This window comes from Halichoeres trimaculatus, unplaced genomic scaffold, assembly GCF_033239565.1.
Source record: "Halichoeres trimaculatus isolate MK-OKI-2021-1 unplaced genomic scaffold, fHalTri1.1 fHalTri1_scaffold_21, whole genome shotgun sequence".
NCBI lineage: Eukaryota > Metazoa > Chordata > Actinopteri > Labriformes > Labridae > Halichoeres > Halichoeres trimaculatus.
The window spans coordinates 1,029,518-1,606,233 of record NW_027437199.1 but is presented as its reverse complement, the minus strand read 5'-3'; the positions used below and the strand labels follow the sequence as shown (position 1 = coordinate 1,606,233).

Genomic DNA, 576,716 nt, shown 5'->3' with positions numbered 1-576,716 from the left:
GAAATGAGGGGAATGGAGAGATCAGCAAAGAGACTCAACCGTTGGTTCAACCGGTGACCGTACGAGACGTTTTTACAACAGAGATAAACCAGCACTTCCTGTTCAGGCTGAACAGGTCAGACAACAAACGGCTCTCGTTTTGGCTACTCCTCTTTTGTCTGATACAGGAAGTAGAGCCAAAAACAAAGACTGAAAATTACAGTAACATGTGAAACAAAAGAGATGTTTTCTATCTTAGAAATAAAACTCAAACATTTTCCTTTTTGAAGCTAAAGATCCGAGCTAACAGATACGAGTTTCGATCTTTTAAGAAATTTGACCGACAGGGAATTGAATTTTATGCCTCTGCAGAGTAAAAGAAGCAAAAGGTGCTGTATACAAAACTTTAAATAAGTTAAATAATTAAAAAGTCAAACAAGTTAAGGATCTGTGGGAATATACCCCAGAGGAAAACTGTAGCTAATCTCATGTTAGCCCTGTAGCACCAGATTTGTCGGTGCTGACACATCGCACTTTGAATGACCGGACCGTGAACACAATCTGAAAAATTCAAACTGTTTGTTAAAGCTGAGACTGTGCTCTTTCAGCTGATATGTGTTTTTACAGTAATTTTACTCAGGCATTGAAAGATACTGAAAGGAGGATCTGTTTTTATTGCTCTCCCTCGCCACCTTGTGGCCCGGAGTGTCAGCACACTGTAGTAAATTACTTTCAGCGAGGCGTGTGTTTGTTTTGGAGTGAAATGGAGATCGGATGGAAACAAATTTTCTTTGTTCAAGTCAACTTTCTACTAGATACAACATGCCGAGGTAAGGCATTTATCAGCACAGCTACATAGCGCTGACATAAAGCGAGCGTTGCAGCAGCCAGCAAAGAAGAACAATGTGACACAGTTAACAAAGAGCAACGATGAAGACATGCAGCATTTCGTCCTCTCTGTGATTGTCATGTAGCTCTTTGATACAAAGAACAATCAAGCTTTGTTTCAGAGAAGTCTGTGAGCCACCAGGAGAAATGCAGCCACTGTCGCACAGGAAGTCATGATTCTTTCGACCAATCAACGGTTTGCAGTGTAATAGCGCCACCTTCAGTCTGGCACCCATACAAAAGGGTCCCAAAAAAGTAGGCCGGCTCGTCTCCGTTTTTAGGGATCTATCCCAGGATAAGTCAGTGGAAACACCACAAAAAGCGGTCTGCTTGGTGGAAACGGGGCTTTAGACTTGCTGTAAATCAACCTGGTCCAGGTCAACCCGAACTGGGAGCTTAGAAGAAGTGATTTAAAATAACCTGTGACCAGCAACATTGGTGCTGATATCTCATTTTAAAGTGTGGATTATGATCAGGTGTATATCTAGGAGGGAGACTTTTTCAAGATCACTTTCAAACTCCTCACAGCCTCTTTAAGAAAACCCGCAAATATGCACAAGAGTGCGGCGCAGATGGATGACAGAAACGCACTGAAACGAACGGAGCTAAGTTCTCCTAGAAACGCCAAAAAGAAATCTTCCCTGGTTAAAAAACCTCCACCAAGGTTTCTGCAGGATTCAGAGAATAAAGAAGCAACTTCATGGGAAAAAAGGTAACGTTAGATGGGATGAACTTCTGGATGAATGAAGATTTTTCCTTTGTAAGCATAGATTAAGGCCTGCATTGTGTAGTGACTGTTTTTGTAAGATTTGAGGCTTTTATTGTTGCAACAAGCCTTATTTGTACTGTACTGGTTACGCAACTAGCTGAATCACTTGCTCCTTAAGTTTCACTTTCGTTTCGCTCAGAAATGTCAATGTACATACGTTTATTAATGTTCAGACTTTAAGTTCATCCTGTAAAATCTGTTCCTAATGTTTGATTGTTGTCTAACTAAGTCTCTAAAATCCATTTTTTTGTGTTTGTTTTTCTTCATTTGAACTGTTTTACTCTCATATAAACTGCAGTAAACTGGGAATAATTCCAGATATTGAAAGTTCAAAGTACTCTGGGAAAATGGGCCACAGCGTTTACTCACAGGACATTTTTTGACTGTTTATAGTCGATATAAGCAAAACTGTCCAGTCAAGCGTTTTGAGGCTCAGGTGTTGGAGGGTTAAAGAGAAATCAGTGTCAGACCGTGTGAACCGTTCAGGATTCAGGTTTCGTTCTTGCCTTGTTCGAGGAACGTACGTCTGTGTAAGTGGGGCAGGATTTCCTCCCGCTCTTGTCTCCCCTCTGCAGATCCTCTGGTGTGTTTTGTTGCATCCCTGTTCATTACCAGGAGCTTGATGTGTCCCCCAAATGACAGCTCAGCCCCTGTCTTACCTCGGCCGCTCGCCAGACTTAAAATCAAATAAGCTGAGCAGCTGAAAGAGAGCTCCCCACACACACACACACACACACACACACACACACACACTCATCCACAGCGTTAAATCTGAACTCAGATGTTCAGCTGAAGTCTTTTGCACACACTGCTGTTCCTGTAGAAGCATGAGAACACAGTGTATGCCATAAAAGATAAACATATTATAGAGAGTATGGATATTACCCTGGTCGTATTTCCATAAACAAACTGTGATACTCTCCGCCGCCGCAGCATGCCCATCAATTTAAAGACTGAAATGTTCTTCTCGTTCCTCTCAATTAACTTAAAGTCATAATTGGAAAGGCTAAGTAGCTGTCGCCTGTCTTCAGCGTGGGCTGGGAAGCAAAAGTTCACTCCGTGCCTTTTAAGACGGCGGTTGCGTGCTCTTCGGTTGCTATAGTGTGATTTGCAGCAGCACACGACTGTCAGAAGCGATGAATCACATTACTTAAGTCAGTCATTAAAGCCGAGCTATTCCTGTTACACAAAGTACTCACAGCAGCGGCTCCTGGTGACACAGAAGCAGGCTTTTAAAGCTCTCACCTGTGACATCCACCTGTTTTTTTTTTTTTTTCTCCTGTTCTGGAGAAAGTCTCGGTGGTTAGCGCCGTGTTTTTCTCCCATGGCCTGTCAATCAAACGGCGCGGGCAGCACTCAGCTGTCTTTGTCCTTGGGTTTTCTGTACGAGGCAGAAAGTGTGAGGAGCAGCAAATAATGTGACAGTTTTTGTGCTCTCAGAGACGTCTTCAGGAGACAAACAGATGTACACGGATATTAACATCTGTACTGGAGCTCGTGTGCATTAGACGAGCTCTGAAACAACAACGTCCTACAGCGGATTTTATCAAAGAAGCTGAAACATGATGCAAAACAAAGTTTGTATTTTAAAGATCTGTACCTGAAGATAAAAATTTTCTCAGTTAAAGATTTAAAAGTCTTAAAGGAAACACTGACTGGCACCAGCCTTTGGTGATACAACTTTTTACCACCTCACAATCTCTTCTTCTTCTTCTTCTTCTTCTTCTTCTTCTGCTTCGACCGGATTCACTGGTTTTCAGATAGAAAGTCTCACTCCACTCAGGACATCACGAGTCAAGAGAGTTAATTATTTGCCCACAGTAAGTTTTATATTCCAGTGACGCCAAAGCCTGAGGAAGGCAGAGCACACCTCCCTGTCACAGTTTGGGTTTTCTGGATTTTTAGATTGGAGTTTCTTGGTTGATATTTGTGATTCTTGTCTGAGTTTCTTGTGTTTATCTTCTTGTGTGTTCTGTGTTTCTTGTTTCTGGTTTGTGTTCCTTGTGGTTCTGGTTTGGTTCTTGTCATGTGTGGGTCTTTACGTGATAATTCTTAGTGTTTCTGTATTAATTTTAGTTATTTTTTGTGTGTTTTCTGATCACTTTGTCAGTTCTCCTTGTGTTCTCCTCCTCTTTGATTGCTCCTCATGTGTTTCACCTGTGTCTGGTTTCACACCTGTGTTGATTACTCCCCTGTCACTGCAGTCTCTGTGTTTGTTGTGTTCTCTGTCAGTTCATTGTCTGTGTTTGGATTATGTTCCTGCTCTTTCTGCTTTTCAATGTGAGTTTTTTTTAAGTGTTTTTGCTTTTGCTTTTTTTGTTAGATTTTTGGATTTCTAATTTTGATTAAATTAAATCTTTTTGTTTGTTTGTTTGTTTCATCTGCATTTGCCTCGTCCTCCTTTTGCTGTCTGCTCTGTGGTTTCTGACACTTCCCCTCTCTTTTGTCTGTTTCAGATAGAAAGAGCCAAGGCAGGGAGAGCAGCAGCAAAGACCTCCAGGGATGTAGAACAGAGAGAGCCATACTGAATTCTGGGAGTCCTCTTCCTTTCCACACACTCACGTAGAACGCCAGAGCTTAAGGTAGGCAGAGCACACCTCCCTTCTCTTTTATGAAAAGCTAATGCAGGGAGAGCAGCAGCAAAGACCATCATTACCATTTATTTATTTTTTAACATCTGGTTGGGTACTACAGATGGAAACTAGCCTTTGGCTAACCCTGGCATATTTACAGAGATGTCAGTTAATATGCATTGTCCTTGTAAATTAGATAATTAAATTGAAAATAAAAACACAACACTTATAAAATCAGACACAGCATAACTGGAAGATGAGCTAGCACCATGCTCGTAGTTTAACAATTTTTTCCTCATTTTTTTTTTTAATTGGCTAGAGGATCACAGTTTTGGTGTTGTTGTTTTTTAAAGTCATTTACTTGTTTATGTATTTATGTGTTTATTTATTTATTTACTGTCGCATAGTTTTCTGACACCATATCCCTCACAAATAATTTAAAATATTGTCGTCCTTATATTGAGTCTAAAAGCTTTGTATTGAATTTTAAAACATGACATTAAAACTTATTTACAAAAAGGAAACTGTTTTGTAACAGGTGGTTAGGCTGAAGAGCACCGATGGCAATTAGAAGTTATCTCTTTCAGTTTAAGAAAGTTTTGATGCCAACTTCCAAGGACTGTACAATTATTTACAAAACAAAACAGGAAGTGAGAATGTACGACACTTTTCAGGTTGTCTTGGTGGTGTGTTTCAAACCCCAGGTCTCCATTAGTCAAAGCTTGACTAAGTTAAAAACCAATAAGCAACTTGAAAAGTGTATTTCCTGGCTTCTTCTTCAATCTTGGGATAAGTTGGGAGCAGTTTTGCTAACTTAGCAACTTTGTGGCTGTATTTAGGCAAGTTTTCAGATCCCTTTTGTAACTTTTTTTTTTTTTTTACTTTTTTTTTTTTTTTTTTAAAAGCGACAAATGTAGCAACGCTTTCTCATGTTTGGAGACTCTGACGTGAAAGCACAAATTGATCTTAGTCTTCTTAACAGGCAGTGAGAGCTGCCGTGGGCACAAACCCGAGGTTTTACTCACTTATTCCTCTCTCGCATAGTGTTTATGACAATAAAATGCAAAATGCTAATCATGCAAATTGTGCAAATTAGGTTATGACATCATTTAGCAACTTCTAGGACAACCAATAGCTTCTTTTTTTACTGAGAAAGTGGCAGCATTGGTCAGGAGTCTTCGATATGTGACAGCGTTGTTGGGATACTGAAATGAAACTGGTGGCTTATGGATGTGGCGCCCCCTGCTGTCAGAACTTTTCACAATCAGCTTCTCCTTGTTCTTCCATATATTGCTTTTAGCTGTTTGGATCTTTTTCTATCAGAAATAGATTTGACTTTGATAACAGATGGTGTTGAAAAAATGATATCTGTGATATCGGAGAAATGTTCGTCTCAATCATCCACAAACCTGACTCCATGACTTGCGTAAGCTCAGCAGGTGGACTCAGATATCTGGAAACCAAATGAAACCGTCCTCGCTGTCACATTTGTTGACACCTCTGCTCACTGTCACTCCTCACACTCCCGTCATCTCAGCACTGTGGTCAGCTGAACGCACGGCGCCGCGAGGTGACTAATAAGGAGGAGACGGATTGACGCAACAACCTCCAGTTTCTTGCCCCCATGCTGCTTTATTCACATGCCCGCCTCGCCGTGTCTTCCTGCACCCACGGCTGTAATGAGGGTCCCTGGAGAGCTGAGAAAAATCTGGCCTCTCCCTGTGACCCCCTGTTGTGTGTGTGTTCATGTGGTTTGTGCTCGTTGATGTGGTCGCAGCAGATTTCTGTTTTAATGAAAAGGGTTATACAGTTATATAAGTTAAACTGTTATCTCACGGCGTGGACGGCATGGGGGGTGTTAGAGGAGGACGGTTTCTGCTCTGCAGCGCCACAGGGTGGGTTCATCGCCACGAATCTGTCTGGTTATCGTCTTGTTTGCGTTCGTTGCTCTCTAAACTGTAATTTTTCCAAAGAACTGATCTTTTGTCCCTTTCTAAATGCCATGAGGGGCCAACTGCTGCAAAGCCCACACAAAAGAACCGTGGAGGCCCATTACATCACCCGCAGATAAACTGTGTGGGCATATGGAGGACTCTTGCATAGCAATTACTGTTAAAAAATAATTGATTGCATTAACCTGCCCTTTCACCATTTTACAAGTCCGATCCATATTCCTAAGTGGCCGTGCGGTGCGAGGTTTTAACCTCAGAGGAAACAGCGTAATGATTTTGTCAGGCCGGTATTGAATGCTGGTGTTACTCATGGTGAGCAGCTTTTCAAGGATCCACAGCGCAGCCCAAATGTCAGTGTGTCATTTTCCACCCGGAGGAACCCACACACACTCACGTATTCACACGTCTGGATAAAGACTTCACGCTCTGGGGGCTGCTTTCTCTTTTTGTTTATTTATTTTTATTCTTGTCCTGTAGTTGAGGCGTTAAGGACTCTAAAGGTTTTCCAGGGGATTCTGCAAATTACAGAAGCCCCAAAATTTAATCCTTTGGTCAATTTTTTAGAAGAATCAAATTGTTTTCCTGGTGTTTATGATCTGAAAACATTGGGGAAAATCACAATTTTTCTTCGGAGAAAAATGGTCTGGAGTGTCTTTTTTTCATCATACAAAATGGAAAGCTCCACCTTCAAAAAAAGTTAGCCTAGCATAAACTCCTGGCTGAGTTGTTTGTCATGTCTTGTTGTCGGTTGGGAGTTTATAGGCCTGTTTTGTAATGGTAAGGGTGTTCAACCTGTGGCTCTGGAGCCTCATGCAGCTCTTTGACTTCTCTGCAGTGGCTCCTTGTAGCTTAAAAAATATTCATTATTGAGATAAAGAATTTTTATTTTTCTTATGGAGGGTATTGATGATGAAAAAGGACACGAACACTAAAATAAATAAATAGATAAATAAATAACGTTCCATGCACCTGTGGCTAACCTCAAGTTTTACAGCCCTGGGAAGATAACTACATCTACAAAAAGACTGATGGAGGAAAATACAGATTTTAATTCTGTGTGGATGGATTCATTAAACTGACACCGTGCCAGCTTAATATACATGATTGATATGTGGCAACACAGTAACAGACAACAAAAAATTATCAATTGAGCAATATTTTCAATATATGTTATCAATTCAAATTTTCCTTTAAAGTTTCCAACTCTCTAATTTCAAACTTTTTTTATTTTAACTTTGCAAATTTTTCAATTTCAAATATTTTTGTAAACAAAAAAGTTTATTCTTATATGTAATTTTTGTTAAGTTTTTTGGAATTTTTAAAACAATGGATATTTAAAAAAAATCATTTTCTTTCTTTTTTTTTCTTTACATTTTAAACTTTAAAAAAATGAAAAAAAAGAAGAAGAATAAAACTGATATCCAATGTGTAATTGTAATAATTAAAAAAGAAATAGATGATTACTCACTACATTTAAACTAAATTTATAATTTTATACATGATATATAAAGTATATTGTTGCTCTAGAATGACTTTAATCAATAAATGGTTCCTATGAAAATAAAAGTTACCAACTCTCTAATTTCAAACTTTTTCTAAATTTTGCACATTTTTGAATTTTTAAATATTTTTGTGAAAAATGCTGCTCCTCCCTAATTTCCTCTTTATAATCTATTTATTTTCTTCATTTTTAATTATTTTTTCTTTAATTTTTGGAATATTTGGAATGATGATTTTTTTTTTGAACATTTTCTTTTAAACTATTAAGAGAAAAAAAGACATCCCATGTGTAATTTCAAATTTTTAAAATAATTTGGATGATTACTCAATACATTTTAACTAAATTTAAAATTTTAATCATTATATATAAAGTAGATTTTGGCTCTAAAATGACTTTAATCCATAAATGGTTCCTATGAAGGTAAAAGTTTTCAACTCTCTAATTTCAAACTTTTTTTTTTTTTTCGAAATTTTGCATTTGTTTTTTAAATTTTAAAATATCTTTTGTGGAAAATGTTGCTCCTCTTAAATGTCCTCTTTTTTATTTATTTATCTATTTATTTTTATATTTATTTATTTATTTACATTTTTAATTATTTTTTCTTTAATTTTTTAAAATTTTTGAATAATGAATATTTGACTTTTTTTTTTTTTTTTACTTTTAAATTAAAAAAAAAAAAAAACATGAGTAATTTTGGATATTTCAGATAATTTGGATGATTACTCACTACATTTTAACTACATTTAGAATTGTATATATTATATACAAAGTAGATTGTTGCTCTAGAATGACTTTAATCCATAAATGGTTCCAATGAAGGTAAAGGGTCATGACCAATGCTGATCCTGTATCTTGTTGTCTGAGATGCTAATGCTAACCAGATACTGTAGAGATGCTAAAAACCTGTCAACGTGCAGACGCAGAAGAGACTGACAGGAGACGTTTAATGGGTTGTTTGGTTTAAAACCTGAAACCTCATCTTAACAATATCTGTCGCTGGTTTTTAAAAATGCAGTTTAACCTGAAAACTGGTCAAACTCTTCGCCCACGCCTGCTTTAATCAGCACCTCTTCATCGTACACGCTCCTCTTCAGTCGACTCAAGAGGCAACACAGCGAAAAGTGCAACATTTGAAGCGCTGCAAACATTAAATCATCACTCCGATAACCACCAACCGCCTGTCTCGTACTCTTCCCCCCGTCCTTCCCTTCCTTTAAGCAGCTGCTGAGGGAGAGATATAGATGTGATAAGGCCGGCCTGCTCCGGCGTCACATCCGTGCAGTGAAAACACATTTTCCCCCAGAGAGCGCCGCGTCTCATCCCTCCTATGGAAAGATTACAAAGCAGGCGGGGACAGAGAGTGACACAATCTGCCTCGCTATCCGCTCTGCATCAGCCGGAGACTGTTCCTCTGCCAGCGTCCATAGGTTATGATGACAAGACTCCCAAACTGCTCCATCCGTAACGTCAGCAGCTGCACCTGTCTGCCACCTTGTGTATAATTCATTCTTATGTACTTATGGATTCCTGCACGCCTCGCAAAGTGCAGCTGGGATTCATGGCAGAGGGGGTGAAAACAATGTGAAACGGCGTTATTAAAGAGAGAACAGAGAGATGTTTCCTGCGTTAGCGCTTTACTACAACTACTAAATCATTTGGCAGCAATGATGCAGAAAAACAGAAGAACTCTCGACGTATCTCGACATTAAATGCTGGAGCTCTGGTACATGTATCTGAATGAGTCTCAAAGGGCTCCTGCTCTTTTATGTCTTCATGCTTTTGCACATTTTTCTCTTTCATCATTTTTGCAGCACCGTCTGTTCAGGTGTTTCTTCTCCATCTTGGATATTTGCATGATTCCCTTTTATCTATTTTTACTGACTCCCTCCTGTCCCCTGTCGTCCTCTCAGACGTCGCAGAGCGTGTTTTCCTGCCCTGCATTGCTCCACACTGCAGCTGCATTTAAGCCATTAGTCTTAAAATGTGTTTGTGTCAGAGCATCGCCTGTTGTTGTTGTTGTTGTTCTCCCTCCTCCTCCTCCTCCTCTGCTTTTTCTAAGGCTGATGTGTCTTTCATTACCGGGGTCTGACAGCGCAGAGCCGAGCGGACGTCTGTTTGTCACCCTCTAATGGGGCTTGGCAGCCTACAAGGTGTGCACAACACCTCAGAGAGAGTGGCCTTCTCCTTCTGTCTCCCTCAGCGGAGGAAAAGACCAATAACACTACCCCCGCACTTTCAGTCCACTGTTCAATTTCACTTCACGTCCGCGTCAGTGCCGCGAATTGGATCAGGCACATATGGACAAATCCCACGTCCAGTTGACTTGATGGGAATTGACCAAACCTCGCCAGGATCTCACGCGGCGCTGGCTTTGATCCGTCCCCAGCTGTCAATTGCAATATACAGTTTAGGAGTAAGGCCATCTAATCCATTCTGAGTAAAACCGGCTTTTTGGAGGTGGCCTATCGACCCGCTCGCTGCTGGGCTGTAGCTTATCTGTCTCTCCTGAGCAAATGTTTTCATTTGATGGATTTCCAGACAGACTTATATTAAGGCCAGGGACCGGTGTGGGGGACCATTAGATCAGGATCCAAATGGAAAACATGCTGGCTTCCTTTCTGAGGTCCTAACAGTCCCAACATGTGGAGCATAAAGGAAACCTGCTGAGAGTGGATAGTTGCCACTGATAGAAATCAGGAATCAAAGCAACATTTGCTCCAGCTGCACGGTCTGATCCACAGAGAAACCTACAGAAACAGGACTAACTGTTCACAAAGTTCTGCAGCTTTTTGCAGTTTCTCTCAGTTTTGCATGTGGCAGACCCACCCCTGCCTATCATGCATGCAGGTTCTCATTAAAGAGGCCTGTTTTTGCAGCCATTGCTGCTAAACCTGTGATATACTTTTCACGATCCTGCACACGTTAACTGCCTCGAGAGTTTTCCCACTCCTGTCGTTTCTCTGTTATATCTAAGTAGCTCAACATCTAAATTTCTAAACCAAAGCTTTTTAGGTGTTTACATGCTCTATAGTGCCCCCTAGTGACTCAAAAATGACGTCACTCTAACCACTTTGACTAACGTGCATGACTTTTTCTTGTGCATGACTTTCATGCCAAAAAAAAGTCTCTTTTGACCACAGAGAAATCCCAACAGGAAGAAAAGTTGAGTCACATGTTGGATTTTACTGATTCACATTCAAACAAACTCGCTCCAGAGAATTTTTCTGATCATCTGAGGATGAAAAGTTATTGCAGGTGTGTCTGTGGCGCCGCTTCAAACTATGAGGTCCAGCAGGAAGTCATGAGCTGCGTTTCCATTACACCTTTTACCAAAATAAAAGTGATATTTCTGAAGTTTTGATAAAGAACAACTGTGCTTTGCCCGTGCTTCTATTTCAACTAGAATTGCGCAAAACTTGAGTAAAATAAAATGTAACGTCCATCCATTGCTGACGATGATGCCGATTCGTGAACATTAGTGTTTTTATTCAGTGGTCAAACTGTCAGCTGTGATCACGCCAACTCAAATCTTATCAGTCCAGAAAAATGTCTTAATACAAGTAATTTTTCTCTTGTTTTATTGTCATTTTGTTACAGCAATTCAGACCTCATTTTTGCCTTAAAATAACTTAAAGGTGAAACATTGTTCTGGACTCGTCAGATAAATGTGGCTCATGTTGAGTTTAAAAAGACATTTTCTACTGAAAATCAGACAAAAACACTTGATAAGATTCTAGTTTTTGCACTGCAGGAGGTGAGGAGATGTGTTGTTATGACAACGTGACTATTTTCTGAGAGAAAGATGTTTCCATCACACTTTTGAAATAAACTTTAATATCGAAACTTCTGAAAAACCACTTCATGAGAGTGTAAATTCTTTTTGTCCCAAATTAAGTGGTTTTTTTGAAATTTTGGTGTTTACTATTCCTTTTTTTTGTTGTAATATTCAGGTTTTGCCCAGTTCTCTGTGAAATGGAAATGTGTTTCTTGGAAGAGATGAAATTGGAATGTGAGAAATTTCTCCTCAGAAGACAAAGTATTTCTGATTCTGATTTTAAAAACACCAAAAATAAATTTCTAAACAGTGATCTTCTGTCTTTATTTATGATGTATTTGAATTCAGTTTAGTTTCTATGAGGACTTTCCTTTAAAGAGGGGGTAGTGTGTATTTCCAAAGTCTTTATTCTGACCCCCTGGCGGCTTTGTTGGAGCTTTTAGATGGTCTACAGCTCAAAATCAAAATCCCATTTTTTTTTTTTTTTTTTTAAATTGTTTTCTGCTACTGTCTCTTTAAGGCTCCTGGCTCCACAAGCCTCCCTTTCCACTGATTGGCCAGTTAAGAGTGAAGATGTGGGTGTCAGCAAGTCTGGTGAAGATCTCAGGTGGGCACTTTGATCAGTTTAAGAATGAATACGTAGCAGTTTTAAAATTTTACTTCATACAGGGTTCCTGCCGATCCTTGAAAAGTCTTAAAAGGCATTGAATTCATAATTCTAAAAATAAGGCCTTAATTGGCATTAGAATGTCTTAAATCCAATTTTCAAAAGTCTTAAAAATCTAACCACATAAATAAGATTTATGTTAGATTGAACTAAAAAATTAATATTTAGCAAAATGTATATATTTTTCAAAAATAATTCACTGATTTATTGTCATGGCAACATCGTGTAATCACAAAAGCAGAACTAACAAATCAGTGATGTGGCTGCACCAGGATCTTTCAGAGCAGACGCATGTCTTTGTTTTAACTACAGTGCCTGGAGAGGGAAAAAAAGGTGAAAAACTGGCAAAAAAAATCCAAAAGTGGCTTAGGAAAATGGAATATGGCAGCAAAATTGGAAATTAAATTGAAAGTTTAATGTCAAAAAAACGTGTAAAAATTCAAAAATGTTTCTGACAGTGGTCAAAAAAAATTGAGGCAAACTAGAAATAAAGTTATAAAAACGGGCTTAAAAAGATAAAAATTGTCCAGAAGTGGGACAAAGTGTATGAATAAAGGTCAAAAAGGGATGAAATTGCAAAAACTTGGCAAAAATGGTACAAAAGTGGAAAAAGGATAATAATTAGGTGCATAATAGGTATGAAATTGCAAAAAATAAAAAAAAAAAAGGGGGAAAAATGTGTAAAAAATCCATAGGTAGCTTAAGAAAATAGTCTTTGGCAGCAAAATTGGGAATTACATTTGATTTTAAATTTGAAAAAACATGTAAAAATTACAAAAATGTTTCTGACAGTGGCCAAAAAACGATAGATGGGGGGCAAAATAGGCATGAAGCTGTAAAAATGGGGTTAAAAAGAAGACAAAAAGTGATGTTTTATTTAAAATAAACATTGGGTCAAAATGGCCTCTTACCCAGGTAAATCATGTGGTGTTTTTATTTTGTTTTGTTTGTTTCAATTGTGGTTCGTTGTCGACTTGGTCTTAAATTTGATTTCAAATGGCTTAAAAAAGTCTTAAATAGTCTTAAATTTAACTTGGCTTAAGCTGTAGGAACCCTGATATATCTAAGCTTCAAATATGGGGAATACCCCCTCTTTAATGTTAGCTTTAGCGCTAGCCCAATTAGGTTATAAACATCTGTCAATCTCAATCAGATCTAAGGCACTTTACATCATCTTTCAACCTGAGGCATCAAAGCTTCTTCATCTCTTCAAAAACCGATAGTTCAAGAGGATCAGAGCTTAAAACGACGTCTATCACCGCGAGACTCTGGGCAGACACAGGCGTGACAGATTCGTCCTCCTGAAGGACATTTTTCAGTGAAACCGAGGCAGGTCAAACAATAAAAAATTAGAAAAAGCTGGGAGGAGAGGAGGAGTGAATGGGATAATGGTCATGTTGATGGGGAAGAGGAGACAAAGGAGATAGATGAGACTGAAATGATTATCTGAGCATCAGAAGACGGAATAATTGGGCCGAAGAGAGAATAGGTCCAACCCTCCTTTTCTTCTTCAGACTGTCAGAGCGCTGCAATGAATGGTCGTCTGCATAACCACATATTCAGACCGGAGCGCCCATTTTTATCTATTAATCCACTGCTTTAATTTGATCCCCGGAGGAGATGGAGAGAATCAGAGGAAGGAGGAGGAGGAGGAGGGTTGAAACACGGTGTGGATGTCGGTAACCTGCATTTCCCTTCTCGGAGATGAAAGGTTAAAGAATCTGATAGATCTTCCTGTTTTTTTAAACGTGATCCCGTGTGTGTGTGTGTACATGTGTGTGTAAAAGTGTGTTTCTGCCCGCAGAGTGTGTGAGAACAGAGGAAACACGGCTAATAACAAGATGTTCCTTTTTTAAAAAAAGTGCGTAGTCTTCATCCCAGAGTGGCACAGGGCGAAATGTCAAACATTAGAGGTAATCAGCCGTGTCATGACAACTACTGACGGAGGGAACAATACCTGAGGGAGTAGGAAGGTAGGAAAGGAAGGATAGATGCAGTGTGAGAAGATGAAAACTCTTCCTCGTCTCTGACTCAGCGTGCCGTTTTTTCCCAAAGCTGCTGAATCTCAGATTCTAACCCATCCCTCGCCTCACGCCACGCAGGAACCTCCCAGCGTCTCAGTCGCCGGTTTAACAATCCACACATCATTAGCGGGAAGCTAGGTTTCCTTTCCTTTCCTTTGATTTGTGTCTCTGATCTGCCTGTAATACCTGGCTGATGAGCAGCAACAATTTGGGCTGATTTGGGTTTGTCAGCGCGTCAGGAGGACGTCCACCCTCACAGACAGGACGTGTCCAGCTCTTTCTCTTCCGTTAATGAATTCCAGCGTGTTTCTTTTAAAGCTAACAGCAGAGAGGCAGATTGTGGTGCTGGTTCTGTCAGCTGGAGCGGCTCCGTTGGGGGTAAAGAGGGTCATTGATGTACATCATGATTTCCTCATTCTCCCTCTGTGAAATAAAAAGAACTCAGTTACCATCTCGGTGGGGAGGTTTGCCATGAGATGCAGTTGAATAAAGGAGTTGTTGTCCTCTCATTAGTTTCTTTATCCTCCAATCAAAGAAAAAAGTTGTGAGTCAACTCTTATACTTTCGTTTTCAGCTTGTTTGCCCCAGTTTATGTAATTCTCCAACTGAAATATTCCAACAGCTATTTGGTGAGTTGGCATATAGTTTTCAAACAGGGTCCAAGGTTTCCAAAAAGACATTCATGATGAAAGAAAACAGAACAAAATACAAATATATATATATATATATATATATATATATATATATATATATACACACATTATTTATACAAAAGTAAATAATAATTAATAAAATAAATAAGTAAATAATAATAATAATAATAATAATAATAATAATAATAATAATAATAATAATAATTAAATGAAAACACTTTTTTAAAACAACACCCTTTAGAATCAAAACGAACTGCTGAAAGTATAAAAAAAGGAAAAACTAAAACTGTGGTTCCAATAAATGACTTACAAAAAATATCCTTTCAAAACAAAACAAAACATAAAAGGAGAAAACGGTCAGAATGTACAATAATTTAAAAAAAAGAAAAAAGTAAAACAAAATAATCAGTTTTTATTTTAAAATATTTTTTTTACGAATAAAAAATAGAGAAAACAAAGTACTTAATGTAATTAAGAATCAAATATAATAAAAAAAAATAAATAAATAAATAATAAATAAATAGATTAAAAATCACGTGTGACCTAAAAAAAGAGTAAAAAAAAAAAGAGAGAAAGAAATCAGGACAACAATTAAATAAAATTAAACTTAATAAAATGAAATTAAAAATCAAATGTCACTAAAGAAAAACAAAAACAAGTACTTAAATGGAATTAAATTTAAAAACTAACTTACAATATAACTCACAAAAAGAGAAAGAAACCAAGAAAATAAATGAATAAATAAACAAAAAAATAAAAAACAAAAACAAATAACACCTCACAAATGAAAAAAAAAAAAGAAAGAAGGAAGGAAACAGAAAAAATGCATGAAATCAAATAAAATTTACAAAATCAAAGTAGAAAACAAAAAAAAATATGATTTTCTGTTTTACAAATAAATATCCATGGTTTCCAAAAAGGCATCCACAGTTCCTGGGAAATGCAGTCCTCTGACATCCGTCGCCTTAAAGTTGGCACTTAAATGAGTAACGTCTAAAAAACAATCGAACACTAAACAGGGTCTCTGTGAATCCAGATCATGAGCGTTCTTCTCAGATAAGATCTCTTCAAACTGAATTTTTATAAAGTCTTCTTGTGTTGTTCAGAGACTGAAACAGCATCCCAGCCTTCCAGAAGGCTTTGCCATTTCTGAGTTTATTTCTCTGCCAGTCGGAGACAGAAGGAACGTGGGATCTGTTGGACACCATAACCCTCACCCAAAGAGAAGACATGACGAAGCTCGGTGCTGTGATTCAGCCTTAAAAAAGCTTCAGAACGAACTGGTCAGTCCCAGTTTTGGACAATGGCACCAATCTGCCGTCCACCAACATAACGTCTGCAGCTCTGTCAGAAAGCAGAAACACGGCCTGTGAAAAGAGGCTTTCTTGGGATCCTTGGAAAGCCTCGCCACTTCCTTGAAATCCTGTCATTCTGACTTGTTTTGGTGTTGGTGTCACTTCTTGAAGAATCCCTGGCTGTTGTTTTTTGTTTTTTTTTGTTTTCTGGCGCTGTGTTTATTTCCAAGTATGATGAGGATGGAAACGGCTGCTGCCCCTGGAAGGCGAATTCCCCCTTTTCCCAGCTGCACAGCACCTGAAACGTCAGTCCTGATTGTTCCAAAGTGACACCCAGTACCCAGATCCTGCCACGCTCACAATAACACTCTCCCCTCCTCGCCTCCTCCCACCTCCCACCCTGTCTCTCACGTCTTTTTGTCTATTCAGCTGCCTGTCTGGAGCGCTGACTGGTTCATCCTCATTTGCTCCACTCATATCCCCAGTCTTGACATTGCCAAGCAGCTGCCACTGCCTCCTCTCCCCCGTTCCTCCTCGTCATTGTTTTTCAGCTCAGCCTCCTTTTTTTTTTTTTTTTTCTGGGGGATCGTTGTTGATTTATTGCTGTGACCATTATCCTTTAGCAGCAGATTTATGCATTTCTGACTCAGTGCTCTGCAAAACTAGAAAACACAGACATCAACACAAAAATGCCTTTCATGCTCTCAGATCTTTCCCTTAATACTGTTTTATTTAGAAGTTCTTTCTGTTAGTCATCCAGCATTTGATCTGTTACTCCATGGTTTCTCAAAACAGGACGCTAATCACAGCTAACAACATTTTCAAAGAGCCATAAAGACCCAAGAAGGACAAAATATGAGAATAAAACAGGAAAAGAGTAGATAGTTATGGAGTAGTTTGGGATCTTGGAAGCTGGCATCTTGTTTTTTGTGTCACAATTAACCAAGTTTAGAGTTGAGAGTGGGTTTGATCTGAACCCAGGCTGCCAGGTTAGAGCTCAATTTGTAAAAACAACATGAAAAGTAATGATGAACCAAAACACAACTTAAAAAATGTTATAAAACCCCAAATTTTTCTTTTGACATTTTGGATGTTATAAAATGGTTTTATTACATTTCAGGTCATTGGTCGTACATTTCGGTACATATTGGGCTCTAACCTGCCTGCTCGCAAGCTAGTTAGCTACTAAAGCTACTAAAGGTGTAGCTCCATTGCTACACATCTGTAGGCATGGACAGATGACTTTATTGTTAGTATGTTAGTTACAGCCCAAAGGCGTAACCTGTAATCATCATCACCATCAACTGACATCAAAACTTGTGATTGTTTTCAGAATTTAAACAGGTAAATGTTGACTAAAGCGATATTTTACATAAGGAATTTGTTAATTAGCCATAAAATTCCATCTGTCAAGTTTTTTTGCTTATTTTATTTTACTATATTTTATGTTTTACTTTTGTGCCTATCAGCAGAAACATGGGCATGAACGTTTAGGTGTTGTTTTGGTGGTGTGATACCAAAGGAGTCTTTGCTGCCATGGCAAATTTGTGGTGAATTTACTAGTCTATATTACCAGAAATCAAAAATCAAGATTCAGCTCTCCCTGACACAAGGGGTGGGAGGGGTTTATGAGTTTAATGTTCCTGAAACTAGATCTCCAGGTCAGCCTGCCCTGCCCTGGGATTAGCAGAACCTCCATGTTCCAGTCATATAAATATTTTGCCATGATTTTAGCAATTCTTTTTAAATTTAATTTTTGACACTGTTTCAAAATAAGAAAAAAATTACTGATTTTTTAAAAAAGATTTTGCAAAATTTTGCAAATTTATTATTTTATTTCTGAAATTTTGTTTTCCAATTTAAATTATATTTTTTGAAAAAAAATTGCATTTTTTTTTTTTTTACAGTTTTTGATTAAGTACATTTTGGCATTTTTTTTTTTAATTGGAACTTATTGAAATTGTAATTTTGCAAATTTTTGATTTGTTTAAAAACATATGCTACTTTATTTAAAAAAAAAAAAAAAAAAAAAAAAAAAAAAAAAAAAAAAAAAAAAAAAAAAAACTTAGACATCACGTATAATTTTATACCAAAAACACAAAGAACTTCTCATTTGGACAAATAATTTACTAGATTTTTACTTTGTTTAGATTTGTATCCACTTTTTTGTCTTTACTGTGAAGATAAAGTAGATTTTGTGGTTCCTGAATGACTTTAATCCAGGTGAGTTGAAGAAAAATGGCTCCTATGAAAGTAAAGGCAGCAGACCCCTGGTCTAGGGAGATGTGGACTGTGGATGGTGTCTTGAATAAAACCTGCAAGAGGCTGTGAGTTGATCTTGCCTTGAGTTTTTCGTATCAGTGTTAGCATGTGAGAAATGCTACTACACCTAATCTATTGCTATGGTGGTTTAGATCTCGCCCTTGAGGAAGTGGCCTGGGTTTGAGGCCAGCCTGTAGCCTCTTTCTCACATGTTAACCCCCACTCCTGCCCTGTTTCGATGTAGTTGAAGTCATACTTAGTGTCTAAACGCCAACCAGAGTAATAACCAACCCTCCCAGCCGAGGGATTTGAACCCACGCTTTACTTATCGATAATGAGCAGAACTTAGCCTTAAAATGTATTCCTTATTGAACTTTTGAGCAGCTTTAAGTTTCTTCCATCATTCATCAGGGAGGCCATGTTTACTCTCAGCTCATTTGAAGCTGAAAAGATGGAGTTTATTCCAGGCGCAGTCCCTCGCGTTGAACTACTTAAGAGTCAAAAGGGATGCAGAGAGGTTTAACATGGGCGAGGTGTGATGACACGGTGATGAACGGCAAAATAAAAGAGCTAGACGAGGGTGAGGTGTGGGAGCAGGGATCCAGGGGAGATCCTGATTGGCCCGTTCCTCTCCAGGTCTTAATCTGCCTGATCTGTAATTAGCAGCAACTGTGTCACAGCCAGACCTGTGCGAGGAGGCGAGGAGGCGAGGAGGCGAGGTGGAACCAGGAGGCACATTTTCTTACATGACGGGAAACACGCTTAGAGGAGAACATACACATTCAGGCACATGAGACTTCAGAGAACACACACAAAGAGAAGCCAGAGCCGAGCTGAACGTTCAGGCACAGTTTAGAGACCAAACACTCCATCAGCAGCTCTGAGGGTTGAAAGCTCGTCTTCCTCTGAAGCAGATAAAATGAAAATATTACAGCACATTCTGGAAATCCACTGAGGGACAAACTCCCACGTCCTGCTTTCATATCCGCTCTGCCTTCTGTAAACACTTAGAAGCTTCCCTCAAAAATCACCCATCGACACATATTCACTCACCGCTACATCTCGCCGCTTCCACGTCTTATGGCGTCTTGCTAGCCTCGGGCTACGTGCCGCTCCTGATTCCTACACACTCGGACTCACTGCTCGTGTGTGTTTATGCGTGTGTGTGTGTCCAGCACGGGTCATTTCACAGATTAAAAGGCTCAAGACAAATGAAGAGCCGGCGAGTAATCTGGCCTGTCTGACTCCGCGGGGTGTGATTTAATAAGATTGATTTTTACCAGAGGTTTCCATGACTGTGTCGACGTCTCGCTGCTGATGACAGCCGGCTTCACTTTGTTCAGTGTGAACGTCAGGGTTATTTTCACACAGATGTTTGTACTTGAGACAGAGAATCCATAATAATATGATGAGATGATGTGTAATTTCATTAGTATTATGGTAATTAATTCTAACATTCATTAAAGCAGGGATCTGTTGGAGTGGTTGTAACGTTTGCAAAGCAGCGTCCATTTGTGAGCGATAAAAACAGGTTTTAAAGAGTCGCTGAGTGCCAAACATTTCAACCACTCTGTGCTTTTAATTTCATGTTCACATGTTTGCATATTTATCAGAAACAGCCCAGTTTGTCTGAGCACACAGTGAGTTACTGAGACCACACTGTTTTTATTTCCTGCAGATTTTCTTTTTGTTACTCCATTCAAAACTCTTTGAAAAACCACTTACTTCAGCACAAATTGATTTTGGAACAACTCCTGAGTAAGTAACGTGTTCTGGCAACAACTGCTTCAACACCTTTTGGGAGACAACGCTGAGATAAAAAAAAAAAAATCAGGGAAAGAAAAGAATAGAGATGGTGGGAACAGCTGCTCTGGGACTGTATTTTAGGAAACGGTTGTTTTTAAAAACAAGTATCAATTCCAAGAGACAAGTGATTGGGAATCGTTTTAGGAAGGGGTGGGAGAAAAACCCAATGTATCGTAGCATCAGGATTTTTCTCAAATTTAAAGCCCAGGGCGCTCGCACCAAACACCCCCTCCCTGCTCCTCTGCAGGTTTCCTCTGCACTCAGACGGGGCCATATTTTACTTGACCAAAAACACAAATAAACAAACTCTCACCGAAAAACTCTGATATGGGTCTGCATTCACGCTTTATTTAGAGAATTTTCAGTGCGTTACTTTCACACAAAACACCCCTAAATAAGGCTCTAGTTCTCATCGTGTCTCTTTGTCCTGGCAGACTACCTGGGTTTGTTGCGTGGACTGATACACTAAGCAGCGAGCGCCTCGTAGCCAGCTGTGGCTCTGCAGCGGAGGTAGCGCCGTTTTACGACACGATGAGAACTAGAGCCTTATTTAGCGGTGTTTTTATGTGAAAGTTGCTGTTTCTCTTGTTCCTGTGGTTGGTTGTTTGTTGTTTTTCAGCGGTGGCGCACATAAGCTACGTCATACCGTGGCTTGATGTGAATTGGTTAATGATGAGTGTGTCAATCAGAACGGTCGTCCAATCACCATCTGATGATTTATTTAAAAGTCCTGCCTCTGAAAACAAATCCAAAGAGCTGCTCCCCAGATGGACTAGAGAAATATTTCCATGGCCATTTTATGAAACTGTCCGTCTGGTGTGTCAGGTTAGTAGAGCTCTACTAAGGGCAACAATTGAGTTACAGATCTTGAAAAAAAAAAGTTTTAAAGAGATTAGGAACTATTTTTGTGGAAGAACTTCTCATGTTCCACTTTTTGGAACAACTACTTGGCTACACGTTTGTGAAGACTGTGTTCCCTGTTTTGGGAACAACTGCTAGAGCACTTTCTGTCTTTGGGCCAAACTGGTGAGGCATGTATTTAAAAAACAGAAAAGAAAAGTTGGATGCCAATTTTTGAGATTTGTGACTGAGACTGCCTTTGGGATCAACTGTTTTAGGTTCAACTCGTTTCGTTTCGTTTCGTTTCGTTTTGTTTTGTTGTCCACCACTTATCCTGGTCAGGATTGCACAGGTATCAGTGCCATCAGCAAAGACCAATGACCCCTGTCCCCGTCCACTTCCACCAGCTCCTCTGAGGCGATACCAAGGCGTTCCCAGGTCAGTCCAGAGATATAATCTTTTCACCGTGTCCTGGGTCTACCCTGGGGTCTCCTCCCAGCTGGACATGCCCGAAACACCTTCCAAGGGAGGCGTCCAGGAGGCATCCTCACCAGATACCTGAACCACCTCATCCGGCTCCTCTCGATGCGGAGGAACAGCAGCTCTACTCCAAGCCACGAACCCTATCCCTAAGGAAACTCATTTCATTTGCTTGTGGCCATGATCTTGTTCCTTTGGTTACGACCCACAACTCATGGCCATAGGTGAGGGTCGGTACGTAGATTGACCGGTAAATTGAGAGCTTTGCCTTCTGGCTCAGCTCTTTCTTCACCACAACAGACCGGTATAGCGTCCGCATCACTGCCGACGCCGCCCCAATCTGTTTGTCAATCTCTTGCTACATTTTCCCCTCACTCATGAACAAGACCCGGAGATACTGGAACTCCTCCACTTGGGGCAAAGACTCTCCCCTGACCATGGGTGGGCAGTCCACCCTTTTCCAACTGAGAACCATGGCCTGGGACCAGTTTTTGGGGATGACTTGGGAACATTGACCCAATCAGAAATTTGTCTACCATGGGATAAACCACAGTTTTCACTGATTCAGCTTAGTTTTCTTAATCTCACGTTCATTTTTTTCACATCCAAAGCATCTAAAATTGAACAGATTTCTCCAATTTAACCTTCATTTAAAAACCAAAGGCAGTGTGTGTGTGTGAGTGTGTCCTGCAGGAAGTGTGTGCTCTTCACTGTTTTTCATTTCCCCCCTATTTATGTTTCAGACAAAAACACATCCTGCGACATTTTTACATTTCACTTTCCTGGAGTGGGAGCAACCTGACCTCCACCGAGCGGAGCAGCTCTGGCCCCGGGCGGACCGCGCCAACGTGTTGATGTAAGTCTGCCGTGAACGCCTCTATAGCGTGAAGGGAGAAGGTGTGAAATCATGCTACACTTCCATCCAGCGAGGGGAGTTTGTACGTTTTGTCACACACACACACTGATTTTTTTTCCACTGTGTTTATCTCACGCTGTGAAGGTGTGTGTTTCAGGGGAAGAGTGCAAATGTTGCACCTGTCAGTTCTTGATTAACAAGCCGTGTTTTCAGCTCAGAGCACACGCAGCACACACGCAGAAGAGCCACCCATGTTCATAAACTCAGAAACTGCCAGAGTTGTTTTTCCTGCTAATTGCTGATGCTAATTTTATCTCCAGAGTCAAAGTAAAAGTATTAGTGCAAAGCTTTTCTTGGCTCTTAGATGTTCTCTCCGTCCCTCATGTCTTTGAAAATAAAAATAAATCATCCTCTCTGAAATCCAGCGAGTCGTGGATGAAAACGGTTTCATTAGATAGATTTAAACTGCTGCACTGATCCTGAAACACAGTCCACCAGAAACCTTTAACAGTCACCAAACCTTCAGACTGATCAGGTCACATCTAAATCATCCAACCTAAACCTGGTCTAGTCCACTTTGAATCCAGTTTAGTTGTCCTGATTCAGTTATGGGTATAAGTATTCTTTGGTTTTATTTGTAATAACTGACTCATGATTCTAGTTTTGTGATCTTGTCGTGTGGGTTTTTATGTTCTTAGTGTTTCTGTGCCCTGGATTTATCTCCTCACTGTCTTTAGTTTCTCTGTGTTTGGTTTAGCTCTCCTTGTTTGATTGCCCCTCATGCTTCACCTGTGTTTTGTTTCACACCTGCATTGAGAAACTGCATGTATCTTTATATGTATAGGCCTGTCGTCCACGTGACAGACAGTTTTACGTCACTGAATACAATGTTTTCTCGAAACTATGGCCAAAGTGAAGACTTTGGAAAACTCAGGTTTCATTGTTTTGTGTAAGCGCTGGTAAACAGTTTTTGGCTCTCAAACACCACAGCTGAATGACGGGTTCATTCTAGTTGGCCAGCACAGGTTGGTACAGCCGCTGATAGGTGTCTGTCCATTTGCAAAAGCCACAACACAACAGACGTCAGAGGACAGTTTTCCTAACGTACACAAAAAAGTTGTGAGAGTACGTTACTGTTTGTTTATTTTATAACTTAAGCTATGATAACTATGGCTCAGATGCTAACGTAAATACAGAAATTTAAGCACTATGAAGGATATCACAAGTAGCATTGCCACCCGTCCCGTGAAATACGGAATCATCCCCTACTTTGCACCTAAACGTTGCGTCCTGTTTTAAATCAATACGGGATGCAACTTGTCCCGTATTTGGTTGGTTGATTTTAAACGTGGAGTAAGTGCTCATCATTAATTGGGTTAAAGAAAGTCACAGGAAATCAGAAGTAAACAGTCTGTAGCTGTGGCTGCCTCGTTACTTCGCCTTGTGCCCCGTTGAAAAGCAAAGGATGCAGAAACAAAGACGTCAGTGTGAGTGAAACTGTTTCAAGGGACATGGTACAATCTGTCGCCGAGCGCTTTCTGTGCTACATGGTCACCTGTCGGACATGCGATTTGCTTTTCTTTTGCAAATCATCTGACTCCCACCGCCCATCGTAGTTTGGCCTTGAGCGGCACTTATTGATGGATTTGCTCTGTGTGGACGAAAGTGTTTTTTGTTTTTTTTCTTTTGGGATTTGGTTATAAATATCTCTTTTTGTTGTTTAATCTGCTGTTGGATCCTCTTCCTATCTGATTCCAGACATTGGTGACTACAAATTAAAGCTGTTGATATGTTAGTTTTAATACTGTCATAAGACCAACTTTTTAGTCAACCCTAAACTTTTGTGGGGCTGTTTTACAGACTCCAACTGGATGCAAAGAGTTTTTTGGAGTTGATGTGTCTTTCAAGCCCAGGTGTCTTTGAGGAAAGTAAAAGAACTGTCAGAAAATGTATTTGATTACTTAAAGTAAAGTGTTAGTGTATGTCGATATTCTGTCTCAGCACTTTGTCTACTTTCACTTGATTTTCTAATTTCTAAACCTTAAAGACTTTCACTGATTTCTTCTGCAGCTTAGTCGACTGTTTTCTTATTTTCCAGCCACAGTTTCTTCCTCCTCTCTGAAACACGTCACTTATCGGCTCAGACTCTGACCTCCAATCACAGCCTGACCTTTGAACCCCTGAGCCTGGCGCTGGCTTTTTCCCATTTGGGCGTCTGGGTATTGACTCAGAGGTTATTGGTTCAGCTAATTGCTATTTGCATAGCTTTATTAGTATCCCAGCACCGCTTCCGTGACATTTCAATCTTTTCCTCCCTCCTCGCCTTCGCCGCCGCCTCTCGCTCCGTCTCTGTGGCGCCGTCTTGTTCGTCGCATTCTGGGGAGAGGAATTAGACAGTGTTTGGTGTGTGATTAAGTATTCATGCTTAAAGTAGCGACGGGCAGATCTCGGGAGAGGCAGCCATGGAGGAGGAGAGCAAACATTAATATGCGCTTAATAACTCTTTCTCTGCGTCCTTGTTTTCCCGTTCTGCCTCTGCCGGCTGGACGGGTTTCCCTCCTCAGGTTTTTGGAGAGTTATAAAATATTGAATTTGAAAGGATGAATGGAAGTCAGAGAAATCTCTGGAGATATTTTTTTATTTTTACAGAAGGAAGTGAGTCAGTAAATATCAATGGAGCACGTGTGTCTACAGTCGCTGAATGGAAACTCAGCACAGACTGAGACCTGAGGGACTGACTGAAGCTGACCCTGACACTAAAACCTGTATGTGCTGAAATCAGACACTTTCAATCAGCTCATATCCTCTGATAAAAAAAGACGTCAGCTGTTTTTTTTTTTATTTGGTTGACTTTTGTCTCCAGAGCGAAGTCGTCTTCACTTCTCTCCACCAAATAAAACCAGGTAAAAGCTTGGTGCAGGAAGCAGAGCTGAGAAACAGAAATGCTTCTCTGCTTGGTTTGTTTTTAGTTGTTTCCTTTAGTTTTCAGAAAGTTTTCCCACAAAAGGACCAGCCGAAGTGACTAAACCCCACTTAAAGTTCCCATCTCCTGCTCCTTTCCTGCAGTTTAATCTGGATCATTGATGTCTTCATGAAATGGTAGTAACATGTTTTGGTCCAAAAAGCCAATAAATCAATCACAGCAGCATTGTTTCCAGGCTCTCATAGCCCCTCTGTTCAGAACGCTCTGATTTAGTGGGCGTGGCCTTCATATGTAAATGAGCCACCGCTGATACCGCCCCGCTCTTCCACGTCACTGAGAGCGGCGCCACGAGCCCCGAGTGCACAATGTTTAGAAAACAGAGAAGCTCGTTTACCGTAACATTACAGGCTAAAACAACAGGCTAACTGCAGCTAAAGTTAGCATCCTGAAGCTAACACAGAGACAGGGGGGACACTGAGGAAAAGCTCTTCCATCTGCTCCACAGCACACAGCATTTAAAATACTCACATTTCCAGGGTCCCAGGTTTGTTGGAGGATGGTTGGTAATGCACCTGGATTCAGGACCAGTCTATTGGCTAGCCCTCTGTTGGACTGTCCAAAGTTGGAAAAGCAGTCGGCTGTGAAGTGACTAGTGACTTTAGGGTGATGAATTGTTCATCAACAAAACTAAGGTGGTGATATAACTCGTGGTTAAAACCAACAATGTCAGGAGAAAGACGACATTGAAGGATCAGTGAGGAGTTTCTAAGTGATCTTGAAAAAGTCTCCCTTCTAGATATATGTCTGATCATTATCCACATTTTAAAATGAGATTAACAGCATGTATAAATCTCTATGGCAACCATAGCCTGTATATAGAGTGGACAATGTGGCTCCAACATTTACCATTGTACGGTTTTGAAGCCAAAAATCCCCCGTCACAGGCACAGCTATTGGCAGCCAGAGTCTGTGCAGTAGAGACTGTGAGGGATTCTGGGAGAATCTGAGTGGAGCTGGGTGACAAAAATAATATTTTTTTTTTTTTTCTTTTGAGAGTCTAATCACTTTTTGACTCTACCTCTCGACATACTTTACAATTCCTGAAAAAAAAATACATGAACGTCAGCTGCCAATCATTGTTAAACGTTACGTAAAACCTCATTTTTAACCTCGTATAACTAATGAAAAAGAAACTTTTCAGAAAAAAAAGGACTTGAATACAAGGCAGCCAAATGATATCTTCAAATCACCACAACAATCAGACGTGAGAAACATTTCTACCAGGTGTATTAATTTTTTAAAGTTTGACCACAGCCCATCTGGAATGACTGGGGAGATGGATTTTTAAACCTATACTGCAGCCAGCCACCAGGGGGAGCAGTTTTTGTGGAGACCTCACTTCTAGCCGAGCAAGATGACGTCCATTTTTTTTTTTTATCACAGTCTATGATGGCAAAGAAGAGAGAGGCTAAAAGGGCTAAACTCTTTGTGCTAATGTTGACCCCAACCTACAGTTTTTCTGCAGTGGTCTGTTTAAACTTGAGTCTATCAGTAAAATGAAGAGTGAGGTTACGTTAGCTCTGATTGGTCGATGACTGGCAGGACAGAACCAGGATTCACCAACGTTACACGTTACAGACATGTCTCAGAGCACCGGACTGCCGATAGCGCTAAATATAGCCGGCTACTACGGCGTCTGCTTGATGTCACGTTTCAAACCATAACGCTACGTTTCTGTACTGATAAAAACCTTACCTCGATGTGTTGTATCCAGTAAAAAGTTGTCTTGAACAAAGAAATCTGATCTCCTTTTTATTCCAAAATAAACACACGCCTTGCTAGCAGTCATTGTGACAGTGTGGGTACAACCTCCAGGGGGCGCACCTATAAATATGGTCAAGCTAACTAATTCATGGGTCTTGTGTTGAAAAATAAAATGACACTTCATCTTTTAACAGCCACGATGGGAAATGGCTGTTTCTCTTCTTATAGTGCGGCCGGTGTCGCTGCCGCCGTTTGATTGGACGGTCAAAACGAGCTTTATCTGCAGCCTTTAAAGAGTTTGTCTCAGAGTCTGTTTCATTTCCATTTTTCAACTTCCTCCTCCTGAACAGTCCGTCTTGTTCCTTTCTGTTCCTTCTGTCTTCATGAATATCTGTTTGTGTGTGTGTGTGTGTGTGTGTGTGTGTGTGTGTGTGTGTGTGTGTGTGTGTGTGTGTGTGTGCTATTTCCTGCCCGGTGCTCTCACTGTTTGTCCTGTAGTCTCTCAGCTCTCTGAGTGTGTGTGCCTGTGTGTGTGTGTGTGTGTGTGTTCCAGAGTGAAATGTCAGTCTCATTTCGCTTTTATTACTTGAGGGATGAAGTGGAGGGCTTTACTCTGTAATCTCAGCCTCCCCGTGGCCGCCGCTCAGCCCCCGTCGTACCTGGGAACACACTCGCCGCCGTTACATCCAGGCTTTTAAACACCTTCTCCTCAGACTCTTCCATTATGGCCGCAAAACATGTCGCCTCGTACGTACGCTCCCGCTGCGCGCGGTGCCGTGAAACCGCGGGTGAAGGGTGACAAATGGTTCGATTAAAAGCATCTGGAACAGAGCGCTTGATTGACTGATTGATTGTGATGGATTGGCCTGTGGGAGTGTGGATCAGAATAATGAACACCTTCATGCTCGGGGTGGTTATTTAAAGAACGACGTCTCCTGTAAGAGTCCGTCTGTGGGAAACACTTGTCAAGAATTAGCAGGGAGGGGAATAATAGCTCTGCGTGTGGCGCCGCCAGACGTGTCAGAGTGCAGTTCTTACACATCGGTCTGAAAAGCCGCATTCTGAGCTCGATGTGACGACGTCAACAAGCACTCACACCTACAGTCGGTACAATAATGACTCTGAACAAACCTGTCGTCCAATCATTGAGTCAGCTCGTCACTTGGACAGCTCGGACTCAACGTGGAGTCGATGCTGGAGACTCAAACCACAGGAGGTCGTACGCCGTAAACCACGGGATAAACACATTTACAACCATACTTAAATCACTGAGAAGTAATGAAGCAAACCTCACTCTGGACTGAATCACAGCAGCAGGTTAGCAGGAAATACCATCACAAAATTACAAAAATGCTACATTGGGAACAAGTTTCTGACCTTTAACAGGTTTTTATGAGGAGGAAACATTCGAATTTAGCAAAGAAAGAGCACTGCATATTTTTTTAGAGGGATACTCTCAAACTGATTTGACATCAATATTATTTAAAAGGAATAAAAAAAGTCATACATCATTTTTAGCCAATGAGAATCAAGCAGCCACTTTCCAAAAGCTGCCATCCAATTTGTTTAAAGAGACAGTACTCTGCTGTTCAGACTGAACGTGTGCAGATTGTCAAACCTCTTCATAATCATATCGTAGAAATGCCTGAATCTGTCCATAAATTGACAGAAACAGTTCGTTCTGTAACGGGATCTTTACAAAATCTTTACGAGATCTCATGGAAAGAATGATGTCATCACATAAAGATCAACTAACAGGTTCATGACACATTGAAGGGGCAATGCCTGACTCCAAGGTCTAAGCTCAGGGCTTCCAGAGGCCTGGCCAATCAGGAGGAAGGGGTTGTTTTTGGTAGCAGGAAGTCTTAAAGAGACAGCAGCTAAACTGGAGTGTTTCAGACAGAGGCTGCAAAAGTATTTTTCTGTACCTGAAGGAGACGTAAACAAGATTTTAAACATGTTGTAAAGTTATCAATTAAAATCTATTTTTTTCCCTTTTTACTTTTTTTTTTCTTCTTTTTGTTAATGTAAATCATTTTAAGCTTCTAGAGGGGCTCTATAACAGGAGTGTGCAACATTTAGTATCAAAGGAGCCATTTTGCCTCATCTCTTTTGGATTTAAGTTACTCAACTGGATTAAATATACCTAATCTTCACAATAAAGACAAAAAAAAAGTGTATACAATTTTATATTGAGTAAAAATCTAGTGAATAATTATCTAAACAAGAAGTTTTGTGTTATTAAATTGAACATGTGATGAATTTTTATTTTTAATAAATTTGCAAATATTTTAAAGAAGAAAAAAAATGTTATGTAATGAAATTCATACATGTGCAAAATGTAAAAAAAAATCTAATAATTTGTAAGAATCTCTGAAATTTGAAAAAAAAAATTGAAAATTAACAAATTTGCAGAAAAAAAAAACTTTTTTCAAAATTTAGCTTTTTTTTTCAAAATTTGTAAAATAAAAAATAATATTAATTTTCCAGAAAAAAATGTAATTTAAATTTTTTGCAAAGATTTGCAAAATCTTGAAAAATGATTGTTTTTTTTAGATATGAAAAGGTCAAAAAGACTGAAATAAAAAAAAAATGCCAATAGAAAAAAAATGCAAAAAACAAACAAAAAAAATCGAACACTTTATTGCAACAGGTGATGCATATTAATTTCAACAAAATGTTGGCGTGATGTGACATTGATGTGCCTTTGTAAGCTTGGAAAGCAGAAGACCCTCAGAATCAAGATTTTTCCCAAAATCGCTTCATGCTGGCCTAAATTCTTTTATTTTCATCATTTGTCCAGTTTTAATAAGAGTCAAACTACCAAACCATCAGATTAACCCTTTACTCTTGCACGGTGCACTGAGGGTTTAACGTCTTCTCAGGTGGTGATGCTCCTGCAGCTTTAAGATCGTCTTTGCGCACACGCTTCTCAGATTTAAAAATAGTTTCATTTTGTTTCAATTTCATGCTTCTGCAAAAATCCGCAGTCTGCTAAACTCTGACCCTCCTCTGTCTCATAATGATAACTAATAACAGGCAACTCAATACCTGGCTGCGGGCTGTTTACCACTTTTGAAGGTATTGATTTATCTGTGGATTACTTTCCAGATTTGTTTTTGTCCCGTGAACCTTGGGCTGACATTGGAGTTGCTTGTTTCAAAGCGCCGGTGGTTTAGGAACAAAGAAACAGCTGGAGTGTAAGAAATTATCCAGGAAGTAGAAAGAAAGGTTAACTTTCTCCATGTTTGCTGATTTCTTCCTGTCACTGTGCTTTAGCGTCCTCCCTCTGGGGAGCAGATAATCTGAAGAACATGGCCTATAAATAAAATTATTATTACCGCTGAACTCCACCCTGGGAGCAGGCTGCAGCTACAGGGAGTCGTCTCCCTCCTCCACCGTCCTCCACCGTCCAGCTCCATGTCGAGCCCCGACGCCGGCCTCTCCCACACGGAGCCAGCTGTGCTTTTTGCTGTTGCTGAATATGTTAGCATGCCAATGAGGCCTATGGAGATGTGCTGTCCGCTTCCTCACAACCTGTTTGTGTGTGTGTACCTGTGTGGGAGGGGAGAGCGCTGCACTCACCCCTCCCTTTCCCCCTGAGCCTGGAGGAAAAGGTGTCTAAAAACATCCAACATGTGTGTGTGAGTGTGTGTGTGTGTGTGTGTGTGTGTGTGTGTGTGTGTGTGTGTGTGTGTGTGTGTGTGTTAACCTGCAGCTACAGAAGCAGAGGAAAGGTGAGGCGGTCAGTTTCATATCTGGGATGTGTGTTCTTATTTTCTGCAGCAGAAAGGGAGAGTCAGGGAGGTGGAGGAGAGGGCAGAGAGGGGAAGGGCCAGACCAAATTGAAATAGAAATTCAAGTCAGTGGATAAAGAAACAGGACTCTTCATTTCGCCTTGTTGTGCAACCATGTATATTTCCCCGGCCGCCGCCGCTCTCTTTCTCTCCGTCTCTGTCTCTGTGCCCCGCAGCGTCCCCGGGATGATTGATATGCACCCAGAGCGAAGCTAGCTACAGAGACAGAGAAAATCATGCATAAAAGATGAACGCAGTTTATTGTGTTTTCCTGGGGGCCGAGGGCAGAGCAGAAGTTATGGATTTATGCGCTGTGTGATTGGATGAGAGGCCGGACCCCTGGGACAGATGTTGAGCAGGGAGAAGAGGTGCTTTAGGATTCACAGGTACAGAGCGGGGGCTCGTGTCGGACAGGTGTGGATCGCTTACCGACGAGTGGAGAGTCTCACTTTTGCCAGAGGGAGCAGTGGGGTCCAGTTCTTTCTCCTGAGCCGGATCATCGTCACTCATTCCCGTCATAAAACCTCTGAATGAAATAAATCTGTTTGATTTGAAAAGTTTCAACCAGCCTCACATCACTTCTGGCTTCAAACGGCCCACGGCACTGACTGTGTTTGGGGTTTTGACGCCCGTCAGTGACCACAACCCCATAACCTTTTCAAACTCAGTACATTTCCCAAATTGCAGGTTGATGTGTTGAATGTTGTACTTGGAGGCAAACTGTTTGGATATTCACCACATTAAAGGCTCAGATAAAGTTATGGTCAATGCTTTGTCCAGAGCAGTGGTCTGCAACCTTTACTTTCAAATGGACCATTTTGCCTCATCTTACCTGGATTTGTCACTCGGCCACAAAATCAACTTTATGAAGAAAATGGGCATAAATTCAATATATCGTAAAAAAACTAGTGAATTATCATATAAACATTAATTTTTTTGTGTTTTGTTTGTTTTTGTTTTGTTTTTTAATTGTACATGTGATGTATTGGATTTTTATTTTTCACAAATTTGCATTAAAAAATTAAAAATGAAAATAAAAATGTGTAATTTCATGACTTCTATAAATTTCCAAAATGTCTCAAAAAATTCAATAAGTTACACATTTTTCCTAAAATTTTAATATTTCATAGAATTTACAAAATGTCTCAAAAAATGTGAAAACAGAAATAAAAATGAAAAAAATTGCAAATTTCATAAAGTTGCAAAATATCAAAAAAAATTATAATTCTAACATTTGCTAAATGTTCAAAAAAAATGTAAATTTCAAAAAATGCACTTTCCTCAAAAAAGAAAGAAATGTGAATAATATGCAAAAAATGTACAGAAATAAAAAAAAAATAAAGTTGCAAAAATTTGCAATCCAATTATTTGGATTTTTTTTTTTTTAATTTGAAAAAAATTTAAAAAATGAAATCCCAATCATTGCAAGAAAGTTAAAAAAAACATGCTGTAAGAAAATCTGTAAAAAAAAAAAAAAAAAAAAAAATCTTTATTTTAATGACATTTTTTAAAGGCTACAGGGGGCCACTGCAAAGAGCCGCATGAGGCTTCAGAGCCAAGACCCTTGGTCGAGAGCCCTCTAGGAGGCCGGGGTTGCTAGTTGTGCATAGAGAAGGCTGGATGACTGGGAGAGTTTACAGTCAGTACAGTTTTTAAAGTAGCCAAAGTATAGTGTAAATAGTATGTGCAGTACGCAGTTAAGAAAATACTTTTTGCTCAGTTTAGGTTGAGATGTAATTGATATTTATGATCTGTAGAGTAAAGAGTTAGCACAGAGTACGTATCTCTATGACGACCCCTCCAGGCCACTAGGTGTTGCTGTTTTGCTTTTCGTGTTTTTGTCACAGGTCCAGATGTTTACGGGTCATCAGGAGTCATCTTAAGCCCACATTTTGGGTCAGTGTGGGGGCGGCTGATTGCTTAGCTCTTACGTTGCATATCAATACTGATTGGCATGTTGCTTTGTCTTTTGGTATCAACTCTTAGTTACACAGCAGCTTCCTCACACTGACATCCTTAGCGACTCTTCCTTCATTCACTGGCCTTAAATGAGCTTCAATGTGTTGGTATGGGATTTGTACGTCCAGAAGAACAAGTCCCGCTCCAGAGATGGATCCAGTGTGACTTGGTACACGCCAAAAACTGCCACACCGATGAACCCCAGCGCACATTTTATGGGTGAATTGGAGAGTTTGTTCTCATCAGACAGTCTTGTTGGCCTCAGTCTGCACGGTCATAAGCTGAAATGATTCATCGTACTTTTGCATTTCTCAGGACATTTGTACACTTGACTCAAAAAGACAGTAACTGAGATGCTTTTAGCTTAGCGGTTGAAGGATATTTCCTGTTTCCCTTCAGGTTCGTTTTCTGACCAAGGCAAAAACACTCTCCAAATAGTCGATATTTTAAGGCCACAAACCTAACTAGCACACCATTACCATAACCTTGTGTTTTGGATCATTCAGTTTCAGGTTTGAAGCAGCCAACTTAAAGCCCCAGCATGCCTTGCGCCAGAGCACTTTCTGATGGACTAACTCCGCTCATTTAACCAAGCAGAAAAAGAAACGTCTCGTCTCCCCCTCTGAGAGCTGCGCTGCCAGCATTTCAGCCCTGTGCGATGGAAGTTGGCATCATAATTACATTATAATAGCCCGCCCTCACCTCTTTATTCAGCTGTGAGCGACCAAATGGACTGAGCGGGGTCGTCTGAACCCTCGCCTCCTCGGGTTACGCTGATTAATTGGTTTGCTGATACGTCAGGTCACTACTTATTCAAAATTGGATATCGGCCGGCGTGATGGATGTGATGCAGTTTGTTTGATGACATTGTTTAATTGATCCATTTCTATGGGAAGCCATTAAACTAAGATCATTCTAATGAGACATTTTGATTGGGGCTGCTCTTGAATATATTCCCCTCCCATCACGGAGAGTGTAAGTGTCCTATTGTGCTGTATACACACAGTTAATGAGCTTTTTCCTCCTGATGATGACACCAGATAATTGGGAACTTTATTCGCCTTAACGGGAGTTTGGGTTTTAAGTTTACAGAGTGTTTTCAGACGTAAATCCCAGAGTGGCGTCAGCGTTATCAAACCGAGCTGATTCACAGTGACATGACTCAGCAGAAGCAAACCGTGAGTGTGTGTTTGTGTTCTTTAAACTTGTGTTTTCTGAGGGAAACTTTAACCCGGGTACCCCATCACACAGAGGCCTAATGGGGCAGAGAGAGCAGCACTTTGTTCTTGGTTTGGAGGCATCACACGCTCTCCGCAGTGACTCAGGCGACAGGGTTTTACTGCTGGGTAAGGTTTGGAGCATGCATCATTTGAGGACAAATGATCCTGGAGGAGGAGCAGAGTGCCATCTCAGTTTGACTGAATGATCTAACCGGAGCCTCGGGCAGATTACTGGAATTATCAAATTTAATGGAGCAGTCGTAACAACCGCTCTTCATATTTTATAAAACACACAGCTCTGGAAATATCAAGACTACTGCAGAGAAATGCAGATTTTCTTCCTCAAAACCACCAGATAAAATACTCTCATTAAGGTCTTTTATTCAGCTGTTAACATGTTGGGATTATGAAGAGATGCAGGTAGTATTTTCAAACTATCAATAACTCAGACAATTAACAAGTTCCTTTTTGTTTTGAGACAACAGTTTACTCATGTTTTACCTCAGGAAGAGTTCAGGAGTCAGAATGTTGAAGAATAATTCAGGTTTTCATGAAGCTGGTGACACTGTGATGATTTTTCTCCAAATTAAGTGTTTAGTTTGACGTCCTCGGTGATTGAGGGCCACAATCTGACTTGACAGTAGTGGCTGAATTTTAAAAAGAGTGCTTTTTTTTTTTTTTTTTCCCCAGTTCCAGCGATCATGTCCAAAATCTATTTGAGTACAATTCCCGAGAACAAATGTTTTATTCCCTCCCACCTGTTTGAGGTCTCAGACTTTAAATAAAGAAAAGTAAAATTTATGAATTTCATAAATTTGCAAAATGTAGGACATTTCTAAAAGTTGCAAAATTTTCTGAAAATTTTGAAATTTCTTAAAATTTGTAAAATTTCTAAAAAAAAAAAAAAAGTAAAAATTGAAAATATATGGTAGAATTTAAAAAATGTCCCATATTTTATACATTTGCAAGATAAAAAAAATAATAATTAAAAAAAAATTACAGAATTTTAAAAAAAGTGTGTATTTTTAAGCATTTCCTTAAAAAATATTTGCAAATTATTATTATTATTATTTTTTTCCCAGTTCCAGCAATCTGGGCCAAAATCTATTTAAGTACAATTCCCGAGAACAAATGTTTTATTCCCTCCCACCTGTTTGAGGTCTCAGACATTAAATAAATAAAAGTAAAATCTATGAATTTCATAAATTTGCAAAATGTAGGACATTTCAAAAAGTTGCAAAATTTTCAGAAAATTTCGAAATTTCTTAAAATTTGCAAAATTTCTAAAAAAAATGTAAAAATCGATAATATATGTTAGAATTTCAAAAATGTCCCATATTGTGTACATATGCAAGATAAAAAATAATAATAATAAAAAAAATTCAGAATATTGAAAAAGTGTGTTTTTTTATGCAATTCCCTAAAAAATATTTGCAAAAATTTACAGAAATTAAAAAAAAATCAAAGTTGCCAAAATTTGTGAAAGAACTTCAAAAGAACTTGTTGTTTTTCTTTTTTTCAATGTTTAAAACATTTTAAAAAATTGCAAGAAAGAAAAAAAAAATGCTGTTAGAACATCCATAAGAAAAATAAAAAATACTTCAGATCGTAGACCATAGCTTTAATTGGGAGCACTGGGCTGCCGATAGCACTACATACAGCCAGCTACAATAACATTTGCATGTCAACACGTCTCAAACCGTAGCACTACGTAACTGCACTGATAAATACTTTACCTTGGTGCATTGTAGCTGGTAAACGTTATCACATAGAATACACGCCTGATTTAAAGTCACATATTTATGATAGTGTGTGTGAGATTCCAGGCCAGAGGGTGGCGCTGCAGTCCAGTTAAAACAGACAGTCCTAGCATAGCATCTTTAAAGTGCATTTTTTCTAAGGCTTCGACCAATCAAAGCACTTTTACGACACATACAATATCCAAAAGTCCTGAATTTTACTTTTTTCTCTCATTGAAAACTAGTTTCTGAGTCATTCTTAAACTCTCGTGTGCATTATCATAAATAATAAAAACAGGAACATAATATCCGACAACCTCTGTCGAGCCCAGTCACAACGACTTTATTTCCCCTCTTGCCGTCCTCTGTGAACCCCTGATGAAATCCACCTTTATTATTTACTGTATTATTTAGTCGACGTGTCCAACAGGACAAACGCGGTTTCATCACCCGCTGCACGCCGTGGTGTCTGCGTGCAGACTCGTCAGCGGGCGCTGTGGTTATGAAAGTTTAGCTCTTGATTACGGACAGGTTAACGGCGACTGGTCGGCGTCTCGGAGCGCTCTGCATCGACTGCTGCTGGTGGAGCCGCAGTGAATCCACCGTATTGATCTGCTTTGATTCCTTTGTTTCATCTCCTCCTCGCTCAACTAATTGGGCTATTCTTTGTCGACAAGATTGACTTTTATGCCTGATATTACCGAGCTGTATTTATTCCCTTGAGGGGAAAAACAAATTAAAGGGGGTGTTTTTCCCCTTCTTCTCCTTCTTCCTCCTCTTTCATACTGATATAATTCATATAAAGCCTTTTTCCTTCAAAGATGCTCATAAATTCAGAGGAGAAATCATTATTTTCTCATAAACGTGATGATATTGCTCTCATCGGGGCAGACTGTGATGCAAAAGCACTTTATGAGATGGGCTTGTCACATGACAGCTGTTTTTTGCTTTCTGATTGGCTGAGTAGCGTTGGCGGTAATGCCATTTCATTAAATGGAGACACACAGACGTTTTCCATCTGGGAGCAGGAGATTCTGCTCATCCGTCTCGGTGCCAGGGGAGAGTTAAAGATGAAAAGTGACCCGCTCCTCCTCTGGAGCTCCCCCCTGTGAGGGACGGGGTGTCTCTGTAAAGACCATCCGTCCCCGTGACTGGCCGTCTGGTAAACAGAGATGCATCGATGCCAGCGCGTCCCCTTTAGCCCCCAGGCCAGTATTGACCAATGCATTACGAGGAGGTTTTGTCCAACTGGAGTGATTACAGCATTTAGCTGAGATTTACTCAGCAGTTAGGGAGACGGCACCGTCTGAGGGTGATGAACTGCTCTGCAGGCGGGAGGTTGTGGGTTCAGATCCCCGGGGACAGGTTCACGAGCATCTCTGAGAGCTGCTTCATTAGACGCTCTGGGTTATTCACAGGCCGGATTATGAACACATATATTCACGAAGACAACACGAGCTGTTAGGGGGAGGCCCGGGTGGGGAATTTTCCACATCAGGTGAGAAAGCAGAAAATACATTATCCTCTAAAGGTTAAAGGAACACAGATGGTGAATTTCCATTCTGTTGTTGCAACAACAGAACAGAGGAGTGGATGTAAATGACAGTTTCTGATGCAACTCTGCTTTTAGAAAGAAAAAATATCACGCAATATGATAATAAACATTTCACACACCGGCACCATGAGTGGGGAGAGTTTGGATGATTTTAAAGGTCATGAAATGGAGGTAACTTAATGAAGCGAATAATCAAAGACTAAACACAGGAGTTATGTTGTGTCATGGCGTTTGTCTCACATGGATTCACACCAGAGAGGAAGTAAAACCAGTCTGGGAGTCCAGGTCAGGGAGAGGTAGAATCCTTTTCCCTTTGACTCCATCTTTTCAAGACATCTTGTTGGTCAGATTTAGGATTCACATTAGCCTGTTTCCACCAAGTGGTTTAGTTCGGTTCGTCTCAGCATGGCCCACATTTTGTGGCGTTTCCACTGACTTATCCCGGGAAGGATCCCCAAATAAATGAGATAAACCGTGTTGATTTTTGGGACCCTACCAATCACAAGGAAGACTAATTGATGGATGTCTTCCATCATTGCTCATTGTTTACTGTGTCGTATTTTTCTTCTTCGTTGGATTTATTAGCGGAGTACACTGTGCCCTGCTGCTATGCGATCGTGCTATTATGTAGCTGCTGTGGCTATCGGCATCTGGCTTATACTCCGCCAACCAGAAGAGGGCACAGTTGGATAGGACCAGGCTTAACCGAGCCAACCCGTACCAAACCGTATTTGGAAATGGAGCTAAAGAGTCAAAGCAAACACTAGTTTGGCTCTTTTTTGTCTCATTTCTGACCAAAAACAGAATATTTTTGGACTTGGTTGATGTACTCTCTCCTTAACCTAACCAGAGCCCGTATGCACGTTCAACCATTAAACAAACTGGACCATTAGTCCTAACGTCCTGATGAAACGTCCCATTTGGCTGCAGCGTTAGCCGCATGCAGGACCTCATAGATTTTTTTGGTTAACCAATTACACCATGAAAGAAACACAGGTGCAGGTTATGTCATAATTATAGGGGAACATCCTAGAAAACCCCATCAAACAAAGTCAATTCTACCACCCGTAAACAGTGATAAACCTGGGGAGCGATGTGACTTAGAGAAGATCAAGAGAAGGTTTTTTAGCCGGAGAAATGGAATTTTGATTACAAGAATACACAAACAGCTGTTATCAGTGATTCAATCAGATAAACAAAGAGAAGGAGAAAGTTTGGCACAGTAGAAAACCTCAATAATAAAATCAATAATATGAAAGCTGTTTTGTGGAACAAGCGCTGCAGCAATGCCTCACCTACCTAGCTTGATGAATAACTCTTAAAGCAGTTTATGAACTCCAACATTTCCCCTCACACATCTTGGAAGGATCCAGATGCATTAAATCAAAAAGCGAATCAAACTTACGAAACTATAAAAGCAAACGCTCTTTGGCTCGTTAACCTGGCTCATGCTAACCACTAATCAACTTTTTTTTTCACCGCAAGTACAAACGGTCTCTTTTTCCCACTAATGGCCTGTCATACACAGAAGTCAGGGTAATGCTTGCGCTCCTTAACAGTACTGGGTGAGACCATTCAAAATGTTTCCCAACAAGCTTTATCCTACAACCAAAAAGCTCCTAAATTGTTGCTTCCTTAAGTACGGAACTGCTGCACTTGGTGTGAAGTATGAGTGTTCTAATACGTCAGGACGTCATACGTCAGGATTAACCTGTTGTGATATTGTACCATTAACTGCTAGCTAAACTTGCCAGTCAGTTATCCAATGCTACAGTTTGAATATGGGTCACTACCTTTAAACGACATAGAAAGAAGGGATGTGGCTCTTGAATACAACTGCTGCCATATTACCATCAAGCCCTACTACCTGTATGTAAACAGACACAGACGGCAGCTGGCTAAAAGTAGGACGACAGTATTTTTGAATGGAAGAAAATGGTGTTAAATGAATTACATGTGATTCCGACTGATTTCTCATCTTCAGACTCCTCAGGATTTAATTTCCTGTTTGAACCTTGTTGACGTTTCGTAGCTCGTGCTGTGTCTGAGCTATTTGTGGACACAGTGTTGTCTGTCGTTGTAGCTACTGCACTTCCTCTCTCAGGCATCCTGTTCAGCAGCTCATATTTTAGCAGCTTATTCATTATCACTCATGCATACATTCAGTATGATTCATATGCATGCAACATGTTCTAATTCATTTTGGCCCTGGGCTGTGGGCTCGGCGTCTCCTCTGCAGGTTTTCATCTGACAGACTCTTTTTTTCTGGCCTGAGTCCCTGTGAGATCAACGCCGTTATTACATTTCTAACTTTTCTCAAGTAGGGACAAATGTTAAAACCTCAAAGACATTTTTAACATGGTGCAGCTCACCTTACACCTCTCATTGCCGATATGCAACGGTTACTTGGGGTCACAGGAAACAAACGGTTAAATTTAGTCGCTGGAAGTCCAAACTGAAGACTACACAAAATATTTGAACCTCAATGGTCAAATAAAACATTTTTCTTTTCCCCCAATTACTGTATGTTATTTTACATTTCTTTACTTCCTGTCTGTGTCTTTCTGTCCTTCTTGGTTGCTCTTAATTAGACCCTTTAGTTTAAGACTGAATGCATCAGGGGTCTGGAAACTTTATTGTCATAGAGCCATGTTTCCTCAGCTCACCTGGATTAGTCATTCAGCCACAAAATCTACTTTATCCTCACATTAAGAAGAAAAAAAATGGATAAAATTCTAAAATTAAATCAAATAAATAATAATCTGAAAAAGGTTTTTTTAATAAAATGTACATGGGATTGTAAGTGTTTTTTTATTTACTTTTAATAAATTTGCAAAAATAAAATTAAATATTTAAACAATTTGCAAGACTTTCATAACAGTTTGAAATCTGAAAAAATAGCAAAAAAAAGAGAAAAAAAACAATTTAAAGAATTTGCAAAATATAAATGATAATAAAAAATAAAAAAATATTTTGATAAATCTGCAAAATTTCAAAAAAATTGAAACTTAAATACATGTAAAGAAAAAAAAGTAGAATATTGAAATAAAGACTGTGAATGTGGATAGGAACCAGAAGGAGGCAGTAAAGCAGTATATTGGATACCAAATGCCCCAAAAAATCTGGATTTTGGACTTTGACAAAGTTTTTTTTGTCAGTTTGTGTTTTTGTATTTTTGAAGTCAGCATTTTGGGTCCTCTTGCTTTTGTTTTCTTTAAAACGTGGCGAAAAAACCCAAACAAAACAGAGAAATAAAGAGTTTTTGATCTGTCTAAATTGAACAGAAATTAGCTTAAGTGATATCTTCTTGTTGTAGTTTCCTTTTAGCTTTTTAAAGTAATGTTCAGAAACACATTTAAATAAATATAAGAGATATTTCAGGAAAGTAAAAGTGTTTATTAATTTGTGAAACTGACTTTAATACTTTCCTTGTTTTGTTCCTCTTAATTTTACAATCAGATGTTAAATTTATTAAATTCTGTTGATGTTTTTTGTAAAACACGTCTCCAGGCACATAAACTCTGAGCAGAGTGACGCCTCTGCCTGTTTTGTTAGCCCTTAAAGGATCTTTGCTGATGAAGCTGATCTTTTGCCCGATCAGAGAAAGACTTGGCGGTCTAACTTAACCCTGAGATGATGTTTTAATAACCTGGTAGCTGTGGCGAATACCAAAGAAATTAATTTGGCTGCTGTTGGTTTAATGGTGCGTCCCTGTGGGCAGACTGGAGACCATTAGCCGTAATGAAAATGACAAAAGTAGCCCAGCTTTCCGGGGACTTTCTATATTTCCCTGAAGGATCCTTTAACTTCTGTGGCGTTGTGATTGTGTTCGGCTCCTCTGAACATTTCGCAGCCTCCAGCAGAGGCTCGTAGACGTCACTGCAGCTTCTCCTCGCAGCCTGCAGCCAAAACAGACGCCTAGCGTAGCTATATTTGGTGTACATTGCAACATAATTCCTGCTCGGATGTTTTCACCGGGTGAATGAACAGGCGCGCTTACACACACACTCCTGGCCGTCAGCACGTCGATGAGGCATGACGGAGCTCCAGATTGCGTGTATTTTTTAAAAGCAGCTTCCTGCGAGCTGAGCGAGGGGAGGCCTTGTAATTTCAGCGAGGAGGTGTCATGTTTAGTTACGCTCCCCGTAATGGAGAGCTCCTCTTTTCATTACCCTCGCTTTTAAACGGGCCGCACCATAGCAACATGTGGCAGTGATCAATTTGAATGTCATTAACACGGCGGCTTTAAGGTCCGGCCTTCATTCTCTCCACTCCCTAAACCGCAGTAATTGAATCAAGGGGACGGGCGGGCGTTGGAGCGCTCCTGGTCAGGCAAACAAAAGGATTATTAACATCGCCAATGACATTGTATTTACAGGAGAGGCTGAGGGAAGTGTGCCATTTACAAAGCAATTTGCCGCCGTGATGATGCAAGAATAAATAAATGGGAATTTGTTGTTGATTGTGTGTGTGTGTGTGTGTGGGTGACATGAGGGATGCGGCAGCCGGAGGAGTCATGCACATCCTCAGGCGAGCTTTGAACGACTGGGGACAGTGTTTTAATATTCTGTTTGATGCATACAGAAACACACTCAGCATTCACACCACACACTCCTCCTCGAAACTTTAAGAAGATTAGAACGATGTGAGCAATAATAGCTTTTGAGTTGAGTGTTTTGGTGTGTATGCGGTGTGCTTGTTTGCGTGTCCAATAATCCCGGCTTCTTGGAAGTGTTTTTGACTCTTTCTTCCATGTGCGCTTGTTGATTTAGACTGCTGTAGTAGTGTTTCGGATGGCGGCTCCAGTCTATTTTCTGCAAGAATAAAAAATCCGAGCCCATCTGCAATTTGTCTTGATTAAGCAGGGTCTCCATCTGCGAGCTCCCATCTCTTGTTGGTGTCTTTTCCCATTTGCAATATATTTCATTCCAGCAGCAGCCCCCCTGTCCACTTAACACCCCCACCTCCTTCTCCAAGCAAAAGATTAACAGATTAGAAGTAACATGATTGCCTGCTTCCTCTTTTTATTCATGCCTGCTGCCTTCCCCTTCGCTTCTCAGGAAGAACTCAAAAATACAAGTCCATGATTTTGCTTTTTGCATCCCCGTCTGCAGAATCAGGCCAGTCCAAAGCACTTAACGTCCTCACCGCTCTCATTTCATACGTCTTTCTCACTTTGTACAGTACCACATGACGCGTACACGCCCTGCCACACACACCTTCATTAGAATTCGGCACAGATGTACGGCGTGACCGGGGCCTATTTCTGAAGCGCGGTGTATGGAGGCCTATCACACACCTCGGCTATGCGTAACCAATAACTGGAGAACGCATGACTGAAAAATGAAAAGAGATAGAGGCAGCAGATGAGAGAAAGGAGAGGTGGGATGGAGAGTTTTTAACGGATGGAGGGAGCAGGAGCAGGAGAGAAATGAGGGATGGAGGTGGTTTCAGGCAGAGGAGGAGAGTGGTGAAGCAGAGGATGGAGGATCTCGCCGGCTGGGTGGCATTAGTAGGGAAAGCCTCTCCACTGCTGCCAGATAAGAGATGGCCCTGGCCAATGATGTGGAATGGTTTTGATTGGCTGAGCCTGATCCCCCAGCAGAGCGAGCCGAGGTCCTCTCCTGGAGCTCGGAGCGGCACCGTAACGCTGTCGGATATTTCATACTTCACTTCTACAAGCGTGGCTGCTGCAGGGCGCCGCAACTCTGACCTCATCCACACGGCGCTCAACATCTCAGAGTTCACTCCCACGACTGTGGCTACTGTGGCGTGAAACAATCAGAGGCTGGAGTGGACGTTCAGGAGGACACCGTGGTGAAACACTGAGCAACTTTCACCTGTGTTGGGTCTGAGCGTCCTCCTCTCTGTGGAGCATTGTGGTGGAAGTCACTGGTGTTGTTGTTGTATGTTTCTGATCTTTCTATACATTAATAACTGTCCAACACCAATTCAATCTTACACTGCAAAAAAACAGAAAACCTGTCAAGTGTTTTCGTCTAATTTTCAGAACAAGAGTTTCAAGTTTCAAGCAAATTTTCGAGCATTTTTTTCTTGTTGCATTGGCAGATTTTTTTTGACTTGTTACAGTAATTCAGACCTCATTTTTGTCTTAAATCACACAAAATTTGACATTTTTCCAGACTGATCAGTTGAATGTGGCTCATATCAAGTAGAATAAGACAATTTTTTACTGAAAATGAGACGAAAAGACTTGATAACATTTCAGTTTTTTGCAGTTTAGGCATTAAAGTCTGTCATATGTGTACTGTTACCACTTACCATGTTTAAGGCTAATGTTAAATTTGTAGGATGGAGTTTTCCTCTGAATTATGGCGCAATCTGCCCCTGTCTCACTTTCACGGTGTAGTTAGCTAACTGACCAATTATCTGCAGTCATGTCTGTGGCTAACGCGATAGCCAAACAGGCCAATCAATGACGGTATGTTGGGGCTAATGGTCAGATTTGTGCTAACGGTAGAAAAAATAGTTGAATAGCGGTATGCATGAGCCAGGTTAACGGCCCAAAAAGCGTTTAGTTTAATGGAGGTAGACCCCACTGTTTCAGGCGCTAACGGCAGGATAACAGCACCTGTTCGGCTGTTTAAAGGCAGACATTGCGCGATGCATTACACTTTTAGACCAAATATGCAAAGACAGTGGACAATCCTTTGGGAAAGTGGCCGTACAGCAATTTAAGATATAGGAGACACATTCTTTCAGTGAACAGAAGAAATAAGGGGGACAATTAAAGTCTCAAACTGGCGAGACTCACAGACGTCAAGTTTGAGTCGCTTTTTGGTTTAATGCATCCGGCTCCTTCCAAGATGTGTGTAATGAAATGTTGGAGTTCATAAACTGCTTTAAGAGTTACTTATCGACGTACCGGGGCATTGCTGCAGTGCTTGTTTCTCAAAGCAGCTTTCATATCACTGATTTTATTACTGAAGTTTTCTACTGTGAGCTCAGAAACACCACACACATTTACTCTGTTCAAGATCACCAAACTTTCTCTTTCTCTTTGTTTACCTGATTGACTCACAGTTAACAGCTGTTTGTGTATTCTTGTAATAAAATCTTGATTTCTCCGGCTTAAAAAACCTTTTCTTGATCTTCTTTCAGTCGCACTGTTACAGCTCGCCAGGTTTATTGCTGTTTGTGAGTGGTAGACATGCACGGTTCAAATTTGAATGGTGTAATTAGTCAACTGGCCGATTATTTGCTAAGACTGATGGCTGAACGTGCTTTCGGGCTCTGGTCTTCAGCAACTCAGTCATGATACGATGATGGCCAATCAGCACAGAGATCCTCCACTGACGTATGATCAATCAGACCTGCTGAGGTTCGTCCATCAGGAAAATATCAGACGATAGTTTGTATCTGTTTCCTTCCTGAACTCCACCTGATGTTACCTGGTCAGCATTGAAAGGGGCTTGCTTTGGGTAAGGTTGTACAAGTACATTAGCATTGCCCAAGTTAGCATTAGCAGCTTCACCTAGCAATGAAATCTAGACCAATTTTTTTCTGTCTTTTTATGCCTTTTAATTTAAGAGGATTGGATTCAAACCCAGGGTATAGCCTCATCGGGCACCAAATCTAGACTGTTAGGCCAGTCCAGTATCATTTACATGTGACGCCCAGGTTTGTAAGGTTCACATCTTTGGGTACTCGTTGGTTTTGCTTTTCTTTCTCCATGCTACATCCACTAACTTAGCTAATCTGATTAGCTTCTTCCCCTTGCTAACCAACATCCAAAGTAACTTGTGCATCGGGCTGCGATTGGCTAAGGTAGATATGTTCCACTCTCAGTCCAGAAATGTCCTGACACATAAAAAAAAAAATCAACACCCAGGCAGAGGAGGGGGTTTGAGGCAGACACAGACACAGACACACGTTTAGAGGCCGTGAGGGGACAATTAAGCAGGATTATTCCTATAAAAGTCGACCTTTAAACACATTTTTTAACATCTTTTTTCAAACTGCTACATGAATCCAGTGAGGAGATTAAAGTGGATTTAATCTGTGTCAGAGTTTTTAGTATTTTCACAATCCCACCAGGAGCAGACGACACATTAATGGACAGAGTAATATATGACAAACACACACACACACACACACCGACCTGAAACGAGCTGGACACTCACCATTTCCTGAGGCTCTCCACTCGATTTATTTGGAGCTGGCATCTGTTCCTTTATCCAGCCCTGTACAGCTGGGAAAAGCTCTTATTAAAAGCTAATTGGCTGAGAAATGGTACATTTTAAACTTCTACGGATCATTTCAGCATTACAGAAGCAGAACATTTGACTCCTGGGCAACAAGTGCTGGATCTTAAAGACTGAATAGGTTTCTGTGAGCACGTTAAAGTCCTCCGAACATTATTCTCTACCTTTTATGACGGCTTCAAACTCCCCATCCTTCCATCACATGACTCATAAATCCAGTTTCTCTCTTTGTGTTCTTTGCAGGTTTTAAGATTGACCGTCTTTCTGAGTGAAAATGAGCCGTAATTATTAGTTTGACTTGGTCTTATTTTAAAAACTCGACTGGATACCTGTTCCTCTGAGGTGGTTTTTAAAACTGCTTCAGCTCGAGTCCCTGAGAGGGACGTAAAGATGAGTCTGTGTGTTTTTTGATTTGGAGAACCTTATTTTTGGGGTTATTTGATGAAGGAACAGCCTGTCACTCTGGTTGTTTTGGGTCGAATCGGAACGTTCTGCTCCAAACTCCCGCTACGCTGCACCAAACAAGACGCTGATTCAAAGAAATGTGACTTGGAACATGACATTACGAACCAAAATTGGTTTTTCAGCCCAAGAAATTCAAAACTTTTGGAGATGAAATCCAAAATCCTTTTAAACGTGTTTGGAAAATGCCCCAGCAGTAGACCCAGGGAGGCTGCAGTTCAACAGGATTCAGCATCGCCGCCTTCTCTGCTTTGACATTGTTGTTTCTCGTACTCCATGACCACAGGCATGCCTACCTCTGGGCACCCTGACCTCGCTGTTACCTAGCAAACCAGCTGGCTATGATTATGTAGCATGGAGACATTGGCAGCAGGGGCCGGGGAGCCATCTGGAGCCGCGGGGGATCCTCCCAGTGGGCCAGTCGACCTGTGGGCCAGCAGCAGCAGCAGAGAGAGTCTGGTTATTCACTGCCGATGCACAAAGCAGAGAAATGTCGTCCTTTTGTTAAACGAGACTCCATGAATGACATTAACAATGGTCTTCAACCTGCAGCTCTTTGACTCCTCTGCAGTGGATCCTTGTAGCTTTAAAAATATTATTAAAATAAAGAACTGTTGTGTTTCTTCCAGAGGGTATTGATGATCAAAGACACTGACACTAAATAAAATCCTGCGTTAACATTTAGTTGAACTAAATCTTCATCCCATCTGTCAATAAAGCCTGCCATCGCTCTCCTTCACCTCCTACAACATCAACAGCCCACCAACTTTCCATGCACCTGTGGCTAACCTCAAGTTTTACAGCCCTGGGAAGATAACTACATCTACAAAAAGACTCATCTGGAAGAAAATACAGATTTTAATTCTGTGTGGATGGATTCATTTAACTGACAACTTCAGGAACAGGCTAAATATGTGGCAAGAAATAAGCAAAATATAAATAAATAAATAAATAAATAAATAAATAAATAAATAAATAAAATGTTCAATAAATGTTGACAAATTCTGGTATTCTTTTAAAAAAATGTTGAAGTTTTTGCAGAATTTTAAATTTTAGTTTAATTTTGATTTTTTTTTTATTTCAAAATTGACAGTTTTGCAAATCTTTGAAATCTCAACTTTTTTGGAAATTTTTGCAAATTTCTCTCACTTTGACTTTTTTTTGCGTTTTTTCAATTTTTTTTTTCAATTTCTTATTTTTTATTTTCTATTTTAGTATTATTATTATCGCAATTTTTGAATTATTTGGAAATTTCTTTTTTTTTCAAATTTAATTTATTTAATACTTTTAATTTTATTCAATTTTTGAAATAATTTCAAATATCAATTTATTCATTATTATTCTAAACATTTTGCAAGTTTCGGAATTTTGCAGTTTTTAAAATTTCTCAAATATTTTAAAAAATTAAAAAATAATATATATTTTAATTAAAAAAACTAAGATATCACATGTAGAATTTTATAAATTTAAGAAACTTCTCATACAGATAATCACTAGTTCTTTTAAATTTACTAGTCTTAATTGTGGAGATAAAGAAGATTTTGAGGCTCCTGAATGACTTTAATCCAGCTGAGCTGAGGAAAAATGGCTGCTATGAAAGTGAAGGTTGCAGACCCTTGAACATTACCAAGTGGGTGTTTGTTGGGACAGACTTGGTTCGATTGCAGAGTTGCTGAAAGGCACGGAAATATCCCATCAAGTTTCAAGTTCACAGAGAAAATTCAGCAGTTAATACTAAAAAAAATCAAGTGTTGGAAACTCTGAGGGCTTTTGATTAATCTGCAGAGAAAAACTCTGAAAACAATAAAAGAAAGGAAATCCAATGACTTTTTCCACAAAGTGAGAGCAAAAGTCTTTAAAATTGACAGCTAAGATTTGATTTTGCTGGAGTGAACAGACTTTAATTTGGGATTATCCATATTTAACACAATTAGCAGCATTTAACGAGCCACTAAGTGACTTAACTCAAAGTGCTAATGAGGTTTGATTATTTTAGATAAACTTAAACGATGCTTGAAGGTAGACGGGGTCACGGCAGCAGCAGAGACACAGAGGCGGTGGGTAGGAGTTAAAAATAGGAGGTTTAATGAGAATACAGGCAATTAATATGAGAAAAGCTGCAGATTTATACATCAGAGGGATGTGGTTATCGAGCAGACACATGTCAGAGCTGGAGGAAGAGCGGCGTATAAAGAGCGCCTTTTATTCTGAGCGTAATCTGTGTGTCACAGTTTGATTCTGTCTTTATCTTGCAGTTGTCAAACGCTGCGATTCCTGCCCTCGTCTCTACCCGCCGCCTGCACTCTGACTGCTTTCAGCTGAACCCTGGCAGGTAGCTTATAGCTGCAAGGTCAGACCCAAAGTCCAAGCCTCAAAGGGCCACACGGCGAGCGGCGGACACAGCCACGGATTACCGTCTGGCTGCGGACAAAAGGAGCGAGCTGTCACTGGGTCCTTTTTTTTTTCTTTAACGTTTCAACACATAAACCCCGGCCGCTTTTTGAAGTTGAGTCTTATCGAGGCGAGCTGCACAGATGAGCTGCTCTGTAGCCTCCTTTTTATCAGATCAGATGGTGACAGGAGGGACGTTAGCGGGAGGCGATTCAGCAACTTGGAGAAGCTGCAGGACATGAAACGCTCGCTGAGAGACGAGGACGACTCCGTTTTCTCCTCGTCCTTTCTCTCATCTCCTCTGATTAGTGTGCTGCTACACGTCTTGGAGTGCGCCCTGTGAAGATGTGCTTACTTGCAATAGTTTCATATGTATGCATCTGTCACATATGAGATGTAATGATCCACCTGGCGAGGCACATCATTAAAGGTTGCTACATGAATACTTGGATGCCTATTGGTCAAAATTGGGAGGTGGATGCACATGGTGGTGGATTAGTGGATCCTGAAGGTCTGGTGGAGGACAAGAGGTTCCTGGAGTATCTAATGATTCTCAGTGTAATGCTTCGTAATGATGCTAGCTTGGTTGTCACGATTCAACGTCTGTTGTTGCATCCAAGGTCACACCACATCCTCTTTTAACTAAGAGATGGACTTAAGTCTCTAGAAATTTATTGGTTTCCAGTTTGTTGGATTAAAACTTCATCACAGAGATAAAAAACTTTTATTATTCTGCTCTCAAGGGGATGAAAACAACTCCAACTGCCAAAATACACCAAGTCACGGCCTTCTGGATCAGATACCCAAGGCTCCTGTTTTTGCCAGATGCTGGAGCGGTGGCTTGTAAAATTTGCAAAAAGCAGATTGAGTTGAACAGGAAGTCAAAACTAGATTGTTTTCAACCTGTTGACTCCGGGTCAGGAGCCAGGATGCCGTCACAGTGGAGCTAGTTCTGCCTGCTTTTGCTCTCCATATTGTTTAGAGGATCCAATCAACTCAACTCGAAATGGGAATGTTTGGAAGTGGAAACCAAAAACCATCAGTTTAATTTATCAAATCGTCTCCTATGAGTCTCTATATATGTGTGTCAGTGTCTGTGTCTGCCTTGAACCCCCTCCTCTGCCTTACTGCAAAAAACTGAAATCTTATCAAGTGTTTTTGTCTTTTTTTTAAGTAAAAATTGTCTTATTATACTCAACATGAGCCACTTTCAACTTATCAATCCAGAAAAATGTCTTGTTTCAAGTTATCGGAGTACAAAAATGAGGTTTGAATCGCTTGTAACCAGTAAAAAAATCTGCTGATGGAACAAGAAAAAATTGCTTGAAATTTTCCTTGAGACTAGAACAATGTCTTGATACAAGTAACTTTTCTCTTGTTCCATTGGCAGATTTTTTTTACTGGTTACGAGCAATTCAGACCTCATTTTTGTCCTTAAATAACTTTAAACAAGACATTTTTCTGGATTGGTCATGTGAGTTTGGCTCATATTGAGTCTAAAAAGGAATTTTCTACTGAAAATAAGACCAAAACACTTGATAAGATTTCAGTTTTTGCAGTGCTGGATGTTGATGTTTTGGTTGTTTTAAGACATTTTTAGGTAGAGAGTAGACATGGCTAACTCAGCCAATCAATGTGGAAGAGACTTTACGTGTTCATAAGCAAGTGGAAGAAGCTAATCAGAGTGGCTATGATAGCGAATGTAGCACGCAGAAAGAAAAACAACCAAAGTAAAAGGAAATGGCAAACAGATAAAGCGTTTTCCTAAATGAGAGTGAAGCTTGGCTCAACAAAGTGCGACGAGAGTGAGATTTCTGCTAACCAGGTATGTGTCAAATACCTGCGGTTTGCTTGCACTAACATGTTAAGTCAGGTGCACGGCTCTTGAGTCTCTCCCACGTAGAAACACGCTTTTATATTTACATTCTGACGTATTCTATCAGGGTAAATCCAACAAATTGAGAAATTACGAGGAATTATGAGGAAATAACCCTCATACTCTGATGATTATTTGCAGATTAACAGCTGGTTTCGTTCTCTAGCTGCAGACCTAAAAATACTCCATTATCTCCAGTTTGAGCTATAAATACCAGCCTGCTTACCATGATCATGTTCACACTGCTGCACTGGAAACTGTTGAGAAAGCTCACAACTCACAGGGGAACTTATTATTACTCATGAATCAAGATGTCAATCACTTCCTATGTGGGAGCTGATGCTGTCCTTACAGCGTCAGTGATTCAGTGCGAGCGAGGACCCGTTGGTGTGAGTTTCCCTGGTGTGTGCTCTCGGCTCCTGTGGGTGGTTTCTGCCCTCCTGGCTCCACTCCAAGTCGCTCCTCTTCCTCTCCAACTCCACCACAGCCCTCAGCTGGAGCTGGTGCTGGGAAGGCGGAGGTTACCGGCTACAGCGGGCTACAGCGTTGTGCAGATGAGGAGGGATCAGCAGAGATGGAGAGCACGCCTTCAGGTGATGATTTAATTGAGCCTGTAGATTCACTTTGCAGGGAGATTCCTGCGCTGATAGGCCGCACTGCGTTTTCAAACAGCCTGTTTTAGTTTGTGGAGCGCGCTGAATAGAGGCATTAGGTCTGAGGAGTCAGACTTTATATATGTGCCTGTCTGCTGCAGTCAGGTCTGTTTTCCCTCCGTCGAGCTGATGACTCCATAACCACATCCACGAGGCAAAGCGATGTCAAAAAACCAGAAAATCACAAGTAGCACTTAAATTATCCTGTTTCATTTCTGAACTGAGGGAAATAAAAATCTCCAGGATGTGTGTGTGAGTGAGTGTGTGTGTGTGTGCGGTGTTTTCATGTGGGGCAAGGTTTCCATAGAGACTAGGCCGGCTAATCCGACGAGCTGTGGAAGACGGAGAGAGCAGGTCTGAAGTGCTCAGCGTTACGGCGGCTTCTAAAAGCCTCCTGCCTCTCAGCGCCTTAGTCTTCATTACCTCCACATCCCTTTTTGATTGGCTGCGTTTATCCTGAGTACCCCGGGTTTGGGAGGGGAACTGTAACCCCGTACACCCCCCTCCCCCCTGCCAGCCAACAACACACACCACTGGCATCATTCAAGTTGTCATAGCAACCCCTGACGGCAGATTTGGACTCATAAACTGGATATTGTATCACACTCTCAACCTGGTAGTTTGAACACAATACGCTTGTCTCCTGGGGCTGAAACACAAATTATAGAAACCTGTACAAAGGAGTGATTACAGTGTGAGGATTGTGGGTGTTGAATGTGAGACTTCGCGTGCCCCTGGATGTGCTAAGTGGCGAGGAAATGTGGCGTTCTGTTTGGGCTGGATGGTGTGGGTTTGTGCAACACTTTGGCACGCTTTCAGTCATCCTGTGATGGAAATAGAAAATTAGCTGGGGGTCTTAAGCCCTTCCGCTCATGCTGTGCGGGGCCCTGTGTGCTCGCTCTGCTTATCTGGAGTCACTTGAGCCCAGTTAGGGGGTTGAATGAAAGCTGGCAAGACGCTGGAGCCTTCCCATGATGCAACGGTGTGGGTAGGTGTGAGATGCGCTCAGATTAAATGCCTTTAACGGAACAAAAACGCAGACATTAAGATAGAAAAGAGTCACTTATTCTCCTACTTTCGTTTGAATTAAATCGTCAATTTGTTGTTTTTTGGGTTTGTCCACTAGGGGGCTGCAGAAACAGCGGGAACAACCACTCAAATGAAAAACCTTAGCCAGGAAAAATTTAAGGGAAAATTGCCAATTTTAGCAACACAGTCACACCGTGTGAGACAAGCATCTGTCCTGAGACGTTTCTGACCATCGTCAATCTAGAAGAATTTAATTTTTGTGCTGATTTTGATTAAATAAAAATAAAAATCTCTTTAATTTACAAAATTTTTTTGAGGAGGAAAGTCAAAAAAGTTGTTAAAAAATAATAATAAAAAAAAAGTTGATACATTCGATGGAATACTGGAAGAGATGGAAAATACAAACAAGGATAAAAATTATTCAAATAATAGTTCATACCATACCAGGCTTAAAAAAAAAAAAAATAAATAAATAAAATTAACTAGTTATATAAAATCTGCAATATTTCTGTATTTCAGAAAGATTTGGAAAAACAAGGATTTTTTTATTATTATAAATATTTCATGTTTGGTTCTAAATGCATTACAAGGCAAACTTTGCACGTACACAATTTATGGTACGGAATAAGCCTTTAAATCCTGACATCTTATCTATTTAAATATATGACTGCAACACTAACGGGTAACCTGATCATTAAACTCTGATACCACAACCAAAAAACACATGTTTAGTCAATTATTGCTGCTGCTGTTGCATCACTTAACCTGAAATTAGGGGTAGTTTTAGTCCTGTTTTTCACGTTTATTTGTTAATCAACTAAATTTAATAAATCGATTAATTAATTGACTTGTGTATTCAAAGCAAAAGTGCATATGTATGAACATTGCAGCACAGCATCCATGTAAATATGCCAGAGTTAGCAAGAGTTAGCCATTGTGCTAATTTTCATCTGTAGTTTGCTGCCTGAGCTTTAGATTAAGACTGATCAGATGCTTTGAGATCAAGTGAAAACTTGTTTCCGAACAAGAAAAAAAGACTTAAGTGAAAAAAATTCAAAATTTGTGCAATTCTTAAAACTTTTAGCTACGACTGGACACAGCACAGTAAAGGGTTAAAAAGCAAAAACAAAACAAAAAAGATGCATGGAAGGCCAATTTATGCTCAACGTTTAACACAGATCTTGAAGGCTTCTGTCCATTCTCTGCGTTCATTTTGTATGTATTTTTGCATATTTCCATAAAGCTTACAGAAACAGGCCAAACGGAGCAGTACCACCAGAAACCATGGGGGGCAGTGTTGCTGTTACAACCGAATAGCAGTGGCTTTAGTGAGACACAAAGAAGAAATAACAATGGAGGAGCTTTCGAATCTTACTGAACACTGCCTTCGAGTTTGTTGTTGTCATAAACGTTTGACTCCGGGCTGCTCCCCCTGGTGGATGTATTGGTGAACAGCAATGCCAAAGTAAAGGATGTATGGAAGTATGTGAGCAGTGATGGTAAGATGGTTTGAAAAGGACAGAGACATACAAGAAGTAACAGACCTCTGTTTTTGTTTAATTCTCCACTTTTGGCACAATCTTTTTGAGAGTTCTGATACTGAAGCAACTTTTGGATTGGATCATCTTTATTGTCCCAAAGAGGAAATTTGACTTTCTGCAGAAATCCCAACAAGCATCTTGCGGTCAGATATGAGGCTGTTCTGTAGCTACACATGGGGAACAATCCTGAAACAAATGATCTCAGATATGTGTTTGATTTGGCTCTCCTCGCTCAGTGACCTCCTCCCTGTTGGCTAAAGTCTGAACTCTGCATAAAGAGGATGGAGGGAGGCGATTTGATGATCATGTGCCAAAGAAACAGTATTCCATTATTTGTGAAAGTGAAACTTAAGCGTAACTTTATAAGACACCCTGACGTTAATCCCCACCCTCCTCTGTCTGTGATTGGTCCGAACCAGCAAAGCTAGCAGCCAACCGTCAGTGGTTCCCCTTCAAAGATCTCCACTTCAAAGTTCACACACACTGGAAATGCATTGGTCACCATTATTTCGATCCCAAAAGGCGCAGCTTTCATCTTGACTCAGCATCCTCTCTTTATTTCTCTTTCTTTCTCTCTAATGCTCACATGCAGAATCTCCCGCTGTCTGCTTTTCATCCCCACACGGGGCTCCTGTTTTTACTCTGACCTGACCTGATCCGCTCGCTCTTTGCTCCGTAACCGAATTCTTCCACGCTCACGCTGCTTTTTTCATCGGGAGTGTTTTACCTTTTGCCTTTCCTTCTCTTACTTTTCAGTGCCTGTTATTTTATTCAGTTTGTGGGAAAAAGGCAAAGAACTTTGACAGCCAACATTTTCCTGAGGCCACAGCAAGGGAAATAAAGGCAAAAAACTGAAAAGTTATGATTAGGGGTCAAAAACCTTTAATTTCATGCCTCAGGTTTCCTGTATTAAAGTCATCAGGGAGCTCTAAAATCTACTTTATCTTCACAATACAGTTTTTTTTTAAAGGTATATAAAATTCTGAGCATAGTTATAACCTAGTGCAGAATTATCCAAACAAGAAGTTTTTCATATTTGTAAAATTCTTCATGTGATGTCTTAGTTTCCTTTATTTTAAGCAAATATTTAAAAAATGTTACGTCATAAATGTCATAAATTTGTAAGATTTATGAAATTTAAAAAAAGATTGCAATTTTTTTATATATATATTTTAAAATTTAAAAAATGTACAATTTATAAAAAAAAAGGAATTTCAAAAATATTAAAATTTGTGAAATTTGCCAAAATAATTATTCACTTCCAATACAATGTAATTTCCAAAATTTGCTTAAGTTTAAGTTGTTTTCTTTTTTTTCAAAAGCAAATATAAAAAAATGTTATGTCATAAATTTCATAGATGGATTGCATTTTGTAAATATATTTTTAATTTAAAAAAAAAAATTGTAAAAATGTATTTAAAAAAAAGGAATTTCAAAAATATTAAAATTTCTGAAATTAGTCAAAATTTTTATTTACCTGTTAAAAAAATGTAATTTCAAACATTTGTTTAAGTTTAAAAAAATGTTGATTTTTTTTTATTTTTTATTTTTTATTTATTTGTTTTTAAAGCAAAATATGGAAGGTATTTAACAATTTGGAAAAAAAATGCAAAAATAAAAAAAAGAAAACAGTTTTAAATTTGGAGTTTGTTTAAAAATAAAATAAAAAAACTGCAAAAATTAAAAAAAAAAAGAAAGAAATTGAAAGCTTTTTTTGCAAGAGGTGATGCATATTTGGTTCAAAAATGTCTTTAATTATTAATGTCCTTTTCAACAAAAATAAAAAAAAAATTCTGTTTTTTTGATATTTTTAAAGCTACAAGGAGCCACTGCAAAGGATTTGAAGGGCCACATGAGGCTCCAGAGCCACAGGATGAAGACCCTTGGTCTTGATGTTAAAAGAAATGACTTAACTTGAAGACTTAAAGTTATTGATTAAGCTCCACTTTCCTTTTGGGGCCATAAATGACACTATAACCACCAGTATATAAGCTCGCCAGTGCTGCCAAATGCTGTTTGGCATCAGCAGAGAGGATTTGGTAAATTATTCATGAGTGTAACCAACAACTCCTCCCTGATCTCTGTATACAGTAAACAAAAACCATGACTAAAACATCTAAAATAAAAAAAATGAAGGTTACTCACAGTTTTTCCTTTGGATTGACTCTAAATCACACAGGAATGAGTATTAACATTTTTCTGTATACTTGATGAACTGAACCTTCAGCGTGGGCCCAGTGTGTACGTCTCACCTCATCATATATTCTCCTAATGTGAAACGGAGACTCTAATTAGGCTAAGGTCAGCCTGGTAAAGTGGTAATCGCTTCCTATCACCCGCACCATCATAAATTATGTAAAGCAGCCATGAAATGATATTTATGGCTGTGGCTACGGCCGAAGCGGCTATTAGCCACGCTGGTTAGCAAATGGAGCCTCGCTGTAGTCTTTTAATTCTCCGAGAAGATGATTCACGGTCAATGAGAGGAAGAAGGAGGCCAGAGGAGGAAGGGTAAAAGATTATAACCTCTACTAAATCCTGCTTGTCTGTCTGTGTGATATAGTGTGTGTGAGAAAGTGTGTGTGATATAGTGTGTGTGATATAGTGTGTGTGAGAAAGTGTGTGTTCCCGTGTGCACGCCGGCGTCCTCGCTGGCGTTAATGTGAGTTTGTGTTTAATTGGTGGCTGTGGAGCTCTTCCTTTCCGGGGCCATGTGTGCAGCTGCGATCACGCACACACGACGCCAGCTATAAATCCATAATGGAGGAAGAAGACAATGGCACGTGAGGTAATTTTGGCGCGGCCACACCCACCTCTAATTGTACTGCAAGGCATGTAAAGGAAAATCAGCGGCTGTGCGAGGAGACTGTCAAACCCCGGGAACACTGCGGCTCTGACAACTTTAATTGGTAGTTGTCGTGTATATCCCTGTCTTCATTAGCAGCCAGAGACTACCTGCTCTCCTCCCACACACACACACACACACACACACACATGCACAGACACAGCTACTGGTGAAAAGGTCATTAGATGTGCTTGGTTTAATAGCAGATTGTCATCCGGTGCTGCCGCTGTTCCACAGACACCTAGAGGTATTTTCATTCACTTAATTCAGATTTGGTGAATACCTGCTCCTGTGCGTTGCAGTGGAGCCGAGGTTTATGAAATCAGCAATTACAACGAGTGACAGGACTTTTTTTTTTCTTCCTGCTGCCTCCTCTGACGTCTGTGGAAATTTAGCAAAGAGAGCAAAGAGGAGTGGGAAGAGTTGCCGAAGAGGATGATGCAAAAAGAGGACGTTACTTTAGGACTTTAAATTCAATCTTTCTTTCAAGGAAACATCTCAAACCTTTTTAAGACGGGTTACGCTCCCTGCTCCAGCAATTATCAATAATGTCAAAAAAGATGCTGGTATTTAGAAAATGGACCATAAATTACAGCAAAGTGCACTTTAAAACAGCAGGCTGCAGGCTCGTGTCTGCAAGCATGCAGGTCTGCTTTTATAAGAGGGCGGAGTGAGCGTCCCATTCGGTCTTATGAAGCACTTTTTAGGCTTCACCTGACTTTTAGTGTAAACCTGTGTTTTTTCTCCACAATAATGACCAACAGTTTAGAGAAATCTTGATTTTTGGAGCCGTCGTGGTGCAGGGTAGTCTTGACAACAGACCACACATTGTGGAAATTTGGATATGACCTCTGTGACAAAGTTTTGAGGCTGACGACTCAAACAAAGACTCAACCAAACTTACAGTCCGGCGAGAAACAGCTTCAATGCCCACCTGTCTGTCAACTCAGCTCAACCTGTTGTGTTGCACAGATACAGGATGAACAGACCAGGTTGTTACCGTAAAATTTTACACTTTACTGAGGACTTTTTGGGGTCTTCTTGACTTTTGCGGTCAGCCCCAAGTGGATGCTTCAGGAACTGCAGTTTTCTTTTTTTCTTTTTACACTTCTCAGATTGATGTCAATTTTCAGCACAGGGAGTTAAAAAAAAACTAAAAGGAATCTTTATTTTCCCCACAGGGAAATTCATTTGCAGCTGGAGACCGACAAACATACACATGCATAAACATACAAGTTAAGGTTATTTTTTTTATTATTATTAAAAAAAATAATAATAATATGTGATATCCAAGTTTTTCTATGACTATAATCAATAAATTTGGGAATATTTTTTAAAGATTAAATTTTAAACATTTGGAATAATTAAAAAAATTGGAATTTAAACAATTAGCAAAAAAGTTTTTTTTAAAAAAAAGGATGTATAAAATTGTACATAAGATGTCTACGTTTTTTATGATATTAATTAATAAATTTGCCCCCCAAAAAAATAAATAAAAAATTTTAAAACATTTGGAATAATTTCCAAAAAAATTTGGAATTTAAAAATTAGCATTTTTTTTAAGTAAGTATAAATTTGTACATGTGATGTCTAAGTTTTTTTTTTTTTAAACAATGTTCAAATATAAAAAAATGGAATAATTAAAAAAAAATCAAAAAGATTTTCAAATACCAAAAAGTTACAAAACGTAAAAAAAATGCAAATATCTCAAACCAAATTTGAAATTTCAAAACTTAAACATTAAAAAAAGGAAATCCTGTTTTTTTTTTCTTTTGTCTTTCTACATAACAATCATGTAAAATAAGTCAGCACGTTGTTAGTTAAATGAATCCATCCACACAGAATTAAAATCAGTATTTTCTTCCAGATGAGTCTTTTTGTAGATGTAGTTATCTTCCCAGGGCTGTAAAACTTGAGGTTAGCCACAGGTGCATGGAAAGGTGGTGGGCTGTTTGTGTCGGCGTCTATAATCATCAATCAATATCCTCTGTTTGAAATTAAAAATTCTTTATTTCAATAATATTTTTTTAAAGCTACGAGGAGCCACAGGTTGAAGACCCTTGATCATGTGACTTTTTCAATGTGAGCGTAGGTTGAACACAATGATGAGTTTGACGGATGAAGACCTGGGTAGATTAGCAACTCCCTCATCATGCAAAGTAAAATTCCAGTTTCCTTCTCTTTAAAGAGCGGTGAAACAGCTGTTAGAGCCAGAGTAAAGCTGCTTCTTGACGGCTGTATGCCTCAAATCATCCTTTCTTCTACCTGTTTCATTTATCGTCTCATTTACACCTGAAACACTAAAGCCCCTTGAGAGAAATGCTCCGACGCAGCAACATGCTGCAGGTTTATCCAACATAAAGAGACAAAGATAAGGGTGTGTCTGCCATTGACAGTATGAATGAGAGGCCTGTAAGCTCCAGGCAGCCACTCGAGGTGGCCAGAGAGGAGCCTTGCATTATTGAGGAAGGGCTTAGGGGGGGTAAGAGTGGATTAGTCTGATATTAACCTCCAGAGGAAGACAGAAAGGGAAGGGGATGACATGATGAGGATCACCCTTGGCCATTTAAACTGCTTTAATTAAATCCTGGATGGAGAGGCCACCACTCAGAGTCGGAGAAAGAAGACGAAAGGGGGCGAAAATGAAGAAAGGTAGCGCGGCGGTGAAAGAGACTGATTGGAAAAAGGGAACGAAGGAAATAGGCGAGAGAAGAAAGAGGATGAGACGAAAGGAAAACTGTGTGTGTGTGTTAGTGTGTGTGTTAGTGTGTACGCCAGCGCTCGCTTTGCAAAAACCTCCCACTGTGATGAGGCAGACTAATGAGTTAGCCTTTTGCCATGCCGGTCACATGTGTGTGTGGCTGACAGGGACCAGGGCGAGCTGATAAATCAGCGGCAGAAATGAGATTTATAAAAACCTGATCTCCATCTCAACCTCTTGCCTCGCTCCCCGACCGTCCTGTCACCTTGGTATCTTCATCTGCTCGACTCAGAAGGGCGAGGACGGCGGTATGCAAATGATGCAACGAAGGAAATGTAGTTTTCTGTAAGAGACGGAAACATCGCATCCAAGCTCCTGGATTCTCGTCCCACAAGGTTAAAGCGATGACTAATTAACTCAGTGAGTGGAGATTGCTGCCAGTGAATTCTGACCTGTGGTAATTTTTAATTGGACGATGAATCAAAGGCTCTCTGAGTCGTTTATCATCACCTCCATCAAGGACTTTCTTTCAGTCAGGTGTTTTTGAGAAGAAGAGATATTTCTCCTGGAACTGAATAAAAAACACAGCCAGGATTAAGACATTTGCCTAAAATGTGATGACTTCATATTTTCATGAATATGTGAAGCTGAGAATGATTTTTTTTTAAAGAATACTGGAGTCCTGCACCAAATTTAAAAATCTTTTAAATATTTTTCACAATTTCTTGTTTAAAATTATTCCAATTTTTTATTTTTTTTATTTTTTTTTCAAGTTCAAATATTATTAATTTAAAAAAAAACGTAGACATCAGACGTACAATTTTATGCATTCATTTTTTTTGCTTTTTTTTTTTTTAGAAATTCTTTGAATATTTTTGCAAATTTTGTTTATTTCATTAATTTAATTATTCAATGTTTTTTAAAATTTTATTTTTTTGTATTTATACCAAAAAATTATATATATTTTTTTATTTTTAACTATTTTATTTTTTATATTTCTGTCTTTCTTAAACTATTCCAGATTTGCATTATTTTGTTTTATTTCATTTCATTTTATTTTGTTTTATTTTATTTCATTTTATTTTATTTTATTTTATCCTATTTTATTTTATTTTATTTTATTTTATTTTTTCATTTGCAAACAAAAAACAACAACAAAAAAACAGGATTGTCTAACTACTGATCACCAAAATTAAAAATCCTTTGCTTCTTTTTTTATTTCTTTTTTTAGTTATTCCATTTTTTTCAATATTTCAATTATTTGATAAAAATAAAAAGAACGTAGATATCACATGTACAATTTCATACATACATTTTTGGTATTTTTAAAATTTCTTAGAATATTTTTTTGCAAATTTTAATTTCATTTTTTTTAAATATTCAATGTTTTTACATTTCATTTCTTTGAAAAGATAACCGAAAAAATTTTTATTTTTAATTATTACATTTTTAAACATTTAATTCTTTCTTTAATTTTTTCCAGATTTTTTAATTTTAGTTAATTTCATTTATTATTATTATTATTATTATTATTATTATTATTATTATTTTAATATTTTCAAATTAATTAACAAACAAAGAAAAAAAAAAAAAAAAACAACGTGCTGTCCCACTCCTGATCCCAAGTTTTGTGTTGAAGCCGATCCTGGCCTTTTAGATTCATTGGTGATTAGCAAATTAGCAAATTATTTCATCTGAATCTTTAAATTATGGAGGAAAGGCTGCTCTGCTGTTTCTGGGCTTTAAAAGAACGGTGGCCTACAGGAGTCAAATGACTGACGTTATGGCGTTAGAAGTTAAAAAAGAAAACAATCATTGACTTTAACAACTTTTCTGTGTCTGTTGTTAAAACTGTCCTCTTGATTTCTGTTGGGTTGTGGCTTTTGCCAATTGGCTGACACCTACGGCCACCGTAGATTTAGTTTATACCAAATTCCTTCTCTCAGGCTGTTTTAACAATGACAGCCATCCACAAAGAGCTGCAACACTTTAACAGCTCCCTCTTCAGGTTCAGGGTCTTTGTGCAGAACCGTTTGCAGTGCGTCGAATGTTTGATCTGGTGTTTTTCCGCCTCTGCATCAATCTACATGCGTCTCCACCTTCCTTCCTCCAAGGACAGCAACTCATAACCACAGCTCCTCCTCCACTGAGATCCCTGCATGGAAAATGAGGGCTGCACGTCCTCCAATTATGCTGCACCTTAATCACTCTGCGACAGAAGAAAACCTTGAAAATCTGCATTGACGTGCCTTACATTGACCTAATCAGAGAACACATCATTGCCCTTTAGCACCAATCACAGACTGAGGCCTAAATAAAACCAAAGCATCAGGGTTTCACAGGAAGCAGACTTTGGTAAAACTGATCAAAATGTTTAAAAACGTAACTTTCGAGAAACTAGTTTGGACTGGTCAGGGTGTGAATAACTCTCCTCCTTTCTTTCTCTAGGATTTTTAAACTTTTGAGGTAGAAGCTCTCCCAGCTCCTCTCCTATAAAGCGCCAAGGCCGAATCACTTATTGGGCTGTTAAAGAAAGCGTTTTATTGTAAAAGGTTATGAAATCATTATTGCAGAGTGGTAAAACCAGCAACGTGCTGCTGTGGCAGTAATTCAAGCAGCGGCTTAATATGCAATTTCTTGTTGTGTCCCCACTCCATAAAAGTGAGTTTCTTACCGTGCATAAACCCTTCAGCGTCCCCTGGCATGGCGCTGGTAAAGGAGCCTGTTCATCCTGTATGAATTCAGACTCTGTGCATTCATGTATTGTGCATGTGCTCGTGTTTTGATTGAGAGATACTCAGCCGCTGAATCTGCAGCAGAGATTCGGATCCTTTCACCTTATACTGCATTTACCTGGAGCTATTGTGCAGCAGTTTTTGTCCTTACACAATAATGCACACACACATTTAGAGCTCATAGAAAAGGAGATAAAAAGAAGGCCACAGTTGACTGAACTTTATGAAAACTCCCGTCACTGCCGCTCAAATCACCTCCCATTTTGGTTTAACCACAGGGTCTTTTCCAGACCACGACTGCTGCCGACATATGTCCGACTTGCTGAGTGAATAACAGGCTGCTGAGGCTTTCAGTGCGACCACTAACCACAGTGCTAACACATGAGCTGAGCTGCATTCAAAACCACAGCCGGCTATTACCTCGGCTGCCAACCTCGCTGGTTTTTCCTCTGCTGGGTGGGTTCAGGCAGCCTGGAAGCCTGTTATCAGGAGGATACTCAGTCCTGATGCATTTCACTCTGTCTCTGAAGTGTTAGGGTCAACTATGATCCACAACAAGGGTCTGCAACCTGTGGCTCTGTGACTCCTCTGCAGTGGCTCCTTGTAGCTTTAAAAAAACATTATTGAAGAAAAGAATTGTTATTTTTCTTACAGAGGGTATTGATGATTAAAGACATTAAGACAAACAGCCCACCAACTTTCCATGCACCTGTGGCTAACCTCAAGTTTTACAGCCCTGGGAAGATAACTACATCTACAAAAAGACTAATCTGGGAGAAAATACAGATTTTAACTGTGTGTGGATGGATTCATTTCACTGACAACGTGCCGGATAATTGTATATGCTTGATTTCTGGCAAGATAAGAAACGAAAAGGATTTTTTTTTTTTAAGGTTTAAAATATTTGCATTTTTTTTTAATTTTTGTAACTGTTTTAAAAAAAATTTAATCATTTTTTTTCTATTTATTTTTTCCTAATTACTCCATTTTTAATTTAGTTTTTTTTTTAATATGTGTAAATTTATCAATATACAAAAAAAACTTAGACATCACATGTACAATTTTGGACATACATTTTAAACTTTTTTGCTTTTTTGAAAAAATTTCTTTGCTTTTTTTTCGCAAATTTTGTTGATTTCATTTTTTTTGTTTAAGTTTCTTAAATTTCATTTTTTGTAGTTATACCCCCCCCCCCCCCCCCCCCCCCCAAAAAAAAAAAAAAAAAAAAAAATTATGTATTTTTCAATTCTTCCATTTTGTATTTCATTCTTTTTTAAACAAATTTTTAATTATTCCTGATTTTTATATGTTTTTTTTTGGTTCTATATATATATTTTTTTAAATATTTGAAAATTAAAAAAAAAAAAAAAACGTCAAATGTACAATTTTATACATAAATAAATAAATGGAAATTAAAAAATCTAAACCTACATAGATAATGAATGACTATATTTTAACCAAGTTAGAATTTAATACACTTTTTGTCTTTATTGTGGAGATTAAGTAGATTTTGTGGCTCTGGAATGACTTTAATCCAGGTGAGCTGAGGTAACACTGATCCTATGAAAGTAAAGGTTGCAGACCTCAGATCTACAAATTGATTTCAACCACATCTACGTCTCTTTTATTTTTTATGTAAGGAAACAGAAATCACATCTTCACAGTTTTTCTACCCTCCTGTATCCATCTTTTTGCTTATTTCATAACGTGAACGCCACATACTGAGCTTGAATTACGTGGCTACTGTGGTTGTAGCGCCCTGGTGATCATCAACCCAGTAACACACTTCTCCCACCAACCCCCATCTGATCCCTGTCTTTGAAGAGAGAAGAACGCCACTGTGATTGAACTCCTCTTTTATTTTTCCTCCCCTTCACGCGTTTTCCCTCTGATTGAATGTGTTTTATCTCTCCGTGCAGGGGGGGGCAGGGAAGAGCAACAAGAAGGGAAGGATGATGGGGAGGGTGACGGGAAGGTTGTGCGCACAAGTCGCCGTGATGAAAAGGGTCTTTCACTCTTCCACTCTCCCCCATCTTCTCCTCTTTTCAGACGTTTGAGGCGTCTCATCAAACGGGGCTTGAATAGTCGACGTGACACTATCTGTCTCTGCACCACCACCTCCTTCCTTCCTGGTATCTCACCAACACATCCTTCCAACCTTTCCTTCCTCCCTATCTGACTCGACTCTGTCCTCTATCTACCTGGGACCACGAGCATCTGTCCACCCATTCACTCGCTCACAATGCCTCTGGGAGACTGCTGACAGCGGCCATGGGAAGGAAAAAAGACCAAGTTCAAGCTAGATTGCAAACGTTGAAGCTTGGGTTCTACATTTCCTGTTTACACCCTCTCAGCTTTAAGGCCGCTCTATTAGAGATGCTCCCTGCTGACGGGCATCTTCATAGGAAGCTGTAAGGGCGAAATAAGAAAGCCATTGTCCATCTTTGTAATGTCTGACAAGCTTATGGATAAAGGTTTAAAAATCCCAGGGTGACATTTCACGACCATCGCTTGTGCTTACATCAGAGCCTTTCAAGCACCCACCCATTGGTGCCAGCGCTGTGGAAGTCCTTGCACATCCTTTCTCCATAATGAATGAAAACAACACCTTGAAATAATCATGCAAATGAAAACCACGTCCACTGCAGCAATGGAGTCATTTACATCCACCAAACCTCTTTGAATCAGGGCCGACAAAGGCCGCCGGAGCAGGGGCACAATGCTACGGCTTCAAGAGCTATTCCGAAATATGGGACTCTTAGATAGAAGTACACAAAACTATTGAATAGGCAATAGGATACTTAGAGGCTCTCTCCGCTGTTCTTATGACCCTTCCCTCCTTGATAAAATGTGATTCTCCAGAGCAGAGTGGGTACAAACAGCCCTCATACTGGGGCACAAACTAATCATTAGCAAATGGAAAGTGCTATCAGCTCTCGCAGTAAATGTGTGGCACAGCCAGCTGGGCACAATAGAAGCCTCAAATAGCCTGTCATTCTGCTTGATGACTGGGGTAGAGAGCTGTTTCTGCACAAAGGGCAGGAGTTTCATATCAGGGAACCAGATTAAATGGAGACAAGTTGAATGAGAAACACAGGAAGCTACAGGGCCAGACTGCCGGGATGGAAATGTTCTCAAAGTTAAACCAGAAGACTTACAAAAGACTTCTGTACAAATCTACAGAAGTTCATGAGTATGTATGATCTGATGTTTCTGAAAAACATCCAGCTGGTGTTGGGCTTAGAGTGGGCTTTAAGAGGGCAGGTGTTTGACACCTTATTGGAAACCAATAGGAACAGGTTAGGAATAGGCATTTATGTGGCCTACCTTTGTATGGGGGTCCAAACTGGCCGCCAATGGAAAACTTGGAAGCATAATATTTATTAGTGGATTTTAATACCCATAGATACACTCATAAAGCCTCCACTTTGAGCCAATCAATTCACTTAAACCAATTAAATTAGCAGAAAGTTGCTAGCCGCAAGTTTTGCCGCAAAGTGAACACTTCAGGGACTGTAAGTTTTTTTTTTTTTTTTTTTTTTTTTTTTTTAAATAAAAATGTGTATCACATATTGCAGAAGAGTTTCTATTATTTTCCTTTTGATATTTACATCTTTGTATTTTTTTTTTCATTTTTTTTATTTCCAGTTTTTGATATAAATATATATATTTTTTCAAATTAAGACAAACATTTTTTTGATTGCAAATTTTCACATATTTGAGTTTTTTAAATTATGACACTTTTTTGAATTTTATTTATTTTTAAATATTGTTTCCAAATCAATGGATTTTTGGCAGTTTTTTATTTTATTTTTATTTTTTATTTTTTGGATAATTGCCTTTTTTTTTTTTTTTTAAAGATTTGACATTAAATTCAAAATGAGAACAAGAACCCATTGAAACAAAATGCAGACTCACACATAAAAAAAAAAAAAAAAAAAAAAATCCTGCTATCTATGAAATTATGGCAAAATTTTAAAAAAAATTTTTTTTTTCAAATTTTTGCACATTTCTAATATTCATCTTATAAAGAAATTTTGCAACTTGTTGAAATTTCAAGCTTTTTTAAAAGAATTTACAATTTATTGAAATAGTTTACATTTTGCAAATTTATGAAATCATGAAATTGTTTTTTTTTTTTTTCTTTTTAAAAGAAAAAAATTGCAAATTTATAAAATAGAATCTAAGACATCACATGCACAATTTTATAAACACCAAAAACACTTTGCCTACCTTGGTATGTGGGTCCAAACTGGCAGCCAATGTAAAACTAGCAGGCATAATGTTCATTAGAGGATGTTTATACCCATAGATACACTCAGGAAGCCTCCACTTTTTAGCCAATTAGTTCACTTAAACCAATTAAGCTAGCTAAGAGTTGCTTGGCGCCAGTTGGGGATCAGCCAATGGATAACCCATTAAGATAACAAAGATCAGCACAAAGGACCCAAAAACTCAACTCAGTTGAAACAAAAATACTTTATTTAGCAGAAACTTGATGAACAAAAAAGCAACAAAAATTTCACAGGTAGTGGAGTTTAAAAATAAACAGGGAAAAATCAGGAAACAAGAATTGTGGATAAAACCGGGACGTAAGACCACAGTGATCTGGCACAAGACAAAGGGAGGTAGAGACTTTTATACCAGAGAATCAAGGACCAATAAAGGGCGGGGAACGAACGTGAAGGATAAGACCGATGCAAAAAGTGCAAACTTAACAGTTCGCCTGGTTGGACCCCGTTCAGGTCTATAAGCTGATGAAAGGTAATGAGGAAAAAGTTGCGCCGCTATTGGCTTGGTTCAGAAAGGTTATAGAGTTACTGAAAGGGTCTCAAGTGGATTAGAGTCCATCTTTATGAGCCCTGTTTGGATCTCATTACCAGGATGCCCAGTGGAAGTCTACCTGGAAAGTTCGACCTGGAAGAAAAGGTCTCCAACATACAAACATGTTCCTCCTCAGATCAAATAGCCACAGAAGAGAGAGAGGAAGAAGAAGAGCTCAGAAATACTGTTGTAGATGTTTTATTCAGAGCGATGGAGCGACTAAAATAGAAAGCTACAGCTGACTTTGTAGCACAAGGACAAATCTAACAATGAATTTTCTTGCTGGCCTCATTTTGCGTGACTGGAATTCAGTTCGAAGGCACAAGGTCTTCTTCGTCGTACCAAACTGTGACAAAATACTCTGCTGTTGAGTCATTTCCTGTAGATAGTGTCAGTTATATGTACTGTCGTAGTAATGAGTCACTTAATGAAAAACACAAAAGATGATCTCTCGAGATGTGAAGCCAATTGTTCAGTCCTTGACTTGGTTTGCATGGAAGTATCAATCTCAGCATTTAAATCGTTTCTTTTGCGAGTTTCTAAAGAAGCACAGAAAAGATGAATCAGTGGCATCGATGTTTTTGATTTGGTTAGAAGATGAGGAAGAGGATGTACATACTTTTCTTGTCCTTGCAGGCCACCATCATTCAACTAGACAGGAGTGATTCAGCCTAAAACCTGACCACCAGGTACGGATGAGTTTTCCCTTTTCTTTGACGTCGTTCATCCATCCAGAGGCTGATTTTCTGGCTCTGACGTGGTCGACACAAACAGCAAAACAACACATTGCAAAGACCTGAATGTTTACAGCTCACATGGTCAAAACAGTGATTCTGTGCACTTAGTTTCACTCCCTGCAGAAACACTAACCAATTTACTGCCAAACCAGTTCAGGTTGTGTTACTAACACTTGTGCTGCTTGCGCAAGATTTCGTCAGGGTATCCACCCTGAACGAGGCATGCATGATTGCACAACTTATTGAAAATGCACACTTCCTCCTCAATCTACCTGCTGCAAATGGAAGGCACATACCTGTCCTGCTATCCCCAGATAGTTAGAGGGATTTAATTATCTGAAGGGAAGCTTGGGATGCTCTGCAGCGCCTGTCTGCCGGCACCTCCTCTCCTCACACTTCTGCAGAGAGGCTGCAAAATTACCCTCCTCTTTCGGACGAGTTTTTGCAAATGCCTCATAAAAATACAGCGATTGTGTTCACAAAACTGAACAACTTTTTTTAAGATGACCTCTGCACCTTTAAATCCATTTGTTAGCACCCATTGTGCGATGTGCAGGGAGTAAGACGGCTTTGATCTGCAGGCTGGAGGGAGTCTTTTGTGAATTCAGCTCTTGTCTCCATCCGCAGCCTCAACATACTGTAAATGGTGTTAGAAACTGAGGTGAAGAAAATCAATAAATTCAACAGATTACAAGGCGCTACATGGAGGAGGGCCATGTGGGGAGAATTCCACTATCTCTGGCCTGCTAATGGCTGCCTGCCCTCTTGAATTACAAAAGTAGGGAGACGGGGCGCAGGGTGCAGAACAGAGTTTCTCTTCTGCTCCTCGGCAAAGCGATTGCAACTGGGTGTCGAAACTCACCGGATCAATCAATCAGGGGATCCTGGGCCTTTGGCACATGCATTAAACTCAGAAAGTGTCCTGAAATAGTCTGAGCGGGCTGCACGTATGAATGCAAAGAGCTAAAACCTGCACCCTGACTTCATCAGGAGATTTTCCAGATTAAAACTTTGGTGAGATTGGAACATTAGGTGAATATCAACCCAGAAGATATCTGCACATCCATCCATACTGTCGTCATCTTCTAATATGTTGTAGACATTACACTGTGGCTGTCACAGCATGGTTCTGGTGTCATGTCCTCCCTCCTGAGACTCTGACGATATGATGGAAGTCTTTGTGAATGAACACCTCTGAAAAATCTTTAGAACTTTCTAGAGAAGGGCATCAGTGGCAAAGTCCTCTAATTCAATCTTGCTGTAAAAGTCTAAACTTCAACTTGGAACATTAGAAAGGATTTTATTGGCTTTTGCAGCCAAGTGGACACTTCTGGAACTGCAATTTTATTATTATTATTATTATTATTATTATTATTATTATTATTTATTTTATCTTTTTATTATATGCATAAACTCTTGCAAAACATTTTAAATGTTTGAATTTGCAATTTCTATTGTTTGACTTTTTTTTATTTACAAAAACATTTTTTTTGGAAATTTCATTAATTTTATTCCTGTATTTTAACAATATTTAATAATAATAATAATAATAATAATAATAATAATAATAATAATAATAATAATAATAATAATAATAATAATAATAATGATGATGATAAAATTAATAATAATATTTTGAAAATAGCAATTTTTTGCAAATTATTATTTTTATTCTTATTTGCAAATTCATTAAATTCGGGCAATTTAAAAAATAAAATAAAATAAAAGTTTTAGAATTTTTGAAATTTTGCACATTTAAAAAAAAAATTGGGGTGATTTTTGCAATAATTTGAAATTTATACATTTTTCAAATATCTGAAATTAATAACTTTTTTGTTTTGTTTTTGAAAACGTGCAATTCTATAAAAAATAAATAAAAAAAATTTAAGACATCGTGTGCAATTTTATAAACACAAAAAAACCTTCTTGTTTAGATGATTGTTGACTAGATATTTCCTATCCATATAATTTAATACACTTTTTTTGTTTTCATTGTGAAGATAAAGTAGATTTTGTTGCTTCCAAACGACTCTATTCCAGGTGATCTGGGGAAAAACGGTTCCTATGTAGTAAAGGTTGCAGACCCCTGGTCTAGGTGAAAGTCTTGGGTCTTGTCTGAACCATTCAGCATCCTGATGGCTACCTCAGCGTCATCAGCGTCATCCTCTCAAAACCCATTATGCAGGTTCCACTTTTCTTCTTCTCATTTACTTCAGCCCTGAAAGTTGCTGCCTAACTATCAACTCAAATATCACTAGCTGTGAAAATCTGTCACACAGCTTCCCACAAAAACACATAAATTTACTTACAAAGATAAAATTACTAACAGAGATTTAAGATTGTAACAATCTGACCCCAAAATGAGGCGTATCTGCAGCATTAATCCAGATTGTCTGTGGGACTTGTCTGTTTCTCTGGTTATCAAAGCAGTCAGTGGTGCAGCAGAGCGGATCCACTCATTCTCTGATGCACACGAGCATTTCCTGAGCTTTGTTGTACCTAGCTGTGGGCTTGCTCATTACACACAGGCCTATGTAATCCCAGAGCTCTGTGGGTGAATCAGAGAGGACGGCACAGGATGTGCAGGGGCGGAGTCAGCCAGGCAGAGTGCAGATAATCAAACAGCGCCTTCACGCCTCGCTGTGGCTCCGCTTATTAGAATACTGTAATCGCACTTCTAATGAGCTGCACTTTACTGTTGACTGATAATGCTGAGACCATGTGTACACAGCACACAGAGACAGAATTACATTTAAGACCCTGGATGAGTGTGATGGAGTGTTTGATATGTGCCGTGTGTGTATTATGTGTGTGTGTGTGTGTGTTCAGAATTCAGCCTTGATGCTGTGTGCGCCGACAGCGTTCGCTGGTTCAAACACTCTCCTTCCAATCAGAGCAGGGCCGCGAATGCAAAATAAAAAGTCTGAATTCCAAGCGAAGCGTCTTTGGCCCAAGTTTGTGAGATAAACACACGGAGCAGACATCACAGCAACACGACCAGACACAGTGGGCAGCCAACAAATTCACTTTAACAAAGTTTTCCTTCAAAACACATCAAACTCCTATCTGACAAACTCTGCAGTTGTTTTCCCGCCACGATACAGACGCGTCGTCGCGCCGCAGCCCTATCCATTTATAATGTGATTCCTTTGATAGACCAGCTGTGGGGTGGGCAGACATGCTCACGTCTGCAGCTACAGGGGGGGAACAAATAACAACACCACGTTACACTTTAATGCATCTCAATGCAATCCCTCTGCAATAAAGTCTACCTCTGTGAAGACGACGCTGTTCAGTTTGGTTAAAGGAAAAGCTTTTACTTCAGCCTCAACGATGACACACTTTGATCATACCATGAGTCACTCTAGGGTCTCCACCAAGGGGCGACATCCGGTTTAGAAAATGACGCCTATGTAGAAGTGCTAAAAGTTGCTGGTCATGGAGGATCCACTTGAGTCTGGCTGCAGAAAAACCTGAAGCCACAACCACGCCATGTCCAATCTGGCTGTGTCTGCAGATTGGCTTCATTTCACGGGATCAGGAACAGACAGGTGACGTCACAGAGACTACGTCCATGTTTTAAACAGTCTAGATCAGGGGTCTGCAACCTTTACTTTCAAGAAGCCATTTGTCCTCAGCTCACCTGGATTAAAGTCATTCAGGAGCCACAAAATCTACTTAATATTCAAAACAAAGACAAGAAAAGATACAATGCTAAACAGACAGGACAAATCTAGTATATAATTATCTAAATGCAAAGTTTTTTGAGCGCATAAAATTGTACATGTGATGTCTTTGTTTATTTTTAGTACAATTGCAAATATTTTTTAAAATTGAAAAATTCATAATTTTATAAATTTAATAAATATGTAAAATTTATGCAATTTCAATATCTTTACAGGAGTTTAAAAAAAAATCTAAAAAATGCCCCAAAATATGAAAAAAAAACAAACAAAAAAAAACAAACATACTTCATAAATTAAAAAAAAAAAAATGGATCCCCCCAAAAATTTGAATTTAAGTTTTTTGCAAAGTAAAAGAAAATCAAGATCATCTGAATGAGAAGTTTTTTTGTGTTTGTAAAATTAAACATATGATGTCTTTGTTTTTTTATTTTAACAAAAATGCAAATTTTCTTTTAGAAAATCATTTATTCCATATCTTTGCAGTTTATACAAATTCAATGAGTTAAAAATTTTTTAAAAAATTTTGCAGATTCAAAAAAGTGCAAAATAATTAAAAATAGATTTTTCCAAAAATGTTAGAATTTCAAAACATTGTCAATTTTTTTTACATTTTCATTAAAAAAAAGGAATTTAAATAATTTTAAAACATTTGCAGAAATTAAGAAAAAATACACTTTGCAAAATCTTCAAAAATTAGCATTTTTTTAATTTGAAAAAAAAAAGTCAAAAATATTAAAACTTCAAATTTTGTAAAAGTTCAAAAAAAATAATTGAAAAAAATCTTAAAAAAAAAAAAAAAAAAAACTTGAAAGCTTTATTGCAAGATGTTGTGCATATTTAATTTAATAAAATGTTCATGCATGATCGTATTAATTGTTAATATCTTAAATTTCATCAATACCCACTGTAAGGAAAATAAAAATTCTTAATTTCAATAATATTTTATTAAAGGCACAAGGAGCCACTGCAAAGGAGTCGAAGAGCCACATGAGGCTCCAGAGCCACAGGTTGAAGACCCTTGGTCTATGGTCTTTACTCGAGTCTTCATACTTGGCTTTGCTCCCTAACGTATCAGATGTTCAGACCATGACTCCTTAAAGTGTATGACTATCATGTTTTCATGACTGAGCTCTTTCTTTACCTCAAAGGTCCAGTAAAACTCCAACATTACATCACTTCCTCTCTGGAAAAAGGGAACCACAAACCTGGACTGCTGTTCTGATAAAGCAGTTACTCAATCCTGCCTCATGTGACCTTTCATCCTGTAGTTTTTTCTCTTGTTATGCAATCTTAAAAACCACCTTCATAATTTTCTGTAATGATGTCTGCTGCTTTGTTCCTTATTAAAGGAGACTCTCACATCCTGGAAACCTGAGACCATCAGAGTCCAGATCTCTGTTTCCAGCATGTTCCATATCTGGAGCCCAGGATGTTCCAAATTTTTATGTTATCCCACCAAAATACAGGAGCGCCGGAATAGATGCATCCGTCCAGGGCGCTTAGAGAGGCTCGCGGAGGTGGAGGTTTGATGTTTAAAAAAGGTGGGAACAGAAAACTCGTGGGGAGTGGAGTTGAGAGGAAAGGAAAGCTGGTAAAAGCTCAGAGAGAGGGAGAGGAAAAAAAACTGCTGGCAATCTGCAGAAAGAAAGATAGGGTTAGGAGATATGTTTAAAAGGCTGCGTGGAAGATGGATAAGGGGAGGAGTGGAATGAGGAGAGGGTGAGAGATAATGAGAGGGAGAAGGAGAGCGCGAGGGGGATGAGGAGATAGAGACGATTTCCTATTCCGTCAGACGCACTGTGGCTCATTCATTATATTCCCCAGGCAATTACCCAGGCCACCTGCTTTGTCTCTCCCCTCATTGTTTCCATCTCTCTCTGTCTGTATCTTCCTCTCCGTCTTTCGCTCCATCTCTGTCTGTCATTCTCTCCATCGCTCCTTCACCACTCCTCTGTGATCCTCGCTGGTCTGCCAACTCCCCCCACCTCCCTCCACCTCCTCCTTCCTACAGCTCGCCTCATTTCTCCGTTTCTCTCCCTGCATTGTCTCTATCCTCTTGCCTCTTTTTGTGTGTGTGTCTGCTTGTTTAATGTGAAAACACTGACAGATTGGTGTGTGTGTGTGTGTGTGTGTGTGTGTGTGTGTGTGTGTGTGTGTGTGTGTGTGTGTGTGTGTGTGTGTGTGTGTGTGTGTGGTGTGTGTGTGTGATGTTGGGCCAGTCCTAATGAGCTCAGCCTTGCATTTAGCAGGGTGCCAGGTCTCAGCTAGCTGCTGCTTTTACTTGTCTCAAATGCTCAAATTTGCAAGAAGCCTCTGTGGGTTTAACCTCAGGCCTGCAAATTTCAACCACTTTCCTTTTTCTGTTTTTTTTCTCTTCCCAACACAAAATCCCACAAAAATGCTGTCAGAGAGAAACTGCTCTGTCTCCAGCTGTCTTGGAGCTGTATCGTTGCATCTCCTCATTGTTTTAGTCTCTCAGTCCTGAATTCTTCTTCTCTCAGAATAAAAACCAGTTTGCATGTTTGAACCGGTCCAGATTTTAAAAGTCTGACAGCGCAGGATAAAACTTTCAGGACAAGTCGACACCAGAGGATTCTTAAAGTTGTTGAGTACGGTGGCCTGTGGGTGTCAGACGATTTGCATCAGCCATATCATGAGTTCAAGAGCAAAAATACCAATGCAAAAAGCACAACACAAATGCTAAAGCTAAAACATGAATGCAAAAAGCAGAAAGCAGTTCCAAGAATGAAAGAGCAAAAACATAAATGCAAAAGCTACAACACGAGTGCAAAATCTGTAACATGAATGCAAAAAGCTGTAACAAGAATGGAAGAGCAAAATCATGAATGGAAGAGCAAAAATGAGAATGCAAAAGCTACAACACTAATGCCAAAGTTACAACACAAATGCTAAAGCTGAAACACAGTATGCTACAACATGAATGCAAAAAAGCAAAGATCAGTACCAAGAAAGGAAAAGCAAAAACAGGAAAAGGGCAAAAACATAAATGCAAAAGTTACAAGAAAAATTCAAAAGCTGTAACATGAATGGAAGAGCAAAAACAGGAATGGAAGAACAAAAATAAGAATGCAAAAGCTACAACACCAATGGAAAAGTTACAACACAAATGCAAAAGCCAAACAACAAATGCAAAAGCCAAACAACAAATGCAAAAGCCAAACAACAAATGCAAAAGATACAACACAAATGCAAAAGTTACATCACAAATGCTAAAGCTAAAACACAAAATGCTACAACATGAATGCAAAAAGCAGTACCAAGAATGAAAAAGCAAAAACAGGAAAAGAGCAAAAGCAGAAATGCAAAAGCTACAACATGGTTGCAAAAGCTGTAACATGAATGCGAAAGCTGTAACAAGAATGGAGGGGCAAAATTAAGAATGCAAAAGCTACAACACCAATGGAAAAGTTACAACACAAATGCAAAAGATACAACACGAATGCAAGCGCAAAAACACAAATGAAAATGCTGAAACACAAATGCGAAAGATTTAACATAAATGCAAAAGTTACAAAACAAATGCAAAAGCAACAACATGAATGCAAGAGCAAAAATGCAAATGCAAAAGCTACAACACAAATGCAAAAGTTACATCACAAATGCTAAAGCCATAAAATGAATGCAAAAGCTACCAAATGATAGCAAGAGCAAAAATACGAGTGCAAAAGCAACGACTTAAATGCAAAAGTTAGAACACAATGCAAAAGCTACACCATAAATGCAAAAGCCACAATGGGAATGCACAAGTAAAAAAATATATATCCAAAAGTTACAAAGCAAATGCAAAAGTTACAACAGGAATGCAAAAGCGATGACACAATGGGGGTCAAAAGAGGTTGTTTATCCTAACAGGCATAGAAAAGTTAAGCAAAAAGCGAATAATTGGTTTTCTTTTTTTTACTTCATCTTTGATAAATAAAGCTTTGTTGGGGTCTCACCCTGTGATATCCTTCATAGTAATTATATTTCCTTTTTTGCTGGAAAAGTACATCATCTAATATCAGCTTTGTGAATCCGTAATGTTAGCATTAAAGCTACATTTATCATAGCTGAAGGTAATAAAGAAAACAACCATTAACTTACTTTCACAGCTTTCTGTGTCCGTTAGAAAAACTCTCCTCTTAACTTCTGTTGTGGCTGCACTTTTAGTCTGTTGTTGCTTTTGCAAATTGTCTGACACCTCCTGGCCACCGTAGTCGAGTGTAGCTGCATGTTTCTCCAAACACAGGCCTGTCTCTATTAGAAAACCATATACATTAACTGATCCCTAAAAGCAGCCAGGTCCAAACAAGCGAGCTACACATCACCAGGGGTCTTTTTCTCACAACATAAAGCAGAAGGAGCTTTTTCTATTGATTTTTAAGAGAATGCAGCAAACACTGCTGTATGTTAAATTATGGTGAAAAGACGGCGGCAGAGTGTCAGAAGAGAAGGGTTAACAACCAGCCGGAGCGTATATATGCTCTGGGAAATCCACAGGGTGCCTGCATGGCATCGATTGATCTTGTGTGCGTTGATCAGGGTGAAAGCTGAAACAATGGATGCACGTGTGAGTGACAGGGAGGACTGTACAGATAGAAATAACCTCGCTATGCTGACGCTTCTATAAGAAAAGAATTGAACTCCGCTCTCCTTTTCTTTGCACGAACTGAGTTCACAGATTAGAACAAATTACCCCGGGGCTGCTAATTGAAGTTTTAAAGCAAGTCGTTGTTATATTTCCACAGGTCAACCCCTTCCACTAAACGACTCCACATCACGACCGAGCTCTTAATTCTTATGCCAGAGTTGCATTCCTGTAATCAACTAAATGAGAGTTTATTTATAACAAATGTGCAACACACTCCCTTTCAAAGTCTGTCATGTTTTTCTTCGGCTCTTTCCACTCCTGGTAATTAAAGCATAATTAGGCTCAGTAACTGTGTTACAGTTGGAAACATAATAATCGTGGTAAGAACACCACTGGTAAAGCTGCTGTGAGAGCTGGAGAGCCTTCTGCCACCCCGTCTAAAAGCATGTTAATAACGAGGCTGTTTGTCTTCTTTCTCCTTCCTAACACAGGCAGTGAGTCTGATCGCTAAGTCTGAAAAGTTCCAACAAAACTGAACTAGATTAAAATCTTTTTATTTTATTTTTTTTTATTTGTGTTTGAATAAGACAGAGGTCTTTAAGCCGCACAGTTCAACAGCCCATCACTCCCAGGACTGAAGATAACTTTGCCTGTTAGCGGTGAAATGATCCCAGCAGCAGCTTTGTTCAGTTTATTTCCCAGCTTTCATACTGATCGACCAGCTGTGTGAGATGCTTGACTCTGATTGGTTGAGCCGTTTGACGATCATTGACTTACTAACATTAATATTACCTAAGGACACTTTTCAAGTCATGTCAAATTAAGCCGTAAGCATCATGTTGGTAAACACTGTGGCTTCAATGCTAGCTTCAGTTTGTCTCGTATTGGTAAACACTTTGGCTGAAATGTGTCTGTTTGCTTAATGTTGGTAAACAATGTGGCTCAGTGTTAGCTTTGGTTAGCAACATATTAATAAACAACACAACCAAAATGTATGAGTTTGAATAATTTTGGTCACTAATGAGGCTTCAGAATTAGCTTTAGTTTATCTCATATTGGTAAACACTTTGGATAAAATGCTAGCTTCTCTTAGCATCATATTGGTAAACAATGTTGCTAAACAATGTAGGTTAAATGTTAGTTTTCCTGAGTATCTGGCTTGAGAAATAACTAAATTGTTAGCTTGTTAGCATTATATTTACACATTCAAACATTAGCTTTAGTTAGCATCATATTGGTATGTAATGGAGCTAATAAACAAACAAACAAATAAAATAAACAAAAAAAGGGAAAAAAAACATGGGCTCCTGTTTCAAACACTTTGGTCACCACTGTGGCTAAAATGTTAGCTTCTGTTAGTATCAAATTGGTAAACAATATAGTTTCAGAGTTCACTTCAGTTTATCTCATATTGGTAAACACTTTGGATAAAATGCTAGCTTCTCTTAGCATCATATTGGTAAACAATGTTGCTTAACAGTGTAGGTTAATGTTAACTTCCTACACCACCTGGCTTAAGAAATAATTAAAGTATTAGCTTCTGTTCGCATCATATTTAAAACATAGTAATTTAAACATTTGTTTTGGTTAGCATCTTATTGATATATAATAGAGCCAAGAAACAAACAAACACAAAAGCTTCTGTTTCAATCATTTAGATCACCACCGTGTCTAAAATGTTAGCTTCTGTTCACATCATATCGGTTAACAATGTGGCTTCATTGTTAGCTTCAGTTTATCTCTTAAGAGTTAAATTATGTGGATAAATGCTAGCTTCTGTTAGCATCACATTGGTAAACAATGTTGCTAAATGTGGACTAAATGTAGGTTGAATGTTAACTTTCCTTACCATCTGGCTTAAGAAATAACTAAATTGTTAGCTTCTATTCGCATTACATTTGAAAACATAGTGACTCAAGCATCAGCTTTGGTTAGCATCATATTGGTATATAATCCAGCTAATTAACAAAAATAAAAAATAAAAAAAAAAAAGCTTCTGTTTATATTATTTAATCACCATCATGACTGAAGTGTTAGCTTCTTTTCATATCATATTGTTAAACAATGTGGCTTCATTGTTAGCTTCAGTTTATTTCATACTGGTTGAAAGATTTGGATAAAATGCTAGCTTCTGTTAGCATCATATTGGTAAACAATTTATTAGGTTAGATGTTAACTTTCCTTAGTATCTAAATTATGACATATCTGAATTTTAAGGCTCTGTTAGCATCACATTTGAAAACATAGTGACTTAAACATTAGCTTTGGTTAGCATCATGTTGGTATAAAATAATTAAATAAAACAGACAAAAAGGAAAAAAAAAAAAAGCTTCTGTTTAAATGGTAAACAATGATGGTTAAATGTTAGCTTTTCTTAGCATCTGACTTAAGAAATAACTGAATTGTTAGTTTCTGCTAGCATCACATTTGAAAACAAAGTGACTTTAAACATTAGCTTTGGCTAGCATAATAATGATAGGGGAAAAAAAATTAAAAGGATAAAAAAAAAGGAAAAACATTAGCTTCTATTTGAGTCATATTTTTCACCAAAGAAGCTAAATTGTTAGTTATTTTTTAGCATCCGAGCTAAAAAACATGGATTGGAGGGAAAACGAAGCAAAAGAAACCAAAAAACTTTACATAAATGATTTGGAAACAATAAAAAAGTATTTTAATTAAGGTGTTTTCCAACGTGTTTGTATCTTAAGCTTGTAGATGGGTAATAAGCGGGATGATGTGGGCTTAGCATGAATCGTATGTTGACTAAAAGCAACAGTTTCCTCCTGGATCATATGGATTCTGCGCTAACAAAAACTTACTCCACTAGAATCAGTCGGAAAAGGCAGAACTTGCATCAACGTTAGAATATTTGGTTCTTGGCTCCGTTAAAACCAGTACCAACAAAAAGCAGCCCAGAACCTCTTCAGAAACAACATTCCTCTCCACAAATTGAGACATCTCCCACTCTTGGCTGCAGCTCATAACGCAGGGTTCATGTTGTTGCCGTGGTTTTTGGTGTGATGAAGGAGGCTGTCACCGCAAAGGTCAGGTGTCAAGTCCCAGCTGCCCGCAGCCCAGCAGGGGCCCACGGCTGGAGCGAGTGGGTTTGGCGATGGGACAGCCGAGGTGTCATTAGGACACAGTGGGCTCTAACATTAGACCTCATTACTGCTCTCTGATGGATCGGCCCAAATTACATCCTGGCAAACAGGCGCATCTGCCGGCGAGGACAATAACAACTGGAGATCTCCCGCTCCTCTCACTTTCGCCGTTACTCCGTCTCTTTCCACTTGTGTGTTGTTGAAAATGAAGCCATTTAAAGTCATTACAGAGTAAATAATGTGTGGACAAAATGGGCTTGAATAATTGTGTCTCCTTTACCAGGCAAACATTATTAAAATGAAGACCACCCTTTTCCTCTTCCTGGTTTTCTCATCATCTCAGCGACATCTCTTCACGCCATTCCCTCAGTCCCCTCTGCACAGAGCACCGTGAATGTCTGTTATCTCTTTTTTACAGTATGAAGACACACCGCTGACATTAAACATGCTACATGCAGGGGCTCCTCATGAATATTTCACTGTGAAATTAGGTGTGATGCCTCATTCTAATGCTAGCTTATAAATAAATGCATTTAAGCCATTGAAACCAGTGTGCGACAATTGGCTTCCTCAGATGATTTGCTCCATTTTCAGTTAATTTTTCAGGTTTGTTTGGCACAAAACCTTCAGAATAAAGACACCAAGGCTCCCTCCTCCTCCTCTCATGATTCCTTCGTTTACTGTACATACTTTAATTAAACTCAATCAATGTGGCTACGCTGGGCATAAAGAAAGCTGCACACTGTACCTATAAACATAGCTACTCCCATTCTCTTTTCCTCACAGTTTGATCCGTTCATCTGTAAATACACATTTCAACACTTACAACACGCCTGCAGCAAGCTGCAGACGCCCACACACAGCCCAGATTTCAGAGATGGGCAGGAATAATTCATTCCTCACATGTCCAATCGGACTCTGCCTGAATGTGTATATTGTTCCTGGTGTGTGTGTGTGTGTGTGTGTGTGTGTGTGTGTGTTTGTGGAGCCACGCTCTGCTCCATATCAGGGACATAATGGATCCTTCCCATTCCCCACGCTGACCTCTGCCTCCGTGTGTTATCCTACAGTGTGCAGCCTATTGTTTTGACCCTCAGCAAATGGCGGACTTAAAGGGATCAGGCCCTACATCACGGGCTCGGCGGGGCTGTGGGAGGCGCTGGTAGTGGTTCAGACACACAATTCAAGGGTTGTAGTGATGTGACTGTCAGGATGTCGAACACTGAATGTGGTTACAACAACGAAACTAAAAACTTAGTTTGTTTTCCATGTCATGATTTATTTCAGAGACAGATTCTACTTAAAAATCTGAATCTTTATATACATGAGGCTAACAAGCTTAAAATCAACTCAATCCACTTCTGAAGCTGCCAATCCAAGGGTCTTCAACCTGTGGCTCTGGACCTCAGGCCGCTCTTTAACTCCTTTGAAGTGGCTCCTTAAGGCTTTAAAAAAATATATTGATTAAAGAATTTTTTTTTTTCTGACAGAGGGTATTAATAATTCAAGACATTGACACTGAATAAAATCATACATTAACATTTTGTTGAACCCAAAATTCATCACAGCCCGCCAACTCTCTTTTCAAAATTGTTTGATTTTTTAATTTTTATTTTTACTATTTAAACTAATTTTAAATTTCTACAAATTTTAAATTTTGTTTTGCAATTAATTACATTTATTATATTCTTATTTTTAAATATTTGAATTTTTTGCAAATTAATTATTTTTTCTTATTTTTCAAATATTTGAAATTTTTGCAAATTCATTTAATTTATTTTTGTCATATTTTTTAAAATATTTTCAATTTTTTCAAATGTATACAGTTTATTTTTTTATTTTTTGCAATTTTCTCAAATTTCTTTTTTAAAATATTATATTTTGCAAATTAATTACATTTATTTTATTCTTAATTTTAAATATTTGAAATATTTACAAATTCATTTAATTTATTTTTGTCCTATTTTTCTTAAAATATTTGCAATTGTTGCAATTGTATACAGTTTTAAATTTTTCCTTTTTCATGTTTTTTCTTTTTTCAATTTCAAGTTTTTCAAATCCATGCAATTTTTTTTATTATTCCAAATTAAATATTTGAAAATTTGTTAAAAAAAACCTCCCAAATAATTTGTTTCATATTTATGTTTTTTTTTTTTTTCCCTTGCCAACAAGCGTGAATCCTTGGCTTGGAAAATTGTTTGAAAACTGGATTTCAAAATTGATCTTAATTTGTCAAATCTTGAAATATCACAATTAGTGGCCTCTTTAAATCTTTTTCTATTAATTTGTCCTCCATTTAACTTACTGTCAGCAGCGTCTGTTAGGACAGCAGCATTAATTTCTCCTTTTTGAATATTAATCTTTATAGAACATGTTGGCGCCGTTCAGGGACTCGAAGCTTTCAGCTGTTCCACCATCACAGAGGCTCCTTTCCTCTAGAAAGCCATTATTTTAAAAGAAAATGAAGTGAAAACATCATGTTACCTGCCTCCCTCTGCCCTCGTTTGTAGACAAATCCCCCTCTGCTTCGAACAAAAGAGCCGCTCCCCCAGCGAGCTCATGATGGACACTCTATTTTGAAGCTAATAAATTGTTTTCCCACCCCCGGTGGTGGTCGCTGCTGCCACCGCTCTCTGTCGTCATGCTCGGCAGCGCTGGACTCGCTCCATGAACAGTCATGCATGTGAGCTGAACCAGACGTGCTGGCTGGTCTCCACGTGTAGCGGTTTGTCGTATGCACGTCTCAGGCCCAGTGGGTGAGAGCTCTGAAGTTCCTGGCTTTGCTTTAATGACCGCTGAGCAAACATACTCTAACCGCCACTCAGGGAATGACAGGAGTGTAACACTAATGCACTCATATGGTTACCCACCGTGTTTCACCTTGGACTGCTCCAGAGGTCCTGAAGTTTGGAGCGTTAGCAGCTACATGAAGTTTTTTACAGTAATGATTCACAGTGTTGGTGAAGGCTTCACTTCAGCTGCTGCTCCCTTCATATTATCCATGGATATCTGCTGTGAAAAGAAACATCATACCTGATGTGGCAACGTGACTCAGGTTAGCTCCTTGTGTAAACCAGGCATCAGTGCCAACATCTTCATAAAGAATAGCTTTTTTCTCTCTTTTCTTTTTTTCTTTTTTTTTTTTACACCCTAACACTCTTTTTTTTATTTAATTTTTGGCATTGAAGGCATACATATGCAAATATAAATGCAATAAAAATGACTTGCAAAAAAAATTAAATCTACAAAAAACAAACAAAAATAAATAAATTAGTGATAAGCTAAAAAAAATAAAATAAAATGGTGAAAAAAAAAATATCTTTAATAATATTAATAATAATAATAATAATAATAATAATAATAATAATAATAATAATAATAATAATAATAATATAATTAATAATGATAACAATAATGATAAAATAAAAATAATACAATAAATATTTTTTAAGATAAATTACTTTTCAAATAATAACAAAATTATAATAATAATAATAATAATAATAATAATTATTATTATTATTATTATTATTATTTTTATTATTATTAAATAATGAATATAGAAATGAAAATAAATGCATATGTAAATGGAGTAAAAATTATATAGTTCAATAAATAAATAAATAAATAAAATGAATAAATAAAAGAAAAAGGAAACCTTATTTATCAGATCCTCAAATTGAGCAAATATTGGCACACTTTGAGTCAAACTTTTTGTTTTGGTGGCTATGTGATGACTCCTCATGTTTGGCCTGAATCTGTGATCTGTTTTGGAGGCTTCAGAAGAAGATTTTGTGCCAAATTAACCAGCGACTATTTCACCACACTACTGCAAACCAGATACTGCTCAAAGTCCAAAATTTGTGAAGGATGGTCCTTTTTTAATCGTTTAACTGCTTTATTTTGAAACCGAAACAACCACTCGTTATTGATACTGCCTATCATGAGGGATCACGAGGGGCTAGAGCTTATCCCAGCTGTTACGGCCAGGAAACACTGAATACACCTCGGACAGGTCGGTGCATTTCATGGGCTGCAGATGTCGGAGGACCCGGCCTTCAAAGCCTGTTAGACCACCAAGACCGAACTGAATGGAGATGGTTTGTCCTGCAGAGGATCCTCTATTTACGTCATGAACCCTTACTGCCTGGACGCTGGCGTCGCATGAATAATACAACCATCCCCAATATTTCCAAAGACAACCTGACACAATCAGACTCACAGCTGTGGGTGGTTAAGAGTGTCCGATGTTTCTGGACTCTGGGAGCAGGCCTGAGGACTCAGAGGGACCCTGATAACTTCACACAGAAAGGCCCCAGCTGAGTTTCTGAACCTGGACTTCCTTTCTGTGAGGCACCAACCACAGAGCTGGAGCTGGAGCTGGAGCACCTTTAATGTCATATTTTGAAGCACACAGCTCCTAACCAGGCCAAACTGAGAGTGAGGAGGTGTTGTTCTGCGTTATGAAACACAAGCTACTCCAGAATCCAACGAGTCGACTAAAAAAGAATCTCAAACACACTTTGCTCTGATTCACAAAACTGGAACGCTGACCCGTTTGGTTGAATCATTACAAAACACAGAACAAGTCATGGTTTTCCATGCACCTGGTTCAGGTCTTTGAAACAGTGCATTGGCACTACACGATGACATCACTGCAGGGTGTGAACTATCGCGACCTTCCTCTGGCTGCAGACTCTCAGAGACGAGCCGTCGGCGGTGGGCGGCGTCTGTAGATCTGGACCATCACGAGCCCGCGGCGTTTATTCATCCAGGCCACTGAATGACCGCGGGCTCATTGGAGCAACGATACAATGAGTCCAACACTTACTCACAAACCCAGTTTAATGGGCCGTGATGGTAAAAATATTCTGCTTTATGTAACGTGGCGCCATCGTCTCATCCGGGCGCCGCGTTAAACCAGATCTTACATAAAGCAGATAAAGGTGGGACGTGCACCAAAAAACACAGAGATATGTACCCTGCTCCTCCTTCTGCACACTTAACACCCCACACCCCCATCCTGACTCTCACCGACTGCACCACACATGCCATAGGGACCTGTTACCATGGTTACAGCTGGCAACAGCTCCGCGAGGGCCCTGGCAACCCACCACCTACCACCATTGCCGCCGTCGGTTCTCTCAGATTCCCTCCTTTGCTTTATCTTCATCTTCTTTCCTCTTCCTCTTCCTCCCCTCTGAAGCCCCCCCCCCTCAGCTCCCATCAGCCCCTCTGAGGTGTTTCACTGTGGTGGAGATTTCAGGAGCTGTTTTCCCCTCAGTCTCATTGGACTCATTAGTGTCCTTTACCGAGGCTCCGTCTGTGCTGAGCGTGCAGCAGAGCGCACATGCAGGCCCGTGTGTGTGTGTCTGTGTGTGTGTGTGTTTTGGGAAGCTGTGGTTGTGTACCGACGTGCAGGCGAGCGCACGTTCCTGTGTGTTTTTGTGCATTCCTCACGCAGGGGCCCAAGCAGCCCCATAATTACGGGAGCTCCAGGCTGATGCTGCCGATGTTTGATTACAGTGATCAAGGGCCAAGTTACGGAGACTCAGAGCGCCGTCACCTCGTGTCAGCGCCCGTTCACAAGTGCAGCACGGCTAAAGAGCTTTGTCAGGGATTTAAATTAACCGGAACAAAATAAATGTTGGCGTTAAATCGCTTCTTTCTACGGCGCTGAAACGTTTTGTAAAAATTTATCATCTAGCGACCGTTCGTGCCACCTTTGGGTGAAGTTTTCACCGTTTTCAGATTGGATGTGAGCGCGTGCAGAAACATGTGTGGCTAATGTGCTTTCTTGCGAGCTGCACAAAACAGAACAAAGTAAAATATTTATGTCGGATGTTCGCATTAAGAGGAGCAGAGTGAACCAGTGGGAACTGAAACCTTCTCTCTGTGTGAGGTATGAGCGTTTCAGCGCCACCTTAGCTAACTCCCATCACATGAAATGTAACTCCTTCAGCAAAGTTGAGTTTCTGATTCATTCCTCAGGCTCAGGAAAGTATGTTTAACCTGACATCGACAGGCAGAGTCTGTTTAGAGTGTGTTTTGTGTAAGGGGAGACACTGATTGGCGGTCATTCATAAATGATGGTGCATAATGTAGTACATCCCCTCCAATGGCAGCGACTGCTTCAATAAAACATGAGGCCTCCAGCCAGGAGATGAAATATTAAAAGGAGGCAGAAAAGATATAGGAGCGTCTCCTCCCCGGGGATGGGTTGTGGATGTGTGTGTCTGTGAGCGTTTGTTAGACACTTGTCCTGACTTAAACCACAACTGTTATCAAATGTCAGGACAACCGGCCGCAGGGCTGAGAGCAGCCAGAGAAATACATCATCGCTTGATTCTCTTTGTGGGAGCCGACCTGGACGAAAACCCACAGCCCCGGTCAGAGATAACTGAGATCACGTTGGTGATGGTTAATTTTGTGTTAACACAGTCTGTGCTCCAGAGAACAGGTCGGTCTGTTTTCTGGGAAACGAGGGCTTGACTTGTCATTCAATACTTCTTTTGAATAAAAGAAGAGAGTGTTTTTTTTCCTCTAGGTACTTTTCAACCACAGGAACTTTTCCCACTTCTCAACCAGAGGAACAAGAGTCCAAATTTAGGGCCAATCCCAGTTGTACCCCTTAGCCTTCGTTTTGCCCCTTGGCTTTTGAATTTGCAGGTCTATCCCAACACTGTGCCTGCTGACAAGAAGCATGATTACTGAATTTCATAGTAATGACAGTCCTGTTTTTATCCGATACTCAATCCTTTGCTACGACAGGTCCCTAAATTTGGACCCTTGCTTCTAGTGGTGAAAATTTGAAACTTAAAAATGTGCAGGAATTGCCAAAATTTCAAAAGAATTTGAAATTTTTAAAATATTTTCAGAATCTAATCAATTTGCAAAATTTTTTTAAAAAGAAATAAGATTAAAAAAATGTATTTCCAAAAATTTGCTTATTTTCAAAAAATAAATAAATTAGTAAAAATTTCAAAATTTGCAAAAAAAAAAAAAAGGGAATAAAAATACAGAAAGAAAGAAAGAAAATAATTTTATTTTAATTAAGTATTTTCTTCAAAATTGAAAGAATGTGCAGAAATTCAAAAAATGTAAAATTTGGAAAAAGTTTAAAAATAAGCAATATTTTGTTAAAAAAAAAAAAATTCTCAAAAACTGAGATAAAAGAATGCAAAATTCCCCCAATTTTGAAATTTTAAAAAATCTGCCAAAATTTAAAAAAGTTGCAAAAAAAAAGAAAACTAAATAAACAAATAAATAAATAATATTGTGTATTCAAATGTCTGACTATTTTTTTTTTTTTTAAGAAAATTTAAAAATGGTATTTTTTTATATTGGATTGAAAATAATTTAAAAACTCCAAATAAAAAAAAAAGCAAAATAAAGGACAAAAATTTGATCTTTTTTTTTTTTCAAATATCTTAAAAAACTTGAAAGCTTTATTGCGAGATGTGATGTTAATCCAGTTCAACAAAAAGTTAATGCACAATTTCATTTTTTTGTGAATGTCTTTAATCATCAATACCCTCTGTAAGAAAAATAAAAATTCTTTATTTCAAAAAAATTTTTTTAAAGCTACAAGGAGCCACTGCAAAGGAGTCAAAGGGCCACATGAGGCTCCAGAGCCACAGGTTGAACACCCTTGTAATGGCCTGATAGAACCTTTAAAAGCTTCCTTATTGTTCCTGGCCGTGAAAATGCAGCTGCTGTTGCAGACACTAAATATGAATGAGTATCTGGATTGAGATGATGCATCTTCCTCTTGCTATCTTGTCAGCGACGCCTCCTAAACGACTGCAGATAGCACAAACTGCAGACATATCAGAGCATTATCAAATTGCTCCCCATTTCTTTTGTTGCTGCCACAAGAAATTCACATGCCCGAAAAAAAAGGGAGATGCAAAGCGAGGGAGCTCATTTGCCGCCGTGGTCGTGTTGCCCGCTGGGTGGGGTGAACGCAGAGAGGAGGCTGGAGGACGGTTCGTGCTCAGGGAGCTCCTCCACATTCCATTGCTTGTCAGATCCGATACCTCTCTGCCTCTAATAGGGGCACAGGAGAGGACAGGCAGCATCTGCTGTCAAAACCAAATTATCTTCTGTCAACAAAGCAGGAGCAGGAGCCTCAGCCCGGCGTGTGGACACACACGCACACACGCTCGTATATTTTAGAGTCACACCATTATGGGTCACTTTAGGGAAGGCCGGGCGGGATTTCTGAATAATTCATCCTCTCTTTGTGGTCAGCTAAACTGCAGCTCAGTTAGAGGAGGTGTTATCACCTGGTCCTGTCCTCGCAGCACTCTGACTGCTCCGTGATGGAGGGGACGGTCCCGAGCTGTCAGCTCACAGAGGCTTCCTGTCTCCAGGAGGGGTGGGGGGGGATTTATGCTCCTGTGTGGGCGGTTACTGGATCACTGAAAGTCAATACGTGGCGTCCTGAATCAAATTAGCTCAGGAGGTGATTGCACATGTCACATTTAGTGATCTGAGTCAAAGTGAAGGATTGCTGGGTGTGATAAACAGGTCAGTAATATGATGCACAGTCAAGCGTGTAGGAGGGGGAGCATCAAGTCGGTGGCAGTCAGATCTAGTCAACAGAAAAGCTGATTTTTATGTCTTTAGAGATTAACAGCAAAGATTTCAAACAGGTTTTTAATGATAACACTTGCAGCTGTTAGCTAAGAGGCTAATGGCCTGAGACTTTGAGACTAGGTTGAATAACCCATGTCTACCTTATGGTGGTGTGTTTACATCTCTCCTCTGCTCTTTGTATCGCACACAGCAGAGTCCCACCCTGTTGCGTTTACAGACACAAAAACCCATACGCACACACAGAGGAACACACTCTATAGCAGACAGTCAGGAAAAATAACGTCACAACCACCACAAGAAACGCAGACAGCTCCTTGCTGATGGAAAAACAAACCAGTTCTTATAGCTTATGGGGGCCACCAGGGGGGCCTTATAAAATTTAAGGGGAGGGAAAATTGAACATTATTATCATTATTATTATTATTATTATTATTATTATTATTATTATTATTATTATTATTATTATTATTATTGTTATTATTATTAATATTATTAATTAATTAATTAATTAATTAATTAATTTATTTATTTATTTTTATTTTGCCTTTATTTCATTTTATTTTAATATTCTTTTTATTTTTTTAAATATTTATTTTATTTCATTTATTTATTTTTGATAAGTATTTTTCCTGAAGATACAATACGTAAAGTGCCGTAACTATTGGATTCCGAACTTTCCGATTGTACCTTACCACACCTCGTGTGACAGCTGCAACTTCACCATGATGATGTCATCATGCTCATCAACCTAACGGCCTGTTATAAAGCTACCAAAAAATAACTGAACTGAACTTTAAGGCTCTTTCCCTTTTCTAAGTACTGGCTACATGTCAGAAAGAAGTACCCCACCTTGGCTGACAGTGCCCTGAATGCCTTCTCCTTTTAATAACAACCTAAATATGTGAGGCTGGCTTTTGTTTGTTAATAACTTCCTGTTCTAAACAAATTTATTTATTGTTGAAAAGTGAATAAAAGTTGAAAAAAAACTTCTTAAAGTTGACATTTCTTTACATAATTTGAAACATTGTTCGTAGTGTCCAAAGAGGGTCACTGGCCAGAAACAAATGCTGTTTGGGGATCTTCTTAGCGTTGTAAATTTTGGGAACCTCTGCATCTAACCATCAGATTCCTTACAGAAGCATGCTGGGAAATCTGACAGCCCATCATGCATTGGAAGAAAGTTAGGGTTTTTTTTTTTTTGGTTTTTTTTTTTTAATGGTTTAAGTAAATTTCTTTATCCAAGACAACAACAGAGGCAGCCAAGGTTGGCAGATCATGACCCACGTAAAAAAAAAAAAAAACAACTCTGCAGAAACCAAAGTGTGACGTCACCAAGGCCACGTCCATGTTTTGTTCAGCGTTTGGGTGTAAGTGTAAAAAAACAGGAGAAAGCTCCATGTGTAAACTGAGGGATGGTTGTGTAGGTAATTGTAAATCACATAAAGCTCAAACGACGACCAAGCACCAACACGCTGGGGTCAATGGTGATTCGTGTTTATTGACAGCGTTGTGTGAGCACATATAGACACATCTCGTCATCGGGTTTGTTTTCCCTACACCACCATCCCTCTCTGAGTGCATGTGTCACTTCATTCGTGGGCTGCATCTATTTTTCATGGAGGTAAATTGCATGGCGCAGTTGTGCGCTGAACTCTGCCTCCGTAATCCAGAGAGATGACCTCTAATAACGCGGCGCTGCACCCTGCGAGCACATCAACACCAACACGGCCTCAATCATTCCACAGATCTCCAGATTTTTATTTCACACGCTGTTTGCCTCTTCCTTCTCTTCCCTCCTACCCATCTTTTCCCTCCCTTTATTTGTGTTTTCTTTCCTGTTTGCATTTCTTTCTTCATCCTTCAAGCTCTTCTTTCTCCCAAACATGCCTTCCTTTCTTTTTTGTTTTTCTGCTCTTTGCCCTCTCATTTCCAGCTCTTATCCTGTTCCACTTCCACTTTTCGATTTCCCTTTCCACTTCTTTGCTTTGCTTACTTTCACTTTCTGTCACTGTTTGTCTTTTTCTGACTGGTCACTTCTTCCTTCCTCTATTTCTCTTTGGTTTTCCTTATTTTTCTTTAACCTCTCTTTTTAATTTCTTAGTGGTTTCCCTTTTCCGTGTTGAGTCGTGCAGTATCTCAGGTGTGTTTGTTGCAGGTGTTGTAGACCGCTGCTTTCTCAGGTAGGGTTTACATCCTCTTTGATCTGAAGGATGCTCGGCCTGAAGACAATAAACCGATGCTATGATCGCCTGAGGCTCAATACATCCCCTCACACTCTTTACACTGCAGAGGAGAATACAGCTCGGCCTCGGGCGCCGCGTCCCATGGGGGTTCCCGCCATGTTTGGAGGTTTTTTGCTTACTTTCTTGTCCTTTTTTAGATTCTCAACTTCAGCTTTTATGTATTTTGGTTTGGGGCCAAAGTGACGCTTGCGGTTTTTTTTTTAGACTTTCAGCTTCTTTAGAGAATCCTTAGAAATAACGTTCATAAATTAACAGTTTAACGACGAAACACTGGCTGAGCAATCCTTTAGAAACAGCTAAATGACGTCTTCAGCCTTCATTCTTGACTTTCCATGACTTTGTTTCTGAAAAGTTTGTCGACTTATGTTTGTTATCATCATTTCTTTAATCCCACAACATGGACTGGTATGTATTTTCATCAGGCGGTAAATGTGGATTGAGTAGGTGTGGCACATATGGTCCTTTCACTTCTGTTAATAGCTGGACTGCTCATCATGAGTAACAGAGACGGAGACGACGAGGATGAAAGCCAATCACATATGCTCAACAGTCTGTGTGTCAGCAACACACACACACACACACACACACACACACACACACACACACACACACACACACACTCATACAGTCAGCGACACCTCAGAGAGGAACAAACAGCGCAGAGTGTCGTGATCCTGTCAACACTCATCCCTCAAACTTCTCCTTCAGGGCTGAACTAACTTTTTATTTCTTTAAGAAGAATCCAGGGTTTAGGCTCTGGGGTACTTTTAATATTCCCTCAATCTTCTTCCCTCGTGTTTCATCACATGCGACCATCAGTTATTGAATCGTAGCATGATTGAGTATTGTATCCCAAACAGCCCTTAAGGCTAAAGGAGCTTAAAGTCCTGACCCTGAACCAGAACTCCCCCAGTCTGACTGGGTCCAGGACATTCGTGTGTCTTTCTCTTTTCTCATTTCCTGTTGCTGTTGTCTGATAATGAAGGAAAACATGACCCAGCGCTAACCTCAGAGCAGGTCGTACTTAGCGTGCTCATTGTTGCACAGCTGCTTGTCATTCCTCTGCTGTAGCCTGCGTGTCGCAGTTATTTGAGGACATTTTGTTTAATCTCTGCATTCAAGTATTTTTTTAATTGTTAAAGAATTTGCCATGGCGTTAATTCCCTTTTAGGTTCTTAAAGAGACAGCAGGTTAAGTGATGGAAAAGGATTTCTGTGATTTGTTTTGTAGTGATGGTGGACACTGAAGCCGGGCTGTCAGACAGGAAAAGGACAGAAGAGCAGAAGAATACAAACAGAAGAGAGATAGAGCATGATCTACGAACTAAAACTTTAGCTAAAGGCTAAAACACAAGCTATAAGTTTAGACACGAGCTAAAGGCTAAAAAGCAGGCTAAAGAGTAAAACACTTGCTAATGGCTAAAACACCAGCTGAAGGCTAAAACACCAGCGTAAGACACAGATGCGAGATTGAGAACCAAACGAAAGCTTAAGACTAAAACAAGAGCTAAAAGTTTAAACACAAGCTAAAGGTAAACTGTGAGCTAAGCACTTAAACATGAGCTAAACGTTAAAGCACAAGCGAAAGGCTTTAACACAAGCAAAATGTTAACTCGCAAGCTTAAAGGCTAAAACATAAGCTAAAAGTTAAAACACGAGCTTAAGGCTAAAAATGAGCTAATGGCTTATAAACAGGCTAAATAGTAAAGTACTTGTTAGAAGCTAGAACAAGAGCTAAAGGTTAAACACAAGCTTAAGATTTAAGCACAAGCCAAACGTTTAAAGTGAAAGCTAAAGGCTAAAAAACAGGCCAAAGAGTAAAACAAAGGCTTAAGGTTACACACAAGTTAAAGATTCAAACACAAGCTAATGGCATAAACACAAGCTAAAGGCTAAATAAATAGACTACAGAGTAAAACACTTGCTAAAGACTCAAACACAAGCTAAAGGCTAAAACACAAGCTTAAGGTAAACTGTGAGCTAAACACTTAAACATGAGCTAAACTTTAAAGCATGAGCTACAGGCTTAAACACGAGCTAAAAGTTTACTCACGAGCTAAGATACCAAAACACTTGTTAAAAGTTCAAACATAAGCTAAAGGCTTAACCACAAGCTAAAAGTTAAAACAAAAGCTAAAGGCTAAAACACAAGCTAAAAATTAAAACACAAGCTAAAGGCTAAATCTGGAGCTAAAGTCTAAACTGTGAGCTAAAGACTTTAACGTAAGTAAAAGGTTCTAACACAAGCTAAAGGCTAAAAAGAAAAAAAGAAAACTTGCTAGAAGCTAAAACAAGCGCTAAAGACTCAAACACAAGCTAAAACAGGAATATTTCATTGATCTTTTTATTTACAGTTACTCCCTTTAAAAAATGAATGAATACATAAATAAATGAATAAATAAATATATGATATATGGAAAAAAATGGAAGGAAAATGGAAGCTTAAGTATAAACAGAATTTATATACAAGTATGAAATATTATTATGAACTTATGACATTAATTGTGGATTTTTGCACAGATACTGTCATTGAATATGTTTATACTCAAAAACTCGCCAAAAATAGTGACAAAGTTGACAAACACTGGATGAAAGGTGCCTCTTTGACCACAGGGGGCACCAAAACCAAAGCAATACCAAAATCTTTAATTATCATCTTATTATAAAATGCTCTGGAGGAAACTGGACTCATTAAATGTCTTGTCGTCCACTAGAAGAGGGTTTTTTAGCTGATTCCTATGGGACTGAGTGTCAGCTTAATGTATATAATTAAGAAATATATATTAAAAAAATCACACACCATGAGAGACAGAAACTCAGCGAATCAGCAGCAGAGAGGATAAATAAGAGAGGAAGAGAAGGGGCAGTCAGATCGCTGCTCTGAGCAACAGATAATCAGGATTGGGAATGAGGATCTTTAATGGCTGTCAATTAAAAACTAATTAGAGGGTGTAAGCTCAGCTAGATCAGCTATCAGTCCATTCATCATCACACAGCTGTCTCTGATACACACACACACACACACACACACACACTGATACACACATTATCATATAGACATTGTATTCAGAGTTTTTTCAATTATCTCTGTTTCTGCCCCTCCGACGTTTGTGTACACGCACAGCCGAGCACACACACACCTGCACACACTCCAGCACACACTCACCGCAACAAAGACAGTAAATACATATGGAGCTCATTCGGCAGCAAACCAGCTGTAATAGACACATTCCCTCCTCCATCTCTTTCATTTACCAGGGCAGAATTGCTTCTGAATTGATGGCAAATAGTTGAATTTGACCCAAATGTGTTTCTATAAATGGCTGCAAACAGAGACAAATGAAAACACACGACCTGATGGAATCGCTGAAATTCAAATTCAGCGAATGACTCCTGCCATGACAACCAATTAGTGACAAATGGATGTATATATCTCCAGGGGCATCAATCTAACTTCAAAGCAGCGCGTTCAGCAGCAGCACAGGTGCACGCGGGTCTGGTGACTCTGCATTTCAGGCCTTGTTTAACAGACTCTGACTTCTACTGAGCAGAAAGCTCTCATTTCCTCTGAGGGGCACAGAGGTCCAACCAGAAACACAACACCATCAGTATTTATGAGAAACGGAGTAAGAGGAGGATTCACTCAGTTGTTGATTTAAACGCTACTTCAGCGCCGCGGTGCACGAGATCACCCATGCACCACTTTGTAAAGACGTCAACTTGCACCAACGCTCCCCTAAAATCTCACCCCAATCAGCCGGGTCAAGGCGAGGAGCTGGACTTCACACAACATCAGCTGTTTGTGATCTGAAAATTGCTTCTGCCCTCCAGGAGACACAGGTGAGCCTTTTATCACCGACACATCTCACCCAAAAACATCTTTTTCAGATACTGGATGTAAGATTTTCAGACTCCTCTTCAGTGAGACGCAGGTTGATGGTGTTCCTTCAAATCTGATCCCAGTGTTTGATTCTGTTAATTGAGTGAAATGCTTTTTAAACTGTTACGTCATACATCCGTAGTTTTATTTGAAAATAGGTTTTCTAAATCACCTTCCAAGGTCAAGATTTTAGAAACTTTTATTTGTGGGTCTTTGTGAACCCCACAAATATAAGTTTTCTAGAAAGCTGACATCATCTCAACCGAGGCGTGACTTTTGTTACCATGTGTGTTACCCATGCAGCAGGATGGCGAGCTACACATGTACAGCTTTTTTGTGGCTCCTGTCTCCTCTTGCAGCAGCTCCTTTGTGGTCGTGGCAGCGCCGTCGTAGCTGTGGCAGCTCTGTTTGGTCTCATGGCAGCTCCATTGTTGCAGTGGCAGCTACATGTGGTCATGGCAGCTCCGCCATGGTCGGAGCAGCTCTGCCTCTTGGCAGCTTTGTTGTTGTGGCGGCTCTATCGTGGTCATGGCAGCTTTTTCATGCTAGTGGTCGTTCAGTTGTGGTCACGACAGTGCTATTGTAGTTGTGATACCTCTTTCTAGTTTCATGGCAGCTCCATTCTGGCCGTGGCAGCTATATATTGCTGTGGCAGCTCCTCTGTGGCAGTGGCAGTTGGTCGTGGCAGCACCATTGTGGTCTTAGCAGCTCTGTCATGGTCGTAGCAGCTTTTATCTCGCAGCAGCTTTGTTGTAGTTGTGGCAGCCCCATCATTGCAGCTACAGGTGGTCATTGCAGCTCTGTCATGTAAAAAGCAAATCATTTGATGTAGTGGCAGGGCTGATGTAGTTATGGCAGCTCCATCATGGCAGCTACAGGTGGTCATGCAAGCACCATTGTATTTGTGACAGCTCTGTCTAGTTTCATGGCAGCCCCTATTGTGGCAGTGGCAGCTACATGTTGCTGTGGCAGCTCCTCTATGACAGTTGGTCGTGGCAGCACCGTTGTGGTCATAGCAGTTTGTCTTGTGGCAGTTTTGTTGAAGTTGTGGCAGCTCCATCCCAGCAGCTACATGTGGTCATGGCAGCTTTGTCATGCGAGTGGCAGCTCAGTTGTGGTAGTAGCATCTCGGGATGGTTACCGTATCAGGTACTTTTATAGGTACCAACTGAATTCTGTCAAAAGTACCAGGTACCGGTTCACTTAAAATCAAAAGGTACCATGTTTAGGTACCTAAATGCATCCTTGTAACTGTGAGGGAGTGGAAGCGTAGGCAATTTTCCATGCTGGACATGAACACAGCATTGTAAGGTTGTGTGTTAAAGAATAAATATGTTAAATTGGAAAACAGTATGCTTTATTATAAAACAAAATGATAATCTTTACCACAAAAACACAAAAAAAGTACCAAAAGTTGGTACCGTTCAGTACCAGTACAGATTGCGAGGTACTGGGAATCAGTATTGCATCGTTTCAAATGTGAATGGTACCCATCCCTGGTGGCATCGGCACTGTAGTTTTGGCAGCTCCATGTAGCCTCCTGGCTGCTTTATTGTGGCTGTGGCAGCTTGGTCTCGGCAGCTCCGCCTTAGTTATGGCAGCTCTATCTTGTGGCAGCTTTGTTGTAGTTGTGGCAGCCCCATTGAGTCATTGGTAATGGCAGTATTATCATGCGAGTGGCAGCTAAGTTGTTGGAGTGGCAATGGCAGCTCCATTGTGGCTGTGGCACTTGATAGCTACCTTTAGCCCTTTAGGCTAAGTCTCTCCTGACTGAACTATATTGGCGTGCTGTTTGGTGGACTATAATGTTACTTGGGGTCATGTGACCATAAATCACAGTTTATAAAATCAATGACACATTGCTAAAACATGAATTTCCTAAAGTAATCAGCTGCTTTATGTCCATAGCAAACTCCGACTGTATGTGTAAGCCTCGGCAGCTGTGTTTTTAGAAATAACTGCTAAAAGTGAGAAAGATAAATACATGTGATGGGCAGTGGGGCTGATTCTGGCAGCATCTCACACAACAAAAACAAAAAGCGATGAAATCCTTGGAAAAGCATTTTCTGTCCGCTCTTTGTGAAGTTTTTAAATTCCAAATTGGCACCAGTGTCCCAATTCTGCAGCTCAGTTGGCGTCCTGTAACGCAAAGTTGCATCATTTCCAGTTAGACGAGCAGAGAACAGTAGCCTACATCGGTTTCCTCTGTACTAACTGCCAGAGCAGTGTGCCGTCAAATCTGGTTCAAAGTCTCACACTCGTCTCTTATTTGTCGTATTCCTGAGAAGTGGGTCAGGATTTACGGGCAGAGGCATGAAAGCAGTTTCAGAGGGCGTCTTTTTAATGACACCTGCCAAAAATGTTCAACATGAGAGAAAACAGAGACCTTAAAAAACCTACAAGTCTAATTATCTCTCTGTTTGGAGCTTGTTTAACGCGTTTGGTGGCTCATTTTAAGACTTGTAGACGTTTTTCCTGACACGTCTCTGACACAGGACTCTTCCTTTGAATCTGCTTCACAGCACAGAATCTCATCGCTTCACATCGATTCCTTTAGTCATGATCTTTTCATGATTACAGAGCAGTTCTGTAAATAACAAATCAATGATTAACACACCTAATATCTCTGCACATCTTCAAAGGGAACAGCATGTTTTGTTCAGTCTTAATCAGAAAATGTTCCCTGGCCTGGATCAGACGCGTGTGAGATTTGTCTGGCAGCTTGAGACAAAAAACAAACACTGACTGGTCTGTGAAGGATCCTCACGAAATAAAAATCACACCAAATAAAAATCACACGATCAGTGCCACAAGTCTGTGTCAGTCAAATCCAGAGTGGGACATCCTTTCTGTTTTAGCAGTTTAGGATCCATCTGGTCAGGAGCTGGACTGCGATACTCAGAAAAAAATTGGATTAGAATCTCTGAGTACATCACATCATCTTCTTATTGATTTCTGTCAATCTGAAGAACGTTTTTAACCCTTTAACCTACTGCCCAACCCTTTGGTAGAGAGTATTTTGAGTGGCTTCATCTCATAAAAAAATGTTGAGTTGAGTAAAACCTGATTGGATCATCTCCTGATATTGGTGCACCAACATCTTCAAACATACAGTTTTCTTTTCTTTTTTTTTTTCTTTTTTTTTCTTGGGTGTAAAGTTTAAGATTTAGACATTAAATAAAATTCACATCCCTTGCATTTAAAAAGTCAAAGTCAGAGGGTTAAAGGAGTGGATGTTTAAGGGATCTGGACTTCACCAGACCAAATTTTGCCAGCAGATCCGTCACGGCCTGGAAGTTGTGAGGTGGTGCTGCTTGTCCAGAACATCCCAAGGATGTAGGTTGCTTTTGAAAACAGAGGCTTTCAAAGCAAAATAATATTAAAAAAGACTACAGCTACTTACAAAATCAATCCTACAACTTGTTCTGTTGGATCTGATTTAAGGTATGCCTCAAAGGTTTTTTGTTTCTGGAAAGTGGAAGAAAGCCTGATAGTAAAACCACTTCATCAACTTGTGATATGTTAACAGCTTTGATAGACATGAAAAGTTACATGTCTAAAGTTTGCATTACTTCTCTTCAAATGTATCAGACCATTAAATGTTCGCCTTTTTGTTCAGAATCAGCTCCTATCACAGGTAACTGGCTCCACCTTCTTCTCATTCATCCCCGCAGCGTCTCAGCGCTTTAACACAGTCGGACGCTGAGCGTCTTCTGACTTCAGCGGGGAAGCGTTGAGTGGGTTGTTCCACTGTGGAAACTGGACGGTCATTGGATAAACGCTGGGCTTTGTCCCGTCCATCGGACGCTCAGCGTCCCTGGGGGTCTATGAGGCAGTGGGCTGGCCTGGACGCTGGGCTTCTGCATGATGATTGGATGATCCTGTCTGAGGCCAAATCCCTTTTTGATTGACAGTGAAATGAGCCAGTCAGAGATCTTGAAGTATAACCCTCCACCGGAGCATCTTCTCAGTTGTTCTAGACTGATCCGCAGGCTTTATAGATCCCCAGTGAGTTTACCTTTCTTAAAAACAACAAACGTTGAAAGAACTCTAGTAAAATCCCTGGAAAAAAACACTTGGTTGGTATGACAGGGTCACAGATCATTTTCTTGAAAAATGAGATTTCCCTAAATGACTGACCAGCAGCCGCCACTGCTTCCAAAATAAAACAAACCATGACGAAAGCAGATATCATCCATCTTGACTACAAGAACAAATCGACGTATTAAGCTGAGCCAGACCAAGAGTTGAGGTTTGAGGGTTTACTGCCCAACATGAATGGGAATACAGGGAACTCCCAGAGCAGAGCTGGTTCAGAGACGTCTAATGAAAATATTCTGTTGAGATGACAATGCAAGGAGCACAAACACACAGGTATCCTCTTAAAGTAATCACTGACAAAATCATCTGCATCGACAAACAGCACCTGTGTGTGTTTGATCGTCTCCTCCAACATAAGGCCTAACAGTTTGAATCTGTGCTCTCTTTAATTTGCTCATTCTCAGCGATACCTCTCTTTGTCATCCTCCTTGTCAACATGTGTCACTCTGTACGTGTGTGTGTATCTGGGTTTGTGTGTGGTGTCTAGACAGGAGAGGCCTAATCTATTTTCCATGTTCCCATCCGGTCCTGTTGCAGCCTTTGAATGGCAGATAAACAGAGCGGGGCTGAGGCTGAGGCTTCATCAAGAGGATTAATTCTGTGAGTCTTATCTCCAGAGGAGCCTCTCTGCCTCCTCTTTCTCTTCCCCTTTCCCCACAGGCTTCGAGGGCTCTCACCACGCACAACCGAGTTCAACCCCAGTTCACACACTGTACTGTACAAACCGCTGCTGTGCTCCAAAAATCAGACGCCACACTGTCAGAGCCGTCCTGCCATAGTGCAGGTTGATGTTGCATGTAGATTGGATCCTACCGGCAACGCCAAGAATTTTTAAACTGTGGATTATGGTGCAACAGAATTTAAAATGACACAAAATTCAATGTGAAGAAGTGGGAAAAGCCTAATAGAGGTATAAAAACAAGTCTTGTTTATGCTGAGACTCTGCCAAAGCTGTTTTCACAGTCGGTCTAAAAGCACGATATTCAAATGTTAAAGATTTAATCATTAAAATCACATTTAAAAGCTTAAAATCCCCAAAGTGTGATCAAATTGGAACAAAATGAAAGCTTGATTGTTTTAGTTGAATCCCATTATATCAGTTGGCTTTTGGACGATTGGTGTCAGTTTACGATGATTAATGCAGTTATTATCATATTTCCATTAGCGTGGAGATTCAAATGAATTCCACATACTGCAGAAGATTTCCAACAAGAGATAAAAATGATAAGAAGCAGACAACAGATGCACACACCGTGCATTTATCCAAAGGGACACCACCTGCAGCGATGGAGGACATGTTGAATGGTGGTGTTTTTGATGATTAAGCAGGCGGTAGTTGAGTCTTGGGGATGTGTGTAATCAGTCTCAGGGTAAACTGAAGAGCAGACTTGGAATGGAGCAGATGACTGTGATTTCCACAAAGTCTCTACAGGTGAGCCGAGCCATCTATCTGTCCCTGTCCTTTTCTTGTTGCTGAATTCATTTACACGCCCAAGAATGCTCTGTAATTTGTACATAGTGCATGCAATTGAAAAGCAGCTTGTCTCAGATTGTAAAGCAATGCTTGAAGAAACTGTTTAAGATGTTCATGTTTAAGGAGGAGTGATGCAGGAGAGACCAATAAAGCCCAATCAAGGCAGCGCTGGTGTCACACTTTCACCAAAAAGACCTGAACCAAGCTGTGACACAAAAAGAATAGAATAGAAATTTGTCATTGTAACAAGTACAACGAAATTGAAGTCACAGCAGCAATCAAGAAAACAAAAGTAAGAAAGTGTATAGAAAGTGTAAAAAGCTCCATAAGAAAATAGATGCTGACAGCTTGTCCATCATTGTCCAGTCAGCCAGCCTCCACCTCCACAGGGTCCAGGACTGAGCTTCTTCAGTCATGCTCCATCTCTGTCCCCTGATGTTAGCTCTGTTAGCCATGTCTGTGAATAGCATGATGCTACTCTGCCTTCTGGTATTCCCTCTGTTGCTGGGTTAGCACAGCTAGCTCGTCCATCTTATTGGAGATAGATCTTACGTTCCCAATAACGATGGATGGAAGGACAGGTCCATGTCGTCACTTCTTAGTTCACACCTGAGAACCAGCACGTCGTCCTCACCTCCTTCTCCTCACCTTGTGGGAAACATCTGGCCTAGCACCAGTTAGCACTGACATGCTACAGGCTGCAAACAGCTGAGTTCACATGTAAACAATGCAGCCATGGTTACATGTAGGATCTCCAGACAAACACAGGAGAAAAAGTAGTAAAAATATCACTGAAGACACAAAAAGTTTGGTGTCCATGACCAACAAATGAGCCAAACAAAGTAATGATCCACTCCAAATACAAAGATTACAAAAATGAGAAAAAAAAAATTACAAGAAATGGACAAAGAAGAGAAAGCTGCTGCAAAAGGCAGCCATAGCCAACAGGGCGGCGCCTAGCAACCAAAAACCAAAAACCATGTTAGCTTTGGACTTTAACCAAATGGTTCATTTCAAATTAATCTTTAATTTCAAGGAAAGAAAAAAGAATCAGAGGTGAAAGGTTGCAAAACAACAAATTCTGACTCAGGAAGTTCCAAGGAGACTATTACAGAATGTGGCTAACACTAGCAGGGCTAGCACCACCAGCCTTATGTCATCCTTGCAGGTTTAAGTCCATATACCTCTGAATGTTCCTCATCGCCCTTGTCGAGTGATTAAACGTGAGTTTAATGAGACACAGCCTGAATACTGTTGCATTAATTTCGCTACAAGATGACATCTGTCTTTCGTGCTTGTTTACATCCAGGTAGTAAAGCTTTATAGCATGAAAGCAGTTGCTGTCACCTGAAAAAAACAGCTCTGACTAGTAGGGATGGGTACCTTTCACTTTTACTTAATTTTTAAATAATTATCATTTTTTTGAATAATATATATTTTTTAAGTTTTTGTACTTTTTTGTGTTTTTGTGGTAAAAAAAATATCATTTTTTTTTATAATAAAATATGTATATATTTTTAAATCTAACATATTTGTTCTTCAATATATAACCTTGCTATGCTGTGTTTATGTCCAGTATGGAAAAAACGCCTTCCCTTCCACTCCCTCACAGTCATAAGGATGCATTTAGGTACCTAAACATAGTACTTTTAGATTTTTTGTGAATCGGTACCCGCTACTTTTGACAGAATTTGGTCGGTACCTATAAAAGTACCTAATTCGGTACCCATCCCTACTGAATAGCTAAGGCACGAAATACGACTGATCTGTTGGCCTCACAACTAGAGAAATGTCAATAATTAGCTTGTTGATTTGGAAGCTCTGGTTCTGATTAACTGGGGAGAAAACTGGGGAAATTCGGCGTCATTTAACATCAGTTAGTGAGCATCACTTCCTGCTTCCCTGTCTTTGCTTTGCCTGCTTTTTTCTTTTTCAAATTTCTATCAGGAGCAGTAAAGAAAATAATCTCTTTACAGCAGTGTTGCTTACTCCTTAGCAGAAAAATTAGCTGCTCGTTAAGAGTAAGTTTGATGCTTGTTGTGTCAGATACACTGAGCTGAGTCATATGAAGCCCTCCAGGCCTACAGAAGGCGATCTTACATCCCAAAAAAGTGATGGAACCAAGACCATCAGCAGGTGTTCCTGGAGGGACCATGTTTACCAGCACACCTACTGGGAAGCATGGCTGAAATGTTTGGAGGAGGCTCACTTAGCTCTGACCTGCTTCCTTAAAGGACTAAAACCTGAAGACACACCTGGTAGGAAACAAACCTAACAGTGGTTGAAGCCTCTTCATGACTGTTTGATGGATGTTGAAGGGAATGTAATGAAGTTAATTATTGATTGTTTCATGTTTCCAGTGTTAGTTTTGAATGACTTTGAGTTGCAAGTTTAAAATTTACTCCTCAGAAAGTGACAGAAAGTGTTTTGTTTATTGAAATTTGAAATTTATTCAATGTTTGGGAGATGAAGGAGGGACAGGAAGTAGCTGCTGCAGCCAATCAGATGAATCCATGATGAATTCAAAGCTGGTGAAATTGTGAGTGGGCTGTGTAAACCAGTGTGTGATGGCCATGTGTGTGTGTGTGTGTGTGTGTGTGTGTGTGTGTGTGTGTGTGTGTGTGTGTGTGTGTGTGTGTGTGTGTGTGTGTGTGTGTGTGTGTGTGTGTGTGTGTGTGCCCAGTAGCCGTGAGGCAGCAGCTGACGATAATCTCTCGGAGGGGTCGATGTCGTGGTTGTCACGGCGATCTTCCCGGGGCTGATGTTGGCTGACGGCTGGTGTCACCATTGCTTTCCATCACTGGGCCTCTCTGATGGCTCTCATTTCATTCTGTGGAGGATGCGTGTGTGTGTATGTGTATGTGTATGTGTGTGTGTGTCAGAGTGTGTGTCTACATGTGTCCGAGCATTTTCCAAACGGTGATTTACTCTGTGTGTGTGAATGTGAGGCTCTGTGGCATAACTTTCAAAATAAGAGCACCAAAAGGACGAAGCTGCTCCTGTTCTCAGTGACATTTCCCTGATTATGGATGTTTTTGGAATTCCTGACAAACAGAGTTTTCCCTGATTGAGTTTAGTTTCTTCAAAAACACAAACGAGAGGCTTCTGTTTAGCTAAAGGCTTCACTTTTTCAACAGAAACTGAAGCACCCGTTGTTCCAGGCATCCAAATGTGCGTATGCTGAAATCATGATAATGTTTGTGCTGCTCAGACTAAAATGTGGTGGCATATGTGGCCAGCAGGGGGCGCCTCTGCACATGGAAGCAGAATAATTGTGTGGTCTGAAGTGTGAGGAAACTTTTTTATTTAAGTTTTTTCAAAGACAGTTTATAAAATGAGCTCAAAGACTGTGAAACCAAGGTGTTTAGAGCTCCCCCTGGTGGCTGGATACTGTATAATTTGCTTCATCCAATCAAGGAGATAGAACAAAGGCTGAATTAGATGATCAGAGTAGCATCAAATAAATTCTTTGAAGCTCTTCCAATGTGGGCGTTGGTGTCTGATGTTAGCTCTGTTAGCCATGTCTGTGAATAGCATGATGCTACTCTGCCCTCTGGTATTCCCTCTGTTGCGGGGTTAGCACAGCTAGCTCGTCCATCTTATTGGAGAAAGATCTTATGTTCCCAATAACGATGGATGGAAGGACAGGTCCATGTCGTCACTTCTTAGCTCACACGTCATCCTCACCTTCTTCTACTCACCATGTGGGTAAACATCCGGCCTAGCACCAGTTAGCAATGACATGCTACAGGCTGCAAACAGCTGAGTTTGCATGTAAACAATGCAGCCATGGTTACATGTAGGATCTTCAGACAAACACAGGAGAAAAAGTAGTAAAAATTTCACTGAAGACACAAAAAGTTTGGTGTCCATGACCGACAAATGAGAGGCGTTGAAGTCGTGCGTCATATCTTGCTGATTTCTGTCCAGATGTGTTTTTTCTGATCAGTTTGATTTTAATTTGACTTTTTAAAGATGATCCATGGCCCTGTTGTAGGCTTCTGCAGCGCTCTGAACCAGCTTTTTATAGTAGGAGAGGAACAGCAGGTGATCATGTGACCTGCTCTAACATATGGATCTGTTCTGCTGTGACCTGTAGTGACCTGAGAAGTCATCAATGTTCAGTCAGTGAGTTAAATGCATGGTTCATTTTGCAGAAAGTGAGGAGCATGGACAGAATACTCGCTGGATTTCTTTACTGTCTTTTCTAACCTCTTGTTGTCCAAATATTTTTCCCATGAAGCTGAAATCTGCCCCAGCAGACAGTCAGAGTTTAAAGGGTTAAACTTGTCGGCCGGCGTCAGGCGCCGTTTTTCCTCTCAGATCAATAAACATCTGACTTATCTTACATGTTCTTAATAATTCACTCTCTGGCTCACACACGCTGCGCCTGTCCACCCCGGTCAGCATCAGCAGAGTTCACACGGCAGCTGACAATCCCCGGCTCGTGTGTGTTTCCGTTTGTTAAAACAGCAGCTCGTCCAGCCCCGACCATGAATGAATGAATAATAAACAAGTTCACGGGTGCAATTTATTTCCTATGATGAGTTTTCTGATTAAATTAGACAAGTTTGTTTCGCTCTCAGCGGGTTCATCTGCTTGAGTGTGTGTGTGAATCCTCCTGTGAGTGTGTGTAAGTGTGTGTGTGTGTGTTCCACTAGCCTGCAGATGGCAATGTGTCACATTTCTATAACTGTCTCTTTGCCGCAGCTGGACGTCAGGATGCAGACTTTGCATTTCGTTGTTGTAACTTTGAGTCTCTGCACAGTATCTGCAGCTGGTAGCGTGTCGTAAACGGCGCCGTGTTGAGAGTGACGTGCTTTAATGTGAAGAAGAGAAAAAGTCAATAAACATCACTGTCATCCGCCGCCGCTGCCTCTCCTGCCTTAATTCGTCCTGAGTTACATCTCCGCGCTGAAAATTTGAGTGTAATTTCCAAGCGATGAGTGTTATACAGGTTGTCAGCGTCTGCGATGATCTGACATGTCTGCGCACGCCGCGCGCAGAGGAAGATAAAGAGGAGAAGGAGCTGATGGAGGGAGACAGACAGAGACCATATGGAGTTTCATAGTTTTAGATTTCTCCCACAAATGCTTTCCTCAAACTGACTCATGTTGTTTTTATTACTCCTGACAGTAGTAAACAGCTGGTGTGTGGGGTGGAGAGTCTGGATTTCTGTCTGCTGTGGGTTTACGCCTGTGTGTGAGTGTGTGTGTGTGTGTCTTTACATATGAGAGCACAGGCTTTTATTTGAGGGATTTTTGTGCACAAGTGTGTGTGTGTGTGTGTGTGTGTGTGTGTGTGTGTGTGTGTGTGTGTGTGAAATCTGAATGCATTCCATCACTCTGTTTACAGGCCCGTGCGGCGTGAGAAGTGTGTGTAAGAGCCGATGCTACACACTCAGCAGCCATGTCCAATTGAAATAGATTGGAGCCGTGGAGGCTGGGTAATTCTGGGTGTGTATGCAGCGCCGCTGTAATCTTCGTACTCCACCACGCCTCGTCTGCTTTCTTTCTCTTACTTTATTTTATACATAATGAGATCGATAGCTGCGCCGGCTCCTGCAGAAAACACAATCAGGGGATGAAGGAGTGAGCCTTCAGCTGGGGTTTCTTTCTGACTTCGTTTTTATCTCGACAGGTTTTTCTCCTGGTTTTTCGATCCTGATGCTGATTTCGCCAAATCCCATCTTTTTGTGCTGGCAGAAACAGTTCATTAGCATATGAATTACACCTCAAATCTGGTTTCAGTTTCAACAAAGAGGAATTTGTTGAATGGATAAAAACAGGAATAATTTGGTGTTCTCGTGTTTTGTCGTAGTATTCAAACACTGGTGTGGTGTAAAGTCACGTCCTTCCCTCGTGTTTCTGAGGATAGCTCGCCTCGATTCTCTTATTTCCTGCCTCAGAGCTGCTGGAACCTGGAGTGACCCGGCGATTGATTTGCTCTATCATTACCAAGGACGTGTTAAGTTCCCATCATTCTACAAGAGGGAGCAAAGAGCTCTCCCAAAGGAGGGCAGAGTGGGCCGAGTGGGGAGATTGGTTCCTATTTTAAAGTGGGGAAAAAGGAGCGTTTGCTCCAATAATTGGGGTCTCAGTCTGTTCGGCTTCCTGTGGAAAGAGGAGGAGAACGATTGTTGGACGTAATCTTGAGGGAAGAACAGTAGATACGCTCTGTTTCCTTGCATAGGATCATCTTTACCTCTCAGGGCTGCGTGTCTCAGCCAACATTTTTCTCAACAGCAGGGGTGTCCATGTTGGATTTTGTTTTCTCATAAAATGTGCTCAAACGTACTTGTGCCATTGTAACAGGGTCATGAAATCAAACCTCACCTGTGCCCAAATCATCTCCTGATACCAGACGATCAGTGGTCAGCAAAACTGCGTCTTCTCAAGAAAAATGTTCTCCATTAGGGGGCAGTATAAAAAAAATGCATCAGGATGACGGATCCCCAAATAACCAACCTGTACCGTCCCACTTTTTGGGACTTTTCTGTTTTTTGTGCCAGACTAAACTGATCCAACCCCAGAAGGTGGAGCTAGAAACACTGTAGTCTGTTGATTGGTGGAAAGAATCGTCACTTCCTGTGTGACCGCGGCTGCTGTACACTCCAAAACCGGAATCTTATCAAGTGTTTTTGTCTCATTTTAGATAAAATTTGTCTTATTATTCTCAATTAGAGCCACATTCAACTGGTCAGTCCAGAAAAATGTTTTATTTTAAGTTTTTAAGGACAAAATGACGTATTTGCTTGTAACAAGTCAACAAAAAAGTGCCAGTGGAACAAGAAAAACGTGTCATGTATTCAGTCATTTTTCTAGTTTCAAGCAAATTTTCTAGCATTTTTTTCTTGTTCCAGTGGTAGACCTCATTTTGTATTTGAAAAACTTGAAATCAGACATTTGTCTGGACTTGTCAAGTGAATGTGGCTCATATTAAGTCTCCAAAGGCATTTTTTTTTTTCACTGAAAATGAGACAAAAACACTTAAAAAGATTACAGTTTTAAGGCTGTTGTGTTTTCCGTGCGGAGATGAGACGCACTAGATTCACTTTTTAAAAGCTTTTATGTTTTTATCACCCCACGCGACGTCTGTTGGTGTCCATTCCCAAACTGTAGGGGGCGGTGTATCACAAACGTACGTCTTCCAGAGTACTAAACAAGAGTTGAAGAAGTTTGCCTTTGCTTACAACACATGTACATGATCTGTCCTGGAGATTTTTCCCAGTTTTTTAACCGATTTCTCTTTTCTCCTGAGAGTGGACGCATTTTCACATCGTAAATTATTTACCACACGGTTACCACGGTGATCCCTGTGTGAAGAGTCATACAGATGCCTGTATTTTTGCACTTCTACCACTAGGAGATCCTGTTCTTTTAGAAATTTTCGAGCATAAATCAGCCTTCGCATGCCGCCTACCACAAGGGGGCACAGTTGGCTGTGGAAACTCTACCTCCCGACATATTTTACAATCCCCGAAAAAAATACACAAGAATGGCAGCTTTCAATCATCGTTAAACGTGACATAAAACCTCCTTTTTAACCTGGTATAACTAATGAAAACAAAACTTTTCAGAAAAAAGAGGACTTGAATACAAAACAGCCAAATGATATCTTCTAATCACCACAACAATCAGACGTGAGAAACATTTCTACCAGGTGGATTAATTTTTTAAAGTTTGACCACAGCCCATCTGGAATGACTGGAGAGATGGATTTTTAAACCTATACTGCAGCCAGCCACCAGGGGGAGCAGTTTTTGTGGAGACCTCACTTCGAGCCCAGCAAGCGGACATCCATTTTTTTTACAGTCTGGTGGAAACAGGGTCAGGCTTTACTGATCCAACTCGTACCAAACTGTACTGCTCCAAACCAGATCACTTGATGGACACGGGGCTTATTTTGACATTTTTGACCCCAAATATTTCTCCTCTTGCAGTCTGTGTCCTCTATTTTATTTATTTTTTTAAGAATAATATTTTGACATGATGATAAAAACGTATATTCAAAGACGTCAGCTGGAAGAATTCGACTTTGCTTTTTACTGTGTACATGACCGAAAATATAAACGTAGATATAATGTGGAATATGATCCGTTGCAGTGGGGTTTTTTTTTCATTCATTGTAAGATGAAAGCTTGGGACCTTGGGCCATTATTAGACCTTGATCCCGTCCTGCACTGATCATAATAATCGCAGACATTTCTTTGGCTTCTTAAAAATGTTTCAGGCTTTTTCCGAGCACAATGCTGACGATCTTCTTTTTATGTTTGTCTTTTTATCACTGTGCTCTGGATTAGGTGAATCATCTTATGTTAAATGTGAGCAAATAATACAGAGTTCCTGGACTTCTTTCTGAAAGTACAAACTGAGGATTTGCAGTTGGCATGATTTGATCAAAACTCATAAATGTCTGTACTTTTGGAGTGCTTATGAATTTTTTAAATCTTCTTCATTTATAAAAAGACTTTCCAATACCCAACCATGAGACATGCACCAATTCTGCAGGATTTCTCCTTTAAAGAAAGCTGAAGTGAAATCCAGACACACATGTATGACACAGTTCCTCCAGGTGGTCCATGGTGTTGACTTTAATGCGTCTGTCCGTGGCTTTTAAACAGGTTTATTATTGATGAAAGACTCTGATGGGAAAGAGGACGCGGCCGTCCTACAAACACACACATCCTACACTTCCATTTGTCTGTTTGCTCAGCTAACACTGTCGGCATCCGAGCCGCGAGTCCTTTCTTTATGAGTCCTGAGTGATTCAGCCCTGAGAAGCTGAGTGCTCTCTTCGAGCCGTCACAGCCACTCAGCACTCAGAGGCAGACAAGAGGATGGGACGTTGGAGTGGGTCTCTAAACCACATACATCCAAATATTTCCCAGGTTTCCTTCCAGCGTCTGAGCGGAGAGGCTTTCTTAAAGACAATCTTTGGCTTTTAGACGCCAGCTTGCCTCAGTTCCTGTCTCAGGATCTTACTTTGGGAGAGCAGACTCCTGACGAGACGGAGCTGAAGTGAGATTCAAAGGGAATATTGTATACTTCACTGTTGTTAGGAATAAAAATGTAAAGTGCTTCTTATGCTGATACTCCACAGAACTATCTCCATTAAACTCGATCATTTCTTCCTGAGCTCATGGCCAAACTTTTCATCCAGCGTCTCCTTGGTGGTAAATCTATGAGAGCATGAGGACTCGCAGGTTCAGCCGTTTACTCTGATTATTTCATCAAGTGAAGATGCAGCGCTGTAATTAAGTTGTTTTCAGCTTTCAAGCTTTGAAGCCACAGACAGAAAGCTTTACACATGTATATAATAAACATCATATGAGGGTGTAGATATTAGCGTTTTCATATCACCTTCAACTGATGTAAGGAGCGTTTAAGTGAAGTGTTGTTTTTCTAAATGAAGGTGTGAAAAGTTATGAGCTGAGGCAACTTTCTCCTTTCTGACTCTTTTATTTGACGCTGAACTCTGATCACAGATGTAAAGAGAGAAGTACGTTAATAAAAGTGGTGCAGTTAACCAGCTTTGTGATGTACATCTCAGCATGCTTTGTGTAGAGTAGAAGACACTTTTCTGTTAGGGAAACTCCATAATGAACTAAAAACTCTTTTCTTTATAATTAATACTGGTAAATTAGTTTCTCTGGTGTCATTTAGAGCCATGACGTTGAAGAAGGATCTAAATCTTTTAACCGTCTCTTTGGCAAAAATGATACAAACTGATTCACTGTTGCTCAACATTGTTACGTTTTGAGATGTAAAAATCTTATCAAGTATTTTTGTCTTATTTTCAGTAGAAAATGTCTTTTAAGATTTAATATGAGCGCTAACTTATCAGTCCGGAAAAATGTCTCATTTCAAGTTATGTAAAGACAAAATGAGGTCTGGATTAATGTAACAAGTAAAAGAAAAAACCTGCCACTTACACAAGAGAAGAGTTACCTGTATTACAATATTATTCTAGTTTTAAACATTTTTTTTATTTATTTTTTCTTGTTTTATTGGCTTTTTTTTTTACTTGTTACATCAATTCAGACCTCATTTTTGTCTTTGAATAAAATGACAGATTTTAAATCTTTGTGGATGTATTAATTTAACTGCCAAAATCCTGGCTGAATATAAACAATCATTTTTTTCAAAAAATATGAAATTTTTCAAAATTTGTAAAATTTCAAAATTGTGTGACATTTTTTAAATTGTTTGAAATTTCAACATTTTTTTTAAATTATTATTATTATTATTATTATTATTATTATTATTATTATTATTATTATTATTATTATTATTATTATTATTATAATTTTGTATTATTATTGTTTTTTGTCAAGTTTCAGAAACTTTTAGAAACTTATAGTTTCTTTTTTTTTCTGTTTTTTTACCATATCTTTATTTTTTATTATCCCCCCCCAAAAAATTAAGTTGTTAATTTTTAGAAATATTATATTTTTTTGAAATATAATTTAACTAATATAATTAGTTTTCAATTTTTTTAAATAACTTTGCAGTTTTTTGAAAGTCAAATTTTATCTTATTATATTTATTTTATTTATGTGCAAAATTATTAAAAAGAAATAAACTAAGACATTACATGCAATTCCATAAAATCCAAAACTTCTTGTTTTGATCATTATTTATTTGATTTTTTTCTACATTTAGAAGTTTATCTACTTCATTGTCTGTATCATGAAGATAAAGTAGATTTTGTGGCTCCTGAATGACTTTAATCCAGGTGAGCTGAGGAAAAATGGCTCCTTTCAAAGTAAAAGTTGCAGACCCCTGGTCTAGATATTCCAGTCTTCCTCTTCATCTTTCATCGTGTGCATGAACCTGATTCCTGCCTGTCACAGGTTTTTAATGCTGTTTCTGATCTGACTCTGCAGCAAGTTGTCATCTCTCTCTTCTTCTTGTTTACATTTAAAGACCTTCATCATCATCAGGAGTTACACATCAAACATGGCGAGATCAGACCATCCATGACCTGAGAGTTGAAAGTTGTTGTTTCTGCTCTGATAGGACTTTCCTCTGACACCTTTAATCTAAATATTGTGAGACGGAGCCCCAGCTTGTTTGGACAGACGTGCGGCTTTGGAGCAGCGGACGACTCGATTCAGCGAGTCAGCTCCTCTCCCGCTCTGCGGCGCGGCGACAGTATTTACCCATCAGCTAATGGCCCACAGGTCAGGGGTGACACACTCTCACGTCTCTCTGTGCCCTTTCTCTCCGACCTCATCTCATGGTCGTTCCAGTAATGCTAGACGATCCCACTGGCATTAACTACACACACAAATACGCCTCTTACTGCACACACACACTTAGAAACTAAACTCTATGATAGCACACATGCACATGTAGACACACATTTTTCTGCACGCCTCCCAAACTCCACATCCATACACACACTTGCACACACTCCCACACCTCGGCCGATGTGTCCTCTTCATATATGCATGATAGGGAGATAAAGCTGAAAGGTCAACTCCATTAGACAATCACCTTTTAATGTCACAGTGCCTGGAAAGAGCAACCACGACCTCGCCGTCTCAGCGCCACGTCACAGTGTAATCACACGGCAGCAGCTCGTCCCACGGGCCCGGCAGAACCTGCTCGCTGGCACCGGGACAGAATAATGATGGAGGGGATGGAGATGGTTGTTTTTTTACCCCCAGAGCTCTGAAACCCTGAGTGTACGATCAGCTGGTTATCGCTTCATTACTCTCCCTGCAGCTGTTTAAGTGATTTAAATAATCCATGTTAAAGGAATATTACCGTAATTATTCTAATACATCGCCTCAGGGCTCTACAAGGAGGTGAGTTCAACACACCTCAGGTATCTTCTGGTTATCTGGAGTGAAAACATCATGCAGAGTGGTCCCAAGATAACTTGAAATACACACTTCACACACACATTAAAACACAGGAGTGTTTCAGCCGCTTGTTAACAGGAAACAGCGTTTCAGTCGCCTTAAACTTAAATTGTGAATACATTTTTATTCTACTCCGTATAAAGTTCTTCATTTGATATTGTAATTATGATGATTTTCCCTCCTACTTGAGCTCTTTTTTCTACTTTTTTAATATTTAGTGTTTTTTGAGTGTTTTCTATTCACAGCAATTGTACTGAGAGTGCAGTTTATACCGGAGTCAATTTCCTTGTATTCTTGGAAACACCTGGCGAGATAAAGGTGATCCTGATTCAGATTCTGATCCTGATCATCAGGTGAAGCTCTTCCAATGTGACGTTGGTGTCTGGTGTTAGCTCTGTTAGCCATATCTGTGAATAGCATGATGCTACCTTACCTTCTGGTATTCCCTCTAGTGCTGGGTTAGCACAGCTAGCTCGTCCATCTTATTGGAGATAGATCTTACGTTCCCAGTAATGATGGATTGAAGGACAGGTCCATGTCGTCACTTCTTAGCTCACACCTGAGAACCAGCACGTCATCCTCACCTCCTTCTCCTCACCTTGTGGGGAAAAATCCGGCCTAGCACCAGTTAGCATTGACATGCTACAGGCTGCTAACAGCTGATTTCACATGTAAACAATGCAGCCATGGTTACATGTAGGATCTCCAGACAAACACAGGAGAAAAAGTAGTACAAATATCACTGAGGACACAAAAAGTTTGGTGTCCATGACCAACAAATGAGCCAAACAAAGTAATGATCCACTCCAAATACAAAGATTTCGAAAAAGAGACGAAAAAATTACAAGAAATTGACAAAGAAGAGAGAGCTGCTGCAAAAGGCAGCCCAAAACGTTAAGAAAAAAAAAATCTGCTTTTACACGGAAACACCCACTGAAAACCCTGTAGTAAGCATGCCAAGCCTTTAGTCGGCGCTATAACTGTCTTTTCCAGAGGCAGCATTTGGGAGATCTCCACCAAAGTAGAGTTGAGCTGATCATCTGGTGAATTGGGGAATACTAAGTTAAAAGGGGAGCAACAGATGCTCATTTTGCAGATTGAGCAGCACAAGCAACGGTGTTGGCAGCGTTTTAGAAAAATCACACTCTGGATCCCACTACGTTTTCAAAAGTTTGCGTTTTAGGTCGGCTGAAATGCTATTTCCATGTCAACGCGAGGCTGAAATGCAACAAAACTTTTGTGTTTCACCCTAAAACCGTTGTCGTGTAAACGGCCCCTTGGTCTCTGTAAGGGATGACTTTTAAAGTGTGCGTACTTTGACCAAGGACTTTTCTCTCTGGTGTTCCAGTTGCAGACGCTACTGCTTGTTTTTAGCTGCTAGCTTAAACAATCTTCTAGATATGTTCCAAAGTTCCACGTAAATCTTAGCTAAAGGTATTTAAACCCTTCGATCAGGTCACATCCTGAAACTAGGCGCTCTGTTAACTACAAAAGTCATCATGTTGGACTCTAACAACACTCTAGTCCATCACACTCCTCTGTGTATCCACCTGCAGCCACTGTGAGCGTGGATCCTGTTTTAACACAGTCCCCTGACAGCCTGTCTCGTTGTGGATGATTGGCACCCCCCACCTCTGTCTGGATGTCTGTGATTGGCTGATGTCAGACCAAATTTTGGAGACTAATCCCTCCCAGACACACACAGGACAACGCACACCTTCAGACACGCCCACACTCACACACACACACTCACACACTGACTGACTGACAGACAAAAATTCAAATCACACACTCTCTCACACACTCACACACAAACACAGGTGTTTTCTCTGTATGCCCGCCACATTGTCTGAATGTTAATTACATGCAGAAGGCATCTGGGCCCGTCCATTGCTAATCCTCTTTTAATTATATGTGTCCTCACAATGACACAAGGTTTACAATGGTGATTACAGCCGTATTAGACATAGTGGAAATAGGTAGAGGGATGCCAAGGGAAATGGCAATCATCATAAAGCAAATAACGTGCCTGTTTGTCCACGCCGTGATGTGGAGGCGCTGATGCTGCGCTGTTTGCGTGCACATGTGTTGACTTCATCTCTGATTTCATTTTTCTCTCTTTTGCTTAAACATTGTCGGCGTCCCTGGGGTCTTTAAATCTTTGCAGAGCAGAGATTAGCACCTCTAGCGTTTCCGCGCCAGTGTATACATCACAGAAGTATGAGTGGCATCAAAGAGAATATGTAGATATAAGCCGGGAAAGATTTTTCCCCAAGTTTTTCCACTCAGATCTTTGAAGTTTTTGCTGACAAGCCCAGTGTGTGGAAGGGGAATCTACTTTTCATCAAAAATAGGAGAAAAACTTTGAAATGTGAACTGTTTTCACAACATGAAGTTGAAAGAAGATGGGCTCAGGAAAAATGGGCAGTCCCTTAATCCAGAGACATAATCTGATCTCTTTGTCAGTTATTATGGTCACTGTGTCAGATTAGGTGATAGGGTGACGGACGGACTACACTGTGACACAACACCAAACATATGGCTGTTGGTTGACATTTAAAGCGCTCTGTGCTCTCATTGGTCAACATGACAGACAAGATGGAAGACATCATAGGCGAAATTCATGGTCTTGATTGTTTCTTAGAAGATAAGACAATCAGTTTTGAGGGTTGACAAGTTTCTACACCCTGTCCAATGCAGAGATCTGCAACCTTTACCTTACAAGGAGCCTCAGCTTGCCTGAATTAAATTCATACAGGAGCCACAAAATCTACTTTATCTTCACAATAAAGACATAAAGTGTATATAATTCTAAACCTAACAAAAATCTAGTGAGTAAATATCTAAATTAGTTTTTTGTGCCTAAAAAATTGTACATTTAATGTCTGAGCTTTTTAATTTCAATAAATTTACAAATCTTATAGAAAAGAAAAAATGCGGCATCATAAATTTTATAAATTGAGAAAATTTATACATTTTCAAAAAATGCAAAACTTTAAGGAAAAAGTGCAAAGAATTGTGAAAATTCCAAAGATTTTTACATTTCAAATAATATGCACAAATTTTAAACAATTGCAAAAAAATTAAAAATCGTAATTTGGAAAAAATTGCTAATGTCGGAGTTATACAATTTTCAGAAATTTGGAATTTTTTTCAAAAAATAGAAAAACTTAAAAAAAAAAAGTGTAAAAAAAAATTCCCAAAAAATTACACTTAAACATTGGCATGAATTTAAAACAATTGCAAAAAATTTGCTTAAGTTTCAGAGAATTATACAAATTTAAGAAATTTCAAAAAAAAAAAGAAAAAAAAAGAAAAAGAAATTTAAATAATTTGCAGAAAGAAAGGATTTTATTTCCCAAACTTGAAAAAGTGCCATAAATTGAAATTTAAAAATTTACAAAAATTTTCTAAAATAATTTGCAAAAATTTGAAAAAGAAATAAAAATAAAAATAATAATAATAATAATATTGAAAGCCTTATTTTAAGTGGTGATTTATACATAGGAAGAGTTTAAAAAAATGTGAAGGCATGATTTTCATTTAGTGTCAGTATTTTTAATCATCAGTGTCCTCTGTAAGAACAATTTGAATATTTTATTTTGCAGCCCATGACCCAACTTTTTGAAAACTTTAGTTCCTCACACAAGACCCCAAAGATGGCCAAAATGGCTTGAATTCATGGCTTAATCGCGTTGCAAAGTACTTTTTTTTTTTTTTTTTAACTCCAACCACTTTCTTAGCCTTATCCTTGACTTTGCTCTTGAGTTTGCAGGAACCAAGTGCATGCAGCGTCCTGTAACAGTTTGCATCATGTGCATTTTTACACATATGGGAACCATCTCTTGCAAGGACGGTTGCTTCTGGCTCATAAAAACTAAGACAATGCTTTCCAATAATGTGACCGATAAAACTTTATTATCGCTCCTCTGCGCTGCACATGACCAACAAGCTAGCAAGACTTATGGGTGATCATAATTTTTAGAGTCTTCACCTTCCTAACTTCCTGTTTTTATGAGATCACATGACAAAAAGCACCCTGTAATCACTTTCAGTTTGTTAATGTGTGAAATCACTCTTGATGACAGATGGAGCTGCTTTTGTTTCAGAGAATATGAGATAGCAGATGAGTGACATGTATAGAGGTCATTTGAACCTCTATGATACAGATATGAGTGACTGTTTGTATCAGAGCTGTTTTCTCTGCATCCCCGCGTGCAGCAGCAGTCATGTGTCTTCCATTTGCTCCTGGCCCTCAGTCAGTAGAACAACTCTCCACACTTCTGCTGTCCGCCCACTCTGAGGCTCTTCACTGTTCTGCTGCACACGCCAGAGAGGAAAAAAAAAAAAAAAGGATTTCTGCAATTTCCTGCATTGCTACGTGTCCTGTTAAATATGGACTCGCTGCTGGCTCTGCTCGAGAACATGCAGTCAGCTCTTTGCCAACGAGAGCCGCTGAGGAATGTCCCTATCGCTGGCAGGCCGCGCAGACCCAACATCTGCTGCTACCCGCACAGAACAATGCTCGGAGCGCGAGCCACGAGGAAACAGAAAAGCATACAGCAGCTCCAGCAGACTTCTGGGATAATAAGTAGCTTAAGGCTATAAAAATGACAGAGATCCAACCAGATACATCCCAGACCTTTGTGTGCAGGAGAGTGTGGATATTTGGGGACGAACACTTCTCCCGAGTGTGTGCTCGAGCCAGGAGGAGAGTGTATGAACAGACATGCTCACCTCCTCGGCTTTAAAGGGTCCTAAGGGAGCGTCTCTCAGCGTGTAGGAGGAAACCATGAATAAAACGCCCATTTGACCCTCCCTGCTATAAAGCCTGTCTTTGTTGGTCCTCACAGGACCCTCTTTATCCCTCCTCCATCCTTCTTTCTCTTCCTCTCACTCTCTCTTAGATGAAATCTTGCCCTTTTGTTTTCCCCTCCATCCTGTCAGGGCTTCATGTAATATTCATGAGAGGTTTTTTCCCTCCCGGAGACGGCGTACAGTGGACAGCACAGTGGCGCCCCACAAGCTGCAGCGACCCCAGGACCCGGGCAGAGCTGACCTCTGACCTCTGGCCAGCGTCGTCAGCGCCGCTCATTAATCACATGGCAGAAAGTGGAGGGTGAATAAAGGATTTGTGGGAAGAGACGGCTCGCTGTTGGGAGATAAAACTCGAAGCAATGGTGGGATTGTTGTGAGGAGGGTGGAGCAGTGTGTGTGTCCAATCTTTCTGTCTGCTCAGATTCTTGCTCAGATTGCCTCTGGCCTCGCTGTATTCTCCAACAGGACAATAGCCTCCTTTAGCCTGGTGTGTGTGTTGGAAAAGGCTGGTATGCCTGTGTGTGTGTGTTTTGCAGAAGGCCGCATGGCTGAACACTGACTCAGTATGCCTCTGCTGTCTCTCTTCTCACGCAGGGAAACAGTGAGATCACATGGCTCTCGAACACACACACACGCAGAGTGTCAAAGCGGGGTTACAGACCGATATCTCAGCTCGCCTTTTAATTCAAATCACATGTCGAGCAGACGCTGTTTTCCACCTCTGCTCTGATCTGAGGATACAGTCGTCTTTTTTTTTTCCACTGCTTGGGGTCATGAAAGAGTCTTTTTTGCATGTTGCATCACACTGAGTCAAAACTTTTCTTTTAGCAGTGCAGGAATTTTAGCAGCTAGTTTCCACAGAAAGATTCAGCAGCTTGTTTACATCATCTCAGTGAATGTTCATTCACAACAGCATCTCATTACGTCTGTTTGAAGGGCCTCAACACTTCACCCTTCACCTAGCTTCCCTTAAGATCAGGAGGCGACACAGACTGGTGGCACCTGGCATGTGTCATGTATTGTTCCAGATTCACAAGGGATAGATCCTCTCCTGGTTCATGTTGGGCTTTAAAACCTCTAACCTGTGGACTCCTGGTCTGGCTCTGGCCATTGTTCAGGTTTGTTGTTGTAGGAGAGTGAATGACAATCTGTTTTGGACGTGGTTTGTTTTATTTTGAAAGTCAACAAAAGTGGTGTCCCAGCTTCCTGTCACACTCCATCTGCTCTTTCACTGCTACAGTAGAAAGTCTTCAGTTTCTGACCTGATCTGGTGATCAGGGGGGATAATGGCTTGACTGATGACAAAACAATGACCACCAGTGACCTACAGGTGACCACAGACCAACTGACCAGCAACCACCAACAACAGACACACTGGCAACCACCACTAATCGTCAACCACCAACCAACCACTGACCATTGACCACCCACTGACCCACCAACTGATAACCCCAACAGCGGACAAACTGGCAGCCACCAACTGACCCACCAACTGGTGACCATGGACAATCCAACAGATGTCCACAGAACAACCGACCAGTGACAACCATCTGACTAATGAACTGTTGACTACCAAACCGACCAACAGACAACCACTCTACTGCCAACCAACTGGTGACCACTGACCAACTGAAGACTAAGGACCAACTGGAAACCACAGAATAACTGGTGACGATAGACCAACTGGTGACGATAGACCAACTGGTGACGATAGACCAACTGGTGACCACAGACCAACTGACCAGCAACCACCAATAGTGTACAAACAGGCAACCACCACCAATGGACTATTGACCACTCTACTGACTGAACTGGTGACCATGGACAATCCAATGGATGCCCAGAGACCAACTGACCACAACCATCTGACTGATGGACTGTTGACCAACAAACCAACCAACAAACAACCACTCCACTGCCGACCAACTGGTGACCACTGACCAACTGAAGACTAAGGACCAACTGGAAACCACAGAATAACTGGTGACGATAGACCAACTGGTGACCACAAACCAACTGACCAGCAACCACCAACAGCGGACAAACTGACAACCACCACCAACCACCAACCGACCATTGACCACCCACTGCCCCACCAACTGGTGACCATTGACAATCCAACTGAAGCCCACAGACCAACCGACCAGACAACTGTCTGACCGATGGACTGTTGACCACCGAACCAAAATATAGCCAGAGATCAACCAATAGGCCACTACTTGACTCCCGAGCAATTGGTGACCCTGGACCAGCTGGTGATTAATGGCCCAGCTGGTGACCATGGTCCAACTGACCAGCAACCACCAACAGTGGAAAAACTGGCAACCACTAACCAATCATTGACCACCTAGTGACCCACCAACTGGTGACCATGGACAATCCAACGGATGCCCACGGACCAACCGACCAGTGACAACCATCTGACTGATGGACTGGTGACCACTGAACCAACCTACAGCAACAGACCAACCAACAGACAGACCACTGACTGCCAACCAATTGGTAACTACGGAGCAACGGGTGACCACCAACCAACTGGTGACCACGGACCTTAGAGACAGATCTGGAGGAGTTTGACCACTGAGATTAAACCCAATATAATTTTTTATTCAAGCCAATGTTTCTTTCACCTTAAGGTATCTGTGCTTTAGAGAAGAGGATGAGCACTCAGACAAGAAACCAGACCACGTTCTGATCCTAGTTTCCTCGGCTGATGAGTTTCCTAGCCAACCACGTCTCTTAACGTCTCTATCAAGCGTGCAGCTCCCTTGCTAGTCTAACTGTAGCAGGTTTTAGTCAGGTGTTTTTGTGTTTTCAGTTTGTGGTATGACTTAATGATTATTACTGCTCCTTCTATCATCCACCTTATCTGAGCAGAGTCTTTGTGTTCTCTGGGAGTTTGTTTATCTCTCTGGAGGCGTTTCATCACGCTATCTTTGGCCAAGTTCAACATCAGTTCAACCTTTAACTCAAAGCTGAGACTCCACGTTGAAGAAGATAAGAAGACTCCAGAAAAACATGTTGCTTTCTCTTCCAGCAGGCCTGAACATTGTCCCGACATTAATTTTCCGTCTGTGTGTGTTTTCAACCTCGGTGCGGGCTGTTGCATCAGCACCAATTCAATAATACAAATGTTTCCAGGGATTTTTACTCCGCGGTGGGGGGTTGCTAGTCCTGCCATGTACCCCGCCTCACCCCACCTCACCCTGCCTCAAGGAGCTGCCAACCCACCTTGAAAGAATTTCATTAGAGCAGGCTTCAGTGGAGATCAGCCTTACAGGATGATGAGATGCTGCTTCTGATGGGTTTCTCTTTTTGTATAGTTAAATTTAAATTATTCTGGATATTATTATTTCCTCTGACCCCGGAGAGTCCACTCAAAAATACACTTAAATTTAAAGTTTTGGAATAGTTTACAGTTTGTGGACACAAGTTCATTTCACCTGACAGCAGCACCAGCAGTAAAAACACCCACACACCGGCTAATATGTGCACCGACAGTCTGCCACATTTGCAAGTTTTTAGCCCACTAAGAATCACACTTAGAGTCGTATATATAGGAGAGAAAACACAAAATATACAGCAGCAGACACTCCTCATGCGAACCCGCCTGGAGGAGGCGCCGTCTCACCCCTGACCCTGACAGAGCTCCACGAACTTTGCAGCACCCTCCAGCTGAGAGCACGAGGAGGAGGAGGAGGAGGAGGAGGAGGAATGAAGGATGTTTCAGTCCTCGTGTATATCTGCCGCCTGTCTCGCTCCATTCTTCACTATCAGCCCAAACTCCAACGATTTGATTTCGATCCCCGCTCCCAAACATCTGTCACCGCCTTATCTGTGGATAATGGAAAGATTTAGTGGCATTCAGAGTTTTTATAGAGTCGGCTCTCCTCCTCTTTACCCCGTCGCTTCTCCTCACTCCACTCCTCCATCTCCCCATACATCATCCCCTGTAAACGCCCACATTAAATGCATACCTCTCAAAGAGGAGCATGAATACATACATGCATCAACATGCTCACCATCCCCCCGTAAATCCCCCCTCTGTCACACACACATGAGTCTCTGCTCTCCGGAGATGGAGGAGCTGGTTGGTTGGATGGTTGGTTAGTGCTGTCCCAAATCCCCTCGACTCCCCCGGCTCCTTCCATCTCCTCCTCTCCTCTCCTCTTCCTCCTCTTGACTCTCTTCCCTCCAGCTGGGCTTGGCAGGATCCCAGGCTGCCCTGGGTTCTGCTCCACTAGCTTTCCAGCTCTGGCGTTGCACCACAGGTCTGTCACGCTGGGTGCATGCACGTGTGTATGAGAAGCGAGAGTAAAAAAAAATCATATATTTGAGTGTTTTTTCTTTTTTAATGCAGTAAAGAGGTGTAATTATGGATCACATTAAATAATAATAAAACCTGTAGCTGAATTCATTGAAGTTAATGACTGCAATGCTACAGTTATTTATCAAGGGTGTGTTTAATTTCTCCGGCAGTAATTAATGAGAATATACTCAGACGGCTGAAAACAGAAGGATTATGAGTGTTTCCAACAGGTAAACCACCTGTTCGAGCACACACTTCATTACAGACATATGAAGACGTGCAAAGAATCGAATTATACATTATTTATTAAGCAGGTTTCATACATTTAAAATGTGGCACAAAGAGCTTTACAAAAGCAACCTCCGCCTAGACCCTCATCCCAGCACATACACACCAGTCATCTAATAGATAAAATGAAATATGTCGAATAAATTAATCCAACAGTAAAAAATCAGTAAAATAAAAAGGACTTATTTATCAAAAGCCAAATTAAATAAGTTGGTCTTGATTCTGCTTCTGATTAAGGTCATGTCCACACAAAGCCGGGTATTTAGGAAACCCCATATATTATTATACGTTTACGTTGCTTAAAATGATGTTTCTGAAAACTAAACAACAAAGCTGAATGGAGAAGAGTCCAGCTGCAGCTTCGCAGGCTGCAGCTTCGCAGGCTGCAGCTTCGCAGGCTGCAGCTTCGCAGGCTGCAGCTTCGCAGGCTGCAGCTTCGCAGGCTGCAGCTTCGCAGGCTGCAGTCTCACGGTGCTCAGTTGCACATGTGCAGTGTAATACGTGGGGAATAAAAAAAATATTATTGAAAACAGAGTTTCTGAGTTTGATGAGGAACCCTAAACCTACATAAGTAAGTTTTTCAATTGTTTGTTTTTAATACGTGTCATTATGAGTTAACAGACTGTTTTGCTAACTTTTATTGCATAAATATTGGTCAATTACGCTGCAGACATCTCCAGTGGTTTCGATTTTAAAGTGATCCTCCAGGATGGAACAAGTTGGGTCCTATCACAAGGTTTAGGGCAGAAATTACCCCTACAGCAGTGATTTTGTGCAGCAGGAGCCCAGAGCGCTCGCACCAAACACCCCCTCCCTGCTCCTCTGCTGGTTTCCTCTGCACTCAGACGGGGCCATATTTTACTTGACCAAAAACACAAATAAACGGACTCCCACCAAAAAATCTGATATCTAGAGCCTTATTTAGCGGTGTTTTTGTGTGTAAGTAATGCGCTGAAAATTCTCTAAATAAAGCATGAATGCAGATTGATATCAGATTTTTTGGTGGGAGTCCGTTTATTTGTGTTTTTGGTCAAGTAAAATATGGCTCCGTCTGAGTGCAGAGGAAACCTGCAGAGGAGCAGGGAGGGGGTGTTTGGTGCGAGCGCTCTGGGCTTCTGCTGCACAAAAACACTGCTGTAGGGGTAATTTCTGCCCTAAACCCTGTGATGGGACCCAACTTGTATCACTTTAAGAATCACCGCCGTGACCTGAAAGATAACTCCAATTCACTGGGTGGTGCTGTTGCGAGAAAACAGTGCTGTGAGACAGCGGCCTGCAGGGATGCAGCTGGATACTATTGGCTGAATGACGGGGTTCATCCTGATTGGCTGGCACGGGTTTTACGTCGGAAAAGCACTGACAAATACGGGTTTAGCGTGCTTCAAGCCGCACTGCCCGGCAGATTTGTCCGCTGCATGTAAAAGAAAGTTTTTTAAAAACTAATTAGTGGGGATAATCGTTTTTCATTGGAATTATAGGAGGTCCTCAACTTAGGTGGTCTTCGACTTAGGGTGTTTTGACTTTATGATGCCAATCAATATATGTACGTAAGAAAATAGAGAAGGTTTTGAAGTTACGCCGCTCTGTTTGTAATCTCCTACAACTTGATTTGTTTTTGATGCGGAGTGAAAGTGAATACACAGCTACGCAGTGCTACGCAATCATCAGCATCGTCAACTTTGTCTCGAGTTTTGTCATAGTGTAGATTGTCTGTGTTTGTGCTCCATTATCTTCTCAGTATCCTCAGCTTTTTCCCATCATTTCCCATAAATATGAAGTATAACACATGTATTTGGATAGTTAGTTAGAGATTTAGGGGGTACTTGGGGTAAAAATTCGACTTGTGCAGAATTTCAGGTTACGGCACGTCGTAGAAATGGAACTCGTTCATAACTCAAGGACCTCCTGTACCCAGCTACTTATGGACAGAGGATCTCAGGGTCCGTGAGAGTTCATACAAGCAATTCTGAAAGATAAGAAGACCCAAAAACCCTTAGTTATTTAAAAACCATTTAATGGCCTTAAAACCAATCCTATAACACACAAAGAGCAATGCAGTGATTTTAAAACAGCTGTAACATATGCCAGCCTCTTGGTCTTCATCAGCATACGTGTCGCTGAGTTCTGCAAAAGTTATAAACCTGTTTCTTTTTGGGAAGAGCAGAAAGCAAAACATTACAGTAGTCAGTACGACTGGGAAAAAGCATGCATTAGCATCTCTGTGTTAGCTCAGGAGAGACAGGAGCAGACTCTGGCTCTGTTCTTCAAATTTTCGCTCAGTCGAAGATGACGCCCAGATTTTTTACCTGATTGCAGTGTTTGCAGTTTTGACACCAGTTTCTCTCCCTGAGCTTTAAGATTGATAATTTAAACCTCAGTCTTGTTGAAGAACATGTTAATCTGATAAAATTTCATGTTTGCACTGATCTGCTGTGAAAATCAGGTGACAAAGCAGAAAGACGGATACAAAACCACAAGTTTTTTTTTTTTCAGAAAGTCATTCAGCGGAATCACACCGTGTCTGTTTCACAACACCGAGCATGTGTTGATTCTCCACCGATCATTGGGTGTGATATCTCACCAAAGCTGTATTCACATATGCAAAAAACTCCTGAGAACTTTGAGAAAATTTACACTCCAACGTGATCCAGAATTCTTCCTGCCAGCTCCCTCCAAAAAAAAAAAGAAAATCCTACAAGAATACGAGGTGAGAGTGAAATGTGAGAGCTCGAAATTTTTAGTAGAAGCGATTCTGTGGTTAATGAGGCGTTGATCACGTGATGTTACACTGTGAGGTTTTTAACATGCTTTTCAATTCATGTTCTGCAGTCTGAGACTAGAAGTCCTTTAGAAGTGTCTGTGAAGCCAAAATGCTTGTCAGATAGATATTGCTAGTTCAACTTCTGTTTGTTTGTTTTTTTTTTGTTTTTTTTTTTTTGTGTGTGACAATATGCCCATATGTTCACTTACAAGCTACTATATGAGATGCATTTACTGTGGTGGCCAGTTTTTTAGATTAAAAAATCCATCTCCCCAGTCATTCCAGATGGGCTGTGGTCAAACTTTAAAAAATTAATCCACCTGGTACAAATGTTTCTCACGTCTGATTGTTGTGGTGATTTGAAGATATCATTTGGCTGCCTTGTGTTCAAGTCCTCTTTTTTTCTGAAAAGTTTCGTTTTCATTAGTTATACGAGGTTAAAAAAGAGGTTTTAAGTAACGTTTAACGATGATTGACAGCTGCTGTTCTCGTGTGCTTTTTTCAGGGATTGTAAAATATGTCAGGAGGTAGAGTCAAGAAGTGATTAGACTCTTGAAAGAAAACAAATAATTATTATTTTGTCACCCAGCTCCACTCAGATTCTCCCAGAATCCCTCCCAGTCTCTACAGCACAGACTCTAGCTCCAAACTGCTACAATGGTTGCGCCCGAGATGGAGGTATTTTGGCTTCAAAACTGTACATTGATAAATGGCAGACGTCCAGAGAGGAGGATCGCGAGGGAAAAGAGACAATGGAACAGGCGTGCCTGGAGTAAGGGCCTGAAAAGAAAGTGATAGATGAGAAAAAGTAACAAGCCGTCCCGGAAAAAGGGCAATAAACTTAAAAATAACTTAACGGAGGGTGGTTACTTGACTGTACCGATCCAATATCCCATTGGATCCCAGTTGATTTTCTCTCACGGGGACCAGGGGTGTGTGCTAAGAGCGGCACGTCGTGTGTGAATTTACGTTACTTCCTGTGGTGTGATTGTCTTTCTTTTGGCATTTTTCTGGTATACCAGTGTTTTTTTGTAGATCGATCACACATTTTGGGTTTGGGGTTTTTTCTGTGTGGATTACCTTTTGTTTCTTTAAGGATTTCAGCGTTTTCCATTGTGGGCAACGTGGACAAAAACTGTGCTAAAGACAATTTAAACTGACTCAAGATGGACAAGCGGTTAGATTTTGTTAGGTTTGGATTTTCATTTATTCAGGATTAGAAAAGACTGTGTTTTGGGGGTGTTATTAGGGCAGATTTTTATGTTGGACTGTCATTACACGCCGGGAGCAAAGGAGACCGTTGTTTTTATTTTAATTAAATGGTAAACTTTTCATTATTTAAATACAGTCTCCTAGGAGTCTTTTGGTTTTATTCATTAAATATTATTTTTGTCTACTATAATTTGCTTTGTCAACAGGGTTTCTAAGTTTCCTGTAAGTTTCTCCCTTGAGAATTTTAACGCCAATTCAAGAAAAGTCGTGTTGTTACAGCTTGACTTTGTAGTCAGGTTTGCTCATGATATGAAAATAGGAAATCACAGCTGGGATAGATACCTCAAATACATCAAATTTCACAGCATAAAAAATCTGTTATCCTAAACGAATTTCAAATACCAGGCACGAAAATAACAGAGTTACAAGACAAATTCGAAACAGCTTGCATGTGTCAAAATGTGCCGTTACATCATCCAGGGTCATCGTTTCTCCACATCTCTTTGGGTTCAACCTGTGGAGGTGTCGAACAGAGCTGCTTTGAATCAGGGATGTTCCTGGTCTCTCTTCACACCTTTAGAGACGAGGACACGTTGGAAACACCTACGACAGAATCCATCTGCCCGGCTCAACGTGACCTCAATCACACGCTCGTAGATCTCACGTCAGAGCTGGATCACTGTGGATCCCATAAGTCCTCCAGTGGAGTGGTTAGGAGTTTATATACATACATACATATATATCCGTGTGTGTGTGTGTGTATATTAATGTATGCAGCAGGGCACTTGTAGGACCCGTGCTGTTTAAAGGCCTCAGCAGCGTTTCAGCTCTCCACTTCCTCTCTCAGCCTCGCTGGTCCCTGCCTGGAGAACCCTTAAACTCAGGTGAAGAGTACATTGTGTCCACCTGTCTCTCCTCCCACACACACACACACACACACACACACACACACACACACACACACTCTGACAGCCCGCGGCCCGGGCAGCGTTTGTTTACTCTGATGGAGCTCTGTTATTCGCTCATTGTTCTCACCTCCTCTCTGTCCTCTCCCTGTCAGGCCGCTCGCCGCCGTGACAATGACGCTTGTGTAAGAGTTCATGTGCAAATGAAAGCACGTTTCAAAGCAAAAAGGTATTTTATTGTGTTTTGGTGTCTGGGAGCGGGAGAGGGGGTTTTATTGGAGCGGTTTTATGAAGCAGCTTCTGGTCAAATGAATGTGACACAAATGGCTGGTGCTCAAACTGGACGGATACGGTGCTTTAAAATCTGTGTTTTTATGTCCAAAGAAGGAATAAAATGTATTTACCACTGAAAGGTTGTGATACATAAAGGTAGCTGTGCTATTCTTATATCTTTTCTATGAGATCATGAACGCCTGAATTAGTGGGATTTTTTTATGATGAACTTTGCGTTCTTTTCAGATTTGTGTGGAAAAAATCGGAGTCGATTCTTCATAAATTATCTCTGTTTTGAGCTGAACTGGTACGGTTTTACAGGAAGACGTCAGATATCAAACTGGAGGATTCTGTTTTTCTCCTTTAGATAGTTTTCATTTCAGATTCACAGGCATCTATCAGGTGATTGGTCTGTTTCTGTAGTAGTAGCATTGACCTGCATCGGGCTGCGCGGTGCTGCTGGTAGCGTCTGGTGAGATAATTATTTCTGATAACACTTGCGTTATTTTTTGTTTGTTTTGCCTTTAATGAAGCCACAGGCTGGCATCAAACTCAGGCTGCCCACACTAGAGCAAATCTTATGGAGCACAACCTAGACCGTTGTGTTTCTAGCACTTTGTTTGTTTTTTAACAAAGAAATTAATATTTAATACTTTGAGAATCATGTCCAAACCATGGTGTTTATGTTGGCACATGAATGCTTCACTGCTCTCTGAGGGCCAAAGAATAAATGCATATGCATGTTTCTGTTAATTCGTAGACATGCACCGATCAATCGGTGCTGATTTCCTTAATTTTGGGGGATAGGTGATTGGTGATCAGCGATCGGTGATTTGCCCATCCCTACATATGAAACTGATCTTATATACCTCTGAGAAGGTCTGACTGTTGTTGCTTTTTGCTCTGAAACCCAAAACCCAGGACACTTTATTGGTTAAGTTAAAAAATAAAGATTTTATTGTTTCACAAGTATAGTTCAATGATTTAAATGAAATAAGATTGGAAAATTGAAGGTATATGCTGTCAAAAAAAAAAAAAAAATCGGTGTCAGCAGGTCAGGTTTTTTAAAGACCGGTGATTCAGTGATCGCCCAGAAAATTGTGATCAATGAATGCCTACTGATTGGGCATATTTGGGGACCCAAAAAGTCACATCATTACTGGATGCTATGACAAGAAACGTTAAATAGGCTCAGCTGCTTATTTTATGTAAGCTAATTGACGCATAGAAAACAGAGTTTGAAATGTTGGGTCTTTACGTTGTAACTGGAGCATAATTAACCGTACAATAGTTTGAATGTTGGGTGTGAATGCCAGTTTTTTCTTTTTTTATCTTTTTTTTCTAAGGGCACAAGTAGACCAGAAGACCAGCAAGAGCTCTCTTGTAACACAAATGATTGCTTGTACCTCAAGCTAGCTAGCTAGCCAGATTTAAAATAAGCTTTATTGGTCTGAAGTTAAAAAAATGAAAAATAAATAAATAAATAAATAAATAAATAAATAAATAAACAAGTTGCCAAAGCCAGTGTTTGAATAAAAGTCTAAATAAACAATACAACAATAAAACACGTATTTATCACAAAAAATGTCTTACTATTAATAAAAAAATATATATAATAAAATAAAAAAACAAAAAAATAAACTAAAAATCATCCATCTATTCAAATGAATCCCAAACTTATTCCATTAGCGCGCCAAAAAAAATCGCCAACCCTGTGACCAGCATCAGTTATCAGATAAAAAATTGTTTATTTGTTGGTCCCATGAAGAACTGACTCAATAGCACCCCCCTTAACTTTCTAATTTCTGACATTTAGCCTCTCCATGTAACTTCAGGTAACTCTTGCAATTCTAAACTTAAACTGATTTTTTTTCTTGTCTTATCTATTTTTGTTTCCTTGGTTGAAAGTTGTTTTTGAATCTGTTTGTCGGAGTGTGAGAGCAGATATTTTATCATAGCAACGACACGCAGTCTTCAGTGGTTTGATCCAGTCAGCAGAACGTGGAGCTGACGGAGCTGACGGAGCTGACGGAGGCTGCATGCTTTAGCGAGCTAAGATCTCCTCCTCACTGGCTTCCTCTCTAAAGTCTGCACTGTTGAGCAATAATCCTGTTGCTGGCTGCGGTCGAGGTTTGATCCTTTGGTCTTGAGTAAACCCCGGCCCCCTCTCTGAGCATCTGTTTCCTCTGGCCTGCAGGGTGGACGGACAGGCACACACACACACACTCACACACACTCTCATATTTAGGCCACTTTTCACTTTGACTGACTGCAGGATGAGTCTGTGGGGGGGCTGTTTGTGAGGTTACAGAGCTTGGTTTTGAAACGCCACTCAGCGTTTGCATCGGCTGAATTCCTCTGAATGCATCGTGATGTACACGAGCTCATAACCCTGACCGCAGAGATTCAACGTTTCTCACCCTAACCTCTCCCATTCTGCACTTTCTGTTCCAGCTCCTCTCCCCACATCTCTGTAATCTCAGTGATTTATTTCCTCCACATGTTAAGAAACTCTCCCACCGCCTCGTAGACTCTTCTTTAAAACTCTGAAAGCAGACGTATGGAACTGATTAGTGGACAGGAATAACACAAAACAGACGTGTTTCCATCAGCAAAATAAATAACTCTGTTTACCAGGCTGATGGAGTTTCAGTGATGGAGTTTCAGATCTCTCTTCAGAGGGACGTCCGGGGTGAAACGCTTGTTTTGGAGGCATTCGGCGTCTTCTGTCAGTGGGGTCAAAGGTGAGACAGGTTTGTCCGACAAAGACGAAGCAACAAAAGGACGTTTGCTGTTATGGCAGGTCTCTACTGTCTGAATTCAACACAGGAATAAGAAGCATGAGAAACGGCTCGATGTAGATCCAGGGAACCGGTTTGCAAAGCATTTGAGATGTCTGTCCGTGTTGACATGGTAGCGTCACACAGTTCCAGATTTGTCGGTTAAGGATCCATGATGAGGATCTCCTGTTCCTCCACATCCCAAAGGAGCTCGACTGGGCTAAGATCTGGAAACTGTGGAGAACAGGAAAAGCAGTTTGAGATGATCTGAGCTCTGTGACATGGAGCGTTTTCCTGCTGGAAGTTTCGATCTTTCTCCTCTCCAAAAACCAAAGGTACCTAACGAGGCACCATGTCGAGTGCTTGGAGGAGCAATGAGTCAGGAGACACACGGAAGTCTTTTCGCTGGTAGACGGGCCCCAATATGGGATATGACTCAGACCAATCAGTAAGTGACTACCCAGGAAGAGAGGCGTGATTGGACGATGACATGAGTGAAAGATAATGACGACGCAAATGGAAGACAAAGACAACATTAGTGGGAGACGAAGAGTACGTGAGTGGCAGAATGTGAGTCGTAGACAAAGAAAACGCAAGAAGAAGATGATCGAGACAAAGTTAGTGGAGGACGAAGACGACAGGACAAGCAGGCTCGAAGGAAGTCTTTTCGCTGGTAGACGCGCCCTAATATGGGGTTTGACGTGATTGGACGACATGAGAGGAAGACGAAAACTCAAGTGGTAGATGAGAAGGACAACGTTTGAAGAAGATGAAGGAGACGTTAGTGGCAGAATGCAAGATGAAGACAAAGAAAAAATCCAAGCGGAAGACGGGGGCAAAGGTAGTAGAGGATGAAGACAACGGAAGTCGCAGTAGGTAAGTTGAACAATGAGCGGAAGGTGGCGAGGCAAAGACGAAGTGAGTGGAAGACTTCCAGTTGAAGACAACTTGAGCAAGTGACGAGAGCAGGTTTCACGGTAGTCCTTTCACGAGTAGACGCGCCCCAATACGGGGTACCAATCAGTATATGACTACCCAGGAAGCAAGACGTGATCGGACAATGACAACACGAGTGGAAGATGAAGACTCAAGAAGAAGACAATGATGACAAAAATGGAAGACGAAGGCAACAGCGTAAGTGGGAGATGAAGACGAGTGGCAGAATGTGAGTTGAAGACAACCACAAGTGGAAAACAGTGAGTGGACGACACAGACTACGTGAGTGAAGAACCTACAGATGAAGACGAAGACGACTTCAGCAAACGACAAGGACAACACAAGCAGGAGTAGAAGGGATGGACATGGGGCGAATCTTGATCGAAGACACCGTAAGGAAGAAAGTTTGGAGCTTTGACATTCACCCATGGTTAGCAAGAATCCTCAGGTAGACTGTGGACTTTAAACCAGGCTCAGGTGGTACCAAGGGGCCCAAAGTGAGCCAAGAAATCTCCTCACACTAGCACACCAGCAAGAGGCTGAAGCGTTGATCAGGGCAGGATGGATCCATTCTTACAATTACACTTGAATAGAAATAGCAAGAATATATCACCCAGCCAGTCTGAACAAATGGGTTTTGAGCCTGGGTTTAAAGAGCCCAAAGTCTGCGGTGGCGCCTATTTTAAGGGGTAGCTTGTTCCAAAGTCTGGGCCCAGAGACCGAGAAGGCCTGATCACCTTAGGGTTCAGACCGTCATCTTGGGACTTCCAGCTGATTTGATCTGGATGTGGAGCAGGAAATCCAGACTCATCAGACCAGACAATGTTCTTCAGTCGTCTTTGGTCCAGTTCTTGTGACTCCATGAGGATTGTAGCCTCAGTTTCCTATTCCTGAGGGTCTTCCAGTGTAGTCTTCTGGCTTCAAGGTTTGGATCTTGGCTTTATTGTTGTCTTACCATCATCTCCAACCTCTGTTTGGGCCTGTTCTCTGTAAACCCCAAGAGAAGGTTGTAGGTTAGAATCCCAGTAGATCAGCAGTTTGTCAGATACTCAGACCAACAACCATGACAGGTTCAAAGTCTCTTTCTGCTGCCATGTGATTGGCTGACTGGATATTTGTGTGAATGACCAGACGGTGGCCTTCAAGAACAATAAGCTTCTGACGTGCATGATGCGGGCACAACAAGAAGCGTGGATTTTTTAAGATGACGAGGTCAAACTTCAGGTCTGAGCTGCGGTATTCACTGAGTCAGACTCCATTTCTCTGCGTCCTGTTTCCTAACAAACACGGCCGCCTCACGCTGCTTTTTCTCTGGCTGCGTCTGTGGAAAAACCCTTAACCTGAGCTGATTTTAATGTGCCTTTTTAATCAGATTCCACACAAGTATGCATGAATGTGTTCATCATCATCATTACCATTACAAAGTCGGTTTTAGTGGTGAGTTTCCGTTTCTCTTAATTGCTGTTTTGCAGAGGCCGTTCCACCCTGCCAAGAACACAATTCGGGACAAAACACTGACTAATTTTTTAGCACGAAAATGGTAAAATGCAGAAAGACAAATGTTGGCAGAGCAAATCAACTATTGGCAGGTTGAGGAAATTGCTCGGGCTCTAACAGCCGTATTAGTTCCAGAGTTTCTGGCCGGTCTGGACTCTGTGATATGTGGACTTTGAACACGCTGTTCCAGGGGGGCTGGGGTCTTTACCAGACAGCGGCTCGGCCATAAGTCACTTCTGTCGGACAAGAGGAAAATCAAAACCTTCTGTCACAGCGAGACAGCGGGCTGGGTAAAAAGGCTTGTGCTGCACACACTCCGGCTTGCTGTCACACACACACACACACACACACACACACACACACACACACACACACACACACACACACACACACACACACACATCAGTGACCTAGAACAAGTTCTTCCCTCCTTATTTTTTCTTTCTCAGTCAAGTGTGCGGATGCTCGTCCGTGCATGTGAGCACCCGGTGTGTACATGTGGGCATGCACGTGCACACACATTTGTTGATGGCTGGGAGACGCGTGTGTGTGTGAGTGTGTGTGTGAGTGTGTGTGTGCTCCTGCAGCTTTTTTGGCTTCCGTGTGTCTCCTCTCCACCGGTTCAGCACTAATGAGGCAGGTGACAGTGTGGGTCTGAGCGATGGAACAGAGTGTCAGCAGGCCTACCGACTCCTGCCTGGCTCTGCATGACAACACGGTGGGAAGGACACTGGTGAACAGAACAAAGGGAGGAGGGGAGAAGGGGGACAATGGATGGAGACAGAGGAAGGATTAGAGCTGGAAATAGAGTTTGACCAGTCTGGATGTCTGAAAGCTGCTATCAATAGATCTGGACTGAGCGCGCTCCTGCTGGCAACTGCTTTATTTAAATTTCACTCATTTCAAGCCAGAGATTCCCCAAAGTTAAGGCTGAGGTACTAGACCAAGGGTCTTCAACCTGTGGCTCTTTGACCCCTCTGCAGTGACTCCTTGCGGCTTTTAAAAAATATTGTTAAAAAAATAATTTTATATTTCTTACAAAGGGTATTGATGATGACTGAAACTAAAAAAAAACATGCGTTAACATTTTGTTAAATTAAATATGCATCACCTCTTGCAATAAAGCTTTCAAATTTGGGTGGGAAATTTTTGCAATTTTTTTTAGCTCTTTTTGGTAATTTAATGAATTCAATATTTGACATTTTTTGAAATGTATTTATTTTATTTATTATTCTTTTTTTATTTTTTGGAAGATTTTACAATTTTTTAATTTTCAATTTCTGTAATGTTTTCAAATTATTTTTATTATTTTTCTAATGAAGCATATTGTGAAATTTTGGATTTTTTTTAATAAAGTTAATCTAATTTTTGAAATTAAAATTTTAAAAACTTTTTTGGAAATCATTACATTTTGGCAAATTGTTCAAAATTTTTCCCATATTTTTTTTATTTCATTTCATGAAAGACTTAGCAAATTTTTTGAAATTTCATAAATTTTGCATTTCTTTTAAATTTCACACTATAATTTTTTTCCCCTTTGTTTTAAAATATTTACAAATTTATCACAAACAAAAAGAATATGACATCACATGTACGATTTTATAAACACAAAAACTTTTGTTAAAATCACTTTTTTTTTTTTTAGTTTAGAATATCATACACTGTTTAGTCTTTATTATGAAGATAAAAGTAGATTTTGTGGCTCCTAAATGGCTTTAATGGAAGTAAAGGTTGCAGACACCTGTACTAGGTCATTCAGAGCTGATCTCAGTCTGAACTATTTACCTCTGATATGTCTGAAAGTTTGGCTTCAAGGAGATGCTCTGCACGTTAGCTAGAGCTTTTGGTCCTGGTCATGTGACGTTATCTCCTCTAGGCTCTGATCTATCACCTATTCAACCCTGACGGCTGAAATACACCAGATGCGTCTACAGTCCATCTACGATCCATCACGTACACTAGATCTGTTTCAGTTCGAATGCATGGTCGACTTGTCATGTTGCAGGTAATACCCAGCCAATCTAAGGGGTTTTCAGGCTGAAACTCAAAATTTTGTTGTGTTTTAGCTTCACGTTTACACAGAAACAGCATTTTAGCCGACCTAAAACGGCCTCCAGAGTGGATTTTTTCTGAAACGCTGCAGCCACAGTTGCTGTGTAAACAGCAAACCGGCGTTTTGAGTGGAAATGCTGACATCACACTCCTCTTCACGTAAGCGCAGCCAACAGTCCCGTTGTTACGGTCATGGTGATCTACCGTTTTGAGTTTGTGCTGCTCAATCTGCTGAATCTGTGACTGTCTTTAACTAAATGAGCATCTGTTGCTCCACTTCTGCTCTTAGTATTCACCAACACACCAGATGATCGGCTCAACTCTACTTCAGAGATCTACCAAAACAAGACAGTTATAGCGCCCCCTACAGGCCTGGTATGCTTACTACATCGGTTTCAGTCCCGTTTCCATGTATGTGCATTTTTTTCACTGCATTTAGCGGTTTCAGGTGAAACGTTGTAATATAAATGGAGCCTAATTTTTCCGGACGCAGAGCTGTGACCCATCGATTCAGCGTAGGCAAGGTCGAGCAGTACAGGAAGTGAGTGGAAACACCCAGTGTCTTTCAAAATGAAGCAAACCACGTCAAAATCAGTTTGTGTTTAGCTTGAAAACGACGACAAACAGACATAATGAGGGGAGCCAGACCAGGAGTCAACAGGTTTGAGGTTTTACAGCCCAACATGGACTTATCATTGGAGTGGGAAGAGCAGGATCTCCTCGGTCTTTGACTCCAGCTGTCTGTCCTTAAATCTTAGTCTAAGTCACTTTATTTTATGAGCATTACAAACTTAGACTTCTCCATCCTCTGTGCTGTTATCTCCTCATCATGAGTCTATCACGGTGGAAGCAGGAAGTGGAGTCAGAGGATGGATGAAGAAATAGATGGATTGGCTGGAGCTTGATACATCGTTATCGTACAGGTGGGATATCGATGATGTACGAGTCTTATCTGTAAGCAGGCAGGTTTTAGTGCTGGAATGTATTCTCACCAACACACACACACACACACACACACACACACACACACACTTTATCCAAGTCTCTGTTCACACTCTCAGTTGGGTACCATCATTATCCTCATATCTATAAATATCAGACTCCTTTCCCTCCTGCCTCCCTTCACTCCCTCCGTCTCTGTTTGCTCTTTTTCTGGGTCACCTGCTCGGCTCAGCCTGACTGAGATATTCCAGCTGAGTTACACTGACAGTTTACACACATACGTAAACACACACACACACACATATGTAAGGCATTGTTCCAATGGAGCCGACTCTGTACTGAATGGATTATCACACCCCGTAAAAAGCTGACATAAATATTCTGGAGATCCACGTGAACGCTGTCTTTCCCTGAAGACGTTATCGCCGTCTGAAGGGATGTTTGGCTCAGATTGACGGTTATATGAGCCCACAGAGGTTTCCTGTCTCCTGAGGGGCTCCCGAGCACTTTAAAGAGCAGAAAAGTCAACAAATGTTACCAATTTTACAGACGGCAATGTGTCAGCAGAAGGTTCGCTTGTTTTGCGGCACGAGCGCACCAGCGTGAAATCTCATTCTTCCATTGGCGTGCATGTTGCGAGCTTTATCCACGGTATTCTTTCAAATTCTGTTTCCTCTGGATTCACAGAACAGCAGGGCGTGGATGAGAAACATATTTGCATACAACAGTCAGAGGGATGTCTGACAAAAACTTACACTGATATTTTGGTAATCCTACAAATGTTGGTAACGCTTTTAGATGCTGGTGCCTGTCATGGCTCAGCTTGGGTGTTCCTTAAAAGAAAACAAATGTGAGAAATGTGAGATTATGATGGTGGGAGTCAGGTCTTGAAAGCCGGCCTTGAAAAGGTGAGAGGACTGAGTCTGAACTGGGATATGATGATAGGGATCAGGATTTTGGCGAGTAACGTTAAAGGTCTGCGAGGTATCAGGAAGCGAGGTTATTGAGAGCTTTGCAGGTGACACCCAGGATGAGGAAGATGATTCAGGAGCCAGAGGAGGTGCTGAAGGATGAGTGTGAGCAGATGAGTTTTGCACATACTGTAGTTTCTGAAGGTCAGTGGATGGGAGGCCTTGAAAATCAATATCGCAATCGTCAAATCTCGAAGTTATGAAATTGTAAAAGAGCGTCTCAGCAGCGAAGCAGCATTCTACCTGGTAAATCTTGAAACATACATCAAATTGACTCTAAAGTTAGATTTTGACACTGATATCTAATTATGCAAAGGACTTGTGGTAGGCCCAGTGCCTCCTCTAGGCAGGGTCTAAATGGACCCTAAGTTCCCACTAACTGTTTCCTAACTTAGTTGTCTAAAGCCCAACTTGATGAAGCAAAAGAAGATGTGGAGTCCAAAAATGGAGAGTCTAAAACCTTATTCAAAGCAAGCAAGTTTGAACAAAGTGAGTTGAGAGATCTGCAGGAAACCAACCGTCCAGATGCTTTGTCTTTGGGCGTATATTTGGAAGATTTGTGCTGGTTTCCTGTTTCTGAGTGTTCTGAGTGGGTAGGTAACAAATAGCCGAGTGAATATATAGGTCCATGCATTGTTGGCTTTATCTTTGTAACTCATAGTCTGTGTAAAACATGGACGAAGCACCCGTCTGTTCCTGAAACCGTGAAAGAAGCCAATCTGTGGATGCAGCCACATTCGCTATGACGCCGGCTGTGAGTTTTTCTTCGAGCAGCTACAGGGAGCCCTGTGGTCACATGACCTGCTGTGTCTCTGATTGGACAATCAAGCGATCCTAATAAACTGCGATAGAAAAAAATTCACTCACAGTACAGTGTGTGCGGATAGTGAAACCAAAGTTTTAGACCAAAGCTGTTTTTAAAACGAGGCTGTAAATATGTTTTTAATGCCATGAAAGTCTGTTTTTATGGCTGGGTGTGAACGTGACTTCTGGTCTTTCTTCAGCCAGACTCAAGTGGATTCTTGATGAACTCCGACTTTTAGCGCTTCCGCATAGGTTTTATTTCTACTAGCCGGATGTTTCACCTTGGTGTTACTGCTTTTACTGCACTTAGGTTTGTATTAATGTATGTTCAAACTTCTGTTGCAAAGCAAACTGCCTTCAGGGGACTTTTAAGACTCTAAGGTCAATTCTTTGTTTTCCAACCTTATTTAACTTTTCGTTCCACACAGCAGTGCTGTACTATGAGCTCAGGTTCAGTGGTCTCAGATGTTCTTGAGTTATTTCTTGTCAAAGCTGCCGTCAACCATGCTGACAACCGTCTCTTCAAGAAGTAAGAGGCCAGAGAATGTGATGGTTTTGTCCCTGGTGGACAGGAGATGGTCAGCTGACTGCTATATTTAAGCTACTACACAACTCTGAACTGTCCCATCATCAGGTTTTTGGACAAAAATTCTCTACAGACTTAAACCTTGCTTCTTTGGTTTGTCACCCACTGCAAAAAACTGAAATCTTATCAAGTGTTTTTGTCTTATTTAAAGTAAAAATTGTCTTATTACATTTTAAAAGAGCGGCATTAAACTCATCAGTCCAGAAAAACGTGTTGTTTCAAGTTATTTCAAGACAAAAATGAGCTCTGACTTGCTTGAAACAAGTTCAAAAAATCTGCCAATGGAACAAGAGAAATTTACTCCAAAGCTTGCTTGAAACTAGATTGACATCTTCCTATAAGTAATTTTTTTCTTGTTCCATTGGCAGATTTTTTTAACTTGTTTCAAGCAGGTTAGACCTCATTTTTGTCTTTAAATGACTCGAAACAAGACACTTTTGTGATCTAGTCAGATGAATGTGGCTCAGATTAAGTCTAAAAAGGCATTTTCTACTGAAAATAAGACAAAAACACCTGATAAGATTTCTTTTTTTTTGGCCTGACTCCCAAAGTACTGTACAGTGATCAGGAGTTGGACCATGTAGCGTTGAGCTCCTTGTCTTTGTTTTCTTTTATAAGGCTTCTGTTACTTTTGTCTGATAGCTCATGCTCTCCGTAAACCTTTGTTTTAAAAATGGAAACATGAAAAAATCTAATACTATATTTTTTTTTGTTTTCATTGTGGTTTTGAAAAATATTTTGTTTTTGTGTTTCTAACAAAACACCAGTTTCGTAGACCATGACACACCTACATATAAAGCTGTTCTTGGACAAAGTGTTGCGGACAAACAACGACAAACACACCGTTGGAAAAAGCTAGCATTGTCTGGGGAAGTGAGAGTCAACAGCACAAACATAGCTCAGCTGTCCACTGCTGTTGTTGTTGTTGTTGTTGTTGTTGTTGTTATCCTCCCACCCCTGCAGGGCTCTGAACATGCATCAACACGCTGTGGGGTCAGTAATGTCAACCATTTCTCGTTTATGTGGTGATGAAGGGGGTTGCATTTCCAAAAAGTTGCTTTGTTTACATTATTGCATGAACGGGAATCAACGCAGACCAGAGACCTGGGTATGTTTCGTTTTTTGACCGGTGGCTGCTTGTAGATGCAGAGTGACCGGTACAGGCAAGGCCGACTGGCTCGCCACTAAGACCAGGTTCACAGGTCGACTCTAACATGCAGCGTCTGAAATGTTCCCTACATTTCCTAACAAGCAAACCGTCTCGACTTCAGTTTGCCTGTGAATTATTTCTGCTTCGGAGTAGCTTCATCCGTTAGCGCCTGCTCCATGTAGGAGTGGAGATTGCTTTGAGTTTTGTTTAAGTTCTTTATTAAATCTAAAGTAGCAGATGGGAATCTCTCTGGTTCCCCATCTGCTCTCCTTTTTCCCTCTGTTTAAATAAATCTATTGTTGGGTAATTATTAATGCAAATAAGATGCTTTAGCTTTGGTGGTTCAGCCTGAACAGTTGAGAAACTGGCTTCTTTTTTTAGATAGAGATGTGTTTGATTCCAGCGGTACAAGGAGATACAGATAAGTATCTTTCTTTAGAGACACCAAAAGTTTTAAAGAACGTAACACAGAGCTCTGGTTATGGGTTTATCAGGGGTTATGAGCAGGTCAACCAAAAGCAAATGTAAATCTAACAACCCACTGCACCACCAAAAAACCAAATGGGTGCAGTGGTCTCTCTGTGGAGACGTTTCTTTCAGCTTTATTCAGACAGCATCCGACTTTCTGTGCCACTACGTGACAAAGTGCTGGTTTTATTTCGTTGAAGTAGTTGGAAATCCAGGACAGACGAGTGAAAAGCCCTCACCTGGGACTCCTCCTGTCCCTCCAGAGGTGTGAAGTGAGAGGCTCGAAGGCCCTCTGATCACAAGATAAAGGCAGAACAACAGAATTAGCACTTCAAACAACAAGGCATTGGTTTGAAAAAAAGAAAAAAGAAAAAATAGAAATACACACTTCATATCCGCCGGGGTAAACACAGCCCGCAGAGTCAGAGCCATTTTAATGGGAGATTAGCCTGGATGGAGGGAGAGATAGAGGGAGGTGGAGGAGAAGGACAAACATCCACAGCCACTTGTAGCCGTTGTGTGTATATGTGCACAAATGTGTGTTTGTGTTTACCCACTTGATTGCTTGTCTTTTGGATGCAGAGGGGGGCGGTGGCGGGCAGATGGTAACATGCTTCTATTCTGTCTGTTTTTTACATCTGCTTAATACAACAGGAGCTGAAACAGCCACAGAACCGTGTGTGAGGCTGTTTGAGACCCATCACCCCCTTCGAGCTGCTACTCTTTAGCATCAAGAGGAACCAGTTGTTGTGGTTCAGACACCTGGTTAGGAAGCCTCTTCAACACCATCTTTGGACGTCTGGTCATTTCCCTTTAGGAGGAAACTCTTTGGTTAACCCATAGTCTTCTGGAGGGGTTATGCTCCCGTGTAGTCTGGGGACTTCTCTGAAAATGTTGCCTGAAGAAGGATGTTTGGGTCAACTTTCAGAGCCTGCTGATGGTGAACCATCTTGTGTTGATTGATGGTACCACCCTCTAGCTTTTTGACTTCGATTTGCTGATGATGCAGTGACCTTTGTACTTGAAGACCCAGGTATGGCCTCTACGTAAAACCAAGACTCGTCTTTCTTTGTAGGTCACATCACCCAAGCGTAAAAAAAGATCTTCTTTGAAATGTATTCAGTATTTTTGGTGACCTTCTCCATTCTTGTCTTCAGACCGTCCCGAGGTTGAAGCTCAGGGGCGACCGAGCCTTAGTTTTTAAGTGATCCATGTATGTCCAGTTTTTACTTTGTCTTGCTTCTGTGTTTCATTTTTTATTTCATTTATCTATTTTTTAAAACTGTTTTTAATTTTTACTTTACAGCCCTTTGTTCAGCATTGGTTTGTTTTGAAATGTGCTCTATCAATAACTTTGGATTCAGATGTCTGAGCAAGTGGCCCCGTTTGCCCAGTAGTGACCATTCACTCACCAAAGCCAGATAAACATGTGCCCCCTTGTGGTAGATGATGTGTAAGCTGGATGCTGAGTGCCACATCACCTGAAGACATCCAGCAATTTGTCTTCTTTGTGATTGGTCTGTGGTTCTTGTTACCAAGAACAATTAAGCTTTGTTTTTTTATGACTGCTGTTGCACAGGAAGTGATGATTCTTTCAATCAACCAATAGACTGGAGTGTTTCTAGCTCCACCTTCTGGGATTGGATCAGTATGTCTAGCACCCCAACAGAAGGGAACCAAAAAGTGGGACGGTACTGGTTGGTAATTTCAGGAGCTGACCTGGTTGTAGTCAAAAGAAACACCACCAAATGTGTGCAGTACCGAGACGTACTGTTCCAAGAAGTACAGTACCGGGACTTACCATACAAAGACGAACCGTACCAAGAATTACCATACTGAGATGTACCATTCCAAGACATACCGTTCCAAGATGTACCGTACCGAGACATACTGTACTGAGACGTACCATTCCAAGACGTACCGTTCCAAGATGTACTGTTCCAAGATGTACCGTACTGGGACTTGCCATACCGAGACGTACTGAGACGTACTGTACCGAGACGTACCGTACCGAAACTTACCGTACCGAGAGATACCATACTGGGACGTACCATTCCAAGACGTACCGTTCCAAGATGTACCGTACCGGGACTTACCACACCAAGACATATACCGTACCGAGACGTACCGTACCGGGACGTACCGTACTGAGACGTGCCGTACTGAGACGTACCGAGATGCATTGTACTGAGATGTACTGTACTGAGATGTGCCGTGAACCCCCTTGGTGGAAAAGGGGCCTAAGTATCGGACTAGACTTCTCTTTCCCATACATGGTGCAAATAAGTTGCTCTTTCAAAAGCCAGTCAACACTTTCATAACTTTTCAAAGTAAGCTGTGATTGTCGGTCCCGTCGTGTTTCATCCGGCGCCATCATTAGGTAGAGGTTAAGTTTTATTTTTTTAAAAAGCTGCTTCTGAGATGCAGAGGGATGTTGTTGAATTAAGAGATTGTGGATGAAAACTTGGTTCATTTCCAAGCGTCGGTGTTAACCAGCGAGATTCTTGTTCTCTAAACATCACTGTGTTAAATGAAGACAAAATGAAACTGATACCAAGGGGAAAAACAAAAGTTACATTCTCGAACCACAAGTGATGTCAACTTCCTTTCCTAAAAACAACTAAACTTTCGTTTTATGAAACACGGGGATTTTTCCAGAGTCTTACTGTAACTGCCACCTCTGAAATGACTGAGCAGGGACTCGTAAAGAGTTACTCAAGCTCAGTCCTGTCATTGTCACATGTTTTTCCCATCTTCCCTCAAGGCGACGCTGGGAACCCACCCAACATTCGACATCCTCTCAGCCTCATTCAGCACCTGTTATTCTGCTTCTTTCATTACTCTGAATCATGCCATTGTTTATCAGGACAGGACGCCATCTCTCAGCGTCAGAGGAGTCGACATGTACAGTGTGGAGATAAGAAGAGGCCGTAAAAAGACCGTGAGGGGAGATGTGTCTTCCAGCAGCGGGACGGTTTATAGGCTGCAGGACTTTATGAGTCTTCCTCTGTCAGGGAGGGATCGAGGAGTGGACCAGGACTCGGAGAGATTTACGACATCCACAAGTCAGTGAGGAATCAGCCTCAGCAGATCTACAGCCACACAAGCACAGGAAGTGAAAAGGTTGAATCAGAGAAATAAAGATATTTTGAGGATCTGGGCTGGATGTGATGGAGGGGGTGGATGCATTTCAAAGTGAATGTTTGGCACTTTAGATGGAACACGGTTTCCCTTTCCAGCGGAAGATGAAAACGGACAGGAGAGGATGAAAGGATAAAACGGCAGCGGGAGGGAGTGAAAGAGAGCTACTGAGGCGTCTTCGCCCGGGGACACAGCAGACGACTTTAAAAACCCAAACAGGTTTTAAAAAAAGCATCGCAACACGTATCTCACATCATGAATCACCTGCTTTACACTCAAAACATGACTTTCATCAGCCTGACATCGAGACTTCTGTCCTCACATGATTCCCCTCCATCTATTCACAGACACCTTCTCTCTGCACAGCGACCTGTCGGGTAACTTGCACCAGTTAGTGTTTGTTAGCTGTGCACTGTATTCAGGTCAACTTTGACATGTTTTGCAGCAGAAAAAAATGCAGACCAATCAAAAGATGAATGGTACTCTTATTCCAAGAAAACCACAAAATATGGCATTTCATTTGGCTGACATTCCCGAGTCATTACTCAGAAATTCTTCCTCAAGAAATGAATAATTGAGGCAAAGGAGCAAAAATCTGTCTGAACACAAAACATTTTATACTCCAGAGAAGACTAATGACTCTTAAATAACTTGAACATGACGATGACTGAATTCGATTCAATGCAAGTCATCACATCTGAGAGCTTTATAGCTGAATCAAAAATATCACAACTATATCCTCTTCAGAAAATCTGCAGCCTCTTTGGTTACACTTGCAATGATTTGTCAAGCGCACCAGAAGAACTTGCACTGTGCATGGTAGAGGCATAAAAAATATCAATAAAGCAATATATTGCGATATTTTGATCTCCAATATAATATCAATGTTTCATCGCTTAAAAATCAATATTTCTGAAAAATAAAAATTCATATTTTAGCCGAGCTGGAAGTAAAATACCGCACCTCCACTGCTGTAGATGGCGCCAAAAAACTACTCCATTATGTGTTGCTTAGAGACTGTTCAAAAAAATATTATCAATCAATTAATCAATCAGACCTTATTTATAAAGCACTTTTTAGACACGAGTGGTAACACAATGTTCTTGACAAAGAGAGAAAAAAAATTGAATAAACAAAAAATACACTAATTGATATTATTATTATTATTATTATTATTATTATTATTATTATTATTATTATTATTATTATTATTGAAATAAAATGAATAAATAAATACCCCCCCCCCATAAAAAAAAGAAAATAAATAAAAAAATAAAAATAAAAATTAGAAATAAATCATCAATGATCTCAAAGTATATTAAAATGTTTTTTTTTTTGTTTTGTTTTTTAAACTTGGTGATTGGGTTATGATGCAATATTTTGCTCTATTTTTGGGTCAGCTGGTTTAAAATCATTTTAAGTTTAATTTTTAATTTTTTGTGTTGCTGTGTTCTGTTTTTAATGTGTTATTTATGTCTGTATAATAATAATGATGATGATAATAATAATAATAATAATAATAATAATAATAATAATAATAACAATAATAATAATAATAATAATAATAATAATTATTATTATTATTATTATTATTATTATTATTATTATTATTATTATTATTATTATTATTATTATTGAAAATAAATAAACAAACAAATAACCCCAAAGCCCTACAAATAATCTCAAACTATATTCAAAATATTTTATTTCTAAACTTATGGACTGGGTGTCATAGACATCAATATTTTCTCTCCATTTTTGGGTCAGCTGATTTTAAAGTTTAATTTTTTACAGTATAGTGGGCTGCTAACATCAAAATCATGGTCACTTTTTTATGCAATATCAGTAATATTTAGAGAAACATTGGTTACACCAAGTGACATTTATCAGTTTCACCAACTGACATCTTTGGCCAAACAGTTTCTTTGCAACATTAGTTTAATGAAAGTAGTTTGATGCATGGTGCATATGATCCAGAATCTGACCCTGAACAGGAACAGGCAACTTACAGTCATTTCACCAGATCCAGGTTTTATGAATCTCCTCTGTTGGCACCTTAATAACAGAGGTTATAGATTACAAATACAAACTAATAACTTTTCTTCTCTGATTTAAAAAAAGGCATCATTTTCTCAAGGGTTGAAAGCAATAGGTGGTATAAAAGCAAAGAAAAGATTTATCAGAGCTGGGAGAGATTTGTCAGAGGGGGTGGAGATATTTCACACTGAGTTTTTGGCAGGACATGTGGAACACAGATTCTCTTTCCATTTTTTCATGGCTTTTATCAGAAAGTCCTCTCTGAAAATCAGGACGGGAACAGAGAGGGGTCACAAATCTGCCCGGTAACCCCCTTCATGTGTCACCCAAGCTGGAATGTGCTCATGCCGATGGTAACATGGGAGGTTTTTAAAAGTCAGCAAAGCAGCAAAGAACTGGATCATATAGACAGTTCATTTAAGATGAGGACCTGAATTTGGAACTTTAGATGAGACGGTTTGTTTTCAACTTTGTCCAAGAAAGAACAGTCCGGTTTCAGTCAGGAAATAGACGCTTTCAAGTTTCCTGAGTTTTTATCAAACTCAATTTGTGTGTGTCAAAGCACTTTCTTCCAGAGGCAGTCCCAATACATTATTTTTGTTCCTTGACAACTTTTTAAGGTTAAGGAAGGCTCTTATCTAAAAATGAAAAAGGAAAATGGTTGGATAAAATCTAAAAACTGGAAGAGTTGTTGGCCTGGAGCTAAAATCTTTGAGTATTTTTCAGCGAAGAACGGGGTCTCCAACTCAAATTTACAGAGGGCTACTACTACGCATGCCAATTTCTCAAATGTGCAGCCATCTCCCTTCCCTGGTTGCCTTGAAATTTTAAGTCTGTGGAACATTTTTCGTTTTTAAGGTGTATGTAGCTTTTGCAGCTTCGAAAACTAGCTTCAGAGGACACTTAAGAAACTGCAGCTTCTAGAGCAAAGGTCTTCAACCTGTGGCTCTGGAGCCCCATGCGGCTCTTTGACTCCTTTGCAGTGGCTCCTTGTAGCTTTAAAAAAATATTATTAAAAGATTTTTTATTTTTTTCTTACAGAGGGTATTGATGATTCAAAACACTGACACTAAATCAATTAAAACGAAATGTTTCTACATTTTTTCACAATTTAGAAAAAAATTCCCAATTTTTGCAGATTTTTTCACTTTTTCATTTTTTTTCTTAATTTCAAGACTTTTTGAATATCCACAAATTTTCACAAATTTTTCAAATTTCATTTTTTGTAAGTTTTTTTTTTCACAATTTTCTGTAACTTAAGCATTTTTTAAATTTAAATTCTTGTTTAAATTTAGGAAAATTGGCAAATCTTAAAAAAAGTTATTAAAACATGTTTTTAACTTTTTGAAGTTTTGCAAATTTATGATATAATAAATTTATGATTAAAAAAAATGCAAATGTATTAAAAAAAAAAAAAAAAAAAACAAGACAGCATTTGTAAAATTTTATAAACACAAACTTAGATTATTTTTTCACTGCATTTCTATTTTGTTAAGAGTTTTATACACTTTTTTTCCCTTTTATTGTGACAATCAAGTTGATTTTGTGGCTTCTGGCTCCAAATTTCTAAACACAAAAAAAATTCTTGGTTTGATAATTATTCACAAGATTTTTTCATGGATGGAATTTTATTTACTTTTTTTGTCTTTATTGTGAAGGTAAAGTTGATTTTGTGGCTCTGAATGACTTTAATCCAGGTGAGCTGAGGAAAAATGGCTCCTATGAAAAAAAAAGCCAAAGAAGACACAGCACAGAGCCCATCTGATCACATCTACACCAAAAGTACCCAAAGTCAAAAGCACAGGAGAAGCTGGCTGGATCGGTCTATAGATGGGAAATAAGCAGTGTTGTGGTGATCAGCTGAAGGCTTCTGGCTGAGTCCGGTCCACTTGTTGCGTGTGTGAACCGCTCTGGAATCCAAAGCGTGGGCAGTGATCTCTGAGCATGTGTGGCTCCTGGGTGGGAGGATTTTAACATCTAGTTACAGAGGTCTGCCACAGCGAGTCAAGTAGCAGTCAGGCGAGCCATCAGCCTTGAGAGCTCTTTACTTCTGCTCAGTCCTCAAATGGCCACCTCCAATCACACTGATGCCGTCCTTAGCTCGCTGATTCTGCCTAATCAGGAACGTGTTTGCCTAATCAGGAGTGTTTCTTTTTTTTTCACTTTCTACAAACTCTTTGGCTCACATCAGCGCTGGCTCGCTCTCAGTTTCTTCAGTTACATTTTGATTCAGCTCTGGAAACCTCTTTAAGGATCTCCGTCCAGCTGTCTCTTCTTTCCTGCCAGTAAATGTCATAGTTTCCCTTCACAGTCACCAACTCCAATAAAAAGTGCTCAGAAAGACTTTGATTCTACCTCTTCTTGACCCTCGCTTTGATCCAAAGTGAGGATCTGAAGGAGGAGGAAGATGATAAGAAATACAGGATGTAGATTTTTCACGGGGGCCTGTTGGAAAGCAGAATTGAGGCTGTGATAAACGAGCGGCATATTTTATATCTTTTTGTGCAGAAACGTTGGAGCAGGACTGACAGGCAGATTTGGAAAAGCCTTCAAACTCGCCCTGAATTCAGCTCCAAGCTGGCAGCGCTTCCAAAGAGCCCCAGTCTGCAAATCCGGACCATGTGACCTGTGCTGCAAATCCTGGAGTCCGTGATGAAGACAAATGAAAAGAGGTAATAAAAAAAATCAACATAATCATGTGCATAATCACAACGTTGGCACTCTGCTCTCAGCTTGAGCTCATAACAGCGATATGAGATTGGAGTATATTGCATTAATCATGTAAACGTTGCTCTTGTGATTAAAGCAGAACTGCTGTTTATTGCTTGTAATTGTATTCGGGTCGGGCTGCGCTCCCAGGAATACCACACGCAGCATTAATATTTGATGAACTGACTCTGGATCAGGTTCCCTCCTCTTTCTGATCCGGCTCACGGTGTTGGAGCTGACCTCAGATCAGCGCTCGTTCCTGCTCCCCATAAGGCTTCACAAGAGAGCATTTGAATAACCACGTCAAAATTGTTCGCTCGCAATATTCTTTTCATTTTCCCCCCTCTATTTTTATCAGCAAATCCAATATGGGGCATGAAAGCATGTGCATGCATAAAGAATACCAGCTATATGACTGCTGAGGAAGCGAGGGAGGGGGGAGGAGTCAGAGTACAGAGGAGGAACAGGAGACGAGGAGAGTTTGTCCTTTTAAATACTTCTAAAGACTCTTAAAAGAAGCTTTTTTATCATGTGATACAGCTGGAGTGAGGGAAGACAGACACATGAGCAGGGGTCAGAGAGCTTTACCTACATAGGAGCCATTTTTCCTCAGCTCACCTGGATTGAAGTCATTCAGGAGCCACAAAATTAACTTTATCATAACATTGAAAACAAAAAGGTAAATAAAATTCCATCCATGAAAAAATCTAGTGAATAATTATCAAACCAAGATTTTTTTTTTTGTATATGTAGGAAACTAAATATGACTTAGTTTTTTTTTAAATCATTTTGAAATAAAAAAAAAATATATATATAGATATTTGAAAAATGAAAACATATGAATGTCATATTTTTTGTAAATTTATAAAATTTAAAATACAATAAATAATTTTTTAGATAGATTTGATTAAGATTAGATTTTATAGATTTGAGAAACAAAAAAGTTTCAGAAATATGCTGAATTTAAAAAAATGGTCAACAATATAAAAAAAGGAAAGGAACATTTTTTTAAAGGAATTTATAAATGTGCAAAAAATTGCCAAAATTAGCAAAATATATAAATAAATTAAATAAAAATTTTAATTTCAAAAATTGAAAAACAAATCCCAAAAATGTGGTTAAACAAAAAAAAAGGCATTTTCGGAACCTTGCAATTTAAATAATTTGCAAATGTTTTCAGAAATTAGAAAAATAAATAAAGATCAAATTTGAAAATAGTTCCAAACATTGAAAAATCCTAAAAAAAAAAAAAAAAAATTATTAATAAAAAATGTTAAAAAAAAATGTAAAAAAAAAAAAAAAAGAAAAGAAAAAGAAAGGTGTATTGCAATTGATGATGAATATATAGTCCAACGAAATATTAACGCATGATTTTATTTAGTGTCTTAGTCTTTTATTATCAATACCCTCTGTAAGAAGAATAAAAAATATATATATTTTTATAATATTGTAAAGCTACAAAGAGCCTCTGCAAAGGAGTCAAAGAGCTGCATGAAGCTCCAGATTCACAGGTCGAAGACCGCTGCACATGCGAGTGTGTGTTTGAAGGAGGAGACAGATGTACACTTCACCTCCTCTCATGACCTCTCTACCAAAACAGAGACAGGCCTCAACATGAAGAAACACCTCTTTCCTCTCTCTCCCTCTGCAGTTAATTCCAGCTGCAACACGAGCCAGCTTTACAGCCTGAAAACCCTCTTGGAGGGAGTTTAAATGTTTGGAGGATAAAAACTTCAAAAGGTTTGGATGGATCACGGCAGCTCAATGCATGTCTGAAACATCTGAGGGTCTCTCTGCCTCTCGGCTTTCATGTGACGTCAGATTTAGTCCGCGCCGGAGGGGTGAAAAGCTTTGCTGAATAGATTTAAACGCTGGGTTAACACATGTAAAAGCTTAAAGAAGAGTTCCTCCAGACGATCGGGGCCGCGCCGGCATGCTGGAAATATAACAGACCTTGTTTCAAAACGCTGACTCACTCGTATGTCACCCGTTTTGACGTGTTAAAACACACAACACATGTGACAAGCGGAGGAAAATGCTGCTTATGCAATCTGTCAGTGGAAGCAGTATTGACATGTGATGACGCAATTATGCAGCACGCTGGAAGTAAGAGCTGAGTCGGCTGTTTCTCTGTGCTAAGCTTTGACCTGAGGGTCCTGACAGCTCGGCTTTGGCCTGCCCCCCCTCCCTGGATGTAAACCAAACCCCCCACCTCCAACGGGCATGAATCCAGCTGCACATGCACTTTTGATCAGGCTGATTTCACAACTGTTTGTGTTTTTCTGCTTCAACTGTGACCCCGCTTGTAGACCCCTGCAGGTCTTTGTATACGGACTGGACCATATCAGTGACTGCTCGGTAAATAACACCTCAAGTTCCTCTTTAACCAGACTATCCTGGGCCTGTCGAATCCTGGTTTAGACTCTGATGATGACGGCGCTTCATATTTGTACGTTGAAGTGTCCACTTCTCTACGATATCCCACCAAAAAAGTCTCCCCAGCTTAATGAAGCTGTTTTGTTTCTACCTGGGAGCAAACATACCACACTGTTCCATATTTATCATCTGGAGACAGGGAAAAATGCTCTCATGAAAGCACACCTTGCAGCAAATTCTTATAGGTGACCTTGTCACCTGTGTGGGACTCCAAACCGAGCTGTGATGAAGTGTTAGTTCTGGGGGCTAGGAATGAGAAAACATGGGCTTTTTGGAGAATTATCCGAGACAGACTGTACAACTGAAGGTAAAATATGTTTAATATTAACTATATCAGGATTTACTGAAGGATTTAATGTAAGACATCACAGAAAAAGAGAATTTAAAGAGAATAGCATGTAGCATTTATAGCTAGATATGATCTCAGGACGTTCAGATGTGTAGAAACACCAAACTTTAACCCATTGTGAAAAAGCAGTGGCAGGAAGAGTTTTCCAGAAACAAAAAATAGGTTTAAATGTTGATCTCCTCAAACTTTAGGATGTTAATAACAAGTCACAATAGGGGCTGGTTGATTTGGCTTCACTTACAGGGAGCAGTTGCACCGCCCAAGTTTTTTTTTTCTTTTGTCAACCAATATTTTCATGCTCTTGTGCTTGTATGTTGAGATGTTGAGACAGTTGCAAGAGCAGGAAACTGAAGGACAGAGTGTCATATTACTGTAAATATATAAAGAACTTTTAACAGACGTTGAACCCATGATGTCAAGAAGATAAGTAAGTTGAATTTAAGTAAAATTTATTTGTAGAGCGCTTTTCCCAGATAAAAATCACAAAGTGCTGTACATAGGTAGGTGCAATAAAACAAACTTAAAAAGGACTAAAAAAAATAAAATACCAAAACCAAAAAACAAAAATCATCCAAAAGCTTTCCTAAATAACAATGCTTTCAAGTGCCTTTTAAAAGAGTCCACAGAGTCAACAACACGAAGGGACAGAGCCAGCTCATTCCAGAGTCTGGGAGCTACAGCCTGGAAGGACAGGTCACCACCAGTTTTAAAACCAGTTTTAGGGACCCTCAGGAGGTTCTGGCCCGAAGACCGAAGGGAGCGTACTGAAGAATATGGACACTAGAAGTCAGCAATATATTGAGGAGCTTGACCATGCAACACACGGAAAGTCAGGACCAAAATGAAGATAAGATTCACTTTATTGGTTTAGTAAAGATGAAAAAAATATAAACTGTTGGTAAATGAATAACAAATAAGATGCAAAGTTAAAAAAAAAAAAAGTCAAATTAAATAATATGAAGTGTCAGAGTCAAATGTGCCTAAAATGAGAGTAGCATAATTGGATGTCATCTAGCTTGGGCACCACAAAAACTGCTCCCCCTGGTGGCTGGCTGCAGTATAGGTCAAAAACTCCATCTCCCCAGTCATTCCAGATGGGCTGTGGTCAAACTTTAAAAAATTAATCCACCTGGTAGAAATGTTTCTCACATTCATATGCTGTGATGTAAAAGATATCATTTGGCTGTGTTGTGTCCCAGTCCTCTTTTTTCTGAAAAGTTTCATTTACATTATTTATTAGAGGTTAAAAACAGGTTTTGACCTCACGTTTAACCATGATTGACAGCTGACGTTCTTGTGTATTTTTTTCAATAATAGCAAGGTTTGTCGGAAAAGAAAGCAAAGAAGAGATTAGGCTTTAGAAAGAAAAATGTATAGGCCTATATATTTTTGAATAACCCAGCTCCACTCAGATTCCTTACTGCATGGACTCTGGGTGCAGATCGGTGGCAAAATGGTGAAACTATTTTACGTATTAAACCAACAAAAAAGCTGTTGCACATGAATGAAACTATTCCCAATCAAAAAAAGAAGAAAGAAACAAACAAACAAATACACTATAAGATATTGCATACAGGGTTTCGGGGGTTTTTGACATAGCACTTTGTGTTTGTTCCTACCTGAAACTCTAGAGATGGGCCTCTGTACTGTGTGGCGTGTGCTGATAGAGAAATAAAATATTCAGACTGAAGTCATTTTTTAAACCAGGCTGTAAATCTGTTTATTTTCTCTCTGTGGAAATCTGCTTTCTAGAATGGGTGTGTATGTGGTTTCTGCTCCTTTTGGAGTCAGCCTCAAGTGGACACTAAAGGAACCTCACCTTTTTTTTGTTTTCCTCTTCAGCACCAGCCTCTACCTTCCTCTATATTCTCCAGAACATGCATCCTGATTATCACGCTGCTCAGAAACCCTTAGATTCTTTGTTATTTGAAGATGAAATATCTTTATTTTGATCCCTGGTGAGCCGTAAACACATCTAATGAACACTGACTACATCAAAATAATCAAGTCACTGCAAGTAAGTCCATACGTATTAATTTGTAAGCACTTATTCCTCCTCCTCTTCTTCTTCTCTGACTGTGTGTGTACATTTTTCATTAATGCCTCATTGCTTTTTGTGTTTACAAATGACAGAAATTATGCACTTTGAAAAATGCCCTCTTAAATCACAGACAAATTGAAATGTATGGCTCGTAATGTCTTTGTGATTACTCTATATTATTACTTGCAATTATGCATTCATGTAGTATTTATAGTGTGCACAGGCTCTGTAATGGGAGGTGCAGTGGTTTACAGATACACACAGTGCTTGTGTTAATGCACGCTCATGAATTTATCACTGTTGCTGCTTAAAGATGCTAAATCCGGCTCTGAACGAGATCTTTGGAGCTTATGTAACTTTATTTTCTCATCGTATTCCAGAGAAGGAAAGAGAAAGTAAAGAGATCAGGGATCCAGATCGATATCAGCCCTCAGGAGGTGTCACTCCACTTCCTGTTGCCTTGAATTTCTTCGACGTATTGTATGTTTATGGTTTCAGTTGAGGAGGAGGAGGAGGAGTTTAGAAGATTCCTCCACAATGAGAAACAGATGATCGTGTTTCTTCGCTTACACCCCATGTGTGCATGTGCGAGTGCGTTTTCCCAAAACTTTATTGCTAACACATTTGGATGACCGAAGCTTCAGTCCGCTCCACTTTGGCAGTGATGACACACCGCTCCCAGCTTTTTCCTCAGACTGCTGTGTTTTTTCTCCTTCCTCTCCTTCCTCTCCTCCTCTGCTCCTCTCCCCTCGCTCCGGCCTGCAGCGGGTTGCACAGAGGTGAGCGTGTGTGGGATGCCGTTGCTGCGGGACTGACAGGGAAACAACGATTTTCTCCGGCCAGTAAAATCAGCTCATGGTTGTCAAGAGTGGTGCCGAATGTTATGAAACAATATCTTGGCAGGCTGTTTTTCTCTCCCGCCCACTGGATCGTGGCAAGAAGTCATAGTCTATAAACCACACATCCAGAGATGATGACATCCCTGGCTCTTATTAGCGCCGTTAGCTTCGTTAGGAGGTTGTTTTTAGCTGCAGTCTGTAACCTCCTACTCCATTACAAGCCGCTGAAGGCTCATTGTGTCAGGTTTGGTGAATTTTTCTGTTAAAACCAAATTATTAAACAGAAAGCCAAAAGCCAGAGTGAGCTGAATATTTACTCTATTCATCACTTGTGAAATAATTACGGTTACACAATGTAACATCGACACTATCGGAGCTGCAGAGGAAATAATCTCTGGCGTTTTTCAGTTTGTTTTAACTCTTTAAGTTGATCTGATTTAGGTTGAAACAGAGCGACCAATCAGACGCGCTCAGTCCCACGTCTCCTTTAACTTGTTGATGAAGTGTAATGAAGCTAATAAAACACGTTAGCCGTTACACGACTGGAAGCTAAGCTCACAGAGATCTTCCTGTACTCCACGAATTCCTACTCTATCCTTTCATTCAGGTCCTCTTTCTTCCTGACACACACACACACACACACACACACACACACACACGCTGATACCACACTGCACAGTTGCATCAGACACCCATAAATATCACCGTGCCACTATGCCACAGAGTGATGTACGAGCCTTTGACTTGTCGGCTTGCCGTCTTGAACTAGAAATAGCGTAAAGCTCTCCCACACACCCACATGCATACACATTCATCTCTGACCATTTCTACAATGCTCACACACACCCACACACAAACACACACACACATACACAGCAACGTGTGGCAGACGTGTTTCATCAAGCCAGGGAACAACATGCCGTCCCTGCCCTTGGTTAGCCCTGCGGCAGTCTGGGAAATGGAGTGTGCTGGCTTGCAGTGACCTCTGCCCTCGCATCAAGCTGGGATCTGTGTTTGTGGACGGCACCTCTGACTCTGGACGGTGTGTGGAAGTAAATAAAAGTATAAAGAGACAGAAATTTAAAGAAACATATGAGCACAAAACCACATACACAATCTATGATAGTCTGTGTGTTTTTATGGAGCTCGTTTGCTTTCCACTGAGGCCCCTGTTAGGTAACGCTTCACCCTGAAACACACACTTAGACAAAAAAAAAACTTTTTGGGTGTTTAATATTTGGCTAACAAATTATTTATTATTTTCTTTTAAATTTACAAAATGTGCTAAAAATGTCAGAACAATTCGAAATGTAAAAAAATTGCAGAATTTCAAAGCTTTGTTAAAAAAAATGTCAAATTATTTTTTACATTTAAGTTTTTTTTTTTTTAATTAAATTGAAATTTTAAATTTTAAAAACTTTTTAAAAAGTAAAAAAAATATATATATTAAAATTATGCAAAAGTTTTAAACACATTCGAATTTAAATTTTTTTTTTTTTAAAGGGGAAAAAAAGGGGAACTTTATGGTGTTTCAGATTTGGCACAAAAATATTTTTTTTCTTTAAAATTTACAAAATATGCAAAAAATGTCAAAACAATTTGAAATGTAATACTTTCGCAAAATTTCAAAGCTTTGTACATAAGTGTCATTTTTTTATTTCAGATCTTATAAAAAACGTAAAATTTAAAAAACTTAAAAAATGTTCAAAAGTTAAAAAAAATAAAAATTTAAAAATATGCAAAAGTTTTAAATTTTTGAAATTTAATTATAAAAAATTAAATTGGTTTATTTTAGAAGAAGGAAAAAAAATAGAGAACTTTTATGGTGTTTCAAATTTGGCAAAAAAAAAATAATATTTTTTTAACTTACAAAATATGCGAAAAATGTCAAAGAATTTGAAATGCAATAATTTTGCAAAATTCCATTTAAAAAAAAGTCATGTTTTTTATTTCAGATCTTTTTGGAAAAAAAAAAAAAAAAAAAAAAAAACTTTAAATTTCAAAAATTTAAGAAAAAATGCAAAAGTTAAAAAAAAAATTAGAAACAAAAAAATATGCATGATTTTTTATAAAAATTGCAAAAAAAAAAAAAAAAATTAAGAAAGTCACAATGGCAAATGGCACCAAAATTGCAGGCATGATCCATATATGCTTGCACTAAGTTGGGTGTGACATCAGGGTTTCCACTCAAACTCAGGCTGCTGTTTAAATTTGGTTGCAACGCGTCAGAAAATGTCCACTCTGGAGGCCGTTCTCAAAAGTTTCGGTTTAAGGCCTAAATGCAGTTTCATCTTCAAATTGGTACCAATCTACCTTGTACCCCATCCCTGGACCCTTCTCCTCAACAAGGAGCCTTTTGGTGTTAGCAGGTGTCAACATGCCAACGTCTCCAACCAGGACACTACCCCAGCAGACCCATGAGCTTCTTCCTGATGGTTTAATATACAGAAGGTCTTTTTCCAAAATGCTCCTTCTGGGTCAAACCTCAGCGCGGCCCACTGGCTTGAAAGCGAGCTCCACATCCCAAGTCCCCGTTTCCCTCTCCTCAGTGACGCGTTTCAGCTCCGTTTCCCTGATTCATGTGTGGTCTGTGAATCAGTCTCAGTCTCACCCTTCCTCAGGGACCAATTTGGCTCGGGAGACTCTTCTTGGAGGTTTTTGCCCCTGACAACACGTCTGCTGGGGTCACATGGACGCCAGAGCCTTTCGGGGCACAGAAGTGAGATATTAGAATGTAAAAAAAAAATATCCAGGAAGGAAGGCAGGTGCAGGTGTGTCCACTGGCTTCACACACACACACACACACACACACACACACACACACACACACACACACACACACACACACACACACACGCACACACACACACAGTGTACACAAAGGTAAGGCAGTTATTGGCGACCGGGCCCCTGAGGCTCAGGTCCACAGATGGGTTGGAGATTGTTTCCTCCTTGCGTCGAATCTTCAGGGCTTTAATTGGCTGCTGCTCTAGCTGACCTCTGACCTTTTAGCACAATTGACCACAGCACCTGAGACAAAGCCAGGTCTCCCATCAGGTATTGGTTAGTGAAAGGATTCCCCAGACTGATTTATGGCGTGGGATCAATAGAGCAGCCGTAGGGGCAGAAAATACTTTCACAGCCGCTGACATATTGGGATTTGTTTGGTATTTTGCTGTGATATTTATTGTTTTATCCCCTTTCATAAGTGCTGTGCGTGTAGTCCCCTTGGCAGGATAAGAACGGGATTTGACCGAAATATATGGGCCTGATATTATCCCTTTATTAACATGGGACTTGGTCTAGACACTGTAGTCTCTCAGAAGGTTTTATAAAGGCTTTGTTTCCATCCGCTGTCTCCATTAGATGTTATTTCTGAAGGATGGTAACAGAAAACTTTTACATAAAAATAATGAGATTTAACACCAACGACCTGCAATAACCTGCAACCAATCGGAACATCCTGTTTCAGCTGTCTTTCACCTTTAGTCCTGGTAACCGGGTGTAGCGTGTACGTCAGGGGCGGCATTTCATGGTGGGCAGCAGAATAAGTAGATAGACCTCTGTTTATATACATCTTCATATGCAAATGCAACTGTCTTGGTTGGTTTATTGTGCTCAGATACTTGCCGTAGTGTCCTGGACACCTTCTACAAAATATGATGTCAAAGCTTCCTTCGCCTTACAAACAGCAACTGTCTACTTGCTGTGTCTCATCTGACAGAGGATGGTGTGATTGTTGGGAATGGGAGGGATGAAAAGATGGAGCTGAATCTGCCCCAAAATGCCCACATAAGCCTAAAGGCTAGGTTATGGTTTCCGTACAAATATGTCGCATTGAAATTACAAATAAAACCAAAATCTTCATTATTTTCCCAATGAAGACATTGAAGTGTTTAAAATTCTATACATAATTGAAATCTAGGGAAAGAGTCTAAAAGAAAAGTTCTTTTTAATTTTTAAAATTGTAGATGTTATGTATTTGTTTTTAAAATTATTTTTTAATAAATTTGCAAGAATTTGAAATATTTTGAATTTTTAAAATTGAGCAAAAATTGCCCAAAAAAAGGAAGAAATTCTTTGGAATTTACAGAATACGCGGAAAAGTAATATTAAAAAAAAAGTTTTGGAATTTCAAATCCTTTTTGAAAAATTTCAAAAAAATTTGGATTTCAAAAATAAAAATTAAAAATTAAAAAAAAATAATAATAAAAACAATATATATATATTTTTTTAATTTCAGAAATGTCCAACGTTTTGAATTTTGCAAAAGTAAAAAAAAACAAAGTGTTAAAATGTTCAAAAATTTGAAACAATTTTGAAATTTAAAAAAAATTGTACCAAAAAAAATTAAATCTAAAAAGTGTAATTCGAGAAAGTTGGTAAAATTCTGTCTCTTATCAAATTTTTTCTTGAATTGGTTACATATATTGATAATACTGTGCAACTCGTCATTTTTCATGTTTGCTAATGTCTTGCCATATATCAAGCATGTATATTCAGCAGTTAAATGAATCCATCCTCACAGAATTAAAATCAGTATTTTCTTCCAGATTAGTCTTTTTGTAGATGTAGTTATCTTCCCAGGGCTGTAAAACTTGAGGTTAGCCACAGGTGCATGGAAAGTTGGTGGGCTGTTGATGTTGTAGGAGGTGAAGTAGAGCGGTGGCAGGCTTTATTGACAGATGGGATGAAGATTTAGTTCAACTAAATGTTAGCACAGGATTTTATTTAGTGTCAGTGTCTTTAATCATTAATACCCTCTGGAAGAAAAATGACAATTGAAGAACAAACGTGTAAAACTGTGATTAAGCAGTAAATGCATCAATCAGTGCATTAGTGATACAAATATGTAAAGCCAAACAGAAAGATTAAATCACATGACTTTAAATATTATTTCTACTTATTCAATAATTGAGTATTGGCCCTTTTTCTGCTGTTCCTGTTATCTATCTGGAAAACACTGATAGCACCATCTGCTTTGGAAAACCTGGTGTCACAGCCTGGATTAGACCCTGTGTGACTGGTGGCGTTATTTTATTCATTATATGAGTGAATCAGTGTGGTGCATAATGCTTTTTAAGCTATTCACACAGAGAAAGGAGATGGAAAGGAAATTGGGTGAACTGCATGAAACAGAGCTGCTGCGATAGAGGAGGGTTAGCGAGAGTGGGAGTGAGAGACAATGGAGTACAGAGGAGGAAATGAGAGAGAGGCAGAGAGAAATAAAGGGAATAAATACGCTGGATTTATGCAGGAAGCAATGAGGCCACCTCTCTCCGGTGCAGCTCCAAAACGGAAGTGAAAGTGAGGGCAGGGCCTGTTAGAAGTGTGCCCACCGCTCTCACAGACCTGATGCAAATGTAGCAAACACAGCGCTCAACAAAGACACGCCGCGGAGCAGAGATGGCGCCCAGGTTGGAGGACGGTTTCCAGTCTTTGGTGGTTTTCAGAGAGGAACTAAATTTAGCTGCTGAAGCAGAGCGTTTGATTCTTTCTCACTTTGACGGCTGGTGAAAGAAGTGACAGACCAACAGAAAAAAAACCCTGTGTTCCCTTTGATTCAGCTTCTTAAGTAACACCTTCAGTAATAGCTCACACTTCTTATTTTCATTGTTTATTCATGTAGAAGTAAAAGTGGAAAAAAAAAACGCTCCCCTGAGCAGGTTTTAGCTTTTTAAAGGACATTTCTGCACAAAGCTCTTATGAACAAGAGGCACAGTACATTAGCGATAAAGACAGTTGTTTTGGGTAGTTAACAAATGCCAAACTCAATCACAAGAACATGAACAGAAAAAATAAAGCATTAACATTTCACGAGAGCACACAAACCACTCACAAAAAGCTTTAATTGGCACAAAATAAGTTCCTCTAATGGGTAAAACAGCTGAATAAGATCCTCAGAAAACCGGAGTGAAGTCATAAACGCTGCTGAAACGCTCTTTGGATTGAAGTTGTTTATCGCTGAGCTTTATTTAAAGAGCGGTTCCTCCACTGTGTCGAATTAAAGGAATTAAAGAAATTAAACGCAGAGGTTTAATACAGAGAATTCATACCTCGCCAGAGCAAGCGGAGTGGGAGTGAAGGAGCAGGCTTTATGGGAAATGTGGTCTTCATTTTGAACATGGTGTAATATGGTCTCAGTGATGTCACCCACTCAGATTAGCACTACATGGGAATGCTAACAGCTCTGCAAGGCTGTGTATAGCTAAAGTCGCTAATGCTAATAGCAAAATCATCACAACACAAACATCTAGTGAGTCTGATGTTTTCCAACGTATAAGACAAAATAAGCTAACTACCCGTAAACTTCACAGAAACAGATTAAGCATTTATTTCAGAATATTTTAGAGCGTCTGTTTTTAGGTACCCCTTAGGTATGGTCTGAGCATTTGTGTGTGAAACCGTCTCTTTCCAAAATTAGCTTAAGGTACCCTGCAGTGTGATTAATGACATACCTGTCTTGAGGTACCCACACCATGCTGTTTGAAGGTACCCCTTTGTTCCAGACATTTTTTGTTCATTGGTGCATAACTTCAAGTATTCAATTCAAGGTAAATTATCTTTTATTTAAGGAACTTTTTACTTTGACCAAATTCAGCATCTGTTTGAAGGTACCCTGTGACGTACATTATGACGAAATGAATCCATACCCAGCTGTTACATAGTACCCTTTCGTTCCTGACTCTCACTTTTCTTAAGCCACGTTTAAACGAAACCAAAAACAGTTGAATCTGATAGCATCTTGTTGCGTTTTGTCCCAAAACGGAAACTTGTGAAAATGCTCTCCACAGGGCAGAGTGTTTCAGGGTGAAACGCTGACTTCATTGCATGTGCACTCACAGCTTCAGGTAAAGGTTGCGCCCGCAGCCTCAACTTCCAGTTAAGCCGTTCCAGTCCAGTTGGTGGCAGAAATACGCCTCAAGGTTGGATTGCCAAACGTCTCACACAATAAAACGTCAGAAAAATAAGGAACAACCACAACAATGATGGCTGATTTCCAAGTAGCATATATAAACACATATATCCACATCGCCAACTACTGGCCTGGAATAGCCACTACGTCGTTGTGACTTGTCCTCTTGGAGTCGTATGAACGCGGATCGCGGTTGGCTTTTGGAAACGCAAAGGAAGAGTCTTTGCGGGAGTCTCCGTGTAAACGTGGCCGTAGAGCTTTACTTTAAAATACAACCTTGTTTTCAGTTCGAAGTACTGTGTCCATTTTCAGCATCCCTCAGTTTTAGTAACAGCAGTGTGTGAATAACTGGGCTCTTTGGATGTTTCAAGGTACTTCTTGGATATGTTGTAACAGACTCAAGTGATATGCAAACTTAATCACAGGCAGGATGTGATTCCTGAACTTCTTCACAGGATGGATAGTAACTTAGAGAAGTTATCAGCTCAGCTCAGCTGGAATGGGCCACCACGAATTAGGTCATTTGGCTCACCACAGAGTTGACCAGTTGGGACTTTAAGGCAGACGGTAAATCTTCAGTGTGTCTGCCTGACCCAAACAATCTGTATCTCTCTTTCGGCTCCTCTTCGTCGGCCTTGGTAGGCTGATAAGTGCTCTACTCTCCTGGATGATATGTAGACAGATGCTCTAGCCCCTCTCATCCCGCTGGGCGGGGATGTAGTCCATGGGCTTACAAATACACACATGAAGTCACATGGCGCACACAACTTTGGACTCAACGCCATCTTGATGCGCGGGTGCCCGAGTAAGGCTGCATAGCTGTGACATTTGTGCAAGTCTTTGAGTTCGTGTTTGTTGTTATCTTGTGCTTATATGCTGAGGTGTTTTTTTCTCTATCTCAATCTATGCCCCCTGCTGGAAATAGTCTGGAATTGACTTTTTTTCCCTCCTCTCTTCTCCCAATGATGTTTTTTTTTCATACCTATTGCAAAGGGGCGCTAGGGAGCTGACGAGCTCCTATGTGAATCCCATTTCTGTGTTCCCCCATGTTTGTTTTCTTATAAGTCTTGAAAGGGATGTAACTGAAAGTTTTTTGATTCTGATTCTGATACTTAGCATCTGGTTTAAGGTACCCCATACTGTCTGTTACTTGGTACTCTTTTTTTTCTGCTTCAAGGTCCTAGCAATTGGCTGTTTCATGGTACTTGATCATTTCTTAACGACTTCTCCTTACTGCAAGATATCAAATCAGACTCAGCTTTCATTTTGAGGAACCCTTGACCAAATATTTCTGTTGGTGGCTGTTTCAAGTTACCTTTCAATCATTTTAAGATACTTTGTTATGTCTGCGATCAGGATCTCTTTAGTCTTCCTGTTAGATTACCCTTTTGCCCAAGTTTGAGGTACCCCAAACTCAAAGAATTCTGGGTACCATTTACCGTCTATTTAAATTTACCTTTTGATATTATTGTCAAGTTATGCTGTGGTTTTAAGGGACCCGCTGAACTGGTTTATTCCTACCTCTTAGATATCTGTTCATTTCTTTTTGTTTCAAGGTACCATGTAAATTCCTGTGATTGCAAAAACTTTGGTTATGATCCAACAACATTGCAGTACGTCTTGTTGGATAATAACTTAAAGCACTTGATGAGGAACATAAATTTTATGTAATAGTGACGTTTACTCTCACCTTTCTTGAAATGGTACCATAAACCAGGTATCAAAGTCAAACTGCAACTGCAACCACTCTCGTTTGTCCTCTTTGTCCCCCCTCGCCACACTCTCACAATCTCATTAGTTTACTCAACAGTTTGTCCTCGGTGCCCCCTCACCCCAAACTCACCCACTCACCTGTTGACTCCTCCCCCCGCGTCGTGACCCGCTCAGCCGGCCCCTCTCAGGTGATCATCACCTATCGAGCAGCGGTTCACACAATCGTTTGGTCGATGCTCTGATTGTGTTTTCTCTCTGCGTGGGCGGCACCGGGAGGGGATTGATCACCAGCTAATGAGGGAGCGTTGAGCGAGCGCGGGGAGGAGGGGGGGGTCGGCGCTAAAGACGCTCGTTTCTAAAACAGGCTGTACTGTATATGAGCATCTCCCCACCTCCTCCTCCTCTTCCTGCTGTATTAAATGATCTCGCTGTTATCATTCCTGCATCTCAGCTTCATTATAGCCCACACAGTATTGACCCCAAGCCAGATCTATCAATACACACACACACACACACACACTCTCAAAGACTTATATGGAACCTAAAGGAATGCTGTGAAGAAGATGTGTCTAATTTTGGGTCCGTCATAAATCCATCACGTCCTTCCACAGATCAACGAGACTCCTGAAAGTGTTGTTTTGTTTCTCGCAGTGAATAAATCAGGGGTCATCGAGGATCTATTGGAAACGCTGCTGCAGCCTTCGAGCCTACGAGTGGGTGGCCCGCAGTGTGTTTACTTGATATCAGAGCCGTCAGGGTCGCAGTGTTGGCTAATTTATACAGTTTGCTGTAGTTTATGAGGCTGTGAGCAGGGGATTGGAGAGTGAGAGCAACTTCACAACTTCTGACTGACTGGCTCTGAGTTTAACTTACTGATCAGCTGACTAACAAGCAAGTTCATGTACGCAGTGAGGTCATTCCTCCTAAGATGTTTCATTGTATGTTCATGAACACAGAGAAAAATGGCGTGGAAGCTAATTTGGATATGTTTTTAAAAAATGTGTTTTTATTCAACGTCCTTTGATTCAGATATTTTCAGAGCTGAATATTCATGAAGAGCTGAGTTTCTTTACCCTAGAACACACTAAAGAAGTACCACTTTGTCCACAGGGGGCGCCAAAACCAAAGACACTGAAAGATCCTTATAAAAGCTTTAACTTTGGGGTTTTAGCCGTAGCTTGTTAGCAGAGTTGAGCATTGAGGATTCCTGCTCCTCACGACCCGAGGTGCCTGCCTCAGTCACTCTCAACGTCTTAAGACCCAACAAGCGTCCACATACATGGACATTACATTTCTGCCCCTCAGACCCATGATACTTCATTTCTTTATTGTTTGACCCATTACTGTGCGTTCTCACCAAAAGAGGCAAAAGAGGCAAATGTGGCAAGCACGCCAGCAGTTAATCCATTTTCAATGAGAGCCCAGCGTCCTGAGCGTCACCAGATGAGAAGTTGAGCCTCGGTCAACTTTATGGTAATTAGCTATGACGCAGTTCAGCGGCAAATGGTGGCAACCAATCAGAGTAGAGATGTCCTTTGACTAAGCGGGCTCTAAAGAACAACGCATGTAACTTTGGTTCCTAGTTCTGTCTTGGATACAGAAAAGCTCATAAACTGTGTTCAGGCTCATCCTGTTCTTTTTTATGTCGCCTTTTTGGCGACCGCCACCAACAACAAAAACATGTTGCCTGGGATCGCGTCATGGAGGTGGTAGATTGTTCTGGTGAGTTAAAAAAAATGTGCAGTAATAGCAGAAAATAGCGAAGTGAAGTGTAGTCTGTGGCTAAGACGTAGCCTAGCCTACCATGCTAGCATTTCTTGCTTCATCTGAATGAGATGACACCAGGGCTCCAGACTAACTTTTTTCAGCAACGATCTGAGGTTTACATTTAGGGTGTATTCACACCTGTGGCTCGTCTGCTTTGTTCTGATTCAGGGGAAAAAATGAAACAATTGTAGCAGCGATCGTCACTTGGATCGTTTGAGTTCTCAAGGTAAAAGTCCCTTGTTGTCCAAATGTCATGTGAGATCAATTTTTTTCTCTCATTGGCCATAAATCGTACCTGAAGGCGGGGAGTTTCCCTATCTTCATTCATACATTCATGCTCTTACCCGCCATGGACCATCAACAACGTGTGTGGCTAGTTTGCGTTATAGCGTTTATCTGGCTAACAGTGTGCGCTATCTGATCAACATAAGAGTCCTGACTGTGTTAAGCAATGATTTATTTTCCTCAGCCCTTCAGTCTTTTCTTCTTCTGCTGCTGTTGTTGATTCTTCTACTCCTTCTTCTTCTACTGTTGTGACTTCTACAGTTGACAACCAAACTCATTACTGCCCATCTCTACAGTGCAAGCCACAGTCATGAGTCAGTTGTGCCGGTTGCTGGGGCGTTTGTGTTCTCACTGCACAGAAACCACTACAGGGCTCGAATGGAAGTGAGCTGAGACCAGCTGTTTTGAGGGATCTCGACCCGCTTGTTTTGTCCCACATCCGAGCTTGTGCCCAAACAAACTGGGGTTTTAGGGGGGGTGTTCACTGTTTCAGAACAACTGCCCCAAATGATCCAGGTGTGAAAACTTCCTTAGTGACACTGCCCACATCATCTTTGGGTGAAATCAAAGAAATTTAAAATTATGTCTCAGAGCCGGGGTTCAGGTCGGACATTTTAAATGCATTTTATTTTATGTTTGTAATTAATTTTTGCAGTGTATCTTGTAATACATTTATAGCACTGTTTTAATTTGCTTTTTCAAATACACTTTATTTACTGTAGTGCTCACGCCACCTGCTCTAGAGACGATGGTTGAAAATTAGCCAATTGGCTAATTTGGCATATTCACAGAAATGTTTGTTAATATGCATTTTCTCTGTAAGTTAAACCAATAAACTGAACTAAACTACTAACAAACAACTAAACAAATAAACTTCCCACTGACTAATATTAGTTGTTATACTTATAAGGTCTTAATTATCCCAAATAGCAAAGTGAATAAAAAAATGTACACCAGACAAAAGCTCAGGTCTTATGAGGTTTAACTCTCCACCCTTCGCCTGCTCCAAAAATATGTGTATGCATGTTTTGTTAATCTTTATTTGAAGCTTCAGAACATTAATAGGTGAAAGGTTAAAAAATAAAATGTTCTTAAATAGATTTTAGGTGGAAACAAGCAAAAATTGAGCAGGACAGCGCCCCCCTCGTCACCCCGTTCATAAGAAGAAAAAAAAAAAAACAAACAAAAAACAATAACCCACTTTGCGCCTTTTCACATGCTCTGGTCGTAGCCCAGCATCAAAACGCCACAACAGCAGCAACATATGACTTCATGTGTTCTCTGAGCTCAAACATCAACTTTAGCCTCGCCCGTAATTTTTAACGGTGAATTTACATCCGTTAAAGTCAGGAGCAGTTTTTCAGAGACTCATGGTCCAGCTGAGATCATCTTCGCTCGTCTCCTTCCTCTGTTCCTGTTACATGACTCTCCCAGTGACGAAACTCTCCTGATCTGTCTCTGCTCCATCCTGTCCTCTTCCTGTTCTCTCTTTCACTTTCTCCTCCTCTCCTCCTCTCCTCGCCGCGCTCCTCTCTGCCGCTCTCGGGAGCGAGTGGGCTGCATATTGATTTTTGGTGTTGAACTTGCACGGCTCTCTCCCTCTTCGCCCCCACAGACACAAACTGACGGAGAAGTTGATTAGGAGCAGCTCTAAATATATCCTCCACCTCCTCCACCTCTGCTTCTTCTCCTTCTTCCTCTTCCTCTCTCCAGCCCCTCTCCTCCCCTCTCCTCCCCTCACCCACTCACGCTCCCACACCGCTTCAATCGCTCATTCTCCGATTCGCCTGGACGCCGCTCTGCCAAGCGCTTTCTCTTCCTCTCGCCATTTCCTCTCCACTCGCTCTGAGCATGTCATTTGTCAGCCCCCCAAAAAGAAAAAATAAAATAAAGAGAAAGAGACGCAGGCTGCGTTTCCAGGTTTGGCTGAAATTGATATGATAATTTGATGATTTCAGGAAAGGCGGGAACATTTCCAGAGTGGCGTGAATCTAAAAAGAAACTTCCTCTCAGTAGGTGTGTTTAGACGCACGTCGATGGCAAACATTACACACTTGGATCCATTCCAGCGCTCACATACTGTACGTTCACTGTACATGACCTGAAAGTATTTTTTCTGCATGACTCACCGCCTAAACAGAAAGACTCTCACAAACTGGAGCACAAAGAAACACAAGCAAAAATATATGTTTAAGGCTTCACGTCGTCCACTTCCATCATTTTCACAGATTTTCCACCAGATTTGTAGATTTCTGCTTCATTTATGTCAGTACAGTTGCAAATATTGAACAAATGCTTCTTCTGAATACACTTTTATTGATAGGAGATTGTATATAGCGCCGTAGCGATGTGCTAATTAAAGGTCGCTCAAAGTTTTCACTAGAAAGAGAAGGGTCACAGTCATTTTGTTTTGTTTTTCACCAATTTATGGTTTTATCTTCAGATACAGCATCAATTCTATCAGCGATCATTAATGTGTTGACAATGTACACTAGAGATCAAAATTAGAGAACAATTTATAAACACTTGTTTTTTTCCAAAATAATGTAATCCTCATTGCTCAACATTTAAAGGATTCTTTGTGGTGGCAATGCCATACCACTGGAACAGTGTTTTACATCAAAACATAAAGCATTGACAAAAACAACTTAATTTTGTAAAAAACATGATGATCAAAATTAAAGAACAGCAATGCCTGTAGTACAAAGAAAGATAATAACATCATTTTATGGAGGTTACAATGATCAAAACTTAGTAGGAAGTGTACAGGCCTTTGCTGTGAATTACTTCAGCACATCTACGACCACAGGACATAACCAGTCTCTCACTCTGCTCTGCTGTGATTTTGGTCCACTCTTCTTTCAGTCTCTTCCACAGTTCAGTGATAGTAGTGGGTTTCTTGGTCATAACTTTGTCTCCAAGGATTTTCCAGAGGTTCTCTATTGGGTTTAGATCACGACTCTGGGCTGGCCTTTGGCAGCAAAGGTTAGTCTAGCCTTTTGATTCTTTCTGCTAATGAGAGGTTTGGTCACTGCAGAGTGGGCTTTCAGTCCAAATGCTCTCAAACGTCGAGACACTGTATGACGAGATATTGTCTTACCCTGTTGGTCACTGAACTGGCGAGCAATTTCAGCTGCAGTGTTAAACCTATTGCCCATGGAGGTTCTCCGTATTATCCTGTCCTCTCTTTCAGTTGTCTTTTGTGGACGACCAGACTTCTTGGTGGACTTCAATGAATTTGTGGCTTTGAAGAGATGTAATATTCGGGATATCACAGATTTGGAATGCCCAACTTCTCTTGCTATTGCTGACAAGATCATCCCTTTGGTCTTCATCTGGACAACCTGCTGCCGGAGGGTTTCTGTGACTTTAGAACGGCTTGCCATCTTGTGAAGTCAGTGAAAACTGCAAGATAGGCTGCCAGTTAAATAGGGTTTGTCAGATAATTAAGGATATTGGCACCAGGTACCAGACTAACACCAGTTACTGGGAGGGATCTGAAAGTGTTCTCTAATTTTGATCAGTGTCCTTTTTTGAATATCTGATTTAAGTTTTTTATTCTGTGTTTCAGAATAAATTTAACTCGTGCAATATGCTCAAAAAACTGACCTTGAACTTGTGTTTGAATACATTTATGAGAGGACAACGGAATGAAGTTTACATTTGTAAAATTGTGTCGTGTTCTCTAATTTTGATCTCCAGTGTATCTATAAAGCCAGATACTGAAAGCTCCGTCAGATCATTTTTTACACCAACTGTCCAGCATCACAGTAACGTTACAGTGAGAGTGAAAAATTAGAATAATGCAGCCAGGTTGTCAAAAGATGACGGTGAAAAGATGCTAAAACTCTCTTTAGCAAATTAAACAAGGCCAAGGCAATGCAGTCGACGACTTAGTGGAGAAAGTGGCTAGTGGTTATCCTGGGAGTTGCTGCTATGAGTTGTTGCTAGGAACTCACTGCTTAGGATTTGCTGTTGTGAATTGCTGCAAATCTGGCGCCCCTACAAAGTCACTGCTAAGAAGTGACTGGAAAAACTTGCTGCTAGAAGTGCGAGTTAGAGTCGCTGCTAAGAGTCAAAGAAACATATTTGCTGCTATGAGTTGTAGCAAGAAGTGTTCATAAAAGTCGCTGCTAAGAGTCGCTGTTTGAAGTCAACGCTAAGAGTTGTGCCTGGAAGTTGCTGCTTTGAGTAGCTGCTCAAAGTTTCTGCTAAAAGTCACTGCTTAAAGTCACTGCTATAATTTGCCACTCAAAGATTCTGCTAGAAGTTGCTACTTGGAGTCCCTGCAGGACACACTAAGAAAATTCACTGCTAAGAGTCGCTGCTAGACATTGATTCTAGAAGTGCTATTAAGAGTTACTGCTATGAGTCGCAGCCAAGAGTCACTGCTAGAATTCACTGCTCAGAGTTTCTGGTAAAAGTTGCTGCTTGGAGTCTCTGCAGGAGACACTTATGAAAGTCGCTGTTAAGAGCCACTGCTAGAATTCGCTGCTAAGAGTTGTTCCTGGAAGTTGCTGCTTTGAGTAGTTGGTAGAAGTTGCAGATAAAAGTCGCTGCAAGAATTCCCCGCTAAGAGTCGCTGCTAGACATTGATTCTAGAAGTGCTATTAAGAGTTACTGCTAGAATCCACTGCTCAGAGTTTCTGGTAAAAGTCGCTGCCTGGATTCGCTGCTTGGAGTCGCTGCTTGGAGTCGCTGCTTGGAGACACTAAGAAAAATTTGCTGCTAGACGTTGATTCTAGAAGTGTGATTAAGAGTCGCTGCTAGAAGGCACTGCTAAGAGTCCTAGCTGGGAGTCGCTGCTTTGAGTAGCTGCTAGAAGTTTCTGCTAAGAGTCGCTGCCAAGTGTCATTGCTAGAATCCGCTGCTCAGAATTTCTAGTAAAAGTTGCTGCTTGGAGTCCCTGCAGGACACACTTTTGACAGTTGCTGCTAAGACTTGCTGCTAAAATTTGCTTCATGGAGTTGGTGCGAGAAGTCTCTGCTAAGAACTTGCTGCTAGAGGGCGCCAAATAACATAAGCACATTTTCCGTAATTTGCATGTTATGGTCATGGATGCTTCAGGAGAGGAGTAACATCACAAGAGAAACAAAAGTGATGATGCTCAGGAGTAACTTCCCCGACACAGTCATGTGATCGAATTTTAAGAAATAAAACCCTAACTTCGAGGTGTGAAAAAATTGAAATTGAAATCATGTTTGTGTGAGCACATGCAGTGGTGTGAAGATGATGTTAGAGACACCAAGGGACCAGATGGAGGAGCCTCTGTGTTTGGCCATCCCGAGGTAAAGACAACAAACGACTGCAGCGTGGGACCAAAAAAACAACGCGATTGCCAGGCCGCTCTCCTGCGTTGTGTGTGTGTGTGTGTGTGTGTGTGTACAGCCTCGTGTCCCATGGTTTAAATCTCATTTACCTTCTTTTCGTTTCTGAATGCTGAGGCTGATGCCGGAGCAGAGCAGCCAACTGCTCCGCTCATTGTTTGAAAGGTGGTGGTTGTGCTGGTGGAGCGTGGTGGAGCGTGGTGTGGTGGGGGCTCATAAACGGAGCGTTTTTCAGACAATGAGCACGTGGGCGGATGGCTTTAGGCATATTTGACAGGATCAAATGACTTAGAGAGAAAAGAAAAATCTGTCGTTTATGAAATAATCCTCCTATACTTATTTCATCCACATCCTGTGCTCTGCTTGTTTCTGCTTTCTCCTCACCTCCACCTCCCCCCAGCCTTCTCCACCCCTCCCCCTGTACATGGATGGAGGTAAAAAGGGAATCTGTATTCAGAGGGAGTTTAAAGACACACTGACTTTGTTTAGATTGGAAATGCACGTCGCATTTACATGATGACACAAACCTGGAGGCTCGTCCTCAAACGCTGGATTAAAGAAGCTGCAGGAGGTGGTGCAGGGTGTGTATCAGCTGATATGGTTCCAGCGTCATGGAGAAAACACGTGTGTTCATGTTTCAGGGTGTGTTTGAGCCACAGAGCAGCGTGAGCGTGACTCCTTGTTCGTGTCACGCTCTTGCACCTCCTCGCCTGTGGGATCATTACTTCAGTGAGGAGGCTTCGCAGGTCAACCCGAGTTGGAGCGACTTCTCTTTAGTTTCCTCTGAAGGACACACACAGACAAACATGACGACACAGATTAGCTTCATGCTCATGGACACACACACTTCTCTGAATGAACAGACAGAGCCAGGTGTGCCGCAGGTGTCCACCTCCTGGTTGTCATTGGGTTTTTATCTGAAATATGACGCCTATTATGAGTTTTGGCTGCTGGAGAGGCCGATTAATTTCCTCAATGACTCCCTAGAGTCGGGTTTTATTTTCAGAAAATGATTCAATGCACAAAAAATCAAAAAATACTCTGTAAGCTTTCTGACAGCGCATTTAACTCCCTGAGTTTGCATTAGACATACACTGTGTTCACACTGGTTGCATTGTTGTGGATATTTGAAAAACTGTCAACAGTCATTTTTTATTTTTTTATTTTCTTAAAGAAGTCAGATAGTATGTTTCTTTAGATGTGTGTTTACTGTCTTTTTAAAGTCATGTGGCTGTAAGTTTGAATAAATGCAGAAATTGCAGAAATCCAATGATTTCTTGGTTTCTGGTGACTTCTCTGGTGACATGTGGCCTCTCTTCTGAGCTGCATGTCTTCCCATCATCTTCTTCCCTGTTTCCACAAAGCGGTTTGGTTCGATTCGTCTCAGTTTTTATAGTATTTCAGTCACGATTATTTCAAGAAGCCATTTTGGAAGAGAATGAACAATTGTCATATCTGTCGACTTGGAGTGATGGTGTCGTAGGAATTAAGTAGCATCTTATTTTTTTAGGGATGTGTATTCGTTCCCTTCCCTGGGCCCTAAAAACCAAAAGGGAAGAGGAAGACAAAGGTTAAGACAAAAGCCGCGTTTCCACAAAGCAGTCCGGTTTGGTTCAGTCCGGTTTGATACAGTTAAGCCTGATCCAATGAAGAAGCAAAACACGACACAGTAAACAAAGAGCATAGATGAAGACATGCAGCATTTCATCCTCTCTGTGATTGTCATGTAGCTCTTTGATCAGTAGAAATGCAGCCGCTGTCACACAGGAAGTGACGATTCTTTTGACCAATCAGCGGTCTGCAGTGTGTTGCTCCACCTTCTGAGAGCGGATCAGTTCAGTCTGGCACCCATACGAAAGGGTCCCAAAAAGTGGGACGGCTCGTCTCGGTTATTTGGTGATTTGTCCCAGGGTAAGACAGAGAAAACGCCACAAAATGCGAGCCATACCCAGACGAACCGAACCGGTCTGCTTGGTGGAGACGTGACTAAAGAGCTGAGGATTGGCTCTGATAGCTACCGAGACCAGTTCATGAGGCGATGGTCTTCTGAGCTCCAAGATGCCGACCAGACCTCGGAAAAACGTGACCTATTTGACGGCAGATTGTCATACATGAATACTTTCTGTCTGCTTCTCTTTAACTGATCATAAACACAAATAAATAATACTTTTTTTTTCAAAAATTAGCTTTGAACTTGTTGAAACAACATGTTAGCTGTTTGTTTGAATGTGTCCTTTGCATTTCTGTTGGTTCACATGACATTTCTGCTTTTTTTTTCCAGTTAAAGAATCAGTCCCATTAAACTGTAACTGTCTGGCGTAACCAGAAAAAAAAACAAGTACTGAATAATTCACCTTTTATATTTCATTTCTGAACTTGATAATATAGTTTTGTTGTAGTGAGCGAGTCAGTTTGCTTTCAAGGTCAACGGTTTCTCTATTTATGGTTCAGCTGGTTTAAAAACAATTTGAATTCCATTTTTTACAGCATAGTAGTCTGATAAAACCAGAGTAAAAGTATTTTACTTTCGATTTTTTTATGAGAAACATTGGCTTCACCATGTCACATTTATCAGTTTCACCTACTGACTGACCACACCCTACACCTTCATCTTTTCTACCCTGGAGGGAAATTTGTCCTTAGAATGGCACCGTACCCCTCAGAATCCACTTTCACACCATCCTGAACTCTGAAAGGACCAAAAGGTTCATCATCAAACTTGACCTTCAAGTCAGAGCAGCATCGCCCCTTAAAACCCAACCAGAGACCCACCGTCTGATCCCTTGGTTGGGTCGTTTCTCTCGATCGACTGTCTCCAGTCGACTTTGCCTTTTGGATCTTAGCGTCCTATATCCAGCCCACCTGGGTTCATCTTCCCACAGCTGGTTCAGGGTCTTTTAGAAACCTCCTGTTTGATGAGCTGCTTTGTGTTGTTGGTACGCGCACGCTGCACTTCTCATGATGTGGAAACTGGTTGATTCTGCCACAGTTGGATGACAGCAGGCGTCTAATGAACTTTAAAACACCTGCAGATCCCCCTGCTGAGAATTTAACTGAACAAATATCATGGACCCAGAAGTTTGGAGGATAATTCAGCAAGAAACGAGCTAATGATGTTCCACAGACGTCTGTTTCAGTCGGAGAGTTTCTCCTGGAAAGACGTTGATCTGGTTAAAGGAAGAGTTTGGATTCGCAGGAGTTGGAGAAACCTGTTGATGCGTCAGACGGTCAGGTGTATTTGTCCGTCAACGTGATTGTTCTTCAGAAACGAGATCCATGCAAAGGAAAGCTAAACTCTGTTTGATCTCTGCGAGTGTGTGAGTGAACGCGTGTGTGTTTGTGTGTTTGTGTGTGTGTGTGTCTACGACTGCTAGAGACAGAAATAGAGACAGAGGAAGAGCAGAGAGAAGCTGTCAACTCTCTCCATCCTCCTCCTCCTCTTCCTCCTCCTCCTCCTCACTGAAGCAGATGTCCAATTGAGTCTATTTAAAGCCGCTGCAGTATGGCTGCTGATGCAGAGAGCGCCGAGCTGTAGCTTCACATCACCGTCGTCGTACCTTCTCCAGCTTTTCCCGCTTCAGCTGGAGATGACCACGACTCACGTGTTTAGCTCTAGTTAAAGGTGAAGAGTTAAACATCTACACAAACTGCGACTAACTCGATGAGGGTGACTTCTCTGCTCTGTTAACGGGAGGTTTCATGGCGTCTTCCTGTCAGAGTGACCGTTATCTGCGAGCGCAGTGACTAATATCACAACTCTGAAAATAAACTGCTCATGCAGAAACTCCAGCAGCTTTGGCAGAGACTTTCAGTCCCCCTCTGCTCTGTTGTCCCAGACAATTATGTGAAACAGACTCAGTTCTGACACTCTTTCTCTCCCTCCGCTGAGGCTCATCTGTTTCTCCCAATGAGCAAATAGAAAGGAGCTCGGGATAGGTGGGACTTGGCTGTTGCCGTGTCACTCTTCGCCAGAGATGACGCATCTGCTGCCGGGTCTATAGAGAGAGGGGGGAGGGAGGAGGAGGAGGAGGAGGAGGAGAAACAACAGTTATCAACAGGATGTGGTGGTGACAGACAGGAAGTCAGCGCTGACAGCTTTTTTTTTTTAGAGAACAAGATGCTCTGCAGGGCTGAGGTGATTGGTGGACTGTGGCGGAGAAGTTGGCGAATGTTTCTGTGGGAGCGAGGTCCTGTGGCTCCGAATCAGAGAGCTGGATTACAGATTATCAGATGGTTTAATGTGTCTCTGGGTTTCTTAGGGGGGTGAACTTTTGAGTTTCAGCTGCTTTAACCACATTTTTATAACTTTAGAAAATCAAATTGCTGATTTGAGCATCTGACGTGTTCTCAATACCTTGTTTTTCTTCATGTCTCTTAAAATAATGAAGCTGGATTAAGAAATTGATGATTAGATTATGTCTCTATCCTTCTTAGGGAGTTGTATTTTTGAGTTTTCAGTTGTTTTAGCCACATTTTTATGATCTTATTTGTTGAAACCGCAGATTTGAGCAGGACACAATCCTTGTTTCTTCTTCTCTCGAATAATAACGGTTAAAAAAAAGTGAAATGCACACATTACAGCTCCTTAATCCTGAATTTCTGCACACTTTTAATAAGATCAATAATGTGCATTTATTGTACTTCAACAAACTTGTGCAACAGAAGCATAAATCATTACGAGTCTTGCAAGTTGATCGTTTGCACATCCTGGAAAGTGCGGCTTTAATTTGAGCTCATTGCATCAAAACTGATGACATAATCCACAGTAACTGAACAAAAGCAGGAAAATCTGAAAGATTATCTGCTTCATAACTTGTGCAAACTCCCCCTATGTGTTAAAATCAGCAGATTAGCAACAGATTTAGAGTTTTCATGTGTTAGAATTTAAGTTAAAGAGAATCAGAGTGTGTTAAAACGCCCCTGACACACACACACTGGACCAAAAATCATCAAGCTGCTCCCACTTTTTGCAGTGTGCAGATTGTGCAGTGTTCAGGGTCTGAGAGGAAAAAAAGAAACGTGTAAACTCTTCTCCCCCGGGTGTGTTTTTTGAAGCTAAATGAGCTCCTCGCTGGGGTTTGACTCTCCTACTGTACATCTCTGCTGCCTGACAGCGAAAGAGGCGCCGAGGCAGCGGAGCCGCGTCTGCAGAGCGCAGGCTTCGTACGGGAGGGGGCGGAGGGAGAGAAAGAGAGGAAGAGAGGAAGGGAGAGAAGGAGAGCGAGCTGTGACAGCGCTCATCACCCACTGAACAACCAGGACGGGTTGCATCCGAGCGATCGCTGCCATTCGCAGACGGAGTTTACAGCCTTTTGCGCCGCTTTTTCTTTCCATCTTTTTCCTGCCGCACCCCCTCCCTCTCCCGGTGCTGCCTCCGCGACTCGACCATGGTTTCTATAATTTCAGACCTGGACCCTCTGAAAAGCTGGAACGTGTTAAGGTAAGCCCGGTCAGTTTCACATCCACAGCCGCGCCATTGTGCGAGGAGAGCGGAGCGGGGTGATTCAGCAGCGGGAGAAGTGCGCTGTGGGTGTTTTAGGGGAAAATCAGGGTGGGACGTTAGAGCGGTGCGTAATTACGCACGGATTGCGCCGTTTGGCGATATTCTGCGCCGAGTACTGAGCGATCTGTCTACTTTGTGAGCTTCTCTTCCTCTTCTCCTCTTCTCCTCTGCGCTCTGTCATGAGGCTGACGCATGCAAGCTGCTCCGTGTCTGCGTACATCTCATTAACCCCCTGCTGCTGCCCTGCGCGGCGCTCCATCACCAGCAGCATCTCCAAACTCCCTCCATTCCAGCTGTAGAAGTCAGAAAAACACTCCTTCATCACCCCCACCTCCTCCTCTTCCTCCTCTCCCTTCACCCCCACCCCGCCCGTGCTGATGTAGCCCCCCTGGATGAGTCTCCAAACACTCTCCCCCTCCAGGAATTTGTGTTGAAACATCCACTCATGGCGGCTCGCCTGCACCAGAGCACTTTTAGTGAATTTTATCGTTTCCAGAAACATTTACGCTTTGGCAGCAGCAGCAGGAGGAGGTGGAGGAGGAGGAGGAGGAGGAGGCTGCTCTGCTTCCCACGAGGTCAAAGGTGAAACTCCTCTCCTCTCCTCTCCTCTCCTCTCACCTTGTCTTGAGTGAGCTCCTCTTTTTGTCAGACTCACGGTGGCTCCTGCACCCAGAACCCTCTGAATACATCCGCCGTCATTAAGCGCCTCAGCAGAGGAGCCGTGCATTTAGACGGTGGATTTAAAGAGGGGCCTCGTCCCTGAATATTTCAGCCGTTTGATAAATAAGTCATTATTCCCTCGACAGACTCAGCAGCGGCGGCGGCGAGGACTATCTCGCAAATTCTATTTTAGAAACGAGCGAGAGGAGACAGAAGCCTTAAGACCCTCAAATTATTCTCTTAATGCTGCTTCCTCCTTTTTTTATCATCTGTCCCCCCCATGCTGCCCTCCTTCCCTCCATCATTACCCACAAACCCCGAGCAGCGAGCAGCGCCGTGATGTAGAGCAGCCGTATCTCACCAACCCACCAATCAGGAAGGGAGGAGGGGGATAAATGATGTCATTCCCAAACAGGCAGTGATGACCATCCAGGCTGGGAAGTGGGGCGGGCAGCTGACCCTCTCACACACATCTTCACACACACACACACACACACACACACTCATAAATAGCTGCAGCAGGGGCTTCCTCCGTGGACACACTCTGTCCTCGCTGCGTCTCTCTGCTCTAACGAGGACGGATCTCCTGGTAGAGATAAAAATGTCACTTTGAGATAATTTGGGTGAGATGACAAATTAAAATTTAACGGATTCACAGCAGCCGTAGTGAGCTGAAAGGTCAAAGGTCAAAAAGGAGAAATTAGACGCAAAAAAACGTTTTTCTCGCCTCATTTTTTTGGACGCAAGAGGATTACTTATTCACCCGTCACCTGCCTGTACAAATTCAACTTCCAGCTGATTTCAGCGACCAATCAGGAGCCGGTATCACCTGATGTAAACTTTCTGACATCAGACTGTGAGAGGGAGTCGTTTCTGTGAGTCGAACCAGCTGCTAGGACAGAGGAAAGGAGTCAAAAGAAGGAGACGAGGAGTGTTTACGTCTCCTCCATCCTCGGTCTCTTCTCTTTATTAAACCGTCCTTCCTCCAGAGTCGAGGCGGCAGCGGCTGTCCCTCTACAACAACCGCGTTTCTTAATAAAGGCCGGCGCGGCGTTGGCCCGTCACCCACACACACACTCACACATACACTCTCAGGGTTCACACACACACCCACACACACACACACACACACACACGAGAAGCTCAAACTCTTCTCAATCATTTATGAAAATGAAGCTGCGCGATGTTTTTCCTCCTTAACGAGACTCAAACACACACACACACACACACACACACTCAAAGATCATAAACACAGCCTTAACGAGAAAATGTGTGAGTGTGTGTTGTTGTTTTGTAGCAGAAGCAGCCGTCACGCCAAAGCGAAACCAAAAAGGACAAACACTTCTTCAAATTTTCTCACGACATCAAATCAGCTGACGCCTCCTGAGGTTGCGGCGTTGCGTTCAAGCGACTCAACTCGTAAGAAAAAAAAAAAAATGCTGCATCATTAAAACCGCCACATTATCACGAAAACCACGGCGTCCATGAAAAATGAGACTTCGCCGCCGTAACACAATTAGGGCGACATCATCTGCATATTAGAGCAATTAGCCGTTCAACGCATCTCTGAGGAATCACATCGACTTTAAGCGGGAGTTAACGCCACTCACAAATCTGTGTGTGTGTGTGTGTGTGTGTGTGTGTGTGTGAAGAAAGCAGGGTGTGTCTTCCTCTGCTTCCACTGCATTCACAATCTTTGCTCACACACACACACACACGAAGACACACACACTCGTGTTGAGGAGGGAGCGCAGAAATCCGTCCGTGCCTCTCGTGGTGCACGCCACATATCTGAAGAGCAGTTCAGTTATTCCATAATGAGAAACAGCATGCATATTAATTCCATCTGATTACACACACACACACACACACACACACACACACACACACACACACACACACACACACACACACACATGCAGCGGAGATGAGGTGTGTTCTGTATTCAATTATCGCAGAAAGAAAAGCAAGAAGCGAGGGGAGGTTTTATTCTTTCCCGTGAATCATCGCCGCAGACGCAGAAACTGGAGTGAAAGATAAAAACGCGCTTTTATTTTGAAAAACGGATAATTCCAGGTTCATCGTTCCTGTGCCGCTCCTCTCCGGCTCCTCGGGGTCCGTTTCCTGCCTCGTCCAATCATTAAATCCTCACACAGGTGCTCCGTCCTGCAGCGCCGAGCTGCTGCGAGGGGAAGGGGGAGAGGAGGGAGGGAGGCCGCCAGCGAAGGAGGGGGGGGGCTTGACCTTTGACCCCGCCGTGTTGGTTTTAATTAATCCACTCTCAGAGATCGTCCGCTTTGCATTATGTGTGGCTTTATATCCCGGCGGAGCGCGAGGAGAGGCTCAAATCCATCCGCCTAATTACCGAGACCACTGTTTGAATCTGTAAATCCCTCTGATGACAGCGTGTGTGTGTGTGTGTGTGTGTGAGGAGAGTGTGTGTGTGTGTGTGTGTGTGTGTGTGGTTGCTGTTTTATCTGAGACCTATTTCTCCAGTGATTTTAATTTAGGCTGAAACAGAAAACATTTGGTGGAAGCAGTTATTGATATTTCAGCGGGTAGCGGCAGAAAGTCGGCGTTTTTTTATCTTTAAATCCGAGCGTTTCCGCCGTAAATGGACAGGTGTGAGTGTTTTTAACCACAATCTCTGGCTCCAAAAAGCACGTTTTGAGTGTCACAGGACGCTGAAACCATTACGTAGAAAAAAAAATGAAAAAAGCAGCTGTTTTACTCCTCTTTGCTGCTGGATGTTGACGTCCGATATGGACTCTCCATCGTTTTTGCAGAATTAGTCTGGTGGTGTCTTCACAAACTGTTTTCAGATTTGCATAAACGCTTCATGTTTCTGAGAGAAGAGCTCAACGCCACAGCAGAAAACAAAGAAATATAATTTCAAGTTGAAACCTTTGACGTGCAACCTCCAAAGTGCAGAGTCACCGTCTGCTCGCGCTGCGTCTTTAATCGAGTGAAACAGGAGAAAAATGTGGACGACAAGTTGGAGGCAAAGTGACAGCAGCAGGCGGGACGGTCCAGGCGAAACGCTCACACCCCTCTCCCCCTCCAGCTGTCAGTCAGAGCTCCACAGCGCCGCAGAACAATCCGGCTTTCAGCATCCGAGTGACGGAGGCGGACGGGGCGGGCAGAAGGAGAAAGAGGAGGGAGGGCTGGATTCCTCTGAACCCCGGGAATCAGCGAGGGATAATTACACAGCTGAGGCGAGAGCGCGTCACAAACCACAAAAGAGACGTGAGGAGATGACAGGGAGGGAGGAAAGAGGAGCTGGTTCAGGTGTCGGACTCAAACTTTATCCGCACACGGCCTCGGGTGCTACAGCTCACACAGATTCAGTTTTTTTAATCAGACACTTTCACTCCAGCTGTAGCTACACGTTAGGAAAACTCATCCACAAAAGAAAGGATCAAAAACTGCAGGTGTGGCTTTGTTTGTGTGAATAAAAGGTCGAAAACAGTCAGTTTGCTCAGGCCTCAGGTTTCCATCGTTCTTGAAAATAAGTTTGTTCAGATTTAAACGGATACAGAGGTTTATTTTTTGCCGGACTTGAGTTTGTCACCTTTTTACTTGTTGCAACATTAAAAGTACATAAAACTTTGATTTAGCAGCCACTAGCAGACAAATGGAGGCAGATGTAGAGCAGCAACTCCCAGATCCTGCAGAGCAACGCGACAGAAAAGTCGACGTCTGCAGGGATCATTCCTCCAGATTTTCCTGGGATGATGCAGCGATTTTTAGCAGAAATGCTTGTGCATTAGATTCAATCCTGCACGGTGGAAGTGTCTTGTTGCATTTGCTGCATGAAAAATGTGCAGCTTTTTGTTTTTGCACGATAAAACATCAGATTCTTCTCCAACTTTTTCCCTTTCCATGACGGGACGGAGGTTAAAGAGGGATGAAAACCGTCCGTTTACAGGTTAAAGTTTCTGTTGGATGCCTGATTTCTCCCCAAAGTAACTCACACACACACCAGCCAGACTCGACACACTCACACACACTCCGTCAGAAAGGACACTGTGTGTGTCTCTCGTGTTATTTCTGACTCAAACCAGTGTTGCTGCTCGTCGCAGCAGATGCAGGAGCTGCTTTTTTCCCTTCTCTTACAACAAAGATCGGCTTAGTCAACAGCAGCCGCGGGGATTTAAAAACACAAGTGGAGCACACACACCTCACATGACGACCTGAGTGTGAGAGCTTCTCGCGTGTTTTTGATGATGTTTTGTTTTTATCTTCAACTCCACGGATTCCCAAACCTCTTTTCTTCCTTTTTCTCCTCTTTTTCTGTTTTTATTCCTCCCTCCTTCCTCTCGTCAGCTCATCTTCTGCTTTTTGTGTCCCGAATAAAAACGATCAATGCAACCTTTACGTTAGCTTCTGCACACACACACGCTCTCACACACACACGCACGCTTCACACCATTGGCCCAAAGTGACAAATCTGTTTAATAATGCAGCACCTGGAGCGCTGCACTTGATCTCTATCTCACACACACACACACACACACAAAAAGCTAAAAATACACACACATACTGTACACTAATCATTCCCTGTGGCTGCAGCTTAGCGCCGCACTTTGTAACAGTCTTATTCTCACAATCATTGGACCTCACCTGTGTGTGTGTGTGTGTGTGTGTGTATACATGTGTGTGTCTTTTCTCTTTACATATTCCCTTTTTCTCTCCTGGTATAATTCCTTCATCTCCTCCCGATCATTATCCGTCGTGGATTTCCAACACGTCGGATTCCTCCCCCGTCTCTCCCTTCACAGCGATCCTCTCACAGCGTTTCTCCAGGGGGAAGAGAGGGAGAAAAAAGAAAAGGATGTGTTGGAAAAAAATGAGGGAGAAAAATAGATCTTGTCTGAATAAATAAACAGCTTTCGCTTGCAACGAGAAACGGGAAGCTTACGGAGGAAGAGGAGGGATGAGAGTCAGGAGAGGAAAGAAAAACACTGGCACGCTGCCCGGTGAAAATAAAGAGGAGAAAATAAAAAAACTGTGTGTGTGTGTGTGTGTGTGTGTGTGTGTATGTGTGTGACTGATGGATGCTGGACCGGAGGCTGGAGGGGAACTGACCAATCAGAGGAGATTTTGGTTTTGTTGGGTTGACTTCAGCAGGTCAAAGAGAAGCTGTGAGGATCAGCGAAGTCGTTTTCCTGCGTGTTTATGGATACGTACGGTAGAAAAACAAAGCGATACGCTGACGACGCCGTGGTGTGGACTCTCCTCCGTGGTTATCGGAGGTTTATGTGAGCAGAGACAGACTCTGAGAGGTCTGAGCGCCGCCGGTTGTGGAAGTGTCGTGCTGTGAGTGTTGCCATGCAGATGGTGACCCCGGGGTGTTGCAAAACGGAGAAAAAGGAAGTAAAATCAGGGCAAGCTGAAGAAGAAATGACAGGGGCAGACAGATACAGAGAGAAATGTTGTTTTTTAAAACAGGAAGTAAGCTGACGGACTCCAGTCGTCTTTAAATTCAGTTCTGACGACTCATTAACACCACTGACTCATTAAACATTCAAAATCGTTCATTTACAGTCGATTTATTGGTGTTTGAGTAAAAAATGAAGTGATACACAGACGATACTGTGGTGTCACTTCCAGTTTGTGTCTTCTAACTGTTTGTTTTGAAGATTTAGCTTCAGACGCTAACATGTCGACTTGTTTTAACTACATGAGCTACATGTGTCTGGAGGCTGAACGATTTTAAGAAAAGATTGAATTGCGATTTTTCTGGCAGATATTGTGATTTCAATTCCATTCAGGATTTTCTTCAAATCAAGCTCTGGGATATTCACATGTAGGGCTGAACGATTTTAGGAAAAGATCTCATTTTTCTGGCAGATATTGCAATTCACGATTTTTTAATCATCAATAGTGATGATAAATAACCTGTTTTCATCAACTTCTACTTCTAAACAGAAGCTTTGTGTTGTTGACCTGCTTACCAGCACTTTTAACATATAGATTGTCTACAAATTTGTTAAAGAGAATGTGTATAACACTTGACACAACAGATCCTGAGTCAGTCAGGAGCGCTGCAAAAAAATGGTGCTTTGGCGATCTCAAAATTGCATTGTCTAAAATTGAGATTTCAATCTGAAAACGATAAATTGTTCAGCCCTAGAAGCTAGTTTGTTGTCTGTAGGCTAGGAAACAAGGCGCAGGGGATCAGCTCGAGAAAACGTATGTGGTTTTTACACCAGCGTGGAACCATTCACAAACTACAGGGGGCGGTGTTTCGCTAACACACATCTACCCCAGTGCTAAACCAGAGTAGAAGAAGTTGTTGTTGCACACTTGGACAAATGAACGATCTTCCAGGCGTGCACAACATCTGCGCTCTCACACACGCGGTGTTTAACATCGATTCCCATGGTTATTCACACTCACACAGTAACTATTAAAGTAAGCAAAGGTTGGTTAGGCTTAGCATTTTTAGCGAGCAAACACAACAGATGCGGCACTTCAAAGACAACTAATCAACCCGCAAAACTTTGACATAAAGTGACTTATTCACACAAACAGAAGTCTGGTTTCTCTCATACACATTCCCCATCCGTGTCGCTACATGCCAGGAATCGTTCATCACACGGTTACCATGGTGATATTTTTGATGAGTCATAGATGGATGCACGATATATCGATGTCAGAATCAGTATCGGCCGATATTCACTCATTAGTTGCCAGCATTTTCAGAGCATCTTGAACGATTCCCAAAGACCTAAATAATCGTGTTTTCTCTGATTCTGTAAACACCAAAACGACCCAAGAAGAGTGGACTCTCTTCTTTTATGTTTCTCTTCATGATTTTGATCCAAATAACAGACAAAACGTACTTTTTTGATCATGTTCGTCCTGGGCGCTCCATCCTTTAATCCTCTCCATGATCTCTGTCGTCTTTTCTCATGATGGCGCCGCTCGTTCTCTCTGAACTACCTCGACACATCATCTCAGATTGTTTTTTCACTTTGTTTTTAACAAATATTGATATCAGTAAATATCTGATATCGGCTATAACAGCAATATTGATATTGGATATCAGATATCGGTATCTGTATCGACCAAAGTTTTCATATCTGTGCATCCCTAGAATCATCCAAATACCAGGATTTTCCATAAAACTTACAGAAAAGGGTCAAATGAACTGGGACCGCTGGAAATTATGGGGACAGTTTTGCTGTTGATACCTGGTTTGTAGCTCTAGTTAAGCCGCGTTTCCACCAAGCAGACCGGTTCAGTTCGTCTCTGTACATCGCGCATTTTGTGGCGTTTCCACTGACTTATCCCAGGACAGATCCCCAAATAACCGAGACGAGCTGTCCCACTTTTTGGGACCTTTTCGTATGGGTGCCAGACTGAACCGAACCGCTCTCAGAAGGTGGAGCTACAACACCGCAGACTGCTGATTGGTCGATTCATCGTTGCTCTTTGTTTACGTCGCGTTTTTCTCTTTCGTTGGATTTATTAGCAGGGTAAGCTGCTACGCTATTGTTAAACAGCTGTGGCTTTCGGCATCTGGCTTACACGCCTCCTACCACAAGAGGGCACAGTTAGCTGTAGAAACACAAACGGGATCTGGCTTAACTGTACCAAACTGTACTGAACCGAACTGGACTGCTTGGTGGAAACCCGGCTCTTGACACAAAAAAGAAACATCAACGGTGACAGTTTTTGGAGGAAAAACTTTGCGAGTTGGTGAGAAACTTCAAATTTGTGTTACTTTGCCTGGACGCTGGGATAAACAGATGTAACAAAACAACAAGGAGGAGACTGGAAAGGTCGTCTTTAGCTAAGATGTCTGTGACATAAGCTACATAACACGTCCTTTATTTCTTATATCATGAAAAGTCACATTTCAAACCAAACTAAACCAGGTACGGGCTAAGCCGCATGTCCAGGTAGTGGGCAGCTTAGGTTCACTTCCATTTCAAGAAGTTATTCTGTCCAAATAAAGGCGTAAAGACCCCAAAAGTATAACGTACAATATAAAATCAGTCAAACCAAACCATGATGTTGGCCTAAACTAGTCCATAAAGTTTGTTGCCTTTCCATAACTGTGTCACTTTGGCGCCAAAAACTCTTAAAACTCTGCATTTTTTAGTTTGCGTCATTAAAATTCATTAGGACTGAGCTCACAGATTTATTTTTATGATCCTAAGGAGCGTTGCTTTGTTTAACTGCTTTATTTCAGAAGATTACATGATATTCTTCTTTTTATAAGTGATCTTTAAATTATTGTTACTCCTCAACCATTTGGACCAAGTCAGAGAAGTGGAACGGCTCATTAAAGCTCCAATCACAGGCAATAATTGACGAGAGCAGATCCATTACCGTAACTCTTAGACTATTTGGGCAAGAGAAAAAAATAGTTTCTTGTAAGAAGAGGTGATTTCAGACTCTTTCGATCCCAATCTGTGTCCGATGAGTGAGGAAGAAGAGGTTTTTCTAAAGATCCGTCACATTATTGAAAAAGTGAGTGGTATGGATATGAAACATCAGTCGTCGCTTTGTTCCCAGCTAAAGGTCAGAGGTCACGAGCAGGTTGACACAAACAGACAACAATCCCCAGCTGAGGACAAACCCTGAGCAGGACTGAGGATGTAAAGCGCTCCCACACACTCTGAAGTGTGCGCTGTAAAGGAGATCACAGGCTGTAAGGAGCGCTTGTTCAACACGCTGCTGAAAAGAGAGCAGCGCTGCAGGGTGGAGTCCAGAGAGCGGGAATACTGTATGATGTAACAAGCAGGCCTGATTGGCTCCAGACGTGGAGTTATGTCAGAGCAGAGCAGAGGAAACCCCCTCTTAGAGGAGCCCAGCGCTTACACCGGGCTGAAAACACTCATGGAGGCAATTACTCTGTGTTTTCTTTCTTTGTAATCGATCACAACAGCTCCTGTGAGGAACACATGCTGCAAGAGATCCACCAATTATCCCAACTTTTCAGCATTAATCGGCCAAATAAACAGAGGTTTGCACTGATCGGCACATTTCATGCTGTGATGATGAATCACATGCAGCTCGTATGCAGCGGTCAGGGTTTGCACATGCTCAGAGGAAGCACGAAGGCGATGAAGCATTATGGAGAAGGTGACATCTGGAAATCCTCAGAAAGACGTTTTTATTCCCGGTTGATTCCTCTGTGAGAGCTAACCCAAAGAAAACACCAGACCTCCCCAAACACTTCCACGCTGGACGTTTGGAGCTTTCAGGAACACCCAGAGAAAAAAGGAAGTGACAGAGCTGCAATCACAAGACGGCGTCTTACTTCATGACGGGGTTTTTGTTGGGTCTGTGCTCGGCCTTTTTGGGGACATGCAGCTTCAGCATGTCTGTGAGATGAGTCACGGTTGCTCAATGCGCTTCAGAGTGATGTAAAATCACAAGTGTTGCCGGCAACATCGGTCCTCCAGGCTCAACTGTGACCACGGCTTACAGCCACTTCCTGAAAAGTGAAGCCCTGTTTTTGCTCCTGGTGCACTCACATTCGAGACTTGACATCACCAACGTAAGGACGGCCTACAGAAGAAATCCCTTATTGATCTGCTTCTCTTTCCCTATTTGTTAGAGATCTAATCTAATCTAAAAATTCAGCTTTGAAAGTTAAGATTGGTGACGTCGAGGCTGAATTTGACTTGCTTTTGACTTGCTGACATAACCTGCTCTTGGCAGACATTACTAATCAACTACCGGTCACTGGATCGGTCATAGGTTTCAAGATCGCACAGATTAACTTTAGATTTGAATTAAGCTCAAACTTTGAGCCCTAAAAGTTTTTATTTATTTATTTAGTTTTTTTGTTGGAGCTGTTTTCATGGAAGCCCATTTTCAACGAAATTATGAGATTAAAAAAGTTATTTCATTTGTGGTAAAGCCACATTTAAAGTATTATTCAATGTACCCATCCTCTATCATACTTAACAGCAGCTAGAACGAACTTCAGAGTAAAGCTACTGCTTTGTCTTTGAAAAGGTTACTTCCTGTCTACAATTTCTTGATTATACTTTTTCAAAGTTTCCACTTTTAATCTCATTATTTTCACTTTTTTTCTCATATTTATGTCTTTTTTATCCTATGATATTGACTTTTTATATCATAATTTCCACTTTTGGTCTCATGATTATACTGTTTTAAGCACACAATGACTTTTTAACAAATAATTATGACTCTTCATGTCATAATTTTGAATATTAATCTCATTATTTATTTATTTTTTTTCTCATAATTGTGACTTTTTATCACATTTCATGACTTTTATCTCAAAGACTCTTCATCTCGTGAATACTATATTTAATCTCATAATACTGACTTTTTTTCTCATGTACTATATGACTTTTTTTTTTCAAAAAGGCATATATTAATATCTTTTTAACTCATTAATTTGACTTTTTTTCCTGCAATTCATGACTTTTAATCCTATAATAATGACTTTTAATGTCATAATTTTCACTTTTTAACTTATAACTTCCACTTTTTGTGTCTTAACTATAATTTCTTGAGCACACAATGAGTTCTTATTAAAAAACAAAAATATGACTCTTCATCTCATAATTTTGGATTTTTATCTCATAATTTCAACTTTTTACCTCATATTTATGACTTTTTATCACCTAATAATGCCTTAACTGACTTTTAATATCAAGTTTATGACAATTTAGCCCATATTGATGACTTTCTACCTCATTATTTTGATTTTCTTTTCATAATTATGACTTTTAATCTCATAGCTTCCACTTTTTGTCTCATAATTATAATTTTTTTATGCACACAGTGACTTGTTATTTAATGATTATGACTCTTCATCTCATAATTATAATCTTTTTTTCCCATATTAATGACTCTCTATATCATAATTATGACATTTTAGCCCATATTTATGATGTATTACTTCATTATTTGATTTTTTTTCTGATAATTATGGCTTTTTATTTCATAATAATGACTTTTGATCACATAATTCCCACTTTTTGTATCATAATTATTATTTTTTAAGCACACAGTGACTTCTTATATTAAAACTTTGACTCTTCATCTCATAACTTTGACTTTTTATTCCATAATACTGACTCTTATCTCATAATTATAACCCTTTTTTTCTCATATTAATGACTTTTTATCTCATAGTTTCCACTCTTTACCTCATCATTTTGACTTTATCGTTTTGACTTTCTTAATCTTAACTGGCAGGAATGGGCCTCCATACGTCTGGCATCAGCAGAGGTGATTTGGCAGATTTATTTTGTGCCAGGTTTCACTCATCCAAACACAAGCTGGTGGATCTGCTCCCACAGACTTAATTTTTCCAAAGTTTTGAAGCAGCCAAGCACTGAAGACCAACTTTTTCTTGCTGACCTGATTGTTTAGTCTCCTGAAGACACACACACACTCACACACTGAGCAGAAAACAGAGGATAAAGATGTTCAGAGCGGGAATTGGTGAGCGGTCAGTGAGCTGGAGGAGAGGGACAGACGGTGTTGGTGCAGCTGCAGAAACAGTGTGTGTTTTATGGGAGGAGACTGTTGCTTAATGTTCCGCTCACAGTCAGATGAGGAGAGGAAATGCCCCGGAGCTGTCCTGGTCATTACGGCCCATACTGTGTGTGTGTGTGTGTGTGTGTGTGTGTGTGTGTGTGTGTGTGTGTGTGTGTGTGTCTGTGTGTGTGTGAGCAGAGACCTCGGTTGTCCTCATGGAGCGGCTGGTAATGAGCACATGTAGAAGAGCATGTCTGAAGTGTGTGATGAAGCCTGGTGTGATGCTCTGTCCTGAGAGATTACAAACTTTGAGATGGACGATGCTTTGGCGTGCACACAGTCCCGAAGCTCGTCTCTTAAAAGATGCAGATCCTAAAAAAAACCTGCTCCTCTCTCAGATTTCTGTCCCCACAGTGTGATCGGTGCGGCTGCACACACTCACTCAGCAGGAGCTGTGCAAATCCTGCCCTTGAACCCCGCAGTATTTTCTTTTTTTTGCTTTTCTTTCTGGGAACGTTTCTTATTTCTGTCTTCAATTCTTTTCTCTTCATCTCTTTTCTCTTCTCTCAGGACCGTGTCGCCACTGTTTTAAACAAAGCATCTTCAGATCTTTTGTGTGCCTCTCTTTGACATAATCCTGGTGTCTGTTGCCGTGGTTACACTGTCTTAATGTGCCATTGATGTGACTGTATGTATTAAAAGCATCGCTGACTCCCGGCGAAAAACTTTGAATGTGGTTTTCCCTCCGTCTGTCTCTGTCTCTGCTCACCTCCCCTGATTTCTTTTTTAATCTCAGTGAGAACATGAAAACACTTCTCCGCGCCTCCGTCCTATGGGTCAGATTAAACTATTGCTGATATTTTCTGAGTGCTAGCAAACGGTTCAACTGAAGCTAAACTCCTTCTCATGTCATCGAATCAGAATTATCGCTCCTTGAATTGTTTTAATCCAAACAGATTAACGCTGATAGCTCTGGAGTGTAGTTTGTGCATCAATCTGCTCTGAACATGCAGACAACATTAAGACAACATCTCATCCCCTCCTCCACGCCGCGCTCAGGAAGATGACGGTAATTTGGTGGAGACGTTGGGGCTGCGATGGTCCCTGGTGGAGCGTGAACGTATGGTCGGCTATTAAACGGCAATCACATGAAGAAGAAGAGAGAGCTGTGTTATGGTCGAGAAGGTTTCTGGTTAATAGCTCTCAGAGCAGTCGCAGTACAGCAACATTTTATCTGAGAAAACCAGAGATCTGTGAGTTTTTAAGTGACGAGGCTCAGAGAGGATTGGACCAAGCTTTAAACATTCATCAGAAAGTAATGGTCAGTTTCTTCATGAGTAACTTCCTCATTGAGGTGTCGGTTATTAGATTCTCTTTTAACATATGCACAACTATCAAAGATTAAAGGGCACATACGTCACAATAAGTACAATAACTGGACCAGGTGTTCTGCCAGTATTTTCTAAATGGATAACAAATCTTAATACAGAAGATTAAAGTCATCCCAGAGCCACAAAAACTACATTGCCTTCACAAAAAAGACTTAAAAGTGCAAAACGTTTTGAACAAAGTCAAATTAAAATTAATGATTATCAAAATCACAAGTTTTTTTTTTTTTTTTTTTTTTTTTTCGATTCATAACAATTGAATGTATATGAATGTGTCTTTTTTTTCTTTTTTAAATAATTTGCAAAAATTTTTGAAAATAAAATTGAAAAAATTGGCAAGTTTCAAAATGTTTTAAAATTCAAGAAATTGAAGAGGAAAAATTGAAATGTTTTGAAGCTTTGAAAACAGGGGAAAAAAATCCCAACCTTTTTAAATTTGAAAATCTAAAAAGAAAAATTAAAAATAAAATTTCTTAAATTAAATCAATAATACTGATCTTATTTTATTAAAAAAATCGAAATTTCAAAAATTTGCAAAGAAATAAAAAAAATGGAATTTAAAATAAATTAAAAAAATTTTGAAAAAAATCCAAAACTTTTTTAATTTTAAAAATCTAAAAAAGATTAAAATCAGATTTATTAAAATAAAAAAAAATAATATTAAAAATTGCATATTATCGAAAAAATCAAATTTTCCAAATTTGCAAACAAATTAGAAAAAAAATTGAATTAAAAAAAAATGTTAAAAAAATGGATTACAAAAAAGGTATATATATATATATATATATATATATATATATATATATATATATATATATATATATATATATATATATATATATATATTTACATTGTTCTTGAATTTGAAAATGTATATTAAAAAATTAAATTGAATTAATTAAATTAGAAGCTGCTTAACTTGGGCGCCCCCCCACTTCCACTCTTCGACCATATTTTCCAGCTCATGAAACACAGTGTACCCAAACCATCAACACATTACAGTGAAGTGGCTTTTGGCTGCAAAAGAAAGAAGTTCAGAGATAGATTAGTGTTCATATGTGAGCTCAGTTTGAACAGATTCTTGTAAAAACTGAACATCAAGTATCAGGACCGTCTGGCGTCATGCACAGTTAGCTCGCCATGCACCGCCGTGATGTTCCAGGCCGCTCTCGAGACCAGCTAAACCCGTCGGCAGCTTTGCAGTCTGGTGAAGCATGTTCGCCTCCTCTGCTCCGTGTCCTCAGATTATTGGACCCCCCCTCCTCCCCCTTAATGACTGCTGGAGGGCGGAGTTAAAGTCATCAGCGGCCCCCTCTGTTCACCCCTGAGAGTCCCCGTCCACCCTGCCCCATTAATTTCAAGTGCTGCTCATATCCCCGCTCCGCACTTTCCCCCTCTCAGCCCCTCTCCTCCTCCCTCCATCATCACCTTTGTGCGCCCAGCCCAATCTCTGCGCTCTCCCGGCTCATTTTGAGCTGTAATTGGACAGCGGCCCCGAGGGAGGGTCGTCAGCACGCCCCGGTGCCTCACGCGTCCCATCTCCAGAGTGGGAACGCGGCCGGCCGTGGTCGATAAGCGGTTCAACAGCCCCCACCAGGCCAACTTTCAGCGGGCTGAGCGTGAGAGCTTCAGAGCCTCAGAATCCCAGAATCCTCTCTGATTCAGCATCGAACGTCTAAAGCATCGTCTTTTTTCACCTGTGAAACCAAAACTGACCCCTCACCTTTGGCCTTTACACAGCATCCTTCATTTCAAACTGTAAACTGGAGAGTTTTGCAGTGGAGTCTGACTTCCTGTGGGAGCTCTTTACATCCTCAAACTTCTCCAAAAATCACCACCGAGAGCGCCAGAGTATCCTACATTTTTCACGCCTGCAGGCTTCTCATTATGATCACGCTCTGACTTCGTAATCCTGCAATTTGACCAGATATCATCCATCTCCCTCACAGAGCCTCACATACATATGATCTCCTGTGTGTGTGTCTGTGTGTGAGTGTGTGTGTGTGTGTTTGGATCCCTCCCTGTTGCCAGCTTTTCTGGAGCAGCATTTGTGCTGGTAATCTGTCACATGAGCCTGTCTCATCGCCGGCGCAGGAACATTTGGAGCTGTGAACAGAGAGGCGGGATAACACCCCGCTCCTCTTATTGCCCACGGCTCAATCCCAACTATCTCCAATCTCCCCTTATCTCCTTTCCTTTATTCCTTGACGAGCACTTGACAGCTGGAGGAAATGCTCTGACTCAGGCCTGACCTGTGAGCTGCTGGTCATCAGTGCATACCTGCAGCTCCCCCCAGAGGCCGGCCCCGCTCAGGTGGAGGAATAATCCAGCGAGTGTTTTCATCTGATGTTCTGCCTTTTTCCTCGGAGCGTGTTTTGGTGCGGCGGAGCTCTCAGACAGTCTGAAAACATCTCGTTTTATATAATCACTCTCACTTCTGACCTGTCCTTTTACCAGCTCTGCAACAATTACAGCTGAATACCTGATGCGTGTGTGTGTCAGAGTGTGTGCGTGTGTGTGTTACAGTAGGCAAGCGAGTGGGGAAGTGTGTGTTGGAGCTCTATCGGCATTCACGCGCCAATGGATGAAAGCTACGGCGCCGTTAATAATTGAAAGAGTACTTAACAACAGGAGCGCTGCCCTCGCAAGACGGCTTTTAATAACCAGGAAGGTTTCACATTTCTGCTTCTCCTCTTTTTCATCTCTGCCACCTCCTCCCCCCACCTCCTGCTCGCTCCTTGCTCGTCTTTAGAAGCTTTCTCAGCTCTATTCACAGGAGCAAAGGCACGCCGCTGAAGAAGCATCTGTCTGCCTTTACAGAACAGTGAAAGAAAAGGTGTGTGTGTGTGTGTTTACTCTATTAAAGTGGGGCACATTGTGCTACGATGGATAGCATACCATGCGTATTGACAGGGAGGTGTATTTATCACCTGGTCCACATTACCCGTGTCCCTGCTGTCTCGTTGAGAGATATGTATTTGTTTACGGAGGCACTTTGTCTCTCCTCTTAATGCGCTCGCCGCTCGCCCTCATTAATTCGCTTGATGGTCTTTGATTTGCAGGGCATCACTAAGTCGCATTAAGAAATGTTTTTTTTTTCCTCTTACTTAACGACGCTTCCACAACCGACGCAATTAAATGCACATTTAGATGCTCAAGGTTTCCCTCAGCATTCATGAGCGGAGACAGGAGCTTGATTAGCGCCCCGTGGAAAATTAAGCAGCCGGGGAAAAGGTGAGGCTGAGCTTTTTTTAAAGGTGAACGCCACCTTCTTAAGCCGCTTTCCTTTCGATCTGCAAACGCCGCTGCTCTGAACAGGAAGCTAATAAAGACTAATAGTCGTCAAACACGATTGTCATGCTGGATGTTGGCCCGTAGATGGTGCTAAGCAGAGTTTTGGAGTCTCCTCATTACATTCTGCACATGCTTGAACCATTCAGACTAATTTGTTTTTCCACCTTTGCTAACTTAACAATGCAATTAATTTGCTTTGACCTGCCTCTGACACAAGCTGGCGCATTGGAAGTAAATGGAGTCGAACTTATGAATGAAATTTGCATTTCTGCAAACAGTCTCAGCTCCTGAAACCTTCTGTAACACCTTTTTCTAAGCAGAGAGTTTAAACTGAGAATGTGGCTTTTGCAGTATCCAGAATCATCTGGAAACGGTCCTGTAATCTGGAGTGATGGCGCTGAAAAATGTCTCAAACCTGGACGATTAAGTCAAATTAACCTATATCCCTCCAAAACCGCTGGAACTATTGTTTCAAAACAGGAAACACACCTCTAAGACAGCCCCCAGTCCAGCCTCACAGTGACTCTAAAGGTGGTTTTCAACCTGGGGTTCCAGGAACTAAAGTTACTCAAACAACTCATCCAGGAACTGAACAGTTCCCGTGGCCTGTTATTGTCTGCGTTTCCTCCAAAACCTGAAATCCTGTAAGGTTTATGCAAATCAGGTCAAGTAAAAGTTCTTGGACCTCTTGAAAGTACAACTTCCTGGGAAGGGCCATTTTAAGGGGCAGATAAAGTAGCCTAGATCCAAATTTAAACCCTAGTTCCTGCAGCCAAAAAAGGACATAGCTCCACAAAGAGTTCCTAGTTCCTGGGGGAAGTCACTGCAGTTGAAAAGCGTCCACAAACTCAAAAGAAATTCAGAAAGTCTGGAGCAAATACGAATCAAGCCTCTTGGTAAATCAACTTAAGCATTGGTCCAAGAGTACTTTAACCCACCTTGACCCCAAATCCACTTGCCTCCTGTGCGAGGGACTCACCTGACCCGACATCAGGAGTGTAAGGAACAGCTCTGACTCACGGTCGGTGACATTTGATGAACTCAGTTTAAAAGCTGCAGAGACGCCGCCGATGTAAAGAGCATGTTTGCAGAGGAAAAGTCCCCGTAACGCACAACAGATGTCCTGAGATGTGTGACCTTTGGTATCTCAGAGGTTTAGGGAAATGGGACCCCAGCACTGGCTCTATGGATTTGCTGACTTAATCACCAAACACCCTTAGACACCAGGCGTTCTTGGAAACCTGTGCATCCATGGTGATAAAGGTTTCTCTCATTTTCTCGTAGTTGTGGAGGGTGGTCGTCTTCTTGCAGGTCGTCCAAAGCTCTGTTTCCAAGGAGGTGATCTTAAAGGAACATGTGATGCTCTAAAACAAGGGTCTGCAACCTGTAGCTCTTTGAGTCCTGATGAGAAACTAAATTCACAAAAAGACACATCTGAGAGAAAATATAGATTTTATTTTTGTGTAAATAAATTAATTCCCACTGCCAACATACTAGCTAAATATGCATGCTTGATATGTGGCAAGACGTGCAAAAAACAAAAAAATCCTGGGTTGAGAAATATTATCAATATATGTTATCAACTAAAAGTATCTTTTTTTTCTAAAATTTTGATTTTTTTTTTTGTAATTTAATAAATTTCTTTTTTTTTAAGTTTGCAATTTTTTGAAAAACATATTTTTTATTTTTCCGGATTTTTTAAATTTCATGTTTTTTAAGTGAAAATTAATTAATTAAAAAAAAAAAATACTAGATTCTTTTTTTTTAAATAACAAATATTTTTAGTATTTTAATTTTTTTAATGCAAAGATTTCACAATTTTTGTAATTTTCTAAAATTTTCCAAATTAATTTGGAATTATAAAATTTAAAAAACAAAAAACAAAAATCAAAACAGTAGATATTTAATTTTAAACAATTTTCAAAAATAAAAAAAAGAAATTTCAACAATGTGCAATTTTCTTAGTTTTAAAGAAAAAAATACTATTTTTTTTACTCCAAATTTGAAGTAATTTCAAATTTTAAAAAATCCTTTTTTCTAATTTTTGCAAATTTTTGATTTTTATAATTATTATTATTTTAAATGTTTGCAAATTCATTCAATATTAAAATCTAAGACATCATTTGTACAATATTCTAATTAAAAAAAAAAAAGAAAATCGGATGATTATTTTCTAGATTTCATCAATGTATAGAATTTGATATGCTTCATATTGTTTACTCTGAAGATAAAGTAGGTTTTGTGGCTCCTGAACGACTGTAATCCAGGTGAGCTTTGAAAGCAAAGGTTGCAGACCCCTGCTCTCAAACGTCTTCATTTTCTGGAAGCTTGTCAGCACACTACATTAATTCTGTCCGTCTCTTATGTTGGCATCTTTCCTCGGATTTGTGCTCACTCATCTTATTTGCATGTATCCATACCTCTTGAGCTCTGCGGCTGAATAGAGGCTAATTGAATAGTTGATCACATATTAATCTGATTAGCGTGGTTCAGTCGTGGTCATTGTGCGCTGAATTCATTTATTCCTCTTGTTATTGTGCTCGCTCAGGCTGGAGGCTGCCACTGGCCCCAGATGGTTTACCATACAGCAGCGAGCGTCCCTGATCTATCCGGGAGCTTCTCCTTTTGTCTCTGGATCACACTCCCATACTGCACTCTGATCACGGCGATGACAGAGCGGCAGAGAGACAGCAGAGCAGAAACAAGAGATCAAGAGGTGCTGAGGAAATATGTGAGGGAAAAGAAGAAAGACAGAGGCAGAGAGTGATAGGACCATTACCATCCAGGGTGATCATCACCATTTCCCAGTTTTCCATGAAAAGGCAACAAGTGGAGCCTAATGGGAAATATGCAGATGTATGCTAATGTGTGTTGGATGGGTCGCCCAGGGCCCAGTGGGAGATTAAAGCTCTTCTGGATGGAGAGGGCTGTGGAGGAGACGAACACTATGAGCTCTGTGCTGCCCTATTAAACCGAGCAAAGCAACCACGGACCAATGGTCGACCTTGTTGTCGAGCTCATTGTCATTAATCTCAGAGAGATTCACGCCGCTGGCACCAGACTCTGAAGTGATCTGTCCAATCCTTCTGGTCGCCAGTGAAGCCATCCATGACAGACGTGTTTAATTTGATGATATCTCTGAGAAGACGAGAGCTTCCCGTCCCACGACAACATCCGCCGTGCTTCCTGTTCTCTACTCCACCCTCCTGAGGCCCTCCATGTGGATTTGATGGATGAGATCCCAGGGCTGCTATTTCACACTCTTTCTCAGGTTGATCAGCCCGAAGTGACTCCAGCAGAAAGAGAATGAGACGGGAGCGGCGGCGGAGACTCTACCTGCAGCTCCCCACAATTCACGCTCCACTTGCACATTTGATCCACAGCGGTCCCTCAACCCGAGGGCTGCAGCTGCTGGATGGAGCTGTAGCAGAGACAGTGGCAGGCTGAACAGTTGAGTAAATGGGGAAGATGTATTTCCAGCACCCAGGGATGCACAAGATGTGCTGGAAATACTTAAGTGCTGTCATTTTTATTTTCTGCAGACTCTGCAATGGAGTAACTGACAACTGGAACACTTGTAAGGCTGGAAAATGCCTCCAACACAAGAGCTGAAATCACTCAGCGAGAAAGGATGAGCGGATACTCCTCTTTAGAAAATACAAACTTCTTTGGCAAAGGTCGCATCAACACTTTCAGACGTGAAAACATTAAACAAAGACTCAAAGAATGGGATTCCTGAAGAGGAATTTCACAAGATTTATCATAGGTTTTCAGATTCAGGATTCAGGCATTGAGTACCCACGACTTCCTGCTCAGGACGCTGTTCTTTAAACCCCACACTCAGGCCTGGGCAGTAAAACTCTAAAGATTTATTGAAATATTGAAAGAATTCAATTGTTCATGTTTTGACGGACATATGATTATCCAATCACAAACTGTTAGTGGTCACTGTTTTTGGGCACATTTGAAAGGCAGGCGCAAACCGGCACAGTGTCACACTCATTGTGACTTGGTAGTGCAGTGAAAGACAAGGGGAGAGGGAATCTTCCACGTGCAGATCAGCACATTGGACTGTCAGAAATAAAAATAGTGAAGACATATTGTCATTTTTTAACTGAAGCTTTATGTTTTTGCTGGCTGTGCAGGTCTCCCTCAGTGTATAACGAACATTCATCTCCAGAGAGCACAGGAGATGAACCTCCCTTATCATCCGTAGGTGGCTCAGTTGAGGTACCATCACCCCTGAATGATCTCTTGACTGTTGCCAGAGCGTTTACAATCAATGTCAGCCCAGACACAGCATCAACCAGCTGTTTCGTGTTTGTACGGCGTAGGGCGAGCGCTCACTTCCTGTGTGGCAGCCTGTCTAATTTCTCCCCCTCCACAGCTTCACACTTCATTTTTCCTTTATGGCCATCTTGAACGATCTTTCAAGACCCACATAATATAGTTTTCTCTGACTTTATTATGTTGCTCTTCCTGTTTTTGATCCAAAGAAACAGATTAAACATACTTTTTTAGATCGCGCTCCTCTCGGGCGCTCCATCCTTTCATCCTGGCGCCGCTCTTTCTCTCTGAACTACCACGACACCTCCTCAGTTGGAGCGTGAGCTGCCTGAACTTTTCTGACTTACAGTGTCTTGCTATGCCTCTATCATCTTTCATCTTCTCCTCATATCCATGCTGAGCTCTCGTCCAAAGAGCACACCGCTCTCGTCCACAGTAGTTTATGCGCAGAAGTTCCTGTTGAATTCTTCAGTACATCTGTCATATTCATAAACCAAGTCAAAAATAACCTCCTGACGTCTTCACAACTCACTAATGAGTCACAGAGAGTCGAAGCTTGATAAAATAACTATTTAAGTTATATCGTGATAAATATCAATATCGACTGATGTGAAAAAGATGATCGTGATAGGATCTTTCTCATACCACCCAGCTGTACCCACACCCTGTTTCATAAGCCCCTTCACGCCTCGCCATCTGTAAAGCGTCCACCACAAGTCCAGCTGCCATTTCTGGAAACAATGTTATGTGTGCGGCGCTGTGTGTGCCAGCTCTATACGTGGTCTCTGGGTCTTAAAGCAGCCCGCGTTGGCAGGTGTAAAGTCTCAAATGTTCACATCCGTCCAAGAGTGTTTGGCAGCATCGTAAATCTACAGTTTGCAGTTAAACATACCATCCCTGCTCGGAGAGAGCGCCTATAAATCAACGCTCTGACGTTTGCAGCTCGCCCTCGTGAACCATGGGAAAGACTCTTATGAGCTCCGACTTGGAAAAGTAGTTTAATAAAACTGTACAGTGTTTTGGTCCTCAGAGCCTAATCAAGAGCATTTTCAAGACAAGGAGGGAGAGCGTGGAGCGCTGGGGTTATCACGGGTCAACTGCAGCTCTTGTGGTCTAATTCTCCTGAACCCTATTAGAGCCGAGCAGGGACACGGTTCTGTTTGGTTCTTGTTTGTTTGGAGAGTTCGCTGCAGAGATTCAGACGCTGAAAGCTGCGCGGGCTTTCATCCCTGCTGCTAAACGTCTATCAGAGACAAAGAGACAGACTGCGCAGCTGGAAGTTAGGGCCCATGTAAATCCTCTTTATGCCTCGCCGGAGATTACCGTCCCTGTCTGCGTTTCCACAGCGCTCCGTCAGGTTGTGCGTCTCTGACTTCACAGGAGAAGCGTGTCTCGTCAGTGGGAATAACCTCGCCTGGCCCGTCGTCTTCCTTCCTTTTTACTTCACCTCATTCTGTCGCTCTGCGTGGCTCTGCTGGGCTCTGAGAACCCCTCCGCTCCCATCACACACCAGCTGTATCAGGATGAAGTGAAACAAGATGTGATCGGCCTAATGTGGTTCTCGTGTATCAGCAGACTCATGCCCCGTCTGCTTTTTAACTTACATAACCGGCTTCATTCCTCCACCGGCTTCGTTTTTCCGACTTCTCAGGCATGTTGTGTTTTGGGACGTCTTGGTTGTATCCATGGAGAAAACCAAACAGTGATGATGAAGCTTTTAAGCGCGGGTTTTGGGGCACGGAGCCAAGTGCTGATTAAGGCTCTTACTTCATAACCAGGCACGGCTGTTTTCTAGGAAAACTGCGAGCACATATACCAACAAAGACATCTTTACAAGAGCTAATGGTGTGGTGGAGGAGAGGTGCTTGAGGTGGAGTGTGTGTTTCTGTGTGTGATAACGGCTGACATCCCTCGGGCTTCAGACCTCTCTGTCTGGACGTGCTCTTGCAGTAATGGTATTCTTCTACACAGTGTACATCCATCCTTTCCTCCTTTCCTCCTTTCCTCGTGCCTTTGTAGGATGACATCAGTCTAAAAATAACAGATCTCACAGATTTGGGAAAATACGATCGCTGAATGAGCTGCAGAATTCGCTAAAACTCGTTGCTCTTGACTTCTTTCTCATAAAATCCTTTTTATTCAGAAAATCGTCTCCCCCATTATTGTCCATTCAAACGCTCCAGTGATTATAATCTTATCAGATACGTTGAGTTAAATTAGCTTCATCTTAACAACAGTGATGCTCCAAATTGCTCCTGTGTTGATACTTGTGTATAATTAATCTTTAATGCATATTTTGTCTCATTTTATCTGTTTCATTCTGCTAAAACAACACAAGGACACTGACAGAGCAATCTCATTTAAACGTAATGAAAAGAAACCATCCCTAAATAATATTTCCCTTCGCTTCAAATGACAATAACCGCATCACTCGAGGAGAAATCAGCTTTTTTTTTTTTTTTGTGGTTTCTGATGGTTGATGATAAATGAACAGTTTTGTCTTTTCCTGTCAGGTCCCAACAAGCCTTAAAATCCAGTCACTCCCTCCTCTATGGAAATCAAGTTTAATGACATTGTTTTTAAGTCTCAAAAGATCAGGGATTTAATCATCCACTGTCATACCGTGGTGTGATGTTTAAGAACGGCAGCGTTTACTTCAACCGAGCAGGACAGAGCAGATTCTTTGGTCCATGTAAAAGATATAAACATAAATAACCAAACACACAACTTTCATTTTTTGTTTTTTGCTATCCGCAGGAAAAGAAAGTGCAAACAGCTGTTTCAAAATCTTCACCGTGGAAGGTGTTAATGAAAACTCAGCTGTTTGTGAAGTAAAACTCAGCCTGTGGACCATGAGGCCAAAACAAAGATAAAATAAACAAACTAGTTTTCTGAGGTCACTAACTGTTAATTAAAGTCAGAGAAAATGTGGTTTTCGCCATGAAATTCTGACACCGACTAACTTTTTGTAATGTGTTCACCTTTAAGGTTTACTTTTAGCATGAAAGTAAGGATAACATAAGAAGAGAAGGCTGATGAAACCAGAAAATCTAAACTCAAAAAGAGAGAAATAACACTTAATAAGGCACAACAGACAGTAAATGAGGTTTTCAAAAATATAGTTTGTACTAAATTATAAATACAATACAAACTTCACTTTCCTAAACCCAGTAATTAACAAAAACTCAAAACTGAAATTAGTTATCTCATCCGTAATCCATAATTATCATTGTCCATAGGATTCAAAGTCTGTTTGTTTTCTCCTCCAGAGATACGACAGTCCAAAAAGCTAGAAAAATAATCCCTTTCAAAAGAAAAGCTTAACTGGCGTGGTCGTTGATTCACAGATTCCAGTGTCGGTTCATTGTTTCAGCTCGCCATAGCTCCACACCAGAAGGAAAAGGTAACTCAAAACATGGCCAAATCCAATCAAAATCTACATTTAACGCATCGGCTCGTCTTCCTATAAGTTCAGTTAGCATCAGCTTAGTTTCAGAGTATAAGTTCAGTTACTCCATGTTATCTCCTGAGCTTCAGCTTCTCACTAACTCTGATTTATGGGTCTAGAATTGAGTGTCTCAAGCTATCAGATGCACCGTCTTATGCACACACTTCCTGATTCACTCCGAATCCAGGAATGTGATTGGTTAACGCCCTAACCACAAGACCTACAAATAGCTAACTGCCAATCTACCACAACTCAATCTCACCATGCACATTCACCCTGACAAATTAGTGACCTTGGTTAAATTTTTTCGGACAGACAAAGAGACCAGAATGAGTATTTGTCGATTCAAAGTTCTGTTTTTTTTAGTAGGACAGTGTATGTGACTGTGTATGGCTTTTGTGTTTTTGTGTGATTTTTTAATCGACTGCAAATGAATTTACTCACAGGGACAGTAAATTCAACCTTCAAACTTCAACCTTCAAGCATAATTCCTGTGACTTAGTTTCGATATCAAATTGGATGATTTATAAAATACCCTCTAATTCCTGTTAAGGCTGTAAGAAGATGCGAAAAGTGCTTGTCCGATATTCATATCGCAAAGTTATGCAATATCTGCAATATTTTATGCTTCTTCCAGAAATGTCTCTAAACATTACTTTTCATTGTTTCATACCTCTGGCAAAATATTCAAGCCTACGAAAAAAGCAAAAAGCCACTGCGTGTCTACTCATATTTAATAAATATCCACATAATATTTTTTGGTTGCTGTGGGAAATAAGTTATTAAAAAGTCTGACCTGATGTGAGATATCAACATGATTAGGAGTCTTTGCTAACATAAATAGCGCTCACAGAGGCAGAACTTTGAATTGCACAGCTCTACATTGCAGCTTGTATCATTTGTTTCTCATTATATAATAATATTATTATTATTATTATTATTATTATTATTATTATTATTATTATTATTATATAAACATTCTTTTATTTTTTTCTTTATTTTTGTATACTTTTAAATTTTTTATCTTAACTTTTTTATACTGTATTTTTCAGAGTGTTTAACTTGTTATTCTGTATTATTTAAGTAGTTGCTCAGTTGCTGTTCATGTTGTTTCCTTGTTCTCTGTTATTTGCACCACTACTTGGCAAAATTTCCAACTTCCAGCTTTCCAAATGAACTGGGCAAAAACAATTGTTTCTGAAAATGGGTGAAAACATGAACTCCTGTTCTTTTGGGGAAAGCCCCTAGTGGACACTCAAGGAATTGCTGCTCATTTTTTTCTCTTCTTTTTGTCCCCCAGCTCTAGCAGTTGCAGGTTGCCTGAGACTATCGTTTTGTGTTTTGGATGAGAAGTGATGAGGGTTATATTTGGAGCTCAGTATCTGTTGGAGCGTGTTTTAACGTGTGTCAGACCTTGGTTTTAAGGTCACAGCTGAAGTTTGAGGCATCAGCTTGGAAAACACGGCATTCTGTGCAGGTTTGTTGTGGCTGCAGAAACACGAAGAGCTCCACTCACGCTGCCGTTTAGACTTCCTTCATCCCTCAAACTCCACGATGCTCACTCCTTCGTCTGCCCCTCCTGTGTTCGGCCCTCTCCATCCACTCAGCTGTGGTTATCTAACTGTACACTGAAGTCTCCTACATGTGAAATTGAGCAAGCCCACTAGAGACGCTCTCACAGGGTCTGGAGTGGGACTTGTCCACCAAGTGGGGCTAATTATGCAAATCCCTGCCTCATCCTCATTGGTCCGGGTCAAAACTGTGATATTAATGACGAGGAGTGACAGCAGAAGGAGAGGAGGGAAGGATTGTGTGGGTGTGTGAAGGCAGATAGAGAAAAGACACACACACACTGCATGTAGCATGATGTATTCACACATGCACCATGCACGTGGCTGTGTGTGTGTGTGTGTGCTCATTTCTCCTCTCTGGGATGTGTTCAGCAGGGGGAAGAATCAAGCCCTTTATCTCTCAGCAGTCAACACTTCCCGTTTCCACAGCGACACGCTACAGCATCTGGGTTGTATCCGTAGCGACCCCGGCACCCTGACAGGGTCTAATCTAAAGTCACAGGCCGCAGCAGGGCGGATCCTGTTCGCTTTGCCTCTGTGTGTGTGTGTGTGAGTGTGTGTGTGTGATCTTTCATGTCTGTGCTCGAGAGGACCAAATACTTTTACAGAGATAAAAAGGGAGAGATGAGCAAATTCCATCAAAGTGGAGACATTTACTGAACTTCCACATGGGGCTTAGTTTTTAGTTCAACTTCAGAGTTTAGACCAGGCGTGTTATGGGGGATGGAAAGGGTGAAAAAGAGCTTACTCCTGGTTAATATCTACTTTGTAGATTGGAGGTTTTATGCAGACACTTCAGCTAGTCCTTCGTTTTAGCTTTTAGCACCACCTCACTGGTGTCTGAACATCAGATTTATGCTAATTCTTAATGGATACGAAACCAAACATGGCATGACTGCAAGGAAACATACTCTAAATATTAAAACAGGGAGGTATTGTTACTCTGTATTAGTTTTAGCCTGGCTGCAGTTTTGGTATCTTCATTTGAAAATCATCCGGCTGTTTCGGTTACTTTCCCATGACCCCTGGTGGTGGCGCTCATGACATTATTCCTGCTTTCTTCTTTTTAAAGGCGTTTGTTTTCTTATCAGACAATATGATGTCTTGTATTATCATGTTGTGTAGCATCTTTAGCCTCGTTTTCACCAAGTGGTTTCATTTCAGTTCATTCCTCCACCTAATCCCAGGTCCCGGGCTCATATTAAGTCTGAAAAGACATTTTCCACTAAAAATAAGTCAAACACTTTATAAAATATCCGTTTTTCTCGGTGCGAGGAGGGGATTCCAACATTTGCACTTTCTGGACAGAGGAACAAGACGCCCCCTTGTGTTCACACAAGTCTACGGCCATCTTTAGCCCTGTTTCCATCAAGCAGTTCAGTTCAGTTCAGTGCACATTTTATGGCGTTTCCACGGACTAATCCTGGGACGGATCCACAAATAACCGAGATGTACTGTGCCACTTTTCGGGACTCTTCTGTTGCGGTGCGAGACTAAACCAATCCCAGAAGGTGGAGCTAGAAACACTGCAGTCCATTGATTAGTGGAAAGAATGGTCACTTCCTGTGTGACAACCACATGTCAACCACAAAGAAGACAAATTGCTGCATGTCTCCATTAGTGATGGATACCTTTCACATAAAAAACGATACAGTACCGATGTCCAGAACCTGGCAATCTGTACCGGTACTCAACGGTACCAATTTTCAATACTTTTTTTGTGCTCATTTGGCAAAAAAATATCAATTTGCTTAATAGTATATTTTCTTTAATATATAACCTTGTAATGGTGTGTTCATGTCCAGTATGGAAAATTGCCTATTCTTCCACTCCCTCATAGTCACAAAGATGCATTTAGGTACCTAAACATGGTACCTTTTGATTTTTCGTGAATTGGTACCCGGTACTTTTGACAGATTTCGGTCGGTACCTATAAAAGTACCTAATTCGGTACCCATCCCTAGTCTCCATCGTTGCTCTTTATCTACTGTGTCGCGTTTTTCTTCTTCGTTGGATTTATTAGTGGGGTAAACTGTGTCATGCTTCTATGGCGTCAGGCTATTATGTAACAGATGCAGCTATCGGCAACCAGCTTACATGTCACCTACCACAAGGGGGCATGGTTAGCTGTGGATACACATACTCACACTGATGCAAAGCAGACCGCTAGGGGTATACGAGGCTTTTATGCATCCCGCTGGTTTGCAAACAGGCCTTCAGAGGCCTCAGGTCCAGAAACTTGACACCCTACTGTGTCGCATTTTTCTTCTTTATCAAATTTTATAGCAGCTGTGCCATGAGACATAACATCAAGCTGGCCTGTTTTTTCCACAGCTATCATGTTTTTTTTCGGACAACAAACAGACAAACACAGAGATACAGACAGATCAGTGATTTTGACTGAAGAACAGAGGACGACAGTTCAGACTCAGAGCCTGAACCACGACCAAAAAAACAAAAACTTTTGAGGCAGTTGCTCGGTCTACAGCTTTGTAGAAGCAGAACAACAACCTGTCACACTGGACAGCGCTCAGGCTTCATCCTCAGAACAAGAGTCTATCAAAGGCATCTTTCAGCTACAGGTTTATTGGTTAAAAAAAAAGTGAAAACAAACTTATAGCAAACTAGCACAACGCTTGATGTCCCTTTCCCATCAGCAGAAACACCTGCTGACATGACAGCGGCCACTCTGACCAGACGCACCGGAGCAGGCTGGATATTTATGCCTCAACTCCACCAAAGCTCAGCAAAACTCACATTTTTCATTGGCACATATTTATTGACAGCGAAAATAAACAAGACATTCCTTGGTTTTAATGCTACGAGGGTATGAAGCTCGTTAGACTGTAAAAATCTGTGATTTAGCCGCACTATTATTAAATCTGCAGGGTTCAAAGTGTGTGAAAAATGTAATGGCTCATAGCCCGCAAACTACGTTTTCAATTTGCTTCAAAACGTTTATCCTGATGCCACTACCTTTTTTAAAAAATGGTTGTGTCACATTTTAGGTTTTGAGGTTTGACCATGACTCTTACCTATAGCGATGTGGAGCCTGCATCCAAAACAGGGCAGCCACAGTCATGCACTCCAGCTACTTGGACTAAATGATGTGTCAAGATGCTTTACCACAGTAATTACGGTATAGTAAATTCATTTTGTGGCAACATACGAAACCGGTATACCGCCCACCCCTGGTTCATAGCAAGCAGCCTCGAATTAAAAGTGATGAAGAGTTTTTACAGGGCTGCAGGAAACAGGCATAACTTAGTCTCAGACTCTTTAACTGACCAGCACTTTGTCCAGGAAGTCATCCCTCTCATTACTCTACAGAAAGCATAGCTGCTGTACCTAAAGTACCACCCCTTACAAGTTGCTCTTCCTCTGCCATTACTAGGCCTTAACCAAACAGCTGTTAGTGTCAGTGCCAAGCTAACAGAAAAATTACATGTTTCATTGCTAGCAGCATTACAACAGAGTGACTGGAGTGGCTGCTGCAGGCAATAATTTACCAAAGCCACAAGGATAACTATGGGCTCTGTGGTTAGCAGAGTGCCACTCCAACCAAAATCTGCTTATTCCTGCCATTCAAGGAAGAAAAGCAGCTGCTGGCTCGGTGTTACAGAGACCTGGACGTGCAGCGCGGCTGTGGTTGAACATGTGTTAACAGATGTGTGCGCTTGTTTTAATAGCCCGATCCCCGGGATACTTTAGGGCGTCCACGTCTCATTTAACAGGGGTGTAATGTGTTTTCTGCACAGCCGAGTCATGCAGGGATTGGGTCTGTGAGTTAGCGTGGTTAGCTCTGAAACCAGAGCTGCTCTGTGAAACCAGCTGAGCCTCCAGAGTCCAGAAGCCCTGCCAAAACAAAAGCAGGCCAAATCCCCCTCTCTTCTTACTCTCCGTCTCCGCTCTTCCCTCCTCCGTCCTCTTCCCCATTCCCCAAGCATGAGCAATTCACAGTTAATTCAATTTTCCCCCGGCCGGGCTCACATGGGACAGCATTGGAATTCCGGTTTGTCATGATAAAATGATTACACGGCATTGTGTTTCTGCGGGCGCCTCCCAGCGCATTTATTAGAATCTGTCAGTGTCGATGTAGATCGGCCAGCCAAAGTGCACATCTCCACCGCTGCTCCTCGCCACTCCTCGCCCCCTTCCCTGCCTGAAACTGGTTTTTCCTTATGAAATACGTCGCTCCTGGCAGACGCATAATCTGATTACATCCGCTAGATTAAAAATATATTGAATTTTTTTCCCCCCTCTTCTCCTCTTCTCACGTTTTCAACCCTGCTTTCCCCACTTCCCTCCTCAATCCTTTTCTCTCAGTTACTCTATTATCTTGGGTTTGACTGATGTCTGCTCACCAGCACTGGCCTTTTTTGAAAACAGCACAGTCACATCATTCAGCCTCCAAAAGCCAGATGATAACATGATGATTGATATGTTTTATCATTAATATTAAAACCACGCAGAGGTCTCGGGGTCATCCAGAAGCTTTCCACAGATCCACTCGGAGAAAACGATGGAGTCTGCAGCCTGACCCGTGTGAATATAGGAGAATATTCCTCAAACTGAGAGAAAGACACATGAATTAAGCCACCCAGCAGACACAGTGATGTATTGAAGAGCACATATTTAAAGTGCACTCCTCTGTTCTCCGTCTAATGACTGTCCCACTAAAAGGGGAAGATGGATTTGCTGGAGCCAAAGTATTCATTAGTATGCATGAAATGCTATCATGAGCACATGATCTATCTAAAGTGTTGCATTAGGAAATAGATGTTGAGCATGCTCCTGCTAGTCAGGAGCTAACAGATTAGAAGAGGCGTCGACGGATATCAGGATTTTTACACTGGATGGTGGTTTCTGAGGAGCTTAAGTCGAGCTCCCTGCAGTGAGTTGTTATTTCTGTTTCACTTTCTGTTTCCTCTTTGCAGCCTTTTTGCATCACTTTTGCACATGTAGACATGAAAAACACTCTGATTCATGACATAAGAGCCTGTGTCGAGGTTTGGAGCAGTCTGTGGATGTGAGTTTTTGCAAAGTCATGCCAGGAATACACCAGATGTGTCTCAGGTCCAGCTCTGTTGAGTCGACTGCAAAAAACTGAAACTTTATCAAGCGTTTTTGTCTTATTTCAAGCCAAAAAATGTCTTATTATTCTCAATATGAGCCACATTCAAATGGCCAGTATAGAAAAATGTCTTGTTACAAGTTATTTAAAGACAAAATGAGGTCTGAATTGCTGTAGCAAGTGAAACAAAACAAAAAAATATAAGAAATAACTAATTCCTTGTTCCATTGACAGATATTCTTTACATTTTTCTGGACTGGTCAGGTGAATGTGGCTCATATTGAGTCTAAAAAGACATTTTCTACTGAAAATAAGACAAAGACACTTGATAAGATTTCAGTTTTTCCCCAGTGTTTTAGGATGATGACGCCATAAACTAAAGAAATAAATGAAATTATTATATTTTTTACCTTACTTTGAGAAAAGTTTCATCACTCAGAACTTTTTAATCTTTCAAATTTGCTCGTTTTGATGCAGCATCTTAAAAAATCAACTAGGTTTTTTAATTTATATCACTTAAAACGTAAAAACTGTCTTACACTGCAAAAAAAGGGAAATCTTTTCAAGTGTTTTTGTATGATTTTAGGTAAAAATTGTCTTATAATACTCAATATGAGCCACAGTCAACTGGTCAGTCTAGAAAAATGTCTTGTTTCAAGTTATTTAAAGACAAAATGAGGTCTGTATTGCTGTAACAAGTAAAAAAAATCTGCCAATGAAACAAGAAAATAATGTCTTAAAATGAGTAACTTTTCTCTTGTTTCATTGCCAGATTTTTTTTACTTGTTACAACAATTCAGACCTCATTTTTGTCTTTAAATGACTTGATATGCGACATTTTTCTGGACTGGTCAGGTAAATGTGGCTCAGATTAAGTCTAAAAAGACATTTTCTACTGAAAATAAGACAAAAACACTTGATAAGATTTCAGTTTTTTTACTCTACTCTGAAAAAGTTTCATCACTTTTTGATCAAATTTGCTCATTATGATTTTTTGATTTATAACAATGAAAAAACTTCAAAACTCCTACTCTTCAAAAAAAAGGAAGAAAGAAATCTTTTTAAGTGTGTTTGTCGTGTTCTAGGTAAAAATTGTCTTATTGTAATTGATATGAGCCACATTCAACTGGTCAGTCCAGAAAAATGTCTGATTTCAAGTTATTTAAAATTAAAAATGAGTTTTTTTTAGCTAGTTTTAAGCAATGCAGACCTGATTTTTGTCGTGAAATAACTCGAAATGAGACATTTTTCATGTGTGACTAGTCAAAAGAGGCTCATAACAATTATAATAAGACAATTTTTACTTTGACACTTGATTAGAGTCACAAAGAGGATGATCCTCTCCTGGTTCATGTTGGGCTGTAAAACCTCAAACCTGTTGACTCCTGCTCTGGCTCCGCCCACTGTGTCGGTTTGTTGTTGTAGTCCAGATAAAAACCATCTAGTTTAGACACACTTTGTTCTATTTTGAAAGTCACTGGACTTTTTTTAGGTAGTTTCTGTGCACAACTTCCTGTCCCGCTCAGTCTGACCTATGGTGAATTGATATATTACAGCTTCAGACTGTATATGCTGCAACCTGTCGGAGCAGGGAAGCAGCTGGGAGATGCATCTGGTGTACTTTGGCTGTCTCACAGCGGTTTCTGCTGTGAGACATTTATGACAAAATCTGACACCTGTGGATCATCTCTTGACTTTTTGACTCTCTTCTTCAGTGTTTACAGCGGAGTCGTCTGTTGGCTAGCTTTAGAAAGTGTCACGAACTCTGGTGTGTGCTGGTTCTTCAGACGTTTCATCAAATTCCTGGAGTTGAAGGAGATAATTTCTTGATAATTTTGCAACTTGCTTTTCTTTTTCCTCCACCTTCCCGCTAATCAAACTCTAACTTAGTGTCCTAAAGTGGTGTCAGACGCTGTAGCATATGAGTATCGATGTATTCACTGTATTTGCTGCCATGTTTGACACATTGAGAGTGGCAACAGGCCGTCCATGTAGATTTAGGCTGATAATAATCTTTTGACTTTCTCTGAGTGTGTCCAGTTTCAATCTGTGAAGCTGTGAAGTCTTTCTCATACTTAAGGATCTCTGTCGCTAAAAGCATGAAACGTCTGAATGCTCACTCTCACTTTAGGTCGACCAAAAAGCTGCGTAAATAAAAAAAATCTGTATTGATTGAATTTCAACCTCTTATAATTTAAAAAAGGACAAAAAACTTTGTTTCTGTTTAAAAACAAAACTCCAGAGTTTGAGTTTAGGGTGAGAAAAATGAGATCTGCCTCCACCGTCATTTTTCCACATGAAGATGGAAAAATGTGCTTTTCAAAGTTACGTTTTCGGCGTTTTGTTCCGTTTTCCAGCAGCCGGTCCTGCCAGCCTCATCTCCTCACATCACCTCCTCCCTCCTCCTCCATCCTCTCCATCCTCTCCATCCTGCCTGGGTAATATTACAGCTTATTATTTTTCATATTTCCATCCCTCCCTCCGCCCGGGCCCACCTGTCAGTCAGGCTGTCATGTGTGATTTGGAGCTGTCGCTCAGGCTCTCAGATTGGGGTGTGGGGGCTCGACGGCTTGTTTACTGAGATGTGACTGGAGGTGTCACGCTGAATAAGCCCGCTCTCCCCTCCTCATCCTCGGGGCCCCTGCTATGTGTGACCAGGAAACCCCCTGTGGGTGCCAGGCCGGGGTGGCAGAGTGCTCGTGCCATGTGGGATGTGGCTAATGACCATCTCGGGGTGCCACAGTCGATTTTGGATGGTGGGTTTGGCGCCCGCGCCGCCCTAGGTGCGTGCTCGTGTGTGCCTCGGTGAGTGTGTGTACTCACAGCCTCTCCGCCAACCAATTACTATCCCGAGGAGCTGACAGCTGTCGCCACCACCCTCTTCTCTTCCTCCCTTCCTCCCCCGCCTCCCTTTCTTTCTCCTTACCTCCTCTGGGTTGGCAGGGGGGAGTCAGAGGGGAGTCAGAGCCCCGGGTCCTGCTCCCTCGGGGAGTCATTACACCGCTGTGGGACTCTCACACTCACACATACAGCGAGCGGCGCACAACTTGTCTCTTCTGTCTCTTTCTATCTATCACTATGCCACTACAGCCTTCAATTAAGCCCGTGGCCGACACTTGGGGGATTTGACGTGCACTGGACACACACACACACACACACACACGCTCATCTAAACCTAATGTTCCCTCTATGTTTGTCATTACCCGCTTCCCAGATGGGACTCAGACCGTTGGATGATAGAGCTCTCGTAGAAGCAGAGTGTGTAGAACTGACACTTTGGCCTCGGTGAGGCTGCCCCCTGAGACTCCTCCGTCTATTTTAGGACGCTCGTTGTCTGTGAGGTTTTTTATGGTGAGCCAAACCATATGCAGAGCTCTTCCTCTCTTCACAAACAGGAACAGACCAATTCTGGCTGTAGCCTGATTGTTTTAAAACCAGATAAGAAGAAATCTTAGTTCCTGATGAACAGCTGAAGAGTTTCCAGCTCACACCCTGAAGCAATGCACTGATACTCCAACTGCTGGAGGCGTCCCCTTCACTCCTGCTTCTCTCCATTAGTCCAGAGGATCTTGTTTGTGCATGCATGTGCATCTGCAGCAGATATATGTGTTGCATGTCCGATAACCGCGAGTCGAAGCTCAATTTCCTCTCAGGGGTTTATGAAGTATCTTTATCAGGGGTAGATCAGCAAGAATGTCGCTGGTCCATAAAGATTGTTTAAAAAAAAGGAGGCTGATGTGCAAATTTCCAAACCTGAGGCTTCTGAAGGCTGGTTTGGTAAATAGACCAGTCCTCAAATAGCGCTTTTGTAGTGACACTACTGACCAACAGTGGGAGCAATTCGGGGTTCAGTGTCTTGCTCAAGGACACCTCAGCATGTGACTGCAGGAGCTGGAATCGAACCCCCAACCTTCCAATTGAGAGGAGACTACTCTACCACTGGTTTGCAAACCAGTTGGATCCACAAAAACCCAGTTTCCACCAAGCAGTCCACTTTAGATCAGTACGGGTTGGTGCGGGTATGTGTATCCACAGCTAACCTCGCCCCCTTGTGGTAGGAGGCGTAAAAGCCAGATGCCAATAGCTGCATCAGTTACATAATAGCGTGACGCCATAGCAGCACAACACAGTGTACCCTGCTTATAAATCCAACGAAGAAGAAAAACGTGCAGGGGCGTATTTAGTGGTTTGGGGGCCCAAGGCAAACCCAGTCCATGGGGTCCTCCATGTTCTTGTAACTCCTCTTCCTCAGAGCTAGACTGGCCTTCCCTGGGTCCACTGTCTCTTTCCCAGAATCAAGGCATGAGACAGTGCTAATCTTGTTCATGCTAACTTAACACAACTAAATGCATTTCCTCAAGTTCTGTACTTTAGTTTGATTTAGAAAAAAGTGAATCCATCATTTAGTCCACTTTGTCCTGGATTTGAAATCTTTTATGGTCCATTGACAGCTTATTTGTCCCACAGTGGGGAATTTACAGAGTTCCCACTTGGTTGAAAATAAGAAAAAAAGGGGAAAAAGTGTTTGTTTGTTTTTTTTTACCACTTTCTTCCTGAATCAAATGTTCAGATGTGTTGTAACATGGAATAGCCCATTGAATAAGAAGGGAGGGGGAGGACCCAAAACCATCATTACAGATTAAGACTTTTGATGGATTTTGAAGCATGTGAAGTAAGATTTAGAAAAAAGAAATGCTTTCAATTGAAGAGAACTTCATAAATCAGTTTTTAAGAGATGCTTTGGGGGCCCCTGGGAATCTTGGGGCCCCTGGGAACTGCCTGTGTTTGCCTGACTGTAGCTACGCCCCTGAAAACGTGACACAGGAAGTGACCATTCTTTCCACCAATCAACAGACTGTTGTGTTTCTAGCTCCACGTCCAGTTTGATGTGTGATTAACTCGCCATCAGAGGGCTGAAGTAACATCATCCAAAGCTAAACCCCCTTGGACAAAAAGAAGAATCACACATTTCAGCGTCTTACGGCCCATAAGCCTCTCTGTTCCTACTTTTGTTTTCCTCTCTTTGACAAACGCTTTGAAACATCAGCTTTTCTCGGACCTTGTGACTTCCTCCTCCTCGTGCGGTGGTCTCAGCGGCGGCGGTTTTAAGAGGAAGTGTTGCCGCTGAGAAGCCGTCCCTCCCCCTCTCACAGCTCCCTTCCTTTATCTGAGACTGTAATACAAACCAGATTGGCCTTATCTCCGTTCTGCAACCACACACAAACTCTCCGCTGCTTGCTTCCACATGTAAACACACACACACACACACCACACACACACTGAGCTGAAGCTTACACATGCTATCAGTCTCCATCTGAGAGTGGATATGCCAGCTATTTCACTTAACCATGCGGGGAAAGATGTCGGTGGAGAAAAAAGAATTTGGAAGAGGCGCGGAATATTTCACTTCAACCATGAATGCTGTGTTTAGATAAGAAGCGCCTCACTCGGAGTGTGTAGATGTTTGTATATACGTGCTCACACGTGTGTGTCAGTCTCGACGAGATTTACCTCCGACACACTCGTTAATCACAGAATTCATTAGTCACCGAGTCTCTAATTGTTTACTTTCCCCCGCGGCGGTACTACACAAGGTTGCCGGCCCTCCCTGTTACAATTTTGGAAGAACATAATGGTAAATTAATTTTCCTGGTAGCTCCGATTCGATTAGTCATTTCTGAGTACACTCTATTAGCTGGGAAATTGTGAATTTGGAAGCCAGGACGGAGAAGCTGGGTTTGATCGTGCGGCTTACCTGCGAAGAGAAGAAAAGAAGAAGAGGAAGAGGGAAAAGAGTCGAGACAAAACCTGGGACAGAAACGGTCTGTGGGTCTGTAATGAAGCCCGTGGAGGGAGAGGAGTGGAAAGATAAATTGATCCATTAATAAAACCATAATCTCCTAATAGAATCAAATTGATTCACTCAGCGGTCGGAGCGTTACAGGAATGAGAGGAAAAAATAAAGCGAGCATTCGCCACAAAATGAAATCCAAAACAAACAGATGTGATTTCATATTTTATTCAACTCAATTTTCAGATTTCGGCACTTTTCTGAAACAGAGCCCGACCGGTATTGGATTTCAGACTCACCAAACTTTTCTGTATTTCTGGAGAACAAAAGGCCAAAAGCAGATTGATGAATTTTTAATGCCTGAATTAAAGGAGACCTTCTGCTCATTGATTCTCAACGAGTATCACGACACAAAAACACTGAGGAAGCCTCGTTTTGACTTCTGTTTGACTGAGACTAAACCACTTTTCAAAGCTGAACTTTCCAGAGACATGCAAACATGTTTGGAGAGATATTTTAACAGCAAGTGGGTGAGAATTCAGTGGCAAGAGGATTAAAACCATGTAAAGGGAGAGAAATGCAACGCTGTGCATGGGTTATGATGGTGCAGGGGTGGCACGAAGCATGGGGGGGTTCTGGTTTCTGGTTCAAGCCTGCATCTGCAGGGTTTGTTGATTGTGCAGGAAAGCAGAATTTATGAGGAGAGCAAAAGCAGGCAGGATAATGGGATATAATTAAACAAGAGTTTGACGCAATCTGTGATCTGATAATGAGCGCACATGTAGGCCCCGTTTACACAACACATCACAAGTTTGGCCGATCATCGCAGTACATGTCATTTATTAAATAAACTGGCAACTTTTTGAAATTTTAAAAAGTTCAAAAACTTTCAAAAATTCAGAAAATTCGGAAAAAAAACAAAGATTTTGAAATGTCAAAAGTTTGCCAAAATGTCAAAAATTTGCAAATTAATAATAATAATGATAATAATTTAAAGTAAAAAAAGATATATATATTTTTTAAAATAATAATAATAATAATAATAATAATAATAATAATAATATGTGGCAAAGACTTCCTGGAAAGCACTGGGGACAGTGAATTACATCACAGTACATGTAATTTATTTAGTAAACTGGCAACATTGATAAAATTTTAATGAGTTCAAAAACTTTTCAAATATTTGGAAAAGAAAAAAAAAACATATATATATATATATATATATATATATATATATATATATATATATATATATATATATGCAAAGATTTCAAAAACTCAAAAGTTTGCCAAGATGCCATAAATTGCAAAGAATAAAAATCATAATAATAATGTGTATTTTATAATGTGTGTGTGTGTGTGTATATATATATATATATATATATATATATATATATATATATATATATATATATATATATATATATATATATATATATATAATAACAATTCCCTATTATATGTGTCAAAGACTTACTGAAAAGCACGGGAGACAGTGAATTACGTCACAGTACATGTCATTTATTTAATAAACTGGCAACATTGATGAAATTTTAATAAGTTCAAAAATTTGGAAAATTTAAAATTTGGAAAATCAAAAGAAAAAAAAATATGCTAAGACATCAAAATGTCAAAAGTTTGCCTAAATGTCATACATTTGCAAAAATAAATACATAAATAATTTGAATTAAAAAAAGAAATAAGAAAAAATAAAAATAAAAATAATAATAATAATAATAATAATAACAATAATGATAATCATAATAATAATAATAATAATAATAATAATAATAATAACAATAATAATAATGATGATAGACTTCCTAGAAAGCATGGGGGACAGTGAATTAAGCAAACGGTGAGTTTGCTAATTATGCTAGTGATGCTTATTATGCTAATGACGCTAACTGCGCTGAACAGCCTGACAGAACATGTTTTTTTTTTTTTTTTTGCAAATTCACAGAAAGCTGTTTGGAACATACATTTATCATTATTTTTCTTCAAGTTTAATGAAGTCAGAGATTTGACTTTAACATCTTACACCGTCCACTCCAAGTACTTTTTATTTGAGTCAGAGTGTAGGAGGAAGAAGTCTTCGCTTCTACTAGAAGTTGTCTTGATTTACATGGCAAAGAGCTGTGAAACACGCTCCACCATCCTCTCCTCAACAGCAGCTTCACTCTCTTCTTCCACATCTCGTTTTTTTAGCAGAGTTTTCTGCATTTCGAGTGAAAAAGTGAAAGTTTGAGGCGTCCCACCGCTGCCCTCCCCTTAGTCTCACAGACCCAGACATAACACCAGAGTGTGTAAGGATGATATCAAAAATACAACAAAATTCTGGCGCCCAACTACAGGACGATGGCTCCGGATGCTGCAACACCACTGGGAGAAAGACGGGAGCTGGGGAGCAGGAGGAGGCGCGGGAGAGGGGGATGAATGCAGTGGTATCCTCAGATCTGAAGGCAAATCCCCCTCGGTGGTAGTTCTGCTCGAGCGGCTCGCGCTGACACATGAATATTTCATACTGTTGATGTTTAAATCCCATCATTTGTGATGTGGCGCGTGAGTGTGTGTGGAGATTCATTGAATAAAGGAAGAAGAAGAAGAAGGAGCAGAATGTATGTGCGTACATGTGTTCTTTGTGTGTGAGACGCAGAGATGGAGTGTGTTGATCTATAATGCATACTTTCAGTAAGTTCACTTGTGATACGCTCTATTGCATCTGTGTTTCAGTATTGTTGGAGCCAGTGGATGTGCTCGCCCGTGCTCGGGCCCTTGAAGCGCAGATTGCCCCCGTGTTAGCTCATCCATATGCAGCTCAGCGCCGTGACGCGTAAAAACACACGGCGAGTGACATGCATACACACATCGATACACTGTGTGTCCATGCATTGAGATGCAGAGCCGGCTTTACGGCTCGCTCGGGTCGCACGCCACATCGCAAATTAGTCAACCAGCTCCGGAGAGTAGTTCACGATCTGGTTTCTGGAGCATGAAACTGGAACGCGGAGGTCTCGTTTCCTGGAGTGGAAACTGACCCAGACGTGACCAACGGGTAGTTTATCCATCAAATCAAACCAGTGACGACTTCCTGCTCTGGTTCCTTCATCAGCAACCTCAGAGGACGTCAGCAATCAGTGCAGATCATCCTCTGATGACATGAGGATGATACTGTCAGGAACTCTAGGGGAGCATTCCAACACTTCACACCAAAGACCTACTTTCCTACATAGCGTTCATGTCACTGACGCAAACATCACGACTCTTGGTCCAGTATCCATGTTACTGTTTCAAGCATAGACTGTAAAGGAAATGGATATCATCTCACTCGATTCAAAAACTGCTCCCCCTGGTGGCTGGCTGCTGTATAGGTCAAAAAAATCCATCTCTCCAGTCATTCCAGATAGAATAGAATAGAAAAGATCTTTACTGTCATTGTAACAAGTACAACAAAATTAAAGTCACAGCAGCAATCAAGAAAACAAAGTAAGAAAGTGTACAGAAAGCTCTTCCAATGTGGCGTTGGTGTCTGCTGTTAGCTCTGTTAGCCATGTCTGTGAATAGCATGATGCTACTCTGCCCTCTGGTATTCCCTCTGTTGCTGGGTTAGCACAGCTAGCTCGTCCATCTTATTGGAGATAGATCTTACGTTCCCAATAACGATGGATGGAAGGACAGGTCCATGTCGTCACTTCTTAGCTCACACCTGAGAACCAGCACGTCGTCCTCACCTCCTTCTCCTCACCATCTGGGTAAACATCCGGCCTAGCACCAGTTAGCATTTTCACATGTAAACAATGCAGCCATGGTTACATGTAGGATCTCCAGACAAACACAGGAGAAAAAGTATTAAAAATATCACTGAAGACACAAAAAGTTTGGTGTCCATGACCAACAAATGAGCCAATCCAAAGTAATGATCCACTCCAAAGACAAAGATGACAAAAAAGAGACGAAAAAATTACAAGAAACGGACAAAGAAGAGAGAGCTGCTGCAAAAAGCAGCCATAGTCAACAGGGCGGCCGAACTGAGTCTGATTGAACGTATCTGGAGCCCCAAGTTTTTCATAAATAAACCATTTTCCGAAGTTTTGAAGACAGAAAGTTTGAGGATAAACAAGCAAGAAAAGTTTCCAGAGTTTGGATTGCTGAGTGAAAGTGAGCGTGATGGAGCACACACGGGTACAAAGAGCGGGGTATGAGGGGACCAGGAGTCAGATATGGGTCTGGTGGTCATTGTTCCTCCTGAGATTCATCCCCTCTTTTTCCATTTAAAAGATGTGATTACACGCTGACGATACGCACACACCTTCACACACATGCTGCCGGCAGCGGTGATCCAATTTAGGAGGTAAGAAGGGAGGGATAAGGAGACAGAGGGAGCAAAGAGGGGAGCGGAGGGGTGAGAGGAGCTGTGTAAGAAGACGAGGAGAAAGATCCTCCCCTCCTCCTTGGCTCTCGTTTGTCATTCTGTCGGCGGCGTATGCAGATGAGGAGCTAATATGATATCTCTGCTGAGCTGATGGATGTTTAAAATGATACGGCAACCCTGAGCAGCCTCACCACGGTGTGTGTGTGTGTGAGTGTGTGTGTGTCAGTCAGTGAAAACTTTATCCGAATCATTGTAGCAGTGACATACGCTCTCAAACTCACAACAGCTCATGAGGAGGATCTTCTGACACCTCAAACAACGTCGACTCTTTGTTTTGAATTAAATACTTTTCGCTGCAGCAAATAACCGTTGTTTGTCCTGAATCACGTTTTGCACGGCTTTGAAATGCAGATCGATTCAGCGTTGAGTTCAAACCTGGTTTGCGTGGATCGATATTCAATCAAACAGCATCATATTCATCATCCTAAAGGTCAGTGATAGTTACCAGCCGATGAAAGATTTCAAGGAATCGCTAACGCCGACATGAATTATTGCTTTAGATCCACAGCTCCCTGTGAGTGTGTGTGTCAGAGTCTGTCTGTGAGCAGTTTTCCACATTGTCATGGTGCTAATGAGGAGCTGGGTGGGAGTGGAGAGTCTGCGGGGATGGGGGGGTTGGGGGGGCAGCGGGACTGATTGGATTCTCCACAGACTTCATTAGTTAAAACAAAGCCAGTTGTCCATTTGGGCTCTTTCACGGCCTAATTGATATTGATTTACTGATTTGCTCAGGGGTGATTTAAAAGCATGTTTGGTGTTATCGTCAATGCTGCTTTTCCTCCGCGCTGCCTCTCCGTCTCCAGCCTCCTGCGAAGGAGCGAAGGGTCGTACTCCTCGCGCCCTAACAGCCCTGTCCATCGCGTTATCTTAAGGCATGATGGGAAAAAAATGCTCCTTTCTACCTGATTTCTCTCCTGCCAATTATCAGTCTCGTCTTGAACTCCTGGGGTGTGCCATGGCTGATAGATGGCAGCCGTGTCCATAACTGGATAATGATAGTTATCATAAACGGTTAGCGCTTGGCTAAGTGAAGCATTGAGATCAATGGCGGTGGTGTTAGCGTTGGGGGAAGGAGGCCTTTTATCACGGTGATGGATGGCAGGCCCGTCTTTAATGTGACATGTTATGATCATATCAATTTGTCCTCACTTCTCATCCACATCACTTTATTGCCCCTCCGCCTCTCACAGTCCATCAACCCGCTCTGTAAATTCAGACTGGAGATGGCAGCGTGCCACAACGCTCCATAAACCAAACATCGCTCCTCCTCTACTTCCTTCACCTCCTCCTCTGACGCTGCCTGACTCCTTCTCTTCTCCTCACTTTGATCCTTAAAACGCTGCGATGGGTTCATGGTGTTTTTATCATCTTTGGAATCTGAACATCCTGAGCTTCACTGCCAAAAACTGAAATCCTATCAAGTGTTTTTGTCTTATTTTAAGTAAAAAATGTCTTGTTATGCTTGATTTGAGCCACATTCAACTCATCAGTTAAGGCAAGTGTCTTTTTTTTTAATTATTCAAATACAAATTGAGGTCTGAATTGCTTGTCACATGTGAAAAAAAGAAAGACATTTTTGCAGGATAATTTACTTGAAACTCAAATAATGTCTTAATACGAGTAACTTTTCTCTTGTTCCATTGGCAGATTTTTTTAAAAACTTTTTTTGAGTAAGTCAGAGCTTAGTTTGTCTTTAAATAACTTGAAAAAAGACATTTTTCTGGACTAAAGAAAAAAAAATCTACTTAAAAAAAGACAAAAACACTTGAGAAGATTTTTGTTTTGTTTTTTTGTTTTTTTTTTTGAAAAGTTCTAAGATGAAGACACCATAAACTATAGAAAAATAATAAAATTTATGTTTTTTTATTTTGTTGTTTTTTTAAACTTAACCTTAACAAAAGTTTCATCTCTCAGAACTTTCTAATCTTTCAAATTGGCTTATTATGTTGTGGCATCTTCGCAAATCCACCAGATTTTTTACGTTTTACAACAATGAAAACTTAAAAACTGTCCTACACCGCCAGAACTAAAATGTTTCAAGTGTTTTTGTCTTCATTAAGTAAAAATTGTCTTATTTTGCTAAGGCCAGAAAAATGTCTTTTTTCAAGTTATTTAAAAACAAAAATGTGTTCTGCATTACTTGTAAGAAGTGAAAAAAATCTGCCACTGAAACAACAAAAAAATGTCCGAAAATTTGCTTGAAATTAGAAAAATATCTTAATAATAATAATGATAATAATTATTATTATTAAAAAAAACAACTTTATCTTGTTACATTGGCATATTTTTTAATTTTTTTTTTTTACTTGTTTCAAGCAATGCAGACCTCATTATTGTTGTTAATTAACTTGAAATAATATATTTTTCAGGTGTGACCAGTTTAAAGAGGCTAATATCGATATAATAAGACAATTCTTACTTAAAATGAAACAAAAACACTTTTAAGATATCAGTTTTTTACAGTGTAGGTAGGGATGGGTACCGAATTAGGTACTTTTATAGGTACCGACCGAAGTCTGTCAAAAGTAACGGGTACAGATTCACGTAAAATTAAAAGGTACCATGTTTAGGTACCTAAACACATCTTTGTGACTGTGAGGGAGTGGAAGAGAAGCTTATTTTCCATGCTGGACATAAACACAGCATTGCAAGTTTATATATTGAAGAATAAATATGTTCAGTTGAAATATTATGAGATTTTATTATTAAACAAATTGATATTTTTACCACGTAAACACAAAAAAGTACCAAAAATTGGTACCGTTGAGTACTGATACTGATACTGATTGCCAGGTACCAGGCATTGGTATCGCTTCAAATGTGAAAGGTACCCATCACTTAGTGTAGGATATATGTTCTGTCTTTAATTGTTTTCATTGGTTTCATGTAATAAAATCATTATTTAATGACCCGAAACAATCTCTGTTGCCTGCCTTTTGTTGCAAAAATCAGTATAATGTTTTAAAGTCATCGACAACACCATAGATCAGGGACGTCAAACAAAATCATCTTTGCTTCCTTCTGCAGAAATCTTAAGTCTGTCACTCTAATATTTTTCAATTCAGCTCAGTTTAAATGAGGTATATAAAAAAATCCCCACCCTCAGGCAGTTTGCGTATTTTCTGGCCTTGGTGTGAGGAATTTTTGACCTTTCCCAAATGTTATGTAACACAATGATATCATCAGTAAATCTTAACCAAAATGAAACACGTCTGTGCTTTGTTTTGCAGAAAGAACGATGTCTCCATCTTTAGAGGTTTAGATTTTACACAAATTCAAACAGGATGATGTAAAAACATCCTCCTCAGATCGGTTGTTAAAGGGTTAATCCCCCTGATCCCCTCTCTATGAGTTTGATACCTCTGCTTTTTATATTTACTGTCCTCCCTCCATGTTCTTTGACAGGCAGCGGCAGACAGCCTGAAATAAAGAGTGAAGGAATCAGACTGGGATTAAAATGTAATATCAGACTATTAAAGAGATTAGTGGTTAAGATTTCCCCGTCTGAGCCACCCCCCAATCTGATGAAGTGGCATTCACCATATTGATTTATTCCCCGGCCTCTTTTTATCGCTGCACATTGACGGGGACAGCGGCAGACCTGATGTGGTGGCCTTTTATGAAGCACCTTGTCACCGGGGCCTTTAGCGCTAAGTAACCTGCCAGGAATGATTGTTCTGGAAGGTGAAGTTTATTCATCAAATCTGTAGTTTGGAAAGAGCAGCAGCAAGAGGGCGGGTGAGGACATGAGTGATTTCCCTTCCAGCCGGAGGATAAAAAGCAGAAGTCCGGGTATTGAACCGGCTCATAAAAGCTTCAAATGGAACGACGATGCTACATAAAGAGCCTTAATTATTTCCAGCTATGACAAACCATCGTTTCAGTTCAATTATGTTACACATCAGTCAAGGCCAAGGTAGCAGGACGTGACGGAGGTTTCCTGTTCGTCTCTGTCGACACCTCCACAAAGAGCAATGAGCTCCACCAGCCAGAGTTCAACCAGAGCGTTCAGACCACTTCACGTCTTAGATTCAAACACTGACTGCGTTACACAGATCTACATGATTTTTAGTGTTTGTTTTTAGGGAAGGGTACCTCCACACAGCTGCTATGGGGTACTTTGAAACTGAAACTCCTTGAGAGAGGCGCTAAATTTTCTTTATCCGTACTGCTGCTTTAAGATTATCACAAATGTTAAAGCATTAGCTAAAGGATACCAAAAAACATACAGTGGGGAAAATAAGTATTGAACTTTTTTCTCATCACATTTATTTCCAAAGCTGCAATTCAAACTAAATTTCTCCCAGACATTGGTATTAACTCAAATAATCCACACATGAAAAGAAATCACAACGTTCAGGTCCATAAATAATGATTATGGTGAATTAAGTTCGATAACACAGGAACAAAGTATTGAAGACGCTAACTGAGACTCATCTAATACTTAGTGGAGAAGCCTTTGTTTGCAGTGACAGCTTCCAGAAGCTTCTTGTATGTTTGAACTAATCTGAGAGTCAACTTTGCCGTGTGCTTTGGATGGTTGTCCTGCTGGAAGGTCCAGCCACGTCTCATCTTCATCATCCTGGTGGATGGCAGCAGATTCAGATCAAGAATTTCCCCATACATGGCTCCATTCATTGCTCCGTCAGTTATATGAAGTTTGCCAACACCATGAGATGAGAAACAACCCCATGCCATGATGCTTCCACCTCCAAACTCCACTGTTGGTGTAGTGTTTTTTGGCTGATGTGCAGAGCCATTTCTCCTCCAAACATGGTCTGTAGTATGACAGCCCAAAAGTTCAGTTTTGGTCTCATCTGACCAGACAACATTCTCCCAGTATTCTACAGGCTTGTCAAGATGCTGTTTAGCAAACTTTAAACCAGCTTCAACATGCCTTTTCTTCAGGAATGGAGTCTTGCGGGCTGAGCGTCCATAGAGGCCATGGCGGTGGAGTGCATTGCCTGTTGTTTTCTCTGTAACAATTGTACCTGCTGCCTCCAAGTCTTTCTGGAGCCCTTTCAGGGCGGTCCTTGGCTGGTTGAGTCCTCTTCTGACTATCTTTCTGACTCCCTGGTCAGAAATCTTCAAGGAGCTCCTGTGCGTGGCCTGTTGATGGTAAGGTGGTGCTTCTTCCACTTGTGAATAATGGCCCCAACGGTGCTGAATATTCAGGTGCTTTCAGGTGACGTGTTCGGTACTTATTTTCTCCACTGTACATTAATTGATACCTTAAAATTGGTGCCCCAAACTGATGCTTATAGTCACCTAAAGTCTAATGCCATGGGTACCAAAAAGCACATCTTCAAGCAAAACTTAAAGTACAATCCAAAGGGTACCCCAGCACCGCTTAATTAGCCACTAAGGGACATAGAGACATAGACAAGAAAATCTCCTTAAAACAGTGGGGGAGGGGTTCCTCAAGCAGATTTTAACCAATACCCATAAATTGACTATTAATGGGACCCAGGAAGTGTTGGGACATAGCACTATAGGTCTAATGCTTAAAGGGTACCTCAAAACAGATGTAAGGAAATGATTTAGCCCCGAAGGCAAGCTTGAATTAAGCTTCTTGGGACAGGGACTGACAGTTTAAGGCCCCCAAATTGGACTCATTTTTGAATAGGGGTACCCTTATACAGATGGAAAACCAGATTCCTTGAAACAGGTGCTCAATTTTGCCTAAGTTACAAGAAAATGATTAACAAATATTTCCTTGATTCAGCAATCCAAGGGTACGTCCATTAAGGTTCCTCTCTTTAAAGTAAAAATAACAAAGGTTCCCAGAGACGGACCTTTCCTTTCATAGAATACAAAACAGCGTTTACCTTAAACAAGATTTTTGTATCTTCCAAAGAGTCATCTTGAGGGTTTTTTAAGTGTGTTAAGTTTCTTGATGCATCAATCGCCGATGGGGGTCTCACTTGTGGTCAGTTGTTAGAGGAGGTACCCCATTCACAGAGGTTAAGAGCAGATTCTGTCTGGAAAAAATGTTGAGTCCAGAACTCAAAATGTTTACACGCTTAATGTAACCACTCTCTGTTCAGCAGTCACAGCGCCACCTACAGGACTGGAGGTCTTTAAAATGTTTTCATTGATGAAACCAAAACGAATTGTGTTGTAAACAGCTGATCAAATCTCATTCATGTGTTGAGTGTTCCTTATCACACCCTCCTCCTCCTCCTCCTCCTCCTCCTCCTCCTCACCTCCTCCTGTGTCTCTGTTCTGTCTCTAACAACCTTCGTCCTCCTTACGTCTTCACTTTGCTCGATCTTATCATCCGGCCACGCGGTAATGGCCTCGCTCGCGGCTCCTCGTATGCTGCCCTCGTATCCGTCGCCCCAATCACAACCTTAATGCATCTCAATTTAACCACAGTTGTAACACACACACACACACACCTCTCCCTCTGTGTAACACACACACACACACACACACACACACACACACACACATCCAGAGTTTATTGTGTTGCAGCAGTGACGGGTCGGGGAGGGCGGCATCAGTAATGCGTGACGCGTGCCTCCATAACGCCGGCCTCATTTGCATGTGTGAGGAGGTCTGGGCTAATGGAGCTGATCTGTTGCGTTGTTATTAAATGGGGGGAGAGACGGGGGAGGCGGGGGAGGGTGGGGGTTGTTATTAAAGAGGAGGAGGAGGGGAGGGAGGAACAAAACGAGGGGAGGTCCTCTCCTCTCCCATGAGGAGGCGTGATGGATGATCCAGGAAGCTCTCCTCCACTGAGTTTAGGTGCTCGTGCAGTTTGCTTGGTCACACATATACTGTATGCATGTGTGTGTGTGTGTGTGTGTACAGTGTGTGTGTGTTGCTGGGCTGCGTACCCTTTGAATATCAGGAGTTAAATGAGGCCTGAAACACTTCCACCACTCCTCTCTTTTGTTCACCCTTTACCACTCAGGTCGTTTCTCTCGCTGCATTTAAATGTCCTCAATATGTCACACATGCATGCATGAGCGCGTGCCTCCCTGCTAACACACACGCTCTTCCTCGTGCACACACACACTCAGAGCCTGTTGGGGCCACTTGTTCCAGAGCCTGTTTTATAGCACACACATACACAGTTTTACTGCCGTGTATTACTGAGCAGCGGCCGTTTTACAGCAGAGCTGGAGTCAGGCTGCAGATTGAATCGCTGATAGATTAGCCTGGAATATCATCTTTTATTAGAGCATTGATTTTTTTTATAGTTTAGACAGTGATGTAAAGATAACAGACTGAAATGTGAATGTTGTATTAGCATGTGACCTCCAGAGGGGGAGGGTTCGTCGCTCTGAGCTGGTGACAAACTGCGATGGCTGTGAAACCATCTTTTCAAGCTGCTCGTTCGCTGCAGGCTCGTGTTATGGTTCGAGTAAGGTTTTACAAAGAGATAGTCCTTTTTTTGCTGAGGAACAAGGAGCTTTCTGGAAAACAAGAAAAAATCAATTACATCGCTCACTTCACGGCCACCAGAGTCCATTCACTAAACGTTCATTTACTCTGCAGAGCGCTAACAACGCTGCGCTTCCTCTGCCTCGATCTGATGTTTGATTGTGCTGGATAAGATCCACTTTAAATAAGTCTTTCAAAAACACAAAACTAAACTTACAGAGCAAAAAACTGTCCAAGAACAGACTTTTGATTACTCTGATTGGACCCACCAAACCTCATTTAGGAAAAGTCGATTTTTACAGTTCAGGACATGGGAGTGTCAGCTCTTCTGCCGCCTTTGGACACCACTGAACTGAAATCCTTCAAGTGTTTTTGTCTCATTTTATGTAAAAATGTCTTTTTAGACTTGATATAAGCCACGTTAAACTGGTCAGTCCAGAAAAATGTGTCATTTTAAGGTATTTATAGACAAAAAATGAGCTGTGGATTGCTGTAACAAGTAAAAAAAAATCTGCAAATGAAAATCAAGAAAATTTTGCTTGAAAATTTGTTCTAAACTAAAATACTCACAGAGGTTGCTTCGGGTCATTAAATATTGATTTTATTTCATGAAATAAAAAAAAAAAAAACATAATAAAGACAGAACATATTTCATACACTGCAAAACACTGAAATCTTATCAAGTGTTTTAAGTTTTATTTTTGGTAAAAATGTATTTTTATACTCGATATGAGCCACATTTAACTGGTCATACTGGAAAAAATGTTTTGTTTACAGTTAATTAGTTACAAAAATTAGGTCTGAATTGCTTGAAACCAGTAAAAAAAAAAAATGCAATTTCAAGCAAATTTTCAAGAATTTTTCTTGTTTTATTGGAAGTTGTGTTTTTTTTTTGTTTTTTTTTTTTTTACTTTACAAGCATCTCAGGGCTAATTTTTATCTTTAAATAACTTGAGACAAGACATTATTCTGGACTGATCAGTTAAAAGAGACTTGTATCAAGTTTGATAAAGATTTTTTAACTTAAAATAAGACAAAATCACTTGAAAAGATTTCAGTTTTCCCAGTGTAGAACAGTTTTTAAGTTTTAATGTTATAAAATGTAAAAAACCTGGTTGATTTTCTTAAGATGCCACATCATAACAAGCAAATTTGAAAAAGTAGAAAGTTCAGAGCATTTAAACTTTTCCCAGAGTAAGGTAAAAACAAACAAACAAACATAAATTTATTTTTATTTTTTTTTTATAGTTTATGGCTTGTCATCCTTAAACACTGGGATAAAAAAAGTCAAGTTATTTAAAGACAAAATGAGGTCTAAATTGCTTGAAACAAGTGAATAAAAATATCTGCCAATGAAAAAGAGAAAAGTTACTCACATAAAGATGTTTTTCTAGGTTTAAGCAAATTTTTGAGCAAATTTCTGTTTTCAATTGGCAGATTTTTTTTCTTTCTTGTCTTTAAATGACTTGAAATCAGACATTTTTCTGAACTGGTCAGGTGAATGTGGCTCAGATTAAGTCTAGAATTTAGAAAGATTCTTCTTAGATAAAAAGAAACATAAATTTCATTTATTTTTATAGTTTATGGCATCATCCTTAAACACTAGGAAAAACTGAAATCATATTGAGTGTTTTTCTTATTTTCAGTAGAAAATGTCTTTTTAGACTCAATCTGAGCCACATTCACCTGAACAGTCCAGAACAATGTCTGATTTCAAATTATTTATAGACAAAATGAGGTCTGAATTACTTGTGATGAGTTAAACATTCTGCAAATGGATCAAAGGAAATCAAAGGAAAATAATGTCTTGATACAAATAACTTTTCTCTTGTTTCATTGGCAGATTTTTTGTACTTTTTACAGCAATTCTGACCTCATTTTGTCTTTAAATAACTTGAAATAAGACTGCTTAGTTGAATGTGGCTCATATCGAAAATAAAAAGACAATTTGTACAGAAAATGAGACAAAAACACTTGATAAGATCCAGCAGAAGAGCTGACACTTCCACCCCCTGTACGGTAGAAACTGATTTTTCCTGAATGAGGTTTGGTGGATCCAATCGGAGTAATCAAACGTCTGTTTTTGGACGGTATCTGAGCTGTAAAGGTTAAATTAAAGTTAGAGGATGAAGATGTGAACTCATACGTCACTCCTGCAGCTCAGTCAGTATTTCCGCGCTCCATCCACATCCTCCAAATGTTCAAACAGACCCATCTTTGCCAAAATCCTACTCAATGCGCCGCTTCTGGCAGCGCATCAGAGCGTCCAGGAGGACGGCGGCGGAGTGACACAGAAAGCCGTTTATTAAGCCAGTTTTTGGCAAAAGTAGGATATGCTGGGTGCATACTGGGTGAGCAGATGGACAGTAGAGGAGTGGATTATGCTGCAGGAGTGGGTTTTGAAGTTTCTGAGGGGATTTAAAGCGATTTCTTTTCCTTGAAACCTCAAAGTCTTACCAGCGGGTTGACCGCAGCTGCGTCTTCCTCAGAATCCACCTGAAGGGCCCGGAAAGAGGTCTGAGCCCGGCTGAGTGAGTCTTCTCTTTGTAACTTTACAGTTAGCAGCTCGTGACTACGTCCGAGTCAGAGACTTAATTAACAGTAGAGTCACTCAGAGCTCCGTTTCTCTTCTCACTCCAGAGGATGATTGATGAAACGCCAGCTCACGGCGGTGGCTCAGGTCTATATTTCGTCCAATCGTCGTCCTCCCTTCAGCGCTTTGGCACGGCCGTCAGCGAGACTCTTCCCCCTATGGGAGAGTCTGGTTTCCACCTGGAGACGGGCCAGCAGCCCACATCTGACATCATCTTAAGACCTGGCACAGTTTGGCAGAGTGACACCGGCTGTCTGACACACACACACACACTCACTCACACACACACACACACCTGTGATGGAGATGAAGAAGGAATAAGAAGTGGGAAGTCTTGGAGAGGTGTGAAGCTGGAGTGCGTGAATGCGTTTATGGGTGTTTAAAGAGGTGTGTGTTGGGACGTGTTGATTGGTCGGGGGTTGTGGGTGCGGTGCGCGGAGCGGAGTTGCGTATATGTGAAAGGCAGAGAGGCAGGTGAGAAGAAGAGAAGTGTTAAAAAACAGAGAGAGTGTTAGAACGACACAGATGGGCTGCAGAGAGGAGGAGGAGGAGGAGGAGGAGGAGGAAGGAGCTGCAGACTGTCGAGGCTTTCAGAGCCGAGGAGAATCGAACCGATCACACCGGCAGCACCAAAGCGTTTGACGACGATGTTGACACAGATTAATCAATGAACTTCCTCCAACTCTGTTTCTAAATGACTCTGAGGCTTTGAACTGTTCGGTCTAGATTTTTACTCTCAGTCCTCGTAACGTATGTTTACCTTTAAGATTTACACTTAGCATAAATATAACGAAGAGGAGGCTAACAAAATCAGGAGTCTGAACTCAAAAGAGGGAAATAAAGAAGGTGGCAACACTTAATGAGTCACAACAGGCAAGAACTGAGGTTCTCAATCATGGTTTCTATTAAAAGAAAAACAAAATGAAAAAATACAAATATAACTGTTTAACATTTTTTTTCACGACATCCATAAATTATGATTTTCCTCAAGGTTCAAAGTCCCTGATATTCAAATAAACTTTTTGTTTTTCTCTTCCTAAAATAAGAAAGTTCAAAAGGCTTGAAGATAAAGTCTCTTACAAAAGAAAAGCTTGACTGGGAAGAGTCCTTAACAAGAAACCCCAAAACACTGGCCTGTGTAAAGAAAAGGCCAAAACTTAAAAACTCACCTGCAAAAAAAATGAACAAGTAAATTAAACAAGTTAAGAAAACATCAAATCAATAACATTTACTCATCGTCCATCTTTGTTTATAGCCCAACACTGCGTAGTCACACTTGCACGTGTTAGCCAAACTAATGTTAGCATTAGCTTACCCATTGATATGATACCTTTAACACACTCAAACAATAACAGACCTACCAATAGATTAATGTGTACAGGAAATGATTAATGCCAGCCACTTTAATTTGTTTATCAGCTTACTAATGCCAATTTAAATCAATATTTAATTTATTAAATTCAGTCAATATTTATTTTATATTTTATTTTATTTATATATTAATATGTTTATATTTATAAATATTTATTTAATTTATTATATTCTATATTTATTTTAAGTATTTAATATCATACTAGTTTTATATTATATTTGATTTATATGTTAATGTATACATATATTTAGTTTATTTATTTTTTATTTATATTTATTCAAATTGATCAATATTTACATTTATTTGACATTTTTTAATTTTATTTATCTAATTTTTTTATTTGTATATTTCTTAATATTTTATTTATATTTATTTTATTTTATATGCATTTATATAAATCAATATTTATTATATTTATATTCTTACTTTTTTTTTTTTTTTTTTTGTATTACTGCTTTTACTCCTTAATTTCCATTTCATTGTGTTCTAATATGTAGTTTGTCATCTTGTCTTGCACTTTTGACCAAAAGGTCTGAATTATGGCATGTGGAGTAATTAGAGCTGAGGGCGTCCGGCTATGAAATGCACAGTCTTATACAAACATTTTCTGGTTCACACCAAATCCAGGGAAGTGATTGTTTGATTTCAATATCGTGAGACAAACAACAAATGAAGGAGAAATCAAATAAACAACGGGCAGTTTATAATAACTTTTATCTCACCGTGCATATATATCTTTAAGAGGCAAAATGGCTGCTTGTGGCCTGGATCACACCTGCTTGGGATGACTTTCTGAGTTATGTTTTGTCATTATTTGCAGCCTGGGTTTGGGTTTTTGGAGTAGCTGCACTCTCGCTTCGATTGCACTCAGTGACAGGAAGTTATCAGTAAAGGATCGCCCTAAACATGCACAAGCAAAACAAACCAATGCTAGCTACATATCTGCACATGCAGGTGAGATGACCCTTTAAACCCCAAACTGCTCCACAGAAACCAATCACCAAACTATTAGAAATCGCTGTCTGGATGCTCAATCCGTCGGTTTCTGCAGCTGATAAAATCGTGACACTTGGCTGTGCAGGAAGAGAGGTTTCCAGTAACCTGGTTACTGCAGGGACGTGATCCCATGCTCTGAATTTCCCTCTTTAACCTGATTTTTCTCCTGGTAACCCAGTTTCTAGAGATGTTGATTATGGATGGGGATTCTCATGAGACTTTAACACGGCGCCGTGTGTTTCACACCATTGTAGAAGCTTCCATGTCACTTCCAATCTGTGTTTGTCTGCGTGAGGAGGAGAATAAATCAGTCTGAAAGCTGCGACGCTCTTGTCATTGATGGTTTTCAGCAGAGCAGTGACAGCTGCTTCATAGTGTCTCCCTCCATCGAGCACAAACGCAGAGCAGTGTGCACGTGCGTGTCCGAACGCGCCCCGGGTCCTCTCCAGGTCCTGCCACCTGCTCTGTCTTTGCAGCAGCTCTGGCCCCGTCGCTCCAGGACTCCCTCACGTTTCAGCTTCGTTTTACATCTCTGCCAGGCCGGCAGCGGCGCCGCGCCTGCAGGACTTTCTGCTCCGGTTGTTGCACGACGCCAAAAAGCTGTCTGTCGTGGAACATAAGTCTGGCTGCTTTCCACCTGGACGCTGCTTTTCCCCATCTGTTTCCATCCCACTGATCAATTCTGACCCAAATCTTGTCAGTTTGACTTATGCAAATCAACAAGGGGCGATTGATACTGCAGAAACCCGACCTAAAAGCCTTTTTGTTTGGACACAGCGCGGCCTATCTCTGCAGAGAGCTGTGTTTACTCTTAAAGTGGCTCTGCAGCCGCGCAGCCAATAAAAATTCTGCTCAGAGGAGAATGTTTAAAAGGGTAAGATATTGTCCAGGCCTAAATGGGTCTCTTGTGTAATGATAAAGTTCCCACAGCAATTTAGAGTTTGGAAAGGCTTTTCAAGATATTCCCACACAAACAATTGTCCTGTAAGAGCATTTATCTCAAAATGTCAGCTTGTTATGAAAAAGGACAAACAGCTTTGTTTTAAACTGGGCGAGAGGAGTTTGGAGGTAATCCAGGAGCTCTCTGAGATAATCCAGCTTCTTTTAACGATGACTCATTCAACTTTGATACTCGCTGACATAACCAGCGTTTGTTCATTAGCTTCAAATAGCTCAACTTTGATCACAGTTTTATTTTTTTACTCCCCTTTGAGCCCAAACTGTTCACTGAAGTAGACTTTTTCACCCCTCATACCACATCAGAAATCAGCATTCATACGCTGTAAAAATGTTGCTGTAAACTTCACAGCAGAAGTGTAAAGGTGACTGAGTATCATTGCTGTTTCTTCATTTTTAGTTTCAGTATTTATTCTTTTTTTTTTTTTTTAACCAACAATCAGCGGCTGTTTACAGTAACATTAACACAGCAAAAAGATCTGTCCTCATAAGGAACTGTAGCCATTACAGTAAAATACTCATAAGATTGCAAGACATAAATAAATAAATAAATAAAATCAATTTTCAGTAAAATACTGTTATCATAACTTAAAAAAAATGAGCCACAGCAAATATTACAGGGGACAAACACCAGCTTTTACAGATAATATGGTAAAATATTGTCAGACGAATTAAAAAGTCAGCTAATATGCCACAGATATTATAGTAAAAGACTGTAGAGAAAAAAAAAATACTCCAGGTAATATGGTAAAATATTGCTAAAATTAAAAAAAGTTACCATTGATATTCCAGTTAAATACTGTGAAGAGAACAACAAAAACAAAACAAAACAAACTAACAAAAAGAAATAATTAATAATAATAATAATAATAATAATAATAATAATAATAATAATAATAATAATAATAATAATAATAATAATAATAATCAATTACTGCGGCATTACAGTAAATTTTATTGAAATAAAATAACATAAAATAAATTATAATAAAAAATAAATTATTTAATAAAATACAAAACAAAATAAAATATAAATAAAATTAAATTAAGTTAAATCAAATTAAATTAAATAAAAAAATAAATTAAATTAAAAAAATAAAATGAATAAAATAAAATAAAATAAAATTAAATAAAATTAAATTAAATTAAATTAAATTAAATTTTAAATTAAATTAAACTAGATAAAATGAAAAAAGGGTACTACAGGAATTCCAGTAAAAGACTGAAGCGGGGGAAAAAAACAATTGTTCTAGATATATTGGTTAAATATTTCTAAAAATCAAATTTAAGAAAAAAAAATATATTGATAGTCATATTTTGACAGGTTGGCCTGTTGATAGAGTTCTTTTTTCTCAATTAAGAAGCTAGAGCAGGCTTTTTAGTGGCTGTCATTATCTGGCACAATATGACCAAATCAAAGAAGTAATTTATGACAAAAGTGAGTTAGATAATTTTAAAAAATAAGGGTGAACAGGAGGTTTGTTTAGTCTTTTTGGTTTCATTAGGGCCAGAGCACTGGGAGCTTAAATCTGAGAGGTTGCAACCAATCAGGAGTCCCCTCACCTGGACGAGCACATTTAAATCAGCATTAAAAGATATTTCTTTCATTCTTGTGTTTCCAGTTCACTTTGTTGCTCCTCATTTGTTTGTCCTTGTGTTTCTCTCCTCACTGATTGTTCCTCATGAGTTTCACCTGTGTCTTGAGTCACACCTGTGTTGATTGTCCCTCTGTGTAAAGTCTCTGTGTTTGCTTGATTCTCTGACAGTTCATGGTTTGCTGTCTGCTGTCACTCCTCTCCACGTGTCAGGGCTTTGTCTTCACAGTTTTCTTTGTGAGTTTTCTAGAGTTTTGAATTCCTTTAGTGTTGTTTTTATTAGACTTTAAATTTAGCTTTATTGAAATCTTGTTAAGTTCATCTGCTTTTGGGTTTACAACAAAAGCCTCCATAAATTGTCTAATATGCCAAAGCTTTGCCCACCTTTGTCTGAAAGTTGCTTGAATGTGTTTTTTAAGAACGGTGAGGAGAGGGTTAGAGCTCCCACAGTCACTTCAGAGGCCACCCCGGTGGTTTTACTGGGCATCTCTGGGAACTGCAGAGCAAAAACAAACAGCACTAATGAGCGCCACAAAAAGATAAGACACAGAAAAACAAACCTTAAAGTTAACGTTTCCAAAGCTTTATGAATCCATCTGCTCCCAAAGCAGAAACTAAAGCTGTGGGATCTTACAGGGACTGACCAGTTTTCATCACTCCGTCCAGAAATGTCATCAGAAATCTTCTTGATTTAACATTGTTTAACATCAGATCTGCTTCAGATCCATAATTGCAGCTTTTAAAGTCCCAATCGAGCGAATTCCAACATCTGAGACGCCTTAAATCAAACACCCTGACTCTTGATTTCATCATCTCCCATAAATACGAGGAGCTCTTTGTTGTTTGATGGCGTCTTTTGTGTCGCTTCGCTCTTTAATGAAGTTATATGAACGTCTGCTCGGCGCGCCCAGCTGCAGAGCTGCAGAGCTTCAGCACGAAGAGTTAATAAGTCATAGGAACCGTGCAGCCAAAACGTTTTACTCGTGTTTATGTATGTAGATTTTTAAGTATGAGAGATGTTGCGTGTTGAGTGTGGTGCTTGAGTGTGTGTGTGTGTGTAAATCTGAGAGCAAGAAGTGTGTGTTTGATGTTCCATTTACCCTTTTTCATAATTCATGGCGTTGGGGAAAATGGACTGAAGCAGAGGTGGCTATCTTGTGCATGTGTGAGTTTGCGTGTGTGTGTGTGTGTGTGTGTGTGTGTGTGTGTGTGTGTGTGTGTGTGTGTGTGTGTGTGTGTGTGTGTGTGAGGAGAACAGAATGAGCGTTCTGTGGTCGGAGATGAAACAGACAAGCGTGTGTCTTTGAAATGCAAAGAGTGGCGATAGCCGTGATTGGCTAGTGTGTTGAGGAGGAGCGCGGCGTTTTTTCTCCGTATTTCATCATAACACACACACACATGCTCACACACACTTTCCGGTTCCTCTAACACACACACAAACACACACACACACACTGCTCCTTAATGACAGCATTGTTAATTTATTATTTTATTTACCTCAGCGACATGAAACTCGGGCTAATTCGGTGCAGCTCCAAACTCTGGAGGGTTGTGATTATGTGTGTGTGTGTGTGTGTGTTGCTGTTTCCCTCACACACACACACACACACACACTGGTGTCTCACAGAAGGGCCTGGGGACCAATTTATTTACATGCAGCAGCAGAAGAGGAGAGGATTGGAGGAAGGGATAAAACAAAAAGGGAAGAGAAGAGAAGGGGAAAGGAATTATGGGAAAAGCCCAGTGGAACCAACAAGTTTGTCTGCTGCTCCCAAGGACACACACGTCCAATTTACCATTTAGAAAACTCACTCTGTGTGTGTGTTTGTGTGTGTGTGTGTGTGTGCTCCATATTTCCTGCAGACATGGACTCTTAAACTGTTGAAAGTTAAAGTAAGATCATGCATCTCTGATCCAAACCAGTGAAGAACCAGTGTTTCCAGTCCTCCTGATCCTCAGTGCAGCTGGTTTGTCACCAACACCTTCTTTAGTTACCGTCTCTTTAAGGAGCTCCCAGTGTCTCCAAAATAAGAGCCTCTTGGTTTTTTGTCAGGCCAATTGAAAACTGTCAGTACAAACAGCCAGTAGGAGGCGACACCGAGTGTTGCAAACCATAGACTGTAGAAAACATGGACGAAGCTTCCCCAGGTCACCCGTTTATTCCTGAAACCATTAATGAAGCCAATCCTCGGGCGCAGCCACATTCGCTAAGAACTATGAGTTTTTCTCAGAGCAGCTACAGGGCTGCCGGTGGTCACGTGACCTGAGCTGTGCCTCTGATTGGAAAATCGAACAATCCTAATAACTTCTAAACCGCGGACATAAGCAAAAAAAAAAAATCACTCACCGTACAGTGTGTGCTGATCGAGAAATCAGCTTTTTAGACCTAAGCTGTTTTTTGAACCAGGCTGTAAATCTGTTTTTAATGCCGTAAAAGTCTGTTTTGATGGCTGGGTGTGTACGTGACTTCCTGTCTTTCTGCAGACAGACTCAAGTGGATTCTTGACGAACAGCGACTTTTAGCACTTCAGCATAGGCTTCATTTTTACTGACTGGATGTTTCCCCTTGTTGCAAACTAACCGTCAGTCGTTGAGTTAGGGGTTCAGTACACGACCAATCAGGGTTTGCTTAACGGCGTAGCTGCCAAGAGATCAACAAGTCAGTGGCTGACTTTGGCAGATATCAGCAAAAACCTGGCTGTGCACGGCCACATAAACACCAATAACCCTTTGCAAAACTGGAACATGCTCATATTCTGTTTTTAAAAAACCTGAAAACCCCCGTGGGTTATGTATTTAGTCATGTATACGCCTATCAGGATTTCTCCATCCAAAGGAACATTAAACTGTGTTCTGTACATGTTCTGTTCACAAGGAATCTTGGTCTTTTGAGTACAGGAAGTCTGTCGTGCTCCTTCTGCTGTTGTTGTTGCTGCTGTTGCTATGGATACAGGAAGATGAAGTGATTTCCGCGCATAGCTGCTTTGTTTGCGTTCCCAGGTAAAGGAGTTATTCTGAATGTTTCAGAAACCAGAATATTGAACATGTTAGCATAGCCACTGATAAAGATGATTAGCAAAGTCACTCATATCTTCAATGATTCAACACTGCAGCATGACCAGAAGGTAAAAACTTTCCAAAACACTTGTCCACAGACAAATCTGTGACATCCAAGTGTTTTTACACCTCGCACATACGGTGCAAAACTTAAAAAACTTTGTTGGCTGTGCGAACAAAGTTGGTTTGAACTGTGGATTATTCCCATTGCACAATCCACAATGTGCCGTTTCTGTGCAGCTGTGTAGCTCCATGTAGCATCATCTTTGGTTTTTGTTTTGTTTTGTTTTAGAGTTACTCTGCCCTCCTACGCTGGATAAATGTTGTGTTAAAATTTAGGAGTTTTGATCAAACCAGCGCTCTTTCATCCTGGATTTAACAGTAGATGATCTTGAATTGAAACTGTGAAGTTTCTCAACATGAAACATTTTTTATGTTGTTTTTATTTTTTGTGTCTGAAGCTTTTTCACTGATCTGTTTCTTCTCCTTGCCTTGCAGGCAGGACGCCAGTGACCTCTCTGGGCCGATACAAAGGTACTGTACACATTTTTTATTCTCTTTCTTCCTCTTTTTTCCCCTCTCCTCCTTCGCTCCCCTTTGGCCTCGTCCTCAGTGAGGCGTTGTGTTTGGCGTTGTGGTTGCATCTCCAGGCTCCAGGCCAAACTGCCCACATCAACAGGCCCCGGGCTTCAACGTCAGGCTGGTGCTGGTGGTGTTGTTGAGGAGGGGGCCACATGGAGCATGGGAGCAAAGAGCATGCTGGGTAGGGAGAAGGAGAGAATTAAAGGGATGGAGAAAAGGGAAATTGGAAAGGAGAGATGTGACGCTGCTCAGATCTACGGCCGAGGAGGGTCATTAAACGAAACCCTTCGGCGACAGAACGACAGATCAAGCACGAGGACGGGGGGAGGAGGGGGGAGAAGGTTTAAATAAGGGAGGATCTTAAAATAGCAGCACCTATTCCTCATCTGAGGCAGAGTTAACAGGAAAAGGATGAATATCCTGCCCTGAAAACCATCAGTGCCCTCACATTTCATCCGACGCGGCCAGAGCTAGAGGAGGGCGAAGAAATATGTGGCAACACCTTTCACGTGTTCGACCCATTTAACAAAACAGAAACACACTCCTGAAGAATTACAACACACGTCATGTTTTATGATGTGGATTATTATCACAGATGAGACAACACTCGTTAAATATTACAGGTTGTGTCTGCTGCAGCAGCGTCTCGTAAACAGTTATGGGATCCATGTTGCATCAGATCGTGTGGCTGTGAGTTTAGTCAGCTTCTTTTTGGTGAGATGGCTCTTCCAGCATTTGACAGACTTACAAACTGGATGATTTCTCTTGTTGAAAATACAGAGCAGGAGCTGGTTTGAGAAGTAGAACAGGGTCTTATTTGTTTGTTTGTTGTGAAATTGCATCTTTCTCAGAGGACAAATAACCACGGGGGGAAATCATGATGCCTCAGATGTTGCACCAAGTAGTACGTTAGATGTGACTGTGGACTTATTTGGAATTAATGTTTGTGTTTTTAAAATCAGTTTCTACTTTGGGAGCAGATCACTGAATTCATGTGCAAGAGAAACAAAGAAAGCCACTTTGAAAACTCTCAATATATGTTGTTGGATCATTCTTTGTCTTTTTATTTCCAAGGAAAGCGTCTGCAAATGTCTTGCAGCACAATTTCCTTCAGTATTGATAAAGTGGATCTTATCTAAAATACTCAAAATAATAAAAGAAAACACTTATATACCTTTAGGTTTAGGCAACAATTAAGTGTATTTATTTATTTTAATGAGCTGAAAAGATTCTGTAGAAAAAAAGTAGTTTTGAAATGAAGTGTTTAAACTGCAGTTCCTCAAGTGTCCACTTGAGGCCGGTTCCAAAAGCCAAGGAGTCCCCATTAGGCCCCATGTTAAGTTTCCACATAAGCTCCTTGTGCATTCACACGCACCCTGAAGGGCTGAAACTTTCTCGTGATGCATCCTTAAAAAAAAGCTAACACCCTGCTATCTTACTGATCTCCCTGCTGTGTAAGATGCTTGATTCTGATTGGTTAAAAAACCCCTCCCTTGGCAACCATCCAATGGCGTTGATGAAGCTCAAAGCAAGCTGATCACTTTACGTCAAATCAATCTGTGAAAAAGCTTCTGATTGTTGAGATTAAGTGTTAGCTTCTGTTAGCATTGTATTGGTAAACAAAGTAAAAATGCTGGTTTTGGTTAGCATGCTAAGTCTCTAGTGATGTTAGCAGAGGAGGTTGCTACAAAGAAACTTAGAGAATGGACAGTGGTAGTAAAAGCTTTTGAAATTCAAACCAGGCTCCTCCTTGGCTCAGTGCCAGCGGCAGCCCACACCCACAGCTCTAACTGTGACTGTGACTACTTGAACACACTCACAAGGCCAGCAACCACCTGTAGCATCACGTTTGTACATGGGAGAAACTTAAGAGCCGTGCACCTGACTTAACATGTTAGTGCAAGCAAACCACGAGTATTTCACACAAACCTGGTTAGCAGAGAGCCAACGCACGCTGCTCTCTTCGGCTCTCTTTGGTTGTGTTTTTCTTGTGATTGGCCGATGTAATCACGCTTACTTTCCACCCAACCAAAACCTCAACATCCAGGCAGGATTGTACCTGCCACGTCTCCCTCGTGTGAATTGATGCTCCCTAACACGGAGCACGAATGAGTCAGCATTCTCATTATGACGCCACCATCTTTGGGTTTTATTCTGTTTCTGCAAAAACCAATGAATGATGTCACAGAGGCTATGCTAATGTTATACTGTCTCCCTGTAAAGATGAACAGAATTAAAATAAACACTGAATGAATAATTTTAGAGGAGAACCAAACAACCTGCTTCCTGTTAACGAGACGAAACAGAGACATTCAGCTTTTTTTCTCTCGTCATATTCACCTCGAGGAAAAACTGAGCTCTGAAAACTGACTCCAGCCTTCTTCCTCACAGAAAAGCATGATTTATTTCTAAATTTAAGAAGCAGTTATGGTGTTATGCTACACCTGATGGTATTCAAATGCAAACGCAGCAGGTAAATCAGCTCGGATCATAAAAAAACACGAGCTCCCGCACAGAAGGAGGCGGCGGCGGAGCGGCAGCAGCAGCACAGGAGGAGGAAGAAGAAAGTGTGGATGACTGTGGCTGTGAATAATTAGGCAAAATGGTTTGCTTTTGTTTTTCTGTCTGATTGGAGAAAAATGTCGAAGCTGTGGAGTCAAACACACACACACACACACGAACACACACACACACAGTGACTGTAACACACTAATCCACCACACAGCTGCGTCATTCCTGAACGTGTTTATTTCCTCTCTGCCTTCGCCATCACTGCTGCTGCTGCCGACCCCCCACAATCCCCTGCAACACACACACACACACACACACACACACACACACACACACACACACACACACACACACACACACACACACACACACACACACACACACACACACAGAAAAAGAGAACTGGGCGTGTAATTTGATCCTGTGTGCTCCCCTCCTCTAATGAAGCTCTCTGGCGGTTTGACTGACACCCGGCTCGTTATTTAAACGTCTGTTTGGGGCCAGGAGGAAAAGAGGAGCTGGAAGGAGGAGGAAGAGGAGGAAGAGGAGGGGGGGAAATTGGAAACAAGGGAGCAAGAGAAGGAGAGGATAAGCTCGCGGCTCGTGGGTCGGGGATGGATAAAGCGATGGCAGGAAATGAGCAGGAGCAGGCGATGGAGGGAAGGAGGGTCATGGGAGTCATGAAGGAGTTAAAAAAAGATGACAATAGCAATCAAGAGAAGACAGTTTGAGAGGAGGAGGAGGAGTTGATAAAGGCTGTGCATGTGTGTGTGTGTGAGTGTGTGTGAGTGTGTGTCTAATTGCAGGTCTTTGTGCTGATAATGTTCTTTGAAGGCGCACAGCTGATAATTAGCGAGCGTGGCTCCATGGATGCCTTTCAACATCGGTCATTATGAGCCGCAAACCCACCATCGGCTCTGACACGACCTCCTGAGACCCAGAGGACAACACACACACTCACACACACTCACGTACACACACACACTTGCACAAAATCCATCCAGAAAGCAGGGGTAAACAAGCGTTGATTAGTGCATGAAAAGCTGCAGCTCACGAGTGGAGCAGACACAAACGCTCTCCAAAGGCCTCAAGTTCCTCTTCCACACGAGGGGCTACAGGTGTGTGTGAGATGCACAGATGCACACACACACACACGCACACACACATACACTTCCTTTTTCCAAAACAGAAGAGACTGTAATTACAAGGATTCACACAATGTGGCGTCCCGGTACGCTGCTTCCGTTATTGCCTCCCCGGTTGCCACATGACAACAGCGCGGTCCCTCGCTACAGCGGCTGCTCCTGGCCCCGCCTCCCCCCATCAGAAGTGTTCCCACATCTGAATATTTATGAGCGGGGAAGGAGCAGACAGGAGACAGCGGCTGGAGTCCTGCGTCTCCTCTGCAGTGACAGTTATCAGTGTTAAAGGGTCCTTCCTGAGCTCTAATTTATCCCCCAGCGAGGAAACGTCCGAGCGGAGCCGCGGCTCAGGACTCGACTCTCTGCAAACGCTCCCACTCAGCACAACTGGCAAAAAGTGGGCATTCGTTTGACAGCCAGGAGGAGAGCAGACATTCAGCTTTTTTTATTCCTTTTTACCCTCAGAACCTACACAAACCGTCAAATATGATGACGGCGTGCGTTCTGCACAAAGAAAGGTTTGCCTCAAAGTCGAATTACTTTGTCTGCAGAAAGACAAAGGAATCAACAACTTCTGTTGTCGTTTTCTTCTTCTGCTCTTTCTTCCTCGGCAGCAGCAGCGGCAGCAGGAGCCTGCTGTTTAGTCTCTCAGTCTAGACGTTTGTTTTGGTGCAGGATTTGAGAAATGTGTTGCTTACCGAAAGAAATCTGAAATGGCGTTGATTCCCCTGCAGATTTCTCATGAAATGCATGTTAAAGGGTGCCACTGAGTTGCTGGACAAGGTGTTTTCTGTCCCTCTGATCCCTGTTTTTATCACATTGATGTTTTAAAAAATCCCTAGTTTCAGCTTCTGAAATGCTTTATTTCTGTTGCTGTCTCTTTAAGAAACAAGCCTCCATCCCTCTGATTGGCCAGTTCTCTGGAGGCCTGTCAGGCATAGAACTAAGAGCAGATTTTCGATTTAAGGCGTGCGTCTTCATTCTACCAAGTCTTGTGGAGGTCCACGAAAATCTCACGGGGGTCTTGTGGAAATCTCATGGGAATCTCGTTGAGATCTCAAGAAGATCTCGTGGAGATCTCAGGGAGGTCTTGTGAAGATCTGGTGGAATCCTCATGGAGATCTCATGGAGATCTTGTGGAAATCTTGTGGAAATCTTGGACATCTTGTGAATATTTTGTAGAAATCTCGTGGAAATCTTGATGAGATTCTGTGGAGATCTCATGGAAATCTCGCTGAGATCTAGTGGAGATATCATGGAAATCTATTTGAGATCTCATGGAAATCTTGTAGCAATTTCATGGAGATCTGGTGCAGATCTGGTGGAGATCTCATAGAGATCCCATGGAGCTCTTGTGAAAATCTCATGGAGATCTCATGGAAATCTCGTGGAAATCTCGTGGAGATCTCATGGAGATCTCATGGAGATCTCATGGAGATCTGGTTGCAATTTCACAGAGATCTTGTGGAAATCTCATGGAAATCTTGTGGAAATCTCATGGAGATCTTGTGGAAGTCTCATGGAAATCTCATGGAAATCTCGCTGAGATCTTGTGGAGATCTCGTGAAAATCTCTTTGAGATCTCGTGGGAATCTTGTGGAGATCTCATGGAGATCTGGTGGCGATTTCACAGAGATCTTGTGGAAGTCTCATGGAAATCTTGTGGAAGTCTTGTGGAGATCTCATGGAAAATGTGTGGAGATCTCATGGAGATCTTGTAGAAATCTCTTTGAGATCTTGTGGAAATCTTGTTGCTATCTCATGGAGATCTGGTGCAGATCTGGTGGAAATCTCATGTAGATATTATGGAGATCTGGTGGCGATTTCAGAGATCTTGTGGAAATCTCATGGGAATCTTGTGGAAATCTTGTGGAGATCTTGTACTTTTGAGAAGGAAGCATAATGATCAGTTTACAGATTTACAGATTTCTACCACACATGTAGCAGTTTGAAAATCTGCACACCTTTAGTTTGAATGTCCAATATTGTTGATGTCCGTGTTTTAAACATGACAAAGCAGAATACCCCCTCTTTAAGTTTTCAAAATGCGACAAGCATTCGTCCAATAGACTGCTGCAAAGTGTAAAAACTTCACCAAATTTGTGTTTCATCCCTCAGCAACCAACACAAACTTTGTCAGGTTAATCCAGGACTCTGTGGCGTGTTAGAAACCACAACAGGTGTGTGAGGAATCTATATTTGGTGATGGATCGGCCCTTTAGCCAGCAGCCTCTGGACGCTCACAGCACGACGAGCAGGATTGAAATTCTCACTGGGTTTTTAATTGTTGGAGGCTGTGCTGGTGTCATGCTCGCTGGTCATCCATTTTTCATCCAAACACATGAATTATGAAGAGCTGTTAATGACGGAGGGAGGGTGGAGCAGGAGAGGAGGACGGAGGAGGAGGAGGATGAGGAGGATGAGGATGCACATTTGGACGTCTCTTTCTTCTTCTGCTGCTTCTCAATCGGACGTTTCTCTCAGAGGAAAATGTTTCTTTCTTTCTGAGTGACACAGGCTGGATTTGTAGACACACACTCTTTCTCTTTCTCACACACACACACACACACACACACACACACACACACACACACACACACACACTCACACACACTTTCTGGGTGGCAGGTGAACATATAGTGGCTCGGGAGGGGCTTACTTCTGTGTGTGTGATTCAGACCACTGACCTGGAACACATTGGGTGCTGAGAGAATAAAAACCATTACACACACACTCACACACACACTCACACACACACACATTATTGCTCTCTAGGCTCAAGTCATTCCTAAAAAGCTGTGATGAAACCGGCTCTGTTATCTTTTCATATATATTGTGTTTTTCAGACGGTAATTCATTTTATATCAAAGCCTTATTTTCCCTCACTCTTCTTCTTCTTCTTCTTCTGCTGATGATAAAAACACTCATTGCTCAGCTGTGAGTTAATTCTGGATCCTGATTGGACAATGAACCAGACCCACAGGAGGAGAAGTCGGATTAATTTAGTTTAAAGACATAAAAACTTTGAGTGCTGGCAGAGAAATCTACAATATGAGGATGGAAAGGGAATTAAACTCGTAACAGTGAAGTGTCTGAAACACTGAGGTGCGTTTGAGGACAGATAAATGTGGGAAAAAGAAGTATCAGAGATCCCAAGCCTATATGGTCTGATGTCTCTGTGAGTTTCAGGTCCCTGAGGAGAAGTTTTCATGTGAACGGCATAGAAAAAGAGGCTCAGACTTAGCACTGATGTTCCTTCAGGTTGCTGTTGTTGTTTTGTGTATTGCACATGCAAAAACTGATTTTGAACCTGAGATGGCACAAAAATTCACTTGAAGCCAGTTGTGATGACTGGATCCTTTCCGGTGCTAACACCTGCCTGCACAGAGCACTGAGGTGTTTATCCTCTTTGGTCCCCAAATCTGAATCTATTTCATGGTTGTCGTACCTTCTTATCAACCTGCTTAATTTGCACTGTTCAGTTCAACTTCTATATGAGTCTGAATTAGCATTACAGGGAATATTCGCCACCTCGTTACTCCATAAAGCCTGACCCTGATTTTTCTGTTTATGATTTTTTTTGTATCACATTTGATGAATTGGGCAGTTTTAAATTTTTATTTTAATTTTCAGAATTTTTTATTTTTTATTTTTTTTTATCACGTTTGATAAATTTGGCAGTTTAAAAAAAAAAAATAATTTTAATTTTATTTTATTTATTTTTTCATTTTGATTTTTTTTTATCATGCTAGATAAATCTGGCAGTTTTGAAAAAAAAAAAATTAAGCTAAGTCTTAAGTTGATATGCATATATTCTTTCATTGCATAGAATACTTCCTTTTTATAGAAAAAAAAGAATAAAAAGTAAGATTTTATTTTAAACCTCTTGAAACTCATCAATGACTTTCTTGGAAAAAAAAAGAAAAAAAAAGTGTGTGGATGATTTCATTAAACAGCCAATTTAAAAAGAGCCAAAACACAACTTTAGCTGCCTGTAGTGTTATAATCATCTTTTTTTTTCTTTTTTTTAATTATCATGTAATGAGACAGAGGTCTTTCAAACTCTTGTATCAAATACGATTCTTTATGCAAAACAGGGTTAAGGGAGATGGGTATGCAGCACTCCCTTTCAAAACAAAAGCGTCACTTTTTTTTCACCTATTTCCGAGGCAAAGGCTAGGGACTCACTGAAAACAGTTCCTCAACCTACTGTTGAGCCTAGGGGTAGGGTACACTGGGTTAAAGGACATTTTTTAATAAACCTTTGCACCATAAGGTGCTCAACAGACATGTAGAAGAGTCTTCTTCTATGGTGTTAGACGTGACGGGGGTTGAAATGCACCACCTTGTGGTCTGGCGTGCTTGTGCTTGTGTGGACTGGATTTTTCTGTTTAATGCAGAGAAAATAAATCAGTTTGGTGTTAAATATTCAACATTTTTTTTTTTTTCCCGTAATTAGTAAATGTGTTCTACCCCCCAGTTTAACAGCCCAACAGTCCAACACAAAACCTTTACTTCCTTTTACCTGAGACAAATTTCTTTAGGCTGAATCTTTTTTTTTCTATCAGAGCATGAATTTAAGTTCATGCTAATTTTAGCATTATGCTAACTATTTTATCATTTCCAGCTGTTTTATCCAGTTTTCCCTTCATAGCGTTTATTTTTTTTAGCATCTACAAAATAATTCATAAATGATTTAACTTTTTTGGGCTTTACTCAAAGTTTGCTTTTTTTTTTTTTTCTTGATTTATCATCACAGCTTTGTCTAAATCCATTACATCCCTGTCCGTACCGATTATCCCTTGATTTTTTTTTAATTTTTTTTTTTGAGGAAAAAAAAAATTAATAGCCATTCTACTTGACTTATTTTTTTCTTGATATTGGTAGATATAATCTTAAAATTTAGCTTTTTGTGAATACATTTTATGGCTCAATCTAACAGGCCTTTCTTTTTTAACTTTAACCACAGCTATTGTTTAACAAAGTCGTTCTCATATATAGTTACTGACACATTTGTGTCGTACTTATCTATATGTGAACAGCTGACGGATTGATGACATCACTGTCATCAAACCAGCTACATTTTGGCGACAGTCGGACACAGGGGTAAAAACAATAATAAATACTTTCATCTCAGCTTCACGTCCTCTCTGTGTTTTGTGAACACAGCCGGTAAACCAACAACACACACATGCACACACATGCACACACACTCATGTGCATGCCCCAGGGTTTTCTGGGAGAGTGGAGTGTTTGCTCTTCCAGCTGATGCTCTCTGAGGAGGGGGAGGCGGGGGGAGGAGGTGGGGGAGCTGGATGTGTCGTGGGTGTGTCGTCGTCTCCTTCCCCCCGCTCGGCTGCGACGACAACAACAACAACATTTATTTTTAAAACATTATTTGTTATTATTGTCAGACTCGCGGCGTCCTGATTGCACGCTCGGCCCTGCCGCTGCAGAAAGCTTGTTTGTGCTGTAATTAATCATTATCACGTTAATTTTGAGGCGTTTGTGTGATTACCATACCGCGCTGAATAATTTGGGTTTATTAAATCACCACTGCCAGCGCAAAAAGTCCTCCCATGACAAGAGTGTGACGTGGAGGAGAAATATCTTTAGATGTGCTTGTTCTCCGCGCTTTCATTTGCATTTCGTTTGCACGATTCCACATTTGTTTTTGCTGTTTTCACACACACACATTCCTCTCTGTGTGTGAGTGTGTGTGTGTGTGTGTGTGTGTGTGATGTTGGGGGAACACTGTTGGTGTGACGTTTTTTGTCTTTTTTTTCCCACTTTTTTTTTTTTTTTTTGTGAGAGGCTCCAGATGGCTGAGAGACAGGTGAGCCAATTAGCGAGTCTCACTACACAGCAACATCATCACACCGGCGGAGCACGACAGCCAAACACACACACCCTTACACACACACTCACACACACATATTGCACATGACTTCTTTGCAGTGTTAACACCAGCGCCATAACTCTGTGATGTGTTCCTGCGAGCATCAATACGCCATCACCAGCCGTCGATGCTGTTTGGGATATGAAATTGATTTCACGATTCGCAGCGTGGTTTGGAATGATGACGAATGATCCTCTAATTTCATCTCGTGGTGGGAACATACAGCGTGTGTGTGTCGTGTGGCCTATTATGCACGTTTCATACGACCCAGAGAAAACAGCCATAATGGGGCAGATTTGAATTGATTCGCTCGTGGATTCATTTACGTTGAAGGAGCCAAAAATATTTCAGCAAGCCGCGCCGGCGTTCATTATAATTCTAATGAAGTCGAAATCCTCACAAAGAGGAGAGAGCTGCAGGAAGACGGCGCGTCGAAACACAACAACAACAAGCGCCTTCTCTCTTCATCCCTCTCTCCACGGATTGCTGAACGTTGGATGTAAAAAACGCCTTTAATGAGCCATCCGCTGCAGAGGAAAGCAGTCACACCTGACCTCACACCCCTCCTCCTCCTCCTCCTCCTCCTCGTTTCTATATGCCAACTCTCTGCACATGCATACGCCGTGTGAAGCTATGCACACTTGTGCAGCGCTTATTAGTCGCAGGGTTTTCTGTTTGTTTGTGCACTTTTTCTTTTTGTTAAGCGATAATTGAGCAGCCATGACGACTGCTTCCCCACCTAATGGACGGGGACAAATTAATCTCCCTGTGCTAATGTCTGCAAATGGATCCAGGACCACTCCTGCCACCTCCCTGCTCAACCAGCCTGCTCTGACTGACTGACTGACTGAGTGCTTAGGGATGAGTGTGTCAGGTGTGATGCAGGATGTTTGATTCAGAAATGGTCCAACTCTTGAGTCCCTGAGGGTTGTGGGGCTGTTTTTGACCCTGGATCCAACCAATCAAAGATTAGTTTGTGGGAGTTAAATTCTGAAAGACGCCTGGTGCTCCCAGCCCAGCACGGCTCCAAATCTCTAGCCAGACTCTTCTCCTGTGTTGTTCCCAAAAGGTGAATGAATTACCTAACTCTATACGATCCACAGAGTCCCTTTCTACTTTAAGAGATGTCTGAAGACTCATCTGTTCAGGGAACACTTAGGCCTTAATCTGAGCCCTCTCTTTGTCCTCAAGGGGAGAATGATCCAGAAGGTTTCAGACTCAGCTCTTAGTGGATTTTCAGCACTGATCACTGAATGTTGCAGCAAATATTGTGGTTCTACATTATTAAAAAAAGAAAGAAATCTTCTTGCTCTTAATAGCAGCACCTGCAGGTAGCATTTTGTCGCACTAACAAGTTTTCCTTCTGTCTAAATTCTTGCTTGTGTTTTACTTTGTTTTGGACAAAAGCGTCTGCCAAAGGAAACTGTAGATCTTGATACATTTGTGTTATATCTAGGGGTGCACCAATCACAATTTTCTGGCCGATCACCGATCTTTAACTCATTCACTGCTAGCCGTTTCAGCGCATTTTGACCTATCTTTCAAGACCTACAGAATATTGAGTTCTATGACTTTGTAAACACAGAAACTACGAAATAAAGAGTAGACTCTCTTCTTTCATCAGAAAAAAAAGATTGTCTCTACCTTTTTCTGTTCTATAGCGGGCAACGTTCCGCACTGAAATGACGTCTATATACATCAATGGCAGTAAAAGAGTTAAACAGTCTGACCTGCTAATTTCTACTTTTTATTTTTTCTCATAACTGATAGCATATACTTTCAATGTTCCAACTTTATTTTATTGAAAATCATTGAACAATACCTGGGAAATGATCGAATCTTTACGTTTTAACTTCAACAATCAATAAAGTGTCCATAAAGCAACAATAGCTGGCTGTCAGACCTATAAGATCAGTTCCTTATGTAAGGATGGGCCAATCACCGATCCCCCAAAAATTAAGGAAATCGCCACAGATAGATTGATTGATGCATGTCTAGTTATATCCCGCAAAACATCTTGCACAATTTGGACGTAGCTAATCCAAAAAGTCTTTGACAGTCTTTCAAAATGAGCCATAAATAGCATCTGTTTCATGATCTGTATCGAGGTACCTTTAAGCGACGGTTGGAAAGTCTTTCGTCAGCGTTAAACAACTTGTAATGTTGAGTTTGAGGCGCCAAAACTTCTCACCGGAGTCAGAAAAGCTGTTGTGTAAATGTCCCGATTGACATTATGGCTTTTACATAAAACTTCCTGTTTGTGTTCGTCCTTCATTTAATTCATTCTCCTTCTTTGATTCATTCTCAAACTAAACTTTTATTGATTTAACTTCATCAGCAGATCTCCCTAACTCAGATCGACCAAAGCAGTAAGATACGATCATTAGATATTCCCTTTTACCGTTGGTTTTGATGGTGTCGGTTGGTGCGACTCGTTTAAGCCCCATAAAGGGGTGGATATGGTCTTGAGTGGCCTGGTTTAAGGTCTGATCCTGGTTCCTATCATGTTTGGGACGTAGTTTTTGGATGTACAGAGAAACCTGAAGATAAAGTGACTCTGAACGCTCTAACATGACCTTTTCAAACCAGTCTTGGTTTGTCTGACTCCATCTTTTCCAGATTTGTAGACATTGCATAATCTTTCCTTTCTTTCTTTGCTGGTATTAGTATGATTTGTGAATTAGATAAAGACTTTTTATGAATAGTTTTTGAAGGGATAAGCTCAGTCATGACAGGGATCGGCACAGGCCAAGGTGGAGTGGATTTTTAAGGATTGGAGCGCCCTGGTTCAAAGTCTGACTCCTGTTTCACTCATGCTTCCATGATAGACACTTATATCCTAATTTCTTAATTGTTTGTGGCGCTGATTTGAAAAATGAGATCTCTGTAGCTGGTTGCGAAGTCAGCGATACAAAAAGCCTGATGCAAACGTTGTGTTTTCACCTCATTTCAAGCGACTGTGCAAAGATCAAACATGTCTTTACTCCTGACTGTCAGTGAAGGAATGGATATGGATTAGATTTTTACGGGATATTCACTTCTGTGTAAAGTCAAACTAATGATTGCCGTCCATTTTTCTGGCGTCATCCTGTTAATTCTTTGCTCGTCGTTTGTTTTTGAGATCCTCGACGTCTTCAGCTGCGGAGGTTTGATGTTTCCGGCTCTGGTCCAGGCCTCAGGTCTCTCTCAGCTTGTTTGTGCAGACTTGCGGTCAGACTCGCCCTGAGGACCTCAGAAAGGCTTTAACGAGACTTGAAACTTGCAGTCGGCCCAGAAGACTCTCGTGTCTTTTGCAATGTATGCAAACATGCACAACAATAACTAATTAGCAGCAGCGGGCTGAAAAAGCTAATTAGTAATGGATCACTTCGTCAGCATTGTTAGTTAGGCCTGATTCTCCGATCTCTGGGATGAGGAAAAAGTTTGTTTGGTTGCAAACTGTGAGGATGAAAGGAGCTCATCGACGTGGCAGCACTTCCTGTCCACGCCTGTTCATACATGTGATGTTTGTAGGAGCTAAGAGGGCGGCGGGCCGGGTGACTGCCTCAGTTTTTCCTTCTTAAACGCCGCCGCTCTGCCTCCTGAGCCTCTTCCTGTGAATGACCTCCAGGGAAGATTGTGTTGCTGCTGTCGGAGTACAGAGGAGTTGATTACGCGGCAGTGCCGGGGCTTTGTTCTAAGCATACGCCCGTCCTTGGCTTTGGAGGGAGGAGGGAGATAGATGGAGACGGAGGAGCAGCAGGAGGAGAGGACTCTTATCTCTCCCTCGGGAGGTCTCGCATCCTTTCATTCCAGATTGTCTTGGTGACCTTCTGGCCCCGCCCCGGTTCATCCCGACCCTCCGCTCTGCTCCGCTTGTTTACTGTCCCGTAATGACATTGTCAATGGCAACAATACGTCGGCTTATCGCAGGGTGTCGGCCGCCACAATGCCTGAATGGCGGCGTAATGGAAAGGCGAATTCGTCCCGTTGTCGTGTGGAAGTCTTTGGAGGCGCTCTCTACTCAGCCGTGTGTGCCGGTGAAAGATAAGATTAATTCTTCATATCGCCGACTGATTGCAGAATCTTGTATCTAATGCAATTTTTATTTCTCCACTCCTTCCTTTCCCTTCTTTCCCCCTTTCTTTTAAACTGCAGAGTCAAGCATTTTTTTCGCCTCTTTGGGGAAAAAATCTAAATAATTTATCTGTGTTTTGGTGCGTTTTTTCCTCCCTCCTGTACTTAGAGGGGGAGCGGCGGGAAATGGAGCAGAGACAGACAGGAGGAAAGGCAGATGAGTTGTTTTTTTTTGAATGGGATGAACGTGAGCAGCATGATGAAGGAGGGAGCGAAGGACGGCGAGAAGAGCGAAGTCTCGCTCGGCTCTCGGCTGGAGAGGGGCCAAAGAGGAGCCTGCAGACTTTGGTAATCCCTCTTTTATTAATGTGAAGCCAAGCTCAGCAGAATGCAGGCTCACAGACATAACAGAGCCGCTCACAGCCCGCTGTCTGTATGCAGATCTACTTCTCTGGCATGACTGGTCCGGGTGCAAACCGTCCAAGTTGCGAGTAAACTGCCCGGTCTATTAAAGCGGCGCTCTGGCGCTCGGGCGCTCAGGCGTTCAGTCCGGTGCACTTCCGCCCGCCGAGTCCATCTCTCAAATCTTTTGATCGCGTTCAGGTCCCGGCCTCTGTGTTTGGCACCAAAAAAAAAAAAGAGAAGCATCCTGCGTCCTTACCGGGTCTTTGCACGTTACCATGACAACCCTCCTTACATCACTCAGTTGCCCCCCATGTAGCCAATGGGCATTGACCTTTCGCTGTCAGAGCATGTTAGGGAGGTAAGGAAACAGAGAGAGGGAGACAGGGGGAGAGGAAGGAGGCACAAACACAAACAGGTCATGAAAACGTAAACAGCGTTTTTACCTCACTCAGTGCGACCCACGGCCTCCAGACGCCGCCGCATCAGGACCAGAACTTCAGAACCGAGATGTATCCGTGTGTTATCACAAATATCCCACCAGCGCCGCCCCTCCCTGAAACCCCGAGCTTCTGTCTCTCCCAGACGCCGCCATATGTGCGCTGTTCTCCAACAGTAGCCCTTCAACACAGGAGCAGGAGCAGGGAGCAGGAGCAGGGAGCAGGTTGGCAGCGGCGAGCAGATGGAGACACGTACAGGCCTAACGAGAGGTCCTTGTTAGAAGAAATTAATTTAAGCGAGCGCGTAGAAGAAGCAGTTTCTGGGTAGTGTAGAGGGTTCACCTGGAGTTTCACTCACAGCAGCGTTAGTTTCCGTGTTTCATGATGTAAAAGCTGTTTCTCAAACCCCAAACGTGACGCTTCACTGAGCTGTGGAGTCGATCTCTTGGCGTGTTCGGGAACACGTGTGCACAACAAGCCCTCCAACCCTCGCTGCCAGTTTTCTCCCCTCAGGAGGTTTTCCTACATTCCTCCACCCTCATCGTCGGGTGGTGGATAAACACAGAAACCTGGTTGATGTTGGATTGTGTTACGTGGTGGTTTGAGGAATGTGACATGAGGTATGTGGTGTAATGTACACAATATAACCTGCACAGACTTTATCCAACATTCCTGCAGGAAGTCTTTTTTTAAGAGCACAGGTAACACTGAGATTTGTGTTTTTGTTTTAGGACACTAACATTAATTAACATCAAAGTGGGTTACATATCATCACATTGAACTAACATAATTTAATGAACTTGAACCAGTGGTCTGTTTCCTTTACTTCTAAATGAGCCAAAAAGTCTATTTTATCTTCACTATCAGATAATATAATGTATCAAATTCTATATATAGTTAAAATCTAGTAAATAATGGTATGAGTTTAAATAGATTTTTGTTTTCAATTTATAAAATTGTACATGTGATGTCTTATTTATCTTCAAGAAAGTTTGCAATTATTAAAGAAAAGGTAAAAATGTAATAAAATTGTGAAATTTTTAAAAAATATTTTGAATTTAAAAAATGAAAAAATTCTATTCAAATTCACTATCAGAATGTAATAATGTATCAAATTGTATATATAGTTAAAATGGAGTAAATAATGGTATGAGTTTATTTTTTTTTTCAATTTATGAAGTTGTACATGTGATGTCTTAGTTATCTTTTAGAAAATTTGCAATTATTAAAAAAAATGTAAAAATATAATAAAATTGCAAAAAAAAATTAAAAACATTTTAAATTTAAAAAATGAAAAAAAAAAATAAAATAAAGTGAATAAAATTGCGAAAATTGCCAAATTGAAAATAACAATTTTTTTAAAAAGAAAATGAAATTTAAGAAAGGCAAAAAAAATATCAGAAATTAGCAAAAAAATGTCAAAATGGTCGAAATATATTTAAACATTTCAAACAATTTTTGAATATTTAAACTTCAAACTTTAAAAAAAAAAAAAAAAAAATCTGTTTCTTTTTTTGTCCTGCTACATATCTTACATTAACTGACATTTCATTCCTCACACCACTTAACTTTTTTTTTTTTTTTTTTTATCTAAAGTGATGTAATGTCCTATATATACCCTATGTAGTATTACGTTACATCATGTTACATTAAGTTATGACAGATAACGTTTGGTTACATAACATGAGGTTACAGTTCTTCAGATTACATCACATTAGGTGACATTTAATTACATTAAGATACAGATGCATTACATTTTGTTAACTTAATGTTATATTGTGTAATGTTTCAGTACATTACATAACATACAGTAGCTGTTTATTACTTGATGGTACAATGTTACATTAAGTTACAAGACATGTTAGGTTACAAAGCTTTAGGTCACATGTTACTCAAAGTAACATTACATTACATTTAGTTCCATTACAATGGATTATGTTAACTTACCCTGTGTAATGTAATGTAACATTTTGTTTCATTTTTAACTAACTGTTATGTCACATTAGGAGGGATTTCATTGTAATTTGTCGTTGTGACATTGTGTTAAGATGCGTTACCTAAAGTTATGTTACAATACACAACCTTATAACCCATATTACCTTACATTATGCTGTTGAGTAAAGTTTACTTACATTACACTGCATTATGGTGTTTGACTTTTTTTCTGTTGAGACAATAGATTATATTATGTCACATTATGTCATGTGATGTTATGTTACATCATGTTAAGCTATGTCCACTCGTGTTGTCGGCTTGCCGTTGTGGTTATGCCAAATTCAGGCCGGTGCATTATTCTGAAGATTAACTAAAGGTTTGATTTTGGGGGAATGACTTCCTGTCTTCATTGATCTTCGTTTTGCTGATTCATGCACCATGTTTCGGGGACTTATTCAAACAGAAGTCTTTTACATTTCCTGCAGAGGACGTTGGGTTGTCAGAGCTGAGTCAGTGGAAGACCGTAGATTAATTGAGTTGAAACTGTTCGTTTTTGATACAAAGTGGAGACGGACTGAACACAGATCTAGTGAAAGTTGTTGTGTTTTTGTTTGTTTAGTTTGTCTTAGTTTAAGAAACATCAGAGAAATATGAACACATGATGGATTTAGCTGTTTATCATTTGTTTATCACTGAATCTTTGTGCTGCTTTCCTCAAAAAAACTAGAGGGAAATCTGTTTCCTGTGATCTAATGTGAAAAAATAAGATTCATGATCATAAACAGATTTAGGAAAAAAAAAAAAAAAGAGAAATGATGAGACATGCAGCTCAAAGATCATCCGTTTGCATACATAACTGATGGGTTTCAGTGTTTTATCATTCAGCAGAAATTTCAGCAGAATCATGAGCATTTTTCCTCGTAAATGAAAAATCATCAGCGGGATCATCCTGAAACATTTGTTAATCCTGATTCTTCTCTGTTGTGCTCTTCCTCAGCCGAGTGTTGGCTTTACATCCAGCTCTCTGTAATGACCAGCGTACGATCAGCGTCTGCAGCAGCTGTTTGAACACATGAGATCATAATATGGGAGCTCTGGTGACTTCCCAATTATCCGCTTTTATTCGCCACATTTTTTGTCCATGCCCTCGCCGTGTGTCAATATTTGTCACCGCAGCACGCCTGCCATCGCTTTTGGCTGAGACAAAGTGCAATGAGTGGCCGATCTGATTTGGATGGTAAACAACAGAGGCAGAAATGGGGTAATTAAGTTAGAAGTTAGCAAAAGTGTCGGCTGCATTTTAATGGCGATGGCCCCATGCACGCTGGGTAATTTAGGATTTTTCAATTGTTGTTGTTTTTCAGTGAAATGCAGGTGTTTGGTGAAGACGGACGATTTTGCCCTGTATGCCAAACATTCTAATGAACCTCACGTACAATCCATAATTTTAACTATCCCCCACCTGCCAGCGAGCCACACACACACTCACACACACACACACACACACACACACACAGTGCACAAACAGGCGTGGAAATAATACCCTCACACATACACACAATATGCACTAATGAAGCTGTTCTCCTCTCCTCTCTTTTTTCGTGGCTGGCTCGGTGAAACATGCATAAATCATAATAAACAGAGAGATGAATTTTTAATCAGCAGCTCCCTGCCTGTGTCTTCAGCCGCGGCCTCCTATGGGGAGAGGAGGCTGTGATGTGCCAGGTATATGGAGCAGGATCTGGCAGCGCCTCCTTCGGGAGGGCTCCTCACTGAGACATGCCTGTCTGGGCTGCCTCTTCCCGGGCATGATCTGCTGGACCGGGCCGGCTCCTTGGAGACGGGACTGGCCGGGATGGAGGGAGCTGTCTGTACCTGGGACCAGATAGGACGGGGTATCTGAGGAAGGGGGGCGGACTCGTTGACGCTCTGACATGAAGGCTGCAGAGCCAGGATGTAAATAAGACAGTCAATAACACTATCACTTGTTGGTGTTCATAAAAATGTATGAGCATAAATAAAATATACCTTCAGCTGGGCACTAAAAGCGTGGGAAACTCCACAGATGTTGGCTTTTTTCAATGTCAATTTCAATAATTTATGATGGATATCTTTACTTTAATCATTCATATATTCAGCTAGGGAGTTGGAACTATTCTTACACCCTGCGTTTTTATATATAGATGTTTTATTTCATTCCAACAGGGTAATGAGGCAAAGTTAGAAGGTCGTAGTTTTTACAAATTTTTCACATTTTTACTTTTCTACACCTGAAATGTTGCAACCAAGTTGAGTCTATGCTGTAGCGCAGCCACCTTCCACTAGCTGGGGCTGTAGCTCCAGTTAAAACCTCCTGTCATGTCGCTTATGCTCTACTACCTGGATGTAAACAAGCACAGATCACAACTTGTGTGTCGCTGCTGCTTTTTTTGGACCTGTTGGTTGTTTTCAGTCAAACTGACGCATGACAGCTTGAGGTAGAGGAGTTACCCTTAAGCCAGAGATTCCAAAACAAGTGACCAATCCAAAAACAGACATAACCTGACTTAACCTATGTACAACTTTCCAGTTAGCATTGTTGTTAATAAGTTGTGTCTACGCTGTAACTGGGCTGTAGCTCCAGTTAAAGCCTCCTGTCACGTTGCTTCTGCTTTACTACCAGGATGTAAACAAGCACAGATGATAACTTGTGTCTTACAGTTGCTTTTGGGTGGCTGTTTTTGGTCAAACTGGCAAATAACAGCTTGAGGTAGGGAAGTAACTTTTCCTCCAGCGATTCCAAAAAAAAGTGACCTATCCAAAAATAAACAAAGCCTTAGTTTACATATGTGCATCCGTCTAGTTAGCATCGACAAATTGTTTGTGTTATTCCCTTTCTACACTTTATATGTTGCTAAAAAGTTGTGTCCATGCTGTAAAGCAGCCACTTTCCACTAGTTGGGGCTGTAGCTCCAGTTAAAGCCTGCTGTCACGTTGCTTCTGCTCTACTACAAGCACAGATGACAACTTGTGTCTCACAGTTGCTTTTTTTAACCTGTTTGTTGGCTGTTTTCAGTCAAACTGACAAATAACAGCTTGAGGTAGAGAAGAAACTTTTTAGCCAGGGATTCCAAAAAAAGTGACCAATCCAAAAAAAAAAGACAAAGCCTGACTTTACCGATGTTCAACTTGCTAGTTAGCATCGTGAAAATGTTCATTAATTTCCCTAACAGCATGTTTTATGTTGATGATAAGTTGTGTCTATGCTGTAACTGGGCTGTAGCTCCAGTTAAAGCCTCCTGTCATATCACTTCTGCGCTACTACCTTGATGTAAACAAACACAGATGACAACTTGTGTCTCATAGTTGCTATTTTTAGATTGTTTGGAGGCTGTTTGTTGTTAAACTGGCAAATAACCATTAAAGTGAATCAAAGGGGGACCAGTTTCGGCATGTGGATGTTGACTTGCGAAGAAGCCGTTGGCCCTCAGTCTCTGGTCCTGGTTAAACCTGAGGTAGAGCAGCAATTCGACTATCTATGGTCACATTTTTCTGTGTTTCCTGAATAAATTTGCTTCCACTGATTCTGTCAATATCCTGATTTAATCACCTCAGAAGTCTTTAACAAAGAAATGTGGAAACAGATCAAACATTTTATGATCCCATGATCAAATTTAACTCTCATGTTTGTTAATATTCTCCCCAGAGTGGATGAAATGTTAGTTTTTGATATTCTGTGACTCTTAAATTAGCATTTTACAACCCCCAATTTTGGAGCCACTGGTTTGAATTATTGTTTTTTGTTTTTTTTTCTCAAACACAGTCTGGTTGCTTTTTAAGAAAAAGAAATTCAAAAGCCTACCTTGACTATTTCTGTTATTTTGGCCTTCAAAGAGCCAAAAAAAAAAATCTTTTAGGAACTGTTTGAACATTTTGTCTTGCCCAAATAGTAGAAGAGTTACGGTAATGAGAGCAGCTTGCATCAGTTATTGTGATTGGGATTTCATTGCACACGGATTCCTGTGCGTTACCGTAATACTTAGAATATTGAGCTTTTTTTTTTATTATTATTTCTAAGGAGAAATTTCTCACTTGCCCAAATAGTTGAGGAGTTGCGGTAATTTAAAGAGCACGTGTAAAAGAAGAGTTTTGTTATTAAAAAAGGTCTATCTTTAATTTTTGAAAACTTTTTTAGTAGTTTAACGCCTTGAATAACACAGTAACTCTTTGTGGCTTCATTTGATTCACTTTTTGATTATTTTGAGCTACAGTCTGAGATCATCACAGGAGTTATTCCAAAACATTTGCTCGTATTTGTTTCCTACCCCGACATTTTTCATCATAATCTGCAAAGCTTCAATAAAACTGAGCTGCTGGAGTCAGGGATGTTAAAGCATGTAGTTTCTGCAGCCTCATTAAAGGTCAGTTAAAATACCACGTCTTGCTGCTCTCGTCTGGTTTCTCCACATTTGAGTTTGTGTGGCTCTAAACCAGAACGTGGCCTGGGAAGAGTGCCAGTGTTTGGGGGGATTGCATATCTGTGTGAGCTCCTAATATCTTGTTTTGAGGTTATTTATACTCTCACTCATGTGTAAAAACAGAATTCTGCTCACGCTTGACTGGATGTTGAACTTTTCTTTCCATCGGTTCAGCTTTACGATGATGTACACGATTTATTTAGCTCATAAAAACTTCATGAGTGGATGGTAAAGCCAAGTTCAGTTTGTTTTGCTCTCCGCTGGAAGCTGTGCGTTCAGAGCTTTGCAGTGAATCTGTAAATGGTGGTCACTGTTGGTGGACCAGACGAGGCAGAGCCAGGACCAGCAGATCCAGACCAGACTGGGAGCCGAGGCTGCTCTGGAGCTGAAGTACGAGGCTCAAACAGGCCCACAACATAACAACATGAGCTGAGCTGTCACAGGGGATTACTTCAGCCAGGCAAGCCAGCGGGGTCTCCACTGCTCGGCTGCTCAGGAAAAGAGAGGAGGAGAAAGGGAGGGGGGAGGCTTGTTTCTGCGTGAGAGGAAAAGGGAACAACAGCGCAGACTGAGAGGAACAAGGCAGGGGAGGCGGAGGAGACCGTTGAAAAAAGGGAAGAGAGAAAAGAGGAGAAGAAGAAGGAGAAGAAGTGCAGCTGCTGGCCTGATAAGGGGCTTTTATTTTGGTAACGCTGGAGCACTCGTCCGAGCTGAGAGTGTGTGTGGATGCCGAGCTCTGCCCTCCTCCTGCAGGATCCATGAGGAGCGAGGAGCTGCTGCTGAGGTACACACACATCTCTACACACACACACACACACACACACACACGCAGATGCAGCATCTGGGTCAGAAAATGTGTGTGCATCCCTTTGGGGGATTGTTACATCTGAAGTTACACTGTCAGCCCTGTTGCATGATCGTTTCCAATCAAGACGAGCGTTTCCGCTCATGCAGAGTGGGCGGGGCTTATCGGCAGCACAGGTGCAGCCGTGTAGCTCCATTTGGAGGATGTGTGGCTGGATGCTCCCGACAGGTCTCCCTGTAATGCCTCCTACCTGTCTCCCTCTCAGTGTGCTGCTGTTGTTCAATGGAGGGAGCTTTCTCCTGCTTCCCCTGCAACTGTTTGCCCAGCCGAGCGTAACATCCAACGCTTGTACTTCTCCTTTTTCTGTTTTGTTCTGCCTCTGTCTCCTCCTGCTCCTGCTGTGTTAGCAGCTTTAAGTCCAGGATAAGCAGCAAAGCTCTGACAGCAGCAGGTTTTGTTTTTCTCTCCTCCTTTTAATTAAAACAGCCAGAAGTTGGGCGTCCTTCACCTTTGACATTCAGTTTTAATTTATATACAGTATTTATCATACAGTTGTTGTTTTTGCCCTACAGCTAATTTACATTTCTCTATTATTCCGCCCACACACGCATGAATATGTATCGTTTCTGTTCGCTCTCGCTGCTTCTTGCTGTCGAGAGTTCCTGTATCTCCTGGTTTCAGAGCTAATACTGAAGCACGATTAATAAAAGTCTCAAGTCAAGAAGTTTTAAAGTCGCTGGAAACGACAGAAGTTTAAAACTTGACTGAAGTGAAGGTTTGTGCTCACGGGAATCCAAACTGTTCACCTCTGAAGTCATGTCTGGTAGATTTGTCTTGTCCTGATTTTACACAACACGCTGACTTGTTGACGAAGAGGCGGCTGTAGCTCAGTGGTAGGGTTGAAATCAGGGATGGTACCTTTCCCTCAGCAGTCAGTTGTACCAATTTTTGGTACTTTTTTGTGTTTATGTGGTAAAAACTTTGAATTGTGAAATGTTTTTTTTTTTTTGTCCATCTAACATATTTATTCTTCAATATCTAACCTTGCAATGTTGTGTTCATGTCCAGCATGGAAAATCTCCTACTCTTCCACTCCCTCACAGTCACAAAGATGTGTTTACGTACCTAAACATGGTACCATTTGATTTTAAGTGATTTGGTACCCGGTACTTTTTGATAGAATTCGGTCGGTATCTTTAGAAGTACCTGATTCGGTACCCATCCCTAGTCGTAACCTCTCAAAAACTGGTCCCAAAACTGGATCAGTCAATCATGTTTATTTATATAGCACATTTAAAAACAACCAAGGTTGACCAAAGTGCTGCACAGTCTTAAAACACAATCAAATAAAAGCAAGTTTTAAAAAAATAAATAAATAAATTAAATATAAAAATAGAAATAAAAAATGTGTTAAAAGAGAATAAAAACAGTAAAAACAACAAAAAGACAATAAACAGCAAAAGAAGACCCCATAATAAATAGAAAAAAGGTAAAATCATGGATGTCTTGCTGAACTAGTTTTAAAAGCCAGTGCAAAGAGGTGTGTTTTTTAATAAGGATAGAGTCAGGAAAGGCATTCAACAAGTGATCCACTGTATCCACCCTGAACATGTGACCACACAGATTCGTCCCCGGTCCGGCTCCGATCTGTTGCGTGTTGACTGTGTGCTCTCAAGCTGGCTGCATGAGTCTCAGACCGAGGAGTCCCACCCCAATGCTGATCCTCTCCTGGTTCATGTTGGGCTGTAAAACCTTAGGATGGGTACCTCATACATCTGAAACGCTACGGTACCGACGCATGGTACCTGGCAATCAGTAGTAGTACTCAATGGTACAAGTTTTGGGTACTTTTGTGTGTTAATGTGGTGATAAATATCAATTTTTAATGATAAAATCTCAATGTTTTCCAATGTATTATTTGCATTTCTCAATATACAGTTTTGCAAAGCTGTGCTCACAGTACTACAGACAGATTTCAGTTGGTACCTATAAAAGTACCAAACTCTGTACCCATCCTCAGAAAAACCTCCAACCTGTTAGCTCCTGGTCTGGCTCCTCTCATTGTGTCATTTTTTATTGTAGCCAAGATAAAAATCATCTGGTTTGGACACACTTTGTTTTATTTTGGAAGTCACTAGGTGGTTTTCTTGCACGACTTCCTTCCTTTTTTTGGAAATTAATGCGTCACAGCTCTAGCTCCTGCATCAAACAGGAGGCTTCACTGGAAAAACTGAATTCTTAGCAAGTGTTTTTGTTTTGATTTAAGTAGAAAATGTCTTTTTAGACTCAATATGAGCCATATTCACTTGAGCAGTCAAGAGAAATGTCTGATTTTAAGTTGTTTAAAGACAAAAATGGGGTCTGAATTGCTGATACAAGTTTAAAAAATGCCTTGAGAACAAGAGAAAAGTTATTTGTACTGAGACATTATTCTAGTTTCAAACAATTTTTTCTTGTTTCTTTGGCAGATTATTATTTTTTTGCTTGTTACAGTAAATCAGACATTATTCTGGACGGACCAGGTGAATGTGGCTCATATCAAGTATAAAAAGAAATTTGTTACTTTTAATAAGCCAAAAAGACTTGATAAGATTTCAGTTTTTTGCAGTGTTGATAATGCTGTAACAGAGCCGAGCTGGACTGAAGACTCAACTGGTGTGTTTTAGTTGTAAATAGGTAAAAAAAAAAAAAAAAGGCACCCTGATTTTAACAAGGTGTGCACCTGCTCCATGCATTTGGTTTTCAAAGACCTTTCTACCAATGCAACATGTTGGATGTGTCTAAATAAAGACATGTATCAGCTTCACCCAGAGCAGATATCTGTCCACAAACGGCAGACCTTCGTCACCTCTGTCTGGACTCCACCCATCTTCCTCCGAGTCGCCTCCATCTTGATTTTCTCTGGGTTTTGTGACTCCTACAAACACCCAAGGGCACATCTTTCTCCTCCTGGTGCGACTCCTGAATGAGCACGGCTCCATTGAGAAAAGCTGAATTGCCGTCTTTGAATTGTAAAAGTAGATTTCTGTAACTCGTTTCACATTGAAGAAAAAGTGCTTCAGACTTTAAAAAATACCAAGTGTTAGTTGCCTTGAAGAACCAAAACTAATAAATTTTGACGGCTGAAGGGGATAAAAACATTGTCTCTTTTAGTATTCATCTCTCAAGGCAGCTCGTTTCTTTCAAAAAGAGACGTTTTGTTTGGTGTCTGCTCCCAGGATTGATTGTCTAAGTGTGGAGAGGAGAGATGAGAGAGATTAGAGTTGTCTGTATTAAGACCAGAGGCTAGCTCTGCTCAAACAGGATTTGACATTTTCTCAACAAACTAACAGGCTGAATTGGCACCTTTGTTCCTGATTTATTCTCCCGCTTCTTCACGTTCTGTCTTCTTCTTAAACGTTTGGAGACAAACTCAGGGATGATGGGCGCGGAGACGTCGATACAGAATGTTTTTCTTCATCTGAGAGCCTGAAACTGAGACGTGGGTTGGTGAAAAGAGAGAAAGAGGGACTCCTCCTCCTCCTTTCTGGAGAAATCCTGCAAAGTTCCCCCTGAACTCTCCTCCTGTTGCATTAAAGATGGAGACGAGCCTCCGCCGCGCACCTGATCATGAAAACCAGTCGTGCTGAGGTTGACTTGTTTTGCGATGAGTGAACATATTTCATTGATGTTTGCAGGTAGTAATTTATTGCACCATAATTTACTGACTGAATCGCTGGATGCTTCATTGGGTGACAAATGAAACTGCTTTCCAGGCATGCACTTCATTTGCAATTTCCCGATGAAGAAAAAAAAAATGACTTTGAACATTTTCTGCATCAGGCGGTAGCTCGGAGCGAGAAACACAGAGGGGGGAAATTTTCCAGAGGTTTAGCCTGAGCGCAGGACGGCAGAGCGACTGCGGTTGGGTTGATGTGGAGGTTTAGGAAGGAGAGGAAGCCTTTGTAGTGCAGACGTAGTCAATGCAGCAGAAGTAAATAATGCAGCGTGCAGGCTGAAAGATTAAGGACATTTCCATTGTTTCTGGTCTCTTCTGCGGCGTGCGGGAGAGGAAGTTCAAACAATGACTGTGAGGGCTGAACGCTGACTTTCTGCTCCACTGTTTACGGCTCTTACAGGGAAGAGTTTGCAGAAGTTTTTCATGCAGACTTAAAGTTTGGGACAGTTTAAGGAGCCTCAGAAACTCTCAAACGTCTGTGTTGACCTTTGACCTCTTGTGGCTTGCTCATGAGACTCAAACTGCAAAAACTGAGATCTTATCAAGTGTTTTTGTCTCATCTTAATGTTTTAATACAAGAAACTTTTTTCTTATTCCATTGGCAGATTTTTTTTTTTTACTTGTTACAGCAGTTCAAACCTCATTTTGTCTTTTAATAACTGAAATCAGACATTTTTCTGGACTGGTCAGGTCATTTTCTACTGACAATAAGACAAAAACTCGTGATACAAATTCAGTTTTTCACCGTGCACCTGTCAAAGATGAGACAGGGGTTGAATCTGCATGTCAAAACCATTAAAAATACCCTTCAAAATAAAAGCACAGAAGTGTTTTGTTTCCAGTGACCCACCTGAAACCGCTCTTGCGCCCCTGTTTTGGGTCTAAAACAAGATGAGAACCAACGTCTTACAGGACCAGTTGGATTTTAGAAACTCTTTGATGCTACACTGATCCAACCAGGAAGTCAGGGATAGTTTCTGCAGTTAAAGGATGTTACATTCACCAAGGAAGGAGGGGTTAACGGAACAAAAATGGTTTTATTTTCAAACATCATGTCATGATTTCATAAATTACTAACAAGAATATCTAGATTATTGTGTTAAAACCAAGCAGCAACCTCCAGTCTAAGAATATGAGGCAATGCTGAAGTGCTAAAATCTGATGTTTCTCCAGTGTCCACTTGAGGCTGGCTCCAGAAGTACAGGAAGTCACATGCACACCAAGCCAACAAAAGCCGTTTTCAAAGCCTGGTTCTAAAAACATCTCCCAATCAGAGGCACATCTCAGGGTCACGTGATTGACAGGCACCCTAGAGCTGTAGGCGAAGCCCTTGCCACTACCAATATGGCCGCTATAGCCGATCTGCTTCGTTTTCTGTTTTAGCACCAGACTGGTGACATCAGGGAGACTATGTCCATGTTTTAGGCCCCGTTTACACGACAACTTTTTATCTGAAAACGTTCAAATGCAGTGAAAAAAAAACCTGCGTTTACACAGAAACGCTGTAGTAAGCATGCCAGGCCTGTAGGTGGCGCTATAACTGTCTTGTCCAGAAGCAGCTTTTGGTAGATCTCCCCTGAAGTAGAGTTGAGCCGATCATCTGGTGTCTTGGGGAATGCTAAGAGCAGAAGTGGAGCAACAGATGCTCATTTTTGTTAAAGACAGTCACAGATTCAACAGATTGAGCAGCACAAGCTCAACATGGCAGACCATGCCACGGCGACAAAAAGTTTGCGTCTTGGGTTGCAAGGCTGAAATGCATCAATACTTTAGGGTTTCACCCTAAAACCGTTGTCGTGTAAACATCCCCTTATACAGTTTATGGTTAAAACAAGGAGTCGATGAAGTGTTTCAGGTCATAAGGTGTAACTGTTTCCTTTCCTTTAGTGTCTCTTTGCCCTTTCTTGCTTCCTTTCACTAAATTAGACAACAGCCAATCAGAGAAGACAAAAACTGTTGCCAGTAATTTTCAGGGATATGATGAGGATTCAATCTGCCTACGAAATCCACTTATGAGTGTGCAGGGGAAACTTTCTCAAGCAGGAGTTGTGTGCTTAAATCAGCAGCATCCTGACGTCTAACTGTCAGGATTTCATCTTTTAACTCCTTGATAACAGTTGTGGCATTTCCTGCCATGTCTTGGAGGAGCTGTGCCGGTTGACACATATGCTACACACACCAATGATTGAATCAAATACACTGCCAAAGAGGTCAAAGGTTAAACTTTTGCATTGTTTACGTGTTTATATCTGTTGGTTTATTCAATTTAAGAGAATTAAGCATCTTTGAGAATGAAATGTGATTAGCATCCCATCCTCAGGGTGAGCTGGTGGTTAAACCAAGCGTCCCCTCCCACTCAGTCCACTCAGCGTCCCCGTCTAATGGCGTGGGCCGTATTAACCGCCCGTTTCAGATGTGACCGCCACTTTGTCTCTGTACCATTTCCTCCAAATGGGTCAGGGCAACGAGCGTTTAAACGGCCATAACCTCCCTCCTCCCCCGTCCTCCCCCTCACCCATTCCTCCTCCCCGGCCGTCTTGAATCTGCTAAACCAGGGAGCGCACACCTCGTCTCCGCTACAACGATTTAATTTGCCGAGCACCTTTTCAATCAAAGAGTGTCAGGCAGGGCCGCTCCCGACACGACTCTAATACAATGCATGGACACACACGTACAGGAAGTGAGAGGAGGAGGCCGCTGGCGAATACTCTCCCACGCACACGGGCTCCACACGCCCAGGCGCCGGATCAATACTCGCAATCATCCAGGTGACAATGGGCACAGGTTTATCGTCCCCTGATTCACACCCTGCTATCAGCGCTCGCACAATCACACAATCAAGGGGGGAGGAGGGTGGAGAGTGGCGGTGGGGGGACGGAGGATGCATATGTGATGGAGGAGGGCGGGGGCAGAGCAGGGAGGGCTTGCAGGTACATGAAATGTGTGAATATGTGCGTGAAATGAATTGAAATGGGTGTGAAAGTGCATCTATTTGTGGGCGGAGGCGTAGGCACCCCCTCAGTGTGTGTGACGTGCATGTGTGTTCATCCCTGTGTGTTTGTGCTCATTACAGTGCATCTGTGTGTGTGTGTGAGGCAGAGAAAGAGTGTGTGAGTGTGTCAGTTGTTATCAGAATGACACCATCCTGCTCTCTCCTGCAGCCCCAGAGGATCAGTGGAGCTGCACCAGTTTCAAATGAAAATAAATGAGAGGCAGTGACCGCTACTGCCTGGGTCCCACTTTAATGAGGAAAAGGAGCAGAGAGGGAGGAGAGGTGGAGCGGGGGAGGTGGGACGGAGGGGGGAGGGATGGGAAAGTGAAGGGGGCGATTGGGGAACTTGGCAGGGTGTGGAGGGTGGGGGGGTTGATGAATGGAGAGCCTCCTCTCTGTCACCGATGCGATGGCCAATTACAGAGTGAGCGCGCTCTGATGCACTGCAGGTGGAGCGTTCAGTGTTTGGAGTGGCCGGAGAATATCCCCCCGCTTCCATCCTCCATTTGCATTGAGAGGAGAAATGGCTGCACAGTGAACAACTCGGAGCAGCTCCACCGAGCGCTTCAGCTGCATTAACGTCCAACAGCATGGCGGTGTGTCCGGATCGCACTTTTAAAGAGGGGTCTGTCACAGCATGTACGACTGAAAAACAGCTTTAGACGGTCCTAAGACACCAAATACAAACCCTGGATTATTTTTTCTAAGAGAAGAAGTTTTGTTCTTTAGCTGCTGCAGTCGACTCAAGTCTCTGAGACTTAAAACATTTTATTTCACCTTTAAAACGCACTTTAAGTCCACAAAAGTGAGGAGGATCAGTGATTTCCAAGGCTGAATCAGTGAAGCATTTTCACAGTGTAGGATGTTTAAGCAGGAAATGGACGCATGAGACATAAGTAATAGGATTAGTAATGTCTAAAAGTCAAGTAGCAAAACTTGATCGAATAGAATGTTTTATTTCAAACATGAGAGAATAACAAAGACGGAAAAGAAGAACAACAATATAAAAAAAAAACAAATCAATACACTAAATAAATAAATAAATAAATAAACAAAAACAAATAAATAAATGAATAAAAATAAAAAATAAAATAAACATTTAAAAAATAAATAATGAAATAATAAATAAATTGTAAAATATGAAATAAGGTTTGGAGGTTAAAGGTTAAATACATAAATGATTAATAAATTAATTCAAATATGTTGAATAAATAAATAATGAAAAAAATAGATAAATTAAAAATATCAAATAAATAAATTAAAAATAATAAATTAATTAAAATATAAAACAGATAAATGAATAAATAAATTAAATAAATAAATAAATAAATAAATAAATAAATAAATGAATAAATAAGAAGGGGCAGACACCCTCCCTACACTGCAAAAAAAATGAAATTTTATCAAGTGTTTTTGGCTTATTTTAAGTAAAAAAAAAATGTCTTTTTACACGTAATGTGAGCCACATCAATCTGAAAGTTCAGAAAATATCTTGTTTTAAGTTTTATATAGAGACAAAAATGAGCTCTGAACCACTTGTAACAGATAAAAAGGTCTTTAAAACCTCCATTTTCCTGTTAAATTACTTGAAAAATTTTTTTTTTCTGGACTGGACAGGTGAATGTGGCTCATATGAAGTCAAAAAAAATATTTTCTACTGAAAATAAGACAAAAACACTTGATGAGATTTCAGTTTTTCCAGTGTAATGACCCAATTTTTCAAAATATTTTAGCTGAATTGCTCTCTTGAGTCAAAACACCCACTAAAGTGTTCTCCTTGGAGCCAGGCTTCCCTCTGTGGTGATATGTGCGTTAAAGTGCCCTGAAAACTTGAAATTTGGCGCCCTCTTCAATGGCGAGTACGTGCTGAAGGTGACTTTATTTGTTTTCAACCCTGTGATTTAAAAATCCTGTGCACGCCACTGCTGTCCAAGATATACTGAGAAGTGTTTGATTGATGGTGTGCGCTGAAAGTTCCTCCAAACTTTGCAGAAACTTTTAGAGCATCATGTTTCCAAAGCTTTCCTCAGTTTGCCGTACGCGTCTCCAAAACTCGGCTTGATTTGACCCTTAAAAATCCCCCAGGACGATCTCTCTGCTCGAACTAAAACCAGGGGCCAACTCCCCCGAGAGATGCACGCCTCTCCCTGGACAGCACCCGTCTGTTTCCCCTTCACTGCGGCTTCACTGTCCGGTCCGGTCCAGACGAGACCATTAAAACCAGCAGACAGCAGCACTGAATGGCCCAGAGGCCTCTTCAGGGGCAGAGGACATCAAGTGTGTGTGTGTGTGTGTGTGTGTGTGAGAGAGAGAGTGTGTGAGTCATGAGAGACAGAGAGAAACAGAGACAGTCAGACTTTAAGTCCTGCAGAGACCACCGCTGCAGACGTTGGTGTGTGAGGGTCAGTGAGCAGGTTGGAGGAATTTGTCCGACAGCTTGGACTGGATCTGAATGTCCTGTAATGCAGATTGTGTAAGTGTGTGTGAGCATGTCTGCATACCGGTGTGTGTTTCAGGGTCACATGGTAAGAATAGACTCAGGGGGTCAAAGTGAAGTCCTCTTTGTGGGGTAGCTGCTCAGATGCACAGAAATCCTCTCGCTGCTTCTGTCTCAGAGTTTGTCCTTGAAGCTGAAGTTTCACTTTCGTTAAGAAGTTTGCTTTAACGTCAGATTTCCACTTTACTGTAGAAAGACAGGCTGCAGACTAGGCAACAGTCATGGCTAACGATTCACCTAACTTGAGGTCTGAATTGCTTGTAAAGAGAAAGAACAATCTGCCAATGTTGATCGCATTTGAAATGCTATTAATCGTGATTAAAATGTGATTAATCGCAATCAGAATGTGATTAATCACACAACCACTGTTATCTTCAGTTTGCGCTTGTGTTGCTACGATTGATGGCGGCGGATCAGAGGCAGGAAACTTCTCCATCTTCATGAGTTAGCATGAGTTAGACGTCTCAGATGAGGCGGAGGAGGGCACCAACATCCAGCCATGAAGTGCGAATCTTTAAGAGCCTGTTGTCTCAGCGCTCATCTCAGTGGTGGCGATAGTTCGCGAAGCTTGGTCGCTGTTTCGATGTCAGGACTTGGGTTAGGATTTTGCAACAAAGTCCTGGAAATGTGGGATGCTCCAAACTTTTGTTATCATCAGATGCTGTTTTTAACAAATTACTATCATTGGTATCTCTCCCAAAGGCATGATGGGAAACTTTGTTGTGAAAACGCTTTGTGGACAAATCTTTAGTCTGATTTTCCTCCATGAAAATGAGCCATATCTACCCCAAACATCCTGCATGTCAGTGATCATCTCTGAGGTGTTTTCTTTTGCATTTCAAAGGTCCCATATTCTGCAAAAATCACTTTATGAAGTCTTTCAGTGAAATTTGCGGGTCTTTGTTTTTCCTCCCAGCCCACAAAATGTGATATTTAATGACCAAACCTGTTCTTAGTAGAGCTTGTGAATGTAAAATCCTGACCTGAAATGAGCTGTTTGGAATTTGAGGGTTTGCTGACGTCAGCGATTCCCTTTTTTGACCAATCAGGAGCAAGTCTGACCTGATTGGTCCACCATAGCAGATACCCCGAACTCCCTCCGAGAATGCCAAAGTTGAAGAGCCATCACTGCTCTGTTTTTGGCTGTAAACAGCCACAGAGTTCCATGCTCAAGCTTCCCATCTCTGAAGAAGACAGACTAAGTGTCTAGAGTTCATTTATCAGGAAATGTTCCAACTACACTCAGTAAAACTGAGCATGTGTGTGCTTGTCACTTCACGGCCGACTGCTTTTCCAACTTTGGACAGTCCAACAGAGGGCTAGCCAATAGACTGGTCCTGAATCCAGGCGCATTACCAACCATCCTCCAACAAACCTGGGACCCTGGAAATGTGAGTATTTTAAATGCTGTGTGCTGTGGAGCAGATGGAAGAGCTTTTCCTCAGTGTCCCCCCTGTCTCTGTGTTAGCTTCAGGATGCTAACTTCAGCTGCAGTTAGCCTGTTGTTTTAGCCTGTAATGTTACGGTAAACGAGCTTCTCTGTTTTCTAAACATTGTGCACTCGGAGCTCGTGGCGCCGCTCTCAGTGACGTGGAAGAGCGGGGCGGTATCAGCGGTGGCTCATTTACATATGAAGGCCACGCCCACTAAATCAGAGCGTTCTGAACAGAGGGGCTATGAGAGCCTGGAAACAATGCTGCTGTGCTTGATTTATTGGCTTTTTGGACCAAAACATGTTACTACCATTTGATGAAGACATCAATGATCCTGATTAAACTGCAGGAAAGGAGCAGGATGTGGGAGCTTTACTGATCTTTGCACGTTTATCAGTGTCGAGTTTATTTCTTCTTTCTTGCTCAGAAAACAAAAAGTTGTCCCATGTCCTGAAAATCTCTCAAACTTTGTTCCAGGATTTCTCTCATCAAAGCTTTGATGTCAGCAGAAACTAACTCAGAGTCTCTTGAGCATAATTTCATTCGTCCCTGAACCGCTCACACTCTCCTCTCTCCTCTCTTCAACAAATATTTGCCGTGTGCTGAAATTGTTTGAAATGCAGGCTAGGGAAGAAAAAAAATAAACTTTCCGTTTACATATCTGAAACCACTCTGCTGTGCAGTGATGTCATTTCTGACTAACCCTACCTGTCCTCAAAACAACAATATTTGGCGAGCCAGCCGTGACGTGCGGTGACACAGCCAGAGGCCGGTAAACAAAGGGAGTGAACATTTCAGATTATTGGGCCTGAAGGTTGATGTGGTTTGTATTCAGAGGTTTATTTAATCATGATTTTGTTCCTGAATCATCAGAAATAGACGGACGGCTCAGAGTTGGAGCGTGCTCGGTGGATTCGTGGCTCTGACCGCCGTGTGTCAGAAAACAGGTCAGTGAACAATTCCAGGCTGCAGCCCCACAGGTAGAGCCGAGCGGCGCGTTTAACTGGAACACAGTGTCCTGAGCAGGAGTCCTGCAAGGAGCAGAAACAAAGCGAGGAGGAGAGGAGGAGGAGATGAATGAAGAGCATGACAATGGAGGAGAGAGGAGAAAACATGAGATTGAAGATTGAGGAGAAAGTGTCAGAGCACTCCTCACTCCGCTCTGAGCTTGACGGAATAAGGAAGTAGCGCTGAGACCTGATTTGGACGCCGCTCCCATCGTTTCATTCAAAGTGATTCATCTACAAACGCACGCACATGTTTGAGGAGCGAGGGATCAAAACGTTGGTCCCGAGTTTTTCCCAAACTGTGAAGGGATGAGCGGCAGCAGTCGGAGTCTGTCTGGTTCGGGGGCTCCTCACATGTCCACTTAGGCTCAAACGCAGCTGCTTGCTTTTCTGAATTATTCATGAGCTCTTCATTAAATATTCACGTGTGAAAAGCAGGCGCCGTCAGCTACCCACAATCCTCTCCTCTGGGTGTGATGCGAGCAGGAAGCAGGGAGAGGCCGGGATGACAGTTCAGACTTCGTCATAGCTGCTTCAGGATCCTTTATTTTTAATTTGCTCCTCCTCCTCCTCCTCCTCTTTCTAAGTGATCGATTTGTATTGTTCAGGCAGCTGAGCCCCCCTCCCACACACACACACACACACACTCACTCACACACTCACGCTCCTTCGCCCGAGGTGAAAGATGAAGGCGCAGAGAAGACAGAAATAACTAGACAGAGGGAGAAGGCGAGAAAGACACCAGCAGAAGGAAAGCGGGCGAGGGCAGAGGCAGACCTTGCCACGAGCAGGATCTGGGAGAACATGGGGCCCAGGGGGAGGAGATGGAGAGATCGGAGAGGGGAAAGGTGGGAAAGAGCCGAGCAGGGCAGCAACAGGGAGTGATATGATACAACAGGCTGTAAGAGATGCTGACCACCGACCCTGAGAGGGAACACGCTCTTCAAGTTGTTACGGATGAGTTAAAGGTGACGTTTGAAAGTCTGAGGGAACGTCACATCTGTGGCTGCATCCCATTCCCCTTTTTTAGCCCTTTGCCTAATTTTTTGATCAACTTTAGGAGGTAGAGTGTTTCTTGTTGGAGAGGGGAGTCCAGCTTTCTCTGCAAAAGACCATGCAAGTGGAGATCTTCCAGAGTTGGGGGCGTTGAGACTGGGTGTTGTGTTTCCTTGGTAAGGAAAGGAAAGAGCTCCTCAGCTGGTGACAGACACTGTGAAGGAGGAGATGAAGATTTAAGCCAGAGTAAAGTTAACTGTAGTTTAAATAAGATCATTATTGTGTTTAAATAACTCAATGAAGAGTTAGCATATCACTTGAGGAAGTCCAGCGTCTGGTATCACCTAAAGCTCGATGTGTCACACCCAAAGCCTGGACGTGTTAGCAGTGAGAAAAGAAGCTAGATACAGTCTGAGTCCTGGTGCTGACCTGATCACTGCTTCTGGTATCAAATATGGAAATGTGATTAAAAGTGATTAATCAATTAAAAATGTGATTAATCGTGATTAAGATGTCATTAAATCATAATTGAAAAGTGATAAATCAAGACAAAAATGTGATGAATCACAATCAAATGTTATTAATTCCGATGTTTTAAACATGATAAACAATTAATTGATTGATCCAATTCAAATTTAATTTATCCCAATCAAAATGTTATTAATTGTGATTATAATGTGATAAGTCATCATTCAAATATTATTGATAGCAGCTAATATGTGATTAATCAAGACTAAAATGTGCTTCAAAAGTGGTTAACTGCTGTCAAATGTTATTAACTGTGATTCAAAAGTCAATCACAATTAAAATCGAATTTTTGATATTCAAATGCGATTAATTACGATCAAAATTTAATTTATTGCTAATGAATGTTTTTGATTGTGACAATATTGTGATCAGTCATGATACAAATATCATCTGATCACAATTAAAATGTGATTTATTGAAATTTAGGTGTGATTAATCAGGATCAGATGCGATTAATCACGATCAGATGCGATTAATTGTGATCAAATGTTATTAATTGTGATTCAAATGCCATTGATCACGATTGGAAATGTTATTAATTGCAAATGAAGTGTGATAAGTTGTGATTTAAATGTGATTAATTGTGATTTAGATGTGATTAATCGCAATCAAATGTGATTAATCGTGATTGGATGTGATTAATTGTGATTAAAATGCCAATCACAATCAGGATTTGATTAGTAGTAATTGAAATGTAAATAATCGTGACAAAAATGTGTTTAATTGTGATCGAAATACAATGAATCACGACTCAAATGTGATTAGCAGTGATTCAAATGCAAATAATCACAAATAAAAACTGTGGAGCAGGCACAGAGCGGTGAAACCGGTTTGAGTCCGACGAAGAAAAAGTTAATCCCAAGCTGTGCGACGTGTTTGCCCAACTTAAAGAAACTGAACTTAGTGTGATTTTAATCGGATTGTTTTGCAAATACCATCATTCGAACTAAGTGATGCATGTTTTTTTTGTAGTGAATTATTAGACGTGTCCACATCTTTTGGACCTGGGGACTGACGTCCGGACTAAACCTGTGACGATGCACGTTGTGAGCATGTCTTAAATTTAACGTGTTCAGACAGAATCTTGTAGAAAACAGCAGAGATGAAGTAAAGATGAAGAAACTCCTTCTGAAGCTCCTCCTCTGCTCTCCACCGTTTAATGAAACGCTTCTCCTAATTCATCACTTTGACGAGAAAGCCTGAGATGATTAGTGAATAATTTTAAGAGCTCTATTAACAAAAATTAATCAAGAGTTCTGATTGTAATAAATGATTTAAGCCATTTATCAAAACAAACAGCCCAAATATTTTTCTGTTTGAGCTCCTCAAGTCTGAGGATTTTCTCCTTCTCTCCAAGTTTATTGATTGTGCTTCATAAATCTCAGGGATTTAGTCTGTTTGTTGCTCAAATAAGCAGTTTAAGACTTCATTCGACCTCTGAAGAAATAACAGTTTTCACACTTCTCTTCATAAAATGATTATTTGATTTTTATAAAACCCATCAAAGAAGTTAGAAACCTGCTGACTGCATCGCCACAGAGAGCTCTTTGTCCTCAGAGTTCAGCTTGATTTGGTTTAAAAGCTCCTTCGAGATCTGAACTTCACCTCCACGAGACTCTGCCGGGAACTTCTCGCTTCTGCGCTTCTTTAACACAGAAATGTTCTTCTGTCTATTGTTACCAATGCAGCCATTCAGGAAGTCAAGGTGAAGCAAAGGGACGGAGTTATCAGCGCTGAGGGCGGAGGGTTGGGGTTGTTGAGTCAGAGTCAGAGAAGTTTCTTACTGAAAAATGTCTCTGTGCTGAAGTAACTCGAATAATGTGCAATGCATGAAGGATTTGACACGTGCAAATGACTCAAATTGATTCACACATGCAGTATGAAACGCCTTTATGCATGCATTCATTTCCTTTGTGCAGACTGAGTTGCATGATTCTTGCATTTCCGGTGCAGCAGCAGCAGCAGGTGTTGCTCCGTCGAACACACAGACATGCATATGCAGATCCTTCCTCACCCACGTCTTCATTGATGATTCTGCTAAATCTCTGTGGAGCTGTAGAAACTCTCAGCGTTGTTGTTCTCCTCTTGGTTTGTGGTGTATAATCTCATGTGATGTGACAGAGTTTGAGCTCATCTTTGTGCTTGAAGTGAGATTGAGATTTTTTTGTGCATGAATCAGAATCGACCTCAGAGCAGACACGGCTAATTTATTTCCACATGTCGTCGAATCGCAACATGCAAATGGTTTTGTTCGCCCAGCAGAGGATGATTTCAATCAGAGTGTGGATTTTTTTCCAGAGTAACAGGGACAGTGTTTGTGGAAAGCTTTGTTTGAATAATTTAAAGGTAATTTTTTTGAACACAGCTGTGGGAATAACATCCACCTCTGTTGTGTTTGGATGGAGGCAGAAATCTCTGAGAATTATTTCTCAAAACCATCATTTGTGAATAAAAACAAAACTATTTGCAGCTTTGATTCCTCGGGAGCAAATGGGGGAATGTGAGCAGAATCCTCAACGTGCAGGATGCAACGACGCAGTTTCGGTGAAACAAGGTGGCGTTGATGAAATCAGCTGGAAACGAGCGGGAGAATTGGCGGCGAATGATCGTGATGTCTTCTTTTATGTCAGCTCATAAACGCGCTGGATTTGGGTTACGAGCTCGCATCTGCAAACCGTGAACATGACATCGCTTTGGAAAGGAGAGGCCGTGATTGGATGTGTGATGCAGCAGTTGATTAAACGCCGTCCTGCACGGACGCCTGCTCTGTATGCAAAGGGTCAAGTGCGGTGAAACGTGCAGCGTCGGCCCCACTCCTGGGACGCGGCGAGAACCCTGAGGCTCTGATGTAAGATCAGCCGTTCCCATCCGCGCTCTGACCTCGGTCCTCGCAAGTAAACATGCAAGCTGACCCCGGAGCAGAGCCGTGGGCCAAGTCCCGCCCACGCCATACACTCACCCTGCTGAACGTGTTCGTACTGAGCTTTTTTTTTTTTTTTTTTCCCATTGACCCAGATACTCATATTCTTCCCCCAGAGAGCCGCCTCTTTCACTCTGAGAGGCTCATTATTTTACTGGAGAGCTTCCCCTGTTTCTCCAGCGGAGGGGGAGGAAGTGGGGCAACCTGGTCCACATGCTGCACAGGGGTGCATTCAGGCCCGCTCCGTTTCCACAGGGAGGCATACTGGATCCACACAATTAACGCAGCGTAAAATAGAGTCAGCAAATTTGCAGCAAATTATGGGTTGCTTCATTATTTCCACACTATCCCCATGCGTAATTGCCCCTCTCCAAATTTGGCCAACTCATTTGGTTGTAAATCATCTAACCGGCCGTGCTTTTATTAAGCCGCCGCGCTGAAGCCTGGGTGAGATTCGGTTCTGACCGTCTGCTCCACATACATCACGACGCTGCAGCCTACTTAGCAGGCGGTGAAACGACAAGAGAGCATCAGAGGAGCACAAGGGAGTTTGCCTTTGTGTGGGATTTCAGGTAGATTAGAAGGACGGCTCGAAGGATGGTGCAACATCAGAGATCGCTTACACGACTCCAAACATCAGTTCTGCCTTCAGACTCAATCTGAGCCACATTCACCAAACCAGGACAGAAAAATGTCCCGTTTCAAGACATTTGAGCAAATTTTGTCTTGTTGCAACAGCTCAGCCGTCGTCACATCCTGAACAGTGATGCTAGCATCTTGAGCATGCTCAGTCTTCTTCCTCCTGCTGTGGAGAACACTCAAACAGCCCCCTGTGAGGATGTCTCTGGACCGTCTTGTTTACGTCACACCGCCCACGTGGAGCAGTGTCCATAAATGATGTATGAGGAACATGACATGTTGGCTTTGCGTGCACAGGATTTCAACCACCGCTGGGAAGCTCCTTTGGAGACGTGACCTGAATTGACCTGTTCACAGCCAAATGTCCAACACGGACGTCCTGTTCACTGCTCTCTTTGGTGGCGTTGGTGTTTGGATGTCATGTGAAACAGGAAGTGAGCCTTGATCTATCTGCGCTTACACCATGATGAGTTTCAAGTTCATATTGTAAATCCTAAATCCTTTTCTGTTTATGGATTCTGATTTCTTTAGCTGTTCCTTTTTTGCATCTCCAACAAGATACTGCTTCAAGCCATTACTGAGGACACTCATTTGAAGAAAGATGAAAGAATTTGACTTTTCTCAAGAGATCCAAACCCCTAAAAAGGGGAAAACCTAAAACATGTATTGGCAAAATGAAGGCAGGAAGGTTTGCGTCATTGTTTTTCCTTACTGCAGCTTTGAGTGCATCTGTCTAGCCCAGGGGTCTGCAAACTTCACTTGCCTCAGCTCACCTGGATTAGAGTTATTCTGGAGCCACAAAATCTATTTTATCTTCACAATAAAGACGAAAAAGTGTATAAATGCTGAACATAGTAAAAATCTCGTGAAAAATTATCTAAGAAATAATTTCGTTTTTGTTTATAAAATTGCACATGTGCTGTCCTAGTTTTTATTATTAATAAATTTGCAAAAAATTTTTTTTAACAGAAAACGTCATCTCTTTCATAAATGATAAAATTATGGAATTTCTATACGTTTCAATAAAGAAAAAATATAATTTCAAAAATTTGCTTTTTTTTTTAAAAAGAAAAGAAATTTCAAAAATTTGCAAAAATGTCAAAAATTGGCACAAAAATATTTAAAACATTTCCCAAATTTTCCAAAAAGTAAAAATATAAATATTAAGCTAATATTAAAAAAAGTCAAAAAATTGCAAAACTTTCATAAATATGCAAAAATAATGTATTTTAAAGAATTTCTTTATTTTCAAAAATGTCAGAAATTAGCAAAAATAATAAAACAAAATTCAAAACATTTCCCAAAATTTTCTGAAAAAGGTAAAAATATCAATATTTAACAAAATTTAAATGTCAAAAATTGCAACAAAAAATATATATAAATATGCATAACAAATAAAAAGTGTGTTTTAAGAAATTGCTTTATTTCCATAAATTGCCAAAATGTCAAAAATTGGCAAAATAAAAGTAAATTTAAAACATTTCCCAAATTTCCCAAAAAGTATTAATATCAATATTTTGCAAAAAATGAAATGTCAAAAGATTGCAAAAAATCATACATTTGCAAAAAATAAAATTGTATTTTAAAAAATTGCTTTATTTTCAAAAATTGCAAAAATGTCAAAAATGCATTTTTTTTAGAAAATAAATTTTGATTATTAGCAATATTTTTCAATTTTCAGAAATTTCAAAAATATGCAAAATCTACAAAAAAAATGTATTTTATTTTTTAAAAAAAATCGACAAAAAATAAAATTCTTTAAAAAGTTTTTAAAACTTTATTGCAAGTGGTGATGCATATTTACTTAAATAAAATGTTAATACATGGTTTTAGTCAGAGCCACATGAGGCTCCAGAGCCACAGGTTGAGGACCCTTGATCTGGATGATTTTCTGTGTTGTTGCTGGTGACAGATTTATCATTTGTGATTGAAATCTGCAGCATTTTTGCATGAAGGCATCGTGAACAAAGATCAGGAAGGTTGGCAGATGAGGGAAACGTGTCTTTGCTGTCTCATTTTAAAGCCTCTGCTGTGTTTAATCCAGTGAATCTGCAAATTCCCCCGGAATAAGGAGGAATAATGAATACATAATGTTAGGAGTGGCTGCTGAGGAACATGTGAACATGAATAATTGAGGCCACCTTCTATTTTGAACAGCGTGTGTGGATTGGAGACGTTTGTGGCCGTAATGATGACTGATGCTTGGACTCGCTGGTTACAGACATGCATGGAGACCTAATGGTTAAAGATCAGCTGCAGCGTTATGCGCCACGCCTCCCCGGCTCGGCACCTGGTTCTCCCACAGTCCGTGAGCCGCGCTGTTGCAGAGCGGATTTCCAGACAGGACCAGGCGGAAGAAACGCGGCAGAGAGAGACGAGCAGCGAATGGGGGAGTGGAGGAAGAGGAGAATGTGACAACTGCTGGATGCGGACAGAGTGTGTGCGGCTGGCTACACTGCCTTTGGGGAGGCCTCGTTCTCTTGCACCTGTCCCTCTCCGTCTCCGCGGCCAGGCGCAGTTTGGGCGAGAGCGACGCTCCTTTATTTATCAGGCGGCGGAGGCGCACACACACACACAGACACACTCTCACACACACGGCACTGTAGGCACACACACACGGAGCCTACACAGGGCAGGCTGGCAACATGACTTCATCCTACAATCTGGATTTTCTGCCTGATATGATGGTGGAGAGCCGCCTGCTCGTTCCCGGAGACAGAATGTGAGTTTTTCCTCTCGCTTTTTACGCGTGTGATTTCTGCTGTGTGCTGTCCTGAAAAGCAGCTGTCCGATGTGGAAATGTTGCTCCGCTGCTGGATATGTGACTGGAATCGGGGTCAGAATGAAGGCTGGAGCCGGCGTGCCTGTGTCTGTGTGTGACTGTGTTAGTTCTGCCTGCTTCTTGTTAATATCCGTCGATAAATTGCGCGTTGATCGCAGGAGCGCCCGGGGCTGTTATCAGCTATAGACAGGATGGTGATGAATGATCGCCATTATGGGGAATAAATGCTGCCGCTGCGCATAAACCTTGTCTTTATGGAGCTCTTATAATCTGCTGCATGTCGTCAAATTGTTGTAACGCGTCGGGTCGACTCTCGGAGCGGTGGGAGCATCGCTTTCCCGTCTCGCTCCGCGGACTCGAGGAGGGGAAGTTGCTCTGGATTTGCGGCAGCCGCCCTTTCTCCCAGTCTCCCAGTCTCCGGCTCTTGTGGGGCTGGGGACGGAGGATTTTGGGACTGTGCAGCCGGCTGTGGGAGCGCACCACGCTGAGACACATAAAGAGCGGAGAGGCAGCTCTCCTTTCTGTCTCTGCTGGCTCGGAGTGAGCTCCAGTCACATGAGACTCGTTTCACTCCGAATCCAGAGGCTGTGTGAGGAGAGGAGAGGAGGCACAGGAATGCATGCATGACTGCTATCCCGTGTCTTTCGATTGCATTTAGTGTAATTCAGTTAAACTCCGGAATGTCTCCAGTGAGGGACAAAGGGAGGTTTCATCTCCACATCATGGTCATGCGTTTGCGTTTCCCCCTCCACGGTGCATGTCCCACTTATGTCCCCTCAGCTCACAGCGCTGAGTTGCTGATGGATCATGTTCCTCTTTTCTCTTCTTCTTCTTCTTCCAGCAGAGAAAACGTTGCTGTACTTCCTCCTTTCATCTCCTCATTAAAGACCTTTTTTTTTTTTTTAATCCTGTCAGCTCAATCTGGTCACAGCCAATACTCGGATGCTGCTCTTAACTTCTGGTGACTCATGATGGTACAGAATAGATCAAACGTAATGAAGTGTGCATATGTGAGTGTGTGAGGAGACTAGATTCAGAGGAGTCATCATGCAGGACTTTTAAGGATACTGCTCCATAATCCATGAAGGCGTGCAGCCGCTGAGATGAACAGCAGATTCAGAGAGTGATGGAAATATTGGAGATGAATCGATTTATTCTGCTGAATTAAACTCTTTGGTTTCATAGTTTCAACCTTTGCGCCTGTGAACTCTTCAGCCGTCCAAAAATGAGTCGATTCGTTTGCAGTAATTTGCATTAAAGTGTCTGTTTCCAAAAATTCAAGGCAGCACTTTCACGTTTTGTTGGTGTGGAGGTGTTCTTCCTGTTTAACCATGCACGCCGCTGCATTTTGATCATAATTGCACGCTTGGTTGTCTTACTGGAGGATACCTCTAGAGGGCACTCAAGAGCTGTATGCAACAGTTGATTTAGCGCACTTTAACTTGAGGGTGTCAGCGGCTCAGGGTGCAGCGAATCAGGTACCATCAGCACCGCTCTCTTTCAGATTTGTGACATTTTTCCCATGCAAGGCTGCAAAATTCTCCAAAAAAAAAACATTTTTTATCTTCTGAGATATTTCGACAGGCATGCTTCACGACATATTTGACAGTTTTCTTCACATCCTGCGTGGAAATTAAAGTGATCCTCCAGGATGGATCAAGTTGGGTCTTATCACAAGGTTTAGGGCAGAAATTACCCCTTCAGCAGTGTTTTTGTGCAGCAGAAGCCCAGAGCGCTCACACCAAACACCCCCTCCCTGCTCCTCTGCAGGTTTCCTCTGCACTCAGACGGGGCCATATTTTACTTGACCAAAAACACAAATAAACAGACTCCCACTGAAAAAATCTGATATGGGTCTGCATTCACGCTTTATTTAGAGAATTTTCAGAGCGTTACTTTCACACAAAAACGCCGCTAAATAAGGCTCTAGTTCTCATTGTGTCGTAAAACGGCGCTACCTCCACTGCAGAGCCACAGCTGGCTATGAGGCGCACGCCGCTTAGTGTATCAATTCGCGCGCGGCGTGCCAGATATAAACAAACGCAGGTACGCTTTGTTGGCTTTGCGTGCACAGGATTTCAACCTCTGCTGGGAGGCTCCTTTGGAGACCTGACCTGATTTGACCTGTTCACAACCAAACGTCCAACACTGACGTCCTGTTCACTGCTCTCTTTGGTGGCGTTGGTGTTTGGATGTCATGTGAAACAGGAAGTGAGCCTTGATCTATCTGCGCGTACACCATGATGAGTTTCTTTGACGAAATCAAACAAATTTGTGCCTCAATCTGAGCAAAAAACAGACGTGAACACAGAAACTAAAAGATGCACCCTCCCACCATCTGTCACACAAACTGTACCAAAGATATGAGTCCATATGGTCAATCTTAAATCCTTTCTGTTTATAGAGTCTGAACGTAAAGATGAGTGATTAGTAAGCACAAAAACGCAGGCAGACTACCTGAGTTTGTTTGTGCGGACTGATACACTAATCAGCGAGCGTCTCATAGCCAGCTGTGGCTCTGCAGCGGAGGTAGCGCCGTTTTACGACACGATGAGAACTAGAGCCTTATTTAGCGGTGTTTTTGTGTGAAAGTAACGCACTGAAAATTCTCTAAATAAAGCGTGAATGCAGACCCATATCAGATTTTTTTGGTGGGAGTCCGTTTATTTGTGTTTTTGGTCAGTAAAATATGGCCCCGTCTGAGTGCAGAGGAAACCTGCAGAGGAGCAGGGAGGGGGTGTTTGGTGTGAGCGCTCTGGGCTTCTGCTGCACAAAAACACTGCTGTAGGGGTAATTTCTGCCCTAAACCTTGTGATAGGACCCAACTTGTTGCGTGCAGCGAATCAGGTACCATCAGCACTACCTCTGTCAGATTTATGGCGTTTCTTTTTCCACGTTAGGGTGTAAAATTCTCCAAAAAACACTTTTTTTTCTTCTCAGATATCTCAACAGGCATGCATCACAACATATTTAACAGTTTTCTTCACATCCTGTGTGGAAATTAAAGTCGAACAGATCCAATTTACAACCGTGGTCATGTCTGCGTTTGTTCGTTGTGCAGTCAGCTTCTTGATTGGCTTTCATTCCCTCAAATCGACTATTCTACAACCATTAAGAAATCAAGACTTGCTTGAATTTTTCTGGGAAGTAGGAGGTAAGACCCAGATGTGAGCGACTGCCTTTTCTCCCACTGCTCACGTGCAAACTGCATCTTGCATCCTTGTGTTTAATTTTTCAGGACGTGCACAGATGCAGGACGATCATGCACGCACTCAGGGGTAGTTAAAAGCAAGATTATCTCCGTCCCGACGTTAAAATCGCTCTGACATTTTCTTTCTTCTAATAGCCGTAAAGAGCCTTTAATTTCTCCTCCCTGTTGTCTCCAAATCCTTGTTGCAAAAAAGTCCCCACACTTCTTTCTGTTGTGTTTAATGTTTGATGGACGTCCTGCAAAACTCGTGAGCAGGACTTGGGAATAACAGACTGCAGAATGCAACAACCGACCAATCAGAGACAAGCTTTTATCTTGCACTAACTCTGTTTTCTCCCTGAATCCTTCATATTCCCGTTTCCTCCACACTGACACGAGTCCGGGGCGTGCACTTCACCTCCTCCATCGACTCCCCATGCAGTCTGTTTCCCAGATCCAGCGCTGATGAGACGGCTTTCTCATTAATCAGTGTCATCTGCCCTGACGGCGTGGGCCCCGCGTACGACCGGCAGGGGTTAGACGAGAGGAAGCCATCATCCTCCCTCTTCCTCTTCCTCTTCCTCTTCCTGCAGCCCCACTCACGGGTGTATCAGGCTCAGAGTGAGCGGTTTATGAAGAATGTGTGTCGCCGGCGTAAAACAGTGGCCTCTTACCCCCGCCGCCGAGGAGGCGGACAGATACTGCTTATGGAGATGACACTTTGTATTTACGGGAACACGCCTCTGGAGCCTGGTTATTTCGCCGCAGAGAGGCTTCTCATGGAGATTTGTGCCGTGGCGTTTAATGTCAGGGTGTTAAAATCTGTATTCATGCCAGCCGGTTAACATCTGAGTGTGTTTGGGTCAGGACGTGCATCTGAAACGACGAATCAAACGCGTTCACGGCGGTTCATCGTCTGCATAGAGTCGGATCTGCGTGTGGCTCAGGTTTGTAAGAATACAAGACGTAGCTCTCATGGGTATTGGTCGGAAAAGGTCAGGAAAAATACCTTCAGTGCTTTTCATTTGTGATATTTAAAGGTGAAAACACAAAGCTGGGATTCCATCCAGCATCCGTTCTCTTCCGTTTACCTTTGGTGAATAATAAGACACATTTTCATGCGTTTATCCCAGCGTTCCTTTTCCCCGGCCTCGCTGCTCCCCTCTGCTGAAGCTGACAGCTCCTGACAACATCAGACTTGACAAATATTAGCTGAGATCATATGAGTACTAAGTGGAACTAACAGCCTAATCTCCCTCCATCCTATCATGTCAGGGCTGGGAACATGAAAAGGGGGTTAAGTGAGAGGACCAGGAAAAAACGGAGCAGGACCTCTGCCCTCCACTTTCCACAAGAGCTCCAGAGCCGAAGGAGTCGGGCGGTTGTCTGGGAAATATGCGACCCCATCACCTCCTTTGAATCCTTCTATAGGACACACTTCTTCAGGGGTTTTCACACTTTTCAGGCTGCAGGAGGGACAGTTTTAAAGGAGTGTGTTGTGAAACAGCAACAGGAACTTGAGGTTGTTGGTTTTATCCAGAACACTGTGTACAGATTCACAATGATGCCTGAAAACGTCACTTCCATTGGCCTCTGGGAGGGAAATGTATATCTGAGCCACCCAACCCACACACTCACCCCTTCTTTCCCCGACTTCCTGATCCCCTCGAAGGCTGAAAGGACACAAATCATGGAGCCAACAGCTGAAAAAGTCCTGTGAGAGACAACATAGGGTTCTCATGAGAAATGTATGTAAGGGTCTGTGTGTTTGGAGGAGGGGGCAGGATGGACAGTTGCACAGGAAGGAGGCGAAGGGGGCAGGATTGAAGAAGAAAAGCAGTTTACGGTGCAGGAAAATGACTCTGTTGTTCTTCATGGTGACTTCAGACCAAAACAACCACAGACTCAACCAGCGGTAGACGAGCAACTCCCGTGTCCAGCTCTTAATCCATTCAATGCCCTCGTGCTGTTTTGTCCAGAAAACAAAACCCGACATCTCCTCCAGCTTTTCCCAGCGTTGCCTCTGAAACGCTGTTTGATTAAAGCCAGAGAGAAAGTCTTCAATGAAACCAATTTAAAAGCATTTATAATTGGAAACATTGCTTTGTGAATTAGCAGACCTTGATTAAATGTCACCCCGGCAGAAAATGCAATCTGGAGATCACAGGGATGACGAAATCAGACAGAGCCTGCTGCGTTTCTGCAAAACAAGCGCTCATTATTTCCCCTATGGTCTTTGAATCTGTTAACAGAGGTCTTTTCTTGGAGCTCTGTGCTGAAGGGTTAAAAACTGCACTTCCTTTAGAGTCCACAAGGGGCTGGCTGCAGAAACAGGAAGCCACATTCACACCAGTTCAAAAAGTTTAGCCCATATAAGGGCATTGCTGGATCTGCCTCTTTACCTCGTTGTACAAAACTAGATTAAGTTCAACATTGGGGATGTCAAACTTACATACAAGCGAGAAAATAATACTTTTCACTCTGTGTTGTGGCTGAATTATATGATTCGTATTTCATGAACCAAACTTCTTAACTCAAAAAGTTGACGTCAAACTGGAAAGGCTAATGTATAGTAAACAGGTGGTGACAGGGTGAGCGGCATATGTGAAGCATGTGAAGTAAGAATAATAAAAAATGTTTATTTTATACAGTTGAAAAATATTCTTTAAGGGATAAATTGATGTAAAAATTTAAAGTTTAAAAAGCTGAACAATTAATGAAACATAAAACAAGAATGCAATTATCCAATCGCAAAGGCTGCAATTTAAAAAAATAAATCAAAAAAATAAATAAATAAAAATAAAAACTTGCAAAAAAAAACATGCAGAAACGTTAACATAAAAATGGCCATAAAAATTTGAAGTTTAAATATTTGTAGGGCTGAACAATTAATGAAACATAAAACAAGAATGCAATTATCCAATCGCAAAGGCTGCAATTAAAAAATAAAAAATATAAATAAAAATAAAAACGTGTAAAAAAAAAAAAAAAAACATTCAGAAACATAAGCATAAAAATGCAAAAAATACCCACCCATACCAAAAAATAAAAAATAAAATAAAATGAATTAAACAAATAAATTAATTAATTAATAAAAAATAAAACAAAATAAAAAAAATCGCAACATCAGTCCAAAAAAATTGCAATTTGATTTTCGTCCAAAGTCGTTCAGCCCCAAATTTATAGTTTATTTGTTTAACTAAAATCTCAATTGAAGGTAACAATAGCTGACGTGAACAGGGTGTGTTGACATTTCTATCCTTATTTAACTCTCCTTTTCAACATTTGTCAAAACACTGAATTTTCTTGCTGTTGTCACAAAATTCATGTTTGAAGTGATTTGTAGAAATCTGCAGCTTCCAGATGCTCTCATCAGCTCTGCAGTTGTTGCCCGGATTGCAGGACAGGATGTTTCTCCACCATGTATTTTGTTATTGAGAATGAAACCCTGCTGTTATGGGGTGTTGACCAATCAGAATGAGTGTGTGTTGATCAGCTGGTTGTGAATTTTGTGACTGATATCAAAGGCGCTCAGCTGAATGTGAAAAGTGATTCTTTGAGTCTGTAATTAACGATCCCTCTCTGGGGACCAAGTGACTGTTTTTATTCTCCACCTGCTTGGATGACACTGCCCTGACACCATGAGACCCCCACTTTAAAAACATGAACGCCTGCAGGTGTTAATTTCCTGTTTGTGCCTCTAAAGGCAGACTTCAGTCCAAGGACGCAGCTTGTTCCTCTGCTGAGCGCTCACATTCTCCTTTTTCAAAGTAATATCATTCTTTTATAACAACCTAACACAGAAGTCTGCGTTTTTGGGTCAGGGAAAACTGTTTCACCACCACACATCTCGAGATAACCCGGGGTCAGTTAGGGATAAACAAGCAGACAAACATCTTCTCAGCCGTAACGCACAAGGTAGATCACACATCACAGGCTAATTTATGGCCTGTTTATCAAACTGACACATCAGCTTTTTCTGCGGGACGTGTAAGGGAAAGACAAGACGGATCAGAAAGACGAGAGGGGTGAAAATTGACTTGGGCAGACCGGGAGAGGGGAAGGTGTGAAAGAGGGAGATGGTTTGACAGCAGCCGGGGATGGACAGCTGGCGTGGCTCGTCTGAGAAAGAGATAACACAAAGGAAGGAGAAAACAAGAAAAGGCTGTTGCTTTTGGATTTGTTTTCCTCCTAACAAAGAGATCCTCTCATTTTTTTTTCCACAGTGACACAAATGTTGAGAAATAAGCTGAAAAACAAAACGGATCATGTAACGAGCGTTTGTGCTCATGACGCTGTTATTTAGAGGAGAAACTCGTACTGTACGCTGATGTATGATATGATGGAGTCGTCTTCACGCATCACCAGCTGCAGCGTTGTTTTATGTCGCTTTCTCTCCGTGTGTGTGTGTGTGTGTGTGTGTGTGTGTGTGTGTGTGTGTCATTATGATGAATGTCTTTGCTCTGCTGGGGCTCAGGAGCAGTTGTCTGTGGCTGACACGGCTGTGTGTAGGTGGTGATGTATCACAATCGGGCGTCTGAGGTCTCAGTGTGTGTGTGTGTACGTGAGTGTGTGAGCAGGTATGGGTACACGTTAGGGTCAAATAGCAGCGTCATAATTATGGAAGAGGTGTAGTTCTCTGAATATGAATGTGAAACCACAAGAAAACATTTACATCTAGATCTGATGAGAGCTAAACTTAACATATATCACAGCTTTCATCCCAAATATTAAAGAATAAGCTCCTCAAAATGCCACAAGCTAGCTGACTTCTTGTTCCTTAAGCTTTCAGAAAAGCCAGTTTGAAAATTAATGGGTGACAGCCCTCGATAGAAACGCCTTGTTTTTGTTTCACAACAGTTAGCTTTAGCGTCAATGAGGAGTCAGCCTAAAAAGTTTGCACAAGAAGAGTCTTGACCCTTCCAGTCAGACGTATCCAGCCCAGAGATTTTGCTAATTTATTAACTCTGAAATCTCGTTAGAGCACCAGGGCTCCGGTTTTAAGAGTGCTCTTTTAATTACCCGAACTCCTAACGCAAAATTTCAAAAGCCTCCTTAAAGAAGAGAAGACAAGCTTGTGGCTATATTAGGGGTATTACGGTACTGTGTAGGAGTCATGCACAGGTGATGGCTGATACAAGCTGTTCTCATTACCGTAAATCTTCAACTATTTGGGCTAACGAAATATTTAAAACAGCTCCTGAAAGAAGAGAAAATAAGCTTCCAATGCATAAATTCTGATTTTTTAAGAGCACATATGAATGATTGAATGAATGAATGAAGGCTTTATTTCAAACATGTGAGAGTAGTGTAAAAAAACAAAAACAAAAGAACAAATTAAAACACTTAAATCAACTAAAACAATATTAACTTAACATATTCCAAAATGAGTAGGAGGAAGCAGTAGCTTATTTAATCCTACCCCTTCTCCACTTAAAAATTATACAGTTTACTTCCTGTGTATCCTGTTTTACTTTCTTTTCTTTCTTTTTTTTTCGATCATACTCACCAAACACAAGTAACTAAGCATATTTACCTGTGCCAATAAAAACACAGGTAAATAATAACAAAACCAATAAAAACTTAACTTTAAAACTTAACAACTTAACCAATAAAACCAATAAAAACTTAACAAGGTTAATAAAACAAGGTTATTAACAAGGTTAATAATGAGAAAACCAACAAACAAAACAAAAAAAGGTGAGCTGTTTGATACACAGGTGAGAGAAGGTGAAGTAGCAGATAACCCAAATATTGAACGCTAAAATTGCTTGAATTTAAAACTTTACCTTTTTTAGGCTAACTGACAAAATGAAGAAAGCTAGCTCCTTAAAATCAAAATCAGAATCAAGTTTTATTGCCAAATTTTTTTGCACATACAAGGAATTTGTCTTGGTGTGTTGGTGCTAACACGTAACAAGAAAATAATGAAAATGCAACTAGAATATAGAAAAAGTTAAGATATAAGATACACAAATATGCATAAATATATAGAGAAAAATACTGATAATGAAATAGAATAATACAAAAAAGAATAATAAAACAATAAATGGGAAATATTTAGAGAAAAATGAAATCATAATAATTATACTGAGAAAGAAATGCATAATCAAATGCAAACTCCCAAATTACCCTCATTGTGCTCTGAGTTAGCTCGTTAGCTAGCCTCTAAGTGCATCAATAATTAACCAACGTTGCAAGCTAGCTAAGAGAGGGTTCAACATCCAGCTAGCTTAGTTAAGCTAGCTCCGTGCTAAAAGCTGATTATCAGACTTCAGGTTGAAGTAGCATCAAGAAGCTATCTGATCAGGCGCTTGCTTTGAGTTAGCATGTTAGCTTCTGCAGCAGTGACTCAGCACCTGATAACTTTGATAGCTAATCCCTAAAAAAGAGCCAGGTCTCTGTGTTTCTTGACTTTACTTTAGGAACATTCAGGTCCAGATGCTTGTGGAGCAGAGAGGTATCAGGGTTAAACTGAGGAAGTCAGCTGCTAACGTCGCAACTGACTTCAAGTTCATCCCAAAGATTAGCGGACATACCTCAGTCCACGCTCAAAGCACATGCTGGACATTTCATTCTGCAAGCAACACGCAGACGATGCCGTTGTTTCCGTTGCACATGCTCTTTGTTTGGAGGATGTTGATGTAGCAATCGAGGTGTGTAACACTCCGTCTTGATGCACGTTTAACTGATAAATTGATTCGACGCTTGGAGAACGCAGAGGTTAGCGTTAGCTCCACGTTTTATCCCCTTTGATTCCTGGTTTGTTCACGTTAGTCTGCTGCATTAGTCTTCAGATCTTATTCAAGCCTGGTATACATCACACTGCACACACACACACATTACACACACTTTACCTCCTGAATTGAGCCGTGCAAAGAGAGGGTTGGGTGTGTGTGTGTGTGTGTGTGTGTGTGTGTGTGATCGCATGTGTCTGAGCGAGTCTTCTGTTTTCACAGAGTATTTCATCACTTGGCCTTGAAACGAATGAAGCATGCACATGCTTTCAGTGCTGCATACACACACTGCCACCCACATAAATAGGCGGAATACACACCACGTGACACACACACACACACACACACACACACACACACACACACAGTCTCCACGTTGTTCACATCATGTCCCTGGGCTGTAGTGACGGGCAGAAAAATAACTGAATCCTCAGAGAACACAACAATGATCTCTCTTCCTCTTATGGTTTATCTTTATTTCTCCTCCTCCTCCTCCTCCTCCTCCTCCTCCTTCTCCTTCTTCTGTCTCTTCCTCTCCTTCCCTTTCTTCCTCTCATTCTCAATACTCAGCCGTTGCATTCGTACCGTGCAGCGGCATTTACTCTGCCTTGCCAGAGGGAGAGCTTACCTCATGCATGTCTCAGTAGATTCCTCCTCCCCCCTCTCCCCCATCGCCTCCCCCCCGTTCCTCCCTTTATCCCTCTTTGGCCTGTATCTTCCTCGCTTTCTCTCCACACTCCCACTCTCCCCCTCTTCCTCCATTCAAGCGTGCTAAATGCTTTACCTCTGTCAACTCTTGAGTCTGAGAGGAGCTCATTATTGTGGAGAAGGAGGGGAATTTGGATTAGGAGGCAACATTCGTGGACTGAGGCTCTTGTTCGGCTAAAAGAGCCATCAGAATTACAGAGGGGTAGATTTACCTGCCTCACTCGGCGGTATTATTCTCTCCACACGAGGGCCGAGGGTTTAACTGTGATCTTTAAATTATTACTGCCTGGAAAAAACTGCAGGAAACCCCTAAAAATCAAGAGCAGATGGACGACTGTCTCTAAGCTAAAGATAGACGGATATGATTTCTTTCAGGGCCGATACTGACACTGATTATCAGCGGTCAAGGAAGCTGATATGTGGGCCGATATTCAACACTTAACTCCATTTAAAGCCTTTAAGCTAGGGATGTACGATATATCGGTATCGGCCGATGTTTGTCATTTTTTAACCTATCGATATCGGTCGATATTTACTCACTAGCTGCCGGCATTTTCAAAGCATCTTGAACGATCTTTCAAGACCCAAATAATCTTGTTTTCTCTGACTTTGTAAACACTAAAACTACCTAAGAAGAGTGGACTCTCTTCTCTTATGTCTCTCTTCCTGTTTTTGATCCAAAAAACAGACAAAATGTACTTTTTCGATCAGGTTCATCTCGGGTGCTCCATCCTTTGATCCTCTCCATGGTCATCTTTTGTTATGATTGCGCCGCTATTTCTCTCTGAACTACCTCGACACATCATCTTAGATTGTTTTTTTTTTATTATTATTATTATTTTCTATTATTTTAATCAATATTGATATCTGTAAATATCAGTTATCAGCCATATCCGCCAAAATTTCCACATCAGTGCATCCCTACTTTGAGCATATGTTTATCAAACAGCTCCCAGGCTCAGTAGCTTTCTTTTGGAGTTAAATGAAAATGTAAAAAAATAAATAGCTCACTAAAGTTTTCTACAGGAAGTCAAGTTTTCACAAAAAAATGTCTCTGGGTGTCACCAATCAGATGATATTAGATGCTAGAGACAGAGGTGCAGCTGTGTTGGAGCCAAAATAACACAGTCTGAAATTTAATTTCTTATCAGCCACTGGATTAAGGAAAAAAAAAAAAAAAGCTGATATGCTTCAAATTGCTAAATATTGGATATAGCGTGGAAAAAAGTGATGCACCTCTGCAAAGGTTCCTGCAGAATCCAGGTAGATGCACTCCTCATACCCAGCTCTCCTGATCACACTGTGCCTCCAAACCTCCTGCAATGCCCCCCCTGAGTGTCTTGGTCAGCTTGCACGAGTCTAACCGTCGGCCCACGTGACAGGAGGGGCCCTGTGACATTAGAAAGCAGAGCAACTTCAAGCCTGCGATCACATGGTCGTCAAAGGCCAGGGAAAGGTCAGAGCCACCTGCTATCAGGGTGCAGAGCACGAGTCACACCCTGCTCTTCACCCCACACTCCTCTGCTCCTCTTTCTTTAACCCTCTGCGGCTCACTCCTCTGGTTTTTCTCCTTCAGTGTCTGGTCCTAATTGGTTATTTACTGCTGAAGTCTTCCTCTTGTCAAGCAAACGCTGTGACGAGCTCTGGTTGATTAAGTTCAGATGGCGCTCATTTCCATGTCTGCACGTTTCCCTTCCAGATGTTGATGCTGTTTATTCAAATCAAATCCAAAGTGAGAGTCGTATCACTTCCTGTGGATGACAGGATGTCGAGCATTCTCCTTGTTTGGAGGAAGATTTGCTTTTACATAAAAAGTGATTTAACTGTCATGTCTAAAAATATTAGCAGAAGAAGTAGAGTGGAGCTAAAATAAGCTGGTTTGATAAGATCAGACTGTCCATAAATATCTCATAACGTCCTTATTTCACCTTTTGAAGGTTGACTTCTCTGAGTTTAAGTGGACAGAATTTATGACTGACATTTCCTGATAGATTCAGTATTCAAAGAGTACTTTATTCAGATTTTCTTGGTGGATCAGCTTTTCAATGTCTGTAGAGAAATGTTAGTGTCTTCAATAAGAGTTTCCTGATTGGATATTGATATCAGATATAGGTCTGATGTCAGCAAAAAGGAGAAAGGGAGTATTGGATTATATTGGCCAGCATCTAAAAATCTCACTTTTATTACTATTTTATTTATTTATTTATTTATTCATTTATTTATTTTTTATTATAATAATTTTATTAAATTATTCTCAATTACTATTTGAAAAATTATAACTATTATTAACACGGTTTTATTTTATTATTATTATTTATACCAAAAATAATAATGTATTATTATTATTATTATTATTATTATTATTATTAAAAAGTATTTTTTATTTATCTTATTTCGTTTTTTTTATTTATTTATTTATTTTTTTTACCACTTAAGCTCTATTTTTTTTCTACTTTTAAAATATATGCTCCAGCTCTTCTTTCCAGCACGCAGAGCTCACGCTACCATAACAACAGCGTGTGATAAGGTGCTAACAAAGTAGCAAAGAGTTGGGGTGATGTCGGCTGTCCAGTTGTATTTTTGGGTTTAGTTCCTAAAAAGATGTTGCAGCTGAGTCCAGAACTGGTCATGCACAAGTTTCCCAAAGTTTGATAACCTCATCACTGAGTTTAAGAATTAAAGCTTGATCCAGCTTTTCCTAACACTCCATTAGTACAAAAGTTCGTATGAGTCGTGTTGATTTCATACTGGATCCACATCAGTATTGTCCAGTCCTCAAGGCTGCGATGCTGGAAGTGAAAAGGTTGAATCAGGTCACCTCTAGTCTTCAATTAGTTGGGGTTTGAGCGACCAAAGTGTAAAGAAATGTGAGTAATGTGGTTAAGTTTATCAAGAGCTACACACACTTCAAGTCAGTATCAGGATCAACTAACACCACCTGTGGTTGGACTGGTTGAAGGATTTGCTGCTAGTTTCTTTTTCACTTGTCGTCAAAGAAATCTGTCATGATATCCATTTTTGGTGATGGCATATAAAGGCATACGCGTGTTAAAACATCCCATTAGCCCTCCAACCTCACGGCCCGACCTTTTAATGGGATCTAGCTAAGAATCAAACCTCCAGCCGAGCGTGAGGGATTAATCTGAGTCTGGTACCGAGCCCTCGGGGTGCCGCCCAGCCTCCTGGATGGAGCACAGACCGAACATCCCCCTGTCTGGTCTCTTCTTCACAGTCTGGCTCTCTTCATTTCCATCTCCTGTATTGGTTTTGTTCAGGCGCTGCTAAAACATCCACGTGAGCACACGTACGGAGAAGCACACATCCCCTCACGCAGCTGCAGAGCTGTCAGGTCTAACCTTGACTTGCTCAGAGAATGAATTGTAATGCAAAAGGGAGGGCGGGGGGGCACAAACAGGATGTCAGAGAGCTGCTCGTCTTTGCCCGACCTGCCTCTTTCTCCCCCGCAGAGTCCGACTCAGCTCAACCTTTCTGTTACAGGTATTTTTCCTCTCCTCGTAGACCGCTGTGGTTACGTTTGCTTTTTCTCTGCTCACGGCAAACGGGTTCAGGAAGCTTTGAGGAAAAAGATGGTTTCCAGGGATGAACACGAATGTCAGCCTGAACTTGGGAATCGTATCTCTCAGCTGGTTTCGCCGTGCATGCCAACATGTCTGGATATGAAGCTCGGTTTTTATGTGACGCAGTTCAAAGTTGTGTTTTGTGGAGCAGGATTCAGACGTGGATCCAGATTTTAGTGCTGCTTGGGCTTTTCGGTCAAGAGTTGGAAACTGGAATCAAAAACAAGTCATAAATCTCTGATTAAACATTGACACATTCACTGAAAGCTGATCCATCGATTGACTGTCTTATAGACTCGCTCCGCTCGGTTAGGGACTCTTGGCTTAAACAATCCTGGCAGCTCTTTGCTGTCAGTTCTGCTCCACGGGGAAGTTTGTAATGGTATAAACTGTGTCTGTTTTTGAGTTTCTGAAAGTGAAACCTGCTGAGGACTCACCCTTTGTGCTTTCTAGGCATGGGAACCTAGGGATGGGTACCTTTAACAGTTGAAATGATACCCGGTACCTGGCAATCGGTATCAGTTCTCAACGGTACTAATGTTCAATACTTTTGTGTGTTTGTGTGGTAATAAATATTAATTTGTTTGATAATAAAATCTCAAATTTAGAGTTTACATATTTTTTCCTCAATATATTAGTATAGTAGAAGTAAGGGTAGGTACCTTTCACGTTTGAAATAATACAGGACAGATGCCCAGTACCTGGCAATCAACGGTACCAATTTTTGCTACTTTTTTGTGTTTATGTGGTAAAAAATATCAGTTTGCTACACAGTAAAATATAAAAATGTTTTTAACTTAGCATATTTATACTTAAACATAACCTTGTAATGCTGTGTTCATGTCCAGCATGGAAAATTGTCTACTCTCCCCTCCCTCACACTCACAAGGATGCGTTTAGGTACCTAAACATGGTACTTTCTGGTTTTATGTTAATCGGTACCCAGAACTTTTGACAGAATTTGGTCGGTACCTATAAAAGTAGCTAATTTGGTACCCATCCCTAAGTAGAAGTCATCCAGTCAGTACCAGGGCTGGGGGACAAATAGTGAATGAACTCGATATGTCGCAGGTTGTTGCATGTGAAATGAGTGAAATGAGTGAATCACGACTATCGAGTGCAAATCATCACCTAAACGTTTTGAGACGTCTGTATGTAATTCTCTTTAGAGTTTAAGTTCCTTCACTTCCTGCTGTTGCTCCTGTAACAGGAAGTAGCTCACTCCCCCACCCACAGAAAAGTCACCTGTACATGTAAGGTTTTGTTTTGGGAGAGGAGGGAAAAAAGTTGCTGGCAGATCTTGTCAGTTGCAAGTTTGGGGTTTGCAAATTTAAAAAAATCCAACTGAAGGGTCTGCTTGAATTGTTATGCTGTTATTATTTTATGCATCAAAAAGCTGAATTTAGAATTTGTAAATCGATTTAGAGCAGAAAAGAGAGTATCGAGATGTATATCATGTATCGTGATAAAGCTTAAAAATATAAAGATATTGGTTTCAGACAAGATCGTGGAGCTCTGCCTATAAAAGTACCTAATCTGGTACCCATCCCTGTGGGTCATTGTTCATTGGTTTCTGTTAAGAACCATAGACTGTAAAAAAAAAATTGACGTCAACTGCTCCCCCTGGTGGCTGGCTGCAGTATAGGTAAAAAAAAATCCATCTCCCCAGTCATTCCAGATGGGCTGTGGTCAAACTTTAACAAATTATTACACCTGGTAGAAATGTTTCTCACGTCTGATTGTTGTGGTGATTTGAAGATATCATTTGGCTGTCTTGTATCCAAGTCCTCTTTTTTCTGAAAAGTTTCATTTTCATTAATTATAGGAGGTTAAAAACAAGGTTTAAGTCATGTTTAATGACGATTAACAGCTGACGTTATTGTGTATTTTTTGGGGGATTGTAAAATGTGTTGGGATGGGGATATGACCCCTGCTGTTGAATCTTTGCATTATCTTTTCTCTACATCCAGAGATATTCAGATCCATATTTATTTACTTATGATAATAAAATGTTGTTGACACAAAAAACCTGTAAAGCTACGGAGAAAAATTCCCAGAGGAATCGATGAAAAACCAGATTGATTAGTGGACTCGATAATGGCGTCAGTATCAAGAAGACCTTGTCAATACTGATCCACAAAGAACCAAACATGAGCTGCCCGTTATGAGGCATTCAGATCAAGTAAATAAAATCTGTTTTTTACAGGTCGGACATGTTTGAAACTTGGGTCTTTCAGGTATTTTGTTGTCAGGTTTTTGTTGGCGGTGCTCGGAGCAGAGCGGAGGAAAAGAGGCCCTCACTTCTCTCTGAGTCGCAGCTAAACTGTGCTAAACTCCCCGCCAGTGATAGATGTGTGTGTTCCAGATAGCGAAGTGATCGATGGGAGTATTGTTGGGAGGGGCGTTCAGAGTTGCTGTTATTGTGTTTCAGAAAGCTGAGGGGAGACGGGGAGTGTGTGTGTGGAGGGGGGTGTTTGACGGGTTTATTGAGAAGCGTGATCTAGTGCACCGCCCCGGGACTCTTAGATGTAGTTAGAGAGGGCAGGGCAGAGAAAGAAGGATGGAGGAAAAAATGGGGAAGAGTTGTTGATGGTGAATGGATGGAGGTAGAGGAGGAGGGGAGGAAGGTGGGGACGGTGCAGAGGTGGGAATAAATGTGTAGGTTATCTGTTGATGTTTATCTTCGGTGTCCTGAGGGCTTGTGCAGTCATAACAGTGATCTAATCTGCACCTCTGGAGAGCACACACACACACACACACTCACACACACAGAGGCACACACACTCTGGCTCTCAGTGCCCATGCCACCAATCATCCATTTAAAGCGTCATCTATCTGCCCTTCATCCAATCCATCCATTCAGCCCACAGTCCCACTTTTTAATTTATCCTCCCCTTTATACCCAGAATTCCCTCCGTCCTTCCACTCCTACATCCTGCTGAAATCCAATTGGCCTCATCTCCCTCCTCGCTCCTCTTCAATCCCCCGTCCCTCCCTCCCTGCCCATTTACCTTCCCCTGCCTTAGGCTCCAGTGGACGTTTAAAGGCAGAAACCGATGCCAAGTATTTCAAATTGAAGCTGCTGACTGATGATATTTTGTGCTGATATTCAATATCTGTAAATTGGCAATTTTCACGGCAAAAGTATATCTGAAACGCTGGGGAAGATTGTGCAGGGCCCTGCAGGTGGTGGGTTGGGGGGTTTGGGGATGGGGGATGCGATGTAAGAGGAGGCAAAGTTGGGAATTATTAGGTTCAACACGTCCCTCTCTGACTGGTCTACATATGAGCGTCCTTCACCCAGCGCAGCAGCTCAGAGATGCTACGGATGCAGGCTACAGGATTTTACACGCAAGACGCTGGCAGGAGCAAACCATGTGCACAGGGATGGGAATTGAGAAGATTTTATCAATATCAATGCCTTTATCAATTCGATTCTTTATCAAGTCCTCCTGTGCAAAAAGCAGCTTCACAGGTTTTCTTGGTCAACAACATTAAATTAAGTTTATTAATAAATGAATATGTAACTCGTCAGTGGATCTGGATATGTAAAAGACGTAAGCGTACTGCTTTGTGATACATTATTGACTCAAGCAGTCCATCTAGTGTCTCAAAGTGGTTATAGCATCATTTTAAGTTGTTTGGAACAGGGATACACCGATCCAACTTTTCTACCAGGTGTTTTCAATTTTTAAAGTTTGACCACAGCCCATCTGGAATGACTGGAGAGATGGATTTTTTATATTTATTTTTACCTATACTGCAGCCAGCCACCAGGGGGAGCAGTTTTTGTGGCGATCTCACTTCAAGCTGGTGTTTAATAATAACCAGTCTTATCCCTACTGAGGGATAAGATTAATAATGCTTTTGGTAAAAGGCAAAAAAAAAAAAAAAGATATAAAGTTGCTGAAGTTAATATAAATTATAAAATATTAAAATTTTTTATCAGCAGTTTGGGGAAAAAACATGCTCCAGAATGTGCAGAAATTAATATTTAATTGTAATATTTTTACCCTGTAGACTAGTAATGCAGCAAAAAACTCAAAGTGCATCCGAGGTCACATTCCAAATCTAGTATCTGAGAGCACCAGCAAAAACTGATCCACGTAAACCCAACGCCTGGATCAGTATCGGTGCATCCCTAGTTGGGTTGAATGTCTATGGAATAAGCTTTGGAGAAGCATTGGAAAACTGATGATGTTGATGGATTGAAACATTTCTTATCGATTCTCAGGATGAAGATCCCTACATGTGCATATCTTGCATCCCAAAAACTGTCGTAGTCGTCGGAGCAGCTGCAGTAACTCGGTCTCCTTGGTCGTTTTTACTCTCAAGGCCTTTCATGCTTCTTTCTTGATCTTGTCCCTGGATTTTGTCCTTTAGTAGGAAACGAGCAACAAAAGAAGAGTTGAAACTTGTTGAGGTTTAAAAAAAGGAAGTTTGGAAATAAAAAAATCCTCGTTCCTGCTTCCTGTTGGTGGACTGATATAACATCCACCAGGCTGCAGCTTTAAGCGGCAGAATGCCTGGCTGAGCTGGTATCATATGGACACATGTTTGTCCCCTATATGCCTGGTGTGTGTCACATGACAGCTGATCGTTGGTGTGTGTGTGAAGCGTGTGAAGAGTATGAAGTGTGTGTGGAGGCGGTGCTGGGTGTAATGAGACTCCTCCTGCTGCCCGGGGGCGTTGTGTGGGAGTGTGGGGCAGAGGGAGCATTAAAAACGCTGTTTTCTCCTCTATTCCACACACCTCAGGGAGATCGTCCTGCATTTCCCGTGTTTAGCTGAGCAAACAGGCCGCAGTAATAGATCAGCAGAGCATGAAGGAGCCAATACTGCCCCGCTTACCTGTTCTCAAAAGGAAATCTGCCTTGAAATGGCTCAAATGTGTACGATACAGTCTGAAGTCCCATTAGGGGTCTGGAAAAACAGAGAGGATGAGTTTTTGTGCCTTCTGTGGGACGGCACAGAAGCTTAACGCCACACGTCGTAAAACAGATCACTAACGACCTGCGCTCAGCTCCTGCAGCTGAAGATAGTGGAAACTGGACACCCGTGGTCCGTAGCTCGGCTGAAGAGCTGACCTTTCCCGTGTTTAGGTCTCAGAATTAACGACGTACTAAATATCGAACCGTAATCACAGGCTGAAGTCTGGATGTCCAGGATGGCGGTTCATTCCCTGGCTTGTTACGATGATGCTAACCGGCTAATTTGGGATATCATGGTGGCACAGGCTCCAGTTACCCTGCGTGGGCTCCTCCTTTCCCCCTGAACATCCAGATCCTCCTCCTTCAAACGCCGCCGTGAGGTGTCTTTTGAGGCATTGATTTCCGTTGGCCTGGGCCTTTTCAGCGCGAACATGAGGAGACGAGCCATCGTACGTGAAACACAAACATGCTACAGTTTCGGCCTCTCCTCTCACAGATGCTGTAGATGCTGCGTGTGCGCGGACGTGTCCGCTGCGCCCGGCACTGCTCTGCGATGCTCTGTAATAACCCTCCACGAGGCGGGGGGGAGGAGAGCGGCGTCCTCACCTCGACAGGAGGCGAGGGAAGGATGCTGAGGCTAACGCGGCTTCACTCCTCCAAGCTGCTGCTGATCAAACAGGCCTGATGGCTTCGGCGGAGGGAGGGACCGAAGGCGCCACTGGAAAGACATTAACACAAGCGGGGGAAAGAACCTTAAAGGAGCAGCGCGGCAATCTCCACTCTTTGGCTCATTTCCCTCAGCATAGATCTATTTTACAACGTCCCAGACCATTTCCCGCTCGGGATGCTGGGCGCGTGTGATCTCACGCCGTGTTTGGATGTGAGCGTGATCAAGGCCCCCTCTTAAGTCAGCCTAATTTGTATAATTGAAAACAGTCGTCTGATGTGCAGGTTCAAAGGTAGGGCAGACAGCGGCGGCTCCAAGATGTTACCCACTGATACATCAAATTAGCACCTAAGCTAGGTCAGCTCGGCCCGAGCGTCCACGCAGGGAGGCACAGCCACTTCACATGTTTTATGGACGTGCTCAAAGATGGATGATAGCAAGCTCAGTGTTTGTTTCTGGCTCAGGAAGTTGTTTCCTGAAGAGGTTTGATGGTTTCTTCTGCATTTTATACTCGTGAGGTCCTCACACTGGAAAAACTGAAATCTTATCAAGTTTCTTTGTCTGATTTTCAGCAGAAAATGTGTTTTCAGACTAAATCTGAGCCACACTCACCTGACTAGTCCAGAAAACTGTCTGATTTTGAGTAATTTAAAGACAAAATATGGTCTGGTGTGCTTGTAACATATAAAAAAAATCTGCCAGTGCAACAAGAGAAAAGTTAATTAAGTAAATTTTTGTGCAAATTTTACTTGTTCCATTGGCAGTTTTTTTTTTTTTACTCATTACAGCACTTCAGACCTCATTTTCTCTTTAAATAACTTGAAACAAGACATTTTTCTGGACTGGTCAGGTCAATGTGGCTCAGATTAAGTCCAAAAAGACATTTTCTACTAAAAACAGGATAAAAAAAAAACTTGATAAGATTTCAGATTTTGCAGTGAAAACGTGATCGATTAAGGGCTGAATAGTTGGATCAGATTCACCTTGCAGAATCCAGGTCGATGTGTTGTTGAGTTTTGCTCAGGATTTGTTGAATAAATGTGTCTCAAGAAGTCTCAGTGTCCTCCTGAGACTTCTTAGGATCAAGAAATTAGTAACGCATGTCGCTTAAATATCTTTTGGATGCTGAACGCTGCAAAAACTGAAATCTTATCAAGTGTTTTTATCTTATTTTCAGTAAAAAATGTCTTTTTAGACTCAATATGAGCCATATTCACCTGAGCAGTCCAGAAAAATGTCTGATTTCAAGTTATTTAAAGATAAATATGTAACTTGTATTAAAACATTTCACCTGTTCGAAGCAATTCAGACCTCATTTTTGTCTTTAAATAACTTGAAATAAGACATTTTTCTGGACTAGTGGCTCATAATAAGCTTAATAAGACAGTTTTTATTTCAAATAAGAGAAAAACACCTGATAAGATTTCAGTTTTTTGCAGTGAAGAAATTCTTACCTTGAGTTTTTAATTTCAAACTTCTTAATTTGTGCAAACTCTGCAGAAAACTGGAGCTTCAGGTGATAGTTTGTTGTTTTGTAAACGACACAGCTTGAATGTTTTATCCTCTTACACCAGGGAAACAGCTGATCCTAAAACTCCAGATAAGCAATGTCTAAACTCTGCGGCGAGTCCTGTTGGAACGTCAGTTTGAACTTGCCCAGATTTTTCTAGAAAAGCAACATTTACACATTTCAACCTGAGTTTTTTTTATTTATTTCACAGCTCAGTCTCTGAGCACAGCATTTACCAAGCAGCACGAGAAGCAGGTGATCAGACTCTATGGCTCTAACCCAGGTGTGTGTTGTGTGTGTGTGTGTGTGTGTGTGTGTGGTATATGTGCATATTTATTTAATTCATCACCAAGAAAAGAAAACAAGAAATGAGTCACACCTCCAGCAGCTCGGCTTCCTGCTCCGAACTGAGAATCTGTACATAGAAACGACGCTGTATGACTTTAAACACAAACACATACACGCAATAAACAAACACAGATGCCCATATAAGCAAACACACACACACACACACACTCATACACACACTCACAGCCAGAGACTGTTTGGCAAATGGCACCCGGTCGGAAAATGTAATTGCTTGAACTTTAGAGAAGCGACTGCAGCTTCTGAAATACCCAAGGGAGCCATCAGACCAGTGTTTTACAGCACACACACACACACACGTAGAGCACACACACACACACACACACACACACAGCCACGAACCTCCCTGTCAGCAACTGCAGTACTTTAAGTAGTAATAACTGCTCTAGCTGTTAGGGTGAGGAGAGGGAGGAAGGAGGGAAGGAGGGAGCTGAGGGAGAGGAAACAAACGCAGGAGGAGAGGAGGAGAACAAGCAGCTTTAATCTCCATCAGTCCGGATTTGATTCTCCTCAAGCTGGGCAGCACAGATTTAAAGGAACGGGCTGTGAATGTCGATAATTCTGCAGTTAAGGGAGTGCTTCCTCTTCCTCGCGCTGTCTGAGTTCTTCACTCACACCGAGAGGGAGGAAAACTGCTCGGTGGAGGAACTGTGTCAGGAAGTTTGAGGACGGACCTCCAGAAGTCTGAGCGTGAGGATACTCCATCAGCTGATACTGACCTGTAGATCCTAACGCTGTGTTCCTCTGCAGACAGATCTGAAGGCTCCGGGTCAGGGGTCTGCAACCTTTACCTTCATAGGAGCCATTTTTCCTCAGCTCAGCTGGATTTAAGTCATTCAGGAGCCACAACATCAACTGTATCTACAATATAGACCATTAAGTGAATAAAATACTATACATGGTTAAAATCAAGTGACTGATTATCTAAAACAGAAGATTTTGAATTTATAAAATTCATGCATGCAATGTCTTTTTTTTTTCAATACATTTACAAATATTTTTTTTAAAAATTATAAATATAAAAAATTGCCAAATTAAGAACATTTTATTTTTTAAATAATTGAAAACAAAGATATCAAATTTTTGCATCTAGGAATTTGCAAAAATAAAAATAAAACAAATTGTCAAAATATTTTGAGATTTTTTAAGATTTTTTTTTAATGGTACAGATTTGAAATTTTTGCATTCAAGAATTTGAAAAAATAAAAAATGCAAAAAAAAATTAAAATATGAAATTTTGATTTTTTTTTAGGTTTTATATTTTTATAAATTACAGATTTAAAATTTTTGCATTCAAAAATTTGAAAAAAAAAAAAAAGTTTTTTTTTTCAAAATTAAAGATTTCAAATTTAGGCATTTAAGAATTAAAAAAAAAAAAATTAAAAAATAACAATTTTTGAAATTTAGAAAAATGTAAAGGGATTTAAAGTGTTTTTTTTTTTTTCAAATTTTTCATTTTCTTTTAATAGAACTTGAATTTGTTAGCATACATGTTGCTCATATCGCGCAACTCATCATTTTTTGTTGTTTACTAATGTCTTGCCTCATATCAATCATGTATATTAATCCAGCAAGTTGTCAGTAAAATGAATCCATCCACACAGAATTAAAATCAGTATTTTCTTCCAGATTAGTCTTTTTGTAGATGTAGTTATCTTCCCAGGGCTGTAAAACTTGAGGTTAGCCACAGGTGCATGGAAAGTTGGTGGGCTGTTGATGTTGTAACCTTAGGTCTCTATTTGAATCCATCCTGACTGCTGGAGAACCAAGCTGCTCCACGAGTGCATTTTTATTGATCCCATTCCAAAATGATCATCCCTCAAAGCGCGCTGCAGTCAACCTCCTCTAACTGACAGTATCACACATCTGGATTAAAGCGCACTAATCTGGAAATCCCGTCAGAACGCACAGCAACACACGCGCCCGGACACATTAATCCCCCGTCAGCTCCGCTGGTGTTTCTAGGAACATGTGCACTCTTTGAACCCCGGGGATACTATTGTGTTTCCATGCTTGTAAGTGTTTAAGTGTGTGTGTGTGTGTGTATGTGTGTGTGTGAGCATGTAAGCCCGGGGCTGTCCCCTCAGCGCTGCATCTGTATCGACCTGCAGTGGAAAACACAGGCCTGTACACGGCCATGTAGGCCAGGGAGTCGATAAGGGACCATCGGAATGAGGGCAGTCGTCCAAAACGGCATCGCAGGCTGCCCGAGGCCGCACGCTCTGACACACACACACACACTCATGCACTGTATGCAAACAAAGGCTTGGCCATGTTTCAAACAGGCCCAGATTTACACTTCATATCCCTCTGGATGGTGAGGCGTGTGTGTAATCTGTGGGTAATGGTTACTTGATAAAGTCAACCCTTTCAAAGTGTTTGTCCGTTGTATTTAAAGAAACACGGGATTACTGTCATTGGGAAAATGTATGTAATCGTGTGTAATGGCTTTGTGCACGGTTGAGTCTTTGCATGTGAATGGATGGACAGTATGTCTGCTGCACCACAGCATCCAGCTCCATTCCCACTGGAGAGTCGAGGCTTTCAAAGTCGTTTATGCAAATGTTTGGTGCAGAGTTTGCTTCCCAATGTTTTTAAAAGGCTGCGTCTAGATCAGCCGTTCAGGTCAAAACTGGGACCCAGACAGACCATCCTCACCCCGTTCCCCTGGAGGGTAATCCAGCCTCTTCCTCAACCACTCAGCCTCTGAAGCCTCTGTATCATCCACCCCACCTGACAGGTGACTCCATCAGACCGCAGCAGTAATACGTGGAAACAAAAAGTGATGTCTGTGGCTCCAGCTGAGGAATAGGTTTGTCTTTCTTATCAGGCAGCAGCTCTGATAACTGGGAGCAAGTGGCGGGATAAGTTGAGCTGAAATCATCGCGCCTGGCAGAGAGAAAAATAAGACTATTGTTCTGAAGTGAGACATTTTCTGCTGTGGTTGTGAGAAAAGCGTACCTCTGAAGTACACTTCAGAAATGTCAGGAGACAAATAAAAGTGCAGAATTGTCTCCAGCTGGATAATAATCTATATCTTATGCTCTACGATAAGTTTCTGCAGCTCCACTCCAGAGTGTTTGGGCATTTTTACATCTCCTATACGTCTGAGTCATTTCCTGAACGTCGTCTATAGATTCACTTTTCAAAACTAACTTTGCACTAATAACTCAAGGAAAGCTGACATCACAACAAAATTTGCATAGTAAATCAACTTTTGGTTGCAAATCTAGTTAGCTGTCAGCTTTTGGTGCTGTGGACCCACAGACTTGGGTTTGAGAGGTTAGACCAAGGGTGTTCAACCTGTGGCTCTGGAGCCTCATGCGGCCCTTTGACTCCTTTGCAGTGGCTCCTTGTAGCTTTGAAAATGTGTTTAAAATAAAGAACTTTTGTTTTACTTACAGAGGGTTTTGATGATTAAAGACATTAACACCAAATATAATCATTCGTCAACATTTCATTTAACTAAATATGCATTATACCTTGTCATAAAGCTTTAGAGTTTGTTTTTTGTTTTTTGTTTTTTTAGATTTTTGCCATTTTTTTTTATATTTATGCAAATTGAAAAAAAAAAACAGTTTTTTTGAAGAATTTGCAATTTTTTGTAAATTAATATATATTTTGAAGTTCTGCATTAAAAAAAAAAAAAAAAAATAAAAGTAAATTTTTAGAATTCTTGGAAAATTTATAATTCTTTTTTTTATTTATGCTTTTTTGCAAATTGAAGAAATTTTGGAAAAAAAAATTCTTACAGAGGGTATTGATGATAATGGACATTAACACTTAATATAATCATCTGTTAACATTTCGTGAAACTAAATATGCATCATATCTTGCACAAAAGCTCTATATATATTTTTTTTAGATTTTTGCCAATTTTGCAAAATGTTGTAAATTTTAATATTTACTTTATAAACATGCACATTTTTATAATTGTTGGAAAAAGTATTATTCTTTGTTTTTAAATTACACTTTTTTTGCATATTTAAGACATTTTGGAATTTTTTTTGACATTTCACATTTTTTCACATTCTTTTGCAAATGTTTGCGCACATTTTTAAAGTTTATTTTTATTTTAAAAAACATTTGCACATTTTTGAAATTTCACAATTCTTGAAGACTTATGAAACTTTTTGGAATTTTATAAATTTTGCAATATTTTTTTTAAATATTTGGCTACACTTTTTTTTAATTTTTTTTTTAGATTTGAAAATTAATAAATCGATAATAAAAAAAAAAAAATAAGACATTACACAAAGAACTTCTTGTTTTGACAATAATTCACTATGTTTTTAATATTTTGTCCAATTTTTTGTCTTTATTGTGAAGATAATGTAGATTCTGTGGCTCCTGAATGACTTAAATCCAGGTGAGCTGTGGAAAAATGGCTCCTATGAAAGTTTTATGAGTCATTAAAATTCCGCTTTAATGTTGTATTGGTGAATCAGAAAGTTGAGAGTGTTTTAAGTCAGCTACCAGCCCTTGAGTCCGGTGGTCAAAGTACACCAGATGCGTCTCTGGTCCGGCTCTGCTTCGTCACGACACCAGATCACGTCAGTTTTTATTGAAGTCAGTGTGTCCACTCAACCAAATCTGGTTTGTTAGGCTTCCTTTCTTCATATTAAACACTAATGCAGCTGCTTCATCGACAGCCTAAGTGAAGTAAAGAAGGAGAAATGTGCTTTGTCATCACGGCCCTGACTGTCAGAGACAGAGGTCTTAAAGACACAGCCTGATCCCAAAGCTCTCCCTCTCAGGCGCTGTTTACTCCTCGTTTCCTCAGACGTCCTCACAGAGACATAAAACTTAAATATCAGCTTTCTGCAGCTTCAATCCAAAATTATCTGCGTTGGCCTTTAACAGCTCACACCGGTGTGATCCTCGTCTGTAATTCTACACCAGGCCGACACAAACCTGCTGCTCAGACACATTCCAGTCATGTCCACATCTACTGCAGCATGCCAAACACATCACTCCTGCTGCACTCAGTACACTGACCCAGTGCTGTATTACTGCCTCTGAAAGCTGCCTTTACAGCTGTTTGAGATCCACATCACTCCGCTCGGCCTGGCCGGTAACAGAGCGGGGTTAGAGACGGACTCAGACGGTAAACAGCTGATTAACAGAGTGATTAGGCTCATCCATGGTTAACAGTTTGAATGATTCCTCAAAGAAGACGCCGAATGTTTCTTCTCTCAGCTATTCTCTGATTTAACTTTGAATATTTAAGGTTTGTACTTCCCTCATGAGAAACTAGAGACAGACTCTTTGCATGTTTTTAAATATAATCTCGCTTTAATGTTTTATCCGCCAATCAGAAAGTGAATCTATGGATATACTGTTTTCAGGATCCAGAAATAGATCAAAACATGACTCACTTCTTCTGATATTAGTCGTGCTTGGAGAACATATCTGTATGTTTCATGATTAAGAGGCAAAGTCAGCATTTTCAGATCCATCAGCTGTTCTGATCATTTTTGCCACCGCTGCTCTGCAAAAAACTGAGATCTCATAAAGAGTTTTTGTCTTATTTTGAAAAGAAAATGTCTTTTTAGAAAGAAAAATGACTGATTTCATTATTCTAGTTTCAAGCAAATGCTCTAGCAATTTTTTTGTTCCATTGGCAGATGTTTTTGTATTTGTTACAGCAATTCAGTCCTCATTTAGTCTTTTAATTACCTGAAATAAAACATTTTTCTGGACTGGTCAGGTGAGTGTGACTCATATCAAGAATAATAAGACAATTTTTACTTAAAATAAGACAAAAACACTTGACAAGATGTCAGTTTTTTGCAGTGTGTGTGTTTCATACATGGCTAATTGTGCTGCCCCCTGGTGGCCAAAAACACACAGTCCAGTCGTGTGTGTGCGTGCTGTGTGGCCTACAACGAGTGGCGAGCCAGCCAGCCTACTGTGTTTGACTTTCTCAAAATCCGCAAACTTCCTCAAACTTTTATTTTGGTGCTTCCGATGAGTGGACTGTGAATTTGCATGCTAGCTAAATATTTAGAAATTGTACTTCAAGATTTCAAAATCTTAGCAAATATCTTGAAATCTTTGCAAAAGATTTAGAAATATTGACTAAATTTTTATAAATCTTTGCTTAAAATTTGTAAATCTTTGATAATTTCTAAGTCTTAGCTAAATATTTAGAATGAAACCAAATGTTTCGAGACGTAGCTAAATATCTAGAATCAGGACTTTTATTCATAACATATATAAATAACATTCAACACTTATATTCAATACTTGACAAATATATTTCACAAATATTTCTCTAAATCCGCAGAAAAAGTGATGTTTTTGAGCTAAATGTGGAGAAATGTTCAGTGTGTGCAACTTTACAATCGGCGCCCCGTATGCTAACGCTTGCTTTTAGCCTTTTAGCCTTTTAGCATGTTTTACAGTGGTTCATTTCCTGACTTTAAATTAAGCTAAGCTAGCACTGATAGCAAAGTGTCTGTAGCAGTGTGTGCTGTGTCAGATGTTGGGTCTGTGTTTTTACAGAGCCTGCAGGAGTGTGCGTTTAGCTAGTTAGCGCTGCAGGAGGTGGGTTAGCGTTTCTGGGCTCTCACGCTCGGTCTGCGAGAGACGACTGCTGGTTCAGGAGATATAGAGCTGGATCTCTCGGTTTGAGTGTGTGTGTGTGTGCGTGTGTGTGTGTGTGTGTGTGTGTGTGTGTGTGTGCAGCGTGTCAGCGAGCAGAATGGGGCTGCCATAGGCCTGACAGGATGACAGCTGTCACCAAGGAAATAGAGAGGAAGAGGAGGAGAGAGGAGAGACACCGCCTCAAGGGAACACACACTCTCTGAGACAAGCCCTGGAAGTCATGTGTGTTGGCGTGTGTGTGTGTGTGTGTGTGTGTGTGTGTGTGTGTGTGTGTGTGTGTTTTAGCATGTCTGCGTGTGTGCAGACGTGTTTGTTTGCAGGAGAACAGCTACAACAGGAACATAATTGGTTTGTGTTTTCAGTAATGTACACACTTATCTTCACATCAGCAATTACAGTATGTGTGTTGAATGGGAACAAAGGGATGCTGTTGGTTTGTGTTTACAAGGTGTGTGTGTGTGTGTGTGTGTGCGTGCTTCCCCTGTGTGCTTGTTTGTGTGTGCTCTGTATTGAGTTTGGTCTGCTTCATTAGTTTATATTGTAAAATCGATGTTGCCCATTGTGGTGCGACCTGTTCACTGATACACTGCTGTGTTTATGTGTGTGTTTGTGTGAGTGTGTGTGCGCACCAAGTAATAGTGACCCCGGGGAGGGAGCCCGACACGGGGGGAGGAGCCCCCTAAGTGACCTGGAAAGCAGACCCATCCATCACGCCGTTCTCCTCTCAATCCTCTGGTTCCCTCTTTGTTGTCTTTTTCTCTCCTCTCTATAGGGCTATTACAGCAATCACTGCTCTTAAAGCTGCAGCCTGGACCTGTGTGTGTGTGTGTGTGTGTGTGTGTGTGTGTGTGTGTGTGTGTGTGTGTGTGTGAGAGGTGCCTCTACCTCCCCGTGTCGGAGCAGGGGGAGGTGATGTGTGTTTAACCCGGGCTAGCAGACCCCGCTAAGCCTAATGGTCTCAGTAAAAGGAGCGGAGAGTGAGGTGGAGAGAAACAGGAGAGGACAGCAGACCAAAGAGGGAGGACGGGGATGGAGGGATGTAGAGTCCAGTGAAGCGGAGGAGGAAACTCACCTCAGCTCACTTCCTTTGCTAAGTGTGTTATTTTAACTTAACCAACTTTCTCTGCATCATGTGGGGACTGAGTCCACTGCTGTCCAGTCCCCCTCAGCTCCCCTCTGAAGCTTCATATTACATGATGAGGAGTTTTCCTGCTGCACCTCTGCTTCCCATTTCGACTCTTAGTCCATGATAGAGATCACTCCATTTTAAGACTCTGCTGCCATTGTGGACATCTGACGTCCTGCTCTGTATTGTTTTTGATTGGCTGGTGAGGAAAACTGACTTAACTGAGCTCAGCCTCAAAAGTTGAACTGTTGAACAGAATACAGCTGAAGTTAAAGTTGTTGTTTTTCTGTCTTAGGGTGTTGAGCAGAGAAATTAAAGCCTTAAACCTTTAAAACTCAAACTTTTTGATTCCATTTGTTGGAACCAGATGTTAAAGCACCACACTCCATCATCGTAACTAAAGAGATGATGGTAACATCCACTAATATCTATATATATTTATATTTTTTGTGATCAATTATTTAGCGGTTATTTTTCCAATAGTTCTGGTACTATTATCTAACAGTAAAAGTTATACATCCCAACCATTAAAGCCCCCAAACCTCCACCCAGATGGCTTGGAACAGTGAGCAAAAATATTGGCAGACAAGAGTGCTAAGTCCTTTAAAAATAACTAAACAAACAGAATAAATGAATAAATAGACAAAAAAAAAAAAAAATTAATTATCTAAAATTAGCTAAATTGGAACAAGAAATAAGATTAAAAAGTAGATTAATAAAAACAAATTAGATAATAAATAAATAAAAATAAATTAGATGATAAAACAAAACAAATTAGATAATAAATAAATAAAAATAAATTAGATGATAAAATAATAAAAACAAATTAGATAATAAAATAATAAAAACAAATTAGAGAATAAATACATAAAAATAAATTAGATAAATACATAAAAATAAATTTGATAATAAATAAATAAAAATGAACAAGTAAAATAATTCAATAAATGAAAAAAATGTACTAAATTGGTTTAATTTGAAATAACCAAGTCAAAATAAAATAAATAAAATACATTTTAAAAATGTTCACTAATATTACCCTAATGCTTAGATGGGTTTGATCCTTATTTGTTCTCCCCAACATCTTTTTGCTTCCTAATCAACTCATATGTTGATAATTTTGCAGGAGCAGAGGGGAAATTGTCGAGTTAGCACCAAGAATAGAGACTCACTCTTCTAGGACTTTGAAAACATGGTGTGTATCCAGATAATTATCAGGTAACTCCAGTGAAAACTCTGTGAGAAATATTACTATTACTAATCTACAGCTTTGGATCTACAGCAAAGATAAGCAACTCAGTATGTTGCATGAAAAAATGCAGTTTGTTTTGGCATTAAACAACATAAACAAGGTCTGCTATGGTTGGGTTTTGGCTCAATTTAAACTAAACTAAGGGATTGATTTGGTGTAAAGTTGGTGCATTCTGTTGAAAAGGCAACTTAAACACTTCACTGTGTCTGCAGGATGTGGTCCTGGTGATCTTGTTAGGTCGTATCTGTTACATCTCATTAGGGCTAAGTATAGGAACCTGGATCTCAAGGTTTGTTTGATTAATCGTCTGATTTTTAAAACAAATCATTTGCATTTTTAACTTCTGAAAGTATAAGAAGAAATCTTCACATTTAGCAGCTGTAACATTTGTTTTATCTGTGTGTATCGAGTCGACTCATCCTCCAGGAACAGCTGGACGGACTGTTTGTGATCCAGTCCAGTGCAGCTCAGATATCATATGTGTATTTAAACAACTCTGAGTAAACAAACCACCGCAGAGGCGCAGAGAGTGGAGAGGGTTTTATCTGGAGACAGATCCTGGAGCCGCTCTGTAGACGGTGAATAATGAAGGAAGTCCCAGGACGCCGTGACAGCCGCCGCGCTGATGTTACAGGGATATGAGGACATTTTCTCATTCACAGCTGGAAGTCATACATTCAAATAAAACTCATTTGGACGGGGATACCTGAAGCAAAAAAATCTGAGCTCAGATATTCAGTGTCTAATTTAATATCTTAGCTATGGCCTCCAAAAAGTGTCACATCACATCTCACATTAATTCAAATCTGGAGGCTTAGTGAGGCAGCTGGGTATGGACTGAGCTCGCTGCACGGTTACGAAACCCTGTCACTTTTTGAGCTTTATTTGACCTCTGACCCCGTGTGCACGCAGGCTGCCAGAGGTAACAGCAATCATCCTGCAGCTTTTAGGAGCAGAAAAGATGAATTCTCAAGCAGCAAATAACAGATTTGTCACCGTGCAACATGGTGTTTTTGCCACTGGTGACAAATGTAGGTTTATTTTGCAAAATAATAAATGCTTGCAACCTCCAGCCTCCCTCAAATAGGATAAAATAGAAGAAACGTAAATCATGGTTAGGTGTCACAGCGCTCTATTTTGCTGCTGTGCTCAGGAGCAGCGGGGCTAATATTCTTTTTGAGCTGCTAAAGACGTAAAAATTATTTATATCCAGGGAAGCTGGTGGCTTTTCTGTGGCTTTTATAAGAACATATTTCCTGTTTTCCATCGTGAGGTGACTCTAATCACATTTTTATTGATTTCCATGAATAAACGTTGATATCAGAGCAGCTCAGCCAGGTGAGGTCAGGTAACGTGAGCGTGCCGCGAAGGCACCAATCAAAAACATGATCACGTCTCACTCACCGCGCAGACAAAGAGGGGTTAAAATGAGATGATTAATCAGGGAGGGGGTGGGTGCAGGTGTGTGAGTGTGAGAGTGTGTGAGCAGGGGGTCTGGCATCCAAGCGGCGAGGTAATGAGTGGAGCCACGGTGTGTGTGGACCTCTAGCCTCTGCAGTGGAGAGGAGGGGGGCATGAGTGGAATACAGAGAGACGCCGTTTCTCCCCGCTGATGGCTCTGTTGGTTATGGATGAAACAGCCTCAGCCTCTTTTAGAGGCAGCTCAAGCAATGCACTGTGGGAAGCTGGGTTTATTCCTCTCATCAGCATAAAGGATGTTGTTTTGATCTGGTGTGTATCATCACTAAAGTGTTTTTTCCCCTTAAATGGTGTGGAATCTGATGGTTCTGTCTATGAAATGAGAAAATCCTACGATTTTGTGTGAATACTATCGAAGCGGCACCCTAGGAATGATTAAATGTGGGGAAATTTGCTCGTTAAAAAGAATCATAGAGATTGCTGCTATGTTCTGTTTTCGGTGGATTTAACAGCAGGACAGATTGGAAATGTCTGGTGTTGGCTGATTTTCAGCACTAACAAGGCAGCAATGACAAAGTCATGTTCAATCCTCTTTTTAGTAATGAAACGTGAAGCTGCAGTTCCCTCAGTGACCACTTGAGGCTGACTCAAAAAGCAAAGAAATCCTCATTAACACCTATATTAAAAAACACAGATTTTCAACACGATTCAACATATTTACAGCCTGGATTAGGAAACAGTTTTTTACCATACAGCTTATCTCTTTGTTAATTTTATAAAGGCAGAGAGTTATGTGTAAAACCAGGTGCCTAAGCTTAACCTTTTTGCCACTTTCCAAAAATGGCGTCCCTTTGTTTAGCTTCGTAACACTTCCTTTAAAACTCATCGAAGCACCAGTGCTCCTATCTTACAAGTGTTCTTTAAACGACCAATTACAAAGCAGCTCCTTAAAGGAAAGGCCTGCAGGAGTTTTTGTTGTTGTTAGTAAACATGAATTCAAACTAAGCTCCTCCTTCTGGGCTCAGTGCCAGCGATAGCACACACCCACAGCCTCCAACTGTGACAACATGAACGCACTCTCCGGCCCAGAAACTACCTGTAGCATCATGTTTCTACGTGGGAGAGACTTAGGAGCAGTGCACCTGACTTAGCATGTTAGCTCAAGCTAGTCATGGGTATTTGATACATACCTGGTTAGCAGAAAGCTAATTCGCAACACTCTTCATCCTGTGCTGCAAATCTCCACCCCAGATGGCTGTGTACTTTAAGCAAAAATATTGTCGGACATAAATAAAAGAAAGAAAATTGTTGTTGATAAGGTAATTGGAAAAAACTTGGTAGAATAAAAAAATAGATAAATAAATAAACAAATAAACCAAAATAAAATAGAAAAAAAATGTAGTTAAATTAGGAATAACTTAGTTAAATCAATAAATAAACCAATAGATAAATACAGAAAAATAAATAAATAGATATAATTAAAAAAAAAAAAATCAAATAAAATACATTTAAAAAAACGTATTGACTAATATTACCACACGCCAAGATGGGTTTGATCTTTCTTTGCTCTATCCCCAGCATCTTTTTGGTCCTATTTAACCCATGCTGTTAGAAAGTCAAGCCAAGCTTCACCCTCATTTAGGAAAAAGCTTTATCTATTTAGAGCTCCATTGTCTTTGGTTGTTTTTCTTCCGCCGTGCTACATCCGCTAACGCAGCTGCTCTGATTAGCCTCCTCCACTTGCTTTTCAACATGCAAAATCACTTACGCACAGGGCATGCTGAGATTTGCTGCTGTAACCACGCTTACTCTCCGCCCAGAAACGTCCCGAAACAACCAAAACATCAACATTCAGGCTGAGGAGGGGGTTGAGGCAGACACAGACACTGACACACACGTATAGAGGCCCAGAGGAGGCAATTGAGGTCAAAATAACAACAACAACAAAAGACTCAGAGGCAAGACAGTTTGCATTTTGAATGTCGCTACAATCCCAGCTAGCTGTGACTTAGGCTAGAATTTTAGCAAAGCATGCTAATTCATCTCTAGGAACATTGAAATGTGACAAGGGATTGCCTGATCTCAAGTATCGGATCAGTGATCGCATCAAGCAGCTAATATAGCTTAGCGAACTCAAATATCAGATCGAGACTCAGTATTTGCAGAAATTCAATTAAAAAAATGTAATTTGGGTTTTCTTTTCTTAATAATAATGTCTAAAAAGCCAAAAGGTTTGTTTTTCCAAAGTATATCATGTATGTTTTACGATTTGGCCCAAGCAGCCAGGGGTATTTATCAAAAAACACATTTTTAGCAGCAAACATTAGCTTCCCTATATAACAGTTGTGATACATCCCTCAGTCGGGGGTTTTTATCACTATATTATGACTGTTTGGAAACTGAACTTCATCAGTCTAGCTTTTCAAGGACTTCCATATCAGCTTCAGAAATTGTGATCTCAGTGTTTTCACATGAATCCCGCTTTACCTTGATTTTAATCAGCGTTTAAAGTGTTCGGCGGCTTGATTGCGGTGAAACCTGTCTGAATAGGGCAATCAAACTGCCAGTAGTTCTGTCGAGGTTGTTGAACAGCCCGCTGATGTATAGATCAATAGGAAAAGTCAGTCAATGTGGAATGAGCGGCTCATATATCTACAGGGTAATTACAGCGAGCAGCGGGTTTGTCTGAGGAACATCTATAGGAGCGGGGACGTAACAAAGGCAGCGTACGTTAAGAGGTATGAGGAGTTGAAACGAAGGCTGGAGAGAATGTTAGAAAGGAAATATGTCAATGCCCCGCGGCGCCGTCCTACTCCTCTGTCATGACTCAGCGCTTTTTAGGAGACGGTGGGATTCAGATGGAGCTGGAGGAGCGGGTCAACCCAGGTGATTACTTGCTATTCACAACGACGGGGGTCACACAGGAAGTTTGAGTTCACGGTAGCAGGAGCACCCGGGAGATGGGTGAGAGGAGAGAACGCAGTGTTATTAACTCCCCCTGCCTGTTCTGATCTGTTCCCACTTGACATTAGCAGGAGAAAATGACATGCTTTTAGCGGTGGCTGCTCATATAAGAGGGTTACCTCTGTCATTTAGAGGCAAGTGCTGGTGGGAGCTGACAGGAGCCACCAGCTCTCAAGAATAACCGGGTTTTAGAAGAAGGAAGGGAAGGAGTGCGAGATGAGAGGGAGGGAGGAAGAAAGGATGAGGTGCTGCGGCTGCGGGGGTTGGAAACAGACGTTTGGTGTTTTAGAGAGATTTTTCTTGCTGCGTGTATTCATCAATATGCTCCTGTCTTTGAATAACCTAAATTAACCCTGAATCCATCTTGTCAGCGCTTGCACTGACAAGTTAATTGATTCCTCTAACCTCAAAGCTAATGCTAATTGTAATCATGAAGCTTCAGCCACGGCGGCTATGGATGCCAGCAGAAGGTTAGTGTTTAAACTTCACAATGTGCGAAATCCTGAATTGTGTTTGACATCAACCTGGACATTTTGAAAGGGGTTAAAGGTGCAGTACGTAGATTATAGTGTCATTTGGAAGAATAGGCTTGATTAGAAGGGAAGGAATAAGATGTCACTTATGTCAGTTATTCTGATTACTGCAGACTGATCCTTTAAAGAGAGATCACTCTATTCAGACTGGAATCCAGGCCTCCTATTGGTTGTTGATTAGGCTATTGTGGTTGCATTGTTTTGCAGTCACTTGATTGGTTGTTTGCCCACCACTGTATTGCATATTGCTGTTTTGTATCCATAGATAATCCACCTTAATTTAAATCACTAACATATCATGCAGGCTTCTTTGACTGTTTGAATTTTTCACTTGCCCCAATAATATAAGAGTTACGGTAATGAAAACAGCTTGAAACAGTTATTGCCTGTGATTGGAGCATTGTTGTATGCTGATTCCTATCCGTTACTGTAATGCCTTCTTTAAGGAGCTGTTTAAATTTTTCTCTTGCTCAAATAATAGAAGAGTTACGGTAATGTGAGCAGCTTGGAACACTAATCGACTGTGATAGGAGCATCCTAGCATGCTGATTCTTATCCATTACTGTAATACCACTGATGTCATCGTAAGGCTTATCTTTTCTTCTTAAAGGAGCTGTTTAAATTTTTTTTCTCTTGCCCAAATAGTTGGAGAGTTACGGTAAATAACAGCTTGGAACAGTTATCGCCTGTGATTAGAGAATCATTGCACACTGATTCTTATCCATTACCGTAACACCACAGCTGTCAACGTACTTCTCTTTTCTTCTTTAGGGAGCTGGTTGATTTTTTTCTCTTGCCCAAATAGTTGAAGAGTTACGGTAATTAATAGCTTGGAACAGTTATTGCCTGTGATTGGAGCATTGCTGCACGCTGATTCCTACCCATTACCATAATGCCACAGATGTCTTTGTACAGCTTGTTTTTCTTCTTTCAGGAGCTGTTTGATTTTTTTCTCTTGCCCAAATAGTTGAAGAATTACGGTAATTTATTTAGCACTTGCAAAATGGGACCACTGGTTCTCTGATGGGTTTTGAAAAGCAAAAGCATATTAACCTCAGAGACTTTAATATCTCGCTGCACAGAAAAAGACAACTAACAAAGATAGCACAGATTGTGTATAAAACTTGAACCTAGCTGCGTTAGCATCACAAGCTAATTCCACGAGGATGTCTAGACTCTGAGTTTCATACTTTGGCCTCAACATCTCAAGTTATTTGGAGCCTGTAGATGCCATAACTGAACCCGAGAGTAGAGCCTAACTGAAGCTAAATGCTAAATGCTAAGAGGTCGCCCCCTGCTGGCCGTTAGCAGAGGCAGATATTTGGGACTCTTTTCCAGACGTATGTCCACTTCAAAATGTGCTCCCAGTTCCTGGGAACAAGGTCTCAGATATAATTTTGCTCTTTAAGTTTAATGACTCACATTCTTCAGGGAAATTTACCTGCTAATGAGGTTTCCGACAGCAGAGGAAGCCGAATTTGAAATTGTCGCACAACACAACACTCAAATCCTACCTTTTAAATTGCCCCTTTTCCCTCATGTTTCTCCGCTTTTATTCCCTGTACAAGTCTGAATGTAGAAGAAGAACACCACTTCAATCAATCCCAGCCCCTAATTAGGCCTGTGCCTCACCTCGCCTGGCGTAATGATGGCGCGGCCACATAAAAAGCTTCCTTTTGTTGTTTTCCCTCCACTTCAAAAGCTGTCTCCCCGCAGACCTACCCCGCCATGATTTAGCAGCAGGTCTTTAGGTTTGTTTGTCCTCTGTTTTGTTTAGTCATTAAAGTTGTCACACTCTGTTTGGATCAAAGCGGCTTCAGGAGCGGCGCAAATTAACGTCCTAAATATTAGTGGTGACACCTCGTTAATGGGATGTTATGTGTCAGAGGGGAAGTGAGGAAGCGAGGTGAGGAGAGGGCTTTTTTCATGTCCCGGACTTGGGTTCATATTTCTTTGGATCTGCAGCCCTGGAGGCAGTTTGCATTATGTGGAGCTGTGGTTTCAGTCGGCGGAGGGTTAGTGTTTTGCAGTTGGCAGTAGTGGTTGTAATTAGGACTGCTGGCCGAGTGCTGCGAGACGTTTTGCAGGTTGTCAGGCGGTGGGTGGGGTGGGAAAATGTGATTGACAGAGAGTGGGCACAGCAGTGGGCATTACAGCGGCTGTGGTTGGCTGAGATTGGCAGGCAGCTCTTTGTAAGTGCTTTTTTCTGACCGGCAGACATTACAGCCTTTTTTGTGGTTCTCTGGGGTGCTTTCACACAACCATAGCCGGTTAGTGTGTCTGCGAGTGTGCGTGTAACCGCTATGATCCCCTGGAGGCAGGTGGTTTTCCTCTCCAAATCTTAAGGCGGGCACACAGATGTTCTGACACACTTAACGGATGGATGGCTGTGTTTACCTACTCACAAGTGTGTTAAAACCGGGCCCAAACCGCTCACACATCATTCCTGTGTTAGCAGTTAGCGTTAGCAGCCATACAATGAAGAGACACTCACTAATGAGGAGAGTTCCAGAGGTTTTAATGAGGCGTCCATGGCCCTGTCTAACCTCTGCTGCTAAACAACAACAATCACAACAACTCACTGAACTCCAAGCTAACTTTATTCTGAAAGGTTGTCTCGCTTCCCACATTTGCCTGGCTCTGGGCGCTTGTTAGTATTATTGTCAAATTCCCTCACACGCACACACCCGTAGGCGCTGAAACACACACAGATGCTCACAGCCAAATCAAATCTCAGCTGGCCGCGCTGACGTTGAAGGCTTTTAATGCAGCTGTCGTTGGCTAGTCTCTGTGCACACACGCGCTAAGTCACGAAACACTCTTTGACAACAAATACCCCAAACGCATAGAGCTCCGAGGCGTGTGTGCTTGTGTGAGACGAAGGCAGGAGGGAGCTGTGACACTGCAGTTAGCATTAGCCTCCTTTGCCATTCCCACCACATGGCTGTCAGCCTGCGCTTAGCTTAGCGTCTTCATCTGCTGAGGATTAGCATGCAGCACTAGCCGGCGGTACGAGCTGAGCCTCCCTCTCTGATTAGGCGTGATGCATTTGAAGCCTCCACGGGGAGAGGAAGGGAGAGGACGGCACACACTCCGTCGCTCAGCATATCGGCTCATTGTATTAAGCGGTGTGTGTGCGGGATGTTAAGCAGATGTTTAGTGAATGCAGCTTAGTGGAGAGAAGGGCTCGTTGGAAACGGCCTACACAGCAGCAGACAGGCAGCACGGCGTCCACTCTGGGTGTGTGTTGAACATCCAACCAGCTTAACGCACACAGACGTACCTGGATTATATCAGACCAGGTCAATGCTTCCCAAATGAAAACAAGTTGTTTAACAGGAGTGCCTGGAGTGGTGTAGAAACGGCCTAAAGTACGTGGACACCTGAACTTTTAACTCCAATATGTGATTATTGGACATCTAATCCAAAGAGCATTACTCTTCTCACTTCTGGACGGCTTCTCTGCAGCTTTTGGGAACTTTGGCTGCAGGGACTTTCCAATTTTGTCCTCACACCACCAACTAACTTCAGGCAATAAGACATTTCAGTTCATCCCAGAAGTGTTTGGCAGGGTCGGGCTCAGGGCGGTTTGCAGGCTGATGGAGCGTTCAGCGTTGCTCTGAACGCCATTTCAGGGTTCATTAAGACGTGGGCAGAGATTAGCAGCTCTTTAAGTGAGTTAACGCGATGTTGAGTGATGTTTGTCAGACAAACTGCCAACACGAGTAGAGGAGACTCTTTGTATTGAAAAGTGAAGCTTGTATAAGCATCGCTGTAAAGATATTCTGTTCATCAGATTTTAGGTAACTTTAATGCTTGTTTTAAGGGGGTACTCTTCTTGGCTGTTTTACCTTTCCCTTCATGAACTTGTTGATGTAAACATTGATAATATTTAATGTTTGAATTGTTTAAACAAACCTTTAATTGGCTGTTTTCAGGTACCCCAAAGAGCTGTTAGAAGTTGGCTTTCTCTTTAATCAAAGGAACATCTCATAATGCGTTAAAAATGCTGCGTTTCTGTCAAGCAGCCCGGTTCGGTTTCATCTCGATACAGCGCGCATTTTGTGGCGTTTCCACTGATTTATCCCGGGACAGATCTCCAAATAACTGAGACGAGCCGTCCCACTTTTTGGGACCCTTTCGTTGATTGTTCTTTGTATCAAAGAGCTACATGTCAATCACAGAGAGGACGAAATGCTGCATGTCTTCATCGTTGCTCTTTGTTTACTGTGTCGCGTTTTTCTTCTTCGTTGGATTTATTAGCGGGGTAAACTGTGTAGCGCTGCTACGGCCTCACGCTATTGTTTAACAGCTGCGGCTTTTGGCATCCAGCTTACACGCCGCCTACCACTAGAGGGCACAGTTTGCTGTGGAAACGCAAACTGGATCAGGCTTAACTGGGCCAAACCATCCCAGACTGTAAAGGAACCCTTTGATGACCGTTTTTTTGGCGACATTTCACCTTTCTTCTGTATCTTTGGGTATCCCCTGCAAACGTGACTTGGCAACCCCTGATTAGCTGTTTTGAGCTACCCACTGTAGCGTTGTACTTTACCTTTGATTGACTCATTGATGCAAACATCTGATGATGTTTTAAGATCTGAAATGTTTGGGGTACCCCCTCAAGCTGTTAGAATGTGGCTTCATCTTGTTATTAAAGAACGTCTCATAATGTGATATAGATTTTTATAGATTTAGACATTTCAGTACCTTTCCTTTTTGTTTCAATTCAATCTACCCTGCTTCCTTTTTTTTCTGCAAACCTGCCTCAGCATCTGTTTAAAGGTACCCTTGATTTGCTGTTTTGAGGTACCCACTGTAGTTTTTTACCTTACCTTGGATTAACTTGCCAATGTTGATATTTGATGATGTTTCAAAGTTAAAAATGTTTTGAAATACATTTCATTCGATGTTTTGGGGTACCCCATCAAGTCATTAGAAAGCAACTTCCTCTTATAAAATAATATCTCCACATTTGTAAAAGACTCTTCTTAGTAGCTCCTGTAGTTTGCCTTTTGGTACCTTTCCTTTTTGTGCATCTGTTTCTAGAAATCCTTGAGTGACTGTTTAGACCCTGACTCAGCAGTTTCAAGAGATTTTTGAGGCAACTGTGGGTATTTACTGCAAACATGCATTGGTAACTGTGTTAGGGTACCCCTGATTGGCTGTTTTTAGATACTCACGGTTGATGTTTCAACTTTCCTTTCACTGTCTTGTTTTGTGACCCTAAAGCAGATGTTTTAAGGTCCAACTTTCAAAGCAAGATTTATTGTGTTTGTGTGTTTGAATTTGTACTAGAGAAGAGAAACTGAAACTTAAGTATCAATCTGTACACCCAATCATTGATCAACAACAATTGATCTCAACGTTGGTCGGTAAATCAGTATTTTAGATTGATCAGCACATCACTTCTCTTAACTGTATAAATATTTTTATGAATGGATCAAAGAGCCACATTGGCCACCCCTGGTCCAGAGTGTTTTAATTGGTTGTTTTGAGGTACCCTACAGCGCTAACAGAAGGTGGCTTCCTCTTGTTTTGAAGGAACGTCTCATTATATGTTAAAAAAGTTGCTCTGCATCTCTTAGGGCACCCCGTGTCACCTTGAGGCACCTGTATTTTTGTGCGTCTGTCTCAGAGAACCCTTCTGCGGCTGTTTTAAGGTAACCTTCAGCCTTTGTCAGGAAGCAGCCTTGTAGCGTGTGTTGTACGCTGCGTGGTCGGCTGTGGGTTTCTGAAGGAACTCTTTACAACTGTTTCATGAATGAGAAACCTTGGAGCACAGCTGATAGCGCTGCTGCGGATACGGGCGTCTCTTATCTCACATGAGCATCAGAGGTATCCCAGGAGTCTTTGCAGACCTTTCCGAGAGGCAACGAGTCCCCTGGGTGCTCATTATGGGAAATGTTGCTCTATTAAACGGGTCAAAACTCTAAAACACACACAGGTGAGCAGACGAAGACCTGCGAGTCTGACACGGTTTAATCGCATCATTCGCAATAAGTGGCGAGGCGAGGAGTCAAGTACGACACAACAAACCAGATCATTTTACCTACAGCTGCTTTTCTGATGCTTAGTGTCACAACCACATATTTATTAACATGTCTCATCATGAATTATAAAGATTCAGAGCCGCTGATTAATTACAGCACACTCAGTGTGCCATCCAGAGCAGCTGCTCCAGACTTTTACAAGCAAACAAGACGGTTTCATCTGCAGGAAAGACCACCTTTTAATGACTTCCTGTGTCTCTGATACAAAGTCACTTTTAACTCAGACAAAACCAGTGGAAACAGAGTAAAGTGTTGAAATGATGAAGCATCAAAATAACTGGTTTAGCACAGCAGCTCCTCTCAGAGAGTTAGATCTCACAGCTCCCAAAGTCTTAAAGTTTCTGTATTTTATCTCGTGCATCAGGATCCTAATGATTTATTATCCTGTGCAGGAAGGTAAAGATAATAGTTCTTTAGGACTGTAGAGACTCCTTTGTTTGAGGACGGTAACAGATTTATCATTTTTATTAGTCCACAGCGATTTGACAGAATGAGGCGCTAAATGCAGCTTTGCAAAATCTGAGTCAGCAGAATAAGCGAGCGTGTGCCTGCGTGGATCTGAAGGACTTTTATTCTGCAGGAAGGAAGAGATGAGGCACAATGAGGTTCACAGATTTATTTAACTGACAACGTGTCGGCTGGATATACATGTCTGATAAGCGGAAAGACATTAGCAAACAAAAAAAAAAAAAGTGAGTTTAGTTTTGTTATTGGTAAATATAAAATTCAGGTGTTCTTTCAAAAAATTTTGAATTTTTTTGCAAAGTTTTGAAATTTCAAAATGATCTAAATTATTGTTTTTTTCTGTATTTTTTTTATTTATTTCCAAAAATGTGGAAAAATCTCAGATTTTTAATTTTTCTAAATTTATTGAATTTATATATTTATTTCTATTTTTTTTCAATGTTTGTTCATTTTTTGAAAACATTTATTAAAACTTTTAAATTTTTTATTAATTTTTGCAGTTTTTACTTTTTCTGCAAATGAATTAAAAATAAAAGGACATCAAAAATACAATTTAATAAGTTCTAAAATGACACAATTTAATATGTTTTGAAATGTCTAAATTCTCTAGCATTATTAAGGTTTTTTGTACTTTTTAATTTAATGAAATTTTTGCAAACTTTTTAAATGTCAGCTTTTTAATTTATTTTTAATTTATAACAATTTATTTTTGTAACTTTTAAATTTTTATTTCTTTTTTCAATGTTGGTTAAATTTTGAAAATATTTATGAATTCTTTTACCTTTTAATTAATTTTTGTAAAATTTTAACCTTTTTTTTTTTTTTTTTTTTTTTTTTGTAAATTCATTAAAAATAAAAAAAGAGTAATATAAAATTAACATATTAAGTTTAATAAATTCCAAAATCTTCTTGTTTAGAGAATTATTCACTAGATTTTAACTATGTCATTGAGTTTTATCCACTTTATTATCTTTATTGTGAAGATAAAGTAGATTTTGTGTCTCCTGAATGACTTTAATCCAGGTGAGCTGAGGAAAAATGGCGCCTATGAAAGTGAAGGTTGCAGACCCCTGCCCCAAAAGTTCAAATGTGAAAGAAGTTTTGTTGTATAGTTCAGGAATTGTGTGGATAATAAATCATGAAAGCTAAACAAGTTGCTTACATTCTCTTCATGCAAAATCAAAGTACTGCAGTACAGATGCTTTCTAGGATAGAAAAAAGTGTTTGCGTACGGTTAACTTCCATTACCAGGTGTAAGTTACAGTGAAAAGCCTTTAAAGGAAGCTCAGAGGAAGAAAGTGTCAGCTCAGATCGATGAAAGCCGTCCAATAATTCATCAGCCTGTAATATCGTGTCCGTCGCTGCTCCTCTTGAAATGTAAATGATATAAACAGCTTTCACAGCGTGCTGATGGATCAGATCTGATGTGAATGATGTGAATCTCAAGAGAGACCGGGGAGAAGTGAAAGATGGAGGCGGCGACGGAAGGAAAGGAAGAAAGGTGAAAGGAACAGAGAGAGGCGGGTGGTAGACAGTTCCTGCGGCACCCTTGGGTGGCGTTTGCTCTGTTTGTGTGTGTCTGAGTGTGCGCCGCCGATGAGTAATGGCCTCTGACGTGCGTGTCTCTCTTGTCTCGTCCTCCATCCGTTTCATCATTACATGCCATCAATCTCCCCATCTCTCAATCTCCCTGTCAGCTCCCTCTGTTCCCTTTCTCTTTCTCCACCCCCCCTCCCCTCCACGCCGCCGCCGCCGCCGTTTCCTCTTTAGCCCAGACAGGCTTATTCTACATCGTCTGCAAACTCCTCAGGGTGTTTAACTCCTCACCGCCACCTCTCCTCCTCCTCCTTCCTCCTCCTCTTCTTCTCCTTCTCTCTGTGCTCTGTTTCTCACCTGAGCCCCAGTTTAATTTCACCGTGAGAGCGACTCTCACACACTCAATCACTCACACACAAACACAGACGTGCACACACACACTCAGAAGGAGCTGTCAAGAGTAATGGTGTTTAGTGTAATTTACTGTACCGCCGTTGTAGCCTCTGCTTTCTCAATAGGAATCATTATAGAGATTACATAATGGGGGTAATTTTTCTTCCGGCGTATATACGGCGCGGTGACGGCAGCACAAAGTGTTTGGGAGGCTGGAGGAACCCTGTTAGCCGGGGCTGAGGAGTAAATGGGTCCGGTGCAGCCCGGCTACATCAGCCTCCCTACTCCTCTCTCCACAAATCCATGCCTATTACTCTTAACAAACCAGAATGGATCCGGGGTATTGATCCGTTGGCGAGGGAATGCTCTCTTTGTTCAAACACACACACGCACTGGAAATGGAGAGCGGCGTACTCGCCGTGTCGGTGCTGAAATTCTTACACCGCTACAGAAAGTGGGAAACGCTTAAGCACAGTTATCTCCTACCGCAGCTCCATCTTCGGTTTGTTGTTTGAGGGATGTAGGTTCAGGACGTTGGTTCCTGAGGAGTAATGATGCTTTAAAGACTTTGTTTACTCTTCCTCTTGTGTCCAAGAGTTAATGCGACGATTAGGTGCAAGAGTTTTACAGCTGCACTGAAATTACTTAAAGGTAGAGTCTGCTAACCTTGCAGAGCAGACGGACCTGCCTGATTCAGTTTCTGAACTCTTGCAGGTCCATCTTGCCAGGCTTCACCAACGATTTCACTCGGCGGGAGCTGTGGGAGCAGACGTGACGTCAGCAGACTTTCGTACTTGTCAGCGTTCCTTTGATTCTTAAGTTAAATTTATAAAAACGGAAGCTGTCATCTAACGCCTTTTTCACAGCTGTTTCTCCTGATTCAGTAGTTGTTCATCTATTGTTTCTTAGAAGCATCGGCTCACATAAGCTACGTCATACCCTGGCTTGATGTGGATTGGTCCGTGGTGAGTGTGTCAATCAGAAGGGCTTCTTTACATGTGTCAGTATCTGTGTCTGCCTTAAACCCTCTCCTCAGCCTGGATATTGATGTTTTTTGGTTGTTTCTGGTCGTTTCTGGGAGGAGACCAAGCTTGGTTACTAGGGGTGCACGATATATCAGTATCAATATCAGTTTTGGCCGATATTTACTCATTGGCTGCCAGCCGTTTTCAGAGCATCTTGAACGATCTTTTAAACCCAAATAATCTTGTTTTCTCTGACTACGTAAACACCAAAACTACCTAAGAAGAGTGGACTCTCTTCTTGAACTCTCTCTTCCTGTTTTTAATCCAAAAAACAGACAAAAGGTACTTTTTTAATCATTTTTGGCTCGTTCGCTCTGTCCTTTGGTCCTCTCCATGGTCGTCTTATCTCACGATCGCGCCGCCCTTGCGCCGAGCTGTTTGTATCCGACTTTTACCCGTATTTCGTTTTTATCGTCAAAACTGGGTTTTGAACTTGTTTCTGCTTATCTTCACGGCGTATTGTGACGAGCACTGCACTTTAACATCCTTATGCAATAACTTCTGGCCATGCTTGCCCACCGACCTCTTGCTTATGTTACTGTTGTATGTGTCTAGTATTTTGTTTTTTTATAATTCTGCGTCCTAAGGCAGTAGTACTGCTGTCTAAGACAAATTTCCTGTAAAGGACATTAAATTTGATCTAATCTAATCTAAGCTAATCTCTCTGAACTACCTTGAAACATCATCTGTGTCAACGCAGCTTTTTTGTTTTTGTTACCAATATTGATATCGGTAAATATTGTTTATCGGCCATTACAGAAATATTAAGATTTTGGCATCAGTATCGGCCAGAAGTTTCATACCGGTGCACCCATAGTGGTTACATCAGCCAATCACAGTGCGATAGCTGATGTAGCACAGAAAAAAAAAAAAAAAAAACACACAACCAAAGTGAAACAAAACTCCAAACAGATAAAGCTTTTTCGACTTTCGACTTATACTTGCTTTCAAGAACTTGAAGAGCAGCACGGGACAAAGAGCAATGAGAGTTAGCTTTCTGCTTACCAGGTGTGTTTCAAATACCTGTGATTAGCTTGTGCTAACACGCCAAGTCAGGTGCACGGCTCTGGATTCTCCCCAACATAGAAACGCGATGCTAAAGGTTGCTTTTCTTAGTTTAGTTCAGTTTATTGGTCTAACATACAGAGAAAATACACATTGAAAAACATTTCTGTAAATATACCGGATTAGCCAAGTTGGCTAATTTTCAACTGTAGTCTCTGAGGCAGATGACTTGAGCACTGCAGTTGATAAAATGCATTAAATCATAAAAGAAAATAAAAAAAACAGCACTTTATCCACATTATAAAACACATTGTGATATAATATATTAAAAATAGAGAACGTAAAGTTGAAACAGTACCTAACCGTAGCCAAACCTACCATCATCAAGACCCCAGAAGATGTACAAATAGTTAGAACTTCAATGATAAGTCCCAGGATCGTGGTGGAATAGCCCTTTAAAGTGTTACAAATTGTCTTGTTAGTATGAACCTCTCACCTCCCGCAGCTCTTCCCCTCATGGAGTCAGCAGCCGCTCTCAGATTTGATTCACAGCAGTCGTAGCAGATTCCAGCGGAGGCCCAGAGGCGCTGAGAAAGACGGTATCAAACCGTAATGTAGGCAGCTCGTCAGAAAGCTCCAGATCCAACTTTCTGAATGTCAAGTGATGAGAGAAGACAGTTTGATTTCACATCATCCTCACAGACTCTTCAAACCCTGTGAATGAGCAGCCTCTGGTCTCCATCCAGGGCTCGGAGGTTTCCAGAGAAAGTCACTGCATGTAGAAATGTCAGAGGCCTGAAACATTTGGGTTTCCAGCTTTTCATCAACCGCGCTGGAAGAGAAGCGTCTGTCCTGCAGCGTTAGCCTCACAGGATCGTAAAAGTCTGATGTCATGACGAGATCCGTGTTGTTTTGACTCTGCTTCGATTTGTGCCGGCGCCTGAACGTTTGACATGTGACTCAGAAAGTGATTCATACGTTTTGTTCAGCCAAGGTTTTGGGTTTTCAGTGTTGATACATTTTCATCTCAGAGGGTACAGTTAGCTGCAACAACTTAGCAAATCTGAGAGTTGAGGTTGCAGATTCTGGAGATCGTAGAGTCAAACACACACATGGTTCACGTTAGCTTGCTTCAGACCTCAACCTTTCATCTCCAGGGCGCCTGAAGTCATCTCGTCTTCTCAAAGCATCTTTTTCTGCTCCTCATATAACCAGGATACCTAAATACTCAACACCTATCACCTGTGAAAGCACTTTATTAAATTTCCTTTTCACGCCCGCTTTGGCCCAAAAAGTCTTCAGATGTGCTCGTGGCTTTAGCGTGGATTCAATTTGCAAATTTGAAAGGCTGCAACAAAATAGTAATTTGAGGATTATGGGAAATTAATGTGACCGAGGAGCGCGGCGAAGTCACGATATCACGTCGAAAATGAGTCATAAATAATGTGTAACACGCCACGCTCCGGCGTGATGGAGTAATAGACTCTCCTCCGTGGCGCTCCGAGGTCATTACCTCCCCAGTGATGATTCATGTGCTCTCTAATTGCTCTGACATCATCCATGTTGGACACATAGTCTCCCTCACACACACACAAACACACACACACACACCCTGACTGGACGCTTGGCTCGGCAGCAGGCGAAGCTGCCAATATTGTATCTGCATTAAATAAGTGAAATTTGATAGACCCTGAGAAGGAGTCAGCTTTGGCACAGGTGTGTAACCTTGACTCCTCACCCAGCATGGCTATTCATAGGCCATTAATTAGAGCAGGATCCCTCTAATTAACACACACACTCACACACTCCACGGCGTGTGCACACACACTCTTCTTCCCCACACTCTCGGCTCTCTTCACGTCTGAGTTCCATTTAACGCGCCCTGTTTGATTTGCCCTGCTAAAGTAATGAGTTTGGAAAGCAGACAAAAATTCTGAAGTGTGTTTTGGAGGAGCCTCGGGATAATTTGAAGTCCTGGGGCTGGGAGTAGAAGTGCGCTTGCTTGCTTGCTTGCTTGCATACACCCACACTCCTAGACACACTCGCGAGCACAACTGTGCTGTGCCGTTTGTCTGGGACAATGTGTGTGTTTTCACAGCTGATTGAGAGGTTTTACGCGTTTAAAGGCTCTTCAGAGGAAACACAGAATCAGAGAAATCAGAGAAAATAACCATCTTCTTACAGCAGACGTCGTCAAACATCCAGATAAAAGGACCAGCTGTGGAGATAAGAGTGTGGCAGGTTGAATTTGTAAAAACACGTTTGATTCAAGCTTCTCATCTGGTCAGGAATCAGCAAGTCAAGAGTCATGTCCAACGGTCTTCAACCTGTGGCTCTGTGACTCCTTTGCAGTGGCTCTTTGTAGCTTTAAAAAAATAATATTGAGTCAAATAATTCTTATTTTTCTTGCAGAGGGTATTGATGACTAAAGATATTGACAAAAACAGCTCAAGTTTTACAGCCCTGGGAAGATAACTACATCTACAAAAAGACTAATCTGGAAGAAAATACTGATTTTAATTCTGTGTGGATGGATTCATTTAGCTGACAACGTGCTGGATTAATATACATGACTGATATGTGGCAAGAAATAAGTAAACAACAAAAACAAAAGATGAGTCTAAGAGTATTATCAATATATGTTTTCAAATTCAGGTATTCTTGTAAAATTTTTGCAAATTTTGCAAATGTATACATTTGTTTCTATTTCTTGCATTTTCTAAAAAAATTCACTAATTTTTTTCAAAATTCTGAAATTTCAAAAAATGTTAACATTTTTAAAATTTCTGTAAATTTTTGCAAAGCTTTAAAGCTTTTTTTAATTCTTTTATTTATTTTTTCTAATCTTGTTGCAATTTTTTTAAATTCTAAACATTTTGATTAATTTGATTTTGTTTCAATTCATTGCATTTTTTTTGTTTTTTTTGTTGCAATTTTTTTAAATTGCAAGAAATTTTCAAATCGTATTTTTTTTTTCAATTTTTAACTTTTTTTATTTTTAACTTGTTGCAATTTTTTAAATTGCAAAAATTTTTCAAATGGTTGGATTTTTCAATTCTTTGCATTTTTTATTTTTTGAACTTGTTGCAATTTTTTACTTGCAAAAATTGTGCAAATCGTTGTTTTTTTATTTATTTCTTTTGCAAATTTATTGAAAAGAAAAAAAACACATCACATAAACATTTATATAAGTTTTAAAATAGCTCCTGATTTTGATAATTTTTCACTAGCTTTGAACTACTTATAGAAGTTTATCCACTTTTTAGTCTATATTGATAAGATAAAGTAGATATCCTGGCTCCTGAATGACTTTAATCCAGGTGAGCTGAGGAAAAATGGCTCCTATGAAGTTTTTGGAAGGAAACAAAAAACATCTTCTCCAAGTTTAAGCTGATAGTCCAAATCAAGGTCTGCTGTGCCAAGTCCAAGCCATAGACTGAGTCTTTGAGTTTTCTTGAATGAGTCCCAGATCTTTCTCGTACATGAGTACAGTTCAAGCTGAGACACGGGACATTTGACCAATCTCAAGTCTGTCGTGATATTCACAGTCACATATTGGGTTTGGAAGATGATGGCACATCATTTTGATATCCACGTTGTGAAACTTTGTCATAGTGGTTATATTTGATAGTTGTTCTGGGATTTTACTGTTTTAATCTTAATCTTAAAGAAATTGTATCAGCCTTTGCTGAAATGTCTGTGTACCAGTTTGTGTTCATTTTTTAAGTGTAGCCACGAGCCGAGGGAGATTAAGAGCTCAACCTGAAAACAATCAATCCCAAGTAGATTACCAGACAGAAACCGATCAGTTAAACAGGTAAAAGCTGCTTATTCACAACAGGTAGAAGATAAAAACAGCACCTTCAGAAAGAGCAGATAAGGAGGAGTGCAGTAGATTAATAAAGCTAAGTTTATCCTGCTGTGCTCCGTCGTGTTGACTAAACAAGAACAGCTGTGACGCTGGAGTTCACAAACAGCACCGCAGCATTTCCACATCTCTTCCCAGTGCCAGGAATATTTGCCAGTTACATTACGAGCACTTTGGAGCTGGATCGGCGCCGCTGCATGCTTTCCCCTCGTGGTTACGGTGAAAACACACAAACCGGCATCCAATCGGAAGAAGCTTTCAGCCCAGATCCGTCCCATCAGAGGCCTCGCAAATTGCAAAAATTTCAGACATCAAGAGAAAGTTTTGTGAGAACAAATGATGTGTTTGGTGAGGCGGGATGCAGGCAGGGGGGAGGCTGAGTTATAAAAGGAAATCAGATGCAGATGAGCCTTCCTCCTCCTCCTCTTCCTCTCCTTCCTCCTCGTCAGCATTCAAACCTCATCCTGAACCAATATGGGGTGTCTGTTAGCCTGCAGGAAGAGGGAGACAGGCAAACAAGGATGAAGTGAGAAAAAGTAGATGATGGGTGAGGAGAGGGATGGTTCATTAAACATTTAGAGGGATGGAGAGCAGACAGGCCTCTCCATTTCTCTCCTCTCACTGTTCAGGAGATTGAATGTCGGCCTGCATGTGTGTGTGGACGTACACGTGTGTGTGTGTGTGTGTGTGTGTTTCTCTCAGGGATCCCTGCTTGTCTGGATAATGGCACAGAAACGAGCAGCACGACCCTAAATATAGAAAGCTCCGTCACGCTGAAGCGGAAACACACGTATGTACACACATGCAAAGACAAACACGCCGAGTAATGCATTTCCAAGGTTAGCCAAAAGAATTACGTGCTCGTGGAGCTCCCCTGCAGTGTATCCGCCTCTCTATATAAACTGGAGTGTATTTACCCTTGTACACACCTCTGTGTATTGTCCCATTTAGCACGGTTCCCACTCATGCATCCTAATGGCCCCAGAGAGCCGGGGAGTCTCTGCTGTCTGTTATTAGCGAGCAGCACAGATCAATGGGCTCTGGGACTGCAGCCCTAGCCTGTTAGCGTGTCCCCATTCAGGGCCACTGAGCCGTAGCTAACGCCATAGCTAAAGTGTTTGCTAGTATAGAGTCTGTGAAGTGGGGAGGCGCACCTGTACCCGCCCCGCAGCAGATTCACAGCTCAGCTCTAAAGCTAGTGACAAGTAAGAGGAGACGAGATGAGGTGTCGCACAAAGGCGGCTTTGATGCGTCGGTGTTTAAAGGTCGATTCACTCAATTCTTTTTAAGCATATTGGAAAAAAAATCACATTTTAAGGCTGGGTATCAAACCATGCAGATAGTTTTGTGTTATTTGTCAGCTTTTGAGATATTTGTCTCTGAGATTGCTGCCGCTGCAACAATACAAGAAGGTGAAAGGAATTTCATTTGTTCTGCTCCAAGCATAGAAAACTCGCCCTAAAAAACAATTTAACAGCAGCTTCCCAGAAGCAGTGTCCCTGGTAATACAAAAACCTCACTGTGAACGGATTTCAGAGATTCTTTCTTTTGCTTTTTCTTGAAACCGTTTTTACTTAAGGGTTGGGAAAACAGAAGCTAGAGCTCCAAAGGGAAAAAAAAAGTGTGAAACAGCCCTTTAAAACAACATTTATGGATGTTTGATGCAACAACTGGTGGCTGAAAGCAAAGCTGTAAAGAATTATCAACAAACAGTGAAGATTTTTGGAGTTTACTGCATTTTCTAACCTCATTATTTTGGTTTTGTGGCATATTTGCAGATGCAAGTTGATTAGCTTAGCATGCTAGCAACCGAGGAGTCTTCAAGAAGTTTGAGGAAAGAAGACCTGGAGTTGGTTTACACAACAACAGTTTAAAGATGAAATGTGAAGGTATTGCTTTGTTTCAGCTAGGAACACTGATCTTATCAAGTGTTTTTGTCTTATTTTTAATAGAAAATGTATTTTTAGACTTTGGCCTTTTCCACACGTAGCTGGGTATCTTCAAAAATAAGTATCCCAGAAATCAGAACTCATCGTTTTTAGTGACGTGAAGCTGCCGTTTCGTGTGTATTACAGGCGTAAACATAAAAAAATACATGGTTATATGAGCCACAATCACCTGACCAGTCCAGAAAAATGTCTTGTTTCATGTTATTTAAAGACAAAATGAGGTCTGAATTACTCTAACAAGTAAAAAAGTTCTGCCAATTGAACAAGAGAAAAGTTACTTAATCAAGACATTTTTCAAATTTTAAGCAGTTGTTTCTTCTGAACTAGTCAGGTGAATGTTGCTCATATCAAGTATAATAACACATTTTTTACTCAAAATAAGACAAAAACACTTGGTGAGATTTCAGTTTTTTGCAGTGTACCAAGAACCAATCCTCGTAAAATCAAACGGTACCATGTTTAGGTACCTTAACCCATCCTTGTGACTGTGAGAGAGTGGAAGAGTAGGTGATTTTCCATGCTGGACTTGAACACAGCATTGCAAGTTTATTTATTGAGAAATAAATATGTTAAATTAAAAATCTCTAAGATTTTATTATCAAACAAATTAATAATTGTTACCACATTAACACACACAAAAGTACCAAAAATTGGTACCATAGAGTACCAATACCGGGCATCAGTACCATTGAATTTGGAAAAAATAAAAAATTTGAAAAATGTTTGCAATTTTAAAAAATTGCAGCAAGTTATTAAAAAAAATGCAACTAATAAAAAAAATCCAATATTTCAAATTTTTTGCAATTTGAAAAAAATTGCAACAAATTTTATTAAATAATAAAATACTGCAAAGAATTAAAAAAAAAATCCAAAATTTGCAAAAAAATTTGCTATTTAAAAAAATTCCAACAACCATAAAAAATTTAAAAAAATAATGTAAAGATAAAAAAAAATCAAAATTTGCAATGTAATTTAAGAAATTGCAACAAGTTTAAAAAATAAAAAAATAATGTCAAGAATTAAAAAAAAATCAAAATTTGCAAAAATTAACTGAAATTTCAAAAAACAAACTTTTTTTTAAATTTAAGAATTTTGCGAAAAATTATTGATTTTTCTCTTAAATGAAAAAAAAATAGAAACAACTTTATAAGTATGAAAAATTAGCAAAATATGCACAAGAACACCTGAATCTGAAAACACATATTAATAATAAAACCAGACTCATCTTTTATTTTCGTCGTTTGCTTATGTCTTGTCACATATCAGTCATCTATATGAAGCCAACACGTTGTCAGTTAAATGTGGAAATGCTGACGTCACGATGACGGTTGAAAACACACTTTACCCTCTCGATGTGGAGTTTGTGGAGTGTGTCTCTACAGTTATAGCACCAACTACAGGCCTGGCATGCAGAGTACAACGTTTCAGATGCAGATTTTTTGTAAACAGCGCCTTGAGGCGAGGACAGATCTTTCAAAGCTAGAAATAGTGTGTTTTGATGTTCGTCTGGGCTCTGAAGGTCTTTACAGACGAGATCCTGAGCCGTCACTGTTCAACCGTCTGAGCTGATGTGTAACTCTGTGTTTCTTGTTATCAAACTATCAGAATTACAAGAATCGATCATTTAGCGCAGAAGACAGAGACCGCTGACTCGATGAAACCAAACTGAATAAAAATCTTCTGTTGGAATTCTTCAATATGCTCTAAAAGCATTTTATGCTCATAATTAGCATCATTATTAGGAGAAAATGGTGTTATTATTCCCTCAGTTTGAGGGTCTGGAGACAGCTTTTCAGCTTTTCAGTCTCCTTTCAACTCTGATGTGAATACAGCTCTGGGAGAAACGCTGAGTCAGAGCAGAGACAGAGGAAAAAAGCTGGTTTTTGATTCTGAATATCAGCCTAAATGTCAGGCTAAAAGGTTTCACTTCTGAGCCACGTATCAGTCTAACCTTTGTGTTGATGTGACGGTGTTTGCATCAGGGAGCCTATACGGAGGCTGGGCTGTATGCAGGCACACACACACACACGCACACAGACACACACAGGCATAATGAGGCCATCCCTGGCTCTGCTCGGCGGACATATGTCGACATATGGCTCCGTCCTCAGAGAGAGCGCTCAACACGCCGATCCAGGTTTGATGTGACTCTGGAGGTCCTGACCCAGGACGGAGGCTGGAGAAGAGGAGGGAAGGATTTCAGTCAGCTTGAACTCTCCTCTCACTGACCGGTGTGTCACTGCTTCCCACACACACACACACACACTCACACACATCACTTAAACGTGTGTGAGACCAAACATACTGAGCCATCTGTTCCTGCGCTGATCGGTATGCATGACAATGTTTTTCCAACCCATAAAACCTAATGAAAATGAACACCCCACCCGCCCTAATATCCCTTAATGTTATCACCCCCTCCTCTCCGCCCCGCCCTGCGCCAACCCCACCCTCCGTCTGCACAACATTACCGCCGTAATCACACCGGAGTGGGCCATAGCAGCCCCTCTTCAAGAGGCACTTACAGCCCAGGAGGGCGGTCCAAAGACGGGAGACGTCCTGCAGGTCTCGGTGTCAGCGATCTGCCGGCGCTCTGGATCTCCCTGAGAACTTGGCTCAGAGGCTGGATGGTTGTAATTTTATGGGGCACTGAAATGTGCGAATGATTACGTCCCGTTACTGACGGCATGCTGAAGGAATCAGACTCCCAGAAAGGGACTCAAAGACGGGCAGAAGTAAACAAAGCTGTAAATGGAGGAGGATGTTCTTCAATCGGAGACAGTTTTAAACGACTGTGAGAAGACACTTTTGAAGATAAATCTGTGTTTTTAAAAACCACAGTTACTTCTTGGAAAGGACAACCTGAGGGTAAACCTGCAAATAAACGGTCTTGTCCTCATCCTCTTTGACTCGAGCTTTGACGTCAGCTTTTCTGTCTAAACCTGGCCTGAAGCTCTTTTTGTTGGGGCTCATGTTTCACTTGAGAAGACCTGACCCTTGACATTGGATTTGGAAGGACTCGAGGCTAGACTTAGACCTTGAAGTTTGGCTTGAGCTGCTGGATGTGACAAGACGTAAAACTTGTCTTCATACTTCAAACTGACCGACTTAAATAGACCTTTAGTTGATTGAGATCTCCATCTGACTCAGACCAGGTATAAAACTCGTGATTTGACTTCACACCTGGTTTGATATCAGTTGGCGGTTGTGTCGTTTGAATTTTCTTGGATATGAACTTGGTTTAGACTTTGTTTGGTCAGTTTTGAGACTGATCTTGATGCTTAACCTAAAACTTATTCAAACAACCTTGATTAAAGTCTGGAACAAGTCTTTCCTGACTTCCTGCTTCTGTAGAAGAGACTTGAGTAGTCCTGATATCAATTAGCGCTTGAGTCTGATCTTGATCATTTTTCAGGGATTTAGACCTGGCTTTACACTTTGTTTGAAGAGATTTAGGACTTATCTCGGGGCTCAACTTCAAAGTTGTACCGCAAATCTAAAACAAGTCCCAAGTGACATCCTACTACTGTAGACAAGACTTAGACCTTTATTTCACCAGATACCTGACTTGGACCAGGACTAATGTCTTGATTTATCAAAAATGTTGACTCTTCTTTACTCAACTCAACACTCCTCAGATTTTATCCTTGGTTTAGACTTTGTTCAGTCAGTTTTGAGACTGATTTTGATGCCCTTACCTGACTTCCTGTTTCTGTAGAAAAGACCTGGATTGATCTTTATTTTACCCGACACTTGACCTCACGTTTCCTACCCAGCAGTTGTCTTCACCAAAGATTAAACTTCACAAAGATTTAAGACCTGGCTTTAATCTTTGTTAGACCAGACTTGGGACTGATCTTGATGCTTCACTTAAAATTTATTTTTAATAACTTGATTAAAGTCTGGAACAAGTCTTTCCTGACTTCCTGCTTCTGTAGAAAAGACTTGAATTGACCTGATTTCACTCAGCTCTTGAGTCTTATCTCGATCATTTTCAGGGATTTAGACTTGGTTTAAAACTTTGTTTGTGGAGATTTGGGACTGATCTTGATTCCTAACTTAAAATTTATTTCAAAAACCTTGATTGAAGTCTGAAACAAGTCTTTCCTGACTTCCTGCAATTCTGACTTGAATTGAACTGCTACCAGTTAGCGCTTGAGTTTGATCTGGATCATTTTCAGGGATTTAGACTTGGTTCAGAACTTTGTTTGACAGGATTTGGGACTGATGTCCAAATATTTAATGGCGAAACTAAAATCCAGTCTGGTACGAGTCTGAACTGATGACCAAATGTAGACAAGACTTAGACCTTTATTTTACCAGATACTAGACCTGACTTTGGCCAGGACTAAAGTCTTGATTTGACTTTAATTTTAGTCTTGGTTTAAGACTTTGTTAGACCAGTTTGAGACTGATCTTGACTCTTAACTTCATATTTGAGATAAGACTGACTTGGCATCAATCTAGAGAAAACTCCTCTTGGTTTTCAGATCTGATCTGATGGACGGTTTAACAGCTCTACAAAAGTGAAGCCAAAACATGTAGAGCTCCCCCTGCTGGCTGGCTACAGTATGGGTCATAAAGATGCACTTCCAACTCTTCGATTCTCTAAGAAGTTTCCTTTAAATCAGGTATTTGATGCTCTAATAAGGGTGTGGGAGGTCTTGATTGACAGCTCCATCGACCAATGAGGCTCCAGATAGTTTGTGCACCAAATTAAGTGATTTTTTATTCCTCGGCTACACTTTTGTTTTGGTTGCGTAAAAGGCAGAACACCAACTTCTCTAATGTCAGCCTCCATCTTTACTTAAAGTCAGCGTTCCCACCAAACATGAGTCACAACGTTGTAACCGTCGAGCTGCTTCTCTGACTCCAAACTCGACTTTTCGCTTCCAAAAACGTCCCAAAAAGTTTGAAACTCGTCTTGTAATTCACGTTGAATGTTTTTGTTTTTATTTCAGGAATAAAATGAAACATAAAAAAACGTGGCGAGCCAGGAAAAACTGAAATAGCAGGGAGTTTTAAAACGGGGAGAAAGTGGCAGGAGAAGAAAGAGATGGAGGAGAAAGAGGAGAAAAGAGGAGTTGATGGACTTGGCAAAGCTGGGGAAACATTGGAGCGCAGCCCGGGTCGCTCGCTGGAGTTCGTGTGTGTGTGTGTGTGTGTGTTTGAGTGTGTGTTTGAGTGTGTGACGCCATCCTGAAGAATGTGTTTGCACATGTGGACAAAATTCCCCAGTTGTTGAGTTTATTTAAAGGTAACCTGAGGTCAAACACACTCGGTTACAAACACGGTGAAATGATCTACGAGGGAAATTACAGCACGGACCAGAGCGTGCAGATGTTTCCTCAGCGAGGAGAGGAGCTGCTTTTTCTTCCTCACACACACACACACACACACACACACCTACACACACACTCTGCCCTCTCATGCCAGCCAATAAGTTCGTTTCCCCCGGCTGTCTGTCTCCACCGTGTTCAACTTCACCTCTTCACTTCAGCTCCCAGCATCCCCTCAACTCTAACACTGCAACTACAGCGCCGAGGTCGTGTGTGTGTGCACGCGTGTGTGTGTGTGTGTGTGTGTGAGGAGCAGTAATGGTGGTTTATTAAAGTGTCAGAGGCGGTTTCGTTCTGTCCTCGCCACAGGAACACACAGAGCGCCCTCGGGGAACAGGCGCTCAGACACATTTTGACAACACACGTGTGCTTTTTGGCTTTTCCTGGCGTCATGTATGAAAACAGCCGCCCTCGCCAAATGCTAATGGAGGTGAGATCCAGGCTTTTGTAACCTTTGTGCTGCAGAGGTTCACTCACAATGGGGCGTAATTGTGCCGGAGCCGGTTCAACAAATGTGCTCGTGTTGTTAAATCAGCGGCGTTTTGTCGCCGGCAACCGCCTGCCTTTTCTCCTCCGCCTCGCTCTGCTCTTATTTCGCCATTTTCTGCCTCCACCCTGTGGTTTTGTGCTCAGTCACCCCCTTCAGAGGTGTCACGGCCGGTGTGCGTGGAAACACCAGGAGGGTTTATTGTTGGAACAGACGCAGGTACAGGAAGTGAGGGTTTACTGTACGAACGCCGCCGAGCGCTGCCAGGCGATCCGTATCTGGGTCGGCTGAACCAATCCGATATGACCCTCCTCGTCCACCGTCCTGCTTCTTCCTCCTCTTCACTGGATCGGCGGCGTTGGCCTGTTTTCGTGGAGAAGCATTAGTCAAATGGGCCATCATCCCCGTCGGCGAGTCAGATGATGACTTTTGGCAGAACGTAGCCGCGGCGCCCATGCCAGACAATCAGCCACGGTGCCATTTCATCACACGGACGCACAGGCACGCGTGCAGGCTCGCACCACAAACAAGCTGTTTCTCATTAAGCGCACAAACACGAGAGGAAGAGGAGGAAGAGGAGGAGGTGAGGAGGGAGAACAGGTGAGGCGCCAGGGACCCCGCGAAGACGGAGAAACGGCGCCGTCATCCAAAGAGAGAGACACCTGCCCACCCTACACCCAGTACCCCGAGCCACCCTCACCCCATGCCCCTCCGTCGCTGCTGTTCCCATGGCAACAAGACACAGCGCGGCGAGGAGGCAGGGGGCTGAAGGAGGAGAGAGGAAGTGTGCTAAAGATTAGGGGGGAATTTCGCTGCTGCTGCTGCCTGGATTTGACCAATCTGGTGTTGAGGCTTTAAGATGCTCTAATTCCTTTCCCCCTTCCTCTCCTCTCTTCACACACACACACACACACACACACACACACACACACACACACACACACACACACACGCCCAGAAGGACTCCAGGTCAGGCTGACGTGAGCTAGAAAGCATAATTTCAGAGATAATTCCAGGAACTGCTCCTCCAAGCAGGAGTGTGAGGAAGTGAGGCGAGCTGGAGCAGAGAAAGAAGATTTCAGGACCAAAAACATCGAGGTCCCCATGTGGGAATATTTTATTCTAATCTGCAGCGGAGGTTGTGTCATCATCTGCACATTCGCAGTTTGAAAACTTGGTGACCAGATGTGCTTCGCTCTTTCACACCCTCACTAGGAGGAAAAGCATCGAGTCCAGTGACCCTGAAAAGTTTCCTGCTGCGTCCAGGTCCAGATGTGAAAACCTCCTCGTAAAATCTGAGTCAACTAATGTGATTCTGATAGTTTGATAACGAGAAACAGAGAGTTACACATCAGCTCAGACAGGTGAATCAGTGACGGCTCAGGATCTTGTTTGTAAAGACCTTGGAAGACCAGATGGACCTCGAAACACTCTTTTTCTAGCTTTCAAAGATCTGTCCTCAGCTCAAGGTGCTGTTTACACGACGTTTCAGCCAAAAACGCCAAAAATACACAGTGAAAAAACACGAGTCAGTGAAGGTGAGTCGAGATTCAAGTCGAATCAAGACTTCTGGTCCACATCAGGTCTAAGTCTTGTCTACAGTTGTAGGATGTCAGTTCAGACTTGTTCACCATCACAACTTTGAAGTTATCCCTCGAGATTAGTCCCAAATCTCCTCAAACAAAGTTTTGAACCAAGTCTGAATCCCTAAAAATGATCAAGATCGACTCAAGCGCTAAGTGATGTCAGGTCTGTTCAAGTCTTCTCTACAGGAGCAGGGAGTCGGGGTCAATCAAGGTCCATTCAAGACTACAGTCCTGGTCTAAGTCAGGTCTAAGTCCTGTCTACAGTAGAAGGATGTCAGTACAGACTTGATTTCAGCTTCACCGTCAAAAATTTGAGGTTAAGCCTTGAGATCAGTCCCGAATCTCCTCAAACAAAGTTCAAAACCAAGTCTAGATCCCAAAAATGGTGGCTAAGTGATACAAGGTCTGTTCAAGTCTTTTGTACGGAAGCAGGAAGTCAAGCAAGATCAGTTTCAGACCTGATTCATGGTTTTAAGAATAGATATGAAGTTAAGCACCAAGATCAGTCTGAAGTCTGGTCTAATTAAGTCTCAAACCAAGGCTTAAATCTAAGGGGAGTCTTGAGCCCAGCAAAGGAGAGTCAAAAATTAAGTTTAATCAAGACCAAAGTCCTGGTCCAAGTCAGGTCTAAGTCTTGTCTACACTAGTAGGAAGTCAGTTCAGACTTCTTCCAGACTTCATTTCCGTTTTGCAGTCACAAATTTAAAGTTTAGCCTCAAGATCAGTACACAATCCTGTCAAGCAAAGTTTTAAAGTAAGCCCAAATCCCTGATAATGATTCAGATCGGACTTAAGTGCTAAGTGAAACCAGGTCTGTTCAGGTCTTTTCTACAGTAACAGGAAGTCAAGAAAGACCTGTGCCAGACCTGATTCATGGTTTTTAGCATAATTGTGAAGTTAAGCATCAAGATCAGTCTGAAGTCTGGTCTAACGAAGTCTCAAACCAAGGATGAAATCTGAGGGGAGTTTTGAGTCCACTGAAGGGGATTCAAAGTTCAAGTTAAATCAAGACTCTAGTCCTGGTCCAAGTCAGGTCTAAGTCTTGTCTACAGCAGTAGGAAGTCAGTTCAGACTTGTCCTAGACTTGATTTCATTTTCACCATCACTAATTTGGCGTTAGCTTTGAGATCAGTCCCAAATCTCGTCAAAAAAAGTTTAAAACCATCTGGTCTAACAAAGATTAAAGCCAGGTCTTAAATCTGGGTGAAGGCGAGTGCTGAGTAGGAAACGCGAGGTCAGTTGCCGGGTAAATAGAGGTCAATCCAAGTCTTTTCTACAGAAGCAGGAAGTCAGGAAAGACCTGTCTTAGACTTGAATTATCGCTGATATTTGGCATTTTTAGCCCACTGATAATCAGTATCAGTATCGGCCCTGAAAAACTATCTCTATCAGATATATGGCAGACCTATAGATGGCGCTCACAGAGTTCAGAGTTCAGCCGTACTGTGACTCTCTGAGTAATCCTCCTCCTCCTCCTCTTCCTCTCCTTCTTCTGTGAGTGATGCTGTATTTCACCTCACCGTCTCCTGAGACCCACCGAGGAACAAGAACTACAAGTCTGCTGCATGTCGAGGAGGAGGAGGAGGAGGAGGAGGTGGCACTGTGACTAACACGCGGCTCAGGTTTCCTTTTTGAGACTCCGACATGCAGACGAGCTGCAGACGAGCTGCAGACGAGAGTCGTCCTGATTTGAATCTGAAAGGAGCTCATTCATCACTTTCTTTATCAGCGTTTTAAACAAAGTTCAGAGAAACCTTCAGCTTGAAAAGAGACGCAGTGACCTCATTCAGATCCAGGTTTGAGGCTCAAGTGTCGGCCTCTGCTTCAGCTGTGATACCTGTTTATTTACAGCAGTCGCTGATGGGTTTTTTTACGTTGGTATTCAGAGAGAGCAGATCTGTTTAAGAGGATTCACACCTGGATTTCTTTTCTGAGACTGTTTTTGTTTCGCGCTGTAAGAGGACGCTATGCACAACAAGGTCCTCTTGTGATGAGAGCGGCTGAGATCCGTACACGGCGAGAGCGTGCCGCAGTCTGACGCCATAAAAGAGGCGTCTGCTGGAGGAGACGCTTTTATGACCCTGATTTAAAACAAAGAGGAAGGACTACATTTGGTTGGCGCTGAAAAGCCAAGGCCTCTGATTTTGTTTGGAGCATATCTGTCGACTGAGCTGTCAATCATGAGCTTTGGTGGCACGTCGTGCTGATGCAAAACCAAATTTCTCTGCAAAGCGAACACATGCATAAAAATCTGCAGAAATGATGAGGGAGGAAATTTAATTCAAAGTGAAATTTTATTCCTTAGTTTGACCCCTGTTCTATCTTTAGGATAATACTGCAGCTCACCACCAGAGGGAGCTCTAACAGTTTTAGCTTCACTCAGGTAGCTGTTGTGCTGGCAGTAGTTTTACACAGGCCAGCCACTCTCTTTGCAAGATCTTACAAAATTGAACATTTGCTGTGTTTTTTTTTTTTCAACAAACTTACAAATATGTAAAAATAAATAAATAAATAAAAATTAAAAAAAGTTGCAAATTCTAAAAAAAAAAAAAAAAAGAAATGAAATTTTAATTTTAAAAAAACATTTTTTAACTTTTCAAATTTAAAAAAAAATGATAAAATAAAATAATATAGGTAAATTTCAAAAATTAGCAGATTTTTTTTTTTTTTTTTTTTTAATTTAAAGCCGCAGGTTGAGGACCTTTGGTAATGACATTATGTTGAGTTTAAGTCAGCAACCACAGCAAGTTTTAAGTTAATCATCAGTAATGACTCAGTGAAGGATGAAACAGCTGATTGGTGTTAGAATCAGAGTTAAAAATCTGTTTTGCACAGGGCTTAAAATGAAAAATAATCCTGAGTCTGAACTTTTTTGCTTGTGGGTTGGATGGGGGTGCAGGTTTTATCTAGCTATCATATAATTTGCATTGAATAATGAGTAGCTGAGTGTCATGCTCTACAATGAACATCACCACACGTATTTTTAGACCGTAAACCTGGTTGGTCATTGATGATGGTACCTTAGCGGTAGCTGTTGCTCGCAGCTAATGAGTTGTGAGATTCAGAGTGCAGACGGCAGCTCTATGGCCAGGGTCTGACTCGAACCGAAACTTTTACCGCTAGTTGGATACATATTTTCAAGTCCTTCATCGATGAAGACATCCTCCCATGTTAGGGATGGCTACCTTTCACATTTGAAACGATATGGTGCTGATGCCCTGTACCTGGCAATAGGTACTAGTACTCAATGGTACCAATTTTTGTACTTTTTTGTGTTTATGTGGCAAAAAATATCAATTTGTTTAATAATAAAATATATTCTTTTTTTAATTTAACATTTTTCATCTTCCACACATAACCTTGCAATGCTGCGTTCATGTTCAGCGTGTAAAATCTCCTACTCTTCCACTCCCTCACAGTCACAAGGATGTGTTTAGGTACCTAAACATGGAACCTTTTGATTTTACATGAATTGTTACCCGGTACTTCTGACAGAATTCGGTCTGTACCTATAAAAGTACCTGACTCAGTACCCATCCCTACCCCCTGTCCATGGTCCTGACATCAGCGGTCCAAACTCTGAGAAACCATGCAAAACTCTGGTATGGACTCAACTGGATCTGGATGGTCTTCTAAGACCAGCCCCCTCTCTGCTTCCCATTGGCTTGTGATAATAGTTTGGTTGAGAGCAAAATCTGCGTTCCCCCTTCATGCTGTTGGTAGACGAACTCAATTGGCTGGCTCGATTGTAGACCTGTCTTATTTTCTTTTTTTGGGCCAAACACAGCACACCATCCCACCTCCAACTGTGGTCAAGTTTTCAGTACACCTAGAATTCTGCAAAACCTAAATATCCCTGTAAAAAATAGGGATGGACACACCGACACCTGGAAAAACTTCTCAAATTTGACTTAAAAGTTTTCATGCTCCCAAGAGGTTGTTTTTTGCAAGTTTATCCCAAAGTGCAAAGGAAACATCTGTTATACACAAACATGGCACCAGACTTCAGAAACATCACTTTGATTTTGCACAAAAGTGCAACAGAAACGCAGCCAATGACACGATGCTGCCTTTATAATCTTTCACAGACGAAAACAGAAAATACAGTGACTGCTTTTGAAACCCCCCCAAAAATCTTTGGTCTTTTTGTCTCATTTAAGCTTTTTGCTTTTATCTAATATTTTTCTAGAAGTGTGAAATTTTAAAAGTGCTCTGATAAATGGCAAAACTACTCGTTTGACTTTTCCAAGCTGCTGCGATGCCTGAATTGACAAGAATGCTGCAAGCAGAAACAAGTTTCCTGTTTTTACATCATAACTTTTCAAACATTGTCAGGAACAGAAAGTTTACACGCTCTAAAATCAGATTTACATGTCAGGACGTGTTTTTATTTATCCGACTCTGCAGCAAATGAGATGAAAGCTTCTTCCTGCAGAAACAAACGTCCTCCTCCTGACAGAAGTGCAGGATAAGAGCTGTGATCCATGCATCTTCACACTGTGTGTGTGTGTACATACATGCACGTGTGTGTCAGCGTGTGTGTGTGTCCTCCTCATTACCAGGTTATGCCGCGGTAGCTCGTTAGCGCTGAGCTAGCTGAGCGTCGGGGCAACGGTGCAGCTTCATTAGCTGCTGTGACATTTATCTGATCGTTTCTCTGCGTCGCATGTGCCGCCACGTTTCCATGGAGACACACACTCACACACTCTTAAGCAGAGGCACACACATGAAGGCAATCACACAGGCTCGTGTAGGAGCAGTTTTCTCAGGAGGTCACCGTTATTCGGGGAAGCTAGCGCCGTCAAATCTGCTCTCTAGCAGAGAAATGCAGGGAACACATGTGACTTTGTTTCTCCACGACGAAGCGGTGACTCTCGCCGCGGTGATGCGCCCGAGGTGGGAGGAATATCGCTGATTGTAAAGTTCAAGTGAATCACACACAGGCAATATCACACTCCCCCCGCGTTTGGCTGGAACAAGGCCCCCGGGAGCCGCTTTACCTCACTGTAACTCACTTAGAGCGCGGCGCTCCAAATAAATCAGTCGATACAGTACGCCGCTCATTTAGTTTGAGTCACTAATCCGACAACAAAATCAGTTACAGAGCGGGATTCTGGGAAAAAAGGCACGCCTGTTATGTAGTGTTGTGTGCAAGTTGCTAATCTTGTTTACAGTTTGATACAGCAGCAGAAAATATTCAGGACTATGAAATGTGAGATGAATTGTGTGAGTAAATCTCTGCTCGTGGCGCTCGTGGCGCTCGTGCAGGTGGTTATAGGTGTGTGTGCGCGCTGCCTCCGAGTGGGGTTGTGTTTATCGTGGCGGGGAGAGGAGCACATTTTAAGCCCCCTGAAAACTTGGCTTCACCGTGTTTCTCTGTGACATTAAATATTCATGAATGAAGCGACTCTTAAAGTGAGAAGAGAAAAGGGTCGTTAAGTGTTCGGCTCCTTCTGATTTCTCCTCATACGACTTTTTTTTTTTTTAACAGTTCCCTCCTCTTCCTGCTGAGTTTGGCGCCACATGTACAGAGGCTACAGCCCTCAGAGCAGATGGCGAAGGTTTTCTTTCTTCACGCCCTCTCTAACCACGGTCTTGAAGAAGCCACAAAAGCCCAAAAATAAACCAAAAACTTGTTTTTAAGTTTGCAAAAGTTGATTCTCATCACATTCCTCTTTCACACCAGCAGAGGATGACTCAGTTCTCACCTCAGTCAACACTTTTTGATCGAGTTGGTCGTCTTCATCTTTGATTTAAAGTCTCACAACAAGATTGTTAAGCTACTGCCCCATTCAATAAATGAATATCTGTTATCGCCGAACAGTTACAGATCTTAATAATGACTCTTGGATCTCTGGTTTTATTTTGGTCAGGGTGGTAGATACAGCAATTCGATTACAACTGTTTACTGCGTCTATAGAAGTTAACTATATTGTTAATTGAGGGAGGCGGAGCTTGTCAATCAAAATCCTTCGTGAAACTGCTGTGGGTGAGAGCGGTGTGCTCTTTGGACGAGAGCTCAGCATGGATATGAGGAGAAGATTTTTTTTTAAATCAGATATCCAATCCTTTTCTACTTCATGCTAAAATTAGCCATGTTTTGAACTTTTTTTTTTTTTTTAATCACTCGTTATAATGATCTACTCAATGCCGCTTTAGCCACAGCTACAGCTATCGCTAATATATTAGCTACACAGATGTCAGACCAGGGTGATGGCGTCTGTTTCCTGTGAATGTGTCGCCTTAATCTAAGTTTAATAAGTTTATCATCACCTTGTGAAAATGTGTTTCATTTGGAAGTGAATAAACTGTCACTTCAAAGTGATGTTTTTTTTTTTTTTTTCAACTCCTTCCCCTTGGCCCTAAAAACAGAGGAATAAGAGGAAAGGGGTGACAAAGGGGAAAGACCACAGCCTGTATATAGAGTGGACAGTGTGGCTCCACCTTTTACCATTGTACGGTTTTGAAGCCAAAAAATAATAATGATAATAAAATAATAATTTTAAAAAATATATATATTTTTTTTCTTTTGAGAGTCTAATCACTTCTTGATTCTACCTCCTGACATATTTTACAATCCCCGAAAAAAATACATGAGAACGTCAGCTGTCAATCATCGTTAAACGTGACGTGAAACCTCATTTTTAACCTCCTGTAACTAATGAAAAGAAACTTTTCAGAAAAAAGAGGACTGGGACACAACACAGCCAAATTATATCTTTACATCACAGCATATGAATGTGAGAAACATTTCTACCAGGTGGATTAATTTCTTAAAGTTTGACCACAGCCCATCTGGAATGACTGGGGAGGTGGATTTTTTGACCTATACTGCAGCCAGCCACCAGGGGGAGCAGTTTTTGTGGCGACTTTACTTCAAGCTGAGCAAGATGACATTTGTTTTTGTTTTTTTACAGTCTATAGGTGAGACGGAAGGGAAGGTATAGGAATGACGGTTGGTATTGACCGCGAAATGCAGCAAATCAAGTGCAAAAGGAAACAACTTCCTCTGTAGCATCGCCACAGCTCGTCCTTTGGGTTTTTCATTAAACTTACTAAAATATTGGATTATTCTTCACTATTTTAGCTTCAAACTTTAGTCTTTGGATGAATAAAGCTTGAAAAGTTTAGTTTTTCTCAGTTCGTTTGAGGCTTGTCATCAGTGGGTGATGGTGGGTCCCACAGCTGGACCAGAATCTGGATAAATGCAGAGAAATTAACAGTTTTTCAGCCTTTTCTGTACTTTGCAAACTTCAAGATGTTCCTCAAAAGCCTCCTGTGGGACACATAAGGCTGTTGAATTAAATTTCATCCAATAATAATCAAAAACAGACAATTTTTGCTCCTTTTGTTTCATTTCCAGGCTTTTCTTTATGTCAACAACGAAGAAAACAGAATAACAGGATATGATTGAATAAGCAGATCTACTTTCTGTCACAGTGATGATCATTGATCGGTGTGTGTGTGTGTGGGTGGGTGTGTGTGTGTGTGTGAGGATGCCAGCTGCTGTCTCAGCGTCCTCCACAGTTAGTGCCCCGTGTAAGAATCCGTCAAGGTGTGTTCCCGTGAGGAAACGTGGACGTCCAGCTCTGTCAGTGTGTGTTAACATGTCGCTGCGTGTCGGTCCGTGTGTGTAGCTGACCTTGGCTGCCCCGCTCCCTCAGGGAGGAGGAGGAGGAGGGTGGAGGAGGGTGGAGGAAGGGGTGGGGGGTGGGGGCTGATGTTTCTCACTCTGCTTGTCAACAAGATTAGTTCCCCTGTGGGACCGTTACACACCCTGCAAACACACTGCCAATGAGAGAAAGTGTGTGACAGCTCAGCCACTGTGTGTGCCCACTGAAGTGTGTGTGTGAGGGCTTGCTTTGTGGCGTGTGTGTGCTGCGATTTAGGGGTTAGGAGAGTCAGAGTGGATGTGTGTTTTAGAGCAGAAACAGAAGGGAGAAACAGCAGGGGGATCAGCGCAGCCAGGCTGAACTGTGTGCACCACGTGGATGCATGTGTGTGTGTGTAGGTGTGTGTGCATGTGTGTGTGTGAGCGCCTGGTTTCAGATGGATCCCACGCTGAGCTCTGGGCTGTACTTACTCCTGGACTCTGGCTCATCTGCATCTGTCTCCTCCTTCCTCCTCTTTGGTTCCCACTCGTACTCCTCGCTCCTCGGCCTCTGTAGGTGTTCACACCTGTACGTGGCATCCAGCTGTCAACACGGCGAGCAGACGGGGGGCAGGCTGTCGCAGTTGGTTCTTCATTTTGGGGGCGGAGCTTCTTCTTAGCGTTTGCATTTTCTGCTGCAGCTATGCTTTGGTAGCTTTAACCTCAACCAAACGTTTCCTCTTCCTGATATTTCCAGTCTCCGCTCAGCCGTCCCATCCATTAGAGGTAAAATACGCCGTAAGAGCGTCTGAAAACAAAAGACTCTGCAGGTGAAAGTCGCTTTGTTTCCTTAAATGGAAAATGTGTACAACAGAAAGCACTCCTGTACCACAAACCTCTCCTAATCTAAACCCTGTCCCCTGTCAGACTGGAAACAAGGCTTTCCCAACGAAGCTGGCTCTCTGGAAAATAACCTAATTACAGACCTGTGTACAGCAGGACTTTACTTGTAGTTTGCTTGTGGTAAAAGTGGCTCAGTCTGAGTGTCAGTTCACTTCCTGGGCTTTTCAGCGTGTGAAGAAGAAGCAGAGCTCAGGCTCAGGTGAAACAGACGTGTTAATCATGTACTTGTATCTATGCAGGTCTTGTGATCTCTTCTTTGAATGGAGACTTTCTGAATGTCTTTCTTGATTCTAGTCCAGGGGTCTGCTCAACCCTAACCCTACCTTCATAGGAGCCATTTTTCCTCAGCTCACCTGGATTAGAGTCATTCAGGAGCCACAAAATCAACTTTATCTTCACAATAAAGACAAAAACATAAATAAAATTATATTAACAGTTAAAATCTAGTGAATAATTATATTTGAAAAAAATAAATAAATAAATGTTGTGTGTTGTCTGTCTGTTTTTTTTTACTTCTAATAAATTTGTAAATATTTTTTGAAAAATAAAAATTAGAAAAATAGCAAAAACACTTGAAAAATATTTGATATTTTGCTATTTTTCTTTCATAAAATTTTGATATTTGAAATAATTTAAAATTACTGCCAATATTAAAAAAGGAAATTTAAAATATTAGCAAAATTGATTCAATTTTTTTTTTAATATAAAATTTAGAAATGAAAAAAAGGAAAAATATTGTGAATATAGAAAAAAGAAATTAAAAATAGCAAAAGCAATTCAAAATATTCATAAAATTTAGATATTAAAAAAATACTGCAAATATTTAAAAAAATAGAAATTCCAAAAATAAGCAAAATTGATTCCAAAATTTTTCATAGAGTTGAGAAATGTCAAAAAATAATGCAAAAATATTGTAAATGTTGAAAGCAAAGAAAAAAATAAATAAAAAAAAATAAAAATATTTCCCAAATTTATTGTGAAAAAAAAACAGAAATTCTAAAAATTTGCAAAAAATATTAAAATTGGCAAAACATTCATAAAAAATCAAAAAATTGCAGAAATTTTGGAAAAAAATTTTATTAGTTTTTTTTTTGAAACTTTAAATTTTTTTAAAACTACTTGAATTTGATGAAATATATTTATAATGTTGCTGTATCATTTTTTTCTTTGTTTGTTTGTTTGCTAATGTCTTCCCACATATCAACCATGAATATTAAGCTGGCACGTTGTCAGTTAAATGAATCCATCCACACAGAATTAAAATCAGTATTTTCTTCCAGATGAGTCTTTTTGTAGATGTAGTTATCTTCCCAGGGCTGTAAAACTTGAGGTTAGCCACAGGTGCATGGAAAGTTGGTGGGCTGTTGATGTTGTAGGAGGTGAAGTAGAGCGGTGGCAGGCTTTGTTGACAGATGGGATGAAGATTTAGTTCAACTTAATGTTAACGCAGGATTTTATTTAGTGTCAGTGTCTTTAATCATCAAAAACCTCTGGAAGAGAAATTAAAACTCTTTATGTTTTAGGACCCTTGCTGTTGTCAGAGCGCTAAGCTACACCAGCCACATCCTGACGACACAAGAGACGGTTATTGATCTTTTTATCACTGCCAGTTAGTCTCTTTGCCAAGATGTTGAACAATTCCTTAAATAAAGGAGAAGTTTGAAAAGCCATGAATGTAGAATCCAGACAACTAATGAATAAATAAATAACCGCCGTGAGGTTTTATGGTCAATATTGTGCAGCTGTGGTTTGGATGGAGCCGCCTGCTGTCTAATGTGAGTGTGAGGTGAGGGAATAACAGCACTCAGCATCTGCTTCAGACACTTAACACACACAGACACACACACACACACGCACACAGGCTCAGTGTGGATCAGCCCTCAGTCACGGCCCTGTGCTGCAGGGAGACTGGAGTGATGGAAGCAATAGTTAAGCCATTAAGGCAAACAATTGGCTCAAATTGAGAGGGAAGGGGAGAAAAAGAAGGAGAAGGAGGAGAGGATGGAGGAAGAGAGGAGGGAGATGGCAGGAGTGGATCCACTCAACGACTTAATCCGAGCCCCAGGACACTCTCCTGCTGAGCTCCACACACACACACACACACACACACACACACACACACACACACACACACACACACACACACACACACACACACACACACACACACACACACGTTAGAGCGGTGTCTGCTCGCAATAACACCTTGTCAGTCTTGGCCACGGGGGCGATGGAAGAGGCGCTCATTCCTTTGTAGCGAGCAGAGTCACCTACTTCCCTGCACCTCGGGGAAAGACGGAGCATGCAATCTACACAGGGCCGTTCTGTAAGCGCTCGTACGCCTTATGGCTGCAAGTGTAAGGCCGTTCATTGTCTTCGCAGCCGGAGTGAATGGCGGACAGTGTCCTCTGACACCAGCTATTGTATCGTCTCCCCCGTGGACTTGCTCAATCCCTGCAGGCCTCGCATAAACACCCAACAATGAGGGATTGTCTCCAGCTATTCTTTTGCTTACACACACACACACTTTAGGATTCTTGGTGTGTGTGTGTCACAGGGTGATGTGCAGCAGGCTGAACCCAGCGACCGCCAAACCTCGTCCGATGCATCAGTTTTGGTCGCCGGACATCAGCCAGTAATCGGAGGCTGTGACACCTTGGCGTCGCCGCTCCTTCCTTCCCTCCCTTCCTTCCTTCCTCCCTTCCTTCCTTCCTCACCCTCAGGGGCTCCCTTTGCAGCGAGGCCCCTGCGATTTATCGGGCAGCTTAGCGAGGAGCGGTTGCTGCCCTCAGGACTCTTAGCGCCGGTCTGGCTCGTTGACTCCTTCCCCGGTTGTGGCGTTTTATTTGACATGTCCTTTAAGTCCTTTAAAGAATTGGGCGTTTCTGCCGAGCGCCTCGGCTCTTTCTGCAAAAGATGGATGGCCCGCGTTCAAAGGTCTGGATGCTTTTTCTCCTCCCTTGCAATATCTCTCTCCTTCCCTCCTTCTTTCTCTCTGGCTGAGCTTTATTGGCTGGTATTAGCGCTGTCAGCTAACCAAGCTCAGGATTTGGCTTTGTTTTGTTTTTGCCTCTTAAGATAATGCTCTTTCCTTCTCCTGCAGAGAATAACAAAAGTGAAAGTAGAGCAATAAAACCGCACAGTGATTGACTTTGGTTTCATTAAATTGGTTTTCAGCCATCTTAAATAGACCACAGGCCTTGATGGCAGTGTGATGACTGCGTGTGTGTGTGTGTGTGTGTGTGTGTGTGTGTGTGTGTGTGTGTGTTAATGTATGTGTGTGTTTGAAGCTGTTTGATTGTCCTCAAAACACAGTCACACTTCGCCTCGTGCATGCTCGGGTGCCGCTCTCATCTCGGTGGGGGCCTCGCTGTTGAAAGCATTTCCTCGCCTTTTACTTGTGCAGGGGGAGAAAAGAAAAACCGACACACTGTAGCGCCGGTTAGCATTCCCAACACGTGGACGCACAAGTGTGTTTTGTGAAGATAAGTGTTGTAGCTCTGCGGTTGAAAAGGGTGAAAGCTCTTCACCTCCGTTTCACATGCATCCCAGATGTGGAAATCTAACCGGAGCGATCGTCTCGTCAGCATCTGCGTCCCGTTAGAGCCCGGAGGTTTGCTGCGGCGCGGCTCTGCGGGCTAATCCCTCGCACACGGCCTTACATTAAATACACCGCAGGCTGCTTGTTCAGCATTCATCCATCCATTCATGCACAAACACTCACACATGTAGCGCCAACAGCAAGCTAACATACAGACATGTAGCTTCTCAGCACGTCAACACGTCACTGCAAACACACAGAGTGTATGTTTCACGTTATGCTAGCCCTTTACCGCAGAGCTTTATTAGCAATACCGCCGCAGAAATGTTTCTTTTGGGGCATTAAACCAAAGTTTTGTTGAAGCTGTGGCTTCCTCTTGTCGTCATGGTGATGGAGAACAGCTGTCAGGCTCAGATACATCAAACATGTAGAACATGACCACCAGAAAATAAACCAAAACTTCAGGCTAGCTTGCTGTTTATTTTTGTGTCAGAGACTCAAAATTACCTCATTTTAAGGGAAGCGACTGCTAACAAGCTAACTGTTGCTAGCCACTCTGTTTGCTACAGCCTCCATGTGTTGCTGTGTCATTTGTCGGTTTGACAGAAGACTTGGAGGCTAGCTTGCAATGTAGACACATGGTTAGCTTGGCTGTTAGCTGAATTAAATTGGTAAAAGTTGAATGCTATGGGGAGAAAGAAGCTAGCTGAGTGCCTGTTTGATATGTTAATATGGCTAAAGTTGTACACACAGTGGGAATTAAAGTAATACTAGAACATTTATCATGCTGAGGAAAGAGGAAAAAAGAAAATCTAAAGGGGAAAAAATTGGCATACTAGATTCTATCACTAACCTAGCATGTACAGCTAACCAGTTTTGCTTCCATTTGTGTTGGTAAAGTGATATTTCATGCTTAAAGGCAGCTGTTATTGTATGCTAACTAAATGTAAGGTGATAATTTTGATGATTTTTTTGTTAGCTTGCATTGCTAGCATGATAGTAAGCCCCTATACACAAGTGATAAGCTAATCTAGTTAGGACTTGGAGGCTAGTTTGCAATGCGGACACATGGTTAGCTTGATTTTTAGCTGAATTAGACTAATAAAAGTTGACTGCTATGGGGAGAAAGAAGCTAGCTTGGTGCCTGTTTGATATGCTAATTAAGTTAAAGTTGTACTCACAATAGAAATAAAAGTAATCCTTGAACATTCATCATGCTGGAAATTCAGAGTGTGTGAGAGACGAAATCTTAAGGAGAAAAAAATGCTATACTAGCTTCTATGGCTAACCTAGCTTGTACGGCTAACCAGTTTTGCTTCCATCTGTGTAGATAACTTGACACTTCATTCTTAGAGGCAGCTGTTATTGTATGCTAACTTAATGAAAGGTGATGATTTTGATCATTTTCTGTTAGCCTTCAATGCTAGCGTGATAGTTAGCCCCTGTACACAACTGATTAGCTAACCTAATTAGGACTTGGAGACTAGTTTGCAATGCGGACACATGGTCAGCTTGGCTATTAGCTGAATTAGATTGCTGAGAGTTGTTTGCCATGGGGTCAAAGAAGCTAGCTAGGTGTTTATCATGCTATTAGGAAGTAGTCCGCTTCTAACCTAGCCTGTATAGCTAACAGTTTTTTGCCTCCATCTGTGTTGATAAAGTGATACTTCATGCTTAGAGGCAGCTGGTACTGTATGCTAACTAATCATCCTGTGATGATGTGATGACTTTTTGTCAGCTTGCAATGCTAGCATGAGAGTTAGCCTCTGTAAACAAGTGATATTTGAAGTCCAGTGGAGGAACAAGCTAACCCAGTTATGTTGTTGTCCTGCAGCGATTTCCAGTCTGTGAAAAATAAAGATAAAAGATGGTGTCACACTTTAAAAAGTATTTTTTATGCCGTCTGGAGCAGCAGAAGCTGCTTTTGTTGCAGAGCTGGAAATAAAATCTCTGCCCGACTCGGTCCAACAGGGTAGATTAACCAGCATCCTGAGGACAACTGCTGCTGCATCTTTACTATCAAACAGCACATTCAGGGTCAGGGTGATATATCAGTTTGCCACTGTCTAGAGATTTCATATCAGAAAGTTCCAGGTGAAATCAGTCTGTAAAACCGTCTTTCTCTGCTGCAGAGAGGACTGAACAGTGCAGCTCTCTCTGAGTGTCAGTGTCCCTGTAGGGGCCTGGATCCTGTTTTAGAGGCCGCTGTGTTGAAAATGAATCACCAGAGGAGTTTTTGTGCCTTTTTTGTGACCTACATCAATTTCAAATCAGAATTTGGAGAATGTTTTCTGAGAATGTGCGCCGGTGAGTGATTGTGTGTCAAACTCTGAACTTCCTGAATACTTTGCTGAATAGTTTTTCAGAGGCGATGGCTCCTTTTCTGCATGTATCCTTGCATTTTAAACAATACACCCTGCTTTTTAAGGATTTTTACAATTTATGAGACGATTGCAAAACAAGTGCTCCTTTATTTCTTTTGCAGAATCTGGATCTTTCTAGCCTGAATCAGCCTTTTGAAAACTAGCGTACTTCACTTACAAAAGCAGTCGTTTCCCTGACTTTCTCTGCATTGATCAGTTTTATTTTTCCAAGGGACAGCGTGGTGGATCAGGTACAATCATTAAAAACACAAAAGTCACATAATTACGAGAAGAAAACGCTGCGAGTCCAGGCAGCAGCAGCAGCGGACCAGCAACTCCCATCTTTTGCTGAAATTGCTGTTTTTTCAATGAGGTTTGGTGGCTGTGAAAAGAAAGCTGAAATAAAGGATTGTTGGTTTCCAAAAAAAACAACCTTACATGAAGAAAAAGGTCCATCACAAAGACAGCCCTTGATGGCTCACAGGATAATGAACAGCCTTTGGAGTGATCTTGAGTCTGATGTTGTTGTTTTCTCTTTCCCAGCTCTTAACGTTGGCTCTCCTCTCTGTCCAACAGTAACGGCACAGCCGGGAAGATGAACGGGGCGCTGGAGCATTCGGACCAGCCAGACCCGGACGCCATCAAGATGTTTGTGGGTCAGATCCCCCGTTCCTGGTCGGAGAAGGAGCTGAAGGAGCTGTTCGAGCCGTACGGAGCCGTTTACCAGATCAACATACTTCGAGACCGCAGCCAGAACCCTCCACAGAGCAAAGGTAGGAAACAAGGAGACGCTTTGAGGAAACAGAAATGACAGTACGATGGGATTTATTCTGTGGTTAAAAGGTTTTTCCCCTTGCTACCCTTTCCTCTTTACCTCAGTTTTCTTAAGATATTCTTCAGCCTTTCTTTACTTCTCCTCTCGTCTTCGCCCTCTTTCCTCCTCCTTTCTTTAGCCTTATAGTCATATTTCCATTTTTGCATGGGAAATTTCATCCTTGTCATGCAAAGATACTTGGTCCTGGGGAGGCAGCTCAGGGCTTTTTTGCCCTTTTCTGACCATCACAGGGTGTTAGTAGAGGATGTGGGATGCAGACAACTCAGCAGGTTAATGAAAGATTAAAAGATAAGGACCAAGGCACCACAAGATAAAACCAAATCTTAAGTGGGTAAAATTTAAATTATCTTAAGTTAAGGGAAAGAAACAAAAGAAATAAAATAATCATGATGTGTCCATTGACAACTGTATTTTTTTTGGTCTTGTCTTAATTTTTTATTAATTTTTATTTTATTTTATTTTTTTATTTTATTTTATTTTATAATTTATTATTTTATTTTATTTTTGTATTATTTATGTTATTTTTGTATGTTTTGTTTGTTAAGAATGGGATTATGATCCACTGGAAAAAAAAACAAAAAACAAATTTTCTTACACTTTTTTTTCTAAAGAAAAAAAAAACAAAAAACAAAAATAATGAGATTCAGAAAAAATTGATTTAAAAAATTACATTAAATTATTATTTTTTTCTTTTTTTCTGATTTTAATCACATTACTTGAATAAGGCGGAAATTTGACTTTAATCTAAGATTTCTCAGATCTCTGAATTTCTCAGAAAAAAAAAAATATGAAAAGAAATTATATTTTTTTTTCCATCTTAATTTTTTCTTTCTGATTTAAATTTTAGAATAATATTTTTTGAACAGAAATACATATATAAAATCTATTTTTTTATTCATTTATAATTTTGTATTATTTTTTTTATTTTTTCGCAGTGGCCCTAATCCTCCTCCGTATTTTTGTGTTTCATGGGCACTTTTCTTTTTTTTGTGTGTGTGTTTTTGTTTTTGTTTTGTTTTTTCTTTAAAATGATAAATAATTAAATAGATATCTTAAAGGAGGAAAAAAATCAATTAATAGAAAGAAAATGAAGTATAAAACTTAAGATAACGTTCACCCCTGTCGATGCAGAACCTAGACATTAATTGCTGGATCTCCCTCCTCAGTGTTGAATATATCTTGATGTGAATGCAGACTGAAGCAGCCCTGCACAGGGGAACTGGAACAGAGAACCTCTTGGAAAGCCGTGCCCACCTCCACAGACGCTCAGCACTCAGACTGAGTGGGCACCTCACCTTGTAAATGGCAGAACAGATGATATACGTTGAGAATTACACAAGCAGACACACAGTTTTTGCACCAGTGGAAGACAAAGCGTCGCCCAGTCAGACTCACACAGCCAATTGTGCGGAGCGGCGTGATTTGCAGCTATTTTCTCCCGTTTCTTTTCTTTCGCCTTTGATGAATTCGTCAAGTGTGAGCGCAAACAATAGAGACAGAAGGAAGGAACGGGCACACAATAGCGCTGCCATATTAACAAGCTTCAACCGCAGGAGTGGGGGCTGATGACACTCCTGATGAGACACGCGGAGTGGGAGGAAAGTGAAGAGAGAAAAGGACGTCAGGAAGAGAGATGTGTCGCTTCTGTGCCACTGTACAGCAAATTTAGAGAGAAGTTTCCAAGTGTCACAGCAAAACAAAGCGTGAATCAGAGGGGATGATGCGGATAAACACTCATCTGAGTGAAAAATGGAAGCGAATTAAGGATTTATCCGTTTGAGGGCCAGTTTGTCTTCATCACTTCTGTCTTGGTGCACTTTGTGAGGCTCGTTTATTAACTCTGTCTTCATCCAAACGCTGATCATTCGCTTTGTTTGACACATCTGGGAGGAAATGTTGCTGCAGACTGGATGATTTTCTCCCTCTGGGTGAACTTTCTGCGTCAGATTCTGCTTTTCATCGCTCCGTCTGAATGATTCCTATCACAAACACCTTCCTCAGATGTGTGTGAAAGCTTTTCCGGAAGCAAAGATTCTGATAATTTGCTGTTAAGATCCTGTTTTCAGAAGGAGGATCAGCTAAAAGGTTTGGTGTCCTTCACCTTTTGCCCCTGCAGACTCCATCTGAGTCCGTTTGGGTTGGAGCTTTTCTCTGTTTCTGTTTCCCTCCCGTTCTCACTGAGTCATATGAGCTTATGAAAGCCTGAAGACAGCCCGCTGCCAGCACCGAATCAACTCATTTTTGCACACCAACACACTTGTCATGCGCTTTGTATTTGTGCGTTCTCAGCCTTGAGATGACTCCTTCCTTCTCTCTTCACCTGTCTCTCCTCCTTCCTCATTCTCTGTCTTCTCCAGGCTTCGTCGACGGCGGCGGCGTGCAGGTATAAAAACGTGGAAAAAAAAAGGTGCAGAGTTCCTCCTCCTGTCCTTCAGCTCCCTCAAATCTCCTGCTTCATCTTCACTACCCTTGAAATGAGTTGTTTTTATGGTTGATGAGTCAGGAGTATCACTCACCGGCACTCCTGCAGGAGATAAAAAAACGCAGCCACCCACCGCGCCTTTTATTTTCTCTTCCCTGAATGACAATCTCGCTCTGTGCGCCTCATTTTTCGCCGTCTCTGTGTCTGCGCGGCGAGCTGGAGTGTTTTAAGGGGAAATGTAGCATTTGATTGGGCTCTTACTGGCCTTGTTATTCGCAGGCTTTGAGCACTGTTGTTGTTTTTTCATAGTTAAGTAAGCCGCCTGGCCTCATCTGCACTCGCTCAGCTTCGAGGAGCCCAAATTGCCCCCTCGCTGGCGTCGCCGTGGCGCTGGAGACGGCGGTAATTTCAGCGGTGTCAGAGAAACTGTGGCCCCTCTCCTTCCTCGGCGTGCTTATCTTAAATTAGCCACGGTGTTGTTTGAAAAGGAGCTCACCCGTCTGAGGGCAAACAGGCCCGCGAAGGTGCGGCGGCGGCGGTGACCCGAGCAGCGCGTCTTGGATTTAAATGAGTTTGTTAGTCCGGTTGGTGCAGGGAGAGCTCTGAAGCTTTCATTTGACTCCGGCAACTTTTGGTTGAGGTTTTGTTTGGACGCTCATTAGCTTCAGGAACTGCTCGTCCAAAACAAACACGCTGCGAGTCCAGGAAAACTCTCAAACATGATGTGAAACGCTGAATAACATGTCGAACTGAGCATCGTTGATTCATGAAACTATAAATTTCCATCGTTGGAGCTTGAGAGCTTTTCAAATCTTTTGTAGGCGTTCCCAGAAAATCCGATCAAGAATCCTAGTTTTGGCTTTTCCAGGAAGCTGCTCAAAGTCTTTATATTCAGCTGTTAAGAAGACGTTTTTCTGGATAAATCTGTTTGTATACGTCAAAGGTTCCTGCACGCACTGGTGCACGTAGACTAATGACGGTACGAGAAACTTTCTGCAAGAACAACATCACCCGAAATCTTTAGGACAAGAATCAAATTGATCACAAAGAAAGAAAAGTGTCATTTTGTTGAATTATGACGATAAATGTTTGTTAATGAAGCTTTTTTCTGTGACGATGAAGAGCTATAATAATTCAGACTTGATAAAAACTCAGACCAACGTATGTTTTGGTTTTGTAAATAAGACAACGACAAGGCGTCTGTCGCTGCTGGTGCATTCAAGGACCATCGTAAAAGTGCTTCACAGTCATCTGAAGCAGTCACCGTGGCGTCCAGAGATTCAGAAGAAGAGTGTAGGAACGTTCATCCAAAGCTCCACTTTGATCTGACCCTTCAGGGCTTCCTTACTCTGCTACATTGTCCAAGAGCTAACAATTTCTTCATCCAGATGTTCTTGTGAAATAAAACTAATGTTGTACTCACAGCTTTTCTCACCCTGAGAGGAGAGCCAGTTAAAATTATTACTCTGAGATATGACAAAGAAGAAGTGTTCAGACTCAGAGAGTGATTGGTTGCAGATTCAAACACTTGTTAAAACTTATGACCAACCTATGAACTTAAAGAGAAAACATATGGACTAAAAGAAAGATCAGATGTATAGCAACTAAAACTGGAAACTAAAATGTGACTTTTTATGGCACCGACCAAAACACTTCAGCAGTACCAAGAACCAAAACATGCCTCATCGTTCAGAGCCAAGTTTCGGTACTGAAAGGGTTAATCATGTGATCCAGATTGTGCGTTCAAATTTGTACTTGGAGCAGTGTCAAAGACAAATATCTGTTTTTACTAAAGAGACAAAGTTCTATCTATCTAGCTATGAGCACAAGAGCGATTGACAGGAGCACATGTGGAGAAGAGAAACTGAAACTTAAGTATCAATCTTGTCACTCAAGTATTGGTCAATACTGATCGGCATCAATATATCAATATTTCAGATTGATCAGCACACCACTACTTATAACAATACATTATATATATATTTTTTTATGTATGGTTAGAAGAGCCACACACAGTAAGGCAGTGAGCCACATGCAGCTCTCGAGCCACAGGTTGGCCACCCCTGACTTGTGATGTGTGCTGCAGCCTGAGAAGATATCGGCATGTAAAGGACTCGCGCTGACACTCATCTTTATCGGACATTTTTGGCGGTTCTAACCCCAGATAAAGAAGGGGGATGATTATTTTGACATCTAAAAAAGTTGTTGTTTGCAACTGTGCTTTTGTACGGGTAGTTACGTTATTAGTAGTGCTGTCAGGCGATTAAAAAAATTAATCTAATTAATTACAGGATTTGTAATTAATTAATCTAATTCATCGCATTTTAATCTCATATCTGCTTAAGGTCCCAAAATAAAGAATTTGAATTCCAGGACATTAAAATTACATTAAAAGACATTAAAAAATAAGGTGGGAATATATACAACACATTTTTAGGTACCCTGAGGCATAAGGAACACATGAAACAAGTTTTATGGTTCTATCTTTGCAGAAACTACACAGTCCTGCCCCTAAGATAAGCTGATTTGATTTTTAGGACGGTTTTTGCTTCTGTTCACATTTTTACTCGATGTGGACTCAATTTTCACTGCAACATGAACTTCTATACTTCTATGAGGTCAGGAGAACCAGGGCTAAAGGCTAAAAACTGTGAGGAACTATGTACAAAACACTTTATTCAAGTCTTGGATCAAAGAAAAGTGAAGTATTCTCAGTTTAACATGCTCTGAACACACAAACTGTTGCTGATTGGTGCAGAGCAGCCCCAAGCTGAAACATGACACCAGGAAGATGGAAGCAAATTTTCAAAGAATTCTTTATATTTAAATATTGGACAAATATTGATCATCCAGGGCTTGTTTGATGCAGTAAAGAGCGTAGAATTATCTGTTTTTTGCAGAATTGAGTTAGAGCAAACGGTCGGTTTTCTGCAGATTTTCAAAAAGGACGTGTGAATAAACGAGATGTCGACCCACTCTCGCCCCCCCCCTGGTCTAAAGCATGTTGCTGACGTCACGTGTGATACATCCAGGGACCGTCGGAAATTTGAGAATCTGACGAGACCACCACTTTTTCCAAGTAGGACAAACGCTTTGTAAATGCCAGACATTTGAAAATAAGTGCGTCTTTGAACGCCCCGCAGGTTTGGCTCCAGATTAATCTGCCTTATATTTTATAACGCGTTAATTTGCGATGTAATTAATTAATCTAATTAACGTGTTAAAATGACAGCCCTAGTTATTAGTATTTTTTTTAATAAGAAATCTGCTCAGAGTAGAAAACTACTACAGCTGAAAAATAGGACTCAAGATTTGTCCTGTAATGTGAAGTTTCATTTTCTTTTTGTTTACACTGACATCATGAAATTGGCACTGAAAACAGTATTGTTCATTGAAGTGAAGGTTTCGGTTTCAGTATTGGTACCAGTATGAAAAATTTTCCAATGATAGCCAGCCCTAACAGTCAGGAAAGATGCTAATCTTTAAATGTAAGTTAACATTTTAACTTTACAGTTTACTGCTGTACAGTCTGGCAGGCCCATACGTCATCCTTGTTTGTTGTAAAGTATTGTTTTAAAAAGGGAATCTGACGTGCCCAGACATCAGAAGTGGGCCAGCTTTGAATAAATTAATGATTAATTACAGACCGTCCAAGATAAAACCTAAAGCTGGCTCAGAGCGACGGCTGGAGCTCACTCCTGCACATCAAACCGGAGCAGGATATCTGAGGATCAGTGTAATCCCCCCTCTCCCCAATTTTATTATTACGATCATCATCTGCCGTCGCATGATGGTGGTGAGTGCTGCTGGAGAGGCTTCGTCTTCAGCCTGACGAGGATCAAATTCCTCCAGCAAACAGAAGTCATCTCTGAGTTTCTCTTGGCTTGAGTATCATCTTTCTAAATACGCTCCAGCTCCCAAAAACCCACAGTGGAAACACTCGAAGAGATCTCTGTAAGCCCGCTGAAGTGAGAGGAAGGCAAACGTCATCCATCACAGAGCGCGTTTCAGCGTCAGCGTCAGCACCGCTTCCTTTAATAAGTCCCCACATCGGTTGTTTTTGGCCCAACAGCGTTGAGGTCTTTCATGCAGAATCCATTTTGCATTTTGACCCAGGTGTGTGCATTAAGCCTGCGTGTTTGTGTGTGTGTGTTTGTGTGTGTGTGTGTGTGAGGCAGAGAGAGTTTATTCTGATGGTCTGGGGAATATCGCAGCACTACTGTTGGTTTAATGTGTTTGGAGTTAATAACCAGATGAGTGGATGAGCTGGGGGAGGAGGGAGCCAGTGAGAAATGGAGCAATTTGGCATTTTGTGCTGAAAGAGAGACAGAGATGGAGGGAGAGATAGAGGCAGAATGAGACAAAGAGAGCCAGAGGGGTAAACAGAAAATGGTCCTTTTGCTAAAACACAACCTGAAGCGCCATGACGGCTTTGTTGCAGCATGTGTGTGTAGCAGTGTGTGTGTCTGTTTTGGCTGGGGACACACTATGTCATTTATCTTAATGATATAGCCTGCCCACATGAGCTGCGAAGGCACACACACTCTTAAACTGACACACACACACACACACAGAGTAAGTTTAATGTCTTCATTAACTGATGATATCCTACACGAGCGTCCCTGAGCACAGCGAGGCCTCCGAATCACTCAAAACATAACAAATAACATGAATCAAAGGAGAAATTAGCTGTGTGTAATTTAATCTAAAATGGAAAAGAGTCATCAGCACAGAGCTGGAGAGTTTATAAGATTACTCTCTGATAAAGTGATGTTATCCATCCAACCTGAAAATAACACAAAGGCGAAATCATGATAAGTCAAAGTCACAATTGGATTGCTTTTCCTATTATGTCTTACATATTTAACAGTTTTAAAGAGGAGCCATCGAGCTCTTTCCCAGCTTTAATGTTTTCACTCTGGATCTCCACCAGAGAAGCTCTGCTTCATTTTTCTTTAAAAGTCAAGTTATTTATCTTAATCAAGCCCAACTATCTGAAACACGCCATCCTGTCTCTTTAAGAAACCTCTTAACCCAGAGTCTGCAACCTTTACTTTTAAAGGAGCCATTTTTCCTCAGCTCACCTGGATTACAGTCATTCAGGAGCCACAAAATCTACTTTATCTTCACAATAAAGACTATATAGTGAATTAAATTCTATGAAAAGCTAAAATCCAGTGGAAATTATCCAAACGAGACCATTTTATAATTGTTCAATTTGTGCATTTGAAGTCTTGGTTTTTCATTTTTAATAAATTTGTGAAAAAAAAAAAAAAAAAAAAAAAAAAAAAAAAAAAACATAAATTTTAAAAATTAGCAAAAAAAAAAAAAGGGGAAAATGTTCATAAAATTTTTGAAGTTTGAAAAATAATAGCAAAAATTCTAAAACATGCTCAAAAATTTCAAAAAATTACAAAATAAGATAATAATAATAATAATTGCCACAGTGCCAATTTGATATACCTGCTTGATATTTTGCAAGACATTAGCAAATAAATAGATAAACTTAAATTAAATGTAAATAAATAAATACAAAAATTTGTGAAATTAAAAAAAACCCATAAATTTTAAAAATTAGCAAAAAAAAAAAAAGGGAAAATGTTCATAAAATTTTGAAGTTTCAAAAATAATAGCAAAAATTCTAAAACATGCTCAAAAATGTCAAAAAATTACAAAATAAAATAATAATTATAAAAACTGCCACAGTGCCAATTTGATATACCTGCTTGATATTTGGCAAGACATTAGCAAATAAATAAATTAGTTTAAATTAAATGTAAATAAATAAATACTTTAATAAATAAACAAATAAATATATTAATACAATTTAATTGAAATAGTTAAAAATGGCAAAAATTGAATAAAATTTAAAATGTAAAATTAAAAAAAAAAATGGGAAAAAATGTTTTAATTTGTTTTCATTTATTAAAAATGTTGCTTAACTCATCCGTAAGAAAAACAAAAATCTTTATTTTAATGATATCAAGCTACAAGGAGCCACTGCAAAGGAGTCAAAGAGCTGCAGGTTGGAGACTCTTGCATTATCCTCTGATTGGCTGGCTTTCAAGAAGCCTGTAAGCTTCTGGTTTATCTTCGTAATCTGTTGCTGTTTCAATACCCTCTAAGTTGTTGAGACATTGAGAAAAAAATAGCAGCTGTAGAGCTTTTCCCTCATTGATTTCATATTCATAGTATTTAGTTTCTGTAAACATTTGAATAAAGTGTCATCATCCATTCATGTGCAACACGCTGACGTCAGAGTTGTTGTTGCTGCAAAAAGCGTGAAATTCCTCCAATCTGCTGAGCCGCTGTAGTCCTCTTCCTCCAGGCTCTGATGGTGAAGTTCTGTAAACACAGAGGAGCATAGAGCTGAGATGAATAGATCTGTCCTATTGATTGGAATATCTCCTGTTCATTTATTCTAATCAATGCGGTATTCCTAAATTGGAAATCTCCGGAAGTATTGTTGACTTCCTGGAGATAATTTAAGTTGTGAAGTCATTTTAATGCACTATTCTACATATTCAGCTCCAACAGGATCTTTCTAGTTTCACTTTCCTCTGACAGACAGATCAGCTCGTTGTCTTAAAATCTACAGTGATAAATACAAGGCGTATTTTATTTGATTCTTCTTCCTGATGTTGAATAAAGATGAGTCTTTATTCTTTGTAAATTTATCTCGTTTGATTCAAAGTTAACCACAACAACAGTCCTTCATCTCTGCCGGCGCTTCAATATATTTGAAACAGGTTTGAAAAAATCTCTGTTAGATACTTTTTCAGTATCTCAGCCTTCAGCAAAACCAATAATCTCTGACATTTTCTCAGAAATCAAATATCCATTCTCGTCTCTCGGTCTCTGATTACTGCCGCACAAAAGCAATTCGACCTACAGCCCAAACATCATGGCTGAAAAGTCTCAGACAAAAGGGCCACCTGTAGAAAAATCAAACCTTCAAATCTGAGAGGAGACGAGACGAGCCGCCACCCACGCCGTTTGATTGGCGGCTGATCCCCGGGGAAGAGCGGGGAGCCACAACACAGTGTCTCCACCAAAGATAGACACAAAAAGATGGAGCAGCAGATTCATATAAACCGGCTTGAAAGCAAAAACGCTGGATCGATAATGCCCCTGCAGAGAGGATTTTCTTGATAAGTGTTTGACCTGGATGCCAGGAATAGATTTTACATCAAGCCTCGTTTCTTAAAACTCTCAGCTAACCTGAAATGTCATGTTGCTGTCTGGAAACAACAACAACACAAATATCAAAAGATTTAGGAAATTAGTCCAAGCTCGGAGATAAAAGCCTCGGGAAATTCAGCTTGAAATAGTGGAAATACATTTGTGGAATCAGAGATGAGAGTCTCATTAAAAATCTACAAGAATCTAAAAATAGACAGATTTTAAAAAGCTGATCTTTCCAGTTTTACTGCTGCAGCGATGCATTCGACAATATCCACATCAAACTGTCACTAAATGAAGATATCAAAAGTTAGTGTTTCAGTTTCCTCTCACTCTTCTGTCTCTTCTCTGATGATCCGGTGCACACAGCGCTGCAGGAGCCTCATTTGTAAACAGCACCGCCCGTCGCTCTTCTCTTTAATATAAAATCCCCGATTCAAACCAGTGTGCTATTCATGAGAAACAAGAGGGGACGAGATGTTTTCAGAAAATGTAATAACTTCTGGTAGTGGAGAACAAAAGTCTCCATCACAGAAACCTGAGCTGTGATGAGTGTTCGTCTCATTGGATCGTTTATCCAGAGGATCCATCAGGTTTGACACGACCTCCAACCAGGCAGGGATAGCAGGAAACCATGATGGCTGTTAGCTGCTTATACACGCTAACTTTGGGGCTTTTATGTCTTTAATCAGAGGATTTATCTTCGCACAGCCCGAAAAAAAAAAAAAGGTTTCAAGGAGGCCCCTTGAAACCTTTAGGATTATTCTTTGTTTCTTTCTTTTGCTTCTTTAACCCCAAATTGCGTGCCTTTTGCTTGGGATAAACACCAACGCACCTTGCCACAAATTAATTCACGAGAAAAATGTATGAATCCTGTGTTTTTGTGCTAATACTTGCTCCAGTGCGCCCCCTATTGACTTAAAACTTCAGCCCCTCCATCTACTTTGAGCTACAGGCCTAAAACTTTTTGTACATAACTAACATAACAACACCTATGAAAAAGTCTCTTATGACCATGCTGAATTCTGAACAGGAAGTTTGTAAATTTGGGGTAAATGTCGGATTTTAACGATTTATAGGGTACGGGTTGAAACGAACAAGTTCTAGGTTTTTCATCCAATCAACTTAAAACTTGACATGTGTGTACTACACACACTGATTATTAAAATCTGTGAACGATTTTTTGGTAACTCAATGGGCGTGGCCACACATGATCGCCAAAGTTGATGAGTTTTCGGCAAATTTAAAACCTTTATGGCTGAAGAATTCCAGATGCGTCTACGGTCTGGCAGGTCACAGCTTATACACAATCATTCCGTTTTTACCAGATGCCAGGGCTGTGGGGCATTGAATCAGTGTAGGTGACAGGAAGTGGTGCATGGAAACTAGCTAAAAACATCTAGTGACTTTCAAAACAAAACAGATGCGTCTACGGACCGGCAGGTTGTAGCTAATACGCAACCATTCATTTTTTACAAGAAGCTGGAGCTGTGGCGTGTTAAATCAGTGTAGTTGAGAGGAAATTGTGCACAGAAACTGGCTTAAAACATCCAGTGACTTTCAAATAAAACAGATGCGTCTACGGTACGGCAGGTCACAGTTTATATGCAACCATTCTGTTTGACCAGATGCTGGAGCTGTGGGGCATTAAATCGGTGTAGGTGACAGGAAGTTGTGCACAGAAACTGGCTTAAAACACCTACTGACTTTCAAAATATTACAGATGCGTCTATGGTCCGGCAGTTTGCAGCTTATAAGCTACCATTTTTTTTGACCAGATGCTGGAGCGGTGGGGCATTAAGTCAGTGTAGGTGACAGGAAGTCGTGTACAGAAACTAGTGTAAAACATCATGTAACTTTCAAATAAAACAGATGCGTCTACGGACGGCAGGTTGTAGCTAATATGCAGCCATTCTGTTTTTACCCAGATGCCAGGGCTGTGGAGTGTTAAATCAGTATAGGTGACAGGAAGTTGTGCACGGAAACTAGCTTAAAACGTCCAGTGACTTTCAAAATAAAACAGATGCGTCTACGGTCCAGGAGATGGCAGCTTGTACGCAACCGCTCTGTTTTTACCAGAAGCTGGAGCAGCTTTGGTGTGTTCAATCAGGGTAGTTGGTAGGAAGTCATGCACACAAATGACTTTCAAAATAAAATAAATGCGTCTATGGACCGGCGGTTTGCAGCTTATAAGCAACCATTCTTTTTTTGCCAGAAGCTGGAGCTGTGGTGTGTTAAATCAGTGTAGGTGACAGGAAGTTGTGCACAGAAACTAGCTTAAAACATCCACTGACTTTCAAAATAAAACACATCGTGTCCAAATCAGATGGTTTTTATCCAGGCGACGACAATTAGCGGACATAATAAGCAGGGCCAGACCAGGACTCGACAGGTTTGAGGTTTTACAGCCCAACATGAACCAGGAGAGGATCAGCAAAGAGGTGTGAAGGTCGGAGCTCCTCATTCTCACGACCCCAGACGCCAAATGTCACGCAACAGAGCGGAGCTGGACAGCGAACACATCACTGCTAGCAAACGCCATGAGTCAGTGAGTCATGGTTAGTCCCAGTAAAGGTTGCGTTAGCTTGACGCAGGGCAGGTAAATTGCTGTATAGTTGAAACTTATGATGCTATTTAAGTAATATTGAAATTATGAATGTGTTTTCTTTCACTTCAGCTCATACCTTTTTGAAAAAAAAGGTTTAATAATGTTATTTATCTAAATTTAGAGCAGTTGCATTCAGGTGAGTAGAAGTATAAAGTCTGTTAAACGAGTTTCAGGTTTTTACAACTGGATCGATCGGCTCGTCTGATTTATAAACTCAATTTGCTGCAATGAAAAGCTTAATTGTGTCGCAATATTTTTATCCCCATAGTTTCCAACCGTGACTTGGGATAATTGCATATTGTTAAGCCTCTGGTGATGATTTCATATTTGCAGAAAGAGAGTGAAATGTTTAGAAATAAGTGTAGAAGCTCCCCTTCATGTCGTTTGAGGCTCCTGTAGATAAAGGTTGGAGATCTCCCGCCTCAGTCCCTCTGATGGTGCATTCACTGACTCACATTCATCCACAAGCAGGCGTTTAAACCGCGCTACCACTGCATCCTCTCTATCGATGCTGACGAACGTTTTCCCGTCCGAGACAATTATCAGCTCTAATGGATTCAGCTGAGACGGAGGCCGACCTGAGACGGAGAACTGATTTCATTCTTTCCTAAAGCAGAGCGGCCAATTATACTGCCTTAACTAGACGTTAGCTTTCTTAGCTGGCTACCCAGGCCCAATTAGTGAGCAGCTGCAGGTGGATTTTAATGGGAGACTGTGTGTGTGTGTGTGAGTGTGTGTGAGGATACTAAGCTCATCTGTGTGTGTCTTCTTTTCCTCTTTATGTTTATTCTCCTGCATGCCTCGGCGACGGAGAGAGCTGCTTAGTTATAAGAGAAGTTGCAGAGCTGGATTTTTTTTTTTCCTCCTCCTCTTCGGGGTCAGCCAGAAAGCAGCTTTGATTTCCGGAAAGTGCTCTTGTTGTCTTCGCAGCGAGGGGGGAGAGAAAGAGAGGATGACATTGGTGCTTTTCAACCAAAGTAACCAGTGGATTGTATAGATTTGTGAAGTGCTGCGAGCTGGACCGGTTCCTGCGTTGACAGGATTAGAACGTCAGCCAAATGCCCGTCAGAGACGCGGCATTGTTTGAAGCCCTCCACTCATCCCTCTCTTCTATTTTTCCAGCCGACAATCTGTTCTTTATTGCGCTGTCAAATCCAGAATGTGTTCACTGTCATTTTCCCCCTCCTCTCCCGGCTGTCACTCAGCGGCTCTTTGACACACATAAATTATACACATTAAGGGGCATTTTCACAGCTGCACAGTCAGCGAAGAGGGAACAGTGCGAGGGGGAGGATGGAGAATGTATCCCATGCCACCCAGAGGCCTGAGCGCGCAGTAATTGCAGCAGAGTGTAGTTAATGTGGGTCAGTGGCTGACTGGAACCCCAGGGGTCAGGAGGAGCGTGGAGGGGAAGGAGAGGCAGCGGCGTGATGGAGGGGAAAATAAGGAGCCTCTATGAGAGCTGCAGCCGGTCTGGGTGGAAGGGCTCAGGGTGAAACCGTCTGATACAGCCCCCCCGTGTTTCTTTTTCCCCTTTTAATAAACCATACCGCCATTCTGCTGGACCACGGGGCACAGCTCCTTTCAGTGTCCTCCACCTGCTAAGTCGGAGCTTATTCAACCCTTAACATCACGTCGAGTGCAGCAGCAGGTTTGGAAACACAAAGCACACCTTACGCCGGCCCCACACTAAACAACTTTTCAAGCAATTTCACTGCTACAGGCAATTTTCCAGCCTCGTTATAACATCACGCCGGTTTCACTTCAGATGACGCCTGTCATGGCAATCATTCGGTGCAGGGTGGTCAAAAAAACTCACCTCAAGCTGTCTCCAACCTCTTTCTTCTCTCAGAATAAAAAATAAATCTAATACATTGAATATCATCATGAGCAGGGGTCTGCAACCTCTACTTTCATAGAAGCCATTTTACTTCACAAAATCTGCTTTATCTTCATAATAAAGACAAAAAGCCTGTAAAATTCTAAACATGTTAAAAATCCAGTAAATATTTATCGAAACAAGCAGCTTTTTTTTGTTGTTTATAAAATAGTAAACATGATGTCTTAATTGTTTTATTTTAAATACATTTGTAAATATTCTTTTAAAAATGAAATAGTTTAATTTCATTTATTAATAAATTTCCAAAAATTTTCCTCAAATTGCAACATTTTCAAAAATTTGCAATATTTAAAAAAAAAGAAATGAAATTTCAAAAATGTGCAAAAATGTGCAAAAATTCCAGGAATGTTTAATAAATAATAAATAATAAATAATATTGATTAATTTAATAAATGATAATTTGTAATAAATATATGAAAATAAAAATGCAGAAATTTAAAAAATGTGAAATATTTAAAAATTTACAATTTTTTTAAAAATCTTCAAAACTTTAAATGTTTTGTCTAGAATTGAAAAAATGCCCCAATTTGCAAAATTCAAAAAGAAATTTTAAAAAATGTGAAAAGATTCACAAAAAATTGAAATGTAAAAAAAATGCCAAAGCTTCAAAGATTAGCAAACAAAATAAAAAAAATGTCATTTTAAAAATTTACGTAATTTTCAAAAAAAAAAAAAGAAAAGAAAAAATATTTGGTTTTTAAAAAGTGTAATATAAATATTTTTTATAAAATTTGCAGAATTGAAAAAAATTTGAAATTTGAAAAAAAAAGTGAAATTTTGCAAAATCTTCAATTTGAAAAAAAAAGTCAAGAATTTGGATATTTACAAAAATTTTGAAAGCGTTATTGCAGGGTGTGATGCACATTAAGTAAACAAAATATCAAAGCCACATTTATTTAGTTTCATTGCTTTAATCATCAATACCTTCTGTGAGAAAAATAAATAAAATCTCTATTTTGATAATATATTTTCAAATCTTCAAGGGGCCACTGCAAAGGAGTCAAAGAGCTGCATTAGGCTCCAGAGCCACAGGTTGAAGACCCTTGATCATGAGGTTTTGTTCTTATGTTAGACGACAACAGGAGGGATGGTACACTCCTCAGGTGTGCTTCAGTGTGGTACCCTGAGTGGTGAGTTTTCAGTGACTTTAAAGCTCTTTAATAAACAATGAAGCAGATTAAAAAAACATCCAGTGAACATGTTGTCGTCCAGCAGGGGAATGGCTCTCTCTGCTCTGGATCTGAGGCTAATGAAAGTCTTTAAAGTGGATTAGCTGCTGCATTAGCTCTGATGACCTGTCCACATATCCAGCTATTTTAATGGGAAATGACCAGAAAAACCTGTTTATTAATGAATCAAAGGAGCAGAAAGAGAGACTGCTGTGCAGGCTGCAACTTCACGTCCAACTGGTGTCAGAACCAACATGACCCGACATGTGCTGGATTTTTAATTCATCATCCTGGATCAGGCTCACGTGGAGCCCGGTGCTGCTCCTGTCCTGAGCCACGGAGCCAGAGGTGGACTGGCTGTCAGGAGGGGGTGGATGTGTTGACAGAGGCAGGGTTGGCCCGGGTCTTCGCTCCAGTCAAAGACCCCCTTCAGCAGCCATGAAGCATTTATGAACAGGCATCTCCCTCTTCTGCTCTCTATTCCGCTCACAGCTGCTCCTCCTCTCCCATCCTCACCCGTCTTCTTCCTCCTTCTGCCTTTCTTCCCACATCTCCTCGCCTGGCTCACTTTCCCTGTAACAAACACACTCAGCAGCGTTTAATAGATTTTTCCCCCTCGAGTTTGTGTGTGTTTGCATCTCTCTGCTGTGTGTTTTTGAGTGTCCCTCTTCACCAGCACAAGCAGAGCGAACGTCCCCGCTCTGAGCCCTCTTCGGCCTTCAGGTAAATGTTTGTGCTGCCAGAAGAGACACATGCACACAAATTGATGGAAAGAGCTTATTAACGCTCGTCTTCTGCATTTTTCTGGCTTGTTCAAGGCCGTCTTTCTGTAAATAAAAAGCACACACACTGACTCCACTTAAAATAAACCCTGCACTCTACCTCCGTAGCTGTGTGTGTTTGAGGCGTGAGTGTGCTGACTCTTAAACAGGTTCCACACTGCAGAGATCAAGTGTGTGTGTAAATGTGTGTGTGTTAGTGTGTGGGCATGTGTGTGAGGTCCACTCCGCTGCTCTTTGATCCTCGTCTTGACAGCCCACCACCTGGGACGATCCGTCACACGCCGCATGGCTCCCAGGTCCGGCTACACCACGGGAATCACAACACACAGCGGCTAACGCAGCGCTAACAGCCAGCCCTCCCTGCACATTATACACTGTCAGAATCGCTAATGCTAGCAGCAAACGCTAAACCCTCCCATATACAGTTAGATATAAAAAAGACAGCGCTGCAGGAATCATTATTCTCAGCGCGGGGCTAGCTGCTAACCCTCAAACAGTGATATTGGAATTGCTAATCACACACAAGGGGCTGAAGCAGGTGCAATTGGAATTATGATGAAATTATAATGTACAATAATACGGAGGAAATGCTAAAAGCCCCTCTCATTAACATACGCCGTTCACTCTGCAGAATGCATGTAGGAAATCAGCTCAGTGAGGAGTTAGTGATAGAAAACAGCTTTAAACAGGCGTCTGCACACAGAGATATTAATTAAAGGGCCAGTCCTCGTGTTTTTATGACCTATTTTTCAGCCATACAGGTCTGTTAAGAGGGTATGGTGCCTAAAAATACATGAACAACATCAAACTTAATCAGAAAGTGTTGATAACTCACTCACATTTTCAGTTAAATGACTGCAAGAAGGGTAGTGTTACCGTATTCACCTGAATATGAGACCTCTCCATCTTTTTGTAATTGTCATCTTCACACGAGCTTAGGACGCCAATCAGATGGTACTGTGGGTGGGACAAGGCTAGAGAAAGAGAAGTGCTGCTGCATAGAAGCCAAAATAAATCTAATGAAATCTACTTTCTTATCGGACACCTGATTTAAAAAAAAAAAGCTGATATGCTTCAAAATGCGCTGTTATCAGTCTACCTCACTTTAAAGTTTCATTTGTAAATGTTTTCTTTAAAAAAAGCTCCATAACTGCCTCTGTCTTCAGTTCACTTGTCTTTATTTTATTCCCATCAGCGTGTCTCTTAATCTTTTACCCCCCTTGCACGACAAAAATGAAACCTTATCAAGCATTTTTTTTCTCATTTTAAGTTAAAATAGTCTTTTTGTACTCAGTATGAGCCACATTCAACTTGTCAGTCCAAAAATAAATTGTTTCAAGTTATTAAAAGACAAAAATGAGGTCTGTGGTGCTGTAACAAGTTAAAAAAGAAAAAAAAAAAGAATCTCCCAATGGGACAGGAAAAAAATGCTTGAAGCTAGAATAATGTCTTTATACAAGTAATTTTTCTCTTGTTAAGACAGTTTTCCTGGACTGGTCAGGTGAATGTGGCTCATACAAAGTCTACTTCAAATCAGACAAAAACACTTGATGATGTTTCAGGTTCTTGCAGTATTATGCTGGTTGGAAGCAAAAAAAAAAAAAAAACCTTCAAAAATTGCCAAAAAAAAAAAAAAAGGAAAAAGTTAATCCCAAAAAATATCACATTTCTAAAACTTTTAGAAATAAAAAAAAAAGTTAATTTAATTTGCAAAGACCCCCCCCCCCCCAAAAAAAAAGAAAAATAATAAAATAAAATAGAATAAAAATAAAAATAAATGATAATAATAATAAAAATAAATAATTAAAATAAAATTTAAAAAAAATGAAAAAATTTCAAAATCATCATTAAAATGCTTCCACCCGTTCTCCTTGTTAATCTGCACTCACCTCTATGCATGAAGATGTTTGAAAGTTTTGGCTTCACTCTTGAGGAGATCATGTGTCATGCATCTTTTTATACTCTGATGTTCTGCTGCATGTTTTTGGCCCCAAAGAGACGACTTCCTGTCAGATTTCACTCAATACTTTTGTATCCTGGACGTTACTTCTGACACACCTAACTTACACCTTGTTAAATCTTCCTGTCTCTTGAAGTCGATAGATCTTCCCATGGGACAAGAAAAAAATGCTTGAAGCTAAAATAATGTCTTCATACGAGTAACTTTTTTCTTGTCAAGACATTTTTCTGGACTAGTCAGGTGAATGTGGCTCATACAAAGTCTGAAAAGACATTTTTTAGTTGAAAACAGACAAAAACACTTGATCAGGTTTCAGGTTTTTGCAGTGTGATGCTGCAGTTGAGAGCAAAACCTTCCCTCAGTCACGAGGGGTGTGCTTGTTTCACTGATAAGTGACGCCAAATGTTAAAAAAAACAAATATCATTTAACTCCTGATCTTAAAAAAAAATACAGGTACTCTACTTTTTTGTTTTTACTTTAGGAGGTTAAACTTGTCATTTTTTCAGGTCGATATGTGGAAACTTGCCATAAGCAGCTTACTTTCATCAATTTGTTGAGGTTTCCCGCTGTGATATTTGCTTCATTGGATGTGATTTTATTCTTACACCACACAAACTCAACCAGTGAGTGTTTCTCTTTTGTTTTTAGTCCAAATGTCCAGGAAAATGTCTTCTTTAACCAAACTGGGAGGCAGAATTAGGGCCTGTTTCACTTGTAATGAGGAAAAACAATCTGCTAATGGAATAAGAAAAAATGAACTGCCAGGTTTTTTAAAAAGAATAATGTTTTAATTTATCGTTATTTTTCCACCGGCGAGAAATCCAGGCCTTATTTTTGCTTCATTATGTCTTTGGATGAGACGTTTCTCTGGACTTGTTGGGAAGATTCAGCTCATATTAAATCTGAAAACACCTTTTTTTGTTTTTTCACCACAGGCAAAACAAAAACACCGACTTCATTTTGAGTTTTTGAAGTGTACCTGGATCATCTCAGACCATCATTGTTTCATTAGTCAATCCCTGATCGGTCTTAAAAGTAATAAAGCAGACTGGATGCCTCACCAAAACACCAGACTGGGACTGTGTTGATTAAAAAACATTTCTGTTTGAAGATTTTACTTCGAGTCACATTTTTCTCTCAAACCATTCTCCATGTCAGCTGTTTTCCATTTGCGTGTGTTTAATTTGAAATATAAGTGCTTCTCATTTGAATTCCTCCTCACTGATTCCAGTTCATGTCGTAATGATGTAGGGCAAAGATGAAGAGGTGTCAGAGATTGACAGGAAGTGTAAGCCATCACTCAGGCGGGGAGTTTTGTGTCTAAACGCCGTATCACTGTGGTGACCTACATGGAATAAATTGGATAAATTTCCACCCTGCCTGTCAGTCGTGACTAATTTCTCTTCTTATCTCTGCGCCTTTAACCAGTAAAGGCTGGTGTGAAGCTCTTGGTGGTAAATTAATACTGATAGCAGAAGTGTGGGGGGCTTTGGGTTTAGTGAAGTGACACCCCGAGCTGCCTTTCACGCTAAAAGAAAACACTAAGCTGAGAGATATCCCTGCTAATACACAGGAACTGCAGCATCCGCATCACAACACCAATCACGTCCCTGACGCTAGGCTAAGGGCCAACTCTTCAACAGCCGTGGCACCCAGAGGACACCGCAGGAATTCAGATCCATTACGCTCGCAGCCCCATCAAAGGGACTCGGGGATTCGGGTGCTAAATCTGCTCCAGATGCTCACTGTTGGATTTCACTAAGATGCACTGCGGGGCAAGTGTCATCAGGGCCGGCGTGTGTGCGATACGGGCGACAGAACCGCGACCAGCCTGAGCCCGGCTCACACTGGGCCGGCGTGCGTCGTGAACACAAAGGAGAGGACGACACAGCAGATGTAAACAACGGCAGGCTCGGCTCATCTGCGGACAAATAAATACTCGACAACATGAGCAGATGAGCAAAGCTGGAGGGAGAGCGGCCAAACACTGGGAATCAGTGAAAACTCACAACCAGGTTTTCAGTCTGAAGCAGCAGAAAAATGGATTCTGAGACGAGTCCACCTGTGCCCGTTGTTTTCATCCTCACTGAGACGGTGATTCTCTCAATATTCCTCATATCTGAAAACCTCACAGCTGTGGTTCAAAGATGACGCGGCCAAAAACCCAGAGAGACGGATGAATGGAGAGAAAATGTATCTCAAAGAATCCAAACTTGAGATGTTTGGATTTAATTAAAGCTGAGAAAAGCACAACAAATACATCTGTGTAAGATATTTCTGAACGCAGCAACATTGCTCTGTTTTTATTCAAGCTACCAGCTTTCTCACTGCAGCAACTTAAAGATACACATTAAATGTTTGCTCCTGTAAGAAAAGAGAGAAATGACCTGCAGAGACTACAACTTATACCCCAAACCCAGCGATGCTGACACAGAGAGGATAAATAAAAACAGAAAAATATGATCCATTAACCATTCCTCCTCTTTCCTGTTGATCCATCAAACACACAAGCAATACAATAAAGTGTATAAAATTATATAAATAGTAAAAATCTAGTGAAGAATTTTCTATAAAAAAAAAAAAAAAGAACAAATAAATTAAAAAATCGCTTTAATAAAATTGTAAATTTGATGTCTTTGTTTTTTATTGTTAATAAAAAAACAAATAATGGTATAAAAAAGCGGTAATTTTTTTAAAAAATCACGAAAAAATTGCAAAATTTTTAGCCAATTGTAAAGTTAAAAAATGTTTCAATATTCATAAAAATTCAATATTAAAAAAAAATAGAAATTTGAAAATTTGCAATATTTAAAAACGTAGAAAGTTGAAATTTTCCAATAATTCAAAAAATAGAAATTTGAAATATTGCAATTGTTCAAAAAATAGAAATTTGAAAATTTGCAATATTTGAAAAAAAATAGAAATTTGAAAATTTGCAATATTTGAAGAAAAATAGAAATTTAAAATATTGCAAAAATTTAAAAAAGAAATTTGAAAATTTGCAATATTTGAAGAAAATAGAAATTTAAAATATTGCAATAATTCAAAAAAATAGAAATTTGAAAATTTGCAATATTTCAAAAATTGGAAATTTAAAATATTGCAATATCCAAAAAAGAAATTTAAAAAATAGTCAATAAAAACATTTTTTTTTAATGTTAAAAAAAAAGTTAAAAAAGAAATTTGATGAATTTTTACAAAATTTGAAAAAACGTTTAAATTGCACTCACTCTTTCTCCTTGTTAATCTGCACTCACCTGTATGCATCAAGACATTTGAAAGTTTTGGCTTCACTCTTGAGGAGATGTTGTGTCATGCGTCTTTTCGTACTCTTTTGTTTTGATGCATGTTTTTTGCCCCAAAGAGACGACTTCCTGTCAGATTCCATTCAACGCTTTTGTAATTTGAACGTCAGCTTAATGCTCAGTCTTTGAGTGTCTGCTTCAGAGTTTTTTAGAGCTGTAACAGACGTTTTTTGATCTCTGTACTTCTGACAAACCCAACCTATACCTCACTCACACTTCCTTTTCTTCTAAGTCGATGTATCTTTGTCAGATTGCCTCCGTTTTTGTCCAGCTCCTGCTCTGGAAGTTGCTGTGTTGTTGGCCCCCGCAGAGCAACAATCTGAGGCAGCAAACAAACAGCTCCACGCTCTGAGATTGATGCTGTGCTTAAGGTCATGCCATCATTTAAAACACAATGTTCCTGATGGTGCACCGGGGCTTCCTGTTTGCTCTCCCAGCCGACCTCCTCAACACTACATCCTCCACATTTTACAACTTCATACGTCCATGCCGTGTCGGAAACCGTCCCCGTGGCTGTTGGATTAAAATGTCAGAAGTGTGATGAGGACAGGAGCACGGGAAAGAGGGGACTTTTAGATTGAATAAACCCCAGCTGCTGTGTCTGTGAGGGGAAAAGAGCAGAGTCACACGTCTGTTTGTGTCTGGCCTGGTTTCTTCCTCCCGCTGGTTTGAGCCTGACGCTGCAGGTTTGCGTGCGGACTGAAAAATGGCCTCACAGCCGCAGCGATTCAGCTCCACTCTGCAGGGATTACACACAGATTAATGAAGAGGCAAAATCCCTCTCTGCCTCTTTGCCTTTCCACTTTCTTGGCGGCGCTTGTGTGTGCACGGTGACTTCAGTGCATATACAGAGAGATTTAGTGAGTAAGCAAATTAGCCAGCTTTAATTTGGTAATTTGCTGCTTTGCAGAGGAGGTTAAACGGAGGTTAAAGTTGGATAACATTTTGACTGAGGCTTTATTAATAGAATAAAGAGTTTCTTTACTTCTTCTGATCATGACTCAGTCGTACGCTGTGCTGACATCAGCAGTTTTATTTTGGGAAAGCTTATATTTTCAGTCCAATCACTGAGAGGAAGCTGTGGTAGAGGTGGTTGTCTCCTGATTGGTGGGTCCACATGTTGCCACTGTGCTTTCAATCTTTACGGCACCAAATAATCTGGAATAGTCCAGGATCTTAAGGTTTCTGGGGTCGTTTTAAAAGATGTAAATGTTGTTTTCCAGATGTCACGTAAATAACTGGATCAATAGAAGCTTTGGTCTTGAATAAGTCAGGGACCGAACCATCCTCACAGGCAGGATCCAGATAACCAATAAACAAGGGAATAATAAATAAATGATTGAACCTGTCTTTACTGAGTGACTGAGTTTGTAACGAGTTTGTAGGATTAATGAAGAAGCATCACCCTCCTCTTTCTCTCCCACTTCTGACACTAAATATCGCTCAGTGTGTACATTGCATGCAAAAAAACTGAAATCTTATCAAGTTTTTTTCACTTATTTTCAGTAAAAAATTGTCTTATTGTACTTGATTTGAGCCACATTCAACTTATCAGTCCAGAAAAATGTCTTGACAAGGGTAAAGTTACTTGTACAAACACATTATTCTGGCTTCAAGCTAATTTTTCTTGTCCCATTGGAAGATCCATCGACTTTAAGAGACAGGAAGAGTTAGTAAGGTATAAGTTAGGTTTGTCAGCAGAACAGAGATCAGGAAACTTTAAGCTGACATCCAGGATCCAAAAGCAGTGAGTGAAATCTAACAGGAAGTCGTCTCTTTGGGGCCAAAAACATGCACAAAAACAGAGTTTGAAAATATGCATGACATAACATCTTCTCAAGAGTGAAGGCAAAACTTTCAAACACCTTCATGCATAGAGGTGAGTGAATATTAACAGAAGGAGGGGTGAAAGCATTTTAATGATGACTTTGAAATTTTTGCAATTTCTTTTCATTTTTATTTATTATTTTTATTTTATTTTATTTTATTTTGTTTTGTTTTTTTATTTATTTATTTTTTTGGTGGGGGTGTCTTTGCAAATTATTCATTTTTTTTTTTAATTGTGGATTTTTTTTATTTTTAAAAGTTTTTAAAAATCTGAAAATTTTGGGGTTTTTTTTTTCCTTTTTTTGGGGGGCAATTTGTGAAGTTTCACAGCTCACAGCTTCAGCATCACACTGCAAAAACCTGACATCTTATCAAGTTTTTGTCTGATTTGAAGTATAAAATTTCTTTTTAGACTTAGTATGAGCCACGTTCACCTGACCAGTCCAGACAAATGTCTTGACAAGAGTAAAATTACTCGTACAAAGACATTATTTTAGCTTCAAGCAATTTTTTCTCATCCCATTGGAAGATCCATTGACTTTAAGAGACAGGAAGAGTTAGCGAGGTATAAGTAGATACCAAAAGACTGAGCATTAGGCTAACGTCCAAGATACAAAAGCATTGAGTGGAATCTGAAAGGAAGTCGTCTCTTTCAGGCCTATCTCCTCAAAAATGAAGCCAAAACTTTCAAACATGTCATGCATAGAGCTGAGTTCAGATTTGCAAGGAGAAGGGGTGAAAGCATTTTTAAAGTTATTTAAAGACAAAATGAGGTCTGAATTGCTGTAACAAGCGCAAAAAATCTGCCAAAGGAAAAAGAGAAATTTGCTCGAAAATTTGCATTGACTTCAACTCGAAACAAGACGTTTTCCTGGACTGGTCAGGTGAATGTGGCTCAGATTAAGTCTGAAAAGAAATTTACTTCTGATAATCAGACAAAAACACTTGATAAGTTTTCAGTTTCTCCCCGTGTGTTGCCTTCACTTCCTCCGGGCTCGTCATCAGGCTTGAAACGAATCCAAAAGCCTCCTCTCCGCTCGGATGTGTCGTCCTTAACATTCGCCCGGCGTCTGCCGGTGTCGACAGGTGATGCCAGGCAGACGAATAGAGAAAACGCTCTTTGTTGCTCCTTCTGCTCACGGTGCTCTCTGTGTCTCTCCTTCTCTCCCCAGGCTGCTGTTTTGTCACGTTTTACACACGGAAAGCCGCCCTTGAAGCCCAGAATGCACTGCATAACATAAAGACCTTAACAGGGGTGAGTGTGTCCTCGTTTCTCCTCTGCCTCTGACTCTTCTCCTCTAATCACACACTTACAGCAGAGCCCTGAGGCGGCCCCGCCCAAACCTGTGTGCGTGTGTGTGTCTTTGTGTTGGTGAATACACACTTTGAACATCAATGTGTTGCTATGATGCCACTGTGCATTTGTAAGCGTGTGAGCGCCCAGAGGACTTAGCGTGTGTGCAGGTGAGGCGCAGACTTAGCGTCTCCTGAGGACTTCTCTCTCGTGGACGTTTGTTTACATAACACAGGTCGCACTCTTCAAATGGCTCCATTCCATTTAGCTTTGAGGGCTTTTAGGCTCCTGTTGTTGTGCATGACGGGCTTTCTTTGGCACTTGAGCAAAACCTGGTCCTCCAAGATCCATTTAATGAAAGCTTTCTGTGCACACACACATTTTAGTCCCCTCAGAGGAACAAAAACTCTGATGCTTTGATTTTCACTGGCTCCTGTGGTGATGTCACGACAGGAGGGGCTAGCTAACATCTCTCACTGAGGTTTCCTCTTCTTCCTTTATTCTTACGTTTTCTTCTTTTCCTCTCGAAGATTAAAGCCAGGCTGTTCAGGTTGCAGAGATGGACGCAGAAATCAGTCATTGCTGTTTGGGTTGATGCAGATTTCTTTGTCTTTGCCTTAAAGAGGTTTAACGATAGGGGCCAACCTCACTGAGTCCCATCCTCCAGCCTTATAGCCCTGATGATTCATTAGCCAAACTCCCGGGAAAGCTTAGCTTCTATGAGATGGTCTGAGTCGGCTCCTGTGGTGATGTCACATCAGGAGCAATTTGCATATGCATGAAAAACTTTAGCTTTAATGTTGCTGAGTAAAGATGTGAAAGGTTGGAGCATCACACAGCTGTTCTGGTGTTGTTGTCAACAGAGGATCAAAAAAAAACTTTCCTTGGTCTTTATTTTTGAGAACCACCGACTACGCCTGGTCCAGATTTCTTTCATCCTCATCAACCACACGAAGTAATACCTAAAATGCAATGCTTACAAAGTGGATCCTTTAGGCTAGTAGCCTTGGCGATTAGGAGGAAATCCCTTAGGGCGTATTCAGACCTGGACTGTTTGGTCCACTTTAAACGGACCAGGGTTCGTTTCCCACGCTGGTGCTGACTTTTCATGCAGGCGTGAATAGACACAAACGAACCCTGGTGCGTAACCTAACCGTCTTTGGTTCATACCTGATCCTCCGTCTTCTGTTTAGCCACGCTGTTGCTAGCATGTTGTGGGTCAGGACACGCAGAGCATAGCGCCTCCTTGCTGCGATCATTGGTCTTCCTGTTCCTAAATTGTAAACGGTGTTGTTAAGCTGCTTTGAAGGAGCTGCTCTTGAAACTGAAAATGATTTAGCAGCTCTAATAAGAGCACAAACACACATGTTTACCTCCATTTCCAGGTCTGTACTCTGTGTGCCGCCCTTTGTCAGTGCTGTCCAATGAGAGCACTGATCCTCACACACCTGGATGTGTTTACAGAATATAGTCCACTTGCAAAAAGTACAATCTGAATACGCACCAAACGTAAAAAATAAAGTCTGCTTTTGGTCCGGACCAAACAAGTGGACCAAAGGACTTTTCTGGTCTGAAAACAGCCTTAGTTTTTCTAGGAAAGCTTAGTTTAAAGGAGGCAGTTTGGGGACTGATTGCACAGGCATGCAAAACCACTTCCAAACCCATTGGTTGGTAGCAAAGACAGAAGCAAAAATCTGTGGTAGTTTTTAATTTATTACTTTTTTACGCTAGCTATGCAAGCTATGGTTGGTGCAAACGTCTTTGCCTTCAACTTAAAACTGTGTCGACAACGGGGGCTGAGTAGCTCTGGCGATGAGTGAGCCAACCTTCAAGGAAAGCTTAGCTTCAACGAGGCGGTTTGAGTTGGCGCCTGTGGTGATGTCACGACAGGAGTGATTTGCACCCTACGCTACAGCAGCTTTGCTTTAGGTTTTTGCAGAATAAAAATGTCAAAGTTTATGCAAAGTTACTCTCACAAGGTGAGAAAGTTGGATGGTCCAAATTCCCTGGTTGCGAGCTGTAAGACAACTAAGCTCACTTTGCAAAGTTTAGTCTTTGTATTGTTACAGTTAGCTTGACCTAGCTACAAATTAGCATCTTCCCTCATTGTTGTGCATAATACTACTTCTGTAGTATTACAAAGAAAAGACTTTAATTTGCTTCCCCAACAAATGCATGCTTTGGAAGGATACATATCTTTACCATAATGGGTGACGGTGCTCATGGGAAATGCAGTCACCAGAGTCAAAGTGTCATGGCCGTGCCTTTCTGTGCCTTTAAAGAGGTGGTGGAGCAGTTTGTGGGACTGTTTTGGGATTATACTCAGATGAGGAGTTTTTTCAGACTCTTCTTTTAGATGTTTTCAAATTTTACTGAACACTAAAAACAGGAGAATGAAACTGCAGGAATATTAAATGATCTTTTAGCACCTTGCAGTAATTGTTTTGTAAATTTCACCTGCTTTCTTTCCGTACTGCAGCCTTTGTGTTTGCATGTGTCGTCATTCCTCTGCACGCCAAAAATAGCCAGTAAAAACAGAGCGCTGCTTCCTGTGTGAGGACGCTTCGCCCTTTCATGTCCCTAAATATTAAGGCATGTGTTGTTTTCTTTCTTTTATTCTGCCGTTTTCACTCTCCTCTATTGTTCCCCGGTATGGCCCAGGAGAGCAATAGAGGAAGTGGGCCGATGCTTGCTCGCACTCTCACTCTTCAGCCCTGGGTGGATATTTAGAGGCCCCCAGATCCCTTCAGCTCAGGCGATTGGCTGCATCCCACCCCTCTCTTCTTGGCTGCGCCGGCTAACTGGAATCTCATCAATTGAGCGCCTGTACTCGCTGGCTTCTGTCGGTTGGATCAGCCGATAGCCCCCCTGGGTAAGACAGGGCGGATACTGCGAATCCCACAAGAGCTAGCCGGGATTTGTGCTGGGGTCCCTGATTCGGAGTCAGGCCTGTTGTTTTTGCACGGAGTCACCGTGTTAATTGCTTGTGGAATAAGTATGTTAAACTCGCTCTGTTTTCCCCGCGCTGTGAGATTCAGTCACTTATCCCTTGTTGGAGGTGTGAAACAGCCCTGGGGAGGACACAAACTGCAGCACTCGCAGGATTACAGGAACATGAAATCGTCCTCCTCAACACCCCCTCCTTCCAGCGCTCAGTCTGGTCATCCTCATCCTCTTCGCCCGCTTCTTTCTCCCGCGGCAGATCTCTCTGGTTTTATGTTTTTTGGGCTTTTTGAAGTGCGATGGCAACAGATTTAGTTTTTGGTTGTTAGAGGGGGTCAGGAGTTTGGTTTGTGTTGTGGGAAACTGTTTCTTTCAAGAGCTAAAAACTTTATTTGTGTGTTTAAAAAGTGGAAAATAAACCTTTGTGGGATGCATATTCAGAAAGAACAAAGAGTATCCGCTCAGAGCTGCGAAAACTGAAACTATTAAACACAGAAGACACTGATCAATAACAAAATATGAAAACGACTAAACTGCAAAAAAAGGTAAATGACTGGGAGCTACAGCTGCCAAACTCAAACCTTTAAATTAAAGTAAGATACCACAATTCAAATGAATGAGATATTGCGTTGAAGCAACAGGCTACCTGTGCAACGCTGCAGGGACCAGCTGTGTAATCTTTACTACACTGCATTTTGAAATTGACCAACAGATTTCATTTATTAACTCAAAACACACTTTACAAATCACTGAACAAATGGTCTGCGTCGTTGAGCACAGACAGCCGGTCCGCGCCTTGGAGCACAGACATACTGTGCCCCCTGTACAGCAGGGTGTCATATCCACAGTATTTACTCCTCACTCACGGCTACATGCATCATCTAGCTCAGCTCGAAGTCAGGTCAGGCCACAAAAACTGCTCCCCCTGGTGGCTGGCTGCAGTATAGGTTAAAAAATCCATCTCCCCAGTCATTCCAGATGGGCTGTGGTCAAACTTTAAAAATTAATCCACCTGGTAGAAATGTTTCTCACGTCTGATTGTTGTGGTGATTTGAAGATATCATTTGGCTGTCTTGTATCCAAGTCCTCTTTTTTCTGAAAAGTTTCGTTTTCATTAGTTATACGAGGTTAAAAATGAGGTTTTGCGTCTCGTTTGACTATGATTGACAGCTGACGCTCTTGTGTATTTTTTCCAGGGATTGTAAAATATGTCAGGAGGTAGAGTCAAGAAGTGATTAGACTCTTGAAAGAAAAAAATACAGTTTATTGTTAAAGCATAATCATGATTACAACCATGAGTGAGGAGGGAACAGGGTGCAACTGCTTATGGTTCATTAAACTAATAAGATTTCCCTGCAAATTCTAGTGAAAAACATTAGATTGTTCGTACAGACATGAACCCTTAAAGGCTACAAATTTAGTTACAGACAATCAATTATTGTCATTTAACATTAATTTGACTGGAGATAAAGACAACAAAAAAGATAAAACAGGATTTTTTTTTTTCCATTTAAAAATGCGGAAAAAAATATTGAATGTCATCACTAACATAATACTTATTTTACAATTTTTTATTTATTTGTTTTATTTTACAACAGAAAAACTACTTTGAAAATTTAGGGTAATTAACCATAATATTTAGATTTTATTTATTTATTTATTTTTTTACTGTGTATCAAATCAGGGCTGGATGATGCAGTACAGACACTCTAAGATGAGAGTCCTGTATTGATGGAAGGATGTGCTCTAAATCCTAATAAATACTGTCCACCCTCACACACACACACAGACACACACACACACACACACACACACACTTGCAGAACAGTGAATCAATAGCAGCATAATGCTGGATCATTGAGTGGTTTGTTTTTTAAATCTGGCTCCGCCTCTGCTACGGAAAAAAAAAAAAAGGTCAGAAAAGGTGAGTCAGCCAGAGCCGGGAGGAGGAAAAAAAAAAAACGATGATGATGATGATGTTGATGGTGAATTAATTGCCGAACGAGGCGAGGCAAGACAAAGGAGAGCCGACAGAGCTGAGGAGAAATTGGACGGGAGGTTGGCGGAGTGACGGGCAGATGGACGGTAAAAAGGTGGAGGAGAGCACTCCAGCACGCTCCAGGGCAAAGTAATAAACGGGCCGCAGTTAAAAACCAATACCTGCTTATTAACTTCCCCGCTCCTCTGGCTTGTAAAAGCCCGTGGAACAATGTTTGTGTTGGCGCTCCTCCGCCTCAACCACTCTATCTCTCCGTCCAAACCAAGGCCCTGACAGGGGGCGCCGCGATCGGAGTAGAGAGCTGGACGGGCGCCAGATTGGAGAAAAGGGCACTGGCGTTGGCAAGCGGCGACCAGCAGCCATGTTGGGCTGGAGCCATTGTTTTAGGAGGGCATAAAGCGAAAGGGTCTGCCGTTAATGTGATGAGTCTCTTAGAGCGCTGGGACGATGAGGGGGAAGGATGGAGGTTAGGGCGACACAAAGGAGGAAGGAAATCTGTGCAAAAACAGGCCAGAAACCATCCTCCCCTCACGCCGCTGCCTCCATCAGATGAGCACGCTCTCACACACCTCCAGTGAACACATGTATGCAGAAAGAGTGCCCACATGTCGGTCACTCCTCGCTGATGAAGCTCTGGACGCTGCGGTAACTGAAGCAGCCTGTTTTCATTAAAGACCTCTTTCATGTCGTGGCTTTAACTCGTCGCCGTGTCTGCAGCTGTGAGTGCGTTTTCCACTGAACAAGGTCGACTTCTGCTGAGAGCAGCACAAAGCTGGAGGTTGTAAAAATCATGTGAGGGAGATAAAATTAAAGAGCTGTAGAGAGTTATTTCTGTTTCAGATCGCTGGTTTTTACTTTGCTTTGTGCAAACTGACGGACGCCGGGCTCAGGTGGATGGAAAGCTGAACACACTTAGATTAATCCATAAATATGAGTTTGTATTAGCTCTAATGATCAGTTTTCTGTGTCAACATCAGCAAACTCTGCTTCTGACCAACGAACATGTTGGAACACGTTCTCCATTAGGGGGCGCTGTGGGGAAATCTGTCAGGATGGTTTTATGGCAGGATCATATTCATATTCAGACCACTTCGACCTAAAACATAGCAGAAGGAAGAAAGGCAGTAAGGACAGAAAGAAAGGAAGGAAGGAGTGAGAGTAAGGACAAAAGGACCGAGAATAGAGATATGTAAAACAAGGGGGATGGTGGGGAAAGTAATAAAGAAAGCAGGGAGGAAATGAAAGAAAGAAAATAAGGAAGGTAAGGAAGAAAGGAATAGGATGGAAAGAAATTAAGTAAGGAAGGAATGGAGGAATGGTGGATAAAGGACTAAAGGCGAGGAAAAGAAAATAGGGAAGGAAAGAAAGAAAGCTGAAAAAGAAAATAAGAAAAAAGTTGGTAAATTAAGGAAACAAGGAAGGAAGGAAGGAAGGATGGGTTGGAAGGAAGGGTAAGGGAATCAAGGAAGCAACAAGAAAGGAAGGAGAGAAAGGAAAATAAGGTAGAAAATGAAAGGAAGGTAGGGAGGAAAGGAAGAGGAAGCAAGAAAAGGCAGAAAGGCAAGAAATAAAGGATGGAATAAAAATTGGAACCAGAGAAGAAAAGAAAAAAATTTGGGTAGGAAGGAAGGAAGGAGGGATGGTGGAGAAAGGAATAAAGGCTGGAAGGAAAGGAAGAAAGACAATTGAAAAAAAAAATAGTAAATTAAGGAAACAGGGAAGAAAGGAATGATGGGAAGGAGGGGTTAGGAAATTAAGGAAAGAAGGAAAGAAATAAAAGGAAGGGGGTAAAGGAAAGGAAGGTATGGAGAAATGGAAGCAGAAGGAAGAAGAAAAGGCCAGAAAGAAAGAAAGTAATTTGGGAAGGAAGAAAAGGAAGAGGAAGGAAGAAAGGCAGGAAGGAAAGAAATAAAGGAAGGGATTTTAAAAAATAGAGCCAGAGAAGGAAAGAAAGAAATTTGGATAGGAACAAGGAAGGAGGGATGGTGGAGAAAGGAATAAAGGCAGGAAGGAAAGGAAGATAGAAAGGAAGAAAGAAACACAAGCAAATTAAGGAAACAAGGAAGGAAGGATGGATGGGAAGGAAGGGTAAGGGAATTAAGGAAGAAAGGAAAGAAAAAACAGAAACAGAAAGAAAATTGGGAAGGAAAGGAAGGAAAGGAAGGGAACGTGCCCAATTATTTCTCATCCTGCATCCTAAACTCTCTCTTCAGCATCATTCTCTGACTTTAATCTGCTCCTGTTTCCTCTGATGTGTTTTCTCATCCTGATAAAAACGTTTGTTAAAGACGTCAGCTGAAGAGTTTCTGCTGAACGTTCAGAGCTTCAGCTTCAGACCAGACTGTGAAGAGTCCACACGGAGTTTAAAGAAACGTTAGAAACTTTAGTTTGACAGAAAACATAAATATGCAGATTTGTGGTTTCAAACCTAGTCATGTTTTGTTTTGCTCAACGTTAAATTCCATCACTAATCTTTAATCAACGGTTTGAGTCTGAGCAGAGCGAAGAAATGATTCAGTGATTCAATGATTCAATGATTCAATGATTTGATGATTTGATGATTTGATGAATTGATGAATTCAATCAGCGAAGATTTCAGAGCGAGGAGCTGAGTCTGAGTCACTGCAGGAAGACGATTCATCCACTGGAGGAGAGAGAAGAGACCGATTGTCTCTTTATTACTGAAGGAAAAAACACTATGAGTCACAAGTGACACACACACACACACACACACACACACACACACACACACACACACACATCAAGGGAGACGGATGAGCAAAGCTGTTTCTTAAAGACACTTTTCACACAACTTTCTTTCTAATGACCCGCTAATGAAGCTCAGGGGGGTGGAGAGTAAGTGTGTGTTTGTCTGTGTGTGTGTGTGTGTGTGGGTGTGATTCCTGGAGAGTACACACACACACACACACATACACAGACCCCGGCATAACCCATCTATCTGTGAAAAACATGCCCTGCACCCCTGGAGAGAGTTAAAAACATAAGACCTAACCCCTGCTGCACACACACACACACACACACACACAAACACACTCACACACACACACACACACTTTTATGTTCACCTGCACAGTTTGCCTTTGTTTCACTTTTTCTCTTTAATTTTTTCTCCTAATCTTTCCCTCTTGATCCACTTAGAGACACACCTACCCTCCACACACACTCACACACACATTGTTTCACACACACACTTACCAACAAGAGCAACACGCGGCGAGTTAAAGCCCGTCAGCCTGTCAGACAAGGTTGTTTGAGATTTTCCACTAAATTGAACTCTTTCATTAGTGGCTGACAGATGTCTAAATGCCCCACGTCTCCCCTCTTTTCTCCCCCCTTCACTCCCCCCTGACGCCCGCCAAACGGGCCCCGGGGCCGCCGCTTTCCCTCCATCTGAAGGAGGGTGGAGGGGAAGGAGAGATGGAGAGATGAAGGGAGGGTGAGCACTAATCTAGGACGTGTCCTCTGGAGTGCCCTCCAGCTCGGAGGAGTTCAGTCCTTCATCCTCCTTTTCCTCCTTTCCTCCCCCCTCCACCCTCTCCCCTCACCCTGTCTCCCTCCTTTGTCCGGCTGGATCTCTTTTTTCCATCTCCTTCCCCTCTCTTGCTCTGGTTCTCTTTGTGAGAAAGGATGAAAAGCCCTTTGATTCACAGTTTCTCTCAAGGATATTTCATTCTGAAACTGAGGCTGAAGGAGGGAGGAAGAGGAGGAAGAGGAGGGTGATGATGCTGGGTGTGAGGAAGGAGGAGGAGGAGGAGGGTTGTTTGGTCACAGGGGGTGCTTCAGACGCGATCAGTCGAGCCCCCACCTTCCTCGACGTGGGCGGATCAGAGCGTTTGTCGAGCGCCAAGCTTGATAAGAAGCGTGGGGCTCATTAAAAGCTACTGTCGCACCGAGACCACACACACACACACACACACACACACACACACACACACACACACACACACACACACACACACACATGAGCACAGGCAGGTCCCCACCTCCCTTACCTTTCTGCTGGCGAGATAATTAGTGACGCTCTGGTGCCAGAATACAGTGGCAGGTTGTGTGTGCGTCGGTGCAGCCCGCAGCACATCAAAGGCCTCATCAAAGCGCGAGCCGTGTCAGGCGAGGTTAAGGTTTAAAAGCAGCAATTTACAATCCAAAGACACAAGTCATTTAATCGCTCATTTATTATTATTTCAAGTTGTCGGACAGAGCTGCAGATGGAGGCGCGGGCTGTAAGTGATAATGCGTATTATCATTTTCAATGATGTGAGAAATGATCCTCTTTCATGTAAAAGCCCCCGTGGTCTGAACACTCTGACGGCCGCGGCGCTTTGAAGGGAAACTCTGCGCTCTCTTGAGAAATGTTGGACACGGCGGCCTCTGTGTGCGCCGTTAGAATCATCTGTTTTTAATGCGACGAGCATATTTTTCTTTTTCTGTGGCAGCTAAAAGTCCAACCTGGGACATCTATGAGTTTGTCCCAGCCTTTGTTATTCCACCTTTACACTTGATGTAGACGTATGTTCGAAAATAAAACTCCCTTTGAAACACTCCTTTCCAGCAGGTGTATGACTTAAAGAGGGGCTGTGAGCTGAGATGCTGCTAGCTTGCTTGGCAAGTCTACAAATCAAAGAAGAGTAGTTTCTTTTAAAAATGACTCTGTGAATACTGTGTTTTGAGGCTGCTAGCTGAGCTATGGCAAATTCAGCTTTCGGGAAGCACTTTCCTCCAGTCGGCATATGAAGTTCAGGAGCTGCAAGCTGAGCTGCTTTTTTTTTTTTTTTTTACTTATAGCATCCTTAAACATTTCATTAGTCAACATTGCATTCCTAAAAATATCTTTTCCTCCTTAGATCCATGTTTATGAAACTTTGGGGTCTGCTAGCTGAGCTAAAGTGAAATCAGCTTTTTGTAAACACGCAACATGATGTCAAGAGGGTCTGTGGGCTGAGCTGCTGCTGGGTGCTTGGCAAGTCTACAATTGAAAAAGGTCTTAGATTAAAACCTGTTGAATCAATTTAATTAGTTTTTGGTAAAGAAAAATGTGTCTTTACTATGTTTTGAGGCTGCTAGCTGAGCTACAGCAACTCAGCTTTTTGAAGCACTTAACTCTGGATGCCACATTAAGCCCAGGAGCTGCAAGCTTAGCTGCTTTTGTTGTCTAATTTTTGAGCTTTGCCTCCTTAGATTCATGTTTCTGAAACTTTGGGGGCTGCTAGCTGAGCTGAAGTGAAACAACTTTCTGGACACAAGCCACATGACAACAGGAGGGTCTGTGAGCCAAGCTACTAGCTTCTTCTCAGTTCTTAAGTTTATTCTTAGTGTTTTCAAATTGAACACATTTTCGTGGAGTCTGTGAGCTGAGCTGCTGCAAGCTTTATTGTTGCTGCTCTTTAGCCATCCAAATCAAATAAGCCTTTGAGTTAGAGTTGCTGCGTAGAGTTGTATTAAAGCACTAAATGGGGGCATTTTATATGAAAACTGAATGCTTCTGAGGCTTTGGGGGCTGCTAGCTGAGCTGAAGTGAAATCAGCTCTCTGGAAACACACCACATGACATCAATGGAGGCTTTGAGCTGAGCTACTTGCTTGTTTTCAGTTTTATAGTTCATTTGTTTCTAGCGTTTTCATATTAAAAAAGTTTTTGTGGGGTCTGTGAGCTGAGCTGCTACAAGCCTGATTTTTGCTTGTCTTCTGTCATCCACATCAAATAAGCCTATAGGCTAGCTTCACTGAACTAAAACTTTGCTTTTTTGAAACAATCCTTTCTGGCAGACACATGGGATCAAGAGGGGCTGCGAGCTGAGCTGCTACTACCTTTTTGTAGCTTTATAAAATTAAATAAGCCTTTTGATTTTACATTTATTCAATCCAAAAAAAGAGGAGTTACCATTTATAAAAACCTCTTTTCAGCAGCTTTCTCTAGAAACCCCCTCTGCCAGACACTTGACATCCAGAGGGGACTGCATGCTGAGCTGCTGCCTATTTTTATTCCTCCCTTTTAGTATCCCCTTCTCTAAAACATACTGGCTTAGCAAATAAAACCTTGAAAGCTCATAAGCAGGGATGCTCAACATCACAAATGAGCAGTTTGGTTTCAGAGGCTGCCAGCTGAGCTGCAGCTAACATGACCTCACAGGCTTTTTAAAATCGTACATAGCGGCTGAATTATAATCAAAAAACAAAGGCAACTTGTCTTGAAACTCAAATAAACTAGGTTGGTGTAAGATCTAAGAGTATAATCTATAGCACAAGTCATGGTTTTTGACCGTTTTAAGCTTTTTTTTTTATCGTTTTTTTAAGTTTTGTAGATTTTCCTGACTGTCTAATCACTGAGACCTTTGGTTTTGATGTAGAAGAGTCCGAGTCCCAACATTTACCAAACGTTAGACATTTGTAGAGTCAGTTTTCACCTGTCATAATCGTCGTCGTTCCGACTCATAAGACTCTGTTGGTCATCTCTGAGCTGCTGCATTAGACGTAGCTCCATTCCCAGTCAAATAATACTTTGTGTAATCAAAACCAATCCATCATCGCAGCAGCTCAAGGAAGACACACGAGAGTCCAGCCTCAGCCCCATTTATCAGCCAACACACACCCAGACTTCCCCTCAAGTGTGCACGAGTGTGTGTTTTCAGAGAAGTGCTTGATAGCAGTGCAGCGAGGGGAGGAATGCTTCATGTCCACGGCCCGTCAGTCGATGTGTGCTGTTTGTTCAGGTGCGAGCCTATTACACATATCACTGCTCTATCACAATAGCTCTCCACACAGCACTTAAGAAGCAGACGAGCCGCCTGGCAGGAAAAGAGATGAGGTAACTCCTACTAACTGATAGAGCAGCTGATTTACTCGCAACTTTCAGCCGCTCTGACCGCCGCGGGAGCGGAGGAGTGGTGTGTGGTGCACGGCCCCCTAAGAGCGGGAAATATGTCAGTGTAGGATATTAAATTTATCATGTCCTAAGCCTTGTGTCATCAAAGTTTCATGTGGTACAGGCTGCAGGATATTATGCAACAAGCTGAAGAGGTTAGACCTTGGACGAGTGGAGTGTAAGAGAGAAACAGTGGGGCAGTGAATAGATCCCAGCGGACACAGAACTTTTTGTTTTGGTGTTTTTTTTTCTCTTTTTGAAAGCAGAAACAGAGGAAAGAGCTTTTCTAAAGCTACCAGACTCCATCAGGAGAAGCTGCTGCTTTGATTTGTCTGTGTTTGTGTCATTTTAGTGTTTCAAATCTTAAACTTGGATTCACAGAGATACTTGGGAATAATTCGTGCATGGTTTTGCCTTTGATGATTATAGCTGACGGTATTTTAACACTATATTTTGGCGCGCTTACGTCAATTTTTACTCATATTTGTTGAGCTTTGTTTGCATTATTCTGCTGCCAAATAAAATGTCCTGTCCCCTTAAATGCACGTCCTCGTCTTTGCACCCTACCCGGCTCCTCACAGATCATTTAAGTGGAGAAAAACAACAGTAAGTCACTCATTGAAAACGCCACACACACTTCCACACACAACCATTCCCACTGCTGTGTCATTACAGAGGCTCATTATCAAAATCAATTCAATTAAAGGCTGTAATTGCCGTAGTGGAACCCAAATGCTGTCGCAAACAGGGCTGTAGGAAGGCAAACCTCATCGATGTGGCCGCTCTCAGAGTGTGTGTTCCTGTGTGTGTGTGTGTGTGCTTATTTAACGTGAGAAATATTAATCGCTTGTTTCAAATTAACTCGGCTCACCCTTTCTTTTCTCTGGGAGTCGGTGTTTAAGCATATTGATTCTGTAAGGGGAGGAAGGAGAGGCTGTAAACGCGGGCCGGCTATGTTAAACACTTGGAGTAGTTAGTGTGGAGACGCCACGCAGCATAGCTAATGCCAAATCCCTCAATCAATCAGCTCACACACACACACAAACACACACGCACGCTGGGTTAATTGTTTACCGAGCTAAATGAAGTGGGGATAATGTAGGCTAACTGCGCGCTAAGCACGGCTAAGATGAGGGATATTGTAAAGGACAATTTGATTTATCGAGGTTTGTTTGCAGAAAGGGGAGCGGGAATTAAAAGTCACACTTTATTTGTATCAAGGTGTTTGTCAGAGCGACGTGACGAAGCAGAGCGGGTGTTTGTAACGTGTGGAGTGTGTGTTTACACCCCGTCTTCGCTGTTGTGAGCAGGAAGAAAGACACCTGAAGTTTTTTCTTTGTGTTTCTGTCTTTTTGATGCACTTGTAAGACTATACATCACAGAAAAGCAGGAGTTTCAAACCTTTGTTTGAAGATGATGACTCAGAAGAATGAGAGGGGGAGGAGGAGTTTCTGATGACAGGCGTGTTTACCGCGCCGGGCTCCTTTCAGGCACTTTGGAAACTGAGACCCCAGAATATCTAAAACACGAGGACCCAGTTAGGAACATAAATAAAGTTTCAGATCTTCTTAAGGTTGTTTCTTGGGCTGACAGCCACACATTGGATGATGGGAGATGTAACCTGATTCTCCAGGCAAAGTTGAGGATTAAAGTGATCAAAGCTCAGATTGAAATCCTTGAAAATAAAAACCTTCTTAATCACTATTTTGCTGACAGCAGGTAAAAAGGCTCTCACCTGAGGATGGTTGATGAAGGCTGGACCTGCGGTAATAATCTGGGCGGATGTGACAAATGAGATTTACAGGATGGAAAAGGAAACTTTTTCTTTAAACTTAGAGCTAGAAATGCTGTTTTATCTCATCCCCTTTTGTTTTTCTTTCTTTTTTTTACTTATTTTCTTGTTTTTTTTCTGTATTTCTTTGTGTCATATTATATTTTGTTGGTATTATTTAATTTTAATTTTATTTTTTTATCATTTTACTTTTGGTCATTTCTCTCAGAATGTATATTGATTTTGATTTGCCACTGCCACAAAGAAAGAAAACAAGAAAGAAAGAAAGAAAGAAACAAACAAACAAACAAACAAACAAACAAACAAACAAAGAGAAAAGAGGCCATAGAGGCTAAAACACATTTATAAGTTTTAAACTATTTTCAAAGAGATAGGAAGAAAGAAGTATATGAATATTTTGTAATTGTACTTAAAATGTTCTATCAAATAAAAACTAAAATAGAATAAAATAAAATAAGATAAAATAAGAATAAATAAATAAATAAATATAAAGAAATAAATATAAATATATAAATAAAATAAATGAATAAAAAATGAGCACAAATATGAATGAATGAATAAATAAATAAATAAATAAATAAAAATAATTAAATAAATTAATTAATTAATTAAAATAATTAAATAAATACATAAATAAATACAAATATTTAAAATTTAAAAAAGGGGGAAAAAAAGTCACATCGTTGTTTTTAAAACCAGCAGACTCCTTTAGTAACTACTGTATCTTCATGTCTTGAGGCACAGGAGTTACTGATCTACTGCTACCCCTACTTTGTAGTTTGTAGGTGTTTTAAATTTGTTTGCCTACGCGTTCAAATGACCAAAGAAATGTGACATAACTATGCAACACAAAAATAATAAAAATAAAATAAAAATAAAATAAAAATAAAATTAAAAACTGTCTGGATGCTGTGGACTGAGGTAGACCAGCAACTCATATATTGTCAAAGTTAAAACAAGATCATTTATGAAACCCTTGTGCTCATTTATATAATACTTAATAGATAAATAACTGTCTGAGACAGAGGTAGACCAGCAGCTGCCACACTTTAAAGGAAGGGCCTGTGGGACTTCCCCTAAAAAGTAAAACTTCAACCCTGCAGGAAAAAAAATGTGCACAATTGTCACTTCTGGGCTTCTATACATGTGTGTCAGTGTCTGTGTCTGCTTCAACCTCCTCCTCTGCCTGGATGTTGATGCTTTAGTTGTGTTGGGACGTTTCTTGGCGGAGTGTAGTCATGGTTACCTAAAACGATCACAGAGTGCCCAGTGTGCTTGTGACTTTGCATGTTGGTTAGCGAGTGGAAGACGCTAATCAGAGCGTCTACGATAGAGGACGTAGCAAAGAGGAAGAAAAACAACCAGAGTGAAACGAAACTCCAAACAGATAAAGCTTTTTCCTAAACGAGGGTGAAGCTTTCTGCCAGCCAGTCAGGTGCTCGGCTCTCGAGTCTCTCCCACGTAGACGTAAACGCGACGCTACAGGTGGTTGCTGGGTTAGTGAGTGTGTTCACGTAGTCACCGTCAGAGGCTGTGGGTGTGGCGCTGCCTCTGGTCAGATTTTGCGTTTTCTTGAAGGGATGAAGGTTTCACTCTGAGCTGATGGAGGATGCAGGTCAGGTCTCCTCTGTGCCGTCAGTGATGATCACTGTCTGGAGGTCACACGTGTGCTTTGGCTCATTCCAGCTTTAAGGTGGAAAGTACAGTCTTGTGTGAGGAAGTGTGTGTGTGTCAGTGTAAGAGTGTGTGTGTGTGTGTGTGGTCGGTCATACGGTCTCGGTCACTGATATTGAATCCCGACTGTGAGGGCCATCTGTCTGAATTTGACCCAGCAGCTCACCGTCACACCTTCAGAGAGACGAGGAAGAGGAGGGAGTGTGTGCTCGCCATCCCTGTCTGTGTATAAGTGTGTGTGTGTGTGTGTGTGTAAGCGACAGACTCAGACGCAGACAGGAGGGGTGGTGTTTGGTACCGTACAGTATGTGCACTCCCCACTTCCTGGCACCAGCGCTCTGGTCATGTGAACTTGTGCTTTGAAGGCACCAACTGCAGCGACTCGCGCAGCGTGTGCCCCCAGCCAGTCCTCCGGCTCTGGCACAAGCCGACCTCTGACTTTTTAAGCACAGGGGCATTCCTGGAAGACGTCTCTGAGCGAGGGGAGCGTGACAGGGGGGACAGCGTTAGCCCTGGAGCGGCACTTAACATTTAGGAAGTGTCCAGTTTCCAGCACTCGGTGTACCGGGAGGGGCTTTTTAACGACGAGCCCAGCAGGGGGGTTAACACGTAGATAACCTGAATGCTGCGCGGGCTGCCGGAGGACTGTGCTCATAAAATAAAGATAAAGAAGCAGAGTGAAAAGAGAGCGGTAGGGGGGTTAGCGGGTGTCAGCTGCTTTAACAGATAGACACCTCTGCCTGGGCCAGGAAAGCGTCTGATTAAAGAGGCTGTCCCGTAACTGGAGGTCGTAAAATCCATCCTGGCTGCACGCTGATCCCTCTGCTCTAATGTGGACCTGATGCTTTCACTCATCCAGCGTTTAACTGACATCAGTATCATCTTGTCATAGGAGAGGCTAATCTTGTGTTCGACTTGTCGTCGGATGAATTGGAGCTTGATGACGGAGTATTTTTATATCGGTGCTGAAGCAAATGATGTGTGAAAAGCTGTGACAAACCCACAGAGAAGCTGCCGGCTGTTTCGGCCTTCGCCGTCCAGCTGGAGCAGCTGGCGGGTTAGGTGGAGCGCCAGCCACACCTTGATGGAGTTTCTGAAGCAGATTTTTCACACTAACAAATGTGAAACCCAACTTTTGTTGACGTTAATTAAGCCCAACTGACGGTTCTTACAGTTAGATATCGATGTTTTTCTATTTGGGATCATCCTCTTTCGATAATGTGATACTTTTGAGTTTCTTTGGAGTATTTTTCTCCACTTTCCAGACGTTTCTACCCAGAAAAAACAGTTGTGGTTAAAAAAAAGTATATTTCCACATACACTTACACAGCATATTCACAGCCTCAACTCTGTTTGTGTCATATTTTCATGCAAATCTTAGAAATAATATGTTAAACCAGTTGAAAGAAGCCGTTGTTAGTTTCTGTTCTGCATGGACCTCCATCATTGTTGTTGTCAGAGCTGACAATTGAAGCCCCGCCCCTTCTTGGTTCTGATTGGCCAGTGATTGAAACTTGACACCAACCTGTGCAACCGGCTTCAAATCACTGAAGTGCATTTGTTTCCTGTGTGAAATAAACTCTGTGAGTTGTTACAACCACATATACCATAAAACTGAATCTCTTGCAGTCGAGGCAGACCAGCAACTCCCGCATTCTGAAATCTTTGCATTTTGTTTAAGTATTGATCTGGCTGTTTCATGTCTTTCTGATGTGATCGACAATTACTTGATTTAATCGTTGCGATGTGAGGTTAACACCAAGACAGAGCAGCAACTCCTGCATTTTGAATACATGTTTTTTAAGGCATCTGTTTGTTCTTGTGCTACTTTGGAGAGTCAAACGATTTGTGTGTTCAGACAGAATAGTTATATAAAAAAAAACATTTTGTGGTGTGGGCAGACCAGCAACTCCTATACTTTGCTAGCTTGTGTTGTCAAAGTGTGAAACTGGTTGATCTGTCTTTATTTTGATGTCTTGGACAGTTTATTCTACCTGTGTACAAGACAAAACAACAACAAATAAATATCTGAGGAGGAGGTAGACCACCAACTCCTTTAAGAAGCGTGTATTACTGAATTTTTGACACAATCCAATCATTCTGTTACTTTGAAAAGTTCAACTGTTTGTTCGTTTGATCTTTGTGTTACAAAGATAACACCAAAAACCATTTGTTACTAGCAAGGCAGACCAGCAACTCCATCATTTTGAAGACATGTTTTTTAAGACATCTGTTTGTTCCCTTGATACTTTGGAGAGTCAAACGATTTGTGTGTTCAGACAGAATAGTTATATAAAAAAAAACATTTTGTGGTGTGGGCAGACCAGCAACTCCTATACTTTGCTAGCTTATGTTGTCAAAGTGTGAAACTGGTTGATCTTTTTTCATTTTTATGTCTTGGACAGTTCAATCTTCATGTGTAATACAAGACAAAACAACAGCAAATAAACGTCTGGGGAGGAGGTAGACCTCCAACTCCTTTAAGCGTTACACAATCCAATCTCTCTGTTACTTTGAAAAGTTAAATTGTTTGTTCTTTTGATCTTGTCTTACAAAGATAACACCAAAAACCATTTGTTGCTAGCAAGGCAGACCAGCAACTCCATCATTATTAAAACATATCATTGTTTTTGTGATACTTTGAAGAGTTAAAAAGTTGGTTTCTTTCATTTTTTAACACAAGATGCAAAACTAACTGAGGCAGGGGTAGACCAACAACCCCCCTGTTTAAGAAGTTGAATAATTAATGGTATAGATGGAGTTTGATGGCTCCAAAAAAAGAAGTTATCAAGAAGAGAAGGTTTTGTCTAACAGAAATCTTAGAGTAGACAACTAACTGGACAATGTGGGTGAGTGTGTTGATGATATTGTGCAGGTCCGTGAAGTTTTGGCAGGAGCAAGAAAAATGATGATGTTTGGAGCTTTTTTGGAAAAAGTCTGAGACAAAAAACTCCAGGGTTAGGGTTAGGGTTAGGGTTAGGGTTATGGAAGCCTATATGTTTAGCGCAGGGTGCAAAAATGAGAAGTTGTCCGATTACGAGGCAAACACTGGTGAAGTTAATTTAACCCCGAACATGAATGAATCAAATTCTGTTTATTTTAATTACATCGTGCGTGTAAAAGCCCATTGCGTTGTTTCTTTCCAATCAAATCACATGAAAACACACACACACACACACACTTGTTTGGCTGCTGCTGTAAAAAGCTATAACTGCAGATAAATCAAACTACTTCATCGCAGCCTAATAAATGCAACACATTACTGTGCAGTTATTGTGGAGCAGCTAAATTGAGTTGTTCTCAAGCTACATTGTAATTCTCCAAGAGTAGGACAACACGGTGGCTAAGCGGCTCATTATTATTGTTGTTTGAGTGCTGACTTTCAGTTTGCACATTAATATGTAAATTAAATGTTAATCGATTTTCAAAGGTGTGTATTTATCACGGATTTTACGGCGGCGCCCAGCGTGACTCAGTCAATCAGAAGCGAGCGATGCAGTTTGTAATAAGGCCGTTAAAGTGCTCTGAAAATGATTAAAAAACAAACGCTGACACTTTGCTTGAAGTGGCCCGCAGACGCTGAAGACGCAGATAATAAGGCCCTTCAAGCTGCAACGCAAACTTACACAGCTTTACAATCAAACATCAGAGGATCACTCTCCGTTTCAGTCTGAGGCGTTCCCTGCACAGCTGCACGTTTGGTACCCGTGTTCTCCACATCACGATCACATTAATTAGGATGCAGCGGCGTTGAGAGGCTGACGAGGACGTCTTCAGATTCATCAGATGATTCAGAGTCACTTTCTGGCAGAGCATGAAGGGAAATGTAGTGAGCAGGTTTTTGGGTCAGGGAGAAGTTTTAAAGCAGAGTTCGTTTTGTTTTTTTAAGCCTGCTGAAGTCTTTTTTAGGATTTCAATGACTAAATATTTAGATATGGCTCTGCTGGATGGTTTAAGCCTACAGCTGCTAAATCATCTTCAGAGAAAGTGTTTGAAGATCGCCTTCATCACGGGGCTTTCTCCTGTAATCTCGTGTTTCTGGTACAAGAGAATGAATCCAAAGAGATACACATCTTTTTACGTCTCTTTTCTCTGTTTCTGACTGTATCTGCTGCTATTTTTATCTGAGTTTATTTTCTTGTTGTGACTGCCTTGCTGCGCGGCACCCTGGGAAAGTGAGACCTCACACTCAGTGGGTCCCCCCTGCAAAAATCAGGAACAAATGAATAACTCTCAGAAAATGGATTTGCTGGTCTCATGCTGCCTTGATTGGCGGGGACTTTGTGCTGTTGTGAGACTTTTGAGTTTGAAATAATTGGTGTAAATCCAACACTGAAATCTGTGCTGCTCCAATAAGCAACAAAACAACTGATGAAGTCAAGAGTAGATGAGCAACTTCTGAGTTCTGCAAAGAGAAATGAGTGGTATCATCAGGGGGAGACTGGTGGTTTTCAAAGAAGCTGTTTTTGCTTTAAATTAAGGGTGTTCAATCTGCAGCTCTGGAGCTTCATGCGGCCCCTTGACTCCTTTGCAGTGGCTCCTTTTAGCTTCTAAAAAATATTATTGAAATAAACAATTTTATTTTTTCCTACAGAGAGTATTGATTAAAATCATTGACACTGAATAAAATCATATGTTGACATTTTGATAAATTAAAAATCCATGACCTTTCGCAATAAGGCTTTCAATTTTTTTTGTGACTTTTGCAAAATTTGTTTTTACAGTTTTTCAAACATAAAAAAACAGCATTTTTTTTAGATTTTAAAACTTTTTTTAATTTTTGTATATTTCCATATTTTGTTAATTTCTGCAATTTTTTGGAAATTTTTAAAATTCTTATTTATTTTGAAAAAATTATTAGATTTTAATTTTATTTTTTAAAATCACTATTTTTTATTTTAATGTTTTTTGCAAATTTTTGTATATTTCATATTTGTTAATTTCTGCATTTTTGGGGGTAAATTTTAAAAATTCTTATTTATTTTGAAAAAATTGTTAGATTTAATTCTAGTTTTGGAAATTCCTATTTTTATTTTTTATTTACATTTTTTTTTTTTTTACAATTTTTGAAATTTAAAATTTTTTGAAAAATTTTACAACTTGGAAATTTCATGAGTTTTTGCAAATTTATGAAATCTATAACGTGACAACATTTTTAAGTATTTTAATTATTCGCAAATTTCTTGAAAATAGAAAAAAAATAAGGCATCATGTATTCAATTTTATAAATATAAAACACTTCTCATCTAGTTAATTATTCACTAGATTTTTATTATGTTTGAAATTTTTTACGCTTTTTCTATCTTCATTGTGACGATAAAGCAGCCTGAGTGACTTACATGAGCTGAGGCTAAATGGCTCCTGTGAAAGTAAAGGTTGCAGGCCCTGGTTTAAAACAAAAGAGCACTAAATGACGTTTTTGTTTGGGGAACTTCTCTGCAGGTTTGTCGGACACTTAAAAACAGAAATCAGACACTTTTAGTGGATGATACCGGACTGATTCAGCAGATTCACTGCAGCTGTTTAAGCCTTTCTTGTAGCTCCTGGTTTGAGAGTTCAACAGACGCTTATTCAGAAAAATCCTCTGCAGTTATTTGTCATTTAGGTCCCAAAAGCTGAGCCTCAGACGTAGCAGTCTAACATCCTGCTTTAGATTCAGACTGGAGGAGCAGAGAGAGGTGTTTTCAGGACGTGAGGATGAATGAAGCGCAGACGTAGCAGGTAAAAGCAAAGACAGGAGCGCATTAAGCGTCTTACTGTGGAGACAGACTCATTTGTAAAGCTAAATGCCAGCGCAGCACCGTGTCGGCTGCACACATGGCTCTACGTCGTCAAGTTTTTGGTTCTCTGTGCGTTTTATGTGCCTGAGCGCAGCGAGCGCTGAGGCGTTGTTGCCGGCGTCCCGCTGAGCGCATAATGAATGGCAGACTGCGGCTGAGGCCTGCCAGGCAACAAGAAGCTGCACTGAGGAATCATGGGATAGTGGAGGAAGACTGGAGCGCGGTGAAACTCGGCGGGAGCTCGGAGATCAAACAGGACGACAGCGCCGCCTCCCCCGCCGGGCATTCTGGGTAGACAGACCTGAGGAGGAGACGCCTGAAAACCAGACGGGGTTTTCCTCTACCTGTGTGTGAGTGTGTGTGACGCAGTGTTGTGGATGCTATCATGGCTCACTCACACACACACACACACACACCTCCTCCATGTCCCAGCATCCTCCTTGTGTTAGTGATCCTGTAGTCAGGGAGCAGCCTGGAGAGTTATCGACTCCTCTTGTCCTCAGGTCTCTCTGACTCTCATCCCTTCTTCTTCTTCTTCTTCTCTCAGTCCTTTTTTCTGATCTTTCTCTTCTGAATCACTGTTATTTTTTTTTACTTTCTATCCTCCCTTTCTTCATTCTCTGTCTTTTCTGCTGACGTTTGCAGTGAGTGCAGATCAAACCCCAGTTTAAAGTTCACTGAATTTTGAAACAACTTTTGGTTTTAGTTTCTTTTTTTGTGTGTGTCGTTCATTTCCCTTCCTCCTATTTTATGTTCTTTCGTCTTTTTCTGATTCTGCTTAACTGTTGGATTTTGTTTTGTTTCTTTTTCTTCCTCAAAAAACGAAAAGAATAATAATAATAAATGTAACAGGATGAAATGAAACAAGTTAAAAATGAGCTTGTAATCATGAATTAAATGAACTCTGAAATGTACTGTAAAGTCCTGCAATAAAGTATCAAAAAAAAAAAAAACTGTTGGAGATCATTGGGAAACTACCATCAAACTGCAAAAAACACAAAAATCAGCCAGTAACATTTTCTCCTCTTTCTTTCACTCTTTCCTTTAATATTCATTAATATGTTTAAACGTGCAAATAATCCCTTTGATTTCTTTACACGGTTTGTCTTTTAGGACACGTCTTTTTATTAAATCGTCACCCCGTTTGAAAACAAGGAGTTTACTAAACTAACGTTAGCATTAGCATTAGCTTAAACCAAGGCTGTGAACATGTTTGATTTATCCGTGTGAGGGCATTTCACACTGAAGCTGGTGGGGATTAATTTGCTTTTGGAACCAGCCTCAAGTGGACACTTGAGGAACTGCAGACAGACAAGGCTCACTCATTTTAATGTCATAAATGGCATAAAGGTTACGAATTTAAAAATTTATGAAATTTCAAAGGGTTGCAAATTTTATCAGGTTATGAAATTTAAAAAAAAAAATCAGGAAATGAAACGTCCAAAAATTTGTAAAAATTCCCCAAAAATTGAAATTTCAAAACTTGAAATTAAAATAAAAGAAGAGTTCATAAACCAACGTTAGCATCAGCGCTAGCTGCTACAGATAGTGGTAGGGCAGAGGAGGTGAACTGTTTGACCTGCAGGTGAAAAGATTGAGGACACATTTTTATTTATTTGCCTTTTTGGCCCACTAAGTTCTTAATCTAATTTCCTTAATTTTGGGATATCGGTGATTGGCCCATCCTCACATGTGAAACTGATCTTATATTCCTCCAGGAAGGTCTGACAGCCAGCCATTGTTGCTTTTTGCTCTGAGACCTAAAACTCAGGACACTTTATTGGTTAAGTTAAAGCATAAAGATTTTATTGTTTCACAGATATTGTTCAATGTTTTTCAATAAAATAAGATTGGAACATTGAAGGTATATGCTGTCAGTTAGAAAAGATAAAAAATACAAATCTGTATCAGCAGGTCAGGCTTTTTAAAGATCAGTGATCAGTCAGAAAACTGTGACCAGTGCAGCCCTAATAACAATATATTTTCTGTTATTTTGCCAAAACTGTGGATTCTTTAAGTTGGATGAGGATGAGTTCAGGTAACAAAACGTTTTGATTTTATGTGAACCTGTACCCGTTACTTTTGACAGAATTTGGTTGCTACATATAAAAGTACCCGTCCCTAATTCTCACCAATTTTTTATTTTTATTTTTTCAGATTAATCGATTAATCGATTAATCGTAAATATAATCGTCAGATTAATTGATTACTAAAATTATCGTTAGTTGCATCCCTAGATTTTGATTTCTACATCAGGAGCAGGTCGCCCTCCATCCTGCAGTATCTGATCTCTATTATATTATTATATTATTATATTATCTATTATATATATATATTGAATGAACCAGGGAGAGTGAACAGTTGAACTGTTTTATTTTGCACTTTTGTTAATTTATTAAAAACAAACAGTAAAATGTTGGTGAAATTTTATGGATAATTGGTCTGAAAGAAGTGGTATCGAACATCCCTACCTTTAAACCCTTCATTCTTTTCCTTTTTATCTCCACCATAAAAGTCACTTTTATCTTTCTTCGTCTTTTCCGCTCTTGCCTTTTTTATTTTGTGTCTGTCAACACCTCATGAAGAGCCAACAAAGTCCTCAAACATCCAAGACTTCCTCTGAGTTCACTTTTCTTCATCCTGTTTCTTTGATTTTCAGATTTTCTTCCCGTCTTTCTAGTTTCCCACGTCACATGAAAAAAAGCGTCATGAATCACATCAGGCATGAGGAAGAGTCTCTTTGTTGATAACTCAAGATTTACAGGTGTCACAGCTTCAATCATGTTTTTGTTTTCTTCATATTTTCAATGAATTCACTGAAACGAGGATCTGCTTTCTTTGCACTCCTCCACCGTCTACTGCCCCCTTCAGGCCGGCTCTGGGACTTTAAAATGGACAGACTTAGTGTGTCTGGTGTGTCTGGTGTGTGTGTGTGTGTGTGTGTGTGTGTGTGTGTGTGTGTGTGTCTAGGACAGGACTTTGAGAGGAGAAAAAAAAGGAGGTGAGGGGAGTGTGGATGATAAGGAGGAGAGCCAGAGGAGCGAGTTGGGATAAAGGTGTGTGATAGAATTGGAAGATCAAAGCCTTCTGTCACAGCGTGACTGAGCCCAGGGGCGTTATGGGTAAGACGGGGCACATACACACTGGCACGGACACACGTTTATGCGCACACTGAGTCACACACACACTCTCCGGGCTGGTATTTGACTCTGAGTGTGATTGATACCGGGCTAGATTTGGAGAATCACTGTCATTCGTCTCTCCGCAGATCAAACAGCCACATAATCTCCCATAAAGGAAGGAGAGATGGAGGGAATAAAAAAGGGACAGAGGAGGAGAGATTGAGGAGCCGCAGAGGGAAGGAGAGGGGTGACAAAGCCTCCTCATCAGTGGAGAGTTTTCTTGTTTTTCATACGACGACCTGCCACCTTAAAAACACATCCATCACTCAGCTCCATTAACCGGCGTCTGCAGAGCATCAGAGATATTCAGTGTCTGAGAGACGAGTGTGAACGCAGGCATTAGACTTCATTTACAGCCCGTACAAACACACAATCTGTGTCTCCATCGCTAACCTCTCAGCGCTGAGTGTACACAGATCAATCAGACAACACGCGCTGCACCAAACCTCCAGATCACGATCCTAAACCGGTCCACATGTTCCTCTGTTAGATCTGAAATGTGCTGAACAGTTTATCTGCAGCTGGGTCTGTTAGTGGTTCAGCTCATTTAGAAGTGTTGTGTCATCTTGGTATGCACCCCATGTACACGGTCTGTAGTCTTTGAGATTCAGTTTCCATCATCAGATGCCAACTTCCTGCTGGATCAACTCACATAGAAAGTTCTGGAGCTAGCTAGCACTGGTTTTTAGCCTCTTAGCGGTTAGCTGCTACACACCTACTTGTGCCTCAGCTCAACAACCATGAGCTTCCTGTTAAAGCAAATTTATACTTTTATTTCAAATTAAACGCCCAAAAAGATCTGTTTGCTCTGACACCAAATGTTAGAATAAGACAATTCTCAGTGTAGTTTCTTTTTGTGGTCATATGACTTTTCTGTGAGCTGATTTATAAAGGTTTGGAGGTTAAAAAAAAAAAAATCCATTTGATTTATCCGTGTGTGGGCATTTCAGACTGGAGCTGGTAGGGATTCATGTGCTTTTGGAACCAGCCTCAAGTGGACACTTGAGGAACTACAGACAGACAGACTCACTTATTTCAATATCATAAATGTCATATATTTGCAAATTTATGAAATTTTACATTTCAAAATTTGTCAAAAATTATGAAATAAAAAAAATCAGGAAAAGAAATGTCCAAACATTCGTAATAATTCCAAAAGTTTGGAATTTCAAAATTTTCCTAAAATATATAAAATTTTTTAAAAAAATTACTTAGTTTTCAAAAATTTTAAAACTGTCAAAATAAATTTTCATATTTTTAAAAAAATGGAATTTAAATAGTTTGCAAAAAATTGCAGAAATCAAAAGGTCAAAAATATTATAAAAGTTAAAACGGATTGCAAAATCTTCGAGAAATTTGACGTTTTCATCTATATTTGGAAAGAAAAATCATAAAATTGGAATTTTCAAAAATTTTTCTAAAATTTAAAAAATTGAAAATAAATTACTTAGATTTCAGAAAAAAAATGTAAAACTGTCGAAAAAATGCATTTTTTAAATAAGAAATAGAATTTAAATGATATGTTAAAAATGTGCAAAAATTAAAAAATATAAAAATAAATTCTATAAATCGCAAAATCTTCAAGAAATTTGAAATGTTTTCATCTAGATTTGGAAAGAAAATCTAACTTTTTTAAATCTACCAGCAAAATGTTTTAAAATTAAAAAAAATTGAAAGGAAAATTACTTAGATTTCAGAAAAAATGCAAAACTGCCGAAAAAAATTGCATTTTTAAAATAAAAAATAGAATTTAAATAATCTGTTTAAATGTGCAGAAATTTAAAAAATAAATAAATAAATTTGCAAAAAAAAAAGTATGTTTTAATCACAAAGTCTTTGAGAAATTTGAAATGTTTTCATCTAGATTTGGAAAAAAAAAATAAAAAAAATTGCAATTTTTTTTAAATATACCAGCAATTTGGAAATTCTTATTTTAGATTGGGAAAGTTTTTAAAAAATTAAAACTCAAAAAATTTGCAAAATGTTCAAAAAAAATCTTAAGGTTTTGGACCCTCGGTTCAGAGGAAGATGCTGTTTTTGAAACCAGACACATCCTAAAGTTTTTTTTAGAAACCACCCTATCAAACAGACAAAAACAGGAATTTAAGCCTCTTTGTTGTCAAAGTTAATGTCATAACTTGTGTCTGATGCGTGAGGAGAGAAGGTCAAGGCCTTCTCCAGACTGTATCCCTATTGTGTGGACATTTCACTCTGGAGCTGGTGGGGATTCCTTTGCTTTTGGAACCAGCCTCAAGTGGACACTTGAGGAACTGCAGTTTATTACACTCGGGCATTAGCCTCATAGTTGAGCTTTTGCATGACATACTGGGATTTTTGAGTTCCTCCTGCTGGTTTTCTTGTTGTGTTTGTTGTTAAACTTCACTTTGTCTGGTCTTAGCCACTGAAAATGTCTGTTTATGTCATTTCTGCAGAAAAATGCAGAATATGGAAACACAGGATCCTTTTTTTTTACCCGTTTGGTTTCTTTTTTAGCAGTTTCTTCAGTTTTAACCTCGTCCTTCTTGTTGTGACTCTTCCCTTCTTCTTCTTGAACTTTCCATCTCCCTGCCTTCCTCCTCCCTCTTGTTCCTCTTTTAAAATGTTTTGCAAACTGTCTTCTGACCTGAAATCTGTGACTCCTGGCGTTGTCTGATGTGGCTGATGTAGCTGATGCAGCTGATGAAGCTGGTGCGTGTGTAACTGTGCAGCTTTTTTAACGCCTCTCGTCTTCTCTGTCTCCACAGATGCACCACCCTATTCAGATGAAACCTGCAGACAGTGAGAAATCTAACGGTGAGTGGCCCCACACACACGCAGAGCATCAGTATCACACACACATGCATCAATAGCTGTTTGAATCTGCTCGGTAATCGCTCTTTGAGTGTGTGTTTGCTCGCTGTCTGACTGGCAGACGGTACAAGTGTCTGGGGGAAACGATTGAGCAGGAGACACAGAGAGGAACACAGAGCGCCAGCGATATGAGGGAAGTGCTAATATATAGAAGTATATTTTTATACGTGTGATGAATTATTAAGGTGCTGGAGAAGGAGGTCAGTGAGAGTTGAATCGTTTTGGCCTCTCGGTGAACTCGCCGTCTCCCCGGTGGCTCCTCGCTCAAACAAACACACTGTGAGCACACTCCTCGCGCTCTACACACTCTCGCTTTTATGCATCTTCTCCCAGCCACACACACACCAACGCTGTCACACACTCTGTCCTCACTCCACCCTGTCTGGAAAGTACATATTGCAGATCCAGTTTTAAATTGATTTCCTATAGCCGGCCTCTCCCGCCGCTCCTCCTCCTTCTGAAGGGGGCACCGTGTCCCAGAGGGAGCATCGGGCGCCTTCAGAGGATACAGCTCCTGGTTTTCTATATTTCTCTGATCTGCAACAAATCTCATAAAAAGAGGACACCAACAATGTGTTAGTCTGACTATAAATACTTCAGGACTTTCAGAAACTGTCTGTGGCTCTCAGCCCCGAGCGCTGAGGGTTTCACTGAGGACTTAAATCTTTCAAAACGGCTCATAAATAAATGCTCCTGTTGGTTTAGAGCTGCAGAAGTTTCTGAAACAAGCGCCTCCTGCTCCGTAAAGCACGATTCAGGGAGCGATTCAGATTTAATTTGATTACTTTAAAGTATGCATGACCTTTCAGTCATGGAGTCTGAGGAGAAGCAACAGGAAGTAGCTCTGCTCAAGGGAAACTCTTTTGTTTTGAAGCTTCATCCCTCGTCTCATTCCTCACAGGGGCTAAAAGTTCAGATTATCTCTGGTGGTTTGTTTCAACCTGCAGAAAAAAAGGCTGAAAGTAAAAGTCTTCAAGGTACACACCAATCAGCCGTGACATTATGAGCTCTGACAGGAGGTGGGGGGGTTATCGATCATGTCCTCTGCCTGTTATTAGTCAGGTATGTTGGGCTGCAGGTGAACATCCGTCCTGGAAGTTGATGTTTTCAAAGCAGGAAAGCTCAAAGATTGGGTCAGAGCGTCTCCTAAGCTGCAGGTCTGCTGGAGTGTCCTGGGTTTGCAGAGGCCAGGACCAAAAGGTGGTCTAAGGACGGAGAGCTGGAGAAGAAGGTCGTGGACAGACAAGGCTCGCTTATGTGGTTAAGGAGCAAAGGCTGGAGTCGTGACTGCCACTCAAAAGTTCAGCTGCTTTTGTCAGAATATGTGATGCATCACAGTTTGTTGCATACAGGAAGTCAGAAAGCACATGGTGACCTCTAACCAAGGCTGACAGGGCCAAAAAATTAAAACTGGACCATTAAGCAGTGAAATAAACAGGGGTCTGCAACCTTTACTTTCATCAGAGCCATTTGACCTCATCTCACCTGGATTGATGTCATTCCAGAGCCACAAAATCTACTTGACCTTTACTATAAATATTGTTTTTAAAAAAGGAAAAAAATGTGTAATTAAAAGAATTTTATATATTTTGCAAATGTATGAAATTTCAATGGGTCCCAAAATTTTTCTAAAATTTTTGAAATTAAAAAAAAAATAGGAAAAATAAAGAAATGTGCAAAATTTAGTTTAAATTCACCCAAAAATTAAAAAAAAAAAAAAAAAAAGAACATATTTTTCAAAATATTGTACAAATGTTTAAAAAAATGTTGTTGTTTTTTTCAAAATATATAATTTTAACAAACTGGAAATTTTTTCTTTAAAAATGAATTTTTTGTATTTTTTATTCAAAATGTCATGAATTTGCAAATGTATGTAATTTCAAAGGGTTGAAATTTTCTTCTCAATCTATTAAATTTTGAAGGGTTGCAAATTTTGTCTGAAATTTTGAAATAAAAAAAAATTGAAAAAATAAAGAAATTTTTTTAAAAAATGTTAAAATTTCTTCAAATTTGAAATTTAAAAAACTTAGATATTGTAAAAATGTAAAAGAAAAATCCATCAATCAATCAATTGATGGATGGAGGATAAATGTTTTTTTTTCGAAATATGGAATTTAAATAATTTGCAAAAACAATTGCAGAAACTAAAAAAATGAAATTTGCAAATCTTCAAAAATTTGGATTTTTTTCTTGATGTGGAAGAAATATGACAAAAATAAACAATTAAATAGAAAAAAAATTAAAAAATGCAGATTGAGGACCCTTGGTTTAGAGGATGATGCTGTTTTCCGACTTCAAAAACATTGTGAAGTTGCTTTGTTTGAAACCACCAAATAAACAGACAGAAACAGGAATTTAATCCACTTTGATGTGAAAGTTAATATCATAACTAGCGTCTGATGCATAAGGATAGAAGGTTGATGCATCCATCCAGCCCTCTCCAGACTTTATCCCTGTTTACTGCAGCTTCCTCTTGTGCTTCCTTCATAAACAGACAATAAAAGTTTCGTTGTATTCAGGATTTTGATGACTTCATGAGGTTAGTCTGGAAAAAGTTTTCAGACTTGTTGTTGCTGAAGCTCCTGAAGCCACTCAAATGTTAAAAATCTACATTTTGATATCACACCAGTAATGTGTCTTGTTTTAACCCGGGGTGTGAGAGAGATCAGAACATTCTGGCGAATAGAACAGAAATCATGTGCATGGCTTCGTGGGAAAATTTGTGTTTTTGCAATTTTGGTGAAGTGACCCCTCGAGCTGAGAAACTGAGCGGAATATGAAAACCATGATTGGATGAAGTGACCACTAAAACCCAGTTGTAGGATGAAGCATTTCACCAAAGCTGGTGTGTGAGTGTGTGTGAATGTGTGAGTGTGTGTGAGCACTTATTAAAAAACAAAGGCTGCTATAACTTCAAATCACAGTCCTGACAGTGGAGCGGCGTTATCACCCAGCTGCTAAATCACTGCCCACTGCTGAGAAACACAATAAACTGACAGAGGGGGGGGGATCCTTATAGAAGCCATCATCTGCTCCAGTGAAAAATGGCGAAATACGACTTTATAAGACATAACCGTCAGGATAACGATGGTGGAACTTAATAAAGAGCCACTTCTCAGAGGCAGAATGGTGAAATATGGAGCAGACCACACGTTACGTCTCCATCCACTTAATGCTAATGACCTTTAATAAACCCCATGTTAGAGCGGCGGTTACAGTGACGAATGGCTGCTCGCAGATTTTATCCGTTTAGTCGGCGGAGGAGACGACGGAGGAGACGACGGAGGAGACAGACGTGGGGGTGTACGGCTTAAAAAAAAAGACAGATAACGTTTCAATTCACCAACTTTCAGGCTTTTTTTTAATGTGCTGGAAACTCAGCGTGAGGCCAGTTCTGCTCCAATTTATCCCAGAATGCAAAGCTGCAGCTTCAGATCATCCCAGAGCCGGCTGTAAACGTCTTATCGGCTGCCGCCTGCCTGCACGCCTGCACCGCCGCCGCCTCGTCCGAAAAACAGAAACAGTCAATTGTAACGATATCTCCTGTCTTTCTTTTCTATCGACACAGAGTAAATTAATTACATCGCTGTTAGACTCGTGGTAATCTTCCTCTGGAGTGATGCTCACACACACACACACACACACACACACACACACACACACACAGAAGCTGTGTACAAAGGAGTTAAAGCTTTTGGAGACAACACTTATCTTGGCAGCGTATCCCGACGGTTTGTTTTTTAAACACACAAACAATTCAAACAGCAAAATAAACAAGTGAGCTATTGATTTCCCAGAGTGCAACAGACCGCTTATCTCTTTCGCCTTGCGGTAAGAGCTGACAGTTTCCTCATTAAAAATGAATTGGATTAGCATTACATTGAATGCAGTGGGAACACAAACACACACACACACACTCACACACACACACGCTCATTGTTTCTGCGAGCGGCGAAGGTTTCGCTCTCGGTCTTCGCCTCGTTTCTCACCGTTACCTGAACACGTTCCTGGAGATTGCACCCGAGAAGGAGGGATTGTGTCAGCGACGAAGGGAAGAGGGGAATCCATGAGGGAGGAGGAGGAGGAGGAGGAGGTGAAGGAGGAAGAGGGTTAGAGAGGACACTCCAGCGAGGAGTCTGCGTTGAAGTGATAATGAGACATTGATCAGAGCCTTGCAGATGGCGTGATGAAATACATGAACTCTGCTCCTCGCGCCTCCTTTTCTTTCTCCTCCTTTTGTTGAGTCTCTGTTTTCTTATTTTTGTCTTTTTTCTCTTTCCTCCTTTGTCCCTCTGTGTTTTCTGACATAATTTTTCGAAGCAGTGAATTCCAGCACTCTGCTACAGCCGCTCCCTAGCTACCTCCACACATTACACAACAAAGGAAAGTGCCGTTAAAGGAACAGTTCACCTTTTTAGTCACATTTTTGTTTTTGCGGATAAGAAAACAGAAAAACAACAACGCTAACCTGACGCTGAACAATCTCAAAAATGTCCAAAGCTCGTTAAATGTAAACTTTTCTCTTCTTCTTCTTCTTTGCTCTGCAGCGGTGGAAGACAGGAAGTTGTTCATCGGCATGGTGTCAAAGAAGTGCAACGAGAACGACATCCGGGTCATGTTCTCTGCGTTCGGACAGATCGAGGAGTGCCGGATCCTCAGAGGGCCCGACGGACTCAGCAGAGGTGGGCGCTGCTTTGACTCCATCCACACTTAATGCTCCTCATGTGAAGATTTATCACCACAACAGCCTCCAGGGGTCGCTGCTGCTCGGTGTGTCCACTTGTGTCGTGACTCCAACTCTTGCAGGATGTCTCAACTTTGAAAAAATAAAAGAAACTATTCATTTTTTGTGAGCGTTGTTTCGGAGGTTTTGCATCCAAACAACAAAAAAACCCATCAGTTTATTGGCGTCTTTAAAAGTCCCCAAAGCAGCTTCAAACGTGTCATTTCAAGCACTTTTTGTTTGAACTGAGTTTAGCTTCATAATCAGCGCCTCACTTTCATTTTTTCTTTTCTCTGTTTGTTGCCAGAAGCTTCCCTGAGCTGTCAATGTCACAGGAAGACATTATTTGCTCTAAACTGTGATGATTAGTTCCTTCCTGCAGCACGAAACATCAGAACTTTGAGAGGTGGAAACTTCAGGGGGAATATGGGATTAAGCTGCTTTACCAACCTGAAAAATCTGCTTCTTATTGATCGAGGATGGTCTATAGACATAACCAAAGATCCAAAACAGGGATCTGCAACCTTTACTGTCATTAGAGCCATTTTTCCTCAGCTCACGTGGATTAAAGTCATTCAGGAGCCACAAAATCTACTTTATCTTCTCAATAAAGACAAACAAGCAGATGAATTTCAAAACATAATTAAGACCTAGTGAATTACTATCAAAGAAAGATTTTTATTTCATTCATGAACATTGCACGTGATGTATACATTTTTTTTAAGTTTTAATGAATTTGCTAATATTGAAGAAAAATTGAAATTCAACAAATTTTCAAAACAAAACAAAAAGTTTGACATTTAAAAAATCTGCAAAATGTTAAAAATATTTATTTAAAAAACTATAAATGCACTGATTTCATCAAGTTGTAATTAAAAAATTGTCAAAAACGTTTAGAATTTCAAAAAGTTGCTAACTTGTCAAAAATTTGCAAAAATATAAAAATTCTAAAAAAAATCAAGAGTAGCAAAAATTTTACAAAATTTAATTTCTAAAAAATTAAGGCAAAATAAAAAAATAAATACAGAAATTGCAAAAAAAATTATAATAAAAAAAATCCAAAAGTAAGCTAAAAGTGAAAAATGTAAAACAAAATAAAGAGTTGCAAAAATTTTTAAATTTTAATTTTTTAAAAATGGCAAAAATCAAAAAGAAAATGAATACAAAAAAGCTTGAATGTATAAAAATCAGAAAATTTAAAAAAAAAACAAAAGTAAGCTTAAAGCAAAAAATGTTTAAAAAAAAAAAAAAAGAAGAGTTGTAAAAATTTTAAACATTTCATTTTTTTAAACAATGGTGAAAAAATGCTTGAATGATAGAAAATCCAAAAAATTAAAAAAGTTGTAAAATTTAAAAAAAAATACAAAAATAAGCTTATAGTGAAAAAAATTGTTTCAAAAAAAGTTTCATTAATTTTGTAATTGTAAAAAAAACTTTAAAAAAGATTTTTAAAAAAAACATTGGATTTCATAAAATATTCTGATTATTTTGCTTAACTTATAATTTTTTGGGTTGTTGTTTTGATATTATTACGTGTAAATATATTTAATCATTAATACCTTCTGTAAGAAAAACAAAAATTCTTTATTTCAATAATATCTTTTTAAGCTACAAGGAGCCACTGCAGAGGAGTCAAAGAGCCACAGGTTGAAGACTCTGATCCCAAAGAATCAGTGTTTTGAGACGTTTAGAGCATTAAAGGCTCTCGTCACAGACATCATCCTGGACCCTGAGCCGTGACTGGCACTCACAGGTGAAGGATGTCGAACACGTGTGATCGAGAACAGGGTGCTGGTGACCCACTTCCACATGGCAGCGCTAACACACAGTTTTAACATGTGTTAACTCTTTGAATCAATCACGCTCACTGGGCCGGACGCTGCACCTCTCTGTTTGTGTTGTCCCAGATTCTCCATCACCTGGCTGTAACACGGCCCAGCAGGGGGCCGTCCTGATCTGGTTTTACGTCTCTGTCTGTGCCCCCTAACAGCAGAGTCTGTTATGAACCAGCTGCTCTCTGGAGAACAGATTTCCTCTGGTTTTGTCAGAGTCACGTTGGAGAAGTGAAAACAAACGACCTGGAGCGACACCTAGAGGCTGTTGTGGTCACTGTGGAAACATGCTTGCGCTCTATATATCCCTCTCTTTCTCTCTCTTTCTTTTTTCTCCTCCCCCTCTCGCTCTCAGCCTCAGCCCCTGATCACTCACCACCTCCCCTCCTCCTCCTCCTCCTCCTCCTCCTCCTCTCCTGACCTCCTAACCTCCATTCATCTCCTTCACCTTCCCGCTGTTCCAGTTTAGCCTCACTGTAAGCCAGTGCCGAGCTCTTTGATACCTTCATGGCCGGCTGCGGGCCTTTTGAGGAGTGTTGAACTGGCAGGGAGCATTGGGTTGGTTATATTTCACAAAGCAGAATATCAAAGGCAGGTTTTCCTCTCACCTTTCCTAAAGTGGAGAGGTCAGGAGGCGATGGAGGAGCAGGAATTACTGTTCAATCGGCGCCACTCCTGTCAGGCTTTGGGCTACAAAACAGGCCGTAAATACTTCTGATGAAACTTCTGAAGAGGAGGAACGAGTCAGAAAAAGTGTCAGAGAACAGAGGCGTCCAAAATTAAAAGATAATAAATGAAGAAAATACTTTTTTGGCCCGTGTAAAGCTGCATTGTGCAGCATATATCAGCAGACTTGGTAGAAATTGAACAATAATATTTATAAATCTGTTAAACATGACATATCATCACTTCAATATGAAAATCATTGGTATTATGAATCCTAAAATCAGCCTTTTACTTCATTATGAGGAGTTGGTCCCCGTTCATGGAGGCTGCCATCTTGAACCACCATGTTTCTACAGTAGCACAGAATGGACAAACTAGCTACATATGCCACAAAAAATGAACGACAAAGAGAAAGATCTTTGGAAAAGACTTTGTGTTGGAAAATGTTTTTAAAAACTTGACAAATGGAGATTTGTGCTAAGTGGGCTTCTTGTCCTTGAGGGCCACCGTAGCTTCACCAATGGAAAATAAGCTGAATGTCCCCATTTCTACACACTGTACCTTTAAAAAAGATTCAAAAAATTGTTATTAAACTCAAATTCAGGCTTAACTTGATATTTAACACAAACACGTTAGACATAAAGGAAGTTTTTCTAGACGCTATTGAAACTTTTACTTGAATCTCAATCCAAGAAAAAAATCAGTTATTCCAGGAAAAAGTACAGGCTATACCCATTTTTTTTTTTAGCTTTTAGCAAAGCTTTACCTTTGATTGAGTAGAGATCCGTTTTTTGGCAACTTAAAGATAAGTGAGATATTTATTGAATGTAATATTTAACTTTTATTTTGATTTGCCAAAATAGAGAAACAATTCATTTTTTGGTCAAACAAAGACGATTTCAACACTTGAGTACAAATTCACGAAGGACAAGGACGGGAAAATAGGAAACAAAAAAATGTAAATAAATAAATTCATAGATAATATTTCTGATCTTTTTCTCTATCTACTAGAGCAGTGGTTCTCAAATTGGGGTACGTGTACCCCTGGGGGTACGCAAGGGCACTTTTTGGGGTACGCAAGATTCAAAAATGTGTCTTCAAAAAAAATATCAATCAAGAAAAATCCCTTTAACACAATTTATTCAATCGATGTTTGAATCCAAATAAGTTTAAGTTCTTTAAATGAGTACTTTATCCAATAGACACTAATAGTACGGCGCTGTTTTACTTTTTTTCCCAACCAAAACTAATTAGCGCTTGTTAGGGGGTACTTGGCAAAAAAAAAAAAAAAAAAACATGTCATAGGGGATACGTCACTGAAAAAAGTTGGAGAATCACTGTACTAGAGTAACAACAAAAAGAAAAATGTACAGCAATAAAAATGTGAACACAAGTTGATATGGCCTCTAGAGGCAAGATGAGTAAGTATTTAAAAAAAAAAATAAGAAAATAAGTGAGATATTACGGCAAATAATTTGAGAAACCAGATTTCACCAAGACTTAAAAAAATAAAAAAAAGATCTTTTCATTTGGACAAGGATACAAGATGATTTTACACCTCCACTGTAACAAAACAAAAACTTTAAAATTAAAGTATCCTAACTGTAAAGATAAACACAGTTAGTTGTTGTAGTTAAATTTAGTTTATTGCTGTAAAAATGTAAAAGTACAGTATTTTACTGGCAGCAATTTCACCTTTAGTCCACTCTATACTCACAGTATCTATGCAGAAAAACACAAACTTATTATCTAATTGTGTTATTAACTGTAGATGCTGTTTTTAGCCAATAAAGCTAACAAACTGCTGCATATAAAGAAAGAAACAAAGTAAACGTTAAAATTTACAGATATGCTGGCTAGCTTGCGCTGAGGAGACAGAAAGCTAATCAGTGTTTGCTCCTGAATTGTGAAGTGATATTCATATAATATCACAACATTTTTCAGCTGTTAACTGTGAGATACTTTAATTAGATTTATTTGACCATTTGTCCCATAGAGAGGAAATGTGAGGAAACACGTTCGTCCTGGACTCCCTCTGGTCAGGCAGACACAGAAGTACCAAAACCAAAACAAAGGTCCGAGTAATAACCGATGCCTCGGGGTCTACTTGTTTCTTTTCAGACTCTGCTCAGGGTTAGAAATAATCTGCCATTTCTCGGGATCATAACGTCAAAAAATGATGGAATCACCCAAAGCACTCCCCGACGAGCACCAGCGGCCTCATCTATCAATCCAGTCCCGGTTATTGTACCTTTATTTGAAGCTGGTGTAGTTTCCCAGGGACCCCTTCCATCATCGACCCCGAACCCCCCCTTCCTCCCCCGTCCTCCCCCCTTTGTGGTCTCTATGTGCTGAGGAGATGGAGGGGCTTTTTGACACTACCTGTCCTCCTCTTCCTCTTCCTCCTGTCATCGTCATCGTCATGCAGGTTCGGTGTGGCTGTCGTCGGCTGTTATCCATGTTCTGATTGTTGTGTCTTTCTCTTTCTCCTCAAGGTTGTCTCTGTGTTGAACCAGTCTTTGCCTAAACGACTCAAACTCCCATGCTCCTCTGCTTCTTCAAACCTCTATCTCCTCCATCCTTGCTGTCCCAGAATCCTTCACTGCACCGATTTGTCCTCCTTTTCCCAGACATCCCACATTGGCCTCCTTCTCTCCTCTCCCTTCGCTCCTTCCGCCTCCCTCTTTTGTCCTCATGAATATTTCAGATGTGACGTCCAAATCTTAGCTTCTCCACAAACGTTACAAACCACTTAGCGGCTGGCGCCAGTCAAAGAGGGACGCCGGAGTCCAGTTTGTGTCTGGCGAGTAAATAAACAGCCCTAACCAGGTTGGAGATAGATCGGTCTTTGAGGGTTTCGACTTCACTTCAAGTCCCAGAGGTCTTCAGTCCCACCTAGCTGCAGAGCTGAACTCCTATTAAACCGCAGTATCAATCAGAAACCAGCCCCGCCGTGGCGCTATTAATAAAATATGGATCATACCACCAGTGGATGGCTGGGCCTTGGGAGCTACCCTACTTTCATTAAAGGACTGTTTGGTTCTCCGCTGACGACAGAATGCGGCCCGGGAGGTATTTTTAGTGCTGGAGCCATCTCTCCGCCGCGCAGAGTGAGACACGCACCCCTCAGCCAGAAAGCTCGGCTTCTGAAGTGTTTTTTCTTCTTCTTCATTAACAGCTCTGACATTAATGAATCAACTCAGAACAGCTTCTGTTTTTAGACGCGTTAACTGGATCAAGCTGCTGAAACGGGCTAAAGATAGACTTCATCTGTTCTGCCAATTGGAGACAAATCCTGGAGTTTCCGTCCGACGACAACCAATGACGTTGTAGCTTTTATTAATAGAGTTGGGGGGGTAACCCAAATGGAGACCCCCTCCAGAAGTGGTCCAGTTCTGGGGCAGCCTCAGCGCTGAAATGACGGGTTATGGCCCCTCTGAAAGAGATAGAAAAAATGACCCCTTTCTGACCGTCCTATCTCTGCAGAGGACGTGTCCGACCATTTACTGGGTCACTGCTGCAGGATCTCATCACCCTGGTTCCTCTTTGTGCTCCTTAGCTCTCTCACAGCGAGTTGAGTCAATGAGGCAGGATTATAAGACCGTCCACCTCCAGTAACCTCCAGTTTGAGAAGACACAAGCATGAAAAGAGAAGTTTGAGTCTTTTCAGTTGGAGCCCAGAAGCAGGTCAGAGCAGTTAAAGAGATGACATTGAGAATGAATAAATGATACCAACAGCCAATGTAGAGGGAATATTATTTGACTTTTTCAAAGGTTTTATCAAATAAAAGAGCTCATGCTTCTGTTTGCTCCGATTAGCTTAAATTCACCTTTTTCATCAGAGTGATTTTTTGAGAATTTCTTCACCAAAGAACGGCAACAGAAGCTGATTTTCTGACTTAAGGATGAGGAGTGAAAAGAGCGGACAAGTAGTGACAAACTAATGTGTTTGGGTCCAAGACTGTTTTGTTTTCAATGTGCAATGCTCTGGTTTAATGACTTTAAGGCAACCAAAGCAACAAGATACTGGTGATACTCCAATGGAAGCGTTAGTAACTTTGGTGCAATTTCTTTTTCTAATCAATAAATCAGGGGTCTGCAACCTTTTCTTCAATAAGAGCCTTTTTTTTGTTATTTTTCAGAAATGTGCAAGTGCTTAAAAGAATTGAAAAAGAAATTGTGAAGTCATAAATTTCCATAAATTTATGAAATTTCAATAAGTTACAAAATTCCAAAAATTGACAAATTTCTGCAATTTTTAAAAACTTGCGAAAGTTTCATACATTTGCAGTGAAATTATTGTTATTTCCCCCAAAACAATGCTTGCTTCCAAAAATAAAATAAATAAATAAAATTTGTAACATTTTTTAAAAATTGAATTAAATTTTTGCGAGAAAAAGAAAAGTGGAAATTTGCAGAAAAAAAAACTAAAAAATTGCAAAAATTTTCAAAAAGAATTCAAAATGTAAAAACAATGCAAAAATGTGAACTTTTTGAAAATTAAAAAAATTGCATTTTTTAAATTGAAATTTGATACATTTCAAAAATGTCTTTGATTTGAGAATAATTCTTTTATTGAAAAAAATGATGACAAATGATTTTAAAAAAATCCCCAAACTCTCAAAACTGTGGAATTTCAAACAATTTGCAAAAAAATAAAAAAAAATAAAAAAAAAAATGTTTAAAAAATTGCTTTTTTTTCAGAAATTAAAAAATGGAAAAATTTCAAAAAATAGGATTTAAACAATTTTTTTCAAAAATGAAAAAATGCTGAAATTTGAAAAAAAAAAAAAAAAGTTGTGAAATCTTCAAAAAATAATTTTGAACAATTTTAAAATGTCAAAAATGAGCAGTTTTATCAAATTGAAATGTTATAATAGTCAATAATTTCTTAAATTTTGAAAAAAAAATCCATGGGAAGATATAAATTAACCATATTTCTCAACTCGCTCCTTCCAGATTAGTCCTTTTGTAGATGTAGTTATCTTCCCAGGGCTGTAAAACTTGAGGTTAGCCACAGGCGCATGGAAAGATGGCGGGCTGTTGATGTAGGAGATGGATATAAGTCCAGTAGCTTTACAGAAGTCGTTCAATGAGCTAACAGATGAGGTTTCCAGTGAAACCAGTAAGAACACCACCAGGATGGTGCAGGCTTTGTTCTGCTTTATAATTCTACAGTATGAACAAAGAAAGACCCGAGGACGAAATCCAATAATAATATTTTTTCTTTCTATCAGATTCAGAACAAAGCAAACGATCTCAGAGTGAAAACAGACGATTCCTCCTTTAACAAACTCCACCTTGGATTCAGAGCACACAGACTTGTTTGGTCTTTCAGTGGCTGTCAGGGAAAAATGGCCCGTGCAGTCTGCCAGGCTGTATTCAGCTGAGCTATCAAACAGCATCCAATGGACTCTAAAGATTCACAGCCGTCTTTCATTCTGCACATTAAACCTACTTTGATACACACACTGAGGTTATCGCAGAGATTTCTGACACAGAAACGGTCAGAGGATGATTCTGTCAAAGCGCCGCCCTGGAAGAGAAATGCCTGTGTGTTGTCAGGGAGAAGGAAACCGTGTGGTGGATGTGAGCGGGGGAAAAAGCGACTATCCGTCACTCTCAGCCTCCTTCTATCACAGCAACAGCCGGCTTTTGATAGAGGTGGAAGAGGACAATGATCACATCTATTCCTCAGCACATCCCCCTCCTCTTCCTCTTTCTCTGTTGCTTTATCCATCCTCACATTTCTCCCCGTCTCCCCCCGTCTCTCCCCCTCCATGCCATCCAAACAGCCAGGCAGAGTCTATCTGATGACTCCTCCATCGCCAAGCCACGAGTCAGCCAGCCCAACCTGAACGTGTGTGTGTGTGTTATGTGTGTGTGTGTGTGTGAGCGTTCAGGCCTGGCTGCGCTAACATGGCTTGGTGAGTGTGTTAGCATATTATTAGTCCGGGGGGTTGTTGAAGCACTTCTCACATTATCTCCTCTAATCACTCCCTAACCAGCCAGACAAACACAACCTTGCATCACCCCAAACCAATTACAAACTTCCCTCAAGCCCCGCCCCTGGCTGAATCTGATTGGCTCGACTCAGCATCAGCGGGAGGAGGTGCAGAGGAGGTTGGCCGCGCCTCCTCTCGTGACTTGATGTGCTTTCCATTCGGTGTTTTGAGCTTTTGCAGATATTTGAATGATTCAACTCCTTTGGTGCTAATTTGGACACATGGAGCAGGGGATTCTGGGACCATAGGGGGCGGGGTTTAGGTTGTGACTGTCATGATGTTGTTTCACAGCGACTGAGAACACTGTTGTCCGCCTGTGAGCTGTTCTCTGTATCAATCTCTGTTTGGGTTTTTTTATAACAACGACGTGTCCAACCCTTTTGTCTTGTTTTTGTTCTTTCTTGTCTTCCCTCCTCCTCCTCCTCCTCCTCCTCCTCCTCTTCCTCCTCCCCTCCTTCCCCTTCCACTCTCCCTCCATCCCTCCCCTCCCTACAGGATGTGCGTTTGTCACGTTTTCCACCAGAGCTATGGCACAGAATGCAATCAAAGCCATGCACCAGTCTCAGACCATGGAGGTACTGTACTCTCAGCCTTTCTTTGTCTTTGCCGTCTCACCTGTCAACACTCACCTGTCTCTGCTAACACCTGCTGTTTTAACATGTGAGCCCCTGAGTCAGCCTCTGTGAGAGTCAACACTGTGCCTGTCCTCCTCAGGCCTGGCTGGATAACATTTCCACCTCCCTCTCTGCATGGTTTGCTCCCAAAGTGAATGATGGTGAATTAATGTGGAGTCTCTAGCGGCACTAATAGAGACAGATTTAATGATTGCTTTTGTTTGGAGCGGTGAGATCGTTTTTTAAAGCACAAACAAAATAAAAACTCTGTGTAAAGTTGACTCTTCAGGGTATCCTGGGCTAACTGTTAAACCCTCAAACCAAAGGGTCGTTGCTTGTTCAGGTTCTGGCTTGACATGTGCAGGAGATTCATCGTCTGTTGAGAAAATGGAGAAGTTAATGGGTTTGATTCTTGGATGATCTGTTAAAGTCAAATCATTTTTCTTCCAGGAGAAAAAAGATCTGTCCCCAAGAGGTTTTATCATCTTTGAATATACAAAATTATATTGCTGACTTCAAATTATGCAACTAAGTTGAAAGTTGGAGAGTCTAAGAGACAAAGATTTTACTTTTTCACCTGATAAAATTGTGCAAATGATCCCAAAACACATGCATACGCAAACTGCACTGCACAGCCGGATGTATCTGTGTGAATGAAGTTGTTTCCATGTTTTTATTTAAGGGCAGTATTTCTCTTTTTATGCAAATGAGCCTGACTGCAAAAAAACCATCATCTGCGTAGAGTTGATCTTGACCATTCTGTAGCAATTTTAAAATGAATCTTGCTCAATTTTTAAAACATTCGGGACAAATTCACCTCCAAGTGATCGAAAGCCGGGCATACACTGTGTTTATCGGCTAATTTTGATCCAATTAGCCATTCGCATGTTTACTTTTTGGATCTGGCCAAATTTTAGCTCAATTGTGTGCCGTGCTTTGTGTTGTATATGTGGGGTAACAAGAAGAGATTAACACCTCACGCCTCAGGATGGGTACCTCTCACATTTAAAACGATGTGATACTGATGCCTGGTACCTGGCAATTATTACCGGTACTCAACAGTACAAACTTTCTGTACTTTTGTGTGTGTGTTAATATGGTAAATATTAATGTGTTTGATAATGAAATCTCAAAGTTTTTTGATTAAACATATTTATTCATCAATAGATAAACTTGGGATGCAGTGCACTGAAAAAAACTGAAATCTTATCAAGTGTTTTTATCTTATTTTCAGTAGAAAATGCGTTTTAAGACTCAATATGAGCCACATTCACCTGACCAGCCCAAAAAAAATGTCTGATTTTTATTCATCTAAAGACAAAATGAGGTCTGAATTGCTGTAACAAGTAAAAAAAAAAAAATCTGCTAACTGAACAAGGGAAATATTATTTATCAAATTTTTCTATATATATTTACAATATATATATATATATATAAATATATATATATATATATATATATATATATATATATATATATATTTTAATCTTTTTTTATTTATTTATTTTTTCAAATTATTATAAATTTTTTAGCATTTTTTTTTGTTTGTTTTATTGGCAGTTTTTAACTTGTTGCAGCAATTCAGACATAATTTTGTCTTAAATAACTTGAAATAAAACATTTTTCTGGACTGATCAGTTGAATGCGACTCATAGCAAGTTTTAATGAGACAATTTTTACTCAAAAGAAGACAGAGAAGTGAAGTCAAAACAAAACAAACTGTGGACTGGAGTTCTGGGTTGAACTGTGACTGGCTGGAACGTTGGTGTAAAAAAGACAGACAGAAAAAGCTGAAGTGTCCAAAGTTATGCGGAGGTAGTTTTGGTCTAAAACATAGTTTAGCTGTCGCTGCTTACCTTTGGTTCTCGCTGAAGGATTGAGAGACTGTACTGCTCTAGTCTGCTGGGCACAAATTGCCAGGGCGTTTGTTTTTGTTGAGCCCATCTTCTGGATTCTTCATCTTCTTCTCCTCTTTTTGACGTTGCTGTTTCTGATACAAGATTCCAGCTCCCAAACACCACAGAAGAAGAAGGATACGATTCATGGGTTGCAAACTTTTGAACTTGGAGATCTGGTCGTGCAGTTTGAGATGAAGCTGAATCTTTAAAACATCTCAAAGTGTCTGCCCGACTTCGAGGAAAAATATTTGTGAATTTAATCTGTTGATATTGTTACTGTTTCTGCCACGCTTTGCTCGCCCTGTTGCTCGCACAGATGCTAACACTTAAGACTTTTTGGATGATTTCTCTGTTGAACATCACAAAGATTTGGTGATGTGTGTGTTTTAGATGTTTGAATGGCATTTCGTTGTAGTTATCGAGATTAAACTCACTTTTTTTTACCTCTGACAAACTTTTTAGCAAAGTCACCAAACTCTGACCACACCAGCCGCCGTGTGCAGGTGTCATCTCAGACCTCATCAGCTGCACGCCGACCTCAGCGGCGCCGTAATGGGGTACAGGGCTGCAGCTCCTTTGTGCTCCCTTTGGCTCTTTTTTTTTTTTTCAGGGCGCGGTTGTCAACGTTGTCAGGCCGGAGACGGGGCAGGATGACAGGGCTGTGATTGGGGGAGAATTACATGGTGTAAGAGGAGTGTGTGTGTGTGTGTGTGTGTGTGTGTCGGAGAGACAAAAAGTGTAATAACAGGCTGTGCTGAAGGAAAAAAGAGGAGTGGTGTCACCCTGTGGCCCCCTCATTAGAGCTGATCATGATAATCACGGCGGCTATTGATGTGCTGTGACCCTGACATGAGGAGAACACGTGCTCCTCCCTCCGCTGTGTGTGTGTGAGTGTGTGTGTGAGGGTTTTTTCTGTCTTGTTGTCACACTGCGAGTATCAGTGAAGTGTCTGTGTTGATTTATGCGTCCGAGCGGCGGCGGCAGCAGCAGAGGGAGTGACACTCTCCTCCGACGGCGTTAGCATTAAGCTAGAATTATCCTCGCTCTGAGCAGTCGTCGGCCACAATGGGCCCGGTAAACACCGCCAGGGTCCTGTGCTTTTATCAGGCGCACGCAAATAAAAAATGCCTTAAACCATAACACAACGATATTGCAGTGGACAATGGCAAAATACCTTCATTTCCATTTGAAAACAAGCTGTCTAGCCCCAGGCGGAGCTAAATTGCCGCAACCGTTTGTTAATGTTCCTCAGTTTTGCAATTTAAAAGTAATTACTTTGGGTCCGTATGAGGGAATGAGGTCTGGTAAATAGAGTTCGGTTATTGTCTTGGCTCTGCTGCGCCCCACTGTCTTAGATAGAGCAAGATTGTGTGTTTTCCTGTGTGTTTGTGTGTGTTTTCGTCAGCACGTCACTTAGGAAGAAGAAGAAAAAAAAGGTGGCGGCAGCTCGGTCCGTCCGTTGGTTGATGGCCCTGTCACTGTCATATCCATTCTCATTACGCTGTGACATTCAGGTGCACACACACACACACACACACCAAACAGGGACACACACGCCAGCTGAATGTCAGGTGGTAATGAAAGTGGATATGAGCGCGACAGGTAATTCACTGTCGAACCTCTAAAGACACGGCCGCAGGAGGAGAAGGAGGAGACGGAGGGAGCGCGGCGTCCTCGTGTTGATTTGTGCGTTACGTTCTTCACCTCCTTTACAAACACTCATTTAGCGCTCTGCTTCACCGCCGCTGATTTCTCTTCCTCACCCCGTGACACACCAGAGGCCCCTGCGCATTATGCTGCCCCCGCTTGTGCACGACGTAAATGCACAAGTGTTCGAGCGCATGCAGATGAGAGCTTAAGTAGAGCATGAGGAGCACAGAGCCGTGTGTGTGTGTGTGAATGAGCACGTCCCTCGACTGTAAAACAAAAATAAAGGAGGCGAGGAGAGGAAGAAGGAGAGGAGATATCAGGGTTGTTTTTTCTGAGGGTCACTTAAGGCTGGAGGATCCAACACAAACGGTCTCAGTCAGACCCTGAGAGACCACGTATTAGGTCTGATGTGGCTCAGAAAAACACTCAGGCGCTACAGAATCTAAAGAAAATAGGCCGGAGGATGTAAAAATCAAAGTGTTATAATATATCTTTACTGTCAGCAGGTTTACTAATACAGACCAACTACTGCAGTACCACTTTAGGCCATGAGGGGGCAGTGTTTCAGCTCAAGCCAGACTAGAAAATATGAGAAAGATAAAAAATGATCTTCATATACACGCCTCTACCTGCTTCGACAGAGAGGAGCAGAAATTCATCGCAACTCTTTTCCTAAAGAAGCAACGAGCAACTCAGCGACTTTTCCTGACGTTATTGAGGATTTTTGGCGATTCTTACGTGAAACCGTATCTTTTCTCCAACACTGACTGTGTAAATAAACAAATAAATAAACGTAGTCTTCACAGCGTTACCCATCTTTACTGATATTAAGTTTTTGCAGCACCATTGAGAGCTGTATCAACTCAAGATCGGCCATGTTGGAGGCACTCTCCCAACAGTGTGAAATAAATATCCCCTAAATCTCTGAATAACTATCCAAAAAACTAGCACACGTCATTGGAGCTTACAAACAGAGCGGCATAACTTCAAAAACTTTGCTGTTTTCTTACGTAAATATATTTATTGGTGTCGTTAAGTCGAAATGACGTAAGTCGAGGACCTCCTGTATATGGGATTATTGTTGTACAAAATAGTTAATTATCACCACGTTTTGGGCCACACTCATAGGTCGGACCAAGAGCAACATCTCAAATACATTTGACGACTAAAATAAAGGCAAATCAGGGCGAGAAGTTCAAACAGTCGTCCCAAGAACAGAGAAGTTCGTGGCTAGCTAAGTTTCACCAGGACCTCCAAGGTTATAGACTGTACAAGACACAGCAGGCAGGTCATGGTCTCTGTCCAAAGTGTCTTGAAGGTCCCATATTATGCAAAATTCACTTTATTAAGTCTTTTAGTGAAATGTGTTGGTCTTTGTCTTTCCTCCCAGCCCATAAAATGTGATATTTAATGACCAAACCTGTTCTTAGTAGAGCTTGTTGATGTAAAATCCTGACCTAAAACGAGCAGTTTGGATTTTGGGGATTTGCCCCCCCTGTCTCTGTGTTAGCTTCAGGATGCTAACTTTAGCTGCGGTTAGCCTGTTGTTTTAGCCTGTAATGTTACGGTAAACGAGCTTCTCTGTTTTCTAAACATTGTGCACTCGGAGCTCGTGGCGCCGCTCTCAGTGACGTGGAAGAGCGGGGCGGTATCAGCGGTGGCTCATTTACATATGAAGGCCACGCCCACTAAATCAGAGCGTTCTGAACAGAGGGGCTATGAGAGCCTGGAAACAATGCTGCTGTGCTTGATTTATTGGCTTTTTGGACCAAAACATGTTACTACCATTTCATGAAGACATCAATGATCCAGATTAAACTGCAGGAAAGGAGCAGGATATGGGAGCTTTAAGTATAAAGTTATTAGGTTTTTTGATTGTGTGTGTATGTGGTTTCTCATGTTTTTGCTTCCACCCTCAAGTGGACACTCGAGGAACTGCACTTCTCAGCCCATAGACTTCATGTCTGGCAGACGACAGCTGCTTCTTTGTTCATTTGTAGCTCCAAACATATTTTTACTCATCTATACACCTTAATTCACATGGAGAATTATGCAAATTGTTGTGCTAATATTATCTTTACACTGACACACACATTTCTGCCGTGCGTGAGAAATTGTTGTTCCTGCGATCTTTAAACACTGTGTACGCGGTTATGACGAAGTATAAAGCTGAAGAGTCTCTGAGCGAACGTTAGCGTTTTATTTCTAAAGATCTGATGATCCCCCGAGAGGACGCTGCTTCTCCTGCCGCCTCATAAAGATCCTCATAACGTCTTTTTTAAGCTCCTGCATTAATGACACTCTCTACCATTATGTGTTTTGTGTACAGTAATATCATTATCACCGAACATTAAGCACTTTCTCTCACAGCTGTATGGGCAGGAGAGTGTGTGCTTTAAAAACTCGGCTGGTTAAGGTCGCTAATGAATTTCTGTGAGGCATTATGAATGTGTGTGAGTGTGTGTTTATTTTACAGGACAATGAAACAGTCTGTTTTCAGTCAGCTGTAAATATGAGAGCAAAGCGGAGCAATTTATTGAAGCAGAACATTTAAGAAGAAAAGAAGACGACTCGGTACAATTTGCATCAAATTATTAAAATAAGACACGACAAAGAAAAGCATCAACAGGAGCTTTTGTTAAAGCAGCAACAAACTGATGCGTTAAAGTAAACCTGTGAAAATAAACCGTCATTTTCACGTAATGTTCTTTGGTTCAGGTAACAGACCCTCCTGCTCTCCCATTGGCTGCCACAGATCACATGACCTGATATGTAGAGCGTTGCAGAGGTCGATAAAGGAGCAGGAGGAGGTTGAGAGCAGTAACCTCTCCTGAAAGAGTCGAGGGGTTGATCCTGGAGGTAAACGGAGCGCGGCTCATGAGCTCGCTCAGCGCGTGCGAGCGTCTGATGGGACGCCGCGTGTAATGCTCTCTTCACGCCTGTCTGCCAGAGTTGGCTTCAGGGAGGCAGAGCGCGTTTATTAGTCGAGTGAACTCCTGCATAAGTCCATCCCAACTTCCTCACAGAGGAAAGTTTGACTTCCTCCTGTGTGTGAGTGTGTGTGTGTGTGTGTGAGTGAGTGTGTGAGACGAGGTCAAAGCAGGTGTGAGGTGCAGTTTCACTACACGATGGCGAGCCAGCCGTACGCTGTAATTACATCATTTTAAAAAGCAGAGAGTAATTATGACAGGTGCTTATTTCTGTGTGCGCGGTGTTGCTCTGCTGTGGGCCTGCACACACACACCTGTCCATCACAGGTGTGACATGATGACAGGAAATCAAACATTCAGAAACACGTGAGACGGATGGGTTTCTAGCCTCAAGAAAAAAAAAAAGAATATTTCTCTTTTTTATAGGACCAAAACTAAAATGGTCAAACTATTCTTGCAGTTAGATCTTTTTATACATTTATTTATCTATTTTTTATTTCAAGAATTTTTCATTCTTTTTAATTGAACCTTTAAAGACGGGGTGTTACGCATTTTGGGGGGCTTAATTTTGTCCCACTTGTGCCCCCATAGTAGCTCTAAAAAACAACCACAGTTGACCAAAGTGCAGTACAAGCTCAAAAACACTGTCTGTAAAAACATAATGATTAAAAAAAATATTTACAAAATATAATTAAAAAAAAAAAAAAAATGTAAAAAAAAAAAAAACAACACAATTTTATATATATATATATATATATATATATATATATATATATATATATATATATATATATATATTTTTTTTTTTTTTTTTTTTTTTTTTTTTTTAATGTGACTAAAGCTAAATTGGCCAAACTTCTCCTGCATTTAGATTTTATTTTAATTATTTCTTTTTTTTTTTTAATTGAACCTTTAGGCATTTTTGGGGCTCTATTGTGTCTAAGTGTGTCCCCATAGTAGCTCTAAAAAACAACTACAGTTGACCAAAATGCGGTACAAGATTAAAATCACAAACAGTAAAACCACAATAATAAAATATGAAAATTTATCAAAAATAATTTTAAAAAGCAGATTTGTGAAAAGATAAAAATAAAATAAAATATTAATATAAATAAATTGATTAATTTATAATAAAAATAATAATAATAATAATAATAATTATTATTATTATTATTATTATTATTATAATAATTATTATTATTATTATTATTATTATTGTTGTTGTTGTCGTTGTTGTTGTTATTTTTATCATTATAACAACAACAATAAAAAGATAAATAAATTAATAAGTTAAAGCCGCAAAAATTAACATATATGTATATAATTATATATATATATATATATATATATATATATATATATATATATATATATATATATAAACATATGTGTATCTCCTGTCCGTCTGATTAGCTCTTTAGGATCTATAGGTAGACCTTGGTGTTTGAGGCCCCACCCCTCCAGTATGTCATGAACTAGTTAGGAGATTTCATTATATTTCATTAATAATTATTGTATTATTATTTAGCAAGTCTTGTGACAAAATTTACACATGCTCAGTTTGAACATCCAGGATGTTTCTTTAAACTATGTTTAAAGAAACATGGGACAGCAGAATACCCCCTCTTTAAGTTTTGTTTCACAGACTTTGGACATGTAAAGCTTTTCATTTCAACACAAGAAGACTTGTGTGACTCCAGCATTTTTATTTTCATCAGGGTTAAAGGTTTTCTAAGGTGAACAAACCGTCTCCCATACCTCAGCGCCTCCAGTGATCCAGGCTTTAAGGTACACGCTGTAAAGACGTGAATCCAATGCAGAGTTTTGAATAGAGGATTTGTCAAAGGTTGTGAAGTGGAGACAGAAATAACAGGGAGGAAAGTGTTTTCCCTGTAGATCCGTCTCCAGGTGAGAGCAGCTCCTCAGAGACTCCCGGCGCTTTATTTTCTAAAGATGTGAGCGCGCCGCAGCACGGGAGGCGGTCTGCAGCTGAAATAAAATCAGGAATAAATCGATGCTGCACCACCAGCGTGGAGCTAATGGAGACTTATTTTCAACAAATATGAAACCTGAGACTATTTAAGACCAGAAAAGCCCAACTTCCTGTTTACAACCTTTATTTTTTCACACAGTGGCGTGTGTTTGAGCGTTGGAACAGCCTCATCGAGGCCCATCCAGCGCTGGAGTCATCGCCCTCCTCCTGCTGTTTGTGTTCAAAAGTGGCCAATTCAGAACAAATCAGATGTTTTGCAGATTTAGTTTAACACAACATGAAGTGTAATTGCACCCAGCAGCAGACGACTATCAGCAACAAATACCTCTAAACATTAACAGGGAGCGTCAAATGGTCTCAAATGGATTTTAAAAAGCATCAGGAGTCAGCGCCAGCCGGGGTTCAGCGTGGTCAGAGCGCTGATAGAAAGTTATCTGCTCAAACATCTCTTTGGTTAATTGGCGAAGTTTTAATACATGAAGGATTTCTCTAAAACGAGGTCCTCTCCCTTTTCAAGTTTTAATTGAAAGAATTCAGCGGTGAGTCATTAGCAGCACCTGTGGTTCCTTTTTAACACGAGTTTTCACAACAAACACTCACAGAGCAGCAACTTTTTAAGGAGAGCAACTTTGGGATTTGTTGGCAACAAAACAGAAACTGTTTCACAAAAGAAGGACGCCGTCAAATCCTCCGCCATGAAGGCCCCTGGTCCTCGCCGTCCTCTCCCAGGGGCCACACTCTCATTCTGGGCTGTTTCCCCTGCGCTGGCTGGGTGTCAGCCGGAGTAATGAGATATTTAGCTGAGCGGCGAGCGCGCTACAGGTCCCACCCTGACCTCCTGCTTCACCTACCTGTGGTCAGAGCAAAGAGGGGGGGTAAATATGGCTGCTGCTCTCTCGAACACAGGTAGTGTGTGTGGCATTAGCGTCAGATTTGACCTGATTAGCTGCATTAAATTTGTTCTCTAACCTAATTATGATCGACCCTGATGTCAGAGCTGCTGAGCCTCAGGCGGTGCCGCTCGGTGTGTGTACACACTCGCTGCAATGTCAGCGACAAACTGTGGAATACAAAACCTGCACGGGAATTATCTGACAAGTGGGGCATATTTAGGGTCAAAACAGGGCCTGAAAAAACAGAAAGGGTGAGGATGTACGGACAGATACAGAGAAGAGAAAGATGGCTGTATAAATATATTATTTTTTTTTATTTTATTTATTTTTTTATTTTTTTCAACTATCATTATTATTTTTATTTTATTTTATTTTATTTTTATTTTTTCAACTATAATTATCATTTTTTTACTATTTTAATTTTAATTTTTATTCATTATTATTATTATTATTATTATTATTATTATTATTATTTATTATTATTATTATTATTTTTGTTTCTTTTATTATTGTTATAATTATTATTATTATTATTATTATTTTTTTTTTTTTTTTTTTTTTTTTTTTTTTTTTCAGTGACTTGATCCTCGTGTAGCTCCATTTTATTGATTAAATTCACACTATTTTGTCTGTATCCAGAAGCTCAGAACACCAGGAAGTGATTTCTCATGGTTTGTCCAATGACCCTGCCTGAAATCCTGAAATCTGCCACCCTAAAATCCTGATCTATTCCTTGCTTTTTGGTTATTTTAGTGGGAAAATTTCCATTGAAATAACCTCTCTGTGTTTCAATAATAATAATAATAATAATAATAATAATAATAATAATAATAATAATAATAATAATAATAATAAATAATAAACAATAATAAATTTTATTTATTTTAGTCCAGTGGTGCCTTGACTTACAGGTTGACGGAGCTCTTAACTCAAATTACTTAAAGGTCAATTTACTTTTCCCCAATGAAATGAATTGAAAATCCATTAATCAGTCCCAGACCTCCAGAAAAACACAATATTTGTTGTTACATTTCAAAATAAGAAAAATGTTGTTATAAATAACAAATACTGTGTGGAAAAAATAGACTATACTGCAGTTAACTGGTTGTATTAGGTGTGATGTTCAGCATTCAGGTGTTTTTGAGTAAAACCTGTTTAAGGAGCTCGGTGTGTGCCAATAAAGTTATTAGGTACAGACCAAAACCACTGTTAAACCAGGCTGTAAAAATAATTATTCCTCTTTTCTTTTCTTTTTTTTCTTTTTTTTTGAATGGGTGTGTATGTGGTTTCTTGTATATCTGCTTCCACCCTCAAGTGGACACTCGGGGAACTGCACTTTTTAGCATATAGACTTCCTTTTTGACAGATGACAGTCACTGCTTTGTTCATTTGTTGCTACAAACATATTTACACTGATTTTTACACCTTAATAAAATAAACTTCATTTTGCATCAAGCCTAGACGCCCCCTGCTGGCCAGTAGGAGCACTGCAGGTTTAAGGCACTCAGAAATAAAAATATGCCTTTCTTTTCTGTTTCATGCTTTGGATGTAAACTCTTCTCTTGTTCTGCATCACTCTGAACATCTTTAAGGCGGATAAAACAACCTGAGGACGACAGGATCTTATTGGTCGACTGCTCTCAGTGATTTATTCATCGATTCATCAAACAGTCGAAGCAAAGACATAAAAAATGATGCACACTTGCAGCTTTTTTTTTAGATATATGAAATAAAAAGCATCAGACAGGAAGAAGAAAGAGATTTGCCCCATGCTGTGGAGTTTGCTAATTATACTAAACCTCCTCTAAAGATCTGAGCTGTCGTGTGAAGTTGACATGAAACGATGAAACGAGGAGATGTTTAAAGGAATGAGTCGATGGGAAACTTGACGAAACTGATCACCAGCTCTTCCTCCTTTCTTTACTTCCTGTCCCCGGTTACACACACACCTTCACACACCTTTAAACACACCTGACACATATCTCAGCTCTCGGTGAGTAGCCGAATCCCGGCTCTCCCCCTGCAGAGCGCGGATCGAGCCTCAAACTAAAAAATGTTTCAATCAAAAGCTTTTTATTCTCCGGTGGCAGATCGTCTTTGTTTCCAACGGATTCGCCCCCAGTCAGGCTTTGATTCCAGCGTGCTGATAGATTACGACTCCTTTCAGCTTCGCTGTGTTTTAGCCGTCACTGCAACTTTTATCAGGAGTGTTGTAGTTTGTTTTTCCATCCTCCATGTGTGTGTATGAGTGTGTGTGTGACATCTAATTCATCACACACACACGTTTCTCCTCAGAGGATTCAACGATAACAAACATTTCTTCTGTTTGTCCAGAATCTCTAAATCTTCCTCTCTGCCCCCAAAACCCCTCTGTTTCTGGTCATCCTGATCAATCCACACACACATAAACACTCACACACACACACACACACTCACACACACTCACACACACATCAAGTCTCTCCTCACAGCTGATGAAATAGTTGGAGAAGTCGGGAAATCTGTTTCTGGTGAAAGCGCTCTGGACTCAGAGATAACCGAGCCCTTGTGGGGGGAAGAAGAAAGCCCAGCAGCTTTAGAGTCGAGCTTCCTGTGTGACTCCGTGTGTGTGTGTGTGTGTGAGTGTGTGTGTCATTAAGAGTGTGCTGGTGTGTGTGTGAGGTTTTATAAGGCTGATTTAATTGCAGATAACTTCTTTCTTCCTCTCGTTGCTGATGTAAAGTTTGTTAAAAATGAAGAGTGTGTGTTGTTTGTTGGGCTCTGGTGGGAATTATAAGTGTGTGTGTGTGTGTGTGTGTGTGTGTGTGTGTGTGTGTGTGTGTGTGTGTGTGTGTGTGTGTGAGTGTGTGTGTGTGAGTGTGTGTGTGTGTGTCATAAAAACCTTAATCTTCTCTCCTTTATGATGAGTTGTTTTGTATCTAAATCATTTTTATGTTGATGTTTTTTCTTGTGTAAAAACAGAAATCTGACTCCTTCTTCTTCTTCTCGTTTCCTCACTTTCATCCTTCCCTCCTTTCCTTTGCCTCCTTCTTTCCTTCCCTAACTCTCTCCTCCTCTTCCTTTTTTATCTCTTATTGTCTTTGCTATTCAATATTTTCCTCTTTTCCTTTCCTCCTTCCTCATTTTTCCTTCTATCCTTTCATCCTTTTTGGTCTCTTGTTTCCTTTTTTTTCTCCTCTTTTCTTCCCTTGCATCCTTTCTTTTCCCCTACTTCCTCTTCCCCCTTGTCTCCTCATTCCTTTTTCTTTACTTCCCTTTCCCTCTCCTCACTCTCCATCCTCCCCTCCTCTCATTTGTCTCCTCATTTCCTTTCCTAACTCTCTCCTCCTCCTCTTCTTTTATCTCTTGTTGCCTTCATTCCTTTCATCCTTTTTGCCCTCTTGCTTCCTTTCATTTTGTTTCATCCCTCCTCTTTTCTTCTCCTCCATCCTGCTTCCTCTTCCCTTCTTTCCTTATTCCCTTTTCCTTACTTTTCTTTTCCATTTCTCACTCCATCTTCTCCTCCTCACATTTTCTCCTCATTTCCTTCCCTAACTTTCTCCTCGTCCTCTTCATCCTTTTTGGTCTCTTGTTTCCTTTTTATTTTTTTTTCTCCTCTTTTCTTCCCTGCATCCTTTTTCCCTACTTCCTCTTCCCGTTATCCCCTTGTTCCCTTTTCTTTACTTCCCTTTTCCTCTCCTCACTCTCCTTCCTCCCCTCCTCTCATTTGTCTCCTCATTTCCTTCCCTTACTCTCTTTTCCTCCTCTTCATCCTTTTTGGCCTCTTGCTTCCTTTTCTTTTGTTTTGTCCCTCCTCTTTTCTTCTTCTCCATCCTGCTTCCTATCCCCTCATTCCTTTTTCTTTACTTCTCGTTTCCTCTCCTCTTCTCAACTCCTTCATCCTTTCCTCCTCCTCTCTCTCTCCTTGTTTGTTCCTCCCTCCTCCTCTTCTCTTTGAAACTCTCCTTTTCTCTTTCCTCTCTTTTGTCTCTTTTCCTCTGATGTCTCCTTTTTTGCATCACTTTGTAATTTGTTCGTCTTTTTTTTTGTTCTTCCATTTCCTCCTTTCATGTCTGATCCTCCTCCTCTTCCTCCTCCTCCTCCTCCTCCTCCTCCTCCTCCTCTCCCACAGGGCTGCTCGTCCCCCATCGTGGTGAAGTTCGCCGACACGCAGAAGGACAAGGAGCAGCGGCGTCTGCAGCAGCAGCTGGCGCAGCAGATGCAGCAGCTGAACAGCGCCACCACCTGGGGGAGCCTGACGGGCCTGGGGGGCCTCACCCCGCAGTACCTGGCTGTAAGGAGAGCCGCCGAGTCACCCACCTCCACCATCACCTCCTCCTCCTTTAACCCTGTGGCCATCGGCACCATAATCAGTGCCCCAAATGTAAAAAACAGCCTCCCCAGATCCAGTCCAAATCCACTTCTCCTCTTCCTCCTCCTGCTCCTCTTCCTCCTCTCCAGTCCTGACACGGTTCCTCTGCTCCCTCCTCCTCTGGGACGGGAGCGCAGCAGGAAATGAGGTCTCTGAACGAGGTCTGAGTCGGCCAACGCCGGGGCTGGGTGTTGAATATTAAGAGCAGGAGCTGAGGCGGCCTCCTTTCCTGTTTGCTCTTATTTAAAAATAATAATCTGTGCAAATGACTTCCACTAAATCTCTGCTGAAAGACGCATTAAGGAAAACATTTCTTATCATCGGCACAAAGTGAATCTGCTGTTGTTTTCCTCAACCCACCCCGTCGCCCTGAAATTACCTGGACCGTTTGTAACAACAAATTGAAAGTAATTTGTGCCCGGTTGGTTTTTATTTTTCATCCTCAGAGTGAAAAATGTTTTTAATGAATATAACCCTTAAAGCTGGAGGAAAACGCACGCTTCACACATTCTCTGGCTGCTTTTACAGAAGGTCCTCCGCAAAAATCTGCTCCTCTTACCTTAGGGAAGAATTATACTCTGGTTAAGTTTAGGAAAACTGAAAACTTGTGTTTTTTCCAGCCACATGGGTTTAAGGACGCCATGCAACTGAAGACAGTTGAGACGACTCGTATTTAATCATAACAAAACTTTTACACAAATGTTATCACTTGTAAGATTTGGTGTCACAGACTGCGAGGGCAAAAAAGACAGAAAATACAACAAGTAATGAAGTTACAATAAGCACACAGAGATCTTAAATTGACCCCTAACCCCTCGACAGGACCAACAAGAAGGATTCAGACACACAACTCTCAAAGTAAACATAAACTTTTTAACTTTATCAACAAAATTTCAACACAAAGTTGTAGCATCAAGCTGGAAAACTAAGCAAAGGATCAACAGAATTTTAATCTAAAGGAGTAAAAACTTAATTTCAGGTGAGGTCTCTACAGGCCGAGAAGAACAGAAGGTTTCATGGACTTTGATACGTGAGGTAACTGGGCTAACACTCACTAGAATCAGGAAGTGAAGTGACCTAAAAACAAAACTACAAAATAAAAGCAGACAAAAACGAAAAATGAGCCTGAAGTAAGAAAAGTAAAACTTAACCCAACTGACGAGACGTGACACCACTTTGGATTCTTATCAAAGTCTCCTTCATGGAAAGTCTCCACTTACAATCGTTTTTTTTTTTGTTTGTTTTAGTTATTATTATTTTTCTTTATGGTATTTATTTATTTATTTATTTATTTATTTATTTATTTATTTATTTATGTATTTATGTATTTATCTATTTTTTAACTTATTAGTTTAATTTTATTTCTATATTTTTTTTATTTATTAATTTGTTTGATTTTATTTCCACATTTTTTTATTTATCCATTTGTTTATTTACTTTATTTCTACATGATATTTATTTCTACAATTTCATTTTCATTTATTATTTATTTGTTTATGTAGTTATTTATTTATTGATTGATTGTTTTTTATTTATTTATTTATTTATTTATTTATTTATTTATATTAATCTATCTCTTTTTTTATTCTTTTATTTCATCGGTAAAACAGCAAAATCTAGTTGCTGGCTGTACATCACAAAAATGAGTGGAAAAAAACAAAATGATCTGACATGAAGAAGTCAGCACCATCTGACCCAAGCCACTTACTGTCATCACATCCTGACTTATGAAACCAGCCTGAGGCCACAGACTGTTTAATATATGGAAGTTGTTTCGATGATGTCATCCATTTGTTTCTAATACAGAGTTTTGAAGCCCATCATTGACAGAATTAACCCAGCACTGAATGAGTTAGGATAAGGTGAAGAGGCGGGACTTTAGCCTCTTTACAGAGGTGGGTGCCCACCTGTCAATCAAACAGCCATGCCCTTATATGGTCAAAACTCATCACCCTTTACCCCTGAACAGAGTGTGTTTGTTTTTGGCCAATCAGAGTCAAGTATTTCAGACATAATAGTGAAAGTAATGAAAACCATGGCTCTCCTGCCTGGATTTCTTTCTGATCCTGTAAACAGCTGCCGTCCATGAAAATCACGTACTGTACCTTTAAATTTACATCCAAATTCTTGTTTAGTCGTCCTTTGACAAACTTCTTCAACTTCTTCAGTGAAATAAATCATTCAGACCCCCGTTAGATGTCACAGCACTGAATCTAGGCTGTTTCTTTGCTCATGAAAACTTGATGCTGGAGGAATAATTGAGCGTGGGGCCTACTTTCACTGCAGCTGTTGTCGTACGTTGAGTAATTGTTGTAGATTTCTGCACTTTTATGTGGGATTAGATGAAGGAAACATTCATCAGGGGACAGTACGCAGCCCATGGGAGTCCACTGATCCCCAATTTGAGAAATCCTGCAGTTGAAGCTCGGCTGCACAGCATCTGAGGCCCTGGATGCTTGATTTGTTTGATTGGGGGATTTGCAGGAGTAGCAGAGTTCAGAGACCTCATTTTCCTGCTCTGGGTTCCTTTTTCAGGACTTCATAATCAGGACTGTAACTCTTTCTCTTTCCTTTCTTTATTAACATCCCGACAAGATCTCAAACCTGCAAAACACGTCGAGCAGTCTCAGTTTGTTTGAGAGAAAGGAGATCGATTTGTTTCCATCCTCTTCCTCTGTCGTTTGAAACTGGAGGGAAAAAGAGGAATAACTCCCACAATAGAAACAAGATGTTAATTTGCTGTTAATTCAAGTCTTTGAAGGATGAGTTTTTGACAGCATCAGTATTCCACTTTTGTTTTGAATCTAATTAGTCGGCGAGATTAGAGCTTTCATGCTCAACTTGTCTGGAAGAATCGAGCTGGAATACAAACAGCGCCGGTGCTTAGAGGAGAGATCAAACTATATTAGCAGCTCATTTACTCATCGAGCGCTCAGGCAGGCGCCGCCATGCTAACCTGCTGACGCCGTAGCATTGAATAGACATGTGTTAAGCTCTGTGAATCCACCCTGCTCACTTTGTTTCTCCTTCTCCTCTGTTTTCTCCTCCTCTCTCTTCTTCTTGCCGTTAGTTGCTTCAGCAGGCGACCTCCTCCGGTAACCTCGGAGCCTTCAGCGGGATCCAGCAGATGGCCGGTGAGTCAAAAATCCGTCGCTAAACTCCCCCTGAAAGCTCCACGGACGCTGGCGGTGGACTCTTTGTTGTGCCCTCTCTGTTATTTTCTCTGGCAGACTTGGGAAAGAGGAACCAAAGAGCATAACAGATGAAGTCGCGTGGTGGAGTAAAGAGAGCTCTTTGCCCTGAAGATTTATTAACTGTTGCTAAGAATTGTCTTGATCTTTTAATGAGGCCAGACAAGAGCTGTGCCCTGGGCGTGTAGCAGTAGCTCCGCGGCTTTGCAGGGATGGATGAATCACAGAAAGGAGGGAAGAGGAAAGGAAAGGAAAGGAAAGGAAAGAGGGGACAGGAGTTAAAAGTGGGCTCCTTAGGTGGGGATCTTGCTCTGCAGGATGGCGCCATCTACTGTTCTGTTTCTGCTCAGGGTCTCTGCCATCTGTCACCTGCACCCCGACGTCTGCTTTCAGGAGCATCTGCAGGTCTGAGGCTGGTTTAAAGAGGAGCTCTGGTGATTTTCATCCTGGGGAAGTTTGTTCACAGAATTTGGGATCTGAGTGACTTAAAGGTGAAATAATTCAGAACGAGGAACGCTTCAAATCCTTTAAAAATCGTCTGTTTTTCCTTTAGTCTCTGACATTAGAGACATTTTTCTTTCATTGCTCTACTCCTGCATTAATCTGTGAGTTTGATCATGTGATTGGACAATTTTGGAGTTTTAAAGAGGAACACAAATGAAGCTCTTTGCTCACCAGACCTACTGTTTTTCAGGCCGAGGTCGATCTCTCCAAAGTTTGCTTGCGACAAGTACACACCCGACCAATCAAAACGCTCGTTGTTGACACATCACATACCAAAACATTCAACATTGCTAGTGTTCGTGTCCCACCATCTGGTTCTTTACCACAAAACAAAAAAACTAAAAGTCATTGTTTGGAGGGGAAAAGCTGCTGGCAGTTGGTGTGCTAAGGCTTTAACACAGAGACAGACACAGGAGGTAGATCAGCAACTCCCATTTCCAGGTCGATGACATAAATAAAATGTTTGCACCGACTTTGACGGATAAACTTAAAGATGCCATGAGGACGATCTGTTTTAACTGGGCTGCCGCGCCACCTTGTGGCCAGGAGTCTCACACAACGTCGTGATGACTGTTAGGGCGTATTCAGACCTGGACTGTCTGGTCCACTTTAAACAGACCAGGGTTCGTTTCCCACGCTGGTGCGGACTTTTCATGCAGGTGTGAATAGACACAAACGAACCCTGGTGAGGACCAAACAACCAGACCCAGACCCACTTTTTGAGGTGGTCTCGGTCCGCTTCTAAACGAACTCTGGTGCGGTTCGTGGTTCTCCGGCGCAGGTCTGAATACAAACCAAGGTCCATCTGAACTAACTACAGGATACATGCTCGTTTTGGGCCTATAGAGCCACCGTAACCTAACCGTCTTTGGTTCATACCTGATCCTCCGTCTTCTGTTTAGCCACGCTGTTGCTAGCATGTTGTGGGTCAGGACACGCAGAGCATAGCGCCTCCTTGCTGCGATCATTGGTCTTCCTGTTCCTAAATTGTAAACGGTGTTGTTAAGCTGCTTTGAAGGAGCTGCTCTTGAAACTGAAAATGATTTAGCAGCTCTAATAAGAGCACAAACACACACGTTTACCTCCATTTCCAGGTCTGTACTCTGTGTGCCGCCCTTTGTCAGTGCTGTCCAATCAGAGCACTGATCCTCACACACCTGGATGTGTTTACAGAATATAGTCCACTGGCAAAAAGTACAATCTGAATACGAACCGCACCAAACGGAAAAAAAAAAGTCTGCTTTTGGTCCGGACCAAACAAGTGGACCAAAGGACTTTCCTGGTCTGGATACAGCCTAAGTGAAGCATGTGTTTGTTTTGGAATTAAATGGAGATCAGATCAAAACAAACGTTTTTTGTTCAAGTCAATACAACGCCACAAAGTAAGGTATTTATTTATTTAAAATGTTACAACAAGCAAACGTTGTAGCAGCCGCCTAAATGTAGTGCTATCGGCAGCCCAATGCTCTAAGACACATCTCTGGCGGCATTATACAGCCAGAATTCAAGAGCATGTATGAGCTTTGTGCTAGCAGATAAAAACTATCAAAGAAACAATATTTTTTAGCTAAATATAAAGGTAGGTTAGCTTGACAGAACTAGCCAAATCAAATGACTTCTGTGAGGGGTTTCAACAGCCATTGCCATTCTTCTTAAATCTTCAAGGAGAATTTAACATTTTTTGGCCTCTCTTGTTTACTTTCTCTGGCCAATAGACCGTAGCCAATCATATGAGACGAGGACCTTAGCCAATCACATCAAGGGATACGATGACGACGGGAGAGCCCGTCCAATGACTGCCTAAAAGAAAAGAGCAGGAGAAAGCTTCATGCCAGCAAAAGTAATCTGCTCCTGTGGATGCTAGACTGTAGATCTCATACGTGTTATTGAATTTTGGCAGCATAAGGCCACCATACACGTCTGTAATGTGTAACGTTAGTGAATCCAGGTTATGTCCTGCCAGTCATCTAACGTAACCTCAAAACAAACAGATTAGCTCATGTGTTAGCCTATAGCTCGTATTTAGCCTTTAGCTCGTGTGTTAGCCTTTAGCTCGTGCTCTATCTCTCTCCTGTTTCTCTTTCTTCTTCTCTTCTGTCCTTTTTCTGGCTGACAGTCAGGCTCCAGTGTCCACCATCACTACAAAATTAATCTCAGAAATCGAAACTTAAGCAGAGAAAAACACAGATCTCTCTTCTCTCTGCTAAACGTGGCGTGATGCATATATTATGTTTTTTTTTAAATGTTCGTTGCGCCCACATCCGCCGCCGTCATAAACCAATAACCCCTCTGTAGGACTCTAGGATGAAATCTGATGGAGAGCGATGGCGAAGGATGAAAACTAACACCTCATTCTGCGTTAATGCATCCAGAGAAAGTTCGTCCAACTGTAAATGGGTCGAAGAAGAGAAATGACACGAGGAAATAAGAAAGGAAGTGATGAGGGACAATCTGCCTCTCTTAAGTAAAGCTGGAGCAATAAAAAATGCATATTGTATTAACCCAGTTCCTTATTAATCCAAGCCCTGAGCGTGCCAAGAAGACTCCCATTAAATGTTGAACAAGATAAAATCTCTGTCTTTAAGAAATATAATTTTAAGGCTTTAAATTTAGGTTAAATAAGACTTTGAGAAACTGTGGATAGTCGCTCTGACTTTTTATTTTAAGCCTCTTTTTCTGCAGATTGTTCTCACACTTTCCACCTTCTTCAATCACACTTTCTTCATCTCACCTTTCCCGCCTCCCTGCAGCCTTCGCACTTTCCTCTCCACTCTCTCCTCCTTCATCTTCATCTCCTCCTTTCCTCCATCCTTTGAGTTTTTCCAGCGAGGTGTGAGCTTTTTTTTTTTTAATTGTACGCTTTTTGAGAGCTCAGCGGGAAACAATAACAGATTGCGAGCGTGATGGGAGTTTTGTAAAGTGGCGATTCTCGTCTCGTGTCCTCAAGTTTCCTCTCGTTTCCCCTCGAGTTCCATCGCCTCGCAATTTCCCCGTGGCTGATTTAAATTTTTACACACTCTGCCGTCGAGCTGGGGACACACACACACACACACACACACACACACGCGGATAAATAGGCTCTGGGATTTGGAAGCACAAGCGAGTGACGGTGTCTGAATCTGGAGATCTGTTGGTCCTCCATCTGCGGCAGGCAGAGGGAGCGGGAGCATTAGTGATTGGCAGGAGATGTGACACAGCTGAGTGACATCTGGTCCCAGTCTTTAACACGACGAGCTGCAGAGCTGAGAGGCTTCAATTACACCAATGAGCATTCAATTAGACGCAGCCAACGCCAGCCTGGTGCAGCTCGGCGCTGCCATACACGCTACACACACAAATATGTGCTCACACACTCCGGTACCATCTGCACAGCCCGGATACTCCGGCTCTGAAGTCGGGAGTGGATCGGATTCCTCCCATACTGTCCCTCTTTTTCTCTGTGTGCGGCTTCATCTTGACTTTATTTCCCTTTGACTCGGTTATTTTATCGCTCCTCTCCTCCTTCTTCCCTTCGTACTGTCGAGATCATGATCAGCTGGAGGGATGACCTCTGAGGAATGATGGGAGGAAGAGGAGGAAGAGGTCACACAAAGGATTGAAACGACAAGAAATGAGGGGAAGCGATAGAAGAAGAATAAATCTGAGCTGCTGCAAATTGTGCCAAAAGAAAGTTAGCATCTGCTGTTAGCATCCAAGCTGCGAGACGGTGGGACAGGTCCCCAAATTACTGAACCGTACCGTCCCACTTTTTGAGATGGTACACTAAACCAATCCAACCCCAGAAGGTGGAGCTAGAAACACTACAGTCTGTTGATTGGTGGAAAGAATGGTCACTTCCTGTGTGACAGTGGCTGATGTATTTCTCCTAGCGGCTCATACCAATAGGCCTGTGCTAGACGATAATTTTCCAAAATATTATTGCCGATAAACGATATTATTGTCAATATTATTTCGATTTTTTTCCCATTTTTTCATTGATGTAATTTTAATAAATGGGATAATAAAGTGAGTACACCATATCAAAAGCAAGAAACTTTAATTTCTTAAGAGTATTTAACTGTAATTAAAAGGTCAGGATATTTTAAATAATATTAAACAAAAAATATATAAAATTAAGAGTATTTAACTGTAATTAAAATGTCAGGATTTTTTAATTTTTTTTTTTTAAATATTATAAATTAAGAGTATTTAACTGTAATTAAAAGGTCAGAATCTTTTAAATAAAATAAATTAAACAAAAAAATATTAAATTAAGCGTATTTAACTGTAATTAAAAGGTCAGTATTTTTTAAATAAAATAAATTTAAAAATATATATCATAAATTAAGAGTATTTAACTGTCATTAAAAGGTCAGGATCTTTTAAATAAAATAAATTAAAAATATGAATATACTAAATTAAGAGTATTTAACTGTAATGAAAAGGTCAGGATCTTTTAAATAAAATAAATTAAACAAAAAATATAATAAATTTAACAAACAAGAAAGAGAAAACAAATACAATGAAAATGAAATGGACTCTCTTTTAGAAAAAAATACATGTCAATGAAAATAATTAATACTAATCAAAAACAATAAAACATAGACCCTGTCTCTAAAGAAAAAACTAAACTCAAAAAAAAAAAACCAATAAAAACTACAGCCTAAATAAAGGGAGTTTATATAGTTCCTGAAATGTTGTAACATGTCCTTTTTCCCGGTCAATCCGTACTGTCTGTCAAACATTTTTAACATTTCTGGCTTTCAACCGTATTGAAGGGCTGCATTTCTTTAGCAATGTATCTGTCTTTGAGCTATCACTCATATCACGCTCGCTTCAGCTCTCTCCGTGTGTAGCGCCAGCAGCCCCGTCTTCACCCCAAAGATCGCATTTTTGACAGATGCTCACTCCGCTATAAATCCGCTAAATCTGCTAAAGAACCTATGCACCCCGATGTTAAGAAAGATAGACGTAGTGAGCCATCTTCTCATTCAGCCTCTTTGGTCCAAAGAGAGGAGGAAAACAAACATGCACGTGCCAGTTTATCCAGGCTGGAAAACTTACAGTGGACGTTTTTATTTATCGTGCGGTTAATTGATTTATCGATTATCGTGACAGGCCTACACACCAATCACAAGAAAGATAAAATGCTGGATGTCTCCCATTGTTGCTCTTTGTTTACACGTTTTTCTTCTTCCTTGGATTTATTAGCGGGGTACACCGTGTCGCGCTGCTGTGGCGTCATGCTATCACGTAGCTGATGCAGCTAGCATCCGGCTTACACGCCGCCAACCGAGTTGTCTGTGGAGACAAAAACAGGATCCAGACCGCACCACTTGCTGAAAAAGGGGCTAAAGACCGCTGAAAACAAAAAGGCTTTCCTGGAGTGAGCTCGCTAGAAAAACTTGTCCTGATTGGGAGAAAAAACATTCGCTTGATTCAGGCCGGTAAGGACAGAGATGATGACAGAACTTGAGATCCAGAAGAAAAGAAAGACAAGGAGGGAAAAGTTTAATTGGAAGGATTCAGAAACAGACAGACGATGAAGGAGAGGAATAAAAGAAGGGAACAGAAACCCTGAAACAGGACGACAAAGACAAAAGAGGTGAAAGAAGAAAGAGGAGGGAGCCAAGGTAAGGTGAAGGATGTGAAATAAAAACCCTCTCCGCCTCTTTCTTTAACTTGTAAACACAGTGAGGAGCATTATATAAACGGATACCGTGCCAAGATCTGAGCCTGTGAGGCAGCACCCGCTTTATTCCAGCCAGCGGACAAGGGCAGCGAAATAAAACTCCTTTATATTCTAATAAAGAGCCGTGAAGAAGAGCTCTTCTCAACAGCCTCTTTCATCAACAGCCTGCTTCTCCTCCCGAGCTGCAGCGTCTGCGGCGACAGGACTGAGTCTGCTCCATCCAGCAGCTCCTCTAACTGACACTCGTCTCGCTCGTCGCGCTCGTATGGTGCATTTTCTGCCTGGGAAACAACAAAGAAAACAACGTCTGAATGAGTGTAAGATCGGAGCGTGCCTTCAGCGAGCAGAAACCCACGCTGGTAATCCAATGTAGCTTGTGATGCATTGCGGAAAGTTGGAAAGGATCGCTCTGAAAATTAGATTGTTTTTCGCTTCGGTGCTCAGGTAACGAAGCGTGGGTGAGGGAAGAAGTCCACGCACGCAAACACAGAGAAACGCAGTCAAGAGGAGACACGGGCCCTGGTTTTACAAACTTTTGGGTTTAAATGTCTGATGGGTACAAAGAAACATAGTCTGCTCTGCTGAGATCACTGAAAATAGCAATTAACCAAACTCTACACCAGGGGTCTTCAACCTGTGGCTCTGGAGCCTCATGCGGTCCTTTGACTCCTCTGCAGTGGCTCCTTGTAGCTTTAAAAAAATATTATTGAAATAAAGATTTTTTTATTTTTCTTACACAGGGAATTGATGATTAAAGACACTGACACTAAGAAAAATTATTCGTGAACATTTTGTTAAACTAAATGCACATCACACCTGTCAATAAAGCTGTCAAATTGTATTGAGATTTATGCTTTTTTTTTTTTCTTTTTTTTTGCGATTTTTTTGCATTTCAGTGTATTGACACTTTCCCAAACTCAGAAAAGATAATCAAAAGTTTTTTGAAGATTTTGCAAACTTTTGCATTTTATTTTAAATCCAAAAATTATTTTTCCACAATTTTTGGCAAATTCCTCAAATTCTTTTTTTTTATTTATTTTACTTTTTATTTATTTTTTATTTTTTATTTTTTTTATTTTTTTTTTTTTTTATTTTATTTTATTTTATTTTATTTTATTTTATTTTATTTTATTCTTTACTTTATTATGTATTTATTTTTACAAATTTTAGTGAATTTCTTGAATTTTAAAAATGTTTTTTGAAATTACAATTTCTTAATATTTGGAAAATTAATGAAATTTTGCAATTATTAAATTTTTGCTATTTTTTAAACTTTCTTTGTTTTCAAATTTTTGCACATTATTTTAATTTCATTTTTTCAATTTACCAAATTTGAAAAATTCCAAAATAATTTTAAAATATGCGACTTATTGAAATTTCATAAGTTTTGCAAATTTTGCAAATTTATGATATTAAAAATGTTTTTTTTTTTAATCTGCAAATTTATTAGAGATAAAAAAAAATATTTAGATCACATGTACAATTTTACAAAAAAAAAAATGTTTTGATAATTATTCACTAGATTTTCACTATGTGTAGAATTTATGCTCTTTTTTGTCTTTATTGTGAAGATAAAGTAGATTTTGTGGCTCCTGAATGACTTTAATCCAGGTGAGCTGAGGAAAAATGGCTCCTATAAAAGAAAAGGTTGCAGACCCCTGCTCAATCAATTAAAAATAGTTAGTATAACTTGCATAACTTGGGAGTTGGTGGTCAACCTCTGCCATCAATCAGATGTTTCTGTTCTTCTATGACCTATTTGTTGTTTGCTGCTGTGGGTTAACTCTGGTCCTAAATATCTCAGATCACACACAATAAAAATACAAGAGGTAGACGATCAACTCCCATGTTTGCAGTTTGTTGGCTTTGATTTGGAAGCTTTTCTGGTCAAAACTGCTGTGAGGAGTATCTGTAAGACTCCATTTCCCATGAGCACCATCACCCAGTGTCGTAAAGTCACATCTCCTGCCAAGACGTACGTTTGTTTCAGAACCAAAACAAACAGATCTTCTTTTCTTGTCTTCGTTTACGCTAACTTTTTACAGTTTCCTGTTTGCTACCAGCTGATCTAGTCCACTTAGTGACGTCTGACGTTTTAAACCTTTAAGTCATGAAGAGTCCAAAGTTTGTGAAACGAAAAATCTGCTGAGACGTTTTCTCACACATCTCAGGAAAGAAGCCCGAAACACACTCTCCTCTCCTCTTCCTCCTTTCTCTTCCCTGTTGTTTCCACTAACCAATCAGAGTTGAGGGCCCTGGTGATGAAACCCAGCCGTGTGTTGTCATTGGCTGCTTTGGATTTCTCTGTTTTGACGTTTAAAACCACCCACCGCAGCGTCGAACACGACGGATCTCCTGCTTCTACTTCTTCATGGCGTCTTCTTGTTTGTGTGTGTCTATCTGTGTGTGTGAGTGTGTGTGTTTTGGAGCGTGTGAGTGTGTGTGTATTCCCATGGTACTGTATATACATCCAGACTGTATATACGACACATACACCTCACATTGACAGTGTCCACCCTCTTAACCTAAGCAGCTCATTGGTCGGAGGAGGAAACTCCTGCGTGGTAAGATCGTGGTTTTTCTCTGTGAGGGTTTACTCTGCTGCAGTGTCACACACACATGAACACACACACACACACACACTTGAACACACTTATATTTATGGAGTGAGGTGAGAGGTGGAGTTGTACTCACAGACGGCGTTTTATAGCCTTTGCTTCAGCGTGGTTGGGGCGGAGTCATTAATTAAGCTGAAGTAGAGGCCTGAGCTGATGGAGGCCTGCAGACTAACAATGAGGAGCATCAGGAGCCTGTGGTTAGAGCCTGACTCGTTTTATTACTATATCATCATTATACCAACAGGGGGCGGCGTTTTCTTACCTCACCCGTCCCTCAGGTGTCTGATCCCAGATGATCAGTTTCCTGTATTAAGATCAGAAATTTCTGCTTCTGACCAAGGATGTACCAAATTTTAGCTTTTTTTTTCAAAATTTCAGAACTTTAATCTCATTTTGTGGCACAGATTTGGTAAAAACATTCATTCAAAGACGTCAGCTGAAGAGTTGTTGAGTTTCTGCAGAATTTACCAAGTTTTAGCTTTAAACAAGCAGACTATGAACAGTCTAAATGTAGTTTAGTGAGACGTCACGAGATAGACTTTTGGCATGATTTTTTTCAGTGCCATGTTTGACTTCCAGCTTGTTTCTGGGCTACATCTGCAAAACTTCCATGAAAGAAACCTGCATTAAAAATTTTATGACAGAACAATCAGTTTTAACTTTATAAATCTTGGCTTTTCCCTCCTGATTTTCAAAGGTTGAAGATATTGATTTGAAAGTTACTCCACTTTTTATAGTTTTTATCCCATCACTTTGAAAACTGACTCAGGTTAAAAAACGTGTTTTTGGCTTCAAAAAGGAGCTCAAAACCAACAATGCCAGCATTGACTGAACTTTACTTTCTATAGACCATGGGAGTTGATTGTCTACCCCAGTGGTTCCCAACCTTTTCCAACTCAGGGTCCACTTTAAAGACTCAAAAATGTTCATGACCCACCTCCAACCAGGATTGCAGATATAAGACTAAACTGAATACTGTCTTGGTGCATAGGGGTCCGGCTGTCACTCATTAACGTGTGACTAATATTTGAAGAAATTAAAAAAATAGAAAAAAAATAAGGAAAAATATTCTTAAATTTGTATTATCCTTTTAAATGTAACTGAATTTAACATTTAAAACATATAATAATTTTTGAGCACCCCAAAAAAAAAAATAATAATAATAATAAATATGCAAATAAATAAAAAAAGTGAATAAATAAATAAAATAAGAAAAATGGATAAATAAATAATTTTTCGAAAAAAGGAAAAAAAATGTAGAATTTTATCATTGTTAAATTACCTTCATAGCCCACCAGGGGGTCTCAGCCCAAGTTTGGGAATTATTGGTCTACCGCTAAACCGTTAAATGTGCAAATGAATAAATAAATAAAATAATAAAAATAAATACATTAATTAATTAATAGATAAAAAAATTTAAAAAAAAAAGGAAAGAAAGAAAAAGAAAAAAAAGTAGAATTTTATTATTGTATTATAACCTTCATTGCCCACCAGGGGGCCTCAGCTTAAGTTTGGGAATCAATGGTCTACCATTTAATCAGTTAACTTTGTGTTACAATGAGATTTTGACTGAGTGTAACTGAGTTTAACATTTAAAACATGTTATATTTTTTTGGGCACCCAATTTTTTTAAAAAAAATAAATTAATTAATATGCAAATAAATAAATAAATGAATAAAATAATAAAATAACAATAGATATGCAAATAAAAATAGATTAATATTTTTAAAAAAAAAGAATGAAAGAAAAGATTTTAAAAAATGTGGAATTTTATTACTGTATAACTACCTTTATAACCCACCAGGGGGCCTCAGCCCCCAGTTTGGGAATCATTGGTCTACCATTAAACCAGTTAACTTTGTGTAATAATGTGAGTTTGATGGTTTTTAAATAGAAAATTCATTCACAACATCCTCAACATCATCCACGGATCAGAAGCAGAAAACACAAAACAGTCAATAACAGTTTAGTGCTTTGGTAGATGAGCAACTCCCATACTCTGTGAGAATAAGATTTCTATTGTGGTTAGTTTCTTGAAGCAAGCAAAAAAAAGCAACAAAAAAAAACATGTAGATAACAGAAAATAAACTGAAAACAAACCTGTAGATAACAGCGTTGGTAGATAAGCAATTCCCATAATTTAAGGTAAAACTGGGTCGAGTTGCTTTGAAGTAAGTTAGAGGAAAGTCTGTTTTCACAACCGCTTGTTGAGTAGACGACAGTATCCAGATGAGTGGAGCCCTGACTGCTCAGAGAAAACGTCCTGAAGTGTGTTTAAGGATCAGAAAAAACATCTCGTGTCATTTTCACCGATCATTAGAAAATAATTGTAAATAGCACGTTGGCCTAAAAGCCTTGTTTCCATCTGTTATCTCAAGCAGATGTTGGAAAGGAGCCCAAAGCACCTAAAGGCATGCTTTAACACTCTTAAATTTTCAATATCCACGTCAAAGTCCCGTATCAGTCAGGCTCTAATCACGATTTTTATTGACCAATTAGCCGTCTGATTTTACGAGTACAACGAAGCCGAGCGGAGACGCAGCTGAAGTGGAATCCAAAGTGATAAAGTGTAATTGGCAGCTGCAGATTGTTGAGCTGTATGGATTTTTCCGGAGTCTCCTCCACCGAGCTTTCCTCATAAACAGGAAAATATAGGTTTTACTAAATCACTGAGAAGATTTCTGCTGCCAGAGCTTCCTCCGAGAGACGCAGCAAACCCAAACACTGCAACAGCTGCTTTTTACTGCCTTCAACACAAGTGGGACTTATTAGTGAAATCAGCTGCTGTAGTGTTTGTCTTCACACACTGCAGACTCCTCACAGAGCCAGAGGAGCAGGGAGGAGCAGGAGGAGGAGGAGGAGTCTGTTGTTCCAGTCCTGTCCTCCCGGTCCAGCCTCAGCCTCGCCCCCAGGTTTGACACCACCCTCTCTGGCTCCTCTCTCCAGGTATGAGTGCTCTGCAGTTGCAGAATCTGGCAACTTTAGCAGCGGCGGCAGCGGCGGCCCAAAACTCAGCCAGTCCCTCCACCGCAAACCCCTTGTCCTCCAGCGCCGCCTCCCTGGGAGCGTTGGCCAGCCCAGGTAACACCGCTGCCATCAGGCCGGGGGGGTCCGACGCCGGGGGGAGGGGGGCCAGCGCCTGCCTACGTCCTCCGCTCTGCACCGTCCCCATTACCAGTGTTGTTGCCCCCATGACCCCGGCACTCCACCTCCATCACTGAACCATCAGCCCGCCATGGCCGCTGACCCATCTCCATCGCTCAGACTGTCTCTGGCACGTTGCCCATGGTGTGTGTGTCACCGTCTCCACTCCTCAGACCTCCATCTCAGCCTCCACGCCATGCTGTGCTGTTGATGCGCTGCTTACCTGCGTCCCACTGTCTTTGAACACCTCACGTGTCTTTGAACACATCACGTCCTCACCGTGTGGGCCATCCTGTGATACACGCACTGTTTATGTGTGCGCGTGTGCATGTTTGTGTGTTTCGTGCCTACATGTGGTGTCGGGTGTAGACCTGTGTGTTGTTGCGTCGTACTTTAAGTGTAGAGGCCGACAGAGAAACTTTAGTCCGTGTTGTTTCTCGCAGGGCGGGGTCTGTCTGTACCTGTGTGTGTTTGTTGGTGTTTGTCTCTGTTATGGTCTTGAATTATGACTCTTTAAAGCTGGTTCCTGGTTTTAGTGCTTTGGTGTGAAAATGAACAACAGTTTTTCAAAGTTTGGGAGTTTCTGGAGTTGGTAGTTCCAGCAGGAGGCAGCAGGACGGGCTTTAATGGCTGCGCTGTGACCAATCAGGGCAGGTCATCAAATACCAGCAGTTAAATTAATGTTGCTTTGCTGAGTCTGGCAACATTCTGAAAAAAGTACAACAACAAAAATAGAAACTGGTGTTTTGCTGACTGTGTTTGTCTCTTTTTGTGTTTCCTGTCTCTAACTCTGGAGTTTTGCTGCTGCCTGTTTTTGATCTCACTGGGACCAACCTGGTTAAATAAAGGTTGATAAATAAATAAAAAAAAGTCCTTAAAGCCACATAAATCCACTGGCAGAGGCTTACTTTGTTGATTATGGGAGTTGCTAGTCTACCCCTACACCTGTTGGTCGAATTGTTGAGTTGTTGCCTGAGTTTGATGTTTTTAAACAGGAAGTTCAATCACAAAACAACATCTGTGAATCAGAAACTAATACAAGACAATCAACCTGTAGTTAGGTGTGTTTGTAGATAAGCAACTCCCACGTTTCTCTAAGGTAACATCACCATTTTGGAAAACAAAGTAAGCATCTTACTCTTAAACTACCATTCTACCACAGATGTTTCCAGAAGCGTACTCTGAAGATTGAAGGAGTTGCTTGTCTACCTCCAAACCAGTTGGTATATTTTATAGAATTGCATCAGTTTAGTGTTTTTTAATAGCCAGATCAACCACAACACAACATCTGTGAATAAGAAAGTTACGCAAAATAATATGTGGATAAATGTGTTGGTAGATCAGAAACATTTGTTTGAAGGTAGAAGTATTTTGGAAAATGGAGGCTAATGGCTTAAAATATGGAGAAATGTTCCTTTAGAGCAGGGGTCTGCAACCTTTACTTTAATTAGAAGCCATTTTTCCTCAGCTCACCTGGATTAAAGTCATACAGGAGCCACAAAATCTACTTTATCTTTACAATGAAGACAAAAAAAATAAATAAAAAGCGAAACATTATTAAAATGAAGTGAATAATCATCTAAACAAGACAGTTCTTTTTCTTTTTGTTTTGTTTATTTTTATTCTAATTATTATTATTATTATCTTGATTATTATTATTATTATTATTATTATTATTATTATTATTATTATTATTATTATTATTATTATTATTATTATTGTTATTATTATTATTATTGTTATTAATAATAATAATAATAATAATAATAATAATAATAATAATAATGAAATTGAGCATGTGGTCCCATAGTTTTGTTTTTTTTTTAATAAATTTGCAAAAATTAAAAAAAAAAGAAGAGCAAAAAATTTTTAAACTCACATTTAAAAAAAATGCATTAAAAAAAAAAATTCTAAAAATGTGCATGACCTAAAAAGAAAATGAAACGTAATAATAAAATTTAAAGCTTCAGAAAAAGAGAATCATCATAATTTGCAAAAAAAAAAAAAAAAGAAAAAAGAAAAATTGAAATTCCAAAAATTTGCCAAAGTAAAAAAAAATTGTAAAAAAAATCAAGATAAAATGAAACTCCAGATAAGCATGTTGGTAGATAAGCAACTCCCGTATTTCTTTAATGTAACTTTATTATTTTGGAAAATTCAGTCTAGATTCTGGGTAGAAATAACATCTTGTGGTTTAAAATGCGTCCTAGACAAGGGATGCTTTCTGTAAAGACGCTTTAGACACAAACACAAACAGTCACTTGTTGTGGGCGTAGGAAGGTGGAGGTGACCTGCCCTCGTTGCTGCCATTAAAGCCTGTTTCCTGCTCAAACCATCCCAAACTCTCCGTCAGTGTGAAGCAGCTGAATTTCTGCTGCCTCAGCTCAAACACCTGACGTGGAGGAGTCTGATGTCTGAACTGGACGACTGAAGTCAAATAATGCAACCTTTACACCCTCTCCTCCTTCCCTCTCCTCCTCTCTTCCTCTCCTCTCCTTGTGTTCCTCCTCATTGCCCACGTCTCTTCCAGCTGCCCTCCTTTTGACAAGCTCCCTGTTTCTGCTCCATCATCCCTCCCCCTTTCATGTCGGCTCGGCCTCGCTCCAGCAGCCGTGGTGGTTTTTCTTTTTTTTTTTGCTGTCTCCTTTTGGAGCGCACTCCCGACAGAGCATGAATATGAAAAGCTCCCCCTCCTCCTCCTCCTCCTCCTCCTCCTCCTCCTCTCTGCTTCCTCCTTCATGTTAACACTTACACCACTTCCATCCCACTTCCTACCAGCCCCTTCTTGTCTCGTCTCTCTTCCTCTCCTCGCTTATTCTCTCCTCACTTTTCACCTTTTTCTCGTGCGAGCCTCTCTCTTTCTTTCCTCTCTTTCTGACTCTGAATGTCAGTCCAACCTTGAATAGTACACACTCAAGTGGAGCTACTCAGTGTGAACTGCATGTGTCAATGAAATGGAAAAACGTCACAGCATTCTGATAAATATAGACACTTCTGCATGGAGACAGACCAGCGTTTTTTTGTTTTTTTTCTTTGCACCAACATAACGTTTCTTTTATTGCACCATGTCTTTATATGTTAACAGCGGCAATCCCGCTTTGTTGGCAACGCTTTGATGAGATCAAGGGTAACTCAATCTCGCTTTTTTTGGATGTGAGCTTTGTGCACCATCTCACCCACCACAACAAGCAAAGTCGCTCGTGAATGGCACACATTTCACACCAGTGTGTGTCAAAGTGTACGTGTGTGTGTGAGTTTGTGTCCACTGTGCCCGTTGTCGTGTTGTTTCTGTGTCAGTGACGACATGAATTACAACCAAAGCCTTGAGAACTCACTGAGAACAACAGACTTCTGAAGTTTTGCAGTGACAGAAAGTCTCTCCTCGCCGCTCTGTACATTTCTGCTTCTTTAAAATGGTCTTTGCTGCTTCTATGAACATTTCCAGATCACTCCAGCTCTCGTCTTTGAACCAGAAGTGTCTCCATCTCTGTGAAACTCTAAACCTGGGGTTTATCGCTGTAGGGTGAAGGTGCTGCATCTTGTTGGATTAGCTAAAGGAGCTCCTTGTGATGTATTATCTGACATTAGCGTAGCATCAAATGAACTGAGACACGCTGAAAGAATGAGATCACTGCAGAGGAAATTGGTTGCCTCATGATAATGTTTCCCTTGAACTCCACTCAGCGTCATGTCAAGGAGAGGTTCTTAGTTTCCTCTATTCACACAAACGCTTCTCGTGTTTCCTGAAGAGACTCCTCCAGTGGCCTCTGAGCGTTCATCTTTATCTTCAAACCCTCTGAGATGAACTGAGTGAATGGTGCCCTTTTCTCGTAAACCTCTTCACACATCTGTCCAGATAAATCCAAGAAACAAGAAAACACTTCACGGCCGAGCTGCGTCAGAGCTCTGCAAACCATGTCTTGTGCAATACTTAAGACACAGCAAAATACAAAATAACACCAAACAGCAGGATGAGATAAAATGATGAAACTAAACTGGAGGATAAAATAAAGTGCTGAGCAAAGATGAGATCTTGAAGATACAAACAATGTGCTGAGTTGCATGATACAGCGTGACATGTACAGATTAATACATCACATTAAATCACTTAACAGTACATTACAACACAGTAATTTACATCCTGATGTGCTGTGTCATGATTTGTCACATCACATGACCTCACATTATGTCAAGATATTTACTATCATGATACATTTTGATGTGATGTTCTGTCATGACATGTCACAATATGTTACATAATGTAATGTTAGGATACCATGTTATAAAATGTTAACGTCACAACCAGAAAAATAAAGTAACATCATCAAAAAAAGTTATGTCACATCAAAAAAAATATATATATGTCACATGAAAAAATGGTACGTCGCACCAAAAAATTGTTTATGTCACACTTAAAAAAAAAAAAAAAAAAAGTTACGTCACATCAACAAAATAAAAAAAGGTATGTCACAACAACAAAAAAATTATGTCACATAAAAAAGCAACGTCACACCATAAAAAGTGTTATGTCACATTTAAATTAATAAAAAAAAGTCACATCAACAACAAAAAAAAAAAAATTGTCACAACAAAAAAAAAATTCTGTCACATCAAGATTTGTCATAATATGTTTTTTCACCAAGTGTTTCAACATTACACATCGCTATTTTGTACGTTACATTACACTTAGTCACCATTTGTTGCAACATGTCATGACATGATTTGGTGCATTACATCACAATATATTACATTGAGTCACGATATCTTAAGTTACGTTTTGTCACAAAAGGCTACATTGTATAATGTTATGTCACACCATGATATGTCACCACATGTTGCTTCAGCAAGTGTCACAACATGACACGCCATGATTCAGTACGGTACACTAAGTCGACGTATGACACCTTACATGTCATGATATTGTATTTTATATTACGTCACGTTATAATATGTTAGATTTTCTCATGATATTCAACATCACACCACTATATGACAACAAACGGTGCGTCATGATACAATACATTATGTTACATTATTTCCCTATATACCTTACAGCATGTTGTGATATGATACATTAAAATATTTCCCAATACAATCTATAACATTATATAACAACAGGATAATGTTATATCACATCACGATGCCTCACAATGTGTTGCTTTACCAAGTCACAAAATGAAATGTAATGATTCAGTACATTATATTTAGTTACACTATATGTTACAACATGTTGTGATATGATATATTATATTACGTCCCATTACAATCTATGACATTATTTTACAATATGTTACAATATAAAACAATATGAGGTTATGTTATGATGCAATACATTAAGTAACTACACATTTTGAAACATTAGGTCTCATTACACAATGTCATGACACAACATGTCACAATATGATACTCTATGTCAACATACCAGATATTATGTCGTTATTTTATGTTGATAAAATAACATTACGCCATAAAGTCATGTTGCTTTACTATGTCAAATACGTAATGTCATGATATGTTGCGTCAAGCCACATCACAATGCGTTAATTCGATTAATTAATTACACCACAAATTAATGGGTGATAAAGAAAAGTTATCGCGATTTACTCATTAGCTGCCTGCCGTTTTCAGAGCATCTTTAAAGATCTTTCAAGACCCAAATAATATAGTTTTCTATGACCATTTAAAAACCAAAATTTACCAAAGAAGAGTGGACTCTCTCCCTTTATCTCTTTTTTCTTGTTTTTGATCAAAAAAACAGACAAACGTACTTTTTTTTATCACATTCATCTCAGACGCAGGAAACAGTTGTAGTCGAATTGACGTCTATTAATGTCAATGGCAGCGAACACGGTCACTTCACTATTAGCCAATTGAAAAAAAAAATGTGGATTTAAAAAACTTATCTTCTTTGTGTTTTTGTTCGATTAGTCATGCACTAACATTTTGTAATATCCCAGAATTCAGATTCTTTATTTAAGGAACGTAAGCTGCAATGAGATTAAAATGTGATTAATTAGATTAATTAATCACAAATCCTGTAATTAATTAGATTACTTTTTTTAATCGCCTTACAGCAATAGTAATAATACATCTTGTCACAATATGTTACTTCATGTTACTTTACATCACGTTAAGCTTTGCTAAGTCATGTTACATAACTTTATGACACAGTATGACACAACGCTAACAGATAGCATCCATCTTTAATGTCAAATCAAAGCTTTAGACATAAACTCCTCTTTTTAACTTCTTTATTTTTCCAGATTGTTTTGCACACCTCAACCTACAGCCCCGTGGTACAACCAGCACAAAGCAGCGCGTCACTCGTCACAGTTGTCATTTTTCCACCCAGCTTCCCACTCGGTGTAACCACCGAGCGTGTTTCCACCCACCTGTGCACCTGCTGGCATCTCGTCGTACGCTGTTGGTGCACGGTTTTCTTTATGCAACACAAAGTTATTGCATCATTTCCTGAGTCAGTGTTGGCTCCGGGAGTGTCAGAAAGGAAAAACCTGCTGAGTAAATAAAGATGCAGCAGGAGCACTTTGTTTTTAAAGAGACTCAGGAAGATCTTCTTGAAAACACACAGAAGTACTTGGAGGGACTGAATTTGACCTCTCTGCACCTTGCACTTTACTTTGAGCTCATCATGGGCAGTTTTTCAAACAAAACAGGGTTTGCAGAAATACTCTTGTGCCACTTTCACTTGAGGAAAATCAAATAATGTCCCATTTTTTATTCAGCGAAACATCTTTGATCCACTTTGCCTTAAAATCCGTAGCTGTAGGATCTTGACCTCTTTCTAAGAATAAAATCTGTGGAGGCAGGCAGCCACTTTTCTCAGCAGTGCTTTCAGAGTGTGCCGTTCTGATGGAGAGATGAAATTAGAAGAAGAGATTTCATAAGAGGAGGATTTTTTGTTTAAGCTCCACGGTGTGTGAGTTACTTTTTATACCCGTGGGATGAGAAAACCTTCACCTCAGCTGAAGGAGCCTGGCAGTTTGTGAAATGCTTTTATAACGCGCCTCCCTCCTTATCTCTCCTCTCTCCTTCACTCCTTCCCTCCCCCCCTCCTCCTCTCTCTCCCCCCCAGCAGCGGGCACCACAGCCAGCTCCAACGCCGGAGCCATGAACTCTCTGACCTCTCTGGGCACCCTGCAGGGCCTGGCAGGCGCCACTGTAGGCCTGAACAACATTAATGCACTAGCAGGTAGCATCAACAGTGAGTATTCACCCTGCCATCAGCCACACCACCTCCACCTCCACCTCCACCCCCCGCTCCACCCAGCAGCTCCATCGCTGCCAAACGCTGTGAGCCGATACAGAGGGACGCAGAGTTACAGGAGCCAAAGGAGCACGCTGACAGTTTGACCTACACAGGCTTTTGGGTCAAAATATGAGTCAAAATTAGAATTATCTGACATTTTTGACAGAAAATAAAAAGTTATCTCAAAGATTTCACATTCAAACCTCCTTAAAACCTTTTTTTTTTTTAGAAGAACCAAAAAGCTTCATTTGATAAATAAATCATTGGACAAGAAATTATAAAAACCCATGCAGGTGTCAAAATTTGACGCATTTAGCAACAAAATTGTGGAATTGTCCGTCTAAACCAGGGGTTTGCAAATTTTCAAGAGCTGTTTTTCCTCAGCTCACCTGAATTGAAGTCAATCTGGAGCCACAAAATCTACTTTATCGTCACAATAAAAACTATTATGTGTACAAAAATCTAAACATAGTTAAAATCTGGTAAAAATTTATCAAAACAAGACGGTTTTTTTGGATTTAAGAAATTATATATGTGATGTCTTGTTTTTTTTTTTTTTTTTATTAAATTGGCAAAAAAAAAAAAAAATCCCCAAAATTGGAATTTTCTTTAAAAAATGAGAAACTTTTAAAAATTGTAAAAAAAAATAAAATAAAATAAAAAAAGTTGAAATTCATAAACAGAAAAAAAATAATGTCAAAATTTCGCAAAAATTGAAACATTTTGACATTAAAAAAAAAATCACATCTTTTTTAAAAATTCAAAAAAATAATTATTAAATGTTAATATTAAAATTTAAAAAAAAAAAATTGAACACAAACATAGTTTCCCAAAACTGCAATATTTTATTCAGTGTCAATGTTTATAATCATCAATACCCTTGTAAAAAAAAATATATATTTTTTATATCAGCTATTCATTAGTTCAAAGTTACAAGGAGCCACTGTAAAGGAGTCAAAGAGCCACATGAGGCTCCAGAGCCACAGGTTGAAGACCTTTGGTTCAGATAGAGCTTCTGCTTTAAGCACAATAAATTTGTCTTACTTTATTTACTTTTTTTTCATGAAACAGTAAGTTCAAGCAGGAAAAGTAAACAAAAGACATGAAAAAAGTTGAGTAAATGAGGAGTAATGTAAGAAAAAAACATGGTGTAGCTTTTGAGGGGGTAGAAGAAACCCTGAAAGCTCCAAAAAGAATAAAATTATATTTTGCTTCTTCCTGTGGTCTCCCTGTATCAGAGTAAGTAATCTGTCCTCACTCATTCACCTCCCCGACCACATTTCATCCATTCACCCATCTTTACCTCCACTCCTTCACTCCTTCACTCCTCCACCTGCTTCCTGGTTGTGTCCGGGTGATGCTTGCTGTCAAAGTGCTGTGGGGCCGTCCGGGCAGAGCTGGCGCTGTCTCCTCACGTGGCTGTCCGTGGCGTTGCTGTTGTTGCTGTTGTTTTACAGTGTGTGTTTGTTTGTTTGTTGTGATGTTTTCTTTTGTTTCCCTGAAAATCTTTGACAATTATTTTGATGAAACAAAGAGAAAACTGTACTTTAAAATAAGACAAAAACACTTGGTACATGCCAAACATACATAGATCTGCCAAAAATTAAAGTGAAATAATTTCATGCTGAGGAAAAATGTACAAATTTAATGTAAATCAACATCTTTACGTCAGTTTTACTCCCCATGAAATGCAAACACCAAATCTACAAACATGAGTCCTGTCTCATCTAAAACCTTAAACTCCAGTCGTTTACAGAAACAAGAGAATGAAATAACATCACGTTAAGACAGAAATTTATTCATGTTTTAATAACTTTGTTTGTTTATAGCGCCTTAAAAATCTTGTTGTACAAAAAGTCTTAGAAAGAAAATCAAAGTTGTTAATCAGTCCAACAGACAAACTTCACCCCAGGGTACAACGTTGGTGAGAGGAAGAAATAAAACCACAAGATTTATCCAGAGTTCAGCTTCTAGCTCTCACGTTTCTATGTGTGAACTGATGGACTGTACAGTGTGTGAGTGTATGTGTGTGTGTGTGTGTGTGAGTGTATATGTGTGTGAGTGTGTGTGGTCTCCCTGGACTCTTTCCGCTCCTCGTGGTGTGTCCTGCCTCTGACCTCTGGGAGGCGACGGGGATCTTAATCAGCGCAGTTATTATAGCACAGATCCTGGACGCGCCTCCTCCTCCTCCTCCTCCACCTCCTCCTCCTCCTCCACATTATTCTCCTCTGACCTTTCTGCTCCTCGGCTCGAGGAGCTGCATCCACCGTGTAAATCATACACAGCTACAGAAACACACACACACACACACACACACACACAGGCTCGTCTTTGGAATGAAACGGGTCGCTTTAGTTTTGCATCCCATCCTTCCCCTGCTAACCTTCCTCCTCCTCCTCCTCCTCATCACCTCCTCCCACCACCGACCGCCCTCATTTAAACACATCTAGGCCTTAATTGAATTGCAAAGGTCACTGGTGCAATTATTCCTGAATAAATGAGTGACCTATAATCCGGAGCTCGGCGGTGATAATTTATTTCTCTGTGTCCGACGGTGAGGCGACAGGACGCCGAGCCAATGTCAGACCCCCTCAGACAAGCTGCCCTGCGCCGTGATATTAAGCTGTTACAAGCAGCTAATGAGTGTTACTGCTGCGTTCCTCCACTTTTCACACACACACACACACACACACACACACACACACACACACACACACACCCTCACACACACACCCCACCCTGCTCCTGCTCCACCCGTCCGTCCTCACCCCTGGAGTGAGACGTCACAGGCTGGAAAAGCTCATCAGCTCGCGGCGTGCTCAATGGATTCTTTGGTGTGTGTTTGTGAGTGAGTGTGTGTGTGTGTGTGTGGATTTCATCTTTAAAGACAGATACAGATCACTTGTAATCCATTTTTATCTAAAAGTGTAAAAACTTAACGAGCTGTCTCCATCATCCATGTTCAAAAACATAAACTTTTCATCATTTCCTGGACTTTTAAAATGGATTGGAAAAGTAAAGTTTCTTTATTTTTATTTAAAGGCCCAAGATTCACTTCTTAGGCACCAATCATCTCTAATTTACAATATTTAATCACAATTCATCACTTTTCTGTTTGGAATTTTAAAATTCCTCTTTAATTTGTTGCATCTCAAAGTCTTTTTAAGCTCATATCAACGTTTTACAGCAGCCAGACTCGATTCAGGAATCAAATGAATGCAATAAGATTAGGTGTGCACTGAGCACATTTTTTCATTTTTTTGTAACTGACAGCAAAAGGCTTCAATGTTCCAATCTTGTTTTATTGAAAACCATTGAACAATACCTGTAAAACAATAAAATCTTTATGACTTAACTTAAACAACCAATGAAGTGTCCTGAGTTTGAGGCCTCAGAGCAAAAAGCAACAATGGCTGGCTGTCAGACCGATCATTGATCCCCCAAAATTAAGGAAATCAGCACCGATGGATCGGCCGACTGACCGCTCTGTGCATGTCTAGATAAGATGTATTTTATGATCTCAACTTTAAGATTTATAACAGCGCAAAAGTGCTTTAAAGGTTATTTTTTAAGTCTGTTGTGGCCCGGTAAGCCAGCTCTGTTCACCTCCCCCGTTTATTTTTCTATCCTTAGGTTTAAGATGATTCACACACTGATGCTGCAGTCGCCCCACAGCATCCGTCTCTTATGCTTCGCTCACCAGATTGAAGTACTTAAAGTCCATATAAAGCAAATTCAGACATTTTCTTTTAAACACATGAAAAAGGTCATAAATGTATTTCCTTAAAACATGAAAAAAGTCTTTGAACCATTTAGGGTTTAATCGTGGAGCTGGGCTCACAAACTGTGTGTCAAAATGTCTGTGTTTAGCGTCGTTAGCTGTGGTGGTTTCCCGCTCGCTCTCGAGTCTCAGGCAGCTCTTGACAAACGAGGCCGAGCACCATCAGAGTCTGATTCAGAGTCAGATTCTGGCTCTTATAGCTTAAACAGGTCGAGCTCAGTCCGACCGTTGAGGCTGCCGGCGCTAGCTTCCATTGCTACTGTAGGTTTTGTGAGCGCCCCGAGAGAAGTGCTTGTTTTTCCATGATTTTGAAACTTTAATTGATATACTTAGACTTTTTTTAATCTTTCCAATTTGGCTCAGTGGGCAATGACACGTGTCTGCTGTGTGACAAACTCACAACACACATTTATTGCTGCTTTACACAGATTTTAAGGGATTACAAGATTGCAAAAAAAAAAAAAAAAGTGTGCATCTGTCACATCTGCATGCTGTAGACTGAGATTTCAGATAGGCCAGAAAACAATGAAGAAAACGAAGTTAAAATGAGGAGAAATTCCACCAAAGAGGAGACAAAACAGTAATTAAATGGAGGAAAAAATGAAGGAAATAAAAAAGAAAATTACAGAAATCTATGAACTTTCTGACAGAGGAGATAAAATCACCAAACAAGCTGGTGGAGCTGATGAATGAGGCGAAACAAATGAAGAAACTTCTCAAAGAAAATGATTAAAAATCCAATCTAATCTCTGGAAAATGCAAAGAGGATCTTAAAATAAACTAAAACAGCTAAAAAAGTAAAATAAAATAAAATAGTTTTAACTTTTCAACTGAGCCATCTCAGAGTTTTTCAAAGTGAAATGATTAAATCATCATTAAAAAAATCACAGCGGTGTTTTTTCCAGAACAGTGGGAATCAGGAAGACACTGCAGCAGCTTTGCTACGGTGTGCCAACAGGGACAAAATAGAGCATTAATAAAAGAAAACAAACTGAATTACTTTTGTTTTAGGAAGATAAGTTCTGCAGTCGATGCACTTTTCTGTTATAAAAAGTTCAAACTAATCAAACTGTGCATTAATTACTGATGGAAACCAGATACAGAATCGTCTGGATAAACATTAAATGTTTACATGAGAGTCATGAAGTTAAGATAAAGTTATAGAAAACAGAAAAAAGATTAATTAAAGTGATTTTCTCAGAGAAATCTGACCCTGACAGACTAAAGCGTGGGTTAAAATGCTCAGTGTGTTTTTTTCTGCCTCTGTCGGTGGGTTTCTGTGTGTTTTCCTGTGATTTCTGTTGTTTTTCAAAGTGTTTCTGTCTTTTATACACATCACTGTCCATACTGTGTGTGTGTGTGTGTGTGTGTGTGTGTGTGTGTGTGTGTGTGTGTGTGTGTGTGTGTGTGTGTTTCTGTGTGTGTGTGTTGCTGCGAGCTTCGGTTGTGACGACCTCTGTGCAGCTCTGGCTGTCATCAGCTCCTCATCCTGAACTGAACTGTGTGTAAACTAACACTGAGTGTGTCCTGTGACCTGACGTGTCTTCTCTGTGTGTCCCTGTGTGTGTGTGTGTAAAGTGAAGTGTGTAACTTCCAGTCCAGTCTCAGTGTGTGTGGTGTGTGTATCAGTGTGTGTATGTGTGGTAAAAACACAACCTTCGGTGGGAGCGCTAATGAGTAAGTGCACTCTTCTTTCTTTATTGTTGGGTTTTATGTAAAGTTGCTCAAATGCTCTCAGGTATGGCGGCTCTAAACGGAGGCCTGGGCGGCGCAGGGCTTACCAACGGGACGGCGGGCACCATGGACGCGCTGACGCAGGCTTACTCAGGGATCCAGCAGTACGCCGCCGCAGCGCTGCCCACCCTCTACAGCCAGTCCCTGCTGCAGCAGCAAGGGGCCGCAGGCAGCCAGAAAGAGGGTCAGTAGCTCCGGGCCGTGTGTCCGAACATCAGCGCTGCTCCGTCTGAGAGTCTGTACTTCACATAACACGTCCTCAGAACAAAACACGTCCACCAAGGCAAAAAAGTTGCTTTAAAGCCAAAAACTTGCTGCTCTGTGGGGTCATTTTGGTGCTTTTTTTAAGTTTTGCTGCTTTTTAAACTAAGTTTTACATTTTTCTTAGATATTTTAAATTAACACAGAAATTTACAGATTTTCCTTCTTGAACAAAAGTCTAGAAAAACAAGCATATTTGAGCTCTACTTTCTTTTTTTAATTCAGAAAAAAACTCTACTTTAAAAAGTGTTTTAATAATTTATTGTATATGCCAAATTAAGCAGCTCTGTGGCTTTTTTTATTTTTATTTTATTTCTATTTATTTATTTTTTTATGTTCAATTAAGACTCTGAGGCATGGGTATATCCTCAACTTTTTTTTTTTTTTTTTTTTTTTTTTTTAACACTGTCCATACCATACCATGACCATAAGCTTTGTTTTATTTGTTGAATATCCGTTTTTCCACTTTTTATTTATTTATTTTTCTAATTTTTAATAAACAACAAGAAAGCACCAAAAAAACAAAAAGCATACGCTTCACGTCTGGAAAAAAATTAAACCTTAGGAGACTTTTTTATTTATTTATTTATTCATTTATTTTATGCCCAAAGAAAAAATAAAGAAAAAAACTATATACAGCTACTATAGCAGCAGTAGCTAGCAGGATGCTAACACGCAGAAAGCAAGAGAGAAGCTGCTTAATTCATTCCTTCAAGAAAAAAAAATAAATAAATAAATAAAATCATGTTTTTTCATATATTCAAGGTTTTACGGTAATATTCTCCTTAGTTTTAACAGGATGTGGTATTTGTTTACCTGCACAGAATGTTAGATATATGAACTAATATATAGTTTGTCAGAGTGCTATGAGGGCAGTTTGGATTTTTTTTTTTTTTTTTTTTTTTTTGTATTATTTAATTTAATTTTCTTTTTTTGTCTTATTTTTTTTTATTATTATTATTCTATTGTTGTTTTTTTTACTTTTTTTTATTTTACCTTTTTTTTACTCTGTCAGTACTTTAAGCTTTGTTTTATTTGTCATATCTTTTCTTTTCCTGCCTTTTATTTTTCTTTTTTGTCAATAAACAAAAAATACAAAAATATATAAAATCAAAATCAAAATATAAAATATACACTTGGGGTCCAAAAAAAATTAAAAATAACAGAAATTAAAATAAGAAAAACAACAAAGCTAAACCAAAAATGTGGGGTACAGGTACAAAGCACATTTTTCAACCAAATTTCACATAGAATTAATTTCATTAAGTGTCTATTTGGCTACAGCTGTCCCATTTTTCCCAACATCTATCCCCTTTTTTTCTGGAAATAAAGTAAAAAAGTCATTTTTCCATTAAACAGATGGAGTTGATCGTATGAATAGGGCAATGGTGGGAAGCGTCTTTAGCATTTTGCTCTCACTTTCTTGCAGCCATAAAGATCTTCAGGAGGATTTATCTCTATCACAGACTGAAAATGTGAACATGACCCAAAGATATGAGCGTGGTCAACGTGAACAGGCCACACCCCCTCCATCAACGGCACAGAGACCCACTTTATCTGGGTTTTTTTTTTGGAGTGTTATAAAGAAAAAAATCAAATTTTTCCAATGAAAGTCTCTGAAATGTGGGAGTTATTGGTGGAAAACTGAGTTTTCCAGAGAAATGAAACAAAGTGAGAAAGTTGAACAAAGTGACACTGATACTGAACCTTATTGAAAACATTTCAGCATTATTCTCTGCTCTTTACTCCATTCTCCGTAGGTTTAAAGGAGAAACCCTCAAATACCTTTCTCTTCACCTGAGCTGCTCTCTGTGAACACGCTTATTAAAGCTGCTGCAGATTGTAAAGTTCCTTTTATAACATCCTGGAGCAGAAAATGTGAAATTGATAATTGTGACTATCAGAGGCGCTGTGGAGCGTCACCTCCACGCAGAGGCTGACAGCTGAGGTTAAATTTCCCCAAAAGCTTTTAACAAAAGTGTTGAATACAAAGGAGGTGATGAAAAATTTAGTGAAAGAATAAAAAGCACACAGTGTTTGTTTGCCTGCCTCCAACAAAGACCCATTTGTGAAAGATGCTTTTTATTTCTTTGACAATCCATCCAGGAATTCAAAACCCTCCCGGGAGAAACGCTGAGCGACCCGCGACCCCTCTTAAGAGAGACGCCGTGGCGCCGAGCGGCTGAATGGATCGGAACAGAGAGCCCACGAATAATTATTCAATGAAACCAAAAGCTTTCATCTTTGTTTAATGTTCAACACAATCGCAGCAGAATCTTGTTTAAAAGCAAAAACAAACTCAAGGTCAGCTGATACTGTGCCGAGCGGCGTGCTCAGCGGCGTGCTCAGCGGCGTGCTCAGCGGCGCGCTCAGCCGCACGTTCAGCCCCGTTCCTATGACTACAGCAGGCAGTGGCACTTCCCACAATGCAGCGCTGCCTCTCGCGCAGCTTCAGGTAATGAAAGCGCACTCTGACCCTCACACCTGCTCTGCGTCTCGCCCCGACAGGTCCAGAAGGCGCCAACCTGTTCATCTACCACCTGCCCCAGGAGTTTGGAGACCAGGACATTCTGCAGATGTTCATGCCTTTCGGAAACGTGGTCTCTGCCAAAGTCTTCATCGACAAACAGACAAACCTTAGCAAGTGCTTCGGTACGGCACACACACACACACACACACACACACTCAGGTTTTCTTTTGCTTGTCCTGGTTCAGGGCCTGGTCCTCTGAAGGATCCAGCCTTGTGGGCATGAATGAGACTCTCCTGTAAAAAGACTCACTCAAAGGTTGAAGTCCTTATTACGACCAGAAGCTCTTTGTGTTCACACGGATAAATCGGTACAAACACTCAGGAGGAGGTGACGTTCTGAAAAGAGCGGTGAATGAACTTCTTAAAGCTCCTGAGCAGAGTTTTCAGCCCAGCATGAAACAGACTTTAAATAAGACATGAACGACCTGTTCTGGCCTAAAAAACAAGAGGAACAGCAAGAACACAGATCCTTTCTGCAGAGCAGCTTTAGATCAGGGGTCCATAACTTTCATAGGAGCCATTTTTCCTCAGCTCTCCTAAATTAAAGTGTTTCTGGAGCCATAAAATCAACTTTGTTTTCACAAGACAAAAAAGTAGATACAATTATATGAATAGTTAAAATCAAGGGAAAAAATATTTTAAAAAGATTTTTTTTAATTTATTTAATTTTACATGTGGTTTCTTAGTTTTTTATTTTTAATAAGTGAGTAAAGAAATTAAAACAAACTGAAATTTCAAAAATAAGCAAAAAAAAACCCTGAAAATTAACAACATTAGAAAAAAATTCTCAAATAAGTTAAAATTTATATTAAAAAAAAAAATTGCATAAATGTGAGTTTCAGAAATGCAAAAAAAAAAAAGAAAATTGGAAAAAAAAATAAAAAAACAAAAACAAAAATGTGAATTTTCGACATGCTCTAAAGATTAGAAAATATTTTTTTTTAAAAAATGTTTAAAAAAAAGTGGCAAAAAAATAATCAAAATGTTTGAAAAATTTTGAAATATTTTCAATATTTTTTTGGAAATTTTAAAAAATTTGAAAAAATTAGAAAAAAATTCAAATAAGTTGAATTTTTTTTAAAGAAATTGCAAAAATTCCATTAAAATGTGAATTTCAGAAATGCACAAAAAAAAGAAAATTCTAAAAAAAATTGCAAAATACCATCAAAACTTCAATTTCAGACATGCACTAAAGATAAATAAAAAAAAGAAATTAAAAATTGGCAAAAAATAAATAAATACATAAAAATATTTTTTTAAAAATTGGAAATATTTTCAATGTTTTTCGGAAATATGAAAAAATTCTTAAAATGAAAAACAACGCTAAAAAAGTATTTTAAAGGCATGTTGACTCTGCTGTAAAATGACCAAACTGGTATGTGCTATGGAGTCTGCCTCAAGTGGACACTTAGGGAACTGCTGTTTCTGCATCAGCTTAATTATGTTCCCCAGCAAAAAAGGTTTTTCCACACAATTATTTACAGCTCCCTCCATGGTTCATTTTACAGACACTGAAATGTGACCACTGTTTGAGAAAGCTCTGAAAAAACTTTGACAAGCACCACAAATAAAAGCGCTTAAAGCTCACAATGAAAGGGTTTAACATCTGACACATGAATGACTCCTCAAGTCTGAAACTGTTTTCTTATATTTCTGCATCAATAATCACCAAATAACGTAATTTTCTTCAGAAATGTTGGAAAAAAAAATATCAAGAAACTGTAGAAATAGTCACATAAAGCGTAACCTGTGCCACCTGGAGTTTACCTGAAGAGCTCCCTCTGGTTTATCCTGACACACTAAGTACTGAAGGCCTCTGATTGTTTGTGTAAAGGTTACATCTCTCAGACAGGCCTCGTTCACAAGCAGAGACATCATCTTTCACCTAATTTTTAAACCGAAGCATAAAAAGCCTCAGATCCAGGGTGAAATGCATTTCAACGAGTCACAGATTTTTATTTGCATAGCATTTGTCCTTGTTGACAACAAAACCTAAATATAATCCATCTCCATTCCTCGTGTAGCGACTGAGGGAAACAGAAATAAATCAAGCACGGATAGGAGCGGCGGCGGCGGCGGCGGTGGCGGCGCACAGACAGCAGCGATACTTGTCAGATTGTGGGGATGGATGTGAGACAAGCGAGACGAGGCGTTTACTGTCAGCTCTCGAGGCTGCAGATATTACAGGAGGAAGTGAAGTGTGCGTGAAGACACGCGACAAAACAACACAACATGAACCGTCTGCTCCAGCACCTTTACTCTGACATCCTGACCCACATCACCGTCCTGGAGGCGGGGCTAAAACCTCTGAATATAAGAAACTTCTGAATTATCTGTTAGAGTAACACTCCTGATGCTTCACAGTAAAAGTGTCCCTATTTATTTTATTTTACGACTGTGTTTATGAATTTAACTAAGCTTTAATTCTCGTGTTATTTTGTTTGTGCGCAGACCCAGCTCCCCTCCAGGAGTCATTAAAGTTTAATCTCTGCTCATTGTGTACCAGGGGTGTATTTTAATGCACATGTAAATGTAATCTCCAGACACAGAAACATAATGAGAGCGCCTGGCGTAGTACTCCAACATCACTTTATTTTTACGCCTTCATTTGGAGAAAGGAGCGTTGCTGTAAATAAACACGACCGTTCCAGAGGAGGTTTTTAAAGACGGAGAGGAGGAGGAGGTTTCTGAGGCGCGGGCTGGTGCTAAAACAAAGAGAGAAAAGACTGCAAACGTTAAACGGCTGGACTCAAATCATCCTGGTTTTATTTACTACAATCTGAACGCGTTAACTACAATCCAACTCATTAAACCTAAGCTGCTGTGATTCAACATGTTAACTTCACTTCCTGTGAGATAAACCAACACAACTGATCCTTTCATTTTACTTTATGGTTAAACACATTTCTGCCCAATAAATAATAAGAGAAGTGTTAGCAACAGCTCTTTTAGGGTCGTCACACATTAGCCGTGTGGTCCCAGTATTTATGAGCATTAAAATATTTAAGCTAACCAGCAGCGTGAGTCGAGCATCAAACTGTGGATTCATAAGAAAGATGAGTGTTTGTAGTAAATTGAAGCTCCATGGGCGAAATTTTAGCAGTTTTTCCTCGATGTGACATGAACACAGCATTGCAAGGTTATATATTGAGAGATAAATATGTTTAATTAAAAAAAAACTTTGATATTTTACAGTCAAAAATGATATTACCATATAATCAAGTACTGAATACTGTTACCGTTGAGTACTGATACCGATTGACTGTACCGTCAGTACTTTGTTTCAAATGTGAAAAAAACCCATCCTCAGCAAACGGTGGGCTCTCAATATGCTGTAAACAGTCTAGATTTAAGATTTAAAAAAGTTTTTAAATTTCAACTTTTTTTTTATTTTGCAAACTGTTGAAATTCATTTTTCTCTAAATTTTTTGCACATTTTTGAAATACCTTTTTTTATTTTAAATTTTTAATTAATTAATTTTAATTTATATGAAAAAAGTGCAAAATCTTGGCTTTTTTTTTTTGCAAGTGCAATTTATTTTTCGCTTTTTTTATCATTTCTATTTAATTAAAAAATAAATAAAATAAATAAATACAAAATTGTTTGTTAATAAAAAACAAGTTCATCACATGTAAAATTTCAAGAATTTAAAAAACTCCTCTTCTTAATAATTATTTACTAGATTTTAAATATGCATATAATTTTTTACACTCAGTATTTTTTTATTTTATTCATTTATTCATTTTTTATTTTCCAAAATAAAAATCATTATTAAATTATATTTTTGTTTATGTTTATTTACTCAATATTTATTTTATTTTATTTGTTTTATTTTATTTATTTATTATTATAAAAAATAAATAAAAATTATTATAAAATCATATTTTTGTTTATATTTATACAATCAATATTTTTATTATTTTATTTTTATACACACACACACACACACACACACACATACACACACATATATATATATATATATATATATATATATATATATATATATATATATATATATATATATATATATATATATATATATATATATATATATATATATATATACTTAAAATTGTGAAGATAAAGTAGATTTTGTGGCTCTTGAATGACTTTAATCCAGATGAGCTGAGGAAAAATGGCTCCTATCAAAGTAAGGGTTGCAGACCCTGGAGCTGAAGGGCAAAAACTCGCTTGATTTTGATTTTCAGTATGAATACGGACTGTGAAAGCGGGGCCTCACAATCCTTCTGACTTTTTGGGTTTTAAGCAGGAGGTGTCAGAAAATTTACCACCACTGTAAAAACAGTTAAAAACAAACATAAACTTTAAAAATGGTAAAATGTGTGTTTATGACAGTTTGACTTTAGATTGGTGGTTTATGGTGAAGTAGCTCTGAGAGAGATTATATGGCTTAATCCTCGTGTTTCATGAACCTTAGTGTTGGACATTGTTTGTTGAACGAACTCATAGTTTAATGTCTGTGAAGCTTTGTTGCAGATTTTAATGCACCGTCCCTGTGTGTTCTCCTCCTCTTCCTCGTCCCCACAGGCTTCGTCAGCTATGACAATCCCGTGTCGGCACAGGCAGCCATCCAGGCCATGAATGGCTTCCAGATCGGCATGAAGCGGCTGAAGGTGCAGCTGAAGCGCTCCAAGAACGACAGCAAACCGTACTGATCTTAGCACTAGGGTCTATCTGCTCCCCATGTTAGCACTGCTAGGGTAAGTCCCCTCCCCCCACCAAGAAAAAAGAAAGAAAAAAAAAAGCAAACCGAGCCACGACCTCTCTACACAGGAACTCGGGGGGGAGGGCGGGGCGGGGGGGCTGATGGGAGGGTGGGGAGGGATGTGGGAGGGAGGGGGAGACGACCTACAACCACCCTGAGGGAGACACACACACACACACGCCTTGTTTGGTTTTCTTGCTTTTCTTTTTGATATTTTGATTTGAGCTTTGAAGCTTTATTATTTATTGCAGTTTTTCTTTGACTTGCTTTTACATGAACGCTTCCATTACCGCCATTACTTTGTGCAATTCTTTTTTGGATGGAAGGACGTAGCTATCTTGGGTAGCTTTTTTACAGAAGTTTGTTTGAGAAGTTATTTTTTCTCTTGGATTATTTATTCCTTTTCGAGGACTAGTTACAGTCAGAACCGAGGTAAAGACAAAGGAGCCATAAGATTTCTTTTCCGTTTTCCTCTCTCGTCGTGAACCTGAGGCCTGGCGGAAGGTTCTTTTTCTTCTCTTTGTTTTTGACACGCATGCAGATATGCACATTTGACCTTTGACCTCCGCGGTGTTGGTTGCAGGCCGCCGCTGCTTCTCCAAACCCCCTCTATGCCTGCTGGCAACCCGGGAGCAAAGGCTGCAAAACGTTAGTGGCCTCTTTACATTACAGACCGCGGCACAGTCAGCCTGCCGATCAGCTCCAGTCCACCACTGCAAGTGAAAAAAACACACAAACACACACACACACACACACACACACACACTCCAGCTACGTCTTATTATTTATGTGAAATATAAAAAAGATTTTTTTATTTCTCAGAAAGAAAATGACTACTTTTCTGGGTCAGATCACATTGGTCTTTGACGTGAAAGGGATTTACAGCATGTAGAGCATTTTTCAAAACCACATCCAGAATTTGATGAAGGCTATAATAATAATGCTACTAATAAATAAAAGAGTTTATGGGTTTAGGTGGTAACTGAAAATACTTGATGTTTGTTGAAAGATTTTAAAAAATAATTCAAAGTACAGAGAGCCACAGGCCTGTAAATTTTATTTGTAAAAAAGCAGTTCTATTTTTATACATTTTTACTGCCTCAGATAAAAAAAGGATTTTATTTATTGCCTATTGTTAAGTTATTGGACTCCTATAAAGTATACAGCATCATTAAAGTAGACCCTTTGTGGAGAAGTCTCGTGGAAATTGGGTTCTCCGGTGTTTTTTCATGTTTTTTCAGTGCAGAAACCACAATCACCACACACCTCCGCCGCCATTCAAACCACGCCCCCTCCTCCTCCTCCTCCTCCTCCGCCTGTGTCATCCACACACACACGCACACACACTCACTCACTCACACACACACACACACACACATCACTCTGTGCTGTTCATCCATCGCTCTTTTTACCTCTTTGGGCTCTAATTTCGTAGACAAGGCGCAAGCCCAGGCGCACCTTCCTCCGCGCAAGAGGCAGAGAGGGAGGAGAAAAGCCGTGAGTGGGTTTAACACAGCCGGGCGCTGTTTTCACCAATCAAATGAGCGCCTCTCCTCGCCTTTAAATGCGCTACAGCCGAGGCGCAGCGTCTGATTGGTCTGAGTGATCCCCAGCACCGCGGAAAGTGTGCTGGAAAGACCCGGTAGCGGAGACAGTCAGAGCCGCTGTCCCTGCACATCAAAGCGCGTCACCGTTTGGGCCAGCTCCCGGGACAGATTTAATCTGTTCCTTTGTCATTAATAGGAGAACAAAATGAAGAGACAGTTACACAGCTGGCTTATCCATTCAGAATACTTTTGATCCACCTGCACTCCTGGTTTGTCATCGCCAAATTGCAGAACCTTTGGTGATATACTGTATACTCTCCTGGTGTCTTCACCTCATCCTCCTTACAACAATGTACTCCATCTTTTTAGATCAGGTTAAAAATAAAGACTAAAACAGAGAAATATGGGAAATCACAGGTAAATCCTGAGTGACATACATTTATTTTGTCTCTTTTTTCTTCGTCTTTTCTCTCCCTCTTTTCTTTGAATTAAATTAAATGAGAGAAGCCAGATATATACTCAGTATCAGAAGTTAAGGCTAAGATGTGCATCAAACTTCCAGCTGCCGTCAGGTTAACTTTCCATTATGACAAACGGCTTTAATCTGACATCAGATGACCAGGTTGGAGCTGGCGAGCTTTCAGCGCACTTTCTGCGCTGTTTTTGGCACAAAATTGTCACTGCGTCAACATGAATCTGCTGACACCTCCCCCTGGCGCGCCGTCACACCCATCTCTGCACAGACGGTCTACCAAATTGTCAAAATTAACACTGCGCAGGGTGCGCCAGGCTTGCGCCCCCTTGCGCTGCGCCACGAAATTAGAGCCCTTTCTCCCTCTTTCCATCTGTAGTGGGACTTTTTTTTTTTTAACCTTTTCGTTTTGAGTGTTTCCGTTTTTTGTTGTCCGTAGCTCCTCCCCGACACCCTCAAAAGATTTTCAAAAAAAGAGAAATTTTCAAACCTTCCCTTGAAAAATGATCGTCTCATCCATCTGGGATCTGATGGATAAAGCTTTGAGTGTTTTCTGTGAATGAGTGAGCGATGAGTGAGTGAATGTGTTTGTCGTTTCCTGTGACTGTAGACCTATAACATGAAACTATTTAAAGAAAAGAAGAAGAAGAATCAAAGCTAATCATTAGCCGATGAAATCAGTGAGTGGTGTTGCTGTTCTGCATTGTTGTTGTTTGTTGTTGTTGTTGTTTGTTGTTGTTTCTCCTGATTTTTGACACGAAAAAAAGGAAAAAAAATGCTGTAGTGGTGTGGTGCTCTCTGGCTCTCTGTGTGTAACTCTCTCCTCTCCCCTGTTTTTTCTTTCCCCCTTTTAGAGCAACTTCATCTCCATGCCTGTTAGCTCATCGTTTGCCTAGCATGTCTCCGTGGCGTCCCCCCCTCCTCCCCCCCTTCTCAAAAAACAAACAAACAAAAAGTTCAGAAAAAAAAAAACTCACCAAAAAGTGTCATCGTCCCCGTCATTGTTTTTTCTGATGTCTTTTCCGAGCTCACCTGATCATAACCTGGCTCTCCTCCTCCTCCTCCTCCTCCTCCTCCTCCTCCGCTGCCTACTGACCTTTTCAACTTTTTTGGATTTTTTTGCTTTTTTGTGTTTTTGTTTTTTTTTCCTTTTGTGTTTTTGTTTGATTTTTGTTTTTTTGCATGTGACCTCATTTGGATCTGGGAGGGTTTTTTTTTCTGGGAGGCGATATATGAAACCAAGGGGAGGGGGTGGGTGAGAGGAAATGAATCAATGTGAAAAAGATAAAAAGCTGCATTCATATGAAAAACAAAAAAGACTGAGATTTTTATGGAAGAACACGTGTTTCCTTTTTGGAGGAAAAAAAAAAACAACCTGTGGCAAAGTGATTTCCATTCAGTATGTTTTCTTGCATTTTTTTTTCTTCTTCTTCTTTCTGTCAGTTTTTTTTTTCTTCTTCATTTAAAGTAAACTTGAAAGTTCACCACAGGAATTGGCGCGTCATCTTGCTTCTGGCGCCGACGAGAAACAAACCACACACACACACACGCTTACACACACATGTACACACACTTACACACACACACATTCAGAAAGCGTGCGCGGTCCAGAAGCAGTCGGCGCCAGTTTCTCTGAGAAATAAGACTACTTCCAAACAGTTTTGAGTAAAAAACTGTCTGATCAATATTAGACTCTCTCTCAGAGCTCTCCAATGGTTTTTACATTTTTCAGGCAGTGTAAAGTTTTTTGATAAGGCCATTTTAAGTGGCTCTGTTTCTCATTCAAAGTCTATATATAGAACCACTTTTTTCTAGAGTAGTTTAAAGGTAAAAATAAAAAAGACATTTGCCCTGTTTGGGTGGGAGAAATGCTACCTACTTGTGTCACCTTTTGCTGAACTGACTCACAGATAGACAATCCGTGGTTTAAATGCACATGATGAAATGACCTATATTTTCTACTGTTTAAATGTATAGAGGAAAAAAAAAAACGTACTAAGAATACCTGTAACCTGCGTTAACGTCGGTGCTTCTCGTGAGTTTAGTTGTGGTTTCATCACAAGTCTAACGGTCTTAAATGTTCTCATGTTTTTCAAGAGAAGACTAAAAAATCAGTTTACTTGAACAATAGACAAAGCCTTTCATATTACTATAATACTTTGTTGTTTTTTTCATTTATTTCTCTTTTTTTAAGGAGTCCCTATTTGCTAAATTTCTTGTTGGTTAATTAGCTATATAAAATTCCTAAAAATATATATAAATATAAATATATCTATATATATATAATGTCAGCTTGTGAAGCATCAATGTCATTATTATTTTATTTCTCTCGTGGGAAACAATATTTAGGTGTGTTTTGTTGTTCAGCAAAATGTCTTATAACGAAAAAAAAGACAAGATCAGTGGAGTTTAGTGCCAAATTCTGAAGGTACTTCCTGCCTAGCGCGTCAGTGTATTTCTTGTGAAATTATTTGATAACATGGGTATTTTATTATAAGTGTTTTGTATGGATCCCTCATATTTAAAATATAGATTTAAAAAAGAGTTTGTTAACTTGCTATTCTGTGGTCTTGTTGCCTGAGAAAAAAAAATGTCATGTTTGCTTTTTTCTTTGTAAAGATGTAAAAAAAGAAAAGGAAAAAAAAGTGCCCATGTGTCATATATATATATCTATATACACGCACACACGGACACACACACACACATTCTCGTGCAGACCTCACAGTTTTTACTTTCTTGTTGAGCGTGAGAGCCCCTGAGCGTGAAGCGCCCGCGCAGCAAACGGCTGCAGCCCGCCCGCCCGGCGTGCACACACACACACACACACACACACACACACACACACACACACTTTAAGACGCAGATATTTTTAGCCATTGTACAGCCGTTTACTCATCAAAGCCTTACCACGAATCTTTGCACTCCTCTCCTCTCTGTTCGCACACGCAGACAAACACAAGCATCAGGCTTCAGCGTCTTTTCTTCTGATTGTTTTCCTCGCACGCTGTCGCAACGAAAAATTGAGGTGAGAGTCAAACGCGAAGCCTTATTTCTCCACAATCCTTCTTTTTTTTATTTTTTACTCCGAGTCGTAGCCGGCGCCGTTTGTCTCAGACAGGCGAGAGGATCATTACTTTTTGTGTATCACCTCAGACGAGCTTTTTCTTTCATGATGTAAGCACAGGGCAAGACTCGCTCATTCATGCGAATACGCCTCCATCTTTTGAGGAAAAAAAAAAAAAGAAAAGCACATGAGATAGTGGAGGAGACGCCGAGAGAGGCGGGACGGTCCCAGAGCGAGTCTGACTCGTTTGGTTTTTGATTTCCCTCAGCGGTTGTAAGACCTCCATGTGTGAGTCTTATCTGTGCAATGGGCCAAAACCACGTTTAGATGCCAAAGTGTGTGGATGACATTCTCATAGTCGAGCCGTTTACATGGCACAGTGTTGTCAGTCTATTCAACTGCCCCCACCCCCTCCCTGAAAGCCTAGTTTACGCTCTGCAAAAAACTAACGAAAAAAGAGGCAGCATTATTTTCTACAGAAGCTCACCAGTCGCCTTAAACAGGGAGCGTCCTTCCAGTATTTTCAGAGTAGACGATGTCGTCAGTCAGTCAGTCAGTCAGTCAGTCAGTCGGTGATGTGTGCCAACCGTGTACAGTCAACCTCCCATTCGTCAACGTCTGGGTTTCGCTCTTCGCCATTTTGTCCAGAGCAGAGAGGGACGGAGACGGAAGGAAGGAAGGAGGAAAACAAGGCTCCTCTCTCTGCTTGTTGTCTCCCAGGCTAACCTGGGTTATTAGAAACAGGGCTATGTGCAGGAGCGTCTTATTGGAATAGCGACAGGGGAAATAAAGCGCTCGTTGGCTGCAGAGGAAGGGTCACGTCCGCAGGTCCACACAGGCAGAACAACAGCCGCAGCCGAGATGAAGGCAATACAGCTTTCATTATCCTCTCAAAGACCAAACCCAACGCCAAACTTCACAAACAGATCTCATGGAGGGAGGCCAGCAGACTTCTTTTTAATCAAATGCAGTATACACATGAGCAGTGCCACAAACAGCCATAACTACCTGTAAGAAAGCTGGACCCGAGGAGTCCCAGCTCCAATCAGTGTTCACGGACCAGTTTCCTGACCAGCGTGTGTGTCGTGTTCAAGTCGCTGAGACTGCGATTGTGTGTTTCACATCCTCGCTCATCCCCCGCACAATCTCATCGTCACGCGAGAACGTTTCATCGTACTGTGCTGTCCAAGTCGTCACCAAGCACAGACGGTTCCTCGTCCCAGCTCGGTGAGCGCAGGGTCCTGGTCGGTGGCGAATTCACTGAGGTATGACGCTAAAGGTCGGGTAACGTCTGTACGCTAACCGTTTCATCGGAGAACGTGACAGGAAGGAGGAAGAAGCAGAAACAGGACTTGATTCCTGACGAGCAAGGTTAATCACTCAAAGACGATCATAGCAGCACGGTCGCCAACGGCAGTGGTCCCCAACCCCACATAAAAAATACTCAACTTACATTATTTCAGTTTGATTTATTGTCTGATTCTGAACGATGTTTTATTCTGAAAAATGACCGGGTTCTTGCCAAACCCCCCAAGCCAGCAAAATGGACAAAAAACAAACATCTTTGGAAAGTTTCTTTAAGCAGGGTAAAAGAGCCGGTCCAAGAAAATATCGTCTGACATTAAAACGGTCCGTGGTACAAAGAAGGTTGGGTATGACTAGCATACAATTCGAAAGCTAGTTTTGTCCCGACTAAGCTAGCATACGATGTTTGACACCTTGAAACTGTACTGTCATGACATAGCAAGAAAAGTAGCAACTACAAGTCCATAACCTTTAATTTGTGACAGCTACAAACTGCCGATTTACAAGCTACAGTAAGAAAAAGACGAACTACACTTATGTAAATAAAGCAGACACTTCCGAACTGTAGGTACGCATCATATGCCACCCGTAATTGGAGATTTACCAGTTGAAATCTCTGACTTTCGACCTGAAAGCGTTTCAGACAAATAACGACTTTGGTTTGAGCACAAGGAATTTTGGTAGGCTATGTAAACAAACCAATATGGCCGACACTATTAGCGTATTTCTTAATTGTTTTAATCACCAAATGAGTCTGCAACTTGCTTGTTTGAGTAACACGGATGAGTAGAAACGATAGGGGTGGGTAAAAATATTAATAAATCGATGGATCGTAATATTTTCTTGCCCAATTCAACATCAATTCAGCAAATCCTCTGAATCGATTCATCTCCTGGCAAATGAGGGGGGCTATGCGTGTTATTTGAGTTGTGTGGTGAGTTAAATGGCAGCGTAAGCAGCAGCAGGATAAAGTCAGATCCTTTGGCTTTAGAGTCTGACGATTGGGTTCTTTTATTGCTCCAAAACATGAGGTGGCACACCTAAAATGTTCACTTGGGGCATGAAAATCGGTAATCGAAGAATCTAAATCAATATCGAATTGAATCACAACCTAAAGAATCAAAATTGAATTGATGTCAAATCGATATGAAATCAAATCGAATCGATATCAAATTGAATCGAATCGTGAGGTTCTTAGCAGTACCCCGCCCTAAGAAAGGACGTATAAGGTAACAGAAGCTTAAACTTTATATTTTATCGTATTTGTTATATTGTATGATCCACAGAAAACTAGCTAACGCCAGAGAGGCTGCCAATGCTACGTTAACATTAGCAGATAAATAACTTTAGAGTGTCAAGTTTGACTGCCGTTCTCGTGCACTTTCACGACTTACAGGTGGGAAAAACCGGAGTTACAGGTTGCCTGGAAGCAGCAATAGAGAAATGTGGGAATAGCGATGACGTTAGCAACACATTACGACAGTTTAAACAGCAGCTACGTAGCTAACATCGTTGGATATGTACAAACTGCAGTTGTGGTTGTTTCTTATTTATTGTGAAAAAACAAACTTTACATCAAATGTGCATTAAAAAATAAGCAGCAGTCATGAATGTTGCACAAGTTAGCGTTCAAAACGTGACTATAAAACACCAACCAGTGGAACTAATGTAACTAAAAACACTTAAAACCCAATCAGGTAAAGGACAATAATGTGAATTACTCATAAAGATGGTTGTCTTTGAGTCAAACTGGAGATGCTAATGTGTTGAAAGTCAAACAGGATGTTGCTAAATGGATATATAGTACATCTAACGCGGATGCTAGCGATCTGACCTTGATCGTCATATTTTGAAGCCACCGACCGGTCTGCTGCGTTCACCGCGTTGGGATGGAGAACGTTACCAAGCACGTAACCTTAGACGGCTGTCAGTGTAAACAAAGACTTATCAACTGTCCCAAAACGTTGTTGTAAATTGCCAAATGTCAGCGAGCTGCACGCAGCCCGATGTTGCACAGCGGAGCGCGAAGCATCTTGTCGTCGTTTTTAATGTTAAAGCACAAGAGGGCCGTAGAAACCGGGTTTGCGTCGCGCGGCTCACCTCAGGGGCTGTCACGGCCGATGCTCGTTGTAATCTTTCTATCTCGTCACTGTTCACTTCTCTGTTCTCCTTCTTTCTTAATTATCTTAAGTGCTATTTATCAAACAAAGAAATCTGAAAGGAAAAAAAAAATGAACTTGTCGTTTCTTTGCATTATGGCTTATGTCAAAGTTTTTTGAGGAAAAATGTTTTGTGTGTTCTCTTTCCGTGCCGTAAAAAAAGAGCTTGTTGTCTGTAGAAATTATTCAAATTGATTTCTTTTACTGTTGTTTGGTTTCTTTTATTCTCAAAAAGGTTTTCAGTAGTTTATTGTCTTGAGAGAAGCCAAAGTCAATGCATTTCAGTGGATCCTGTAAGCGTGATGTATGTTTGTTTGACAACACTTGGAAATCTGTCACTGGATGGGATTTAAAAAGTACAAAAAATGCAGGCTTTCCTATTTCTACAACTGATTGTACTTATGCATTTTGTACCAGTGGAATTTTTTATACTGGAGATTAAAGGATACAACAAAAAATCTTAGAAAAAAAGCTGTCTGGCCTGGTGGTGTGGCCTGACCCTGACTGGTCCCCGAGTATGATTTCTAGCTGGCATCCAGAAAGTTGGCTTTTGATATAAGATTTTCTAGAAGATCTTTGGCTTTATTTCTTTCACTTCTTTTTCCTCACTTGAGTGTTGTTCTTTCTTTCGACCTTTCTTTCGTTCTTTGTTTTGAGTTCTTTTTCCAAAAAGCAGAGGGTAGGTGAGCGTCAGATCTTTCATTTTTCCTTTTTGAGTAGTTCTTAGCCAGTTTGTCTATACAACAGCGGTAAGTTTCATTTGACTTCTGTATTGTGCCGTCTACACGATAAGACAATTATAGAAAAAGAAGGAATAGAAATATTTAGTCACCTTCAGTGGATTAATGTATTAGTTTAATAAAGAGATCAACTAATTAGAGTTTTTTGCTTTTAGCTGTTTAGATTTTCCGGTTTCTCTGTCCTTCTCTGTGAACTAACTGTGTAGCTGAAGCAGTCAGAATTATTTTTGTAAACGTATGTTCTTGTGTGATGCAGTTTTTTGCTTCTGTCTCCTATATTAAACCATTTTTCCTAATACTTGTCTCTCTCTGTGTTGTTATGTTCCAGTGGCTGTCTGATGTTGTACTGTTTCTCAACCTCTCCCTGCCATCCTCTTCCTCTTTCTTCCTCTCTTTCATAGTCTTCCTCATTCTATCTTTCCCCCTCGTGTTCACCTGTTTTGTTTTTTTTACCACATAGTAAAGTTGACTCCATCCTCAGTGACAACTCACTATGCTGTCGTTCTCACCACACATAGTAAATATACATCAGAGTGTTTGTATGTATATTACTGTGTAGCCCAAGTTGATGCGTGACAGTTACGTAAAAAGTCCAACCTACGAGGATTCCTGCTTCCTTCGAGCGACGAAAACTGAAATTCGATCATGACGAGCTAAAGGGATGAAGGGGTTAAGCGGCGCTAAGAGAAATTTTTAACAAACGCTTTGGGAAATACCTCAGTTTGCATTCTTTAAAACAAAATCTGTCCAAAAAAACAACCAGCTAACCTTGCTAGCTTGCTCTTTGTAGCTATACGTAGCTATGATTTGGGCAAGATGCTAATAGCTGGTTATTTTAGCAGCCAATTTGATGCTAGCTAACTAGTTACAGCTTGTAAGCTCGCTAGAAGAAGAATGATCATATTAGCTCTACAAGCTAGGGTTGTTTTAGCTGTGTTAGCTAGCAAGCTTGCTAACCACTTAGTCCAAAAATTAGCCTCAATCACTTTACTCCAAATGACTGAAGCGTATCAGCTGTTAAGTTTTAAAACACTTGATTCTAACTTTTCTTAGCTTAAAGAAGCAGGTTAGCATTTGGAAAAAGTGCACAAGCAATGGGAGCAAGCTAGCCCAGGTTAGCCTTGTATATCTCCAAGTTTTGTCTATTTTTCCTGTACAGAAGTTACAGTTAGCAAGCTAGCTAAAATCAAGAAGCAAACAAGCTAGATTTAGAAAGGCTACAGTTAGCTCAACTGGTGTTAGCGGCAGAATTGTGTTATTTTGAATGGAGCCAGACTAGCTGTGGCTTTAGCTAATTAGCTGATAGCAGTAGCTTTTCTTTTTAACTCTCCAGAAGAATGCAACTGAGTTTATTTCTCAAAATGTTGAAGAACTTAAAGCATTTTCTTTTCGTTTTGTTTAATTCAGAGTAACTTTTTACTTTTTTTTTTACTCGGTAAAATAAATTTGACATCATTTTCTTACGTTTTACTTAGAAAATTGAGAAATTTGTTGAGCTTAAAGCCTGATTCACCCTGAAATTGGCCTGTGAAGAAATCAAGAACTCTAATTTTGGCCCATGCACGTATTCTCCTAGCGGGGAAACGACCCCGCCGTCCTCTTTCCTGTGCTGTCCGCTGTCCTGGGCGAGGCGTGTCCACTGTATGTCCACTTTGTGTCCGATCCACTCCCGTAAACTGTCTCACCGTCACAACTGCATCCCCAGTAGAGAGGAAAGAGAAGTCAAAGTTCAAAGTTATCACCTGTCATTCACAGAATCAGAGCGGGTTTGACGTCTTCCAGGTGCTGAAGGTCTGGTTTGGTTTTTGAAGAAATAAAAATAGATTTTCATTATTAATGACATAAATCTGCAGATCCCAAACGCTGCCTTCGGTAAAGCTTTAAATCTGAGGTTTTTATAACCTCCAAGTCCAAATATCCACTCCTGTGTGCGTTATGTACTTTGGGCACATTAAGGCACCTCTCCCTTTCATCACCGCACCAGTCCACCAAGTCTGTTATTAAATATTGATTGTACAGGTTCAGGCAAGGCATACAATAAAGTGCCCTCAGTGTGGATCCTGCCCATAGATAGATAATATTAAAGCTCCATTATTGTCCGTGTGTGGCCTGTAATTCAAGAGCAGGTCAGCAGATCAGGGTTTTATTTTTCCTCCATGTTTTTCTCTTTAGGTTTTGCTTTTATTCCCCTTTTGTTGATTCACTTTTAAAAAATGTGAAAGCAGCCAGGAGGGGAAGGTCTGTGTGCTCGCAAAAATTGAATTGATGCTTGTTCACACACACATGGTGTAGCTCTGAGAGATTCTGGAGAAGAAGAGTGTTTGAAGAAGACGACATCGTCCGCTGACGTACAGGAGCCTCCAGAAGTCAAGGTGAGGTCCAGACTAATTCAACAAACGTGGGCGTTTGAAGGCCCAGTTCACCAACGGCAGCACTTTGTTCCTTTAGGTGGAACATTTAAGGTCCAGGGATTTGAAGGATTCAGCAAATCTTTATTCTTCCTCAGGATGAAGAGCACTGGGGCCACCATTGAAGAGTTCTTAGAAATTAAACTTTCAGTGAAAAAGTTAAGCATTGAGTTCTTAATATGATAAGCAGCAATGAAGAAATCCAAGGTAGACTTCTGGGATTAAAGTCACGTTTCCAAGATCCAATCCAGGATTCTTTGGGTCCTAAATTCTGAGATCAAAACAGGGATTTATCAAAGCCAGGCTAACAGGATCAGAGTCAGATTATTGGTTACAAAGTCAGACTTCTGAGTCAAGAGTTTCTAGGATCAAAGTAAGAATTCTAAAATAAAAAAGGAAAAAAAAAACGAGGTAAAAGTGAGAATCCTGCAATTAGAGTGACAATTTCAAGCTCAAAGTCAGAATTCTGGAAACCCTAAATTCGAAGATCAAGGGGGAAATGTCAAGATCAAGGTTAGAATTCAAAGATCAAGGTCAAAATTCAAAGATCAGAGTCAGAACTCAAAGATCAAGGTCAAAATTCCAAGATTAAGGTCAAAATTTCGAGATCATGGTTGAAATTCAAAGATCAAGGTCAGAATTCAAAGTTCAAATCAAGAATTCCAAGATCAAGGTTCGAATTCTAAGATCGAGGTCAAAATTCCAAGATCATGGTAAAAATTCAAAGATAGGGGTTAATATTCAAAGTTCAAATCAAGAATTCCAGGATAAAGTTCAGAATTCGAAGATTTAAGTCAGAAGTCCAAGATCAAGGTTAGAATTCCAAGTATAAAGGTCATAATTCAAAGATCAAAGTCAGAATTCCAAGATCAAAGTCAGAATTCAAAGATCAAAGTCAGAATTCCAAGATAAAGGTCAGAATTCCGAGATTAAGGTCAGAATTCAAAGATCTTAGCACAAATTCTGGGGTTAAAGTCAGAATTTAGAGATTGGACTCATGATTTTCAAGAGCCAGAGTTTTGAGATCAAAGCAGGTATTAAGAGATCAAAGTGAGACTTCTGGGCTAAGGGTCAAAATCAAGACTGAAGCAGGAATTTCAACATCAAGGTCAGAATTTTAGGATCAGAGCAGAAAATCTGAACTCTAAGATCAAAGCAACGGGAATAATTGAAAGCTATTTCAAGTTAATCTTTCTATTCAACTTCACTGATTACTGACACCATTTCCTCACAAGTCACCTTTGATTTAAACAATTTTGTAGACTAAATTTTAATCACGGTTTATTTTAACAATAACGAGACATTGTTGAGAAGTCAAATGTCCCAGCAAAGAGAAACTAAAACCATCTTTAAAGAATCTATCTAATCTAAATATTTCTGTTTCCTCGTGTTTTATTATAACCCTCACGTGTGGAGCTAACCTGGCGTCGTGGAGCAGAAAAACCTCAAAAGCAGCCGTCATGAAGCCCGTGAGCTGCTGTGAATCACACATGAATAAACCCAACAATCAATACGAGACTATTTATAGAGAGAGGACAGCAGTGATACTGGATCAATAGACCAAACACAGAGGCATTGTTTGCAGAAGAAGAAGAAGAAAAAAAGAGTCAGGCTCAATGAAACAGCCCAACAATGGAGGTGTGTGTGGAGAGTAATTCAGGTGGTATTATGCAGCTCTTAGCATGCAGGTAAAACGCAGCAGATTAATGCATTATGCAGTTTATCAGCAGGCTATTTGTTACCACTCTGTGAATTTCTTTGAAGAGACTTTTAAAGCTCCAAATCTCACAGCTAGTCTATTATTCACGCCTCCCAAAAAGGAGAAGGAGACAGAGACGTGCCGCAGGAGCTGAGAACACACACATCCAGCACGCACCGGTCTTCAATCCGTCACATTCCCGACGGAAACGTGGAGGCTTCCTTCCTGAGCGGAGCCAGACGGGAAGAGGAAGACGAGTGTCTGATTCCAGCCGAGGAAGATTAACTGCTGCAGGGAGGGAGATGGAGCTACTTCAGAGGGGTCAAAGGTCAGAGCAGTTTGCTGTACTGTGTACATTAACGTGTCAGAAGCAGTCACTCCAGCAGGATAATCTAACTCAGGAGCAGAGAGTCACGCCAGACGGCGTTTTTTCCTCGTCAAAACAACATCAAGGCCGGAACAATGACTACACACGGCGAATGTTTCTTTTCACACCTGACTCCACTTCTTACACAAGGTCGCTCTGGAGAGAAACACGTGTTGTATTTGAGGAAAGTATGCTGCAATCAAGTCATACATAGAAAACAGGCCCACAGCCTTGACATAATTCACTTTGATTCATTCAGAGCGTCTGGGCTGGAAGTTGGTCATGAAAAGGAGAAATGAATGCGAGTTCAGGTGAAGTTTTAATGCTGTACAGCAGGAAAAAGCAGATTATTAAACAGAACTATGTGACCATACCGTCCAACACCTGGTAGAAATAGCAGGTGTCGTTTCCCAGGAGCAAACTTTTCTTCTTCTCTCCAGAAACTCCTCCTGAATCCCGGAGAGAGAAACACCAAAATAAAAGCCCTCTCTGGTTTTCAGGTAATTAAATTACAGCGTTGATCAAAGGCAGGCCACAGAGAGCTCTTTGTCTTTTCTCTTCCTCTCCTTCTTTTTGTCATTTTCTCACCGTTTCCTCAGCGTTCCTTTGAAGGAGCGAAGTGACTCACTCCTCCTTTGTTAGACAAAAATATTCGCTGAATTGTTCAGCTTATGCAATGCTTAAGCTTGTTGGCGGAGCACAAAAGAAGCAGAGGAATATGTTTAAAACAGAGTCAGCAGAAGACTGGAGGCAAACAGGCGCTGAGATGATGTGATGCTGCCATCTGGTGTTCAGAGAGGGGAGGGAAACTGATGGAGACTTTAAAACCCACATGAGCAGCTCCCAGACCTGTTTGAATGTGTCAGCCTGGACGAGCTGGATCTCCACTTCTTGAGAAGTCACTTTGTGGTCTTCTTCTTGTCCTCTCGTCTCTTTAATGTTAAGGTATCCTTATTTTTCTGTCTCTTATTGCTTTGATTTGTTTTTGAAACATGTAACAAGCCCCTCCATCCCTCAAGGTTTTCACAGATCAGATCTCAGATTTTTTACTAACTACTTTACTAACTTTTTTATTAACGTTGGAAAAATACAAATGCAGTAAAACCAAAGTAACAAGAAACAGCAAAAAAAAGAAAAAAAAAAAGGAAAGAATTTTGGCCTCCATTGGAAAAAAATAATTTACAGGATTACCATTCACCTCACTCTTACGCATCACAATTACCATATAAATACACAAATAAATAAAAAAAAATGTCAAAAAAAATAAAATAATAAAATAATAATAACAATAATAATAATAATAATAATAATAATAATAATAATAATAATAATAATAATAATAATAATAATAATAATTAACAATGACTCAATATTATATAAATATAAAATAAAAAACATTTTAAAAATAAATTTAAAAATTGTAAAAATTGCAAGTTGTCAACAAGGAAGGAAAGAAATGTTTGGCATACAAGTGATGAAAGTTCCTTTAGCTTTCAGTGACTTCAGCTAATGCTAATATTAAAGATATCAACAGGAATATTAGAGATCCGGAAATAGTCTCACTTATATAAACTTGCTTGCTCATTATACAGGATTTAAAAACAGATCATTGGTTATTTTTAAAAGTTATCTCTCAGTTTGTCTGATTTTCCAGGGGGGAGAACCTGAATCCACATCACGTAGATCTTAACTTCCCAAACACCAGCCGGCAAAGTTTTGCAGTGAGAAGCAAGAAGTGTTGATTTTCCTGAAGAAAGGAACTTTTTTTAATTTATTTTGTAGCAATGAAGGACACGTGAGCTGGAACCTGCCCCTTCTGGGCACTAAACTACACGACAGACTGAGTTTACAAAGTTTTCTTGTTGTCACGTCAAAAACAGTAGCGCTATGCAACTGCAAATAAGTTCATTACCTCGTCGCTTTGAATCCTGGGAAGAGTTTTAAAAAGAAGATCTGCAAGTGTCAGGTTTCTTTTCTTTCTTTTTTGTCTGCATTTTGTGTGTAAAGCACTTTGAATCCCCTTAATGTACGACATAAATAAACTTGCCTTGCTTTCTGGGATAGTGGGTGATAGTGCTCATGGGAAATTGAGTTTATTCTGAAAAAATAAATAAATAAATAAAAAAAACTACCGCTCCCAGCTACAGGTGTCACTGCAGTCAACGCCAAGTGGATGTTCCTCACAGCACCTTTAAGGTTTGTTCTTGGTCAGTTTACTTGCAATAAATGATTGGTACATTTATAACCTGAACAGCAAATCAGGATTTACGCCACATGTCATGTGACTAACCTCAGGAAGCACAAACAGTGAAGGTAAGCTGGTTTTATGTTGTTTTTACCATCTGACCTGAAGACATCTCTAATTATTTAAACCTCTTTTCTTTCACACACTCCTCCGTGTGTTTTTCTAAGTGACTCCATGATGTGTGTGTGTGTGTGTGTGTGTGTGTGTGTGTGTGTGTGTGTGTCCCTGCTCTGCACTCACAGGTGGAACTGATGTAGAATCTGTCGCACACAGCAGAGCCACAATCACCGGATTAATAGGCCGTGAAATCAACACTTGCAGCGGGCCGGAGTGGGAGCCGTGTCCCTCTCATCGCCCTGTAACACGGTCACATGACCCATTAGGAAAACAAACAGGCAGAAACAGCGACAGGGACTAACAAGGTAAGAGGTGTGAGGTACAGGACTTAAAAACACGTCACATCACTGCTGCTCGTGACGTCGTCCTCGACAGGTGATGGACACGTCCAATAAATGAACACAACACGCTGCAAATGAGCAAATCAATGGCTGACTTTACTGAGTCTGATTGTTGGAGAAAGTCGATAGTGAGAGGCAGAAAAGCTCGCGCTGCTAAACCAAACGTAACTCAATTTATGGACAGTCTGAGCCAGCTCTGAGACTCCGGCTCTTTAACTGAAGACGTCTTATTAAACATTTGTTTCTCCTGTTTCAGCAGGGATTTCTCTTTTTGTCCTTTTAGATAACAGGAGCCGGTCAGCAGCAAAAACACAGATTTAAACAAACTCTGATGAGTACATTTTCCCACCTGGGTCTTTGTTAAAATCAATGAAACTTGTTCCACTGCAGCAGGATGAAAGCAACTCACAACTTTCTGAACTTAGAGCTCCTTAAAATTAAAGAAAAGGTGGAAATGTTTTATATTTAAACTTTAAAATACTTTGAAAACTTTGTTTCTGCAGCTTGAAGTGTTTTTGTGCAGTTTGTGCCTCAGCTTCAGTTGCAAAAAGCGTGCAAAAGCATAAGCAACAAAAATAAAATTTCTAACCGTTTTGTGCTTTTCTGCAGGTTGCCTGTAGGTGGCAGCAGCATGCAAAGAACAGTAGCGATGAAGAAAGTTGCACAGGATGCTAATTTTTACGACTCCAGATTGAAATCGGGCTTTTATTTTGAAAGGTAACTCAGAATGTCGTTGGGTTTTGGTGCGTGTGAGCTCCACAGATGAACAGCTGTCAGAGTTTCTTCTCCCTGCTGGTTGTTTGAGCTCAGACTGCAGGTCACAGCTGACTCCGCCCCCCTTCCCATGTCTCTGCGTTACATCAGAAACTCCAGGTGCAGTCGCAGTCCACGCTCCGAGCTCTGCAGTTGACACCGTGCTGTGCCAGGGGGGCTCAGCCGCTGCTCTCTATAAACAGTATGCTCTCTAATGTAAATAGTGCAGCCTGATACCCAGCCCTCATTATACACTCTGCCTGTGTGTTTAAGGCTCCTTCAGGCCCTGCAGGCTGCTGTAACAGAAACACACAACAGGCTGAACTCCAGCTGAACACAGAGGAGAGCTGGAGGAGCGCACAGACGCTTTGAACTCCTCTCAAACTGCAGCTTTAATAAAATAAAATAAGACTTTTAGAAACTTTTAAACCATAAATCTGCTGCTCCATCCTTCTTTTTCCCCCATTATGTCCATGTCACCATGAAATCTTCAAGTTGTTGGAAGCTCTTCTAAAGATTTCCGAGCATGTGGAGCCTCTTCTGATGTTTTCCAGCAAGTTCTTCAATCTGTGCAGATTTAAGTAAGCCGGAAACTTCTGGAAAGGAAGTTTGTAGTTAAAAAGACTTTATTTAATCTCCCAGTTTTTCCTTTTTGCCCCAGAATCTTCAGAAGCATTAGCAGATCTAATTCCCCACGGTCGACTTTAACAGCATACGAGTGAAAGACTTCAAACAGGAGAAGAGTCTGAGAATATCCTCTGTGACGCAAACATGTGGAGGCTGCAGATAGAAAACTCTGAGCACATTTTATCACATTTTCTTATTTGTTTAGTTTGTGTTTGCCTTAAATCTGGCAGCTGCTGCTTTGCACACAAAACAGTGTTGATCTACAGTCCTCCGTGATGTTTTAACACAATCTGCATTCCCATTCCCAGGATAATTTACCTGCTTTACTTTTAAAATCCCAAAACAAAGTGAAAAATTTAGAACATTGTGTATTTAAAAGTAGTAAAAGCCCCTCCACTGTTTCTCCAGTTGAGTGCAGCTTCCTCCAACTCACACTTCACACTTCCTGCCTGTAGAGGTCAGCACAAACTTAGAGACCTTCAACACTGCATGTTGTGATGTTCTCTTGTTATCATCAGAAGGGGAAAACTGCACTTGCAAATAGGAGGAGAAATGTAAATAACTGACTGTATAAACTTAATTTCATCTGTTTTTCAGACAGGAATTGATCTCTGTTATCACATCCAGAAGGATCATCACAAGAAATGTTTGTCATGTTCTTGTGTGCAGAATGTGTGCACACACACACACAAAAAAAAAAACAGGCTGGTGTGAAGACAAGAAAAAGCCCAAAGCCAACCTTATAGCCTGAAAATAACAAAATAAAAACAGGTTAGATTAGATTAGCTGACTGTTTATCTTTATTCTTCATTATTTTGATGTCTTATTAATCTATAAAGTAGTATAGTCTGGTTTTAGTTGTCTGACCCCCATCTCTGAAGCCTAAAATCATACAACTTAACTTTTTAAACCAAAATTATTTATTCTTTTGTTCTTTCTATTTAATAAAACTTAGTTTCTTAATATAACCTAAGTATTTTTTTATTAATTCTGCAAAATCTCTATCATGAAACACACTTTAACCATGTTTAATTTGGTTTATGTGTTTATAACCATTGGAATAATAAAAATGTGTTAGGGGTTATTGCCTAATGTTGACTGTGAATGTTGGTTTTATTATGTACAAAGCTCACAAGAAACCGCTACCAATCAACATCCAGCATTGTTTAAAAAAAAAAAAAGAAAAGAAAAAAAAGTTGTTATAATAATAAAAGGATTTAAAATTTCAATAAATAAATAAATATAAATAAATAAATAAATAAGTAAGTAAAATAAAAAATCAGAACCAAGTTTAAGGAACATTATGTTACAGCGTGGGCAATAAAAACAAAGTATATCTTTAAAAACAGTATCAACACCAGTATGCCAGTATGCTAAGAAAATATGAGGAGAAGTGTTGGGAAATAAAAGAAGTTAACATAGAGATCTTTTTATAACAGATCTTTGTTCTTGTTAGTTGTTTTTTTTTTTTGTTTGGGAACAAGAAAAAACTAAGTGTAATAAGCCATGTTTGCCTGCAGCTTTTTATTTATTTATTTATTTACGATGTGCTTTGTTATTAATATTTTGAAAGAGAAGGGGCAGTTATAATAGGGACCTTTATTCTCTCTGCTCCCTTTCATTCATGTTCATGATTTCTGTTTATTTGTATTAAATGTTTATTTTTCTTGAGAGAATGAAATAAAGTCAAACATTTTTGTCTTTAATACTTTTAGAAACATATTTTCCTCAGACCAGGTTAAGGGTTAGGACTGTCTGCCCAGGTGAGTGTGGCTCGCTGGGTGGTAATGAGAAGTGTCGCAGGCTGATCTGCAGCAGCACCATCATCATCCGCCCGGTGAGGTCAGATGAGCCCGGCGGGCGGCGCATTGCTACCTGGCTGGGATCCTGCTCCGCTTCCCACACAGAGTTTGAGAAGTGCTCTGGACTTCCTGGTACGGGACCATGGACGCTTTCTGCTCCAGTTTATCCAGGGGGATATTACCTGCAGCGATGTGATCGAGGAGGACGTGTCGAGTGTAGAGCAAGGTGAGCCTCACCCCCGGGGTTCGCAGTTGATGTTGGGACAGATGGAAGTTATCGAGACCGAGAAATGCATCTGTCAGAGCAGACGGTCGCGTTACCGTGGGGCTGAATGACGGTAGCTCATTATCGGTGGCTTTTCAAAGTGAAAACAAACATGGCGCCGTGGGTAACGGGGCTGTGTTGGGCGGTTTGGGGTCAGTAACACCGTAGTTTAACGTTTTACAGTAAGGTTCTGGTGGTTTTTATCATTGTAAACTTTGTGCTTATTTGTATTCACCGAGGCCTACCTAGCCAAACCCACTAACGTTCAAGCGCGGGAGCAAAACATTGGTGTTTCCGGTATCATCTTACAAAATAAAAGTCCGAGTTATAAGCGTAAATTAGTCCCTTAAATGTCGTGGGATGAAATAAAACATAAATTATTCAAGACTTTTGTCGCACAATTCTTCCAGTAAGTTTCCTATGTTGATACCTATCACACCGTTATGTATTTTTTTTTTTTCATATTCGGTTTACTATTAAAATTTTTTCAAAAAACCGTATACAAGTAACAAAAACATGAATGTAGGCTAAACAAATAGTCAAAGAAAGATAAATTTGATTGGAAACATTTATGTTATCTCGTAAAAAAATTAAACTAAAGCTCAGAGTGACAGTAAAAATAAAGTACAAAGTACAAAACAGCCTCAAAACAACACAAACCCTTACCTCTTATAATTTGAGTTATTCAGCAATCTGAATTATAAAAAAAAGTGTATTTTTGTCCTTCCAACAATCTTAAAAAGCCAGACTAAAGAATCCCATGATGCCATTTTTGTTGTATAACATCAAAAAAGCACATTGATATGTTTAATTGCATGTTCCAGAAGTTTCCAGGGATACTTCTTATTAGGATGTTAAGTTGATAACGGTTTCAGCTGTTATAACACCATTTTTTCCCTCAAAATTAAGTGTATCAACTGTTATATTGAGTGATAAAATTGTGTTTTTTTGTGCCTACTTTTATTCAAACAAGTATTTAATAGTTGAAGAGCCATCTAATCTTTATTTTAAAGATTAACTACCCGTAGTTCCGGTTATTTGTCGTTTGAATGCTGTAACTTAACACCCTCGAAACCCCCAATGCTGCCTCCCGCATTGGAATCAATGCGGCCGGAGCACCAATCACCTCCTGCTATTGGCTGCCTGCTCTAATTCCGAGGCTCTTGATTGGCTGTCAGTGTCTGTCAATCACTTTTAAGAGCACGGAGCTGCTTCTGCTGCATTTGTAGCTTCCAAATGGATCGAAATGTCCTGTTTTTATACGTTGTACCAGGAGAAAAAATCTCGACACACACACTCAAACGTTGTCACGGTATTTTCGTGTTCGTTTCAAATAAAGTCATGACCTATGTTTTGTTTTCTGTCCTACGAGAGAGTTATGGAGTTACCTTTGTAGCACGGAGCGTGAAGCTAAACGGAACTACACTGAACGCGGATGTAGGGGATGAGGTTTTCAAAGTAAAAGGATGAAACGATTCAAAAATGAGTATTTACGAAATATTACGCAATATTCTACGACAAATTCGTATTATTTAACGTATGTAAGCTCTTAAATATTCATTTAATACGAAATAAAATCATATAACATGATAACTGAATTATTCATTGCAAACTGAAGATGTTATTTTGAAAAGTGTGACCGGAAATCATCCATATTAGTGTTGCCGCCTTGATGATAATGTCCCTCCTCTATCCTTCCTATCCCGCTTCAGGATAATGCGGCTTATCGCTGTCAGGGCTTTACAGTTTCCAAACACAAAGCGTGTGTAGCAGCAGGAAGAGGTAGTTTCAGGATTTAAACCCTGAAACATGCTGTCAATCTGCCCATCATTGGTTTTTATTGAAGTAAACATCTAATATCAAGCAAAAACATGTAGAAACAAAAAGAAAAACAACTCTCCGAATAGAGAGGTGTGTTTATTCTTACACACCTTTCATTGTTGTCATCTGAAAAGTTGTGTAACATGAGTTTTTGTTGTTGTTCCTCCACAGAGCTACATCCCCTGTATTTACGTCAGCCTGCGTTAAAATGAGCAGCATGTCAGGATGTGTCAGGGTCAGACTATTTGCTTTATCAGCTCTTATTTGGAGCCATTGTGTCACTGCTGCTGCTGCTGAGTTGCTTTTCTGGGATCAGCCCTTTCCCAGCTCTGATACAAAAAGAGATAGGAGGCTAAGTGGAGGCACATTCCTGGAAAAGGCAACTCCTGTCACCACACAGTGCTGCTATTACTGACACAGTGATGCTGTAAACATCATAGGCTGAAGGTGTAATGTTCTTCTTGTTGCGACAGAAACACAGGAACAATCACCATAACTGTTAACCCCCTTCTTAATGTGCACATTGATTTGTGAGAGCTTGTCCCTGTCTGTGAGGTGCGTGATCAGCAAGTTCTTGACATTTCAGGCCTTGAATGTCTGGAAAAAATCACATTATATTCATGTGTTAAAGGGAGAAGTATTGCAGAGTTTCGGCACGTGTGACCATTCTTCATTTGCAACTCAATTTAAAGATTCACTTGCAAAAAAAAAAAAAAAAAAAAAAAACAATAAAAAAATCAAGGGAAGTTACCTTAAAGAGTCAAAAAGTAGTATTCAACACTCTGAAGATAGACTGATTATCTGCTGGGCCGATTATTGGGGCTGATATTTGGCATCTGCCTTTTTTTAAATTTAAAGGCTGACATGAAACCCATTCTGAAACCCACAAAACTGTTGTTTTAACTCTGATGCTTCTCTGCACATAATTTGTACCTTTCTGCCCTATGGAAGCCCCAGATGGTCATTTAAAATCAGTCATGTAAAACCAAACAGAAAACCAGTTCAACTTAATAACATGCCTGTAAAAATCAGCACAAACTCAATCCTGTCTATTTTTACTGCAGTTACACAGAATTTTTGTAAAACTTTATTTACTGCAGAAAACTTTAGCTATTTATTTTTTTAAATTTTCATTTAACTTTATAAAATATGCTGCTGAGCTTGGGAGCTGTTTGATAAACATATGCTTGAAGGTATTTGAATGCAGCTAAGTGTTGGAGTTTGTATTGTTAAATTTTTTTAATGCCAATACTTTCACTTTGACTGCAAATGAATATCGGCCTCAAATATCAGTTATCAGCCTCCTTGCCTACTGATAATCAGTATCGATATCCCATCAAAAATCCACATCAGTCTATCTCTAGAAGACACTGTGCAGTAAGTTAACCTCCACACCAGCAGGTGGCAGTAATCTGAATTAATTATTTAAAAAAAGGAAAACTTACAAACATATAGGACCATAAATGTGCAGTGGTAAATAAAGTGCTTAAAAGCCATACTTGAGTATAAGTAAAGTTATCTCACTTGAAATCTACTCCAGTCAAAGTGAAAGTCACGCACAAAAAAATCACTAGATCAAAAGTCTTAAAGTAACTCAAATTAAAAGCATTTCTGATAATTAACATTTTATTTTGTTGCCAGTAACAACGGTGGAAATGAAAACGTAGAGGAGTAGAAGTGACATTTTTTTCTTTTTAATGTAGTGAAGTAAAAGCTAAAGTAGCAAAAATATAAAATAATGGGTGTAGAAAAACAAATTGAAACTAAAGTTCGGTGCAGATGCTCCCAAAACCTACCAAAGTACTCCTTTACACCACTGTGGATATGATAACTGTTATTCCAGTATTGTACGATACTACAGCGTCTTACGAGGGATATGTAAATAAAATAGCATAATAGTTGAAAATGTTTAACAATGCTCAGGCGCTTAATCTTTCAGTTCAGACTGATCTTAGATGTTAGCAGAAAGGCTAAACCAGATTTTTTTCACAGTATCAAAGCTGAAAAATAGAAAGTTTGTTTGCTTTGAGTTGAAAAAGTCACAGTGATTTCTCTGTTTTTACATCGACCTCACAAACTGAGTGACAAACCAGTGTGAGCTTTCTCCTTTGTAAACTTTATGCTTTAGCTCCGCGGCTGCAGCTCCTCCAAAGCCTGACCGTTCTTCCTGTCACCCTGCTGCCGATACAGCATTGTCAACACTTGACCTTTTCACACCGTCCCTCCTGCTGGGTTCATACATAGCTGCTGTACTGTTTGGCATTTTAGAGACTGAGCGACTGTGAGGCCCCCTGTGAACACGAGTAAACTACAGGAACAGATTTCCCCTCAGAAAGAGCAGAAAAGACTTTTAGGCGTTAGAAGGTGAGGCCGGGATCCAAAAACAGGCATTATTTTGAAATTAAAGTGACAGAAGCTGACTTCCTGTTGAGTTTTCACCATGACTATAAGAGACTTTTTTAAAGATCTAGACTTCACAAACATGCTGAGTGATTTTCATGTGTGCAGGACAAACACACTGCAGGGGCTGAGGTTTTGAATACAGTCAGGAAGCTTTATGCTGCGCCGGTTCACGAAAGCACAATCACGCTAGAGTTTTTCTACGTCTGAGGTTTTTGCAGATTTTAGTGAGTTTTGGCTTTAAATATGTGGTTGAGCTAGCAGAGAAAAAAGATACAGACAAAAGCAGTAACACCTTGCACATGCTTGGATTAGGTAAAAGACATTAAACGTCAGGAAAAGAAAGTGGAAAGCAGCTGCAGGACGCGTCTCAGTGACAGAGAGGAAATGGGAAAGCTCAGCCGCCGCCGGGTCAACAACCACAAATGAGTTCATCTCCGTCTTCTGTTCTTCCTCTCAGTGTCTGTTACAGCGTCTGCAGCCTCTCCACAAACTGTTCACTGACTCAGTGTGTGTGTGTGTGTGTGAGAGAGAGAGAGCTAGAAGTGTGTGTGTGTGTGTTGTTGAAAGGGCAGTTTATTTGTCAGGCTGCACATCATCAGGTGGCTCCAAACTCCAGCGCAGGATTTGTGTGAACGTCTGTAACATAGCAACAGAGAATTTATGGCTTTCTTCTTCTCCGTCTCTCAGCTTGTGTTTTTCTTTTCAGTCGTACACTCAATCCTGAAAGTGCTCTCCCTTTGAGCACACACACACACACACACACACACACACACACACACACACACACACGCACACACACACACACACACACACACACACACACACACACACACACACACAGATACCTGCAGTCTCTGAAAAAGGAGAAAAACACTCTTGATGTGAAGATGTTTTCATCATGTCTCGGTCTGACCTCGCTGAGGTGCTTCACTCACCGACACGTTTGATAAATCTCATAAAACACATTAAAAGGCTGGAAAAACGTGCAAAACAAGCTTTAATGGACAACATGTGTCTATGAAGAGACACAAATCCTGCAAAAATTAGAGAAAAGAGCTGCTGGAGATGCTGGATTTACACGAAGAGATTGCAACTACACTAAACACAGTGATTCAGATTCAAATATGCATCAAAAGAGGCAGAAATGACTGCAGGAAAATTCAACAAGAGGCCAAAACATTAAATACTTAGATATAAAGTTCTATACTCAAAATTCTATACCCAAAATAAGCTTTATTGAAATGAAATGTATATACCAGATTTAATGATTAACTAAAAATCTACCACCAAATAAGAAACAACCACAGAATTGATCAAGATGGTCAAAAAAATCTATGATGACTTATAAAATTTCAGTGATTGGATCATTAAAAACATTGGGAATCATAGAGTCAGCTCAAGAATACATTATATGTTTATGCTAAGCTAGGCTAACCCAACTAGCATTGCCTTCCTGTTTACAGTTCTGACATGAGACAGTTATTGAGTCTTTAATCCAATCGTTAAAGGCTCTGTGAGGACTATCCATTTGGTGTTGATTGCAGTGACACCTGTGGCCAGAATCGGTACTGCTTTTCCAGCATAGAGACTCAGTTTCCCATGAGCACCGTCACCCACTGTCATTAAGACGTGACTCTTGCCAAAAAACTGTTTTCTTCTAGGAAAAGGAAAGATCTTGTGTCTCATGGCTAAACTTTCCCGGATGTGTTTCTCAAAGTGGGGTCCCAGGACCCCCAGGGGTCCGCAAACCACAGCTTAGGGGGTCTGCGGAATAATTTAAAAAGTACTGTAAAAGTTTGCTATATTGTTAAAAAAATACATCAACAAACCAGGATCTCTTGCACCAAAGTATCAACTGATCTTTTTCAAATTCTCCCGCCAAATAAAGTTGGTGCCAGATCAAGTCTTATATGATCATGACGTGTTTATCACTTCATTATACGCAACAACAGAAAATTAAAAACAAACAAACAAAAAACAACAATAAATAAATAAATAAAAAATAAATAAATAAGACAGAAAATTAAAAAAAAAAAAAACACAAAACAAAAAACACCTTGGCACAGTGGTGTGCAGACTTTTCAAAGGGCAAGAGCAAAAAAAAAAAAAAAAAAAATGGCCCACATAGCGTGCATTTTTGCCCCCCAGGAGGGCAGTTTGTCATATTTTAACCAGCCAAGAGGGCAGTCAGGTGCGTTTTGCCAACCAGGATGGCCTTTTGGCACGTTTTGGCTCCTGAGTGGTCACTTCAGGCCCCGTTTACACGACAACATTTCACCTTAAAATGCTAAAACGCAGTGAAAAAAAATCTGTGTTTACACAGAAACGCTGTAGTGAGCATGCCAGACCTTTAGGTGGTGCTATAACTGTCTTGTCCAGAAGCAGCTTTTGGTAGATCTCCTCTGAAGTAGAGTTGGGCCGATCATCTGGTGTATTGGATAATACCAAATGCAAAAGTGGAGCAACAGATGCTCATTTTGTTGAAAGACTGTCAGCAGATTCAACGTCAGCGTTTCAGAAAAATCCCACTCTGGGGGCCGTTTTCAAAAGTTTGCGTTTTAGGTCGGCTGAAACGCTGTTTCTGTGTAAACGTGAGGCTGAAACGCAACAAAACTTTTGCATTTAAACCTAAAACTGTTGTCATATAAACGGCCCTCAGCAGGTGTTTTTCAACGACTACTGTGAGGAGGGTTACTGCCCCCCTGTCCCCCCTCTGTGCACACCACTGCTTCAGAGGTAAGACTTCCTCAGTTTACAAAATGAATTGCTTGTAAAGTATAAGTGTAGCATAATTCTGTCATTGCCAAATACTAAGTTTATCATTGTTACGATAACGACGGGGTCCTTGGAAAAATGTCTATCCCAGAAATGGTCCTTGGTCTAAAGAAGTTTAAGAACCCTGATCTTAAAGACTTTTGTTGACATAACGTGCTGTAATTGGATCCATATTTCCCCGATAGAATTTGACCCGACCATGAAAACTGGGGAAAAGATCTAAAAAAAGAAAAAGTCCTGGATTAAAAAACAAACTTTATTTCAAAGATGACATCAGAGAAAGAGGCTCGGTGTGTTTCGCAGCAGCAGAGTCTCCAGATGCTGATCCTCAACCTGCAGCGTGTGTGAACACACAGGTCAGCTGAGGTCTGCAGAGGATTCCTGTACGGTGCAGCAGAATCAGAGTCCACCCACATACCAGATGTAGTCCTCTCACACACACACACACACACACACACACACACACACACTCACACACACACACTCGGGGTATCTACATTCCCTCACTGCTGTCCAGTCCTTGGCTCTGTCTTCACTGGCGGCTGATCCTCTCTGGCTCCGTCTGGGGCGCTCTCTTTTAATGCCCGGCTTCGGCGCAGCTACACAACACACACACCAGATGCTGGGCCGCCCTCTGGCCGTCTGTGTGTGTGTGTGTGTGTGTGTGAGCAGCGCTGGCTCGTGACCCTGCATCAGATGTAACCACCCTCACGTCCAGCAAACACTGGGCTGGTTGGCAGCCCTGGCTCTACGGAGGCTGATACAGATAATTTGGAGTAAATCTGCGGCGGCTGCCTGTTTGCTGTCGTGTCAGTGTGTCGTTAACACACTTCAGAGCGCTCTAACCAGTCTGAGGTTACACAGTTACTCTTTAACTCACCGCAGCAGCAGCTACACGTCTCTCACAGCTGCTGGCCTGCTGAGTCTACAGCACAGAGTCAAAGAGAGCGTTTCTGCCCGGCTTTGTAGTTTGACACCTTCAGCTTTTTGAAGGTGTTTTTATGTTCTCGCTCTGACAGCGAAGCCAGATATTCCTCAGCACGGCGCAGAAATATAACAGCATAACACTTTGAGTCAGGATTGGATTGGTGAAGAAAGAAGCCGTCGAATAATGAGTTACACCAATGGATGACTCATTTCTTTATTCAATAATAAAACTACAAACAACTTACTCTGCATCTCAGAGGTCAGACTCAGAAAACTGGGCAGAATCAAAGAGTCTAATCTCTTCGGGCTGCGCCACCCCTCGCCAACTTTCCGTGTATTATAGAGAAATTATTTGTGGTTTGTCAACTGACATGAAGGAGTTAACCACCAAAAACACATTTTCAAACTAAATATCATCACTTTGACAGACGGTTAACGGCTCCCAGGTTTGTGAAATAGCAGTTAGTGGACAGATATTAGGTGGACAGACGTTTTTTAGCGGAGAAATCCAGCGTGTACCCAGAGAGGAATTAAACACACAACTGTCACTCCACGCTTATGACTACATTATCCGTGGACACTTACCAGACTGTGACAGACCAGAACGCAAACGTGTCAATAAATCAGAAACCTTCCAAGACCAAAAAGAGCACACAGACTGCTGAGTCTGAGACCTGGTTCATAATAAAAGAACCAGAAACTACGTTAATTATTCACCCACAGACGTCAGTGGTGTTTCAGTGTAAAGTGTGACCCTGTTAACTGGTGACTCTCAGCCGTCAATCACTGACACTGTCTGCTGAGAGTCACCAGTTAGCATGGTTGCTATTGACTCCAAAACCATTTCTCTGTAAAGGTCCAAACTTGATCGTTTCTAAAAACTGAGCACAGAACAACCTTACATTTGATGCTGCTAACAGGTTAAATTTAGCGTTTCAAAAACGCTAACTCGTCTGAATGAAAGGAGCTAAATGCTGCTTCTGCGGTCATGATGACACAGACTGAAAATCCCTCTGTAAGCTGTAAGAGCTGCAACATGAACACAGTTAAATTAAGACAAAAATTCAGTCCTTTACAAAATCATTCTCTGGCTCTGTCTGTAAAACCTGAGGCTGAAAGGATTGCCTAACTTGGCCCGTTTAAAAAAAACGGGGTATCTATCATTAACAAAACAAGCCCAAAGTGACAAAATTTTATAATGTTCCTCTTTAAAACCTTTTTTTTTCTGGATAGATTAATTGATTAATAAAGAAAAAAAGAAAGAATGAAAGAAAGAAAGAAAGAAAGAAAAAAGAAAGAAAGAAAGAAAGAAAGAAAGAAAGAAAGAAAGAAAAAGAAGGAAATAAAGAAAGAAAAAAGAAAAAGAAAGAAAACAAAAAAGAAAAAGTAAGAAAAAAAGAAAATAAAAAAACAAGGAAAGAAAGAAAGAAAAGAAAGAAGTTAAAGAAAGAAAGAAAAACAAAGAAAGAAAGAAGTTAAAGAAAGAAAGAAGAACAAAAAATGAAATAAATAAATAAATAAATACATAAATAAATAAATAAAGTAGTTAAAGAAAGAAAGAAAAAGAAAGACTGAAAGAATTTTTTTCAAAGAAGAGTTTGGGGTGGGCCTGTCAGAAAGTGGGTGGGCCAGGGACTGTTGAGCTCACCCGTGACACCGCCCCTGGTATCAGCACTTTAAGTGGCCGTTTACATGACAACGATTTTTTTAATGAAAAGCAAAATTCATCACGCTACGCAACACGTGAGTGCTCACTACGACCTTTCAGTCCCTCCCCATTTCCGTGTAAACGCAGATATTTTTTCACTGCGTGTTAGCATTTTCAGATGAAACATTGTTATGTAAACGGGGCCTAAAAGTTGTATCAGTGCTGCGCCAAAAGTTGAAATCTGTCATCTCTGCTTGTTTTCATCCGGGTAGTAGAGCTTTTTCGCATTAAGATAGGAGCCATCATTAGAACCTGCGCCTCAGCTAAGCTACAAATCAACTCACCGGCGTTTCAGACAAGAAACTAACACTTGGTTTAACCAGAACGCCTCCCCACGTTTCTGTTTCATGGATCATCTCCTGCGACCTCTCACCTCCTCTCATCCCCTCCAAACTGCGCCCTGCTCCTCAGTGTCGCTGCCTGTGATTGGCTGCTCGGACCGCAGCGCCGTCATCTCCACAGGTGGACATATGGTGGATCTAATCCTGCGCCTCAGCCTCAGAGCTCAGAGCAGTTTCCCATGAGGATTTGACTGGACTTTATTTCTGAGTGCTAAAGCCTTCGGACCTGTTCTCCCTGGACCGTTTGTGCTTTTTAAGGCCGTTAAGAAGCTGAAACCCAGTTTGTGACTCTCGTTTAGCTCGGTTAATTAAATGTTTCCTGTGTTTTCCAGCAGCTGCTGCACTTAAACTCAGCTCGACTGGATTGTAGGTGATAATGAGAGCGATAACAGAGCCCTGAAGGTAGAAAACGCTCTGAAAAGTGAAAGCCTCTCTGCTCTGACGCGTGTTGGCCCCTCCCTCCCTCTGCTGCTGCTGCTTTCTGCTGACCTCTGCTGCTTTCCCTCGCAGCCCCCGGAGGAGGAGATCAAATCCTCCAGCATCTGCAGCGGTGGCGGGGATTAGAGGAGACGAGCAGGGGGTGGGCTTCGTTTCTACATCACCTGCATCATTTCCTCCTCCCGACCTCCGCGTCCCAGCCGCTCCTCCCTCCTCCTCCCCCAGCAGGCATCTGCAGAGTGATCAAATTACCCATCATTACTGCACACTGCCACCAGATTACTGTTCTTTAGCCTGTTCACACAGATGGATGCTCACACACACACACACATTAAAACGTGAAGAGGAGGGATCATTTTTGTGCCAGTGTCGTCGTTAATGAGTCGACCCATCAACATTTTGGCCAAAGAAATGTGACGAAAACTCCCAGAAACTCCTGAAGAATGGGCTCGGATGACTTGTTTTGTTTGACACAGGAGCTAAAACTACCAAAAACAAAAAATCTGAAATATTAAATAGATAAAAATCTAATTATTCTCTGTGTTTTAACAGGTGGAGTCAGAAAATGTAAATAAATGTTTGTTTTTCATGGTTTGAAAGTCGTTTTTTTGTCGTCCTCAGGTCATGAGTGCCTCGAAGAAAGACCCAGCGGAGATTAACCTCACCTGTCCAAAGCCCCGCCCCACCTGGGCCTCGCCCTGCCCCCCTTCCCTGGATTCCCACCATGAGTAAGTTCCTCATCCTTCGAGCTTCGTCTCTTTCCCTGGCGGCGGCGGCGGCTGCTGTGTTGTTGTCGTGATGCAGATTTCCAGAAAAGGATGTTTTGTGTGTTTGTTGGTCTCAGATCACAGGTGGTGTTATTCTTCATCATTTCCTTATATTTTCTGGTTTCATCTAAACATCAGAGTCTGTTTTGGTTCGTTAATCTCAGATTAACGCCGTACATCCTGAACCTCTGAGCGTTAAAGGCGAAGCATGAACCGCCATCCTCGCCTGAAGCTCAAACACACGCCACAGAGAGCTGCAGCCCTCTGCACCCCATCACTCATCAATCAAACCGCAAAGCATGATGGGAGGGCAGATGTAGAGGGGTGTGCTCCACTCCATCAGCTCCATCTACAGTATATATTTTATGTGAGAGTGTGTGTGTGTGTGTGTGTGTGTGTGTGTAATGGCACGGCCACACATGTAGGCTCTGTGTGAGTCATCCAGCGAGGCCAGACTGCAGCGGATTCATACATGTACACACACACACACACACTCACACACACACACACACACTTTGCCGCAGAACATTTGATCGTTTTCCCGTCGGGGGGAGTGTCCCGTGTTCCTCGGAGCACGGCGCCGCCTGATGATGGTGTGATGTACAGGATGATGGTTTCCTCTCTCAGTCTTTGTCTCGATGCAGCAAATCTGAGAAAATCACGTCTGAATTTTACTCTGACGCATTGAAAGAGATTTTTTTTCACAGATGTTTGATCATGAATGATTTTCCTAAACTAGAAAAGTAGACGGATCAGGGATTTGATTTTCCTATATTTTCCAACTTGAATAAGTAATCAAGACAAATCATATACATAAAACTTGTTCTAAAAACAGATGGGTTAAAAGAAAAATTTCAGAACATCTGTTGAAATAAACGTGTGACAGTATCAGGAAATCATTTCCACACCGCCAAAACTGAAATCTAAACAATTTTTTTTCTTATTTTTAGCCTCATTTATTGAACAAGTCCAGAAAAAATGTCTTATTTCAAGAATATTTTAAAAAATGACATCCATAAAATACAAAAATATCAGTGAGTAGGGTAAGAAAATGTTTATAAAGTTTTTTTTTAAGTTTTGTGTAATAAAAATTCCTTCTTTTTGGGAATATTTTCTAAGCTTGTCTTATAATATCTTAAAATAAGACATTTTTCTGGTCTTTTCAGGCGAATGTGGCTCATATGAAGTGTAGTGGACTATTCTTTTTTACTTTGTATAAGACACAAACACTTAGATTTCAGCTTTTGTAGCAAAATCTTATAATAAAGTTTGATCTTGGACTTTTGTTTCTGATAGACATGAGGGAGAAATGTGCTGTGATGATATGTAGATATCATTTCTACACTGTAAAACCTGAAGTCTAAACATGTTTTTGTGTGGTATCTGTAGCTATGATAGCTTGATTAGGCTTAATATGAGCCAGACTGATCTGATGAGTCCAGAAAAATGTTTATTTTTAAGAAATGAAAGAGAGAATTGAAGCCTGAGTAGCTTGTAAAGGGTGAAAAAGAAAATCTGCAAGTGGAGTAAGAACTTCTGGCGTCGTTTTTGTCTCTTGATATCAAGAATTGGGATGATTTTCTGGGTAAATAAGGCTCAAATAAAGTCTCAAAATACTTATTTTTTAATAAAAAAATAAGACAAAAGCTCAGGTTTTAGTTTTTGCAGCATTAGAGTTCAAACTGATGTTTGTCTCTTGAACTTAAACTTTTGTTTCCTATAGACATGAGGGAGGAATGTGCTGGGATGATACCTGGATATCTTTTACTGCACTGTAAAAACTAAAATCAAAGCAAAGTTTGTCTTATTTTGAAAAACAGTGTCCTGTAAGTCTTAATATCAGCCAAAGTCACTTGAATAATTGAGGTATGTTTATTATTTCTGGGTATTATAAGAAAAATGATGCCCGAGTTTCACTAAAAAAGTAAAAAAAATCTTTCCATTGGCGTTGAAAAAATGCCTTATTTAATTTGTTGAAGTAAGAATAATACAAGCACCTCTTTTCCCTCATTGGTGGATTTTTTTAAGAGTAATTCAAGCTTCATTTCAGTCTTTTAGTATCGTAAAATAAATCATTTTTCCAGACTTGTCAGGCGCTGTGGCTCAGATTAAGTCTAATAAGAAAAACTTCATGTTTTAGTTTTTGCAGTGCAAGAATTCAGTGTTTGATTTTTAACAGAAAGGCCTGAGACCTGTTGTCTGTTTGGCACCAGTTGTTGGTTTTTAATCCTTGTATATAGTGCGTGTATCTTTCTCTGTGAATTGTCAAACTTCATGATAACGGTGTAAATATTAAGGTTAGAGTTGATCACTTCTTTGAGAACTGATGGAGCTTCAGCACAAACTAAACTCAGGATCAAAGATGATCCTAACAGCTCAGTCTTGTTAAACTCCTGATGGTATAAAAGCTCACACTGAAGAGTTTTCCCCGCTGTGGAGAGGAGCATATTTCCTCTCTGATATCAGTCCTCCTCCCGCTCAGCGACTTCTTCTCGTTGCTGTTTGGCTCACTTCACAGATAAGGTCTGAGCAGGAGCCAGCCGTGTTAACTCACTCTGTGCCAGTCAGATAGAGACCAAGAGTGTGTGCGTGTGTGTTGGTGTGAGACTGCAGACATGTGTATCAGAGGGTGGGACTGGGTTACCGGAGCAACCCCAGCACATGTGAGGCGTTTTACTGGAAGGCGATTGGATTAAGCTGCTGGAGGGGGAGTGCTGAGAGGTTTAACCCGATTACTGCCTTTTCTTTTGCACACATCGCTGCCCACACATACACAAACACAAACAGGTGTGTGTGTGTGGGTGTGTCTGCGTGTTACTGTGTGTGTGTCAGGGGAGGTTAGGTACTTGATCTGATTGATTGTGGGTGATGAAAATGGAGGAAAGCGTGATTGATGAGCAGGAAAAAGCCCACCAGCAGCTCGGAGGTTTATGTCAGAGCGTGTGTTTGTGTGTGGGACTCCCAAAGGTCCTCTTGCTTTAGAAGAAGCTGTGTTCAAAATTTAATAAAATAAATACATAAAAATAAATAGGTTAAATAATAAATAAAAAATAATAAAGATTAATTAATAAAAAATTAATAAATATATACATTAGTTAAAATAAATAAATGAGTAAATAAATGAATAAATAAATACAGTAATTAAGAAAAATAAAAATGTGAATAATGAATAAATAAATGAAGAAAGAAATAAAGAAATATAATAATAAAGAAATAAAACTAAATTAAAAACAGTTAAATAAAACAATGAAAAAATAAATAAATAAAATACAAAAACAAATAAATAAAATTATAATTAAATAAATGAAGATAATGAATAAATAAAGATAAAAAACAAATGAATGAATAAAATTATAAATAAAGAAAGAAAGAAAGAAAGAAAGAAATATAGAAATAAAATTAAAAACATTTTAATACAATTATAAATAAATAAATAAAATAATAAACAAAAATAAATATAATAAAAATACATATAATAATAAAAATAGATAGATAAATTAATGAATGAATTTAAAAAATAATCTTTTTGCAACATTTGTTGCTTCAGACTGCTGAAAGTTAAATAAAACAAAATGTCGATAGAATAATAATAATTGAGTTGTAACTTAAGATGAAAAACTTGTTCAGATATCTTATTTTAAACTGTTGTCATAACATTTGACATCTTTGTATGCAGATGATCTTTGATTTTATTTGCAATTAACTCTGGAAAAATTTGCTTTGAACCAACCACAGAAATTTTTCAGCTTTTTTTTTTTTTTTTGGAGTTTTCTTTTCAACTTGCTTAACTCTTTATTTGCAGTCTATGCAGATGATGCTTTTCATTATTTGTAGGGAGACTTAAAATAATTTAAATCAAAGTGTGTTGGTCTAATTAAATATTTCACTTAGCTGAATTCTTATATATATATATATATTAGTTGACTTGTTTCACTTTTAGGCAGATGATGTTTGATTTTATTTGTTAAGTGACTTTCAGCAGCTTGTTTTCTGTGACTGTCCCTGCTTCTTTCCTTGTGGAGATAAAACCCAGAGGATCAGCGCTCTGGGAGGTGTTTTCTGTCTACATGTGATGTAAAGATGCTTTGTAGTCGACTGCTCGGCTGCGATAAAGACTTCTCTGTGTTTAATCATTTATATCAACCTTTGATGGACTCGTCCGCCCTCCCGGAGACGCTTGATGATGTTGATATCCTGAGCTAATTGCCTTAATTACCCCCCGACAACACACACAACCTCACACAGCCTCACAGAGACACGTTGCCAGCAGGCCGGGGCAGGGCGGGGTCAGCGTCTCTAACGAGGCTCTGTCTTAACGAGGACTGATGGTTTTTTCCAGCGTGGTCTCAATTATGGAGGAAAAGGAAAAAGACAGGAAGAGAGAAAGATTAGAGCCATCTTATGCTGGTCGGCTTATCTGTTCTGGGAAGATTTTGTGGTTGTGGATTTGAGATTTCAGCGAGAATTTGAATGTCAGACTTAGATTATGTTTGTGTAATCCATTAGCTGATCATGCTAACAGTTTAGGAAGCATTTTCTCAGTGGTCTTTGTTTGTGGATGTGACTGTCAGACAAAAGTTTGAGGTAAAATCTCTGCACACATGATTTTGCACATAAACAAATCTAGCTTTCTGTTCATCCACCTCTGTTCATCAGGGCTGGGACGATACGCTTTTCAGATTTTTTTTCTTGACTTTTTCATAATCTTTGTATTTGGAGTGGATCATTTCTTTGTATGGATCATTTGTTGGTCATGGACACCAAACTTTTTGTGTCTTCATTGATATTTTTACTACTTTTTCTCCTGTGTTTGTCTGGAGATCCTACATGTAACCATGGCTGCATTGTTTACATGTGAAATCAGCTGTTAGCAGCCTGTAGCATGTCAATGCTAACTGGTTCTAGGCCAGATGTTTCCCACAAGGTGAGGAGAAGGAGGTGAGGACGACGTGCTGGTTCTCAGGTGTGAGCCAGGAAGTGACAACATGGACCTGTCCTTCCATCCATCGTTATTGGGAACGTAAGATCTATCTCCAATAAGATGGACGAGCTAGCCGTGCTAACCCAGCAACAGAGGGAATACCAGAGGGCAGAGTAGCATCATGCTATTCACAGACATGGCTAACAGAGCTAACAGCAGACCCCAACGCCACATTGGAAGAGCTTCACCTGCTGTGAGCAGACAGGATCCAGGAGACAGACCATCTTAGCTACCCAGCTAGCCAAACTAGCCTTTCTGCTACTAAGTACCAACCTGTTGTCCCACCAATTAGTCTTCCTGCCAGCATCTCTTACCGACTGAACTATAAAACAACAAGCCAACTCATGAACCTCTCCATCAACCTACCAAAACAAAGATCCACCAACCCATGAGCCTAAACAATCAAGCTAACAACTGCCAACTTTTTTAACCGAGGAAATTAGCGAATCTAGACGAATCCTTCCAGGAAATTCATGACAATAAATAAACAGTCCTCAATGAACTTCAGCTCTGTCAGATCATAACATTTTAACATCCCTCCGAGCCGGACGTGACCAGACGGATCATGTTGACGTTAATGAGATCAGAAGGAGCCAGTAGCCCAAATAGCCACAGAGTCATTGTGTTATAATATCTGCTAATAATAGCTCTCCATTCAATCAGCAGCAGAGTGACTCCCAGCACGTCCCCACAGACCGAGCTGTCGTAATAAACAGATTCAGAGCGATAGCGATGGAAGTGGAGGAGGCTGGTGACAAATGAGGAAGAGCTGCACGAGCTCTGTGAGGTTTTTATTGGTGTTGTATAAACAGAGCTGTTAGTTAGAGGAGCGTAATGAGTCACAGTTTCTGTTTACAGCAGTTCAGGGTGTCAGCCATTAAAAAATAAGCAAAGGGAAAGTAGAGACTGTAATTTATGGTGCTTTCATGGAAGTTTCTGTGAGGCCTTGTTCGGCTTTTTCTGGGAAATCAGTGAGAAAACGCTTGAGAGAGTGGGTGTCACATGGCAATCAACTGATAAGGGACAAAATATAAGCGTCTTTCCCCCAATACTCTTTAAAAGTTATGTATTTTACTTATAATGGAAGTATTAGAGTATTTTTTCCATTTCTTGCCAACCTTTTTTTCAGAATAAGACGTCACCCACCCCTAAATCAGAATGAAATTGAGAATCAAGTTTTATTGCCAAGTACATTTGCATATACAAGGAGTTTTTTTTTTGGTGTGTTGTAACAATTTACAAGAAGATAATAAAAATGCAGATAGAATATAGAAAAAGTTAAGATATAAGATATACAAATATTCAAAAAAATAATGAAATAAAATAAAATTAAATTAAATTATATAAAATAAAATAAAATAACTAAATAATATAAAAAAGGTAAATAAAATAATTAAATAATATTAAATAATTTATTAAAATAATTAAATAAACTAAAATAATTAAATAAAATAAAATAATTAGGTCATCTTAAATAATTAAATTAAATAATAAAATAATCTTAAATAATAAAATAAAGTAAAAAAATATATAAAATATAAAATAATAATATCAAATAATGAAATAAAATAATGAGATAATCTTTAATAATTAAATAATATAAAATAATTAAATCAAATAATTAAATAATATAAAATGATTAAATAGAATAAAAAATATGTAATATAAAATAATAAAATTAAATAATAAAATAAAGTAAAATAAAATAAAATGAATAAATTTAGGAATAAAATAATCCTCTTACAGTATCTATGTGGTAATTATCTCTGTAAAAGGTGTTTAAACCACACTTTTTGACCCCTGAACTGGCATAAAGTGAGGTTTAAGGAGCACTTGAGGGCAGCATGAGTGTGCAGGCATGGATGGTTGGCTCCAATCTGTTCACCTGTCCTTCACTTAATCAGCATGTGTACTCACACACACACCTACATATGCACACAAACACACGCACACACTCTGTGTCAGAGGAAGAGTGATGTCATCGGGTGGCCTGCCGGGCACAGTGTCTGGGTGTGGTGCAGGATAATTACCTCCTCTTCAAAGCCTCATCTGGCCTCCATCTGCCGGGCTCGCTCCACAGTTAGCTTAGCCACAGAGCTAACAGCAAATGTCCCTGTTAATACCCTGCTACACCTGCTGTGGCTATTAAAAATGGGCTGAACATGCAGGATCTTTTCCAGCTACAACCTGCTTTAACATCACACACACACACACACACACTCACACACACCTGGAAGCTGCTCGACATGAACACTTTCTAAAGTTAGACTCAGAGGAGTCGTGTAGGAAAGTTTGTCCTGGCTGAAAGGAGAGTGTTATTAACTGAACCACATTTTCCAAAACCACCAGTCCACATGAACATGGACTACAAGCTACTGGTTTCCACCCTAATGTCAAACACATGGGCTGGATGACAGGGCACGGGGATGATGTCTTACTCTAGAGCATGTCATTCACATCAAAGTAAAACACAACTAATCAAATGGCAACTAATCAACAATTCATGAGGAAACATTTGAAAAATCCAGCGTCCAAGTTTGTTTATCCTCCAAGTTTGCAAACAGAATTTCCCGTCACTTGGTGTCAAAATTTATTTTGTGGCTTCATCTCAAATTCTGCAGAACACTGATTGACATATTTTGGATTTGTGGATTAACTGAGAAAATAATTGGAGGATAAGAACAGAAATTATCCCTATGTGTTGTCCCAAAAGACTTAGACTGGAGGAAGCTGTTTGGAGACAAAGATTGAAAATATCTGTAATTCAGCATGCAAAAACAATCAAGGGTAAAACTTTGCAAAAAAATTGGACTTAGTAAGAAATGCATCTAGAACAAGAGTCTGCAACCTTCACTTTCAAAGGAGCCATTTTTCCTCAGCTCACCTGGATTAAATTCATTTGGGAGTCACAAAATCTACTTTATCTTCACAATAAGACAGAGAGTGTAAATAAACTTTGAATCATAATAAAAATCTAGTAAATAATTATCTAAACAAAAAGTTTTTTGTGTTTAACAAATACATATTAAGTCTTAGTTTTGTTTATTTCTAATACATTTTCAAATGTTAAAATAATGGAAACATTTATGATATCATAAATTTCATAAATTTACAAAACTTGAAATTTTAGGAAGTTGCAAAAATAAAAAATGGTTTTTAAAATTTTTAAAATCTCAAAAAACTTGCCAAAATTTCATAGATTTGCAAAGATATTTAAAAAATGTAATTTCAAAATAGATGGAAGAAAAAAAAAAGCAAAATTGTAAAAAATAAAATTCAAATAATTGGAAAAAAATGTGATAGAAAAATTAAGTTTGCGAGTGTTTTAAAAATTTGCAAAAGCTTTCATTTTTAGAAGAAAAATCTTAACTCGAAAAAATGTAAAAAAAAAAATTGAAATTTTCATAAATTGTAAAAAAAAATAAAAAATGCAAAATTGTAAGTAAAATGAAATTTAAAATAATTTGCAAAGAAATTTGAAATTAAAAATGGAATTTTCAATTTAAAAAAAAATCGCAATTGTTTTTTTTTTTTTTCTTAATTTTTGAAAAATGTCAAAAAATTGTATTAAAAAAATGAAAAAAGTTGAGTAAATTGCCAAAATATCTCAAAAAAGTTTGAAAGCATTATAGTAGTTTAACAAAATGTTAACAAAATTCTCTGTTATAATAATTTTTTTAAAGCTACAAGTAACCACAGCAAAGGAGTCAAAGAGCTGCAAGTTTCAAACCCTTGATCTAGAAAATCCTCATTCTCTTTGATAATATTTCTTCATTTTTCTTCTATGAGTGTTTCTACATTCCCACAGTCCTTGAAAGCAGCAGTCTTTGTTATTGCTCCGTGCTGAGCCCTGCAGCCCTGCAGTGATGATGACACATCTCCTGGTGTAAAATGCGCCGTCTTACCTCACTCCCGCTCCACATAGTTACAGCCTCTCTGCCCACAGAATGACTCCAGGCTCCTTACTACAAAGGTCGGTATTTGTTTGTTGGGAAATCACCTGAGGACAGAGCGCTGTGTCAGTTCGCTGTCGTTACACAGGTTGGGTGGGTTCGTTAGCCCGCCGAGCTTCCTGTGACTCGTCTCCTCACCTCCAGCAAGGAGTGAGTTTGAACTTGAGGAGATTTAGGATCAGGTTAAATCCAGGTTTCATTACCTCATCTGGAGTCTCCCACGGAGCGGAAATGAGGTTTTAGTTTCAGGAAGTGTCTCTGGTGAAACATTAACAGAAGACTCTATAAACTCTGTTTACATTACTGCTGTAAGTTCAACGTCAAGTATGTTGAGTTTACCCCCAGAATACCACTCAGAGTGCGTGTTTGACTTCAACATCTCCCTTTTTTTTCATTCAATTAGTTTTGCTGGCTGCTTTATTGGCATGGCACAGAGATTTCATAAAGCTGAAGCTGACATCGGGGAAAACTCTCACCGTAGAGAGGTTAGACGAATCCTCTGCCTTCTGTTTGTCGTCAGCACGATACCGCCGTGTTAGGAGCAGGATATACCATGAGCCATGACGGCAGGAAGACGGTGATGTAAGGTTTCAGGATGCTGAACATCAGACAGATCGAGAAATAATCAGAATCAGGCAGAAATGAAAGTGATAAAAGTCGGAAACAAACAACCACCTGGGAAACGTCAGACGTGAAGTCATCTCTGTCTGCTCTGGATGCTGTTTTTTATTCAGAAGAAGTTAACTTGGCATCACACAGCTGTGATCAGCACATCCTTTGACACAGTGACACATTTAAAGGAAAGTCTGAGCGAGCTGGGACCAGGACTAAATCCAGAACGAGTCTCTTTCTTCCTGTCCCCTGCTGTTTTTCTGCTGTTCTCCTTTCGCTCTGTTGTTCCAGCACGTTCTGTTTTATTTCACTCCATGCCAGTGTGTGTAGCAGATAAGAAGCTGCAGTGTGTGTGTGTGGATGTGTGTGTAAAGTGTGTAAAGTGTGTGATGTGATGCCAGTGGTGCGCAGGAATGCAGCTCTTCCACCCTCCCTTCACCCTCCCCCTGGCTCTGTAATTTCTGTCCTTCCTCGCTGCGCCGAGTGATGCTCAGATGTCAGCTCATGGAGACGGCGATGAGGACGGCGGTGTGTGTGTTTGTGTGTGTGTGTGTGTGTGTGGGTTACAGGAAGGAAGCGGTGCTGGAATCTGATTACATCTCCCAGTAAACAGGGCTGTGGTAGGAAATGGATCCACAGACCCTCCTGTCCTCGGGGCATCAGCCTGGACACGCTGCAGCTTCCAGGTTTATTAAATGTTAGAAGAAGCTCACGCACATCCTGGTCTCACATACCTGAGCACCTCCTCACCTGCTGCTAACCTGCTTATTAAAAACTAAATTTAGAGGAGCTCTTTCAGGCTTGGTGAGGAGTGTTGATCCAAAAACATCTTTTCTGAAATGAGGAGAACTAGTTTTTAAAAACCACAGAGAAACTTGCTCCGTTACTTCCTGGAAAACAGTGAAAGTGTCACAATAATTACTTCCATGTTTGATTGATTGACACTTTACTTAAAGTGCATCGTTTCACCCCTAAATCCAGGACTGTGAGCTGAAACTTGAGCTTTGACTTGGTTTGATCTCAGAAGCTGGACTGGAGACCAGATGTGTTCGTTGTTTTTATCTTCATCTGTGTCACAGGACGCCTAAAGAGGGGCTTTCAGAGCAAGGAAGTCAGTGAGTTAGTGCATTTTACTTGACATTGCAATCACAAGGTGCTTTATAAAAAAATTATAAAAATAAGATCAACACAGCATGAGAAAACAACAAGAAAAAAACAATTAAAATTTGAAGCTTGAGATGGATCGATATGTTTTTTTCTAGGGTTGATATCTATACCAATATTCATTAGTCAAAGAAGCCGATAATGGATATTTGGGGTCGATATTCATCTGCAGGAAAAGGAAAAAATATTGGCATCAAAATTGGGTTCGTTAAATGAAAACTTAAAAACAAAAGAGCTACTTTAAGTTTTCTACAGGAAGTCAAGTTTTCCAAAAAGTGTCTCTGTTTCACCAATCAGATGGTGCTGTGGTTGGGACGATTTGAAGCCGATATTCATTTTATGAAAATTTAATAAATAAATAGCTAAACTTTTCTGCAGTAAATAAAGTTTTCCAAAATTTCTATGTAACTGCAATAAATCTGGACAGAATTGAGTTTGTGCTGACTTTTACAGGCATGTTATGCAGCTGAATTAATTTTCTGTTTGGTTTTAAATGACTGATTTTAAATGACCATCTAGGGCTTCCATAGGGTAGACTGAGAGTCTGTGCAGAGAAGCATCAAAGTCAAAACAACAGAGTTTTGATTGGTTTCAAATCGGTCGTCGGATTAAAAAAAAAAGGCTGATGTCGATATGCCCCAAAAGGCCAAATATCGGTCCCGATAATCGGTTTATCCCTAGTCTGAAATTTAATTTTTTGAAATTATATACCGATATTCCTCAAAATGTTAAACATCGGTGCTGATAATCGGTCTATCCCTTTAGTTTTTAATCAGGCTCGAGTAGGGATAGATCAAATATCGGCCAGGCTGATTATCAGGGCCAATATTTGGCATTTTGAAGCATATCGGCATCGGCCTTTTTTAAAATCCGACGGCTGATAAGAAACAAATTTAAAACTGCGTTATTGCGCTCCACTGTCTGCAGTCACTACTCAGTCCTCAGCTACAATCTGATTGGTTACAAGCAGAGCCATGGGTCGCGAAACAGCCAATCAGCAGTGCAGATATTACAGTTATTACATTGAAACTTTGGGAAACTTTATTTACTGTAGAAAACTTTATCTTTTTATTTTTTTAAGTTTTAATTTAACTTTATAAAACATGCTGCTGAGCCTGGGAGCTGTTTAATAAACTCATGCTTAAAGGTATTTAATTGAAGTGTTGGAGTTTGTGTTGTTCAAAATTTTGAGACCAATATTTTCACTTTGACTGCAAATTAATATCAGCTTCAAATAATCGGTATCGGCCCAGAAAAATCCATATCCTAATCCTAATTAAAGATGGTGGAGAGAGGGTTTAAAGTAATCCAGACAGGACCAAACAAAGGTGTGAAGGATCATTTCTACTTCAGAATGTGATACAACAAACCTGCATTTAGAAATGTTTCTTAAATGGAAGAAATGTGATTGGACAGCTGTTGATGTGGTGACTGATAAATATAACACCAAGATTTCAGAGTTTAGTCAAGGGATTTTCTCATGGAGGAAAAGTTTCTTGCAGAAAAGCTTCCTGAAAGAGACACAGAAATAGATTGATCCAAATATCAGCAGAAACCTGGACAATGACTCCACATGAAGTTTCCTAAACTTTCAGCCGCAGCTTCAGGCTCTTCTGAAATGACTTACACCGTCTTAAGAAGCTCAACGTCAGGCTCTTTAACGGTAAAATCCTCCTTTTGGCAAACTTTACCCTCGCAGGGTTTCAGAAATGGATTTTTGATTGGACAGATTGATTTTTCCCCGCGTGGTGGAGCATGGAGGAGCAGATTTTAAACCGTTTTTCAGCTCCTGCTGCCGCCGGCTGCAGCTGAAGAAGAGTAACAGGGTTTGGAGAAACACCTGATTATTCTCAGAGCTGCTGGGCAGGTTGTCCAAACCACGGCGCTTTGATCAGGTTTTCTGGCCGTGTTACCCAGCTCCGAGTGGATCCTGGTGTGGCTTTAACTCTCTTTATTCCTCATATTTGAGCAAAGGAAGCGCAGAGCGTGAGTCGGTATTCTCTGAGAGCAGGCAGAGATAAGGAAAGGAGAGCAAACACCGTTATAAAGCCATAAAATAAAACTGTTTGACTTTCATATCAGCTTTATTCGATGCTTACGTCTCTTTTTCCCAGCAGCTTTGGTGAAATGTGCTTTAAATCCCTGCAGCGATCTTAAATATTTAAACTGGTGAATTTATTTAAAGTGGATTCACTCCAGAAAGAGTGTGAACTCAGCTGAATTCCTCCAAAGGGCTGAGGTGCAAAAACAAAGATGGAGAAAGAACAGAAGCAGTATTGCAGAAAGAAGACCTGAAGTGACGCTTCACCGCACTCTATTTCAGCACCATCCAAATTATGCTCAGTATTTTTCAAAACCATCAATACTGAAAATAATTCATTGGACACTGTGAGAGATGCAGCCTCAAACTGTTTTATAATCAGTTTATTTGATTTCTCTCGGTAGAATTTTATTTTTTCTGAGTGAAACCTCAAAAACAGATAAAACAGATTTAAATGTTGATTTTTTAAAAGCTCAATCGTGGCTTATAGCTTTTTATTGTTGTTAAAGGATGAATATGCAGGATTTTCTTAAAAAAATAAAATGTGTGCAGATGGATTCATGTAACTGCCAATGTGCCAAATTAATACACATGTCTATTATGTAGCAAGGCAATGGCAAACAACCAAATAATGACGAGTCGAGCAACATTATAAGATAATCAACATATGTTGTCAAAAGAAAATATTTTTTCCAAAATTTTTCAATTTTTTATGGAATTTCAATATTTTTTGAAACTTTTGCAAATTTTTAAAATTAGATAAAAAAGATATTTTTTATTTACAAATTCTTATAATTTCAATATTTTTTGAGTTTTTTTTTTCAAATTATTGAAATTCAAAATAAATAAATAAATATATTTGGAAATTCTTATAATGTCAGAAGTTTTTTTCAAATTATTATTATCATTTTTAATTAAAGTATTTTTTGAAACTTTTTCAAATTATTGAAATTTAGATAAATATTTTTTTATTTACAAATTCTTATAATTTCAATATTTTTAAAGTTTTTTCTTCAAATAATTGAAATTTAGATAAATAAATATTTTTTTTTTGCAAATTCTTACCGTTTCAATATTTTTTGAATTTTTTTTCAAATTATTGAAATTCAAAATAAATGAATACATATTTTTTAATTGCAAATTCTTATAATGTCACAAGCTTTTTTCAAATTATTTTTTATTTTTATTTTTTATTTTTTGCTATTTTTTTAATTCCAAAAAAAATAATTTTTTAATTCTAAACTTTTTTAGAATAAAATTCCTTTTTAAATTTTTCATTTTTTTAAATTTCATTTTTTGGTAAATTTTTTGCAAATTTATGACTTTGTAAAATATTTTGGTTTTTTTTTATATATCACTTAAGACTTCACATGTACAATTTTATAAAATAAAAAAAACCTCTCCTTTAGATAATTATTTCCTAAAATAAAATATTGATATAATTTTATACACTTTACATCCTTTATTGCAAAGATAAAGTAGAATTTCTGGCTCCTGATTGACTTTATTCCAGGTGAGCTGAGGAAAAATGGCTCCTATAAAAGTATCGGTCGCAGACTCCAGCTCAAGTGGACACATCAGGAACTGCACCCTTTTTTACACTTTAGCATTGGCCGATTTTTTAATTCCAGTAGTTCCTCCTTGTATTTTATGAGTTGAATCATCTTTAGTCTGGTTAAATAAAAAGTTCAGTTGTCTGTTATCAGGAATCTGATGAACAAAGTTCCCTAAACATGAGGATCAGGTTTTAAAGATCGACTCATCAAACGTCTGTAACCTCCCAGTGACGTCAGCAGCAGCTGTCGTACAGTAAACCACCAACCAGGCAGAAACACACACACACACACACACACACACACACTCATACACACACACACACACACACCGGTGACAAACACCCCGCCGCCCGTCAACCTGTGATAGATGACGCACCTTATCGACCCGTGTCAAGTGGGACACACCTGATCGACTGTGTGATGTATGAATTCATGTGTGTGTGTGTGTGTGTGTGTGTGTGTGTGTGTGTGTGTGTGTGTGTGTGTGTGTGTGTGGAGGAGATTGAGATAGCCAGGGTGAGCGCAGAGCATTCTGGGTAATCTCCGACTCCCACGTCTGTGCCGCAGTCGTAGATCTTCAGCTGTCATCCTCTGCGTGCGTCAAACCTCCTCTTCCTCCTCTTCCTCCTCTTCCTCCTGCTCTCTGCTGCTTTACTCCACCAGCTGTTTATTTTACTGCCGCCTTGTAAACAGCACACACACATTCATACATGAACACACACACATGCACACACACATTGTTTGCTGAGCTCCCTCTGCAGGAGCTCCTGAATGTCCCACCTTTGTGTCGGTGTTTACAGCGCGGCGGGTCGCTCAGGCCTGGGAGAGGTCAGCGCCGAGCCGGGTCGTGGAGTCAGTCAGACCCGGTTTCTGCTCCTCTGATTTATACGCTTTGGTGGAACAGGGGATGAACTTAAGAGCGTTGAGCTCTCTGTTGATTTTTATTTTCTAACTTTGGAAGAAGAAAAACACAGATTTGAGTTGAACTTCTTGTTTATTTACTCCGTTCATTTCATCGATCAGTCTGAACTCATGCCTCAGCACATTTCAACAACTTGAAGCCGATCATTTGGTCGATGAACTCTCACTTGGTTTCACTCTCCTTAGAGCACGTATTGACTTTTATAGTTGGAATTAAAAAGCCATTTCTGGACTTAGAAAACCACCCATGATTGAGAAGCTGGGGCTGATTCCTTTACAACCTTTTTACTCCAAACTGGGAGGTTGTACAGTCCTATTTCCATTCCTTACGTAAGGAAACTCCAAGTCTTCTCCTGACTGACATAATCTGAGATTATTAAAAGTTAAAGCGTGGTTTCGTTTAGGTTGGAGAGGCAGGAGCCTTGATATTCAATAGGATGAGCATCACTAAAGGTCTTTGCACACTGAGTCCTTTTTTTGGGATTTTTGGGGGTCTTCATTCATCATCTATCATCATCATCCCTCATCGGCCGAAATGTGTAGAGAAAATATGTCAAAAAATGTAAAAAAGTGATGTTAAAAGTAGCCTACAGCGTCTCTCAATAGTCAAACTACCCAGGAAACGAGCTAGGCGGATGCAAAAAAAACCATAGCCTGTATACAGAGTGGACAGAGTGGCTCTGCTATTTACCATTGTACGGTTTTGAAGCCAAAGTTCCTCCGTCTCAGGCGCCGCCATTGGCAGCCAGAGTCTGTGCAGTAGAGACTGTGAGGGATTCTGGGAAAGTCTGATCACTTCCTGACTCTACCTCCTGACATATTTTACAATCCCGAAAAAAATGCCCAAGAACGTCAGCTGTCAATCATCGTTAAACGTTTTGTAAAACCTTGTTTTAACTTCTTATAACTAATGAAAATGAAACTTTTCAGAAAGAAGAGGACTTGGATACAAGACAGCCAAATGATATCTTCAAATCACCACAACAATCAGACGTGAGAAACATTTCTACCAGTTGTATTAATTTATTAAAGTTTGACCACAGCCCATCTGGAATGACTGGGGAGATGGATTTTTGACCTATACTGCAGCCAGCCACCAGGGGGAGCAGTTTTTGCATTTGTTTTACAGTCGATTGTGCAAACATGATTGTATTTATGTCTTAAGGTGCGTAAGTTTCCAACACCAAAAAAAACAAAACAGACTCAGTTAGCTAAGACTTATGGAGGCAGTATGGTACCGTGGGGGCGGAGCTTTAACCATCCTTGCCCCAACTTCCAGGAGCGTTCTCCCTCCAAACAACTCACTTGCCTCATCTAGACATCAACTCAGAACCTAAGTCTTCAACACATGACTTCAACTCCCTCCTTTTCCTAACTTACACTTTAGCTTTAGCTATCTGATTAGCATCAGCGTTCGCACATTGCAAACCTGGGTATCAATATCAGTATCAGAATTGAAATCAGTATTGAATTTGGTATCAGGACTCAAAGAGTAGGACTGCTTCATGAAAAAGGAAGCTGATGGAATTAGTCTATTAGTTTTAGCACAAATGATGCTGTTTTTCCCATAAACTGTGTATAGAGTGGACAGCGTGGCTCCACTGTTTATTATTGCACAGTTTTGAAGCCGAAATACCGCCGTCTCAGGCGCAGACGTTGTAGCAGTTTGGAGCCAGATTCTGCGCAGTAGAGACTGTGAGGGATTCTGGGAGAATCTGAGTGAAGCTGGGTGACAAAAATATATACCTCCCGACACATTTTACAATCCCAGAAAAAAATACATGAGAACGTCAGCTGTCAATCATCGTTTTTAACCTCTTTTTTAACCTCAACAAAACTTTTCAGAAAAAAGAGGACTTGGATACAAGACAGCCAAATGATATCTTCAAATCACCACAACAATCAGACGTGAGAAACATTTCTACCAGGTGTATTCATTTTTTAAAGTTTGACCACAGCCCATCTGGAATGACTGGAGAGATGGATTTTTTGACCTGTACTGCAGCCAGCCACCGGGGGGAGCAGTTTTTCTGGCGACCTCAAGATAACGTCCATTTTTACAGTCTATGATGAAAACATGATTGTATTTATGTTTTAACGTGTGTACGTTTCAGACCGGAAAAAAAAACAGGCTCGGTGAGCAAAGACTTTTAGACCCAGTATGGTACCGTGGGGGCGGAGCTTTAACCATCCTAGCCATCAACATATGACTTTCACTCCCTCCTTTTCCTGTCTCTCACTTTATGTTGAGCTTCTTTGATTATTTAGAAAGTGCTGAATAAGTCCTTTCAATCATAATCAATGCTTTTATCCATTGGTAACAGATTCGATCAGATTAGCAGCAGTGTTGGCACATAGCAAAGCCCGGGTATCAGTATCAGAGTTGAAATCAGTATTAAATTTGGTGTCAGGACTTTAAAAGTAGGCTTGGATACGTGTTACTTGAATGCTCGCTATTTATTCCAAACAAACAGCCTAGATACGTTAAGATAAGTGGAGAACTGAAGCATTTTGTGTATTCACAGCTCAGATTGTAAAGTAGGACCTTGTAGCTGTGGTTCGGATAGGTGTTTGTGTACATGTGTGATGCCTGACTGATCAGGCCTTGATGTTTGGTTCATCAGATCAAATTTCTCAGACTCGACTTTCAACATGATGAGGAAACCAGGATCATTTGTCCCACTTCAGAGGAGGCAGGCTTCATAATAACAAGGACATTTTTATGGGTGTTTAAAGAAGGAAGTTGACGTTTGATAGCCATCAGTAATACTCGCTAGGCATGCCACCATGAAGGCAACGTGCCATTTGGAAAGACGCCTGTGTTTGGAGCTGTCCAATGAGCTGTGAGGAACAGAAATCTTCATCAAGTCACTTTTGGAGGTCAACACGAAACAGGAAAGAGGGGAGTTCAGGGATGCAGCAAAGTACCCCAAGCATACTTGGCATGTTTCACCCTTCAGGTCAAGACACATCAGTGATCCTCCAGATAATTTATGCACATTTTAGATTGGCTGCTCCTCTTTTTACTGATTTACATGAGGATTCAGCAAAAACATGGAATCATTTGAGGAGATGCAAAAACAATCCATGTGGCTGCAGAGAGGTAATAAAACTTGTCTCTCGCCACATAAGTTCACCACTTATGAGTCATGAAACCCGTGTTTTCACATCATGGTTTGTTTTTATGAAGCGTTGCAGAACCAAAGACAAACCACACATAAAAATGCAACAAATTAAAGTTAACCATCGTGGCTCAGAGCGGAGGAAACACATCTCCTCGTCTTGTTTATGATCATTCACAAACAACTTGATTTGATCCCATAAATCACATCAGTTTGGATTCAACAATCAGCCTTTATATCAGAAGCTTTGAAGAGAAAAACTTTTAATAATCCACGATTAGAGGCAGGGACGTGAATAATCCAGGACAGGTGGTGTTGGAACATTTCATGTAACCAGCCTTGAAGGACAGTGGAACTTTTCCCGGACTCTCATTGGTCAAAGATCTGCACACTTCAAACAGGAAATGACACGGAGGGCAAACAGGAAGTGTGAGGCAGAGAGCTAATGTTTTTCTTTCCCGTCCTGTTCCCATTCCCTCGCTCGCTGTGGCACCGAGCCAGGCCTGGAGAGGAAGGAGGGAGGAAAGGAGGGAGGAAAGGGAGTGAGAGAGTCAGAGGGAGGAGGGCATTCTGGGGAATCCCTCCTCCTCCTCCCCCTGAGGCTGCAGCCAGAGACATTAAACTCTCCTCAGCTCAACTTCTCAAAGTGCTGACTCAAAACTCTGCGCTGGATTGTCTTTATGGAGCGCTGGACGTGCAGGAGGGGTGAAGCTCAGATCAGTTGTTTCAGAGACGACAGTTAGTGACGGACGTCTGGAGTTTCAGAGCTGGAAAAGAAGAAACTTTTAGTCTCTGTGCACTGGACCTCAATCAGCTGGTGGGAAAGATGTTTCCGATGGGATGATGTTGCTACGGGTCTATCAGAAACGTGAGTAAGAAACTGAAGTCATACTTTAACAAGGGGCACCTGTAATGTTGGGAGTCATTCATCTCTTTAAATCATCTTTGAATTCAGCTTCTGTCATGTTTCCACTGCAAAAAGTTCACCCAGCGACCAGGAACCTGAAGAAGGACTCAGTATTCCAAGCACAGAGATACAAATCCCAAAGAAAGTGATGAGGCAGTACTTGATAGTGGAAATTGTTAAGTTGGGTTGAGATGTAAGAATGTTGTGAATTCAGTTACGAAACTTTGCAACCCTCACTGACCAGCCTCAGAACCAACACTCAGGGAACAAATCAATGATTGTTTTTTTTAACTGATAGATGCTTAAAACATGCATTCAACCAGACAATCAAGATTTATTTATAACATTAAAGTTAAAAAAAACAGAGGCATTTGAGCACAAATAAACTACAAGGGGTTCCTAGTATTTTTTTCTTCTTGCTAGTTGTATACTAGCTAAAAGTCACTCAGACAGCCATGCAATTTTTTTTTAACCCATCAAGCAAAGCATTTATAGACATAACTTGGTGCTAAAGTTAGCATGCTAGTTTTTGTATACTAGCTAAAAGTCACTCAGACAGTCATGCTAAAATATGTTTTTTCTTTTTTCTTTTTATTTTTTGTAACCTATCAGGCCTAGCATATTTAAACATTACTTAGTGCTAAAGTGCTAGTTTCTAGTTTTAATGCTAGTTTTTGCATACTAGCTAAAAGTCACTTAGACAGTGATTCTAAAGTACTTTTTTTTTCTTTTTCTTTTTTTTTGTATTTACCAATAAATTATAGCATATTTAAGCAAAAGTAGTTGCTAAAGTTAGCATTCTATTTTTTTTTTGGATACTTGCTTAAAGTCACTTGGACAGTGATTATAAAGTACTTTTTTTGTTTTTTGTTTTGATTTATTTTGTTTTGTTTTATTTACCAATAAAGCATAGCATATTTAAGCACAAGTAGTGGCTAAAGTTAGCATGCTAGTTTTTATGCTTGCTAAAAGTCTCTTGGACAGTTATGCAAATAAAAAATTGTAGATTTTTGTTAATGTTTTGTTGTTGTTGTTTTTACCAATTAAGCATAGCATATTCAAACTGTAGTAAATACTAAAGTTAGCATGCTAGTTTTGCATACTAGCTAAAAGTCACTTGTACAATGATTCTAAAGTACATTGGGTTTTTTTGTTGTTGTTTTTTTATTCATGTGTTAATTATTTACCAATTAAGCATAGCATACCTAAATAGTTTTAAATACTAAAGTTAGCATTCTAGTTTTAGCTTACTTACTTGGACAGCCATGCTCAAGTATTTTTTTTTTTATTGTTATGTTTTTTGTTTTAATTTTTTATTTTGTTGTTGTTGTTTTGTTTTTATTTACCAATTAAGCATATCATACCGAAACAATAGTAAATACTGAAGTTAGCATGCTAGTTTAGGTATACTAGCTAAAAGTCACTTGGACAGTCATGCTAAAATCAATTAGTTGTTGTTGTTGTGATGTTTTTGTTTTATTTACTTATTTATTTTTACCAATTAAGCATAGCATATTTAAGACCTAGTCAATGCTTAGATACCAGTTTTCATGTTAGCACGGTAGCTTTTGCTGGATAGCTTGTTATCATGGTAGATTTTCAATAATGACTTGTTAGCATAGTAGTTTGCTACCTTGGCCCTGGCAGCAAATAACAGGTGAGGTTCACGACACATATTTGTCCACTATTGTCCTCAGTCAAAGCCCCAAAAAACTTAACTTTGAATTTGTTAACTTCTTTTTTTTGCAAAGTTTAACCGTCATGACTGTCTTTTACACACACCTCACCTCAAGCTTCACGTCGTCTTTTTTTAATCTCAGAGTACCTGAGTGTTTCCACTGAGTTCATTTCAGGTGTGAGCTAAATGAAGCGACAGCCTGCACCTGTTAAAACGTGGACAGTTGTTTGTGCTTGTACCGTCCCCGTGTGTTTTGTGTCATCGGCATTCAGCAGCAGGACTCTGAGTGCCACCACGCACCGAGCCACAGCAGGCAGCATTAATCAATGCACCCAGCAATCAGCACCTCGCCTAATTCAATCACCCCTCAGCAGAAAACCACCATTAGGACAACACAGCAATGTGTGTTCACTGCGCCGTTATGTCTCTATGATTTGTTTGTGTGTTTCTGTGTGTGTGTGTGTGTGTGTGTGAGTCTCTGCCAGCAGAAACAAACCACTTCAGAGGGAGAAAGGGAGTGAAGAGGGAGCAGAAACAGAGAGTTATGGAGAGGAGTGTGTGTCAAATTGGTGTCGCCACTTTCTCGCAGAGCGCAAGAGAGACACGAGTTCAGACCAGGGCACAGAGATGACAGAGGAGTGTGTGTTTGATTTTCTGTGGAGGCAGTTGAAGTTGTACATACATAAAAAAACGTTCTCAGTTTGTTTCCTGACAGGCAGAAAAGATTAATATTCACTGTGTGGTGATGGAGACAGCTCTCTGCTGAGAAATGGAGACAATCAGGACGTTTGTGTTTCAGACTGGAGACACTTTCTGTCTTCTTTCCAAAGCAGTCGTGCTCTTCTTTCTTGGTTAATATTTCACGTGTACGTCTACATATGACATTTAAAATCTAGAAAAAAGTTTGATTCCATGTAGAGCAACAATTTCAACACATCGAATATGTCTTTCGTGCAGGGAAAAGACAGCAGGACCCAGACTTGACCCCTGAGGAACTCCGCAGCAGTTAGCAGATGAAGTAGATGAGCAAAATGTGACTTTCTAACCATGCAGCCTGGGAATAGTAGCTCACATTTATTGGCTGCTGCTTTTGGAGAAATCTTTGAAATGTGAGGGCTTACGACACCCTGCAGAGACACGTCTGTAATCGATTCTACTTCCTCAAATCAGAGAATCTTAGCTTCTCTTTTCCGTGTCTTCAAGTTAAGGAAGGCAATCTTGAACCTTCCTCTCCAGCACTGACAGCGTCTCCTTTCTCAGACGGGCGCTTATCGAACCTGTAGATTGAGGAGACAAAGCATCAGCCGCTCACTCAGGCCCACAGTACCTGTCTCCTCTCCGTCAGGTGGGTGTTACCGGGAACTCAGGGAGGGGGTATTGATCGGCTGTTAGTGGGAGACCTTCTGTATGACAGGACCTTTTGGTGACTCCATCAATATCCTCCTGTTTCACTACGACTGTGCTGCAGTGATGGCAGGTCGATTCATATCCCTGCAGCTCTCTCCTAAACCCTCACGTCTCTCAGCTTTCTTACTCTTTCCTTTACAGGTTTAAAACGTTTCAAAGACTACAAGTCCTGACCCTGCTGCCTTCAGTCTGAGCCAGGGGTCTGCAACCTTTACTTTAGCCCCAGCTCACCTGGATTGAAGTCATTCAGGAGCCACAAAATCTACTTTATCTTCCCAATAAAAATAATGAAGTATTTAAAATTGAAGGTATAGTAAGATTCTAGTGAAAACATATTTCAACAAAAAGTTTTTTGAATTTGTTGATTTGTATATGTGATGTTTTTTTTAAATGCATTTCCCATACAGAAATAAAATTTAAAAAAAGTTGTAGAAATTGGCAAAAAGTTGCCAAAATTTAAAAGAAGAAAATTTACAAAACACTTTTTAACCTTAGAAACTATATTTTTTATGTTTTTTCATTTTTAATAAGTTTCCAATAAATAAGTAAAATTTTAAAAAATTGCAAAAATTTAAAATAAAATATTGGCAAAAATCTTTTTAATATTTAAAATTTTTATACATGTGATGTTTTTTCATTTTTGATATATTTTCAATAAATATATATAATAAAAAATGCCAAAAATTTTAAATAAAAAAAATTCCAAAAATATTTTTCATCTTAAAAAATTGTACCTGTAATGTTTTTTTTCATTTTCAATAAATTTCCAATAAATTAATTAAAATTTAAAAAATGCAAAAAAAAAAAATGCGATATTAAAAATAAAAATGTCAAAAAGGAGTTTTTAATTCTAAAAATGTGTAAAAATAATAATTTTAACTTTATAGACATGCAAAGGTTAAGTAGCATTGTAAAAAGTTGCAAAATAAGAAAAATGAAATAAATACTCTTTCAAATTTTACAATTAAAAAAACATAATTTGAAATATAATAAATTAAACAAAAATTATTTTTTTCAAATAATTTGAATTTGATATAAAATATTGATAATTTTGCTAAACTCATCATTGCTTTTTTGTTTGCTAATGTCTTGCCACATATCAAGCATGTATATTAATCCAGCACGTTGTCAGTTAAATGAATCCATCCACACAGAATTAAAATCTGTATTTTCTTCCAGATGAGTCTTTTTGTAGATGTAGTTATCTTCCCAGGGCTGTAAAACTTGAGGTTGGCCACAGGTGCATGGAAAGTTGGTGGGCTGTTGATGTTGTCAGTATCTTTAATCATCAATACTCTCTGTAAAAAATATCAATTCTTTATTTTAACAATATTTTTTTACAGCTACAAGGAGCCACTGCAGAGGAGTCAAGAGCCGCAGGTTGAAGACCGTTGGTCTAAGAAATATGGATGTAGCTGCAGCTGGTGTTGGACTGCAGAGGATAATAACGTTGTTAATTTACTGGATGCACTGTAGCTGTTTGGTTTGCTGTACTCACAGAAAATTGGATTATGTTGGTAAAAGGCTAATAATTTACCTCCGTGTGTCGGGGTCACGGCTTCATGGCAACAGAGGATCTGAGACATAGCAACAGCAGACGCAGGCTTGACTCAGTCCGGCAGTGCTCGCTCTAATTGGACCTTTTTGACTCATTGCTGGAGTATCGACATCGACCGACACACACGCACACACACACAGGATCCATCACAAAGGCACATTCATGTTTCAGCGCAGAGAGAACATGTGTCGTTAGAGGCTGGAAACACGCGTGTTCATGATGCAGTTCAAACAAAAAGCATGTTTTATGGCGACTGGCGTGGGGTGAATAACGAGCCTGCTGCTGTGTCCTTGAGCATGAGCAGGGTGTGTGTGTTTGTGAGCACATGTATGTACTGTACCACTGATCTAAGTGTGTGTGTGTGTGTGCAGTGTGGTCATGTGTCACTGCTTAAGGTTGCTTCATCATCTGACCGACACAGAGACACTGTACAGGGACGTTACTCACCGCCGGGGCTGCTGGGAAAAACAGTTTCGATCCAAAGTTAGAGAAGAAGAAGCTGTGAGAGTATTTGTTTTAATAAGCTGTCGATCTGATTTTCTTAACATCACTGAGCTTTTAGAAAAGCATGTTATTCTGGTTTTAAGTGGATTACTTTTTCCTTGTTGTCGTTGATCAAATTAAGCATCAGAAGAATAAAATTAAAACCTCTCGTTAGACGTAAACAGAAGCAAAACCCCGTAAGCTCTCTGTCAGACTCAACCCTCTGAGAGCCTGTGCTGCTTAAAGTCATATTTAATATTAAAAAGTTGAGCTGATTAATTCTGCATTGGAGAAAAAGGGTTTTTCATCATGTCAGACTTTAATAAAACCACGGTTGGATGAACTGAGAAACCTCCAGCTGAGGTAAAGAAACGACCGTGTGCGGGAGCCATCAGTAATTTGAGGTATAAATGGATTTATTACGACATCGTGATGCAGTTAGATGCTCTAACAGGGAGGAGACGCTGTATGTGGACTGATTAGAGATGAAATAATGGATGAGGGGGAGTAAACAAGGCAGACGAGGAGGAGGGAGCCAAGAGGAGCAGAGGGTTATCGAGTATTATGATGATGTTTGTGCGGTACTTAGACTTATTGGATGATCCAGAAAATGTCAAGCGGGTTGCTAGAAACGCCCCGTGTATGAGTCAGTCTGGACCACAAACATCCGAGGGATAAGGGTTTGGTGTAAAGAAGTAACTTTAATTATATGAGGCTTAAATTTTCTGCCGATTGAACCTCCTGAAGTGGATATAACCAACTCAGAAATCAAGCTAAATGATGAGCACAGGAAGAAGAAACTGCTGCTGTTTGTCTTCTGGATGTCTGAGAAAGTAAATCTTTTAAAGGTACAGACAGAATTTTGTCTGTCGTACCGATGTGAAAAAATATACTGATACAGCAATATATCACAATACTTTAATCTTTTAACACAGATATTTCAACTCTTACTATCCATATTTTTGATTAGCTGAGTTGGAAGTATAATACAGCTTCTGCACTTCCACTGCTGTAGATGGCGCCAAAGAGCTACTACCGTGTATGTTGCCAACAAGGGGAAACCATAGACTGTATAAAACACAAACTTAGCTTCCGTGACGTCGCCTGTCTGTTCCTGACACCGCAAAATGAAGTAAATACGCGGACACAACCATATTTGATGTGACACCAGTTGCGAGTTTCCCTTCAAACAGCTACAGGGAAGTCACATGACCTGAGCTGTGTCTCTGATTGGACAATCAAACGATCCTAGTAACTTCTAAACCACAGAGTTAGAAAGAAATTCACTCACCGTACAGTGTGTGCTGATAGTGGAATCAGCGTTTTAGACCCAAGACGTTTTTTGAACCAGGCTGTTTTTAACGCCGTTAAAGTCTGTTTTTTTGGCTGGGTGTGTACGTGACTTCTGGTCTTTCTGCAGCCAGACTCAAGCAGATTTAGCACTTTTGCATGGCTTCATTTTTACTGACTGGATGTTGCCCCTTGGGGCAAAAAACAGCTTGGGTCTAAAAGGCTGATTTGACCATCAGCACACACTGTACTGTAAGTGTTTTTTTTTCTAAGTCGGTGGTTTAGAAATTAAAGGGTCGTTTGGTTGTCCAATCAGAGATACAGCTCAGGTCACGTGACCAACGGGGGCCCTGTAGCTGTTCAAAGAAAAACTCACAATGGACGTCATATGAAATGTGGCTGCGTCTACGGTTTAGCTTCATTTCAAGTGTCAGGAACAGATGGGTGACGTTGTGGAGGCTACGTCGATGCTTTATAGTCTATGGTTGCCAGTGGATTGTATAATAAGTATCACCTCTAAGTCCATTTAAAATATTTAATTTCTAAACTTGATAATGAGTAGTCCGTCCGCCATAGACATCAATGATTTCCTTGGTTCTTTTAATTTCGGGTAATACTATTTTGATTTACATCTGCATTCTCATTATTTTTTCTTACTTAAGGCAAGGCAAGTTTATTTCTATAGCACATTTCAGCATGGCAATTCAAAGTGCTTTGCAGGCAGAACAAATTATAGAAAACAATTAAATTCAATTAAAAAGGAGATTAATTAAAAAGATACAATGAATCAATAAAATAAATTAAAAAGATTTTAAAACAGATTTTTAAAACAGTTTTTAAGATAAAATTTGCAGTGCAGAATTAAAAACAAGATATTAAAATGAATTGTTAAAATGCTGTGTAGAATATTGCAATATATCAAAATATTGTGATATTGTGATATGTCGTGATACTATCGTAATTTGGCCCAAGTATCGTGATGTCACATCGAGTGGTTTTTACCGATACTCACCCATAGGACCGAGTACCAATTCACATAAAATCAAACGGCACCATGTTTTGGTACCTGAACGCATCCTTGTGACTTTGAGGTAGGGCTGCACGATTATCGCAATCGCAATCGCAATCGCAATCGCAATGTCAGCACATGCAATTACGTAATCGCAAAAGAGGTTATCGCAATCGCAATCGCAATGTCAGTACATGCAATTCAGATTTTTCTCCATGATAACCAAGCAAGTCAGTAGACTCATCATGACACAACTTTTTTTATTAAATCGCAAGCACAATCGCAATCGCAATATTGTCCACCTAATCGCAAATCGCACCTTTTCCCCAAATCGTGCAGCCCTACTTTGAGGTAGTGGAAGAGTAGGAGATTTTCCTACTGGACATGAACACAGCATTTAAAGTTTATATATTGAGGAATAAAAATGTTACATTGAAAACTTCGAGATTTTTATTGATAAATTAATATTTATTATCACATAATCACACCCAAAAGTGCCGGAAATTGATACCACTGATTACTGATACTGATTGCACCTGTACCGTATCATCTCAAAGGTGAAAGCTTTCCCTAGTGTTTATAGAGTCAGTGTGTGTAGGATACAGTAAAGATTAGAAACATGATGAAAAGCAGGCCCAAAGATGAGTATGGAAAACACTGCAGGACCTAGATTTGATCCCTGAGGTACTCCACTGGGTTTAACCATAGATTGTAAAGTGTTTCCTTTGCAGCATGATACACAGTCAAAAAGAGATAAACTGAGCAGAGTTAATTATCTTAATTATGTCACTTATACTTGAAAACATGAAATAAAACCTTTGCAAAGTTACAGAATAATACAGAAGCAAGCTGTGCACTGTGATGTCTAACTTTGTATTCAGTGCATCACTGCAACAACTCAAACTGTGAGTAAGAGTCCAGAGGAAGAGGAGAAGTTTTCTCTTATAAACTCAGTTAAAAACACCTCAGCACAGGAAACGGATCAGCTGAGGGGGTGAAGGTTGTGACCACCACGATCTGAAATCTGAAGGCGCCATCGCTACTGATGCTGCTGGGAACAAATCATCTCACACACATTTCTTACCCCCCATTACATCTCAGCTCGTGTTCCCAGCTCCACGGTCGGCGCTCACCAGAAATAAAAGGGGGAGGGTGACTGAGGCGGGGAGCGACACAATGAGAAGAGGAGGAGGAGGAGGAGGGAGAGGAAGGAGTGAGTGAGTGAGTTAGAGGGAGCGCTCATTAATAAGAATTTAGAGGATGTGAGGAGAAGACAGCGAGCGCAGGAGACGGCGAGCGCAGGAGACGGCGAGCGCAGGAGACGGCGAGCGCAGGAGACGGCGAGCGCAGGACTGCAGGAGGAGAGGGCGACAGGAGGAGATGGATGAGAGGAGAAAGGAGGGTCAGAGGAGGATATGAGAGAGTTGGAGTGTTGAGGAGCATCATCACATCACCGGCAAACTGAGCACGTACCGATCAGCGGCGTCCAGGTGTTTCCTCTCGCCGGAGGAGCAGGAGTAGACGGGAAAAGAGGAGGAAGATTGCTTTGTTCTGCTCCTCTGCCTCTTCTTCATCTGACCGCGAAACGAGGAGTGAGAGGAGTGTGTGCATGTGTGTGTGTGTGAGAGCGCTCCAGCTGAGCCACACACCCCTAACATCACACGGCAGATGAACACAGGCAGTTGGCAGAGTCGGCGCTGCCAGCAAACATCCTCAGATACTTTCAGGAGCTGCCAGAGCTGGAGCGGAGGCAGGTCTTTAACCCGGCTGGATATGAAAAGGGAGATTTAAAGAAAACCTGTTTTTAAAGTCCAGAGGAGACCGACAAAGTTGGGTCCCTGCTGTCCTCGGAGATGCCAAAATCCAGATTCATGGATGCCAGGAGCTACGATGTGGATTAAGAGGATGAGTCCTGAGGAAGGAGCCAGGGAGGGATGAGTCTGAGGGGGGTAGGAGGGCAAACATGGGCTGCCCCTGCCCTGCGGCGAGTCCGGCTGCCTCTACCTCCACCTTCCCGTGACCATGCAGGTCCTACAGATCGTCAAGGAGCTGGTGTCGCCGTCCAGACGCAGAGCAGGGACCAGATTTGGAGGTTTGTGCACGGAGCATTCGTCACTTTCTGTCCTGTGATAACTGAGACCAAAGTCTGTCGATGTGAGTCTGAGGAGAGGCTGTTAGATTCACCAAGACGTGAGAAAAGAGCCAAGACCGAAAGTTGTTAGTCTGTTAGACTCGGATTGAAAGCTGCTCTGATTGGCCGTCAGGTGCTGCTCATCAACCTGTCACGTCTCCAGCAGACAAGTCTCTGAGCGATCTGGTCCACTGCAGGGTCCAGGTTTGGTTGGTTTTTACTCTGCATGGTTGATTTTAAAACTCTGGAAATATTTAACGACTCAGTGATTTGAAAGAGTCATATAGCAGGAAGAGCTCCTCATTGCCATACCTGGGAAGTAGATTTCAGTCAATCGATTGTCTTAGTTCACCACCAATTGCTCGTCCAGTTGAAGTATCGCTGCTTCTTTAAGGGTTTAGATTAATTGAAAGTCGTTCCATTATTTTAAAGACCGAGACAGACCTGTACTATCGTTTAGGACGAGATCAGGACAAGTGTAGCTCGTTGAGGTTCCTTGGAAGTCAACCGAAACCTTGAGATTGGAAGACTTGTTTAAGTACGTCTTAGTTCTCACCTGTAGCGTCCTTGTTCGTGTCCTTTCTGTGGTCCAAGGCTTTTCCACGGAGTCGATCTCACAAGCGTAGCTGCATCTTCGAGGAAAGACAGTCCAAGTTTGTTCTTCCAGGTTTCGGAATCTGTAGCCGGGGATCAGGTCACCAAGGCCTCCATCTTTGACCTTTGCCCAACCAAGGGCGAGGCTTTGGTTTCCCTCCAGCCAGGATGAACTGGTTCCTGTTATTTCTCATCATATGGGTCTTTGGGCACTTTGTCTGGCCCCACACCCAGGACCAGTTTGCCTTGGGAGATCCTACCATTGGCGAATGCCCCCGAAAACATAGCTCGTAGGATCCTTGAGGCACTCAAACCCTTCCACCATGATAAGGAGGCGGTAGATGCCCGGATGCCTCTCTGGGGAGGTGGTTCGGGCATGTTTAGCTGGAAGGAGACTGGAGGTAGACCCAGGAAACAGTGGAGAGGTTATATCTCTTAACTGACCTGGGAATACTTTGGTATCTGGTGAAAGTGGTCGGGGACAGGGCCCACTGGTCAGCTCTGATGGCACTGCGCCTGTGGTTGAGGACATGATGTTTCTGAATCCTCAAAGTGAAGAGCTGTCCAATCACGTCCCAGACAAAAGCGAGTCTGTCCTTTCCTGAGTGGTCGCTCAGTGAGACACCAGCTGCCTGCCAACGAGGGAAAAGATCTGAATCAGTTCAGGAGCGGAGATTACAGCCCACACTTCAGGTCGAAAGGTTTCTGGGATGCTGGAGTCGACAAGTGGGAGAAATAAAAAGATTACTCCAGAGGAAAGTTGAAACGTAGCTGCGGGGCATGAAGCCTCATGAGTCTGAACTGTGACACACACACACAGGAACAAATGACACACACATGATCACAGGAAATTTGAGTTTCCCCAAAACACAAAACACTTTGTCACTCTAAGATTAAGCTGCTTTAATGAGAAAGGTCATTATTTTGTCCTCATGGTGATAGTCAGTGAAGTTAAACTTCCTGTTGTCTCTGCGTTGGTCTGAATAAGACGGACGTTCCCCTCAGAGCAGCTCCTGTAATAGCTCTGCTGCTCTGGGACACGACTCCGACGTACGGATCCGTCTGTGTCCTGCCGCCGCTGCATTCCTCTGGTGTGCCATGAATAATGAAACAAAGCGCCCGGGGTAATAGAAAGCTCCGTGACCCCTGACCCCACCTCGTCTTCCTCCTGTGATTGGATCAGGGTTTGTGTGATTGCCCTGATTCATGTCCACTGTTGCAAAACGAGTTTTTATTGTGGCTCCCGGGAGTTTGTGACGGCTCGTCTCTCGCTGTAGGAGGAAACCGCAGCTTGTTGACTTCTTGCTTCAGCTCTTTTCAAATAAAAGAGAAACCTCTGGTTTCCTCAGGGAGTGATTTGCATAAATTTAACGAGGAGTTGATGGGCAGGTAAATTGGTGCTTCTTGTACGTTTCTCCTAAAATGTCTTGTTATGAGGACATTGATGATAATTTATGATAATTTCCTCAGAGAACATCACTCTCTGTCTCAATGCTGAGTCTGTGTGCCTGAGTTTACCTTCACAGGAGACATTTCCAGAGCCACAAAATCCTCTTTATTTTCACAATAAAGACAATATGATGTATAAAATTATATTAATAGTTCATTTAAATAAATAAATATATCGTACATGTGATGTCTTAGTTTATTTTTTTTGCAAATGTGTATATACTTTAAAATATCAAGATATTTAGAAAATTTTAAAAAAGGAATTTTAAAAAAATGCCAATATGTGGGGATTTCAAAAAGATGCAAAATTCCAAAAAGCAAAATATTTGATAAAAAAAAATCTAAAAATATTAAAATTTAATTTAATTTAAATTTTCAAAATTTCAACATTTTCGTAATAATACTTAAATCTAAAAAACATTTCCCCAACAATTTTGGACTTTTTTATGGAATGTTAAAAAGTTGCAAAAATTTAAGAAAAGGAAAATATTTGCGAAAATCTTTGAAAATTTTAAAATTGACTTAAATTTAAATTTTCAAAAGTTTCAACATTTTTAAAATAATGCTTGAATTTTGAAACATTTCATCAACAATTTAATTTTTTTTTTTAAAAGGTAAAAAAGTTTTAAAAATTACCAAAAAGCTAAATATTTGCAAAAATAAAAATGAATTTAATTTGAATTTTAAAAAAATTGAACATTTTTTAAATAATACTTGAATTTTATAACATTTCATCAACTATTTTAGATTTTTTATGCAATGTAAAAAATTTGCAAAAATTCAGAATTAGTTTAAATTCTAAGAAATTGAAATCTTTGCTAAAAATGGAAATTTGAAAAAATTGAAAAATTAAGAAAAATGAAATTTAAAAATTGACCAAAATTAAAAAAAAATCAAATTTCAAAAAGCTTGCCTTAATCTGACAACATAATTGATATTATTTATTAATTCATTTGTTTTGTTGTTTGCTAATGTCTTGCCAAGTATTAAGCATGCATATCGATCCAACACATTGGCAGTCAAATGAATCCATCCACAGATTTGTCTTTTTGTAGATTTAGTTATCAATAGTGATCAATACCCTCTAAAAGAAAAAGAAAAATTCTTTATTTCAATAATATTTTTTTAAAGCTACAAGGAGCCACTGCAGAAGAGTCAAAGGGCCACATGAGGCCCCAGAGCCACAGGTTGAAGACCCTCGCCTTAGACATACACAGCTGTGCTGATAGGCCCATACTCAGAGGTCAAACATGTTTGTTTGGACGCCAAGGTAAAGAAACTGCAGTGACCTTGTCCCTTGTTTGAGCCGCTCAGCTCTCCATTAGTGTCAAAAAGCACATCATCACCAGCGCTCTGAGCAGAAGCCTTTTTGTGAGCGTGTGAAAAGCTGAATTTACTCCACCTGCTCTGAAAGCTTGGAAGGATTCCCTTTTAGAGGCTTTTATCATGTAGATAATGTGCGTTGTCTGCAGCCAGCTGGCTTTGATAACAGCTTTAATTCATCAGCTAACCCCTGCAGAGCGCTCACAGAGGACAAATTAAGCCATCTAAGTGTGTGTTTCCGTTTGCGTTCCACTGGGAAGTCAATATTTCGGGCAGAAATCGCTTTGGTCTTGAATAATTGCTGGTAAATAATAGATGGATCGAGGCGTGGAGGTGTTTTATTCTGCCGAGCGTGGACTGATGGCTCTTTGAGGCTGTGGACAAGGTCAGAAACGTCTTTTATTTCACGCCGGGGGCCGGTGATCAAAGAGTTTAATGTGGCGGCTAAATAACAGCTTAACCTCTGAACTGATACGCAGACGACTCCATGATCATTTTAATGGATTCAGCCCAGAGGTGTCGCAGACTCTCCTGCTCGGTCTGCTGAGGATTTAATAGAAAATGTGGAAATTAATTCATCAGCATTGTGACAGAGATGGAGTTTTTTTTAAGCGCCAATGTCAAATCTATCACGCTGCTTTCAGAGAGAGGGACTGTTATGTCATCTGAATAACTTCATTTTATTCAAGGGGCTTCTTTTATTTGGTGAGGGACTCATGCTGCCTGCAAGAAGACACCATCAACAAGTCAACACCAACTCTAATCACACAGTAAAGCTTCTGTATCCTACAGGTTTTTTGATTTACAGCTTCATAAAACGAGTCTGAATATTTCCAAATGATTACATGCAAACAAAAACAGGCTTTGCATTTCAGTTTAATCCTTTGCATGGCCTTTTGTAGTGGGACAAGTTGCACGATCCTCCTGTGAGCAAAACCCTGAGTTATCGATCCACTATCCTCAATTTTGTGCAAAAAGTTAACGCACTGCAGAGGAAACACCAGGGGATCCCAAACTCTTCAGCCTGTGTCCCCAAAAGTAGCAGTGCCAGAGATTGGGAACCCCTTGCTTTGGAAAACACGACTAAACCAGTTTCTGAAATGAATTTGCTTCCTGTCTTAGGTGGTATTCAGACCTGGACTGTTTGGTCCACTTTAAACAGACCAGGGTTCGTTTCCCACGCTGGTGCGGACTTTTCATGCAGGTGTGAATAGACACAAACGAACCCTGGTGCAGACCAAACAACCGGACCCAGACCCACTTTTTGAGGTGGTCTTGGTCCGCTTCCAAATGAACTCTGGTGCGGTTCGTGGTTCTCTGGTGCAGGTCTGAATACAAACCAAAGTCCATCCAAACTAACTACAGGATACATGCGCCTTTTGGGCCTATAGAGCCACCGTAACTTACCGTCTTTGGTTCATACCTGATCCTCCGTCTTCTGTTTAGCCACGCTGTTGCTAGCATGTCTTTTCTGGTCTGAATACAGCCTTAGACTCTACCTTTTGGTCCCGTTTGCGCAGGTCTACGAGTGCAATTGCTACCCAACCCTGAGGCCCTAAGTTCATGTTTCTATTTTTGGTTTGTGCAATGATTCTTCTTTTGTAAGTGCTGCAATCACTGTTTTGCTTTCCTTTTTTACGTCCCAAAAATGTATATTTACAATGAAGACCTTCACAGTCGCTTTGCAGATGTTTCTGCTCGTGCATCTCTCTCGAAAGATCTTTGACATCTTTGACCTGCCAGGTTCATCTCTCTAGATGCTAATCCCTCACCTAGCCTATCTCCTGCTCTGTCTCAGTAGCTCTCTGAATCCCGTCGTGCTGCCTTTGTGTCGTCCCTGGTCTCCTTTATAAACGCTACCTGCTGTAATGCCTCTAAATTCATGTTGTAGTGATTTATCGATTTAAAAAATGTTACAAGAGGAACGTTTAACACCCCCACTCTGCACTTTGCCTCCAGCTCCACGCTGCAGCTGTGTACGATCTGATGACAAGTGTGTGAAAGTTATTGTGAGGCAGGTGAGTGTGTAATCAGCTCTTAAGGCACAGACACTTAAACAGAGAGAGACTTTGAGAGATTTCTGCTGCTTTATCGACTGGCCGGGAAACGATTCGCACTTTCCATTTGGCTGTGGACTTTATCTGCGTCCATCAGGCCTGCAGAGGAATTCACCTCGGCTCTGCTCTCAGAGCGGATCGATGCAGCCAGATTCAGACACAGCACACACACCTTTACGTATACAAGGGCTCACACTCTCAGGGCTGTGCTGAGCAGGCTGGAAGGTGTGAGGAAACGGGTGAGGAGAAGGGTGAGCAGGTGTTGCTCCTGTGAGTCTCTGAGCTCAGATTCCTGGAGAGTAATTAAGCAGCGTGTGTTTAAAAGAGAAGTGCTGACATTTCAGGCTGTTCACTCTCGCTCCTGTGGCTGCTGAGGATTGCTGGATCAATCGTCAGAGGAAAAATAGTTTGAAAGTGTGGATTCAGAAATATACGTATGCAGCTTCTGCCAGTGTGTCTCTAAATATCTCTGTTCACACGTTAAACTGTGCGAAGTGTCGGATCATTCACACCATGAAGTCAAACTTGTCAAACTTTTCACATCTGACTGCAACACTCTCTCTTCTCCACCCAGCTCCTCCTTTGACGCTGTGTCTGATTAGAGCAGGATTTTATTTATTCTCGCTGATGCTCACTCTGTTCTGTACCACTGAAGTTTTTTGCTGCTGCTCTCCCTGCATTTGCTTTTCATGTTTATACTTGAAAAAGAAATTACTTTTGCTCTCTCTTCCTTGACTTTGCATGTTTGAAAGAAAAGAGAGGTGTGCTCACCCTGCCATGACTTTACATACTTAAAAAAAGAAATTAGGTGTGCTCTCCCTGCATTGGATTTAAATGTATGCAAATAAGAAAGATGGGGAGTGTGCTCTCCCTGCTTGGCTTTCTTGTATGAACATAAAAAAGGAGGTAAGGTGTGCTCTGCCTGCCTCGGCTTATCATAAGATAGAGTTGCATTGGCTTCGTCTGAATGTATTTGAAAGAAAAGGAATATGTACTCTTCCTGCTTTGGCTTTAAATGTACGTACATGAAAAAAGCAAAGGTGTGCTCCACCTTCCTTAGCTTATCATAAGAGAGAGCTGTATTGGCTTTGTATGTATGCATCTGAAAGAAAAGGGAAATATGCTGTCCTTGCTTTGGCTTTAAATGTATGCACATTAAAATAAGGAGAGGTGTGCTCTCCCTTCCTTGGCTTTCTTGTATGCACATAAGGAATGTGTGCTCTCCTTGTCCTGGCTTCTATTTATGCATATGTAAGAGAGGTGAGTTGTGGTCTCCCTGCCTTGGGTTTTACTGTTTGCATGTAAAATATGGGGATGCGTGCTCTCCCTGCCCTGGCTCATCATGTATGCATATGTTAGAGAGGAGAGATTTGCTCTCCATGAATTGACTCAATTGACTCAATTGTATGTATGCATTTGAAAGAAAAGGGAAATGTGCTCTCCCTGCTTTAGCTTTAATTGTATGCACAAAGGGGATGTGTGCTGTTCTCGTCTTGGTTTTAAATATACTTTTACCTTAAAGAGATGAAATGTGTTCTCCCTGCTTTGGCTCACCTGTATGAATCTGAAAGAGAGGTGGGGTGTGCTCTCCCTGCCTTGGGTTTTCTGTATGCATATACAAAAGAAAAGATGTGGGCTTCCCCTGTCTTGGCTTTTTATGTAGGCATATGCAAGAGATGTGTCTTTGCTTCGCACAAGAGAGAAAAAGTGTGCTCTCCCTGCCTTGGCTGTAAATGTATGCACATTAAAAAAGGACAGGTGTGCTCTCCCTGTCTTGGTTTATTTAAAATACACATGAGAGGGTATGTTTGCTTCCTCTGATTTGGCTCTACATTTATTCACTTGAAAGGCAAAGGGAGTTGTGCTCTACCCTCCTTAATCCTTGGCATTCCACATAGGCCCGTAGAAGGCCAGGGAGCACCCAGAACAAGAGCCACATCACCAAACAGAACTCACTGCAGGGAAATAACAGTGTTTTTTGATGGAAGTGTTTGGACTTTTAATATTTTCTGAATAATTTCCGGACATCCAGACTCTCAAATCTTTGGTGGTTTGTAACTCACACATGTACCTCACTGTGGGAAACACTCGCAGTGAGAAAAGAAAGTCTGACTTTGGAGGATTCAACGTGTTTCTTTGTTTCACTGATGCCAAAGCCTGAAAATCACCAAAGAAATTCCTGACGTGTGTCCAACATGGACAGAAAGTTCAAAGGTGGTTTGAAAGAGCTGATCTGCGTCAGTACGTGCAGGAACCAGACACAGAAGCACAGCTGCTTCCTTTGCTGCCCTCTGTAATGGTGTAATCACAGCTCCTTGCTCCCGCTGAATGTGAGAGCGGTGTGAAGTGTTTCCATCCAAAGTGCTCTCTAATGCATCGCTCTTCATTTCATCTCTGTAACTCCGTCGATTCATTATGGGCTCAGGTCTCCTGATGCAGCTCTGCTTCATCTTATAGTTTGGTTCAGATCCTCTGAGAAAAGAATAATTCCTTTGACTTTTAGAGGAAGTAAAACCTGTCTGCATATTGACTGCTGCGCTGGGCTGTAGACTCCTGCAGCAGCCCCGCAGCGTTAACCTCGGCCCTCATTAAAAGCTTTCTGACCAGTTCACAGCAGAGCACAGTCACCCTGAGACCTCATTATATTTTAGGAACTCACCTCATGCCTGTTTGTGCTTTGTTGGATTCACTCTTTAAGCTTTTCTCTGACTGACAAGCCTCTGTTTGAACCCAATCCCAGCTCCTGTTGATGATTTCAGCCCTGAAGTTAGAGAAAGTGACACAAACAAAAACAAGAGATACTTTAGGGAGAAGAAAAAAAAACATCCCTGAGCTCTCAGATTCTTATTTAGGTGACAGCTGGAGAGACACTAAAAATGAATATAATTCAGATTTCCCTCCTCTCTCTATTTCGGTCATGAAAACTGGAGGGGAGGTAGAGCATGCAGTCATATGAAGCCCAAACAAGCTTCTCACCCTGGCTCTGCCTTTTTTACATCCTTTCTAACATCTCTGGACTGGATTCTCTCTCCTCTTAACTTTCACTCCTAAAAGCAAGGGCAGTAGGGGGAGGTAGAGCATACAGCCTCACCTGGCCAGGTTGAATCGTACCTTAAACTTTGTCTTCTCCCCAACTTTGGTGTCCTGTTTTTGTGAACAACTCTCTTCTGAACTTTCCTCTATTTATTTTTCATCTTGTCTCTTTCTTCCAATTAAAACTGGAGGGGAGGTAGAGCATGCAGTCATATGAAGCCCAAACAGGCTTCTCACCCTGACTCTGCCTTCTTTACATCCTTTCTAACATCTCCCAACTAGATTCTTTTTTCACTTATCTTTCACTCCTAAAAGTAAAGACAGTAGGGAGAGGTAGAGCATACAGCCTTACCTGGCAAGGTTGAATCCTGCCTAAAACTTTATCTTCAGATTGGCCATGCTTCCAGGATTTTACTATCTATCTTCTGAGTCTTTCCTCTATTTATTTCCTCTCCTGTGTCTTTGTTCCCCATGAAAATTAGGGGGGGAGGTAGAGCATGCAGTCGCCCAAGTAGGCTTCTCGCCCTAGTTCTGCCTTCCTTCTCTTCATTCTTTCTTTCTCGACTGGATTCTCTCTCGTTTTATTTTTCACTCCTGACAGTAAATGCAGTAGGTGGAGGTAGAGCATACAGCCATACCTGGCAAGGTGGAATCCTACCTCAAACTTCAGCTTCTGCCAAACTTTAGCTTCCTGTTTTTTTTTTAACATCTCCCTTTTAAATTTTTCTCTATTTCTTTTTCCTCTTCTCTCTTTCTGCCCTTTAAAACTAACAGGAAGGTAGAGCATGCAGACACATAAAGCCCAAACAGGCTTCTCACTCTTGCTCTGCCTTCTCGTCATTCTTTCTTTCTTGACCGGATTTTCTCTCCTCTTATTTTTCACTCCTGGAAGTAAGGGCAGTTGAGAGAGGTAGAGCATACAGCCTTACCTGGCAAGGCTGAATCCTCCCTCAAACTTTTTGTTTGATTGGCTGTGCTTCTAGGCTTTTTTCTAACAGCTATATTCTGAGTCTTTCCTCTATTTATGTCCTTACCTCTCTCCTTTTTCCCATGTTAATTAGGGGGGAGGTAGAGCATGCAGTCATATGACGCCTGAATAGGCTTCTCACCCTGGCTCTGCTTTCCTTCTTTTTATTCTTTCTTTCTCAACTAGATTCTCTCTTGTCTTATTTTTTACTCCAAAAAGTAAAGACAGTAGGGAGAGGTAGAGCATGCAGCCTTACCTTAAAAGGCTGACTCCTACCGCAACCTTTATCTTCTGCCCAACTTTGTTGTCCTGTTTTTCTTAACATCTCTTTTCTGAGTCTATCCTCTGTTTACTTTTATTCTCATGAAAATTAGAGGGGAGGTAGAGCATGCAGTCATATGAAATAGGCTGCTGTCCTTAGCTCAGCCTTCTTCTAATTCTTCCTTTCTCGACTGGATTTTCTCGACTCTTAATTTTTACTTCTTAAAATAAAGATAGTACAGGAAGAGGTAGGGTATGCAGCCTGTACAGCTGTTTAAATCAACCTTGATATCACAGCCAGGTTAACAGTCCCTCTTCCTGCTGACTTGTTTGCATATTTTTGGAAGCGTACTCACTGTTTGTGGTGTTTTCCCAGGACTGGGACCAGAAATGAAAGAGCCTGTAGCCTGTAGCGTCCGCTGGGCCTGAAACTGTGTCAGATGATGGAGCTGGTAAAAACAGAGTTTCTGCAGCTTTGCTGAGCTGTGCCACAGAGGCAACAACTGGAGATGTTTTTCACATTAAACACTCCTCCCCCACAAAAGTCAGCAACAAAATCTCTCCTCAGTGTTGATTTTTGGTTATTTATCGACTGAAATGTCAAAATGAAGAGCAGACTTACCCACAGACTCATCCGTCTGCGGCTCTTTCAGTCACCGTCAGAGTTTTTAGGGGAGAGTTTATCACATTTGGAAGAAGACAGTGAAGCAGCCAAACTGCAGTCGTCCTCACACGGTCAGCTCGACGGGGAAACTCTCTGTCTCTACATCGTTCAGCATCCCTGATTCTCCTCTGAGTCTCTGAAACTCTCAGCGTCTCATCCAAACACTGCAGACGCTTCTAACTGAGACGTCTCTGTTTCTGTTTATCAACTCATGAACCATCTGTGGGCATTAGATGTGTGTGTGTGGTAGCAGGAGCATGCTGGTTCGTTAAGGCAGAGAGCTGCAGACCGCCGAGGCCCAGCAGGCAGGAGCCTGCAGTCGCCCGCTGACATCCAAACCGCCGTAGCCAGCTAATTGCCTGCCTGTCCTCCCTAAAGGTTAACGCTCCCCCAGTCTGCCGCCGGCCGCCCGTCACAGTCTGATCTCAGAGAGTCAGTTTTTCTCCAGTGGCTGAGGCTTTTAATTCAACATCTGCGCTGGTTACGTGTTCCTCAAACTTTGCTCTCGTGTTGGATTTGGAGCGGTGTATTGATCCCCGCTCGCTGCCTCACACCTCGCCTCCTTAAATTATGCATCAAACAGCTCTCTGTAGTCCCCCAAACATCATTACGGACCTGAAGCTGCTGTAGTGGATCCTGGTGCAGGGAGGAGGTTTGTGTTTTAGTGAGGCTGCAGAAAAACTCTGCAGAGTGAAGAGAGGGAAGTTTCTGCTGGAGCAGTTTTTACAGCAAACACTGAGGGATGATGGGGAAGCAGATTTTTTATGGCAGGTAAATTTTATCAGTTAGTTTTGGTCAGAGTTGACAGGATGCTGAAGGTAGAGCTGCTTTGTCCTCCTCTCCTCCTTCCTCATCTTCTGATGTCATCTTTACCTCGTTAGCTTCATCATTTCCTTCCTCCTCTTCTTCTTTCTCGTATAAATCTTCCTTCCTTTCTTTCTCTTTAATCATCTTTCATGCTCTCCTTCTTTTCCCTCTTTTCTTTGTTCATTGTTTTGCATTCTTTAACTTTTTTGTCATCTCTTTCTTGCTCTGCTTCTCTCCTTCCCTTGTCTCCTTGTCTTTGCCTTCTTACTCTTCATCTTCTTCCTTTATCTTCCTACTTTACATTTCCTTCTTCCTTCCTCTTCTCTCTCGATTTGTCTCCTCCATTTTTTCTTCTTTGTTTCCTTCTTCTTCGATATTTTCCTCTAACCTTTCGTCCCTCTTCCTCTCCTTCCTTCTTCATCATCTTCTTCTTCTTTCTAGTCTTCCCCATCATCTTACTCTTCATTTTCTTCTTCTCTTTATCCACTCTCCTTTTTCTGGTCTCTTCTTCTTCTTTTACTATTTGTTGTCTGATTCTTTTCTTTTCCCTTTTCCTCTTCCTCTCATTTTCCAGTTATCCCTTTTCTTGGTTGATTTCTTTGATTTCATCTTCTCCTTCTTGCTCTCCTCCTCGTTCTCTTCTTCTTATCCTCTTTGTCTCTGTCATCTTCTTACTTTGTTTCCTCCTGTTTCATCCTTATATTCAACTTTATGTCTCCTTTTTCCTTCCTCTTCTCTCTTTTCTTATGTTTTCTAAGTTTGCTTTCTCTTCTTCTTTCCTTTTATCATCTTTATCTCCTTCTTATTCCTCCTCTTCATTTTCCTCTTGAGCTTTTTTATCGTCTTCTCTTTCTTCTTCGTCTACCTTTATTTTTTGTGTACCTGTCTTTGTTTACTTCCTGACTCTTTGATGTCACAGTCATCTTCATCTTCCTGTCCCTTTGCTTCCTCTTTGTCATATTTTTTTCTTCATTTTCTTCTTTTATCCTTCCTCCTCTCCTCCCTCTGTCTTTCCTCCATCTCCTCTGTATCCTCCGGTAACCAAACCGTCTCTGAGGTGTTTTTCTGACCCCTCCTGATTGCAGTGACACAGTGGCTGTGGACTCAATTAAAACTCTGACTCCTTGGTGTTTTTACTTTGATCCTTCAGGTGAATTTTGTCCTCCAGGTGTTGAATAAAAAGTGTGCAGAGGCTGACAGGAAGTAACTCTACAGCTTGAACTCATGAATGAGCTCTGTCTCCTCCCTCGTCTCCTCCCTCATCTCCTCTCTCCCTCCTTTGTCTCTGGTTGACTTGCTGTTGTCTGCAGCTGTCTGCCCCGACTCGTCCCGTCTTGTTAATGAGAAGCTGGTGACGGTCATGATGTTGGCGCCGGATCAGTGCGGCCTCGCTGAGACGATCAGCTGCATCTGATCAGACTTGTTCCTGGCCTTCGTTGGGTCTTGATGGGATTAAAGAGGGATGTGATGGTGGCGCTGTCCGTACATGTGTGTGTGTTAAAGAAACATCTCTCACCTCTCAGGAGCTGCCTGAACCTCATCACTTCCTGTTTCAGATAAATCTCTCAGCTGTGATTTTTCAGCCCTGAAATAAAGGAAGCGCCAACCACAAACAGCTTCATTTGTCATCTGCACATGCTCAGTGTGAGGCGCTGACAGATAATTAGCTCGACTCTGCGGCATCACCGCCCCGAACTCAGCCTCAGTCTCTTATTTTGACGGGGTTTATTGTGGGGTGCGTGTGTTTAATAAGTCACTCAGGGCTTTAATAACAGCGTTGTTGTGTTAAAGACGTGTGTGTGTGTGTGTGTGTGTGTGTGTGTGTGTGTGTGTGTGTGTGTGTGTGTGTGTGTGTGTGTGTGTGTGTTGTAAGCGTGACAGAAAAAAGGAAACAGCTCCAGAGTGTAACCTTTGCAGCTGGGGAAGTGTGACGTTTGAGGAACAGAGACTTTTTGGCTTTCTCTGAACTCGTCTATGATCCATGAATTTATATTCCTCTCCTCTGATTCTGCTTCCCATCCTCAGCGCGCTGCCTTATGCTGTGTGTGTTTTAATTTATTCACAGGAACATTCAGGTCAGAGGTGTTTTTTTGTTTGCTCGTTGGTGTTTTTTTTTTGTTTTGTTTTGCCTGATGGAGCCAGGACGCCCACCTACTCACGTATCTCAGATCGACGGCTGAAGGCAGCAGGGAGACGAGCTGTGAGGCCTGAATCAGTTAAAACAATAGATCACAGTCAAATCCACCAGGTTTTTACTTTCAGAGCGTCTTTAGGGCTGTGTTAGAAAATCTATCTCTTCTTTCTTTGGTTATGACTCAGATTTCTCAAACTTATCTCGGTAAGAGTTTGATTTGTTGTTCTTCTTCCAACTTTCAGGGTTGGATAAAACCACAGGCTGTGTGCGTCACTGTTTCTGAGCAAACTCACACTCTTAATATCTTCATAACTGTTAAATTATAGAAAGATAGAAAGAAGATCAGCTTTTCTGAATGGGTGTGTGTGTGGTTTTTGGCACTTCTGGAGCCACCCTCAAGTGGACACTGGAGGAACTGCAGCTTCTGTGGTATTTTTACATCAGCTTCATTTCAGCCGGAGTTTGCTGCTTTGATTTCACACTGCTACGTCTTCTAAATGTGTTTAACTTCATATATCAAAAAACTTGCTTCTAAAAACACCTCCTGTGATACACAAACAGAAAGAAACAACAAATCTATCAGATGGAAAGCTTCACACATGAAACAAGAGGGACGGAAAATTTGGGATCATGACAAAAGGACTGACAGTCACGTCTGGGAGCTATGTTTTTGTTTGCTATCCCTTTTTAATTTATTTGTTTGTCTTTTTTTGCACTTTTCTTTTATAGTTAACTCTTCTTCTCTTTCACTTTAGTTTCATCTTATTTTAATTTAGATAACTAATTTCCTTGTCTATCTCAAAGATGTTAAATACTTTAGAGAAATGGAAGAAGATTGTTTATTTTTTGTAACACAAATCCATGCTACTTCAATTTTACTTCTAGTTACTTTGAAAAACTATAAAACACGTATCTTTTGTTTTGTATAATATATGTTTTTTTTTTCTTTTTTTTAAATTTGCTTATTAATGTATATATTCATTTATTGTCACAGAGTCGGAGGACACATTTTTCTGACACCACATCACTTACCAAAAATGTAAAATATTGTCATCCTTAAGTTGAATTTAAAAGAGATATATAAAATATATATATTTATGTAAAAAAAAAAAATCCAAAAAGTGTGTTCAACGTATAGGAGAGCTAAAAACATTGTTTGCAAAGCACAAATGGATAAAATTTCTTTAAAAAATGTATTGAATTTTTTTGCATTTTTTTTTTCATCTTTTTAAAATTTTACTTTTTATTTTTTTAAGTTTTGAAATTCAAAAGAGTTTGATTTTTTTTATTTTTTTTGTTTTATAATATTTGCATTTTTTGACATTTAAAAAAAAAAAAAAATTTTCAATTTCAAATGTTTTTAAAACTTACCAATTTCATTTTTTTTTCAAAATGTTTGCAAATTTATTAAAAATTACAAAAACAAAACATTTCATGTACAATTCCACAAATTTAAATTAAAAAAAACTTCTTTGATGAACAAAACATCATGGCAAAGTTTTCTCCCTGACATTACCTAAACATGACACACACAAAAAAAAACTGTAGATAACATGAAAAGCAGAAAACGATCCATGAGTTTGTCTCTGTCTCCAAAGAAATAATGTTTAAGAACAACAATCCTGATATCGTGATTGTACTTGTGAGAAAAAGCAAACAGCCAGAGACAGAGGAGGAAACGAGCTCCCACAGAGACGAGTCTGAGTGGATCCTGGTGCTGGATCAGGGTCACTTCTGAAGGTAGTGAAGCACAAACAGAGACGGGGATTAAGTGGACTTCAGGAGAACGGAGCTGACGTCTGAGAGCAGCGCCGTCTCACCGCCGTGACCCTGAAGCCTCGGCGGTGATAACAGCACTTCAGTCCCACAGAGATACTTCCTGTGCCGAGACGAGAAGAGAAGTCCTGTTTCTGCCTCCTTAGACCCGCCCAGTCTCAGCGCTGTGATAGGTCACATCAGAGGGCGCTGCAGGGTCCACATCACGTCCAGTTATAATGAGGTTTTAATGGGAACGATTCATCATCCAGCCCTCATCGTCTGCCCAGTTTAACTGACCTCACTGCTCCCAAAGTCCAACAAGTACAGCGGCAAGAAAGGAGGCTCCTGAGATTAACATTTGGAAAGGATTCAATCGTATTATAAATAATACCATTTGTCTATACTGGTACTAAAACCAGTATAGGTATCCAGATCTGGTCTCAAATCTGCAAAAACAATCTGATTAGATTCAGTTGAACAGATTTGTTCCTGACTTAAAGCTTTTTGGTTTCCAAAAAAAAGAACGATTGAACATTAGATAAGATAATTTAATCCAGTCCTCTTTCTTTTTTAAGATAATATCTCAGACTTATTTTGGAAACTTTTTGAAGAACTAAAGTTAAAAGATTTGTGACTGTTTTCTGCCTTTCTGGTACAGGATTCCTTTGAAAGGGAAATCTTCTGATCTCAATGGGACTAATCTAGGTTAAAAAGGTAAATAAACAAAATTTCAGCTTGAGTTTTGCATCAAAAAGTCAGAATAAAGTGTGAAGAACTGTCTGGGTCTTGGCGCCCCCTGTGGTCAAATCATATTGAGTGCTTTAAACCTTGATTTGATCCTTTTTGAAGCCCAGAGTTAATCCAATCAGAGTTAACGTTAGCTGGTATTTACCAGCTTTTGTCTGGTTTCACCTGTGGTTTTATAAAGGTATAGTCTGTAAAAATATGAAACATTGTAAACACATTATTTGTTATTTTTTGCTGACATACGTTAACGACAGCTAAGTGAGACTCCCTCTTATTTTTCTTTCACGTGAACACTGGTACACTGGCTTTGGCAATATGTTTTTGTTGTTGTTGTTTTTAGTTTATTTTGAATCTGAATTTAATGAAACAAAGCTGAACTTTGACCTCAGAGAAAAATGTTAAAAAGGAGGCAGAGTTTAAAACGTGAATCCTGACTTTGCCAAGTTTTCCACCACGCTGAGTGACAGGAAGGGATGATTAGGTTAAGACTTTCCTGAAAGTTGTTGGTTTGTTGGAAGCTGGTTGAAGTTTGTGATTAATGTTTAAGTTTGTGCAGAATCAGAGTCTGAGGTTGAGACTTTGTCCTGGATGAACTGGAGTCACGCTCCATCGTTTTCAAACCATCGGTCACATTTAGATTTGATGACATTTGGAAAGTCTTCCTCAAACACTCGTCCCCTCTGTCCCCTCTCTGTCCCCTCTCTGTGTCTGTGTGAAGTGTTGAACAGAGCGGTTGTTGTCTGGCTGTGTTTGGGTGGGGAATGTGGAGTGTGGGACTGACTCGCTCCTGGACTTGTATCTGTCTCTGCTCGGTGACAAACAGCAGCTTTGTGAACTCAGCGTCTGATCTCACTTCTCTCTGCCCCTCGCTCATACTTCCCCTGAGAGAGTGTGTGAGTGTGTGTGAGTGTGTGACAGTCAGTGTGTGGCTGCAGGGATGGGATGAGGAAGGTCAGGTTGTGCTGTAGTGAGCTGGATGCTGGTGAGGTTTGACCGATGCGGACTAAGACTCTGACCCAACCTGAGGATCTGCTGGATGTCTTCAAACGAGGTAAAGAGCTGAGTGTTTCTGTGAGCTGGGTTTAACGTTACAGACTTCCTGACTGGTTTATGGGTTTACTCTCAGACTGGGTTGTTTGGGTGCGAAACGTGGGCCCAATCACGCAGGTTTGGGGTCAAAGAGTCTGACAGTTACAGAAAATTAAAGTTATGCTTCTCCTCAGATCCACGCTAACGTCGCCTCTGATGAGAGGTGACAGCGCTGTTGTTGTTGTTGTTGTTGTTGTTGTGTGTAGCAGGGAGCAGTGTTACTCTTCACCCAAACACTCAGTGATGTCACCCACTCCCACAGCAGCAGATGAGTGATGAGACGAGCACAGACAGTAAACAGTGAAGCGCTGTAATCTGTGCTCACACCACGCTAACACTGACATCACTGACCACCGTTATCCTCTGAATATCTCTGATAGCTGAGTGTCAAAGTCAGAGAGATGAGAATTAAACATCTGGTTTAATCTGCTGTTAAAGGAGTGATGTTTTAATCAGAGTGCTACATATTAGCTTAGCTTTCTTTTCAATGACTCATTGAAGTATTTACTTTACTTCCTGTTAGCCACCAACAGTTGGCAACTTTCAAACATGAATTTTCACCTCAGTTCAGTGCAAAACTTTTTCATGCACCAAGAAATCAGCCCACATACAAAAGCATACAAAAAGATGACTGTGATATTTAATAATGATGTGAAATGTGTTGTAAAATATAGATAATAAATGTTTTTTCAGGGAGTTTGAACAACTTTAAGTAAAATCAGCAATGTTCATTTTCCGTGCAGCTGTGTAGCTCTTTCTGGAAACATCTGTTTCCTGCTAGCTAAAGTTAAAAAGGTTGAGTTGAGCTAGTGATAGAAAGTGTATTGTAATTTTATTCAAATGCCCTGGAATTACCTTAAAAAAATGTGAAAAAGGGTGGCGCTATAACGCTGGGTTTCCTTACTGTGAAATTAGCGCACTTCTTGGGGCGCCAACTTGTGCAAAAAGCTCTCAAAAAGAAGAGGTGTTAATTTTGTTAGGGTTTGTTTTTAGGCATCTATTTGTACGTAAGTTGTTGAAATATCTTTTTTTTTCTGCATCACTTCCCAAAAACAGATGTGTTGATGCTGCTGTTGACTGCTTTGCCAGTTAGTTCTCATTTCACTGAGAGTCTGCAAAACTGAACTTTCCCATCAGGGATAAACAAAGTTGTAAGAATTGTGTTTCTTGTTCATAATTCAAGATGAAATTTTGTTTTTCTGAATCACATCCTTTGCCTTTTTTTCTTGTGCAATTTAGGTATAGACTGATTGTCTGCGTCGATATTAGCATTTTGAGGCATATCGGCATCTTTTATTTATTTTTTTTATTTTTTTTTCTGGCGGCCGATATTGAATTAAATTTTAGACTGTGTTATTCTGGCTCCAATCCAGCCTTGTCTCTCTGTCTACAGTCACTACTCTGTTTTTGGAAAACTTGACTTCCTGTAGAAAACTTTAGGGAGCTTTTTATCCTTTTAAAGTTTTCATTTAACTAGGGATGGGAATCAAAAACCAGTTCCTGTTGAGAATCAATAAGAAATGTTTCAATCCATAGATATCGTTAGCCTTTGTGCTTAACGATTCCCTTATCAATTCTGTACATCGTGCTGGAGCCATCGGGCCTTATGTCGACTACTCTGCTGCAGCTAGCTTAGCTTAGCAGTTAGCTAACGTTTCCCAAGAAAACTCTGATTCAGGATTTTCAGCTTGAAGTTTTCCTAAAGAACTGACTTCATAAAGAAATGTTCATCACTCTCTCTCAGGAGATTCATATTCAGTACATTCGAAATGGTATAAATCACCTTATTTACCAAAATAACAAAATAGCACGAGCCTGATGCTAACGTAAATGGAAAACTGCATTGATATGCTAGCAGTTAGCATACATCAGTATAACTTCAGCTTCAGAATAGAATTTCAACCATCATCACAGAAACATATCACATCAACTCTTTGTAAAGAATACTGAGAGTTTCACATGCTAAAAGCTAACAGGCTAATGAAAGGCTCATGGCTGACGGAAAGGTTCCAAACAACTTAAACTATTGCTATAACCACTTTGAGACACTAGATGGCCTACTTGATTTATTAATACGTTACAACACAGTACATCAACGTCACATTGTGTGAGATTTTGACCTGTTTCTGTTTGATTATGTCCAGAAATATCCAGACTCAGGGACCAATTATGTTTTATTCACTTGCAGTATAAACTCAATTAAATGTTGTTGACACAGAAAACCTGTAAAAGCTACTTTTTGTACCAAGAAAATTCACAACAGGAATCGTTAAGGGCATCGGTATTGACAAAATCTAATCAATTCCCATCTTTACATTTAACTTTATCAGACAGCTGCTCTTTTGTGCAGTTTCATATCAAAGTTTTTCCTTTTTGCCACAAAAACATGAAGATTTTGGACGTGTAAAGACAACATGTGCAACATCACAAACTTTAAACTGGATTAAAGTCTGGGACAAAGGTCAGATTCTGTGTGATTGTTATAAACCGTGCTGCCTGTTTGGTGTTGACTCTGTGGCGTGTTGATGTCTTGACGTGTTGGCATGTTGACGTGTTGGCGCTCAGGTTGGAAACAGACAGATGGAGACAGATGATTGTTTAGGGAGCTCAGTAATGACACATAATGGTGCAGTGTGAAGTGTCTGCAGCTGCCTCATCTCTTGTTTGGAGTGAAGTGTGTGACATCATGTACTGTGTATAAGTCTGTGTGTGTGTATTAGTGTATCATTGTGTCAACAGGATTATCAGCTCCTGTGTATTTATTATCTGTGGTGTGAACTCTGAAGCAGATAAATGTTGCGATCGTGTGTGAGCTGCTGCTGAGCCTCCGTCATTACCACAGCTTTAACATTGTTTTCCTCTTCCCCTGCAGAAAGCATCTTTTAGAAACATAAAAATCAGTTTGCAGCAGAGAGCTGAAACGAGAGGCGTCTCCTTAACATAAAGAACAAAGAGGCTCATTACAGCAGCCAGAGGAGGCAGGAGGAGAGCAGGAGGAGAGCAGGGGAAACGAGGAGCGCTGTGATTATAGTCATTGTGTTGTTGGCTGTCAGAGCTAGTCCTCAGCCGGGATAATAATGAGGAACACACACAAACATACAGCAAACAACACTTCCTGTCACAGAGTGTGTGCTGAAGTGGTTTCCAGAGTTAGAAATTATCGCCTGCAACACGTTTCATTTTCTTTCCAATGTTTGCAGCAGAATTTGTCAAATGGGAAGAGAAACAGCAGCGAATGTTTGACAATACTTTGCCACAGCAGGGGGTCAGACGGGAGATCACGTCCTGAAGAGGGACAGAACCAGATGGAGAGGTCTCTTTGAGAAGATGCAAATATAAAAACTTAAAATATTCAAATGAAAAAAATTGGATAAATAGGAGTCAAAGAAATTCTTTGAGGAAAGAAGACATTACAGGAGTCATATTGCACTAAAATATTCAGATAAATGGTTTGGATATGTACAAATGTTTGCAGAGGTTAAATATGAGTTGTTGTTTTTTTTAACACTTTCTGACAGTGGCAGAACCTTTCTTGTGAACTTTCAAGACTATTTGTGTGTCCCTTAAATCACTAAATTCAAACAATAAATGTTATCAAATTCAAGTATTTTGTTTTTTTTTTAAGATGATAAATTTTGGCATTTTTTTCTTATTTAAAGAGGATTTTTTCACATTTTTTAAATATCTTTTTTTTTCAAATTATATGAATTTCAGAATATATATATATATATATATATATATATATATATATATATATATATATATATATATATATATATATATATATATATATATATATATATATATTTATTTTTTTAAGTAAAAAATCATTTTTCCAATTTAAAAAAAAATGTTTTTTTTACATTTAAAAACATTTTTTACATTTTTAAATTTAACACATTTTTTGAACTTACCAATTTCTTTAATGACACACATTTTTTTTTTTTTCCCATTTTTTGTTAAACTTAAAAAAAGTTGCATTTTATATTTCAAAACCGTTTTTGAAATTTTGAAATTACACACATTTTTGATCGTATCGATTTTTTTAAATTACATTTTTTTTTCTATTTCTATTTCTAAAATTATTTCTAAAATTACAAAAAAAAAATTGTAATGTATGCAAATTAATTAAAAATTAAAAGACTAAAACATCACATGTACAATTTTAAAAATGTAAACAAAATTCCAGTTTGATAATGATTCACTGGATTTTTACTATGTTTATAATTCTATACACTTTCAGGATCGCCTGTCAGGATGTTCAGGAGATTGTTAGTTTCCTAAAATTAGCTGCATTCACACATGCACAAAACATCCATAAATCTTGGTGTGTGAATGCAAACAGGTGAATTTCTCGGCCTGACTTTGCCTGGAGTTTTTTTTTTTTTTGCTGGATTTCTCATGAAATTTCAAGAAGAAGTCAGGTGGGCCAATGTGTAAGTAGGATCTGATAATAACAGTGAAGATGTCTGATGTTTAATGAGGAAAAAAGGTCATGGCGTAGGTTTCTCTCTGACGTTACGTAAACATGACCCCGTAGCTTTAACTGCAGGATTTCAACGTCACATCCTGCGTCCTGAAAGTACCTTGCCCTTCCTCCTGTTGCAGACCACCCTGTACGGGAGGCTGTGGTGAATGCATGAATGGGCAACTTTAGAGTCTGAGGGGAAGAGCTCACGGTCTTATATTTTTAGATATTTTCAGGAGAGTACGTGGAGATTACAGGAATGTGTCTGTGACTTTGGTCTTTCTGCTGTTTCACTGTGCATCATCCCGTGTAACAGAATCAGACTTTACTCTGACGCGCTGTGGATGTGATAAGGATAAGGAAAGCTTAAAGAGAGGGGTTTGTTGTAGGAAATTTCTTTCTGCACGTTTCTTTCCTCATGCCTCTTGCAGTGGCTCAGTTTGAAAAACAGGTTTTCCCCCTGAGTGAAAAGTGAAGTGCTGAGCTCTGGCTTCAGAGCAAATCAAACAAAAGGCTCAGTGTGATCTTTGTACCTGAGAACCTGCAGGAGGAAGCTCTCAGCTCACTTCCTGATTTCTCCTTCCTGATGGCGCTGACAGTCAAACTCCCACGCGGCCTGAATGCATCATGAAGCAGCAGCGGTGAAGGGCAGAGCGGGCCGGCTGGGTGGCGTTCGGGGACATTTTCATCACAGCGGGACGGGGACAGAAAGCTGGAGCGACATGGGCCTCACTGCTGGCAGCTCAGAGAGGAGGAGGGGGGTTAAAGGTCAGCTCAGCGGGGCTTTCTGACCTTGTAATGATGATAAGCAGGATGACAAGGAGAGGAGTGATATTTTAAAAGGACAGTGCTTCCTGCAGCAGTCGTCCTCGGGTCACGCTCTCATGTTTAACACCTTTAAAAAGCAATGACGTAAAACACAAGAGGCTGTAAACTCTGTGAACCCTCGACCAGACCTCCTTCGCCACAAATAAAAACATCCACACACTCTCCATCTTGGTCACGGATGCCAGTGTGATCCTCGGAGCATGAAAAGGGGTCTAATTGCATTTAGCTTAAGTCAGGCCACAGTGGAATACTAATACGACTGTGAGGGGCTCAGAATTAGGGCTAAGCTTCTGGGCAAAGAAAAGGCTGAATCCCATTTCCTCCTCAATTCCTCTGCGGCTCACTATGGGAACGGCCGGGCCCCCCGGGGTTAAATTCCCAGCAGAGAAGAGCTTTACTGTATTTGTTTATTTGGCCCAGACAGTTCCCCTTGTTGTGCAGCGTCCTCTCCTGCTGCGCGGGCTCTCGGCAGCCCACAGCGACATGCTTTCACTGACACTCACCATCCTGTCATAAAAACGCCAGCCGCTTCAATAAGGAGCGCATTTGTTCACAGCAATTTGGAATTCCAGTCGAGCCGCTCCTCCCTCCGAACCCCCCAGAGACCGAGGGAGGAAGTCGGAGAATGAGCGGAGTCAAACAGTTCCTGAAAAACTGTCAAATGAGGAGAATTATCAGGGTTACGCAGCTGCAGGGCTGTGAATGACGGGAGCTTTCTGAAAGAGGCCAGAGGCTGCGATTAAAGACGCTCAGAGCGGAGAGCGTCTGAGGTGGAGAAAGTTAGAGACGCAGGTTTTCTTTGAGTTTCCTTCAGAGAGAACATCAAGAAAAACGCTGATTAAAAGACGTTTGCGAAGAGTTTTAAAGTGTTTTCAGCAACCCAAACTGTTCCTCATGAAAGGTCAGAGGTCAAAGAGGTCACGGCAACCAAACTCCCCATACTCACCTTGTGAAGCAAAGCAACTTCTCCCCAGAACAAGCCGTGTATCTACAGGAGACACATTTTTGGATAAGAGCAACTTATCCAGCAACAGAAGGAAGCAACATCTTAAGGTTGCTGCCAGTGTAGTTTACAGAAACCAGCAATGTATCCCTCGAGTCGAACCATGTGTCTACAGACAACAACGTTTAAGTCAGCAACTTAGCCGCAGCAGCCCCATGTCAGCAGACGCAACTTATTGACAAAAACTGACAATGCATCTCTGGAAATATCTGCAAAGAAATAATGTGTTGTTAGGAATCAGCAACTTGGCGACAGCTGCATTGTATCAAGAGAAACCAGCAACTTATTTAGAGAAACCAGGAATTAAGGTATGTATCAGCAGAAGTCAGCAACTGGTTGACAAAATCCAGCAATCCATCCTTAGAAATATCTGCAAAACACCAATCTGTCCTGGTGTCAATGTAGAGTCAGCAACTTGAACTAGAATGTGTTCACATAAGAAAGCAACATCATCAAAACAGGAAAACATCCATAGGAGACATTATAGAGTCAGCAACTCAGCTAGCAATGTATCAAACCACAGCATCATATCAACAGGTGTCAGCAACATTTTTACAGAAAACTAAACTTTATTCCCATGAGATAGCCATGGCTTTAGGATGCTGGCAACTTGTTAAGAGAAACCAGCAATTTGTCCCTAGAAATATCCTCTTAAGACACTAATCTGTCCTGGTGTCAACGTAGAGTCGGCAACTTGAACTAGAATGTGCTCACTTAAGAAAGCAACATCTTTGCAAAGCCGGCAATGTATCCCTGGAAACATCCATCGGAGACATTATAGAGTCAGCAACTCAGTGAGCAATGTATCAAACCACAGCATCATATCAACAGGTGTCAGCAGGATTTTTACAGAAAACTAAACTTTATTCCCATAAGATAGCCATGACTTTAGGATGCTGGCAACTTGTTAAGAGAAACCAGCAATTTGTCCCTAGAAATATCCGCTGAAGACACCAATTTGTTCTGGTGTCATCATAGTCGGCAACTCAGCTAGCAATGTATCAAACCACAGCATTGTATCAACAGATGCCAGCAACATTATAACAGGAAAATACACTTTATTCACATAAGATAGCAATATCTTTAGGATGACGGCAACTTGTTAAGAGAAACCAGCAATTTGTCCCTAGAAATATCTGCTGAAGATACCAATCTGTCCTGGTAAAGTCAGCAACTTGTACTAGAATGTATTCACATGAGGAAGCAACATCTTTGTAAAGCCAGTGACTTGTTTACAAAAAAACAGCAATGTGTCTCTGGAAACATCCATTGGAGACATCAACAGGTGCCAGCAACTTTATTACATGAAACCAAATTTATTCACGTGAGATAACAATATCTTTAAGATGACAGCAACTTGTTTACAGAAACCAGCAACCAGAAACGACAGCATCGTATCAACAGATGATGGAAATATCTTTAGGGTGTCAGCAACATGTCACCAATCTGTCCTGGTGTCAATCTGGAGTCAGCAACTTGAATAAGAATGTGTTCACATAAGGAAGCAACATCTTTGCAAACCAGTAACTTGTTTACAAAAACTGGCAATGTGTTTCTAGAAACATCCATAGGAGACTTTATAAAGTCAGCAACTCAGCTGGGAATGTATCAAACCACAGCATCGTATCAACAGGTGATGGAAATATCTTCAGGGTGTCAGCAACTTGTTTAGAAAACCAGCATGTGTCCCTAGAAATATCAGCTGAAGACACCAAAGTTTCCTCAGAAGGCAGCACGCCTGAAGGATGCCAGCAATATAGTTGCAGAAACCAGCATCTTGTCCTCAGAAAAAGACAGTTTACTAAAAGAAGACACAGATGTTTTCTCAGAAGTCAGCAATTTAGGCAGCAACATATGAAACAACAGCAGCCAGTGACGAACAGAAGTCAGCAACAAATGGAAGCAACTTCTTTAAGAAGACATGAGTCAGTCCTGCACCCACTGAAGCCAGCAACACATTTACAGGTGTCAGTAATTTATTTACATGAACCAGTGATGAATGAAAAGTTTAAAGAGACAGAAACCAGAAATAAATCTTTAGTTGCGAACAACAGACGACAGAAACACTCTGAGCTCAGATCAAATGATAAATCCAGCGTCTTCAGACAAATCTGCCTCTTTCCAATTTTCTGTAACACTTCTCTATGAATAACCCGACCCCTTCAGGGTGTGAGGAGTGTGTGAGGAGTGTGTGAGGAGTGTGTTATTGTGTGAACTCACACAGCTGCATGCAGGTTGCTGCTTCCTCTGCTGCTGCTGTGTGATTCATTATCCAGCTCCTCCACTACGAGTCGAGCACTTTATCAAACCTTAACACAACACGTCCTCTCCTCAAACAGAGTGTGAAGGTGTGTGTGTGTTTAAACCTTAAATGTTGATGCACAGAGATGTTAGATGAACTCAGACCTGGTTTTTCACTGTGAAGGAGCTCCACTCATCAGCCCTCTCTGCACACACACACACACACACACACACACAAACACACACATACGTTATTCTGCAGGGCTGAGGTCAGGGCCAGCAGTCTGGCTTGGAGTGTGTATTCAGAGGAGTCCACGTCAGCTCTTGGCTCTGGTGCATTGTGGGAGAGCTGGAGGAGCACAGAGCAGGTCTGTGACGGCAGAATAATCTGATGGATGTGAGACGAGGAGAAAAAGAAACTGACGTTTAACATCTCGGAAAAACCCTCACTGTTTTTATTCAAAGTTTAAATCAGAGTTTTCTTATTCTGTCAATGATATGAGCAAAACCTGTGGTCACATTAAAAATTTTAGTTCATTTCTTTTTATTTGCAGAGAAGCTGTAAATGCAACACTAGTTTTGTGGAAGATATTCCCACAGTTTTGCTGTAATTTGACTCAATTTAAAATCATAAATCTAGAGATTATAGTTCCTTTTCACTTTGGGTCACAGATATTTTTAACGTCTGCATCGATAAACTTACCACATGAGATTTAAAGTAGTAAAGCTTTCGATAACAGAATGAAATTTTTAGATTTTGGCGTAAATTTTGGAAACTTTTTTCTGTTAGTATGCTGTCTTTGACTTTCAAGAAATGAAATCCACCAATTTCTGAGTTTGATTCAATGGTTTAATTTGAAATCTAGATATTGCCGGTGTGGACTTCAATTTCAAGCCTTAAACATAGGGTCTGCAGGAGTTTTCTTTACTTGTCAGTAAACGTAACACTCAAACTAGGCTCCTCCTCCTTGGCTCAGTGCCAGCGGCAGCACACACCCACAGCTTCCAACTGTGCCTACTTGAACACACTAACTATCCCAGCAACCACCTGTAGCATCACGTTTCTACGTTGGAGAGACTCAAGAGCCGTGCACCCTCACTTAGCATGTTAGCAAAAGCTAATCATGGATATTTGACTCATACCTGGTTAGCAGAAAGCTAACTCACATCGCTCTTTTTCCTGAAAGTGAGTGAAAGTTGAGCCAAGCATCATTCTTGTTTAGGAAAAAGATTGTTGTTTGGTTTTGTTGTTTTTCTTCCTCCATGCTACGTTTGCTAACATAGCTGCTCTGATTAGCTTCTTCTACCACTTGCTAATCAACATGCAAAGTCACTTCTGCACTGGGCACGCTGTGATTGGCTGAGGTAACCATGCTTACTCTCTGCCCGTGAATGTCCCAACACAACCAAATCATCAACATCCAGGCTGAGGAGGGGGTTTAAGGCGGACACAGACACTGACACACATGAATAGAGGCGATTGAGCAGGGTTATTCCCGTAAAAGTTAATGCTGTGAGTCGTGGTGTTTGGATGTGAAGCTGAATGGCGATCACTTTGTGTTTCAGAGTCTAAAACCTGCAGCAGTATTTGGCGTTTCCACGATGGCATCACTCACTCTATAAACATGATTTATTGTGAGACAGTTTTCCAGTTTCCAGTTTCCTTCCCTGACTTTGTGTAAAGATCAGAAATGTTAAAAGTGTGGTCACAGTTCTCCCACAGCTCCACGAGACGGACACAGCTGCTTCGGTTTGACGCTCACAAACCTCTCCTCTTTTCTCTTCTCTCTCTGCAGCGTCTGATACCGAGCAGGATGCGGCGGTGAAACTCGACCAAGAGCGAGCTGAGATAGTCGCCAAATATGACAAGGTAACACCTCCTTCCTTTCCTTTCATCCGGCGCTAAGCGTACTCTACAACAACAGCTCTCCCTGTGGTCAATCGGCCAGATTCCTCTCACTCACCCGAGCTTCATAACTTCATAACGTGGCGGTGAAACCCCTCCATAAATCTCGGCCTTATTGCCCGTGAAACACAATAATAACAGGGAGCAGCCTGCAGGATCTGGCCGCTCTGCATTTACACATTTTCATGAAATTAGAGAAGCTGTGATTACAGAGCGAGAGCCATATTTTCCCTGCAGTATCTTCAGCCAAATCTCGTTCACGGCCAATAAAAATTGACATCAGAATTATGCGTATAAACGCCGTCTGATGATCCACAGTGTGTGCACGTTCAGTGGACTAACACTAATTATGTCAGAGAGGCAGCGGAAGACGAAATGAGCCTCTCTCCAGCTGAGAAAGTGTTCATTAAACCTATTAGCTGCTTTATGTGATGCTGCTTCATTGATTAGGATTCAGACGCTGCGTCGCTCCCATCAGGCAACGTTTTTCACCAAAAGAGGAGACAAATCTCCTGATATCGCTCTGGATTTCTGCAGCTTTCAGATTTATTCTTTTATGAAAGAGCCTCATGAAGTGAAAACATTCAAGAAAAACAAGTAGATTTAGGAGTTAAAGGTTCATTACTTCATGTTCTTTGTGATTTTATGAGTCAGAATGTTTGTGAGTGAACACTGAAGGAGGATAAGTTGGTAACAAATTATGTCCAAAGGCTCTGCAGTGACCCCTGTGGCCAGTATCAGTAGTGTTTTTCTGTTTCACATTTGTTTTGGAAAGCAGCTCTTTTTTCACTCTACTTTTTTTTCTTTAAGACATTTTTCCCACAATGCAAAGTGACTAAGTAGTTCATTTATTTGTATAAAGGGCAAAAACAATCAAACTTTGTAAACTCTCCTTATCAAGTGTTTTGTCTGATTTTCAGAAGAAAATGTCTTTTTAGATTTAATCTGAGCCACATTCACCTGACCAGTCCAGTAAAATGTCTTGTTTTAAGTTTTTTAAAGACAAAATGAGGTCTGAACTAGGGCTGCAACTAACGATTATTTTAGTAATCGATTAATCTGACGGTTATATTTATGATTAATCGATCAATCGGGGAAAAAAAGGATAAGAACGCAAAATATATACAAAGAAACAACATATTATAACATAATTAAACTGACCAGATGCTACTTTTATAAAGAATAAAAAAAATATATGAATGTATTGTTGCTTAAAGAATCAACAGTTTGGGCAAAATAACAAAAAATATATTGTTATATCATCAGATTAAGAACTTACTGGGCCAAAAAGGCAAATCAATAAAAATGCGTCCTAAATATTTTCATCTGCAGGTCAAACAGTTCAGTCCCTCTGCCCTACCACTATCTGTAGCAGCTAACGCTAATGCTAACGTTGGTTTAATGAACTCCTTGTGGTTTTCAGAAAAGGTGACGATTTAATATAAAGACTAAAGAGTCCTAAGGCCATATCATGCATTTCACAACATAAAGAGGAGTCACAATTAACACGCTGTGAGCTTTACTCAGCGTGAAATTCTCCCAAACTCTGGATTTTTTTGGACAAACGGCTTCTCCGGCTCTGATGTTATTCACATGTTTACTTGTTTCCCTCACCTGCTGGCTCGGCTTCTCCTCTGCCTCTGCTGATCTGTTTACATGTGACGCATACAGCCCCACAGCCCAGGTCATCTACACTCCAGTCCAGTAGGTGGCAGTAATGCACCTTCAGCTTGTTACCAACCACTAAAAAATCCAACAATAAGGAAAAAGACGAATGAACTGTAGACAAACTAATACAGTAATGACGCAGCACAGTGCATCAATCATGGAAAAACGTTTTTGACGCTTTTACTAATCGATTTTTATCGATTTTATCGTTGCAGCCCTAGTCTAAATTTTTTGTGACAAGTTGAAAAAAATAATCTGCCAAAGGAATAAGAGAAAAGTTTCTTGTATTAAGACTTTATTCTTGTGGTTTTTGAAGCTCCAGGTGAACTGCAGATGTCTTACCCTCAGGGTCTTGTTGGTTGCAAGGTCCAGGCGAGTGCTACGTTATTTGCCAATAATATGCAAATAGTATGCAAATCACGCCATCCTAGCCCCTCCCCCTCAAACCCTCACCTAAGAAAAACACTGAAATGATAAACTGTGATTAATGAAACAGTGATATCTAATAAATAAAATATGATTTGGATTTAAAAACAACAGAATGCTAAATTTTACAAAAAAAGGAAATTATATAAAACATTTGATGTCCGTGTTTTTCAACAAAACGTTATCAATGCAGTTTCCTGTGTTGATACCATTAAAACTTTTTATGATACACCTTTTATTTTTATTTTTTTTTCAATAAATACATTTATAATCAGTGCCATTGTGTGTTTTTCAATCTCAAATTTTAATCTCAATACTAATACTTAAAGTCATCGTTTTGGCTCCTTTAACCTCCCTCTGATGGCGTGGCTGTTTGTGAGTTCAGCTGTTTTTGCAGTGAGCTTCATTAGCATCATCAGAGGACATTTTGACCCAAATAAATAGATAACGACTCATTAAAACAGCAGCAGACACAGGAAGCTGTTTGCTCTGCAGCTCAGTTTGTGCCGTGTTTAACCTTTAGGGCGTGCTCCGTGTTTCAGACGCCGTCGCCTGCTGCTCATCACAGTTTGTTTCTCTGGATTAAAGAAACACTGGACTAGAAATGATCATTAACGTTTGCAGAACCTATTCTGGACAGTAGCTCTCGTGCTGTGTGTGAAGGTGTGAAGGTGTGAGGTTGTGGATGTTTCCTGAGTGACTGGACCATTACACAGCCGGGCCATATCAGCCAGGCCAGCCGCCGCGCTCCGTTTGTAAATGAGTCTTTTTAATTTAGTCCAACAGGCGGCATAATCAGGCCGCCTCATTAGGAGTGAAGAGACCGTGGAGAGGCGTGATGATGGAGGCGTGTGTGTGTGTGTGTTTGGAAAGGCACAATGAGGCACAATCAGAGCTAAATCAGTGTCACTGTCACTGCCAGGAAAGGGGGAGGAGTTAGCACGGCGAGCACGCGCAGTCACAGCTCATCTGGAAATGATTGTGCAGATTGTGGAGAAATGAGGTGTTCTGTTTCCTCTCAGGTGTGTGTTTTTGAGGACGGCTCTTGTCGAAAATGTGTCGTCTGTAAGCGCCGACAGATTAACCCTGAAAAGAAATCATCTCCACCCTCCCTGGAGTCAGACCTTCAGTCATCGCTTAGAGAAACTGATATCATTCATTTTTAAAATGGATAAATATTTCATCACTCAGCTCAGGACTTATAAAGTGGATTTATTGAGCTCATGAATATTTAATTAGCTTAAATGTATGTTAATGAAAACACTCTGTTCTGCTTTTAATATCAGAGTTTTCGCTTAGTGCAAAAGCTCCAAACTCACAGGACGATTCTCACAGGTTTGAAGATTTTTATCCTCCGTTAAAGAACAAGAGGAGCTGCAGATTGGTTATGAATCAGATATTAAAGAGTAGAAACACACACAGGGGGGTGTGTGTGTGGTCCATCAGAGCTCTGCTGACACACCGTCATGGCGGCGCTGAGCAGCAGAGTCCAGCTAAGGTCCAGCCTCAGATCGATCTTCAGCTCGGAGAGATGTGATGAACGCGTCGGGTATGATGACGCCAGAGTGTGAACACACACACACACTCATGGTGTGAGGTCTTTGATTCCTCACAGCTCTGTGTGCGTGTGTGTGTGTGTGTGTGTGTGTGTGTGTGTGTGTGTGTGTGTGTGTGTGTGTGTGTGTGTGTGTGTGTGTGTGTGTGTGTGTGTGTGGTATTTATTTGACTGAGGTGTTTCTGCTGACGCTGGGCGAGGACAGAGGGAGAATTTAGAAATATTTCACCTCAACATCTGGTCCTTATGCTGACCTGTGAGACTACCGACAGCCTCGTGTGTGTGTGTGTGTGTGTGAGTGTGTGTGTGACTGAGAGGAGTGTTTTTGGTCAGGTAGCGCTGACTTGGAGGTTTTGGAAAGATTTCAGAATAATACGCTGCAGAAAATGAAATCCAAGCTCGTGTTTTTGCCTTTGTTTGATTTAAAAACGATATTTTTAGATGAGCCACACTCGACCGACACGACCAGAAAATGTTTGATTTCCAGATTTTGAAAGACAAAAATGGCGTGGGTTTCTTGTGAAGAGTCAAAACAAATCTTTCTGTGGGATAAGAAAGATTTAATCACATGGTTTCTTGTACTCAGACGTTATCCTTATAGTGAAAAACACACCTTTTGAAGTAGAAGTACAGTTTGACTCTTTAGAAGCGATCTAGACACCATATGCGTGTTGAAAACATTTACCAGATTTGTGAGGTGAGATTTGCTCGTCTTACGGCCCATTTATGCACAATGTTCAGATCATGAGCCTTCTGTCTGTGCTCTGCGATCATTTTGTCTGTATTTCTGCACGTTTCCATGACGTTTACAGACACGGACCAAACGGAGCAGTACCACCAGAAACCATAAGGGGCAGTGTTGCCTAATACATAGCTTTAGTGAGACACGAAGAAGAAATAACAATGAGGGAACTTTTAAGATGTATTAAACATCCCACCACCTTCTACGACAAGTCCTCCATTTTTGTCTTTTATACGAGCGATGCGTTAGCAACACCTCCCCCACAGTCTCCATGTTTGTTTTTGAGTTTGTTGTTGTCATAAACTTTTGACTCTTGGCTGCGCCCCCTGGTGGATATATTGGTTAACAGCAACGATCCTCAGAGTTCATTGATGTGAAGTGTTTGTTTTTCTGTTGAAGAGAAAAAAATCATAAGCCTTCAGTGATCTTTAGGATGATTATTCACTGATCAGAGTGTAGTTCATTAAAGGAATAAATCAGCTGTAACGTACTTTGTCTCTTATCGTTCAGCACAAAGAGGCAGAAATTAGCGTCTAACAAAGAGGGAACGAAAAAGACAACGAAAGCCAGAGAGGAGAGAGGAGGCAGGGTCAAAGCGACAATAACAGACGTCAAAACTTCAATTTGAAGATTGATTTAAAGGTTTTTGTTGCTTTAAAATGAGTGAAAACAGAAAGAGAAAGGAGTGAAGAAGAAAGGTGAAAAAGTCTGATTCATCCCCTGATCGACCAGACGTAAACTCTGAGCCTCCATCATCAAACTACCAACTTTGTGTCCTCTAATCCCCCCTTACTCCACACACACACACACACACACACACACACACACACACACACACACACACACACACACACACACACACACACACACACACACACTGCCTCTCTTTGATATCCCCTCCCCTCACACACTCCTGTTTTCTATCCGCTCCTCGATGCTGAATTAACCGGGGATGTTTTTTTTCGGAGTCAGACGGTGACGCAGGTGGGCGTCTGGCTGTTCATTTCACACCTGTTAATCGCAGCACACACTCATACACACACAAACAGTGTGTGAGCTGTCCCTGGGTTTCACATAAACACACACACACAAACACACACACACACACACACACAGTTTCCCAAGGGCGGCAGAGTCGTGGCTCTGCTTGTAATCTAGCAGCCAATCAAAACATGATTCTCTGCCCCCGAGAAACGTGGGCGGCATAAATCTGGAGCTCAATCAAAAGTCCTGTTTGGTGATTTTCAGCAGATAAACAACATCAGACGTTCTGAGGGGCTGCAGCTTCAGATTATTCAGGTTTTCAGTCCTTCTTTCATTATTTAATCCCTCTTTATTTTAGGATTTTACCCAAACACTGAGAGGAAACGCTCAGACGTCCCAACATGAAGACTGTCTCAGCTCACAGTGGATTAATCCTTTAACTGTTTCTTCCTTTAATTATTAAGATGAGTTCACTTCAAACACTTTCTGTTCATAAAACTCTGCTCTTTGTTTCTTTCAGGGTCTCTGTCCTCTAACACCGTTTCAAAGCCTCGGATTCAGAGTTTTTCTCACAGGGTTAAGAAAGTTTTCCCTTCAGTAGTAGATGAAAAAGTCCACTTTAAATATCTCCATGCTTCATGTTAATCTTCTAGAGATAAAAATAGAGTCATACAAAGAAAATATCAACCTGTTGAATCAGAAAATATTGTTTGATATATTAAAACATGTCAGGGAAAGGATGGCGTGCAGACACTTTTCAAGGGAAGGGTCAAAAAGGTTAAAAAAGGCACAAACAGCGAGTTTTCCCCACTGAGTAAGGTTCAAACTTCAGTGTGTTTTCAAGGGTGCTTTAGCGTTTTAGTCTTCTGCCACATGAGGGGGCAGTTAATTGTGTTCAAACAAGCCGAGGGGCAGTTTAGTGCATGTTTTGGTCCTGAAGAGTGCACTTTAGCGCACGTTAGCTCCCAGTAAGCTCCTTACCTTAGCTTGTTTGACTCTAAAGAGGGCTCTTTGGCAAGGATTGTTTTAGTTCCCAGGAGAGAACTAAAGTCTGCTTTTTGCCTACTAAGAGGACAGTTTTTCATGTTTAACCAACCTGAGGAGGTAGCTTAGTGTGTTTGCCAACCAGAAGGGCACTTTAGCACTCACTTTGGCTCCCAAGAAGCCCCTTACCTTGGTACTAGTTTGGTCTTGAAGAGGGCACTTTGGCAAGGTGGGTTTTTGCTTGAGTTTGTGTTTTGGCTCCCAAAAGTGCACCTTAGCGTGCATTTTGGTGCCTAGCATGGCAGTTTATCATGTTTTGAACAGACAGGGGGCAGTTTGGTGTGTTTCTCCAACCTTAAGGTTACTTCAGGGCATATTTTGGGTTCCAAGAAGTCCCTTACCTTAGTGCTTGTTAGGGATTTTGCAAAACAACACATTCAGCTGTCCCCTTGGCTGTTCAAAACATGATATATACTTCCCTCTTAGGCACCATAATGTGCGCTAAGGTGCTCTCTGTGGAGCCATAATGTGCACTCGAGTAAGGGGCCTGTTGGGGGCCAAAATGCACACTCAAGTGGATGGAGACTTCAGGGCATGTTCTGGTTCCTAAGAAGCTTCTTACCTTAGTGCTTGTCTGGCTTCCAAGAGGGTGCCTTAGCACTGGTTTTTGCTCCCAAGAGGCTCCTTACCTTGGCGCCTGTTAAGGATTTCAAGAGGGCGCTTTAGAGAGGGGTGTTTCTCCAAGAAGGACAGATTGTCACATTAAATCAGCCAAGGGGGCAGTTTAGTGTGTTCTGCCAACCAGAAGGACACTGAAACGCATGTGTCAACAACTGGGCCACAAGGGGGCGAGACCCTAAAATACTAACAGTATTTTCACCAATGTGGGGTAAAGTTTACCGGATTAAAAATTAGGGAAGCTTGAAATATCGGTATTAATATCAGTATCAGCCGATATTTACTCATTAGCTGTCAGCCATTTTCAGAGCATCTTGAACGATCTTTAAGACCCAAATAATCTTGTTTTCTCTGACTCTGTAAACACCAAAACTACCTAAGAGGAGTGGACTCTCTTCTTTTATGTCTCTCTTCCTGTTTTTGATCCAAAAAACAGACAAATGAACTTTTTTGATCGAGGTCATTTCGAGCGCTACATCCTTTGATCCTCTCCGTGGTCGTCTTTTCTCATAGGTGTCAAGATTTTTTTTTTTTTTAACAAATATTGATATCAGTATAAGATATAGTTATTGGCCAAAATGTTCATATTCGTGCAACCCTATTAAATAAAAAAAATACTCGTCATCAGATGAACTGTTCGTGGGAATTAGCGTTCCTCATAAACCTGGTTTAACTCTCACACACTCCAGAGGAAACACATCTTGAAGTTTGCAAAACTGGAACCAGCAAAACTTCTCTGTTAGAAAAAAAAATCCCATTTAAACTGTTGATTTCATCTCTCTACAGTTTATTTTCTCTCCTCAAAGAGCGCGGTGAGGTTTCCGTCTGTACATGCTCCTCACGGTGTTTCTCTCTGTGTCCTCAGGGGAAGGAGGCCACCGTGGAGCCCTGGGAGGACACCAACTTCCACCTGTACAAAGTCGTGGACCGCTTCGGCTTCGTCCAGTGAGTGCGCTCGCCCAGAGCCTGTGATTATTCCTAACACCCAGCTGAACGCCGCGCTGAAGGCCGGAGCAGGAAATGAGAGGCTGTGAGAGCGAGCGTGTCTGCGGCTCTGAGCCTCTTTAACAGCCTGTGAGAGCGGTATATTTAGGCTGGCAGGAAACACGCCGGTTAGCCACAATCACAGAGCAGCAGCCATAGGATCCTCAGCGTGAGGCGGGGACGGAGACCGCTCTGGGTAACGTGAGGGTTTGAGACAGACGAGGGGACAGAAGCAGCCCGAGGTGAAGGTCAGAGCCTGGATGAGAAGACGAGGAAGAGGAGAGATGACGCTGGCAGGAAGGAGAGTCTGATCTCTCTGTGCTCAAAGGCTGAAGACGCCGCGTGGTTGGAAAGAGAGCAGACACGTTTACTGAGACAGTTCAGACTCAAAGCTGCTCCTTAGATAGTATGAAAACTAGAATCTGGGTTTTTATTGTATAGTTCAGCTTCGTGCATCTAGAAATAAGACTAAAAGTTTACTCCCTGACTTTGTGAGTGATCTGTGAGAAAACATCAGCAGAGATGAATCTGAGGAATGTCTAATGTGTTATTTCCTGTTTGTGTCACGCTGACATGTCCGATGTTCCCGTTAGAAGAACGAGAACTGACCCTGTCGTTTTCTTTGAGCTGAATTTTTCCACTTCGTATTGAACAGAAAAAGCCAAAAACATCTGACTCTCTGTCTCTGTCTCCTCCTCTCTGCAGCGAGGATGAACTTCCATCCTACGACTCGGTGGAGGAAAAGGTGAGTTTCTCCAACGCTTCTCTCCTCATGTCCCCGTTTATCTTTAAATTAAACAACTGTTCTTTGAGTTCACAAGAGAAAACGTCTGTTCAACATCTGCAGAAGTCTGAATCTGCAGCGTCTCTCCAGCGTCACACAGCTGTGAACAAACGGTCCGGAAGTTGTTGTTCCCTGTAGCCGTCAGGCTGCTGCTGCTGTGACAGAAAATTCCCACCGGACTCGAACGCAGCTGCAGAAAAACTGGCGAGATGAAAGTTATGAACGTGTCACTTCCTGTGTCCCCGCAGCAAAAACACGTGGAGGTGGAGAGGACGACCAAGTGGCTGAAGATGCTGAAGAGCTGGGACAAATACAAGAACAGTGAGAAGGTGAGAGAAGGTGTCCTGGTTTCTTTTAACCCAACGGTCTTCAACCTGCGGCTCTGGAGCCTCATACGGCCCTTTGACTCCTCTGCAGTGGCTCCTTGTAGCTTTAAGAAAAGAATAGTTATTTTTCTTCCAGAGGGTATTGATGATTAAAGACACTGACACTAAATAAAATCCTGTGCTAACATTTAGTTGAACTAAATCTTCATCCCTTCTGTCAATAAAGCCTGCCACCGCTCTACTTCACCTCCTACAACATCAACAGCCCACCAACTTTCCATGCACCTGTGGCTAACCTCAAGTTTTACAGCCCTGGGAAGATAACTACATCTACAAAAAGACTCATCTGGAAGAAAATACTGATTTTAATTCTGTGAGGATGGATTCATTTAACTGACGACGTGCTGGATTAATATACATGCTTGATATGTGGAAAGACACTAGCAAACAACAAAAAACAATGAGCTAAGCAACATTATCAATGTATCTGACAAACTGGCATAATTTCAAGAATTTTCATGTTTCAAAAATTTTTGCACATTTTTTTCTTTTTAACATTTCTTTTGGTAATTGTGATTTTTTTTTGTATTTTTTTTCCCAAATTTCAGTTTTTTCATATTTTTTCAAATTTTTGAAAATTAAAAAAAGGATTTCTTTTGCTATTCTTTTTTGAATTTTTGCATTTTTTCCTAATTTTTAAAATCTTGTTTTTAAAAAAAAAAAAAATTGTAAAATATTTAAGATGGTTGCAATTTTATAAAAAAAATAATTTCTGAAATATTTAAGATAGTTGCAATTTTTTATAAATATAATTTTTAAAATATTTAAGATAGTTGCAGTTTTATAAAAAAAATAATTTCTAAATTATTTAAGGGAGATGCAATTTCATAAAAAAAATCTAAAATATTCAAGATAGTTGCAATTTTAAAAAAAATAATAATAATTAAAAAAACCTCGACCTCACCTCTAAGATTCTATAAATTTGAAAAACTTCTGGTTCTTTCATTTTTACCAGATTTAGACGTCCGCTTTTTTGTCTTTATTGTGAAGATAAAGTCGTGTTTTGGGTTCCCGAATGACTTTAATCCAGGAAGTAAAGGTTGCAGACCCCTGATTTAACCCGTTGACGCTCAGGATTTTGCCACAGTGTCAACAGGACGAGGTGACAGGAAGTGGAGAAGCATCAGCTGTTTGCTTTTTTTAGTCCAGGTGATGTGGAGTTGTCGCCTGGAGCTCTGCAGCGTGTCCTTCATTTGTATGTTTGCACTCCTCAGGGATTCTGTGTGTGTGTGTGTGTGTGTGTGTGTGTGTGTGTGTGTGTGTGTGTGTGTGTGTGTGTGTGTGTGTGTGTGTGTGTGTGTGTGTGTGTGTGTGAGATGTGAAGTCCTCGGGTGTCTGGCCCTTAGAGCTCAGTCAGACTCATCTTTGGCTCAGCGTCCTCTTGGTTTGACAGAAATGTTCACAGTGAGAGGCTGAAGGACACCGTCTCCGTCTCTGTCTCTTGTTTCCTGGAGCTGTGGGTTTCCTCCTCTCCTCCGTCAGTCAGCAGAGCGCCGTCAGCCCAGAGGAAACAGGTCACGCTTGAAACATCTCTTATTTTGTTTCTTTGCGTCCAGCTGCTGGGAACATTTCGTCTGCAGGAGGAGAGGAGCAGATGTGAAGCCGACCCAAGATATTTTCTCTCCTCCTCCTGACGCACACGATGAATCCAGCTCCAGCTTTCAGTTTTTGGTCTATCGGTGATAACCTGCTGCTTCCTGTGAGCTCAGAGCTGAGGACTGATCCTCACAGAGAGCAGGATGAAGCTGCGTCTCTGAGCTGTTTCTCTTCATAACCGGTGTCAGGGCAGAGGAACGGATGTGTCCTGGATTCTGGGTGAAGTAATGACAGGAAGAAACTCAGATCAATGTTCCTGTCAGAGCGGTCCATGAGACCTGTGAGAGGCTGAATCCAAGATCTGGATCCACAGGCTCAGAAATGGGTTGGACCTGGTCTGCCAAACTTTTTGTTTGTGTTTTTTCTGTTCGCTCAGACGCTAAGGTCCGATAATTTAAGGGTCTGCTCTGCCAGAAACATTGTGAAAAAATTATGGTCATTTCTGTGTCTGTACCCTTTATTTCTTTAATAGAAAAAGGTGAGAAATGATTTTTTTTTTCTCAGCACTCAGTTTTTAAAGCCCTCACATTACGCCGTACAGCTTTGTGGATTCAGCCCTTTAATCTCAGACCTCCCTCCCTTTACGACTCACACACACACACACACACACACACACACACACACACACAGAGTCACACACACTTACTTTTACAGTCCCCACTCCTCTGGTATCAGCTGTAGAAATGTTCCAGCTGGTTGCTTTTAATGTCCACAGACGGAGGATTCAGGGCGGCGATTAGCTCTGCTGGTTCAGCACTCTGACTCCAGGACTTTATCCTCCTCACAGGAGTCACAGCGACTCAGGTCTGAGACTTCGGACTCTGCTGCTGCTGAAACACTTCCAGACCTTTTCAGTTTACTGTTTCTTTCTCTGTTAGTTTCACCTCCTCACATCACATCAGTGTGTGTGTGTGTGTGTGTGTGTGTGTGTGTGTGACTGTCTCTGTGCGTTGTTCACACTGAGCAACTGAGCATGTGTTTGCTTCAAAGTGTTTTAAGATTTGAGACATCATGGCCTGAAAAATAAATAAATAAATTGAAAAAAAAAAAATTAATCAATAATTATAATGAAAATAATAATAATAATAATAATAATAATAATAATAATAATAATAATAATAATAATAATAATAATAATAATAATAATAATATGGATAATAATAATTATAATGAAAATAATAATAATAATAATTATTATTATTATTATTATTATTATTATTATTATTATTATTATTATTATTATTATTATTATTATGAAAATAATAATAATAATGAAAATAATAATAATAATAATAATAATAATAATAATAATAATAATAATAATTATAATGAAAATAATAATAATAATAATAATAATAATAATAATAATAATAATAATAATAATAATAATAATAATAATAATGATAATAATAATAATAACAATAATAATAATAATAAATACAAAGTTAATAATAATAATAATAATTATGATAATGATAATAATAATAATAGTATAACTTTATTTATAGAACTTTTAAAAACAGAAGTTTACAAAGTGCTTTGACAGTCGGGACATAAAAACAAGGAAGAGAAGCTTCAGCACAGAGAAAATAGAAATAAAACACAGAATTAAAAAAAGCTACGAGACAGTCTTAGAAAGACTGTAGCGACATATGACACATGAGTAGGGATAAACAATAACTTTCTCTTAAATCGATTACCGCTAACTTTTTAGCATCTAATAATGATCCTAACAGCTCCAAGAGGGCCTCGCCCTAATTCTCGGGCTCTAAAAAGACGATATTAAAAGTGTTAATAGAATAATAAAACAATAATAATAAAAGAGATGATAAAATGATGAAGAATGGATAGAACAATAAAAAAAGCTCTGATGAAAGACAAGATAAAGGACAAAAAGACGGCGTCCTGTCTGTCAAAGTGAGTTTTTAAAAACTGTCCATGCCTCCTCCTGTAGCAGACTCTCTTCATCCTCTGGTCTGTCTGGATCTAAACCCTGAGAAAAAACTGAACTTGTGTCTGGTTGAGGCACCCGTCTTCTGAAAACCTCCTCCCCAGGTGGACCGAGGTCTCTGTGAAGCCTCCTCTAACACACTCCTCCTGCTGTGTCTCCTCTCTGCAGCTGGTGCGGAGGATCTATAAGGGCATCCCTCTGCAGCTCCGAGGGGAGGTGTGGTGTCTGCTGCTCGACGTCCCCAAAATCAAAGAGGAGAAGAAAGACTTCTACGAGGTTTGATCCACACTCACTGTTCATAAACTCTGAGCATCTTTATCGCCTCATAAAGATTCATAAGCCACCGGCAGCTCCTCTGCTTCAGCTCGTCCTCTCCACAGCGTCTGGAGGCTTCTTTGTGTTTGTTGTGAGTCTGCACGGCTCGCCTCAGCCCGCTGTGAAGAAACACTTTTCTTTTTTTGTTCTGCAAACTTTGGACCTCATTAGAAAGTTTAGCTGCCAGGATCAATAAGATCGCTGCCGTCTGTGGCCGTGTGGAAGTTTTTCTAGTAATGAACAGACGGCACGGAGACTAAACAAGCAAACAGAGCGGGAAATGGAAAGAGGAAGCTGAGTCGATTATAAAACGTTTTGGTTTGTGTGAGAGCGAAAAGACAGAGAGGGGATGATCTGATCAGGTTTGAGCCAGAGCTGCTGCAAAATGTGATGGATCGTCTCATGTCACGTTATCCCAGGAGGTTTAGTTGTTTAGTTTAGTTTCTCTGCAGTCAAACAAACTTCTTCAAGCTGTTTTTACTAAGTGGAAATCCTGTTTGGATTCAGTCGATCGTTACAGTTTTATATTTAAAAATTTCAGACCCTGAGATGAAGTTTTCCCCAGGCTGTGGTGCTGAAGAAATCAACCTGATGCAACAGAAAACAAACTCAGCAACATTTTATTTCAAGTTTTCATGAACTCTTAACACCACTGTTTTCTGATTTTATTTTTGTTTTCCTGCAGAAACTTAAAGCCCAAGCCCGAGGACTCTCGCCCGACATCCGTCAGATCGACCTGGACGTGAACCGAACCTACAGAGACCACATCATGTTCATGAACCGCTACGATGTCAAGTGAGTTCTTCCACGTTCATGAATTAAAGCTCCTGTCAGGAACTTTAGCTGTGTGTCAGCTTTGGCGCCCCCTTGTGGATAGAGTGCAGCATATCCAGCTTTAACATCAAAAATAACCAAAGTGAAATTATCACTCTTGTTACTGGCAGAAAAGCCAGAAAAAAATCCAAAACAGAGCACAAAAAATAAAAAATAAAACTCATCGTTAGACCATCAAATACATTTCATCAGTTAAACCACTCTGACACATTTTTCCTTTTACTTTTCTATTGTTAACGATCACCCATGCAGAAAAAAACAAAAAACAAAAAAAAAAACAAAGATAATGAATAAAACATAATGAACCCCCCCCATAAGACACCAGTTGGTACGTTCTCATTTATACAGTATTTATCTCTGTTTGTATATTTTCATGTTTACAAGCAGCTTTGAGTTCATACCACTGAATTAAATTTAACAAAAACAAAATATGAAAGGTAGAGTCTGCAGGAATTTTCTTTACTTGTTTGTAAGCACAACATTCAAACTAAGCTCCTCCCCCTTGGCTCAGTGCCAGTGGCAGCCCACACCCACAGCCTCCGACCGTGATGACGTGAACACTCTCAGCAGCAACCACCTGTCGCTTCGCGTTTCTATGTGGGAGAGTCGTGCATCTGACTTAGCATTTTAGCACAAGCTAATCACGGTATTTAACACATACCTGGTTAGCAGGAAGCTAACTCGCGTCACTCTTCGTCATGTGCTGCCCTCGAGGTTCCTGAAAGTTGAGCCAAGGTTCACCCTCGTTAAGGAAAATACTTTATCTGTTTGCCGTTTTGTTCCACTTTGTATGTGTTTTTCTTCCTCCGTGCTACATCCGCTATTGTAGCCGCTACAATTAGCTTCTTCCAACACCCGCTAACCAACACGCAAAGTCACTTGCGCACTGGGTGCTCAGTGATTGGCTAATAAAACTACACAAACTCTTTGCCTAGAAATGTCCGGATACAACCAAAACATCAACATCCAGGCTGAGGAGAGGGTTTGAGGCAGACACAGACACTGACACACACGTATAGAAGCACAGAGGAGTGGGCAGAGGAGTTGACATTTTATTTTTTTAAGAAAATCCTGCAGACTCTGCCTTTCAAATATGACATTTGAAGACAAAAATGAAGAATTCACCTCATTTGTTCAGGATTTCTTTCATTCAGGATGTCTTGTTGACTGTTTTTCCTTTATAGAGAAAATAATCACAAAATACTAAATTCACCCTGATTTATTATTAAAAAAATCAGGTAAACAAGTTTGTCATTCAGCTACAAGGGAGCCCCAGATTCTTTTGTGCCAAATTACAGGTTTAAAAACGCTTTCAGATTAATTTCATTCAATGAGTTCATGTAAAAGCACAGGCATGATGGAAATCATAAAGAAAGGTGGTTAAAAGTAGAGACTGAGTTAAAGCTAACGTTCTCTCCTCCTGGAGCTTAATAACAGGAGAAACAAAGAAAAGATCTCCATCACGGAGGAGCGGAGAGCAGGAGCGCTGCAGGAGTCTGCTCTTAGAGGCAGAAATAGATGCACAGAACAAAGATACAGAGGGTAATTGCTATATGCACATTTCACACTCAGTGGGAGCTCTGGGAGACGAGGAGAGGAGGTTTTATTCTGCAGCGAGGTATGGAAAGTAAAGCTACGTCTGATGGCTCACCTCCACCTTCTCTGTTCCTGAGTCTTTCAGGTTTTTCTCCGACTCTGATCCTGATCTTTGTTTGTGTTCTCAGGCAGCAGGCTCTGTTCCACGTCCTCACGGCGTACTCCATGTACAACACGGTGAGTCACTGCCTCCACCTTCCTCGGTCTGAGACGCAGCATCTCTCCGTCTGGTCTCTGTTTTTAAAGCCTCCACCTGTGTTCAGTCAGAGCGCTCTCAGATGAAACAAAGACCTTCAGACCTTCAGCTCATTACTGTCATCTAAGGTCCCTGCTAGAAGCTCAGACACGCTCTGATCACAGGACATGTGACCAATGAAATAAAAGTGTTTTATAAAAACTTCTGTTTGAATATTTTCTGAAGGTGTCTCCTGTGATGAATCTAAAAGCAGATTCATGGATGAGATCAGGATTGAAGGTCCCGTATCCTGCTCCTTTTACCGTTTACCGTAACATTACAGGCTAAAACAACAGGCTAACTGCAGCTAAAGTTAGCATCCTGAAGCTAACACAGAGACAGGGGGGGACACTGAGGAAAAGCTCTTCCATCTGCTCCACAGCACACAGCATTTAAAATACTCACATTTCCAGGGTCCCAGGTTTGTTGGAGGATGGTTGGTAATGCGCCTGGATTCAGGACCAGTCTATTGGCTAGCCCTCTGTTGGACTGTCCAAAGTTGGAAAAGCAGTCGGCCGTGAAGTGACTAGCACACACATGCTCAGTTTTACTGAGTGTAGCTGGAACATTTCCTGATAAATGAACTCTAGACACTTAGTCTGTCTTCTTCTGAGATGGGAAGCTTGAGCATGGAACTATGTGGCTGTTTACAGCCAAAAACAGAGCAGTGATGGCTCTTCAACTTCAGCATTCTGGGAGGGGAGGAGAGTGGGCGGACCAATCAGGTCAGACTTGCTCCTGATTGGTCAAAAAAGGGAATCGCTGACGTCGGCAAATCCCCAAAATCCAAACAGCTGGTTTTAGGTCAGGATTTAACATTAACAAGATCTACTAAGAACAGGTTTGGTCATTAAATATCACATTTTGTGGGCTGGGAGGAAAGACAAAGACCCACACATTTCACTAAAAGACTTAGTAAAGTGATTTTTGCAGAATACGGGACCTTTAAAATTCTGCATCCCCAACTGATGGATCTACTTCCTGCAGCTGTAAAAGACCTTACGTATGAGTGGTTAGACCAGGATGAGCTCTGAACCGGTGTCATATCAGAGGTGTTTGGGTTTTAGCAGCTCCTCAGACAAACTTTTTTCCTACAGTGTCAACAGGAAGATGAAGGATTGATCCTTGTCTTGATTAGATCAGGGTTGTCTGGAGTCGAGATTTGTTGTTGAGTTTTTGACCAATCAGAATCAAGTGTTCAACGCAGAGTCTGTTAGTAAGAAGAAAGTTTTACATGGCGTTGATGAAGAGAAGGAACATTGAATTTAAAGGAAACAGTAAAAAAATACACAAATCCTGACAGATCGAGGGGAAACAGCAGCAAACAAAACGAGAAATTTCACAGAGCTTCACTCAAGTTACTGAAACTTTATGACGATGTAGAAAACATGTCAAAGAGGATGTTTTAAAAACATCAGGAGGTGTAAAACAGCAGAAACTAAAGGGCTTAATTATGACAGATTGAAAAGTTAGAGTGAAGTAACTTTGACTGAAAACCTTAGAGTTTGAGAGGAGCTGTAACTTTCTGGATGTTAGAAAATAAACACTGCTCTGCATTTCTTTATAAATCTCTTCATCACTCGTCTGAACGCTGCGTGTGTGTGTGTGTGTGTGTGTGTGTGTGTGTGTGTGTGTGTGTGTGTTTGCAGGAGGTGGGATACTGTCAGGGCATGAGTCAGATCACAGCTCTGCTGCTCATCTACATGAATGAAGAGGACGCTTTCTGGGCTCTGGTCAAACTGCTGTCGGGACAGAAGCACGCCATGCACGGTACGAGCGCTGACACCCTGAAATAAATTGCAAATGTTACTAAATGCCAAATTTGATTTTGATATTTGATATCTACTGCTTATTTCAAACTAATTTATTTTGGATTTGTTGCAGATTTTTCTTAAGGGATTAAAGTGGAGTGTCAAATTAATTTAATAAGAGGATCTGTTTTAAGAAGAAACCTCCTCAGGAGAAGTTTCTGTTTTTCTTTTTTCGTTCAACAATAAATATTTTTAAGAAGAGCAGAGACAGCTGTGTTTATAATCAGTTAATCACACACTCCATGCTGTTTAATTTGTCTGTTTTAAAGCCAAAACAGCTGAAACGAAACATGTTGCTCCTGAAAAAGTTGAATGTTTGGTTAAAGAAAAACTGAAACACAAAGGGTGAAGTTTTAACCTGGTGTGCTGTGGATTATCAGGTCCCTCGTTTCGCTTTGATTCACAGCAGACTGAGCTGAAAGGTCATTAACTGAACCCTGGTGGTCTTTACAAACATGTGACAAAGTTATGGAGAAAAAGGCACGAGGATTCCTGAGCAGCTGACGCTAAAACCTCCTAAAAAGGTCAAAATCACTGAGCTCCTGCTCACTGCAAACAGAGATAAACATCCGAAACACGCTGCGGGTAGTGAATGGTTGTTTTGCAGAGCTGTGACAGCTGGATGCAAACATTCAGACGTCTTTCTCTCCTCATCTTCAGGATTCTTCGTCCCCGGTTTCCCCAAGCTGATGCGTTTCCAGGAGCATCACGACCGCATCCTGAAGAAGACGATGCCCAAACTGAAGCAACACCTGGTGAGATGCTCAGACCTGCTGCAGCTTTAATAATGCAACAAGTGCTGAAAGCAGCAGCTGAATAATGCAGGAGGAGCTGGTTACAGCAGGAATAAAAGCTGTGTCCAGATAAAAACAGCAGATAACCATAAAATCCATCCAGAGCTGACCTCCTCTCTCCTGGTGTCGGTTTGTTTTTCCTGCAGGACAACCAGGAGGTCTTCACCAGCCTGTACACCATGAAGTGGTTCTTTCAGTGCTTCCTGGACAGAGTGAGTGGATCAGCACAAACCTGCACACACTGCAGCGTTTATTTTCAGCGTCCAAGCCTCATATTCCAGTTTTTCTGTGGACTGATTCCTCCTGAGTCAGAAAATCCTGTGAATAGTGTTTTCTTCTGAGAGTTTTGGAGAGAAAGTGGAAGAAAATCACTCACATTTATGCAAAAATATGCAAGTTAGAGAAGTTTCTAAAGTCCCTTTTTTCACTCTTCCAAATCCAAACCAAGTTTCGCCTCGTTCATGAAGAAATGAACGTTAAATCTTCACATCATGTGCAGAAACTGGTCGTCTGCTTGAGTTTAAAGCCTCAAACTGATGCATGATGAAGTCTTGTCCAGCATTTGAAGATACAATTAGCGTGAGGAGAAAACCAACTCTGACCTTTTGTCCCGTCTGTGCTCAGACCCCCTTCACCCTCACCCTGAGGATCTGGGACATCTACATCCTGGAGGGGGAGAGGATACTGCCAGCCATGTCCTACACCATCCTCAAACTGCACAAGAGTAAGACCGCGCTCCACACACGGAGTCTCCACTTATCCTAGGTTTAAAGAGTCTGACTGTGTGTGTGTGTGTGTGTGTGTGTGTGTGTGTGTGTGTGTTTTCAGAGCATCTGATGAAGCTGACCATGGAGGAGCTGGTGGAGTTCCTGCAGGCCACGCTGTCCAAAAACTTCTTCTTCGAGGACGACTTCGTGATCGAGCAGCTGCAGGCGTCCATGTCCGAACTCCGGAGGGCCAAGCTGGAACTGCCGGCTCCAGGTACTAAAACACACACACACACACACACACACACGCACACACACACTCTCAGTCAAACAGTATGCATCAGTCGATGTACAAAACAAAACAAAACAAGACTTTTGACGGTGATTGGAGGAGAAGTGTCTGCAACAGAAACACAGAGACAGCTTTGAAGCGATGCACAGCTCACTTCCTGTTCATATTTCACCAAAGTCTCACCCAGAGTTTACTGCAGTTAATGAATGAACGCAAAATACATCATAACAAGTATTGTAACTCCCTTTTTCCTCTGATTATCAGTAATGGTATTTGATGACGCTGCAGGTAAGAGTGCAATTAGAAAAAATAATAATAATTCACTGATTTGAGTATTTCTAATTAGCTAGGATGGATATTAAAAAAGTTATGACTGTTACAGCCTTTTTGCAAGTTGCATTTTATTTTTTTGATTTTTTTTTTATTTTTGCAAATTATTTTAATTCCATTTTTTAAAGAGGATTTAATGGGGATTTTAAAAATTCATTTTTCAGATTCAGCAAATTTTTGACTGTTTTTTGCAAACCTAAAAAAATTTGACATTTCAAAATTTTGGGATTTTTTGTGCATTTTTATTATTATTTTTTTTTTAATGTTGAAATTTTTTTAATTTTTTGCAAATTGTTTAAATTCAATATTTAAAAAAATGGAATCTGGGGGATTTTAACAATTCTTTTCCAGATTCAGCAATTTTTTTTTAATTACAAAATTTGACTTCTTTTTGCAAATTTATAAAATTTTGAAATTTCAAAGTTTGGGGAATTTTTGCACATTTTTTTAATTGAAAAAAAAACGCAAATTTTTGAATTTTTTGCAAATTATCTAAATTCCACTTTTGAAAAGAAAAAAATAAAATTTGGGGGATTTTATCAATTCATTTTAAGATTCAGCAATTTTTTGAAATTACTAATTTTGACTGTTTTTTGCAAATTCAAAAAAATTTGACATTCAAAGTTTTAGGAATATTTGCACTTTTTTTTTTTTTAATGTTGCAAATTTTTAAAATTTTGATTAAAAAAAAAAGAAACTGTTGAAATGTCATAAATTTTGCAATAATGGGCTGAATATGGAGTGGATAATAAAAAAATAGGACTGTTAGACGTCCCTTTAAATCTGGATTTCATGGATACAGACTTCATGAACCCGGCAACTCCCCCACTAATTTAAAAACAAAGAGCTGTCCTCCTCAGGGTTGAATAAGACTGAACATCTCCACATCTCACAGAGCTTCAGTCTGCTGCTGCGTTAGCCGTTAGCCGTTAGCCTCAGTGTGTTTCTTGCTCTGTCTCCTCATTAATCTGCCTTCTCTCCCTCTTCTTCCGATCAATGTTAGCCAACAACAACAAACACGTGGCCGTGAGCGGGGGCCACATCCCCTCCTACAACAGTAACCGGTGGGCTATCCTGACTGGTCTCCCCCCTCTCCATGTCTCTGTCCATCTGTCCTTCAGTCAGTCTGTCCTGTCTGTCGTCTGTTTGTCCAACAGCACTCTGGTTTCTCCTTCACAAGCTCTCCTCCTTCAGCCTGGATATTTTTTCGCTTCTTTCAAGTCCTGAACTTTTCACAATCTGCTCTTTTGTCTTTTTTAAAACCTCTGAGTCCCTTGTTTTAAATCAGTGGCTGCAGATGTAGAATTTCAGGTGACACATGTGCCCCCCGGTGGCTGACTTAAGGTACTGCATAAAAACCATTCCACACTAGCTACAACCAAATTATTCACTGGCTCTTTATGATGGTCTGATGTCAACAAATGATTTCTACTTTTGATTTTTAAAGCCTGACTTCTTCAGAAGCATCCTGACTTTTCTTTTTTCTTCTGTCACTCTCAGAGCGTAGTAAAATGTGAGCTCAGAGAAGTCTTCACCACATTTAAAATCAAAAAGTAGCCTCTCCAGTCCAGCTCCACTGGGCAGCCTCTGTTTTTACAGGAAGTGCTCCAGGAGGTGTAGAAACTCTCCTCAGTACAATGAAATGTTTCCTCTCCCCAGCTGTGGAAGGTAAAAACAATCAGATACCTGCAGGGAGCCGCGTCTGTGGTGGCCTTCGACAGCAGAGTCAGAAAGTGGAAACGCAGCAGAGCAGAGATTGGTTTGGCCCCGACAGCGCTGGTGGTGGTGGTGGTGCAGTAAAGAGGGCGTTTAGTAAAGGCCTGCCGACAAATTGAAGTTAACACTTAAAGTTTCCAGATTTAAAAACATTTGCACAGTCTGAATGTGTCAGTGCAGAAAGATGGTTTGATCGTACATGATGCTTCACAAATCAGCGTTTGGTGGAAAAATCTTTGCTTCTAAAAATAAATCTCACACCCTTTCAAAGCCTGTTTTCTCTTGTTTAAGTGGAGACACATTTTGTGAGGAACTGTGCTCTGAAGGAGACAGGTTGGCTCTCTGTGTCTCAGTGTTTGTGTGGAGGCAGCTTCGGTTGGTTTCTGTAATCGCTCTGACATTTGTGGCAGGTAGGAGGGACCTGACTCTGGATCAGGTCTGAGACACTTTGAGGATTCAGTGCATATTAGTTCACTGCTTGACTTACGCCCACAGTGCTCAGTCTTTCTCCCTCTGACGCGTCCTGACTCTGCGTCCACACCGTCCCTCTGAGTCCTCCACAGCACCATCACTGTGTCCACTCACTGTTCACCTTTCTGTCAAATGGACTTTATTTCTTTTTGACGTGAAGTGTTGAGTTATGTTTCACATGTCTGAACCTATATATTATACCAGTGGTCTTCAGCCTGTGGCTCTAGGGCCTCATGTGGCTCTTTGACTCCTTTGCAGTGGCTCCTTTTAGCTTTAAAACAAAAGAACATTAAGATTAAAAAAATGTGTTTTTCTCACAGAAGATACTGATGATTAAAGACACTGTCACTAAATAAAATTAATGCATATTTCTTTTTAACTAAATATGCATCCTATTGTGCAATAACGCTTTTAACTAAAAAAAATTTAACATTTTTCAATTTAGAAAAAAAAAAAAAATTCTGAAGATTTTTTAAATGTTTTTTTAAAAAAATGCAAATTATTTGATTTTTTTAACTAAATATGCATCCTATTGTACAAAGAAGCTTTTGCTTTTTAAAAAATGGACATTTTTTCATTTTTTAATTAAAAAAAAAAATCTGAGGATTTTTGTAACGTTCTTAAAGAATTTGCAAATTATTTAAATCATTTTTTTTACTTAATATGCATCCAATTGTGCAATAAAGCTTTCAATTAAAAAAATATTTTTTATTTTTAATTTAGACGAAAAACAAAATTTTCTGATGATTTTTTGATGTTAAAAAATGCAAATTATTTTAATTTCATTTTAAGAATAAATGCAAATTTTGACAACTTTTGAGAATTTTGCTAATTTTTGAAATAACTATTTTTTGCAACTTGATACAATTTTTGCCAAATTTACTACAATTCTAAATTTCATTATTTTTTTTGCCTTTTTTTCAATTTTTTTAAATGCAAGTTTTTGAAATTTCAAAATTCTTGAAAAATTTTGCAACTTATTATTTCATAAAGTTTGCAATTTTTGCAAGAAACATATGACATTAATTTTTTTTTCTTTTTTTTTTAATATTTGCAAATCTGTAAAAATTTTTGAAAAAATAAGACATCATGTGTACAACTTTATACACACAAAAAGACGTATTGTTTTCATAATTCTTTACTAGATTTTAATTGTTTAAAGCTTTATCCACTTTTTTGTCTTTACTGTGAAGATAAAGTAGATTCTGTGGCTCCTGAAGGACTCTAATCCAGGTGAGCTGAGGAAAAATGGCTCCTCCGAAAGTAAAAGGTCTAGAAACAGTCTGATAGGATCTTGGGGGTCCGGCCTTGGCTTCAGTCCAAAGACAGGGCGTGTAGCTGATCAGTTTTGGGTCGTCCCACGCTGTGGCTGTGGATAAAACCCTTCGGGGACTTTTCTGTTCGTTGCCGTTTGCCTGTGGAGGTGTGTCTACATGTCGTACTCTCCTTTATTTTGACCTCTCTATGGCAGTGGTGTTGCATGAATCCATGTCCTGTCGTGACTCCTCATCCGATGTGAATCAGCGCCACAGTGTCTCCACCATCCCCGTCCCTCCGGTCTCTGCTCTTCCTCTGATGTTTCCTCTCTGTGGCTGTTTCAGGTAAAGAAGAAGAGTTTCCAAAGAAGCCTCTGGGCCAGCTTCCTCCTGAGGTGACGGTCGACGGGGCCAACCACGTGGGCAACGGACAGAGCCACGTCGAGCCCGTGGAACCTCCAAGGGACCCGAGTCCTGTGGCGGATCGTCAACGAGACAGCCGTCCCCCGAGCCGGGCACGCCGTGACTCGCTGGAGAAAACCATCCGCCTCCACAAAGCTGAGAGGAGGGACGCTCGCTCCAGGGGGTCCGGGGAGATCCCCAACGAGCACCAAAGGCAGTCCAACTCCACCACGCCTGAGAGAGGGGTGACCCCGACCTCGGCCCCCACCCCGACCCCACAGCTCAGCACCACGGAGAGGAGGAAGCAGCAGAGCCACGCCACCGCCAACCACAACTCCAACGCAGCCCCCAGCTCCCACAGGGAGATCACGCCGCGCTGGTTCAAACCCTCCGAGACCAAACTGGAAGCAGCCAAAGCAGCGGCGGCCCGGGAGAGGAGCCGGGGGGCGTCGCCTGCCCCGTCCAGTCCTGAAGACTCCCTGCTCCACCGCCGGCCGCGCTCAAAGGGCTTCATCCCCGGGTCCAACCGAGGCTCCAACGCCTCCCAGTACGACAACGTACCGGGGCTACCGGAGCAAGAGTTCGAGATCCTGGAGCTGGAGAGACCTCCGTCCAGAATGAGGACCCCTCGCAGCGAGACCCCTTACAGCGTATCGTCCCTGAACCCGGGCAGTCCCAATCGTGGACCGAGCCTCGCGGGAAGCGTTGTTTCTGTGGCGTCAGTGCCCAGGATGCCCAAACACACGGTTCCTCCTTTTGTTTCTCACAACAGTCCGGCCAGGATCCAGACTGGTTACCCCGGCAACCACAGCCAGTTCCACGGTCCCACCCAGCAGCACTCCACAGGGAGATCAACAACCGAGGTCCCCATACTACACCCAGCGTACAGCGTGAGCCTGGACCACCGAGGGGAGGAGAGACCGTACCCCCCTCCGACCCGGTTCACCCCGCCCTCTAACGTGGCGTACGGGGAGCGAGCGTACGCCACCACCCAAAGACGCAACAACAGTCCTTCCCCAGAGAAAGTCCTCATGAACAACTCCTACACCACCTACCGCAGGCAGGCGCCACCAAACTCCGCCCACAACGCCCGCCACGCCCGGCCTCAGCTGGAGACAACGGGGAGCTCCACCCCCATCTACCTGCAGCAGCTCACCTCCACCGCGCAGGTCTACGCCCCCGTGGACTACAGGTTTGAGGGGCATCGGAGGGTTGAAGCAAACCCACACTATCACCCTGAAGGCGGACCTCAGCGGCTGGTCGACGGACTCACGTGGGCGCCAGAGAGCGAGCTGCCCCCTCCGTCCCCGGGCGGCGTTCCCCGCTCCCCCAGCTTCCAGCAGGCCCAGATGTCCCCGGTTCAGGAGTTCACGTTCCCTGACAACCCCGAAAGCCTCCTTCACTACAGGACACAGTTCCAGGAGCAGCAGCCTGTCATGAGGCAACAGCTCCCCCAGCTGTTCGGAGGACCACACTACAGGCACGCACAGGAGGCGTTCGCCCTGCAGGAGTCCATGCTGCTGTGAGCGGAGCGAGTCGGACACTGTAAAAAACAAACTGAGGAGTAGTCGCTGACACTGTGCTGAGGCGGGACGAGGTCCTGGCTTTGTCTGGGACCTGGTTTTCCTCTGCTCTCTGGACCCTCTGACTGTCACACCGCAGGACACACCAGCCTCTGAGGTTTTTACTGCTCACTTTAAAAAGAGAAAAGGAAAAAGTGACTGAAGATTTTATTTTATTTTTGATGTAAATCCCAGAGAAGAGGCGACAGTATCTATCTCTTAGCGTCTGACATGTACAGTGGATTTTTGTTAATATGCTGAGTTGTTATCAGTAGCAGGGAGAGAGAAACATCTCTGATTGATTTTCCATCTTTATTTTTATATGTTACGTTAGAGATGAATTCACTCTATATGCTCGTGAATGTTATTTTTAAAGAGAAGAGATTGGTCCATATCCAATGATAGAGATAGAGCGTAGACAGGAAAAGGTGACTCTAAGTTTTAATTCCCATTTTTATGCACCTTCACAGTAGAGGGAGCTGTTTTGATTTTAGTTCCTCTTAGTTTCTGAGATAATTTTGCTTTTTCTGATAAACTGATGTGCAATTAATTTTGTTTCCCATGCTTGAAGTCCAGTACTTTGGTAACTTTGTGTTTTGAGGCCAGTGTAGTTTCTGATCAGTTCAAACTCTCTGATAGAGCTAATTTATGAGGGCTAATAAACTCTGTTTGTCTGACAAACGTCTGATTTGTAACTTTAGGTTTTTATCGTCGCCGTGCTCCAGCACACGCAGGCAGAGATGGATGTGAACTAGTTTGCTTTACTTCGTTATGTCTCATTATACTCAACACTGTCATATCAACTACTGTTTGGCTGCTGGCACCTCCAGTGGCAGTCATCTGGCACACACACACACACACACACACACACACACGTCAGCATTGTGTGAGTCACACATTTCAACATGTTTTCATTCACCCTCCTCTCTGTTCTTCCTCCTCATCCTCTGGTTTTGGATCAGACTCAGTATTGTTTACTGCTCAGTACATTCCTTAAGTTATCTGTTTGTTTGTCGTCGGTTGTTGAACACTAACTTCAGACCGTTCTGATACTTTGCTTAATAAAATGAGATGGGTTAAAGATGTTTCCCAGTCTGTCTTTGCTCTTCTTTAAATATTTACATTCGTCTGATTCTGATTCTTCACTTTACCACCAGTGATGAAACTCTGCCCCCTAGTGGTGCTGCGTGAGTACACCCAACGCCTACAACTAAACACCTAAGAGGTAAGTTTGTTTTTTTCTCTTTTTTGACAGAAAAGGGGTAAAAAAACCTAAGGGGTTAGTCTTGACTTTTTTGTCACAAAGAGGAAAAAAACACCTAAGGGGTTAGTCGTGACCTTTTTTGTCAGAAAAAGGAAAAAACACCTAAGGGGTTAGTCTTGACCTTTTTTGTCAGAAAAAGGAAAAAACACCTAAGGGGTAAGTCTTGCATCTTTTTGTCAGAAAAAGAAAAAAACACCCAAGGGGTTAGTCTTGACTTTTTTTGTCACAAAGAGGAGAAAAACACCTAAGGGGATAGTCTTGACCTTTTGTGTCAGAAAAAGGAAAAAACACATAAGGGGATAGTTT

The 576,716-nt window shown here is 40.6% G+C and overlaps 2 protein-coding genes and 1 long non-coding RNA gene across 30 annotated transcripts; all 3 read left to right on the top strand.

Annotated features, from left to right (window-relative positions):
- Nucleotides 1-3,827: 3,827 nt before the first annotated feature.
- Nucleotides 3,828-48,292, top strand: LOC141810746 (uncharacterized). The gene is made up of 5 exons (XR_012600122.1): nucleotides 3,828-3,916; nucleotides 4,093-4,218; nucleotides 11,958-12,044; nucleotides 22,208-22,320; nucleotides 48,220-48,292. It is a non-coding gene; the product is annotated as an uncharacterized LOC141810746 (long non-coding RNA).
- A 124,074-nt stretch (nucleotides 48,293-172,366) lies between these two features.
- Nucleotides 172,367-465,828, top strand: celf2 (cugbp, Elav-like family member 2). Of its 25 annotated transcripts, XM_074698156.1 has the most exons (16): nucleotides 172,367-172,596; nucleotides 232,546-232,581; nucleotides 348,058-348,254; nucleotides 372,645-372,727; nucleotides 399,763-399,811; nucleotides 404,416-404,550; nucleotides 413,590-413,669; nucleotides 427,184-427,345; nucleotides 430,494-430,557; nucleotides 442,354-442,488; nucleotides 445,637-445,678; nucleotides 449,645-449,773; nucleotides 455,320-455,517; nucleotides 458,103-458,246; nucleotides 462,677-462,849; nucleotides 465,728-465,828. In XM_074698156.1, the coding sequence occupies exons 1-15, from the start codon at nucleotides 172,544-172,546 to the stop codon at nucleotides 462,802-462,804; spliced, it is 1,635 nt and encodes a 544-aa protein (XP_074554257.1). In that variant the 5' UTR covers nucleotides 172,367-172,543; the 3' UTR covers nucleotides 462,805-462,849; nucleotides 465,728-465,828. The 25 variants fall into 25 exon arrangements, with proteins under 25 accessions (XP_074554257.1, XP_074554258.1, XP_074554256.1 ...); XM_074698157.1 differs by having other exon boundaries at nucleotides 449,648-449,773; nucleotides 462,677-465,828; XM_074698155.1 differs by having other exon boundaries at nucleotides 462,677-465,828.
- A 16,686-nt stretch (nucleotides 465,829-482,514) lies between these two features.
- Nucleotides 482,515-576,199, top strand: usp6nl (USP6 N-terminal like). Of its 4 annotated transcripts, XM_074698461.1 has the most exons (15): nucleotides 482,515-482,726; nucleotides 493,800-493,906; nucleotides 549,978-550,051; nucleotides 557,990-558,069; nucleotides 558,814-558,853; nucleotides 559,141-559,221; nucleotides 562,994-563,101; nucleotides 563,826-563,935; nucleotides 565,699-565,747; nucleotides 567,455-567,575; nucleotides 568,277-568,371; nucleotides 568,557-568,622; nucleotides 569,035-569,134; nucleotides 569,239-569,391; nucleotides 573,528-576,199. In XM_074698461.1, the coding sequence occupies exons 2-15, from the start codon at nucleotides 493,903-493,905 to the stop codon at nucleotides 575,108-575,110; spliced, it is 2,664 nt and encodes an 887-aa protein (XP_074554562.1). In that variant the 5' UTR covers nucleotides 482,515-482,726; nucleotides 493,800-493,902; the 3' UTR covers nucleotides 575,111-576,199. The 4 variants fall into 4 exon arrangements, with proteins under 4 accessions (XP_074554562.1, XP_074554561.1, XP_074554558.1 ...); XM_074698460.1 differs by lacking the exons at nucleotides 482,515-482,726; nucleotides 493,800-493,906 and adding an exon at nucleotides 512,935-513,163; XM_074698457.1 differs by lacking the exons at nucleotides 482,515-482,726; nucleotides 493,800-493,906 and adding an exon at nucleotides 521,832-522,719.
- The last annotated feature ends 517 nt before the right edge of the window (nucleotides 576,200-576,716 follow it).

Coding starts and splice junctions, on each gene's coding strand:
- celf2 (XM_074698156.1), top strand. CDS start 172,544: ATGGTTTCTATAATTTCAGACCTGGACCCTCTGAAAAGCTGGAACGTG. Junction 348,255..372,644: donor GAACCCTCCACAGAGCAAAG/GTAGGAAACAAG, acceptor TTCTCTCCCCAG/GCTGCTGTTTTGTCACGTTT. Junction 399,812..404,415: donor AGACAGTGAGAAATCTAACG/GTGAGTGGCCCC, acceptor TTTGCTCTGCAG/CGGTGGAAGACAGGAAGTTG.
- usp6nl (XM_074698457.1), top strand. CDS start 522,650: ATGCAGGTCCTACAGATCGTCAAGGAGCTGGTGTCGCCGTCCAGACGC. Junction 565,748..567,454: donor CGTACTCCATGTACAACACG/GTGAGTCACTGC, acceptor GTGTGTTTGCAG/GAGGTGGGATACTGTCAGGG. Junction 568,372..568,556: donor CCAAACTGAAGCAACACCTG/GTGAGATGCTCA, acceptor TTTTTCCTGCAG/GACAACCAGGAGGTCTTCAC.